Source organism: Watersipora subatra, chromosome 4 (genome assembly GCF_963576615.1).
Source record: "Watersipora subatra chromosome 4, tzWatSuba1.1, whole genome shotgun sequence".
Lineage (NCBI taxonomy): Eukaryota > Metazoa > Bryozoa > Gymnolaemata > Cheilostomatida > Watersiporidae > Watersipora > Watersipora subatra.
Genome location: NC_088711.1, coordinates 66,034,375 through 66,611,090, shown reverse-complemented (window position 1 = coordinate 66,611,090; position 576,716 = coordinate 66,034,375). Strand labels below are relative to the sequence as shown.

Genomic DNA, 576,716 nt, shown 5'->3' with positions numbered 1-576,716 from the left:
AACGATTTTTAGAGATTCTCAAATCGGAGCATTCACTAAGAGACATGGCTTTTCTGACAGACATTTTGGCTCATCTGAATGACCTAAATTTGAAATTGCAGGGTGAAGGTCATAATTTGGTAGAACTCTGGCAGGCAGTAACATCTTTTAAAGACAAACTCCACTGTTTTTACGAGGACATAAACAGTGATATGAACCACTTTCCAATCATCAGATAATTTGTGAATGGTCGTGATGATGTCAGGGATCTTACAGCAGCATGCGCTTTTCTCATTGATGTTTCTTCAGAGATGGAGCGTTGCTTTGCTGCCTTTGATAGTATCAATGGCATTATTGAGCTGGTTTCGTGCCCATTTCAGGCACATCAGCTTTGGAAAACCCAAGTTGATAACTTTCCTCATGTTCCGAGAGGTGTGGCAGAATTAGAGCTGTGTGATTTAAAGGCAGATATACTGGCTAAAGCTCAATTTGCTGAGCAAACTATTGTAGGGTTGTGAACACAACCTGCTGTCCAGGAGAAGTATCCTATGCTATGCAATATGGCAGTGCACTTACCTACTTTCTTTGGTACAACCTACTTGTGTGAATCAATGTTTTCAAAGCTGACATTTATAAAAAGTAGGTATCGGAGTGTACTGACAGAGGAACATACTCAACAGCTCTTAGCTGTAGCAGTAACCAAAGATAAACCAGATATTGCAGCAATAGCTGCAAAGCAAACTCGCTTCCATGTGTCTCATTAACATTACAGATATTTCTTCTGCACAGTAGATTTTGTTGAGAATAACCCTACATATGTTATTATGTTACACCTTGTTACTTTCATGTTTATGTTCATGTATACTTACACATTACTTAAAATACACATACATTTCATGTTTATGTTCATGTTTACTTACACATTACTTAAAATGCACATACATTTACATATATACAGCTGTATTCATGCCTGGCCCTCCTGATAAGGCCTGGTTACCTGTTTGGCCCTCTAGCAAAAGTATTTGGGCACCCCTGCCGTATAGCTTCTGAGTCCAGCATCAAGAACTGGAAACAAAAATGCAGTTTCCAAACAAACCCGATTGACATACTGATCTCTAATGGAATATTCTTACCTCGCTCTCAACATCTCACTTTTTGCATTGATTTTTTTTACAAAAAAACGTTGTAGTTTCTTCTAGAAAATGTTTTCTTCTTTCAAATGGTGTATGATGCAACAATAATCAACTTTAAAGCAACTGCCAATGAGAGTAATATGTGTTGGTTAATGTTGCGGCCTCTCCATTATAACTTTTATAAAAATAGAGCTCCCATCTACGCTTCCGCTGGCCGTGGAACTCTGTGAAACTATACGGCTCTGATCAAAACAAGGAAGTAGCTTTGTTGATATTTGGTACTCTGTCTTTCAAGCTTCAGTTCATGATTGAGCAGTTGTTTATAGAAAAATGCAATGTCACTGCAGATTATGTAAATTTTGGGAACTGATCATCTTTTTTCTCAACGCCAAGAACAAAAGTTAACTCAGTTTTTGTGTGTGTACCACTGAATGGAGTGAGCTTATACTCTCAGTGAGAATCTCTCACTTTGGGTGGTAAGCTATAAAAACGCCTTTGGCTTGGCTGATCTAATAAGGATTTATTTACAGTGATGAATAGCACTGCTGCTATACAACTGGTGCAGAATTTTTACATGCCGCAACTCACTTACACATCTGCATTTCATCGTGTGACTTTTGAAACAGATCAGTTGTAATAGTAAATAACAATATCAAACCAATAATTCTTGATCAAATCAAGTCAGCTGTGATCTATATAGAAAGTTTTTGGCGGAAATGCAGGCAACTCATCAAGAGGCTCAGTTTTATCACCAATCTGTATCAATAAATCTAAGTAGGACAATTTGCCAGGCTGTGCCTTTATATATTTTTACAAATCCCAAAAGCGTCGTAATCTTCACTATTGCTATGGCATAAATTAGTAGAGTTTGATTAACAATGTCTGGTGTTAACCATTAAAAAGACTCATGTTTGTGCTTCATCCAGGAATCATGTCCGCTTTATGATGTGGCGGATTAGGTGATAAAATGTGAGATTAACCTTATAACTCCCGTTCCCGTAATCTTACGGGCTGAGAGCGCAGTCTCAGAGTACCAAACCCGTAATTGCCCGTCAGATCTGAGTCTTCGATACGTATTTTTTAAATTCATTTATTTATTTTAAAAACGGCACTAAAATTTTTAATTAATATTTTTAGGAGTTTTAAAAGATATCACACTACTATTTTGAGGCAATAATGAGTCCATTATACGCATGTGCAAAAAGAACACGTTGCTAAAAGTTGATCGTTCTTTTTGGAAAGCTTATCATCATGAACGGACGCGATATTTCAAGCGCTGCTAAAAAGATTCGTTTACAGGAAGATATCGACTGGTATGAAAGTGAAGCAGAGGATTTCAGTGCAGAAGAATATGAAGAAGAAGATGAAAGTGAAAAAGAAATTCGACAGAGTGAATCGGAGTACGAAAGTGAGAGTGAAACGGCCGGCGTTGAAGGAGGGAGTCATGACGGATTTCAGAGAGGAGCTGATTTAAAACCAAAAGAATTACATTTTGCTGACAGCCTGGCAGGAGTATAAGTTTGAATTCTTAAACAGGTAAGTGTTTTTATTATTCCAAGCTTTTTAAACATCGGCCATGATAAATGTTTTATTTAACGAAACGAATAAATATGGCTTTCAAAAACATTGCGATGCTTCGGAGCCTGTTGATGATAAATATTTGGCGAGTTGCTTGTTTAGTTTTGCATATAGGTATTTTCAAAAAGCCTACTCTATTGCCTTACTGGTCCACATTCCTTTATTATCTACGCTGATTTTTAATCAGTTTATAAATTGAAAGAAAATTAGGAGCAAGTTTACACTTTATTGACAATTTTGAAGACCCTGCTGGCAATAAATTGTTCAAATTAAAAAATGTTTTTGCCATGACATGCGACTGGTTCTATCCTGTTTTTCTATCTGATAAATTTATATTTGTAGATGAAAGCTTGCTGGCATGGAAAGGCTGGCTCAACTTCAGACAGCATATTCCATCTAAAAGATCTAAATTTGGAATTATGTTATTTGCTTTCCATTGCTGTCTCTGGCTATGTGCACCAATTGTCTGTATACATTGTCGATGAGCAAGCTGATTGCACTGGCTGCGGAGGCAATTTTGGAATATCTTTGTGCGAGTCATGTTTTGATCCTTACCATGCTAGCTAAATTTATTTACAAATGGTATTTTATTTAGTTTCTGCAAATGCTTCACTGCTTTGTATTGCTAGCTTTTGTACATACATTTGCTAATCTATTGTATTAGTTGTGCATTGATGTGCTGTATTTGTTGCACACTGCCATCTTCAGAGCAGCAGTCTAATCAAATAGTTCAGTTCTCATATTGTTCTGCAATCTAGCAGTCCATGATTTGCTGTTTCTGCTCATAAATGTTGCTTCCTGTCTTTTGCTGCTTCACCAAATGTGTGAATATAGGCTCACGACTCAATTCTTCTTGCACACATCCAGTTAATCTTTGCTGCAGCACACATGAATCTGTGCAATGACTTTATATGCAAATTTTTTACATAAATCTAGTCTCAAGAAATGCATAAAAATTCAGAGCAAAAAATTGTAACTGCGCATATATAGATGTCTAGCTGCAAAGTTTTTGCAAGCTGTGTGGAGGAAAAAATGTCTCAGCTTCCAGATGCATATTCATTTGCAGTTTTGTGCCAATTTGCACGATGGTTGGAGCAACCTTGTCGGATGACTGTCTTGCGCTGCTGATGGACATGGCGTCTCGAGCTTTTCCAATGGCGCTCCCGCTATACATCGCAGCTCATAACTCCGCTTTCAATGCTCTTGGACGACTAATTTTTTTTGCAAATTGTTGTGAACATATGAATCCATGCAAGAATTATTTATACAACATTGCCAATTGCTTTTAGTGAATATAAAATACAATTGAAAATGACGTACTAACATAAAAAACTCGTAGCTTCAACGAATTGCGACTCTTGCAGGTAAGCAAATACAAGCTAACTACATTAAAAAAGTATCAGCTTGTAGAGAAATTTCTCAGGATTCCGATGCATGTTAATTTATGTAACTACCTCAATTTTAAAGAAAATTGATGCAGTTTTTACGCAGTGGTGTCGAAGGCTCAAATCGCCATAGTAAATGCACTGGTACGCTGGGGAATTTCCAGCCGTAAGCCCGCGGTCGCTAAAGGGTTAAGTTTGAAAACACTTACAATGTATATCCAGAATGTTCATCGTATTCTTTCAATAAGTTTTAATATATAAAAACCTTATTTGGAAATACTCAGTAAGATGCTATTCAGACTGTACGAAGATGAAGTCTCACACCTAACACACCTAAAATAATAAAACAAAATAATGCAAAGGGGTGAGCTTCCATGTCATATATAGGAGATGCTGGAACATTTTCTGATGTAGTAATGGTATCTTCTTGAGCCACTGGCAACTGATCATCATTTAGTGTGTCATAAGATTTACTACAATAATAACAAAGGAAAGTGTTACTAACAGAAAGTATCCAAAAGTGTTAACTAACAAATGAGACTTGAGATGTACTCCCATTCATCTTATTAACAATAATGAAAAGTAATTCCAAAAACTGATCAATAAAATTGATTGAATGATAAAAGATTTAAGGAGATGGTTTTTTAGATTTATAATAATTTACACCTATGTTCCATTCAAACATGTAGATTGGACAGCTGTGAATAAAAATGCATGGTCTGCTGACATTCTCACAGAGCATTGAACGTGTAAACAAGAAACCATTATCATTCATAAGACATCATCAATTATAAACTTTGGTGTGTACAGTTAATTAAAAGCGCAAGTCACAGCCATAGACTATTCTATACCTATTAACATACTGGTATCATTTCTTGGAGTGAGTTTAGCCTAAAGAAATGGTTCTTTCCACAAAGAATGATAAACTATGTGGGGCAGGATGGTTCTTCTTGGTTTTTTTCCCATAGGCATGTTCAGCAGCCTTCCTACAAGAACCTCCATGTTGGCCCGTTGTTGTTCCGAGTGGCCTTTTTCTTCTGGCCACTGCTGAAGGCTGCACTCCAGTTTTAGTCCTGTAATTATTATGATATTTGTTCTTTTTCATGTGAAATATGTTTTGCGTTATGTCTTACATGGTATAAATCTGATGATACCTCGATTAATCACAAAAATGTATCCAGAATATCTGATGAAGAGTGTCTGACACCAGCCAAACTATTAGTCTCAAAACCGCTGGAGATGGGCCTAATAGTTAAGCATGTATCAAACAGCTATCAATATTGAATACCATGTGAGGCATGCTTGTACATTAATGTATAACTGACTGACTTGTTACTTAAACTATGGTAATACTACACCCTGCCAATTCACCTTAAAATTCACCTCCTTTACGTAAAACTATCCTTCTCCTAAAGACAATGGTGTGTTCAAGAGAGTGATTTTCTGACTCACTGTACGGGCCTTCCACTGTTCAATGAAGGTCTCAAAGGCCAGACCATACATAGCCGCCTCATAGTAGTTTTCGAGTTTATCCGACATGTTCTTGTGGAATGCATCAATAGCTGCTTACCTTAAAAAAAACTCAATAATATGTACATTATGTGCATATTATAAACATCAATATCTCCCAGTGTTCTGTAATCTTGTCTTTTACCTATTGAATCATCATTGTTCACACAGAGTATTTACTTCGGCATGAATCATAAAGTGTACAATCATTTGAGAAGCAGAAATCATTACTGAATAAACTGAGCAGGAGAGTAAACGCACCACTGGAGTAATGAAGCAAGAAGCAGAAGGTGGTAAGTTTGTTGAACAGACATCAAAGGACACAGGGCATCTGGCGTGATTTTATCAAATCAATCACAATAGTGGCAAATAATAACCATCAGGTATGTTATGCCATGATGATTGCTGACATGTCATAACAGGCATGTGTGACAAAATAGCTTATAAATGAAAAACATGTATAAATATGATGATCATGTGCCTTGTCTCGGGATCTACCATTTCAGGCGCTGTAGTTCAGAAACCTTTGGTATCACATCCACTTTTGAATAACTGCTCTCGCTAGAATGATAAAAACAAAAAAATTGTTCACAAAATGTAACATATCAAGCCATGTAATAAATTTTAGTCTTTGAGTAATCATACCCACATATGACCAAACTTTATATTCTATAACACAAGTAGGTCCTAGTTGAAAAAGATTATTTATACATTCGTACTGCAAGTGGTTCAAATGAATTCTTAGTCTCAAAAAATTTTAATCTTTAGTAATAGTAAGCTTCATGGCTGGCTTTTGTTAGTCATACATGACCACTCCATTTTACGAAGCATTGATGGTTAATACTAGGCCAGTACCTTTTAACAATCTCTTCATATTCAAGATGTTCTTCTACTTCTCCTTCTGTATTAATCGTTTTATTATCTATAAAAGTATTGTGGTGGAGCGGCCCCAACCAGCCATTCTGTGCTTTCTGACCTGTAAAATAGTTAAGGGTGTTTTATGAGAGTTCACTGTGAATAGTCAAACTTTACATCTAACAAGGCTAAGCAAACTAGTTGACTTCTGATCATTTTAAACAGTAATTAGTCCCATGGTATTACCTGTTGAAAGCCAAAACAAATCTTCCCTTTGGTGCTGGAGTGGCTTGTAGTGGTGTTCATTTGTTCTACGTTCAAATGCACTCACCATCACAGCCCACAGGTGCTTACAGACGTTTCCTGTGTTGCTATAAGTGCAGCTACACAAACCTAAGTCAGCATGGACAAGTCTCTTGGTCTTACCTATGACAACCTCATACTGGTTACCCACCTTCTACAAAGACCAAGTAAATTATATATACATAAAAAACCGTAAGATCATCATTGCAGAACTTACTACAGTATACTTGAGGAACGCCTAATGGAAATACCTAGACTAAAAATTGCGCTCCAGTTATCCTGGGAGACTTCAATTGTGATCTATTGCCCACTGCCTCAGACCAAAGCAAGAGAAAAAGGATGTTGGAACTTTTAGAACGACTAAATTTAAGACAAAATATCACAAGCCCCACGAGGATAACCCTCCCTGGCAAAACTCTCTTGACACCATCATCACACGTAAAAACCTGTCCCCACTGAAGGCAGATGTTATCCCAAATAGCACCAGTGATCACTACATAGTTTTTATAGAGATAAACTTATCCCTGCATTGTTAGCCTCATGAAGTTCAGTAACTTTCTGCTCCACGAAAAACTTCAACCAAGAGAATTTCTTGAATGATCTCTATCTAAGCAATAGGACTGCATGCCTTCAAGAAATCCGACACAACACATCCACCATGTAACTCAACGTACCCTACTCTAAAATTACGTCCAATAACAGAAATTGAACTACTCCACATCATGTACCACTTGCTACTCACATGTTTTATTATTGCTGATAAAGTTGCAGGTCGTTTCCTTCTGTGTTCTAATTCAAGTTTGCTGAAAGAATCTTTTCTCCAAGATGGAGAAGATGCAAGTTTAGTGTACGAGTTTAAAGCACGTATTTTAGAGCGCGATAACAAGCGTACTTGCCGGGTAAACCCAACCCATTATTCCTACCTCCCGCGCGCGTTCTCATTTGGGGTGCTAACTTCCTCTTGCCTACGGCGAGTAGGCTATGGCTCAATCAGTAAATTTATTGCTGTCTAGATGTTGCGAACGTAAAAGTAAATGATGATTCACCATAGCACATGAGTACCGTCGATGTTTCTCACGCAAAGATATAATAAACAAGTTTTTGTAGGAATGCATGTAAGTTGGCCAAGCGATTGTATTATAATTATAAAAAGACTAAAGCCTGTTTTTCTGATTATTTGATGTTGTAAATATAATCAAAAAACGTATACTACTCGCTGATTATTAATGAAATCATCAAAGCATATCTTCCTCACTGAATAATAACGTCTATAAAACCATGAAGGCCTATGCTCATCACTCAATATTGCGCAGCATTCTCGTAAGGGCTGATGTTCGTCACATAATATTTTGCAATGCACTCAGTCAGGTGTATGTTTCTCACTCAATAATATTACAAATATAATTGTTATATTGCTCAGGGTGTAGTGTATAGTTACGGAGCTGGATACAAGATCGGGCGAGGGGAACCGAGGACTAGGAAAAACCGGAAAAGACGGAGCTTACGAATACTAAGGGCGACAAGATAGAACTGCATCGCACCCGACCTAAGGTGAATACTCTCTACTCTTGTTACTAACGCATGGTGTCAGAAATTGACTCGTGCCTGCATTACGTTAGTTCACCGTGTGTAGTGTAATATAAACGAGACGACGAGTTCCAATACAATATCCGTGCTAGGTATTGTATTTTTCTTCCTCGAATAAATCATAACGATGGCATCCAGGAACAATTCTGACGGACTTCTTAAACAGATTGACTTTGCCAGTGGAAATGTTGCTATGAGTTGGAAAACTTTCAAGAGTCAGTTCAGGGTCTATGCTGCTGCCAAGAAATTCTCCGATATGGAAGAAGAGGAGCAGATATGCAATATGCTGGGTAAGATGGGCAGTGAGAGCGTGCCAATTTATGAGCAATTCCCATTCGACGAAGGAAAAGCTGAGACGAAACGCACATTACAAAACACCATGAGCTTCTTTGACAATTATTTTGAGCCCGTGAAAAATGTTATTTTTGAGAGGGTCAAATTTATTTCTATAAAGCAGGGAGTGTTGTTAATCCATCAGTTTATTGTGAAGCTTCAAAAGCAAGCAGACAATTGTGATTATGGTCCAGTAAAGGATGAGCTCATTCGCGATAGGATCGTGGTAGGTGTACGAGATGCGAGGTTGAGGGACTACCTAGTTGACTTAGATGATCTAACGCTAGCAAAGTGCATTCAGAAGGCTAAGAAGTTTGTGAACAATCATGGGCAAGCAGAATCTGTGCTGACATATGCAGATGAACGTATGGATGCAGTGTACAGGGCAAGAAGGAAAAACCAAAGTTCCCACCGCGACATCTCATGTGAATTGTGTGAAAAAACCTTTCATAGAAATGGGAAGTGCCCAGCAGTCGGATCAGTATGCAAAAGGTGTGGTGAGAAGAGTCATTAGGCTAAAGCGAAAGCATGCCAAGGAAAACGGAAATCTTCTGTTCATGAGGTAGGCTCTAGAGAAGAGAACTCACGGTCAGATGAGGATTTTGAAAGTCTCTGTCTAGCAGAAGACTTATGACTAGAATCAGAGGCTCTACATTCAATCACTGAAACTACCAAAGCATGGTATAGAACCGTAAGAGTAAATTGTCGGCCCATCAGATTTAAAATAGACACAGGAGCAGCAGTAACAGCTTTGCTGTCATCAATGATTAAAATGGTAAATGTCAAGCCTGAGAGGCCAACCAAAGTGCTCAGAGCAGCGGGTAACCAGAGACTAAGGGTGACTGGGCAAGCCAAAGTTGCACTGAAAACAACAAAAAGGGTTGTTGAAGAGACAGTGTACTTTGTGGAAGATCTTGTTACTCCACTTCTGGGTAAGCCAGCAATCACAAAGCTAAAAATGGTGTCATTCATTGATGAAGTTGAGGAGGAGGCATGGCAAGAAAAGTTCCCTGAGCTGTTCACAGGTCTAGGTAGGATGCAAACGCAGGTCAAGATCACCCTAAAGAAAGATCACACTCCACTTGCTCAGGCAGTCCCCAGACGAGTTGCCGCGGCTAGGCGTCAACCACTCAAAGAAGAGCTGGAGCGAGTGGAAAGAATGGGATTGATAGAGAGGGTTGAGGTCCCAACAGAGTGTTGTTCACTATGCATCGTAGTACCTAAGAAAAATGGAAAAATAAGAGTGTGCATTGATTTCACGAGAATCAACCAGGCCATCATGCGAGAGAACCATCCACTCTCAACAACGGAAGAGACACGAGGCATGCTGGGAAAGGCAAAGCATTTCACGAAACTTGATGCCAACTGTGGGTATTGGCAAATGCTGTTGCACGAGAAGTCCCAGATACTGACCACATTCATAACTCCCTTTGGTCAATTGCTGTGTAAACGCTTGCCGTTTGGCATCTCCAGTGCTCCAGAGATTTATAACAGGGAGATACAAAAAGTTTTGTTAGATTTACCAGGGGTAGTATGCCAGATGGATGATGTGCTGGTAGTTGGCAAGTAGAAGCATGATAGCCGCGTGCGAGCCGTTCTCGAAAGGTTACATGCGGCAGGGATTACTCTTAACCCTGACAAGTGTCAGTTCAACGTGAGGAAAGTAACATTCCTACGTCACCTTATAGATCAACAAGGTATTCACGCCGACCCTGAAAAGACAAGAGCGATCCCAGAATTTCCTAAGCCAACAGGAACTAAGCAGTTGAGGAGATTTATTGGAATAATTATTTACCTGGGAAAGTTTTCTCCTTCTCTCGCCGATGACTCGACTCCTCTCCGCCTTCTCATGAGGGATGCAGAATTCTTATAGGATCCACAGCAGAAGCCATCCTTTTTGGAGAGTCAAGAAAAGGATTTCGTCTTTTCCCACTCTGATCCCCTATGATCTGGAAGCGGAAACTCTTCTCAGTACTGATGCTTTGTTGTTCGGCTTGGAGGCAGCCCTTTTTCAGAAAATACAGGACAAATGGAGAACAGTGGCCTTTGCTTCACGCACTTTGACCCAGTCTGAAACTCGCTATGCCCAGATTGAAAAAGAGGCTCTGGCCATATGTTGGGCCATGGAGAAATTCCACTACTATCTAGCTGGAAGGGAGTTCTGGATTGAGACAGACCATAAGCCGTTGGTGCCTGCACTGGGGGAAAAAAGAGTTAGCCAAGCTCCTTTTCAGAGAGTTGAGGTTTCGCCTCAGGATGTTGGGGTACTCTTACCAAATTGAGTACACATCAGGGGAAAAGCTCGTTCTCGCAGACATCCTTTCTCGGTCTCCTCTGTCTTTAGTGCCAGTCCAGGATGATGATACTGAAAGCCTTGTGTCTGAACTAGTTTGCGCACTGCCTATTGCCAAAGGCAGAATAGCGAGACTCCTAGCAGCCACCGTAGATGATCTGGAAGCGGGCTGTCTCAAGGAGTAAATTATGCGGGGATGGCCCGCCTACAAGAGCGTGAACCTTGCAGTTTAGAAATTTTATACCTTCAAAGCGTATCTGACACTGATTGGTGGTTTAGTCTATTTGAATGAGGGAGTGTTTATTCCGGTAGCGGAGAGAGATAGATTACTCAAGGACATTCATGCAGGTCACCAGGGTGAAAGTAAGAATATAAGGTGAGCTTGTGGGCTTGTATGGTGGCCTGGAATGACTGCAGAAATAAGAGAGCTGACAAAGCATTGCCCGAAGTGTGAGGAGTTTAGACGGATACCGAAGGAGCCCATGCAGACTACGGTTTTGCCTGAAAGAGCTTGGTGGCGTTTGGCAGCTGATCTGTGTGAGAAAGATGATCAGCGTTACCTAGTGCTGTTTGATTACTTCAGTAAATACATAGTAGCTCAACCGCTGACCAACTCTCAGACGGAATCGGTCTGCAGAAAGCTCGAGGACATATTCTGCATGCTCGGTATCCCTCACACATTCATGAGTGACAATGCAGCCCAATTCAAAGGAGAGGTGTTCAGTCAGTTTCTAAGGAGATGGGAAATTGAGCACATCACATTGTCGCCTAGGTATCCACAGAGCAATGGGGCGGCTAAAGAGCGGTGGCAACGGTAAAGGGTTTTCTGAATAAAAACGTGAATTTGCAAGCAGCCCTCTGCAGTTATAGGGACACGCCCCTCGAAAATGGATATTCTCCTGTCCAGCTGTTAAAGAACAGGGAGCTAACCTTCATGGGGATATTCACGCATAAGTCCGTTGATGAGAAGCGCACGCAGAGGAAAGAAACAGCTATAAGGCAGCTTCACAAAATTCAATTATAATGCCAGGCAGCCAGAGACCGCAGCCAATTTCAGACTCGACAGACTGTCAGAATTCAGGAGGACCCTAAGAAGCCAGCCAGGCAGGCTACTGTTGTCGCATTGAATGGTAGAGAACTGTTGCTTCAGACTGAAACTTGGAACATTCTTCGCAGGAACCGATCTCAGATGCATAAGATGGAACCCTCACCTCCGGAGGTATTTGTCTCTAGACAATCCCCAGAAGTACTTGCAGTCGGACAGCCTTCCGGGGTACTTGTTTCCGGACAACTGCTAGAGATACCTGTTTCCGGACGACCACCAGAGGTAGTTGCCTCCAGACAACTGCCAGAAGTACTTGCCACCAGACAGCCTTCAGAGGTACTCACCTCTGGACAGCCGGCAGAGGTACTGGCCTCCAGACAATCGCCAGAGGTACTTGCCTCCAGACGGTCGCCAAAGGTACTTGCCTCTAGAAAACCGTGAGAAGTACTTTCCTCTAGACAGCCGCCAGAGGTACTGGCTTCCAGAGCCTGATCGAGCTCTTCAACCAACAGAAAAACCACTAGGAGTGGCTGGTTGGTCCAAGCTCCGGATAAGCTGGACTTGTGAACTACATATGTTAATGTCTTCATCTCGTGTCTGTTTAATTTTGTTCGTCTTTTCGTATCATGTGTTGGTGTGGCTAGTAGTCTCTGAGTGAAATGTACATACGTTCCTTGTTTCGAAGCATTTTCCTGTTTTGAAAATAAAAAAAAGTAAAGGAAAGAAGAAATACAAGAAAAGAAAAGAAAAAGAAAGAAAAGGGAGATAAACAAAAGGAGAGATTGGATACATCGTCGTTTTGGACTTGGTTTAATGCAGTTGTTGCAGGAAAAAAATACACATAGGTCATTGCAGGATGATGCAACTGCACCAGTCGATGTGACCTTGAATGGGATTTGGTGAGGAGGTGTAGTGTATAGTTACGGAACTGGATACAAGATCGGGCGAGGGGAACCGAGGACGAGGAAAAACCGGAAAAGAAGAAGCTTACGAATACTAAGGGCGACAAGATAGAACTGCATCGCACCCGACCTAAGGTGAATACTCTTTACTCTCGTTACTAACACACATGGAGCAATTAAGCACTCACCGCGGAGCTGTGCTACTCGAGTACAAATTCGAGTACAAGTACTACTCGAGTACCGATTTCAACTACTCTCTACTCTATTCGAAGGGGCCATGATATGGGATAAATATACTCTAAATACTCCACTCTACATCAAATATACTCTACTCTTACTTGCACCAAGGAGTTGTCAACTCCCTGTTGACACATAGTATTTCTCTTTACTTTACCTAGACTGTGATCCAATTTGTATTGTGTACTACCTGCTTTGTTCAGCACCACAACTTCTCTGTTTGTACTCTGTACGTGTGTAATGTATGTTGGAACAAGGGCTTTTTCTTATTGAAATGTCAATCCAAGGTCACGTAGACTACTGAAATGATGTGCAAGTAACATGGTATGATAGTTAAGTGTCTGTGAGAATTCAGAAAAATAAAATGTGAGGAGAGATTTATTTTAACAATGGCAGAGGCAGGACCAGTGACAGTAATAGAGCCAGTAACAGATAGGAATACCAAGTTTTCCCTTACAATAATACAATTTGGATATACTGACTATAAGGTTAGTTGTTACATTTGATTTTTCTTTCATTATGTGTGGTTTAGTAGCCCTTTTCTCTACCACAGCTATGAGTTTCTGTTCTTGTTTTACAAAAACAGACTCATAATTCAACAGACCGAGCAGCAGCAGGCTGATGGCACATCCACACTTGCTATATATTATTGATTAATTGAGTGGCAATTGTTTGTTCATAAAAAACAACCACACTCTCTCACGGTCATAGGTCTACACAATTACACAGGTGACCCTAGGCAAATATTTATTTATGTCATCTCAATTCTCGTGTCTGATGATAACAAATGAGTAGGACAGGAGGATGACTAGATGATTATTGGTGAGTCTGGTATTGGCTGAACCTTTGTTTATTTGGCAGAAAGTAGGCCCCTAGGCCTCCTTCTTGAGGTCAACAAAATACAATTCTCAGGAAAACCTCAATAAATATTTACTGCAACAAACATAAAAAGATACTCGGTAATGTATGCCATGCCTACCATACTAGTGTCAGTGAGTAAGCTAGCCAAGTAACTAACTTTGCAGTTACTCATGTAATTATCAGCTTGCTTTATATTTTAGTATTAGGCTTCCATACTGTTTTGGTTTCTTCATTTATTGCAGATAGTTGAGGGTAAACAACAGGCCAAGTGCAAAATATGCAAGAAGGTTTACAAAGAGGTGGCCGGTACAACCTCCAACTTCAATACACATCTGAAGAAAGGGCATCATAATAGGTAATGAAACAACTACCCTAACCCTTCCTACCCACCCGCTCATTTGCCTCATTATCACAAAATAATATACTTCTTTTCACGACTGAAGAGACTGCATCGATGTGGATTATATTAGAAGGCAGTAGGCTATAGTAGGCCTAGCAAAATATTTGTTACACTGACTTGATGGCATGAGCATGAACACTAGGCTTACATTACATTACATATTACATAATACATATATAGGCGAACACACTCTAAATTATACTGTGGGCGAATGTTGAACTGAACAAAGAGACCCATGGGTCCAAAGTAGGCCTTACCGGCATGAGCCTTGGCATAACACGTCATTGTGTGTGCGGGTAACTCCTTGGTGTGGGGTAGGGTGAGATTGACTTGATTGAGTGAGTGTGATGTGATGAATTTTATAATTTCAATTGTTTTGACAGGAATAGGATTGGTAGCAAAAGGTAGGCTAAAAAATGTAGTGTCATGTTAACATATCATTTGCTAACTTTATTGATCTCTCTCACCCTCCTTCCGCTTTCTTATCCTATTCTCTAACAGCGAGGTCATCCAGAAAAAACTTCTCTGAAGAGTTTGTTGTTTTTCCTCAGAAATTATTTTGTTAACATGTCACACTCATTGCAGGCATGGGTTTACGAGAACGTCGAGGTTGCAAAAAACAGGAAGTACAAGCTGTGGTTGCACGTAATTAAAGAGGCACTTATGAACCGCTTCACTGATCACAGTTTCATCAATGGCTTAAGGCTGTTTTTCCAGACACTATATACAGCAGAGGGTTTGTTAATTCAAACCTCGCCAACCATTCAAAATAATTGAAATCAATCTTTATCTGCAAGTATAGTTTCAGGTGTGATTTAGTACATACAATGTTGGAGAAAAAAAATAACCATATTATTGTTATGTTTATAAAATAAATGCTTGGATGATTCAAACCAGCAACCGTCTTTGCTTATGTTTTACAATGTATCGAATAACCAATGTTGGATCTGTATTCATTCCATTCATTTTTATTGATTAAGGTCTTTATTTACACATTCAGTGTTCATTGATATGGTTGTTTTATAGATATTTTTTGGGTGTCCAGCTAAAACAAACCATGCTCACTACTCAAAGAAGACTTGAATATCCTGATAATGAACCGCTCTGTTGCCTAGTCACAAATTCTGAGGATTATGATAGGATTGCATTGATAGAACCAGAGTTGGTGCTTGATCAGAAGCAAAATGATGATGAGACAAGTTGTTGCGATTGTCTGACCAACACAGCAAAGTAAGTTTCTGTTGCACAAATCAAGGTCTCCTTACCTGAAGCCTTTATAATACAAGGACATTACGAGTGACCCGTTCTGATAATTTGTGGAATATGATATGAGATCGGCCTATATTTTTATATAAGCTATTGCAATTGAACTTCAAAATATTTGGCTGTATTCTCCTGCTATAGCTATTACGCTAAAGCAAACTTTAAGGTCAACCAAGGGGAAATCACATTCATATTTATATGTATTTATGTGAATTCATGTTGAAGGTTTGAATGTTCATTGTTATAGACAAATCAAAGAAGAGTTAAAGTTGCTTGCCAGTAGAAAGAACCCCTCTATACTTCGTACATCGAGCACCATACTGGACACTATTAGTATAGCAGATATGGAAGATGAGTTTAAGTTAAGGTAAGACTTTATATACAATATCAGTCCATTCGTTGCTTGGGAGTCACGTGTCGCTTGCTGTATAGGTATAAAGGTATAAGTGAGCATAACGAGAGGTCAATCAGCATCAACCATTGCTTCCTACAACCAACAACATACACGGCCTGATATGTATTGCTGATGCAAGCCATACATAAATTGAGATGCAAATGTCATCGTTATTTTGATTTTCATTTCAGAACACCAGCACTCCATTTCATTCTGACAACAGCATTAACAAAAAAGGAAAGTTGAGTCAAGAGAAAGCTACATCAATAATATCTGTGATTAGTAAAATAGCCCATATCAGCTGCCTTCATCTGTCAGCGTATGCCAAGATGGTAGGCTTGAGCCTTCGAACCTCTGGCACTACAAAAAGTCAAATTAACAGAATGACTAAACTATACGACTGTGTGAGTTACACCAGAACGACTAAAATCTTGGATGATTGTGCTAGTGAATCCAAAAGTCTCATTGAGGCGTGGAAAGGGATACCGGTCACCCATTATGGTGACAACTTGGATGTGAGGGCCAGGTTTCGCCATGAAGCTGGTGGTATTAGCGGCTTCGATTGCCACATGTATAACAATATGATACATAAACTAAGATTTCCAGTCATGCATCTTAGCCGGGCTCTTCCATATGTTCCCCATAAAGATGATTTAGATTACAGCCAGTTTCTTCTGAGCGATTCTGAGGAAGAACAGTTCAAGAACTTGATAACATCACAGATTCTTGCCTCGTGGCGCCAGAATGACTTGACAACGGCAACTCCATCTTACCCACCAAACAAGCATTCTAGAGAAATGTCATCTAAATAGCAGAAGGTATCTATTTTGTCAATCTGTCTGTTTATGCTACCCCTGTACTAGGCCAAATTTTCTTTTTGATCCATTTAATGCTTTCAATCAATTACTGACTTTTACAGTCTAAGCTTTCTTACTTAAAGTTGTGTTCAAGTTGAAGAGCTTGAATCTCAGCCCTTATACATAGCCTATGATTTCTTATTATGTTTGACACTTATCTGTAACTCTTATTATTTGCCTTTCTAAGCTACATGCTGGAGTCATCCTGAAAAATGAATCGACGACTGTAGATATGCATGATATTCTAACATACTGTACCAAATATGTAGCTCTGGAAAAAAAGGGTATGTGTGTTTGTTGAACTCTGAATTTTTTGTCATTTAGGTGAGGCTGCTGTTTTTGAACCACCATCTGGGTGTATCTATGTGTTGCAATATCCAATGTTTTATGCCTAGAAACACGCAGATTGTAGATACCATATCGAGGAGACGTTGGAACCTACAAGGTAGCAAAGAAGGCTCTGAATATTTCTGACCAGGACTTACTTTTTGTACCATGTATCGGTACATTCCATCTCCAGATGGAATGATGTCAGGTGTGCAATACTTCAGTTACTCCTGTGACATAACTTATCTTATTCAAATCTTTGTATTGTCAAAATTGAATGACGTTTTTCATGCTTTTGTATTGTGTGTGCTGCCCAATTTGGTTTACGGAACCTTATAAAAGATAGACATTGTTATGATTGTAGAATTTGAATCTATTTTGTAGCTGGTATTTGATCTTTTCTACGATAAGACCAGTGGAAGAGATACTGGAGCCCTTCATGCCTTGAGAGTGATTCTGAATGCTAAGCAGGTACCTCCACCCGCAGAGATAAGGAAGAACTATTACGCTGCAAACCTTTTCCTTGACAAAGTGCTAGATAGCTTCCTAGTGGAGCTGTTCAAGTTGAAAGACCTCAGGAAAATGGTAAGTGTTGGGGACCCATTGGTTAATCGTGAACCAATAGTTTTGATTGAACCATGACAAAAGCTGGTGTCTGCTTATTTGGTTTTTCTACATATATCTGCTGTAATCTGTTGGTAGTTCTATTGTTGCGATTTAGTAGGACTGTTGATGTAATCACATGTATATTATAGGCTTTTGTAAAACAAAATATTAAAATGATGCATTTGTCTCTCACTGGCAAAGCAAGCATTTTACTGTGTTTTTTTTATTTCAGTGGACAAAGCTGATATAGAGGTGTGTGACTTGGTCTTCAACAGTAAAAATTTGCCTGAGCTACTCTCAAATCGATGCCCTGTTTGCCAAGGTAGAGGTTACAAAAACCATAACACACTAAGAACTCATATATTGGATAAACACCCTGACGTATGTCTGATTTAGACGTTGCCTTAATAAATGCATTCAATAAAATTTATTCTGTCCATCCCATTAGGGTTATCAAAAAGTTTGACTTTAAACTCTAACTTTTAGCTACTTGGTTATTGAAGTTAAATTTTATAACACCATTGCGAACGAGAGAGACTGGTCATGATACGAATGAAGGATTGTATTCCCACCAACTTTGACAATTTTTTATCTTTTTCATAGCATTTCACCTTGGAGCAAGACGAGAATCCAGACGCTGTATATAATTCCGCCATGGCCTTGCTCAAGTTCCTCCTCATCAAGCGAGCTTTAGACTGGAGTATAAAGACAGCAAATGGCAACATGGTCACACTACTGATGAAGAGGATGATGATATACTACCGGGTATCAGGAAAGGTACATTATGCCAAAGCCTGCTTTGAGCATGTAGCGCAAGTACAAATATTTTTATCTCAGCGAATGAAAGAGATGGTCATATATGGTGCATTTGTTAACATTTAGGAGAGGATAAGCAACAATATGAGGATGAACCTGGATGTCGAACATAGAAATCGGTTTTTCAAAGAGCATTTCACTCTAACTTCAAATGAGCCAGAGAGCAAAGTACTAGACCGCCTGTCATTCTCACAAGATAAACTTCAACTAATGCTAGGCAACTTTTACAACCAATTTGCTATCAGGTCTGCTAGTTCAGCCCATAAAATGAACAGGGAATTTTATCATGAAGATGGAGTCAAATTGTGCAGCCAATTAGCAAATCACCAACTTTTCATCCAGACTCCTGATAGAACACTTTTTAGTTCTAAACTCCTCAAAGCAAGCCATGATTCTCTATAGAGGTTAGACATGTACAACTTCAAGCAGTGGTTAGCCGTCAGTTATGGCTCCATGTGCAAAGATGTGTTCTTTAAGTAGAATCAGGTACCCATAGTTATATATTTTTGTATTCCATTGTTTCAAATACTTATGCTTCAGTGCTCTGCCTAGCCAAGACAATCATTTTAACAGAAACTGAGTGATATATATATTTTGTAGACTTTTTTACCACAATACCTAAATCATAGTTAAATATACCATTGTTTCAAATACTCAATCAGCTTTACAATAACTGAGTGATATATATTTTGTACCGTTGATTTACCACAATACCTAAATTATAGTTTTATATTCCATTGTTTTAAATAGTCAATCAGTTTTACAATAACTGAGGGATATATATTTTGCACCGTTGATTTACCACAATACCTAAATTATAGTTTTGTATGCCATTGTTTTAAATTCTTATGCTTCAGTGCTCTGCCTCGTTAGCCAAGTCAACCAGTTGAACAAAAACTGAGTGTTTTATGTTTTGTAGACTTTTTTACAACAATACCTAAATCATAATTCTGGCATCCTTATTTTTGTACAGACAATCTGACATTTTGTCTTAGCTTTGGCAAAAGCATAATAAACATAGATCACTTCAAGCTAGAAGTGATATCAAGTACTAATATAAATCAATGCTTTTCAGTCTCTGAGCAGTTTAGCTGTGTACGCAACACTCTCTTTGCATAGTGAATTGTTTGCCAAATCGTCTCCTCTGTATCTAATAAAAAACTTAGACAAGATCTATTGTAATCATGCTATGAAACTTTATTGAGACTTGACATGTATAAACTTAAGCAGTAGCAGAAATGGTATGAAAATATAAAATGAGATATGATTTCATTAACGCATGGTTGGCACAGTTGGTTATCTAGTCAGAATCAGACATAGTTGTATCACTCTCTGTATCAGAAAGCACAAGAAATGCAAATGAATCACACAACGTAAGCTTGCCGTGCTTGTTCAAAACATTTAATATTGCTTGAGCCTGTTCTAGAGAATATGCCCCCAATGCCATGATGTTAGCTACATGGTTATCAATGTGTTGATGACATGCCAGTATTTTGTCTATCAGTTCTGGATAAATAGATGTAACATTATGAGGTACACTAGTAGTAGGAGTATTTAAAAGGTTCAAATCATTTCTGCAAGCTTGTATAGCAGAAGGAAATAACATACTTCTACAAATGACTGATGGATCCTGCTCTTTAACCAGTTGCATATAACATGGCATCACAGCCTTGACACAATAGCATTAGATGGCCTTGTCATGACAGCATGATGTTGGTGCCTTCAAACAGTTGCCACAGCAGTTAACAGTAGGCGAAGGTTTGGGCACATTTGAATCAAACGTTTTTAGTATGAGGTGGCGACGGCAATCTTCTTTTTTTACATAGGCCTTAGACTCATCATCTACAGAACCAGATAGAGCATGTCTGTGTAAAATGATAGCAGCTTCACATTCTTGACCATCTCTCCCACCTCGTCCAACTTCCTGCACGTACTCATCTAAAGATGAGGGTGCACCATAATGCACAATGCGCCAAATATCAGCTATGGCCATTCCTAAAAAAACAACATCTGTCAATAACTAAAAAGGCTTATTACTGCTATGTGTATAAAAGTCTATGCCTAGAATTCTCCAATTTTGCACATAAGCAATGCCTGTATCATTCTAGTCAACATACTCATCAATTCGAGCCCATTCAATCCTCGGCCCAGCCACGCATTCCATATAAAGACATCAATGTCACCATGGATGGGATGAATGTATCAGTAGCTAGCCTAGGGCCGGCCACGCATTCCATATAAGGACATCAATGTCACCATGGATGGGAGGGATGTATCAGTAGCTAGCCTAGGCCCGGCGACGCATTCCATATAAGGACATCAATGTCACCATGGATGGGAGAGATGTATCAGTAGCTAGCCTAGGCCCGGCCACGCATTCCATATAAGGACATCAATGTCACCATGGATGGGAGAGATGTATCAGTAGCTAGCCTAGGCCCAGCCACGCATTCCATATAAGGACATCAATGTCACCATGGATGGGAGGGATGTATCAGTAGCTAGCCTTGGGCCATGCATTCCATATAAGGACATCAATATCACCATGGATGGGAGGGATGTATCAGTTGCTAGCCCTGGGCCATGCATTCCATATAAGGACATCAATTTCACCATGGATGAGAGGGATGTATCAGTAGCTAGCCTTGGGCCATGCATTCCATATAAGGGCATCAATGTCACCATGGATGGTAGGGATGTATCAGTAGTTAGCCTTGGGCCACGCATTCCATATTAGGACAAACTTTAAATTTTGGTCACTACAAAATATTCGATTGGACTTTTGGTGAGTTTGTAAATTTGTAAGGAGTGATATAGCCCTACTACAGCAACACGGTCCTATACATGAGTAATACTAAGGCGAGGAAGAATTAATATCCTGTTGTTTTGTCTACCATAATACTCAGATTTTGCAAATTAAATCTGTATCATTATTACTAATATTTCTATTTCTAATAATTCAAAGTTAATGGCTTAAAATTTTATTCAATCAATTGGGTGATTGATTGAATCAGTAAATTGAAACTTATTTCAACCAAAATTACAAGATAAAGATTTTTGATCCTAGCTTACAATTTTCTTATAGGCTTTTTGTAGTCATTTATTTAGTATTTATGAATAACAAGCCTATTAAAAGGTTTGTGATTTATTATTTAGATTAACTTCTAAAATTGTTGGTTGAAGATTTTATTAATTCATAAAATATAAATTTAATAACTTTTTTTGAACGATACCATCTGCCAAGAATTTAAGCTGTTGAACCCTGAACGAGAAAGTACTGAATTTAGATTCAAGGCTGTGCTAAACCCAGTACCCAGCTCGAAGAAAGCGTGGTCTTGATTTGATGACGATTGATTAAACAACTCGGACCTACCACTGCAAAATGGTGCCATCTGATAGCAAATCCTCTTTCGGAAGCCAGTGGGAAGAACTATAAACTGATAAACCTGCGATAATATGTTGTAGAGCTTCAGACTGTTCTGGTCTCAGTGTGACTATGCCTAGCTTTGATAGATGATCTTTGAATCGCTCCATTTTTTATTAGAAAAATGTAATGAAATTGCAAACGTTGAACTACTGCCTTTTACTAGATCGAGTCACGTGACCGTGACGATAGACTTTTAAACGCTCCACGTCTAATATATCGTGCGATCTGAATCCAACGACACGCTTTCATTAGTATCAGTCTGAGCGTCATATGTATCATATGTCGCTAGTTTTGCAGAAGTTACCTTACCTTTTTTTGCTATGTGTCCCAGACTCTCTCTCCCAATCCCCCACGAGAGCCATGCCCAGGCTATTTCAGGTGCATCTTTGCACAGTCTGCATCTAGGATCGTTTCTAGTGTGATAGATTTTTGTTTGGAGTTGCCTTGTTGGGAGCACTTGCTCCTGAGCTGCCATGATTAGTGACTCTGTATTGGCCGTTAGGTTTCCTTTGTTCAGCCACATACATGTATATGTCTGGTGAAGATTGCCAACCTTAGATATTTGTTGGTGATAAGAACCATGAAAAGGTTTCGTGTGCCAATCAATTTCCTCATCATCAGGGTGTAGGTCCGTTGTAAGAGCAGCCGATTGAAGTTTAGCTAGCAACTTATCTTAAGTGGCCATGGAGGCTGCATATGCTTTGATGCTTTGCTCCTCCTCCTCCACTATCTGCTGTACACTTTTGAGTCCCCTACCGCCATCTTTCCTATTGAGATACAATCTAGTAGCATTAGATTTTTGGTGGAGTGCTCCATGCATGATCAGCAGTTTACGAGTTGCTATATCTGTTTCTTTGATGGCTTCCTCAGTCCACTTTATTATGCCTGCTGGATATCTTATTCCTGGTAGTGCGTAGGTATTTATTGCCATGACTTGGTTCTTGGCATTGCGCTTGCTCCGTAAGACCTGCCGAAGGCGTTTTTTGTATTCGGTAATGGCTTCGTGACGTACCTCGGCTTCGTGGTTGATGTTGCTTTGCATAATTCCCAAGTACTTGTACCCTTCTTCTATAGCTTTGATGGTACCATTTTGCATTCTTAGGCCATCTGTGAGCATAGAATGGCCTTTCTTAAGAATTAGCCTTACACATTTCTCAATACCGAAGGTCATTCCGATGTCCTTGCTGTATACCTGAGTGAGGTGTATTAGCGAATCAATGTCTATATATAGACATTATATATATATATGTTATATATATTTGGTTTGGTTATATATATATATATATATATTTATATATATATATATACAGTGAAACATATATAACTCGCGCTCGGATATAGCGAACACATGGTTAACTCGAATGGATTTGCTTGGTCCATTCCCACGCAATGATAAATGGCTCTATATAACTCGAACTCAACACTGTTAATTCGAACTGTTTTTTGCCCAACAGCTACCGAAACGGTTGCTATCACTTTAGAAAATCACTTTTTTCCAAGCCATAGAGGTAAACCTCAACTTTTCGTAATTCATAAGCCTATATTCATATACCTCCATCGGCAAAAATATTTTTGTCAACGACTTTTCTAAATGTTTGGTGAAATTTGATTTATACTGCTATACGATGAATAGCACGGGCTAGCCGGGTCACGCGCACAAGGATTTTTGTCACGCACATACAAAACAAAAACAGCATTTTGTTTTGTAATTGCATGGCGAAAATCCTTAAGCGCGTGACCCTGCTAGCCCGTGATGAATAGTTTTCCGACGTTGATTCCGTGTTGAATCAACATCGGAATATTGAATGTTTAAAACGTCTTAAAAATTGTTGTAATTAAACGTATACGTTGTCTTAGCTAAAAAAACTATTCATTGTTTGACCTAAACACAGAATACGTGTGTACATTCAATAAGTATCCATTCAAAAAGCGTGAGTGATATACAATGTACCACTTAACCTCATAAAACTTTTAATTGAACTGCCTCGGAGTGTTGCTCTTAACGAATCCCAGGTAAAGTAAGGTAATCTTTGCATAAACTTCAAGAAAAATCGGCAAAATTTGGGTAAAATCGTGGGTAAAACGCTCAAAAGAAAAAGATGTCTTCTCTTTTGAGCATTTCAGCAACGATCAAGTTTTGCCAATGTCAATCTAAAAAACATCCTGGCAATAACATCACCTCAAACAACAAACCAATTTCAAGTGATAGAAAAATCTATACTTTTTGATAAAAACGTTTTAAGCTTTACATTAGAAGCATTTAATTTGAAACAAGCCATTTGTGCTGTTGATTTATATTATAGTTTGTATATGTACATGTATCTACTAATAAATAAGTAAATACATGGACTTGTGACAGTGCTCCGATAACTTGAACGCTCTGATAATTCGAACACTTTTGCTCGGTCCTTTGAAGTTTGAGTTATCCAAGTTTCACTGTATGTATATGTATATATATGCGTCAAATAAAATTTCTTATTGGCATAGAATTTACCAAGCTAATGGATAACACTGACGAACGTAAGTTAAGAAAATAATTTAAAGCTCTTTACTATCACAAACCACAAGCACACAGCAAATTTGAATTCAATAGGATAGTAATCAGCCAAGTTAAAGCTTGATAATCTCATTTAAGGGGATAATCTCATTTAATTAAGGCGATTTACAAAGGTGTTTTGAGGGCATTTGAAACTCAATTTTAAGCATTTTACAATCTGAAACACAAACTTTTGATGGTTTTAATGAAATCTGCATATGTTAATTGGTGTAAAACATGAGAAAAATGTGTGACTTTGTTGAAACCACAGGTTGACCTTGACTTCTACTTTTGCAGTATTTCGACAAAGAGGTTAATCTTGTATGGCTTCTAGATGCTGACCCGATGCATCTACAGAGATGATGAGACTAGTTTTGGATAGCTGAGGCGTGGAGGAATTCGGAAATATTAACAGAAACAATGGCAAATTATATTTTAAGGGTGCTAATTGCTTTTGAATAGTGGCTAAAATAGCATTTTCGGTCATTTTGGTCGGAGTTATCTCCCACTTTATTCATCCAAAAAGTTTTAAACCTATTGGTTTGTGTTTATATGGAAATTTTGTGTAGACAAATAAAAGTCTAGACCTCTAACTAGTATATTCTTGAATTTAAATGAGTCTAAAGTCTAAAGTCAGCTTGATGTGACTTGCCCTCAAACTCAGACAACAAATGGTCAAAGTTCAAATCCTCATAGCACCTGAACCGATGACCCTAGAAGATCAAAACTTGGGATTTGAGCGTCTTTCGATGTAGGCAACAACATAATAAAAAATCATTAAAATCTGAGACTGAGGCTTTTTTTCAGACACACTTGGTAAATTTTATGCCTATAAGCAATTAAGTATTGAGCATAAATTGTGTCATTGAGCAATACTCATTCAGCAATTCAAATTAATCATTACATCACACAAGGTCTGCCAAAGAAAGTAGATTACAGTGATCATTCCCATATTTTTTCGTAAAAAAAAAACAAACCTCTTTCAGCAGCTGCGGCTTGTTGTTTATACAATACTTCTTCGTCCTCTAAACATGAAATGAGAAGCTATATCGAAGGGTGCTTTTTTCCAACCACGTCATTGAAATGACTGTTCCAGGCCAGGCATTAAGGAAAAACACTTTGCTGAATAAACTTAATATGATTAAGCTGTACGAATTATATTTTTTAACCCAAAAATTATGAGGAAAATCGCATACAGTTTTTATCTCAGCCTTGTGGAAGCTTGTTCCTGATTTACAGCAGATTGCTGTTAGCGCACTAGCCTTTTAGGATCTTAGCCTAAATACTGGGGACTGCACATTCGCACTGTTGTCTACATAAAATTTTATATGCACATATGCAGTAAAATATTTAAGAAAATATATTTAAAAAATATGAAAATCAATTCTTATCCATATAGTTCGTGTTCATACCATCCATAGTTACTAATTAACAAAATCTGGATGGCACGAGCAATGTGGATAAATCAAAAACAATTGTTCATGTTTGTTGAAGGCGAAAGGCTTTCCAGCAGAAACCGTTATTATTGAAACCCTTTCACAAATAGCAAATAAGCCAAATAGCAAACTTAAACCATAACTGCCACGAACCACTTTTATCATATTTACTAGGTAAATCAGACATGCTGATTCCGATTTTGTAATCAAAATAAAGATTAGGCCACTAACTTTCAGAGTAATGAAGAACTTTTTATAGCGTTTTAATATCGGTCTCAAAAACAACACGATCGGCATAACAAGCTCCGCCTATAAATACTTGACGTAACCTAGCTTTTTAGGAACAGAAGTTCCGTAGGGATGTTTAGACCGATATAGAATAATAGAGATGGGTGTTTTAAAATCCATTAATATCTAAATTCAGCCTTAAAAATAATATCAGTCTTTTCTGAAAGGTAGATAGGCTATTTAGCATTGCATATTTAAAAAGCGCAATAACAACGCTAGCTCGTGATAAAGCCGCGCTTTTTGAGCTCATTTTTCTCGGCGTCCAGCCCATTTAAACGTCATGTAACAAGCTGCGAGCAGTTTTAAATAGTTTATATCCCTTTCATAAAAAAACTGAAACTATTTTACAGGCTGGATTTAGATAATAATGGGTTTTAAGACACCCATCTCTATTACTCTAAATCGGACTAAACATTCCCAACTTCCGTTTCTGAAAAAGCTAGGTTTCGTCACATATTTATGGGCAGGGCTTGTAATGCCGATTGTGTTGTTTTTGAAACGGATATTGAAACGCTTTAAAAAAGCGTAAATGACTTTGAAGGTTAGTGGACTAATCTTTATTTTGAGTACAAAATCGGAACCAGCGTGCCTGATTTACCTAAAAAATACGATAAAAGTTGTTCGTGACAGTTATGGTTTAATGGCGACGAAGCATGCATTTGTCTACGGATTCACAAACATTCATACTAATGATAGTTCAGCATATAAATGTTAAAGTTATTTCACAGAAGTACCAGTATCAAATATCAGCGAAGATACTATATATATTTCTATTGAACATGCTTAGTAGACTACAGCACTAGTACGGCAGGCACTAATGTTATGCTGCATTGCCACCGATCGGTTTTAAGTTTAACAAGTACTATATTTGGAAAACATTAGGCGAAATATTCCAATTGTAAATGCTAAAAACTACATATCATGAGAGGAGTGTGTCGTGTAGTTGAAATAAATTAGGAGAAAAATAAAACAATTGTAAAGGTTTTAAAACTTTGTCAAACAACTGTACCTTTCAAGCTAGTAGCCTGGCATCTTGCCAACGAAAAACTCCACTAAGCTAGTTAATAAGGTTAGGCTTCCAATGACGGTAAGCCATGACTTTGAGTCTGTATTGTTGTCCAGCTCAGCTGTTATAATAATAGCTATAGCCGGATTTCCAACAGATGGATTTCCAACACACAGACTTTGAGAAATATATATATAGATTGGTTGTATGGTTGTTGATGGATTTGTAAAAATAATAACTGTAGCCATTTTTGTGGTCTCTATGATGACCGGATTATTGTGTGTTATTATGTTATACTCTGTCTTTGTGTGGTCTCCATAATGACCTTGTTACTGTGTGTTATTATGTCATACTGTGCCTTTGTGTGGTCTCCATGATGACCCTGTTATTGTGTGTTATTACATCATACTTTGCCTTTGTATGCTTCTGTGTGGAATAAAATCAGTAAGCCAGTAAACATCCAAGTGAGCAGAGGGAATTTCTTCACGCACTTTCAACAGGTTATGGGCCCAGTTCACAATGGCTTCTGAGGGTAGATACACAATTGACAAACTCACAACACAGAACTACTCCACATGGAAATTCCTAACGAAACACCTCTTGCTAGCCAAAGGATTATATTCTATAGCCGATGGTAGTGAAGAACAGCCTACAACAGGGATGATGCTAAAAAAGACTACCAAAGGAGAAAACAGAAAGCATTTTCTCACCTAGCACTTGGTGTGAGCAGTGAGCTAGTGTATCTAATATTCGACTGTGAAGAACCCAATGAAGCTTGGAAAAGGCTGAAAGAACACTTTGAAAGAGACAAAGTAGCAAATAAACTCTTTCTAAAGAAACAATACTTTAGATCTGTCATGAGAGAGGGAGAATTGATATCTAATCATATAAAGCATATGAAGGAGCTTACGGATAAGTTAGCTGCTATAAAAGCTCCTATTTCCGAGGAGGATCAAGTCGTAACCCTTCTTGGAAGTTTGCCGGACAGTTTTGAGAATGTCGTAACTGCACTAGAAGCAAGGGTTGATGACTTGACTCTAAACTTTGTTCACCAGACATTGATAAATGCTGAACAAAAGAGATCAGCATCATCGACAACTACTGACACCGCCTTAATGTCGACACCGCAACATCGAACACTACCAAGAGCAAGAGCATGCTATAACTGTGGCTCAATGACTCACCTGCAACGTAAATGCCCGCAAAATTGTTATAAAACCGCTGACAGATCAAAACACAATGCAAAGCATGTTTCGACAGAACAGTCGTCTGATGACAATAGCAATGGTGAAGCCTACACAGTCTCCGAGACTGTTGATCAACAGAATAATGCATACATGGCATGGATTATTGACTCCGGTGCATCGAAACACATGACTGCAAGTAGACAATTATTTTGTGAATATGAGGAACTAACAAGCCCTGAGAAGGTAAGCGTTGGAGATGGTAGAATCATTGATGCTGTAGGTGTTGGTAATGTCAAGATTGCCCTGACACATCGTAAGGTTAAAAAACACGTTACCCTGTATGACGTACTCTATGTTCCTGATTTAGCTGTAAACTTGTTCTCTGTACGTGCTGCAACCAGTCATTACAAGACTGTGGAATTTGGTAGTAAAATGTGCTGGATTAAGGATAGCAAGGGACGTGTTAGAGCTAAGGGTGCTCTTGTTGGTAGAATGCTTCACCTTGACTGTCAACCGATCGTAAACACGGCTGCTGTAACCGGTGACATTTAGCATCAAAGATTAGCTCATGTCAACAACACAACTCTCACTACAATTAGTCGTGATAAAGACAATTGCATTCCAAATATAGATAAATCTGAGTTGACTTTCTGTGAGGGTTGTGTCGAAGGTAAGATGGCATGTCAGCCATTTCACCCTGTGGGAGAAATTCGATCAAAACGCCCGCTCGAACTAGTTCACACTGACGTATGTACAATGGACAGTAAATCAATAGGTGGCAGTAAATACTTCGTCACATTTATCGATGACTATTCTCGCTGCTGTGCCGTGTTCTTCATGAAACACAAATCAGAGGTACCTGAAAAATTCAAGCAGTTCTTAGCTCGTACTGCAGGATGTGGTGAAAAGGTAGGCACACTATGATCTGATAGAGGTGGAGAATACATGTCTAAGTCATTCAAAGACTTTCTAACTGATCAAGGTATCAAAATTGAGCTCACTGCACCAGATTGCCCAAAACAAAACGGGGTTGCAGAGAGAATGAATCGAACACTGCGTGAAGCTGCTCGAACGATGATGTCACACGCTAACCTACCTAAGAGTTTTTGGGCCGAGGCCGTAAACGCAGCAGCCAATACTCGTAATCATCTCCCTACGTCGTTGCATGACACTACGCCGTATTAACGTTGGTATGGCAAGAAACCTGATCTGTCTCGCCTGCGTGTGCTTGGTTGTATTGCATATGCCTATGTACAACAAAGAAAGAAACTTGATAAAAGGTGTGAGAGAGTTAGATTTGTTGGATATAGTATGCAATCGAAGGCATGTAGAGTATATGATGCAACAACTAACAAAGTGAAAGAACGCCGTGACGTAATATTCAATGAAGAGAACTTTGGTGCAGGTAATGCTGTTAGTGACACGGTTACATGTGATACCATGACAACATCATCTGTTCGTAATGAACAGACCAGCGAAAAACCTGAGCCAGAAATAAAATCACGTCGCCTGTCTAATCGTCCACACGTACAACCAGTTCGCTACGGAATTGATGAGTATGCTCAGCATGTAGCCTATCATGTGAGCAATGTGCCAGAACCGCTTACGTTTGGTGAGGCAGCGCAGTCAGCTCACTCTAGCCAATGTTTGAATGCTGCCAATGAAGAGTATCAATCACTAATAGACAATAAAACGTGGGATCTGGTACAGCTATCCCCTGGTAGAAAAGCAATTGACTCAAAGTGGGTATTCAAAACAAAGTATAGGGACACTGGAGAAGTAGAAAGATACAAAGCTCGCCTGGTTGCAAAGGGTTTCTCACAGAAAAGTAAAATTGATTACAATGAAACATTCTCACCAGTAGTAAAATACTCGTCAATTCGCACTCTACTCGCTTATGGACTGAAACGAAACATGACTATTCACCAAATGGACGTTGTATCAGCATTCTTAAACGGTGAATTAGAAGAGGCGATATATATGAAGCAACCAGAGGGATATGTTAAATCAGGTGCAGCAAACAAAGTATGCCGACTCCGTAAAGCGTTGTATGGATTAAAGCATTCACCACGCTGCTGGAACGCCACACTTGACAAGTTTCTTAAGGACTTGGGCTACGTTCGATCAAACGCCGATCAGTGTGTCTATATTAAAACTGACAATGGAAACAAGTCCATCATCGCTGTATATGTCGATGACCTGATAATCATGACCGACAATGCCACTGATATGAGTTCTACTAAAAGAGCTCTGGAAGCCAGGTTCAAAATGAAGGACTTAGGTGTACTTCACTATTGCTTAGGCATTACAGCGCAAAGAAAGGAAAATGTCCTAGAACTTCATCAAAAGTTCTATTTACAGCAAGTACTGGCTCGTTTCAACATGGAAAGTGCTAATCCAGTGTCAACACCCGCCAACATGTCCGTGAAGCTCCAAAAGGATGATGGTGTGAGTAAACCTGTTGATGCAACTATGTACCAGGCTATGGTTGGAAGCTTGCTCTATGCGTCAGGTGGTACGCGACCCGACATAGCTCAAGCAGTGGGAGAAGTATCAAAATACAATAACTCTCCAAATGAAAGCCACCTAACTGCCGTAAAACTTATCATGCGATATCTGAAAGGGACTATAAACCTCAAACTGACATACTCCACAGATAGTAAACCTGTAGTAGCATATGCTGATGCTAACTGGGCTGGAGATTTGGATAACCGTCGATCGACAACTGGCAATGCTTTCGTACTCGCTAATGGTGCTATCAGTTGGCTGTCAAAGAGACAATCTGTCGTGGCAACATCTACAGCAGAGGCTAAATACATCTCAATGTATCACTGTGCTCAAGAAGCTATAGTTGTAAAACGTCTACTAAATGAGATCAGTCAAACAAAACCACACATAGCACCTGTAACCGTTTACACAGATAGTCAAGCTGCCATATCAATTGCTCATAGCACCAGCAATAAATCTAGAGCAAAACACATTGACATTAAATACCATTTCGTGAGAGATGCCGTGATAAACAACGACATAAAACTTGAATACTGCCCGTCTGGCAGTATGACTGCTGACATTCTAACCAAATCGATACCACGAAACCAGTTTGAGAAGCTACGTACCAAACTGGGTCTTATGTATTGACAATAGACTCTGTTATCTGCATATCTACATATTGTACTACATGGCATATACATATTCCCATTTGTTTAGCTAGCTTGTGTTGTGTTTGTTTTTGTTTTTTTTTGTGTGTTAATCATGATATTGTTAATTCTGACGAAAGAACTTATGTTCTTCATTATTGTGTTGTCTGTATGGTTCAATCCTTACACCATATTATAGCAAAAAGGGCTGACAGTAATGTGGGAGTGTAGAAATAATAACTGTAGCCATTTTTGTGGTCGCTATGATGACCGGATTATTGTGTGTTATTATGTCATACTCTGTCTTTGTGTGGTCTCCATAATGACCTTGTTATTGTGTGTTATTATGTCATACTGTGCCTTTGTGTGGTCTCCATGATGACCCTGTTATTGTGTGTTATTACATCATACTTTGCCTTTGTATGCTTCTGTGTGGAATAAAGTCAGTAAGCCATTAAACATCCAAGTGAGCAGAGGGAATTTCTTCACGCACTTTCAACAGTTGAAATAAATTAGGAGAAAAATAAAACAATTGTAAAGGTTTTAAAACTTTGTCAAACAACTGTACCTTTCAAGCTAGTAGCCTGGCATCTTGCCAACGAAAAACTCCACTAAGCTAGTTAATAAGGTTAGGCTTCCAATGACGGTAAGCCATGACTTTGAGTCCGTATTGTTGTCCAGCTCAGCTGTTCTAATAATAGCTATAGCCGGATTTCCAACAGATGGATTTCCAACACACAGACTTTGAGAAATATATATATAGATTGGTTTTCATACTCTAAAAATGCATATAAAACACTCAAAACAATATATTGTAACAGAAAGAACATGTTGGTTATTGTCCTAACTTACCACATGCTTTCAAAAATCAACAAATAAAAAATAATGCAAGGAAATGTGATTAATTAAAATGTAAAATTAAATACATACAATAGCAGCTAACGCTAGCATTTGCCAGAGAGGGAGAGATAAGTTTTCCTTCATTACAACAGTTGACTTTGATAAATTTGGATTTTATCCAAGTCTCAAAAGACAATCTTGAAAGCAAACCTAAAAGCAAATTTTAATCTTCAACTTAACGTTATTAAAATTTATTCGGCGTTCATAGTTTTAAGTTTCTCGCTGGTTAGCTAATTTTTCTTTTGTTTCGCTCTCACGACCAGGCGACCATTTTAAGAGAAACCTATCTAAGGACGTTTGCCTTTCAACATGTTGCGATCAGGACGAACACAGGTGTCGTCACCAAGGGTTAATGCATGACCACTAGCCAACTTGTCCGAATGTCTATCTTTTATAGTCTTGATAGATAGCACCGGCCTTTTTACGTAGCATCGTTTCAGTTACGCAGTCACCGGCCAATTGTTTGTCTTTTATCTAAAGCCTGAGCAGTCTCCCCATCAGTGGTCGTGAAGATCGCTGCGTCATTTAGAAACTATGGTTAGTCCTTTTGCAAACTAAATGCTTTGAATATAATCCTTCTGTTTGATAATTGTGGTTGTTTTTCTGTCATATTGCTGAGCTAGCTCAATCACGCATACATATTTTGCATATTAATTTTTTCAATAATTTTCCGTTTAATATCAATTGTTATCATTCGCTTTTTCTTTGCATTATCTATCCTTTTACTGGCAAACTTTCGGTCTATGCACGGTACTTTTAATTCACATAATTCAGCACTGAAAATCGCGCACAAAAAACATGGTACAAAAGTATAATCTGAGCAGTTGAAAAATACAGAGTGATGCTATTCTCATAAAACACCTCCGACATACTTGGCAACTGACTCATGGGCTCGTATCTCAATCATGGCTCGTATGTTAGTGCTAAAACTTGCTTAAAAGCTGGCTCGTACCGCAAGTTTCTCATATGTTAGGTCACTCATAAGTTGAAGTATTACTGTATATAAGTTTCACATATTTTCAATAAAATATTCAGTCTCAGATGCACAAACTATGGAAAAATTGAGCAGTTTTAGTGCTACATCAATAGGAGTTAATAGATCAGCTGATTCCCTTTGCACACCACCATGATGTTGCATCATGCTAATTATATTATAGGCCTAACTTGTTTTGATTATTCCCATATCTAGGGTTTACTATATCTATGTATATCTCTATCGGTTGATATATATTGCTTGCAACAAATGTGATGATATTATAGCCTAAAGCCCTGTGCTGAACTTAGCAAAATGTTGGTGCTTTCAATTTAAATTTTAAAGTGCATTTTCATGTTAAAGCTATGTTTAACGATGCTGCTTAATGTACTCAATGACATGTTTGTTACACTTTGCAGCTAACACTAGCTTTTTATATACAGTAGAAGAGGAGTTATAAGCATCGATCAATCATAAGCCGTGTTAAGATAACCGCAAGTATTCTATCAAATAATTTGCTATTCATCTGCAAATTTTATGTTGCATAATGGTAATCTATCAAATGCTGCAGATTTATATTCAAAAACAAGTTACATAAACAAACCATACTTATAATACTACTATAAAACAAGCAGAAACGAAAATTGACAATTTTGAAACAAAAATATTTGCATCGTTTGCTCGGCCAGTTGCATTCTGTTTGTTGCTTTCGATGGTTCGAACATCTTCTGGCTATCGCGGCTTCTATCTGGTTTCTGTGGCTTCAATGCCTTCCACATTGTTTTGCGACCTCAAATCTTCTTCTGCACTGCGGGACTAGTCGATATTATTGTCCAAACACCCTTTCAAACAGAGCAAATCTTTTACGCATTACATTTTGCACAAATGATGAACTATTGCTGCATTGCAAAACACTACTTTTAGCCTAAAAGTAGTGGTTCATATACCATCATAAATGTTAACTGTTTTTCACATGAATGTACGTCAAAGTATGAAGTTCGCGCTGAAAAATGAACTACTATTAGCCTGATACAGTTATTAATGATGTCTAAGGTGTAAATTTCAAAACTTTGACAAAAAAATGAACACCTCCAGAATTGGAAAACGAACTTCGATATGAACATTAACAATGGAAAAATTAATTTTCATCGATGTAACTGAGTCAGTATTACCACCCTTTTGTGGACACTTTTCGACTGATCAATTGCTATTAGGGGTTCGCGAAGATCAAACAATGTCGAAGAGGCGTTCATATGTAAATGGCGTTCAAATAGAGGTTTTACGGTGTTTTAAACGAAAAAAACAATGGAAAAGCAGTGGGTACAGCCTATACACTCTGTATACTTGTAATGGAAAAACAGTCTTTAAAGCTCGGGTGTAGCCTATACATGTTGTCAGCTTATAGACAATATTTTCCATAATTAAAAATGTATTTACAACAGAATCTGTATAGTTATCTTCAGTCGTTAATACCATAAAATTGTGTTTTTTAACTTTTAGGCTGGCCAGCAAGATACACAATGAGGCAGGAATTTAACTACAAAATCTAGTAATAGTCACAAGAAACCTTAGTTGTTATGTGAATTATTGCTCAGCAGATATGTAAGAAATTTCATGCACTATATAAATTAAAGCTTTGCAGCAAATATTTAACTGCTAAAGTAATTGATTCGATGTTTCCAACATCAGTAGGTTTGGTCAGGAGGATCAGCCGATGTACCCACTTCCACAAGGTTGCAGTTATTAGTCATGTTCATATCGGTTCAACCAAACTGAAAAACTGAACCAAGGCTTGTTATTCAATAGAACACAGGCATGCAATTTATTTTTGACCACAAAGTTCCATATATTTTACCACAACTAGAGAAGTAAATAACAACTCAATATACATACAACAGATGCAGATTTACATCAAAAAAGACACTCCCTATACAATTTTTACATAACCAAATAAGAGTATATGAGTGTATCCAAGTACATTTGAACGTGCACAGTTGTATGTCCTATAATAAAATGACTCCTATCAAGTATGAGTCCTCATATGATTCATTAGAGTACCACATTGAGCAAACCGACTACTGCAAATGTTACACTGAAATGGCTTCTCTCCAGTGTGAGTTCTCATATGATTCATTAGAGTACTACATTGAGCAAACCGACTACTGCAAATCTTACACTGAAATGGCTTCTCCCCAGTATGAATCTTCATGTGTCTTGTTAAATTAGAGCGTACCGCAAATCGACTACTGCAAATCTTACACTGAAATGGCTGTTCTCCAGTATGAGTTTTCATGTGTGTTGTTAAATTACACTTTTGAGAAAACCGGCTACTGCAAATCTTACACTGAAATGGCTTCTCTCCAGTGTGAGTCCTCATATGATTTGTTAGAGTACCACATTGAGTAAACCGACTACTGCAAATCTTACATTGAAATGGCTTCTCTCCAGTATGAGTCATCATGTGTCTTGTAAACTTAGAGCTTTCAGCAAACCGATTACTGCAAATCTTACACTGAAATGGCGTCTCTCCAGTATGAATTCTCGTATGACTTGTTAGATTTCGGCAATCAGCAAATTTACTATTGCGTATTTTGCACGAGAATGGTTTTTTTCCAGTGTGCGTCCTCATATGATTCATTAGAGTACCGCATTGAGTAAACCGACTACTGCAAATCTTACACTGAAATGGCTTCTCTCCAGTGTGAGTCCTCATATGATTCGTTAGAGTACCACATTGAGTAAACCGACTACTGCAAATCTTACATTGAAATGGCTTCTCTCCAGTATGAGTCTTCATGTGTCTTGTAAACTTAGAGCTTTCAGCAAACCGATTACTGCAAATCTTACACTGAAATGGCGTCTCTCCAGTATGAATTCTCGTCTGACTTGTTAGATTTCGGTAATCAGCAAATTTACTATTGCGTATTTTGCACGAGAATGGTTTTTCTCCAGTGTGCGTCCTCATATGATTTGTTAGAGTACCACATTGAGCAAACCGACTACTGCATATCTTACATTGAAATGGCCTTTCTCCAGTATGAGTCTTCATGTGTCTTGTTAGACTATAACGATGAGTAAAGCCACTACTGCATATATCGCACTGGAATGGTTTTCCTCCAGTGTGTGTTGTCATGTGTGTTGCTAGATGACTGCGGCGAGCAAAGCTAGCACTGAATATCTCACGCTGAGGAGGCTTCCTTGCAGTGAGACCTTTTATCTTTGTCTTTACAGCGGTAGTGCATAACAATCTTCCAGTTATATCATTTTGATCTCTTGGAAAGGAGTTCTGTCCACAATTTTTACCTATAATACAAGTTGATAGTTTTTGGCCCACAAGCTTAGCAGTATGGTTATACACTCAAAAGTTTTTATATCATAAAAATGTCATTTAAACCCTATAAGTAATATGAAAAGATTTTTAACGGTTTTCATTGCAAGTATGAATAATATATCGTATGTGACAATTCAAACACACGGTATAAGGTCAAGGACCAACCATCAGATGTAAAGCATTTATGATGAAAGGATTTTTAGTACTTCAAACTTTTTTTTATCATTCTAAATATGAAGTCATATTTTTATCTTATATCCATATTTACCAATGTTTCATAGAAGCTCAGTGCACTCATTGGTATGTTTGCTACAGCTTGCAGCCAATAGAAGAGGAGTTACGAGTGTCGATTAATTGTAAAATCAGATTTCCGCAATGATGTTATCAAATAATTTGCTACCAATATTCAAACTTATACCCTGTAGGGTATAAGTTTGAATATTGGTAGCAATATGATAATATGAATGCAATGAATAATACGAAAATAATCGATAGTTATAAAAATCCGTGATTTTTGGAACAGTCAATTCCGTGAATTATTGAACTGCGAAAAAATTAGTTCTATTTTTAATCTGATAATAATTAGAATAACTACTGCCGCAAAATTAAAAACTAGCCGCTAGGCATACATACTAAACGTAGTTGAGTTCTAAAACCTTTTTAAAATCATTGTTGGGACTTTAAGTTAACACCATTGCTAATGCATCCCATTTTTTACAAAATTATTCAAGGTTGTTACATGATATGCAGAATAGCGTCATCGCAAAAATAGCCGCTAGGAAGAAGTACTAAACGTAGCCGAGTTCCAAAACTTCTTCAAAATCATCGCCGGGCTTCAAGTTTTATTGCCATTGCATCAAACTTCCTTACAAAATTATTCGGCATGGCTTCATCATCGTAAAACTCTCTCCTACAGTCTTTTGACAATAAAATCAACTCCATCAATCTGTAATACCGTAGTTGAGAACGATAATGATTTTGATCTGGACATTATGGTATGTATTTGATTTGCAGCGCGGATACATTTTTCTATAATTAACTGTGTTAGTTAATTCTTTTGTTTAAAAACTGATCGCTTTCATTAAATACTTCAGCTATTGTTTTTGTACTTTCTTAAAGATGTGGTTGCGTCAAAAAATTCGATTTAATGAAATTAAGACCCATAAAAGGCTAAAACATCAGCTACAATTTGATGCCATTTTTGTCTTTGTAGACCAACCCTGTCCAGAGATATATGCATTTAAATGGGGCCCTGTTTTAAAAAGCTGACGTTCCAGCGGGTGCTTCTTTCGTGACGTCACAAGCAATATATCTGAAAAGAAACCATGAGCGATAAATATGAGGTAGCTTCCTTAGCCAATCATCAGCACGAAATTTTTATATAGGCCGTAATAAATGTTATCACTCGTAAGACGCGTTGGCTGTGATCTCAAATTTAAGAATTTTACTCTATTATTAAATCGCATGGACATCGATATTTACTGAATTAATTAACAGCGTTACTATAATGAATTACTCGTTTGACACGTTTTATTGGCGAACATAATTGCACAAATTGCTGCAAAGGTGGCTCCGAGTTTTCTTGGCACCAGATAGTAAAAGTTCTACGGAGGAAGATTGGATAATGGAGGTAAATTTATCTTTTACTTTGAGTCTCCTATAGAGTTTCCTGTTGAGTTTACATTCAGATTATATTTCCCTGTTTGAGGCTAAAATGTAATTTCCTGCGAGTGTGAGATACGTATGTACAGTGAGTTCTTGATGGCTTCTTTTTAATCTTTAGCATCTAGCAATACAATGGCTTAGATTGATAAATTTACAAAGGTAATATTTTAGTACTCATTAATACATTAACTAATTAATAAAATTATAACTTTTTGCTATCACTAATCATCGTTTTATGTTTTTTTATCGGTTCTCCTAGCTACATTTGCTTCAAATTTTCTGTGGTAGTTTTATCTAGTAAATTAGATTCATGATTTGACTTCAGATGTTCACTTTTCACTTGTATATAGTGAAAAAAATCGATTGATCAATGCAAATCTTTAATTTCCAGAACCAAAGCTCCGAATCGTTGGTCTGGCATACTTGTGCCTTTGTTAAGCGTTTATTCGTTTTTAATATTACACTCGCAATCTATCAAGCTCCCAATTTGAAAGCTTTCAGTAGATATGCTTTAGAATGACATATCTATGAATGACATATATTTATTGCATTCGTTTTACTGATTACATGATGTTTATGTCGTCCCAACAGCCGAAGTAGCTATGTCAGTGTGGAAACTGCCATAAAGGGGAAAGAGAGACTTGAATGTGTGCTGCATAAACCATGATGTTTTGTTTGAGTTTGTTGCAGTAGATGAATTTGTCTTATTGTATCAGCTAAAACTAAGTGAGTGGCCACGACTTGATGAATATTTTTAAAGAAAGCTTTATGCCGAGATGAAAATCTTTTTGCTTGTAAAGATTATGTAATAAAGTTATATTGTTGAAGATAATGCAAAACATGATTTGCAGAATATTGTAGTGAATTGGATACGGTATATGGGTGTCCGCAGAACTGGAGATTGTGAGTTCAAATCCAGCTTGCAGCAGACTTCTCCTCCTTAAAACTCTATTCCTATGTATATTATTTTCAAAGGTAGTAAGAAATTAGTTTTCAGTTTTGGCAATGATATACAGCCCCGCCCCAAGGATAGGCGACGGACATAATGTGGGCGGGGCTTTTGGGAGGCTTTATATCGTTAGTGTGGGTAGCGGCGGAACTGTGCTGATACAAAGACCTTATTCTACATAATTTGCTTGACAGAATTACCGTAGACTGGTAATATTGTTAGTCGGTACTCAATTGTTTACACAGCATTTGGAGAAAGTGAGTAAGACAAATTTTCAATTTTCGTTACTTGAGGCCTTTGAAACATTCATAATAATGTATCTATAACGGGGTTAGGCAATGAGATTGCCTAACACAACAAACAACATATCAACTGTTAGAGAAAAAAAATTCTTTCTTTTAAGATCAACTCAAATTTGACGCAACCACATCTTTAACACTTATTAATAATTTTTCTTTTTTGTGTTTACTGCAGATTGAGAATGAAACACAACTTATTCTGATTCAGGAAACTAGAGACAAGTAGTAATATTAATCAAGGCAGGAATATTGGCAGAAAAGCAACCAGTCAGCCTAGACCCTTTCATCAATAACAACTCCTTGATATCGCTGCAGCAAACATGACTATATTATATATTTCATGTATAGATATATTATAATTTATTACCAACTTGAGTGTACAAATAAAATATTTCAAATACAAATAATATTTTACAAACGATGAATGAATATAAGCAGTTTAGTCCATATGGCGGTTGTCTAGCAATAAAATTAAACTGGTACTCTTGATAGGTGAATACTAGCGTGTAATGATGCTCTCTGACTAGTTATTTTGGTAATAGCAGCTCTATATCGCTGTTACTGTCTTGGGTAGATGTTGAAAGCGATTCTCTCACTACTACATGGCTGGTAAGGAAGTTATCATCAGAACTCTCCCCGTGGCTTACTATTGCAAAGTTCTGCCGGTTGGCCAAAAATTTGAGCTCGTAAAGACGTTTTGTTCCTTTTTTAAAACAGATATATTCACCTCGTTAGCAGCTGTGATCACTTCTATCTCAGTTTCAAGACCTCCCTGAATGAATGGTTATCTTCTAAGAATGACATATACCACCCTTGCAGTCATTATGCCTTTGTGTATGCTGAAAACTCTTTCTCACTCTAAAACAAATAACGAAGCAGTAAGGATGAAAAAATAAATATTGCGTTTTAGCACAAAACTAAAGTAAAATTCAACTAATTTAGTAAATGGTTTTGAAAAAAAAACTCTTTACTTACCACAAATTGTTGGTTCATCAAAGGCCTCCAAATCTATGAATATCCGTGAAAACCTCTGAACGCCGCAAAAAATTTTTAGCTTAACACGGTCGACCCGTAGTTGTAAGCTAAATAGAAACCGAAACACGCAATGTTCGCACACGTAGTGTTAACTCTATTGCTAGACGCAATAAAGTTAACTCTTCATAGAGAGTGACAGTTGTCAGCCGCGAATATATTAATCCACAAATATGCATGAAATGGCAATTTTCGCGAAATTTAACTCCGCGAATAAATTCATCCTGTGGGGTATGTTATATAATAATAATCTAACAAATGATACAAATAATTAATCATGAACATGTGCCATTAACGAACCGTACTTATGTTACATGCACAAACCAAAATTAGCGTTTTCAAAACTAAGATATTTCCATCGTTGCTCGTATAGCTGCGTTCTGATTGTTGCTCTTGATGGAACAAACATTTTCTCATTGTCCAATACCTTCCACAATGTCCTCTGACCTCAACTCTTCTTTTGCACTGCTGAACTAGTCAATATTTTCAAACAAACAATTTTTTGGCACAGCCAAACTTTTACGCGATGCATTTAGCGCAAAGGCAAAACGTAAAAGTTTTGCTCGCTAAACGTAACCATTGGCCTAAAACCAGTCATTCATCTATCATCATATATGCAAGCCGTTTTTATATATTTATACTTCGAAGTATCAAAGAACAAAGAAATACTATTCGCCTGAAACAGTTATTAATTATTTCTATGATGCTGCTTTCAAAGTTTATGAAAAAAATTAAAAGCTTTTGAATGGGACAACGAGAGAATTGATTACTATTGATGCAAACGATTTATTATTAATGCAATTTCGTGGCCAATTTTCTACTGATCATTTGATAATATTGGTTACTAAAGTGTTGGTTAATAAATGGAGGTGGCGTTCAAATAAAGGGTAGTGATCTATTGCTCAACATTTTTCTCATAGTGGCAGTCACATAGAGGTGACATTCAAATAGAGGAAGTGTTCAATTAGAGATTTTACGATAATCAGCAGTTTAATCAGAATTGTACCTACATGTACTTGGAGTCAGCTCGTACACATTGTAAATAAAGCAAACCTAACAGGTTTGTAAGCATGTACTAAGTGAATTCTAATATAAGGACTAGAAAAAGTGTCTAAAGTGAGTTTAAACGTATAAAAAATGAAGCTCATAAAGCGCTTTATTCAAATTTAGTCTGACTGCAGTAAAAGGCTAACTTGAAAGAAAGTGCTACCATTTGACAAACTCATACTTTTTACATTTCTATGAATAGTACTAGTTAATTTTCAACTTGAGTCATGATCTGTTCGTCTATGCTCTGGTCATGTGTTTGTGAAGACCATGAGCCAAACGTGTCCAACAGACAAACTCAGCTTATAAAAATCATTAGAAGCCCGTCGTTATATGTTTTTCAAAGATTTTCCAAAACGCTTCACAAAATGCTAAAGTCTTTCAAACAAATACAAAACAAAATATATTATTGTTCAGCTTAATAATTAGCAAATACATCTAAAATGACCACAAGCACTGCAAATGTTGCATTGACAAAGTGTTGAGATGTTGTACCGATATGAGAGTGTGAAGACCAGTGGTGCACAAGTTAATATAGCAACCATGACAAACAAGACTGGCTATAAAAAGCTGAATTCCTCTGACAACTAGCACTAAAAAGAACATCTATAAAAAAGTCTGTGGCGTAATAGAGAATGACACAATAAATTATAGTCAGATTTAGTATTTTAGGTTTACTAATAAACCAGTTTGTGAGACAATAGAGGAAGGTAATTATTATATTTACTCAGCTAAGAGGTACTGGACATCTGAGCTAATCAACAGCAGTTAGTACTATTATCTAATAAATCTTCAACTAACCAGTTGGGTAGAGATTATCAGCACCATCATAAGATCCTGGCTTTGTTATCACTTCAGCAACTCCTACAATAAATATGAGAGGCCTTCTAGAGAAAATAACAATGAGCATTGTTTCGTGTATTTACTAAGTTGAGGTGAATTCCATGAAAATATTATTAAAACATAATTAATTACCTTCATCACTGTCATTGTTGATTGATGAATCACCAGGTTGTATTTCAACCTCAATATCTACAATAGAAAATATCCATAAATTACTAACTACAAGCAGAGTTATAGTTCAACTAGACATGAGGATCAGCCTAGAAAATGTTTGCTCTAAATCGGCTGGTAAAAGCTTGATGATCAAATAATCCCATGACCAAATGAGCGGAGTGAACACAATGGCATTGAATTCACAGCATGCAGCTCGCTAGATTACCGCTGTAACATCTGCACAGTCGAGTACCTTTCAGCATTTCAGAATGATTGTATGAATAGTTACTACACCAGACAATTTCTTGTGGCCCACTAGACAGACTAGACTGCTAGAGCTTGAGTGATATTGACTTACAAAAAACAACTCTTTGTCGGTGTGATAGTCAGCAAAGATAAACCAAAGACAAAACGGGAGCTCATAGAGAAGATTATTCATGCTTGGCATCACATTATCACTCCTGAAGATCTCAGAAAGTTGGTAAACAGCATGCCTCGACGGTGTCAGATGGTGATCAAGAACAAGGGCTGGCCAATAAAATACTAATGCTCAGCTCAAGACACCTTACCAGTCATTCTGAAGACCAACAATAACCCAACGGCCCTTTTCCGGGCCACCAATTTGTTTAAAAGAGTTCGTTTGTATCCTATTTTATCAACTTTCACTAACAACATTCATAGCCTGAAATAAGTCTGCCTTTCCATAGATCCACCCCCAGCAATAAAAATCTGAGAATATTTTCGAATATTTAGCATCAACTTGTTCTTCAGAATTTTCCCTTTCAAATGATATATACATTGATGGGGGTTGAGGCACTTAACTCCAAAAATTTTTTTAGACAACAGCATATAAACATACATATTTGAAGATTTAACTTGTGATTCCAAGTTTATGCACACCACTGTAGATGAAAATAGGATTAATATAGGCTTTCCGAAAAGGGGATGATGATTCTCTCATTGAGATGGATGAGGTAAAGCCTGTAGCTGAAAGCATGACAGCCTTACTCAGAGACTTTGAAATCTGAATCAAAAGAACATCTGTATTGGGAACTTTCTAACAACAACAATCTTCATTTTCTGCAAGCTATATTGTCATTTAATCGTGCGGAGAGGTCTGCTGACTGGCAGCTTTACCTGGATAGCCTAATGTCAACGTTACCTAACTTTTTTGCATATGGGAGGGTAAACTACTCTGACATGATTGATTTAGAAGACAATGCACCTGAAGTCCATAACTGATTCATCAGATGACAGTTTGCAATTACAGTAATTGAACAGGGAACAGATTTGCAGGTGTTCCAACTGACAAAGTATTGGAGCAATCTGTGAAAAAAGATTGTAAAAAAGCATCGAAAAGCACCAGTCGGAATAGGAATGCTAGGACTGAATGGTTTTCGGATCACACATCTTAGCCCACTTCTATGCTGCACAAAGAGATCTTTGTGGCATCGGCATTCAGAATCTCCAGTCACACAAAGAAGAAGCAGATTCAACAACCAGTGAAGATGACACTGATGTCCAAGCATTTCTAAGCATCCTGGAGCATGCAGATACATGCCTAATTAGATCAGGCCCCACTTTAGTCAATCTCATAACAGGAGCAAAGCCAGACCTGGAAACAACACAACAAATATTTTCAGTCTACAGAGTAGTAGCAGATCAAACCAAAAGTTTCATCGAAAAACGACTTCGCCAAAAGACTAAACATCTGAATGCATTCATTCCAAAAAAAATAGTGCTATTCCATTAGCATTATTCAACAAAAATTGTGACAAGAGAACGTCTATTAAATCACAGCTAGCTAAAGAGTAGGAGAGTTTGATGGCAGGCACTAATGGCCATGTCTACAAAAACAATCAAAAATCATTTGTGATTGATGGGATCTATTCAGTATTAACGGTGACAAGGCTCTATAAATTTTGGTCTATACACAGCAAAACTGTTAGCAAGAATAAGACGAGAGAATGAGGGTTTTGCTAAGATAAATGTTGTGTTTGATGTATAGCACCTTCAGTCAGTAAAATCAGCATAAAGACAGTGTCGAGGTGAAAAGAAGACGTGTGACATTGAGATCGGTGCCGAGGCTTGTATACCAATAAACTGGGTAGCTTTTCAGAGTAATATAACCAACAAGAACAATTTAGTCTCTTTTTTGATTAACACATGGAAATGCCAACAACAGATGATGATTGCTCATACAACCCTCATATTGAGTGAAATTTCAGCCTACAAAGTCACAAATACATCGTCACAGACTTATGATCAAGCGATATCCAACCATGATGAAGCTGATACTAGGCTACTGTTGAATGCTGCATGCAGAGGCTTTAAAGACCTCAGATACAGTAGTTGTCAGAAGTGCTGACACAGATGTGCTTGTATTGGCAGTTCATCACTTTAAAGGTATTGCCAACGATGACGAGTATGCAATTTGGTGGCATGCTATGTTAATGTTATATTGTTGCGGACGCCGCAATGTAAAATTAACATTACATTAACATAGAAGTAACCTGCTATGTCAATGTTATATTGTAGATGCCGTAGATGTAGATGTCGGGCTACGAATTTATTTCTTACATGTATAATATATATATTCGCATACAATAATTTATATATATATTGCATGTTGTGTCTGTCTTTATTATGTGTTTTACTTGAATATAATTACTCTTATGTATATTTTGCATATTGTGGTTGTCTTTATCGTGTGTCTTATTGCTAATACTTTGTTAGTTTAGCCATAGTTAAGTCAACATGTTAGCGAGTCTATCAAGCATTTATTCCTATACCGTTTCTTACCCGGTTTCATTATACAGCTAGGGACAAATATTTATATATAGGTTGAGCTCTCGCAAAAAGAGCAGAGTTGTTGCAGTTCCACCCCTAATGAAAATTGCTTTAGAATAAGACGAACAAAAACCATACTCCCTTCTCTTACCATTTATGCAATTTTATTGCAATCTAGGTCATGCCTGAGTAAGGGCCGACAAATTCCCTTACAATATATTAAACCATACAACAGAATCACATCATGATCATCCCCTCAGTTGCATTTTATTTGAAGATTGATTGGCTCAACTCAGTTAATCGTGTATATGCGTTGATTGCGTTAATCGTTTGATTAATGCAATCTTTGTGCAGCTCTAATTATTACCTTACAAAAGTGTGCAGTGTATGAGTCAAGTGAATATTGTTGTGGCGAGCGCTAAAGGGTGCACATCTAATCCTTTCATGTAGGGCTATGCGTATTGCCTACACATCCAAATCAGTCTTGTACCTCTTCCTATTTTCAAGTTTTAAAGTTATGGCTACATGCTTTGTTAGATCGTTTTTCTGATAGGCCATGATGGATCAATATTGCACAATAAACGCAAGCTCTTATATGTGTATATGGTAACTTTATATTTTGAACTCAATGTCTGTAATGGATGCCATTTTTTACTTTGTAGTCAGTCGCCAGGGACTCACTATGACAGACATTTCTCGCCATCGTCTTAGCCACTGGTCTGCCAGCCAAAGACCTTCTGCACATTTGTTACAATGGGACTTTTACAACTATTGATTGATAGGCTATACTGTATACCTCATTGGGTACACTGTGACGCAGACTAACTAACAAATTTGATGCTTGATCTTTCAAATGAAATTATTATATTGTTGGGCAACACGTGAAAAGCATAAAGTATTTATTATGCTTTTCTTAGTACTTTCCATCGGTACATGTTATTTCTTTTTATTTACCTGGAATTTATATGCAAAGTTTCTTGCTTCGTTTTAGATTTCGTGTACTGGTAGTGGGTTAAAACAATAATGGTGCAGTATGTTCGATGACAATTAACTTTTTGGATGATTAATGAATACCATAAGACTTTGTATGTGTATCTTGGTAATGTACATTGTATGATGATTATATTATATAGCATGTTTACCAAGGTACACAGTCTGTTTCTAATATATATAATATATTATAATATCTTACAATATGATACATCGCAAACTTTCAATCGATTTTAGAAAGCATATTACAAAGCATTTAATAAAATTATTGCATATAATCTTGAAGCTTGTCATCAATGTCTGTATGAATACCATTCTCAATCTCGTCGTTATTTCATTGCTGCAGTCTACACAACTAAATAGACTTGTGCAAACTAAAGATGCAGTTTTGCAAAAGCATCGTCTTATACATCTACTTTTTTTACATGAGCAACTAGTACATTGGACAAACTGCCTGAGAATAGCTCTGTGTCCATCAGGAAACCACTGCACAGAAATGCCAGCAACTTCTTCACTCCAGCCATGAATTGTGGAATCAGGTGGCATGATTAATATTTGAATCACTCGCTGCCATATTGCTCCTTGATGATCGACCCTCATTAAACGCTGATGGAGAGAAGCCTCTGTTGTTGGAAGATTTTCTCATAAGGTGCCCCTGATGAGAACAGCTTGTATCTGGCATCGGCTAAAGTTGTGACATCAGGTGGGCCATAAGGATGTAGTGTTGAGCGCGTCAGTGCGTTGACCAACTCATCATCCAAGTCCCAATATTTGCCTAGGTTAGGGAATGGCAACCTATATGTTTCATTTGATAAGATGAGCTTGAAATTAGTGGTTTTGCCTTTTCCTGAAAATGAGCCGGTTGTGTCACAACCGGAAAAGGCATGAAGCCCCAGTAGACATGAAGCAATGTCACTACCCAGCGTCTCACTGATCTTGGTGCAAATGAGAATGTGGCACCTATTTTTAGTGCTAGTTGAAAAGTATAAACTTCTTTTTAGCTCAGTAGCGAATAGGATGCAGAGAATGGCCAGATCAGTGTTAGGTGACCATATGACAGATGGGCCGATGTTTTCTGCATCCAAGTGAGCAGCACGCAACAACATTCAAGTATCTGCCGTTTCATGATCAGAGACTAGGTCAGCCTGAGGGGAGGGTCTAAAACAGGAAGGTCGGTTTTACTAAATGAAAGTCGCTCACAACTATCAGCAACCCCGATATATACCTTAAAACTATCTTGGAGCTTGCAATGCTTAAATTGCCATAGTAAAAAGTTTTACAAAGCTGACTCGTTGCAGCTACTCGCTAAGAATTTCGTCCTTTGTTTCAGTATTTTCTGCTGAGCCCCATAAAGTATTATGACCTCAGGCTGTTTGCTAGTCACACGGTGAGATCGTTCAACATTTTTGATAGAGTTCTTCACATATCAATCACCAATCAAATCTACTCTTCTTGCTTTGTAGGCTTTAGCCAAGCAGCCAAGCTGATACAATACTTTTTAGACTAGCTCTCCAAAAGTATGAGGAAGAATGCTTCTGGGTAAGGCACAAAACGAATGCTATACAGTCTACAATCAGAGAACAGTCTTCAGGCACAGCTCTGACAAGCGAGTTTTCTTTGCAGTGGCTTTCAATTCCACAAAGAAGATGAGCTTTTACACATTTGCCAAGCCCAGTTCCATCATGTGATGAAAGGGGTGGTGGTGTAGACGACAGTAAGCAGCCAAGGATTTTCTTTATGTCTATATGTCGCTGCATGCTGACCACAAGCAATCGACAGAAGATATTACGATTGGCGACGGTGCTTTGCTTTTGACAGGCTTTGTTGGCTGGGTTCTTAAGAGCTGTTGCAAAAGTTTGAAGTCTGCTTCTTTTGATTGTACTGAATATACGACCCTGCTCAACTTGCAAACACTCTTTCAGATATGTCTGAACTTGAGTTTCGCCTATCATATCAGCTGACAGAAGACTGCTGTTGAGTTGCATTGGCTGTAGCACCAGAGCTGAGTGAAATGAGTGTCTTGATGATGTGTCCAAGGGTTGATCATTGACTCAACAGTATCAATAAGATTGTTGCTAGCCTTTTCAATTTCTTTGACTCTGAAAATGCAATTGAGTGAAAATCATGACAGAAGTTATGCAAGCCATACTGTACATATGAGAAATTTATGCAATATACAATGTGTTAACTTAAAAGTAATTATTGTACTTGCAGCTTGAGTATGCAGACACAAGCATTTGGTGAATGGCCAACGGATGGATAAGATACAAAAGATGCATACCGTGAATCAGCTAATTCTTGGTAAACTGCAACCCACTACTGACTCCAGCTATAACTTCACAGCATTGCGTTAACGCTGCTTTAACATGATGAGCAAGAACCCATCATTTGATCGTCCCTACAGAGAGTCAGTCACATTTAACCAATCATGAGTTCAAATAAAACAAAAGCTGTCATGCACGAAATAATAATAGCAGAGATTAACTGATGCTCAATTAAGTTCTGATGGTTAATGGTAACTTACCTTTAGTGATCGCTATGCCTTTAATGCCCCCACTAGTCTTCGACTCCCGATTGATACCCTAGGACACTTATGTATTCGCCTCATCTAGCTTTCGCGTTGTCGCGGAGTTATCCTCTCGCAAAAATTTCATGTGCGAAACTGAACTATCATAATGAACGTGAAAACACGAAAATAAATAGCTTTGTTCATTGATAGTCAGGCCTGTGTTTACTGGTTGCAAGTTGGGACGGCTAATGTTAGGCGACTAGTTATGAACACTTAGGGGTAAGGAGGGGTCGGTGTAAGCCCCCAACAGGTTTCTCTCATGTAGGGCCTCAGCCGGGCCTCTCATGTAAAGTTTTAAAGAGTTTTATTGGAAAGTATCAACTTTTTTCTATTATTTGATATTTGTTTTGTTTTAGGTGATGTGACTGACGAGATGTTTTTAAATTAAAATAGGCAAAACTTGACCGCAGTTGAACCGCTCAGAAAAAAGACATCTTTTTCTTTTGAGCATTTTAATAAATATCTATTTTGCGGATTTTATTTTAAGTTCATACGGAAGTTTCCACGCTTTCGATGGGACATGGCCAAGCGGGTGTTTAGTAAAACTTGATCTTTCGCAAACCTTTATAAAAGTCATTAACAAGAATATTTTGCCGCTGATGATAATAATGATAATGATACATAGGAACTACTAAAAGTTGATGTTTGTCTCTATGGCTTAGAATGAAGTGATATTCCACAGCGATAAAAACCGTGTTCATGGTCGTTGGGCAAATAATTTTTTGAATAAATGATGTTGAGGTCGAGTTATCTGAAGCAATTTATCATTGCGTTGGAACTGACCAAACAAATCCATTCGAGTTAACCTTGTGTTTGAGATGAAATGTTACATTTTATCCGAGAGCGACTTATTTGAGTTTGACTGTACGAAGCCGTGAAAAGTTCCCAAAAAGTTGGGGCGGCTCAGCGAGCCAGCCGCCACAGGGAATACGGGCCTGTTGGTAGTACAAGAAACAAATGGCAGCAAGCGATCAAACTGCATTATCGACCTTGCCGACACCATTCTACCTGCGGTTCACTATTACAAACTATTCCAAAATTGAATGTTTTTTTTATCGGCGAACTGAATCTGAGGAATCCAATTATGTTTGTTCCACTGCATTTATTTTCACATTACTATATTTTCGCACTCATCAGAGCTGCGAAACTAAGTTGCTGCAAAATTTTACTCTATATTCTACTCACGAAACTAAATACTAGCGAAATATAAGTGTCTTAGGGTAGTTTGTTCGATTACTTGGTCAGCGGCGACCGAGTTAAACCCATGGTTGGAGTGTTGGCGTATTGTCCATGGGCCAGGTGCCTTCTGGAGCTGAGATGCCATCCATGGATGGGATTTTTCTATGCTATTCATCTCAAGCCAGTATACAGTGGCATACCTGTAGGTGGTAAGCGTACAATGTGAATGAATGCACAATTAACAATGCACAGCTCTATGTTGCTGTGAACACCGCATGTTTTCTTGTAAATTCATTCAACTGGTCCATCATAACAACCTGGCATAGTTCACCCTGTCGGAGGCAAAGAAATATTTCAACATTAGTCGTACTGTACGGAGTGCTCCTGCCAATCGCTCTCTCATGTAGCTCGGAGAAAAGTGAGCAGTAGGCGTACTAGCTCCGAGTACCCATTCCAAAATCTGTAAGTGGGGCTTTCAGCACCCCGCATGCTAACACGATGAAAAAAAATTCTTCTTCAAAGTCTTCTAGCTCTGATATGGTACCTGGATTTTGCAGCGCACCATTTGAGAGACTACCAGTCTTTCAAAGTCTCACTAGTCTAGACTAGTGATAGACTCACAAGTCTATCACAAATATCTCGGTTTTTTCGTGTGAAGAAAAAAACTCGAGAAGCAGAATGCGTGCCAAAGCTTTGTATAGAAGTTTATGACATGGTACGCTTCTGTTGTACGTGCGACCAGATAACACACCACTCGCTGAGCCACTTGCATAGACATTGGATTCTACAAGGATATCCTCAAGCCCAGACATGGAAAATGACACCAACCAATGATAGACTAAGAATGAGCTGCATTGCTTTGAAAAATAAATGATTAAGTGAAGAGAGGGCAGAACGCTTCACTAGAGGAAAACATCTACTCCTTGATTGATAATCATCTGATTATTTATTATATGAACAAAGTAAAATTAGTTTGCTATTTTCTCACTTTAATTTCCTGAGGAGGCTTGAGATTATTTGCAACTTGAAAAGCTCTCTGATACATTGGTTCGCTGGCAAACCTCATTCAACATCCAGCGCGGTATTTTCACGAGTCGAGCTGCACGAGCTGTTAGAATGGCTTGAATATTTTTGCTATGGATCACTCAGGCGCTTTGTAGATGGTGCTCCACAGCTCGCAAAAAATGCTTGATTAGTGGTTTTTTGCGAGCATCTTTGCTCACAAAAATGTGGTATTTGATTTTAGTGAATTATGCAATCTGTGATAGCCATCTTTGGAAATTAGTATAAAGAGTAAATTAAAGTTTTTGACTGCTGCTACCGATGCTGACAAGCCGCTGGGCGAGACCGAAAAAAGACTACAAACCTAATTGCTATCGGAGTCATTTAACCCCCCCCCCATTTATAGTTGATACAGGCTTTCCGATAGAACCCAAAGTATTTGCCAGAATCTACTTCCATGTTTTATATCGAACCTTTAATTGGCCTTTAACTTGACGTGATAACATCTCGTGTCAAAACAATAACCGAACTGCTGGAGTACGTCAGCCAAATAAAGAGACTCCAAACTGTTGCGTTTTTGTGATGGCTGCGATTAAATATTCGTTTTTGAGTTTTTAAGAGATTGTAATCACATTTCCACATATTTTGCACCATCAGCACAGCAGAGTAAAACATGGTGAATTTGTTGATATCAAATAACTGTAATGTAAACTTTGCTGCAAGTCAACCTCTAAATTTCATCAATTCCTAGCCATTGCAGATTCACAGAAGCCACGTAAGCTTTTATGTGGAAATGCAATAATCACACCTAAACGATTAAAAGAAACGCTGAGCCTGCGACAGCAATTTCACTCTCGCTGTCGGAGACTGCAAAATATAGGTAACATAAATCACGCTACACCCTTCAAAAGTTCAATATCATAATCATACACTTATTACCTATACTATTTTATACTATATTAACTACAAGTATAGTTAATATGTCTATGAATATACTGTAACCTATTGTGGATACAATCATTTTGTACTCACTCATATATACTGTATATGCATATTGAACCCACATTGTGCACTAGTGGTATCTTTGAGACAATTATATCTGTTTCATGTACAGGACTCAATTATCAATGTACGGACACAACTAGTCTGTGTTAGTTCAACAAACAAAGGTCAACTGTATATCACCTTTAGTACAATAAACCAGTTTAACCATTCAGTTCACAAGCACCTGTCAAAGCTTATCATTAGTTATCACTACTATTTAATTAATCTTTAACTAACCAGTTGGGTAGAGGCTATCAGGACCAGCATCATATCTTGATTTTGTTTCCATTTCTGCAACTACTGCAATATTTAGGAAAGTTCATCTAAAGAGAATGATAAGGAGAAATTTTTCGCATATACAGTGCACCCTCAAGATACGATTACCCTGATATACGATTTTTTCTCCTTACAAAGTCGAACATTGTGAGATCTTCACCGCGCTATACAAATTTTATTTCACCGTACGATTTTGAGAAAAGTTTTGCCTGAGTTAAAATTTGGCGGTCAGTGTGCCCATAACGCACGTCGAAATAAAAAAGAGACACCAAAGTATAGTTTGCCGAAAACATTTTCAGAACGTTTAGAAGAGAGACGATGATCGACTTCTCTCATTTCAGCATTCGTGTGGAAAAATTTCTGTAAAATACACAAGCGAGAGCAAATATTCATTTGTAGCGTTATAATATATTTTATTATAAAATTTCAAGTCAGCATACGTATATAACTACAAGTGTCTACATTTAATTTGTTAGCTATGAAACTGAGACCGATACAAACGTTACAAAACGAAGGACAAATGATTTCTATGCCAACAAAGTTAGATGTCGTAAATAAGAAGGCACCCGTATTATCAACATTGTCAAGGAATATGATCGCAACCAATCAGCATTTGCAATTCTTATTAAAACAAGAACTCCATTAAAGCAAGCAAAAGAAATGAGCTTACGACTGAAGATTTGAAGAAGCTAGAAGGCCATGCATGCAATCAGCATACAAAAGGAGCAACCATTTAGTAGTGGCAAGGAAGTAGAAGATACAGAAAACCCAACACTGGCAGAAATATTTCAGGTGTTTAATTTACTGATGTGGACTGGTACATTAAAACAATGCAGGTATAATATATATTATTTACCTCTTGTGTGGCATGTTTTTCATATTTTATCTGTTTCCTTTTGATTTTATGTTTTCTTTTCTTGTTTAACCATGTCTTTGCAAGGTGGGCTTGTTATCTCTTACATGAATAAAATCTATCGTAAGTATGTCACTCGTATAACTAGCTACTCAAGATAGATAACACATTCAAATTACTTTCTGAAACTTGTTAAAGCACGTCATCTAGGGTATAAATACGTACCAACTTTGTATGTATGGTTACATTGATTCTTGTTCACATTTCATACAAGAAAAACTACTGTAGCACCTTCTCTGGATCCTTCTACAATCGTTAGCTAGCTAGCAGTTTTCTGCATTGCACCAGCATTTTTTTCTTTTAAACCAGAAGAAAAATTGGACTGGACTAGACAACTTTCTTTAGCCTGCTAAAAATTTCATTACGTATTAAATTAATCTTCAAGTGTACAGCAACATAATTAGGATTGATATGTTTTTGACTCCTCTCTACTTTATTTTCTACAATATACCAGCTAAAGTCTTGTTACTCCAAATATATGTACGTCCTGTCAATAAATTTCATTTTTCTTTTCGGTAGCCATTAAATGGTCAGGTGTGTGAGAGGCCGATTTCGATAACTGCATCGCTCGGCCTTTCTTATTGAATTCTGGTTGAAAAAGGTTTCAACCAGACACGCTAAATTTTATAATGAAAGTGAAGAAAAACTTATGAAGGACAAAATTTTATGATAAAAAGTTGAAATTCATTAAAATAGTTTAAATACATAATAAAACTTAGTTTAAAAGATGAGTTTCAAGTTTAAAGGGTAAACTTTCAATATGTACAGCATTTATATAAAATTTTGGCAAATGTTATCATTTTTTTCGTTGTACAATCACGATGGTTTCTATACCCGGAGATACAATTTTTTTGCCATGCGGTGCCAGCCTTGGTACAGATCATCATTGTATCTGGACGGTGCACTGTATAATAAGATGACATGAATTTTGTGAAAAAAAAATCTTCAATAGAATTACCTTCATCACTGTCTTTGTCGACTGATACATCATCAGGTTCTACTTTAACCTCGATATCTACAATATAATTTATTTATAATTTACTACCTACAAACATTGATTTAGTGGAGCTACACAAAAGGACCAGCCTAAACAGTACTTTAGCTGGCTGGTTAAACCATCACATTAGAAATGTGTGTATAGTTACAATATACTGGCTTGAATTTTCAAGTTGTAAAATAATAATTTTTCATACGCTACAAATATATACTCATGAACAATTGACTACCGTCCAAACAATTTTTTTAACAGAGCAAAACATTTACGAGTTGCATTTTGCACAAATGATGAACTTTTAGCTGCATCGCAAAGCACAAGTTTTGGCCTAAAATTAGTCGTTCATATACCATCATAAATGCAAACTGTTTTTCACATACATTGTACATCGAAGTATCCGAACCACATTACACAAGCAACCACTATTAGCCTGATACAGATATTAATTATTTCTATGATGTTGCTTTCAAAGTTTAAATGAAAAAAATGATGAATATCTTTGGAGTTAAAAACCCGGACTTCAATATGAACAAACGAAAGAATTAATTGCTATTGATGTAATCGAGTCTTTATTGGTAGAGTTGCCCCGATTTAAATATCGGAATCGGTATCAGTGCCAATATGGGATCCTCCCATGTTTTGTGACGATTCTGACGACCCGACGACAGGGATATTTAAAAAATTACAGATGAGACGACCATTTATCAATGTAGGTGACGATGATTGTGTAAGTGGGATTACTAAAGATACGGCGACACGTAACGAATTTTTTGTTAGTTCTGAGTTCTGGCCGAAATCACGAAAAACGCAGAATTAGGTAATCGGTCGAAATTCACAGAATTATGGATTCATAAAGATCAAATAATGTCAAAGTGGTGGTCAAATTAGGGTGGCAGTGAATTTAAGGGTGGTGCTTGATTTTTAACTGTTCTCCTATATTAGCGGTCAAATGGAGGTGCAGTTCAAATAAAGGTGGCATTCCATAGAGTTTGGTGTTCAATTAAAAGTGTTATGTTATGTCTACCGAGAGGCGAAAACATAGCTATACTAAACACAACAACAACAATAGCGGTCGGGCTTATAGAAAAAATTGGCTATAAAGGAAATAGAAAAAGAAAACAAGTAAATATGGCTACAGAGAACATTGATCAATAGAAAATTGGTACAGATAACATGGCTATAGATGACATGACTAAAGAAGAAATGGGTATGAAAAAGATGAATACATATTGCAAAAATTTTCAAGGACAATAATCTTTATAATAAACATAGCTTAGTGAAACTCTCTAACTAACCGGTTGGATAGAGACTGTCACTCAAATCTTCTGCTTCTTTCTTCAGTTTTACTAACAAAGTGTTCATGGTGTCTATGGCAGGCAATATATGAAGAGATCAGTTTATCTAAATAAGAGAATGTAAAAATAGATTAGGTAAAATCTATGTTTCCAAGCAAGCGATTGCAGAGAACTAGCTTTTTATGAATGAAATCCACTTGTAAATTTAAAAAACAATTCACGTTGTAGGTGGACAGACAATGACAAACATTGAAATAGAAACTTATTATTACAAAAAGATACCGTAAAACCTATATTTTAATGCCGTGGCGCTCCATTTTTTAACCCCTTCCCACTAAAAGCTGTCAAATGGAGGTGGTATTCAAATAGAGGCTGGCTTTGTATTCTTCAAATAGCTCATCAGCATTTGGGAAGGTAAATTTAACCTTTTTACGAGCATGGCAAATGTTGTCTATATTTTGTACTATTTGGGAGAAACTGGATGATATTATAGCCTGTGCAATGCTTTGCAATTGTTAGAGCTTAAAATTTTTTATTTCATTCCAAATTTGAAGGTATATTTTTCATTTTATAACTATAGTTTAAAATGTTGCATAAAAGGTCATTGCACTCATTGATATGTTTGCTACAGTTTGCAGCCAAAACTGGCTTTTTCTGAGCGATATAAAAGGTCTCTTCATAGCAAGCTAAGTGAAAAAGTTAAAGGCTAGTGAAAAGATCCTATCAAATAATTTGCTATAAATCTGCCAATTTATAAGTTGTATAATAATATTAATCTATCAAATGCTATAAATATATAATTAGGAACAAGTGAAAAAAACGAGCCATATTTATAATACATGTCAAAACAAAAATTAACAATTTTGAAACAAAAATATTTGCATTATTTGCTCAGGTAATTGTGTTCTGATTGTTCATTTCGATGAACCAAATATCAACTGGCTGCTCAATGCCTTCCGATATTTTATGTCTAACCCCAAAGCTTTTCACTTTTATTTTGTTAAAACTTTGAAAGCATCGCCATAGGAATAATATATTAATATCTGTCTCAGGCTAATAGTAGTTTATTTTTTAATGCGGTCTTAATACTTCGAAGAACATGCATAAAAATCAGTTTGCACGTTTTGAGGCAAAGGTAAATGCAATGCGTAATAGTTTAGCGTAAAATATTTCGCCAGCAATTTTGATAGTCATATTTTGAGTGGCCCCATAATCTTTGGCTACTATTAAAATTATTCACATGAAATACATGCACTAAAAGAATCAGAATCACTCGACATATAGTTACTGGAGACCCAACAGCTAATAATGCTACAAGCTTGTACAGCTGTAAACGATTGCGGTATTATTTATGTTTATGACTTTTCTGCGGTGAACTTTCTGTTAGATAATCAGTGAGCCGGTAGTGAGAAAGCTGCTGATCAATCTACATCGTTAGCAACAAGCTTGTTTCCATGGATACCAAATTTTATTGGCATCAGAAGTGAAAGCTAAGTAATTATAAATAAACCAACACACTGCATAAAAGCCGATGTATCAGCTTCCGGCCACAAAGATAAGATAACCTGAGCTGAAACATCAGAAAAACTAGGCCAAGCAGGAACTGTTGCTTGGTTATAGAAGCTTAGGCACCTCTAATCTAACTAATACTTCCACCATTGCCAGCGTAAAAGCCATTAACACCAACTCACTATTACACAGCCGATAGCAGACTGGATATACCAACGCAAGCCCGCAAGAACCAATAAATCAGACTCTGCATAACAGCCGATAGCAGACTGTGTATATACCAGTGCAATCTCAGCATAAAAGCCGATAATACAGACTCTATAATTATATTACAGCCGATAGCAGACTATATATATATACCTGCAAAACTCTAACAAGAGCCAACAAATGCAGACTTTACATGTATATATAACCGATCGCAGACTGTATATATACAAACACAACTCCAACAAGAGCCAACAAATGCAAAATCTATATACAGCCGATGACTGACCGTATATATACCTGCGCAACTCTAACAAGAGCTGATAAATCAGACTCTATATAACAGCCGATAGCAGACTGTATATATACCTGCGCAACTCCTACAAGAGCCGATAAATCAGACTCTATATAACAGCCGATAGCAGACTGTATATATACCGGCGACCATTTCGAAAACAGCAATCGGACAGTCCCAAATTAATAGGAACTTAAGGACAAGTTTTGAGAAACCATAAGGTGAGTTGTGCAAGACATGACTTGAAACTTGGAATATTTTGGCATGATGGGTGGCTCTGTCGATTGGTTTAGTTTTTGTGTGTGCCGCTCATCGGATTGGTGAGATATTTGCGTAGATACTTTGTTTTTTGCTCGTAACTACGTGAACATTTGTTGTTTTTTTTTGTGCGTGTAGACTACAGCCCGGCCTCGGCAATATCCCGCTAAAGGACACCTGTGCTGCTAACGATGTGAAATAATTGAACACCTGTGGCTTGCTGCAATTTGTTTGAGGTGGTGAGCTTTGCACTCAGTTTGGTCCATAGTTCTGCTTCGATATCAGCAGGTATTAACACGCTCCCAACCACTTATCTTTCACTCGTGTGTCACGGATTTATCTCGACTTAGAGTAATAAATTCTTCTTTAATCTACAGTATTCCATATACATGACCTTGAAAATAAACGAGTAGGTCGCCAAAACCTCCGTACATAAAAGTGTATCATGAATACGGTTCTATGGTTATAGCGCGGGAGATGAGCAGAGACCGCATTTATCGAGAAGCCGCCCTGAGCCCCACATAAGTTTAAAAAAATTGGCCTTTAGCCGCGGTCTATGACCTTGAACCAGAAGCCGCGCCCAGTAACAGGCCACACGGCTTGAGCATGAGGACTTAGGGTACAGCCGATGGCAGACCGTATATATACAAGCGACGCTCTAACAAGAGCCAATAAATCAGACTCTATACACATCCGATAGCAGACCGTGTATATACCAGCGCAACTTTAACAAGAGCCAACAAATGCAGACTCTATATACAGCTGATGGCAGACTGTATATATACCAGCATAACTACAACAAGAGCCGATAAATCAGACTCTATGACAGCAGATAGCCGACCGTGTTTAGACTAGCAAGCCAAGCCACCCAAGTTACAAAAGAGATGTGTTGAAATTGAATAAATTTATTGTGATATCACAGCATGCCTTAACATACTAACAAAGTCTTGACTGCTTTTCAAATGCAAAAACAACTGTTTATATAAGCGAGCAGAAGCAAACACAACATATGATTGGTGGTTACAAGAAGTTAAAATTTGTAGGTCAAAATGGCAGTTACTTTAAAAACAAACACTATTTACAAATAAATACATAATATAAAAATTTTGCTCCATTTTTGTAATACATTAATTAAAATGAGAAAAGAGTTGATAATAAAACAGAGAACCAACGAATATTCTTTCATGAAGTTCAGAGGATTTGCTGCTTGTAAGTCCAAGATAGCGGGTGCCTTATAACTCCTAGTGGGCACATTTTAGCTTACATTTATTTCACAAAATCATATTTATTACATGGAATTTGAATTCGTTAGTTAGATAAATAAGCCCTGATTGATTCGCTAGTGTAGTTTTAGCCTTGGCTCCCGTTCTGCCATCAGCCCTTCTCAGCGCCACCGACGTTTAATGAGGAATTGTGCTTTTGCTTAAGGCCTGGAAAGTCTTTTTCGTAAATTTTATGCAAATCTACTACCAGGGCAGAAAAAGGTTTAGGCCAGAATATATTGTGGAAGGTATTGGACAACTAGAAGATGTTTGTTCCAAAGAAAGCAACAATCAGAATGCAGCTATCCAAGCAAATGATGAAAATATCTTTGTTTTAAAAACATTAACTTTTGTTTCTGCATGTAATATAAGTAAAGCTGCACAACGATTATAAAAATTAATCGCAATTAATAACTGGTTTGAAACAGTTAATCCTCGATTAATTTTAGAATTAATCTAGGAAAAACCTGCATATTCAAAAACGAATAATACAGCTATATATACCGTACTTTTCATACTATAAACCGCACCCCTATATAAGCCGCATCTGCTTTGTTTTCCAAAAACGATAATAAAACAATACATAAGCCGCACCTTTGTAGAGGCCGCGGAACTCAGGACGATGCTTTGTAACACAGCAGCAACTTTGCTGTTTAAAACAGAACAGTGCCCAATGACTCTGTTTCGTATTAAACGACGCTTTTTAACCTAGTGCCTAAGGCAACAGTACCATCAGGCATGTTTCCTATTTTCTTTCACCGCAAGAGGTGCACTAACCGGAGATTCTGGTTAATGCGCCCTAGCGATGAAGGAAAAAGCCACAGAATAGCCGCACCCTTATATAAGTTGCATGGCTAAAATCGTCAGAAAAAGGTAGTGGCTAATAGTCCAAAAAGTGTGGTAAATCAATTATATTTGAGACAATTATTGGTAACAGGATTACATGTTAAGTACAATGTACATAAGTTACAATGTTATAATTTTTAGGAGTATGAAAATAGTCTATGAATGTCTATAGTTATACCAGCCAAAAATTGAGGCACCACAGTTTATTCACATTATCCGAATGAAGAGATGCCCGCTTCCTACATACAGTAGTAGTAATCATCTGCGACAGCTGGTGATGAGTTCTGAGCGATAGGATGAGAATTAGTTAAATGATAGCTTAAGCCTTAAACCATAACTGTCACATAGAACTTTTATCGTATTTACTAGGCAAGTCAGAAACGCTGACTCCGATTTGTACTCAAAATGAAAATCGGTCCACTGACTTTCAGATTAATGAAGGCTGTTTTATAGCGTTTTTATATTGGTCCCGAAAACAACACGATCGACACAGCCAGCTCTGCTCATAAATACGTGATGTAACCTAGCTTTTTAGGATCGGAAGTTAGGGATGTTTAGTCCGATTTAGAATGATAGATTTGGGTGTCTTAAAACCCATTATTATCTAAATTCTGCCTACAAAATAATCTGTTTTTTCTGAAAGGTAGATAAGCTATTTAACATTGCACATTTAAAAACGAGCTCAAAAAAGCAAGATAACAACGCTAGCTTGTGATAAAATCGCGCTTCTTCGAGTTCATTTTCTTGGCGTTTAGCCTATTTAACATCGTAGTACAAGCTACGAGCAATTTTAAATAGTTTATCTACCTGTTAAAAAATACAGAGATTATTTTACAGTATGAATTTAGATTACAATGGGTTTTAAGGCATCCACCTCTATTCTTCTAAATCGGACTAAACATCCCTAACTTCTGTTCCTAAAAAGCTAGGCTACGTCACATATTTATGAGCAGAGCTTATTATGCCAATTGTGTTGGTTGCAAGACGGATATTGAAACGCTTTAAAAAAGCCTTCATGACTTTGAAGGTTAGTAGACCAATCTTTATTTTGAATACAAAATCAGAATCAGCGTGTCTGATTTACCTAGTAAATACAATAAAAGTTGTAAGTGACAGTTATGGTTTAATGATGATGTGTTGTGGTGGTAAGCAAAATCTTTTTGGCATATATTGCACTTCACTTTCTTGTTATGCTTCCAATAACATGAAAATGCGCTACCTAGTACGGAGGACATTTTTCTGCTTTCATGTTCCAATAAAGTGTCAATCTTATATAACAATTAATCTTAAGCTGAAATACGATTGATTTTTTTTTGAAAAATGAAGATGCATGTATAATTTACTTAAAAAATTTTTTAAATATAAACAAAACATGGGCTGTAAAAATTGAATAATATTGAAATCACTTTTGTTGCTATTACCTAGAAACATGTTCAAACAACTAACAACCTTGACATGGCATTTGTGTCTTTGTATGATATAAGCTTGTTTTATATTAGTGAGTCGCTTCATGTTTTCATAGTAGAGTGCATAATAATTGTGGTTGTATCTAATTGGTAAAATAGTGTTGCCGATCATAATATCCATTTGTTAGTAAACTAAACTGTAGTAACCCGCTATGTTAATGTTATATTGTGGCAAACGCCAGACCACACATTTATTTGTTATATTTTACATAGTCACATATAATTACTTACATACGTATGTATATTGCATGTTTTGTCTGTTTTTATTATGGGTTTGACTTGCATTTAATATGTGCTATATATTTTTGCATATTGTGGTTGTCTTTATTATGACTCGGTCTTATCGTTAATACTTTGTTATTTTGGCTGTAATTAAGCCAACGTGCTAGCGAGTCTATTAATCATTTATTCTTATACAGTTTCTTACCTGGTTCCATTATACGGTTCGGAAAAATGTATGTATATATAGGGTAGTGCTCTCGCTAAGAGAGCAGAGTAGTCGCAGCTCCACGATTAAGGGGAACTCCTTCGGAATAAAAGGAATGAAAAACCATACTCACTTCTCTTACAAATTCATGCAATGTTATTGCAATCTAGAACGTGCCTGAGTCAAGGCCGGAAAATTCATTTACAATATATTAAACAATTACAAAGGAATCACATCATGATCATCACCTCAGTTGCATTTTATTTGAAGATCAATTGGCTCAACTCAGTCAATTGTGTATTTGTATTGATCGCGTTAATCGTTTAACACAATCACAACTGACTGGCGATTAGCCCCAAAAACTGCCCATTTTTCAGAAAGTTGCCATAATTCAAGTTACTACTACAAAAGACAGACTCGGGATAATTTACTCATTCAAATTTCAGAAAAACCAGTCAAGTCTCCTCGTTCAAATAATATGACATTCATATAAACAACTCATATCCATTCATATAGAGTTGTGTATCAAAAAAGGTGTTTCATAAAATTTCCAGTTTGGAAAAAATTGTTATTTGCTGAATCAAAGTTAGACTTGCACCAGAAAAATTGCAATATATACAAAGTTTGAGTAAAATTACTTTATTATTACATACAATACACAGTTATGAACATAATTTATACATATGCAGTTAGTCACGAACATGAAAATCATGAAGCTCAAACTTCGAACTCTTCCTCGTGAGTATCATCCTTTAAACCAAAGCATAGCAAATCTACATGGCAATATAAAGTTAATATTTAAAGTTAATAATAATTTTGAAACATTAAACATAATTTTTTGATCCGATTTATGCAGTCTTTCAATGTCTTACCACTTCTGAATCTGCGTATTTACTCCTAGAATGGAAAAAAAATTGATCGCGAGCGATAAAATTTCAAGTCGTTATGATGATTTCTGGTTTAGGTAAATGTCGATATGGGTGTAGCATTTTGGTTATAACATTTGCCAGAGACATCATCGAAGCATATTTGTACGTACACACTGATTGGCCCAAAAATTTTCTTCTATAATTTGAAAATAAAGACACAAGTTAGCAGATTTATTGCATCCAAAAGGTTTAATATCGCTCCACTAGAAAAGGCGAGCGAAACATTCGGGATATTCACTTCACCCGTAATATGGCAAAATGCATCTTTCGAAAGGTCTGATGAGCCATTTAAAAAATATACCGTCAGCCTCTATTTGAACACTGCCTCCAAATGGCCGCCACTATAGAGGATGGGTTGAAAGATATTGTGCCGTGGCTTTCAATTGGAGGTCTTACAGTATATTGATTTGAGGATCAGTGACGGTGATTGGTTAAAGTCAACCTTTTAAATACACTATCAAACATAGTGACACAACAAATGCTTAGTTTTGATATACCTTGGCAGCCTCAGTGTTTTATACTTTTAGTATTACAGTTACCAGTCTTTCTGGCTCATACTGACCTTCTCCTTTTTGTGCTATCGCTACATGATAATGGTGTAATAGTGATTAACTTGTTAAAGTATGTGATAAATGATGTGTACAGCATTATAGCAGTTGTCAAGAGATTAGGCTATAAAACGGCTCAGCAACAAACTTGATTGATTCAGAATTGTAGGTTTTGAAATATAAATACAATAAGAGAGATTAACTTTTGGACCTAGTTGTAAACAGGCGTAGTACAATCACTGCAAAAGGATCGGCCTGACTTGAGATCAGTGCAAATGTGGTGTATATGTTAAATGCTGTGAACAGGGACACTCTGAACTTAGTACAAAAAATCACCATGATCACCTTAGATGCTAACCTCTACTATACATTAGTTTATATAACCAGTTTACACCGGAACATTGTTTTCAATGCGTATCACTTGTATGTATGAATCCAGTCTTGTTATCAATACCTGATAGAGTACTTTCAAGTTAGGCAGGCAAATAGGTAATCAGAATAGAACCATAGTTTGAATATTCCTAGTTTAGGTTTAATAATATTCCATTTTTGTTTTGTTATTGTAAGACAGACATTGATAATGCTGTTCTTATCAAACTGCTGGCTATTTAAGTACGAGATCTCAAGTTGTTGGATATTCAAGTATATAATTAATCTAGCTGCATTTCCGTCATTGTACAGTGACAACAAAAGGTTTTTTTACAATAAAATATTTTCAATCAATATATACAGCGTTTATCATTTTAATTTTAAATGGAGGTTTTAAAGTGTTTTACTATTTCTTTGTTTTATAAGTTTAATTAGCTTTAGTTATAGACATATATCTATACCTATAGCATTTTTGGGAAGTCTGGAAACATATTTTTCATGTAGTAGTTCAAGTGTGTTAGCTGAAGCGTGAGTATTTTAACTACCTGTTGTTAGTGATTGGTAACAATTATGTGCACAACTATTCTACAGTATGGTAAGTAAGCTGTGCGTAGTGGATAGAACGCCTGTCAGTAGAACTAGAGTTTCCAAGTTCAAATCCCGTTCAAAAAGGTTTTTTTCATTCTTAAAACTTGAGCGCTATAATTGAACATTTGGACGACGGATCAACAACTGACAAGCATTAAATTTATATCCGCTGTATATAAATGTAAATGTAGTTCAAGTTTTATCCATTCATGTATAATGCTTGAATTCAGTGATTTTGAGTCTAGAGCATATTAACACTGGTCATCAGCAAGTGAAGTCCATGAATACTCTCAGACTGACCACAAACTGGAAACAACAGGAAAATAGGCTGTTTTAGGAGTTTACTTATATAATCCTTCACTTTTTATTTAGTGTGGAATGTTTAACAGTAAACAAATTATTGATACTTTTAGTCAGCCCCAAAATATCACCTAATAATCAACTATGCATATTTGATTATTATTTATAATAAAAAAAGCTTCTAACTTTTGAGTTTCTTTAAAATATTATAAAAAATTGTTTCGATTTGGATTAGTTTACGCATGTTGCTATACTCGTGAAGGAACTCTAGCGCTGCTTTTTGTAAACTCATTTAAAGGAAGGCGGAATAGCAGTCAAGAAATTATTTTACAAACATCGATAGAAAAAATTGTTTTCATTTGAGGCAGTTCATTCATGTTTGTTATGCTCATGAAGGCATAGGCACACTAGTGGTGCTCGATCACAAATGCATATCTGTATCGTTATAAGTATCTAATTAACTATAAGCTGAGCTATCTATAAAACTTGCTACTATGTTCATGGCATTAGTACATCCTCACAATTTTTATGTCTGGAGATTTTGTCCAACTTCGATAGAACTAGCCCAAATTATGTAACCAATATTAACTTGTAACCGACAAATTGGTGAGTATTGTCACTGTACCTACCCTTTTAAAACTTTTGTAAAAACAAAAGTCAATGATGAGCCGCTGCCAATTAAGATAAGAGTTATTGTTGCTGCAAATGGACACATTCTTATTAAATACCGTCCATCTGCTGATATGACTGCCGATATCTTAACTAAACTCTTATGCAGAAACCGTTTTGTAGTACATCGGCAGAACATGGGCTAACAGATTAATGAGTGTGCGCAGACCTGCCAACCCAAGAGTGGGGCAATGCGTGAGATTTGGTTTTGGGGCAGTTGATGTATCAATGGTAGTATATATAAAGTTGCGAAAATTGGGGCAAAAATCTCACGCATTTTCATTTTTTCTTTGGGGTGATTGCGTGAGTCTCACGCCCAATGCGTGAGAGTTGGCAGGTATGAGTGTGCGTGTCAAAACTATGTGGGAGTGTTGAATATGTACTAGTTTTTGACTTTGACCACCGTCATTATCTTGTATTTGTATATAGCCTTTGTCATACTCTTTGTTCATATTGACTCACTCATCTGTTATGTAATTGTTATGCAATAATCCTTTACTCTCTTTTCTCACTTATGTAGTAAGTCAGTTGTTGTTGTATTATGGCATTTGTTAGGCTCAGGCTATATTGGTGTCTGAGCTCAAGGCAGTACAGGTGGTCTTGGTAATTACGATGAGTGCATAAAGCTGGATAAAGCTAGTGGGTAAAGCTAGTAGATTAGCTAGTGTAAGGCAGTATGGGGAGGATATAAGGAAGTGTAACGAAAGACGGAGGCTCTTCTTCATCTTCACATCAGTACATGTAAGTACATTGCTTTATACAACATGGCGCAGTTGACAAAATTCTGATTTTTTTCCTTTTTGTGTTATCATTAGCGAACATTTTTGTGGTTACGGGTTTAAGTTTAAACGGTTGATTAGACCCTTTCACAGGCGTGCAGGTGAGGTGACGTGAGGTAGGGTGGTGTTGTGAGGTGTTGTAGCAGTGAAGCATCGGTGTTGGTGAGGTGTAAATATTTATTACGATTTTGGAGGTGGCAATTACATTTAACTTATACGAGTGGGGTAGAGTGGATTTGTGGGGAGAGATATATTTTGTTGCGAGGGGATCGAGAGTGGTTTGCCGAAGCTGGTGTTCGGTGAGCACGGTGATGGGTCGTGGGAGAGAATTATAGAGGAGATGAATTTATGTATAGAGAGTGCTGTCGAGAGGAGAGGTTATGTAAATGATGAAGATGGCAACAGAGTGCCTATTATGAGAGGTAGAGCTAGGTTAGTGCCACTATTGAGAGCTATTGGGCACAGCGGTAGAGAGGTATTGAGGGGTGCAAGATTAACGTAGATGGCGTAAATTCTACTTATGAAGAGGCAGTGGATGTTTTGCAAGGCTATTATGGTAGACAAGAGAGTATGTTCGTAAAGGGGCATACGTTTCTTACAGCTAGGCAGGCACTTGGAGAAAGTGATAGAGAATACTTACAACGGGTAGAGAGTTTGAGCAGATATGCTGAGGTGGCTAATAACAATGATAGAGTAAGGTTTGCCCTTATAGTGGTGGTAAACGGGTTGAGAGATAGAGAAGTAAGTAAAGATTTGATGAAGAACGCCAATCTGACTTGGGAGTTGTTACATGAGGCATTGAGGGCGCGTGAGATGGCGAATCATTCAGACAGGTTCGTGAAAGCAGATAGTAGAGGTACCGATTTAAAAAGTGAGGTTAAGAGAAAAGTAGCAAAGGTATCAGAGTTTGATAGCCGAGCGCAGTACAGGAGTGATGATAGAGATAGAAGCTATGATTCAGATGAATATGAATAGAATATGAATATGAATAGATCTTCCCCTAAAGGTAGATCTTTCCCTAAAGGTAGCCTTAGGAGTAGTAGGAGGTATTATGGTAGTGAGGAGCATTATACTATCAGATATGGGACAAGAGGCCGGGAGTATAACAAGGACAGTGGCAGTAGGAAGTATAGAGAAAATAGCAGGGAAAAGTATGTCTCTAGACATGGAGAAAACAGTAGAGAAAGTAGAGATAGAGTTTGCTATAATTGCAAACATAGTGGCCATGAGATGCGGAGTTGTCCCCACATTAAATGCTATTCTTGTGGACGGCGAGGACATGTATCCCGTTATTGTAGGGATAAGGGAGGAGGTGTAGGTTACGATAGACGAGGTAGCAGCAGGAGGTCAGGAGGTAGCCGTGATATAGCTATGTGCGATATGGCAGCAGGGATATTAGTAGGGAGAGGTACAGGGGCCGAGAAAGCCCCTGCGAGACGAGAGACAAGTTGAGTAGATACAAGGACAATAGTATAGATAGGCTTGAGGGGGAGAGGTATAAGGAGAGGCAAGAGACGAGTCGGTATGATGAAGGGTACCGGGATAATAGTAAGGGCAGAAATGTTAGATTCTCTGGTTATAGAGATAAATATGGTGAAGATCAATGACTAGGCCAGGGAATTGTGCAGTATTTAGAACTTAATGGAGTGAATGTAGAGTTTACGTTTGATACTGGGGCTGAAGTGTCAATATTAACCGAGGCAACAGCCAATAAGTTGAACCTTCGGTTAAAGAAACCGCCGACAGTTTTAGAAACTGCTGATGGTAGTGAGTTAAAAGTGGTTGGAAGTGTAATAGTTCATTTGGAAAGTAAAGACAGGCATTTGGATGCTGAAGTTCATGTGGTGAAAGGATTGAGAACAAACTTTTTGGGCATAACTGAGTTGAAGCTGCTAAAACTATTTGCTGTTGTAAACGCGTTATGCAAAAGCAAGTTTGAGCCTGTTAAGGAGTGTAGAAGTATTAAGCCAGTTAGGCCGTTTCCGTCGAGAACCATTATTGCTGGGTCAAGTTATGTTTCAGATGATGTCGAGTTGCAAAACCTGACAAATAAGTCCAACAGAGAGAGCGAAGTTAAGAAAGGTCACACAGGTCAAGATTGGTGGAATTGTAAAACCAAGGGAGTGAAGAGTAGCGAATACGTAGAAATTGGTAGTCAACGGGGGACAGCCCAAGGCACCAGAGATGTGCAAGTGTCTATGGGGTATGATAGAGAACACAGTCACGATGAGGTAAGGGAAGGTGCTGAGAAAGTAGCTGAACCAATGTCTGTAATGGAAAAGGTTTGCTCTTTTTAGCCGAGGTATCCAGCAATGGAATGTTAGACAGAGAAGGTCATGAGAAAAAGGTAGCAGAGATTGTAAGAGAGGAAAGGCAGGTGCGGAGGAAGTCGAAGGAGAAATTGGCTAAGCTGAAAGCCAAATGGGAGACAGCAGTCATGGAATTGGAAAATGTCAAGGCATTCAGGGTAGTAGTGCAGGAGTTGGCCGAGGTTTAGAGAAGAATTGCTGGTAGCAGACCTGCACTGGTTGCAGGTGAGGTCGAGTTAGATAGGTCTGGGCCTATGCCAACTCCCAGCTCTGTGGTGCCATCCCCTGTGCAGCCGATTACGGCCCAGGTGGAGACCTCCCACAGGAAGCCTGTCGAGCCTGCCTCTTACTGGGGAGAGCGAGGTAAAAACGGAAGAGATGGAGATGAGGTTGAGGAGTCATTATTGACCCAACCCATCGACTCCGGGCTAGTCAGGATTGGTGGAAGTAGTGCTGGAGATGGTGGCGGAAGTAGTATTGGTAGTGACAGTGGTCACGGTAAAAGTATTGGTAGCGGCGGAGGTCAGGGTGATGGAAAAGCCAGTGCAGACTGGCAATAGAGCTGGCAGTAACGAGAAGAGTACTTTAGACGGTGGCATAGGGTCAGACAAGCCAGAGGCATAGCCTATAGAGATTGCCCTAACGGAGTCAGGTAACGGGCAACACAAGTGAGGTAAGTTACTACGTCTGCTTGTTGGTAGTGATGGAGTGGCCCAAAACAAAAAGAAAAAAGAAAGAGCTTGTTGTATTAGGCATTTGTTAGGCTCAGGCTATATTGGTGTCTGAGCTCAAGGCAGTACAGGTGGTCTTGGTAATTATGGTGAGTGCATAAAGCTGGATAAAGCTAGTGGTAAAGCTAGTAGAATAGCTAGTGTAAGGCAGTATGGGGGGAGGATATAAGGAAGTGTAACGGAAGACGGAGGCTCTTCTTCATCTTCATATCAGTACTTGTAAGTACATAGCTTTATACAACAGTTGTTTAGCTTTCAAATATACAAGAATAACAATTGTGGCACTCAAAAACAATAAAAACAATATTGAACGCTACGCGATTTTATTACTGTCTTGTTGTAAAATTTGCCTAAAATACAAAAAACAGTGCGTGCAGAGACTATTACTGTTGCAATACGACACAACAATAGACCACAATTTCAGATTTATGATACATGCACAGTTATGTAATGGATAAACGCTAACACGCGTAATCTGCTCATAAATTAGGCAAGAGTTTCCTTATTATTCAATGCCGACCAAAAGACGTAAATATAAACTTCATTTCGACACAAATCAAAACAATAAAACGAGTTATACTGCCAGCAAACCAACTTTTTTCACAAAATCAAACAAGAAATTTTTTGAGGTTCCGGCAAAGACTTTTGTATTATCGTGTTAACTATACAAAGCGTCACTAACGGCAAAAATTGTAAATAAGATGTCAATATTTATGAGTAATGCACAAACAATTCCACCTACTTTATGCTAGTAAAACATAATTAAGCTATCTGACACAGTCAAAAAAGAAATGAAAAGTAAGTGTTCCAATCTTTTGCAAAATAATTCTTTTACTTTAACTTACCAAAAAGATTTGTACTAAACTATTCTGCGTTGAAACGCACGTGTGCCTACACCCACACATCGCATGTGCGATTGTTTGGATCGTTACGACTGCAAGGCGGAGCCTATTTTTTCCTAATCTAGCAGAGAGGATAACTCAAAGTTAAACAAAGCAGACAACTCCCTTTATATGATATTTTTTTCGAGCCAATTATCACTAGTTAGACATGGGGGATTAGCTTTTTTCATGCTTGCCAAGTCTTTCTAGTAGAACATGTCAGGTCAATGCATCACGCTATCAAATTATAAAATCTGATGCATTTTGATTAGGTACAGTACAAGTTTTTTTGTAAAGTTATAACAGTAATTTTACAAAAGTTTAACCACACCAAAGAAAAAAGGCAGCTTCATCTTTGCAATAAGTAAATTTGATAACGATCAAAAAGCAAAAATGACAGGCCTCATTGCCAACTTTTTTTTGTCAAAGTCTGACCTAGTAAATGTGAACATTTACAACTTAGTAAAGTAATATAATTGTTCAGCATCTTGCACCTGCAAAGATATATTTAAAAAAGGACAACTCCCATCAAAAGTATCATGTCTTTATCATGTTGTTAATATTCACTCTGTCTGTAAATGATTCTTATTGTAATGTTAAATGATGTTAAAACAGTGGTAATCTAAAGTAATAAAACAAACTGGTCTTTGATTCTTGGCAATTCCTTTGTACCATTAAAAAAAATTACTCAGCATTATCATCTTCAACTTAGTTTCTGGCATCACAACTTTACTAATATAAAACTTTTATTTAGTCACTCTGTGTTTTCAACTGACTTGTATGCTATTTGCAACTATTTTGAACTGTCCTGCAGCATAAATGATTCATTTCAAGAATGTCTTTGTTATATGGATTTTACGCCATACAAATGATAAACCTCATGTTAATTGCCTAATCTGTACAGTAATTGTTGTATTAATGGTTTGTGTTAATAACTTTTTCACATTTCTTACCACTTTTCTTTATAGTATACTGTGTCACCTCATGAAAAATCAAATAAACCACATTGTGGACTGCGGCACTGCAAACCTCAATTTTGTATGATTCTGAGAGTAGAAAAAGAAGCTAAGCCGGTAGTATTTTAGTGTCTGGTCTCACTTATGTACCATAAACATGATCAAAAATTTGCATGCGGCTCACATGAAGAGTTTGGTTGTATTTTATAAGAGATGTTGAAATACATAATTATTAGTGCGAAGGACAGTAATACTTGCATCTCTGTGTACTTGGGAAAAAACTTTAAATGGGCCTTTGACGGAAAAAAGTTCAACATTCATATTTAAAAGATTTTTAAATGATATTTGTGTGACAAATTTGGCGTTAACATAAATAGTTTACCACTTACCATTTAATCAAATAGTATGTAACGAAAACATTCTACTTCTATTTGTATTTCTACATTCTACCTTGTATTTGTTACAAGGTGTGATTATAGTAAATGTTAAGATGATGAGTATATCGCTATCTAGATAGCATTAGTGGCTTTCAACACAGTATTTTTATGGATAGATCTGACAGATATCAGTTCTTGAAGAAAACAGGATGACCTTTGTTGCCAAGGAAACCAAAAACTACTATGACTTTTGATGACAATAATACACGCAAAAAGGAATTAAATGACCTATTCAACTTAGACCCAACACACAGGCCACCTAAAGGATGTTAAATGCTAACTGGACAGTAAAACCACAAATCACTGTATCTCACCATAATATATAACTATGTACATTTAGTTATATATTTATTCAGATTCAACATACATGTAAGACATCAAAATATTGCATTAACATCGGAAGCAGAGACGCGAGAAGGAAACAGCTATTCAATTTTATGAACAGCCTATACATAGTAGAAGAGAGCCTCCATGCATACATCCCCGAGCTACAACGAAAATATTGAGTATGTCATATAAACAAGAACTGCATAACTTGAGTTTACTTATAATATTTGCACTTTATGCTTTTCGCTTTATGTTAGTTGTAAATTTTATGTATTGCGTTGGTTTTTATTTTATTGTACACTGGCAATGTCAAAGCAGTCCTCAGAAACTATCAAACTCATGGAAAGCAATCCTATCAACTATGCCTTCATGGGATTCCATTTAATCATGGATTTTTCCAAGGAGCTGGCTTCTAGCAGTAAGCAAAGCCTTTGAAAAATAAGCTTTAATAATTTTTCACAGCTAAAATAAAGTTTTTAAAAATATAACATTCAGAAAATCAGAAAGAATTGAGCATAATACATATTCCAGAACTTTCCTAGAGTTTTGAAGTTACAAAAAAAAGATAGAGACACTTTTGTAAATTTCATGGTCAGAAAATTGGTTAAGTTTTTCAAAAATCATTGGCTTCTCAGAAAGATAAGCTCAGACGCTCTGTCGCAGCTGATCGGTTGCGATATGTGTAGTCAGCAATTGCACAACGTTAGAAAAATGCTGACAACCAATTTAAAGTTGTTATTCTCAAATGGCTCGTACAAAAGGAGCCCCTGAATGTGATTAAATCACAAGCCGGCCAGATGGGGGAACTTGTATAACATTTCCTACTAAGAGGAGATAAAGCCATTTGGCTGAGTACTACGATAATACTTATATGTTTCTGAGGACACCTTTCTATCGCTCATTTTGACAAGATATGCATTTATTATACTGCGAACTACTTGAATGGTTTTCTTCATTCATTTTAAGCCCAAGTTGTAAGGTTACAGTAAATGTTTAAATACCGTTAGTAGATTGAAGGGCCAATCAGATCAAGTGTACAAGAAACATTTAAAATTGTGAATATCCAATAAGTGTATATCCATCTGATTGTATTAGTCAATGACAATCCCTTACACCTTTCCCTCAAGCTCCTTCTATGTGGTGTATTTATGGTGCCAGCACACCTCACTGTAATAAAAAGCCATTCCCACTCTTCCCCCCCTCCCCCTCCGCACCATCACATATCCATAAGTGACACAATACTGCTAGTTACTCACCAGATAAAAATCCAATATCCAAACTGCCTCATAAATGCAATGATCTATATACAAATTTTATCAACTGGGTTGATAGTTGATCAGTCAACTAGGATGCCAACACACCCTTACTGCAACCTGCTCTTTGAACTGAATAAAACTGCATTAGTGCTAATGTTAGTCGTTAGTTACTGTAGTTATATATCTACATGTATATACAAGCCAGTAACATCATAAGAAATATATATATACAATTTTTGCTTTTCTTTTAGTATTTTTATTTAATTTACTTGTCACTTTTCAACTGTTAACTCTTTTGACACAATGAATTTCTTTTTCTAGTCTTCAGTTATCAAAAGCCCAGGATGTAGCCCATCTCTGAGAAAATGACTTCTGAAAGCATAAGAATAATGTCTCCTCGTAAATACTCTCTTATGCAAATAAGGAGCTGCCCAACCTCTTGACATAATCAGATTTACAATCCTTGAGTTTTGTACCATAACCAGGCTTTTTATAAGCTCAGTGTCCTTTTCACACTTGGTGGTGATGTTATTGTTATAAGTGTTTAAGCAGACGAGATAAATAATGCGTAACATTACAACAATGTTATTTGCTTGTACCATCTTTCTCGTAGGCCTTAATATTTTCTGTGGATTGCCATAAAGAGATTCTATAGGCACACATTTTCTGTTCTCATCAATTATTGTAAATCTAACAGGACCGATATGTATGTGTTTGAATCCCTTAAACACCTAAGTTGCTAGATATATACCGTAAAAAATGCACCCAGTTTGCTCCCGAGATAGATATAATCTTTTATGAGGGGTCGTTTAACTCCCTTACAATTAAATTGCCCAATACTATAGTATTAATATCTGGAATACAACAGAAACAAACATACTATGTTCCTGAAACTAAAAAACAAAGTTATAAGTTCAACTGGTTGGGTTTTTCGTCTCCCATATTGGGTTTTTCTTTCTGGAGTTCTCGACGGTCTGTTATTATTACTAAGCCTGTTGTGCGCCACGGGTTTTGCTACGACTATACTTTGAAGTGGAGGAGTCCTGGGCACAGATTTAGCTGTCTTAGGTTACACTCTCATTACTTGCTCTGTAAGTCCTCATATCTCTTCTAGGACTGCTTAGGGATTCCGAGTATGGTACACCTAAGCTATCTTCTACGTCTTTCTACATAAGTTATCTAAATACTGTGGAGGACCGGGACATACCTGTGTACTATTTACTGCACTTATATATATATATCCGCACTATCATTTAACCGAACCTCTCGAACTTCCTTTATTGCATACTTGAACTGCCTTTTTATTATTATATAACTGTATTACTGAACTGCCTTTTTATTATATAACTGTATTACTGAACTGCCTTTTTATCATATAACTGTATTACTGAACTGCCTTTTTGTTACATAACCGTCCTGTTATATCTGGCATATCCTTTGTGATATAAATAGATCAGTAGGCGGAGTTAAACGATAGGTGCTGGCTATATAAGCCAACGCGGTAGACAGGCAGGGGTGCTTGATTCCACTCATACTTGTGCATACTTGTATTTAAGATATCATTAATAAATTGCTATATACTCACACGAACTAATTCTATTGACGCCTGCCTGGTTGGCTCACCAATTGTACAAGCAGGCTCAGTGCAACCAACAGACGTAATTGCCAGGGTGACTCTAAGAAGGCTAGGAGGCGATCCACGGACTTGTCTAGACTCGATCGGGTGGGCCATGGCACAAGAGATCCAGTCTTAAGACCAGCCATTAGTGGATCCAGACTAGCCTGAGGTAGAGATCCAGAGGCAGGCCGGGGGTTTGGTTTCGGAGCAAGCCTGACTACTAGGTTCTTGTCTTGGACTGACTTGACCGCCACGGGCAGGTCAATCAGGCCTCGGACAAGGCCGGCCAGTAGCCCAGGTTGCGACTCCCTTGTTAGAAAGTAAAGCTGACTCAGCTACCGGAGTCAGATCCTTTACAATACATTAGCTCTGTCTCTGCACAGCAAGTTCCTTGAAGATCGAACTGCCACTATTTTTCTTCTTCGAGTTCCAATAACATTCACCTGCGTTGGAGATTTGCCTTTCTCTAGAATGACCACCTGTTGTTGAATACCGATGGGGCGTCTGGTTCGAGCTGCATGCCTACTGTTATAACATGCAGCCTGTTTGTGTCTTTGATCTACCTTAAATTTCCTTCCTGAGGCTCTTTACATCTATCTTCTGTTCAGATAGAATGCCCATACAATTCCCTCCAGCAACGGTTGTTTCCTAGCTGCCGCTTTCCTTCTAGGAACCGATAGTACAACAGAGTAACTTTATCATCTACTGTGATTTTCACTTCTGCATCCATCGAACTTAGACATGTAAATAATTTGGGATACCTCTTGATCCACTCTTTCTTCACATCAGTCTCATCGCTGTTTGTAAAATTAATTAGACCTAACTTTGCAATTGCCGGTTTAGCTCACAGGATTGTCACTAGGTTTTTAACAAGATATATAGTTTTTTGCACTTGAGAATTTGAGGAACTCAATGTCGCCTCGGCTTGACCTGTCACATTTAACTTATGATTACTCGCCCCCCTTGAAATTATTTTAAGTTGCGTAATATTTTTAACCAGTCCACTCATACTTGAAGGAACAGCTGCTAGAGCAACGCCCGTATCAATTTTATACTTTATCGATTCTGAGTGTAATTTTATGTCTACCATTCAGGCCTTTTGAGTCTCAGTGATGTTTTTTTACAGTTACCTCTCCTAGTCATTCCCATTCAAAAACTAAGTAAAGACACCCCAAGTTTTCCGATCCTGGTATAACTTCATCAGTTTTGTTTTGTTTGCTCAACTTTTTTTCTTTGCATGCTGTAGCCCCAGCCTAATATCTTCTCTCTTTGAACACATACATGTAACATGTTGATCCTTTAGCAGGACATCTCTCCTTTGGATGATGCTCCTTGTTACAAATGTAACATTTCTCCTTTGTTCTTTGTTGTCCTTGATCCTTTCTCTAATATTTTGCTGAACCTGACTGCCTTACGTAATCCATGCTGTCATCAGGTTGTTCCCCAACTAATTTCGGTGCTTGGGCATGATGAGAAACCTATTGTTTGGTTGTTCTAATGAATGCGACCAAATTTAAGTCTTCAATATCAATCAGCTGCTCCTTCAACTTATTGTCACTAACCTCAAACACAAATTCCAAAGATTCAAAAAATTCAAATCAAAAGATTCGCGATATGTTCCTCATCCTCCATTTCCCCATATTTCTTGGCTATTCTTAGTATATTGAACCGTCTTTTACATGTTTGTCAACTGACCGCCAAGTTTTCGTCTGTAAAAGCGAAACATTGCACAAAACTCTCCTTTTTATGGCATTTTTATTTGCCATCGCTAATCTGGTTATGCTCCTGAAGTAGTATGTACCTTTGTTAATACAGGATTCATCCAAACCCTCACAAACAGACCAGTCACACTGAACTTGTCTTTTCTATTTTTATTAACAAACTTATACCCTCACTAATACTTAATTACTTACGCCCTTGTTGTATTGTTAATAGTAGTAGTGGTATAGAATGGGATTCTTCCAAATCCTCACCCACTCTATATGTATACCCCCACGCAAGTCTCAAGCCTACAGCAATATCACAATATTGTCGTTATCGTTCAGTTACTGGCATGTAGTTTTAGTTCTGAGACCATGTAACGTTACAGTAAATTTTTATATACCTTCAGTAGAATGAGGAGCCAATCAGATCAACTGTACAATATGCATTCAAGATTGCGAATGTACAATCGTGTATATCCGGCTCCTGACATCTGATTGTATTAGTCAATGACAATGCCTTACACAAGTGAAGCTTATTATTGATAAATAATAAGCCGGATATATTTAAGCCTGAGATAGGCCAACATAAATTATTATTGATACAATGATGGCATTCAAGTTTGCATAGAGCATTTGAAATTGATCCCGAGAGAGGCTTATACTGGTAGTAGAACAGTGGCTGACCCTCATACTACAAAGGAAGTAACATTGGTGCCCAAGCGAGGCAAAACACTTACTGAGAAATAAGTATACAAACATTCAGAAAACAACTTGTGTCAGAATTATAAATAGTGTATATAACAGATCATACACCAATTCACAGAATTGATTTGATAGTTGATTGATATAGAGAATATACTTTTTGCTTGACAGAAAGAGCCAGTTCGTCAGTTCGTAAAATTTATTTGTTACAAGATAAAATCAGTCAGATGTGCTACCTTATACAACATTATATAGAACCATACAAAACACGATTGAATTTTTATAAGTTACATTTTATTATATTTAAACATTAATTTATAGTTTAAATATTTCTTCATATATTTATAAAATATTACCAAATTTTCTCTAGTAACAAAGCTTTAGTTTTGTCACTAGAAAAAGCTAGATGAAATGACAAAGTTTTACACGCTCTACACAAAGCTCTACAGAAACTTCACATGACAAAGCTTTAACTTCGCACCGCACTATTTATTTAAAAATATTATATCAAATATTTATCTAACTTAAGTACTTTATCTTATTTTAAAGTTTTGTCACATGGCAAGACCAAAACAACTAAAAACCATACAAAAACATGATTGCTTTTTTATAAGTTACATTTTATTATATTTTAAACATCAATTTATAGTTTAAATAATTCTTAATGTAGTATTTTGGATATAGTATATCATAAAATGTTTTATTATTTACAGTTCTAACGTGACAAAGCTTTTGCTTTGTACCGCCCTATTTATTTATAAATACAATGCTTTAAATATTTATGACAATTAAATATACTAGAAACTCTACTGTCATACAGCCCACGACCAAAGTAATGTTGGAAAAAAAGGGCACTGATGGTTGACAAACGCAATATTAGCAGTCAAATGGAACTGCAGTGCAATAGGATAACTGCAATGGTAGCTGTAATGTACTGGGTGTTATATGTATACAGCAAACAGAAATAATGAAAGGAAAAGATTATATGTTTATATCTCTCCACAGCAATAGGAGAAATGCAATATTAGAAGTAAAATGCACAGATATTATTAGAATAACCAATATTATGAACATACATTTAGTAATACAGTAATAAGAGAAAACCAATGTACAGTTTTGTTTACATTTTAAAACGTCATAGCAAACAATATCAAGAAGTTGTGATATTTATATAGATTTTTAGAAATTCTATTTAACAAAATTACTTAGGAAAAATAATAACAGTAACCTATTGCCCAACATCAGTCACTATATACTTCGATCTTGTAAATTCGAATGCCTATTTTTATAATTAAATCTTATAAAATCGAATAATTATTTTGATAACTAAATCTTATAAAATCGAATAATTATTCTTATAATTAAGTACTGTAATAATCTCATAGGAATTGTTAAAAAAATATCATCGTCATTTCCTTTACTTTCACTGCTTTGGACATCAGTTGAAATACCAAAGTACTCATAAGTGTCCAAAATGTCAGTTACTTTGAAATTGGCAAAAAAGAAAGGATTACTTTTCAGTACTTCAACGTTTATTACAGAAATCTTCGGCAATTTGACAATGCTATAGACCGACGAAATGTGCACGTTTTTTTTGTGTGAAATGCGCACAACTTAATGGTTCTACTCACTGTTGCTCGGCATTTTGTTTACCCGTCTTAATTTTGATAAAAAAAGGCTTGTCAAGTTTTAATAACGATTTTGGGCCGAAAGAATCTGCCTATTCATTTATAATCCGATCAGATGAGCAAGGTTTAGGAAATTGTCTGCAAATAATAGACTTGGTAAAATATTTAAATAGGTTTATATGTGTTTTGTATCATTATTATACTTGAACAACTCCATTGAAAAATAATTAAATTTTTTTACGAAATTTAGGTACAAGGGTTAGCAATGGCTGTTGATGAATAATTTTGGTGAGTTGTGTGCACATATGCATTTATCATAAATCTCCCAAACAATCGCTTCGCTCGTGTTGGGTCGCGGGATTATTTTTATTAATTCTATTTTTATTTTTCTTATGTGACAGATCCATCATCTGCACATCTTCAGATGTTAAAGTGTAGAATTTACTATTTAACGTAACATATAATCGGTCTTTAAATAAAAAAGTTTAAATCACTTTAATAATCGATTCGCAATAAAAAGTCTACTTCTTTTTAGAAATCTGAAAGCGTAACAGGATTTGTATTTGGACCGCTAACCCTAAAAAAAACTTGTCGTTCTTCTTACTTTAAAAGCATCTAATATGTAATTAAGTATAGTGCTGACAATTAGCAATACTTATTATATAGCATTCTACATGCTCCACGATATTAAGTTTAACAACATAAATAATCAAAGCTTGTTCAAATTACATAGCCATGACCGCTATTGCCACTTCACAGGTAGGTTAGCGAATACCAAAATACTCATTGAGAGTGTGAGCTGGATAAGGTGAAAGGTTGTTATTGTAAAGTTCACTTTGATCATACAACCAATTATTAAAATTATTAAAAAACAACCAAAAAGATTCAGTTTTTCATAAGGCTGAGTAGGAAGCAATCAAAGTTTGTCTAGTGCTACTCTCTATCCTCTTACTTGATAGACTTAAAGGATAAGTGAATTAGAATGACAAAAAGAAGGGAAGGCAGTCGCTGTGGAGACGGCAGCAACAAACACTTGACTAAATTATTATGTACGAACTGCACCAAAAGTTTGCAAATTAAAAACACTCGAACAAAAGCCAAAGTAACTTTTACTGATATCCGTAGACTTATCGGCATTATCATTATTTATGTTGTTTTCATCTACTGTATATAAAAATTTATATACATATATATATATATATGTATATAAATTATATAAATATATATAAATAAGTGCATTTTCATTCTATAGCTATGTTTAACGATGTTGCTTAATGTACTCAATGACATGTTTGCTACAGTTTGCAGCTCACACTATCTTTTTATATACAGTAGAAGAGGAGTTATGAGCGCTGATCAATTGTAAGTTGTGTTAAGATAACCGCAAGTATTCTATTAAATAATTTGCTATTCATCTGCATATTTCATGTTGTATAATGGTAATCTATCAAAAGCTGCAGATTTATATTCAAAGACAAGTTACATAAACAAACAATACCTACAATACTACTATAATACAAGCAGAAACAAAAATTGACAATTTTGAAACAAAAATATTTGCATCGTTTGCTCGGCCAGTTGCATGCTGCTTGTTGCTTTCGATGGTACAAACATCTTCTGCTATCGTGGCTTCTATCTGGTTTCTGTGGCTTCAATACCTTCCACATTGTTTTTCGACCTCAAATTTTCTTCTGCACTACGGGACTAGTCAATATTAGTGTCCGAACACCCTTTCAAACAGAGCAAATTTTTTTCGCATTGCATTTTGCACAAATGATGAACTTTTGCTGCGTTGCTAAGCACAACTTTTAGCCTAAAAGTAGTGATTCATACACCATCATGAATGTGAACTGTTTTTCACATACATGTACGCCAATGTACCAAGGTTGTGCCAAAAATGAACTACTATTAGCCTGATACAGCTATTAATGATGTCTAAGGTGTGAATTTCAAAATTTTGACGAAAAAATGAACACCTTTAGAGTTGGAAAACGAACTTCGATATGAACATAAACAATGAAAGAATTAATAATTTTCATCGATGTAACTGAGTCAGTATTACCACCATTTTGTGGACACTTTTCGACTGATCATTAGCTATTATGGGTTCGCAAAGATCAAAGGATGTCGAAGAGGCGTTCATATGTAAGTGGCATTCAAATAGAGGTTTTACAGTGTGTTAAACAAATGGAAAAACAGTAGGTACAGCTTATACACTCTGTATACTTGTAACGGAAAAACAGCCTTTAAAGCTCGGGTGTAGCCTATACATGTTGTCAGCTGATAAACAATATTTTCCATAATTAAAAAGTATTTACAACAGAACCTTTATAGTTATCTTCAGTCGTTAACACCATAAAATTGTGTTTTTTAACCTTTAAGCAAGCCAGCAAGATACACAATGAGGCTGGAATTCAACTACAAAAGCTAATAATAAACGCAACAAGAAGCCTTAGCTGTAATGTGAATTATTGCTCAGCAGGTATGTAAGAAATTTCATGCACTATAAAAATTAAAGCATTGCTACAAATTTTTAATTACTACAGTAATTGATTTGATATTTTCGCTGTCAATAGGTTTGGTCAGGAGGATCAGCCAATGTACCCATCTCCAAAAATGTTGCAGTTGTTAGTCATGTTCATATCGGTTCAACCAAACTGAACCAAGGCTTGTCATTCAATAGAACACATACACAAAATTTTTGACCACAAAGCTCCATATATTTTACCGCAATTAGATAAGTAAATAATAACTCAATATACAACAGATGCAATTACATAACAAAAAAGACCTTCCCTATACAATTTTTACACAATCAAATAAAAGTATATGAGTGTATCCAAGTACATTTGAACATGTACAGTTGTATGCTCTATAACGAAATGGCTTCTATCAAGTATGAGTATTCATGTGTCTTGTTAGACTAGGGCGATGAGCAAACCATTTACTGCAAATCTTACACTGAAATGGCTTCTCTCCAGTATGAGTCCTCATGTGTTTTGTTAAATGAGACCGTTGAGAAAACCGACTACTGCAAATCTTGCACTGAAATGGCTTCTCTCCAGTATGAGTCCTCATGTGTCTTGTTAAATTAGAGCGTTCAGCAAACCGACTACTGCAAATCTTACACTGAAATGGCTTCTCTCCAGTATGAATCCTCATATGACTTTTTAGATTACGGGGATCAGCAAATTTACTACTGCATATCTTGCACCGGAATGGTTTTTCTTCAGTGTGCGTTCTCATATGGTCCGTTAGAGTACCACATTGAGCAAACCGACTACTGCAAATCTTACACTGAAATGGCTTCTCTCCAGTATGAGTCCTCATGTGTGTTGTTAAATGATGGCGATGAGCAAACCGACTACTGCAAATCTTACACTGAAACGGCTTCTCTCCAGCATGAGTCCTCATGTGTCGTGTTAGCTTAGAGCGATGAGCAAACCAACTACTACAAATCTTGCAATGAAATGGCTTCTCTCTAGTATGAGTCTTCATGTGTCTTGTTAGACTAGGGCGATGAGCAAACCATTTACTGCAAATCTTACACTGAAATGGCTTCTCTCCAGCATGAGTCTTCATATGATCCGTTAGAGTACTACATTGAGCAAACTGACTACTGCATATCTTACACTGAAATGACTTCTGTCCAGTGTGTGTTCTCATGTCTGTTGCTAGATGACTGTGGCAAGCAAAGCTAGCACTGAATGTCTCAGACTGAAGAGGTTTTCTTGCAGTGAGACCTTTTATTTTTGTCTTTACAGTGGTAGTGCATAACAATCTTCCAGATATATCATTTTGATCTCTTGGAAAGGAATTCTGCCCACAATTTGTACCTATAATACAAGTTGATAGTTTTGGGCCACAAGCTTAGTAGTATGGTACACACTCAAGAATTTTTATATCATAAAAATGTCATTTAAACCCTATAAGTAATATGAAAATATTCTTTAAGAGTTTTCATTGCAAATATGAATAATATATTGTATGTAACAATTCAAACACACGGTATAAGGTCAAGGACCAACCATCAGATGTAAAGCATTTATGATAAGAGGATTTTTAGTACTTCAATTTTTTTATTTTATTCTAAATTTGGAGTCATAATTTCCCACGACCAAAGTTTGGGAGATTTATAATAAATGCGTATGTGCGCACAACTCCCGAAAAATTATCCGTTAACGGCCGTGACCAAACCCTTGTACCGAAATCTCTTCATCAATTTTAACGCTTTTTGTGTAGAGTCGTTTAATTATAATAATGATACAAAACACATATAAACCTATTTAAATATGTTACCAAGTCTTTGAAAGGTTACCGCAATATCTTAAAACTAACCCATCTGATCGGATTATACATAAATAGACAGATGAATTCGGCCTAAATTCGAAATAAAAACTTGACAAGCCTATTTAATCGAACTTAAGACCGGCTAACAAAACGCCGATAAGGCGGTGCGACAGAGAGTAGAACTATTAAGTTGCGCACATTGCACGAAAAAACCGTGCACATTTCACCAGTCTATCACATTGTCCAATTACCAAAGGTTTCTGTAATTAACGTGGAAGTACTGAAAAATAATCGGTTTTTTGCCGATTCTACTGGAATGTAGCATTTGGACACTTATAATGAATATTTTGTTATTCCAACTGATGTCCAAAGCAGTGAAAGTAAAGGAAATTATGATATTTTTCTAACGATTCTTTTTCTATTTTAACAATTTCTAACGATACAATATATAATTAACGTAGAAGTACTGAAAAATAATCGTTTCTTTTTGCCGGTTCTACCAAACACTGACATTTTGGATACTTATAATGATTAATTTGGTATTCCAACTGATGTCCAAAGCAGTGAAAGTGAAGGAAATGATGATGATATTTTTCTAACGATTCTTATAAGATTATTACAATATTTAATTGTAAGAATAATTATTTGATTTTATAAGATTTAGTTATAAGAATAGTCATTCGAATTTACAAGATCGAAGTGTATAGTGACCGATGTTGAAGTATATATTTAGATGTTGATGTAGATATGTATACAGTCAAACATGGATAACTCGAACTTCACGGGACCGAGCAAAAGTGTTCGAATTATCAGAGCGTTCAAGTTATCAGAGCACTGTCACAAGTCCATGTATTTACTTATTTATTAGTAGATACATGTACATATACAAACTATAATATAAATCAAAAGCACAAATGGCTTTTTTCGAATTAAATGCTTCTAATGTAAAGTTTAAAACGTTTTAATCAAAAAGTATAGAGATTTTCCTATCACTTGAGATTGCTTCATTGTTTGAGGTGATGTTATTGCCAGGACATTTTTTAGATTGACATTGGCAAAACTTGATCGCTGTTGAAATGCTCAAAAGAAAAGACATTTTTATCTTTTGGGGGTTTACCCACGATCAATTTTGCCGTTTTTTCTTGAATTTTATGCAAAGATTACCTTACCTGGGATTCGTTAAGAGCAACACTCCGAGGCAGTTCAATTAGAAGTTTTACGAGGTTTTACGTACATTCTATATCACTCACGCTTTTTTAATAGATACTTATTGAATGTACACACGTATTCTGTGTTTAGGTCAAACGATGAATAGTGTTTTGTAGCTAAGACAACGTATACGGTTAATTACAACAATTTTTAAGACGTTTTAAACATTCAATATTCCAACGTTGATTCAACATGGAATCAACGTCGAAAAACTATTCATCACGGGCTAGCTGGGTTACGCCACGCACTCAAGGATTTTCGCCACGCACATACAAAACAACATGCGATTTTTGTTTTGTATGTGCGTGGCGAAAATCCTTGCACGCGTGACCCGGCTAGCCCGTGCTATTCATCGTATAGCAGTATAAATCAAATTTCACCAAACCTTTAGAAAAGTCGTTGACAAAAATATTTTGCCGATGGTGGTAATAACGACGATTATGAATTACGAAAATATGAAGTTTAGCTCTATGGCTTTGAATAAAGTGATTTTCTAAAGCGGTAACAACCGTTTCGGTAGCCGTTGGGCAAAAAAACAGTTCAAATTAACAGTGTTGAGTTCGAGTTATATATAGCAATTTATCATTACGTGGGAACGGACCAAAGAAACCGTTCGAATCAACTATGTTTTCGAGCTATCCGTGGGCGAGTTATCCATGTTTGACTGTATATAGATATACAGTCAAACATGGATAACTCAAACTTCACGGGACCGAGCGAAAGTGTTCAAGTTATCAGAGCATTCAAGTTATCAGAGCACTGTCACAAGTCCATATATTTATTTATTTATTAGTAGATACATGTACATATACAAACTATAATATAAATCAAAAGCATAAATAGCTTGTTTCAAATTAAATGCTTCTAATGTAAAGATTAAAAATCTTTCATCAAAAAGTATAGAGATTTTTTTATCACTTGAGATCGGTTTGTTGTTTGAGGTGATGTTATTGCCTGGAAGTTTTTAAATTAAAAATGGCTAAACTTGATCACTGTTTAAATGGTCAGAAAAAGAGACATCTTTTTCTTTTGAGCGTTTTAACCAAGATCAATTTTGCCGATTTATCTTGAAGTTTGTGCGAAGGTCACCTCACTTTTCCTTGCTTCCGAAGGGCCACCGCTAAGCGGATGTTTGGTAAAACTCAAATTTCACCAAACCTTTAGAAAAGTCATTGACAAAAATATCTTGCCAATGATGGTAATAATGACGCCTATGAACTACGAAAAATTGAGGTTGACCTCTCTGGCTTGGAATACAGCTATTTTCTAAAGCGATAACAACTATTTCGGTAGCCGTTGGGCAAAAAACTGTTCGAGTTAACAAAGTTGAGGTCGAGTTATCTAAAGCAATTTATCATTACGTGGGAACGAACTCAAAAAATTCAATTTCATTCTGTATTACATTTATTTTTAAATTGCACAGTAACATAACTAGCATTGATACGTATTTGCTTCCTCTCTGCTCTACTCGCTACATATACCAGCTCAAGTCACGTTACTCCAAAGGTATGTACGTACACTACTGTACAGTAAATAAAATCTTATTTTATGATGGCCATTAAATGGTCAAGTGTAAGAGAGGCCACCTTCGAGAATTGCAATGCACGGCTTTTCCGGTCGAATTAGGTTGAAAACGGTTTTAACCAGACTAGCTAAAGGTAATAGTAAAAGCAGAAACTGAGAAGCGATAAGATTTTAGTGATGAAAGTTGAAATTTAGTGAAATAGTTGAATATACATATTAAAAATCAGCTTTAATCAGCTTTAAATGTGTGTTTAGTGAGCTAAACTTATTTGAATTTTGAAGTGAATTCAAAGCTTATGTTGTACTTACGTCTTGAAGGCAAGAACTCCTTAGCGTGTGTACTGCATTTCATACATATATTATGATGCTGCATTTTACAGTATTGCAGACCATAATCACTAGGTGCACTTAATACAATGCAGCTACTGTAGGTAACTATAGTTAATAAAGTAAACATACTATTTCGTTACTAATTTTCAACATGTACATTTTTATAAAATTTTGAACGATTCTTACCATTTATTTTGCATTGTATAATTACAATGGTTTCTATGACCCTACATACGACTTTTTCACAAAACGATGTCAACCTTGGAACGGATCAACATCGTATCCCGAAGGTGCACTGTACTTTACAACCTTTGTCATTAAGCAAATGTTGATAAAAGTAAACCTATAATGCGACTAACCTATGAGACACAAGACGATAACAGAGCTCTTAATATGTCTCAGGGTCATGAGTGTTCTACTAAAGGAGTCCTGTCAAAAACAAAAACTCAATCTGCCATAAAAAGATGTTAGACTGATATCATATTTACCTTTATTACAGTGTGTGCTGACTGAACGACTCTCCGGTTCTAGATTAAGTTCAATGTCTAAAAAATAACCGACGTAGATGTGTAGATACAATGCATGATCTGATTTGTACAAAATATCTTGAACAAATTTTTATAGAAATCAAATGGGACTATAAACTCAGTGTATTTATAGTCGAAGGTTTCAATATACTGAAAATAACACATACTTTCTTAGCTCTCGTATATCTGTATTTAGCAAATTATATCCTCAAACTTATTAAGTTCAGAAATTTTTCATTGGGCTTATGCTTAAATTTGTGACTTTGTACAATCAACAGTCAATCAAACTTCAACTTTTTGAACTACACTTTCCCGAACTTTCAGCTATCCAGAGATAGTACGTGTCACATGTAACCCTGTCTGTCCGAAGAAAACAACTTTGAGCGATATGTGCTCTCGGGGCAGACGCGGCCAGCAACGCATGCACTTGAGGGAGTGTTATACTATAATTATTGTTTGGTATTTTTACTGCTATAGTTTGGTGGCCACAGGGCATTTTTGTGACATTATCATGCTAACGAGGTACGACAATGGGGTGTAACGAGTCTTAGGTTTAATACATAGAATAAAGCGTCCCATAACTTATTTACCATACCTACCTAAGATATTGTTGTCAAGCAGTGATTATTTGCCATTAAAAGGAGAGTAGAAATACATAAATAAGATTTTATTTGCACCATGTGCAATTAGCCAAATCAGCCAATCAGTCTGTAACCATAAATCTATGCCTTTTCTATACGGGTCGTATTTGCTTTCACCGATAACACATAGGTCCTTACTCTGTTTCCGCTATAGCCGTGTCAGAGACTGTCGTCAACGTTAGTATTAGCGGCAAAAATTTAATCTTTATTTAAATTGATTACCACAGCTAGCTATTAAGGATTACATAATTCATTATAATCAAGTTCCACATTCTAAGAAGCCAACATGCCATAATAACGGAAAAAAGTCGATAACCCAAAGCTTTTATGAGATGTAGAGCACCATCTACACAAAGTCAGATATGTCCATAGCATACCAATCAAAGTCATCGTAGAAACTCGCAGTGTTTGTCTTATGCAAATACCATGCTGAATGCTTGATGAGGATTGCTAGTGAGTCAAAATAACAAAGAGCTTCTGAAGTTGCAAACAATCTCATAACCCTGGAAAAATTGAGGTGAGATGATAGCAAACTCATTTACTTAATGCTTCAATAAATGATCAAACGATTCATCGATCAAATATCAGTTGCATTGTTTCATTGAAAATTTTGTGTTTCCTTCACCTAATCATGAATTTTCCAAAACAAAGCAGCTTCTTGCGTGGGTATTGTTTGTTGGTGTTTATGGTAGTCAGCTGGATCAATGAGAGATAGGTGTTGGTTATAATGAATTGCCAAAATTCTCAGTCCACATTTTACATACTGGCTATAAACTATACAATAAACTACTCTCTGTCATAGATATTGTTGCTGTCTTTAGACATTCAGTGTTTTATACACTCAATGGCTTAATTCAATTTGTTTAATTTTTTAGGATAAGACGGCAGCACTACATAACATTATTAGCTATTGATATCATTGAGCTTCATAAATAGAATACCTATTGTATATTTTTTGAATAAACCAGAGATATTAGACTATTTGTTATATAACATGCCTCTGCTGATCATTATTAAAGCACATCAATTACATAAGTACTGTTTCAGCCTATTCAGGTTCTTCAATATCTTGGCTTCAAATGAGCCATTGTTTGACATGGTGAGACAGACATTGGTTGGTGTTTATAGGATTTCCCCAGAGCTTTACCGCAGAAATCTTTAATGGTATATGATCGAAAATAGTGACATCACAACTTTCAGCTGTAGTCTGCTGTAGTCTGCTGTCGAAAATTGTGACGTCACAATTTTCATATTCAGTGTTGTGTGCCCTTACCACTTATTTTATTGCTTACGGCTTATATTCATCAACTACGATAATGACGGTAGTGGCAGGCGAAGGTAGGACAACTCAAGAGAACCAATGAAGATGACAAAGGAATCAGTGTCATTAGCTCTCCATGTACAGATTATTTATATGATAATAAAATCAGATTCCAAGCACCATACTATGTTTTCCCGATGATATTATGCAATAGCCCTCTCTTTTTATCGTGATGTTGAGGGGCACGGCGAGACTAATTATTAATTAATTAATAATTAATTAATTGACATATAGTCCTATGGCCACGCCACTGCAGGTCACAATTTAATCGATGTGATTTCATTACCTTTATCAACTACAGTATATTTATTGAAGCATAATTAATTAACCCAGAACATGTGTTTGTATTGGTCAGGCGTTAGTGCGATCCCCGGGCATCGTTGATTGACTAGAATCCTAGTCTATTATTAGCGCACTCTGAGTTTAACAGCACCAATTGTCACAGAAAAACGCAGTCTCGATGGCAGCGAAAGGGATCGACGATCTAAGGCTAAATAATAATTATGACATCACATTTTGGGAACCACAACCAAGTGTTTTTTTATTGCAAGAGATACTTTTGACACCCTGATTTTCATAGTTCTATTATTCTTTGTGTATTGAACATAGGCTCACTCGAAAGCTAAGACTCTGATGTGTTGAAATACATGATAAAAAAATTATGTAATTCATGTGCTTTAAGACTTTGCTCGCCTATTTACCAAATTGGAAACTTGCTCTTTGAAATGTCAAATCAATTTCAACGCAAAGTGTAGTACCTTCATGCAACTGTATGATTATTATTTACCTGATGGTTTGGTTAGTTTTAAATTATTAAATTGTGTCATGCATAAGTTATACTGTATTATTGTGTTATTACATTGTATTCTGGTGTATTGTATTATAATTACTGTATTATGCTGTAATGTATCGAACTGCGTTGCATTGAATTATGTTATAGGATTGATGTGTTGCATTATGTTGTGACATTATATAGTAATACATTTTGCATTGTACTTTAGTCCATTGAGTTATATTGTATTGTTATAGTGCTCATTTATCAATTATTACTAGAGCTGCACAACGATTATAGAAAAATATCATGATTAATAACCGGTCTGAACCAATTAATCTTAGAATTAATCTAGCAAAAACCTGCATATTCGAAAACAAATAATAAAGCTATATATAAATTAATTATATTTGCGACAAATATTATTAACAGGATTATATGTTATGTACAATGTACATAAGTTACAAGGTAATAATTATTATGAGTATGAAAATAGTCTATGAAAGTCTATAATTAAGCCAGCCAAGAGTTAAGGCAGCAAATGAAGAGATGCCCTCTACCTACATACAGTAGTAATAGTTATTGTCTGCGACAGCTGGTGATGATTTCTGAGCGGTAAGATGAGAACTAATTGAATGATATTTTAAGGAAGTGCTGTGGTGGTAGCCAAAATCTTTCTGGGATATATTTCACTTCACTTTCTTGTTATGCTTCCAACAACATGAAAATGTTCTACCTAGTACGGAGGACATTTTTCTGCTTTCATGATCCACCAAAGGGTCAATCTTATATTACAATCATTCTAAAGATGAAATACGATTGTGATCTTTTTTTAAATGAAGATGCATGTACAATTCACGACAAAAAGTTTTCAAATATAAACAAAAGATAAGCTGTAAAAAATTAAATATTGAAATCACTTTTGTTGCTATTACCTATAACCATGTTCAAACAGGTAATAACCTCGACATGGCGCTTGTGTTTTTGCATTGTATAAACAAGATCTATGTTAGTGAGTCACTTCATATTTTCATGGTTAAGTGAAAAATAATTGTGGTTGTATATAATTGGTAAAAAAGTGTTGCCGGCCATAATATTTATTTGTTAGTAAACTAAATGGCAGTAACCTGCCATGGTAATGTTATATTGTGGCAGATGCCGGGCAACGAATTTATTTCTTATATTCTATATATTCGCATATAACTACTTATATATATATATATATATTGCATCTTGTGTCTGTCTTCGTTATGTGTTTTACTTGAATATAATTACTCTCATATATATTTTGCATATTGTGGTTGTCTTTATTGTGTGTCTTATCACTAATACTATGTTAGTTTGGCCGTAATCAAGCCAATGTGTTAGCGAGTCTATCAATCATTTATTCCTATACCATTTCTTACCCGGTTTCATTATACAGCTCGGGACACATATATTTATATATAGGTTGTGCTCTCGCAAAATGATCAGAGTCATCGCAGTTCCACCCCTAATGGAAATTGCTTTGGAATAAAACGAACAAAAACCATACTCCCTTCTTTTACCATTTACGCAATATTGTTTCAATCTAGATCATGCCTGAGTAAGGGCCGAAAAATTCCTTTACAATATATTAAACAATACAAAAGAATCACATCATGATCATCACCTCGGTTGCATTTTATTTGAAGATTAATTGGCTCAACTCAGTCAATTGTGTAGCTGTGTTGATCGCGTTAATCGTTTGATTAACACGATCCTTGTGCAGCTCTAATTATTACCTTACAAAAGTGTGCAGTGTATGAGTCAGGCAAATATTGTTGTGGCAAGCGCTAAAGGGTGCACATCTATTCTTTTCATGTAGGGCTATGCGTATTGCCCACACATTCAAATCAGTCTTGTACCTCTTCCTATTTTTAAGTTTTTAATTCAAGGCTACATGCTTTGTTAGATCGTCTTTCTGATAAGCCATGATGGATCAATATTGCACAATAAACGTAAGCTCTTATATGTATAATATATGGTAATTTGATATTTTTCATTCATTGCCTGTAATGGATGTCATTTTTTACTTTGTAGTCAGCTGCCAGGGTCTCAATATGACAGACATTTCTCGCCATCATCTTAGCCACTGGTCTGCCAGCCAAAAACCTTCTTCACATTTGTTACGATGGGACTTGTACAACTACGGATTGACAGGCCATACTGTATACCTCATTGGGTACACTGGTTGTGACACAGACTAACTAACAAATTTGATGTTTAATCTTCTAAATGAAATTATTATATTGTTGGGCAACACGTGACAAGCATAAAGTATCTATTATGCTTCTCTTAGCACTTTTTATCGGTACATGTTATTTCTTTTTTATTTACCTGGCATTTATATGCAAAGTCTCTTGCTTCGTTTTAGATTTATTGTACTGGTAGCGTGTTAAAACAATAATGGTGCAGTATGTTCGATGACAATTAACATTTTGAATGATTGATGAATATCACAGGACTTTGTATGTGTATCTTAGTAATGTACATTGTATGATGACTACATTATATAGCATGTTCACCAAGGCACATAGTCAGTTTATAATATATATAATATATTATTATATCTCATAATATGATACATCGAAAACTTTCAATCGATTTTAGAAAGCATAATACAAAGTATTTAATAAAACTTGATATAATCTTGAAGCTCATCATCACTTTCTGCATGATTACCATTCTCAATCTCGTCGTTCTTTCATTGCTGCAGTCTACACAACTACATAGACTTGTGCGAACTAAAGATGCAGTTTTGCAAGAGCATCGGATTATACATTTACTCTTTTTGCATGAGCAACTAGTGCATTGGACAAACTACCTGAGAATAGCTCCGTGTCCATCAAGAAACCACTGCACAGAAATGCCAGCATTTTCTTTACTCCAGCCATGATTTGTAGGGTCAGGTGGCATGATGAATATTTGAATCACTCGCTGCCATATTGCTGCTTGATAATAGACCCTCATTACATGCTGACGGAGAGAAGCCTCTGTTGGTGGAAGGGTCTTCTCATAAGATGCCCTTGATGAGAACAGCCTTGTATCTGGCATCAGCTAAATTTGTCGAATCAGGCTGGCCAAAAAGATGCAGTGTTGAGCGTGTCAGTGCATTGAACAGCTCATCATCCAAGTCCCAATATTTGCCTAGGTTAGGGGATGGCGACCTATATGTTTCATTTGATAGGAGTTCGAAATGAGTGGTCTTGTCTTTTCCTGAAATTAAGCTGGTTGTGTCACAACCGGAAAAGGCATGAAGCCCCAGTAGATATGAATCAATGTCACTACCCAGTGTCTCGCTGATTTTAGTGCAGTTGAGAATGCGACACCTATTTTTAGTGCCAGTTGAAAAGTATAAACTTATTTTTAGCTTATTTTTATGGAATGCAGAGAATGGCCACATCAGTGTTAGGTGACCATATGACCGCTGGGCCGATGTTCTCTGCATCCAAGTGAGCCGCACGTAACAGCATTCGAGTATCTGCCTCTTCATGATCAGAGACTAGGTCAGCCTTAAGGGAGGGTCTAAAACAGGAAAGCTGTTTTACTAAATGAAAGTCACTCACAACTATCAGCAATCCCGATATATAGCAAAAAACTGTCTTGAAGCTTGCAATGCTTGAATTGTGATAGTAAAAGGTTTTACAGAGCTGACTCGTTGCGGCTACTCGCTAAGAATTTCGTCCATTGTTTTGGTATTTTCTGCTGAGCCCCATAAAGTTATAACTTCAGGCTGTTTGCTAGTCACACGGTCAGATCGTTCAACATTTTCGATAGAGTTCTTCATATATCAATCACCAATCAAAGGTGATTTGATTGGTGCTTGTAGGCTTTGGCCAAGCGGCCGAGCTGATACAATACTTGTTGGGTTAGCTCTCCAAATGTATTAGGATGATTGCTTCTGGGTAAAGCATAAATGAATGTCATACAGTCTATAATCAGAGAACAGTCTTCAGGCACAGTTGCGACAAGCGGGTTTTTTTGCAGTGGCTTTCAATTCCACGAAGAAGATGAGCTTTTACACATTTGCTAAGCCCAGCTCCATCACGTGATGAAAGGGCTGGTGGTGTAGACGACAGTAAGCAGCCAAGGATTATGTTCATGTCTATATGTCGCTGCATGCTGACCACAAGCAATCGACCGAAGATATTGCGATTGGCGATGGGGCTTTTTTTTGACAGGCTTTGTTGGTTGCGTTCTTAAGAGCTGTTGCAAAAGTTTGAAGTCTGTTTTTCTTGATTGTACTGAATATACAACCCTACTCATCTTGCAAATGCTCTTTTAGATATGACTGAACTTGAGTTTCGCCTATCATATCAGCTGACAGAAGACTGCTGTTGAGTTGCATTGGCTGTAGCGCCAGAGCTGAGTGAAACGAGAGTGGCTTGATGATGTGTCAAGGTGTTGATCATTGACTTAACGGTATCAATAAGGTTGTTGCTAGCCTTTTCATCTTCTTTGACTCTAAAAATGCAAATGAGTGAAAATCATTACAGAAGTTATGCAAGCCATAGGCTACTGTACAAATGAGAATTATATGTAATATACAATGTATTTACTGTAAATTAATTACTGTACAATCAGCTTGAGTATGCAGACGCATTCATTTGGTAAATGGCCAATGTATGGATAAGATACAAAAGAAGCATACCGTGAATCATCCAAGTCTTTGTAAACTGCAACCCACTACTGACTTCACCTAAAACTTCACAGCACTGTGTTACAGCTGCTTTACCACGATGAGCAAGAACCATCATTCGATCAACCCTAAAGACAGAAAGTCAGTCACATTTAACCACTCATGAATGCAAATAAAATAGAAGCTTTCATGCACAAAATAATAATAGCAGGGATTAGCTGAAGCTCAATTAAGTTCTGATGGTTAATTGTAACTTGCTTTTAGTAAGCGCTATGCTTTTAAAGCCCCACAAGCCTTCGACTCATGATTGATAGTTTGTTCGATTACTTGGTCAGCGGCCACCGAGTTAAACCCATGGTTGAAGTGTTGGCATACTATGCATGAGCCAGATGCCTTCTGGAGCTGAGATGCCAGCCATGGATGGGATTTTTCTATGCTATTCATCTCAAGCCAGTATACAGTGGTTTACCTGTAGGTGGTAAGCGTACAACATGAATGAATGCACAATAAACAATGCACAGCTCTATGTTGGTGTGTACACCGCATGTCTTCTTGAAAATTCATTCAACTGGTCCATCATAATAACCTGGCATAGTTCATTATGTTGTAGGCAAAGAAATATTTCAACATTAGTCACACTGTACGGAGTGCTTCTGCCAATCGCTCTCTCATGTAGCTCGGAGAAAATTGAGCAGTAGGTGTACCATCTCCAAGTACCCATTCCAAAATCTGTAAGTGGGGCTTTCAACACACCGCATCCTTAACATGATAAAGAAAACTCTTCTTCAAAGTCTTCTAGTTCTGATATGGTATCTGGATTTTGGAGCGTACCATTTGAGTGACTAACAAGTCTATCAGAAATACCTCGGTTTTTTCTTGTGATGAAAGAAACTCGAAAAGCTGCATGCGTGCCAAAGCTTCGTATAGCAGTTTATGACATCGTACGCTTCTGTTGTACGTGCGGCCAGATAACAAACTGCTCACTGAGCCACTTGCACAGACATTGGACTTTAGAAGGATATCTTCAAGCCCAAACATAGAAAATCGCTTGCCAAGCACTCCTAAAAAAATCATTGCAGTGTGAAATTCTCCTATCCTTATTACCAGACATTTGCTGAATGTACGGTATTACCAGTGAATCTGCTGTGCTTTAGCATAGAATGCTTGATCAAATACATCAAATATGTTTTCAGCTTCAAGAAGGTCTGCAATCTGAATAGCATTGACCAAAATGCATTTTACTGTCGATAACTCTGTAGGCGAGGCCCTGATCACTGGGAGATAGGATAGCTGAAATGTTGGCAGTGGAGATGAAAGCTGGATATTGAGTCCTGTCCAACCTGGAAAGGAACCAGGTGGGCTGTTATGTTTGGCAATGATGTATAGCAGTTTTTTGGTAAATGAGTACGTAGAGCTTTGTGTTGGAGCATCGTGAGCGCTGATGATTTCTGCAGTTGTCAGTGCAGGACTTTTATGGCAGTCAAAAGAAATGGCTCTAAATTTGCAGGGGTTTCTTGAAATTTCCTTAATATTTTGCTGATCTTCTCAGTGCTGGGCAAACTATTTCATGTTGACAAGGGTAAACAGTCTGCAATGGGCATGATATTGACTGAAATGCGATACCATTGGTAAATCGGGTAGTTCCAGACCACTCAGGGTTTGCTCAGAGAAATCAATATTGTCATAGACAAGCGGGGTAATACTGTGCCTAAAAAATGTATCAGCAATGCCAAATGTTTTTGACATTTTTGCTGATTGGCCAGTGAAGTCTCTGAAACGAAGAGGAGAGTCATAGCTAACTGAATGTCCAATGGGATTGATCGCGGTAATAATTTGATAGTATGCCATACTATAAATTGTTTTTGGAAGAATCAGTTGAGCTCTATGCATTTCATGAAATATTATGAGCTACACTCACTGATTTTCACTTGTGGCGGAAATTGTTTGCGCATACACTATTAGACAATATTCCCTTCTGCAGGAACGATGGTAGTGGACCTCTTTAGCTATACATCTCTCTTGCAGTAGCGTTAGCATGGCTGCATCATTTCTTAGCATGGCTGCTTCTAACAACCTATCTGTAGAGATTACATCACAAAAAAAAAACTCTTGAACTTTCATATTTGCCATAACCAAGCAAAACATAGGACAACAAATCATACTATCATGCATAAAAGAACTTTGAGGCCAAGCACAATATTAAGTCATGCTCATGTACAAAGTGATCTATGACACAGACTTTGATAACTGTTTCAACTTACCAGCATCATCTTTCCGATCAATCATAGATATAATGTCATTACCACATTTGTGTGTGACAGCATCTTCCACTAGCTTTGTTTCTGATTTGCATACAACACACATTTTGGAAAGAACAGCCGTGCATTGAGGGTTCAAGCTGGAAGATCGCAGGAACTTGGTAGGCATTGAGCTTTGAGCGGAGGTATGCCAGATTCAACAGAAATCTGTAGTTGCAAAAATATAGACTATATGGCAATGATATTTAATGAAAAAAAAACAGTAGCTTGTTGTGGCTACTTAGATGTAAGATGTGGAGATAGGACAATCAACTTTTGACAAACATTTATTGAAGTATAATATCTGCAGTTATTACTCATTGATACGGGTGACACCAACAAATGATAGTCTAAAAATAAGCTGCATTCCTTTGAAAAATAAATGATTAAGTGAAGAGAATGTATAATGCTTCAATAGAGGAACACATCCACCCCGTGATTGATAAGCATTTGATTATTTATTATATGGACAAAGTGAAATTAATTTGCTATTTTCTCACCTTAATTTCCTCAGGAGGCTTGAGATTATTTGTAACTTGAAAAGCTCACTGATACTTTGGTTCGCTGGCAAACCTCATCCAACATCCAGCTTGGTATTTTCACGAGTTGAGCTGCGCGAGCTGTTAGAATGACTTGAATATTTTCGGTATGGATCGCTCAGGCACTTTGTAGATGGTGCTCCACAGCTCGCAAAAACGCTTGATTATTGGTTTTAGCTTTCAATAAGACTTATTAGCTCACTGAAATGTGGTGATTGATTATAGTGAATTACGCAATCCATGATAGCTATCTTTGGAAATTTGTATAAAAAGTAAATTAAAGTTTTCGACTGCTGCTACCAACGCTGACAAGACGCTGGGCGAGACCGGAAACAGACTACAAACCTAATTGCCCCGTACTACAATATGATGTAACTGTAAGTCTATGGCTCTGACTAGCTGATTTGACTGATTGCACACAGCGTAACAAATATCTTATTTTTCTATTACTACTCACCATTCAATGGGCAATTACTCCTAGCTTATCAACTAAAATAGTGGTAGTAGGGGGACCATATTAATAATGACTAGATTAGAAACATGCTGAATGTATTAAGCTACCAGAGACCCCATCCGCTGCCACCTGTTGACATGAAAACACTCTGTGGCCACCAAACTACTATTTTTACGGTGGAACACCAGTTTATTTTTGGGAGTTCTCCCTCCTTTTTTCTTCCTCCCCGAAGCAAAATTTTGCTTTGAGATAAGAGACAATTTTGAACTATGAGATGGCTCCTGATGCGTCAGCTAATTGGCATAGCTCAAAAGCTAGGCCACTTCCAAGAAGAGCAGCGCTCGGGTTTTCTCATCAGATCAGTGTAAAAAGTTTGAAAACGGCAGGTAAAAAAGTGGCTTACGTTTGAAAGTGAAGGTAAAAGCGAGTCAGCCAAAACGGCAAGGCAAAAACAGGCAAGCCGGAAAAGAAAAATAAACAACTAGAGTTATATAACACAAATGGAATATAAAACCAACCAAAAATTGAGCTCCGAAAAATGTAAGATCGACAAACAAATAAGTTTGTATCATCCAAAATATGATTATCAATAGCATAAACTTTCTAAAATTAAAAACAAGTGCTTCCGCAAAAAAGTTTTGACTTTAACTTAAATGGCATTGTAAGAATGTTAGATATAAAACACCAAACAGAAACATAAGTCTTGTTTATAGAAACAAATGGTTTCGCAATATTGACCTTAGTAAAACATTAAGTTTTTATTGGTGAGAAAAACTACTATAAATCGATATCCATCCTTTTTTTGACATCATCAAGCCGTTTACACATGCGCTCGTTAACAAAAAAGGCGCCATATTTGTAGAAAACGATCGTTTTTCTTTTATTTAATAGTACTATTTGGTGTTGTTTTGATACTGTAATAAAAAAATTGCAAACCAAAGCATCGTTTTCATTTCTACTGCGAATATATCAGGTTTATAGATATTTTGTAAACACTTCATGTTCATTCATCGGTCATTGAAGGTTTACTTGCAACAAAACTCACATTACAATTATTTGATATCAACAGATTTACCATGTCTTACTCTGCTGAGTTGAAGGTGCAAAATCTCTGGAAATGTGATTACAAGATCTTAAAACCTCAAAAACGAACAGTTAATCGCGACCATCACCAAAGCTCTCGTAGAAACTGTCCTTGCGCATCTATTTCATCATAACTTTAAAGCTGTAAAATGAGCAATGATATCTTTTTTTTCAACCTTAGCTCGAAGAAGTGCGTATCATCATCTGATGAACATGCTGAGCCGGCAGGTCACCTGTGATAGTCGAAAAATTCTGCAGAAACTGTTCGCGCGATTTGGCAGAAAATATAGGTCACATAATCAGATTACGACTAGATGATTACACCAGGTTGAAACAATACTGCGAAGTAGTGAGCATTTATATTTGATAGAAGCTTTCCGGTAAGACCCGAATTATTTGTCATATTCTAGTGCAAAGTTTTATATCGAATTTTTTATTGGCCATTAATTTGACGTGATAACATCACGTGTCAAAACAATAACCGAACTGCTGGAGTACATCAGCCAAATAAAGAGACTCCAAACTGCGGTGTTTTTGTGATGGCTGCAGTTAAATGTTCGTTTTTAAGCTTTTAAGAGTTTGTAATCACACTTCCACATATTTTGCACATTCAACACAGCAGAGTAAGACATGGTGAATCTGTTGATATCAAATAACTGTAATGTAAATTTTGTTGCAAGTCAACCTTTAACTTTCACCAATTCCGAGCCATTGCAGATTCACAGAAGCCACGTAAGCTTTATGTGGAAATGCAAAAATCGTACCTAAACGATTAAAAGAAATGCTGAGCCTGCGACAGCCATTTCACTCTTGCTGTGGGAGAGTGCAAAATATAGGTAACATAAATCACGCTCTGCCCTTCAAAAGGTCAATATCATACTCATACACTTATTACCTATACTGTGTTATACTATATTAACTACAAGTATAGTTAGTAGGTCTCTGAATATACTGTAACCTATTGTGGGTATAATCAATTTGTACCCACTCATGTATTCTGTATATGCATACTGTACCCATATTGTGCACTAGTGGTATGTATGAGACATTTATATCTGTTTAATGTACAGTACTCAATTATCAATATATGGACACAACTAGTCTGTGTTAGTCCAACAAACAAAGTACAACTGTATATCACCTTTAGTACAATAAACTAGTTTAACCATTCAATTCACAAGCACCTGTCAAAGCTTATCACCAGTTATCACTATTATTTAATTAATCTTAAACTAACCAGTTGGGTAGAGGTTATCAAGACCACCATCATATCTTGGTTCTGTTTTTATTTCTGCAACTTCTGCAATATTTATGAAAGTTCATCTATAGAGAATGATAAGGAGAAGTTTTTCACATATATAATAAGATGTCATGAATTTCATGAAAAAAAATTCTTCAATAGAATTACTTTCATCACTGTCTGTGTCTACTGATGCATCATCAGCTTCCACTTTAACCTCGATATCTACAATATAATGTATTTGTAATTCACTACCTACAAACATTGATTTAGTGGAGCTACACAAAATGACCAGCCTAAACAGTACTTTAAGCTGGCTGGTTAAACCATCACATTAGAATAGTGTGTAGTTACAATACACTGGCTTGAATTTTTAAGTTGAAAAATAATAATTTTTCAAACTTAAAATTTGTAGCGTTTGAAAAATAATAATTTTTCAAACGCTACAAATATATACTCATGAACAATTGACTAGCGCCCAAACATCTTTTTTACCATAGCAAAACATTTACGCGTTGCATTTCACACAAGCGATAAACTTTTAGCTGCATCGCAAAGCGCAAGTTTTAGCCTAAAACTAGTCGTGCATATACCATCATAAATGTAAGCTGTTTTTCACATACATCAAAGTATCAGAACCACATTAAACAAGCAACCACTATTAAGGCGTGGTCATTTGAGCACCGAACCGAACTAAATGACGCAAAACGACGTCGCTCTCAGCTGTAAAAATTTCGGCCAAAGACATTTCTAGCCGAAACAAACCATTTCGGTACTGCTCGAAATTTCTTGGCCAAACCCTTGCTCTTATTGGCTGGTTAAAATTCTAGAATTCTAGCGAGACTAGTTCACCCGGACTTGTGATTGTGTTGCATAAATGTAAGATGTTGCACTTAAGTTTTGCATAAATGTAAGAGAATGGTTGTTAATTTCTTTCGTGTAGAATATAAGTAATGTGTCATATTCATCCTGATGAAGTATCGTTGACTGATTTATTTATGTAAAACCACAGTACTATGATGAAGACTGTTTTTGTTTGTTATGTACTCAGCATAGAAAAACATTCATATGTTAATAAAAAAATATAATTATGTTGATGGGTAGGGTTGGCAAAATATTAGTATCGAGCAACTTATTTTGAGCAGCTGAACGATTTTCTGATAAATCTGCTGTGTAATTATAATTTATACCTGTTCCTCAAAGTTTTTTGTTTACAATAGAAATATTTAACTCAAATACATAACAACTACTAATAAAACCATGTCCTGCCTCTATACATATGGTATCTAGGAAGCGAAGTGACTTCGGATGCCGTGTGACATGTGCCACGAACTGAACCGGCCTCCGAACCGATCCTACGTCGGTTCGGTGCTCGTGTGACCACGCCTTTAGCCTGATACAGATATTAATTATTTCTATGATGTTGCCTTTAAAGTTTTAATGAAAAAAACGATGAATACATTTGGAGTTAAAAACTGGACTTCGATATGAACAGAAGCAACGAAAGAATTAATTGTTATCGATGTAACCGAGTCATTATTAGTACAATTTTGAGAACACTTTTCTACTGATCACTTGGTATTATGGATTCATATAGATCAAATAATATCAAAATAAGGTCAAATAGGGGTGGCAGTGAATTGAAGGGTGGTGCTTGATTTTTCAACTGTTCTCTTATATTGGCGGTCAAAAGGAGGTGCAGTTCAAATAAAGGTTGCATTCCAATAGAGGTTGGCGTTCAATTAAAAGTGTTATGTTATGTCTACCAAAAATATAGCTATACTAGACACAACAATAACAATAGCGGTCAGACTTATAGAAAACATGGATATAGAGGAAATAGAAATAGAGAAAACGAACAAGTAAGTATGGCTACAGAGGACATTGATGAATAGAAAATGGGTACAGATAACATGGCTATAGACGAAATGCCTAAACAAGAAATGGGTATGAAAAAGATGAAAACATATATTGCAAAAATTTTCAAGGACAATCTTTATAATAAACATAGTTTAGTGAAACTCTCTAACTAACCGGTTGGATAGAGGCTGTCACTCCAATCATCTGCTTCTTTCTTTGGTTTTACTAACAAAGTGTTCATGGCAGGCATTATATGAAGAGATCAGTTTATCTAAACAAGAAAAAAGTGTGAGAATAGATTAGGTAACATCCGCGTTTCCATGTAAGCGATTGCGGAGGACTAGCTTTTTATGAATAAAGTTTACTTGTAAATTTAAAAAACAATTTTTGTTGTAGTTGGGCAGATAATGACAAACATTGAAATAGAAACTTATTATTACAAAAAGATACCATAAAACCTATATTTTAATGCAGTGGCGCCTTATTTTTACCCCTCTCCCACTAAAAGCTGTCAAGTGGAGGTGGTATTCAAATAAAGGCTGGCTTTGTATTCTTCAAATAGCTCATCAGCATTTGGGAAGGTACATTTAACCCTTTTACGGGCAGGGCAAATGTTGTCCACATTTTGCACTTTTTTGGAGAAACTGGATGATATTATAGCCTGTGCGATGCTTTGCAATTTTTAGAGCTTAAAATTTTTCATTTCATTCCAAATTTGAAGGTACATCTTTAATTTTTGAACTATAGTTTAAAATGTTGGATAAAAGGTCATTGCACTCTCTGATATGTTTGCTACGGCTTGCAGCAAAAACTGGCCTTTTATGTGCGATATAAAAGGTCCCTTCATAGCAAGCCGAGTTAAGGCTAACGAAAAGATCCTATCAAATAATTTGCTATAAATTTGAGAATTTATATGTTGTATAATAATCTATCATATGCTATAAATATATAATTAGGAACAAGTGAAAAAACGAGCCACATTTATAATGCGAGTAGAAACAAAGATTAAGAATTTCGAAACAAAAATATTTGCATTATTTGCTCAGGTAATTGTGTTCTGATTGTTCCATACGATGACACAAACATCAACTGGCTGCTCAATACCTTTCAATATTATATGTAAACCCCAGTGCTTTTTGCTTTTTGTCTGCTAAAACTTTGACAGCAACACCATAGAAATAATAATATATTAATATCTGTCTCAAGCTAATATTAGTTCTTTGTTTAACGCGGTCTTTATATTTCAAAGAAGCCTACATACATACAAAATGGTTTAAATTTACAATAATAGGTGAACAATCAAAGCAAAGCCATGAAATAATTACTAACTGTCTCAGGCTAATAGTAGTTTATTGTTTAACATGGTCTTAATACTTCGAAGAATAGTTTTTTAGGAACGGAAGTTAGGGATGTTTAGTCCGATTTAGAATGATAGAGATGGGCGTCGTAAAACATATTATGTAAATTCCGCTTTTAAAACAACATCAGTTTTTTTCTGAAAGGTAGATAAGCTATTTAACATTGCACATTTAAAAATGAGCTAAAAAAGCGTGATAACAACGCTAGCTTGTGATAAAATCACGCTTTTTCGAGCTCAATTTTCTCGGCGTTCAGCCTATTAAACATAGTACAAGCTACGAGAAATTTTAAATAGATTATCTACCTTTCATAAAATACTGAGATTAATTGACAAGATGAATTTAGATAATAATGGGTTTTAAGACAATCACCTTTATTATTCTAAATCGGACTAAACGTCCCTAAGTTCCGTTCCTAAAAAGCTAGGCTACGTCACATATTTATGGGCGGAGCTTGTTATGCCAATTGCGTTGGTTTCGAGACAGATATTGAAATGCTTTAAAAAACCTTCATGACTTTGAAGCTTAGTGGACCAATCTTTATTTTGAGTACAAAATCAGAATCAGTGTGTCTGATTTACTTAGAAAATACAATAAAAGTTGTGACAGTTATGGCTTAATGATGATGTGTTGTGGTGGTAGGCAAACTCTTTTTGGCATATATTGCACTTAACTTTCTTGTTATGCTTTCAATAACAAATGAAAATGTGCTACCTAGTACGGAGGACATTTTTCTGCTTTCATGTTCCAATAAAATGTCAATCTTATATTACTATCAATCTAAAGCTGGAATATGATCGATTTTTTTTAAAACTGAAGATAACTGTATGATTCACCTAAAAACCTTTAAATATAAACAAAATTCAGTAAAAAATTGAATGATATTGAAATCACTTTTGTTGCTATTACCTAGAAACATGTTCAAACAACTAACAATCTTGACACGGTGTTTGTGTCTTTGTATTAAGACACAATTCTACAGTTATCTTTATCTATAAGCAAGTTTTATGTTGGTGAGTCCCTTCATGTTTTCATAGTGGATTGCAAAATAATTGTGGTCGTATCTAATTGGTAAAACAGTGTTGCCGGTAATATTTATTGGTTAGTAAATTAAACGATGGTAACCTGCTATGTTAATGTTATATCGTGGCGAACGCCAGACCACAAATTTATTTGTTATATTTTACATAGTCTCATATAACTACTTTTATATATATATTGCATAATGTGTCTGTTTTTATTATGGGTTTTACTTGCATTTAACATATGTTATATATTTTTGCACATTGTGGTTGTGTTTATTATGACTTGTGTCTTATCGCTAATACTTCATTATTTTAGCCGTAATTAAACCAAAGTGTCAGCGAGTCTATTAAAGGTTGACTTGCAACAAAAATCACATTACAATTATTTAGTATCAAAAGAATCACCATGTCTTACTCTGTTGTGTTGTAAGTGCCAAAAAAGTGGAAGCGTGATTACAAGCTATTAAAAGCCCAAAAACGAAAAGCCGCGGTAGATTGGAATCTTTTTATTTAGATGACGTAACCACAAGATTTGGTAATCGTCTTGTCACGTATTTTCTCATGTGAATTGAAAGGCCAATATAAAGCTCAATATAAAACTTATCGTCGTACTAGTTTATGACAAACACTTCGGGTTTTACCGAAGACCCTGTATCAAATATTGATGCTCGCTACTTTACAGTTTTGTTTCGGCCTGGTCTAATCGGCAAGTCATAATCTGATGATGTGACCCAATACTTCGCAAATAATTTCTGCAGCACTTTCCGATTATTAAAAGTGACCAACAGACTTGTCATGATTATCAGACAATGATATGTACGCCTTCAAGCTAAAGCTAAAAAACTAAACAAATTTTTATGGTAAGTTATAAAATATCAGTGCTAAAAGTGACAGCATTACAATGACGATAAAATATATGCGTAAGAACAATAGACATAGTTTTATTGAATGTGTGAAGTACATTTAAGAAAATATTTCGACGAATCAGGCTGCAAAAAAGTGTAAACAGAAACCATCTTTCACAACTACATGTACATCACATTTGAGCCATTTTGGAAAGGGAATCCAAACTACGGCGGTCTCGTGTGGCTGCTATTTTATGTTCATTTTTGAACTTTTGAGAGCTTGTAATCACCTTTCCACATATTTTGCACCTACAACACAACAGTGTAAGACATGGTGAATATTTTCATATTAAATAACGGTAATGTGAATTTTGTTGCAAGTCAACCTTTAATCATTTATTCTTATACAGTTTCTTACTCGGCTTCATTATACGGTTTGGGAAAAATATATATGTATATATAGTTGAGTGCTCTCGCTAAGAGAGCAGAGTATTCGCAGCTCCACGCCTAAGCGGAACTCCTTCGGAATAAAATGAACAAATAACCATACTTACTTCTCTTACAATTCATGCAATATTATTACAATCTAAGTCATGCCTGAGTAAAGGCCGGCAAATTCCTTAACAGAATATTAAACAATTACAAAGGAATCGATTCATGATCATCACCTCGGTTGCATTTTATTTGAAGATCAATTGGCTCAACTGAGTTAATCGTATATTTGTATTCATCGCGTTAATCGTTTAACACAATCACAACTGACTGGCGATTAGCCCAAATACTGCCCATTTTTCATAAGGTTGCCATAATACAAATTACTACTACAAAAGACAGACTTAAGATAATTTACTCCTTCAATTTTTACAAAAACCAGTCAAGTCTCTTCTGTCAAATGATATTACATTCATATAAACAACTTATATCCATTCATATAGAGTTGTGTATCAAAAAAGTTGGTTACATAAAAATTCCGATTTGGAAAAAATTGTTATTTGCTGAAACAAAGTTAGACTTGCACCAGAAAAATTGCAAAATATACAAAGTTTGAGTAAAATTACTTTTTATTACATACTATAAACAGTTATGAATGTAATTTATACATATACAATTAGTCATGAACATGAAAATCATGAAGCTCAAAATTCGAACCTTTCCTCGTATCATCCTTCAAACCAAATCATAGCAAATCTACATGACGCAAACAATGCAATATAACTCAAATAAACCGTCACCAACATGTTTCAAATAATAAAATTATGTTCAATAACTCTGTTTTTGACTTCTCAGATTTTATAAACAGCTTTAAGAATCAAGATTATCCTATCGAAATTGAATGATAACTTTCGTCTGACTAAAGCTGACAGCCTAAAAAGTGCAGTTTTATTCGAGCATAACGATTCAAATTGGCAAAATTAAAAGTTAATAAAAATTTTGAAAAGTTAAACAATTTTTTGATACGATTTATGCAGTCTTTCACTGTCTTACTACTTCTGAATCTGCATATTTACTTCTGGAATGGAAAAAATTGATCGCGAGCGATAAAATTTCAAGTCGTTATGATGATTTCTGGTTTAGGTAGATGTCGATATGGGTGTAACATTTTGGTTATAACTTTTGCCGGAGACATCATTGAAGCATATTTGTATGTTTGTCTGATTGGCCAGAAATTTTCCTTTCTAACAAATTAAAAATTTTCTTCTATAATTCGAAAATAAAGATACAAGGAGTAGGTAAATTTCAGAGGTGAGGTAACTCGTGTCAGGTGCCTAGTAACATTATAAAAAAGCGAGTTAACTCGCGTCGGGTGCGAATGAGTTAATTAACGCAATCATTTTGCAGCTCTAAATATAAGTGTGGTTCGTCTATATCACTTGTTCATGAATATATATTTGTAACATTTGATAGATTATTATTATATAACTTACACATATGCAAATTTATAGCATGCTATTTAATAGCATCCTTGCAGCTATCTTAACACGGTTTACAATGGATCGATGCTCGTAACTCCAAATCTATTGAACAGAAATAACTAGTTTTGGTTGCAAACTATAGCAAACATATTTATGAGTGCAATAAACTTTTGATCAGCAATGTTAAATATAGATATAAAATAAAAATATGTCTTCAAATTTAGAATGAAACAAAAATTGAAAATACAAAAAAGGATACAAGCTATAATATCATCGCAAGTCAATCGCAAGCAACAGATTTCACAAGATTTCGCAAGCGATCAACTGGTAGTGATATTTCTTGGTTTCTCGATGCATATGTATTAAGAGATCTTGACAAGTTAGGTGAGATAAGTTAGCAGACTTATTGCATCCAAAAGGTTTAATATCGCTCCACCAGAAAAGGTGAGCGAAACATTCGGGATATTCGCTTCGCCCGTAATGTGGCAAAATGCATCTTTCGAAAGGTCTGATGAGCCATTTCAAAACATACCGCCAGCCTCTAATTGAAGGCCGCCTCCAATTGGTCGCCACTATAATAGAGAAAGGGTTAAAACATACTGCGCCGTGGCCTTCAATTAGAGGTCTTACAGTATATTGATTCGAGGATCAGCGACGGCGATTGGTTAAAGTCAACCTTTCAATTACACTATCAAACATAGTGACACAGCAAATGCTATGTTTTAATATACCTTGGTAGCCTCAGTGTTTTATGCTTTTAGTATTACAGTTACCGGTCTCTGGCTTATCTTTTTTATCTGACCTTCTCTTTTTTGTGCTATACTACTTGAAGTATTACTGTATTTGTTAAATGCTGTGAACAGGGATGCTCTGAACTTAGTACAAGAAATCACCATAATCACCTGAGATGCTAACCTCTATTATACATTAGTTTATATACATGTAACCAGTTTACACCGGGACATTGTTTACCATGCGTGTCATTTGTATGTATGAATCCAGTCTTGTTAGCAACACCTGATAGGGTGCTTTCAAGTTAGGCAGGCATATAGGTAATCAAAATAGAACCATAGTTTCAATATTCCTAGTTTGGGTTTAATAATATTCCATTTTTCTTTTGTTATTGTAAGACAGACATTGATAATGCTGTTCTTATCAAACTGTTGGCTATTTAAGTACGAGATCTCAAGTTGTTAGATATTTAAGTATATATAATGAAACTAGCTGCATTTCTGTCATTGTACAGCAACAACAAAATAAACATATTTGCAAAAACAGCAACATATTTTTCCCGCAGTAGTGTAAGTGTGTTAGATGAAGCATGAATATTTTAACTGCCTGCTATTAGAGATTGGTAGGTGTAACAATTATGTGCACAACTATTCTATAGTATAGCAAGTTAGTTGTGCGCAGTGGATAGAACGCTTGTCAGTACAACTGGAGTTTTCGAGTTCAATTCTCGTGCAAAGCAGTTTTTTCATTTTTAAAACTTTAGCGCTATAATTGAACATTTCGACGACGGATCAACAAATGACAAATAAGCATTAAATTTATATCCGCTGTATATAGATGGAAATGTAGTTCAAGTTTTATCCATCCATGTATAATGCTTGAATTCTGTGATCTTGAGTCTAGAGCATATTAACACTGGTCATCAGCAAGTGAAGTCTATGAATACTCTCAGTTACGACCACAAACTGGAAACAACAGAAAACTAGGCTGTTTTAGGAGTTTACTTATGTAATCCTTTACTTTATTTAGTGTGAACTGTTTAACATTAAACAAGCTTGCCATTTTTATAGTCAGTTCCATAATATTACCTAATATTAAATTATGCGTATTAGATTTTTATTTATAATTAAAAAAAAACAATCAACTTTTGAGTTTTTTAAAAATATGAAAAATTGTTTCGATTTGGATTAGTTTACACATGTTGCTATACTAGTGAGAGAACTCTAGCGCTGCTACTTGTAAACTCATCTAAAGGAAGGCGTTATAGCAATAAACACAATTCTTTTACAAACATTGATAGAAAAGATTGTTTACATTTGAGGTAGTTCACTCATGTTTGTCATGCTCATGAAGGCACATGCACACTAGTGGTGTTCGATCACAAATGCATATCTGTATCGTTATAAGTATCTAATTAACTATAAGCTAAGCTATTTATAAAACTTGCTACTATGTTCATGGCATTAGTACATCCTCACAATTTTCATGTCTGAAGATTTTGTCGAACTTCAATAGAAATAGCCCAAATTATGTCATCGATATTAACTTGCAACCAACAAATTGGTGAGTATTGTCACTGTACCTACCGCTTTAAAACTTCTTACAAAAACAAAGTCAATGATGTGCCACTGCCAATTAGTCAAGAGTTATTGTGGCATCCAGAAACAAACAGTATTAAATACTACGCGACTTTGTTACTGTCTTGTTGTAAAATTTGCCTAAAATACAAAAACAGTGCATGCAGAGACTATTACTGCTGCAATACAACACAACATTAAACCACATTTTCAGATTTATTATACATGCACAGTTATGTAATGAATGAACGCTAGGCAACAGTTTCACTATTATTTAAGGCCGACCAAAAGACGTAAATATAAACTTTATTTCGAAACAAATCAAAAAAAATAAAACGAGTTATACTGCTAGCAAACTAATTATTTACACAAAAGATTACAAAAAATGTTTTGAGCTTCCGGCAAAAACTTTTGCATTATCGTGTTATATATAGGCCTATACAAAGCGTCACTAATCGGCAAAAACTGTAAATAAGATGTCAATATTTATGAGTAATGCACAAACCATTTCACCTACTTTATGCTGCTAAAACATAATCAAACTATCTGACATAGTTAAAAAAAGAAATGAAAAGTTAGTGTTCCAATTTTTTGCGAAATAGTTCTTCAACTTACCAAAAAAATTGTACTAAAATATTCTGCGTTTCAGAATAGGCGGAGCTTATTTTTGCTTAATCTAGCAGAGAGGACTAGTCAAAGTTAAATAAAGCAGACAACTCCCGTTATAGGATATTTTCATCAAGCCAATTATAACTAGTTAGACATGAGGGGTTAGCTTATTTTATGCTTGCCAAGTCTTTCGATTAGAACATCTCAGGTTTATGTATCACGCTATCAAACTATAAAATCTGAGGCAATTTGATTAGGTACAGTCGGTACAGTAGTTCTTTTGTAAAATTATGAAAGTAATTTTATAAAAGAATAACTATAACCTCACCAAGAACAGGCAGCTTCCTCTTTGCAATAAGTGAATTGGATAACAAAGAAAAATCTAAAGTGAAAGGCCTTACAGCCAGCTTCTTTTGTAAAAGTCTGACCTAGTAAATGTAAACATTTACAACATAGAAAAGTGATACCATGGTTCAGCATCTGGCACCTGCAAAGATATATTTAAAAAAGGGACAACTCCCATCAAAAGTATCATGTCTTTATCCTACTGTTAATATTTACTCTGTCTATAAATGACTCTTGCTGTAATTTTAAATGATTATAAAAAATCAAGCCTGTCTAGTTTTATGTATATTAAATTGTTTTTAGTAGATAATAATAATCATTTAATAATTGTTTAATTAAGGATAATAGCTATTGGTTTTGTAAATATTTTGTAGTATTTTTGCTAGAACCAACCAATAAGAAACCAATCAGTGCTAATCTAAAGTATGAAAACAAATTGGTCTATGATTCTTGGCAATTCCTTTGTGCTGTTAAAAGGAAGATTACTCAGCATTATCATCTTCAACTCAGTTTCTGGCATCACAACTTTACTAATATAAAACTTTCATTTAGTCCCTCTGTGTTTTCAACTGACTTGTATGTTTGTTTGTTTGTTTGTTTATTTTCATCTATAATAAAACCACCAAAAATAACATGAAGAATGTTTCTAACAGTATAAAAAGACAAAATAAAAAAAAATGTCACTCCAGGGAAGGTGATGATGAGGTCCCTGTGCGCAATAGCAAGGCTAATCAAGGCGTGGAACCTGAAAGTAGAGTCAGCAGAAGTATGTCTAGTTGGTTTAGTCATCGGGTTGTCTGAGGTAGCACTTCAGTTCATTTTTGAAAGAGTTAGCATTTACAATTTTACGCAGTGTAACCGGTAGTAGATTCCATAGCAATGACTCCTGATAATCCAAACAACATTGACCAGCTTTTGATTTAAACAATGGTTTTTTTAGGTTTATGTGTGTTTGACGAGTAGTTAAATGTGTTATTGTCCTGTTATTGTTTGTTTCGTAAAATGTGTTGTGTGCTTTTATCAGTACTTTGTATTTGTATAAATTTTTAATAGTTAAAATTCTATTTAGGTTGAATAGCGGATTAGCTGAAAAGTCATAAGCTTTCTTGTTAATTATTCTGTGTAAAAAGTTTTGAAAAACTTTAATTTTGTTTAAGTAGCAGTCTGGAGCATTTCCCCATGCCTCAACACAATACGAGAGTTTGGAATTGATGAAGGAATTGTGCAGAATTAGCAAAACATCCTTAAAGAGGTACTGAGACAATCGAAAAAACAACCCAGCATAAGGTCTAAAGTCTTTTAACAGTCTGGATATATGATTGCTCCAATTCAGCTGAGGGTCAATAAGTACTCCCAAAAATTTTATATTGTCAAATTTATTTATTGCATGACCATTAATTATTAGTGATTGTTCATTAAAGTGGTACCAGTTCTGTGGGTTTTTTATTAAAATGTAGCAAGTTTTGTTGAAATTAATTGTTAGTTTATTTTGGTTGCACCAACTCTGAAGGATTTTTAGGTCTTCATTTATCGAATGCATTTGCTTGTGAAGGTCTTTGGATTAAAAAAATATTAGTATCATCTGCATACAATATTGGTGAAAGTACTTTTAATTGACATGCTAAGTCATTAATATATATTAGGAACAAAGTTGAACCCAATACGGATCCTTGAGGAACACCACATTTTATAGTTAGGGGTGCTGAAAGGGTAGTATTTATTTTTGTTCTTTGACTCCGATCTTTTAAGTAGTTTTCTATTCATTTAATACCATGTTATTTGCAACTATTTTAAACTGTTCTGCAGCATAAATGATTCATTTCAATAATGTGTCTGTTATAGGAATTTTACGCTATACAAATGATAAACCGCATGTTAATTGCTTAATCTGTACAGTAACTGTGGTATTTATGGTTATTAATGGTTTGTGTTAACAACTTTTTCATATTTTTACTACTTTTCTTTATAGTATACTGTGGCACCTCGTAAAAAATCAAATAAACCACACTGTGGACTGTGCCACTGCTGACCTCAATTTTGTATCATTTCTGAAAGTAGAAAAAGAAGCTAAGATGGTAGTATTTTAGTGTCTTGTCTCACTTATGTACCATAAACGATGACAAAAATTTTACACGTGGCTGACGTGAAGAATCTAAAACATTGAAAAATTCTAAATGGGCCTTTGTTGGAAAAAAGATCAATATTCACATTTAAAATTCTTCAAACGTTATTCGTCTGACAAGTTTGATGTTAACATAAACAGTTTACCACTTACCAGTTAATCAAATAGTATGTAACGAAAACATTGTATTTCTTACAAGGTTTGATTATAGTAAATGTTAAGATAATGAGTATACCGCTATCTACATAGCTTAAGTGGCTTTCAACACAGTATTTTTTATGGATAGATCTGACAGATATCAGTTCTGGGAGAAAACAGGATGACCTAATTGAGGAGTTCATTTCCAAAACCAGTTTTTTCCATTTTGTGCACATTTTGACTTTTTAATCATAAATTATACTCTAATATTATGAGTACATTGATCAATGGATTTTTGTTCTTAAACCAGTTATTTCTCATACATTGCACCCACTAAAATCTTTGTTTTGTTCAAAAACCGGTTATTTCCTATTGGGTTTCATTCCAAAAGCAGTTATTTTTGTGCTTGCTGTTCAACTGGTTGTTGCAAAATTAGGTCAGCTTTTTGATTCGTTGACTTAGTTTTGTAAGCTACCTCTCCATTTCCTGTGCTTTCTTGATGGATGCATCTTCAACAAGTAATTCTACTGTAGCAACATTGAATGACTTTTTGGAAGAACCTGTACAAATAACGCGACCTTGTAAAAGTACAAAGAACAAAGAGGATGTAGAAGGTAATAAATTTAAACCTTCAACTGCTAAAATGGCTTGAAACCAAAATTTAACTAAATTGTAGAAAGCAAAAAAATGAAACAATCACATCAAAAACAATGCATTTTTGTTTGTGTTTAGTACAAAAGTTAACCAGTGCTAGTAGTAGTAATCTACTACTAATTATGCTATTAACTCTTTCGCAAGCCAATGTATCGGCTTGCACAGTAATATAAGTACAGATGGTAAGCCGATGGATCGTCTTATCAATCGGGTTTCACTTTTCTCTTCAATACAAGACCCAAAAATTAGCCAGACTAATCAAATGATGTCTAAAACAACCTTCCTGCCAATCACGTGCAACCAATAAAAAAAAGTTGGCTTAATTTAATTTTTAGCTATTTTTCGAAACGGTTAACCAGATCGATACTTTTATAGGTATAAAAAACACACTCCGTTTGTTCAACGCAAACAAAAGTTGCGAGTGCGAGATTTACTAAACAATTTTATACATATCTTCTAGATAATTTCTTTCTAAAAAAGATGCATTTCACAGTAAAACGATATACGGTATGTTTTTATTTTTGAGATATTATTGTATATAAAATGTTGGTTCACCGCTTGTAACTAGTAGGCATTAATTATTAGTTCACCTAAAGCTGTGGTCAAAGTCAGACTATTATCTAAGACTTATTGTTTAAATCACTGGTGGGGGTCCTCCCATGTTTTGTGACGATTCTGACGACCCGACGACAGCGATATTTAAAAAGTGACAGACGAGACGACCATTTACCAATGTAGGTGACAAGGATTGCGTAAATAGGATTACTAAATGTACGGCTGCACGTAACGAATCTTTTGTTGGTTCGGAGTTCTGGCCGAAATCACGAAAAACGCAGAATTAATTGGTCAAAATTCAGAGAATTATTTGAGCTGTGCATGCCCACCGAGTTCGTCGACGAACGCTTTTAACAGATTAAACAAATTATTAGCGAGCACGATTCTAGCAGCTTTAGCAATTAGTATAGTCCAAGACATGTACCGTGACACACAATAAAAATACGAAAGCATTTCAACATAGAACACACGATGTAACTGTCTAAGTCGCGCTATTATTAGTTAGCGAACACGACTTTAGCAAATTTTAAGATATATGTAGTCCGAAAACATAATGCGACATACAAGAAAATTATTACGGAAAGTTATCATAGTAAATACGATGCAACTGACTTGTTTGCGCTAGAGATGTCCACATTCTCTACCACAAAACTTTTGCTGCTAAAAAGGAAATATAATTAAAAAATAAACAAATTGTAGCTATAGCGTCCGAATAATAAATACATTCAATAACGCAATCTAAGCAGTTGCATCGTGTGTACTATGTTGATTTGCACTTATACTTTTACTATTGTGTGTCATTATACGTCTCTTTGACTATACTAATTGCAAAAGCTGCTGAGATCGTGCTCGTTAGCAGATTCTAGCAGCGCAGAATAATTCTGTGTGTTTCAATCATTTCGTGATTTTGGTTAGAACCAACGAAAATTTTATTATGTGTTGCCGTACCGTTACTAACTTATTATTTGTTCATAAATCACCACGGTCAACCGAAACTTCACTAGTTTTGATTTGAAGCATCTGGCCCAGCATTTATAGACTGCCAAATAATTAAAGCAATGAAATGCCACGACATTTACAGCAAATCCGTTTCCAAGTCTGTGACTGACAGTGAATATTAAAGGCAATTTCGGTCTATTTTCAGTACAAGAAATATAGCTCTAAAAACCTAAGACGGCTGTCACTCTTTACGGAGTAATCAGCAACGCTCCCAAACATCACTAATATGTTTGGGAAGGTCGCTGGTTGAGCCATGCTTTTGGTTAGCAGAAGTTCAAACCTAGCGAGTTTCAGATTTTTAACGCAACTCAGTGCCCCTAGTATAAATATTTGTATTAAAATAAAAAATGTGAAGAAAGAGGTTGTTTTGGTTACCAATTTGAAAAAGGTGACAGTGATTTTAAAAGTGACGACAGTGATTTTAAAAGTGACGACAGTGATTTTTAAAAGTGACTATTCTGACGACAGCTTTGTGTGGTAGGACCCCCACTGGTTGCTGATTATTTCAAGTCAAAAGCAGTTATTTCTGGAAACAACTGCTTTGAAAAAGAATGCAGAAATCTGGTGGCTGTTTACCATGCTTCTTGACAAAATTGTTGGACAAAAAGAAAGTATAAGCTTGCTTTGTCATTTTTCTTGAGTATTAGCTAAAAACTATACCAATTATATTGAACAATATTGACTATACCAAACTTTCTTGTTTGTGAAAAATGCTAAACTTGGAAATAACTGGTTTTGGAAATGAACTCCTATGTTGCCAAGGAAACCCGAAACTTCTACAACTTATGATGACAACAATACACGCAAAAATGAGTTAATTGACCTATTCATTTGAGACACAACAGACGGACCACCTAAAAGATGTCAGATGCTAACTGGACAGTAAAACCGCAAATCACTGTATCTCACCATAATATATTATTGTGTACATTTATTTATATATTTATTCAGATTCAACAAAAGACATCAAAATATTGCATTAACATCGGAAGGAGAGACGCGAGAAGGAAACAGCTATCATTTTATAAAGAGCCTATACAGAGTAGAAAAGAGCCTCCACACATAAACAAATAAACAATGTCACATAAGCAATAATTGCATAGCTTGAGTTTACTTTTAAAATTTGCATTTTATGCTGGTCACTTTATGTTAGTTGTTATTTTTATGTTTTGTGCTGGTTTTTATTTTATTGTACACTAGCAATGTCAAAGCAGTCCTCAGAAAATAGCAAACTCATAGAAAGCAATCTTTTCAACTACGCCGTTAATGGATTCTATGTAATCATGGATTTTCCTAAGGAGCTGGCTTCTATCAGTAAGCAAAGCCTTTGAAAAATAAGCTTTAATAAGTTTTCACAGCTAAATTAATTTTTTTTAATTATGACATTCAGAAAATCAGAAAGAATTTAGCATAATGCATATTCAAGAACTTTTCTAGAATTTTAAAGTTAAAAACAAAAGATATAGAGACACTTGTAAAATCCACTCTCAAAAAACTGGTCGTTTTTCAAACATCATGGGTTTCCCAGGAAGATGAGATCAGACGCTCTGTCGCAGCTTATCAGTTGCGATATATGTAGTCAGCAATTGCACAAAGTTTGAAAAATGCTGACAAGATTCCAATTAAAATTTGTTATTCTCAAACGGCTTGTACAAAATGAGCCCCTGAAAGTGATTAAATCACAAGCCGGCCAGGGAGGCCAGATGGAGGAACTTGTCATAACCCTTCCTAATACGAGGAGATAAAGCCATTTGGCTGAGTACTACGATAATACTTATACGTTTCTGAGGACACCTTTTTATCGCTCATTTTGACAAGATATGCATTTATTATACTATGAACTATTTGAATGATTTTCTTCATTCATTTTAAGCTCAAGTTATAAGGTTACAGTAAATGTTTATATACCTTTAGTAGATTGAAGAGCCAATCAGATTTATGTGTACAAGACGCATTTAAAATGGCAAATGTCGGATTGTGTATATCCGGCTCCTGAAATCTGATTGTATTAGTAAATGACAATGCCTTACACCTTTCCCTCAAGCTCCTTCTATGTGGTATCTTTAAGATGCCAGCACACCTCCTACACACCCTTACTGTCAACACAGGCTTTTGTCTACTGGGTTGATAGTTGATCAGTCATTTAGGATGCCACACACCCTTACTGCAACCTCTTCTCTGAACTGAATCAAGCTGTATTAGTCCTAATGTTAGTCGTTAATTACTGTAGTTATATATCTACATACAAGCCAGTAACATCATAAGACATATATATATATATATATATATATATATATATATTTTTTTTTTTTTCTTATGATGTTACTGTTATGATGTTACAAAAAATATATATATATTTTTTGCTATTCTTTTACTTTTTTTATTTTATTTACTTGTCACTTCTCTACTGGTAATTTTATTGACACGTTGAATTTCTCTTTTCAGTCTTTAGTTACCAAACGACCAGGATGTAGCCCATCTCTGGCCCAAAATGTCTTTTGAAAGCATAAGAGTAATGTTTCCCCGTGAATACGCTTTGATGCTTATAAGGAGTTGCCCAATCTCCTGGCATATTCAGATTAACAATCGTTAGGTTTTGTGCCACAACCAGGCTTCTTATAAGCTCAGTGTCCTTTTCACATTTTGTGATGGTTGTATTGTTATAAGTGTTTAAGCAGACGGGATAAATAATGCGTAATATTACAACAATGTTATTTGCTTGTACCATCCTTCTCTGCGCCCTTAATACTTCATGTGGATTGTCATAAGGAGATTTTATAGGCACAAATTTTCTGTCCACATCAATTATTGTGAATCTAACAGGACCAATATGTATGTATGTGATTGAATCCCTAAAACACCTAAGTTGCTAGATATATGTCGTAACAAATGCACCAAGTTTGCTCCCGAAATAGATATCATCTTTTATAAGAGGTCGTTCAACTTCCTTACAATTAAAATGCCCAATACTATTATAGTCTTCATATCTGGAATACAAAAGAAACAAGCAAAATATGTACCTAAAACTAAGAGACAAAGTTATAAGTTCAACCTATTGGGTTTTTTAGATTGTCTCCCATATCGGGTCTTCCTTTCTAAAGTTCTTGATTGTGTTATTATTACTAAGCCTGTTGTGCTCTATGGGTGTCGCTACAATTAGACTTTGAAGTGGATGAGTCCTGTGCACAAATTTAAACCCGTCTTAAGTTACACTCTCATTACTTGCCCTGTAAGTCCTCATATCTATTCTAAGACTGCTTATGATTCTGAGTATGGTACACCTGAGCTATCTTCTAGGTCTTTCTACATAGGTTATCTGAATACATTAGCTCTGTTTCTGAGCAGCAAAATCCTTGAAGATCCAACAGCCACTATTTCTCTTCCACGCATTTCAATAACATTCACCTGCGTTGGATATTTGCCTTTCTCTCAAATGACCACCTGTTGTTTAATACCGATGGGGTGTCTGGGTCGAGCTGCATGCCTACTGTTATAACATGTAGCCTTTATTCTTTATTCCATTCTACATTTGAAGCCATGTTTTTATTTTATATCTGTATTTACCAATGTTTCATAAAAGCTCATTGCACTCATTGATATGTTTGCTACAGTTGGCAGCCAGTGGAAGAGGAATTATGAGCATCGACTAATTGTAAAATCAGATTACCACAAGATGCTATCAATTAATATGCTACAAATCTGAAAATTTATGTTATAAAATAATAATCTCACAAATGATACAAATAATATGTATTCATAAACAAGTGCCATCAGCGAGTCGTACTTATATTACATGCACAAACCGAAATTAGCGTTTTTAAAACTAAAATATTTCCATCGTTTTTTGCATAGCTGCGTTCTGATTGTTGCTCTTGATGTGGCAAACATTTTCTGATTGTCAAATACTTTCTATAATGTCCTTTGACTTCAACTCTTCTTTCGCACTGCTAAACTAGCCATTATTTTTGGCCAAACAATATTTGGCTGAGTGAAACCTTTACGCATTGCATTTAGCTCAAATGCAAAGCGTAAAAATTTGCTCGCTAAACATAATCATTGGCCTAAAACCAGTCATTCATCTACCATCATATTTGTAAACCGCATATATAAAAGTATATAATACAATTAATATTACATATCAATTAATAACAATGATAACAAATAACAATTAATAATAACAAATAATAATAATAACAATTAATATATACAATAAACCACATATGCATATAATTCAAAGCACCAAGACCGCTCTTAAAAGGACAAAGAGATATTATTCGCCTGAGACAGTTATTAATTATTTCTATGGTGTTGCATTCAAAGTTATAAGGATAAAAAAGTGAAACGCTTTTAAATGAGACAACTAGAGAATTGATTACTATTGATGCAAACGATTCATCATGAATACAATTTCGTGGCCACTTTTCTACTTATCACTTGATAATATTGGTTTATAAAGGTCAATGAATATCAAAGTGACGGTCAGATGTAGGTGGCAATCAAAAACAGGTGACGTTCAAATAGATGGTAGTACTCTTTTGCTCAACATTTCTCTCATAGCGGCGGTCAAACAGAGGTGACGTTCAAATAGAGGTGGTGTTCAATTAAAGGTTGTACTCTCATCTGCAGTTTAATCAGAAATGTACCTACATGTCCAACATTTATATTACAGTATATATATATATATATGTATATATATATATATATATATATATATATATATATATATATATATATATATATATATACTGTAATATAATATATACAGTAATATATACAGTATATATACTGTAGACTCAACACAAGTCACCTGAAGAGTGCACCAGCACGAAACAGGCCTGTCGTGACCCCAGAATAAAACATCAATCTGGAATAAAGATAAGTAAAATTAACCTATTCCACACTCTAGTTAGTATATAATATAAATGTTTTGTTGGCTATATTTTTTTCAAAGATTTTCCAAGACGCTTCACAAAATGACATAATAAATTATAGCCAGATTTAGTATTTTAGTTTTACTAATAAACCGGTTTGTGAGACAATAGAGGCAGGTAATTATTATTTTCACTCAGCTAAGAGGCACTGGGCATCTGAGCTAATCAACAGCAAATAGTACTATAATTATATAATCGATCTTTACCTAACCAGTTGGGTAAATGTAGGACCATGACCCAAGTGTGTCCAACAGACCAACTCAGCTTATAAAAATCATTAGAAGCCCGTCGCTATATTTTTTTCAAAGATTTGTCAAAACGCTTCACAAAATGCTAGTCTTTCAAACAAATACAAAACAAAATGTATTATTGTTCAGCTTAATAATTAGCAAATACATTTAAAATGACCACAACCACAACAAAAGTTGCATCGACAAAGTGTTGACATGTTGTACCGATATATGAGTGTGAAGACCAGCAGTGCACATTTTAATATAGCAACCATGACAAACAGGACTGGCAATAAAAAAGCTGAATTCCTTTGACAACTAGTACTAAAAAGAACATCTATAAAAAAAGTCTGTGGCCTAATAGATAATGACATAATAAACTATAGTTAGGTTTAGTATTTTAGTTTTACTAATAAACCAGTTTGTGAGACAAAAGAGGAAGGTAATTATTACATGTATATTTACTCAGCTAAGAGGCACTGGACATTTGAGCTAATCAACAGCAGTTAGTACTATTATCTAATAAATCTTTAACTAACCAGTTGGGTAGAGATTGTCAGCACCACCATCAGATCCTGGTTTTGTTATCACTTCAGCAGCTCCTACAATAAATATGAGAAGCCATCTAGAGAAAATAAAATGAGAATTGTCTGGTATATTTACTAAGTTGAGGTGAATCCCATGAAAATATAATTGCAACATAATTAATTACCTTCATCACTGTCATTGTTTATTGATGAATCACCAGGTTGTAGTTTAATCTCAGTATCTACAACAGAAAATATCCTTAAATTACTAACTACAAGCAGAGTTATAGTTCAACTAGATATGAGGATCAGCCTAGAAAATGTTTGCTCTAAATCGACTGGTAAAAGCTTGATGATAAAATAATAAGTAGTTATGATACTCTATGGCTATGGTGGACCTAGTTATAACACAAATAGGAATACAAGACTTGTATCTACAAAAATCAACATATATGGTTGTAACAATAATAATAGCTGATAAGTTTATAGAGACATGGTCTAAAGAGGAATTAGAATTAGAGGAAATGACAGAAGTAAACATGGCTACCAGGAACATCAATAAACAAGAAATGGGTACAGAGAGCAGATGTACCTAGTATAGCATGTACAAAGTACAGATGGTCATATATGACATGACTAAGAAAAAGCATGTGTACGGAAGATAGAAAAACAACCATAAGTGATCGTTAATCTTTATCATATAAATACCATAAAACCTCTATTTGAATGCCATGGCGATCTATTTTTCAACCCTTCCCTAATAATAGCACTTTATTAAAATTGGGGCTTATTATTAGAAGATGTTTATGAAGCTTTTATTAATGTTTATCAAGCTTTTATAAAGAAGCTTTATTAAAAGATGTGGTTGCGCCAAATTGGTTGATTTAATAAAATTAGGATTAATAAAAGGCTGAAACCTCAGCTACAATTTGATGTCATTTTTGTCTTTGTAGACTAACCCTGTCCAGAGATATATGCGTTTGAATGAGGCCATCTTTTAAAAAGCTCAGATTCTAGCGGGTGCTTCATTTGTGACGTAACGAGTGATACATGTGAAAAGAGCCCTGTGAAGCGCCCAGCATTTGTAATCTTTACAAATGCTACAAACCCTGTATGGTTATATCAAACTCTGTATAGTTATATCAAACCCTGTATAGTTATATCAAACCCTGTATAGTTATATCAAACTCTGTACAGTTATATCAAACCCTGTATAGTTATATCAAACCCTGTATAGTTACTGTATATCAAACCCTGCATAATGGTTGCATCAAACACTGTTTAGTTATACCGAATGTGAAGCACCCAGCATTTGTAATCTTTAGTTACACAGCCCATCAATACTGTGTCATTGTGAAGCAGAGGAACTAATAATGTTATTCAACTTCTATATTAGTATTTATGCATCCTGTTGTAAGAGTATTATACACCTCTTACTGAACCACTCATCATCCCCTTTTGTTTAACCATTTTTATATGATTAGGAAACAGCTTTCTGGACTCATGGTAGTCTGACACGCTGATTTGTTATTCCAACTTCCTAGCACCTGCTATTTTACTGCATAGCATAAATGTTATCTGCTTCTTTGTACTTACTCGCTTACTGCCTAGGAAGTTTTGCAGCGACCAATCATCTGTGATCTACGGATGTGACAATTGCCTGAATGATTAGGCAAACATATATAAGCATGCGTAGATCAGAAACAATTTGAATTCCATATCTTACTCACACTCTAGGTATCACTCTGCTCTTGTATTACTTTTTATGTCTTTAGACTTGCGCAATTAGCATCAGTCATTGACTTGATTAGCCTTTATATATTTTATGCTTAAGCTATTAAAAGTTTGAATTTTAAATGAATATATTCTGTTTTTAAGTTTTCATCTAAAACCGACAAGTCTAATTCTCAGGATTAAATCTACACCTAAAATACAGTCCTCTATATTTGCAAATCATAAACCAACTACTTGAACCACTAATCCAGCACTTATGGTTAACCTTTTCGCAGGTGAGTTTTTGAGCCTATTTCAGCTCGTCTTGGGAGAATTAATTTTTCGAAAACATGAAAATTTTGAAACTTCATTGAAATGATATTTTTTGCAACACTATGGTTGTATGATAGGTTTGTATCATATAACAAGGCATTGTACAAACAGTTTTACACCCTTTGTGCCTATTTGAGCTATTTAAACTACCCTTACATATGTAAACTTTTAAGAAATTTGAGAAAATTTATTGTTGTTGTGATAATGTTATATTGTTGAAAAATACAGATTCTGTATTTATATTGCAAATAAAGCATTTTACAAGTAGAACCACACTTTGTAGTGCATATTAGCCACTGTTTAGACTTAGTCCATAGCACATATCTATATTCCATACAGTCTATTTGTGGTCTATAGTCCATATTGTCTAATTGTGATAAGTGACAACAGAAGCATCGTCATCACTAGACTCATCACTTATATCAAAATCCATTAGATTGACATCAGAAAAAATTTGAATCATTATCTGAGTCATCAACTATAGAATCTGCCAAAACAAATTGGGCCTTTTGAGTTGATCTAGCAGGTTGTTGGGAAGATTAAGCCATGATTATAAAATGTTTTTGTGTTCTCAAAAGATCAATGCTTGGATCTCAATAAGTAAAAATAGCACAAAAAAGGGCATCGACCACGATGGTAAAGCATAAAAATGAGTTCAGGGGGAAAAAGGCTTAGTATCTTACTGAGTAAAAAAACATCGATATTGATAACGATCGCTCAAACCGAGTTGAAATGATAAGATGCATGTCTAAAATGTAGTTATTCAAGTCGTCACATGTGCTCTTTTACTTTATAAAGTATTTAATTGAATAGAAAAATGAACACAGACCAGTAGTAAGTCTTAATACGTAGTGCGTATGATATCGACATTAATGTAGCACCACCCACTAGGATCGATATTGCAAAACAACATTAATGACGCACCACCTGTAAAAGGGTTAATAATCCTTAAAAGTTGACTTGCAACAAAATTCACATTACAATTATTTGGTATCAAAAGATTTGCCATGTCTTACTCTGTTGTAGGTGCCAAATTTATGAAAATGTGATTACAAGCTCTTAAAAGCTCAAAAACGAAAAGCCCCCGTAGATTGGAATCTCTTGATTTCAATGACGTATCCACAGATTTTGGCTATTGCCTTGTCACGTGATGTTCTCGCGTGAATTGAAAGGCTCAATAAAAAGCTCAATATAACACTTATCGAAGCAATAGTTTATGACAAACACTTCGGGTTTTACCTAAGACCGCGTATCAAATATAGATACTTGCTACTTTACAGTTTCAGCTTGGCCATTCCGTCCGACAATTCAAAGTACCTGTACATGTCTGATTTGCGATCATAAAAAATGCCAAATTCTGAAGAGTTGAAACCTTCGCGTTTCGAGCCTGACGCTCTATCTGGAGAAGATCCTCAACAAAATCAAACCTCCCAGCAAGTAAGCACCGCCACTAGCCAGCTCTTATGTGCCAAGCTAGCTAGTAGTAATAGTTTTAGCTAGAGAGTGATAGAACGAATATTACTATATATATACTGTATATGATTTTAATGATGATAATTATCGCTTCATACTGCGAAAAATTAATTACAGATTTTTCTCGAATGACAACATTAACAATTTTAATACTCAAATCTAATGCTGCAATCGTATACTGTTGGATAACATTGACCTGATGTGTTAGCTATGGTTGCATAGACATATCTGTTCATTTCTTTAGAAGCTAATACCACCGGCTACAGAGTGGTGTGTCTGCAAGCGCTGTCAAGACATGCCATCTCTTCCTGAATGTTTGTGCTGCCATGATGCTGAGTTTGCGCATCATCTCCATGACCGCGGGGAGCATGAATGCCTGTGTATGCATCCTGGTGTGGACGAACTTGTGGCGCCTGCACCCCTTGAGTTGGCATAGGATAATTACCTGCGATATCATAGTGAGTTGGATTTTCATTTAATGCCAACGACACAAAAGCTTGCTCATGTGTCAAGCATTATCTACAATTCTTGTGTTACACATTTAATGCATCGGTTGAACACATATATTCTGAACTCATAGAACACAAGGAAAACTGTTATATTTGGCTTGTACACTTACTGCAGTAGAAAGTGTATTAGTTTTATGATTTTATTATATAAATATCGAGATTATTTTGATGATCAGCAATTATTGTTTTTCAATAATTGTTTTGGTAGATAATCTATTCCCATTTGGAGAGCCATCGCCAAATGCTCGGAAAATGTTGTGTGCATACCGCAATCTTGTGTTTTGGCTTATGCCACAAATTCGTCGCGGTGAGCGACGGCCTCTACCAGCCTGCTTGGTGTCTAAGATTCGGGCTCCTTTCCCACCAACGGATGATAAAGAAGAGTTTGCAGACTATGTGTTCAAGGGCTTCTGCTATGGCGATGAAGAGACTCAATGACTTTGATTAAGAATTCGAGATCAACTCTGTATCATAGATGGTACTCATTTTTATTACCTTTGTCATTTTCTTATTTTACTTTTATTTAGGCTAAGCTGCATGGTGACTACACACCATGTGGCTAACAAACTATTTTTTGTTAGTAAACTGCTGTTACATTGCTTCCATATTTAAAATCACATGATTAATGTGCATAAATCTGCCATCACTGATTTTATAAAATAAAAACAAATACATAGAGGAATGTATATTGGTTTCACCGCTTACCATTGGTTACTAAGCCCCAGCACATTGTCAAAGTTGGCGTTCATGGCTGGGGTTCCCTACCTGGGTGCCCACTCTGCGAACCTCGTCGCCGGGGAATGAGTACTACCTACTATCATTCTGGCTTCGAAGCCTCAGAGTGGTCTTTAGAGTTGAGCTGGAATTCTCAATCCCTCCGGAGAATGCCGCGCGATGACACCTTGAACTTCGCAATAGTTTCTTTGCGTGTTTCTTGAGGACCCGTAGAGTAGAGTGATGAAGGCTGCACACGCTGATTGTCAGGTTTCGTACCAGCAAAAAGGTGGTTCTCTAACCGAGTCATCAGTTCCCCAGTGAATTCTGTAAAACAATTCTTCTGTAAGCAATTTGAAATAAGTTGATAGTTCATATGTAATTAATTTCTTAACATAATTTTACCATATTTTGGGTTGACTTTTTTTTTTTTTGTCCTCTGTGTGAGCTTGTTGTCCTTGCTTCGTGCCGCTACATATTGCTGGTTGCCCAAACGATCAAACTAGAACGGCGGTTGGCGTTCTCGTTGTGGTACATCACAGCTAGCCGAAATCTGTGAAAAACAATTCCAACTGTACATAGGAAAATGTTACCATTGAACAGTTTTGTTTATTAAATCTGCACTCACCTTGAATTTATTCCATCATAAGAGAACCCAAACATCTTTGGAGCAAAATGGTTCAGCTGTTTGTGGAATGATTCAAGCTCTGCAGTGGTCTGCACGCCTGCTTTCCTGAGGTCCGTAATCAGCCGTTTGGATGATATTCTTTGACTGAGCCAAGCGTCAAGTTTGGTTCCTGTAATATTTGTAACTGTCAACAGACCAAAATCTGCACAAAAATTCTTTATTGCATATTAAGTTACATACCAGGTCTAATCCAACGCTTCTTCAGTGGAGGGTGGTCACACATACAATGGTAATCTCTCATGTGGGAGAGTAACTACCGCCATCGTGCCTCACGGTCATCTGGCACATCTGTATAGTTTATTGAATACCATAAATGGTTTATGATGGCCTTTATCCAGTTCCCAGCTGGCTCCTTATTACCTGGTTCAGCCAGAAGGCGAAAGTCTTTACCTGGTTGTACAGCTTCTTTTTCAGTCCTGCAACAGTTGAGACATTATATCAATTTGCAGTGCATAATTGCTGAGTTTTTGTTATGATAAGTAGTTTTTAAGCTCCATTATTAATCATTACTACCTTTCATGATGTGCCACGCATCATAATAGTGACAAACATCGGCCCACTCCCCTCATATGTCTTTTCCTACCCTCAAGTGCCAGTCCGTTGTAATGGACCTCACTCTCAGGCCATGGGAAATTAGATCAGATCAGGCTTGAAGCCTTCCAGCTCCATGGCATTAGAGCTGGTGGTCTCCGTTGACTGCAAAGTAAAAAAAGTTGCGACCAACAATCACTTTCACATTATTTGAATGAATTATTTTGCTAAATCAGCAACTTCATGTTTATGTATTGATAACTACTAAAAAAATTGGGTTTTTGTCAAGCTGTGAAGTAAAAAACTGTCAAAGTTTTACCTTGACAAGATGGCTGCTGACTATTAAACCACAGCTCTGATCCATCATAGTATAGTGCACAATGCCCCGGACTATCGCATCTACCGTCACCTGCCAAATCAAGCTCCCAATCGATTGCTGCCATCAATCCCTCGTTATGCAGGGTGTACTGCTCAGCAGTACACTGTAAAATATTGTAAAATTTCATTATATAAGATTAATTTGTATCATTATCATTAGTCTAAGAATGTAGAATCCTCTTCCCCCTTTTTGTGCTATATTATGAAGAAGAATCAAAAATTTAAATTATAATATATTTCGCTTGAAGGATGCCATATTTTCATTTAAAAAAAAATTGTTTCTAAATGAAGTTAGTCAAATAGTGTAGTGTGCCAAACTTTTACTCACTTTACTGTTTTACACACCAATATTCCACATTTGCCAAAGGAGGCTTACTTTTGGACCAAAAAACTTTATTTACAAACCACCACCATTTTTAACGGCTCTGCTAGATTTAAACGCCTTATGGCTTAGAGTATCCTAGCGGCAACTAGTATCTAAGGGACATAGCATATGGCGACATCACCGTTTTTGGTAATCAAAGAAATGGAAATTGTACATTTTCGGGGAATTCCTCAACCAACACTTCGTCCTCCCTTTCTACCCTCCATGACTCGGTAGATGGCAGACTCATACAGCACGGTCTTGTACATTCTTCGCTATGATTAAAAGATTAACGTAACAATTAAGTAACACATAGAATCATTATGGTGAATGAACTACAAACTACTTTAGGATTAAATATATTAAAATTAGAAGTTAATGAATATAAAACTTTAAAAGTCAAGCGGACGTTTACCAATCCATCAGAGATTACTATAATTTCTTACACCAATTTCCTAATCAAAAATCAGCCTATAGTAAAATAGTTTATATCACCTTTTAAGCTGAGGGTAAGGAAGGTCTGCTTGCACCCCTTTACTTTGAAAGTGGGGCCAAACATTTCGATCCGTGTTAGTACCTGAGTAAAAAAATTGGAAACTCCATTCCTGTTACAATAAGGGACACCTTGTGCCAATCAAATTATCATCAGTCAAATAATCCGATAGAACAAACAATCAAACAACCAATAGCTCACCGGTAACCATCAAACAACTGGAAGGAAATAAACTGATGAAACAATTGGTGTGTCATAGCGATAATGAGCTTCATGTATGACGCATCCATAAATTGTCATGTTTAAACCAAGACAAACCAGCACCAGAACAAAAAGCAACAGCACCAATGGGATAAACAAATAACTGGATCTATCACCCATTAAACACACCTTGCGACACTTTGTGGTTAGCCACAATCAGCACCAGCAGAGGCAACTTTCTTCCTGGTGGAGGAAATGACTGGCATGGTTGGAAAGCAGTAGCCGCAGCAGTAGGTCTGCAACTACACAAAAAACATACCGGTAAGCGAAGGAGCCCTGCAAAGGTCTCATGTAATATATTGTAAATGACAAAATTAAATGGTTCGAAAAGATTAAACATGTATGACGAAAAGATCGGATTCACTACGAACTGACAACTGAGGAATATCTTAGCACAAGCTGGTCTCAGAGATACGAATATTTGAACAAGTCAATAATGAACTTGCATTGGTAATCTACTATATAAACGGCAATCATTGCCTGTCTATCTATCTGTCTATCTGTCTATCTGTATGTCCGCTTTATAGAGTACCGTACTTTTCGGACTATTACCTGCTACTAGGTATCTAGGGCGCATTAACGGAAATCGACGGTTAATACACGCCTCAATACATAACCTACTCATTGGTTTTACACAAAAGCACGTCATCTCCGGTTAGCGCGCGCCTCTTTATGGCGTCCAACGACACTGGGGCGTTTGAAACAGCAAATTTGCTGCCGTGTTAGAAAGCACCGTCTTGAGTTTGGAGGCCTATAGAGCTATACAAATGTACTAATCATTAAATAAAATAAATTAATGAACAGTAGTTTACATGTGATTCATTTTTACTGCCATTGTGTACCGAGAAGGTCACGCGAACTTTGGTTTCTTGCGGTCACTGGAAAACGCAGTTCTCTCCTATTAAATTTCTACATAAAAAAGGTAAGCGTTTCTTAATCATTGTTGTATTGTCTATGAATTTTCACACTTCCACTACATAACCCATTCACTTGCGTCCGTGTACAAATTTAGCTATTGGCCTGCTGCCAGCCATTTTGCCAATAATGCTTAATATGTATACATTATTTTTTCAATTTCAAACTCAATTTAGAACGTTTGTCTTGGTTATATATTTCATTTTGCCAACATGTTAACAAGCACTGCTATACAAAAAAATTTGTTGTGTCTATACTTTGTGCGTTTTAATTATCTGTGTACTCACAAAAATCTGAAAAGTTTATAATTTCATCAACATAAGTAGTCATTTGTTTCTTTAACTCGGACGCATTTAATGAACTCGCACAAAAAATCTTCGTTTTTAAGTTGGAAATTCTCAAACGAACATTTAAAATGAAATTTTAGGCTAATTTTATAAAAAAAACTTTGGACAACACTGTCACTACTATAAAAGTCTTATAGATCGTTGGTTATGTTATCAACGAATAATAAAATTCAGTTGCTAGCAATTGCTGGGAAAGTCGACCATTGCGGTCGACCATAGAAAACGCATAAATGAGTCTACCTCGGTAAAAGGGTTAAAAACGTTAGATTTGCCACTGTTTGTGATAGTAAAAATGTTCATTTCCTTCCGCAGCTGAGTTACTTTTACTTATTTTCCAGCTACGAGTACTACAGATCCACAGCTACTACAGAACTTGCACGGGCACTCCGAGCGTTGCGATAGGCGACGGTCAGAAAAAAGCGAGCAGTGTATATGACAAAAAAAGCACACCATCTCATTCAATTTTATAAATGCTAAAAGCAGTGCAATGCCTTCCAAAAAGCCCACTGCCCAAATGCAAAAACAGATTGATTCCCATAGAGAAAGAGACCGAATTCGCAAAGCAGCAGCTAGACGAGCAGAAACTGCAGAGCAAACACAGCTACGCCCACAACGAAGCGGAACTGCTACTGCAGCTGCTAGAAGTGCAGAAACTGATACGCAAACACAGCTACGCCTACAACAAAACAGAATAGCTACTGCATCTGCTAGAGGTGCAGAAACTGCAGAGCAAACACAGCTATGCCTACAACGAAACAGAATAGCAGCTGCTAGAAGAGCAGAAATTGCCGAACAAACACAGGTACATCGATAGCAGGCCAGAATAGATGCTGCAGCCGATAGAAATGCAGAGACTACTGAACCGACCCAGCAGCGACTCAAACGGCTCAGAGCAGCCGCTACTTCGGCCAGACGTGCAGAAACCTCCGAGCAGATGCAGCGGCAACAAGAGCATGATGCACTAGGCACAACAGCTGCTCTGCGAGCTGCATTTTCTGAGCAGATGAAACGGCGACAACAGCAAGATGCAGTAACTACAGCAGCTGCTACCAGGCGTGGCGTATGGACAGAAAACTTCACATTTGACTACAGTCCTGCAACACAGTATAGGGCCGAATTTTTCTATGGGACGAATGTCCAAAAATGCTCCAGATGTAATGCCTTATGTTGGAAAGGCGAGAGGCCATATATGTAGTTTATATAGTATATTTTATTGATAATGCTGCACAGGTTGTATATACCATGTCAAAACACAGGCTATAGAAGAAGAACTGGTGAGTCATGATTAGTGTTTCTAGAAAGTAGAAGTCTCAATTCACTGAATGCTGGTGATAGTTAAGCAATGCAATAGCAAAATATTTTTTAGAATTTCTTAAAATTTGTAAAACTTTTCAATACTGCCAGTTGGAAGAACTTCCGTTTGCCTAGCAATGTCAATTTCATTATCAGTTCTGTGTACAAAATTAGGACAATTCCGATTTGAATGGTTCGAGACTGATGCATTGTAGACTAGCTGTCAAACACATTGCATATTTCCATTGGTCTCTCCAACATTACTGACATTGTAAGATAGAGTTCGAATACAATTTAATAGCACTTTATTTTCTCTATCTTACGACATTCATACAGCTCACATAAACTACATATTTGACTCATTAGACTCATTTCGGAAATCCGGTTGGTTATTACCACACAATGGATATGTTAGAAACATCTCATTAGACTGTCACCACCTAAATGTTGTAATGAAGACAATGACCAACAGGTAGCGCAATGTTTATGAAATAACCGGATGAAGTCAACAAAGGTTTTCCTCTCCATAATCTTTACGATCGAATCTGTTATAATGATATGTTAATTATAGTCTGGCATGGTCATCCTTCCAATCCGTTCAAGTGTCTTTGTATCTTGCTTCCTGTATGAACAAAGGTTTTCTATTTAATTGATATCGTAACCACTCGGTTCTGGGACTCTATTGTTATTGTGAATAGTATATAAGGCTGTGTATGAGAATCATTAGTGTGCGTAAATTAGTAAGCGAGCTGTGAGAGCAATATATAATAAAGTTTGATAATAACCCACAAGCACATATCTTATTCGATACGAAGATAGTTGGTAGTCTAACAACTACACATCGCACCCAACCATTACACTGGTGTCAGAAGAAAAACGAAGGAATAAAATACAAACATTAAACTATGTCAAGCAACCGATCAAGTGTTAACGGAGCAGGAGTAGGGCCAGAAGTGGATGCAGGATATATAGAGATGTCGGAGGTAGTCCAGGCAACAAACCAAAGAATGGCTCGCCTGGAGATGATGATGGAGCGGATGATGGAGAATAATGACAGCAGAGCACACAGGAGGAATCACGACGACGAAATGGTAAGTGGTGACATATTGCCTGCTAGAGAAAATTTTGTGCAGAGCAGTAGAGGCTCACAAAAGGATTGGGTACGATTTAGCCTTTTCTTTGAAGGTAAATCAGGAGAAGATTTTGATTCTTTCATATCAAAATTTCAGACATGTTGTTTGTAAAATGAAGTGCCAGAGACTTCATGGGTGCTAGTGTTAGGTTTGTACCTAAAGGGGCTAGCAGCAGCATATTTAAGAGAAGCTAGGGAAACACTTGGAAATGAGGCGTCATTTTATTCAGTCAGGCGCTTGTTACGCGAAAAATTAACAGCAGTGAAGGGAGAGGAGCAAATAGCCATGGAAATCTCCTCTATTAGGCAAAAACAGGGGGAGTCAGTAAAATAATATTATGAGCGATTTAGGATGATTGTGGCAAACAGCAGTAGTGGGGAAGAAAACCCTTTCATCGTTTTGCACTTTAGAATGGGATTCAAACCCAAGATTAGGGAAAGCATAATGGCTTTGCAAGGAAAAACGCTAGGCGAATTATTGAAAGCGGCTGTTAGCGTAGAAACAGGCTTGCAAGCAGAGCAAGTGGTGGCGCCTGCTAAAGTAGTAGCAGCTAGTTGCGTGGGAGGTAAAAACCTACCACAAAATAAACGTTTTGAGGTTAGAGAGAAGAAATGCTTTAGGTGTGGTAGCAATTTGCATTTAATAGGCCAGTGCAATAGAAGACAATTTGAGAGTTTTAGGGGTGGCTACAATAGCTTAAACAGGGGTGGATTTGGTGGTGGTCATGAGAGCCGACCAAATCGTGATGAGTATAGCACCAGTAGAAGGGATTTGAACCAGAATTACCGGCCAGTGCAAAACAAGGGTAAGTTCCAAAGAAACAATTATAGGAAATATAATTATATGCCCAGACAGACATTTGAGGAAGAAATGCCTCGATGGTTTACACAATTTTTGGCATCAGCTCCTGTTGCCAATCCGGCCTGGGGAAATAGGATGGCCAGTAACCGCCTCGTAGCATCAAATGCTATTTCTGTGCAGCCATCCCCACCTGCGTCAAGTATGAGGGAAGGAGATAGCAATGTAATTGAAAATAGTATGCCTTTTGATATCATTGCTAGTGAACCAGTAGATACTGAACCTAGTTTGGCAGACATACACTTTGTTTATTTTGTGTTTGTATTTGAAGAGGAGCAGGCAACTGTAGCTAAGGAAGCAGCGGCAGTTCCTAGCGCAACTGTGCATTCCAAACTGGAAAATGTTGTGATTAATTATGCAGTTGAGGCTGATAGGGAAGCTGTAGGCGCAGTAGAGCTTGAGATGGCTAAGCCAGAAGGATTTTCTATAGGGTGTACTACAAAAGCTTGTGACAATGAGCTCATTAGCAAGCAGGACTTTATCGGTATGACAACTGACTTAGACTGTATAGATGACTGCACACTTGTAGCACGCCATGATTTACCGTTGACGGAAAATAACTATAGCGGACTGACAAAGAAATTAAACATTACTATTTGGCCTGTTTTGCTGACATTGCTTGTACTCTGCTCTACAGCTAGCGCCCAAGCACCGATGCTTTGTAAGACAGTTCATGCCATGACGCAATTTAAAATCCTAGACTTGCCACCTTGCATTCTACCTGACACTGAGACTGCGCATGAACCAATTCCTTTACTATTGACGATTTTCAAACCAAATTTTCTTCAATATCGCAGCACTGCATACCATTGCAAAATAGTGAAAACACGGACTACTGCACAAGCTGGCTTCTTTGGTGAAAACAAAAAATGGGCAGACGACTACATTGACCAGACAGTGACTAAAGACTCATGCTATAGTATGGTGACATGGAACACGAGTCCTCATGGTGACCTAGTGAAGGCGGGGACTATTTATCAGACTGACAATTCAGTTGAACCGACTTACCATACTGGCTTCAAGTGCTGCACTGACTATCAATTTGAAGTGATGAATTCATACATGTACGAGACGACCATATTTAAAAGACACGGAAAATCGGAGCAGATAGAAAGTCCTGTAGGTGTAGTTAATCATTGTGAATACTTGTCAGGTTTCTGCGCATTGCGTGATGGTTCAGCTATCTTGTGGCAGCCGGAAAGGCAAGAGGAGTGTCAGTATCTCCCTCATCGCACCTTTCCCGGTAAAATGCAAGATAGCACTTGGTTAAGTGATAGTGGGGAGCTTGTACTAACTTTTACAAAGTCCAGGGTAGTACGGCAAGATGCAATATGTGGTGGTACAGTAGAGCTTTCAGATCAGGGTATGGCATGTAGCCGCGCAAATGTTTCTACAAGTAGAGCAAAGCAAGAGTTAGATGGCAGGGTCACTGATTCAGAAGTAAATGCTAAATTGCGAGCTTTAGAACTGCGTATCCAAACAAATTACAATCATCTTTTTCAAAGCTCAGTTGAAATCAATTGTCAGGCAATGCAATCATTAGTTCAATTAGTAGTTACAGCGCTGGAACGCCAGCCCACCTTAGCAGCCCGACATTTACTAAATCACACATACCTTTATGCTAAATTGATGCATAACATAATATCTGTCTACCCTTGTGAAGAAATACGGCAATATCATATAGCTACAAGTGAAACTTGTTCAACGCGCATTCCTTTGAAAGCAATGATAGCTGGCAACTATGAATCCGTTTGGTTAGACACACACACTAAGATCATTACGCATATGCCTAGTGTAGATGAATGCTCAGTGAACCAAGAAGTCCCAGTGTCATTGAATGGCAAGTTTTACTATTATCATCATTCCAGTGGTAACATGACGCTAATTACTGGCTTGCACGACATCAATTTGATTTATTTGAACTACTCAGCTAGCATACTGACAAATGACACAGTAACTCATGAACTTTTGCTTTCCGGATGGAATGAGTTGCGGGATAAATTTTCATCGAATGACATGACTGGAATTTTGAGCCACCAGACTAAGGCTCTTGAGCATTTAGGGGAGATAACAGGTTTTAGTTCTGTTCCTCTAAAACAAGCGGGAACTTTAGCAATTAGTGTGGTAGAAAAAGAAACATTTTCATTCCTGAGAAGCTTTGCAAAGAAGTAAATAACCATTTAAAACATTGAAATAAAAACTTTAACTGTTATTAAAACACAAAGTAATATGATGAGATTGCAAAAGTAATTAAAAAGTAGCGTTAAATACATGTAAAACCTCCTATTAAAACTGTAATTTAAAAAATGTAACAGTTGAATAGGCCATTATTAGAAAAATAGCCCACTCATAAACAATGTTAGCAACTGTTTGTTAATTATGTAGATATGTGAGGAATTGTCCGTAAGTAACCGATGACAGAATAAAATAATAATAAACAAAAGTAAACTTAAATTTCAAATTCAGAAATAGATGATAGCTCATCGATCTGGTTCAAAGGTATTACAGTATTAATAAATGGTATAGGCCTACGATTAATAATTAAATGGCCAGTGCGCCGGCGATAATAAAATTTATATAATGTCATAGATATTAGTGAAATAAGAAGTAAAGAAATCAGCGGGGCAAGCCATGTCCAATAAGAACCAGTTTTTATGTTTAGTGGAAGTTTATCTGTAGCAAGTGTAGTTTCGTTGATCAGAGTCGATTTTCTAGATGAGTTGAAGTATAATGGAGTGCTGAGATTATCGATGGTCAATTCTGGATAACTGTAGTATTCTGAAACAAATATTAAGTCAATACTTGATAGCTTACTTACGTAAAACATATAATGGCTGGCGGAGCTTTAGATGCCAGTTTAAAGATGAAGATTTAAATAATTAGTTAGTGTCATAGCCGCAACTTGTCTCTCTAACCTTATTTTGGCTAGCGAGTCAAGTTAGGATTTACGCGTTATGAAAACGGTCTAAATCGAAGTTGTGTACTCTTGCATTAGTGGTACATAGGAAATTCAAGTGTAATGGAACACAACTACTTACCAATTTGGACATTTGCATCGGTGAATAACTTGAGGGCCGATGGTGTGCAAATTTGCAATGATGGGAGAGAGCTATTCCGGATGTCAACGAATTTATAATTTGCCAAATAAACGTTTAATAAACCAAAATTAACCATGGCAGTTAGATTTCTATTAGAACAGTCAATCTTAAAAAATATCGGCAAGCACAAACAGAAGGCTATGACGCAGGCCATTGTAGATGCTGTGGATATAAGCGAGACAGTTTAAGCTGTGAATTATTTGTGCTAAAAGACGACTTTGGGAAGATACCAAAATATATATTGCGAATTCATCATTTTATTTTTAAATTTTGGCATATTACAAAAAAAAGTAAATGACTAAATGAATCAATAACTGTTAGAAAATTTAATTAAATTCCTTTAGCTAGTTGCGAGTTAGTGAGGGGCATATAGATGCAAAGACAGCCAGGTCTCGGCGTTCTCAGTTCTCTTGTAGTTCATCAGGAGTTGTCCTATATGAGCTGAACTCCCTATTTTAATGTCCCCATGGCGACGGATGCTCAATATGCTGAATGCCATGCCACACAATGCCAATAATGCCTTCTGCCTGCATCACACAACAAACTCACTGATCAAGAAGCCTTCCAACCAACATCTTATTAATTAAGTTATCCTTCATTAATACTATTTAAAAAAAAAAAGGATTTTGCCTCATTCTTACACGAGCGCAATCGTAATTCAGTGATCCCAACAACCTTTGCAAATTTGTATAATAGTAAATTGGGCTTGTATTAGACGCAGGGCTTTTCCAATGTTTTTATGGAGAAAGGTATATGGCAGTAAAGCTAAAACAAAAAAAAAGAACTAGTTTAGATTTTTACTTTTGTAGTTTTTCTTTTCACTTTCTGTAATTAGTTTGAGACCTGATCAGTAGTTAGGGTCTCTGTTTTTTTTAGTTTTCATTTTATACTTTTTGTCTTTTATTTTACGTATTATTTCTTTGTTAGTTATATCAGATTACCAGACATTATTAATTTGATTTCAGATTATGAAGCCTCTCAATTATCAACCTAATGCTGTTCAACAAGTCCCAGAAACGAATTGCTACACCGTACAATAAATAAAATTATGCGCGAGTTTAGACATTGTGCGAAGCAAGACACAAAGGCACGAATTATCAATACACAACATGGCAGAACATTACTTCATCCAAAATGACCAAAGATCAAATTCATCACCGCCAGACATCTCGTTTCCTTACAGAGTTAACATCACTTCAAGCATCACAAGAGATATCAGCAATCACACAATTTCACCTGGAAACCTTCTTAATCGGGGAGGTGTAAGATAGAGGTCGAATACAATTTAATAGCACTTTATTTTCTCTATCTTACGACATTCATATTGTTCACAAAAACTACATATTTGACTCATTAGACTCATTTCGAAAATCCGGTTGGTTATTACCACACAATGGATATGTTAGAAACATCTCATTAGACTGTCACCACCTAAATGTTGTAATGAAGACAATGACCAACAGGTAGCGCAATGTTTATGAAATAATCGGATGAAGTCAACAAAGGTTTTCCTCTCCATAATCTTTCCGATCGAATCTGTTATAATGATATGTTAATTATAGTCTGCCATGGTCATCCTTCCAATCCGTTCAAGTGTCTTTGTATCTTGCTTCCTTTATGAACAAAGGTTTTCTATTTAATTGATATCGTAACCATTCGGTTCTGGGACTCTATGGTTATTGTGAATAGTATATAAGGCTGTGTATGAGAATCATTAGTGTGCGTAAATTAGTAAGCGAGCTGTGAGAGCAATATATAATAAAGTTTGATAATAACCCACAAGCACATATCTTATTCGATACGAAGATAGTTGGTAATCTAACAACTACACATCGCACCCAACTATTACAACATGTACAACTGCATATGTGTATGCAGTCAGATCAACACAAAAAATTCAGTAGATTGCATACTTGGTGTTGTCTTACAGTATGAAAGACAACTCTCAATAAATCTATTGCTTTACGTAAATCTGTTCCTGAACACGGGTAATGCAGCTAGTAACATATAAACATAAGTATCATCGTAATCCCTGTACTCGGTCAATGTCTGGCGCAGCACAGTGCGGCGTTCCCTCTTAGTCATTGCAGCACCCTCCAACTTTTTCTTCCAAGGTGTCAGGACGACACAGGAGCTCTCCTCACTCTGGAAACAAATGGATGGAATTGCTTTAGTTCGATCGAGCTTCAAACTATATAAATGTAGGTGACAACCACTGTAAGATGTGTGAATGATAATAATATTAATATGCTATTAGCGATGATACCAGAAAGTGACAACAACTGTTTTATATAACATATCTAGAAGAAAGTGGGGTTAAAAAATTTGGCGAAATTAATCGTGAAACTTCTAACATCATGTTACCAATTATAGATTAATTTATTACATTTTACAGATAGATATGCAGTATGAATTAGTTTTGTTATTATAATAAGAATAATACACATAATTAAAAAGATAAAATACTAATAATATCATATTACAATTAAATGTCATCAATATTGTAATATTAAATATAGATTAATACAGTAGTATTAAGAGAATACTAGAAAATAAACCGAGTTACTACTACTAATACAAGTAGTTCATAAAATAAATTACTCACTTGCTTTGGTGACATGTGGAGTATGCAAACAGGTTAGAAAACATTTCATCTTTGAAATGGCAAAAACAAAGGTAAGAGTAAGCAGGCAAATAAATAAAGTTTGTCATATCCAGCTTCACCCAGTTGCTCCACGCCCGGTGAATGTCTGGTCTTTTCTCTGCTCTTGGCCAAGAAAAAAGGTGCTTCTCAGCTTGGCAGCTGCACAAATACGATGTAGCGCGTTAGACATTATGACGAATTGAAATTAACAAGTTTAATACGAGAAAGCGTGTTTGCTATTTGCGATATATCAAACTTGAACTGAAACTAACATTATCTGATCATGTGACTTACAATTCTCGCCATATGGCGCAAACAATTTCTACAGCATTTTTCGACCATCACAAGGGACCAAAAGGCTCATCATGTTTATCATGATGATGATATCATGATGATGATGTTTATCAGGATGATATGCAATCGTTCAAGTTAAGATTAAAAAATTAAACCTATTTTTATGGTAGGTTTTGAGATATCAGTGCTCAAAGTTGCAGCATTACGATGCCGATGAAATAGATGCGTAAGAACAATGGACATGGCTTTTATTGCAAGCGTGAAGTATATTTGTAAAAATATTTTGACGAATAAGGTTGCATGAAAGTTTAAACGGAAACCATCTCGCACAACTACATCAGATTTTAGCCGTTTTGGAAAACTAATCCAAACTACGGTGGTCTCGTGTGGCTGCGATTTTTTGTTCATTTTTGAGCTTTTAAGAGCTTGTAACCACATTTCCACATCTTTGGCACCTACACCACAACAGAGTAAGACATGGTGAATCTTTTGATACCAAATAACTGTAATGTGAACTTTATTGCAAGTCAACCTTTAAAACAGAGGAACATTACAGCCCATGAGCGACAAATATAAGATCTCTTCTTTAGCCAATCATCAAAACAAAATCTTTATATAGGTCATATTAAATGTTATCACTCGTAAAACGAGTTGTCTGTGATGTACATGTGATGAAACCCCTAACCCCAAACGGGTTTGTGTATGCATGCGCGTTCATGCAAATGCATGTATGTCCATGTGCATGCATGTACAGCAACATATGCGCATATAAGTGTATGTATATGTATTTTATAGCATGTGCCCAAATGAACGTGCATGTATGTACGGGCATGTATGTACGAGCATCTATGTGTATGTATGAGTATGTACGCGTATGTATGAAAATTTATGAGTAGGTGCATGCATGTAAGGGTATGTATGTACATGTATGTACAAAAATGTCTTTGTGTGAGTATGCACGTGTATGTATGGGTATGTAAAACTATGTACATGCATGTACAAGCGTGTATGTGCTTGTACGAGCTTGTACATGAATGTATATGCATGTATGTGTATGTACTTGCACATACGTGTATGTACCTGAATGTAGGTTTATGTACATGTATGTTTGTTATAGATGTATGTTTGTGTATGTACATTTTGTACATGTATAAATGTGTATGTCTGTGTAGTTACGGGTACATGCATGTATGTGTATGTGCGTGCTTGTATCGGTATGTACATGTATGTATGTGTAAATATACGTCGGTTTGTGAATTTTTGTGTATGTACAAGGATCTTTGTGTGCGTACAAATATATAAAGTATACAATATATACAAATGTAAAAGCATGTACTTGTATGAAAATGCTTTTACATGTGTGCTTGCGTGCATACATGTGTGCATGTGCTTGCAGGTAGGTGCATGTATGTCTATGCATTTGCATGCTTGTACATGCATGTAAGGGCTTGTACAGGTGTGTATGTGTAATTACAAGTATGTACATGTATGTTTGTGTATGTACGCGTATGTACGTGTATTGACGAGTATGTACATGTAGGTATGGCTCCGAACGGGTGTGTACATGCATATATGTGCTCATACAAGTTTGTATGTGTATGTTTGTGTATTTATGTGTATGTACGTGTTTGTATGCGTATGTATGTGTATGTATCTGGTTGTACATGCTCCTATGCATATGTCTGTGTATGTACGTGTATGTATCTGGTTGTACGTACATGTGTGTGCATGTACGCGTATGTCTGTGTATGTATGTATAAGTATGTGCGTGTATGTACGAGAATGTATATGCCTGTACATAAATATGTTTTATAAACACTCCTTATGTTTTCACTAGCTAGAAGCAGAAAGAAGAGTGCTCCCCAATACACCTTTCTCCGTATCTATTTAGCTGTCCTTTAGCTTCTCAACAAGCTGAGAAAACCAACCAATCCTGCAAGCCAGTGTGAGAGGCTCTGCCTTCTAAAGCCTATCTGTTTTCTTTATCCCAGTTTCCTGCATAATATGCAAGGGCGCGAGAGAGGCCTGCCCATGCAACAGTATATACGAGTATGTATGTTTATGTAAAAGTGTGTTTGTACCAATATAAACATGAATGTACATGCATATTCATTTATCTATGTAGCCTAGGACACTTATGTATTCGCGTCATCTAACTTTCGCATTTTCGCGGTGTCATCCTCTCGCGAAAATTTCATGAGCGAAACTAAACTATCATAACGAACGAGCGAAAACGCGAAATTAAACCGCTTTGTTCATTGATATCCACAATAAAATCTTCATATTCGAAATGCAGGCAATTTTCGTCTGTGGTTGGGCTCAATGGGAAATTTCTGGTGAACTCATTATAGCTAATACACCGACTGAGCAGCATGGCAAAGCAAATTAAGATGATATCAGTTTAGTCACTGAATTTGTAACTGATGAGGATAAAAGGCAGATAGGTGAAGTCATAAAATTATACAAGAATTATTGTAATGATGAATTTTATTGCCAACCAAAAAAATATCAACCCTCACCAGGTCCAACCACATTATACAGTTTTGGTTGTGAACAGACACATTAAAGACAGTGCTGCTACTTTAATTATCTGTATAATCACGAAAATCTAAATATTGATTAGCTATAATGTTACCAACTGCTAATTACCTGTTTTATGACTCGGGCGGGTAGTTAATGAGCTCACAGAAAAATGTTCGTTTTTATATTAGAAATTCTCAAACAAAAGTTTGAACTTGCTTCGTTGTTTCAGGCTGAATTTATAGAGAAATCTTCGGACAACACAGTCAATTTCATAAAACACTTAAAGACCGTGGGTTATGTGGTCAACGAATAATAAAATCAGGTTACCACGCAATTGCTGAGAAAGTCCAAAAATGCGTTTATGGCAGTGGTCCCTAGAAAACGCATAAATGTGTTTATGGCAGCGAAAGGGTTATACAGTTTTCGTAGTGAAGTTGGTTGTTACCTATCTATTTTTTTTTTTTTGGGATTCGATGGTGAGTCACAGCGGGAGGGACCTAGACGTCGTTGATAGTCCAAGAAACAAATGGCAGCAAGTGATCAAATTGAATTATCGATCTCACCCACACATTTCAACTTGTGGTTTACAAATACGAACTAGTCCCAAATTGAATTTTTTTTCTTACTAGCAAACTGGACCTGAGGAATGTAATCTGTTTTTTCCACTGCATTTATTTTCACATCACTATATTTTCGCACTCATCAGAGCCACGAAATTAAGTTGCAGCAAAATCTTACTCTGTGCGCTACTCACGAAACGAAATACTAGCGAAATAAAAGTGTCCTGGGGTATATGTACATAATTGTATTTGAAATGTACATGCAAGTCTGTGTATGAAAGTTACAGTTGCCTGACTACAGATGTCTTCTATTGCAACTATTACAGTAGATGTCTTGTCACAGCAGCAAGTATGTCTTCTCCTACAATGAAGGGCTTAGTATGTTATACTTTAATATAAAGCTTCCGCTCATCTACAGATATGAGTCATAACCTACTGCCTAAAGTTTATAGCTTCAGGTCTAACAACAAATCGTAAAACCTCTTTTTGAATGCAATGGCGCTCTATTTTAACCCTTCCTATAGTGGCGGACAAATAGAGGTGGCGGTCAAATGGAGGTGGCGTTCAAATAGAGGCTGACATTGCATTTTTTTTAAATAGTTGTATTTTTTTTAATACTTGTCAGTTTTCTGAGTTCAATTTAACCCTTTCACGGGCAAAGTGACTGTCGCCTATATTTTGCACTCTCCTTTGAGCAGAGCTACGTTAATCCTTTATGATGCAATAAATTTGCTAACTCATCAAAGATCTTGATAAATATGCATTGACAAGCCGAGATATATCCCTGCCAGTTGATATATATTACTTGCAACAAACATTTGATGATATTATAGCCTAAGGCCCTGTGCCGTGCTTAGCAAGTTGTTGGTGCTTTCAATTCAAATTTTAAAATGCATTTTCATTTTATAGACATATTTAACGATGTTGCTTAATATACTCAATGACATGTTTGTTACAGTTCGCAGCTAACACTAGCTTTTAATATACAGTAGAAGAGGACTTATGAGCGTCGATCAATTGAAAGTCGTGTTAAGATAACCGCAAGTATTCTATTAAATAATTTGCTATTCATCTGCATATTTCATGTTGTATAATGGTAATCTATCAAATGCTGCAGATTTATATTCAAGAACAAGTTACATAAACAAACCATACTTATAATACTACTATAATACAAGCATAAACAAAAAATGACAATTTTGAAACAAAAATATTTGCATCGTTTGCTCAGCCGGTTGCATGCTGTTTGTTGCTTTCGATGGTATGATCATCTTCTGGCTATCATGGCTTCTATCTGGTTTCTGTGGCTTCAATATCTTCCAAATTGTTTTTCGACCTCTAAACTTATTCTGCACTGCGGGACTAGTCGATATTAGTGTCCAAATACCCTTTCGAACAGAGCAAATCTTTTACGCATCGCACTTTGCACAAATGATGAACTTTTGATGCATTGCTAAGCACAACTTTTAGCCTAAAAGTAGTGATTCATATACCATCATAAATGTAAACTGTTTTCCACATACATGTACGCCAAAGTACCAAGTTTGCGCCAAAAAATGAACTACTATTAGCCTGATACAGTTATTAATGATGTCTAAGGTGTAGGTTTCAAAATTTTGATGAAAAAATGAACACCTTCAGAGCTGGAAAACGAACTTCGATATGAACATAAACAATTAAATAATTAACTTTCATTGATGTAACTGAGTCAGTATTACCACCCTTTTTTGGACACATTTCAACTGATCATTAGCTATTATGGGTTTGCAAAGATCAAAGGATGTCGAAGAGGCGTTCATATGTAAGTGGCATTCAAATAGAGGTTTTACGGTGTGTTAAACGAATGGAAAAACAGTAGGTACAGCTTATACACTCTGTATACTTGTAATGGAAAAACAGTCTTTAAAGCTCGGGTGTAGCCTATACATGTTGTCGGTTTATAGACAATATTTTCCATAACTAAAAAGTATTTACAACAGAATCTTTATAGTTATCTTCAGTCGTTAACACCATAAAATTGTGTTTTTTAATTTTTAAGCTGGTCAGCAAGATACACAATGAGGCTGGAATTCAACTACAAAATCTAATATTAGACACAACAAGAAGCCTTAACTGTTATGTGAATTATTGCTCAGCAGATATGGAAGAAATTCCATGCACTATAAAGATTAAAGCTTTGCAGCAAATATTTAACTGCTAAAGTAATTGATTCGATGTTTCCAACGTCAGTAGGTTTGGTCAGGAGCAGCCAATGTACCTATCTCAAGAATGTTGCGGTTGTTAGTCATGTTCATATCGGTTCAACCAAACTGAAAAACTGAACCAAGGCTTATCATTCAATAGAAGACATGCGTGCAATTTATTTTTGACCACAAAGCTCCATATATTTTACAACAACTAGATAAGTAAATAATAACTCAATATATGTACCACAGATGCAAATACACATCAAAAAGGACAATCCCTATACAAGTTTTACACAACCAAATAGGAGTATATTAGTGTATCCGAGTACATTTGAACATGTACAGTTGTGTGTCCTATGATGAAATGGCTTCTATCAAGTATGAGTCTTCATATGACTTGTTAAATTAGAGCATTGGTCAAACCGTCTACTGCAAATCTTACACTGGAATGGCTTCTCTCCAGTATGAGTCTTCATGTGTCTTGTTAAATTACGCGTTGAAAAAACCGGGTATTGCAAATCTTGCACTGGAATGGCTTCTCTCGAGTATAAGTTTTTATGTGTCTCATTAAACTATGGCGTTCTGCAAATTTACTATTGCATATCTTGCACCCGAATGGTTTTTCTCCAGTGTGAGTCTTCATATGTTCCGTTAGAGAACCACGTTGAGCAAACCGACTACTGCAAATCTTACACTGAAATGGCTTCTCTCCAGTATGAGTCTTCATGTGTCTTGTTAAATTACGCGTTGAAAAAACCGGGTATTGCAAATCTTGCACTGGAATGGCTTCTCTCGAGTATAAGTTTTTATGTGTCTCATTAAACTATGGCGTTCTGCAAATTTACTATTGCATATCTTGCACCCGAATGGTTTTTCTCCAGTGTGAGTCTTCATATGTTCCGTTAGAGAACCACGTTGAGCAAACCGACTACTGCAAATCTTACACTGAAATAGCTTCCCTCAAGTGTGAATCATCATATGACTGTTTAGATTACGGCGATCAGCAAATTTACTACTGCATATATTGCAAAGGAATGGTTTTTTTCCAGTGTGCGTCCTTATATGTTTCCTTAGAGTACCACTTTGAGCAAACCGACTACTGCAAATGCTACATTGGAATGGCTTCTCTCCAGTGTGAGTCCTCATGTGTCTTATTAAATTATGGCGATGAGAAAACCGACTACTGCAAATCTTACACTGATATGGCTTCTCTCCAGTGTGAGTCCTCATATGATTCGTTAGAGTAATACATTGAGTAAACCGACTACTGCAAATCTTACACTGAAATCGCTTTTCTCCAGTATGAGTTTTCATGTGCCTTGTTAAATTACACCGTTGAGAAAACCGACTAATGCAAACCTTGCATTGAAATGGCTTCTCTCCGGTGTGAGTCTTCATGTGTCTTGTAAACCTAGAGCGTTGAGCAAACCCGCTACTGCAAATCTTACACTGAAATGGCTCCTCTCCAGTATGAATCATCATATGACTTGTTAGATTACGGCGATCAGCAAATTTACTATTGCATATTTTGCATGAGAATGGTTTTTCTCCAGTGTGCGTCCGCATATGATCCGTTAGAGTACTACATTGAGAAAACTGACTACTGCATATCTTACAATGGAATGGCTTCTGCCCAGTATGAGTCTTCATGTGTCTTGTTAGACTACGACAATGAGTAAAGCCACTACTGCATATATTGCACTGAAATGGCTTCTCTCCAGTATGAGTCTTCATGTGTCTTGTTAGACTATGACGATGAGTAAAGCCACTACTGCATATATTGCACTGGAATGGTCTTCCTCCAGTGTGTGTTCTCATGTCTGTTGCTAGATGACTGCGGCGAGCAAAGCTAGCGCTGAATATCTCACACTGAAGAGGCTTCCTTGCAGTGAGACCTTTTATCTTTGTCTTTACAGCGGTAGTGCATAACAATCTTCCAGATATATCATTTTGATCTCTTGAAAAGGAATTCTGTCCACAATTTTCACCTATAATACAAGTTTACAGTTTTTGGCACACAAGTTCAGTAGTATGGTATACACTCAAATTTTTTTACATCATAAAAATGTCATGTAAATCCGATAAGTAATATGAAAAGATTCTTTAACGGTTTTTATTGCAAATATGAATAATATATCATGTGTAACAATTCAAACACACGGTATAAGGTCAAGGACCAACCATCAGATGTAAAGCATGTATGAAGAAAGGATTTTTAGAAATTCAATTTTTTTCATCTCATTTTAAAGATGAAGTCAAATTTTTGTTTTATATCTGTGTTTACTAATGTTTCATAAAAGCTCATTGCACTCATTGGTATGTTTGCTGCAGTTTGCAGCCAATGGAAGAAGAGTTACGAGCGTCGAATAATTGTAAAATCAGATTACTGCAATGATGTTATCAAATAATACGCTACCAATCCACAAATTTATATGTTATATTATAATCTAACAAATGATACAAATAATTATTCATGAACAAGTGCCATCAACGAACCGTACTTGTATTACATGCACGAACCAAAAATGGCGTTTTTAAAACTAAAATATTTCCATCGTTGCTCGCATAGCTGCGTTCTGATTGTTGAACTGATGATGCTATCAAATAATATGCTACCAATATTCAAACTTATACCCTACAAGATGAGAATAGTCGATGATTATAAAAATTCGCGATTCGCAAACTGTCAATTCCGCGACTTATTTAATTCCGCGAAAATTTAAGGAAGAACAAGGGTGAATAACTACTACCTCAAAATTAAAAACTAGCCGCTAGGCATACATACTAAACGTAGTTTAGTTCCAAAACCTTTTTAAAATACTTACTAGGACTTTAAGTTAACCCCATTGCGAATGCATCACATTTCTTTACAAAATTATTCAAGGTTGTCACAAGATATGCAGAATGGCGTCATCGCAAAAAAAGCCGCTAGGCAGAAGTACGAAATGTAGCCAAGTTTCAAAAATTCTTCAAAATCATCGGCGGGGCTTCGATTTTTATTGCCATTGCATCAAACTTCTTTACAAAATTATTCAAGGTTTTTACAAATTATTTGGCATGACTTCGTTACTGCAAAAATCTCTCCTACAGTCTTTTGACATTGAAATCATCTCCATCAATATCTAACTAATAACGTAGTTAAGGACGATAATGATTCTGATCTGGACATTATGGTATGTATTTGATTTGCAGTGCAGATACTTTTTTCTATAATTACCTGCATTAGTTAATTTTTTTGTTTAAAAACTGATAGATTTCATTAAACACTTCAGCTATTGTTTTTGTACTTCCTTAACACTTATTAATATTTTTTTCTTTTTTGTGTTTACTGCAGATTGAGAATGAAATATAACTAATTCTGATTACGAAAACTAGAGACAAGTAGTAATATTCATCAAGGCAGGAATATTGGCAGAGAAGCAACCAGTCAGCCTAGACTCTTTCATCGCCAACAACTCCTTGATATTGCTGCGGCAAACATGATTATATTATATATTTCATTTCATGTATAGACATATAATAATTTATTACAAACTTGAGTGTACGAATAAAATAATTCCAATACAAATAAAATTTTGCAAACGATGAATGGAGTAAATATAAACAGTTTAGTCTATATGGCGGTTGTCTAGCAATAAAATTAAACTGGTACTCTTGATAAGTGAATACTAGCGTGTAATGATGCTCTCAGACAAGTTATTTTGGAAGTAGGAGCTCTATATCGCTGTTGCTGTCTTGGGTAGACGTTGAAAGCGATTCCCTCGCTACTACATGGCCGGTAGAGAAGTTATCATCAGAACTCTCCTCATGGTTTACTATTGCAAAGTATTGCCGGTTGGCCAAAAATTTGAGCTTGTAAAGTGTTTTTGGTCCCTTTTTAAAATAGATATATTCTCCTCGTTAGCAGCTGCGGTCAGTTCTATCTCAGTTTCAATACCTCTCTGAATGAATGGTGATCTTCTAAGAATGACATCTACCACCCTTGCTGTCATTGTGCCTCCGCGTATGATGAAAAATCTCTTTCACACTAAAACAAATAACGAAGCGGTAGGAATGGAAAAAAAGTGTGTTTTATCAAAAACCTAAAGTAAAATTCAACTAATTTAGCAAATGGTTTTGAAAGAAAAGTCATTACTTACGACAAATAATTGGTTCATCAAAGGCCTCCAAATCTATGAATACTCGTGAAAACCTCTGAACGCAGCAAAAAAATTATAGCTTAGCACGATCGACCTGTAATTGTAAGCTAAATAGAAACCGAAACACCCAATGTGCGCATGCGTAGGGTTAACTCTATTGCTAGGCGCAATAGAGTTAACCCTTTATAGAGAGTGAAAGTTGTCAGCCGCGAATAAATTAATCCACAAATATGCATGAAATGGCAATTTTCGCGAAATTTATCTTCGCGAATAAATTCATCCTGTAGGGTATGTTATATAATAATAATCTGATACAAATACAAATAGTGATACTCATTCAATTAATTAATAATAATACTCAAATAATTATTCATGAACAAGTGCAATTAACGAATCGTACTTATGTTACATCCACAAACCAAAGTTAGTGTTTTCAAAACTAAAATATTTCCATCGTTGCTCGCATAGTCGCGTTCTGATTGTTGCTCTTAATGGGAGAAACATTTTCTGATTGTCCAATACCTTCCACAATGTCCTCTGAATTCAACTCTTCTTTAGCACGGCTGAACTAGACAATATTTTCGTCCAAACAATTTTTTGGTCCAGCGAAACTCTACGTGTTGCAGTTAGCGAAATACTATTCGCCTGAAACGGTTATCAATTATTTCTGTGATGCTGCTTTCAAAATTGAAAAAAAAAATTAAAAGCTTTTGAATGGGACAGCGAGAGAATTGATTACTATCGATGCAAAAGATTCATTATTAATACAACCTCGTGACCACTTTTCTACTGATCATTTAATAATATTGGTTCATAGAGACCAATGATTGTCAAAGTGACGGTCAAATGGAGGTTGCGTTCAAATAAAGGGTAGTGCTCTTATGCTCAACATTTCTCTCATAGTGGCGGTCAAATAGAGGTGATGTTCAAATAGAGGTAGTGTTCAATTAGAGGCTTTACGATAATCAGCAGTTTAATCAGAAATGTACCTACTTGGAATCAGCTGGTACAGATTGTTAATAAAGCAAACCTAACAGGTTTGTAGGCATGTACTAAGTGAATTCTAATATAAAGACTAGAAAAAGTTTCTAAAGTGAGTTTAAATGTATGAAAAAATCAAGCTCATAAAGCGCTTTATCCAAATTTAGTTTGACTGCGGTCTTGAAAAGCTAACTTGAAAGAAAGTGCTACCATGTGACAAACTGACACTTTTACATTTCTATGAATACCAATAGTTAACATTCAACTTAAGTCATGATCTAGTCGTCTATGCTCTGGTCATGTGTTTAGGAAGACCATGAGCCAAACGTGTCCAACAGAGAAACTCAGCTTATAAAAATCATTAGAAGCCCGTCGCTATATTTTTTTCAAAGATTTGTCAAAAAGCTTCACAAAATGCTAGTCATTCAAACAAATACAAAACAAAATGTATTATTGTTCAGCTTAATAATTAGCAAATACATTTAAAATGACCACAAGTACTGCAAATGTTGCATTGACAAATTTTAGACAAATCGCTGAGATGTTGTACTGATATCTGAGTGTGAAGACCAGCGGTGCGCATGTTAATATAGCAACCATGAAAAACAGAACTGGCAATAAAAAAGCTGAATTCCTTTGACAGCTAGTACTAAAAAGAACATCTATAAAAAATTCAGTGGCTTAATAGAGAATGACACCATAAATTATAGTCAGGTTTAGTATTTTAGTTTTACTAATAAACCAGTTTGTGAGACAATAGAGGAATGTAATTATTATATTTACTCAGCTAAAAGGCACTGAACATCTGAGCTAATCAACAGCAGTTAGTACTATTATCTAATAAATCTTTAACTAACCAGTTGGGTAGAGATTATCAGCACCACTATCAGATCCTGGTTTTGTTATCACTTCATCAACTCCTACAATAAATATGAGAGGCCATATAAAGAACATAACGAGAATTGTCTCATATATTTACTAAGTTGAAGTAAATTCCATGGAAATATAATTGCAACATAATCAATTGCCTTCATCACTGTCATTGTTGATTGATGAATCACCAGGTTCTACTTCAACCTCAGCATCTACAATAGAAAATATCCATGAATTACTAACTACAAGCAGAGTTATAGTTCAACTATATATGAGGATCAGCCTAGAAAATGTTTGCTCTAAACCGACTGGTAAAAGCATGATGATAAAATAATATGTAGTAGATGGCATGACTAAGAAAAGGCATGTGTACGGAAGATACAAAAACATAACCATAAGTGATAGCTAATCTTTATCATATATATAAACATGTACCATAAAACCTCTATTTGAATGCCATAGCGATGTATTTTCAACGCTTCCCTAATAATGGCATTTTATTGCGGGTGGCGCTAAAATAGAAAGTGATGCTGCATTTTTTGATTAACTCGTCAGCATTTTGAAAAGATAAATATAACCCTTTGATGAGCAAAGCAAATGTCGCTTATGTTTTGCAATCTTCTTTGGGTGAAGCGACATCGATGCCGTGGGCCTCACCATTTTTGCTGGACTTTTTTCATATACTTTAAAGTGTCTGACATCTTAAAACTGGAAATACTTTGTGTAAAAAGTATTAGCCAAATACAGTGACTAATTATTTCTCTGGTGCCTCTTTCAAACTTTCAAATACAAAACGGTAAAGCTTTAGTGTTAGAAAACGTCTTTGAATACACCATAACAATAGTTGCTACTTTGTTGTACGATGTTCCTGAAGAGTACTTTCATTGTTCATCAAAACACTTTAAATTTGTCAGATAACATTGCAAACCGCAGTATGAATAAATCTGAAAATAGTGTGTGAAATTTGGACCTTAGCGACTTTGACGCGGAGTGTAGTTCTGATGATTGTATCGATTGATTTTCTCAGGCTCTCAGGTACACCTTTGCTAAAGCGATTGCAACCAATATAGCAACTACAACAAAATCAATTTTTATTGATGTAACTGAGTCATCCTTAGTAACATTGCGCGAACACTTTTCAACTGATCATTTTTTATATATGGGTTTTTATTATGCTATTAGAATTTTTATGTGTTATAGTTATTTTTATTATTAGTAGTATTTATTATGCTTCTTTTAGTACTTTCTGTTAGTACATGTTATTAATTTTTTATTTACCTGGCATTTATATGCAGTTTCTTGCTTCGTTTTAGATTCACTGTACTGGTACCGTGTTATAACAATAATGGTGCAGTATGTTTGATGACAATTAAGTTTTTTTGATGATTAATGAATATCATAAGACTTTGTATGTGTATCTTAGTAATGTACATTGTATGACGATTATATTATATAGCATGTTTACCAAAGTACACAGTCCGTTTATAATATATATAATATATTATATCATATAATATGATACATCAAAACTTTCAATCGATTTTAGAAAGCATATTACAAAGCATTGAATAAAACTATTGCATATAACCTTGAAGCTCATCAATCACTGTCTGTATGATTACCATTCTCGCTCTCGTCGTTCTTTCATTGATGCAGTCTAGACTTGTGCAAATTAAAGATGCAGTTTTACAAGAGCATCCGCTTTTACATCTACTCTTTTTCGCATGAGCAACTAGTACATTGGACAAACTCCCTGAGAATAGCTCAGTGTCCATCAGGAAATCACTGCGCAGAAATGCCATCATCTTCTTTACTCCAGCCATGAATTGTGGGATCAGGTGGCATGATTAATATTTTAATCACTCGCTGTCATATTGCTGCTTAGTAATTGTCCCTCATTAAGCGCTGATGGAGAGAAGCCTCTGTTGTTGGAAGGGTTTTCTCATAAGATTTCCTTGATGAGAACAGCCTGTATCTGGCATCGGCTAAATTTGTGGAATCAGGCTCGCCATAAAGATGCAGTGTTGAGCGAGTCAGTGCGTTAAACAACTCATCATCCAAGTCTCAATATTTGCCTAGGTTAGGGAATGGCGACCTATAACTTTCATTTGATAGGAGCTTGAAATGAGTGGTCTTGTCTATTCCTGAAAATCAGCTGGTTGTGTCACAACCGGAAAAGACATGAAGCCCAAGTAGACATGAATCCATGTCACTACCCAGCGTCTCGTTGATCTTAGTGCAGTTGAGAATGCAGCACTTAGTTCTAGTGCCAGTTGAAAAGTATAAACTTCTTTTTAGCTCAGTAGACAATTGGATGCAGAGAATGGCCACATCAGTGTCAGTCAGGTGACCAAATGACCGCTGGGCCTATGTTCTCTGCATCCAAGTGAGTGGCATGTAACAGCATTCGAGTATCTGCCTCTTCATGATCAGAGACTAGGTATGGCTGAAGGGAGGGTCTAACAGAAAAGCTGTTTTTACTAAATGAAAGTCGCTCACAGCTATCAGCAATCCTGATATATAGCAAAAAACTATCTTGGAGCTTGCAATACTTAAAGTGTAATAGTAAAAAGTCTTACGAAGCTGACTCATTGCGGCTATTCGCTAAGAATTTCGGCCATTGCTTTGGTACTTTCTGCTGAGCCCCATAAAGTGTTATAACCTCAGGCTGTTTGCTAGTCACATGGTGAGATCATTCAACAATTTTGATAGAGTTCTTCACATCTCAATCCCAAATCAAATCTACTCTTCTTGTTTTGTAGGCTTTAGCCAAGCAGCCAAGCTGATACAATACTTTTTGGGATAGCCCTCCAAAAGTATTAGGAAGATTGCTTCTGGGTAAGGCATAAATGAATGCCATACAGTCTACAATCAGAGAACAGTCTTCAGGCACAGCTTCGACAAGCGAGTTTTCTTTGCAGTGGCTTTCAATTCCACGAAGAAGATGAGCTTTTACACATTTGCCAAGCCCAGCTCCATCATGTGATGAAAGGGCTAGTGGCGTAGACGACAGAAAGCAGCTAAGGATTTTTCTCATGTCTGTATGTCGCTGCATGCTGACTACAAGCTATCAACCGAAGATATTGCTATTAGCGATGGTGCTTTTCTTTTGACAGGCTTTGTTGGTTGTGTTCTTAAGAGCTGTTGCAAAAGTTTGAAGTCTGTTTTTCTTTATTGTACTGAATAAACAACCCTGCTCATCTTGGAAACGCTTTTTCAGATATTTCTGAACTTGAGCTTCGCCTATCATATCAGCTGACTGAAGACTGCTGTTGAGTTTTATTGGCTGTAAGTAGTATGTAGAGAGCAGATCTACACACGTTTGCACTTAAAGTGAGATTTTGGGTACATTTTAGCCCGAGAACCTCGGAGAATGGTGTTGTCTGATGGAAAGTTTGGGGGGGGGGTAGGTGTGTGAGTGTTGGGAGCTAAGGTTATGAAGTTTGAGAGGAATTGTGGGAAGGATGCGGTGCTGGTCGAGAGGAATTGTGGGAAGGATGACGTGAAGAGGGTGATGGTTTCGGGTTTCGATGCGATGGGTTTAGGGTTCGGGTGTCGACGAGTTGAGCGATCGATCGTCGAATGGTTGGGGTTGGGTTGGCGACCGGTGGGGTGAACGGTGTTATGTCGTTTCGGTTGAATGAACGCTGATGTTGGACGAGTTCGGGCGTGTCTATTCGTGGAATCGGTTAAGTCTCCCTTCGTTATAAAACTCTTTAAAGATGAGTAATAAGAAAGGGGAAAGTCGAATGATTTATTCATTATGAAAAATTTCGTTCAACTAGAAGGAATACAAAATATATAAAATTATGGAAACTATTCATAAGGATAATTCTAAAGTTTACAAATCTTGTGAAGAAGAAAAAGATAATACAGATGGATTAGTTGAAGATGCTGTATTATTACATAAACATTTTGATAACATCACTAAATCTACATCAAAACCGCTTCGACAAAGTTTGCTTCAATTTTTTGGACCGGTTTTAATATTACTTGCAATAACTGTAGCTTCATCTTTGATTGAATATTTTTTTATTCGGATTACAGGAGAAAAGATGAATGCTACTGTGAACTATGTAGAAGTATTTTTTCAAAATCTTATGAGTAATGAAAGTGTGATTTTTGAAAACATCTCCTCATCATTATAATTAGTTGAAATGAAAACTCCAATGTTAGTAATTATCAAAACATGGAGAAAGACGGACTACAATCAATTGATGTGAGGTTACATTCTCCTTTCACATCTATGATAACAGGACCACCAGGATCAGGAAAAACTCAACTCGTTAAACGGTTGATTGAACAATCTCAATTAATATCTACCCCTTCTCCAATCAAAATTATATATTGCTATGGAATATGGCAGGAAGCTTTTGAGGATATGAAAGGAGTGGAATTTCATGAAGGATTGAAAGATCCGAGTACTTTTCCCAAAGATGGAGAAAATAGATGGATGATCATTGATGATCTAATGGAGGAATTATCATCAAATATCAAGATGGCTAACAATTTGTATACTCGAGAAAGTCACCATCTAAATATTAGTATTTTTACTATTACACAAAACTTATTCTTTGGTAAACTTAGAACAATTTCGTTGAATAGTCACTATTTTTTTATAGGAAAAAACCCCAGGGATTCTACATCAATCACATTTTTAGGAAAACAAGTTTTTCCTGGACAAGTTAAATATTTTCAGGAATCCTACCGAGATGCAACATCTTCACCATATTCATTCATGAGACTGGACCTCCGACAAGAAACCGATGATACAATGAGAATTATGGGAAATTTCCCTCCTGTTGACTCTACGCCTATGATTATTTATAAGCCTAATTAAGCAATCGATTTTGATTGGTATTCCATAATTAAATAAAACAAGTATATATTCCAAGTTCTCTTTAAATATTCACCATACTACTTCTGTATCTTCCTCTGAGTGATTACTATAACATCACTAAAATTATCACATAGATATGGCTGAAACAAAAAGAATTCAACGAAATTTACTAACTTTATTAACTCTAGTTGGTGATTCTATTTCTTCTCAACATTCAATTATTAAAAATGCTAAAACGGATTTAATTTTAGCAATTATTGATTGTGTGAAATTACTCATTAAAAGAAAAGAACGACTAACTGATGCTCAGTATAAAGCTTTGAGTCGACAAAGTACGAATATCGCTCGACTGATTAGTCCTAAAACATCGAATTTGGAAAAGAAACAACTTTTGCAAAAAGGAGGGTTTTTATCGGCTTTACTAGGTCCGATCGCGGGTGCTATACTTCCAGGATTAGTTGAACCATTGCTCGGAGGATTGTTTAAACCACGAAAAAGAAGATAATTAAGTTATCATGGATAATTCTCCACTTTCTAAGAGAATGAAAAAAAACAGAGTAATTCTGCAAATACTGAACAGTCTTACAGATGAACTTGCAAGTTCTGCTTTACCTCATATGAAAGAAGAAGTAATTAGAACATTACTTGAAATTGTTAAAAATATTATATATGGGAATGTACCTTTAACGAAAAATCAATACCATTCTCTGAGTCAACATAAAAAGGAGTTGATGAATATTATCGATGAAAACAAACCGCTTAAATATAAACGAAAGTTTTTGCAAAACGGAAGAGGATTATTGAAACGGATTATAAAGCCATCCCTCAACTTGTATTAATCATTCAGCAGGAAGATGAGCTTTCCTAAGTACACAAAAAAATTTTTTTTGGTTTTTGAAGACGAGTACAAAAGGAACCAATTTAAAAGTCAACAGGATTCAAAAATTATCAATGATGGCTATAGTTCGTCACTTCGTTTTAATCCATTAGAAAATCCAAGAGTAAGTAAGGTTAAGGAGACCAGAGATAGGATGCGTCAAATTAATAACGATAACACTATTTCAGACTATAACAAAGTTAATTTGTATGCAGCTGAACTTCAAAATTTTTTAGATGAAATGAATTCAATTCGGAGTTATCCAATTCAACAGTCTCCGACTATTCGAAAACCGATTTCAATGATGTCACAAACACCTTCAGCTCCACAAAATTCAAAAGAAACTCTAAAGAAAGATACACCTGAATTACCCGAAGATAATTCGTCTCAAGACTCTACAGTTTTAAAAGATTCACCAAAAAAAGAAGACACATTATTACAACCGAAGTTAAACGAAGAAGAACCATCGTCAAATTCTTCTAGATCTTATTCCATTTCTTTAATAGTTGAAGACTTCGGTTCGAAACAAGATCAAACTAAAGCGAAAAAACTTCTGGAAAAATTGGAAAAGTCTGGAAATTATGATTCTTTAACCGGGAAAATAACAGGATCTACAGGAGAGATTAAACCTGAGAACTTACGAAATCTTCTTGAAAGAAAGATTCGTGTTAAAGATAGTTCAATTGTATCTTCTCCCTTTCTCCAAGTTCATTTGAGAAACAATATAACCTATTTGAAAAAATTATCAAGGAGTCGAACTCGAATTTATCAAATAAATCAAAAACCAATTCGAATAGATCGTCTTCACGAAAACCTTATGTAGGAACAAGAGGAAAATGGACGACTTACTAAATGAATTCTATTATACCCCAGATCTACCATCTTCATTAGGTGGAGCACGAAAACTGATTGAAGCACTTCGGAGAAAAGAAAGCGAACAAGAAGTTAGAGATTGGTTAAGTGGTGAAGATGCTTATACGTTACACAAACAAATAAAAACGAAATTTAGAAGAAGACCTACAATTGTTGCAGGAGTTGGTGAACAATTACAGGCTGATTTAATGGATGTTAGATCTCATCGAGCTGAAAATGATGGAATTACATTTTTACTTACAATGATTGATGTTTTTTCAAGAAAAGCATGGGTAGAGCCTCTTGTTAACAAATCAGGTATATTGGTAGCAAAAGCCTTAAAAAAAGTATTGGATGGAACTAATTATAGAGTTTTTCAAACAGACAAAGGAAAAGAGTTTAATAATCGAGATGTCAAAAAAGTTTTGAAAGAAAATAAAGTAAAATGGTTTACATCTGAGAATGAGACAATTAAAGCTTCCATCATAGAACGATTCAACAAAACATTACGGATGAAGATGTATAGATTCATGACATATTCGGATGAACGTAGATATATTGATGTTTTACCACAAATGGTAAAAGCATATAACAATACTATTCACACAACATTAGGAATAAAACCGAATGATGTAAATTATGAAAATCAAGAAAGAATCTGGAATAGGATTTATGAAAATGGAGAATATAGTTCTGACAGTACTCCCAAATTCAATATTGATGATTACGTTCGTATTAGTAAAGCTAGAACAGCTTTCGAAAGAGGTTTCACAATAAATTGGACGGTTGAAGTTTTTCAAATTACAGAAGTACTTGATTTTGAAAGACCGATTATTTATAAATTACGTGATTTGGCAAACGAACCGGTTGATGGAACTTTTTATGAAGATGAACTACAGAAAGTAAAAAAACCCGCATTTTTTCGAATCGAGAAAATTCTCAAATCTCGGAAACAAGGAAGAACAAAGGAAATACTCGTTAAATGGATGGGATATCCTGATTCATTCAATAGCTGGGTCAATGAAAGAGATTTTGTTAAATAAAAGAGGATGATAAGGAATTGAACTTCATTGAAAGAATTGAAAATGTCGGAGTTCGTAACTCTTCCTTCTGATGCTAGTTTTAGTGACTTTCCTAAAAATACTAATTCAAACTTTACAGTTAGACTAGCCAGATATGTAGATTTTACAGAAGGACAATGGGAAGTTGCTCTAAAAGATATATCATTTTTAAATAATTGGCCAAATGTAGTAGAAGGGATAATAAGCATCACAAAAGCGGAACTTAATGGGAGATTTCGTCGTTTCGACATAAAAATTGGAAATGGAAGATACGAAGATATAGATGAAGTAATTCAACGAGCTCATGATGTTCTAAAATCCTTCAATTTCCATCCAACTATAGAATTCGAATACAACAAAATATCCAACAAATCTATGTTGTATGTAAGAGATTCGAGTGTTCAGGTTTCGTTTTCACAAGATTTCGCAAATATCTTAGGATTAGATCCGAAGATAACTTATAATGTGGGAAAACACGGAAACATCACATCTCCGGATATCAACTATGGATTTACATCATTATACGTATATTCATCAATTGTAAGTAACAGACTCGTTGGAGATGCAAATGTACGATTGTTACGAGTTGTCCCAGTAAGTGGAAATAAGTTCTCTCGAGTTTATACAGAATTCAGTCAAGCGCATTACGTTGAAGTAGATAAAATTTCTACTGATGTGATAGAGACCCTTATAACAAGTGATGATGGAGAAAAAGTACCATTTGATGGAGGGAAGGTTATACTAACGGTTCATTTCAGAAAGAAACAATGAATTCCATATTAATTCCATATACTCCAGAAAACTCAAAAAACTTTTACATTCAATATTACACGTCTAATCAAACAGGAAATGGCGGATTGACACCATATAAAGGAAAAAGAGTGATGGGAAATGGACGACTATCAGGAATATTTAAAAAATTAGCAAAAGCTGTTGCGCCTCTAGCAAAAAAAACGGCTATCTCATTAGGGAAAAAAGGGTTAGATGCTGCATCCAATTATCTTAATAGCATGGTAGAGAGACCAAAAGAAGAAGAAGAAGAAACAGATGAAGTAGTAATTCCAAGAGTTAGAAAACCTGGGAAAAGAAAATTAAATAACCGTAGCAAACCTGCAAAACGACGGAGAAAAGCCACTCCAAATATTTTTTAAAATTTGAAATGTTTTATATATTATTATCTCAATATTTTTAGTTCATTTCATTGACATACATCAATAGTGAAAGATGAGTTCTGGAGAGATTGGTTCAACAGGTTTAAAAATAACGGGTTCTCCTTTTACGATAAACGAAAGTTTGGGTATATTTGATGTTCCGGGCACACATAGTTCGGTGGAGCACGGATATTATAGTGAATTAGGTCCGTCACGACTCAGTGAATATGGACCAATTGAAATTGAAATACTTGGAGATGTAGATCACTATATCGATTTAAGTAATTCATATTTGCAAATCGAAGGAAAAGTAGTCAAGGACGATGGTTCCAATTTAGACAATACTGTTGGTAACGTAAATGTTGTACCAGGGGATGCGTTTTTTCATTCGCTAATCAAAACAGCAACATTCAAAATTAATGGATCCGTTGTTGAACATTCAAATGATTATCCTATGAGATCGTTCATAGAAACCCTTCTCAATAATAGCAGAGAAGCAAAACAATACCAATTAAAAGCAGAAGGATGGTTTCAAGATGATAATCTTGCAAAAGATGGTGCGGATTTCGATAATACTGCGTCTACAGCAAGAAAGAATCTTATTAGAGGATTAAACACATTTGAGTTTTTTGGACGACTCCATCTTAGCATTTTTCAACAGGAAAGATATCTCATTCCAGGATTGAATTGTAAATTAGAACTAGACCGAAGTAAACCAAGTTATTGTCTGATGGCAACAGGAGCTGCTCCTGGAGGAGGGGGAAAAGTAAAGTTGACGAAATGTGTACTTCATCTTCGAAAATTAAAAATCAACCAAACAATTCAGCTTTTACATAACGAAAAACTACTTAATGGTGTTAATGCAAAGTATCCTCTTTCTCGGGTATACACCAGATCTTATAATGTGAATACTGGATTAACCCATACTCAAATTAAAATTGCTGATAACACACTTAGACCAAATTTAATACTTGTTTCACTTTCATCACACGATGGAGAAAACGGATCATACAATCGTAATCCTTTCAAACTTGGTCATTACGATGTGAGTCATGTAGAACTACAAATTGATGGACTACCTTTTGGAAAACGATATACTCCAAATTTTGAAATAGAATGTATACTCGACCATATGTACAACTTCTAAATGCAATGGGAAAAGATCTTTCTTCTGAAGGAAGTGGAATTGGACTGACTGAATATGAAACTGGACTTGCAATATACGCTTTCGATTTGACAGGAGATCTCTCATCCGAAGGTTTTCATTTAATGAGACATGTTTCACTAACAATCGATATCAGTTTTCGAACTGCAACACCAGAAAATGTCTATCTTAATACATATATACAAAAAGATGGAATGATGGAAATCGCTTCTGACTTTAGCGTTCGACTCAGTGGTGGAAGCATATTCTAAGGATGAATACAGCAAATATTTTCGATGTTCTTTCCCAAGATCACATGACTAATAATCATTTTTTTGCTGTCTGTGCAAGAAATGAATTTAAAGAACAATTTTTATCGAATGAAGGAATATATATTTTTAACACACACTATTCTTATCAACCAGGAGAACACTGGATAGGAGTTATTCGAACAAAATCCGAAATTAATTATTTCGATTCAACAGGACGAGATCCTTCAACATATCCAGATGTCGCTCAAATCTTAAAACTTTCTGGAATAAATTTAATTAAATGGAATGATGTTCTACTCCAAGGATTTCTTTCAACAACATGTGGAGATTACTGTCTTCTCTTTGCAATATTTTGGAGCAGAGGATTTTCAATAGAAAATTTTCTAACAGTTATGCTAAAAATTTCTGAAACAGATACACGAGATCATGTAGTTCGAAAAACTATACTAGATAGATATGATTGGAATGGAAAAATTAGTAAAAGTCTTAATAACGAAGAAAATGAAGGTGTTGACAATGTACATATTCAAGGAACTTCCCAAATTGTTAAATTACTAGAAGAACTGACATAAATTTTTTCTATATTTTACAATTGAATATACATATATACTTTATATCGAAATAAACTTGGTGACAAATACAACCGAATATTATTTACTTTTTTGATATAAGTTTTATATATTGATATACTCACGCTGAGTTGGAGCTATCCTCAAAATAATCCACATATTAATCCATGTATGCCCCTTTACTAGTTCATCATCTTCATTTATTTACTGGTCGAGAGACTGTTATGGAATGGTTAAGCCAAACCAAACAGGAGAATTCCATAGGTAAACCTAGGAAAACAATCAGGTCAAATGCCAAGGCGCTTGTCCACACAACAGCCTGAACACAGCGACACTCAACGAACTTAATCGCGAGTAGCCGGCTAACAGAATTCTAGCTGAAGCATACAAGCCTTATGGTATCAACGCTCGATCAACCCAAATTCTCAAGTCTGTATATAAGTAGGCATCAAGAGATGGTTAAGGAGGCAGAATATTCCATCAGTTCATGCAACGCTTATATAATGAATTGAAGAATGATGGGTGTGTCCAAAGGAATTAATGAGGTGAAAATAGTAAACAGATTTTCGCGAAAGTTGACTATATAATATATATGATGTGAAATTTCGCGAAATCCAATTTCGCGAAATTCAATTTCGCGAAATTCAATTTCGCGAAAGTTGACTATATAATATATATGATGTGAAATTTCGCAAAATCCAATTTCGCGAAAGTTGACTATATAACATATATGATGTAAAATTTCGCTAAATCCATTTTCACGAAATTCACTTTCGCGAAATTCAATTTCGCGAAAGTTGACTATATAATATATATAATGTGAAATTTCGCGAAAGTTGACTATATAATATATATAATGTGAAATTTCGCGAAATCCAATTTCGCGAAATTCACTTTCGCGAAATTCAATTTCGCGAAAGTTGACTATATAATATATATAATGTGAAATTTCGCGAAATCCAATTTCGCGAAAGTTGACTATATAATATATATAATGTGAAATTTCGCGAAATCCAATTTCGCGAAATTGAATTTCGCGAAATTTAATTTCGCGAAAGTTGACTATATAATATATATAATGTGAAATTTCGCGAAATCCAATTTCGCGAAATTCACTTTAGCGAAATTCAATTTCGCGAAAGTTGACTATATAATATATATGTGTAATTTCGCGAAATTCATTTTCGCGAAATTGTAAGCATAGAGGAATGTTTTGTAATCTATTTATAAATTTTCATTAAACTCACTCAAGCGTTTTACAGACGTTCAACTATATAAAGCAATCGAGAACAAATCATTATTATCATAACACTCTTCATAAGCTAACAGAATTCTGAGAAGGGTAAAATGTCAGAATGGAAATGTACAGATAGTTGTCTTCAAATTTGGGCTACACCATGGGAATATTGTACACACGGACTACTTTCCTGTACATGTGGATATGTATATGATGGATAAGCACAATGTGTACATTGGTAAGTAAATTTTGAAATTTTAAATTCTAAAGTTTTGTATGAATATATAAATATTCATTTTATATACATCATCTTTTCTCAATTTTCAATGAATTTTCAAAAAAAATTAAACAGGTATCAAGAAGATGGTAAGGAAACTGATGAAAAAAACAACTCGAAAGAAACAAACTCTCAAAATAGTGAAACGGAGTTGCAATTGGATTTACCATTGGATTATCCTATAGATGGATTACCTTCCTGTAAATGTGGACAAGACGTATACGATGGCTTAGCTCAATGTATATTTTGGTAAGTAGATTTTGAGAATTTTAAATCCAAAGATATATAGTTATCCATTTATTTCATCCTTTCTCAATCCTCAATGTTTTATATATTTAAACAGTAATGATGCAAAACAAAAAGAAGTTGATGAGAAAAGCGAGTCAAGCATCACATACTTCTATCTCGATAAGAAAGAATTACAATATTCTGAAGTGACAAGCTCTTCAACTCCACAGAAAACTGGCAATTAGTATTTATAAGAAAGAATTTTTTTTTTTTTTGAATGAATATATATGCAAATCAATAGAACCTTTAGAAATAAAATCTTCATCTCCAAAGATGGAGAATTTATATTTTATTGTATATTTTAAGATACTATTATTAAAATAAAATCAATACAATATTCACATATCATTTTCATTGTGGAATAAAAATTTAGAAAAGCATGAAAATTAGATTACAACTTTAGCAGCAGCATGTGATTATGATAAAAAATTTCGACATCCTGTAATTTGTTTACAGAAAAACTTTCATTTCCATACTCTCTTTCTTTATTACTTGGATTATATAATCTTAAGGCTCTTGGTATGAATAAGATATCAGTTATATTTTCCTTAAGATTTTCAGATGATGTCTGAGTTGTCATTCTGCTCACTGGAATAGTGGTAACGTCCGTAGTTGCAATGTTGGTAGGAATTGTGGAAATGTGTGTAGTTCTGATGGTGGATTTTTCTACAGAAAAACTTTCATTTCCATATTCTCTTTCTTCATTATTCGGATTATATAATCTTGAGGTTGTTGGTACAAATGGGATATTAGTTATATTTTCCTTAAGATTTTCAGATGATGGAAGAGTTGTGATTCCACTTGCTAGAATGATGGTATCGAGTGTAGTTGTGGTGGTAGTAGGAATTGTACTAGCGAGTGTAGTTGTGGTGGTGGTAGGAATTCTGGATGTGTGTGTAGTTCTGATGGTGGATCGAGTAGTGGAAGTATTAATTGGTGCTGTAAATCTACCATTATTTTCTTCGAATTGTGGATGATGACAAACAAACTTAATAGGCAATGCTCTCCTTCCACAAAACCTTGAACGAGCTGAGTTGCCTACACAATATCTCGCTAACCGTGAAGATGGATTAGCCCATTGAACAAGTCGTTCAGTAATTCCCAACCTTTGAATAATTTCATAACTAGCTATACCATAAGTACAATCCGAGGGGTTATGTTCTAATTGAATTATATTTCGTAAAAATTCACCGTTAACCGAAAAAAATCCAAAACTAATAAATAGTATTGGAGAAATTTGAATTATATCATCTAGTTTTCTATAAAGACTTTTCATGTCTTCTCAAAAGAATTTTTCATAATGAATAAATCATTCGACTTTCCCCTTTCTTATTACTCATCTTTAAAGAGTTTTATAACGAAGGGAGACTTAACCGATTCCACGAATAGACACGCCCGAACTCGTCCAACATCAGCGTTCATTCAACCGAAACGACATAACACCGTTCACCCCACCGGTCGCCAACCTAACCCCAACCATTCGACGATCGATCGCTCAACTCGTCGACACCCGAACCCCAAACCCATCGCATCGAAGCCCGAAACCATCGCCCTCTTCACGTCATCCTTCCCACAATTCCTCTCGACCAGCACCGCATCCTTCCCACAATTCCTCTCAAACTTCATAACCTTAGCTCCTAACACTCACACACCTACCCCCCCCCCAAACTTTCCATCAGACAACACCATTCTCCGAGGTTTTCGGGCTAAAATGTACCCAAAATCTCACTTTAAGTGCAAACGTGTGTAGATCTGCTCTCTACATACTACTGCTGTAGCACCAGAGCTGAGTGAAACGAGAGTGTCTTGATGCGTCCAGGGGTTGATCATTGACTCAACAGTATCAATAAGATTGTTGCGAGCCTTTTCATCTTCTTTGACTCTGAAAATGTAATTGACTGAAAATCATGACGGAAATTATGCAAGCCATACTGTACAAATGAGAATTCTATGTAATATACAATGTATTTACTGTAAATTAATTATTGTACTGGCAGTTTGAGTATGCAGACGCATTCATTTGGTAAATGGCTAATTTATGTATAAGATACAAAAGAAGCATACCGCGAATCATCTAATTCTTTGTAAACTGCAACGCACTACTGACTCCAGCTAGAACTTCACAGCATTGTGTTACAGCTGCTTTACCAGGATGAGCAAGAACCATCGTTCGATCATCCCTAAAAATAGAGAGTCAGTCACAATTAACCACTCATGAGTGCAAATAAAATATAAGCTGTCATGCACAAAATAATAATAACAGGGATTAGTTGGGGCTCAATTAAGTTCTGACGGTTAATTGTAACTTGCTTTTAGTAAGCACAATTTTTTCTATGCCCCCGCTATCCTTCGACTCACGATTTATAGTTTGTTCGATTACTTGGTCAGCAGCTCACCGAGTTAAACCCATGGTTGGAGTGTTAGCGTACAGTCCACGAGCCAAGTGCCTTTTGGAGCTGAGATGCCACCCATGGATGGGATTTTTCTATGTTATTCATCTCAAGCCAGTATACAGTGGCATACCTGTAGGTACAATGTACAATGTGAATGAATGCACATTAAACAATGCACAGCTCTATGTTGGTGTGTACATCGCATGATTTCTTGTAAATTCATTCAAATGGTCCATCATAATAACCTAGCATAGTTCACCCTGTCATAGGCAAAGAAATATTTCAACATTAGTCGTACTGTACGGAGTGCTCCTGCCAATCACTCTCTCATGGAGTTCAGGGAAAAGTGAGCAGTAGGCATACCAGCTCCAAGTACCCATTCCAAAATCTGTAAGTGAGGCTTTCAACACACCGTATCCTAACATAATAAAGAAAACTCTCTTTTGAAGTCTTCTAGCTCTGATATGGTATCTGGATTTTGCAGCATACCATTTGAGAGACTAGCAAGTCCATCAGAAATTTCTCGGTTTTTTCTTGTGATGAAAGAAACTCGAAAAGCCGAATGTGTGTCAAAGCTTCGTATTGAAGTTTATGACATGGTATGCTTCTGTTGTATGTGCGACCAGATAACACACCACTCACTGAGCCGCTTGCACAGACATTGGAATCTACAAAGATATCCTCAAACCCAGACATGGAAAATGCCACCAACAAATGATAGTCTAAAAATGAGCTGCAATGCTTTGAAAAATAAATGATTAAGTGAAGAGAATGTATCATGCTTCAATAGAGGAATACATCCACCCCTTGATTGATAATCATTTGATTATTTATTATATGGACAAAGTAAAATTAGTTTGCTATTTTCTCACCTTAATTTCCTCAGGAGGCTTGAGATTATTTGCAACTTGAAAAGCTCACCGATACTTTGGTTTGCTGGCCAAACTCATCCAACATCCAGCGTGGTATTTTACCGAGTTGAGCTGCGCGAGCTGTTAGAATGACTTGAATATTTTTGCTATGGACCGCTCAGGCGCTTTGTAGATGGTGCTCGACAGCTCAGAAAAACGCTTGATCGGTGGTTTTTTGCTATCACTAAGACTTATTAGCTCACTGAAATGTGATATTTGATTATAGTGAATTATGCAATCCATGATAGCTATTTTTGGAAAATCATATAAATAGTAAATTGAAGTTTTTGACTGCTGCTACCAACGCTGACAAGCCGCTGGGCGAGACCGGAAACAGACTACAAACCTAATTGCTATCGGCGTCAGTTGACCCCGTACTGCAATATGATGTAAATGTAAGTCTATGACTCTCACTAGCTGATTCGACTGATTGCACACGGCGTAACAAATATTTTATTTTTCTATTACTACTTACCTTTTAATGGCAAATTACTCCTAGCTTATCAACATTAATAGCGGTAGTAGGAGACCAGATTAATAATGACTAGATTAGAAACATGCTGAAAGTATTAAGCTCCCATACACCCCATCCGCCGCCACCTGTTGACACGCTGCCACCTGTTGACACAAAAACACTCTGTGGCCACCAGACTACTATTATTACTTTAGAACATTTATAAACTTATTTTTAGGAGTTTTCTCTCCTCTCTTCCTCCCCAAGCAAAATTTTGCTTTGAGATGAGAGACAATTTTGAACTGAGATGGCTCCTGACGTGGCAGCTAATTGGCAGAGCTTAAAAGCTAGGCCACTTTTAGGAACAGCACCGCTCGGTTTTTATCATCATATCAGTGTAAAGAGTTTGAAAACGGCAGGGAAAAAGTGGCTTACGTTTAAAAGTGAAGGTAAAAGCGAGTCGGCCAAAACAGCAAGGCAAAAACAAGCAAGCCGGAGAAGAAAAATAAACTATAAGAGTTATATAACACAATTGGAATATAAGACCAACCGAAAGTTGAGCTCCGAAAAGTGCAAGATCGACAAACAAGTAAATTTGTATCATTCAAAATATGATTATCAATAGCAGAAACTTCCTAAAATTAAAGACAACAAGTGAATCCGCAAAAACGTTTTGAGTTTAACCTAAAATGGCAATGCAAGAACGTTAGATATAGAACACTAAACAGAAACGTGAGTCTTGTTTATAGAAACAAACGGTTTAGCATCACCGACCCTTGTAAAACATCAAGCTTTTTATTGGTGAGAAAAACAACTATAAACCGACATAGCATTTTCTGTTAATCTTTCACAGATGAATAGAGGTTTATAGTGTGTCGGAATTTGGGTTAAGGAAGTTGCCATGAAACTGAAAGTGATGATAAATATTTAAAAAGCATTTGCTACATCGTAATTGATGCATGCTATTTTGCCTAAACTCATTTATTTTACTACTAATTAAATATTCATCTTAACTGTCTAAAACATCTTCATAGAAAACCTAAATATAATTCTAATGCGAATATGTCAGGTTTGTAGATATTTTGTTCACATATTATGCTCATTCATCGGTCATTAAAGGTTGACTTGCAACAAAACTCACATTACAATTATTTAATATCAACAGATTCACCATGTCTTACTCTGCCATGTTGAGGGTACAAAATCTGTGGAGATGTGATAACAAGCTCTTAAATATGTGGTTGGGTCGAATTTGAGTTGATCTTAAAAGAAAGCATTTTTTTCACTATCAGTTGATATGTTGTTTGTTGTGTTAGGCGATCTCATTTCCAAGATATTTGAAGATTAAAATCGAAAAAATCTGATCGCAGTAAAAACGCTCAGGCCAAGCAAACATGCCCAGACTTGCCCAAAATGATGTCACGCATGATTTATCTGTCAATATATTTCGTATTCACATCGGCTATTTGCGATAAAAGTCTAGTCCTACGCGGCTCTATTGGCATATATTTTATTTTGTATTTGCTCATGTTGGCTAGAATCAAATTTTAAACCCTGCTACAGATACATTATTATGAATGTTTCGAAGGCCTCAAATAACGAAAATTGAAAATTTGTCTTACTCACTTTCTCCAACTGCTGTGTGAACATTTGAGAACCGACTAGCAATTTTACCGGTCTGCGGTAATTCTGTCAAGCAAACTATGTAGAAAAAGGTCTTTGTATCAGCGTAGTTTCGCCGCTACCCACACCAACGACATAAAGCCTCCCAAAAGCCCCGCCCACATTATGTCCATCGCCTATCCTTGGGGCGGGGCTGTATATCATTGTCCACACCGAAAACTAGTTTCTTACTACCGTAAGTAAAATGAGCAAAATGCGTCTCTGAAAAGAATATACATAGGGATAGAGTTTTGAGGATGAGAAGTCTGCTGCAAACTGGATTTGAACTTACATTCTCCAGTTCTGCGGACATCCATATACCGTATCCAATTCACTACAATATTCTGCAAATCATGTTTTGCATTATCTTCAACAATATTATTTTATTATATAATTTTTAGAAGCAAAAAGATTTTCATCTCGGCATAAAGCTTTTATTAAAAATATTCATCAGGTCGTGGCCACTCACATAGTTTTAGCTGATACAATAAGACAAATTCATCTACTGCAACAAACTCAAACAAAACATCATGGTTTATGCAGCACACATTCAAGTTTCTCTTTCCCGTTCATGGCAGTTTCCACACTGACAAAGCTGCTTCGGCTGGTGAAACGACATAAACATCCTGTAATCAGTAAAACAAATGCAATAAATGTATGTCATTCATAAATATGTCATGCTAAAGCGTATCTACTGAAAGCTTCCAAATTAGGAGTTTGATAGATTGGGAGTGTAATTTTAAAAACGAATAAATGTTTAACAAAGGCACAAGTACGCCAAGCCAACGATTCGAAGCTTTGGTTCTGGAAGTTAAAGACTTGCATTGATCAATCAATTTTCTTCACTTTCTACAAGTGAAAAGTGAACATCTAAAGTCAAATCATAAATCTAATTTACTAGATAAAACTGCCACAGAAAATTTGAAGCAAATGTAGCTAGGTGAACGAATAAAAAAATATAAAACGATGATTAGTGATAGCAAAAAGTTATAATTTTATTAATTAGTACATGTATTGATGTGTACTAAAATATTACATTTAGTATATTCATCAAGCTAAGTCATTGTATTGATAAATGCTAAAGATCAAAAAAACTCATTGTACATATGTATCTCGCATGCGCAGGAAATTACATTTTAGCCTCTAACAGGGAAATATAATCTGAGTGTAAACTCAACAGGAAACTCTATAGGAGACTCAAAGTAAAAGATAAATTTACCTCCATTCTCCGATCTTCCTCTGTAGAACTTTAACTACCTGATGCCAAGAAAACTCGGAGTCACCTTCGCTGTAACTTCACAGCAGTTTTTACAATTATGTTGTTCGCCAATAAAACATGTCGATCGAGTAATTCATTGAAGCATTGATGTTAATTAATTTAGTAAATATCGATGTCCATGCGATTTAATAATAGGGTAAAATCCCTGAAATTGAGATCACAGACAACGCGTTTCACGAGTGATAACATTTATTACGGCCTATATAAAAATTTCGCGCTGACGATTGGCTAAGGAAGCAACCTCATATTTCTCGCTCGTGGATTCTTTTCAGATGTATTGCTTGTGACGTCAAGAAAGAAGCGCCCGCTGGATCGTGAGCTTTTTAAAAGAAGGCTTCAATCAAACGAATATATCTCTGGACAGGGTTGGTTTACAAAGACAAAAATGGCATCAACTTGTATAGCTGATGTCTAGCCTTTTATGGGTCTTAATTTCATTAAATCGAAATTTTAGACTCAACCACATCTTTAAAACCTCAAAAACGAACAGTTCATCGCAGCCATCACGAAACTGCCGTAGACTAGAATTCATTTCCAAAATGGCTCAAATGGGACGTAGTTGAACAAGAAAGCTTCTGTTTACACTTTCATGCAGTCTCATTCATCAAAACATTTTCACAAATATACTTCACGCATTCAATAAAACCATGCTGAGCCGGTTGGTCACCTGCCATAGGCAAAAAACGCTGCAGAAACTGTTCGCAAGATTGGCCAGAAAGTATAGGTCACATGATCATATTACGACTAGATGATTAGACCAGGTTGAAAGAATACTGTGAAGTAGCGAGCATTTATAGTTGATACAGGCATGCTGGTAGAACCCGAAGTATTTGTCATAATCTAGTGCAACATTTTATATCGAACCTTTTATTGGCCTTTAATTTGACGTGATAACATCATGTGTCAAAACAATAACTGAACTGCTGAAGTACGTCAGTCAAATAAAAAGACTCTAAACTGTTGCGTTTTTATGATGGCTGTGATTAAATGTTCGTTTTTGAGGTTTGATATCTGTTGATATCAAATAAATGTAAATTTCGTTGAAAGTCAACCTTTAAATTTAATCAATTCCGAGCCATTGCAGATTCACAAAAGCCATGTAAGCTTTTATGTGGAAATGCAAAAATCGCACCTGAACGATTAAAAGAAACGCTGAGCCTGCGACAGCAATTTCACTCTCGCTGTGGGAGAGTGCAAAATATAGGTAACATAAATCACGCTCCGCCCCTCAAAAGCTCAATATCATACTCATACACTTATTACCTATACTATGTTATACTATATTAACTACAAGTATACTGTAACCCGTTGTGGGTATAATCATTTTGTACTCACTCATATATACTGTATATGCATATTGTACCCATATTGTGCCCTAGTGGTATGTATGAGACAATTATATCTGTTTAATATAAAGTACTCAATTATCAATGTACTGACACAACTAGTTTGTGTTAGTCCAACAAACAAAGGTCAACTGTATATCACCTTTAGTACAATAAACTAGTTTAACCAATCAATTCACAAGCACCTGTCAAAGCTTATCACCAGTTATCACTACTATTTAATTAATCTTAAACTAACCAGTTGGGTAGAGGTTATCAGGACCACCATCATATCTTGGTTCTGTTTTTATTTCTGCAACTTCTGCAATATTTATGAAAGTTCATCTATAGAGAATGATAAGGAGAAGTTTTCACATATATAATTAGATGTCATAAATTTCATGAAGAAAATTCTTCAATAGAATTACCTTCACCACTGTCTGTGTCAACTGATGAATGATCAGGTTCCACTTTAACCTCGACATCTGCAATATAATGTATTTATAATTCACTACCTACAAACATTGATTTAGTGGAGCTACACAAAAGGACCAGCCTGAACAGTACTTTAAGCTGGCTGGTTAAACCATCACATTAGAATAGTGTGTAGTTACAATACACTGGCTTGAATTTTTAAGTTGAAAAATAATAATTTTTCAAACACTACAAATATATACTCATGAACAATTGGCTAGCGTCCAAACATCTTTTTTACCGGAGCAAAACATTTACGCGTTGCATTTCACACAAGCGATAAACTTTAAGCTGCATCGCAAGAGCAAGTTTTAGCCTAAAACTAGTCGTTCATATACCATCATAAATGTAAACCGTTTTTCACATACATCGAAGCATCAAAACCACATTAAACAAGCAACCACTATTAAGGCGTGGTCACACGAGCACCGAACCGAACTAAATGACGCAAAACGACGTCGCTCTCAGCTGTAAAAAGTTCGGCCAAAGACATTTCTAGCCGAAACAAACCATTTCGGTACTGCTCGAAATTTTGTGGCCGAACCCTTGCTTTTATTGGCTGGTTAAAATTCTAGAATTCCAGCGAGCACGCGTCACATTTCTCCTTACGCGCGTGTGAGTAAAGTTAAAAAAGAAATGGGACGATATTTTTATTTCGTTAAATAAACAACATGAAGCAATTTATGACAAGGTTCAGCCGGACTCGTGATTGTGTTGCATAAATGTAAGATGTTGCACCTAAGTTTTGCATAAATGTAAGATAATGGTTGTGATTTTCTTTTGTGTAGAATGTAAGTAATGTGTCATATTCATCCTGATGAAGTATCGTTGACTGATTTATCTATGTAAAACCGCAGTACTATGATAAAGACTGTTTTTGTTTGTTATGTACTCAGCATAGAAAAACATTCATATGTTAATAAAAAATATAATTATGTTGATGGGTAGGGTTGGCAAAATCTTTGTATCGAGTGATTCATTTTGAGCAGCTAAACGATCTCCTGAGAAATCTGCTGTGTAATTATAATTGTTCCTCAAAGTTTTTTGTCTACAATAGGAATATTTAACTCAAATACCTAACAACTACTAATGAAACCGTGTCCTGTCTCTATACATAAGGTATCTAGGAAGCGAAGTGGCTTCGGATGCCGTGTGACATGTGCCACGAACCGAACCAGCCTCCGAACCGATCCTACGTCGGTTCGGTGCTCGGGTGACCACGCCTTCAGCCTGATACAGATATTAATTATTTCTATGATGTTGCCTTTGAAGTTTTAATGAAAAAAATGATGAATACATTTGGAGTTAAAAACTGGACTTCGATATGAACAGAAGCAACAAAAGAATTAATTGCTATTGATGTAACCGAGTCATTATTAGTATGATTTTGAGGACAACTTTCTACTGATCACTTGGTATTACGGATTCATATAGATCAAATAATGTCAAAATGGTGGTCAAATTGGGGTGGCAGTGAATTTAAGGGTGGTGCTTGATTTTTCAACTGTTCTCTTATATTGGCAGTCAAAAGGAGGTGCAGTTCAAATAAAGGTTGCATTCCCATAGAGGTTGGCGTTCAATTAAAAGTGTTATGTTATGTCTAGTTAAAACATAGCTATACTAGACACAACAATAGCAATAGCGGTCAGGCTTATAGAAAACATGGATATAAAGGAAAAAGAAATAGAGAAAACGAACAAGTAAGTATGGCTACAGAGGACCTTAATAGAATATTGGTACAGATAACATGGCTATAGACGAAATGCCTAAAAAAGAAATGGGTATGAAAATGATGAATACATATATTGCAAAAATTTTCAAGGACAATAATCTTTATAATAAACATAGTTTAGTGAAACTCTCTAACTAACCGGTTGGATAGAGGCTTTCACTCAAATCATCTGCTTCTTTCTTCGGTTTTACTAACAAAGTGTTCATGGCAGGCAATATATGAAGAGATCAGTTTATCTAAACAAAAAAAAGTGTAAGAATAGATTAGGTAACATTCGTGTTTCCATGTAAGCGATTGCGTAGAACTAGCTTTTTATGAATGAAGTCTACTTGTAAATTTAAAAAACAATTCACGTAGTAGTTGGGCAGATAATGACAAACATTGAAATAGAAACTTATTATTACAAAAAGATACCGTAAAACCTTTATTTTAACGCCATGGCGCTCTATTTTTAACCCTCTCCCACTAAAAGCTGTCATATGGAAGAGGTATTTAAATAAAGGCTGGCTTTGTATTCTTTAAATAGCTCATCAGCATTTGGGAAGGTACATTTAACCCTTTTACGGGCATGGCAAATGTTGTCTACATTTTGCACTCTTTTGGCGAAACTGGATGATATTATAGCCTGTGTGATGCTTTGCAATTTTTAGAGCTTAAATTTTTTCATTTCATTCCTAATTTGAAGGGCTATTTTTCATTTTAGAACTATAGTTAACAATGTTGCATAAAAGGTCATTGCACTCATTGATATGTTTGCTACAGCTTGCAGCCAAAACTGGCCTTTTATGAGCGATATAAAAGGTCCCTTCATAGCAAGCCGAGTTAAGGCTAGTGAAAAGATCCTATCAAATAATTTGTTATAGTTTTGCAAATTTATAAGTTGTATACAGACGGTTCCCTATTTAAGAACATTCGAGTTACGAACAACGGTACATACGAACGCATGTACGTTAGTCGTAACTCGATTAACTTTCGAATTATTTCTTTGAACTTTGTTTGAACTTTACATATGTATTGTAAAGAGATTAGCCGGCCTTTACTTGGCAAGATCTCTACTAATAAATAAAGATAAGAGAATGCCTGTAGTTTCATTCAGCTTTTAATTAGAAAAGGAAATTCACCAGCCGAGAAGCATACAGCTATCTGCACGGCTCAACTAAATGAGTGCCCTCATTTATGTACAATAATATCCACCGTTCTGGCTAACGGAAAACGGTAAGAACACCGGCTAACAAGGTGAATGAATAGGACCGCTAGCGCGTTGGTATGACAACAATCAAAGTGACGATAAGTGATAGTGTTATGACGGTATATCAGATATAACAATAGCATGACGAGTGAAACAACGATATAATAAACGGACAACACATACAAAAAATAAGACAACAACGATAAGTGATAGCATAACGATTAAAAGAACAATATAATAGAAAGGACAAGACATACCATAAATAAGAAATGCAGTGTCATGGCCCGGTGTCCACCAAAGCATTATTTCCATTTTATTAGATATTTTTTCAGTACAAACCAATACAGGTTAATTATACAAGCCTTAAACATACTTAGATAAACCTTCAATATACTTATATAGGCCTTAAACATGAATTATAATACAAAATATAGCAGTGAAGCAACTTACGAACAAATTTACTTTACGAACAACCGTTTGGAACGTAACGCGTTCGTAGGTTGGGAACCGTCTGTAATAACAATCTATCATATGCTATAAATATATAATTAAGATCCAGTGGAAAAAACGAGCCACATTTATAATGCATGTAGAAACAAATATTAACAATTTCGAAACAAAAGATATTTGCATTTTTGCTCAGGTAATTGTGTTCTGATTGTTCTATACGATGACACAAACATCAACTGGCTGCTCAATACCTTTCAATATTTTATGTCAAACCCCAGAGCTTTTTGCTTTGCTAAAACTTTGACAGCAACACCATAGAAATAGTAATATATTAATATCTGTCTCAAAATAATAGTAGTTCCCTGTTTAACGCGGTCTTTATACTCCAAAGAAGCCAACATATATAAAAAAATGGTTTAAATTTACGATAATAGGTGAATAATCAAAGCAAAGCCATGAAATAATTACTAACTGTCTCAGGCTAATAGTAGTTTATTGTTTAACATGGTCTTAATACTTCGAAGAATAGTTTTTTAAGAACAGAAGTTAGGGATGTTTAGTCCGATTTAGAATGATAGAGATGGGTGTCGTAAAACATATTATGTAAATTCCGCTTTCAAAACAATCTCAGTTTTTCCTGAAAGGTATATAAGCTATTTAACATTGCACATTTAAAAATGAGCTAAAAAAAGGGCGATAACAACGCTAGCTTGTGATACAATCACGGTTTTTCGAGCTCATTTTTTTCGGCGTTCAGCCTATTAAACATAGTACAAGCTACGAGCAATTTTAAATAGATTATCTACCTTTCATAAAATACTGAGATTATTTTACAAGATGAATTTAGATAATAATGGGTTTTAAGACACCCACCTCTATTATTCTAAATCGGACTAAACATCCCTAAGTTCCGTTCCTAAAAAGCTAGGCTACGTCACATATTTATGGACGGAGCTTTTTATGCCAATTGCGTTGGTTTCGAGACAGATATTGAAATGCTTTAAAAAGCCTTCATGACTTTGAAGATTAGTGGACCAATCTTTATTTTGAGTACAAAATCAGAATCAGCGTGTCTGATTTACCTAGAAAATACGATAAAAGTTGTAAGTGACAGTTATGGTTTAATGATGATGTGTTGTGGTGGTAGGCAAACTCTTCTTGGCATATATTGCACTTCACTCTTTTGTTATGCTTCCAATAACATATGAAAATGCGCTACCTAGTACGGAGGACATTTTTTTGCTTTCATGTTCCAATAAAATGTCAATCTTATATTTTATCAATCTAAAGCTGGAATACGATCGATTTTTTTTGAAAACTGAAGATAAATGTATGATTTACCTAAAAACTTTTAAATGTAAACAAAAGTCGGTAAAGAATTGAATTATATTGAAATCACTTTTGTTGCTATTACCTATAAATATGTTCAAACAACTAACAACCTTGACACGGCGTTTGTGTCTTTGTATTAAATAAGCAAGTTTTATGTTAGTGATTCACTTCATGTTTTTATAGTGGATTGCAAAATAATTGTGGTTGTATCTAATTGGTAAAAAAGTGTTGTCGGTAATATTTATTTGTTAGTAATTTAAACGATAGTAACCTGCTATGTTAATGTTATATTGTGGCGAATGCCAGACCACGAATTTATTTGTTATATTTTACATAGTCACATATAACTACTCTAATATATATATTGCATAATGTGTCTGTCTTTATTATGGGTTTTACTTGCATTTAACATCTGTTATATATTTTTGCATATTGTGGTTGTCTTTATTATGACTTGTGTCTTATCGCTAATACTTCGTTATTTTGGCCGTAATTAAACCAAAGTGTTAGCGAGTCTATTAAAGGTTGACATGCAGCAAAATTCACATTACAATTATTTGGTATCAAAAGAATCACCATGTCTTACTCTGTTGTGTTGTAAGTGCCAAATAAGTGTAAACGTGATTACAAGCTATTAAAAGCTCAAAAACGAAAAGCCGCCGTATGTTGGAATCTCTTTATTTCGATGACGTAACCACGAAATTTGGTTATCGTCTTGTCACGTATTTTCTCATGTGAATTGAAAGGCCAATACAAAGCTTAATATAAAACTTATCGTCGTACTAGTTTATGACAAATTTTTCGGGTTTTACCGAAGACCCCGTATAAAATATAGATGCTCGCTACTTTACAGTTTTGTTTCGGCCTGGTCTAATCGGCAAGTCGTAATCTGATGATATGACCCAATACTTCGCAAATAATTTCTGCAGCACTTTTCAATTATCAAAAGTGACCAACAGACTCTTCAACATTATCAGACAATGATATGTACGCCTTCAAGCTAAGGTTAAAAAATTAAACGAATTTTTATGGTAAGTTATAAGATATCAGTGCTAAAAGTGACAGCATTACGATGACGATAAAAAAGGCGAGTAAGAACAATAGACATAGTTTTATTGAATGCATGAAGTACATTTAGGAAAATATTTCGACAAATAAGGCTGCAAGAAAGTGTAAACAGAAACCATCTCTCACAACTCCATGTACATCACATTTGGGCCGTTTTGGAAAGGGAATCCAAACTACGGCGGTCTCGTGTGGCTGCTATTTTATGTTCGTTTTTGAACTTTTAAGAGCTTGTACTCACCTGTCCACATATTTTGCACCTACAACACAACAGTGTAAGACATGGTGAATATTTTCATATTAAATAACGGTAATGTGAATTTTGATGCAAGTCAACCTTTAATCATTTAATCTTATACAGTTTCTTACTCGGTTCTATTATACGGTTTGGGAAAAATATATGTATATATAAGGGAGTGCCCTCGCTAAGAGAGCAGAGTAGTCGCAGCTCCACGACTAAGAAGAACTCCTTCAGAATAAAATGAACAAATAACCATACTCACTTCTCCTACAATTCTTGCAATATTATTGCAATCTAGATCGTGACTGAGTAAAGGCCGGCAAATTCCTTAACAATATATTAAACAATTACAAAGGAATCGCATCATGATCATCACCTCGGTTGCATTTTATTTGAAGATCAATTGGCTCCACTCAGTTAATTGTATATTTGTAGTCATCGCGTTAATCGTTTAACACAATCGCAACTGAATGGCGATTAGCCCCAAATACTGCTCATTTTTCAGAAAGTTGCCATAATTCAAGTTACTACTACAAGAGACAGACTTGAGATAATTTACTCATTTGAAATTCACAAAAACCAGTCAATTCTCCTCTTTTAAATGATATTACATTCATATAAACAACTCATATCCATTCATATAGAGTCGTGTATCAAAAAAGACGTTTCATAAAATTTCCGATTTGGAAAGAATTGTTATTTGTTGAAACAAAGTTAGACTTGCACCAGAAAAAATGCAAATATTTAAAGTTTGAGTAAAATTTCTTTTTATTACATACTATATACAGTTATCAACGTGATTCATACATATAAAATTAGTCATGAACATGAAAATCATGAAGCTAGAATTTTGAACTTGTTCTCGTGAGTATCATCCTTCAAACCAAAGCATAGCAAATCTAATTGACTCAAATAATGCAATATAACTCAAATAAACCGTCACCAATATGTTTCAAATAATAAAATTATGTTCAATAACTCTGTTTTTGATTTTTCAGACTTCATATACTGCTTTAAGAATCAAGATGATCCTATCGAAATTGAATGATAACTTTCGTCTGACTAAAGCTGACAGCCTAAAAAGTGCATTTTTATTCGAGCATAACGATTCAAATTGGCAAAATCTAAAGTTAATTAAAACTTTGAAACATTAAACATAACTTTTTAATCCGATTTATGTAGTCTTTCACTGTCTTACCACTTCTGAATCTGCATATTCACTTCTTGAATGGAAAAAATTGATCGCGAGCGATAAAATTTCAAGTCGTTATGATGATTTCCGGTTTAGGTAGATGTCAATAAGGGTGTAACATTTTGGCTATAACTTTTGCCCGAGACATCATTGAAACGTATTTGTACGTTTGTCTGATTGGCCAGAATTTTTCCTGTCTAACTAATCAAAAATTTTCTTTTATAAATCGAAAATCAAGATACAAGGAGTAGGTAAATTTCAGAGGCGAAGTAAGTCGTGTCGGGTGCCTAGCAACGTTATAAAAAAGCGAGTTAACTCGCAACGGGTGCGAATGAGTTAATTAACGCGATCATTTTACAGCTCTAAATATAAGTGTGGTTCGTCTATATCACTTGTTCATAAACATATATTTGTAACATTTGATAGACTATCATTATATAACCTACAAATATGAAAATTTATAGCATGTTATTTAATAGCACCCTCGCAGCTATCTTAACATGGTTTACAATGAATCGACGCTCATCACTCCAATTTTATTGCACAGAAAAAGCTAGTTTTGGCTGCAAACTATAGCAAGAATATTTATGAGCGCAATAAACTTTTGATCAGCAATGTTAAATATAGATATAAAATAAATAAATGTCTTCAAATTTAGAATGAAACAAAAATTGAAAATGCAAAAAAGGACACAAGCTATAATATCATCGCAGGTCAACTGCAAGCAATAGATATCAACTGGTAGTGATATTTCTTGGTTTCTCGATGCATATGTATTAAGAGATCTTGACAAGTTAGAGGTAAGTTAGCAGACTTATTGCATCCAAAAGGTTTAATATCGTTCCACCAGAAAAGGTGAGCGAAACATTCGGGATATTCGCTTCGCCCGTAATGTGGCAAAATGCATCTTTCGAAAGGTCTGATGAGCCATTTAAAAAATATACCGCCAGCCTCTATTTGAACCCGCCTCCAAATGGCGGCCACTATAGAGGAAGGGTTGAAAAATACTGCGCCGTGGCCTTCAATTAGAGATTTTACAGTAGGTTGATTTGAGGATCAATGACAGTGATTGGTTAAAGTCAACCTTTTAAATACACTATCAAATAAAGTGACACAATAGATTTTCTATGTTTTGATATACCTTGGCAGCTTCAGTGTTTTATACTTTTAGTATTACAGTTACCGGTCTTTCTGGCTTATACTGACCTTCTCTTTTTTGTGCTATAACTACATGATAATGGTGTAATAGTGATTAACTTGTTAAAGTATATGATAAACGATGTGTACAACATTATAGCAGTTGTCAAGAGATGTAAGCTATAAAATGGCTCAACAACCAACTGGATTGATTCAGAATTGTAGGTTTTGAAATATAAATACAATAAGAGGGATTAACTTTTAGACCTAGCAGTAAACAGGCGTAGTACAATCACTGCAAAAGGATCGGCCTGACTTGAGATCAGTGCAAATGTGGCGTATATGTTAAATGCTGTGAACAGGGATACTCTGAACTTAGTACAAGAAATCACCATGATCACTTTAGATGCCAACCTCTAATGTACATTAGTTTATATAACCAGTTTACACCGGAACATTGTTTACCATGCGTGTCATTTGTATGTATAAATCTAGTCTTGTTAGCAATACCTGATAGAGTACTTTCAAGTTAGGCAGGCAAATAGGTAATCAGAATAGAACCAGTTTGAATATTCCTAGTTTGGGTTTAACCCTTTCACTGCCGTAGACGCATAAATGCGTTTTCGTGGGACGACTGCCGTAGACGCATTATTGCGACTTTCCCAGCCATTGCGTAGTTACCTCATTTTATTATTCGTTGACAGCATAACCCACGGTCTTTAAGACTTTATGAAATTGATAGTGTTGTCTGAAGATTTGTCTATAAAATTAGCCTAAAGTAACGAATCAATTTCAAACTTTTGTTAGAGAATTTCTAATTTAATAACGAACATTTTTTGTGTGAGTTCATTAATTACCGCGCGCGAGTCAGAAAACAGGTAATTAGTAATGCTGATGGCATTATAGCCATTTCAGATTCAGATTTTCGTGATTATGCAGATAGTTAAAGCAGCAGCTTTGTCTCTGAGAGTAGTGAAAGTAATAATTTTGTAAGAGTAAGAAACATGGAAGATCGTTTTAGTTTCGCATCGATCATAGCATCACACAGCTTTATCATCGCACAAAGTATAGATCCGTTGGATTTTTGCATAGCAATGATGGCTAAAATGTTAGCAAATTAAAATATGTAACAAAATTGTTCTGAATAGAGATTGAATTTGGAAAAAAATACTGTTTACATATCATGAAGCAATATCGGCAATTTTCGGTAAAATGGCTGGCACTTGGCAGATACCCAAATTTGTACATGCTCGGCAGTGAAAGGTTATAATATTCCATTTTTGTTTTGTTATCATAAGACAGACATTGATAATGCTGTTCTTATCAAACTGTTGGCTATTTAAGTATGAGATCTCAAGTTGTTGGATATTCAAGTATATAATGAAACTAGCTGCATTTCCGTCATTGTACAGCGACAACAAAAGGTTTTTTTACAATCAAATATTTTCAATCAACATGTACAGCATTTATTATTTTTATTTTAAATGGAGGTGTTATATTATTTCTGTGTTTTATAAGTTTAATTAGGTTTAGTTATAGACATATATCTATACCTATAGCAATTACCTGGGAACATATTTTTGGGAAGACGGGGAGCATATTTTTCTTGTAGTAGTTCAAGTGTGTTAGCTGAAGCTTGAGTATTTTAACTACCTGCTGATTGAGATTAGTAACAATTATGTGCACAACTATTCTATAGTACGGTAAGTAAGCTGTGTGTAGTGGGTAGAACGCCTGTCAGTAGAACTGGAGTTTCCAAGTTCAAATCCCGTTCAAAGAAGTTTTTTTCATTCCTAAAACTTGAGCGCTATAATTGAGCATTTGGACGATGGATCAACAAATGACAAATAAGCATTAAATTTATATCCATTGTATATAGATGGAAATGTAGTTCAAGTTTTATCCATCCATGTATAATCCTTGAATTCAGTGATTTTGAGTCTACGGCATATTAACACTGGTCACCAGCAAGTGAAGTCCATGAATACTCTCAGACTGACCACAAACTTGAAACAACAGAAAAATAGGCTGTTTTAGGAGTTTACTTATATATAATTCTTTACTTTTTATTAAGTGTGAAATGTTTAACATTAAACAAATTATTGATACTTTTAGTCAGTTTCAAAATATTACCTAATAATCAATTATGCATATTTGATTATTATTTATACTATAAAAGGCATTTAACTTTTGAGTTTCTTTAAAGTATTATAAAAAATTGTTTCGATTTGGATTAGTTTACGCATGTTGCTATACTCGTGAAGGAACTCTAGCGCTGCTACTTGTAAACTCATCTAAAGGAAGGCGTAATAGCAGTCAATGAAATTCTTCTACAAACATTGATAGAAAAAATTGTTTTCATTTGAGGTATTTCACTCATGTTTGTCATGCTCATGAAGGCACATGCACACTAGTGATGCTCGATCACAAAGGCATATCTGTATCGTTATAAGTATCTAATTAACTATAAGCTAAGCTATCTATAAAACTTGCTACTATGTTCATGTCATTAGTACATCCTCACAATTTTTATGTCAGGAGATTTTGTCGAACTTCGATAGAACTAGCCCAAATTATGTAATCAATATGTCATGCAAGTGCCAAGTATTATTGGTACTTTGCCAACAAACATTATGCTTTTTAGCTAAAGCTTTATACAAGCTAATATTATATAGTACTGTCTCATTATAGCTATTAATAATGCTTGTAGTTTTTTACAAAGCTTTTCTATGACCAAACATATAAATACTTGGGTTTTCTGTTATCAAATCAGTTGTCTCTGGAGTGTGCAATAAACCATTTCTCTAATTTAATACTCTATTTAATTGCTTCTGTGCAGAAACATAACACAATATTAACTCGTAACCGACAAATTGGTGAGTATTGTCACTGTAACTACCGTTTAAAACTTTTTGTAAAAACAAAAGTCAATGATGAGCCTCTGCCAATTAAGATAAGAGTTATTGTGGCATTCAAAAACAAACAATATTGAATGCTATGCGATTTTGTTACTGTCTTGTTGTAAAATTTGCCTAAAATACAAAAACAGTGCGTGCAGAGACTATTACTGCTGCAATACAACACAACAAGAGACCACATTCTCAGAATTTTGATACAGGCACAGTTATGTAATGGATGAACGCTAACACGCGTAATCTACCCATAAATTAGGCAACAGTTTCATTAGGGGAAAGTTGGGTGATATGGGACGCTTAAGCTTCCAGCAAACCCGGCAAGTAACTCGACTAAAATTTCACCTTTTTGTTGAACAGCTCGACTTTCTTGCCATGTTATTAAATTTTTAGCAGCTTATAGCTATTAGTTTGGCCACAATATCTTTTTTTGTGTGTCCCATATCACCCGTGATTTCGATGGGCTTATGGGTGATATGGGACAATAATTTAAACTGATGAAAGCTGTTGTATTTTACCCCACCACTACCATTATTGCTACTGACAAACGTTTAAAATATATGTGAAAGAAAGAGCAGTATTAAAATAACATCCTTTGTAAAATAATTGTAAATATTTATTGGAGTAACAGTTACAACATGTCTTTAAAGAAACAAACTGCCAATGTAAGTATTTGACCCTACCACCACATTATTTTTGTTATCTATTTAAAATGAACACAGTGAGTAAAATAGCAGTGGCAGTAAAACACATTGCTTGCCAAACTACCCTTAAGTCTATGAACTAGTCCGATTCACAGTTGTGGCATGTATACAAGTGGTAACCAGGAGTGCAGGCTTCATGAGCCCAATGTTTACAGTCACTGCACTGAACCCATGGTTCCCTAGATGTGCTGTTACCGAAGTGTTCAAAGCACACAATACAAATGTTAAACTCGTCGTCTGAGTCGTCGGAGTAAGATAAAGGTGGCCTTTTTCTTTTTTGTTTGCCTTTTACTGACTTCTTGGTTACGGCGGGATTATCATTACCTTTTGATGTTAAAGTGGGCTCGCTAGAAGTTTTTTTAGCTGCTTTCTTTGCAGCCTTTTCTAACAAAGTGACTTTCACTGGTGTTGTGTTTAAGACCGTACTACTTTGAGAGCGTGATTTGTCTTTGGCCTTACCAAAGTTCATAATTGGTTTGGGAGAAATCTCGCTAATCAATGATCTGACACATTTGTTTTTAGAAATAGCCAAAGATAATGTATGATCATGATCAGAAGCTGTGCTCAAAGTAGAAATTTCATAGCCATTGTTAGAGCTATCAGCTGCAAGAGGTTGGTCATTTGAAGTTTCTCTGTTCTTGTTGGTCTGACCTGTTGGCTGACATGTTTCCATGCCCTCTGTTATATTGTCATGATGTGGTCTCGGTACTTCGAAATTAGCAGCTTCCAAATCATCTTTAAAAATACTAAAGTCTTCATCACTAAACACGCTTCTGTTAAATGGCAATATGCCTGTAGCGAGGAACCCAGAAATTGCTAGGTCCATTCGACATGTAGACGAATATGCCTTGTTGAAAATCCCAGCTACATCGACAGGCGTAACAACCTTTCCAGGATTTTTCAACAGCCACAAACGTACATTCTCTGCATAGTTAGTTTTTAGTGGTTTAAAAAAACTCACATCTAGTGGTTGGATTCTGTGCGACGTATGTGGGGGAATCGTTACAAAGTTTATACCATGGTCACGTAAAAACTGCCAAATCTCTAGCGAAAGATGGCTGCTATGATTGTCGGCGATAAGAAGTACAGGATTTTCTAAAGAGCAATTGGTGAACTTTTGAAAGTGTTGCAACCACTTGAGAAACAGTTTTTCATTTACCCAGCCACTCTCTGAGCATTCTCCGACAGATCCTACTGGTGCTCCATTCATAAGATGGGGAGCCATTCTTATTCTCTTAAATATAAACATTGGTGGTACAAATGTGCCGGTTGCGCTCATGCAACATATTACAGTTGTATTTGTCCCTCTTTCCCCACTTGTTACTGCTCCTACTCTTTTCTTTCCACGCGCTGCTAAGATCTTCACAGGTTTGGTTACAGTGGATACTCCAGTCTCGTCAACATTGTATATGCGCGCAGCATCAATTGCAAGAAAAGGCTCCAAATTGTCATAGAATTTTAAAATAGCAGCTTTGTTAAATGCCTTTGCTCTGTTCATTGATGTGCCTTCAGGAAGTCGAACAGCAAGCTCTGGATGGCATCTAATAAATGCTGTAAACCATTCTTGCCCAGCCATTTGTGACTCCTTGTTGAACTTATGTGGGATGCCTTTCTTTTCTGCAAGCTGTAATAAGTCAGGAAAAGGTAAAATCATTTGATGAAGATTCTTATAATCTTCAATATTGTTAGGCATTGCAGAACAAGATTGATTTAAAAAGTTGAAAGGATCCTAAAATTATGGTTTTAGCTATTTACTTGATATGCCAGCTTTCTTAGGTCTCTTGCTGTGATTCCGAACAATGTCCTTTCCATATCTAGTACATGACTAACAAGATCTTCTTCCATGTCACCTAGCACGGGTTTTCCACCTAGAGCAATCTTTCCAATACTGAGGTTGGACTGCCTTCGAAGTAGAGTTGTCCGTGGTATGCCATACTGTGATGAAGCTTTACGAAGAGACATTCCATTTTTTACACTGTCTAATGCTTTCAGCAAAGCATCCTCTGACCATGTAGCTCGAATGTTTTTGCAGTATAGCGAGGCATGTCTAACAAAATCACAAAAGAGGACTTAGCAGAGTAGTATATGGGTGATATGGACCACCTGTCCATATCACCCATATACAGGTGGTCCATATCACCCATACACACATAATTTTGTTTATAGGCTATTGTTAAAAACAAAGCAGACAGAACAAATCCAATTTTTGAAATAATGATGGCAAGATAAGGTAGAACAACTTACCTTTTACACTTTGGAAAATATTGGATGTTTTTTGCCAAAATGGCAAGAAAAAGGCTGCAAATTGTTAGAAGGAATTGTGCAAAAACAGTTAAATTTCTCTCTCTACAAAGCATGCTGTTTTATGTAGGCAGCCATTTTGCAGGAAGTAGGGTAACTAAACCTTGACCTTTTACTACTTTCAGCTGTATCCTATTACTGTTGCCTAGTGAGATATAAACTGTCCCATATCACCCGGTAGGTCCATATCACCCAACTTTCCCCTATCATTCAAGGCCGACCAAAAAACGTAAATATAAACTTCATTTTGATATAAATCAAAAGTTATATTGCCAGCAAAACCAACTTTTTTCACAAAAGCAAACAAGAATTTTTTTGAGGTTCTGGCAAAAACTTTTGTATTATCGTTTTAACTATACAAAGCGTCACTAACGGCAAAAATTGTAAATAAGATGTCAATATTTATGAGTAATGCACAAACAATTCCACCTACTTTATGCTAGTAAAACATATTTAAGCTATTTGACACATTCAAAAAAGAAATGAAAAGTAAGTGTTCCAATCTTTTGTGAAATAGTTCTTTTACTTTAACTTACCAAAAAGAGTTGTACTAATCTATTCTGCGTTAAAACGCGCGTGTGCCTACAATCACACATCGCATGTGCGATTGCTTGGGTCGTTACGACTGGAAGGCGGAGCCTATTTTTTCTTAATCTAGCAGAGAGGATAACTCAAAGTTAAACAAAGCAGACAGCTCCCTTTATATGATATTTTTATCAAGCAAATTATAACTAGTTAGACATGAGGGATTAGCTTATTTCATGATTGCCAAGTATTTCTAGTAGAACATTTCAGGTCTATGCATCACGCGATCAAACTATAAAATCTGAGGCATTTTGATTAGGTACAGTACAAGTTTTTTTGTAAAGTTATAAAAGTCATTTTATAAAAGTTTAACTACACCAAAGAAAAAAGGCAGCTTCATCTTTGCAATAAGTAAAATGGATAACAATGAAAAAGCAAAAATTAAAGGCCTCACAGCCAACTTTTTTGTCAAAGTCTGATCTAGTAGATGTAAACATTAACAACTTAGTAAAGTGATACCATTGTTCAGCATCTTGCACCTGCAAAAATATATCTTGCACCTGCAGAAGGGACAACTCCCATCAAAAGTATTATGTCTTTATCATGTTGTTAATATTCACTCTGTCTGTAAATGATTCTTATTGAACGGTCCTGCAGCATAAATGAATCATTTCAAGAATGTCTATGTTATAGGGATTTTACGCTATACAAACGATAAACCGCATGTTAATTGCCTAATCTGTACAGTAACTGTGGTATTAATGGTTTGTGTTAACAACTTTTTCACATTTCTTACCACTTTTCTTTAAAGTATACTGCGTCACCTCATGAAAAATCAAATAAACCACACTGCGGACTGCGGCACTGCGGACCTCAATTTTGTATCATTTCTGAGAGTAGAAAAAGAAGCTAAGCCGGTAGTATTTTAGTGTCCTGTCTCACTTATGTACCATAAACATGATAAAAAATTTACATGCGGCTCACATGAAGAGTTTGGTTGTATTTTATAAGAGATGTTGAAATACATAATTATTAGTGGGAAGGACAGTAGTACTTGCATCTCTGTGTACTTGGAAAAAACTTTAAATGGGCCTTTGACGAAAAAAAAGTTCAACATTCATATTTAAAAGTAGTAACGATTAGTAGTAGCAATATTCAAATAGTATGTAACAAAAACATTGTATTTCTTACAAGGTGTGATTATAGTAAATGTTAAGATAATGAGTATATTGCTATCTACATAGCTTTAGTGGCTTACAACACAGTACTTATTATGGATAGATCTGTTAGATATCAGTTCTGGGAGAAAACAGGATGACCTATGTTGCCAAGGAAACCAAAAACTACTATAACTTATGATGACAATAATACACGCAGAAAGGAGTTAAATCACCTATTCATCTTAGACCCAACACACAGACCAAAAGACCAAAGGATTTCAGATGCAAACTAGACAGTAAAACCGCAAATCACTGTATCTCCCCATAATATATATTTACCTTTATTTTATATATTTATTCAGATTCAACATACATGTAAGACATCAAAATATTGCATTAATATCGGAAGCAGAGACGCGAGAAGGAAACAGCTATTCACTTTTATGAAGAGCCTATACAGAGTAGAAGAGAGCCTCCATGCATACATCCCCGAGCTACAACGAAAATATTGAGTATGTCACATAAACAATATATGCATAACTTGAGTTTATTTTTAAGATTTGCACTTTATGATTTTCGCCTTATGTTAGTTGTAAATTTTATGTATTTTGTTGGTTTTTATTGTACACTGGCAATGTCAAAGCAGTCCTCGGAAACTATTAAACTCATAGAAAGCAATCCTATCAACTATGCCTTTATGGGATTCCATTTAATCATAGATTTTCCGAAGGAGCTGGCTTCTAGCAGTAAGCAAAGCCTTTGAAAAGTAAGCTTTAATAATTTTTCACAGCTAAAATAAAGTTTTTAAAAATATAACATTCAGAAAATCAAAAAGAATTGAGCATAACATATTCCAGAGATTTTCTAGAGTTTTAAAGTTAAAAACAAAAAAGATAGAGACACTTTTGTAAATTCCATGATCAGAAAATTGGTTAAATTTTTCTAAAATCATGGGCTTCTCAGAAAGATGAGCTCAGACGCTCTGTCGCAGCTGATCAGTTGCGATATGTGTAGTCAGCAATTGCACAACTTTTAAAAAATGCTGACAACCAATTAAAAGTTGTTATTCTCAAACGGCTTGTATAAAATGAGCCTCTGAAAGTGATTAAATCATAAGCCAGTCAGATGAAGAAACTTGTATAACCTTCCTACTACGAGGAGATAAGGCCATTTGGCTGAGTACTACGATGATACTTATACGTTTCTGAGGACACCTTTCTATAGCTCATTTTGACAAGATATGCATTTACTAGACTGAAAACTATTTGAATGATTTTCTTAATTCATTTTAAACCCAAGTTGTAAAGTTACAGTAAATGTTTAAATACTGTTAGTAGATTGAAGAGCCAATCAGATCAAGTGTACAAGACGCACTTAAGATGGCGAATGTCCAATTGTGTATATCCGGCTCCTGACATCTGATTGTATTAGTCAATAACAATACCTTACACCTTTCCCTCAAGCTCCTTCTATGTGGTGTCTTTACGGTGCCAGCAAACCTCACTGTAACAAAAAGCCATCCCCACTCTTCCCCCCCCCCGCACCATCACATATTCATAAGTGACACAATACTGCTAATTGCACACCAGAAAAAAAATCCAATATCCAAACTGCCTCATAAATGCAATGATCTATATACAAATTTTGTCAACTAGGTTGATAGTTGATCAGTCAACTAGTATGCCATACACCCTTACTGCAACCTCCTCTTTGAACTGAGTAAAACTGCATTAGTGCTAATGTTAGTCATTAGTTACTGTAGTTATATGTTTATTTACAAGCCAGGAACATCATAAAAAACATATATGCATTTTTTGCTTTTCTTTTTTTATTTTTATTTAATTTACTTGTCACTTTCCTACTGTTAATTATATTGACACCTTGAATTATTTTTTCAAGTCTTCAGTTAGCAAAAGACTAGGATGTAGCCCATCTCTGATAAAATGACTTCTGAAAGCATAAGAATAATGTCTCCTCGTAAATACTCTCTTATGTATATAAAGAGTTGCCCAACCTGTTGACATATTCACAGTTACAATCCTAGAGTTTTGTACCATAACCAGGCTTCTTATAAGCTCAGTGTCCTTTTCACATTTTGTGGTGGTATTATTGTCATAAGTGTTTAAGCAGACGTGATAAATAATGCGTAATATTACAACAATGTTATTTGCTTGTACCATCTTTCTCGTCGGCCTTAATATTTCCTGTGGATTGCCATAAAGAGATTCTATAGCCACACATTGTCTGTCCTAATCAATTATTGTAAATCTACCAGGACCGATATGTATGTATGTGATTGAATCCCTAAAAACACCTAAGTTGCTAGATATATGCCATAACAAATGCACCCAGTTTGCTCCCGAGATAAATACCATCTTTCATGAAGGGTTATTCAACTCCCTTACTATTAAATTGCCCAATACTATAGTTTTCATATCTGGAATACAACAGAAACAAACCTACTATGTACCTGAAACTAAAAAACAAATTTATAAGTTCAACCTGTTAAGTTTTTTTTTACCATATCGGGTCTTTATTTCTGGAGTTCTCGGTGGTCTGTTCTTACTACTAAGCCTGTTGTGCTCCACGGGTTTCGCTACGACTAGACTTTGAAGTGGAGAAGTCCTGGGCACAGATTCACCTCCGTCTTAGGTTACACTCTCATTACTTGCTCTGTAAGTCCTCATATCTATTCTAGAACTGCTTAGGGATTCCGAGTATGATACACCTGAGCTATATTCTACGTCTTTCTACATAGGTTATCTAAATACATCAGCTCTATTTCTGCACAGCAAGTTCCTTAAAGATCCAACAGCCACTATTTATCTTTTTCGAGTTCCAATAACATTCACCTGCGTTGGAGGTTTGCCTTTCTCTTGAATGACCACCTGTTGTTGAATACCGATGGGGCATCTGGTTCGAGCTGCATGCCTACTGTTATAACATGCAGCCTGTTTGTGTCTTTGATCTTCCTTAAATTTCCTTCCTGAAGCCCTTTACATCTATCTTCTGTTCAGATAGAATGCCCATACAATTCACTCCAGCAACAGCCGTTTCATAGCTGCCGCTTTCCATCCAGGAACCGATTGTACAACAGAGTAACTTTATCATCTATTGTTATTTTTACTTCTGCATCCATCGAATTTAGACATGTAAATAATTTGGGATACCTCTTGATCCACTCTTTCTTCAAATCAGTCTCATCGCTGTGCGTAAAATTAATTAGTCCTAACTTTGCAATTGTCAGTTTACCTCACAGGGTTGTCACTAGGTTTTTAACAAGATATATAGTTTCTTGCACTTGAGAATTTGAGGAGCTCAATGTCGCCTCGGCTTGACCTGTCAAAATTTACTTATGATTATCCCTCCTCCTTAAAAGTTATTTAAAGTTGCGTAATATTTTTGACCCGTCTACTCATACTTGAAGGAACAGCTGCTAGAGCAGCACCAGTATCAATTTTATACTTTGTCGATTCTGAGTGAAATTTTAGGTCCAGCCTTCAGATTTTTTGAGTCTCATTGATGTATTTTTACAGTTACCTCTCCTAGTCATTTCAATTCAGAAACCAAGTGAAGACTCCCCAAGTTATTCGAATCTGGTATAACTTCATTGGCTTTGTTTTGTTTGCTCAACTTTTTTTCTTTGCATGCTGTAGCCCCAGCCTAATATCCTCTCTCTTTGAACACATACATGTAACATGTTGATCCTTTAGCAGGACATCTCTCCTTTGGATGATGCTCCTTGTTACAAATGTAACATTTCTCCTTTGTTCTTTGTTTTCCTTGATCCTTTCTCTAATATTTTGCTGAACCTGACTGCCTTACATAATCCAAGCTGTCATCAGGTTGTTCCCCAACTAATTTCGGTGTTTCGGCATGCAGAGAAACCTATTGTTTGGTTGTTCTAATGCATGCGACCAATGTTAAGTCTTTAATATCATTCAGTTGCTCCCTCGAATTATTGTCACTAACCCCAACAAAAACTCAAAAAATTCAGAGATTCAAAAATTCAAATCAAAAGATTTGCGATATGTTCCTTCTCCTCCATTTCCCAATATTTCTTGGCTATTCTTAGTATATTGAACCGTCGTTTACATGTTTGTCAACTGACCGCCAAGTTTTTGTCTGTAAAAACGAAACATTGCACAAAACTCTCCTCTCTATGGCATTTTTATTCGTCATCGCTAATCTGGTTATGCTCCTGTAGTAGTATGTACCTTTGTTAATACATGATTCATCCAAACCCTCACAAACAGACCAGTCACACTGAATTTGTCTTTTTCTATTCTTATTAACAAACTTATACCCGACAAATACTTAATCACTTACGCCCTTGTTGTATTGTTAATAGTAGTAGTAGCATAGAATGGGACTCTTCCAAATCCTCACCCACTCTAAATGTATACCCCAACGCAAGTCTCAAGCCTACAGCAATATCACAATATTGTCCATATCGCTCAGTTACTGGCATGTAGTTTTACTTCTGAGACCATGTAACGTTACAGTAAACTTTTATATACCTTTAGTAAAATGAGGAGCCAATCAGATCAGCTGTACAAGACGCATTCATGTTGGCGAACTTCCAATCATGTATATCCAACTTCTGACATCTGATTGTATTAGTCAATGAAAATGCCTTACACAAGTGAGGCTTATTATTGATAAATAATAAGCCTGTTAATATATTGAAGCCTGAGATAGGCCAACCTATTATTGATACGATGACAATCGAGTTTGCATACAGCATTTGAATTTGACGCCGAGGGAGGCTATATATCGGTATTAGAACAGTGGCTAACACTCGTACTATAAAGGAAGAAACATTGGTGCCCAAGTGAGGCAAAACATTTACTGAGAGAAAAGTATACAAACATTCAGAAAACTACTTGTGTCAGAATTATAAATAGTGTATATAACAGATCATACACCAATTTGCAGGATTGATTTGATAGTTGATTGATATAGAGAATATACCTTTTTGCTTGACAGGAAGAGCCAGTTCATCAGTTTGTAAAATTTATTTGTTACAAGATAAAATCAGTCAGATGTGCTACCTTATACAACATTATATAGAACCATACAAAACATGATTGATTTTTTATAAGATACATTTTATTATATTTTAAACATTAATTTATAGTTTAAATATTTCTTCATATATTTATAAACTATTACCAAATTTTCTCTAATAACAAAGCTTTAGTTTTGTCACTAGGGAAAGCTAGATGAAATGACAAAGTTTTACATGCTCTACACAAAGCTCTACAGAAACTTCACATGACAAAGCTTTAACTTCGCGCCGCACTATTTATTTAAAAATATTATATCAAATATTTATCTAATTTAAGTACTTTATCTTATTTTAATGTTTTGTCACATGATAAGACCAAAACAACTAAAAACCATACGAAAATTCGATTGCTTTTTTATAAGTTACATTTTATTATATTTTAAACATCAATTTATAGTTTAAATAATTTTTAATGTAGTATTTTGGATATAGTATATCATAAAATTTTTTATTATTTACTGTTCTAATGTGACAAAGCTTTTGCTTTGTACCGCCCTATTTATTTATGAATACAATGTTTTAAATATTTATAAAAATTAAATATATACCTACTAGAAATATCCCTGTCATACAGCCCACGACCAAAGTGATATTGGAAAAAAGAAAGGGTACTGATGGTTGAAAAATGCAATATTAGCAGTCAAATGGCACTGCAGTGCAATAGGATAGCTGCAATGGTAGCTGCAATGGTAGCTGCAATGTACTTGGTGTAATTATGTACAGCAAACAGCAATAATGAAAGGAAGAGATTATATGTTCATATATCTCCCCAGCAATAGGAGAAATGCAATATTAGACATAAAATGCACTGATATTATTAGAATAACCAATATTATGGATATACATGTAGTAATACAGTAATAAGAAAAAACCAATGTACAATTTTGTTTACATTTTAAAACGTCATAGCTAACAATATCAAAAAGTTGTGATATTTATATAGATTTTTTAGAAAATCTATTTAACAAAATTAATTAGAAAAAATAATAACAGTAACATATTGCCCAACATCAGTCACTATATACTTCGATCTTGTAAATTCGAATGCTTATTATTATACTTAAGTTTTATAAAATGGAATAATTATTCTTATAACTAAATCTTATAAAATCGAATAATTATTCTTATAATTAAATACTGTAATAATCTCATAAGAATTGTTAAAAAGTACCATCGTCATTTCCTTTACTTTCACTGCTTTAGACATCAGTTGGAATACCAAAGTACTCATAAGTGTCCAAAATGTCAGTTACTTTAAAATCGGCAAAAAAGAAAGGATTACTTTTCAGTACTTCTACGTTAATTACAGAAATCTTTGGCAATTCCACAATGTTATAGACTGGTAAAATGTGCACGTTTTTGTGGGAAATGCGCACGACTTAATGGTTCTACTCACTGTTGCTCGGCGTTTCGTTTACCGGTCTTAATTTTGATAAAAATAAAGCTTGTAATAAGTTTTAATAACGATTTTTGGCCGAAAAAATCTGCCTATTCATTTATAATTCGATCAGATGAGCAAGGTTTAGGAAATTATCTACAAATAATAAATACTCGGTAAAATATTTAAATAGGTTTATATGTGTTTTGTATCGTTATTATACTTAAACGACTCCATTGAAAAATAGTTAAATTTGTTGATGAAATTTAGGTACAAGTGTTAGCAATGGCCCTTGATGAATAATTTTTGTGAGTTGTGTGCACATATGCATTTATCATAAATCTCCAAAACAACGCTTCGCTCGTGTTTGGTTGCGGGATTATTTTTATTAATTCTATTTTTATTTTTCTTATGTGACAGATTCATCATCTGCTTGTCTTCAGTTGATAATGTGTAGAGTTTACTATTTAACAAAACATATAATCGGTCTTTAAATAAAAAAGTTCACATCTCTTTAATAATCGATTCGTAATAAAAAGTTTACTTCTTTTTAGAAATCTGAAAGCGTAACAGGATTTGTATTTGGACCGCTAACCCTGAAAAAAAACTTGTCGTTCTACTTATTTTAAAAGCATCTAATATGTAATTAAATATAATGCTGAAAAACAGCAATACTTATTATATAGCATTCTATATGCTCCACAATATTAAGTTTAACAACATAAATAATCAAAACTTGTTCAAATTGTATGGCCATGACCGCCATTGCCATTTCACAGGCAAGTTTGTGAATACCAAAGTACTCCCTCAGAGTGTGAGCTGGATAAGATGAAAGGTTGTTGTTGTAAAGTTCACTTTGATCATTCAAACAATTATTAAAATTGTTGCCATAACCTACTGAGAAAAACAAAAGTCCTCTTAAAATAACAAATTTTACAATTATTGGTTTTAAAGGCAAACCAAATGTGGAATGTCAGATACACATAAAATTAAATGCACAATATCAAGAGCATGAGAAGTGAGTAATCTCAGCATCAATCTGACCTCCAGTTCACTACAGTTCAAGTCTTCTTAATGTTGGTTCTTAATCTTTGGTCTGGCTGACTGACTTATCACCATCTCTTCCTCAAAAAGATTCAGTTTTTCATAAGACGGAGTAGGAAGCAATCAAAGTTTGTCTAGTGCTACTCTCTATCCTCTTACTTGATAGACTTTAAGGATAAGTGAATTAGAACAACAAATAGAAGGGAAGAGAGTCGCTGTGGAGACCGCAGCAGCAAACACTTGACTAAACTATTATGAACGCAGTGCACCAAAAGTTTGCAAATTAAAAACACTCGAACAGAAGCCAATGTGACTTTTACTGATATTGGTAGACTGATCGGCATTATTATAATTTATGTTGTTTTCATCTGCTGTATATAAAAATTTCTAGACTGACGCAGACAAGTTGTTGCAGAATGTTGTTTTAATCACGATAATGTATGAACTCAATATTAGCATTGTTTGTTGCTGTTCAATGTCGAGTGTATCACCTATTATCACAAATTATTACCATTTATTGCTATTTATGAATGACGACTCATACTACCGTTAAAATAATAATATAATTATCCTGTAAATCTGCCAATCACTGACTACAGATGCCTTCTGTTGCGACTATTAAAATAGTTGTTTAACCACGGCAGCAAGTATGTCTAGTATGTCAAGTTTTTAGCCTCAGGCCTAACAACAAATCGTAAAACTTCTTTTTGAATGCAATGGCGCTCCATTTTTAACCTTTCCTATAGTGGCAGGCAAATGGAGGTGGTGGTCAAATGGAGGTGACGTTCAAATAGAGGCTGGCGTTGCATTTTTTAAATAGTTGTGTTTTTTAAAAACTTGTCAGTTTTCTGAGAAGGTCAATTTAACCCTTTTACAGGCAAAGCGAATGTCGCCTATATTTAGCAATCTCCTTTGGGCGGAGCTACGTTAATCCTTTTTGATGCAATAAATCTGCTAACTCGTCAAATATCTTGATAAATATGCATTGGCGAGCCGAGATATATCTCTACCAGTTGATATATATTGCTTGCAACAAACATGTGATGATATTATAGCCTAAGGCCCTGTGCCGTGCTTAGCAATTTGTTGATGCTTTCAATTTAAATTTTAAGGTGCATTTTCATTTTATAGCTATGTTTAACGATGTCGCTGAAAGATGTGGTTGCGTCAAATTTGAGTTGATTTTTAAAGAAAATATTTTTCTTTGTCTATCAGTTGATATGTTGTTTGTTGCATTAAGTGATCTCATTACAAAGATATTTGAAGATTAAAATCGAAAAAATTCGGTCGCGGTAAAAACGCTCAGGCCAAAAAAATATGCCCAGACTTGTCCAAAATGATGTAACGCGTGATACAACCTGTCTCTATCTCTCGTGTTCACATCGGCTATTGCGATAAAAGTTTAGTCCTACGCGGCTCTATTGGTATATATTTAATCTTGTATTTGCTCGTGTTGGCTAGAATAAAATTTTAAATCCAGCTACAGTTACATTACTACCAATGTCTCAAAGGCCTCAAACAAGGAAAGTTAAAAATTTGTCATATTAGCTTCTTCTAAATGCTGTGTAAACATCTTAGTATCGACTACCAAATCTACCGGTCTACGGTAATTCTGTCAAGCAAACTTTGTAGAATAAGGTCTTTGTATCGGCACAGTTCCGTCGCTACCCACACTAGCGGTATACAGCCTCCCAAAAACCCCGCCCACATTATGCCCGTCGCCTATCCTGGAGGCGGGGCTGTATATCATTGCCCACACCAAAGACTAGTTTCTTACTATCGTAAGTAAAATGAGCAAGCTTCGTCTTTGAAAAGAATAGGTGGAGAAGCCAACTACATCCCTAAAAGTCATGTACATTGTATGTATAGTCGACTATCAACGTTATCGAGTCATCATTGGTATCAATGTGTAGAAAAAATTCACTGGTCACATTTGATTTGTTGATTCAAGTACTAAACAAATGGTCGAGCTATGCAAAAGTGCCTGTCCATGCAGCTCTGATTGCACTTCATAAATCCATCTATCAAAAAGATTTCAACACAGGTGTCAAAGAGGCTATGATATATTCAATGTTCTGCAAATCATGTTTTGCATTATCTTCAACAATATTATTTTTTTATATAATTTTCACGAGCAAAAAAAATTTCATGTCAGCATAAAGCTTTTATTTAAAATATTCATCAAGTCGTGGCTACTCACATAGTTGTAGGTGATACAATAAGACAAATTCATCTACTGCAGTAAACTCAAACAAAACATCATGATTTATGCAGCACATATTCAAGTCTATTTTTCCCATTTATGGCAGTTTCCATACTGACAAAGCTGCTTCGGCTGGTGGGACCACGTAAACATCCTGTAATCAGTAAAACAAATGCAATAAATATATGTCATTCATAGATATGTCATTCTAACGCGTATCTACTAAAAGCTTTCAAATTGGGAGTTAGATAGATTGCAAGTGTAATTTTAACAATGAATAAATGTTTAACAAAAGCATAAGTACGCCAAGCCAACGACTCGAAGCTTTGGTTCTGGAAGTTAAAGATTTACATTGATCAATCGATTTTCTTCACTTTCTACAAGTGAGAAGTGAACATCTAAAGTCAAATCATATATCTAAATTACTAGATAAAACTGCCACAGAAAATTTGAAGCAAATATGGTTAAGTGAACCGAGAATAAATTATAAAACGATGAATAGTGATAGCAAAAAGTTTTAATTTTATTAATTAGTACATGTATTAATGAGTACTAAAGATATTACCTTTAGGATATTCATCAATCTAAGCCATTGTATTTCTAGATGCTATGGATTATAAAGAAGCCGTCAAGAACTCACTGTACATATGTATCTTGAGCGCGCAGGAAATTACATTATAATCTGGAACAGTATCATAAAGCCAAGAATTGTAAGTTAATAATGTTATATTGTATGAACTGTAATGAACTGTATGCATAGGATGTGTGTAAGCAACTGGCAAACATAGCTAGCCCAAACACAGCTAGCATAAGTGATCTTATAATAATAGGATAAGCTGACTCTGCTACTGTAGAGCTGGTAGAGTCATTAGCATTCAGTGTGAGCACACACTGTGACATCTTCCTCTTTTAGTTGTTGTTACAATTCAAACTGCTCTAGAAGAGGAGTTATGAGAGTCGATCAATTGTAAGCCGTGTTAAGATAACCGCAAGCATTCTATCAAATATTCTATTCAAATTCTATCAATCAAAACCGCAAAGATTCTATCAATCGACCTCGATTTATTTCTAAATGACCTAAATTTCCTGCCACAACCTCAGATTCTAAGTACCTCATTTTAGGCGATTTCAATATTGATTATCTAGATAACAATGCAAGTGAAAACTATAAAAACATAATTTCCTTATATAATTTTGAAAACGCTATTACAATTCCAACAAGACTATCAAAACAAAAGCAGTCCTGTTTAGATCATATTTTAACAGACACAATGGAAAACAACATATTTTCAGGAACTATTAAATGTGATTTAAGTCATCATCTACCTACTTTTTACATAAGTACAAAAAACTCTAATTTTAACGATTAAATCAGTAACTTTTCAACCACAAAAAAACAATATATTCATTACGATAGATTAGCACAAAATATAACAAATACAAATTGGGATAATATCTTCATTTTTGAATGTCTCAACACAAATTACGCTCTTTTTATTAAAACGCTTCAAAATCTGGTAGCAAAATGCATTCTTGAGAGGTCTGGGTCCTTCGGCAACAAGAGATTCAAATATACCAAACCTTGGCTGACCAATGCTCTGCTGAATAAAATTAAAAAAAATTACAATATTTACCGCCAGTTATCTAAATATCCTCTTAATACAAAATTAAAATTTGAAATACAAAAAATTCAAGAATCAATTGTCAACTGAATTGAAGCATGCAAAATTTTCTTATTTCAAGGACAGTTTTAACAATTGCTCCAATGCTTCAGAAACTTGGAAAGTAATTAACACACAAATATTGAAAAATCAACAACAAAAATTTGCAGAGTGCCAACCCAACTTGAAGCTATTTCCAACACTTCCAATTTAATATGTTCAGATATAGAAATAGCTAATGAATTAAATACATATTTTACTAATGTTGGACCCTCGCTAGCAAAAAAACTTCCAACTGAAATTTTGAGCAACAGACTATCCGATTACAATCCAAGCTTTGAATTACATCCAGTTACCAGCCAAGAGATTATGGACACAATAAAGTCTTTAAGCGAAAAGAAAGCTGCTGGCTTAGATGGTATTACAAGCAAAGTTATTAAATGCAATGCTACTTCTTTAAGCTGTATACTCTCCCGCATCATAAACAAAAGCATAACTACCCAAATTATTCCAGATGATATGAAAATTGCAAGAATTAACTCTCTGTATAAAAAAGGAAACATAAATAAATGTGAAAATTGTAGGCCTATCTCAATTCATCCGATATTTAGCAGAATTACAAAAAAACTTATAAATTTCCGCATCATGGACTATCTTGAATGCAATAGCATTCTATATATAGACTCTAATCAATTTGGTTTTAGAAAAGGTATTGAAACAAGAGATGCAATTAATTCCTTTACAAACAAAACATTCCAAGCTTTTAACAAGGGAAATTGTGTTCTTGGTATATTTATAGATTTCAGCAAAGCATTTGATACCATTGATCATGGTATATTGTTATCAAAATTAAAGTCCATTGGTTTCAAAACAACATATGTTAAATGGATAGAAAACTATTTAAAAGATCGAAGTCAAAGAATGAAAATAAATACTACCCTGTCAACACCACAAACTATAAAATGTGGTGTTCCTCATGGATCTGTATCGGGTTCAGCTTTGCTTTTAACATACATTAATGACTTAGAATGTCAATTAGATGTACTTTCATCAATCTAATATGCAGACGATACTAATCTTTTTTTGAATCCTAAGACCTTCACAAGCAAATAAATTTGATAAATAAAGACCTAAAGATCCTTCAAAGTTGGTGCAACCAAAATAAACTAACAATTAATTTCAACAAAACTTGCTACATTTTATTAAAAAACCCACAGAACTCATACCATTTTAATGAACAATCGCTACTAATTAATGGTCATCCAATAAATAAATTTGACAATATAAAACTTTTAGGAGTACTTATTGACCCTCAGCTGAATTGGAGCAATCATATATCCAAACTGTTAAAAGACTTTAGACCTTATGCTGGGTTGTTTTTTCGATTGTCCCAGTAACTCTCTAAGGATGTTTTGCTAATTCTGTACAATTCCTTCATCAATTCCAAACTCTCGTATTGTGTTGAGGCATGGGGAAATGCTCCACACCGCTTCTTAAACAAAATTAAAGTTTTTCAAAACTGTTCACTCAAAATAATTAACAAGAAAACCTATGAGTTTTTTGCTAATCCGCTCTTGAACCTAAATAAAATTTTAACTGTTAAAAAGTTATACCAATACTAAGTACTGATGAAAAAACACAACACATTTTATGAAACAAACCAAAACAGGACAGTAACACATTTAACCACTCGTCAAACACACATTAAAATAAAAATACCATTGTTTAAATCAAAAACTGGTCAATGTTGTTTGGATTATCAGGAGTCATTGCTATGGAATCTGCTACCGGTTACACTGTGTAAAGTTGTAAATGCTAATTCTTTCGAAAATGAACTGAAGCGCTACCTCAGACAACCAGACGACTAAACTAACTAAACAGACTTCTGCTGACTCTACTTTCAGGTTCCGCGCCTTGATTAGCCCTGCTATAGCGCACAGGGACTTCATCATCACCTTCCCTGGAGTGACTTTTTTTCTATTTTTCTTGTTTTTGTATACTGTAAGAAGCACTCTTCATATTATTTTTTGTAGTTATATTATAGATGAAAATAAACAAACAAACTAATAATACGCTATTCACTTGCGAATTTTATGTTGTATAATGGTAATCTATCAAATGCTGCAGATTTACATTCAAGAACAAGTTACATAAACAAACCATACTTATAATACTACTATAATACAATCAGAAATGAAAATTACCAATTTTGAAACAAGGGTATTTGCATCGTTTGTTCTGCCAGTTGCATTATGCTTGTTGCTTTCGATGGTACAGACATCTTCTGACTATCGTGGCTTCTATCTGGTGTCTGTGCACTCAACACCTTCCACATCGTGTTTCGACATCAAATCTTCTTCTGCACTGAGGTACTAGTCGATATTAGTGTCCAAACAATCTTTTGCACAAATGATGAACTTTTGCTGCATTGCTAAGCACAACTTTTAGCCTAAAAGTAGCGGTTCATATACCATTGTAAATGTTAACTGTTTTGTCACATACATAAATGCCGAAGTATCAAGTTCGCGTCAAAAAATGAACTACTATTAGCCTGACACAGTTAATAATGATGTTTACGGTGTTGAATTCAAAGATTTGACGAAAAAATGAACACCTTCAGAGTTGGAAAACGAACTTCGATATGAACATAAACAATGAAAGAATAAATTTTTATCGATGTAACTAAGTCATTATTACCACCATTTTGTGGACACTTTTCGACTGATCAATTGCTATTATGGGTTCACAAAGATCAAAGGATGTCGAAGAGGCGTTCATATGTAAGTGGCGTTCAAATAGAGGTTTTACAGTGTGTTAAACAAATGGAAAAACAGTAGGTACAGCTTATACACTCTGTATACTTGTAATGGAAAAACAGTCTTTAAAGCTCGGGTGTAGCCTATACATGTTGTCAGCTTATAGACAATATTTTCCATAATTAAAAAGTATTTACAACAGAATCTTTATAGTTATCTTCAGTTTTTAATACCATAGAATTGTGTTTTCTAACCTTTTAACCTGGCCAGCAAGATACACAATGAGGCTGAAATTCAACTACAAAATCTAATAATAAACACAACAAGAAGCCTTAGCTGTTATGTGAATTATTACTCAGCAGGTATGTAAGAAATTCCATGCACTATAAAGATTAAAGCTTGGCAGCAAATATTTAATTACTAAACTATTTAACTGCGCAAGTAATTGATTCGATATTTTCGCTGTTAGTAGGTTTGGTCAGGAGGATCAGCCAATGTACCCATCTCCAAAAATGTTGCAGTTGTTAGTCATGTTCATATCTGTTCAACCAAACTGAACCAAGGCTTGTCATTCAATAGAACACATACACAAAATTTTTGACCACAAAGCTACATATATTTTACCACAATTAGCTAAGTAAATAATAACTCAATATACAACAGATGCAATTACATAACAAAAAAGACCTTCCCTATACAATTTTTACACAATCAAATAAAAGTATATGAGTGTATCCAAGTACATTTGAACATGTACAGTTGTATGCTCTATAACGAAATGGCTTCTATCAAGTATGAGTATTCATGTGTCTTGTTAGACTACGGCGATGAGCAAACCATTTACTGCAAATCTTACACTGAAATGGCTTCTCTCCAGTATGAGTCCTCATGTGTTTTGTTAAATGAGACCGTCGAAAAAACCGACTACTGCAAATCTTGCACTGAAATGGCTTCTCTCCAGTATGAGTCCTCATGTGTCTTGTTAAATTAGAGCGTTCAGCAAACCGACTACTGCAAATCTTACACTGAAATGGCTTCTCTCCAGTATGAATCCTCATATGACTTTTTAGATTACGGGGATCAGCAAATTTACTACTGCATATCTTGCACCGGAATGGTTTTTCTCCAGTGTGCGTCCTCATATGGTCCATTAGAGTACCACATTGAGCAAACCGACTACTGCAAATCTTACACTGAAATGGCTTCTCTCCAGTATGAGTCCTCATGTGTGTTGTTAAATGATGGCGATGAGCAAACCGACTACTGCAAATTTTACACTGAAACGGCTTCTCTCCAGCATGAGTCCTCATGTGTCGTGTTAGCTTAGAGCGATGAGCAAACCAACTACTACAAATCTTGCAATGAAATGGCTTCTCTCCAGTATGAGTCTTCAAGTGTCTTGTTAGACTAGGGCGATGAGCAAACCATTTACTGCAAATCTTACACTGAAATGGCTTCTCTCCAGTATGAGTCTTAATATGATCCGTTAGAGTACTACATTGAGCAAACTGACTACTGCATATCTTACACTGAAATGACTTCTGTCCAGTGTGTGTTCTCATGTCTGTTGCTAGATGACTGTGGCGAGCAAAGCTAGCACTGAATATCTCAGACTGAAGAGGTTTTCTTGCAGTGAGACCTTTTATTTTTGTCTTTACAGTGGTAGTGCATAACAATCTTCCAGATATATCATTTTGATCTCTTGGAAAGGAATTCTGCCCACAATTTGTACCTATAATACAAGTTGATAGTTTTGGGCCACAAGCTTAGTAGTATGGTACACACTCAAGAATTTTTATATCATAAAAATGTCATTTAAACCCTATAAGTAATATGAAAAGATTTTTTAAGAGTTTTCATTGCAAATATGAATAATATATTGTATGTAACAATTCAAACACACGGTATAAGGTCAAGGACCGACCATCAGATGTAAAGCATTTATGATAAAAGGATTTTTAGTACTTCAATTTTTTTATTTCATTCTAAATTTGGAGTCATAATTTCCCACGACCAAAGTTTGGGAGATTTATAATAAATGTGTATGTGCGCACAACTCCCGAAAAATTATCCGTTAACGGCCATGACCAAACCCTTGTACCGAAATCTCTTCATCAAATTTAATGCTTTTTGTGTAGAGTCGTTTAATTATAATAATGATACAAAACACATATAAACCTATTTAAATATGTTACCAAGTCTTTGAAAGGTTACCGCAATATCTTAAAACTAACCCATCTGATCGGATTATACATAAATAGACAGATGAATTCGGCCTAAATTCGAAATAAAAACTTGACAAGCCTATTTAATCGAACTTAAGACCGGCTAACAAAACGCCGATAAGGCGGTGCGACAGAGAGTAGAACTATTAAGTTGTGCACATTGCACGAAAAAACCGTGCACATTTCACCAGTCTATTACATTGTCCAATTACCAAAGGTTTCTGTAATTAACGTGGAAGTACTGAAAAATAATCGGTTTTTTTGCCGATTCTACTGGACTGTAGCATTTGGACACTTATAATGAATACTTTGTTATTCCAACTAATGTCCAAAGCAGTGAAAGTAAAGGAAATTATGATGATATTTTTCTAACAATTCTTTTTCTATTTTAACGATTTCTAACGATACAATATATAATTAACGTAGAAGTACTGAAAAATAATCGTTTCTTTTTGCCGGTTCTACCAGACACTGACATTTTGGATACTTATAATGATTACTTTGGTATTCCAACTGATGTCCAAAGCAGTGAAAGTAAAGGAAATGATGATGATATTTTTCTAACGATTCTTATAAGATTATTACAATATTTAATTGTAAGAATAATTATTTGATTTTGTAAGATTTAGTTATAAGAATAGTCATTCGAATTTACAAGATCGAAGTGTATAGTGACCGATGTTGATGTATATATATATAGATGTTGATATAGATATATATACAGTCAAACATGGATAACTCGAACTTCACGGGACCGAGCAAAAGTGTTCGAATTATCAGAGCGTTCAAGTTATCAGAGCACTGTCACAAGTCCATGTATTTACTTATTTATTAGTAGATACATGTACATATACAAACTATAATATAAATCAAAAGCACAAATGGGTTGTTTCGAATTAAATGCTTCTAATGTAAAGTTTAAAACGTTTTTATCAAAAAGTATAGAGATTTTTCTATCACTTGAGATTGGTTCATTGTTTGAGGTGATGTTATTGCCAGGACATTTTTTAGATTGACATTGGCAAAACTTGATCGTTGTTGAAATGCTTAAAAGAAAAGACATTTTTTTCTTTTGGGGGTTTACCCACGATCAATTTTGCCGTTTTTTCTTGAAGTTTATGCAAAAATTACCTTACTTTACCTGGGATTCGTTAAGGCAACACTCCGAGGCAGTTCAATTAGAAGTTTTACGAGGTTTTACGTACATTCTATATCACTCACGCTTTTTTAATAGATACTTATTGAATGTACACACGTATTCTGTGTTTAGGTCAAACGATGAATAGTGTTTTGTAGCTAAGACAACGTATACGTTTAATTACAACAATTTTTAAGACGTTTTAAACATTCAATATTCCAACGTTGATTCAACATGGAATCAACGTCGAAAAACTATTCATCACGGGCTAGCTGGGTTACGCCACGTACTCAAGGATTTTCGCCACGCACATACAAAACAACATGCGATTTTTGTCTTGTATGTGCGTGGCGAAAATCCTTGCACGCATGACCCGGCTAGCCCGTGCTATTCACCGTATAGCAGTATAAATCAAATTTCACCAAACCTTTAGAAAAGTCGTTGACAAAAATATTTTGCCGATGGTGGTAATAACGACGATTATGAATTACGAAAATATGAAGTTAAGCTCTATGGCTTTGAATAAAGTGATTTTCTAAAGCGATAACAACCGTTTCGGTAGCCGTTTGGCAAAAAAACAGTTCGAATTAACAGTGTTGAGTTTGAGTTATATATAGCAATTTATCATTACGTGGGAACGGACCAAAGAAACCGTTCGAATTAACCATGTGTTCGAGCTATCCGTGGGCGAGTTATCCATGTTTGACTGTATATAGATATACAGTCAAACATGGATAACTCAAACTTCACGGGACCGAGCGAAAGTGTTCAAGTTATCAGAGCATTCAAGTTATCAGAGCACTGACACAAGTCCATATATTTATTTATTTATTAGTAGATACATGTACATATACAAACTATAATATAAATCAAAAGCATAAATAGCTTGTTTCAAATTAAATGCTTCTAATGTAAATATTAAAAATCTTTCATCAAAAAGTATAGAGATTTTTCTATCACTTGAGATTGGTTTGTTGTTTGAGGTGATGTTATTGCCAGGAAGTTTTTAAATTAAAATTGGCAAAACTTGATCACTGTTTAAATGTTCAGAAAAAGAGACATCTTTTTCTTTTGAGCGTTTTAACTAAGATCAATTTTGCCGATTTATCTTGAAGTTTATGCGAAGGTTACCTCACTTTTCCTTGCTTCCGAAGGGCCATCGCTAAGCGGATGTTTGGTAAAACTCAAATTTCACCAAACCTTTAGAAAAGTCATTGACAAAAATATCTTGCCAATGATGGTAATAATGACGCCTATGAACTACGAAAAATTGAGGTTGACCTCTCTGGCTTGGAATACAGCTATTTTCTAAAGCGATAACAACTATTTCGGTAGCCGTTGGGCAAAAAACTGTTCGAGTTAATAAAGTTGAGGTTGAGTTATCTAAAGCAATTTATCATTACGTGGGAACGAACTCAAAAAATTCAATTTCATTACGTATTACATTTATTTTTAAATTGCACAGTAACATAACTAGCATTGATACGTCTTTGCTTCCTCTCTGCTCTACTCGCTACATATACCAGCTCAAGTCACGTTACTCCAAAGGTATGTACGTACACTACTGTATAGTAAATAAAATCTTATTTTATGATGGCCATTAAATGGTCAAGTGTAAGAGAGGCCACTTTCGAGAATTGCAACGCATGGCTTTTCCGGTCGAATCAGGTTGAAAACGGTTTTAACCAGACTAGCTAAAGGTAATAGTAAAAGCAGAAACTGAGAAGCGATAAGATTTTACTGATGAAAAGCTGAAATTTAGTGAAATAGTTAAATATACATAGTAAAAATCAGCTTTAATTAGCTTTAAATGTGTGTTTAGTAAGCTAAACTTATTTGAATTTTGAAGTGAATTCAAAGCTTATGGTGTACATACGTCTTGAAGGCAAGAACTCCTTACCGTGTGTACTGCATGTCATACACACATTATGATGCTGCATTTTACAGTATTGCAGACCATAATCACTAGGTGCACTTAATACAATGTAGCTACTGTAAGAAACTATAGTTAATAAAGTAAACATACTATTTCGTTACTAATTTTCAACATGTACATTTTTTATAAAATTTTGAACGATTCTTACCATTTATTTTGCATTGTATAATTACAATGGTTTCTATGACCCTACATACGACTTTTTAACAAAACGATGTCAACCTTGGAACGGATCAACATCGTATCCCGAAGGTGCACTGTACTTTACAACCTTTGTCATTAAGCAAATGTTGATAAAAGTAAACCTATATCGCGACTAACCTATGAGACACAAGACGATAACAAAGCTCTTAATATGTCTCAGGGTCATGAGTGTTCTACTAAAGGAGTATTCAAAGTCCTGTTGAAAACAAAAACTCAATCTGCCATAAAAAGATGTTAGACTGATATCATATTTACCTCTATTACAGTGTGTGCTGACTGAACGACTCTCCGGTTCTAGATTAAGTTCAATGTCTAAAAAATAACCGACGTAGATGTGTAGATACAATGCATGATCTGATTTGTACAAAATATCTCGAACAAATTTTTATAGAAATCAAATGGGACTATAAACTCAGTGTATTTATAGTCGAAGGTTTCAATATACTGAAAATAACAATACTTTCTTAGCTCTCGTATATTTGTATTTAGCAAATGATATCCTCAAACTTATTAAGTTCAGAATTTTTTCATTGGGCTTATGCTTAAATTTGTGACTTTGTACAATCAACAGTCAATCAAACTTCAACTTTTTGAACTACACTTTCCCGAACTTTCAGCTATCCAGAGATAGTCCGTGTCACATGTAACCCTATCTGTCCGAAGAAAAACAACTTTGAGTGATATGTGCTCTAGGGGCAGAGGCGGCCAGCAACGCATGCACTTGAGGGAGTGTTATACTATAATATTGTTTGGTATTTTTACTGCTATAGTTTGGTGGCCACAGGGCATTTTTGTGACATTTTTATGCTAACGAGGTACGACAATGGGGTGTAACGGGTCTTAGGTTTAATAGATAGAATAAAGCATCCCATAACTTATTTACCATACCTACCTAAGATATTGTTGTCAAGCAGTGATTATTTTCCATTAAAAGGAGAGTAGAAATACATAAATAAGATTTTCTTTGCACCATGTGCAATTAGCCAAATCAGCCAATTAGCTCCGTAACCATAAATCTATGCCTTTTCTTATACGGGGCGTATTTGCTTTCACCGATAACACATAGGTCCTTACTCTGTTTCCGCTATAGCCGTGTCAGAAACTGTCGTCAACGTTAGTATTAGCGGCAAAAAATTAATCTTTATTTAAATTGATTACCACAACTAGCTATTAAGTATTACATAATTCATTATAATCAAGTTCCACATTCTAAGAAGCCAACATGCCTTAATAACGGAAAAAAGTCGATAACCCAAAGCTTTTATGAGATGTAGAGCACCATCTACACACAGTCAGATATGTCCATAGCATACCAATCAAAGTCATCGTAGAAACTCGCAGTGTTTGTCTTATGCAAATACCATGCTGAATGCTTGATGAGGATTGCTAGTGAGTCAAAATAACAAAGAGCTTCTGAAGTTGCAAAGAATCTCATAACCCTGGAAAAATTGAGGTGAGATGATAGCAAACTCATTTACTTAATGCTTCAATAAATGATCAAACGAATCATCGATCAAAGATCAGTTGCATTGCTTCATTGAAAATTTTGCGTTTCCTTCACCTAATCATGAATTTTCCAAAACAAAACAGCTTATTGTGTGGGTATTGTTTGTTGGTGTTTATGGTAGTCAGCTGGATCAATGAGAGATAGGTGTTGGTTATAATGAATTGCCAAACTTCTCAGTCTACATTTTACATACTGGCTATAAACTATACAATAAACTACTCTCTGTCATAGATATTGTTGCTGTCTTTAGACATTCAGTGTTTTATACACTCAATGGCTTAATTCAATTTGTTTAATTTTTTAGGCTAAGACGGCAGCACTACATAACATTGTTAGCTATTGATATTATTGAGCTTTATAAATAGAATACCTATTGTATATTTTTTGAATAAACCAGAGATATTGGACTATTTGTTATATAACATGCCTCTGCTGATCATTATTAAAGCACATCAATTACATAAGTACTGTTTCAGCCTATTCAGGTTCTTCAATATCTTGGCTTCCAATGAGCCATTGTTTGACATGGTGAGACAGACATTGGTTGGTGTTTATAGGATTTCCCCAGAGCTCTACCGCAGAAATCTTTAATGGTATATGATCGAAAATAGTGACATCACAATTTTCAGCTGTAGTCTGCTGTCGTCTGCTGTCGAAAATTCTGACGTCACAATTTTCATATTCGGTGTTGTGTGCCCTTACCACTTATTTTATTGCTTACGGCTTATATTCATCAACTACAATAATGACGGTAGTGGCAGGCGAAGGTAGGACAACTCAAGAGAACCAATGAAGATGACAAAGGAATCAGTGTCATTAGCTCTCCATGTACAGATTATTTATATTATAATAAAATCAGATTCCAAGCACCATACTATGTTTTCCCGATGATATTATGCAATAGCCCTCTCTTTTTATCGTGATGTTGAGGGGCACGGCCGAGACTAATTATTAATTAATTAATAATTAATTAATTGACATATAGTCCTATGGCCACGCCACTGCAGGTCACAATTTAATCGATGTGATTTCATTACCTTTATCAACTACAGTATATTTATTGAAGCATAATTAACCCAGAACATGCGTTTGTATTGGTAAGCCGTTAGTGCGATCCCCGGGCATCGTTGATTGTCTAGAATCCTAGTTTATTATTAGCGCACTCTGGGTTTAACAGCACCGATTGTCACAGAAAAGCGCAGTCTCGATGGCAGCGAAAGGGATCGACGACCTAAGGCTAAATAATAATTATGACATCACATTTTGGGAACCGCAACCTAGTTTTTTTTATTGCAAGAGATACTTTTGACACCCTGTTTTTCATAGTTCTATTATTCTTTGTGTATTGAACATAGGCTCACTCGAAAGCTAAGACTCTGATGTGTTGAAATACATGATAAAAAAATTATGTAATTCATGTGCTTTAAGACTTTGCTCGCCTATTTACCAAATTGGAGACTTGCTCTTTGAAATGTCAAATCAATTTCAACACAAAGTGTAGTACCTTCATGCAACTGTATGATTATTATTTACCTGATGGTTTGGTTAGTTTTAAATTATTATATTGTGTCATGCATAAGTTATACTGTGTTATTGTGTTATTACATTGTATTCTGGTGTATTGTGTTATAATTACTGTATTATGCTGTATTGTATTGAACTGTGTTGCATTGAATTATGTTATAGGATTGATGTGTTGCATTATGTTGTGACATTATATAGTAATACATTTTGCATTGTACTTTAGTCCATTGAGTTATATTGTATTGTTATAGTGCCCATTTATCAATTATTACTAGAGCTGCACCACTATTCTAGAAAAATATCACGATTAATAACCGGTCTGAACCAATTAATCTTAGAATTAATCTAGCAAAAACCTGCATATTCGAAAACAAATAATAAAGCTATATATAAATTAATTATATTTGCGACAAATATTATTAACAGGATTATATGTTATGTACAATGTACATAAGTTACAAGGTAATAATTATTATGAGTATGAAAATAGTCTATGAAAGTCTATAATTAAGCCAGCCAAGATTTAAGGCAGCAAATGAAGAGATGCCCTCTACCTACATACAGTAGTAATAGTTATTGTCTGCGACAGCTGGTGATGATTTCTGAGCGGTAAGATGAGAAATAATTGAATGATATCTTAATGAAGTGCTGTGGTGGTAGCCAAAATCTTTCTGGCATATATTTCACTTCACTTTCTTGTTATGCTTCCAACATGAAAATGTTCTACCTAGTACGGAAGACATTTTTCTGCTTTCATGTTCCACCAAAGGGTCAATCTTATAATACTATCATTCTAAAGATGAAATACAATTTTGATCTTTTTTTAAAATGAAGATGCATGTACAATTCACGACAAAATTTTTTTAAATATAAACAAAAGATAAGCTGTAAAAAATTAAATATTGAAATCACTTTTGTTGCTATTACCTATAACCATGTTCAAACAGGTAATAACCTCGACATGGCGCTTGTGTTTTTGCATTGTATAAACAAGATCTATGTTAGTGAGTCACTTCATATTTTCATAGTTGAGTGCAAAATAATTGTGGTTGTATATAATTGGTAAAAAGGTGTTGCCAGCCATAATATTTATTTGTTAGTAAACTAAATGGCAGTAACCTGCCATGGTAATGTTATATTGTGGCAGACGCCGGGCAACGAATTTATTTCTTATATTCTATATATTCGCATATAACTACTTATATATATATATATTGCACCTTGTGTCTGTCTTTGTTATGTGTTTTACTTGAATATAATTACTCTCATATATATTTTGCATATTGTGGTTGTCTTTATCGTGTGTCTTATCGCTAATACTATGTTAGTTTGGCCGTAATCAAGCCAACGTGTTAGCGAGTCTATCAATCATTTATTCCTATACCATTTCTTACCCGGTTTCATTATACAGCTCGGGACACATATATTTATATATAGGTTGTGCTCTCGCAAAATGAGCAGAGTCGTCGCAGTTCCACCCCTAATGGAAATTGCTTTGGAATAAAACGAACAAAAACCATACTCCCTTCTCTTACCATTTACGCAATATTATTGCAATCTAGATCATGCCTGAGTAAGGGCCAAAAAATTCCTTTACAATATATTAAACAATACAAAAGAATCACATCATGATCATCACCTCGGTTGCATTTTATTTGAAGATTAATTGGCTCAACTCAGTTAATCGTGTAGCTGTGTTGATCGTGTTAATCGTTTAATTAACGCGATCTTTGTGCAGCTCTAATTATTACCTTACAAAAGTGTGCAGTGTATGAGTCAGGCAAATATTGTTGTGGCAAGCGCTAAAGGATGCACATCTATTATTTTCATGTAGGGCTATGCACATTGCCCATACATCCAAATCAGTATTGTACCTCTTCCTATTTTTACGTTTTTAATTTGTGGCTACATGCTTTGTTAGATCGTCTTTCTGATAGGCCATGATGGATCGATATTGCACAATAAACGTAAGCTCCTATATGTATATATGGTAATTTGATATTTTGAATTCATTGCCTGTAATGGATGTCGTTTTTTACTTTCTAGTCAGCTGCCAGGGTCTTAATATGACAGACATTTCTCGCTATCATCTTAGCCACTGGTCTGCCAGCCAAAAACCTTCTTCACATTTGTTACAATGGGACTTGTACAACTACTGATTGACAGGCCATACTGTATACCTCATTGGGTACACTGGTTGTGACACAGACTAACTAACAAATTTGATGTTTAATCTTCTAAATGAAATTATTATATTGCTGGGCAACACGTGACAAGCATAAAGTATCTATTATGCTTGTCTTAGTACTTTTTATCGATAAATGTTATTTCTTTTTTATTTACCTGGCATTTATATGCAAAGTTTCTTGCTTCATTTTAGATTTATTGTACTGGTAGAGTGTTAAAACAATAATGGTGCAGTATGTTCGATGACAATTAACTTTTTGAATTATTGATGAATATCATAGGACTTTGTATGTGTATCTTAGTAATGTACATTGTATGATGACTATATGATATAGCATGTTCACCAAGGTACACAGTCTGTTTATAATAAATATAATATATTATCATATCTCATAATCTGATACATCAAAAACTTTCAATCGATTTTAGAAAGCATAATACAAAGTATTTAATAAAACTTGATATAATCTTGAAGCTCATCATCACTTTCTGCATGATTACCATTCTCAATCAGATCGCTCTTTCATTGTTGCAGTCTACACAACTACATAGACTTGTGCAAACTAAAGATGCAGTTTTGCAAGAGCATCGGATTATACATTTACTCTTTTTTGCATGAGCAACTAGTACATTGGACAAACTACCTGAGAATAGCTCCGTGCCCATCAAGAAACCACTGCACAGAAATGCCAGCATTTTCTTTACTCCAGCCATGATTTGTGGGGTCAGGTGGCATGATGAATATTTTAATCACTCGCTGCCATATTGCTGCTTGATAATAAACTCTCATTACATGCTGACGGAGAAAAGCCTCTTTTGGTGGAAGGGTCTTCTCATAAGATGCCCTTGATGAGAACAGCCTTGTATCTGACATCGGCTAAATTTGTGGAATTAGGCTGGCCATAAAGATGCAGTGTTGAGCGTGTCAGTGCGTTGAACAACTTATCATCCAAGTTCCAATATTTGCCTAGGTTAGGGGATGGCGACCTATATGTTTCATTTGATAGGAGTTCGAAATGAGTGGTCTTGTCTTTTCCTGAAAATGAGCTGGTTGTGTCACAACCGGAAAAGGCATGAAGCCCCAGTAGACATGAATCAATGTCACTACCCAGTGTCTCGCTGATTTTAGTGCAGTTGAGAATGCGACACCTATTTTTAGTGCCAGTTGAAAAGTATAAACTTATTTTTAGCTTATTTTTATGGAATGCAGAGAATGGCCACATCAGTGTTAGGTGACCATATGACCGCTGGGCCGATGTTCTCTGCATCCAAGTGAGCCGCACGTAACAGCATTCGAGTATCTGCCTCTTCATGATCAGAGACTAGGTCAGCCTGAGGGGAGGGTCTAAAACAGGAAAGCTGTTTTACTAAATGAAAGTCGCCCACAACTATCAGCAATCTCGATATATAGCAAAAAACTGTTTTGAAGCTTGCAATGCTTGAATTGTGATAGTAAAAAGTTTTACAAAGCTGACTCGTTGCGGCTACTCGCTAAGAATTTTGTCCATTGTTTTGGTATTTTCTGCTGAGCCCCATAAAGTGTTATAACTTCAGGCTGTTTGCTAGTCACACGGTGAGATCGTTCAACATTTTCGATAGAGTTCTTCACATATCAATCACCAATCAAAGGTGATTTGATTGGTGCTTGTAGGCTTTGGCCAAGCAGCCGAGCTGATACAATACTTTTTGGGCTAGCTCTCCAAAAGTATTAGAATGATTGCTTCTGGGTAAGGCATAAATGAATGTCATACAGTCTATAATCAGAGAACAGTCTTCAGGCACAGTTGCGACAAGCAGGTTTTTTTGCAGTGGCTTTCAATTCCACGAAGAAGATGAGCTTTTACACATTTGTCAAGCCCAGCTCCATCACGTGATGAAAGGGCTGGTGGTGTAGACGACAGTAAGCAGCCAAGGATTATGTTCATGTCTATATGTCGCTGCATGCTGACCACAAGCAATCGACCGAAGATATTCCGATTAGCAATGGTGCTTTTTTTGACAGGCTTTGTTGGTTGCGTTCTTAAGAGCTGTTGCAAAAGTTTGAAGTCCGTTTTTCTTGATTGTACTGAATATACAACCCTACTCATCTTGCAAATGCTCTTTTAGATATGACTGAACTTGAGTTTCGCCTATCATATCAGCTAACAAAAGACTGCTGTTGAGTTGCATTGGCTGTAGCGCCAGAGCTGAGTGAAACGAGAGTGGCTTGATGATGTGTCAAGGGGTTGATCATTGACTCAACGGTATCAATAAGGTTGTTGCTAGCCTTTTCATCTTCTTTGACTCTGAAAATGCAATTGAGTGAAAATCATGACTGAAGTTATGCAAGCCATAGGCTACTGTACAAATGAGAATTATATGTAATATACAATGTATTTACTGTAAATTAATTACTGTACTTGCAGTTTGAGTATGCAGACGCATTCATTTGGTAAATGGCCAATGGATGGATAAGATACAAAAGAAGCATACCGTGAATCATCTAAGTCTTTGTAAACTGCAACCCACTACTGACTTCACCTAGAACTTCACAGCACTGTGTTACAGCTGCTTTACCACGATGAGCAAGAACCCTCATTCGATCAACCCTAAAGACAGAGAGTCAGTCACATTTAACCACTCATGAGTGCAAATAAAATAGAAGCTTTCATGCACAAAATAATAATAGCAGGGATTAGCTGAGGCTCAATTAAGTTCTGATGGTTAATTGTAACTTGCTTTTAGTAAGCGCTATGCTTTTAATGCCCCGCGAGCCTTCGACTCATGATTGATAGTTTGTTCGATTACTTGGTCAGCGGCCACCGAGTTAAACCCATGGTTGAAGTGTTGGCATACCATGCATGAGCCAGATGCCTTCTGGAGCTGAGATGCCAGCCATGGATGGGATTTTTCTATGCTATTCATCTCAGGCCAGTATACAGTGGCTTACCTGTAGGTGGTAAGCATACAACGTGAATGAATGCACAATAAACAATGCACAGCTCTATGTTGGTGTGTACACCGTATGTCTTCTTGAAAATTCATTCAACTGGTCCATCATAATAACCTGGCATAGTTGTAGGCATAGTTGTATAGCATATGTTGTAGGCAAAGAAATATTTCAACATTAGTCGCACTGTACGGAGTGCTTCTGCCAATCGCTCTCTCATGTAGCTCGGAGAAAATTGAGCAGTAGGTGTACCATCTCCAAGTACCCATTCCAAAATCTGTAAGTGGGGCTTTCAACACACCGCACCCTTAACATGATAAAGAAAACTCTTCTTCAAAGTTTTCTAGCTCTGATATGGTATCTGGATTTTGGAGCATACCATTTGAGAGACTAACAAGTCTATCAGAAATATCTCGGTTTTTTCTTGCGATGAAAGAAACTTGAAAAGCTGCATGCGTGCCAAAGCTTCGTATAGCAGTTTATGACATCGTACGCTTCTGTTGTACATGCCGCCAGATAACAAACTGCTCACTGAGCCACTTGCACAGACATTGGACTTTAGAAAGATATCTTCAAGCCCAGACATGGAAAATCGCTTGCCAAGCACTCCTAAAAAAGGCATTGCAGTGTGAAATTCTCCTATCCTTATTACCAGACGTTTGCTGAATGTACGGTATTACCAGTGAATCTGCTGTGCCTTAGCATAGAATGCTTGATCAAATACATCAAAGACGTTTTCAGCTTCAAGAAGGTCTGCAATCTGAATAGCATTGACCAAAATGCATTTTACTGTCGACAACTCTGTAGGCGAGGCCCTGATCACTGGGAGATAGGATAGCTGAGATGTTGGCAGTGGAGATGAAAGCTGGATATTGAATCCTGTCCAACCTGGAAAGGAACCAGGTGGGCTGTTATGTTTGGCAATGATGTATAGCAGTTATTTGGTAAATGAGTACGTAGAGCTTTGTGTTGGAGCATCGTGAGCGCTGATGATTTCTGCAGTTGTCAGTGCAGGACCTTTTTGGCAGCCAAAAGAAATGGCTCTAAATTTGCAGGGGTTTCTTGAAATTTCCTTAATATTTTGTTGATCTTCTCAGTGCTGGGCAAACTATTTCATGTTGACAAGGGTAAACAGTCTGTAATGGGCATGATATTGACTGAAATGCGATACCATTGGTGAATCGGGTAGTTCCAGACCACTCAGGGTTTGCTCAGAGAAATCAATATTGTCATAGACAAGCGCGGTAATACTGTGCCTAAAACGTATCAGCAATGCCAAATGTTTTTGATATTTTTGCTGATTGGCCAGTGAAGTCTCTGAAGCGAAGAGGAGAGTCATAGCTAACTGAATGTCCAATGGGATTGATCGCGGTAATAATTTGATAGTATGCCATACTACAAATTGTTTTTGGAAGAATCAGTTGAGCTCTATGCATTTCATCAAATATTGTGAGCTACACTCACTGATTTTCACTTGTGGAGGAAATTGTTTGCGCATACACTATTAGACAATATTCCCTTTTGCAGGAACGATGGTAGTGGACCTCTTTAGCTATACATTTATCTTGCAGTAGCGTTAGCATGGCTGCTTCTAGCAACCTATCTGTAGAGATTACATCACAAAAAAATGCTTTTGAACTTTCATATTTGCAATAACCAAGCAAAACATAAGACAACAAATCATACTATCATGCATAAAAGAACTTTGAGGCCAAGCACATTATTAAGTCATGCTCATGTACAAAGTGATATATGACACAGGCTTTGATAACTGTTTCAACTTACCAGCATCATCTTTCCGATCAATCATACATAGAATGTCATTAACACGTTTGTGTGTAACAGTATCTTCCACTAGCTTTGTTTCTGATTTGCATACAACACATATTTTGGGAAGAACAGCCGTGTGTTGAGGGTTCAGGCTGAAAATCGAAGGAACTTGGTAGGCGTTGAGCTTACGAGCGGAGGTATTCCAGATTCAACAGAAATCTGTAGTTGCAAAAATATAGACGATATGGCAATGATATCTAATAAAAAAGAAACAGTAGCTTGTTGTGGCTACTTAGATGTAAGATGTGGAGATAGGACAATCAACTTTTGACAATCATATATTGAAATCTAATATCTGCAGTTACCACTCATTGATACGGGTGACACCAACAAATGATAGTCTAAAAATAAGCTGCATTCCTTTGAAAAATAAATGATTAAGTGAAGAGAATGTATAATGCTTCAATGGAGGAACACATCCACCCGTTGATTGATATGCATTCGATTATTTATTATATGGACAAAGTAAAATTAATTTGCTATTTTCTCACCTTAATTTCCTCAGGAGGCTTGAGATTATTTGTAACTTGAAAAGCTCACTGATACTTTTATTCGCTGGCAAACCGCATCCAACATCCAGCGTGGTATTTTCACGAGTTGAGCTGCGCGAGCTGTTAGAATGACTTGAATATTTTTGGTATGGATCGCTCAGGCACTTTGTAGATGGTGCTCCACAACTCGCAAAAACGCTTGATTATTGGTTTTTGCTTTTAATAAGACTTATTAGCTCACTAAAATGTGGTGATTGATTATAGTGAATTACGCAATCCATGATAGCTATCTTTGGAAATTAGTATAAAAAGTAAATTAAAGTTTTCGACTGCTGCTACCAACGCTGACAAGACGCTGGGCGAGACCGGAAACAGACTACAAACCTAATTGTCATTGGCGTCATTTAAGACCCTCGTACTACAATATGATGTAACTGTAAGTCTATGGCTCTGACTAGCTGATTCGACTGATTGCACACGGCGTAACAAATATCTTATTTTTGTATTACTACTCACCATTCAATGGGCAATTACTCCCAGCTTATCAACTAAAATAGTGGTAGTAGGGGGACCAGATTAATAATGACTAAATTAGAAACATGCTGAATGTATTAAGCTACCAGAGACCCCATCCGCTGCACCCTGTTGACATGAAAACACTCTGTGGCCACCAAACTACTATTATTACTGTGGAACACCAGTTTATTTTTGGGAGTTCTCCTTCCTTTTCTCTTCCTCCCACAAGCAAAATTTTGCTTTGAGATAAGAGACAGTTTTGAACTATGAGATGGCTCCTGATGCGTCAGCTAATTGGCATTGCTCAAAAGCTAGGCCACTTTCAAGAAGAGCAGCGCTCAGGTTTTCCCATCAGATCAGTGTAAAAAGTTTGAAAACGGCAGGTAAAAAAGTGGCTTACGTTTAAAAGTGAAGGTAAAAGCGAGTCAGCCAAAACGGCAAGGCAAAAACAGGCAAGCCGGAGAAGAAAAATAAACAACTAGAGTTATATAACACAAATGGGATATAAAACCAACCGGAAGTTGAGCTCCGAAAAATATAAGATCGCCTAACAAATAAGTGCTTCTATCCAAAGCAAAATACAAATAAAAGCAACTATCCAAAGCGATATCCATCCTTTTTTCGACATCATCAAGCCGTTTGCACATGCGCTCGTTAACAAAAGAGACACCATTTTTGTAGAAAACGATCATTTTTCTTTTATTTAATAGTACTTTTTGGTGTTGTTTTGATACTGTAATAAAAAAATTGCAAACCAAAGCATCGTTTTCATTTCTACTGCGAATATATCAGGTTTGTAGATATTTTGTAAACACTTCATGTTCATTCATCGGTCATTGAAGGTTTACTTGCAACAAAACTCACATTACAATTATTTGATATCAACAGATTTACCATGTCTTACTCTGCTGTATTGAAGGTGCAAAATCTCTGGAAATGTGATTACAAGATCTTAAAACCTCAAAAACGAACAGTTAATCGCAACCATCACCAAAGCTGTCGTAGAAACTGTCCTTGCGCATCTATTTCATCATAACTTTAAAGCTGTAAAATGAGCAATGATATCTTTTTTTTCAACCTTAGCTCGAAGAAGTGCATATCATCCTCTGATGAACATGCTGAGCCGCCTGGTCACATGTGATAGTCGAAAAATTCTCCAGAAACTGTTCGCGCGATTTGGCAGAAAGTATAGGTCACATGATCAGATTACGACTAGATGATTACACCAGGTTGAAACAATACTGCGAAGTAGCGAGCATTTATATTTGATAGAGGCTTTCCGGTAGAACCCAAATTATTTGTCATAATCTAGTGCAAAGTTTTATATCGAACCTTTTATTGGCCTTTAACTTGACGTGATAACATCTCGTGTCAAAACAATAACCGAACTGTTGGAGTACATCAGCCAAATAAAGAGACTCCAAACTACGGTGTTTTTGTGATGGCTGCGATTAAATGTTCGTTTTTGAGCTTTTAAGAGCTTGTAATCACATTTCCATAGATTTTGTACGTTCAACACAGCAGAGTAAGACATGGTGAATCTGTTGATATCAAATAACTGTAATGTAAATTTTGTTGCAAGTCAACCTTTAACTTTCACCAATTCTGAGCCATTGCAGATTCAAAGAAGCCACGTAAGCTTTTATGTGGAAATGCAAAAATCGCACCTAAACGATTAAAAGAAATGCTAAGCCTGCGACAGCAATTTCAGTCTTGCTGTCGGAAAGGGCAGAATATAGGTAACATAAATCACGCTACGCTCTTCAAAAGGTCAATATCATAATCATACACTTATTACCTATACTATTTTATACTATATTAACTACAAGTATAGTTAATATGTCTATGAATATACTGTAACCTATTGTGGATATAATCATCTTGTACTCACTCATATATACTGTATATGCATACTGTACCCATATTGTGCACTAGTGGTATGTATGAGACAATTATATCTGTTTAATATACAGTGCACAATTATCAATGTACTGACACAACTAGTTTGTGTTAGTCCAACAAACAAAGTACAACTGTATATCACCTTTAGTACAATAAACTAGTTTAACCATTCAATTCACAAGCACCTGTCAAAGCTTATCACCAGTTATCACTACAATTTAATTAATCTTAAACTAACCAGTTGGGTAGAGGTTATCAGGACCACCATCATATCTTGGTTCTGTTTTTATTTCTGCAACTTCTGCAATATTTATGAAAGTTCATCTATAGAGAGTGATAAGGAGAAGTTTTTCACATATATAATAAAATAAGATGTCATGAATTTCATGAAAAAAATTCTTCAATAGAATTACCTTCATCACTGTCTGTGTCCACTGATGCATCATAGGCTTCCACTTTAACCTCGATATCTACAATATAATGTATTTGTAATTCACTACCCACAAACATTGATTTAGTGGAGCTACACAAAAGGACCAGCCTAAACAGTACTTTAAGCTGGCTGGTTAAACCATCACATTAGAGTAGTGTGTAGTTACAATACACTGGCTTGAATTTTTAAGTTGAAAAATAATAATTTTTAAAACGCTACAAATATATACTCATGAACAATTGACTAGCGCCCAAACATCTCTTTTACCGGAGCAAAACATTTACGCGTTGCATTTCACGCAAGCGATAAACTTTTAGCTGCATCGCAAAGCGCAAGTTTTAGCCTAAAACTAGTCGTTCATATACCATCATAAATGTAAACCGTTTTTCACATACATCGAAGTATCAGAACCACATTAAACAAGCAACCACTATTAAGGCAAGGTCACACGAGCACCGAACCGAACTAAATGACGCAAAACGACGTCGTTCTCAGCTGTAAAAATTTCGGCCAAAGACATTTCTAGCCGAAACAAACCATTTCGGTACTGCTCGAAATTTTGTGGCCGAACCCTTGCTCTTATATGCTGGTTAAAATTCTAGAATTCTAGCGAGACTAGTTCACCCGGACTTGTGATTGTGTTGCATAAATGTAAGATGTTGCACTTAAGTTTTGCATAAATGTAAGATAATGGTTGTTATTTTCTTTCGTGTAGAAAATAAGTAATGTGTCATATTCATCCTGATGAAGTATCGTTGACTGATTTATTTATGTAAAACCACAGTACTATGATAAAGACTGTTTTTGTTTGTTATGTACTCAGCATAGAAAAACATTCATATGTTAATAAAAAAATATAATTATGTTGATGGGTAGGGTTGGCAAAATCTTTGTATCAAAAGTAATTTATTTTGAGCAGCTGAACGATTTTCTGATAAATCTGCTGTGTAATTATAAATTATACCTGTTCCTCAAAGTTTTTTGTTTACAATAGAAATATTTAACTCAAATACATAACAACTACTAATAAAACCGTGTCCTGTCTCTATACATATGGTATCTAGGAAGCGAAGTGACTTCGGATGCCGTGTGACATGTGCCACGAACTGAACCAGCCTTCGAACTGATCCTACGTCGGTTCGGTGCTCGTGTGACCACACCTTTAGCCTGATACAGATATTAATTATTTCTATGATGTTGCCTTTAAAGTTTTAATGAAAAAAACGATGAATACATTTGGAGTCAAAAACTGGACTTCGATATGAACAGAAGCAACAAAAGAATTAATTGCTATCGATGTAACCGAGTCATTATTAGTACAATTTTGAGGACAATTTTCTACCGATCACTTGGTATTATGGATTCATATGGATCAAATAGTGTCAAAATAGTGGTCAAATAGGGTTGGCAGTGAATTTAAGGGTGGTGCTTGATTTTTCAACTGTTCTCTTATATTGGCGGTCAAAAGGAGGTGCAGTTCAAATAAAGGTTGCAATCCAAGAGGTTGGCGTTCAATTAAAAGTGTTATGTTATATCTACTGAAAATATAGCCATACTAGACACAACAATAACAATAGCGGTCAGACTTATAGAAAACATGGATATAGAGGAAATAGAAATAGAGAAAACGAACAAGTAAGTATGGCTACAGAGGACATTGATGAATAGAAAATTGGTACAGATAACATGGCTATAGACGAAATGCCTACAAAAGAAATGGGTATGAAAAGGTGAATACATATATTGCAAAAATTTTCACGGACAATCTTTATAATAAACATAGTTTAATGAAACTCTCTAACTAACCGGTTGGATAGAGGCTGTCACTCAAATCATCTGCTTCTTTCTTTGGATTTACTAACAAAGTGTTCATGGCAGGCATTATATGAAGAGATCAGTTTATCTAAACAAGAAAAAAGTGTAAGAATAGATTAGGTAACATCCGTGTTTCCATGTAAGCGATTGCGGAGGACTAGTTTTTTATGAATAAAGTTTACTCCTAAATTTAAAGGACAATTATTGTTGTAGTTGGGCAGATAATGACAAACATTAAAATAGAAACTTATTATTACAAAAAGATACCATAAAACCTATATTTTAATGCAGTGGCGCCTAATTTTTACCCCTCTCCCACTAAAAGCTGTCAAGTGGAGGTGGTATTCAAATAGAGGCTGGCTTTGTATTCTTCAAATAGCTCATCAGCATTTGGGAAGGTACATTTAACCCTTTTACGGGCAGGGCAAATGTTGTCTACATTTTGCACTCTTTTGGAGAAACTGGATGATATTATAGCCTGTGCGATGCTTTGCAATTTTTAGAGCTTAAAATTTTTCATTTCATTCCAAATTTGAAGGTACATTTTTCATTTTAGAACTATAGTTAACAATGTTGCATAAAAGGTCATTGCACTCACTGATATGCTTGCTACAGCTTGCAGCCAAAACTGGCTTTTATGAGCGATATAAAAGGTCTCTTCATAGCAAGCCGAGTTAAGGCTGATGAAAAGATCCTATCAAATAATTTGCTATAAATTTTAAAATTTATATGTTGTATAATAATAATCTATCATATGCTATAAATATATAATTAAGAACAAGTGAAAAAACGAGCCACATTTATAATTTGTGTAGAAACAAAGATTAACAATTTCGAAACAAAAATATTTGCATTATTTGCTCAGGTAATTGTGTTCTGATTGTTCCATACGATGACACAAACATCTACTGGCTGCTTAATACCTTTCAAAATTATATGTCAAACCCCAGCGCTTTTTGCTTTTTGTTTGCTAAAACTTTGACAGCAACACCATAGAAATAATAATATATTACTACCTGTCTCAAGCTAATAGTAGTTCCTTGTTTAACGCAGTCTTTATACTTCAAAGAAGCCAACATATATCCAAAATGGTTTAAATTTACGATAATAGGTGAATAATCAAAGCAAAGCCATGAAATAATTACTAACTGTCTCAGGCTAATAGTAGTTTATTGTTTAACATGGTCTTAATACTTCGAAGAATAGTTTTTTAGGAACGGAAGTTAGGGATGTTTAGTCCGATTTAGAATGATAGAGATGGGCATGGTAAAACATATTATTATGTAAATTCCGCTTTCAAAACAATCTCAGTTTTTTTCTGAAAGGTAGATAAGCTATTTAACATTGCACATTTAACAATGAGCTTAAAAAAGCGTGATAACAACGCTAGCTTCTGATAAAATCACGCCCTTTCGAGCTCAATTTTCTCGGCGTTCAGCCTATTAAACATAGTACAAGCTACGAGCAACTTTAAATAGATTATCTACCTTTCATAAAATACTGAGATTATTTTACAAGATGAATTTAGATAATAATGGGTTTTAAGACAATCACCTCTATTATTCTAAATCGGACTAAACGTCCCTAAGTTCCGTTCCTAAAAAGCTAGGCTACGTCACATATGTATGGGCGGAGCTTGTTATGCCAATTGCGTTGGTTTCGAGACAGATATTGAAATGCTTTAAAAAACCTTCATGACTTTGAAGCTTAGTGGACCAATCTTTATTTTGAGTACAAAATCAGAATCAGTGTGTCTGATTTACCTAGAAAATACAATAAAAGTTGGGACAGTTATGGCTTAATGATGATGTACTGTGGTGGTAGGCAAACTCTTTTTGGCATATATTGCACTTAACTTTCTTGTTATGCTTTCAATAACATATGAAAATGCGCTACCTAGTACGGAGGACATTTTTCTGCTTTCATGTTCCAATAAAATGTCAATCTTATATTACTATCCATCTAAAGCTGGAATACGATCGATTTTTTTTAATACTGAAGATAAATGTATGATTTACCTAAAAAACCTTCAAATTTAAACAAAACATAGTCGGTAAAAAAATGAATTATATTGAAATCACTTTTGTTGCCATTACCTAGAAACATGTTCAAACGACTAACAACCTTGACACGGCGTTTGTGTCTTTGTATTATATAAGCAAGTTTTATGTTAGTGAGTCACTTCATGTTTTCATAGTAGAGTGCAAAATAATTGTGGTCGTATCTAATTGGTAAAACAGTGTTGCCGGTAATATTCATTTATTAGTAAATTAAACGATGGTAACCTGCTATGTTAATGTTAAATTGTGGCGAACGCCAGACCACGAATTTATTTGTTATACTTTACATAGTCACATATAACTACTTTTATATATATATTGCATAATGTGTCTGTCTTTATTATGGGTTTTACTTGCAATTAACATCTGTTATATATTTTTGCACATTGTGGTTGTCTTTATTATGACTTGTGTCTTATCACTAATACTTCATTATTTTGGCCGTAATTAAACCAAAGTGTCAGCGAGTCTATTAAAGGTTGACTTGCAACAAAAATAACATTACAATTATTTAGTATCAACAGAATCACCATGTCTTACTCTGTTGTGTTGTAAGTGCGAAATAAATGGAAATGTGATTACAAGCTTTTAAAAGCCCAAAAACGAAAAGCCGCCGTAGATTGGAATCTCTTTATTTCGATGACGTAACCACGAGATTTGGTTATCGTCTTGTCACGTATTTTCTCATGTGAATTGAAAGGCCAATACAAAGCTCAATATAAAACTTATCGTCATACTAGTTTATGACAAACACTTCGGGTTTTACCGAAGACCCCGTATCAAATATAGATGCTCGCTACTTTACAGTTTTGTTTCGGCCTGGTCTAATCGGCAAGTCGTAATCTGATGATGCGACCCAACACTTTGCAAATAATTTCTGCAGCACTTTCCGATTATTAAAAGTGACCAACAGATGCGTCATGATTATCAGACAATGATATGTACGCCTTCAAGCTAAGGCTAAAAAACCAAACAAATTTTTATGGTAAGTTATAAGATATCAGTGCTAAAAGTGACAGCATTACGATGACGATAAAATAGACAAGTAAGAACAATAGACATAGTTTTATTGAATGTGTGAAGTACATTTAAGAAAATATTTCGACGAATAAGGCTGCAAAAAAGTGTAAACAGAAACCATCTTTCACAACTACATGTACATCCCATTTGAGCCGTTTTGGAAAAGGAATCCAAACTACGGCGGTCTCGTGTGGCTGCTATTTTATGTTCATTTTGAACTTTTAAGAGCTTGTAATCACCTTTCCACATATTTTGTACCTACAACACAACAGTGTAAGACATGGTGAATATTTTCATATTAAATAACGGTAATGTGAATTTTGTTGCAAGTCAACCTTTAATCATTTATTCTTATACAGTTTCTTACTTGGTTCCATTATACGGTTTGGGAAAAATATATATGTATATGTAGGGAAGTGCTCTCTCTAAGAGAGCAGAGTAGTCGCAGCTCCATGACTAAGAGGAACTCCTTCGGAATAAAATGAACAAATAACCATACTCACTTTTCTTACAATTCATGCAATATTATTTCAATCTAGATCGTGCCTGAGCAAAGGCCGGCAAATTCCTTAACAATATACTAAACAATTACAAATGAATCGCATCATGATCATCACTTCGGTTGCATTTTATTTGAAGATCAATTGGCTCAACTGAGTTAATGGTATATTTGTATTCATCGCGTTAATCGTTTAACACAATCACAACTGAAAGGCGATTAGCCCAAAACACTGCCTATTTTTCAGAAAGTTGCCATAATTCAAGTTACTACTACAAGAGACAGACTTGAGATAATTTACTCATTAAAATTTCACAAAAACCAATCAAGTCTCCTCTTTCAAATGATATTACATTCATATAAACAACTCATATTCATTCATATAGAGTTGTGTATCAAAAAAGGGGTTTCATAAAATTTCCGATTCGGAAAAAATTGTTATTTGTTGAAACAAAGTTAGACTTGCACCAGAAAAATTGCCAATAGTCAAAGTTTGAGTAAAATTACTTTTTATTACATACTATATACAGTTATCAACGTAATTCATACATATACAATTAGTCATGAACATGAAAATCATGAAGCTAGAATTTTGAACTTCTCCTCGTGAGTATCATCTTTCAAATAAAGCATAGCAAATCTAATTGACTCAAATAATGCAATATAACTCAAACAAACCATCACCAATATGTTTCAAATAATAAAATTATGTTCAATAACTCTGTTTTTGACTTTTCAGACTTCATATACTGCTTTAAGAATCAAGATTATCCTATCGAAATTGAATGATAACTTTCGTCTGACTAAAGCTGACAGCCTGAAAAGTTCATTTTTATTCGAGCATAACGATTCAAATTGGCAAAATCTAAAGTTAATAAAAACTTTGAAACGTTAAACATAATTTTTGGATCCGATTTATGCAGTCTTTCACTGTCTTACCACTTCTGAATCGGCATATTTACTTCTTAAATGGAAAAAAAGATCGCGAGGGATAAAATTCCAAGTCATTATGATGATTTCCGGTTTAGGTAGATGTCGATAAAGGCGTAACATTTTGGCTATAACTTTTGCCCGGGACATCATTGAAGCATGTTTGTACCTTTTTCTGATTGGCAAGAACTTTTCCTGTCTAACTAATCAAAAATTTTCTTTTAAAATTTAAAAATAAAGATACAAGAAGTAGGTAAATTTCAGAGGCGAAGTAAGTCGTGTCGGGTGCCTAGCAACATTATAAATAAGCGAGTTAACTTGCGTCGGGTGCGAATGAGTTAATTAACTCAATCATTTTACAGCTCTAAATATAAATGTGGTTCGTCTATATCACTTGTTCATGAATATATATTTGTATCATTTGATAGATTATCATTATATAACTTACAAATATGCAAACTTGTAACATGTTATTTAATAGCATCCTTGCAGCTATCTTAACATGGTTTACAATGAATCAAAGCTCATAACTCCAAATATATTGCACAGAAAAAGCTAGTTTTGGCTGCAAACTATAGCAAACATATTTATGAGTGCAATAAACTTTTGATCAGCATTGTTAAATATAAATATAAAATAAAAATATGTCTTCAAATTTAGAATGAAACAAAAATTGAAAATGCAAAGAAGGACACAAGCTATAATATCATCGCAAGCAATAGATATCAACTGGTAGTGATATTTCTTGGTTTCTCGATGCATATGTATTAAAAGATCTTGACAAGTTAGAGGTAAGTTAGCAGTCTTATTGCATCCAAAAGGTTTAATATCGTTCCACCAGAAAAGGTGAGCGAAACATTCGGGATATTCGCTTCGCCCGTAATGTGGCAAAATGCATCTTTCGAAAGATCTGATGAGCCATTTAAAAAATATACCACCAGCTTCTAATTGAAGGCCGCCTCCAAATGGCCGCCACTATAAAGGATGGGTTGAAAAATACCGTGCCGAGGCCTTCAATTAAAGATTTTACAGTATATTGATTCGAGGATCAGCGACGGTGATTGGTTAAAGTCAACCTTTCAAATACACTATAAACATAGTGACACAATAGATTTTCTATGTTTTGATATACCTTGGCAGCTTCAGTGTTTTATACTTTCAGTATTACAGTTCCCAGTCTTTCTGGCTTATACTGACCTTCTCCTTTTTGTGCTATAAGTACATAATAATGGTGTAATAGTGATTAACTTGTTAAAGTATGTGATAAACGATGTGTACAGCATTATAGCAGTGTTCAAGAGATGTAAGCTATAAAATGGCTCAACAACCAATTGGATTGATTCAGAATTGTAGGTTCTGAAATATAAATACAATAAGAGAGATTAACTTTTGGACCAAGCAGTAAACAGGCGTAGTAGAATCACTGCAAAAGGATCGGCCTGACTTGAGATCAGTGAAAATGTGGCGTATATGGTAAATGCTGTGAACAGAAATACTCTGAACTTAGTACAAGAAATCACCACGATCACTTTAGATGCTAACCTCTACTGTACATTACTTTATATAACCAGTTTATATATAACCGGTTTATATATAACCAGTTTACACCGGAAAATTGTTTACCATGCGTGTCATTTGTATGTATGAATCCAGTCTTGTTAGCAATACCTGATAGAGTACTTTCAAGTTAAGCAAGCAAAAAGGTAATCAGAATAGAACCATAGTTTGAATATTCCTAGTTTAGGTTTAATAATATTCCATGTTTGTTTTGTTATCGTAAGACAGACATTGATAATGCTGTTTTTATTGGCTATTCTTCTGTTGGCTATTTAAGTACGAGATCTCAAGTTGTTGGATATTCAAGTATATAATTAAACTAGCTGCATTTCCGTCATTGTACAGCGACAACAAAAGGTTTTTTTACAATAAAATATTTACAATCAACATATACAGCATTTATTATTTTAATCTTAAATGGAGGTTTTAAAGTGTTTTACTATTTCTTTGTTTTATAAGTTCAATTAAGTTTAGTTATAGACATATATCTATACCTATAGCATTTTTGGGAAGTCTGGAAACATATTTTTTGTAGTAGTTCAAGTGTGTTAGCTGAAGCATGAGTATTTTAACTACCTGTTGTTAGAGATTGGTAACAATCATGTGCAAAACTATTCTATATTATGGTAAGTAAGCTGTGCGTAGTGGATAGAATGCCTGACAGTAAAACTGGAGTTTCCAAGTTCAAATCCCGTTCAAAGAGGTTTTTTCATTCTTAAAACTTAAGCCCTATAATTGAGCATTTGGACGACGGATCCACAAATGACAAATAAGCATTAAATTTATATCCACTGTATATAGATGGAAATGTAGTTCAAGTTTTATCCATCCATGTATAATGCTTGAATTTTGTGATTTTGAGTCTAGAGCATATTAACACTGGTCACCGGCAAGTGAAGTCCATGAATACGCTCAGACTGACCACAAACTGGAAACAACAGGAAAATAGGCTGTTTTAGGAGTTTACTTATATAATCTTTTTATTTAATGTGAAATGTTTAACATTAAACAAATTATTGATACTTTTAGTCAGTCCCAAAATATGACCTAATAATCAATTATGCATATTTGATTATTATTTATAATAAAAAAAGCATTTAACTTTTGAGTTTCTTTAAAATATTATAAAAAATTATTTCGATTTGGATTAGGTTACGCATGTTGCTATACTCGTGAAGGAACTCTAGCGCTGCTATTTGTAAACTCATTTAAAGGAAGGCGGAATAGCAGTCAAGAAATTACTTTACAAACATTGATAGAAAAAATTGTTTTCATTTGAGGTATTTCACTAATGTTTGTCATGCTCATGAAGGCACATGCACACTAGTGATGCTCGATCACAAATTCATATCTGTATCGTTATAAGTATCTAATTAACTATAAGCTGAGCTATCTATAAAACTTGCTACTATGTTCATGGCATTACTACATCCTCACAATTTTTATGTCTGGAGATTTTGGCGAACTTCGATAGAAATAGCCCAAATTATGTAATCAATATTAACTTGTAACCGACAAATTGGTGAGTATTGTCACTGTACCTACCGTTTTAAAACATTTTGTAAAAACAAAAGTCAATGATGAGCCGCTGCCAATTAAGATAAGAGTTATTGTTGCTGCAAATGGACACATTATTATTAAATACTGTCCATCTGCTGATATTACTGCCGATATCTTAACTAAACCCCTATGCAGAAACCGTTTTGGAGTACATCGGAAGAACGTGGGGCTACCAGATTAATAAGTGTGCATGTCAATACTATGTGGGAGTGTTGAATATGTTCCAGTTTTTTACTTTGACCACCGTCATTATCATGTATTTGTATAGAGCCTTTGTCATACTCTTTGTTCATATTGACTCACTCATATGTTATGTAATTGTTATGTAATAATCATTTACTCTCTTGTCTCACTTATGTAGTAAGTCAGTTGTTGTTTAGTTTTTAAATATACAAGAATAACAATTGTGGCATTAAAAACCAAAAAATATTGAATGCTAAGCGATTTTGTTACTGTCTTGTTGTAAAATTTGCCTAAAATACAAAAACAGTGCGTGTAGAGACTATTACTGTTGCAATACAACACAACAATCGACCACGTTTTCAGATTTCTGATACATGCACAGTTATGTAATGGATGAACGCTAACACGCGTAATCTGCACATAAATTAGGCAACAGTTTCATTATTATTCAAGGCCGACCAAAATACGTAAATATAAACTTCATTTCGACCCAAATCAAAATAATAAAACGAGTTATACTGCCAGCAAACTAACTCTTTTCACAAAATCAAACAAAAAATTTTTGAGGTTCCGGCAAAGACTTTTGTATTATCGTGTTAACTATACAACGCGTCACTAACGGCTAAACTTGTAAATATGATGTCAATATTTATGAGTAATGCACAAACAATTCCACCTACTTAATGCTAGTAAAACATATTTAAGCTATCTGACACAGTCAAAAAAGAAATGAAAAGTTAGTGTTCCAGTTTTTTGCGAAATAGTTCTTTTACTTTAACTCACCAAAAAGATTTGAACAAAACTATTCTGCGTTGAAACGCGCGTGTGCCTACAATCACACATCGCATGTGCGATTGCTTGGTTCGTTACGACTGCAAGGCGGAGCCTATTTTTCTTATTCTAGCAGAGAGGATAACTCAAAGTTAAACAAAGCAGACAACTCCCTTTATATGATATTTTTATCAAGCAAATTATAACTAGTTAGACATGAGGGATTAGCTTATTTCATGCTTGCCAAGTCTTTTTAGTAGAACATCTCAGATCTACGCATCACGTTATAAAACTATAAAATCTGATGCATTTTGATTAGGTACAGTACAAGTTTTTTTGTAAGGTTATAAAAGTCATTTTATAAAAGTTTAACCACACCAAAGAAAAAAGGCAGCTTCATCTTTGCAATAAGTGAATTGGATAACAATCAAAAAGCAAAAATGAAAGGCCTCACTGCCAACTTTTTTTGTCAAAGACTGACCTAATAAATGTGAACATTGACTACTTAGTAAGGTGATACCATTGTTCAGCATCTTGCACCTGCAAAGATATATTTAAAAAAAGGGACAACTCCCATCAAAAGTATCATGTCTTTGTCATGTTGTTAATATTCACTCTGTCTGTAAATGATTCTTATTGTAATGTTGAATGATGTTAAAACAGTGTAATCTAAAGTTAAAGAACAAACTGGTCTGTTTCTTGGCAATTCCTTTGTACTGTTAAAAGGTATATTACCCAGCATTATCATCTTCAACTTAGTTTCTGGCATCAAAACTTTACTAGTATAAAACTTTTATTTAGTCACTCTGAGTTTTCAACTGACTTGTATGTTAATTGCTACTATTTTGAACTGTCCTGCAGCATAATTGATCCATTTCAAGAATGTCTATGTTATAGGGATTTTAGGCTATACAAATGATAAACCGCATGTTAATTGCTTAATCTGTACAGTAATTGTACTATTAATGGTTTGTGTTAACAACTTTTTCACATTTCTTACCACTTTTCTTTAAAGTATACTGTGTCACCTCGTGAAAAATCAGATAAACCACACTGCGGACTGCGGCACTGCGGACCTCAATTTTGTATCATTTCTGAGAGTAGAAAAAGAAGCTAAGCTGGTAGTATTGTAGTGTCTTGTCTCACTTATGTACCATAAACATGATAAAAATTTTACATGCGGCTCACATGAAGAGTTTGGTTGTATTTTATAAAACATGTTGAAATACATTATTAATAGTGCGAAGGACAATAATACTTGCATCTCTGTGTACTTGGAAAAAAACTTTAAATGGGCCTTTGACGGAAAAAAAGATTAACATTCATATTTAAAAGATTTTTAAATGATATTTGTCTGACAAGTTTAGCGTAAACATAAATAGTTTACCACTTACCAATCAATCAATAAGTATGTTATGAAAACGTATTTCTTACAAGGTGTGATTATAGTGAATGTTAAGATAATCAGTATATCACTATCTACATAGCTTAAGTGGCTTACAACACCGTGATTATTATGGATAGATCTGACAGATATCAGTTCTGAGAGAAAACAGGATGACCTATGTTGCCAAGGAAACCAAAAACTACTATGACTTATGATGACAACAGTACACACATAAAAGGAGTTAAATGACCTATTCATCTTAGACCCAACATATAGACCGCCTAAACGGCGTCAGATGCTAACTAGACAGGAAAACAACAAGTCACTGTATCCCACCATAATATATAATTAGGTACATTTATTTATATATTTATTCAGATTCAACATAAGACATCAAAATTGTGCATTAACATCGGAAAGAGAGACGCGAGAAGGAAACAGCTGTTGATTTTTATATAGAGCCTATACAGAGTAGAAAAGAGCCTCCATGCATACATCCCCGAGCTACAACGAAAATATTGAGTATGTCATATAAACAATAACTGCATAACTTGAGTTTACTTTTAATATTTGCACTTTATGCCTTTCGCTTTATGCTAGCTGTAAATTTTATGTATTGTGTTGGTTTTTATTTTATTGTACACTGGCAATATCAAAGCAGTCATCGGAAATTATCAAACTCATGGAAAGCAATCCTATATATCAATTATGCCTTTATGGGATTCCATTTAATCATGGATTTTCCCAAGAAGCTAGCTTCTAGTAGTAAGCAAAGTCTTTGAAAATTAAGCTTTAATAATTTTTCATAGCTAAAATAATGTTTTTAAAAATATAACATTCTGAAAACCAGGAATAATTGATCATAATACATATTCCAGAAACTTTCCTAAAGTTTTGAAGTTGAAAAAAAAGATAGAGACACTTTTGTAAATTCCATGGTCAGAAAATTGGTTAAGTTTTTCAAAAATCATGGGCTTCTCAAAAAGATGAGCTTAAACGCTCTGCCGCAACTGATTGGTTGCGATATGTGTAGTCAGCAATTGCACAACGTTAGAAAAATGTTGACAACCAAATAAAAGTTGTTATTCTCAAACGTCTTGCATAAAAGAAGCCTCTGAAAGTGAATAAATCATAAGCCGGTCAGATGAGGAAACTTGTATAACCCTTCCTACTACGAGGAGATAAGGCCATTTGGCTGAGTACTACGATAATACTTAAACGCTTCTGAGGACACCTTTCTATCGCTCATTTGACAAGATATGCATTTATTATACTGCAAACTATTTGAATGATTTTTTTCATTCATTTTAAGCCCAAGTTAGTTGTAAGGTTACATAAAATGTTTGAATACCGTTAGTAGATTGAAGAGCCAATCAGATCAAGTGTACAAGAAACATTTAAGATGGTGAATATCCAATTTTGTATATCCGGCTCCTGACATCGAATTGTATTAGTCAATGACAATGCCTTACACCTTTCCCTCAAGCTCCTTCTATGTGGTGTCTTTATGGTGCCAACACACCTCACTGTAACCAAAAGCCATCCCCACTCCCCCCCCCCCCCCCCCCGCACCATCACATATAAATAAGAGATACAATACTGCGAATTGTTCACCAGATAAAAAATCCAATATCCAAACTGCCTCATAAATGCAATGATCTATATACAAATTTTGTCAACTGGCTTGCTAGTTGATCACTCAAATAGAATGCCAACACGCGCTTACTGCAACCTCTTCTTTGAACTGAATTAAACTGCATTAGTGCTAATGTTAGGCATTAGTTACTGTAGTTATATATCTATAAACTAGCCAGTAACATCATAAGAAATATATATATACTTTTGATGGGTTTTTTTGGACTTTTATTTAATTTACTTGTCACTTTCATACTCTTTATTCTATTGACACGTCCAATTTCTTTTTCCAGTCTTCAGTTATCAAAAGACTAGGATGTAGCCCATCTCTGAGAAAATGACTTCTGGAAGCATAAGAATAATGTCTTTTCGTAAATACTCTTTTATGCATATCAAGAGTTGCCCAACCTCCTGACATATTCATATTTACAATTCTTGAGTTTTGTACCATAACCAGGTTTCTTATAAGCTCAGTGTACTTTTCACATTTTGTGGTGGTATTATTGTTATAAGTGTTTAAGCAGATGGGATAAATAATGCGTAATGTTACAAAAATGTTATTTGCTTGTACCATCTTTCTCGTTGGCCTTAACATTTCTTGTGGAATGCCATAAAGATATTCTATAGCCACACATTTTCTGTCCTCATCAATTATTGTAAATCTAACAAGACCGATATGTATGTATGTGTTTGAATCCCTAAAAACACCTAAGTTGCTAGATAGACGCCGTAACAAATGCACCCAGTTTGCTCCTGAGATAGATATAATATTTCATGAGGGGTCGTTCAACTCCCTTACAATTAAATTGCCCAATACTCTAGTCTTCATATCCTGAATACAACAGAAACAAACCTACTATGTACCTGAAACTAAAACAACAAAGTTATAAGTTCAACCTGCTGGGTTATTTGTCTCCCATATCGGGTCTTCCTTTCTAGAGTTCTCAGTGCTCTGTTATTATTATTAAGCCTGTTGTGCTCCGCGGGTTTCGCTGCGACTAGACTTTGAAATGAAGGAGTCCTGGGCACAGATTTAGCTCCGTCTTAAGTTACACTCTCATTACTTGCTCTGTAAGTCCTCATATCTATTCTAGGACTGCTTAGTGATTCCGAGTATGGTACACCTGAGCTATCTTCTACGTCTTTCTACATAGGTTATCTATATACATTAGCTCTGTTTTTGCACAGCAAGTTCCTTGGAGATCCAACAGCCACTATTTCTTTTCTTCGAGTTCCAATAACATTCACCTGTGTTGGAGATTTGCCTTTCTTTTGAATGACCACCTGTTGTTGAATACCGATGGGGCGTCTGGTTCGAGCTGCATGCCTACTGTTATAACATGCAGCCTGTTTGTGTCTTTGATCTTCCTTAAATTTCCTTCCTGAAGCTCTTTACATCTATCTTCTGTTCAGATAGAATGCCCATACAAATCACTCCAGCAACAGCTGTTTCCTAGCTGCCGCTTTCCATCCAGGAACTGATTGTAAAACAGAGTAACGTTATCATTTATTGTGATTTTTACTTCTGCGTCCATCGAACTTAGACATGTAAATAATTTGGGATACCTCTTGATCCACTCTTTCTTCACATCAGTCTCATTGCTGTCCGTAAAATTAATTAGACCTAACCATAGATATAGTAAACCCTAGATATGCGAATAATCAAAACAAGTGAGGCCTATAATTAGCATAACGCAACGTCATGGTGATGTGCAAAGCACATCAGCTGATTTATTAACTCCTATTGCTTTAGCACTAAAAACTGCTCAATTTTTCCATATTTGTGCATCTGAGACTGCATATTCTATTGGAAATGTGTAAAACTTATTTACAGTAATACTAGAAACTTACGAGAAACATACGAGAAACTTGAGGTACGAGCCAGCTTTTAAGCAAGTTTTAGCACTAACATACGAGCCATGTTTGAGATACAAGCACATGAGTCAGTTGCCAAGTATTTTGGAGGTGTTTTATGAGAACAGCATCACTCTGTATTTTTCAACTGCTCAGATTATACTTTGGTACCATGTTTTTTGTGCGCGATTTTCAGTGCAGTAAAAAAGTACCATGTGTAGACCGAAAGTTTGCCAGTAAAATGATACATAATGCAAAGAAAAAGCGAATGATAACAATCTATATTAATTGGAAGATTATTGAAAAATATGCAAAATATGTATACGTGATTGAGCTAGCTCAGCAATATGACAGAAATACACCCACATATATCAAACACAAGGATTATATTCAAGGCATTTAGTTTGCAAAAGGACTAACCATAGTTTCTAAACGACGCAGCGATCTTCACGACCACTGATGGAGAGACTGCTTAGGCTTTGGATAAAAGACAAACAATTGGCCGGTGACTGCGTAACTAAAACGATGCTACGTAAAAAGGCCGGTGCTATCTATCAAGACTATAAAAAATAGACATTTGGACAAGTTGGCTAGTGGTCGTGCATTAACCCATGGTGATGACACCTGTGTTCGTCCTGATTGCAACATGTTAAAAGGGCAACAAAGGCAAACGCCTTTAGATAGGTTTCTCTTAAAACGGCCGCCTGGTCGTGGGAGCGAAACAAAAGAAAAAATCGCTAACCAGCAAGAAACTTAAAACTATGAACGCCGAAGAAATTTTAATTATGTTAAGTTAAAGATTAAAGTTTGCTTTTAGGTTTGCTTTTAAGTTTGTCTTTAAGACTTGAATGAAATCCAAATTTATCAAAGTCAACTGTTGTAATGAAGGATAACTTATCTCTCCCTTTCTAGAAAATGCTAGCGTTAGCTGCTATTGTATGTATTTAATTTTACATTTTAATTAATCACATTTCCTTGCATTATTTTTTATTTGTTGCTTTTTGAAAGCATGTGGTAAGTTAGGACAATAACCAACATGTTCTTTTTGTAACAATATATTGTTTTGCGTGTTTTATTTGCATTTTTAGAGTATGGAAACCAATCAATATATATTTAATTGTTCTATATATAAATAAATTGCACCAACATGCGAGTAAATTGACATACAAGCTCAGTCTCGAAACGCATTAAGCTAGTAAGTCGAAGTATGACTGTAATGACTTTGGATGAGAAACACAAGAACGTTACATGCATGGTAATGAATAATACCAATAATTTAGAAGCTTCTATATCATTGATAATACGAAGAGTGACCAAATAGAAATTAAACTAATAACAAACTAATGAATCAAATGAGATATAGAAGCAGTTACGCTGGACCACTGTATTAAACACCCATTAGACATGACTGAAAATAACTAGACGAGATAGTTTTTGTCTAAGGTTGGTTGAACTAGATTCCTGCTTTGAAGCGGCAGGTGTATTCTGATTTTAGTATAGCAATTTACTATAGTTTTGAGTAGACTGTTGGCATGCACTGTACATGTAAAACCTTGATTGAAGTTATGTAATAAGACATATATGTTATTGTCTGTGATGTTACTTGTTTAAAAGCTCTCTGTGTGATACCATAAATCTCCATGTGTGAACGTAGGCACTTTTCTGCAGCAATACATATTCGGCCTATCAATCTGGTCACCAATCCTCCTCTGTTTTTAATTGATATTAGGGTTATGTCATCACTATTTCTACTTCCCACTACTTCTACATTGGTCAAGAACTTGATACACTCATCACATTTGAGTTAGAAAAAAAATCCTCATCACCGAACTCCTCATCTTCACCTTCCTCAGCTTTTGTCTCTTCTTTTTCTTTCTAACCAGAGAATGTAGCAGGAGATGGCCAGTTTTTTCAGCCCTGCTCACATCCAGATCAATACGGTTAACATTGGAACTTGGTGTGATATCTGCTTTTATGAACAGTGCTCGAAGTGCAGATCTAAAGCACTGCACATCCGGGTTATTGTTATACCCACCCTTAGATCGTATTGTGGAAAACAGGATCTCAATGTGATCCTGGTTGATCTTAAAGGTTAGGAAGTAGTTGATGTAAGGGTAGTTGCTGAAAAGATATTGAGTAATGCCTGATTCATGTACAGATTTGGCTGCTGACTCAAAACGAATGACAAACTGATGATGATTTTCCTATTATTCTCCACTAGCAGCTTTCAGCTTGGTGTCTTTAATCAGCATAGATAGCTTATGATATTGTTGAGAACTTCTTGTTTTGAGTTGAAGTTCTGTCTTGTTATGGGAAATTCAGGATATACCTGGGGTGTTGTAGTCTTATCTGATGACGTTTCACTAAGAATTTGGTTTTATTGTTACGTTTATGACTTAAAATCTAGCATGCCAAGCGTGCTTCCACTACTAAACTTATTGCTCAATTGAAAGCATTGATGCTGTGATGCACATGACTACTACATAACGTCGTGAAAACAACAGTTAATTATAGGCCTCCCTTTTTCTCCATTGTAATAATAGCTATTCGCCAATCTAGGGTTTACTATATCTATGGACCTAACTTTGCAATTGCCGGTTTACCTCACAGGGTTGTCACTAGGTTTTTAACAAGATATATAGTTTCTTGCACTTGAGAATTTGAGGAGCTCAATGTCGCCTCGGCTTGACCTGTCAAAATTAACTTATGATTACGCCCTCCTTAAAATTGTTTTAAGATGCGTAATATTTTGGACCCGTCCACTCATACTTGAAGGAACAGCTGCTAGAGTAGCGCCAGTATCAATTTTATACTTTATCGATTCTGAGTGTAATTTTAAGTCTGTGACCTTCAGGCTTTTTGAGTCTCAGTGATGTTTTTTTTAGAGTTACTTCTCCTAATCATTCCAATTCAGAAACCAAGTAAAGACTCCCCAAGTTTTCCGATTCTAGTATAACTTCATCAGTTTTCTTTTGTTTACTCAACTTTTTCTCTTTGCATGCTTTAGCCCTAGCCCAATGTCCTCTCGCTTTGCACACATAACAGGTTGATTCTTTACCAGGACATTTCTTCTTTGGATGATGCTCCTTGTTGCAAATGTAACATTTGGTCTTTGTTCTTTGTTTTCCTTGATCCTTTCTTCAATATTTTGCTGAACCTGACTGCCTTACATAATCCAAGCTGTCATCAGGTTGTTCCCCAACTAATTTCGGTGTTTCGGCATGCAGAGAAACCTATTGTTTGGTTGTTATAATGGATGCGGCCAAATTTAAGTTTTCAATATCACTCAATTGCTCCCTCAATTTATTGTCACTAACCCCAACCACAATTCGAAAAATTCAGAGATTCAAAAAATTCAAAATCAAAAGATTTGAGATATGTTCCTTTTCCTCCATTTCCCAATATTTCTTGGCTATTCTTAGTATATTGAACCGTCTTTTACATGTTTGTCAACTGACCGCCAAGTTTTGGTCTGTAAAAACAAAACATTGCACAAAACTCTCCTCTCTATGGCATTTTTATTTGCCATCACTAATCTGGTTATGCTCCTGTAGTAGTATGTACCTTCGTTAATACAGGATTCATCCAAACCCTCACAAACAGACCAGTCACACTGAATTTGTCTTTTTCTATTCTTATTAACAAACTTATACCCTGACAATTACTTAATTACTTACGCCCTTGTTGTATTGTAAATAGTAGTAGTAGCATAGAATGGGACTCTTCCAAATCCTCACCCGCTCTATATGTATACCCCCACGCTAGTCTCAAGCCTACAGCAATATCACAATATTGTCTATATCGTTGCGTTACAGACATGTAGTTTTACTTCTGAGACCATGTAACGTTACAGTAAATTTTTATATACCTTTAATAGAATGAGGAGCCAATCAGATCAACTGTACAAGACGCATTCAAGATTGCAATCGTCCAATCGTGTATATCCGGCTCCTGACATCTGATTGTATTAGTCAATGACAATGCCTTACACAAGTGAAGCTTATTATTGATAAATAATAAGCCTGATAATATATTGAAGCCTGAGATAGGCCAACCTATTATTGATACGACGACATTCGAGTTTGCATACAGCATTTGAAATTGATCCCGAGATAGGCTATATACCGGTATTAGAACAGTGGCTAACACTCATACTACAAAGGAACAAACATTGGTGCCCAAGCGAGGCAAAACATCTACTTATAGATAAGTATACAAACATTCAGAAAACAACTTGTGTCAGAATTATAAATAGTGTATATTACAGATCATACACCAATTCGCAGGATTGAATTGATAGTTGATTGATATAGAGAATATACTTTTTGCTTGACAGGAAGAGTCAGTTCGTCAGTTCGTAAAATTTATTTGTTACAAGATAAAATCAGTCAGGTGTGCTACCTTATACAACATTATATAGAACCACACAAAACACAATTGAATTTTTATAAGTTACATTTTATTATATTTTAAACATTAATTTATAGTTTAAATATTTCTTCATGTATTTATAAAATATTACCAATTTTTTTCCAGTAACAAAGCTTTAGTTATGTCACTAGAGAAAGCTAGATGAAATGACAGAGTTTTACATGCTCTACACAAAGCTCTACAGAAACTTCACATGACAAAGCTTTAACTTCGCGCCGCACTATTTATTTAAAAATATTATATCAAATATTTCTCTAGTTTGAGTACTTTATATTATTTTAAAGTTTTGTCACATGACAAGACCAAAACAACTAAAAACCATACAAAAACATCATTGCTTTTTTTAAGCTACATTTTATTATATTTTAAACATCAATTTATAGTTTAAATAACTCTTAACGTAGTATTTTGGATATAGTATATCATAAAATGTTTTATTATTTACTGTTCTAACGTAAAAAAGCTTTAGATTTGTACGCCCTATTTATTTATAAATACAATGTTTTGAAAATTTATGAAAATTAAATATACTGGAAATACCCCTGTCATACAGCCCACGACCAAAGCAATATTGGAAAAAAGAAAGGGTACTGAGGGCTGAGAATTGCAATATTAGCAGTCAAATGCCACTGCAGTGTAATAGTATAACTGCAATGGTAGCTGTAATGTACTGGATGTTATTATGTACAGCAAACAGCAATAATGAAAGGAAAATAATATCTGTTTATATCTCTCCCCAGCAATAGGAGAAATGCAATATTAGAAGTAAAATGCACTGATATTATTAGAATAACCAATATTATGAATATACATGTTGTAATATAGTAATAAGAGAAAACCAATGTACAAGTTTGTTTACATTTTAAAACGTCATAGCAAACAATATCAAGAAGTTGTGATATTTATATAGATTTTTAGAAATTGTATTTAACAATTTTTTTAGGAAAAATAATAACAGTAACATATTGCCCAACATCGGTCGTTATATACTTCGATCTTGTAAATTCGAATGTTTATTATTATAATTAAGTCTTATAAAATCAAATAATTATTCTTATAACTAAATCTTATAAAATAGAATACTTAATATTCTAATTAAATACTGTAATAATCTCAAAAGAATCGTTAAAAACATCATCGTCATTTCCTTTACTTTCACTGCTTTGGACATCAGTTGGAATACCAAAGTACTCATAAGTGTCCAAAATGTCAGTTACTTTGAAATCGGCCAAAAAAGAAAGGAATACTTTTCAGTATACTTCTACGTTAATTACAGAAATCTTTGGCAGTTCCACATTGCTATAGACAGGTGAAATGCGCACGACTTAATGGTTCTACTCACTGTTGCTCGGCGTTTTGTTTACCGATCTTAATTTTGATCAAAAAAAGGCTTGTCAAGTTTTAATAACGATTTTAGGCCGAAAGAGTCTGCCTATTCATTTATAATCCGATCAGATGAGCAAGGTTTAGGAAATTGCCTGCAAATAATAAAGACTTGGTAAAATATTTAAATAGGTTTATATGTGTTTTGTATCATTATTATACTTGAACGACTCTATTGAAAAACAATTAAATTTGTTGATGAAATTTAGGTACAAGGGGTAGCAATGGCTGTTGATGAATAACTTTTGTGAGTTGTGTGCACATATGCATTTATCATAAATATCCCAACAATCGCTTCGCTCGTGTTTAGTCGCGGGATTATTTTCATTAATTCTATTTTTATTTTTCTTATGTGACAGATCCATCATCTGCACATCTTCAGTTGATAAAGTGTATAATTTACTATTTAATGTGACTTATAATCAATCTTTAAATAAAAAAGTTCAAATCACTTTAATAATCGATTCGTAATAAAAAGTCTAATTCTTTTTAGAAATCTGAAAGCATAACAGGATTTGTATTTGGACCGCTAACCCTGAACAAAAACTTGTCGTTCTACTTATTTTAAAAGCATCTAATATGTAATTAAATATAATGCTGAAAAACAGCAATACTTATTATATAGCATTCCATATGCTCCACAATATTAAGTTTAACAACATAATTTATCAAAACTTGTTCAAATTATATGGCCATGACCGCCATTGCCATTTCACAGGCAGGCTTGCGAATACCAAAGTACTCACTGAAAGTGTGAGCTGGATAAGATGAAAGGTTGTAGTTGTAAAGGTCACTTTGATCATTCAAACAATTATTAAAATTGTTGCCATAACCTACTGAGGAACACAAAAGTCCTCTTAAAATAACAAGTCTGACAATTATTGGCTTTAAAGGCAAACCACATGTGGAATGTCAAATACACATAAAATTAAATGCACAATGTCAATAGCATGAGAAGTGAGTAATCTCAGTATCACTCTGACCTCCAGATCACTACAGTTCAAGTCTTCTTGATGTTTAACTTTAGTCTGGCTGACTGACTTATCACCATTTCTTCCTCAAAAAGATTCAGTTTTTCATAAGGCTGAGTAGTAAGCAATCAAAGTCCGTCTAGTGCTACGCTCCACCCTCTTACTTGATAGACTAAGGATAAGTGAATTAGAATGACAAATAAAAGGGAAGAGAGTCGCTGTGGAGACCGCAGCAACATACACTTGACTAAATTATTATGTACGCAGTGCACCAAAAGTTTGCAAATTAAAAACACTTGAACAAAAGCCAAAGTGACTTTCACTATAATACACATCATACCCGTTTTACTGATATTCGTAGACTTACAAACATTATCAATATTTATACTGTTTTATTCTAGACAAAGATCCTTAGAGTGACGCAGACAAGTTGTTGCAGGATGTTGTTTTAATCGCGATAATGTATGAAAACAAAATTAGCATTGTTTGTTGCTGTTCAATGTCAAGTTTATCACCTATTATCACAAATAATTATCATTTATTGCTATTTATGAATGACGACTCATACTACTTTTAAAATAATAATATAATTATCCTGTAAATCTGCCAATCACTGACTACAGATGCCTTCTGTTGTGACTATTAAAATAGTTGTTTTGCCACGGCAGCAAGTATGTCTAGTATGTCAAGTTTTTTAGCCTCAGGCCTAACAACAAATCGTAAAACCTCATTTTGAATGCAATGGCGCTCCATTTTTAACCTTTCCTATAGAGGCAGGCAAATGGAGGTGGTGGTCAAATGGAGGTGACGTTCAAATAGAGGCTGGCGTTCCATTTTTTAAATAATTGTGTTTTTTAAAAACTTGTCAGTTTTCTGAGGTCAATTTAACCTTTTTACAGGCAAAGCGAATGTTGCCTATATTTATCACTCTCCTTTGGGCAGAGGTACGTTAATCCTTTTTGATGCAATCAATCTGCTAACTCGTCAAATATCTTGATAAATATGCATTGGCAAGCCATGATATATCTCTACCAGCTGATATATATTGCTTGCAACAAACATGTGAAGATATTATAGCCTAAGGCCCTGTGCCGTGCTTAGCAATTTGTTGATGCTTTCAATTTAAATTTTAAGGTGCATTTTCATTTTGTAGCTATGTTTAACGATGTCGCTGAAAGATGTGGTTGCGTCAAATTAGAGTTGATTTTAAAAGAAAATAATTTTCTTTGTCTATCAGTTGATATGTTGTTTGTTGCGTTAGGTGATCTCATTACAAAGATATTTGAAGATTAAAATCGAAAAAATTCGGTTGCGGTAAAAACGCTCAGGCCAAAAAAATATGCCCAGACTTGCCCAAAATGATGTAACGCGTGGTACAACCTGTCTCTATCTCTCGTATTCACATCGGCTATTGCGATAAAAGTTTAGTCCTACGCGGCTCTATTGGTATATATTTAATCTTGTATTTGCTCGTGTTGGCTAGAATAAAATTTTAAATCCAGCTACAGTTACATTACTACAAATTTCTCAAAGGCCTCAAACAAGGAAAGTTAAAAACTTGTCATATTAGCTTCTTCTAAATGCTGTGTAAACATCTTAGTACCGACTACCAATTCTACCGGTCTACGGTAATTCTGTCAAGCAAACTATGTAGAATAAGGTCTTTGTATCAGCAAAGTTCCGTCGCTACCCACACTAATGGTATAGAGCCTCCAAAAAACCTCGCCCACATTATGCCCGCTGCCTATCCTGGAGGCGGGGCTGTATATCATTGCCCACACCGAAGACTAGTTTCTCAGTACCGTAAGTAAAATAAGCAAGCTTCGTCTTTGAAAAGAATAGGTGGCGAAGCCAACTACATCCCTAAAAGTCATGTACATTGTATGTATAGTCGACTATAAATGTTATCGAGTCATCATTGGTATCAATGTGTAGAAAAAATTCACTGGTCACATTTGATTTGTTGATTCAAGTACTAAACAAATGGTCGAGCTATGCAAAAGTGCCTGTCCATGCAGCTCTGATTGCACTTCATAAATCAATCTATCAGAAAAGACTTCAACACAGGTGTCACCGAGGCTATAATATATTCAATGTTCTGCAAATCATGTTTGCCTATCTTCAACAATATTATTTTATTATATAATTTTCACAAACAAAAAAATTTTCGTTTCAGCATAAAGCTTTTATTTAAAATATTCATCAAGTCGTGGCTACTCACATAGTTGTAAGTGATACAAAAAGACAATTTCATCTACTGCAATAAACTAAAAAAAACATCATGGTTTATGCAGCACACATTCAAGTCTCTCTTTCCCATTTATGGCAGTTTCCATACTGACAAAGCTGCTTCGGCTGGTGGGACCACGTAAACATCCTGTAATCAGTAAAACAAATGCAATAAATATATGTCATTCATAGATATGTCATTCTAACGTGTATCTACTGAAAGCTTTCAAACTGGGAGTTAGATAGATTGCGGGTGTAATTTTAAAAATGAATAAATGTTTAACAAAAGCATAAGTACGCCAAGCCAACGACTCGAAGCTTTGGTTCTGGAAGTTAAAGATTTACATTGATCAATCGATTTTCTTCACTTTCTACAAGTGAGAAGTGAACATACAAAGTCAAATCATATATCTAAATTACTAGATAAAACTGCCTCAGAAAATTTGAAGCAAATATAGTTAGGTGAACCGAGAAAAAATTATAAAACGATGAATAGTGATAGCAAAAAGTTTTAATTTTATTAATTAGTACATGTATTAATGAGTACTAAAGTATTACCTTTAGGATATTCATCAATCTAAGCCATTGTATTTCTAGATGCTATGGATTATAAAGAAGCAGTCAAGAACTCACTGTACATACGTATCTCGAATGCGCAGGAAATTACATTATAACCTTGAACAGGGAAATATAATCTGAATGTAAACTCAACAGTATATCTATAGGAGACTCAAAGTAAAAGATAAATTTACCTCCATTTTCCTATCTTCCTCCGTAGCACTTTAACTACCTGATCCCCAGAAAACTCAGAAGTCACCTTCGCAGTAACTTTACAGCAATTTTTACAATTCTGTTGTTGTTCAATAAAACGTATCGATCGAGTAATACGTTAAAGTAACGATGTTGATTAATTCAGTAAATATCGATGTCCATGCGATATAATAATAGAGTAAAATCCCTAAATTTGAGATCACAGACAACGCGTTTTACGAGTGATAACATTTATTACAACCTATATAAAAGTTTTGTGCTGATGATTAGCTAATGAAGCGATCTTATATTTGTCGCTCGTGGACTCTTTTTAGATGTATCACTAGTTACGTCACGAATGAAGCACCCGCTGGAATGTGAGCTTTTCAAAAGATGGCCTCATTCAAACGCATATATCTCTGTACAGGATTGGTCTACAAAGACAAAAATGACATCAAATTGTAGCTGGTGTTTTAGCCTTTTATTGGTCCTAATTTCATTAAATCGAATTTTTTGATGCGACCACATCGTTAATACTTCGAAGAAAAAGCATAAAAAACAGTTTGAAAGTTTTGGGCAAAGGTAAATGCATGGCGTAAAAGTTTAGCGTAAAATATTTCACCAGCAATTTTGATAGTCATATTTGAGTGGCCCTATTATCTTTGGCTACTATTAAAGTTCTTCACATGAAATACATGCACTAAATGAGTTAGAATCACTCGATATATACCTTACAGGATGATTTTATTCGCAGAGTTATAATTTCACGAAAATTGCCATTTCATGCATATTCTGACACAACCACATCTTTAATGCACTGATTTACATGTTGGTTACAGTTTACAGCTAAAAGCTAATTTTTTATATACAGTAGAAGAAGATAACCGAAGGTAACCGTAAGAAGAAGAATAATGAGAAGGTAACCGTGTTACCGTGTTTTTATATACCGTGTTAAGGTAACCGCAAGCATTCTATCAAATATTCTATTCAAATTCTATCAATCAAAACCGCAAAGATTCTATCAATCGACCTCGATTTATTTCTAAATAACCTAAATTTCCTGTAACAACCTCAGATTCTAAGTACCTCATTTTAGGCGATTTCAATATTGATTATATAGATAACAATGCAACTGAAAACTATAAAAACATAATTTCCTTATATAATTTTGAAAACACTATTACAACTCCAACAAGACTATCAAAACAAAAGCAGTCCTGTTTAGATCATATTTTAACAAACACAATGGAAAACAACATATTTTCAGGAACTATTAAATGTGATTTAAGTCATCATCTACCTACTTTTTACATAAGTACAAAAAACTCTAATTTTAATGATTAAATCGGTAACTTTTCAACCACAAATAAACAATATATTCATTACGATAGATTAGCACAAAATATAACAAATACAAATTGGGATAATATCTTCATTCCTGAATGTCTCAACACAAATTATGCTTTTTTTATTAAAACGCTTCAAAATCTGATAGCAAAATGCATTCTTGAGAGGTCTGGGTCCTTCGGAAACAAGAGATTCAAATATACCAAACCTTGGCTGACCAATGCTCTGCTGAATAAAATTAAAAAGAAATACAATATTTACCGCCAGTTATCTAAATCTCCTCTTAATACAAAATTAAAATTTAAAATACAAAAAATTTAAAAATCAATTGTCAACTGAATTGAAGCATGCAAAATTTTCTTATTTCAAGGACAGTTTTAACAATTGCTCCAATGCTTCAGAAACTTGGAAAGTAATTAACACACAAATATTGAACAAATCGACAACAAAGATTTGCAGAGTGCCCAACTTGAAGCTATTTCCAACACTTCCAATTTAATATGTTCAGATATAGAAATAGCTAATGAATTGAAAACATATTTTACTAATGTTGGACCCTCGCTAGCAAAAAACCTTCCAACAGAAATTTTGAGCAACAGACTATCCGATTACAATCCAAGCTTTGAATTACATCCAGTTACCAGCCAAGAGATTATGGACACAATAAAGTCTTTAAGCGAAAAGAAAGCTGCTGGCTTAGATGGTATTACAAGCAATGTTATTAAACGCAATGCTACTTCTTTAGGCTGTATACTCTCCCGCATCATAAACAAAAGCATAACTACCCAAATTATTCCAGATGATATGAAAATTGCAAGAATTAACTCTCTGTATAAAAAAGGAAACATAAATAAATGTGAAAAATGTAGGCCTATCTCAATTCATCCGATATTTAGCAGAATTACAAAAAAAACTTATAAATTTCCGCATCATGGACTATCTTGAATGCAATAGCATTCTATATATAGACTCTAATCAATTTGGTTTTAGAAAAGGTATTGAAACAAGAGATGCAATTAATTCCTTTACAAACAAAACATTCCAAGCTTTTAACAAGGGAAATTGTGTTCTTGGTATATTTATAGATTTCAGCAAAGCATTTGATACCATTGATCATGGTATATTGTTATCAAAATTAAAGTCCATTGGTTTCAAAACAACATCTGTTAAATGGATAGAAAACTATTTAAAAGATCAAAGTCAAAGAATGAAAATAAATACTACCCTGTCAACACCACAAACTATAAAATGTGGTGTTCCTCATGGATCTGTATCGGGTTCAGCTTTGCTTTTAACATACATTAATGACTTAGAATGTCAATTAGATGTACTTTCATCAATCTAATATGCAGACGATACTAATCTTTTTTTGAATCCTAAGACCTTCACAAGCAAATAAATTTGATAAATAAAGACCTAAAGATCCTTCAAAGTTGGTGCAACCAAAATAAACTAACAATTAATTTCAACAAAACTTGCTACATTTTATTAAAAAACCCACAGAACTCATACCACTTTAATAAACAATCGCTACTAATTAATGGTCATCCAATAAATAAATTTGACAATATAAAACTTTTAGGAGTACTTATTGACCCTCAGCTGAATTGGAGCAATCATATATCCAAACTGTTAAAAGACTTTAGACCTTATGCTGGGTTGTTTTTTCGATTGTCCCAGTAACTCTCTAAGGATGTTTTGCTAATTCTGTACAATTCCTTCATCAATTCCAAACTCTCTTATTGTGTTGAGGCATGGGGAAATGCTCCACACCGCTTCTTAAACAAAATTAAAGTTTTTCAAAACTGTTTACTCAAAATAATTAACAAGAAAACCTGTGAGTTTTTTGCTAATCCGCTCTTGAACCTAAATAAAATTTTAACTGTTAAAAAGTTATACCAATACTAAGTACTGATGAAAAAACACAACACATTTTATGAAACAAACCAAAACAGGACAGTAACACATTTAACCACTCGTCAAACACACATTAAAATAAAAATACCATTGTTTAAATCAAAAACTGGTCAATGTTGTTTGGATTATCAGGAGTCATTGCTATGGAATCTGCTACCGGTTACACTGTGTAAAGTTGTAAATGCTGATTCTTTCGAAAATGAACTGAAGCGCTACCTCAGACAACCAGACGACTAAACTAACTAGACAGACTTCTGCTGACTCTACTTTCAGGTTCCGCGCCTTGATTAGCCCTGCTATAGCGCACAGGGACTTCATCATCACCTTCCCTGGAGTGACTTTTTTTCTATTTTTCTTGTTTTTGTATACTGTAAGAAGCACTCTTCATATTATTTTTTGTAGTTATATTATAGATGAAAATAAACAAACAAACAAACTAATAATACGCTATTCACTTGCGAATTTTATGTTGTATAATGGTAATCTATCAAATGCTGCAGATTTACATTCAAGAACAAGTTACATAAACAAACCATACTTATAATACTACTATAATACAATCAGAAATGAAAATTAACAATTTTGAAACAAGGGTATTTGCATCGTTTGTTTTGCCAGTTGCATTATGCTTGTTGCTTTCGATGGTACAGACATCTTCTGACTATCGTGGCTTCTGTCTGGTGTCTGTGCACTCAACACCTTCCACATCGTGTTTCGACATCAAATCTTCTTCTGCACTGCGGGACTAGTCGATATTAGTGTCCAAACAATCTTTTGCACAAATGATGAACTTTTGCTGCATTGCTAAGCACAACTTTTAGCCTAAAAGTAGCGGTTCATATACCATTGTAAATGTTAACTGTTTTGTCACATACATAAATGCCGAAGTATCAAGTTCGCGTCAAAAAATGAACTACTATTAGCCTGACACAGTTAATAATGATGTCTACGGTGTTGAATTCAAAGATTTGACGAAAAAATGAACACCTTCAGAGTTGGAAAACGAACTTCGATATGAACATAAACAATGAAAGAATAAATTTTTATCGATGTAACTAAGTCATTATTACCACCATTTTGTGGACACTTTTCGACTGATCAATTGCTATTATGGGTTCGCAAAGATCAAAGGATGTCGAAGAGGCGTTCATATGTAAATGGCATTCAAATAGAGGTTTTACAGTGTGTTAAACAAATGGAAAAACAGTGGGTACAGCTTATACACTCTGTATACCTGTAATGGAAAAACAGTCTTAAAGCTCGGGTGTAGCCTATACATGTTGTCAGCTTATAGACAATATTTTCCATAATTAAAATGTATTTACAACAGAATCTTTATAGTTATCTTCAGTTTTTAATACCATAGAATTGTGTTTTCTAACCTTTTAAGCTGGCCAGCAAGATACACAATGAGGCTGAAATTCAACTACAAAATCTAATAATAAACACAACAAGAAGCCTTAGCTGTTATGTGAATTATTGCTCAGCAGGTATGTAAGAAATTCCATGCACTATAAAGATTAAAGCTTGGCAGCAAATATTTAATTACTAAACTATTTAACTGCGCAAGTAATTGATTCGATATTTTTGCTGTCAATAGGTTTGGTCAGGAGGATCAGCCAATGTACCCATCTCCAAAAATGTTGCAGTTGTTAGTCATGTTCATATCGGTTCAACGAAACTGAACCAAGGCTTGTCATTCAATAGAACACATACACAAAATTTTTGACCACAAAGCTACATATATTTTACCACAATTAGCTAAGTAAATAATAACTCAATATACAACAGATGCAATTACATAACAAAAAAGACCTTCCCTATACAATTTTTACACAATCAAATAAAAGTATATGAGTGTATCCAAGTACATTTGAACATGTACAGTTGTATGCTCTATAACGAAATGGCTTCTATCAAGTATGAGTATTCATATGACTTGTTAAGTTATAGCGTTGGGCATACCGTCTACTGCAAATCTTGCACTGAAATGGCTTCTCTCCAGTATGAGTCCTCATGTGTCTTGTTAAATTAGAGCGTTCAGCAAACCGACTACTGCAAATCTTACACTGAAATGGCTTCTCTCCAGTATGAATCCTCATATGACTTTTTAGATTACGGGGATCAGCAAATTTACTACTGCATATATTGCACCGGAATGGTTTTTCTCCAGTGTGCGTCCTCATATGGTCCGTTAGAGTACCACATTGAGCAAACCGACTACTGCAAATCTTACACTGAAATGGCTTCTCTCCAGTATGAGTCCTCATGTGTGTTGTTAAATGATGGCAATGAGCAAACCGACTACTGCAAATCTTACACTGAAACGGCTTCTCTCCAGCATGAGTCCTCATGTGTCGTGTTAGCTTAGAGCGATGAGCAAACCAACTACTACAAATTTTGCAATGAAATGGCTTCTCTCCAGTATGAGTCTTCATGTGTCTTGTTAGACTAGGGCGATGAGCAAACCATTTACTGCAAATCTTACACTGAAATGGCTTCTCTCCAGTATGAGTCTTCATATGATCCGTTAGAGTACTACATTGAGCAAACTGACTACTGCATATCTTACACTGAAATGACTTCTGCCCAGTGTGTGTTGTCATGTGTGTTGTTAGATGACTGCGGCGAGCAAAGCTAGCACTGAATATCTCAGACTGAAGAGGTTTTCTTGCAGTGAGACCTTTTATTTTTGTCTTTACAGTGGTAGTGCATAACAATCTTCCAGATATATCATTTTGATCTCTTGGAAAGGAATTCTGCCCACAATTTGTACCTATAATACAAGTTGATAGTTTTGGGCCGCAAGCTTAGTAGTATGGTACACACTCAAGAATTTTTATATCATAAAAATGTCATTTAAACCCTATAAGTAATATGAAAAGATTCTTTAAGAGTTTTCATTGCAAATAAGAATAATATATTGTATGTAACAATTCAAACACACGGTATAAGGTCAAGGACCAACCATCAGATGTAAAGCATTTATGATAAAAGGATTTTTAGTACTTCAATTTTTTTATTTCATTCTAAACTTGGAGTCATAATTTCCCACGACCAAAGTTTGGGAGATTTATAATAAATGCGTATGTGCGCACAACTCCCGAAAAATTATCCGTTAACGGCTGTGACCAAACCCTTGTACCGAAATCTCTTCATCAAATTTAACGCTTTTTGTGTAGAGTCGTTTAATTATAATAATGATACAAAACACATAGAAACCTGTTTAAATATGTTACCAAGTCGTTGAAAGGTTACCGCAATATCTTAAAACTAACCCATCTGATCGGATTATACATAAATAGACAGATGAATTCGGCCTAAATTCGAAATAAAAACTTGACAAGCCTATTTAATCGAACTTAAGACCGGCTAACAAAACTCCGATAAGGCGGTGCGACAGAGAGTAGAACTATTAAGTTGCGCACATTGCACGAAAAAACCGTGCACATTTCACCAGTCTATCACATTGTCCAATTACCAAAGGTTTCTGTAATTAACGTGGAAGTACTGATAAATAATCGGTTTTTTTGCCGATTCTACTGGACTGTAGCATTTGGACACTTATAATGAATACTTTGTTATTCCAACTGATGTCCAAAGCAGTGAAAGTAAAGGAAATTATGATGATATTTTTCTAATGATTCTTATAAGATTATTAAAATATTTAATTGTAAGAATAATTATTTGATTTTATAAGATTTAGTTATAAGAATAGTCATTTGAATTCACAAGATCGAAGTGTATAGTGACCGATGTTGATGTATATATATAGATGTTGATGTAGATATATATACAGTCAAACATGGATATAACTCGAACTTCACGGGACCGAGCAAAAGTGTTCGAATTATCAGAGCGTTCAAGTTATCAGAGCACTGTCACAAGTCCATGTATTTACTTAATTATTAGTAGATACATGTACATATACAAACTATAATATAAATCAAAAGCACAAATGACTTGTTTCGAAATAAATGCTTCTAATGTAAAGTTTAAAACGTTTTTATCAAAAAGTATAGAGATTTTTCTATCATTTGAGATTGGTTCATTGTTTGAGGTGATGTTATTGCCAGGACATTTTTTAGATTGACATTGGCAAAACTTGATTGTTGTTGAAATGCTCAAAAGAAAAGACATTTTTTTCTTTTGGGGGTTTACCCACGATCAATTTTGCCGTTTTTTCTTGAAGTTTATGCAAAGATTACCTTACTTTACCTGGGATTCGTTAAGAGCAACACTCCGAGGCAGTTCAATTAGAAGTTTTACGAGGTTTTACGTACATTCTATATCACTCACGCTTTTTTAATAGATACTTATTGAATGTACATACGTATTCTGTGTTTAGGTCAAACGATGAATAGTGTTTTGTAGCTAAGACAACGTAAACGTGTAATTACAACAATTTTTAAGACGTTTTAAACATTCAATATTCCAACGTTGATTCAACATGGAATCAACGTCGAAAAACTATTCATCACGGGCTAGCTGGGTTACGCCACGCACTCAAGGATTTTTGCCACGCACATACAAAACAACATGCGATTTTTGTTTTGTATGTGCGTGGCGAAAATCCTTGCACGCGTGACCCGGCTAGCCCGTGCTATTCATCGTTTAGCAGTATAAATCAAATTTCACCAAACCTTTAGAAAAGTCGTTGACAAAAATATTTTGCCGATGGTGGTAATAACGACGATTATGAATTACGAAAATATGAAGTTTAGCTCTATGGCTTTGAATAAAGTGATTTTCTAAAGCGATAACAACCGTTTCGGTAGCCGTTGGGCAAAAAGACAGTTCGAATTAACAGTGTTGAGTTCGAGTTATATATAGCAATTTACCATTACGTGGGAACGGACCAAAGAAACCGTTCCAATTAACCATGTGTTCGAGCTATCCGTGGGCGAGTTATCCATGTTTGACTGTATATAGATTTACAGTCAAACATGGATAACTCAAACTTCACGGGACCGAGCGAAAGTGTTCAAGTTATCAGAGCATTCAAGTTATCAGAGCACTGTCACAAGTCCATATATTTATTTATTTATTAGTAGATACATGTGCATATACAAACTATAATATAAATCAAAAGCATAAATAGCTTGTTTCAAATTAAATGCTTCTAATGTAAAGATTAAAAATCTTTCATCAAAAAGTATAGAGATTTTTCTATCACTTGAGATTGGTTTGTTGTTTGAGGTGATGTTATTGCCAGGAAGTTTTTAAATTAAAATTGGCAAAACTTGATCACTGTTTAAATGTTCAGAAAAAGAGACATATTTTTCTTTTGAGCGTTTTAACCAAGATCAATTTTGCCGATTTATCTTGAAGTTTATGCGAAGGTTACCTCACTTTTCCTTGCTTCCGAAGGGCCATCGCTAAGCGGATGTTTGGTAAAACTCAAATTTCACCAAACCTTTAGAAAAGTCATTGACAAAAATATCTTGCCAATGATGGTAATAATGACGCCTATGAACTACGAAAAATTGAGGTTGAAACCTCTGGCTTGGAATACAGCTATTTTCTAAAGCGATAACAACTATTTCGGTAGCCATTGGGCAAAAAACTGTTCAAGTTAACAAAGTTGAGGTCGAGTTATCTAAAGCAATTTATCATTACATGGGAACGAACTCAAAAATTCAATTTCATTACGTATTACATTTATCCCACGAGCAAACGAGCAGAGTGATGTGTGCGAGTTTTTATGATAAATGCATGTGCACACAACTTACAAAAATTATTCATCAACAATGAGACGAACCTTTGGCTAGAAATTTTATCAAGAAATTTAAGCATCGGAATGTAAAGTCGTTAAAGTATAATAACGATACAAAACACATTTAAACCTATTTAAATATGTTACCAAGTCTTTGTAAACCGTCGGTATTATCTTTAAACTTACCCATCTGATCGGATTATACACAAATAGACAGATTTATTTGAACGCAAATTGCCACAAAAAGCTTGAAAAGCTCGGTTTAATAAAAGTTAAGACCAAAAATTGAAACGCCAATAAAGCCGTGCGACCGATTGTAGAACTATTTAGTAGTGCGTATTTCACAAGAAAACCGTGTTCATTTCACCAGTCTATGGTGCTGTTTACTTGTAATCGAATTTATTCGAAGGTTTTTGTAATAAACGTAGACCGTTTGAGGCGTAGACCGATTTACAGGTACGAAATTGTGGTACACCGTTTATCAGCCTATGTTTTTTGTCCAATCACCGAAGGTTTCATTATTTAAAACGTTAGCCGAAATTCTTTACAACTTACGTACCAGCTAGGGCCGAACTACAACGCCCGTTTATGACGATAACATTTTCTTTATTTTGCTGCAGTTTGCAGAAAACTTTCAGAAGCGTGAACGCTCATACTTGCTTTCTGTTAAAGATCGCTATCAAAACCATTCCACATTCAACGCAACCAACTTTCAAACTGTGTATAGTACACAGTAGCTTGCCATTTTACTTCTAATTTTGCATTTCAGAGTTATAATAAACATATCTCCTTATTGCTAAGTGTTGTTAAGTTACATTATTAAACTAGAAATTCTATTAACATTATTAAATTAATTATTAAATTACGTTATTGTTAAGTTACTTATTGTTAAATTACAGTAGGTTAGGCCTACAGCTTTAATTAATATTTTTTAGTGTTGTGAAACAGGTTTGAGATAGTAGTAAATTAGGTGTGATTTATTGTTGTATTAAATCAAGTTTTTTAACTGTTTTGTGGCGATTTTCAGTAAAATCGGGTTGTAGACCATATCTTTGGGATAGTAGTGGATTAGGTGTGATTTTTTTACAACCTTTTGTTTTGCATAATTGACTTTGAAATTAATTTCAAAACAACTTGACAACTGCCATGGACATACAACTTCCCATAACACCACGTCGCGGCCGACGCAGTGGCCGTCCGCGTGTCTCTCAATTATTACAGCGCAATAGGAGGATAACTAGGATAAATAGGAGGATAAATAAGTCCTCACAGCAACCATCTACATCAAATGCTAATGTTCAACAACACGCTACTCAAATTAATAACAACAACTCATCTGATTCAGATAACTCTTTAGTAGATGTTGTAGGCGATGTAAATGACATCGACTTGACAGCCCCTTTGTTTCCAGATGATGATCATGATTTTATGGACATCATTGACAATGAAAATATTGCACAAAACAATATTGCTCCTCCCAATAATGCCCCCCTTCATCACATTCCTCATTTTCAATCTTTAGATTGTCCTGCTTTTCAAGAACTGCGTAACAACTTTTTAGGCAGACTTGAGAACAACATATCACAGCTCACATGTACTGAATGTAATGAAAAACATTTTATTACATACAATGCTCAAATACAACTATGTCATACGTGTCAACAAGTTAGACCTGACACTGTTAATAAATTCAGTGCAGCCAACAATATGGACCCAGGTCCATCTGTTGAATTGTTATCTTCTCTTACACTTATAGAACAGTTACTCATTGCTCAGGTTAATCCTACAATGTCTATATTCCGTCTTCCACGTGGTGGCCAATTTGGGTTCAGAGGTCATGTCATCAATTTCCCTCAGAACGTAAATGACTTTGTAATAAATTTACCTCGCCAATTACAACAAATTGACATCATTGTCCTTCGTCGACGCGTTGGCCAAGTTGCCTTGCCAGCCAATCTCTTTACAGTTCGCCGTCAAAGAGTTCTTGCCGCGCTCATTTGGCTTGAAGCTAACAATGAATTTTATCGTAACATAAACATTATCCAGGAAAACATAGATGCTTTGCCACTTGATGACATTGTGGAATTACCTGACCATCATATAGTACAAGAGTTAGATGCTGACCTACCTCCAGCACCTAATCCAGATAATGGCGCCAACAACCCAAATGAAGCCAACAACAATGAACCTAACTTGCAACGTCAACAAAATATTCCAAATGACCATGTAATTCCAAATACATTTGCACCTGCACAAAGGCCCGCACCAAATGAAAATCAAGCTATTCAAGCTGCAATTGATAATAATGATGTAATTGATTGGCCTGCAATACAAGGTGAACCTATCAACGAGTTCAACACTGTTGGCTACATAGTAAGAGCATTTCCTGTTTTGTTCCCGACAGGTGCCGCGGATTTACGTGCACCCCGTGCTAAACCTGTTTCCGCGCGTGACTACTTCAAACATCTTCTTTACTTCAAAGATGGTCGATTTCAAGCTGATCCTAGATTTGTTTTCCTTGCTTAAAATAGTACACTCCGCTGGCAATCCATTCAAGTAGGTCAAGTCTTCGTACAGAACAACCCAAATGAACGTGAAATGTCTGTTGCCGATATTCGCCAACTTGTCAATGAAAATCAACGAAACTTGAGCAACAAAATTCTTAGGTTCGGTTCCCAAATCAGGGGTACTGCTCAATACTGGTATAGCCGACACAATGAACTTCTCGCAATAAACAAACAACTCGGAAATGCTACTGCTTTCTTCACATTTTCAGTTGCTGACATGCAGTGGCCGGATCTTGCACGTTTCCTTGATACTGACGATAGAACCATTGCTCAAGCAACTGCGCACTCACCTCTTACTGTTGACTCATACATAGGTGTTAGATTTGACACATTCTTCAAACATTTCCTTACACCTTACTTTCTGATTGATGACTATTGGTACAGATTTGAATGGCAACATCGAGGCAGCTTGCATGTGCATGGCCTAGCTTGGTTACAAAATGCCCCAAACACACAAACTTGTACACAACTTGAACTAACATCGTATTGGGATAAAGATTGTATGCACTTGGAATCCTGCCATTGAACATAACCAAAATCCAGCTAATTTCTATTGGGATGTTCGAAACCACCCATGCTCATTAAGAGGTCAAAATGTAGATAACTTAGAAAACTACTTGAAAGACCTTGTCAATATTTGTCAAAAACATACACGTTGCAATCCGGGGTACTGTTTGCGAACACAGCCAGATGGCACTCAAAAATGCCGATTTGGCTTTCCGAAAGAAATACAAGCACGAACATCTGTTGATTTTGTTCTAGATGAACAAGGTCGTAGAACATCTATGGCTATAAAATCTGCTACTAATGACCCTCTCTTGAACAACTATAATTATGCCATCTCTTTGGTCGTGGGCTGTATGACAGTGGAATTTCTAGTTTTTAAATTGCACAGTAACATAACTAGCATTGATACGTCTTTGCTTCCTCTCTGCTCTACTCGATACATATACCAGCTCAAGTCACGTTACTCCAAAGGTATGTACGTACACTACTGTATAGTAAATAAAATCTTATTTTATGATGGCCATTAAATGGTCAAGTGTAAGAGAGGCCACTTTCGAGAATTGCAACGCACGGCTTTTCTGGTCGAATTAGGTTGAAAACGGTTTTAACCAGACTAGCTAAAGGTAATAGTAAAAGCAGAAACTGAGAAGCGATAAGATTTTAGTGATGAAAAGTTGAAATTCAGTGAAATAGTTGAATATACATATTAAAAATCAGCTTTAATCAGCTTTAAATGTGTGTTTAGTAAGCTAAACTTATTTGAATTTTGAAGTGAATTCAAAGCTTATGTGGTACGTACATCTTGAAGGCAAGAACTCTTTACCGTGTGTACTGCATTTCATACACACATTATGATGCTGCATTTTACAGTATTGCAGACCATAATCACTAGGTGCACTTAATACAATGTAGCTACTGTAGGTAACTATAGTTAATAAAGTAAACATACTATTTCGTTACTAATTTTCAACATCTACATTTTTATAAAGTTTTGAACGATTCTTACCATTTATTTTGCATTGTATAGTTACAATGGTTTTTATGACCCTACATACGACTTTTTCACAAAACGATGTCAACCTTGGAACGGATCAACATCGTATCCCGAAGGTGCACTGTACTTTACAACCTTTGTCATTAAGCATATATTGATAAAAGAAAACCTATATCGCGACTAACCTATGAGACACAAGATGATAACAAAGCTCTTAATATGTCTCAGGGTCATGAGTGTTCTACTAAAGGAGTCTTCAAAGTCCTGTTGAAAACAAAAATTCAATATGTCATTAAATGTGTTAGACTGATATCATATTTACCTTTATCACAGTGTGTGCTGACTGAACGACTTTCTGGTTCTAGATTAAGTTCAATGTCTAAAAAATAACCAACGTAGATGTGAAGATACAATGAATGATCTGATTTGTACAAAATATCTTGAACAAATTTTTATAGAAATCAAATGGGACTATAAACTCAGTGTATTTATAGTCGAAGGTTTCAATATATTGAAAATAACACATACTTTCTTAGCTCTCGTATATCTGTATTTAGCAAATGATATCGTCAAACTTATTAAGTTCAGAAACTTTTCATTGGGCTTATGCTTAAATTTGTGACTTTGTACAATCAACAGTCAATCAAACTTCCCTTTTTTGAACTACACTTTCCCGAACTTTCAGCTATCCAGAGATAGCTGGATAGCTGTCCGTGTCACATGTAACCCTGTCTGTCCGAAAAAAACAACTTTGAGCGATATGTGCTCTCGGGGCAGACGCGGCAAGCAACGCATGCACTTGTGGGAGTGTTATACTATAATTATTGTTTGGTATTATTACTGCTATAGTTTGGTGGCCACAGGGCATTTTTGTGACGTTTTTATGCTAACGAGGTACGACAATGGGGTATAACGAGTCTTAGGTTTAATAGATAGAATAAAGCATCCCATAACTTATTTACCATACCTACCTAAGATGTTGTTGTCAAGCAGTGATTATTTTCCATTAAAAGGAGAGTAGAAATACATAAATAAGATTTTCTTTGCACCATGTGCAATTAGCCAAATTAGCCACTCAGCTCCGTAACCATAAATCTATGCCTTTTCTAATACGGGGCGTATTTGCTTTCACCGATAACACATAGGTCCTTACTCTGTTTCCGCTATAGCCGTGTCAGAGACTGTCGTCAACGTTAGTGTTAGCGGCAAAAATTTAATCTTTATTTAAATTGATTACCACAGCTAGCTATTAAGGATTACATAATTCATTATAATCAAGTTCTACATTCTAAGAAGCCAACATGCCTTAATAACGGAAAAAAGTCCTTAACCTAAAGTTTTTATGAGATGTAGAGCACCATCTACACACATTCAGATATGTCCATAGCATACCAATCAAAGTCATCATAGAAACTCACAGTGTTTGTCTTATGCAAATACCACGCTGAATGCTTGATGAGGATTGCTAGTGAGTCAAAATAACAAAGAGCTTCTGAAGTTGCAAACAATCTCATAACCCTGGAAAAATTGAGGTGAGATGATAGCAAACTCATTTACTTAATGCTTCAGTAAATGATCAAACGATTCATCGAGCAAAGATCAGTTGCATTGCTTCATTGAAGATTTTGCGTTTCCTTCACCTAATCATGAATTTTCCAAGACAAAGCAGCTTCTTGCGTGGGTATTGTTTGTTGGTGTTTATGGTAGTCAGCTGGATCAATGAGAGATAGGTGTTGGTTATAATGAATTGCCAAACTTCTCAGTCTACATTTTACATACTGGCTATAAACTATACAATAAACTACTCTCTGTCATAGATATTGTTGCTGTCTTTAGACATTCAGTGTTTTATACACTCAATGGCTTAATTCAATTTGTTTAATTTTTTAGGCTAAGACGGCAGCACTACATAACATTATTAGCTATAGATATTATTGAGCTTCATAAATAGAATACCTATTGTATATTTTTAAATAAACCAGATATATTGGACTATTTGTTATATAACATGCCTCTGCTGATCATTATTAAAGCACATCAATTACATAAGTACCGTTTCAGCCTAATCCGGTTCTTCAATATCTTGGCTTCAAATGAGCCATTGTTTGACATGGTGAGACAGACATTGGTTGGTGTTTATAGGATTTCCCCAGAGCTCTACCGCAGAAATCTTTAATGGTATATGATCGAAAATAGTGACATCACAAATTTCTGCTGTAGTCTGCTGTCGAAAATTGTGACGTCACAATTTTCATATTCGGTGTTGTGTGCCCTTACCACTTATTTTATTGCTTACGGCTTATATTCATCAACTACGATAATGACGGTAGTGGCAGGCGAAGGTAGGACAACTCAAGAGAACCAATGAAGATGACAAAGGAATCAGTGTCAATAGCTCTCCATGGACAGATTATTTATATGATAATAAAATCAGATTCCAAGCACCATACTATGTTTTCCCGATGATATTATGCAATAGCCCTATCTTTTTATCGTGATGTTGAGGGGCACGCCGAGACTAATTATTAATTAATTAATAACTAATTAATTGACATATAGTCCTATGGCCACGCCACTGCAGGTCACAATTTAATCGATGTGATTTCATTACCTTTATCAACTACAGTATATTTATTGAAGCATAATTATCTAACCCAGAACATGTGTTTGTATTGGTCAGGCGTTAGTGCGATCCCCGGGCATCGTTGATTGACTAGAATCCTAGTTTATTATTAGCGCACTCTGGGTTTAACAGCACCGATTGTCACAGAAAAGCGCAGTCTCGATGGCAGCGAAAGGGATCGACGACCTAAGGCTAAATAATAATTATGACATCACATTTTGGGAACCGCAACCAAGTGTCTTTTTATTGCAAGAAATACTTTTGACACCCTGTTTTTCATAGTTCTATTATTCTTTGTGTATTGAACATAGGCTCACTCGAAAGCTAAGACTCTGGTGTGTTGAAATACGTGATAAAAAATTATGTAATTCATGTGCTTTAAGACTTTGCGCGTCTATTTACCAAATTGGAGACTTGCTCTTTGAAATGTCAAATCAATTTCAACACAAAGTGTAGTACCTTCATGCAACTGTATGATTATTATTTACCTGATGGTTTGGTTAGTTTTAAATTATTATATTGTGTCATGCATAAGTTATACTGTATTATTGTGTTATTACATTGTATTCTGGTGTATTGTATTATAAGTACTGTAATATGCTGTATTGTATTGAACTGCGTTGCATTGAATTATGTTATAGGATTGATGTGTTGCATTATGTTGTGACATTATATAGTAATACATTTTGCATTGTACTTTAGTCCATTGAGTTATATTGTATTGTTATAGTGCTCATTTATCAATTATTACTAGAGCTGCACAACGATTATAGAAAAATATCACGATTAATAACCGGTCTGAACCAATTAATCTTAGAATTAATCTAGCAAAAACCTGCATATTCGAAAACAAATAATAAAGCTATATATAAATTAATTATATTTGCGACAAATATTATTAACAGGATTATATGTTATGTACAATGTACATAAGTTACAAGGTAATAATTATTATGAGTATGAAAATAGTCTATGAAAGTCTATAATTAAGCCAGCCAAGATTTAAGGCAGCAAATGAAGAGATGCCCTCTACCTACATACAGTAGTAATAGTTATTGTCTGCGACAGCTGGTGATGATTTCTGAGCGGTAAGATGAGAATTAATTGAATGATATCTTAATGAAGTGCTGTGGTGGTAGCCAAAATCTTTCTGGGATATATTTCACTTCACTTTCTTGTTATGCTTCCAACAACATGAAAATGTTCTACTTAGTATGGAAGACATTTTTCTGCTTTCATGTTCCACCAAAGGGTCAATCTTATATTACTATCATTCTAAAGATGAAATATGAATGTGATATTTTTTTAAATGAAGATGCATTTACAATTCACGACAAAAAGTTTTCAAATATAAACAAAAGATGAGCTGTAAAAAATTAAATATTGAAGTCACTTTTGTTGCTATTACCTATAACCATGTTCAAACAGGTAATAACCTCGACATGGCGCTTGTGTCTTTGCATTGTATAAACAAGATCTATGTTAGTGAGTCACTTCATATTTTCATAGTTGAGTGCAAAATAATTGTGGTTGTATATAATTGGTAAAAAAGTGTTGACGGCCATAATATTTATTTGTTAGTAAACTAAATGGCAGTAACCTGCCATGGTAATGTTATATTGTGGCAGACGCCGTACAACGAATTTATTTCTTATATTCTATATATCCGCATATAACTACTTATATATATATATATATATTGCATCTTGTTTCTGTCTTTGTTATGTGTTTTACTTGAATATAATTACTCTCATATATATTTTGCATATTGTGGTTGTCTTTATCGTGTGTCTTATCGCTAATACTATGTTAGTTTGGCCGTAATCAAGCCAACGTGTTAGCGAGTCTATCAATCATTTATTCCTATACCATTTCTTACCCGGTTTCATTATACAGCTCGGGACACATATATTTATATATAGGTTGTGCTCTCGCAAAATGAGCAGGGTCGTCGCAGTTCCACTCCTAATGGAAATTGCTTTGGAATAAAACGAACAAAAACCATACTCCCTTCTCTTACCATTTACGCAATATTATTGCAATCTAGATCATGCCTGAGTAAAGGCCGAAAAATTCCTTTACAATATATTAAACAATACAAAAGAATCACATCATGATCATCACCTCGGTTGCATTTTATTTGAAGATTAATTGGCTCAACTCAGTTAATCGTGTAGCTGTGTTGATCGCGTTAATCGTTTGATTAACGCGACCTTTGTGCAGCTCTAATTATTACCTTACTAAAGTGTGCAGTGTATGAGTCAGGCAAATATTGTTGTGGCAAGCGCTAAAGGGTGCACATCTATTCTTTTCATGTAGGGCTATGCACATTGCCCACACATCCAAATCAGTCTTGTACCTCTTCCTATTTTCAAGTTTTTAATTCAAGGCTACATGCTTTGTTAGATCGTCTTTCTGATAAGCCATGATGGATCAATATTGCACAATAAACGTAAGCTCTTATATGTATATATGGTAATTTGATATTTTGAATTCATTGCCTGTAATAGATGTCGTTTTTTACTTTGTAGTCAGCTGCCAGGGTCTCAATATGACAGATATTTCTCGCCATCATCTTAGCCACTGGTCTGCCAGCCAAAAACCTTCTTCACATTTGTTAAAATGGGACTTGTAGAACTACTGATTGACAGGCCATACTGTATACCTCATTGGGTACACTGGTTGTGACACAGACTAACTAACAAATTTGATGTTTAATCTTCTAAATGAAATTAATATATTGCTGGGCAACACGTGACAAGCATAAAGTATCTATTATGCTTCTCTTAGTACTTTTTATTGGTACATGTTATTTCTTTTTTATTTACCTGGCATTTATATGCAGTTTCTTGCTTCGTTTTAGATTTATTGTACTGGTAGCGTGTTAAAACAATAATGGTGCAGTATGTTCGATGACAATTAACTTTTTGAATGATTAATGAATATCATAGGACTTTGTATGTGTATCTTAGTAATGTACATTGTATGATGACTATATTATATAGCATGTTCACCAAGGTACACAGTCTGTTTATAATATATATAATATATTATAATATCTCATAATATGATACATCGAAAACTTCCAATCGATTTTAGAAAGCATAATACAAAGTATTTAATAAAACTTGATATAATCTTGAAGCTCATCATCACTTTCTGCAAGATTACCATTCTCAATCAGATCGCTCTTTCATTGCTGCAGTCTACACAACTACATAGACTTGTGCAAACTAAAGATGCAGTTTTGCAAGAGCATCAGATTATACATTTACCCTTTTTTGCATGAGCAATTAGTACATTAGACAAACTACCTGAGAATAGCTCCGTGTCCATCAAGAAACCACTGCACAGAAATGCCAGCATTTCTTTACTCCAGCCATGATTTGTGGGGTCAGGTGGCATGATGAATATTTGAATCACTCGCTGCCATATTGCTGCTTGATAATAGACCCTCATTACATGCTGACGGAGAGAAGCCTCTGTTGGTGGAAGGGTCATCTCATAAGATGCCCTTGATGAGAACAGCCTTGTATCTGGCATCGGCTAAATTTGTGAAATCAGGCTGGCCATAAAGATGCAGTGTTGAGCGTGTCAGTGCGTTGAACAACTCATCATCCAAGTCCCAATATTTGCCTAGGTTAGGGGATGGCGACCTATATGTTTCATTTGATAGGAGTTCGAAATGAGTGGTCTTGTCTTTTCCTGAAAATGAGCTGGTTGTGTCACAACCGGAAAAGGCATGAAGCCCCAGTAGACATGAATCAATGTCACTACCCAGTGTCTCGCTGATTTTAGTGCAGTTGAGAATGTGACACCTATTTTAGTGCCAGTTGAAAAGTATAAACTTATTTTTAGCTTATTGTTATGGAATGCAGAGAACGGCCACATCAGTGTTAGGTGACCATATGACCGCTGGGCCGATGTTCTCTGCATCCAAGTGAGCCGCACGTAACAGCATTCGAGTATCTGCCTCTTCCTGATCAGAGACTAGGTCAGCCTGAGGGGAGGGTCTAAAACAGGAAAGCTGTTTTGCTAAATGAAAGTCGCCCACAACTATCAGCAATCCCGATATATAGCAAAAAACTGTCTTGAGGCTTGCAATGCTTGAATTGTGATAGTAAAAAGTTTTACAAAGCTGACTCGTTGCGGCTCCTCGCTAAGAATTTCGTCCATTGTTTCGGTATTTTCTTCTGAGCCCCATAAAGTGTTATAACTTCAGGCTGTTTGCTAGTCACACGGTGAGATCGTTCAACATTTTCGTTTGAGTTCTTCACATATCAATCACCAATCAAAGGTGATTTGATTGGTGCTTGTAGGCTTTGGCCAAGCAGCCGAGCTGATACAATACTTTTTGAGCTAGCTCTCCGAAAGTAATAGGATGATTGCTTCTGGGTAAAGCATAAATGAATGTCATACAGTCTATAATCAGGAAACAGTCTTCAGGCACAGTTGCAACAATCGGTTTTTTTTGCAGAGGCTTTCAATTCCACGAAGAAGATGATCTTTTACACATTTGCCAAGCCCAGCTCCATCACGTGATGAAAGGGCTGGTGGTGTAGACGACAGTAAGCAGCCAAGGATTATGTTCATGTCTATATGTCGCTGCATGCTGACCACAAGCAATCGACCAAAGATATTGCGATTGGCGATGGTGCTTTTTTTTTGACAGGCTTTGTTGGTTGCGTTCTTAGGAGCTGTTGCAAAAGTTTGAAGTCTGTTTTTCTTGATTGTACTGAATATACAACCCTACTCGTCTTGCAAACGCTCTTTTAGATATGACTAAATCTTGAGTTTCGCCTATCATATCAGCTAACAGAACACTGCTGTTGAGTTGCATTGGCTGTAGCGCAAGAGCTGAGTGAAACGAGAGTGGCTTGATGATGTGTCAAGGGGTTGGTCATTGACTCGAACGGTATCAATAAGGTTGTTGCTAGCCTTTTCATCGTCTTTGACTCTGAAAATGCAATTGAGTGAAAATCATGACAGAAGTTATGCAAGCCATAGGCCACTGTACAAATGAGAATTATATGTAATATACAATGTATTTACTGTAAAATAATTACTGTACTTGCAGCTTGAGTATGCAGACGCATTCATTTGGTAAATGGCCAATGGATGGATAAGATACAAAAGAAGCATACCGTGAATCATCTAAGTCTTTGTAAACTGCAACCCACTACTGACTTCAGCTAGAACTTCACAGCACTGTGTTACAGCTGCTTTACCACGATGAGCAAGAACCATCATTCGATCAACCCTAAAGACAGAGAGTCAGTCACATTTAACCACTCATGAGTGCAAATAAAATAGAAGCTTTCATGCACAAAATAATAATAGCAGGAATTAGCTGAGGCTCAATTAAGTTCTGATGGTTAATTGTAACTTGCTTTTAGTAAGCGCTATGCTTTTAATGCCCCGCGAGCCTACGACTCATGATTGATAGTTTGTTCGATTAATTGGTCAGCGGCCACCGAGTTAAACCCATGGTTGAAGTGTTGGCATACCATGCATGAGCCAGATGCCTTCTGGAGCTGAGATGCCAGCCATGGATGGGATTTTTCTATGCTATTCATCTCAAGCCAGTATACAGTGGCTTACCTGTAGGTGGTAAGCGTACAACATGAATGAATGCACAACAAACAATGCACAGCTCTATTTTGGTGTGTACACCGCATGTCTTCTTGAAAATTCATTCAACTGGTCCATCATAATAACCTGGCATAGTTCATTATGTTGTAGGCAAAGAAATATTTCAACATTAGTCGCACTGTACGGAATGCTTCTGCCAATCGCTCTCTCATGTAGCTCGGAGAAAATTGAGCAGTAGGTGTACCATCTCCAAGTACCCATTCCAAAATCTGTAAGTGGGGCTTTCAACACACCACATCCTTAACATGATAAAGAAAACTCTTCTTCAAAGTCTTCTAGCTCTGATATGGTATCTGGATTTTGGAGCGTACCATTTGAGAAACTAACAAGTCTATCAGAAATATCTCTGTTTTTTCTTGTGATGAAAGAAACTCGAAAAGCTGCATGCGTGCCAAAGCTTCGTATAGCAGTTTATGACATCGTACGCTTCTGTTGTACGTGCGGCCAGATAACAAACTGCTCACTGAGCCACTTGCACAGACATTGGACTTTAGAAGGATATCTTCAAGCCCAGACATGGAAAATCGCTTGCCAAGCACTCCTAAAAAAGTCATTGCAGTGTGAAATTCTCCTATCCTTATTACCAGACGTTTGCTGAATGTACGGTATTACCAGTGAATCTGCTGTGCCTTAGCATAGAATGCTTGATCAAATACATCAAAGATGTTTTCAGCTTCAAGAAGGTCTGCAATCTGAATAGCATTGACCAAAATGCATTTTACTGTCAATAACTCTGTAGGTGAGGCCCTGATCACTGGGAGATATGATAACTGAGATGTTGGCAGTGGAGATGAAAGCTGGATATTGAATCCTGTCCAACCTGGAAAGGAACCAGGTAGGCTGTTACGTTTGGTAATGATGTAAAGCGGTTTCTTTGGTAATTGAGTATGTAGAGCTTTTTGTTGGAGCAATCTGTTGGAGCATCGTGAGCGCTGACGATTTCTGCAGTTGTCAATGCAGGACCTTTTTGGCAGCCAAAAGAAATAGCTCTAAATTTGCAGGGGTTTCTTGAAATTTCCTTAATATTTTGCTGATCTTCTCAGTGCTGGGCACACTATTTCATGTTGACAAGGGTAAACAGTCTGTAATGGGCAGGATATTGACTGAAATACGATACCATTGGTGAATCGGGTAGTTCCAGACCACTCAGGGTTTGCTCAGAGAAATCAATATTGTCATAGACAAGCGTGGTAATACTGTGCCTAAAAATGTATCAGCAATGCCAAATGTTTTTGACATTTTTGCTGATTGGCCAGTGAAGTCTCTGAAGCGAAGGGGAGAGTCATAGCTAACCGAATGTCCAATGGGATTGATCGCGGTAATAATTTGATAGTATGCCATACTATAAATTGTTTTTGGAAGAATCAGTTGAGCTCTATGCATTTCATCAAATATTGTGAGCTACACTCACTGATTTTCACTTGTGGCGGAAATTGTTTGCGCATACACTATTAGACAATATTCCCTTCTGCAGGAACGATGGTAGTGGACCTCTTTAGCTATACATCTCTCTTGCAGTAGCGTTAGCATGGCTGCATCATTTCTAAGCATGGCTGCTTCTAGCAACCTATCTGTAGAGATTACATCCCCAAAAAATGCTCTTTAACTTTCATATTTGCAATAACCAAGCAAAACATAAGACAAAAATCATACTATCATGCATAAAAGAACTTTGAGGCCAAGCACATTATTAAGTCATGCTCATGTACAAAGTGATATATGACACAGGCTTTGATAACTGTTTCAACTTACCAGCATCATCTTTCCGATCAATCATACATAGAATGTCATTAACACGTTTGTGTGTGACAGTATCTTCCACTAGCTTTGTTTCTGATTTGCATACAACACATATTTTGGGAAGAACAGCCGTGTGTTGAGGGTTCAGGCTGAAAATCGAAGGAACTTGGTAGGCGTTGAGCTTACGAGCGGAGGTATTCCAGATTCAACAGAAATCTGTAGTTGCAAAAATATAGACTAGGTGGCAATGATATTTAATATAAAAGAAACAGTAGCTTGTTGTGGCTACTTAGACGTAAGATGTGGAGATAGGACAATCAACTTTTGACAAACATTTATTGAAGTATAATATCCGCAGTTACTACTCATTGATACAGGTGACACCAACAACTGATAGTCTAAAAATAAGCTGCATTCCTTTGAAAAATAAATGATCAAGTGAAGAGAATGTATTATGCTTCAATAGAGGAACACATCCACCCGTTGATTGATAAGCATTTGATTATTTATTATATGGACAAATCAACCAAGTAAAATTAGTTTGCTATTTTCTCACCTTAATTTCCTCAGGAGGCTTGAGATTATTTGCAACTTGAAAAGCTCTCTGATACTTTGGTTCGCTGGCAAACCTCATCCAACATCCAGCGCGGTATTTTCACGAGTCGAGCTGCGCGAGCTGTTAGAATGACTTTAATATTTTTGCTACAGATCGCTCAGGCGCTTTGTAGATGGTGCTCCACAGCTCGCAGAAACGTTTGATTATTGGTTTATTGCTATCGCTAAGACTTATTAGCTCACTAAAATGTTGTGTTTGATTATAGTGAACTACGCAATCCATGATAGCAATCTTTGGAAATTAGTATAAACAGTAAATTAAAGTTTTCTACTGCTGCTACCGACGCTGACAAGCCGATGGGCGAGACCGGAAACAGACTACAAACCTAATTGCTATCGGCGTCATTTAAGACACCGTAGTGCAATATGATGAAAATGTGAGTCTATGGCTCTGACTAGCTGATTCGACTGATTGCATAACAAATAACTGATTGCGTAACAAATATTTTATTTTTCTATTACTACTAACCTTTTAATGGCTAATTACTCCTAGCTTATCAAATAAAATAGTGGTAGTAGGAGACCAGATTAATAATGACTAGATTAGAAACATGCTGAAAGTATTAAGCTACCATACACCCCATCCGCTGCCACCTGTTGACACGAAAACACTTTGTGGCCACCAGACTACTATTATTACTTTGGAACACCAACTTATTTTTGGGAGTTCTCCCTTCTCTTCTCTTCCTCCCCAAGCAACATTTTGCTTTGAGAGAAGAGACAATTTTGAACTGAGATGGCTCCTGATGCGGCAGCTAATTGGCAGAGCTTAAAAGCTAAGCCACTTTCAAGAACAGCGCCGCTCGGATTTTCTCATCAGATCAGTGTAAAAAGTTTGAAAAAGGCAAGTAAAAAGTGGCTCACGTTTAAAAGTGAAAGTAAAAGCGAGTCGGCCAAAACAGCAAGGCAAAAGCGGGTAAGCCGGAGAAAAAAATAAACAACTAGAGTTATATAATACAATTGGAATATAAAACCGACCGAAAGTTGAGCTCCGAAAAATGTAAGATCGACTAACAAATAAATTTGTATCATTCAAAATATGATTATCAATAACAGAAACTTCCTGAAATTAAAGACTAATGCTCCCACAAAAAAGTTTTGAGTTTAACCAAGATGTTATTGTAGGAACGTTAGATATAAAACACCAAACAGAAACGTGTCTTGTTTATAGAAACAAACGGTTTCGCAATATTGACCTTAGTAACACATCAAGTTTTTTATTGGTGAGAAAAGCAACTATAATGTGATATCCATCGTTTTTTTTAAGTCATCAAGCCGTTTGCATATGCGCTGGTTAACGAAAAAGCCGCCATATTTGTAGAAAACGATCGTTTTTTTAAATTTCATAGTACCTTTTGGTGTTGTTTTGATACTGTAATAAAAAAATTGCAAACAAAAGCATCGTTTTCAAACATTTATTGCAAAAGCTTCGTGTTTTTAACAATAAAATTGTCTATAAAGATGGCTGAAAACGATGAAATTACATCACGAAAAAACGAAGGATAGCATTTCATGTTAATATTTAATAGATGAATAGAGGTTTATAGTGTGTCGGAATTCGGGTTAAGGAAGTTGACATGAAACTTTGAAAGTGGTGATAAATATTTAAAAAGCATTTGCTGCATCGCAATTGATGCATGCTATTTTGCCTAAACTCATTTATTTTACTACTACTAATTAAATATTCATCTTAACTGTCTAAAACATCTTCATAGAAAACCTAAATATAATTCTACTGCGAATATATCAGGTTTGTAGAAATTTTGTAAACATATTATGCTCATTCATCGGTCATTAAAGGTTGACTTGCAACAAAACTCACATTACAATTATTTAATAGCAACAGATTCACCATGTCTTACTCTGCTGTGTTTAAGGTGCAAAATATGTGGAAATATGATTAAAAGCTCTTAAAACCCCAAAAACGAATGGTTAAGCGCAGCCATCACGAAACTGCTGTAGATTGGAATCCATTTCCAAAACGGCTCAAATGAGATCTAGTTGAACAAGAAGGCTTCTGTTTACACTTTCATACAGCTTCATTCGTCAAAACATTTTCACAAATATACTTCACGCAATCAATAAAACCATGTCTATTGTCCTCGCGCGTTTATTTCATCATAATTTTAAAGCTGTCATTTGAGCACTGATATCTCAAAACTTACAGTATAAATTTGTTTTAGTTCTCAGCCTTAGCTCGAAGAAGTGCATATCATCCTCTGATGAACACGCTGAACCGGTTGGTCACCTGTGGTAGTCGAAAAATGCTGCAAAAACTGTTCACGCGACTTGCCTGAAAGTATAGGTCACATGATCAGATTACGATTAGATGATTAGACCAGGTTGAAACGATACTGTGAAGTAGCGAGCATTTATAGTTGATACAGGCTTTCCGATAGAACCCAAAGTATTTGTCATAATCTAGTGCAACGTTTTATATCAAACCTTTTATTGTCTTTATTGGTCACTCTCGCTGTGGGAGAGTGCAAAATATAGGTAACATAAATCACGCTCTGCCCTTCAAAAGGTCAATATCATACTCATACACTTATTACCTATACTGTGTTATACTATATTACCTACAAGTATAGTTAATAGGTCTATGAGTATACTGTAACCTATTGTGGGTATAATCATTTTGTATTCACTCATATATACTGTATATGCATATTATACCTGAGACAATTATGTCTGTTTAATGTACAATACACAATTATCAATGTACTGACACAACTAGTTTGTGTTAGTCCAACAAACAAAGTACAACTGTATACCACCTTTAGTACAATAAACTAGTTTAACCATTCAATTCACAAGCACCTGTCAAAGCTTATCACCAGTTATCACTACAATTTAATTAATCTTAAACTAACCAGTTGGGTAGAGGTTATCAGGACCATCATCATATCTTGGTTCTGTTTTTATCTCTGCAACTACTGCAATATTTATGAAAGTTCATCTAAAGAGAATGATAAGGAGAAGTTTTTCACAAATATAATAAGATGTCATGAAGTTCATGAAAAAAATTCTTCAATAGAATTACCTTCATCACTGTCTGTGTCGACCGATGAATCATCAGGTTCCACTTCAACCTCGATATCTACAATATAATGTATTTATAATTTGCTACCTACAGACATTGATTTAGTGGAGCTACACAAAAGGACCAGCCTAAACAGTACTTCAAGCTGGCTGGTTAAACCATCACAATAGAATAGTGTGTAGTTGCAATACACTGGCTTGAATTTTTAAGTTGTATCATAATAATTTTCCAAATGCTACAAATATATACTAATGAACAATTGACTAGCGTCCAAACAATTTTTTTAACAAAGCAAAACATTTACGCGTTGCATTTCACACAAGCGATAAACTTATAGCAGCATCGCAAAGCGCAAGTTTTAGCCTAAAACTGGTCGTTCCTATACCATCATAAATGTAAACCATTTTTCACATACATCGAAGTATCAGAACCCCATTAAACAAGCAACCACTATTAGCCTGATACAGATATAAATTATTTCTATGATGTTGCTTTCAAAGTGTTAATAAAAAAAACAACGAAAACCTCTAGAGTTAAAAAAACGGACTTCGATATGAACAGAACCAACAAAAGAATTACCGGTAATTGTTATCGATGTTACCAAGTCATTATTAGTACGACTTTGATGACGCTTTTCTACTGATCACTTGCTATTATGGATTCATAGAGATCAAATAATGTCAAAGTGGTGGTCAAATAGGGGCGGCAGTGAATTTAGGGGTTGTGCTTGATTTTTCAACTGTTCTCCTATAGTGGCAGCCAAATGGAAGTGCAGTTTAAATAAAGCTGGCATTCCAATAGAGGTTGGCGTTCAATTAAAAGTGTTATGTTATGTCTATCGAAAATATAGCTATACTAGACACAACAATAGCAATAGCGGTCAGGCCTATAAAAAACATGGCTATAAAGGAAATAGAAATAGAGAAAATGAACAAGTAAGTATGGCTACAGAAGACATTGATAAATAGAAAATTGGTACAGATAACATGGCTATAGACGACATGACTAAAGAAGAAATGGGTATGAAAAAGATGAATATATATTGCAAAAATTTTCAAGGACAATAATCTTTATAATATACATAGTTTAGTAGAACTATCTAACTAACCGGTTGGATAGAGACTGTCACTAAAATCATCTGCTTCTTTCTTCGGCTTTACTAACAAAGTTTTCATGGCAGGCAGTATATGGAGAGATCAGTTTATCTAAATAAGAAAGTGTAAGAATAGATTAGGTAATATACATGTTTCCATGCAAGCAATTGCCAAGAACCTATATTTTAACGCCATGGCGCTCTATTTTTCAACCCTCTCCCACTAAAAGTTGTCAAATAGAGGTGGTATTCCAATAGAGGCTGGCTTTGTATTCTTCAAATAGCTCATCAGCATTTGGGAAGGTAAATTTAACCCATTTGCGGGGATGGCAAATGTTGTCTACATTTTGAACTCTTTGGGAGAAACTGGATATTATAGCCTGTGCGATGCTTTGCAATTGTTAGAGCTTAAAATTTTTTATTTCATTCCAAATTTGAAGGTACATTTTTCATTTTTCAACTATAGTTAACAATGTTGCATAAAAGGTCATTGCACTCATTGATATGCTAGTTACAGCTTGCAGCCAAAACTGGCTTTTTATGAGTGATATAAAAGGTCCCTTTATAGCAAGCCGAGTGAAAAAGTTAAAAGGTTAAAGATGTGGTTGCGTCAAAAAATTCAATTTAATGAAATTAAAACCCATAAAAGGCTAAAACATCAGCTACAATTTGACGCCAGTTTTTTCTTTGTAGACCAACCCTGTCCAGAGATATATGCGTTTGAATGAGGCCCTCTTTTAAAAAGCTCACGTTCCAGCGAGTGCTTCTTTCGTGACGTCACAAGCAAGATATCTGAAACGAAACCACGAGCGATAAATATGAGGTCGCTTCGTTAGCCAATCATGAGCGCGAAATTTTTATATAGGCCGTAATAAATGTTATCACTCGTAAAACACGTTGTCTGTGATCTCGAAGATTCTCATCGTTAGAGAATTCTCATCGTTACTGATTCAACGCATTTCAACAATTACAGTGCTAAGTTATACATAGTTTTAAAATGGCTTCAAGTTCGAGCGACTGCGACTCAGAGTTATCTGAGCAACTTTTAGTAAAATATTGGATTAGACAGCCTATGGTCAAAGCTGACAGGCGTCAGCAGCGTTTTGCTGCAGAGGAAGACAGAATGGAGGTAAATTAACTTAGAGTCTTCTATACTTAAGTAAATGTAATATTTTTATAGTCATAAATACATATACTAATTAATAAAATAACTCTTTGCTATCTCTAATCATCGTTTTATAGGTTATATGCCGTTTTACCTAGCTTTAATATTTTTTTCGAATTTTCTTTGGTAAATTTGTCATGATTACAAATTATTTTTACTCGTAAGAAGTGGGTTAAATCGATTGATTCACAACTAGCAAAGAGACATCTACCCATCGTAATTAACTGACTGTGGTTAAAAGAAAATAAACTGCGTTGAATTACTAATGAATAAGTAAAGAAATATTTACCGAAACGGCTTTATTAGGATTCAATGATGGTCCGACGTAAATGCACCAAAATATATTTTCAACTTTGAACTTGCTAAACTAGTAGAAATATCTGCTAAAATTTTATTTTCTCATTCAATTAACATAGTATGATGCATTACCAATTATATAAAACAATGTTAAAATTATGTGTTTACTTTCACTTCAACTACATACTATTAAAGATTGGTAAATGTAACAATTATGTGCACAACTATTCTATAGTATGGTAAGTAAGCTGTGCGTAGTGGATAGAACGCCTGTCAGTAGAACTGGAGTTTTCGAGTTCAATTCTCGTGCAAAGCAGTTTTTTCATTCTTAAAACTTTAGCGCTATAATTGAGCAGTTGGACGACAGACCAACAAATGACAAATAAGCATTAAATTTATATTCACTGTATATAGATGAAAATGTAGCTCAAATTTTATCCATCAATGTATAATGCTTGAATTCAGTGATTTTGAGTCTAGGGCACATTAACACTGGTCATCAGCAAGTGAAGTCCATGAATACTCTCACACCGACCACAAACTCGAAACAACAGAAAAATAGGCTGTTTTAGGAATTTACTTATATAATCCTTTACTTTTTATTTAATGTGAACTGTTTAACATTAAACAAGCTTGCCACTTTAATAGTCAGTCTCAAAATATTACCTAGTATTAAATTATGCATATTTGATTATTATTTATAATAAAAAGAGCTTTTAACTTTCGAATTTCTTTAAAATATTACTAAAAATTGTTTCGATTTGGATTAGTTTACGCATGTTGCTATACTCGTAAGGGAACTTCAGCGCTACTACTTGTAAACTCATTTAAAGGAAGGCGTAATAGCAGTCAATGAAATTCTTTCTTACAAACATTGATAGAAAAAATTGTTTACATTTGAGGTAGTTCACTCATGTTTATCATGCTCATGAAGGCACATGCACACTAGTGGTGCTCGATCACAAATGCATATCTGTATCGTTATGACTATCTAATTAACTATAAGCTGAGCTCTCTATAAAACTCGCTACTATGTTCATGGCATTAGTACATCCTCACAATTTTTGTCTGGAGATTTTGTCGAACCTCGATAGAAATAGCCCAAATTATGTCATCGATATTAACTTGCAACCAACAAATTTGTGAGTATTTTCACTGTACCTACCGTTTTAAAACTTTTGTGTAAAAACAAAGTCAATGATGAGCTACTGCCAATTAAGATAAGAGTTTTTGCGCTATTCAGAAACTAAAACAATATTAAATACTTGGCAATTTTGTTAGTCTTGTTGTAAAATTTGCCTAAAATACAAAAACAGTGCGTGCAGAGACTATTACTGCTGCAATACAACACAACAATAGACCATATTTTCAGATTTCTGATACATGCACAGTTATGTAATGGATGAAACGCTAACACGCGTAATCTGCACATAAATTAGGCAACAGTTTCATTATTATTTAAGGCCGACCAAAAGACGTAAATATAAACTTCATTTCGACACAAATCAAAATAATAAAACGAGTTATACTGCCAGCAAACCAATTCTTTTCACAAAAGCAAACAAGAAGCTTTTTGAGGTTCCGGCAAAAACTTTGTATTATCGTGTTATATATAGGCCTATACAAAGCGTCACTAAAGGCAAAAAATGTAAATGAGATGTCAATATTTATGAGTAATGCACAAACAATTCCACCTACCTTATGCTAGAAAAAAAATCAAGCTATTTGACATAATCAAAAAAGAAATGAAACGTTAGTGTTCCAATTTTTTGCGAAATAGCTCTTTTACTTTAACTTACCTAAAAAACTTGTACTAAACTATTCTGCGTTTCAACGCATGTGCGCCTAAAATCACACATCGCATGTGCGATTGTTTGGATCGTTACGACTGCAAGGCGGAGCTTATTTTTGCTTAATCTAGCAGACAGGACAACTCAAAGTTAAACAAAGCAGACAACTCCCTTCATATGATATTTTTATCAAGCTAATTATAACTACAGTGATACTTCAACTTACGAGTGCTTCAACGTACGAGAAACTTGAGATACGCGTCAGCTTTTAAGCAAGTTTTAGCACTAACATACGAGCTGTGTTTGAGATACGAGCATGTGAGTCAGTTACAATGTATGCCAGAGGTGTTTTATGACAACAGCATAAATCTATATTTTTCAACTGCTCAAGTTATACTTTTGTACCGTGTTTTTGTGCGCGCTTTTCAGTGCAAAATTATGTGAATTAAAAGTACTGTGCGTAGACCGAAAGTTTGCCAGTAAAATGAAAAATAATGCAAAGAAAAAGCAAATGAGAACAATTGATATTAAACGGAAAATTATTAAAAAATATGCGTGATTGAGCTAACTCAGCGATATGACAGAAATACATCCACAATTATCAAACAGAAGGATTATATTCAGGGCATTTAGCTCGCAAAAGGACTAACGGCCACTAACCGTAGTTTCTAAACAGTGCAGCGATCTTTACGACCGCTGATGGAAAGACCGCTCAGGCATTGGATAAAAGATAAACAATGGGCCGATGACAGCGTAACTGAAACGACGCTATTTGAAAAGGCCGGTGCTATGTATCAAAACTATAAAAATAGACATTCGGACAAGTTGGCTAGTGGTCGTGCATTAAACCTTTGTGACGACACCAGTGTTCGTCCTAATCGCAACATGTTGCAAGGGCGACAAAGGCAAACGTCCTTAGATAGGTTCATCTTAAAACGGCCAGCTGGTCGTGAAAGCGAAACAAAGGAAAAATTAGCTAACCAGCAACAAACTTCAAACAATGAACGCCGAAGAAAGTTTAATTGCGTTAAGTTAAAAATGAAAGCTTGCTTTTAGATTTCCGTCTAAGTTTGTCTTTTGAGACTTTGAAAAAATCCATACTTATCAAAGTCAACTGTTGTAATGAAGAATAACTTCTCTCTCTCTCTCTCTCTCTCTCTCTCTCTCTCTCTCTCTCTCTCTCTCACTCTCTCTCTCTCTCTCTCTCTCTCTCTCACTCTCTCACTCTCTCACTCTCTCACTCTCTGGCAAATGCTAGCGTTAGCTGCTAATGTATGTATTCAATTTTACGTTTTAATTTATCACATTTTCTTGCATTATTTTTTATTTGTTGTTTTTGAAAGCATGTAGTACGTAAGAACAATAACCAACATGTTCTTTCTGTTACAAATCTTGTTTCGAGAGTTTTATTTGCATTTTTAGAGTATGGAAACTAATCAATATATATTTAATTGTTCTATATATAAATAAATTGCACCAACTTGCAAGTAAATTGACATACGAGCTCAGTCTTGGAACGCATTAAGCTCGTAAGTCAAAGTATGACTGTAGTTAGACATGAGGGATTAGCTTTGTTATATACTCACATGCTAATGCTCATTGGTCCTTGACCTTTTCACGTGCTTCCTGTTTACGGCATTAGGGCCGCTTTTACGTCAGTCGTGTTTATGTAGCCAATATGGCCTAATACGTTTAATAAAGAGTCTCACTTAATCCAAGCAATCTGATCCAAGTTATAACAGGTTGGCGACGAGGTTGTGTTTATTGGACTCTGTAACTACTACAGCGATGCCTGTTGGAAATTTGCAAGAATTTAAACCCGATGTTGAGGACTGGTCTACCTATAAAACGAGGCTTACCTCTTGGATGGTTATAAACGATATAACGGCGGCTGATAAGAAGAAGGCGTCTTTGATTGCTGTACTGGGCGGTGAGGCGGTACAGCTGCTGATCAACCTTTGTTCACCTGATCGTCTTGATGATCAGTCGTATGCCCAGTGTGTGACTTTGCTTGATGGACATTATGGTCGTAGAAACGAGGTAGCCGAGGCCTATGTTTTCAACACTCGCACACAGTCTGCTACTGAGTCAATCCTGGAGTTTGTTTTGGCGTTGAAGAGGCTCTCAACGCACTGTAACTTTGGCCCGTCTGACCAACTGAAGCAGAAGTTGCGAAATAGGCTTGTGGCAGGGGTGAGGTCTGACGCTATTCGTCAAGCCCTAATCAGAGAGGGGCCAACTTTGACATGGGATGCGGCAGTCACTTTGGCCTCACAGATGGATGACTACCAGTCAAGCGCAATGGCTCAGCAGTCCAACAACCCTACGACAGAAATCAAGACAACTCAGTCTGGCAGGAAAGGTCCAGCTGCTCAGAGGTTTCAGGTCCCCCAAAATTCAGCCCCTGACCTGGGACCACCAGCAACCAAAGTAAGTATCTTACTTCAAAATGTTGGAGATGTGGAAAATCCAATCATTCAGCTGACCAATGCAGGTTTCGAGATGCTACTTGCCACAACTGTGGTCGACTCGGCCATATTAAGCCTATGTGCACCAGGAAACGAGCTCAAGCCAATACAACTCAAGCTAATGCTGCTCATGCTGCTGACCATGTCGAAGATGAGCAAATGTGTTCTGATTTTGACAATGTTTTACTTGCACAAACCCTAAGAGCAGCAAACTCTCATAATTCTAATCCTTATTGTGTTACTGTATCTGTGAACGGTGTCGATCTTGTCATGGAAATTGACACTGGTGCAACTGTTTCTTTGATCCCTTATGATGTGTACCAAAAACATTTTACTAATGCTAAGCTTACTCCATCTGGTATGCAATTCTGTAGTTTCACTGGAGATATGGTGATGAGTGAGGGAAAATTCTTGGTGTCTGTCAAGCATTTTGGCCGGGCTAGACAGCTGTGGCTGCATGTGCTGAGGGCGTCCCGCTTCACGCTGTTGGGAAGGGATTGGCTTAAGGAGTTACCCATTGACTGGCAATCGATCAAACTTGTAAGTTCACCGGTAAGTGGCCTGCACGAACTTCTTACGAAGTACTCTGATATCTTTAAGGGTCAAGGCGTGCTGAAAAGTGCGCCGGCTACTCTTGAGTTGGTTGAGGGTGCCGTTCCCAAACGTTCTAAGCCTTATAGAGTGCCCATTGCGCTACAGCCTGCAGTAGATAAGGAGCTTGATCGTTTGGTTAGTGAGGGCGTTTTGGAACCAGTTGAGAGTAGTGATTGGGCTACTAGCCTTTTGTTTGTTCCTAAGCCGGATGGTTCAATTAGACCGTGCAAGGATTTCAAATCGACTGTGAACCCTTTGCTCAAAGAGGTAGCACCACTTCAAATAAACATAGAGGACATACTTTGTGATTTGGCAGGTAACCAATACTTCTCAAACCTAGACTTCACACAAGCATACAACCAAATGGTTATAGACAAGAGTTCTCGAGATCTGTTGACCCTAGTTACTCATAAAGGGTTGTATTGATATACGAGACTACCATACGGCATTAAGACTGCACCGTCCTTGTGGCAACGAGCGGTTGAATGTGTGCTTAGTGGTATACAAGGTATTCATATATACTACGATGACATACTTGTGGCTGGGCGTACTATTGAAGAGCATAATCAGAGGTTGGAGCTTGTGTTCCAGCGTATAGCAGACTATGGTCTAAAACTCAAGAAGTCTAAATGTTCTTTCTTAAAGTCGGAAGTGAATTACTTGGGTCACTGCATTAATGCTGAGGGTACAAGGCCAATCCCGTTCAAGCTGGACACCATATTGAACACTGAAGATCCGACTGACAAAGCTAAGGTGAGATCTTACCTAGGGATTCTAAACTTTTATCGCCGTTATCTCCCAGACCTCGCGGGTACTGTCGCACCTTTAAATGCACTGCTTAGGGCTAGCACAAAATTTCATTGGTCCAAGGAGGAAAATGATGCTTTTGAGGCATCAAAATGCCTGTTGAAAAAAAGCAAGCTATTGGTTCACTATGACCCAAACTTGCCAGTGAAATTAACCTGCGACGCATCTAGAGTTGGGGTTGCAGCTGTACTCTCGCACACTGTTGATGGGGAAGATCGTCCGGTTCTGTTTGCGTCGCGGAAGTTGACTTCGGCTGAAGTTCTGTATCCTCAGATAGAGTGTGAGGGTCTTGCCATCATTTTTGGGATAGACAAGTTGAGGCACTATCTTTACGGTTGTAAATTTACTCTGGTAACTGACAATCAGGCTTTGAGCAGGATATTTGCTCCAAAACAGGGCCTGCCGGTTATGACAGCTGAGCGCATACAGCGATGGGCCCTAAAGCTCTCTGCTTACAATTATGATTTGGAGTGGCACTGCGGTGTTGAAAACAAAGCTGATTTCCTCTCCCGCTATCCTGGTCCAACGGTTGGTGAAAGTTTTGAGGGAGAGTCACAGGCATTTATTTTCAAGGTATCTGACCTTGGTCTTCCGGTTACGTCTTTGCAAGTGGCTAGGGCTACCAATAGAGATGTTTTGCTTGGTAAAGTGCTTGGTCTGGTGCAGAGTGGCTGGCCCCAGAAACTATGCCCAGCAGATGCTGATCTGTCATCGTACTTTGCTCGCAGGGACGAACTGTCTGTGATGTGTGGAGTGGTCATGTGGGGTACTCGAGTGGTGGTACCACAGTGTCTTAGAGGTAAGTTGCTGCAGGAACTTCATGAGGGGCATCTAGGTACTTCAAAAATGAAGTCAGTGGCCAGATCCTTCATGTGGTGGCCTGGTCTGGATAAGGACATTTAAAATGTCTCCAAGAGTTGTGAATCCTGCATGGAAATGAGCAATGATCCCAGTGCAACCACATCCCACTCCTGGTTGCCCATTTCTCGCCCCTATCAGAGCGTTCATGTTGATTATGCTGGTCCTATTGGGGGTTGCATGCTGTTTGTTGTGGTGGATTCGTTTTCGAAGTGGCCAGAGGTGGTAGTTACTAAATCCATGACAACAGAAAACACAATTGATATGCTCAGATCGCTGTTTGCCAGGTGGGGGGTGCCTGCGGAACTTGTCAGCGATAATGGTCCTCAATTTACTAGTGTAGAAAATCAGGCATTCATGGCTCATTTAGGCATCAAGCACAAGCGTGGTGCCCCATACCACCCGTCTACCAATGGTCTGGCTGAACGGTTTGTGCAAACTGTGAAGGGGGCCCTTAAAGCGTCTAGCGCTGATAGCGGAGGTGTACAATGCAACTTGGACAGGTTTTTATTGGCTTACCGTAATGCCTCCCACTCGATTACAGGAGAGAGTCCAGCACAGCTAATGCTGAGACGCCCATTGAGATCTAGGCTTGATTGTGTAAAACCTGGGGTTTTGTCGAAGCAGCGCCAGGGCCCTTGTCCAGGTAGTGTCGTGCGTGGGTTTGGCATAGGCTCTTCAGTGTGGGTGAGGTGTTACTTAGGAGCAGTGAAATGGAAGAAGGGTGTTATTGTTGACCAAATCGGTCCGCTCTGTTATTATGTTGAGGTAGATGGTAGGAGGTGGAAACGCCATATCGACCAACTCAAGAGTGGCACGGTAGGCACTGATATTGATTCACCAGTCCATTTTGATATTGACTCCGATGTCAGAGTACCACCTCATTCAGGCCATTTACCATATGTTGCTCCTTCTAGACAATCTAATGCAGCTCAACAGCAAGTCCGCTCTCCTCAGGTGGAAGGGTTGCCCTTGCATGTGGAGCCTCAGCTTAGCACTACGTGTCCTGAAACTGTAAGTAATCCACATCCTTATACACCTGTCACCATATCGCCAGGACCTAGGCGCTCTAACAGGGTACGTAGCGCTCCAAAGCGTTTGGACTTGTAAATACATTTAGCATGTTTCGCTTAACGTAATACTCATACTACTAGTCGTAGTTAGTTACTGTTTTACTCAGACTACTGGTCGTAGTTAGTTGCTGTTTTACTCATACTACTAGTCGCAGCTTAGTTACTGAGTGCTCTTTGTAAAGGGAGAATCTGTTATATACTCACATGCTAATGCTCATTGGTCCTTGACCTTTTCACGTGCTTCCTGTTTACGGCATTAGGGCCTCTTTTACGTCAGTCGTGTTTATGTAGCCAATATGGCCTAATACGTTTAATAAAGAGTCTCACTTAATCCAAGCAATCTGATCCAAGTTATAACAAACTTATTCAAGGCTTGTCAAGTCTTTTTAGTAAAAAACTTCAGGTTTACGCATCACGCTATCATACTATAAAATCTGAGGCATTTTGATTAGGTACAGTACAAGTTTTTTTGTAAAATTATAAAAGTACATATGGCTCACATCAAGAGTTTGGTTGTATTTTATAAGATATGTTAAAACACATAATCATTAGTGCAAATGACAGAAGTACTTGCATCTCTGTGTATTTGGAAAAAGCATCTAAATGACCCTTTAATGGAAAAGAGTTAAACATTCACATTTAAAAAAATTTCAAACGATATTTGTCTTGCAAGTTTGGCAGTTAACCTAAATAGTTTATCACTTACCAGTTAACCTAAATAGTTTACCACTTACCAGTTAACCTAAATAGTTTACGGCTTACCAGTTAATCAAATAGTAGGTAACGAAAACATTGTATTTTTTACAAGGTTTGATTATAGTAAATGTTAAGATAATAAGTATATCGCTATCTACATAGCTTTGGTGACTTTCAACACAGTATTTTTATGGATAGATCTGACAGATATCAGTTCTGGGAGAAAACAAGATGACCTATGTTGCCAAGGAAACCAGAAACTTCTATAACTTATGATGACAACAATACACGCAGAAAGGAGTTAATTGGCAAATTCATCTTAGACCCGACACACAGACCACCTAAAAGATGTCAGATGCAAATTAGACAGTAAAACCGCAAATCACTGTATCTCCCCCATAATATATACATTTATATATTTATTCAGATTCAACATAAGTCATCAAAATATTGCATGAATATCAGAAGGAGAGACGTGAGAAGGAAACAGCTATTTAGTTCTATGAAGAGCTTGTGCAGAGGAGAAGGGAGCATCCATACGTACATCCCCGAGCTACAACAAAAAGATTGAGTATGTCACATAAACAACAATTGCATAGCATGAGTTTACTTTTAAATTTTGCATTTTATGCTTTTCACTTTGTGTTAAATGTAAATTTTTTGTTTTGTGTTGGTTTTTATTTTATTGTACACTGACAATGTCAAAGCAGTCCTCAGAAACTATCAAACTCATGGAAGGCAATCATGCCTTTATGGGATTCCATTTAATCATAGAATTCCCCAAGGAGCTGGCTTCTAGCAGTAAGCAGAACCTTTGAAAAATGAGCTCCACTATTTTTGAACAGCTAAAATATTTTTTTTAAATTATGACATTCAGAAAGTCAGAAAAAATTGAGCATAATACATATTCCAGATTTTTTCTAGAATTTTAAAGGTAAAAACAAAAGAGATAGAGACACTTTTATAAACTCCATGCTCAGAAACTTGGTCAAAATTTCCAAACATATTGGGTTTCTCAGAAAGATGAGCTCAGACGCTCTGTTGCAGCCGATCGGTTGCGATATATGTAGTCAGCAATTGCACAACGTTTGAAAAAATGTTGCCAAGAAGCCAATTAAAAGTTGTTATTCGCAAACGGCTTGTATAAAAGAAGCCCTTGAAAGTGATTAAATCATAAGCCGGCCAGGGAGGCCAGATGGGGGAACTTGTATAATTTTTCCCACTACGAGGAGATAAGGCCATCTGACTTACTACTACGATAATACTTATACGTTTCTGAGGACACCTTTCTATCGTTCATTTTGACAAGATATGCATTTACTAGACTGCAAACTATTTGAATGATTTTATTCATTCATTTTAAGCCCAAGTTGTAAGGTTACAGTAAACATTTAAATACCTTAGTAAATTGACGAGCCAATCAGATCAAGTGTACAAGACGTCATTAAGATGGCGAATGTCTAATTGTGTATATCCAGCTCCTGACATCTGATTGTATTAGTCAATGACAATGCCTTACACCCTTCCCTCAAGCCCCTTCTGTGTGGTGTCTTCAAGGTGCCAGCACACTTTCACTGTAGCAAATAGCCAGATAAAAAATCAAATATCTAAACTGTCTCATAAATGCAATAATCTATCTACAGATTTTGTCAACTGGGTTGATAGTTGATCAGTCAACTAGTATGCCACAAACGCTTTGTTATGTTCCTGTATGAATAATATCCCAAGCTGTGGTTTATTCACTCTCATAGTATGTATTGCATTAACATGTAGAGACAACAAGGAAAGTATAACAGTAATAAATGTTACCTGTATGAATAATAGCACAAGATGTGGTTTATTCACTCTCATAGTATGTATTGCACTGTTGCCTTACAAACCTAGTTTATATAAGCTTGAGCTATGGCTATGTAATAAATAGCTAAACAAAAGCATTACTTGTATTAGAATATTTAGCTATATTAGAATAGATAGCGCAAAGTTAGCTTGACTTCAGCTTTATGATGGCAATCTAACACCCTTACTGCAACCTCCTCTTTGAACTGAATCAAACTGTATTAGTGCTAATGTTAGTCGTTAGTTACTATAGCTATCTATCTATATACAAGCCATTCACATCGTGAAAAATATATATATTTTGCTATTTTTTAACTTTTTTATTTTATTTTCTTGTCACTTTTCTACTGTTAATTCTATTGACACGTCAATATTTCTTTTTCCAGTATTCCGTTACCAAAAGACCAGGATGTAGCCCGTCTCTAAGAAAATGAGTTCTGAAAGCACAAGAGTAATGTCTCTTCGTAAATAGTTTCTTATGCATAATATTATAAGGAGTTGCCCAACTTCCTGACATATTCATATTTACAGTCCTTGAGTTTTGTACCACAACCAGGCTTCTTATAAGCTCAGTGTCCTTTTTACATTTCGTGGTGGTTTTATTGTTATAAGTGTTTAAGCAAACAGGATAAATAATGCATAATATTACAACAATGTTATTTGCTTGTACCATCCTTCTCTGCGCCCTTAATACTTCCTGTGGATAGCCATAAGGAAATTCTATAGGTACGCATTTTCTGTCCTCATCGATTATTGTAAATCTATCAGGACCGATATGTATGTATGTGATTGAATCCCTAAAACACCTAAGTTGGTAGATATATGGCGTATGAGTCAACGCAGAGTACTGAGTAGTATTGTTAGCTATGAAGTTTTAAAATGTAAACAATATTGTTCATTGATTTTATATTACTACTATATTAATAATATTGGTTATTCTAATAATATCAGTGCCTTTTACTTATAATATTGGCCAATATTGCATTTCTCCTATTGCAGGGGAGAGATATAAACATATAATCTTTTCCTTTCATTATTGCTAATTGTTGTCCCACGACCAAACAAGCGAATGCGAAGTTTGAGAGTTTTTTATGATAAATGCATGTGCACACAACTTACGAAAATTATTCATCAACAATGAGATGAACACTTGTTTTGAAATCTCATCAACAAATTTAACCATCGTTTTGTAGAGTCGTTAAAGTATAATAACGATACAAAACACATTTAAGCCTATTTAAATATGTTACCAAGTCTTTGTATACCGTCGGCATTATCTTAAAACTTACCCATCTGATCGGATTATACACAAATAGACAGATTATTTTAACGAAAATCGTTACAAAACTCTTGAAAAGCTTAGTTTAATCAAAGTTAAGACCGGCCTGCGATACCCCAATAAAGCTGTGCGGCAGATAGTAGAACTATTTAGCAGTGCGCATTTCACGAGAAAACCATGCTCATTTCACCAGTCTATGGCATATTTTACTTGTAATCAAATTTATTCGAAGGTTTCTGTAATAAACGCAGACCGTTAGAGACGTAGACCAAATTACAGGTACAAAATTTTGGTACACAGTTTATCAGCCTGTGTTTTTTGTCTAATCACCGAAGGCTTCATTATTTAAAGCGTTAGTCGAAATTCTTTACAACTTATGTACAAGCGAGGGCCGAACTACAACGCCCTTTTATGACGAGAACATTTTTTATTTTGCTGCAGTTTGCATGAAACTTTCAGACGTGTGAATGCTCATACTCGCTTTTTGTTAAAGATTGCTTATCAAAACCATTCTACATTCAACGCAACCAACTTTCAAACTGTGTATAGCACGCAGTAGCTTGCCATTTTACTTCTAATTTTGCATTTCAGAGTTATAATAAACATGTTTCCTTATTGTTGTTGTTAAATTACATACCTTACATTAGATTAGGTCTACAGTTTTATAACACTTTTATAACAGCTTTTATTTTGCTGCAGTTTGCAGAAAACTTCCAGATGCATGAACGCTCATAGGCTTTCTATTATTGCTGTATTACTATATTAACAATATTGGTTATTCTAATAATATCAGTGCATTTTACTTCTAATATTGGCCAATATTGCATTTCTCCTATTGCACGGGGAAAATATAAACATCTTTTCCTTTCACTATTGCTGTTTGTTGTATATAATAACACCCACACCCAGTACATTACAGCTACCATTGCAGTTATCCTGTTGCCCTGCAGTGCTATTTGACTGCTAATATTGCATTTCTCAACCATCAGTACCCTTTCTTTTTTCCAATATCCCTTTGGTCGAGGGCTGTATGACAGTTGAATTTCTAGTATATGATATCACCCACATCTCGTACATTACAGCTACCATTGCAGTTATCCTATTGCACTGCAGTGCCATTTGACTGCTAATATTGCATTTCTCAACCATCAGTACCCTTTCTTTTTTTCCAATATCTCTTTGGTTGTGGGCTGTATGGCAGTGGAATTTCTAGTATGTAATTATGATACTCTATGGCTATTATAGCCATAGAGTATCATAACCCCACGCCTATTGTAGTCCACTATAATAGTGGACCTACATACACATGTAGGTCGATAACTAGGTCCACTATAATAGTGGACCTAGTTATAGCACAAAAGGGAATACCAGACTTGTATCTACAAAAAACAACATATATGGTTGTAACAAAAACAATAGCTGTTAAGTTTATAGAGACATGGTCTGAAGAGGAATTAGAATTAGAGGAAATGACAAAAGTAAACATGGCTACCAGGAACATGAATAAACAAGAAATGGGTACAGAGAACAGATGTACATAGCACAGTATGTAGGTAGTACAGATGGTCATAGATGGCATGACTATTAAAAAAACACGTGTACGGAAGATACAAAAACATAACCATAAGTGATAGTTAATCTTTATCATATATATACCATAAAACCTCTATTTGAATGCCATAGCGATGTATTTTTCAACCCTTTCCTAATAATGGCATTTTATTAAAGGTGACACTTAAAGATGTGGTTGCGTCAACAGGTTTGATTTAATAAAATTAAGACCAATAAATGGCTATAACATCAGCTACAGTTTGATGTCATTTTTGTCTTTGTAGACTAAACGTGTCCAGATATAAATGCATTTGAATGAGGCCATATTTTTAAAAGCTCAGATTTTAGCGGGTGCTTCGTTTGTGACATAACGAGTGATTACATGTGAAAAGAGCCCACGAGCGACAAATATAAGATCTGTTCTTTAGCCAATCAACAAGACAAAATGTTTATATAGGTCATGTTAAATTTTATCGCTTGTAAGACGAGTTGTCTGTGATGTACCAGTGGTGAAACCCCAAAGCCCGTACCCCAAAGGGGTTTGTGTATTCCTGTGTGTGCATGCAAATGCATGCATGTCCATGTAGGTGCAGGTATACATGCATGCACATTAATGTACGCGCATGTACATGTATGTACATGTATTTTGTTGCATGTGCTCAAATGTACATGCCTGTACTTGTATGTACAAGTATGTATGTGTATGAATGAGTATGTGTGTGTATGTACAGGTATGTATGAGTATTTGAATATGTGCATGCATGTATGTGTAAGTATGTACGTGTATGTACAAAAATGCAAGTGTTTGTATGAGTATGTATGAGAATTTACGTGTATGTATGGGTATGTACAATTATGTACATGCATGTATGTGCTTGTACGAGCATGTTCATGCATGTGCATGAATGTGCGTGCATATACGTGTATGAACTTTCATGGACTTGAACATACGTGTATGTACCTGAATGTAAGTGTATGTACATGTATGTTTGTTGTGGATGTATGTTTGTGTATGTACATTTTGCACGCATTTAAACATTTATGTCTGTGTATTTACGTGTATGTATGTATATGTACCTGTATCGTTTGTACATGTATGTGTAAGTATACGTCGGTTTGTGTATTTTTGTGTATGTACAAGTATCTTTGTGTGTGTACAAATTGATATATTTGATACAAAAGTATTGATTGTTATTAATAATTTGACGACTATAATATGGTCTGTACCATCTGACTGTAAGTATCGTAGATGTTTACATGATTAATAGTATTTTTCAGAGTTGTTTTGATACTAAAACAAAAAGTTTGCAATTAAAAGCATTGCTTGCAATAATTAATTGCAGAAGCTTCGTGTTTTTAACGATAAAAGTTCTCCATAACGATGACAGACAACGATAGAATGATGTCACGAAAACACGAAGGATATTCTTCTCGATTTGATACCCGATTCTTCAAAGAATTATACTGGTACATCGATTCATTAAGGAGTTGTTCTCCAATGGCAAAGTTTTTGACAGACAAGACAACTCCGAATAACATGACCGATATTTCGATATATCGATTGACTACGCCATCATTTCGTACCGAAACGAATTTTCGATATCGTCCCAGCACTAGTATGTATGTGCATTTATGTGTATGTACGTGTATGTAAGCATATGTACGTGTATGTATCTGGTTATATGTAAATTTGTGTGCATCTACGTATATGTATGTGTAAGTATGTATGTGAATGTATGTGTATGTACGTAAATGTGTTTTATAAACCCTCACTATGTTTTCACTAGCTAGAAGCAGAAAAAAGAATGCTCTCCAATATACCCTTCTCCATATCTATTTAGCTGTTCTTCGGCTTCTTTACAAGCTTGGAAAACCAACCAATCCTGCAAGCCAGTGTGAGAGGCTTTGCCTTCTAAAGCCTATCTGTTTTCTTTATCCCAGGTTCCTGATTCATATACAAGGGCGCGAGATAGGCCTGCCCACGCAACAGTATATACGAGTATGTAGGTGTATGTATGTTTATATTGGAGTGTGTATGTACCAATATAGACATGAATGTACATGCATGTTCATGTATCTATGTGTATGTAGGTATTTGTATTTGAAATGTACATGCAGGTACGTGTATGTAAGTTACAATTGCCTGACTACATTTGCAATCTGTTGCGACCATTAGAGTAGTTGTATAGCGATGACACCAAGAGAGTCATCTACGATGAAGGTCTTATTATTTTATACTTTAATATAAAGCTTTAGCTCATTTACGGGTATGAGTCATAACCTGCTGCCTAAAGGTTTTAGCTTCAGGTCTAGAAACACATTGTAAAACCTCTTTTTGAATGCAATGGAGCTCCATTTTTAACCCTTCCAATAAGCGCAGACAAATGGAGGTGGTGGTCAAATGGAGGTGGCGTTCAAATAGAGGCTGGCATTACATTTTTTTAAATAGTTGTTTTCTTTAAAAGACTTGTCAGTTTTCTGAGGTCAATTTAACCCTTTTACAGGCAAAGCGAATGTCCCCTATATTTTGCACTCTCCTTTGGACAGAGGTACGTTAATCCTTTATTATGTAATAAATCTGCTAACTCATCAAAGATCTTGATAAATATGCATTGACAAGCCGAGATACATGTATATCTCTACCAGTTGATATATATTACTTGCAACAAACATCTCATGATATTATAGCCTAAGGCCCTGTGTAGTGCTTACCAATTTTTTGATGCTTTCAATTTTTCATTTCAATTTAAATTTGAAGGTGCATTTTCACTCTATAGCTATTTTTAATGATGTTGCTTAATGCAATCGTTGACATGTTTGTTACAGTTTGCAGCTAACACTAGCTTTGTATATACAGTAGAAGAGTGATGAGTGTCAATCAATTGTAAGCCATGCTAAGATAACCGCAAACATTCTATCAAATAATACGCTATTCATCTGCATATTTTATGTTGTATAATGGTAATCTATCAAATGCTGCAGATTTATTTTCAAAAACAAGCTACATAAACAAACCATACCTATAATATTACTACAATACAAGCAGAAACGAAAATTAACAATTTTGAAACAAAAGTATTCGCATCGTTTGCTCGGCGAGTTGCATTCTGTATGTTGCTTTCGATGGTAGAAACATGGGGTTTGGGCTTCTGACTATCGTGGCTTCTATCTGGTTTCTGTGGCTTCAACAACTTCCAAATGGTTTTTCGACCTCCAATGTTCTTCGGCAGTGCGGGACTAGTCGATGTTAGTGTCCAAACAATCTTTAGCACAAATGATGAACCTTTGCTGCATTGCTAAGCGCAACTTTTAGCCTAAAAGTAGTGGTTCATATACCATCGTAAATCTAAACTGTTTTTCCACATACATGTACGCCAAAATATCAAGTTCGCGTCAGGAAATTACTATTAGCCTGATACAGTTATTAATGATGTCTACAGTGTTGATTTCAAAATTTTGACAAAAAAATGAACACCTTCAGAGTTGGAAAACGAACTTCGATATGAACGTAAACAATGAAAGAATTAATTTACATCGATGTAACTGAGTAATTATTACCACCATTTTGTGGACACTTTTCGACTGATCAATTGCTATTATGGGTTCGCAAAGATCAAAGAATGTCGAAGAGGCGTTCATATGTAAGTGGCGTTCAAATAAAGGTTTTACGGTGTGTTAAACAAATGGAAAAACAGTGGGTACAGCTTATACACTCTGTATACCTGTAACGGAAAACCAGTCTCAAAGCTCGGGTGTAGCCTATACATGTTGTCGGTATATAGACAATATTTTCCATAATTAAACGAGTAATGAAAATAGAATCTTCATAGTTACATGTATCTCCATTTGTTACCGTAGACTTGTGTTTTTTAACCTTTATGCTGGCCAGCAAGATACACAATGAGGCTGGAATTCAACTACGAAATCTAGTAATAAATGCAACAAGAAGCCTTAGCTGTTATGTGAACTATTGCTCAGCAGGTATGTAAGAATTTTCATGCACTATAAAGATTAAAGCTTTGATATAAATATTTAATTAGAAAAGTAATTGATTCGATGTTTCCGACGACAGTAGGTTTGGTCAGGAGGATCAGCCAATGTACCCATCTCAAAAAAGTTGCAGTTGTTAGACATGTTCATATCGGTTCAACCAAACTGAAAAACTGAACCAAGGCTTGTCATTCAATAGAACACATGCATGCAAATTATTTTTGACCACAAAGCTCCATATATTTTACCACAACTAAATAAGTAAATAATATTCAATATACCACAGATGCAAATACACATCAAAAAAGACCTTCCCTATACAATTTTTACGCAACCAAATAAGAGTATATGAGTGTATCCAAGTACATTCGAACATGTACAGTTGAATGTCCTATAATGAAAAGGCTTCTATCAAGTATGAGTCTTCATATGACTTGTTAAGTTATAGCGTTGGGCAAACCGTCTACTGGAAATCTTACACTGGAATGGTTTTTCTCAGGTGTGAGTCTTCATGTGTCTTGTTAAATTACATCGTTGAGAAAACCGACTACTGCAAATCTTGCAATGAAATGGCTTCTCTCCGGTGTGAGTCTTCATGTGTCTTGTTAAATTAGAGCGTTCAGCATACCGACTACTGCAAATCTTACACTGAAATGGCTTCTCTCCAGTATGAATCCTCATATGACTTGTTAGATAACGGCGATTAGCAAATTTACTACTGCATATCTTGCACCGGAATGGTTTTTCTCCAGTGTGAGTCCTCATATGATCCGTTAGAGTACTACAACGAGCAAACCCACTACTGCATATCTTACACTGAAATGGCTTCTCTCCAGTATGAATCCTCATATGACTTGTTAGATTACAGCGATGAGCAAAATTACTACTGCATATCTTGCATGGAAATGTTTTTTCTCCAGTGTGCACTCTCATATGATCTGTTAGAGTACTACGTTGAGCAAACCGACTACTGCATATCTCACATTGAAATGGCTTCTCTCCAGTGTGCGTTCTCATATGATCCGTTAGAGTACTACATTGAGCAAACTGACTACTGCATATCTTACACTGAAATGGCTTTTCTCCAGTGTGAGTTCTCATATGATCTGTGAGAGTACCGCATTGAGCAAACCGACTACTGCATATCTTACACTGAAATGGCTTCTTTCCAGTATGAGTCTTCATGTGTCTGGTTAAACTAGGACGATGATTAAAGCCACTACTGCATATATTGCACTGGAATGGTTTTCCTCCAGTGTGTTTTCTCATGTGCGTTGCTAGATGAGTGCAGCAAGCAAAGCTAGCGCTGAATATCTCACGCTGAAGAGGCTTCCTTGCAGGGAGACCTTTTATTTTTGTCTTTACAGCGGTAATGCATAACAATCTTCCAGATATATCATTTTGATCTCTTGGAAAGTATTTCTGTCCACAATTTTTACCTATAATACAAGTTGATAGTGTTTGGCCCACAAACTTCGTAGTATGGTATACACTCAATAATGTTTATATCATAAAAATGTCATTTAAACCCTATAAATAACATGAAAAGATTCTTTAGGAGTTTTCCTTGCAAATATGAATAATATATCGTATGTAACGATTCAAACACATGATATAAGGTCAAGGACCAACCATCAAATGTAAAGCATTTATGATGAAAGGATTTTTAGTAGTTCAATTTTTCTTATTTCATTCTAAATTCGAAGTCATTTTCTTATTTTATATCTGTATTTACCAATATTCATAAAAGCTCATTGCACTCATTGGTATGTCCGCTACAGTGGGCAGCCAATGGAAGAGGAGTTACGAGCGCTGATTAATTGTAAAATCAGATTATCGCAATGATGTTAACAAATAATATGCTACCAATATGAAAATTTATATGTTATATAATAATCTAACAAATGATACAATTATTTATGAACAAGAGCCATCAACAAAGCGTACCTGTACTACATGCACAAACTAAAATTAGCGTTTATAAAACTAAAATATTTCCATCGTTGCTCGCGTAGCTACATTCTGATTGTTGCCTTTGGTGGGACGAACATTTTCTGATTGTCCAATACCTTCCACCATGTCCTCTGACCTCAACCCCTCTTTTGCACTGCTAAACTAGTCGATATTTTCGGCCAAACAATTTTTTGACACAGCAAAACTTTTACGCGTTGCATTTAGCGCAAGTGCAAAGCGTAACAGTTTCGCTCGCTAAACGTAACCATTGACCTAAAACCAGTCATTCATCTACCATCATATATGTAAACCGTATTTTATATATGTGTACTTCGAAGTATCAAGACCGCGTTTGAAAGGACAAAGAAATACTATTCGCCTGAAACAGTTATTAATTATTTTTATGATGCTGTTTTTAAAGTTAACAAAAAGTGAAAAGCTTTTGAATTGGACAACAAGAGAACTGATTACTATTGATGCAAACGATTTATTACGAATGCAATTTCGTGGCCACTTTTCTACTGATCACTTGATAATATTGGTTCATAAAGATCAACGATTATCAAAGTGACGGTCAAATGGAGGTGGCGTTCAAATAGAGGCGACATTCAAATACAGGGTAGTGCTCTACTGTTCAACATTTCTCTCATAGTGGTGGTGGAATAGAAGTGACGCTCAAATAGAGGTGGTGTTCAATTAGAGGTTCTACAGTAATCAGCAATTTAATTAGAAATGTATCTACTTGGAATCAGCTCGTACATTTGGTTAATAAAGCAAACCTAAAATGTTTGTAAGCAGGTACTAAATAAATTATAATATTAAGACTAGAAAAAGTAATTATTACATTTACTCAGCTAAGAGGCACTGGACATCTGAGCTAATCAACAGCAGTTAGTACTATTATCTAATAAATCTTTAACTAACCAGTTGGGTAGGGATTATCAGCACCACCATCAGATCCTGGTTTTGTTATCACTTCAGCAACTCCTACAATAAATATGAGAGGCCATATAGAGAACATAACAATGAGCGTTGTCTCGTGTATTTACTAAGTTGAAGTGAATTCCATGAAAATATAATTGCAACATAATTAATTACCTTCATCACTGTCACTGTTGATTGATGAATCACCAGGTTGTACTTCAACCTCAGCATCTACAATAGGAAATATCCATAAATTACTAACTACAAGCAGAGTTATAGTTCAACTAGACATGAGAATGCGCCTAGAAAATGTTTGCTCTAAACCAGTGGTTTCCAAATGGTGGAGAATTTCCCTGAAGAGGGGAAATTTTTGTTTTCAGGGGGAATTCTGACCTTTATTTATAGATTTTCGCTGATACATTGTATTTGCAAAGCTGTGCATAATAGTTACATGCTGCATATGGTTGTTTGTCGTTAATTAACTGAAAGCTTATTACATTGTTAACATCTGTTTCCAGTTTCATTTTCATAAGAACTAATAGCGAGCACTGAATTGAGTGAGATCGAGCATCACATCGCTTTCATTAGTTGCTATAGCGGAATTTTGGAGAATAGCATATCAGTCTCTTTCTGATCTTCAGCTATTCAGAACACCGGCCGCAAAAGTTGAAATTTAAAGAAACATTTTAGTTGATGTTATAATCCGAAAAAAAAACTGATCGAGGGGATGAGAAAATATTGAAAGACGAAAAAACCATAAAACAGGGACACCATAACTTGGAGTGCACTGTATTAACAAATTTTGTGTAGTATAAAAACTAAATCTTTGCTAGAAGTATATGTAAGTACAGAAGTAATAAATGCGATGTTCACGATGCCGAAAGCTTCAGTCTGCCTAAAAATCTCTAGTCATCAATCACCCTACAGAATGAAAATATTTGATAGATATAATAATTCACGACTTCGTGAACAGTCCATTCTGCAAATTATTAGATTTTGTGAATAAGCAGTTCTATTTTTTAATCACAAGGGAGAATAGCTACTGCCTCAAATTAAAAACTAGCCGCTAGGAATAAATACTAAACATAGGTGAGTTCCAAAACATTTTTAAAATCATTACCGGGGCTTCGACTTAACCCCATTTTCAAGGTATCCCATTTCTTTACAAATTATTCAAGTTTGTCACAAGGTACCAAGAAGAATGGAGTTATTGCAAAAATAGCCGCTAGGCAGAAGTACTAAGCATCGCAGAGTTCCAAAACCTTTTTAAAATTATCGCCGGCGCTTCTAGTTAACCCCATTGTCAATACATCAAACTTCTTTACAAAATCATTCAAGGTTTTCACAAGTTAGTCGGCATTACATTGTCATCGCAAAATATCTCTCCTACAGTCTTTCTATATTGAAATCAACTTCATCAACCTCTAATACCAAAGTTAAGGACGATAATGATTCTGATCTAGACATTATGGTATGTATTTGATTTGCAGTGCAGATACGTTTTTCTATAGTTAACTGCGTTAATTAATTCGTCTGTTTAAAATTTGATCGCTTTCATTAAATACTCCAGCTATTGTTTTTGTGCTTCTTTTACACTTATTAATAGGTTTTCTTTTTTGTGTTTACTGCAGATTGAGAATGAAACAGAACCTATTCCGATTACGAAAACTAGAGACAAGTAGTCATATTCACCAAGGCAGGAATATTGGCAGAGAAGCAACCAGTTAACCTAGACTCCTTCATCAACAACAACTCCTTGATATTGATGCAGCAAACATGATTATATTATATTTTCTATTTCATGTATAGATATATTATAATTTATTACAAACTTGAGTGTACAAATAAAAAATTTCAAATACAAACAAAATTTTACAAACAATGAATGGAGTAAATAAAAACAGTTTAGCCCATATGGCGGTTGTCTGACAATAAAATTAAACTGATACGCTTGATAAGTAAATACTAGCGTGCAATGGTGCTCTCTGCCTAGTTATTTTGGTAATAGCAGCTCTATATCGCTGTCACTGTCTTGGGTAGATGTCAAAGGCAATTCTCTCGCGACTACATGGCTGGAAAGGGAGTTATCATCAGAACTCTCCTCGTGGCAAAGTTCTGCCGGTTAGCCAAAAAGTTTTGCTCGTAAAGGCGCTTTTGTTCCTTTTTAAAAACAGATATATTCTCCTCGTTAGCAGCTGCGGTCACTTCTACCTCAATTTCACCACCTCAATTCCCTGAATGATTGGTGATCTTCTAGGAATGATATCTACCACTCTTGCAGTCATTGTGTCTCCGTGTTCGATGAAAAATCTCTCTCTCACATTAAAACAAATAACGACGCGGTGGGGATGGAAAACAAATATTGCGTTTTACCGAAGAACCAAAGTCAAATTTAATTATTAATTTAGTAAATGGTTTTGAAAAAAATTCATTACTTACCACAAGTTGTTGGTTCATCAAAGGCCTTCAAATCGATGAATATTTGTGAAAACCTCTGAAGGCAGCAATATATTTATAGCTTAGCATAATCGACTCGTAGTTGTAAGCTACATGTAAATAGAAACCGAAACACGCGGTGTGCACATGCGAAGGGTTAACCCAAATGCTAGCTGCAATGAAGTTAACTCTTAAAATAGTGATTGTGTTAACCCGCAAATAAATTAGTTCGCAAATATACATGAAAAAGACAATTCGCGCGAAACTTAACTGCGAATGAATTCATCCTGTAGGGTGTGTTCAATTCGGTTAAACCAGACTAAACCAAAGCTTATCATTTATTGGACATCTTATTTTAATCAAACATAATACTAACTTTATTTTATACAAATAGTTATTTGATCAACATTCAATATGCAACAGATGTGATCACACAACAAAAAGAAAACTGACTATACAATTTGCACAAAACAGAATCAGAATATACTAGTGTATCGAAATACATACGAACATGTACGGTCGTCGGTCGTATGTCTTACAATGAAAAGTCTCTGTATCAAATATGATTATTCATATGTATTATTAAAAAACGTTGTTGAGGGAACCTAATACTCCAAATCTCACACTGGTATGGCTCATCTCCAGTATAAATCCTCCTGTGTGTTGTTAGATTAATATTACGAGTGAACCTACTATGACAGAGCTTACAGTACACCGGAATGGCTTCTCTCTAGTGTGAGTTCTCATTTGGACCTTTAGATACCATAAAACCTTTAATTGAATGCCACCTTTATTTGAACGCCACCTCCAATTGACCGCTACCCTGAGAGAAGGGTTGAAAAATAGAGGGCCACCCTCCAATTGAACGCCACATACATTTGACCGCCACTGATATTACTTGATCTTTACGAGCCCATAATACCAACTTCCCAATAGAAAAGCATCCACAAAATCGTACTAATAATGAATAATTCATATCAATAACTATTAATTCTCTTTGTTCAATTTCAAAGCTTTTCGTTTTTTTCATTAAAACTTTGAAAGCAACACCATAGCAATAATCAATATCGGTCTCAAGCTAGTAGTAGTTCTATGTTTAACGCGGTATTCCTAGTTCGAAGTAGCCTACATATGTAAAAGACGGCTTAAATGAATGATAGTAGATGAACTTTCAAAGCAACACTACGGAAACAATTACTGTATCAGGCTAATAGTGGTTCCTTGTTTAACTTCTTGTCCTCATAGGACCTCCTTCTTGTCCTTCATTATCCTTATGGTTCCTTGTTTAACGTGGTCCTAATACTTCGAAAGATATGCACATAAAACCGGTTCCGAAGTTTTGAACCAAAGGTTACGTTTACCGAGCCTACTTTTATTTTGCTAAATGAAGAGCGTACAAGTTTTGCTTGGAATAATGTGCCTGAGAAGATCGATCATCATAATAATCAGAGCTGCACTCCGATTCGAAGTCACTAAAGTCCAAATGTAATCCTTTGGTTTTAGATCCATCAAGAAGGTGGTTTATAAACTGATCTAAAGACTTTAAAACATTTTGACGACCGATAAAAATTATTTTCAGAAACACTACGATGTAAAGCAGCCATTTTTTCTACATATTTAGGATCGTATTGTAACTCGAAAGCTTTTTGACTTTTTTCAACTTAGAAAGCAACGCCATCGAAATATGTAACAACTGTATTCATGAAATATGTTTCGCTAAAATAGCCTCACTAAACTCAATCTGATACGTCGACGAAAACCATTTAGAAAAACTGCTGAGCTCTGACATAGGACGTAAAGTATAGGCAACATTAGCGTTCCTTCGCAAGTAAAACAATTAAATTTATCTTCCCAACACTCTGACCAACTAGTCAACAAATACAATTTCACACTCAAATAGAACACCCCTATGAGAGAAAGGTTGAAAAATACCGCACCTTCCAACTCTTATTGAAAATATGGTTGAAACTTTTATTTGAGCCAATGCACTCAAATAAAAGTTTAACGGCATCTAAGAGTATATAAGCGATGGAACTCTGACCTAGATAACTGAGCCAACTGATGAATACAATGCACCCTAAGAATACAATTACCCTGATATACAATTTTTTCACTTTATAAAGAAAATAAAGACACAAGAAAATTTTACCATTTACCATTTTACTATAAACTTTTATTCAGCATACATATACAACTACAAGTATCTACATTTAACTCGTTAGCTATGGAATCTAACACCAATACAAACACTACAAGATGAAGGAAAAATGATTTCTATGACAAGAAAGTTGGAGTTCATAATAAATAAACAGAAGGCGCTCATATTGTTAATACTGCCAAAGAATATGGTCGCAATCAATTAACAATTGCGATTATTGTTAATAAAAACAAGAAATTCATTAAGGCACACACAATGAGGAGCTTAGGACTGACGACTTAAAAGAGTTCGGGGATATGCATGAGATCAACATTCAAGTTGAGAAACCATTTAGTAGTGGCAAGGAAGTATAAGAGACAGAAAAACCTACATTAACAAAAGAATTCAAGTGTTTAATGTCACAGTATTGCTAGATGTGACAGCATTGTTATTCACGGCTGCTGCAGTCAAGGCAAGGCCAATGTTATTACTGATGTTTATCTAGTATTTTGCTATATTATCACATACTCATTATATACATATTACATGTATGCGGCTCTCAGCATGGAGAGCCAGGCTTGTAAAGCAGAGCTAGCTAGAATTCAGGGGTGTGCAACATGTTTCTGTTGAGGGCCACTTTCCAATATTTGAACAACACCTAGGGCCAGCAACCCATACTAATATAATCTAATGGAAAATTGTGTGTCGAGTTGAGAAGACTGAGAAAATGTTGTAATATAAGTAAGTACAAGTTCTTGCAAACAATAAATACAAACTTTTATTAGAATGAATCTGTAATAATGGACTAAGAAATTGAGACAAAACAATAAAGTGCATTTCAGATAATTAGTGTGAAACTTGGTATTTTACTCTTTTACACAACTTTTCAATGTCGGCTTTCACTGATGTAGTAGCAACTCAAAGTTGACTGGTCAGGTGCTCATCGGTGAGTTGACTTCGGTACCTGTCTTTAGTGAACTTAATTTTTGAAAAAAACTGTTCGCAACAATACGTACTGCCAAAAAGTGATAACATGTTTCTAGCATGCAGCTCTAGATTTGGATACGTTCCAAATACATATTTATCATAAAAAGTTCCTAAATCATTATTAGTATATGCTTTCCTCAAATCAGCATCTGATTCCAATTCTTTCATCTCCATTTAATAACGGTCAGGAATGTCTTACGGTACCATGCCAAAAGGGCTGAGAAAATAGTTTGAACTTAGGTTCACATTTCCTAAAATCAGCAAACCTCGTTGAAAATTCGGAATGCAACTTGTCAAGTTGTTCAGTATATTTAGAGCAATCTATTCCTGGCAGTTTTGCTTTTATGACTGCTAAACAAGGAAAATGAGTAAGTTGTGTTTTACTCAGTTGATTCCGAAACAGTTGAAGCTTCTTTTCAAAGGAACATTTGTGTTCAAACAACTTGTTTACCAACTAAAATTTGCCTTGTAGTTTAACATTTAAATCTGAAAGATGTTGTGTGATGTCAGTTAGAAAGGCAAGGTTACTTAACGAGTCATCATCAGTTAAACAAGCAACATCCTGCTGCTTATTAACCATGAAAGTCATAATCTCCTTTCCCAGATTCCAAAATCTTTTTAGCATACTAGCTCGGCTCAACCAACGCACTGCAGAGAAGTACACAACATCTGGGTAATCTGAATCGAGTTCTTCTAAAAATGCCTTGAATTGGCGATGATTGAGTCTTCGAGCACAAATGTAGTTTACACATTTAACCACACTTTTCATCACATCAGTAAAACTAAGAATTTTGGTGCATAAATTTTACTGATGTATAATACAGTGATTCACCACAACCTCTGGCGAACTTATGGCATCTAAGAATTTCTTGGTGAAACCATTAATTTTCCCTGTCATCGAAGGTGCCCCATCAGTTGTTAGGCCAGCAAGCCTAGAAGGGTCCAGTTCAAACTTATCCATCAGCTTCACTACTTGGTGGCAAATGTCTTGTCCAGTGGTTGTTGAAGACACACTGGCCAAGTCTAAAAATTCTTCAATTATTTCAAAATTATCTGTGATGCCTCGTGTAAAAACAACCATATTGGCAGTGTCACTAACATCTGTGCTTTCATCAAGAGCCAAGCTATATGATGTGCATCTCTTTATTCGTTATTTCAAAGTTTCTTCAATGTTTTCCGGAAGCTGGTTAATCTTGTGTGCCACAGTGAAACGAGACAAACTGGTTTGTTGCAATAACTGTTTTCTTTCAGGACAGGCGAAATCAGTGAATATACCCAAGCAACTTTTTACGAATTCTCCATCACTAAATGGCTTCCCTTTTTCTGCAAGTAACTCACAGACTTTGAAGCTAAGCTTGGTTACAAGCTCAGAGTGTTTCTTATACGAAGTAAACACCCTTTGTTGCTTCTTAATTGCCACGGTCATCTGTTTCAGCTTGTCTAATCTAGCTTGGCCCAACAAGGTATTGTATAGGCTAAATGTATTGATGTGTAATGTCGTTTGATGTTGTATTACTTCAATACAGCGATTGTAGCTTGGCAGATTACACATAATTATAACACCTTTGTTGTGCACAACAACAAAATAATTGCTACTCCAATCTTTATTGAAAACTCTTCCTTCAACGTCAACTTTTCTTTTTTTAGTAGCAGACATGTTTAGCTACAAAAACAAATTTCCTTGACTGTTATACTACCATCGCAAAAAATCTTTAACGAGTACAATCAGCTGACACAGAACCGGGTAGAGTCGATAAATTTCATTTAAATTTGGGATATAAGGTGAAGAAAATATTTTTAAAATATCTTAATAAAAATTTATTGGAGGAAAAATCTAGCCCAGAATGTTCAACTTACCAAAAAAATTATTTTATTTTGGTTACCACTTACCAGTAATAATCTTTCCCAATCTTATTTTATCAATATAGCGCTAATCATCAATCTTTCCCAACTATCAAATAATGTGTGTAGTCGGTTAACGATAAAATGTCCGTTCGACCTTGATACCTAATATGTCCGGTTCAAAGAATAAAAATAATATTATTGAGAAGATAACTCCAGCACCGCAATGCAAGGGCCACATTATCTTAGCCTGTGGGCCGGATTGTGGCCCGCAAGCCGCCTGTTGCACACCCCTGAGCTAGATAGTGGTAGAATACACATGTGAATAATAAAACCTCCTCTGAAACACTTACTAGAACCAACCCCTACATACAAACATAAAACATTCAATTTACTGGTATGGACTGGTGCATAAAAACAATACTGTACAATGTATGTATAATGTATACCATTAATTTACCATCTTGGTGTGGCGCGGTTTTCATGTTTTATTCATTTCATGTTTTATTTCATTTTGATTTTATTTTTTATTTTCTTGTTTAACGGTTGACTTGCAACAAAATTCACATTACAGTTATTTGGTATCAAAAGATTCGCCATGTCTTACTCTGTTGTTTGGTAGGTGCCAAATATGTGGAAATGTGATTAAAAGCTCTTAAAAGCTCAAAAACAAAAAGCCGCCATAGATTGGAATCTATTGATTTCGATGGCGTATCCGTGGAGTTTGGTTATTGTCTTGTCACGTGATGTTCTCGCGTGAATTGAAAGGCCAATAAAAAGCTCAATATCAAACTTATCGTAGCAATAGTTTATGACAAACACTTTGGGCTTTACCTAAGACCCCGTATCAAATATAGATGCTCGCTACTTTACAGATTCAGCTTGGCCATTCCGTCCGACTATTCAACATACGTGTACATGTCAGAGTTCCGATCTTTAAAAATGTCAAATTCTGAAGAGTTAAGACCCTGGCGTTTCGAGCCTGACGCTCTAGCTGAAGAAGATCCTCAACAGAATCAAACCTCCCAGCAAGTAATAACCACCACTAGCCAGCTCTTATGTGCCAAGCTAGCTAGTAGTAATAGTTTTGGCTTGAGAGTGAAAGAACGAATATTATTATATATATACGATTTTAATGATGATAATTATCGCTTCATATTGCGAAAAAATAATTACAGATTTTTCTCAAGTGACAACATTAACCATTTTAATATTTAAATTTAGTGCTGCACTGATATACTGTTGGATAAAATCGACCTGATGTATTAGCTATGGTTGCATAGACATATCTGCTCATTTCTTTAGAAACTAATACCATCGGCTGCAGAGTGGTGTGTCTGCAAGCGCTGTCAAGACATGCCATCTCTTCATGAATGTTTGTGCTGCCATGATGCTGAGTTTGCGCATCGTCTCCATGACCGCGGGGAGCATGAATACCTGTGTATGCATCCTGGTGTGAACGAACTTGTGGCGCCTGCACCCCTTGAGTTGGGGTGGAATAATTACCTGCGATATCATAGTGAGTTGGATTTTCATTTAATGCCAACAACACCAAAGCTATACTAATGTGTCAAGCCTTATCTACAATTCTTGTGTTACACATTTAATGCATCGGTTGAACACACATATTCTGAACTTGTGGAACACAAGGAGAACTGTTATATTCGGCTTGTACACTTACTACAGTAGAGAGTGTATTAGTTTTATGATTTTATTATATAAAGATCAAGATTATTTTGATGATCAGCAATTATTGTTTTTTAATAATTGTTTTGGTAGATAATCTATTCCCATTTGGAGAGCCATCGCCAAATGCTCGGAAAAGGTTGTGTGCATACCGCAATCTTGTGTTTTGGCTTATGCCGCAAATTCGTCGCGGTGAGCGACGGCCTCTACCTGCCTGCTTGGTGTCTAAGATTCGGGCTCTTTTCCCACCAACGGATGATAAGGAGTTTGCAGACTACGTCTTCAAGGGCTTCTGCTATGGCGATGAAGAGACTCAACGACTTTGATTGAGAATTCCAGCTCAACCCTAAAGATCGCTCTGAGGCTTCGAAGCCAGAATGATAGTAGGTGGTACTCATTTCCCGGCGACGAGGTCCTCAGAGTGGGCGCCCAAGTAGGGAACCCCAGCCATGAACGCAAACTTCGACGAAGTGCTGGAGCCTAGTAACCGATGGTAAGCGGTGAAACCAATATGCATTCCTATATGTATTTGTTTTTATTTTAAAAAATCAGTGATGGCAGATTTATGCACATTAATCATGTGATTTTAAATATGGAAGCAATGTAACAGCAATTTCCTAACAAAAATTAGTTTGTTAGCTACATGGTGTGTAGTCACCATGTGGCTGAGCCTGAATAAAAGTAAAATAATAAAATGATAATGCAATAAAAATGAGTACCACCTATGATATAGAGTTGATCTAGAATTTTTCAATCAAAGTCGTTGGGTCTCTTTATCGCCATAGCAGAAGCCCGTGAACACATAGCCTGCAAACTCTTCTTCATCATATGTTGGTGGGAAAAGAGCCCGAATCTTAGACACCAAGCAGGCAGGTAGAGGCCGCCGCTCACCGCGACGAATTTGCGGCATAAGCCAAAACACAAGCTTGCGGTACGCACACAACCTTTGTAACAACATGCGTTGTAATGGACCTCACTCTCAGGCCGTGGGAAATTAGATTGGACTGGCATCGCTTGAAGCCTTCCAGCTCCATGGCAATAGAGCTGGTGGTCTCCGTCGACTGCAAAGTAAAGAAAGTTACAACCAACAATCACTTTCACATTATTTGATTGAATTATTTAGCTAGATCAGCAACTTCATGTTTATGTATTAATAACTACTAAAAAATTTGGGTTTTTGTCAGGCTGTGAAATAAAAACTGTCAAAGTTTTACCTTGACAAGATGGCTGCTGACTATTAAACTGCAGCTCTGATCCATCATAGTGTAGGCCCCGTATAGTGGGCAATGCCCCGGACTATCGCATCTATCGTCACCTGCCAAATCAAGCTCCCAATCGATTGCTGCCATCAGTCCCTCGTTATGCAGGGTGTACTGCTCAGTAATACACTGTAAAATATCGTAAAACTTCATTATACAAGATTAATTTGTATCATTATCATTAGTCTAAGAATGTAGAATCCTCTTCCCCCTTTTTGTGCTATATCATGATGAAGAATCAGAATTTTAAATTATAATATATTTCGATTGAAGAATGACATATTTTCATTTCAAGAAAAAATGTGTTTCTAAATGTTGTTATTCAATTAGTTTGCCAAGCTTTCACTCACATTTTCAAAGTTTATGGGTAAATATTAACACTCACACCATGTAAGTACTCTCTTTGTTGGTAGAGGCAAACGCTGTGGCTTGGTATCGCGATGTTCAGGAGCGACAGAAAACGGAGGTTCTGCGTAAGGCATCCGCCAGAAAAGAGTGATGCAGCTGCCAGCAGGGGGTTGATGACGTGAGTTCACCCTGGCAGTTGTTTCCCAAGTGTACGATTGGTGACAGGAGGCACATGTAACCTTGAACTCTATCCATCCACCTTCTCGCACCATCGTGAATGAGCAGGGGAGGGCGCAAGCGTGGCAGTGAAATAGTCACTGGAGTTCTGTCACACTTACTATTATTTTTTCCACTTTGAAGGAGAATTCAGGTCTGAAATCACGACATAATAGTTGACTTGCAATAAGATTTGTACAACATCATTTCTTGTTATTATATCATATTTGCTTGATCAGAAAAAGAATAAATTTATCGCCATGCAATCATGACACAGATTTTACAAAACCTTATCAGAATTCATGATATTGTAAACATAACAATGTGAGTAATAACTCTATGGATATTCTTTATATTTTGTCAAGTTTGGTTAAGTTCAGCTCTACCTGACATGTAAGTGGAGAGCGTTTGACGCTGGCCAACATAGGGCTCAAACTCTTCTTAGTCTTCAGTGGTTGGCAGAAACTTTTCATCATCTAATACTAATAATAATCATCTAATAATATTAATATGCTATTAATGATGAAACCAGAAAATGACAATAACTATTTTATATAACATATCAATAAGTGAGTGGGGTTAAGAAATTTGGCGAAATTAATCGTGGAACTTATAACATTATTTTATCAATTATAGATTAATATATTACATTTTACAAATAGATATGCTGTATGAATTAGTTTTGTTATTATAATAAGAATAATACACGTAATTAAAAAGATAAAATACTAATAATATCATATTACAATTAAATGACATTAATATTGTAATATTAAATATAGATTAATACAGTAGTATTAGTAGAATACTAGAAAATAACCCGAGTTACTACTACTAATACAAGTGGTTCATAAAATAAATTACTCACGTGCTTTGGTGACATGGAGTATGCAAACAGGTTAGAAAACATGTCATCTTTGAAATGGCGAAAACAAAGGTAAGAGTAAGCAGGCGAATAAATAAAGTTTGTCACATCCAGCTTCACCCAGTTGCTCCACGCCCGGAGAAGGTCTGGTCTTTTCTCTGCTCTTGGCCAAGAAAAAAGGTGCTTCTCGGCTTGGCAGCTGCACAAACACGATGTGGCGCGTTAGAGATTATGACGAATTGAAATCAACAAGTTTAATACGAAAAAGCGTATCTGTTATTTGCAATAGATCAAACTTGAACTGAAACTAACATTATCTGATCATGTGATTTACAATTCCTGCCATATGGTGCGAACAACTTCTACAGCATTTTTCGACCATCATAGCGGACCAAAGAGCTCATCCTTTTTTATCAGAGGATGATATGCAATCGTTCAAGCTAAGTTTAAAAAATTAAACATATTTTTATGCTATGTTTTGAGATATCAATGCTCAAAGTTGCAGCATTACGATGCCGATAAAATAGACGCGTAAGAACAATAGACATGGTTTTTATCGCAAGCGTAAAGTATATTTGTGAAAATAGTTCGACGAATAAGGATGCATGAAAGTGTAAACATAAACCATCTCTCACACATACGTCACATTTTAGCCGTTTTGGAAAACGGATCCAAACTAGGGCGGTCTCGTGTCACTGCGATTTTCTGTATGTTTTTGAGGTTTTAAGAGCTTGTAATCACATTCCCACATATTTTGCACCTACTACACAACAGAGTAAGACATGGCGAATCTTTTGATACCAAATAACTGTAATATGAATTTTATTGCAAGTCAACCTTTAAACATGTCTTTGCAGGCAGGCCTGGTTTTTACTATGTAAATACAAATTATTGTATGTATGTAACTCATATATAACTATAGCTACTCAAGATAGCTGACGCACCAACATTACTTTCTAGATTCTAGAACTTGCTAAAGCCTTGCCTTCTAGGGTATAAATACGTACAAATTTCTGCATGTATGGTTACATCGATTATTGTGCACATGTTATACAAGACAAACTAATGTACAACCTTTTCTGAATCTTTGTACAAGCATTAGCTTGATAGCAATTTTCTGCATTGCACAAGCATTTACACTGCACCAGCAAGCATTATCCTCAATAAGTGATCAAGTAGGCTATCTTCTACATTGCACAAAGTTAGCTTGTTTTCTTAGAGCACATTCTGAATCAGCAGGAAAGCTTTGTCCTCCGGGCCATTTCCGCTTTTCATGACCCAAAAGTGTGAAGCTTTTTCTTTCAAAACCAATTAAAATTTGGACAGGATTAGACATATTCTTTCAGCCTGCTAAAAAATCCAATTTCATTACGTATTAGTTATTTTTAAATTGTAGGTACCCAGTAACATAATTAGAACTGATACATCTTTGCCTCCTCGCTGCTCTACTCGCTACATATACCAGCTCAAGTTTATTATGGCCATTAAATGGTCAAGTGTACGAGAGGCCGCTTCCGAGAATTGCAACGAGCGACTTTTCCGGTCGAATTAGGTTGAAAAAGGTTTTAACTAGACTAGCTAAAGGTAATAGTGAAAGCAGAAACTGAGAAGTGATAAGATTTTAGTGATGAAAAGTTGAAATTTAGTGAAATAGTTAAATATACATAGTAAAATCAGCTTTAATTAGCTTTAAATGTGTGTTTAGTGAGCTAAACTTATTTGAATTTTGAAGTGAATTCAAAGCTTATGTTGTACGTACGTCTTGAAGACAAGAACTCCTTACCGTGTGTACTGCATTTCATACACACATTATGATGCTGCATTTCACAGTATCGCACATCATATTCACTAGGTGCACTTAATACAATGCAGCTACTGTAGGTAACTATAGTTAATAAAGTAAACATACTACTTCGTTACTAATTTTCAATATGTACAACATTTTTATAAAATTTTGGACGATTCTTACCATTTTTTTGCATTCTATAATTACAATGGTTACTATGACCCTACATACAACTTTTTCACAAAATGATGTAAACCTTGGCGATAACAAAGCTCTTAATATGCCTCAGGGTCACGAGTGTTTTACTAAAGGAGTATTCAAAGTCATGTTGAAAACAAAAATTCAATATGTCATTAAATGTGTTAGACTGATATCATATTTACCTTTATCACAGTGTGTGCTGACTGAACGACTCTCTGGTTCTAGATTAAGTTCAATGTCTAAAAAATAACCGACGTAGATGTGTAGATACAATGAATGATATGATTTGTACAAAATATCTTGAACAAATTTTTATAGAAATCAAATGGGACTATAAACTCAGTGTCTTTTGCAGTCGAAGGTTTCAATATATTGAAAATAACACATACTTTGTTAGCTCTCCTAGATCTGTATTTAGCAAATGATATCCTCAAACTTATTAAGTTCAGAAACTTTTCATTGGGCTTATGCTTAAATTTGTGACTTTGTACAATCAACAGTCAATCAAACTCTAATTTTTAGGCCTACACTTCCTCGAACTTTCAACTGTTCAGAGACAGTTTGTGTCACATGTGACCCTGTCTGTCAGAAGAAAAACAACTTTGAGCGATATATGCTCTAGGGGCAGACACGGCGAGCAACGCGTGCACTTGAGTGAGTGTTATACTATAATTATTGTTTGGTATTATTACTGCTATAGTTTGGTGGCCACAGGGCATTTTTGTGACGTTTTTATGCTAACGAGGTACGACAATGGGGTATAACGAGTCTTAGGTTTAATAGATAGAATAAAGCGTCCCATAACTTATTTACCATACCTACCTAAGATGTTGTTGTCAAGCAGTGATTATTTGCCATTAAAAGGTGAGTAGAAATACCTAAATAAGATTTTCTTTGCGCCATGCGCAATTAGCCAATCAGCTCTGTAACCATAAATCTATGCCTTTTTTATACGGGTCGTATTTGCTTTCACCGATAACACATAGGTCCTTACTCTGTTTCCGCTAAACCCTTGTCAAAAACAGTCGTCCACATTAGTGGTAGCAGCGAAAATATCATCTTTGTTTAAATTGATTACCACAGCTATTAAGAATTACATAATTCATAATAATCAAGTTCTACATTCTAAAAAACCAACATGCTTTAAAGATGTGGTTGCGTTAAAAAAGTCAATTTAATAAAATTAAAACCCATAAAAGGCTAAAACATCAGCTACAATTTGATGTCACTTTTGTCTTTGTAAACCAACCCTGTCCAGAGATCTACGCGTTTGAATGAGGCCCTCTTTTAAAAAGCTCACGTTCCAGCGGGCGCTTCATTCGTGATGTAACTAGTGATACATCTGAAAAGAGTCACCGAGCGATAAATATAAGGTCGCTTCATTAGCCAATCATCAGCACAAAATTTTTATATAGGTCGTATTAAATGTTATCACTCGTAAAACGCGTTGTCTGCAATCTCAAATTTAGGGATTTTACTGGAATATTTAATCACATGGACATCGATATTTACTAAATTAATTAACATTGCTACTTTAATGAATTACTCGATCAACACGTTTTATTCCCGAACAACAAAATTGTAAAATTTGCTGTAAAGTTACTGCGAAGGTGACTCCGAGTTTTCTGGGCATGAGGTGGTTAAAGTTCTACAGAGGAAGATAAGGAAAATTGTGGTAAATTTATCTTTTACTTTGAGTCTCCTATTTACTGTTGAGTTTACATTCAGATTATATTTCCCTGTTTGGACTTAAAATGTAATTTCCCGCGCGCGAGATACGTATATACAGTTAGTTCTTGACGGCTTCTTTTTAATCCATAGCATCTAGCAATACAATGGCTTAGATTGATGAATATGCTAAAAGTAATAATTTAAGCTCGAAGAAGTGCATATTGTGCCATATTGTGCCGGTTGGTCACCTGCGATAGTCAAAAAATGCTGCAGAAACTGTTCACGCGATTTGGCAGAAAGTACAGGTCACATGATCAGATTACGACTAGATGATTAGACCAGGTTGAAACAATGCTGTGAAGTAGCGAGCATTTATAGTTGATACAGGCTTTTCGGTAGAACCCGAAGTATTTGTCATAATCTAGTGTAACGTTTTATATCAAACCTTTTATTTGACGTGATAACAGCACGTGTCAAAACATTAACCAAACTGCTGGAGTACGTCAGCCAAATAAAGAGACTCCAAACTGCAGTTTTTTTTTGTGGTGGCTGCGATTGAATGTTCGTTTTTGAGTTTTTAAGAGCTTGTAATCACATTTCCACATATTTTGCACCTACAACACAGCAGAGTAAGACATGGTGAATCTATTGATATCAAATAACTGTAATGTAAATTTGGTTGAAAGTCAACCTTTAAAATTAATCAATTCCGAGCCATTGCAAATTCACAGAAGCCACATAAGCTTTTATGTAGAAATGCAAAAATCACCTCTAAACGATTAAAAGAAATGCTGAGCCTGCGACAGCAATTTCACTCTTGCTGTGGGAGAGGGCAAAATATAGGTAACATAAATCACGCTACGCCCTTCATGGAAAAGAATTCTTCAATAGAATTACCTTCAGCACTGTCTGTGTCGACTGATGAATCATCAGGTTCCACTTTAACCTCGATATCTACAATATAATGTATTTATAATTTACTACCTACAAACATTGATTTAGTGGAGCTACACAAAAGGACCAGCCTAAACAGTACTTTAAGCTGGCTGGTTAAACCATCACATTAGAATAGTGTGTAGTTACAATATACAGGGTTGAATTTTAAATTGTAAAAGAATAATTTTTCAAACGCTACATGTATACACACATGAACAATTGACTAGCGACGAAACAACTTCTTTAACGGAGCAAAACATTTATGTGTGAACAGAACCAACAAAAGAATTACCGGTAATTGTTATCGATGTAACCAAGTCATTATCAGTATGATTTTGATGACACTTTTTTACTGATCACTTAGTATTATGGACCCATATAGATCAAATAATGTCAAAGTGGTGGTCAAATAGGGGTGGCAGTGAATTAAAGGGTGGTGCTTGATTTTTCAACCTTTCTCCTATGTGGTGGCCAAATGGAGGTGCAGTTCAAATAAAGGTGGCATTTCAATAGAGGTTGGCGTTCAATTAAAAGCATTATGTTATGTCTACCGAGAACATAGCTATACTAGACACAATAATAACAATAGCGGTCAGGCTTATAGAAAACATGGCTATAAAGAAAATAGAAATAGAGAAAACGAACAAGTAAGTATGGCTACAAAGAACACTTAATAGAAAATGATTACAGATAACCTATAGACGCTATAGACGCCATGACTAGGGAAGAAATGTGTATGAAAAAGTTGAATACAAATCGCAAAAATGTTCAAGGGCAATAATCTTCATAATAAACATAGTTTAGTAGAGCTCTATAACTAACCGGTTGGATAGAGACTGTCACTCAAATCATCTGCTTCTGACTTCGGTTTTACTAACACAGTGTTCGTGGTGTTCATGGCAGGCATTATATGGAGAGATCGGTTTATCTAAATAAGAGAGTGTAAAAATAAATTAGGTAACATCCGTGTTTCCAAGCAAGCGATTGCGGAGAATTAGGTTTTTATGAATGAAGTCCACTTGTAAATTTAAAAAACAATTCACGTTGTAGTTGGACAGATAATGACAAACATTGAAGTAGAAACTTATTATTACAAAAAGATACCGTAAAACCTCTATTTTAATGCAGTGGCACCTTATTTTACCCCTCTTCCACTAAAAGCTGTCAAATGGAGGTGGTATTCAAATAGAAGCTGGCTTTGTATTCTTCAAATAGCTCATCAGCATTTGGGAAGGTAAACTTAACCCTTTTACGGACATGGCAAATGTTGTCTACATTTTACACTCTTTGGGAGAAACTGGATGATATTATAGCATGTGCGATGCTTTGCAGATGTTAGAGCTTAAAATTCTTTATTTCATTCCAAATTTGAAGGTATATTTTTCATTTTATTACTATAGTTACCAATGTTGCATAAAAGGTCATTGCACTCATTGATATGTTTGCTACAGCTTGCAGCCAAAACTGGCTTTTTATGAGCGATATAAAAGGTCCCTTCATAGCAAGCCGAGTTAAGGCTAGTGAAAAGATCCTATCAAATAATTTGCTATAACTCGGCAAATTTATAAGTTGTATAAAAATATTAATTTATCAGATGCTATAAATATATAATTAGAAACAAGTGAAAAAAACAAGCCATATTTATAATACGTGTAGAAACTGAAATCAACAATTTCGAAACAAAAATATTTGCATTATTTGCTCAGGTAATTGTGTTCTTATTGTTCCATTCGATGAAACAAACATCAACTGACTGCTCAATGCCTTCCAATATTTTATGTCTAACCCCAGAGCTTTTCGCTTTTTTTTTGTTAAAAATTTGAAAGCAACACCATAAAAATAATAATATATTAATAACTGTCTCAAAATAATAGTAGTTCCCTGTTTAACGCGGTCTTTATGCTTCAAAGAAGCCAACATATATACAAAATGGTTTAAATTTACGATAATAGATGAACAATCAAAGTAGAGCCATAGAAATAATAACTAACTGTCTCAGGCTAATAGTAGTTTATTGTTTAACATGGTCTTAATACTTCGAAGAACATGCATAAAAACAGTTTGCAAGTTTTGGGGCAAAGATAAATGCAATGCGTAAAAGCTTAGCGTAAAATATTTCGCCAGCAATTTTGATAGTCATATTTTGAGTGGGCCCATAATCTTTGGCTACTATTAAAAGTCTTCACATGAAATACATGCACTAAAAGAGTCAGGATCACTCGATATATAGCTACTGGAGACCCAATAGCTAAGAATGCTACAAGCTTGTACAGCTGTAAACGAGTGTGGTATTATTTATGTCGGTGATTAAAATCACCGGTGAACTTTCTGTTAGATAATCAGTGAGGTGGTAGTGAGAAAGCTGCTGATTGGTCTACATCGTTAACAACAAGCTTGTTTCCATGGAGACCAAATTTTATTGGTCCATCAGAAGTGAAAGCTAAGTAATTATAAACAAACCAACACACTGCATAAAAGCCAATGTATCGGCTCCTGGCCACAAAGATAAAATAACCTGAGCCGATACATCAGCTTGTGGCAGCGAAAGAATTAAGCAGTGTGCAGTAAAATCAGGGCAAACCCCGGACTAAGCCAAGCAGGAACTGATGCTTGGTTATAGAAGCTTGGGCACCTCCAATTTAACTATACTTCCACCACTGCCAGAGTAAAAGCCATTAATACCGACTCACTATTACACAGCTGATAGCAGACTGTGGATATACCAACACAATCCCACAAGAGCTAATAAATCAGACTCTGTATAACAGCTCGAAGAAGTGCATATTGTGCCATATTGTGCCGGCTGATTACCTGCGATAGTCAAAAAATGCTGCAGAAACTGTTCACGCGATTTGGCAGAAAGTACAGGTCACATGATCAGATTACGACTAGATGATTAGACCAGGTTGAAACAATACTGTGAAGTAGCGAGCATTTATAGTTGATACAGGCTTTTCGGTAGACCCTGTATATAACCCTGCAGACTGTGTATATACCAGTCCAATCCCAGCATAAGAGCCAATATTACAGACTCTATATTACAGCCGATAGCAGACTGTATATACACCAGCGCAACTCTAACAAGAGCCGATAAATCAGACTATATACAGCCGATGGCAGACTGTATATATACCAGCGCAACTCCAACAAGAGCCAACAAATGCGGACTCTATATAACAGCCGATGGCAGACTGTATATATATACCTGCACAACTCCAACAAGAGCCGATAAATCAGACTCTATATATATATAGCCGATAGCAGACTGTATATATACCAGCGCAACTCTAACAAGAGCTAACAAATGCAGACTCTATATATAGCTAATAGCAGACTGTATATATATTATATACCAGGCGACTCCAACAAGAGCCAACAAATGCAGACTCTATATACAGTCGATGGCAGACTGTATATATACCAGTGCAACTCTAACAGGAGCCGATAAATCAGACTCTATATAACAGCCGATAGCAGACTGTATATATACCAGCGCAACTCTAACAGGAGCCGATAAATCAGACTCTATATAACAGCCGATAGCAGACTGTATATATACCAGCGCAACTACAACAAGAGCCCATAAATCCGTCTCTATATAACAGCCGATAGCAGACTGTATATATACCTGCGCAACTCCAACAAGAGCCGATAAACCAGACTCTATAACAGCTGATAGCAGACCGTGTATAGACTAGCAAGTCAAGCTGTCTAAGTTACAAAAGAGATGTGTTGTACTTGAATAAATTAATTGTGATATCACAGCATGCCTCAACATACTGACCAAGTCTTGACTGCTTATCAAATTCAAAATCAACTGTTTATATAAGCGAGCAGAAGCAAACACAACAAATGATTGGTGGTTACAAGTAGTTGAAATTTGTAGGTCAAAACGGCAACTACTTTTTTTTTAAAAACAAACACTATTTACAAGTAAATACATAATATAAAAATTTTGCTCCATTTTGGTAATACATTAATTAAAATGAAAATAGTTGATAGTAAAACAAAGAACCAACGAATATTCTTTCTCGAAGTTCAGAGGATTTTCTGCTTGTAAGTCCAAGACAGCGGGTGCCTTATAGTTCCTAAAGCGGGCGCATTTTAGCTTACATTTATTTCATAGAGTCATATTTATTACATGGAATTTGAAATCATTAGTTAGATAAGTAAGCCCGATTGACTCGTTAGTGTAGTTTTAGCCTTGGCTCCCGTCTTTTCTTCGGCGCTTCTCGGTGCCACCGACGTTTAATGAGCAGTTGTGCTTTCGCTTAAGTCATGGAAAGTCTTTTTCGTAAAGTTTATGCAAATCTACTACCAGTGCAGAAAAAAACTTGAGGCCAGAAGATACTGTGGAAGGTATTGGACAACTAGATGTTCGTTTTAGTGCAAGCAACAATCAGAACGCAGCTATCCGAGCAAATGATGAAAATATCTTTGTTTTAAAAACATTAATTTTTGTTTCTGCATGTAATATAAGTAAAGCTGCACAACGATTATAAAAATTAATCACAATTAATAACTGGTTTGAAACAGTTAATCCTCGATTAATCTTAGAATTAATCTAAAAAAAAACCTGCGTAATCAAAAACGAATAATACAGCTATATATAAATTAGCTATATTTGAGACAATTATTGGTAACAGGATTACATGTTATGTACAATGTACATAAGTTACAATGTAATACTTATTATGAGCATGAAAATAGTCTATGAATGTCTAGAATTATACCAGCCAAAAATTGAGGCACCACAGTTTATTCACATTAACCGAATGAAGAGATGCCCGCTTCCTACATACAGTAGTAGTAGTCGTCTGCGACAGCTGGTGATGAGTTCTGAGCGATAGGATGAGAATTAGTTGAATGATACCTTAAACCATAACTGTCACGTACAACTTTTATTGTATTTACTAGGTAAACCAGAAACGCTGATTCCGATTTTGTACTAAAAATGAATATTGGTCCACTAACTTTCAGATTAATGAAGGCTTTTTTACCGTTTTTTTATTATCGGTCTCGAAAACAACACGATCGGCACAACGAGCCCTGCTCATAAATACGTGACGTGACCTAGCTATTTAGGAACTGAAGTGAGGGATGTTTAGTCCGATTTAGAATGATAGAGATGGGTGTCGTAAAACCCATTATTATCTAAATTCTGCCGTCAAAATAATCTCAGTTTGTTTCTGAAAGGTAGATAAGCTATTTAACATTGCACATTTAAAAATGAGCTCAAAAAACCACGATAAAAACGCTATCTTGTGACAAAATCACATTTTGTGTGCTCATTTTTCTCGGCGTTCAGCCTAAAAAACATCATGGTATAAGCTACGAGCAATTTTAAATAGTTTATCTACCTTTCATAAAATACTGAGATTATTTTACAGGATGAATTTAGATAATAATGGGTTTCAAGACACCCATTTCTATTATTCTAAATCGGACTAAACATCCCTAAGTTCCGTTTCTAAAAAAACATTACATACTTATGGACGGAGCTTGTTATGCCAATCGTGTTGGTTTCGAGACGGATATTGAAACGCTTTAAAAAAGCCTTCATGACTTTGGAGGTTAGTGGACCAATATTTATTTTGAGTACAAAATCGTAATTAGCGTGTCTGATTTACCTAGAAAATACGATAAAAGTTGTAAGTGACAGTTATGGTTTAATGATGATGTGTTGTGGTGGTAAACAAATTATTTTGGCATATATTGGACTTCACTTAATTGTTATGCGTCCAATAACATATGAAAATGTGCTACCTAGTACGGAGGACATTTTTCTGCTTTCATTTTCCAATGACGTGTCAATCTTATATTACTATCAATCTAAAGCTGAAATACGATTGATTTTTTTGGAAAATGAAGATACATGTATAATTTATCTAAAAAAATTTCAAATATAAACAAAACATAAGCTGTAAAAAATTGAATAATATTGAATTCACTTTTGTTGCTATTACCTAGAACCATGTTCAAACGGCTAACAACCTTGACACAGCGTTTGTGTCTTTGTATTATATAAGCAAGTTTTATGTTAGTGAGTCACTTCATGTTTTCATAGTGGAGTGCAAAATAATTGTGGTTGTATCTAATTGGTAAAAAAGTGTCGCCGGTCATAATATTTATTTGTTAGTAAATTAAACGGTAGTAACCTGCTATGTTAATGTTATATTGTGGTAAATGCCAGACCACAAATTTATTTCTCATATTTTTATACTGACATATAATTACTTCTATATATATATATATATATATATATATATATATATATATATATATATATATATATATATATATATATATATATACAGTGCACCCTCGAGATACGATGTTAATTCGTTCCAGAGTTGGCATCGTATGGTGAAAAATTCGTATATCGGGGTATAAAGACCATTGTAATTATACAATGCAAACACCCCCTGGTAAAAATCGTCAATTTTGTTTATAAAAATGTGTACGTATTGACAATTAGCAACAAAATAGTATGTTAACTTTAGTAATTATAGTTACCTACAGTAACTGTATTGTATTTAGTGTATTTAATGGTTATGATCTGCAATAAAACGCAAAATTATAATGTGTGTACCAAATGTAGTACGTACGGTAAGGAGTTCTTGCCTTTAAAAGGTACGCATAACATAAACTTTGAATTCACTTCAAGTAAGTTTAGCTTGCTAAGCCTACACTTAAAACTAAGTTTTAGTATGTATTTTGAACTATTTTACTGAATTTCAACTTGTTATTACGAAATTTTATCCTTCAGCAGTTCCTATCTTCACTTTCACTATAAACTTTAGCCTATCTGGTTGAAATCTTTTTCGACCTAAATCAATAAGGCCGAGCGATGCAGTTATAGAAAGCGGCTTCTCGCACACTTGACCATTTAATGGCTACCGAAAAGAAAAATTAAATTATATTTTCTATACTGGACGTACATACCTTTGGAGTAACGTAGCTGGTACATGTAGTGGGTAAAGCAGAGAGGAAGCAAAAACGTATCAATGTTAATTATGGTGCTGTACATTTGAAAATAAATTTAAAACGTAATTAATTGGAATTTTTTAGCACACTAAAAGAAGTTGTCCATTCCTGTCCAATATTTCTACGAAAAAATTAATGGTGCAATGCAGAAAATTGCTAGCTAGCGCTTGTAAAAGGATCCAGAGAATGTGGTACAGTAGTTTGTCTTGTATGAAATGTGCACAAGAATCAATGTAACCATACATACAAAGTTTGTACGTAGTTATACCCTATGGGGGACAGGGCTTTAGCAAGTTTTAGAAAGTCATGTGGATGCGTCGACTATCTTGAGTAGCTAGTTATATGAGTTACATACATACATACGATGAATTGTATTCACGTAGAAGATAACAAGCCCATAAGCAAAGACATGGTTAAACAAGAAAATATAACATAAAATCAAAAGGAAACAAATAAAATGAATAAAATATGAAAAACATGCCACACAAGAGATAAATAATATATATTATACATGCATTGTTTTAATGTACTAGTCCACATCAGTAAATTAAACACTTGAAACATTTCTGCGAATGTGGGATTTTCTGTATTTACTACATCTTCGCCTTTACAAAATGGTTGCCCCTTTTGAATGCTGATCGCGTGCATGACCTAGCTCATTCAAATCTTCAGTCGGAAGCTCTTTCTTGTGCTTGCTTTAATAGAGTTCTTGTTTTAATAATAATTGCAAATGCAGATTGGTTGCGATCATATTCCTTGACAATGTTAATAATACGGGTCCCTTCTTCTTATTTACGACATCCAACTTTGTTGACATAGAAATCATTTTTCCTTCGTTTTGTAACGTTTGTATCGGTCTCAGATTCTATAGATAACAAATTAAATGTAGATAGTTGTAGTTATATACGTATGCTGACTTGAATGTTTATAGTAAAAGCTATAATAACACTACAAATGAATATTTGCTCTCGCTTGTGTATTTTACATGAAATTTTCCACGCGGACATGAGAGAAGTCGATCATCGTGTCTCTTCTAAAAGTTCTAAGAATGTTTTCGGCAAACTATATTTCGGTGTCTTTTTTATTTCGACGTGTGTTATGAGCACACCGACAGCCAAATTTTAACTCGGGCGAAACTTTTTTCAAATTCGTATGGTGAAATAAAATTCGAATAGCGAGGTAAAGATATCACAATATTTGCCTTCATAAGGTGAAAAAATTGTATATCAGGGTAATCGTATCTCGAGGGTGCACTGTATATATATATATATATATATATATATATATATATATATATATATATATATATATATAGCATGTTGTGTCTGTTTTTATTATGGGTTTTATTTGCATTTACTGTCTGTTATATCTTTTTGCATATTGTGGTTGTCTTTATTATGACTTGTCTTGTGATTCCATTATACGGTTCAGGAAAAATATATGTATATATATATATATATATATATATATATATATTGGGGAGTGCTCTTGCTAAGAGAGCAGAGTAGTCACAGCTCCATGACTAAGAGGAACTCCTTCGAAATAAAACGAACAAAAACCGTACTCACTTATCTTACAATTCATGCGATATTATTACAATCTAGATCATGCCTGAGTAAAGGCCGGCAAACTCCTTTACAATACATTAAACAATTACAAAGGAATCACATCATGATCATCACCTCAGTTGCATTTTATTTGAAGATTAAATGGCTCAACTCAGTTAATCGTGTATTTGTATTGATCGCGTTAATCGTTTAACTCAATCGCAACTGACTAATTTCCAGGCGATTAGCCCCAAACACCGCTCATTTTTCAGAAAGTTGCCATAAATCAAGTTACTAATACAAGAAACAGACTCGAGATAATTTACTCATTCAAGTTTCACAAAAACCAGCCAAGTCTCCTCATTCAAATGATATTACATTCATATAAACAACTCATATCCATTCATATAGATCTGTGTATCAAAAAAGGTAGTTTTATAAATATTCCGATTTGGAAAAAGTTATTATTTGCTGAAACAAAGTTAGACTTGCACCAGAAAAGTTGCAAAATATACAAAGTTTGAGTAAAATTTTTTTTTATTACATAAAATACACAGTTATGAACATAATTTATACATATATACAGTTAGTCATGAGCATAAAAATCATGAAGCTCAAATTTCGATCTTTTCTTTGTGAGTATCATCCTTCAAACCAAAGCATAGCAAATCTACATGGCAATATAACTCAAATAAACTGTCTTAAACATGTTTCAAATAATAACAATATGTTCAATAACTCTGATCTTGACTTTTCAGACTTCATATACAGCTCTAAGAATCAATATGATCCTATCGAAATTGAATGAAAACTTTTGTCTGACTAAAGCTGACAGCCCAAAAAGTGCATTTTTATTCGACCATGACGATTCAAAATGGCAAAATTTAAAGTTAATAAAAACCTTGAAATGTTAAACATAATTCTTTAATCCGATTCATGCAGTCTTTCACTGTCTTACCACTTTTGAATCTGCATATTCACTTCTGGAATGGCAAAAATTTGATCGCGAGCGATAAAATTTCAAGTCATTATGATGATTTCCGGTTTAGGTAGATGTCGATATGGATGTAACATTTTGGTTATAACTTTTGCCAAAGACATCATTGAAGCATATGTGTACGTTTGTTTGATTGGGCAAAAATTTTCCTTTCTAATTAATCTAAAATTTTCTTCTATAGTTCGAAAATAACGATACAAGGAGTAGGTAAATTTCATAGGCCAATTTAACTTGTGACAGGTGCCTAGCAACATTATAAATACACGAGTTAACTCGCGTCGGGTGCGAATGGGTTAATTAACGCGATCATTTTGCAGCTCTAAATATAAGTATGGTTCGTCTATGTCACCTGTCATGAATATATATTTGTATCATTTGATAGATTATCATTATATAACTTACAAATATGCAGTAAGCTGTGGCGTAGTAGCTGACTCCTGTCAGTACAACTGGAGTTTTCGAGTTCAATTCCCGTGCAAAGCAGTTTTTTCATTCTTAAAACTTTAGCGCTATAATTGAGCAGTTGGACGACAGATCAACAAATGACAAATAAGCATTAAATTTATATCCGCTGTATATAGATGGAAATGTAGCTCAAGTTTTATCCATCCATGTAGGCTATAATGCTTGAATTCTGTGATTTTGAGTCTAAGGCATATTGTGACAGCGCGCTATGCTGCCCTAAGGTGGCTTTTGACTCCTAAAGCCTAAAGTACGCCAGAGATTGAGAGAGAGTTTTGTCTTACGAGCATTTATTAATATACTGACAACAAGTACGAGGATTATAAAACCCAGACACTCTCATAATAAAAACTGCATGCTTTTATATAGTTTTGACAGCACAAAACACGTGATTCATACTAGAAGAATGAGCCAAACACAAGATATATTAAGGAGACAAGAATGAATAATATGTTTATAATTTTGGCAGGTCACAATGGCTAGACAGTGGAGATTCACATTGGCACAGAGGGCAACTCAATGCTTTGCAGTATCATGGTAGAGCGTACACAAGCAGTCAGTGCATTGACGCTATAAATGAGGGTATTGCTTACGTCAATTCTAATACACTGCACACAGAATGAGGTCACAACCTTCCAAATGGAATGTTAACTGTCATATAAGGGTAGTATCGCAATGTTCAATATAAGGGTAGTATCGCAATGTTCAATATAAGGGTAGTATCGCAATGTTCAATATAAGGGTAGTATCGCAATGTTCAAGGGTCAAGATTGACATATCTTACACCTTCCTCCTTAGATGACGTTACGGGCGTAATTATCTTTTAGAGGGGTTGTTGGTTGTTGATCTGTCATGGTTATTGGTGGGCGTCATGTGTTGACGTAGCTGAAATATCGTTTGTATAATGACTTCTGAATTGTCTGTATAGTAACTGTTTGTTTATTGTATGTCTGCCATTGTACCGTAATTTTCGCGAATACCAAAACTTGTATGCTACAGGATGTCCCTTGATATATCTTGTCGATGGCTCACGAATCGCTATGTGCTGTCAGCATGTATCTTGTAGATAAAGTAGCCGCTTCCTAGGAATAAAAAATAAGAACAACAGTATACTTAAAACTAATATAATATGCAATTAAAAAAACCTATCTAAGTGAAGCCTTACCCTACTAGTCAGGCTTCAAACTAAGGTTATAAAAAAATTAAAATTTCAAGCATATGTAGCATTTGATTCTAATTACTCCTTTTTTTGTTTTACTTCCATCCACTCACAAAAATAGGACAAGTAGATATATCTAACACAAAACAATCCATAGGCAGTAGCTCAAAAATCAAGTATAGTGGCTGAACAGCTCACTAGAACCAACCCATCATTTATGTAGTGTCCAGAGAGGGTGTCAAAGTTAATCATATAATCCTTGAATAAAGTAACTTAACTCAGCTCTGAATAGTCTTGTCGCATGGAATTTGTCGTCAGATTCACCAGGGGGCTGTAAATCCACTGATAATGGTCGGGTAGGTTGGAATTCATCTGGATCTGTAAGCTGGTGTCTTTGATGTTGCTGTTGAAGGAGGGGAACCGAAACTGACAGCTAATTCAGCTGACATTAGGAATTGTGTGCTCTCTACGCACATGAATTTAGAGGACCAATTTAGACTGAGATTCACCTCAGATAATTAAATTTCTCAAATAAGTCGATCCAAATAAGCCAATTTGTGAAACCCCAATCATTACCTCTGCAGACAGCTAGATTTTCTTTACGTTCATAAAATTTACCTTTCAAACTATTTTCATTATCTATTACAGTCATTTTATCTTCTGAATCATGCTTTGTCCATTCTTGGTTTTATGCTGCTGCTCCATGACTCTACTCAAAATTGACTGTTCTAATCGAAATCTGACTGATCTTGATTTTATGCAACTTAATCCCAATTCTTATCAGCCATATCGCTTCATCGATCTCCACGGAAATCCGAAATTAACCAAAATTACTCTTCCCACTGATTTACTAGCAATATCTTCCAATCCACGCCTAATCATCACACGAGGTATGTATAAGAATTAATGTACAGTTACTTAATTGACAAGCATTAGTTCCAATACACGTATAGCAACAACATTCTAACGATCATGCGCTTTCCGTGATAAATTATAAGAGTTGTGTTTACTTTGATTTCGCAACGCATGATCGCTCAGTATTAGCCCTCCATTTCCTGTTACTGTAATAATATTTACGAGCAGGTGTCATCTTGGATCGCCAATTGGTAGTGCGGCTAGCTGTAGTAAGGATTTAATGAAGCCTAGGCACAACTGGTAAGTCTAGTATTAATAAGCAAATTTCTTTTGTTTTAGCTGATTCTTCTACTGATTTAACGTCAACCACTCCTAATGCTGAGCCTATCGTCACTGAAATCATGAACTCTACCAACAATAACTTTACTAACGAATATGTATCTGCTAGTTTAATCATCAATTCCACTACTATTCCGTTGACAAATTCATCAAATTCACACCTGATTCTTGGACTATCGATAGCTGCTCCTTTGTCTATTATTATAATTACTGCTATCGTATTAATCCAACGACTGTATATAAGAAGACGGGATCGTAATCAGCAACTTACAACTAGTCAATTAATCGCTCTAGGACAATTATCTAATATTTCTGCAATGAGTGACAGCGAAGAAGAGGACGTTATGTTTGATCGAAGCCATGATTCCATTCTAACTGCTTAATTTCTTAACATAATTTACCAACATTATTATTAAATAGGATTTACTACTGTTTTTAACGCATGTTTGTTAATTACAAATCTGTTTACTTACTCAAGTTTTAACTACTACTATCTATATACTTATGCATATCGTAAATAAACGATAATGACCTTTCTCAGCAAAGCAAGTCTGCTAGTGAGATTCGTTAGGTCAAGTGTCAATTAGGTTCTAGGTCGCAAATTGTAGTTATGTTTAGGCTGCTTAACGTCAGATTCAGAAGTATTGTCAATGTCTTGATTCAGCTGATTGCACGTATCGTTACTTCCTGGATGGCGGTCCCCTCGTTTTACTGATACATACCGTGGTATGACTGTTCCATCCAGCAGTGGAGGTTTGCACTTCTTAAGTCGTTGTAGGTGCGTAATAAATTCGACTCCTACGGGTGTTCCTGCAGTACCCATCGCGCGTATGTAGGCGTTCAACCCTCTGAGCTTGGTAATCACATACGGACCGTGGTACTGGCTGGTGAATTTCTTAACTCGGCCTGGGGCCACTCGAGGTACTAAAGTGTAAACGCAGTCGTCCACAACATAGTCATGCCCTTTAACATTCAAGTCATGGTAGTATTTGTAACTTGCCTGTGCAGTGTCGATATTATCTCGCGCTTGAGCCCACGCTGTAGCCAGAGACTCTCTCATGATGTCAATACTTGATTTCTCATCCGTGTAGCTTTTAGGTATGGTGATCGGCATGCACAGATCAAATGGTATGTCAAGTTCTCTGCCATACAACAGGTAGCTAGGGCTGAAATTCGTAGAACTGTGAATTGTGTTATTATAGGCATGCAACACGCATTTAGCCATAGTATCCCAGTTGGTTTGCGATCTGTTAATTACAGTAGACATCAAATTACTAAAAGTACTGAAAAATCTTTCTATGCCACCATTGGTTGATGCTTGAAAACTTGAAATAGTTCGTTTGTCAATGTTGAGTGTTTTTGCCAAATCATTCATCAAATCAGATGCAAATTCTGACCCATTATCACTTAGCAGTATGTTCATTACTCCATGGGGAAGTATGACATATTCAATTAGGTTTTCAGTTACTGTTTGCGTTTTCTTATCCGCTATTGGCCTTGCGACAACAAATTTTGTGAAGCTACATTGGAAAGCAACTAGGTATTTAGCTCCTCGCTCTGTCAAAGGTAGTGGTCCAAGTAGGTCCATGCTTACTCTCGAAAATGGTCGTTCACAGTCTATCGGCTGCAATGGGTACGTCGGGTTAACATACCCACGCTTTCTCTGATTGCAGGGTACACATGCGGCTATAAAGTCGGCTACACAACGAGACATGCCGAGCCAGTGGTAACGTTGTGCGAGACGTTTGAATGTGCGAGACCGACCAACATGACAGCCAAAGAGCGACGAATGGTAAATTGTGAGCAAGTCAAACTGCAAGGCTTCTGGTACACATAGCAATGATCTTACTGCATCAGGTGGATTGTAATACAGTACCTCATCTTGCAAGAAGTATTTATCTTTCTGATTCTCAAAGTGACGGTGCTGCGTAGTGTCTAGGTCGTCTGGCCTGTCACCGTGTGCAAGGAAGCGTACAATTTGTGCCAGGAATTTGTCCTCTCGTTGAAAACGTTTAAAAGCTAGGAGGTCTTCCTTAGTTGAAGAGAGGTGAGTAATGGTAGAGCCAACTACACAATTGTCTGGAATAGAGACTCTAGAGAGAGCATCGGGTACAACATTAAACTTTCCTGGCTGATGCACAATTTTTAAATTGTATTCCTGTAGTTTTAAGGCAAACTTAGCCAGTCTGGAGCACTTGTGTTGGCAAGTCATTAACCACTTGAGTGGTGAATGATCAGTAATTACAGTGGTCTCATGTCCCAATATGAAATGTCGAAAAGTTTTGCATGCATCAACGATTGCCAGTGCTTCGCGCTCATAGGTAGAATAACGCTGCTGAGCCTCATTTAGCACTTTACTATGGTAAGCAATGGGATGATAGCCATCCTCAAACATTTGGCAAAGTTGAGCTCCCAAAGCAAATCCACTGCAATCGGTGTGTAAAAAGAATGGTTTACTGAAGTCTGGATATCTTAGAATGGGGAACTCGGCAAGTTTATTTTTCAATAGTCGGAACCTAGTCTCACAAAGCTCTGTCCATACAAATTTCTTATCATGTTTAAGAAGTTCCAAAAGGGGTTTGATTAGGTCACTATAGGATGGAATGTAATTCCTGTAATAATTGATTAGTCCAATTGTTCTGCGGAGCGAATTTAAATCATGTGGGGCTGGAAAACGTAGAATTTTATCAACTAGCTCAAATGTAGGCTGACTCCCTTTTCCGGTGTACAAATGTCCCAAATACTGGACTTTGTCTTTAGCAAATGATGATTTTTCTGGATTCACCTTAATACCATGAGCAATGAATCTGTCCAGAACTACTCCTACGCGTTGCATGTGCGTGTCTACATTGTTTTCACTGAACACCAAGATGTCGTCAAGGAATGAAAGGCAAGTTTTCCAATTTAGGTTTGCTAAGATCGTAGATATTGCTCTTTGAAACACTTGAGGTGAATTTTTCCAACCAAAAGGAAGCACTCTGTATCTGTACACACCGTTATATGTTACAAAAGAACTACGCTCGCGGTCTTCTTCACTATCTAAACCTATCTGCCAGTATGCTTTCATCAGGTCAAGAGTAGTAAACAAGGAACTTCCTGTTAGCATTTCTTTCACACAATCCTGATGTGGCAAAGGAAAGGTCAGCGTATGGGTACATGCATTTACTTTACGATAATCGTTGACGATCCGCATACTAGTACTGTTTTTCTTTTTCACTAGGATAATTGGTGATGCCCATGCGCTTTGAGGAGCAGGTTCAATGAGTCCAGCTTTTAACATTTTATCAATTTCTTCATCTAAAGGTGATTTGTGTATAACCGGTATGCGGTATGGGGGTTGTCGGATGGGGTGGGCATCGTGAGTGTCGCACACTCTACCCGACAATCCAGTCACATTACCTAAGTCAAAAGAATGGGTTGCAAAAACTTCACGTTTGGTTTCCAAAAAGTTTCTAAAACGCTTGCGATCTTGCTCATTCAGTGCGGATTTGCTCAAGTCAATTTTAGTCATAGGGTCAACTGGCTGGGTGTTTGTATCCTTAAAAATCTCATTTGCGTTAACAGTACACAAGTCATCCGTTGGCAGAGGGATGATTACCCCCAATGGTGTCCCTTTAAAAACTGTTATATAATTCTCAGAAGTATTTATTATTCTACAACGGACATGCTTATCGGCTGGGCTCAATGTTTTGGCGAACATTAAAGATTCATGCACTACCGTAGGCTCAAAAATCACGTGATCATTTCCCATTAATGCATTTGTTATGCATAAATTGCTATCACTCATGGGTGGAAATATCAGATCGCGATGTGCAAAAGCATTACAATATTGTCCAGTGTCACTCGACGTAGCGCAGGAGTATGCAAGTTTTGGTCTCTTTTCCAAGCTTTTCACTGTCAATTTTCCCGTGAAATAGTCAATACTCAGCTGTCCAAGTTGTTTTAAATTATCTACACCAAGTATCAGAGGGTATTTACAAGCCTCAATGACAAGTAGCACTGCTTTTATCTGAATACCTCCTTGCAATTCAATTGGCATGTAAACTTCACCAATGCCCTTAACAATGTGACCACTCATAGCTCTTACTGATCGAGATGTTTCTTTAATTTTAGATTTAATACCAAGTTTAATACACAAATCAAGACTGATGGTAGAAACCTGAGCTCCGGTGTCAACTAGAATTGAATGTTCTTGACCAAAAATAAAGGTACGTACTAATGACTCATGAATCAAACCAGCCATGTTACAAAAAAGATCAGCCATGGTGGGAGCAGGACGGCTAGCCCGGAGTCGTCTTGTCCTTTTGGATGTAACTAGGGTAGTCGTAGGTTTGGTAGCACGCCCTAGTCGTGAGTTTGGTCGAGTAAAGGCAGGCTGTCTAGATCTAGTGGCACGTTGTGGTCGATTGTATGATACTAGTGGCAATGAAGTCGGTTTGTCTGAGTCAGATGGATGTTCCTTTTCAACTCTTTCAGTAAGTACTGGCTGTGCTGCGTTTGGCCATTGATCAATTTCGGTTTCTTCAATTTCAAAATCAGGTTTGGTTGACTTTTTGGTTTTATTACTCTGATTTACCGTTATGGAAACACTAGTATTTTTATCTGTAGTTTTAGAAGGAGCATTCCCTACAAAGTATTCCCTGAAGTTAATCCTAGGATCTCTAGCAAAGTTTCTAGCACCAGTGCACATTCTTAAACATGTCCAAAAGAACTGCAATGTTACAGAGATGCAACACAGAAAAATCCAGAATTGTTTTATGTCCCATGACCCATAGGTACTTAAGAATGAAAACGTTCCCTGGTTGACTATGTTATTGGCCAAGGTATTTGATTGTTTCAAGGGGTCACTGTGAAAATTGGAGGTCACGCCTAAATGTTCCAACCCTTTAGCTTGGTGTGAAGCTGAACTAGTCCAATCATTTAGTGAAAACTTATCTCTAAATGTGTTCCAATCATATAGCAATAATTGATGAATCACAACTTTATCGTGTTCAATGCCAAATGCAGAATAGTCCAAGAAAATCAAGTTAATGGAGTCAGTTCTAGTAACGGGTGTCAAGTCACCAGTAGTGTGATGATAATAATACAATTGTTCATGCAGCGAAACTGGAATTTCCTGGTTTAATGCGCACTCGCCATAATCATTGTCGTGAAAAACAATATTTGTATGGGTATCCAACCATACAGATTGATTGACGCTTGCAATATTGACAGTTAGTGGTATTCTATGGGAGCATGTGTCGCTTGACTGAACAGAATAATTTTCAATTGGCTCACAAGGATATACCGCAAGGAACTTGTGTGTCAGCTTAGCATATACATACGTATTATTCAGCAGGTGCCTGGCTGCGAGAGTCGGGTTACGCTCAAGTGAATTAGTGACCAGTTCCACAAGTGATTGCATAGAATGACAATTGTTTAGGAAAAACGCTTTGAACATATGGTTGTAGTTATTATGAATTCTTAATTCCATTGCTTGTAATTTTGCATTAAGTTCACTATCTGTTACTTGCCCATCAACATCTCGTTTACTTCGTGAATTGTCTTTTACTCTACTGCAGGCAATTCCTTGGTCTGACAATTCGACATCACCACCACAAATTTCTTCTTGCTTTACAACTTTGTTTTTGGAAAAACTTAGAGCTAACTCACCACTATCTGACATCCAAAACCTGTCTTGAAACTGTCCAGAGAACACCTGGTGTGGAAGGTACTGACACTCCTCTTGCTGGTTAGGTTCCCACAACAGAGCTGAGCCATCTTTGAGGTTACAAAAGCCCGAGAGGTAGGAGCAGTGACCCACCACACCAGCTGGACTCTCTACTTTTTCCACTTCACCATGTCGTTTGAAGACGGTTGTTTCATACAAGTAGGCATTAAATACTTCAAACTCATATTCTGTACAGCATTTAAATCCAGTATGAAATTCCGGTTCCGCTACATTGTCAGTCTGGAACATTGAACCAATTTGCATTAAGTCACCATGTGGAGAGGTGTGCCAGTTGTACATAGAGTAGCAAGTGTCACGTGTTACCAGTTGGTCAAGGTAGTCGTCGGTCCTAGTTTGTCCATTGCCAAAAAATCCGGAGTATGTCACTATCTTGGTTTTCACAATTTTGCAATGAAAAGCAGAACTCCTATATTGCACAAGGTTGGGTTTATAGAGTTGTAGCGTCAAATTGTATGGGTCATGTGCTGCCGTGGTGTCTGGCAGCACACAGGGTGGTAACTGAGGTAGTTGAAAGTTTGCCACAGTATGTCCTGTTCGACATATCATTGGGGCCTGTGCATAGCATAGAGTTACCAAAGAACATAAAGTCAGCATAAAGAGCGTAGATTGTGACACATTCAGTTTACCACCAGAGCATGCATATAAATTAGGTGGTCTATTTGGGTGGTATGACTTGATCTCGTTCACAGTACCGACACCTGTTGATGCTTTGTTTACTTTAGGAGTGCTAGTTCCTGGCTCAGAGCGCTCAACAGTGTCATCTTCCAAGGTGACGAGGTCATATTTCTTATCCAAACTTACCTTGGAAATTTTGACAGGGGCCTTACTCGATGCTTCTGAAGCCTTGTGTTTTGGCGGAAGGCTATTTGGAGTGACCTCTTGTTCATTTATGGAGTTCTCGTTGGCCACAGTACAACTATTCGAAGGGGCCTCGCTTACCTGCAAATAGGTTTCTACCACCTCTACTGCAGCGACTTCTAACTCAGCATACTCTACTGTTATGACTGGAGTGATCATTACAGGAACCACAGGTATGACTTCTGCTACTTCTACATTACCTGCCTCTACCTGTACCTGGCAGAGCTCCGTATGTTCCTGTACATGTTCAACAGCCATATTGTCATAAATAACCGTATTGTTGTCACTTACCTGGTTGGGTTTGGATGAAGCAATGGGGGCAGGGGGTGTTTCGGGTGTGGACTTAGCGACTGCAGTTGATGCATAGGCTCCCTGGGGCTGATAGGTGGGAGGTTGGGGTATGGGTGGCTGTGGGCGTTGGCTGGCCAACCAAGCCTGAAACCATTGTGGCATCTGGCTCTGGTTGCTACCTTGTCTATCTCTAGAGGAATAACTAGGGTGTGACTTACCTGGTTGGTTCTGAGTGAACCTGATCTTATTAGGGTGTTCCTGTCTAGGCTGCTGATATCTAAGATTACTGGTTTTTCTGTCACAGAATCTAGCTATATGATTCGGTGATTGGCATATGAAGCATTTTCTTGCTGGTTTATCAAAGGGTTTGTTTACACTCGGGTTAGGTCTGACTTGATTGCTGAAGTTGACAGATACATCAGCCACTTTTTTGTCAACCACCAAAGCCGTTTCGACACTAACCGCAGCTTTTAGTATTTCCGAAAGGGTTTTTCCCGGTATGCCCATGATTTTGTCTTTTATTTCCGGCCTCAAACCCGCTCGAAAATGTAAAAGAACATAGGGGTTCTCTTCCCCCGCAGTTCCACTAGCTATTATTTTGTGGAACCTTTCGTAATATTCTCTGACCGTCTCATTTCCACCCTGCCTCACTGCAGAGACTTCCATGGCAATTTGTTGCTCTCCTTTAACCGCGTTTAATTTATTTTTCATAAGGATTTTTACTCGCTGGTACGAAACTGAACTTCCTTCAGTCTTAATTATGTCTTTCAGGTATGCCGATGCTAGATCTTTAAGGTATAGCTGTAGGATTAATACATATGACGATTTTGGGACTTCGTGCAGTAAACAGCAAGTTTCAAATTGCATGGCAAAGCTCTCGAAATCGTCATCGAGTGACCTACCTGTGAATTTTAGGCCAAATTTAACCCATTCTCTTCGTAAGTTTGAATCACTTTTACTAGGCTGAGGTGTATCAAAACTTACCTCTGAATCGTTGTCTTTCTTGGCATTGCCAGTAACATCGGCGATCTTGGCAACTTGTGTCGTCAGGAGCTTAATCATCTCCTTGATTTTCCCGGTCTGTTGCGCTACACCGGCCAAGGCATCTCTCTGTTCGTCGATGGCGTCTCCCACGCCGGCAAATCTTTCGTTGACTTGATCTCTGAACTCGTCAGCTGCTGGTCCTTCAGCATCAGATCGCTCCAACACCTCATCACGAGCGATTTGTGATCCTTCTCTCTCTGACATCTCAAATTCTGGCAGTGTCCTTGGGGTTCTATCAATTCTATGGTATCCCACTTCTGACACCAAATGTGACAGCGCGCTATGCTGCCCTAAGGTGGCTTTTGACTCCTAAAGCCTAAAGTACGCCAGAGATTGAGAGAGAGTTTTGTCTTACGAGCATTTATTAATATACTGACAACAAGTACGAGGATTATAAAACCCAGACACTCTCATAATAAAAACTGCATGCTTTTATATAGTTTTGACAGCACAAAACACGTGATTCATACTAGAAGAATGAGCCAAACACAAGATATATTAAGGAGACAAGAATGAATAATATGTTTATAATTTTGGCAGGTCACAATGGCTAGACAGTGGAGATTCACATTGGCACAGAGGGCAACTCAATGCTTTGCAGTATCATGGTAGAGCGTACACAAGCAGTCAGTGCATTGACGCTATAAATGAGGGTATTGCTTACGTCAATTCTAATACACTGCACACAGAATGAGGTCACAACCTTCCAAATGGAATGTTAACTGTCATATAAGGGTAGTATCGCAATGTTCAATATAAGGGTAGTATCGCAATGTTCAATATAAGGGTAGTATCGCAATGTTCAATATAAGGGTAGTATCGCAATGTTCAAGGGTCAAGATTGACATATCTTACAATATTAACACTGGTCATCAGCAAGTGAAGTCCATGAATACTCTCAGACTGATCACAAACTGGAAACACAGGAAATCATCTGTTTTAGGAGTTTACTTATATAATCCTTTACTTTTATTTAGTGTGAACTGTTTAACATTAAACAAGCTTGCCACTTTTACAGTCAGTCCAAAAATATTACCTAATATTAAATTATGCATATTTGATTTTTATTTGTAATAAAAAAAGCATTTCACTTTTGAGTTTATTATAAAATATTATAAATAATTGTTTCGATTTGGATTAGTTTACGCATGTTGCTATACTCGTGAAGGAACTCTAGCGCTGCTACTTGTAAAATCATATAAAGGAAGGCGTTATAGCAGTCAACAAAATTCTTTTAAAACATTGATATAAAACATTATTTACATTTGAGGTAGTTCACTCATGTTTGTCATGCTCATGAAGGCACATGCACACTAGTGGTGCTCGATCACAAATGCATATCTGTATCGCCATAACTATCTAATTAACAACAAGCTAAGCTATCAATAGAACTTCCTACTATGTTCATGTCATCAGTACATCCTCACATTTTTTATGTATGGAGATTTTGTCGAACTTCGATAGAAATAGCCCAAATTATGTCATCGATATTAACTTGCAACCAACAAAATTGGTGAGTATTGTCACTGTCCCTACCGTTTTAAAACTTTTTGTAAAAACGAAGTCAATGATGAGCCGCCGCCAATTAAGATGAGAGTTATTGTAGTATTCAAATACTAAAACAATATATATTAAATACTACGCAATTTCGTTACTGTCTTGTTGTAAAATTTGCCTAAAATACAAAAACAGTGTGTGCGGAGAGTATTACTGCTGCAATACAGCACAACAATAGACCACATTTTCAGATTTCTGATACATACATAGTTATGTTATGGGTGGACGCTAACACGTAATCTGCAAATAAATTAGGCAACGGTTTCATTATTATATAAGGCCGACCAAAAGACGTAGGCCTCAATATAAACTTCATTTCGACACAAATCAAAATAACAAAACGAGTTATACAGCAAGCAAACAAACTCTTTTCACAAAAGCAATCAAGAAACTTTTTGAGATTCCAGCAAAAACTTCTGCATTATCGTGTTATATATATATAGGCCTATACAGAGCGTCACTAACGGCAAACACTGTAAATAAGATGTCGATATTTATGAGTAATGCACAAACAATTCCACATACTTTATGCCACTAAAACATAATCAAGCTATCCGACATAGTCAAAAAGGAAATGAAAAGTTGGTGTTCCAAATTTTTGCGACATAGTTCTTTTACTTTAACTTAGCAAGAAAATTTGTACATAACTATTCTGCGCTTCAACGTTTCAATGTTCCGCCGGCCCTACGTTCCGCCGGTCCTATAATTCGCCGGCCCTATGTTTCGCCGGCCCTATGTCTCGCCGGCCCTATGTTCCGCCGGCCCTATGTTCAGCCGGCTTTATGTTCCGCCGGCGAGAAGAAATGAGCGCTCCCAAAAACTCTCGTGAGAGAAGTCAAGAAAGCGCGATTGGGCCGCAATATTTGACGGTCAGGTATAACTGCAGTGGCTCAAAACCTGGTCAGTTTCTGGGTCGTTTTGTAGGGGCGGAGCTTAATCCGGAAATACAAAAGCTTTAACGTTAGTCGAACCACTGCGAACGTTTAGTTGTTGAGAAATCGAGTAGTTATCTTTTTGTTTAACAAAATATCACGTAAGCATCTTTTCCAAGCAAATTTTTAATTACAAATATGAGTTCTTTTAGCAAAATAACATAAAGTATTTGCATAGCTGTTTATCGTTGTTTTTTCTTGTTAAGAAGAGATGGTAACACGCTCACGAAACAGAAAAAGTCTTCTCAAAAATACACCATTAATTATTCTGTATTCGTTTATATTTGAAAAATAGTTTTATATTTTTTAATATGAATACTGTTGTATATTGTTAGAGTTATCATATCTTTATTAATTAGTAATTGATAATCAGTCTGGATAAGAGTTGTCTACCCTTCTTACCATTATGCTACAAGACCTTCCCATGATGCAACCAAGAATGGCACTTCCTGAGGATCTGATGAAATGCTAGAACGCTAAATAAATTACGACTGTAACTTTAATCTTTAACGATTGACATCATCTAGATAGTTTAGGGCTGGCCAGCCATTAGGTTTCATCATCAACTAACCAGACAACATTTAGGTAATTATCCCAACTTATAACATGGTGGCAGCAAAATACATCAAGATTTGCTGATTGATGAGAACCCAGCCAAGTAATATATTTTGAATATCAGCTGATTAGGCCTGCTTCTTATTTGTTTTCCAATTTCTGTGTACTGCTTGTGTGTTGCTATGGATGGTTTTGGATTAACCTCACCGGCTGAGCTGTGCATGGATGGAAATTTGGCGGAAAACTGGAGGAAATGGAGGAGGAATTTTGAAAATTATTTGGATGCAATAAACCTCATTGCTGGGCCTGCTGATGAAAATGGGGCTTGGCCACCGGCAAATAATGCAATATGGAGGAGACAAATAGCTATACTACGACATTGCATTGGCGAAGATGCTGTGGAAATATTAGATCAATTTGAATTTGATGAGGAGGCAGAGCCACCTGAAGTTAGGACTCGCCTTCCTGATGTCTTGGCAAAATTTGAAGGTTACTTCAACCCGAGGAGAAACCTACTGTATGAATGGTATGTTTTTATGTCTTTGACTCAAACCGAAGGTGAACCTATTGATATGTTTGTTAAAAGGCTAAAAACTCAAGCTAATAAATGTGAATTTGCTGAGCAACGAGACATGATGATATTAGTACGCTGTATGTTTGGAATAAAAGATCAGAGGCTCAAGGAAAAATTGTTGCAAAATAGAGACGTAAACCTGAACAATGCCATTGATATGATCCGAGCATCAGAAGTCACAAAAAATCAGTTAGCTGAAATGGCTAGTGAAAAAGTGGTGGCAGTTGTAAACAGAAGCAACGGAACACGTAAAGGACCTCCTATACCAGCGCCTAGGAAAATTATTAACTGCAAATTTTGTGGTTATGACCACTTTAAAGGGAAATGTCCTGCCTATGGAGAGACATGCAATAAATGTGGCTTGAAAAATCATTTTAGAAAAAAGTGTACTGGTACCAAGAAGGAAGTAAATTCAGTCACGGTAAAAAGATCGGATATTGGGGTTAGTGACCTATTCATTGGAATGATAGCCAACGATAGAGATTCAAAAAAAGGATGGTATAAATCATACAAACTTTCACATGATTCTGTTTCAAAACAAATCACTTTTAAAGTAGATACTGGTGCACAGGCAAATGTTTTACCATTGAAGTATGCCAAAGATCTGAAGGCTATCATACAAAAAAGCACTGCAAGACTTATAACATATTCCAATGATGTCCTACCAAATGCTGGCAAAACCACGCTAAAGCTAAATACTGACAAAACAGAAGATGAACTCGTATTTGAGCTCGTTGACGAGAATGTTGTACCAATATTAGGCCTTCAAGCATGTGTGGAACTGAATATAGTCAAGAGAATTGACAGTGTTAACAATCAAGCCATTTTAGAGGAGTATGCAGATTGTTTTCAGGGAATGGGCTGTCTCAAAAAAGAACATACTATTAGGGTAAATTCTGAAGTGAAACCAGTTATCAACAGAGCAAGACGCATACCTCTGAGTATGGTAGACAAAGTGAAAGCTGAGCTAGACAAAATGGAAGCCAATGACATAATTGCCAAAGTTGACCAACCAACACCATGGGTAAACAGTATGGTGGTGGTAGAGAAACGAGATGGCAGTGTTAGAATATGTCTAGATCCAAAAGAGTTAAATAAAGCGATTCTTCGTGAGCATCATCATATTCCAACGCTAGAAAACATATCATTCAAGTTCACAGGAAAATCTGTTTTCACCATTGTAGACATGAAAGCAGGATACTGGCATGTTCCACTCGATCGCCAATCACAGCTACTTACAACTTTCAATACGCCATTTGGCGGGTACTGCTACAAGCGTCTACCCTTTGGGATTAATTCTAGTGCAGAGGTATTTGAAAAGAGAGTCGAAGAAGTATTTGGTGACCTTGATGTTTGCATCTATTTTGATGACTTGATTATTGCTGGTACAGACCAAGAAGATCATGATAGAGAACTCAGAAGATTGCTACAACGAGCAAGAGAGAACAACATTAAATTTAACAAGGACAAAATTCAACATAATCAGTCGGAAGTTAACTATTTGGGCCACATTGTGTCCAAGCATGGGCTAAAACCTGATCCAGAAAAGGTCAGAGCAATCAAGCAGATGCCAAACCCAGTAGACCGACAAGGAATTCAAAGGCTCATGGGATCACTTAATTTTCTGAGAGGATATATTCCAAATATATCAAAGGAAACTCAACCAATTAGAGACCTACTAAAGAAAGATACTCCATGGGTATGGGGCAATCAACAAGAAGAGGCTATGACTAAAATAAAAGCTGTTCTAGCTAATGAACCAGTTCTGAAGTATTTTGACACAGAGAAAGACATTGTTTTGCAAGTAGATGCTTCTCAGGGTGGTCTAGGGGCAGTTTTGCTTCAAGCGAATCAACCAGTAGCTTATGCCTCACGGGCTCTAACTAAGACTGAAGAGGGCTATCCACAAATTGATAAAGAGTTACTAGCTATAGTATATGGGTGTGAAAAATTTAACACTTATACTTATGGACGTGGAATTGATGTTCAGACAGATCACCAACCTCTGGTCTCCATTGTTCAGAAACCACTTTGCAAAGCATCACCTAGACTACAGAGACTTCTTTTAAGATTACAAAGATACAGAGTTGAAAAGATCCACTACGTGCCTGGCAAATATCTATACTTAGCTGACACTCTGTAACGGGCATATCTCGAGGGCATCAGCGATAACATTGAAGATGATGTTGTCATGATTCACTCACTTCAGTTAGAAGAGTCCGCCAAAGAAGAAATAAAGATGCATTATGCCATGGATGATACCATGAAACTCTTAACATCGGCAATTCTAAGTGGTTGGTGTTGGGCTGTAAAAAAACAGGTTCCAGTTGAGTTACAGCCATATTGGGGTGTACGTGATGAGTTATATCTCAGTGATGGATTGATTTACAGAGGTGAGCGTCTAGTGATCCCTAAGTCTCAGCAACGCCCATACCTCACGAAGCTTCACTCAGGACACTTGGGAATGGATAAATGCATCGAGAGAGTGAAACAAAGCATGTACTGGCCTGGCATGAATCAACAGATTAAGCAACTTGTAGCTGAGTGTCCTATATGCCTGAGATTTTCTAATAGACAACAGAAAATGCCGTTGCTACCACATGAAGTACCTAAGCTACCATGGAATAAAGTTGGAATGGACATACTAGAGTTTAAAAACAACAGCTACTTACTAGTGGTGGACTTTTATTCTCATTATCCAGAACTAAGGATCATCAAAGGGAAGACTGCCAAAGATGTCACACTAGCATTAAAAAGTATATTTGCTGTTCATGGGGTACCTATTGATGTAGTTGCAGACAACATGCCTTTTGGTAGTATGGCTCTACGTCAGTTTGCATCCGAATGGGGCTTTAACATTACAACTTCTAGTCCACGTTATCCCAAATCCAACGGTATGGCCGAAAGATACGTTCAAACAGTTAAGCAGTTCTTGAAAAAGGCAGCTGCTGATGAATCTAAGTCGGACATTTATCAATCATTGTTAGCCTACCGACAAACTCCAGTCCAAGGTCTACCTTTCAGTCCATCTGAGATGCTCTTTAACAGATGTATTCGCGGTCCATTGCCTTACACTAGAAGGACCTTAAAACCATTGATTCCTGACGCATACCCCTTGCTATCAGAGAGACAAAGAAGTCAAAAGTTAAGCAGTGATTGATAGGCTAGAGACTTGCTTCCTTTACATAAAGGAGAAGAGGTAGTCATCAGAACAGATGACGAAAATGAATGGAGCAGAGGACAAGTGTTAAGTAAAACACCACATCCACGGTCTTATATGGTAGACACTGGCACATCACACCTTCGTAGAACTAGAACCCATATCAAGCCAGTCCAAAGTATACCCGATGAAACAGATGAAATGACAACCATGAATGAACGAGCTATTCCTGATGAATCACAAGACTTAGCTCCCGGTAGCACACCGAAGAAGCAAGACACTCCAAAGTCAAAGCAACGAACAAGTGCACGTAGCAATCGTGGCAAGCTTCCTTCAAAGTACGACTCCTACAAAATGTATTAGCAGCTGTCCCAGCTGCTACTTTAACTGTATATATGTTCTTTGTATTAATTGTTAATCGTTTAAAGACTTTGTTTTGGATCTAAACTTCCGAGGAAAGGAAGGATGTTGTATATTGTTAGAGTTATCATATCTTTATTAATTAGTAATTGATAATCAGTCTGGATAAGAGCTGTCAACCCTTCTTACCATTATGCTACAAGACCTTCCCATGATGCAACCAAGAATGGCACTTCCTGAGGATCTGATGAAATGCTAGAACGCTAAATAAATTACGACTGTAACTTTAATCTTTAACGATTGACATCATCTAGATAATTTAGGGCTGGCCAGCCATTAGGTTTCATCATCAACTAACCTGACAACATTTAGGTAATTATCACAACTTATAACAAATACACTTTTGTAAAGCAGTATTACATAAAATATTGAAAAGTTACGATTATGTTCTGAACAAATAAAATGCACATTAAAACGGTTGTCCACTTTGTTACCATTCTGAGAGCCTAAAATGATTCTATTTAATTTCACTGTAAATATTAATATTAGCATCTTGTTAGGCATTGATTGTAGAAATGAAGACAACAGAAGACATCAGTTTCTTATCTTTACTGTATTTGCTGCAAGGGTTTATAGTCCGAACCTCGACTGGTTTGAAACTCGACGAGTTTGTATATCGACAACGGTTGGTCCAATCTCGACAGCAGTTTTACTATTTTATCAGCTACTATTTTCATAGTAAATGAGCGATTTATATGTAAAAGATTTATTTGCACAAAAATATATTGTTATCCATTTGATGCAGCACTCCCCAGCTTATGTAAGCCTAACAATATTTTGCCCAACCTAAATATAGAACGAATGCTAAAACAAGTAACAATCATAAGAATGGTTGACTGTTATGCTAGCAAAATGTTTTATTTGAAGACTAAACTTCAGTGAGTAGCTTTGGTTTTTATTTTTTGAAGTGAGGATAGAACTGCAAAAAGACATTTATTATTTGTTGAAGATTAAATTATTGTAAAACTGCATCAGCCTTTGTCGATGTTCGGACCAACCTTTGTCTAGATTCGGACCAACCTCTGTCGAGATTGAGACTTGTCTAGGTTCGGACTTGTCGATGTTGGGACTGTTTCCCGCTGCAAGCACACACTTTTTAACAACTAACTTTGTATTACTACTAAGTCTCAACTGTAGCACCTTTTGAAACAACGACAGTATGTAGCTACCTAAGGAACAACCATTTAATTGTGTATTTCAAATTTTATTTGAACTCGTTACTACAATGGTGCGTTGTCAGTAGCACTGCCAGGCCTAGGCTGTATCTCATCTGTTTGGTTCACAAGAAGTGTAGGAGAGGAGGCAAGGTAAAGCAAATTTTTGTAGTCTCCTGCAATGCAGGGTGGTTATATTTTCGGACTTGAGAGCCTGCCTGTGATCAGTAGTCCTCAGTAATCAGAGTCGGTTACTGCTTGCAATTTGTCTTAAAAAATTAATTGAAATGCACTACATATTCATATTGCTTCAACCTTAAAAGAAGACCTCAGTGGGTCATCATGTATTCATAACTGACTTTTTGTACTTGTCATTTCATCTTTTATATAGGCCTACCTACAGGCCTCCCGTGCCTGTAGTCTGCAATCGTGTCGGTAGGTTATTGAAGGCTCGATAGCTGAATGACATGATTGCTGACGTCAGTCAACTTCTACGAGGAGCCTGAGGGCCTACCAAATATATTTTTTGCAGTGCATTTACGCATTATGCCACTCGTTCTTGTCTCATTGTTAGAAGAGGCTGAGCAAGCCATCAAAGCCCATGAAATCGAATATGGCAACAAGTTTTACACATACCATGAGGACGGCATATTAAACAAGCATGAAAGACTTTTTGAAGGAAATCTCATATCCTTAAAGCACTTTTTCTCCACTGCCTAATTTGTGATCTTGTGTTGAAAATGAACATTTTACACCTCGGATATTTTAGTGTAACCTTGAGGTTGTTGTGCAATAGAAGTACATGTCAATAGTAGCTTATATGTTTTTATGCTGCAGTTTTATGAGGCCCTTTTTGGTTTGTTTTTGTACCATGTGATCTATGACGTCACAGGCCCTACTTGAAGCAGAGTTGATACAATTTTCATCAGTTCACTAGCAACTCACACTGGATACACACCATCTACCTCTCAGCAATAAAGGATTACTCGCTATGGACACTCAACTCTTAAGCTTAATTTAACGAAGTGGATATTCATGTACATGTGTATACAGACATGCAGTAGATTACAATCAAGCTTATAGTGCAGCCTTGATTCGAAGATATACATGGGCTTCAATGTACAAGCATTGGCATGCAATTGAAATTACATTAAAAATCATTGTATATTAATAACTACATTCAAGCAAGCAATAAATGTATAAAGCATCATATACATGCAGCAGTTAGTTCTCAATTGAGTGTTAGCAATCAAGTAAGGTTAAAAACCTATAACGTCTTCAGTCAATGAATCTAAAAATTCTGTACCAAGTTTCTTAATTTTAAAATTTTTTCTGCTCTAATTTAGCAAGGTGAAGGTATTTGGAGAGGAAAAAAGGTCATTCATGACAGTCAAGGCTATTTATGTATGTATGGCGAAGAAAAGGAGTATGGCTGCATGTACGGCCTTGAATGACATCAAACCCAGAAGGAAAAGTACAAAGAACAGCGGAGGGTAAGTGACCGGCACACCAAGAATATTTTACTCAGGCTATTATAAGAGATATTTTGGACAGAAAAACTCGGTCATTGTATGTCCAACATATTTAGACAAGGCTATCGTTTCATGTCTTTGCAAATGCACAGATAGTATAGTATGGATTTCACATAGAGATGATAAATAATATTTATTACTTTTATGGATTTTAATTTGTGTTATTTCTGAAATAGCTATCTTGTAACAAAAGCATGCGTGCACATTTATGTTATTGTAAGCCTGAAATCAGAGAATGCTGTAAATCTAAGTCTACACTACTGTGAGGGTTGGACATGTCTAAGCTGTATTCGATACTTTGCTTTCGGTCTCACGGTATATCAAAGTTCAAAAACACTTTTTCTTATTTTAATTCATCTACACTCTCATAGAAATTTGGTAGAATTGCAAAGAAACAAGGACTTGATTGGAATGCTCAGATACCATATCCTTAACCCAATAGCCAGTGGAGTTTACGGCAATCTGTCGCATTTTTCTTGAGAATTTCTCATCCCGAGACCTCACACATGCGCCAGATAGTATTATATCGCAGTTCACACCTTTGGTTAAACTTGGACGTAATATTTAATTTTACATTTAATATTTCACACCTAAAATTTGCAAAAACAATCATTAAAAGCAAGATGAAATGAATGCTTATTTTAGAGCCCTGGCAACAAAGCCTTTGTTTGGACTCTTTTGCCAATTTGAATTTGGTTAGATTGTGCTCACAAATATAAATATTATGGCGCCTTACAGTGCCTCGCGTTGCGCGTTCACAACTCGAGTTGTACAACTCGAGTTGCACAACTCGAGTTTATCAAAACCCAAGCCGAGTTCTTTCATCAACAACTCGGCTTGAGAACATCTCACCATTTCATTTTCTCTAGCTACAGTATATTTTTATATGGAATTTTTTTTGGTGCATCAGTAAACGTCGTTGACATAATTTCTATGTTTGTTTATTTTCGGTGTTCATTCAGTTTCCTGTCAAGTTCTAGAGAGATAACTCTTTTTTCATTTGAAAAAGAAGTGGCCCAGCTCCCACATAGATTGTGTTTTAGTTTGCTTCTTACATTCTGCAATTGTTTTTGTCTCGTTATATTTATAGAAACAGATATGCGCAAATATCGCCTATATATATAATTTAAATGTGTATATATATTTAAATTATTATTATTAAATTTCTGTAAATTAGACACCCCAATTACTCACTTTGTTTTCTTTACGAACCCGTGTTAGTTTTGTGTAACACAACTCAAGTTCATCAAAAACCCAGGCCGAGTTGTACAACACGGCAACTCGAGTTGTACAACTCGAGTTGCGAACACGCAACGAGAGGCACTGTAAGGCGCCATATAAATATGCTATACATGTTCATAAATTCATATATGTTGTCACATGGTGTCGATATATGTAATTTACGTATTGTTTATATTTTCAGTCACAGAATCCAACAAAAAGACCGCATCCTCAAGACAATACATCTGATAGTAACGCGAAGGTACTCGCTCACATAACCAGCAATAAAATTTTAGGCAAATTGTGCAATATTAATTATGGTTAAATGTGGAATTTCCTTGGTAGGCGGATCTTCAAGCCCTTTATAACCCTAGGTTAGTAGCTAGAAAAACATGAAGTTATAGTAGGATAATGCAGAAGAACTCCTTGTGTAGGCAGGATTAGGTTTTAGAAACAAATTATTTGCTGCCAACTGCGATATTTGTTAAGTTGCCTGTTCACACCCAGCCAAACGTTCAATGCCTCGAGCATTCTGATTTATAGCTCAAGATAAGGAGGAAACGCAGTGCTTGCTCAGGACGGGTAGGAGTAAAAGCAGAGGCTATGCGAGCTTCCATAGATGTGGGGAGCATCTACAAAACGCCACAAGCGACAGCATTATAGATGTAACTGATACACCTGATGTTACTTTCATACCTAACAGTCCGGTGAGTAATATTTAGTAACTCAGTTTTAAAATTAGAACCCTGTTGCATGATGCTTTCGTGTCACTTTAGTGTAAGCGCTCAGTGTCTGAAGTGGAGAGAGTTGTGCAGCAATGCTCCCAAATCTCTGATTCCAGATTTGTAAAGCATATCAAATCGCTGGCATGCGTTTTGCTCCAAATCAAATCACTTAGAAGGGTGACGACTCAGCTTTGAAAAAAATGAAATTAAAACCATCATCCACTATGTAATTGATGGCTTTATTTGATTTAATTTACAAGCTGGGCAATCCATTTTTATGGTGCTTTAATGCCAATCTCATGATTGGTGATTTGATGTGATTTGCAAATCTCTAATTTGGGATTTGGGAGCATCTCTGGAGTTGTTATCAACTCTTTGAAAAGTTGATAACAAGGTGCCACAACACCATCCGATTCGTTGGCTGAGTACTTGGACTAATGTCGTTGTTGTCTTCTACAAGTCAACTCTATGGGCTAAGTCGGTTGAGCAGTGTAGGATCGGAGAAGATATATGAAGCAAGGAAATAATTGTGAAATAAAACTATTGTAAAAACAGTAATAAAGTCAGGAACTAGCAAAAGCAGATTTGCCCAGTTCTTTGAGATCGCCAAATTAACTTCCAGCTAATCACAATGTCCAATGCAAATTTCCAATCTACTTCATTAAATTAACAAATAATATTCCTGTCAAAGTCAAAAATCGCCTCAAAACAATGCCACTTAAATACTGCATTCACAGTACTTTACAAGTTCAAGGGGATGTAAATACACATGCTATGATTGTTTTTATTTTAGATCAAGGATCTCCAAGAGGAGTTTGCAGGGAGTAAGAAATGACAGAGCAAAAATGCTTCCTGAGTCCTGAGGCTTTATAATACATGCAATATCTAGATATGCATAGAACAAGTTTCTTCCCTATAGCTGTGGGTGAACTGGCAATGAAGGGAGGGCACGCCAGAGGGCATCTGGCGTGCCCTCCACCTCATTGCCAGTTCATCTGCAGCCATAGAAAACAAACTTGTTCTAGATAGGAATACTTTTATATGCAAAAACTTGAACTGTTTCAGCTAGATACGGTGCTCAATTTTGAGTGAATATATTGATCAAATTAAAACATACCTGCATACATACAACATTCAAGACTTTCATCACTGATTTTTTTTTAAATAACCCAGACTTATATTCACTTATTTTCACATATCTACATCTAGTATATGTGGCCCTTTTCTACTGTGTTACTCTATTCTCATTTGTGCTTGTTGAAGGCCTTTTATGGCTTTGGTGCTGATGTGGTAGTAATTAAGTTATGTGCAACATTTTCTTTTTATATCAAATAAAGTAAAATTATTAAACTTAACAATTTATCATAATAGATTCGTCCGATAACTGAAACAACCTACTTCCTATGATTGTTCCAGTGGTCCATCACCAGACATTTTGTCATTGCGCATCGACTTTTCAAACAATGTATGTTGTACAACGTCAGCAATGCCAATAGACATACATCACGCTAAAGGTTTTGTGTGCTGCCCTCTGATTTTCCAGAATTGGCTACATTGTGCTTGTGGAGATAACGGGAAAGCTGCTAACAATGATGCACAACAGTTGCCACATGCATTATTTATATTGGAGCAAGAAAATACATAATCTTGCCAACAGTAAGAAAATATTTTTTGCCCAACAAATCAAGAAAATTTTTTTGGTTACACAATGCTGTACATAAATAATAAATATATAAGCAAATTGACAAATGAATACCTACAAAGTGCTGTCATGTTCAAAATCTAAATAAAGTTAGTTGTTGGAGAAGTCGGTGTTTGCAGTGAAGATACGATAGACTAATGTCTTCTGTTGCCTTTTCACAATCTTTGTTTTACGATACGCTAACATAAATAGTTACACTAAAATGAAATAGAATCTTCTTTAGCTCTCAGAATGGTAGCAAAGTAGACAATTGTTTCAATGTGCATTTTATTTGGTTAGAACATAATCAGAAATATTCAATAACTTATGTAATACCGCGTTACATACATGTAAGTGCAATCATATTACAACGTATGTAAGATATTTTTCATACACACTGTATAAACGAATACAGAATAATTAATGATGTATTTTTGAGAAGACTTTTTTCCGTTTCGTGAGCATGTTACTATTTCGTCTTAACACGACAAAACGTAGAGTTTTGTGCCCGTAATCAACCAGATCTCTGGCACCACAGTTTTGATTAAAGATTTGCCTAAAACGATGTTTATGCTTTATTTTGTTAGAAAAAAATAAAAAGATTACAGACTCAATTTCTAACCGACTAAACATTGGCACTTGCTTAAAACCTCGTCGCTTAGTGCCGACAAAACATTTGCATTTCCGGATTAAGCTCCACCTCTACAAAACGACCCAGAAACTGACCAGGTTTTGAGCCACTGCAATTATACCTGACCATATTTGACATCACATCCAAGGTCAGATCTAAAAAAGATAACGATTTGTGAGTTTCTAGCCAGCAGTTCCTAACTCGGTTTGAAAACTGTGTAGCTGTGTTAGCGATTATGTGTAATCAGTAGTACCATGGACGTAAGAAAATAGTTTTGTATAGCTTTTAAAATAAACCTTTGACATCAGTGTTAAACGTCCTGCTCTGGCGGGCAATATTTGTTTCTTTATTGCATTTCTAAAGCAAGTGGCGTCGTGGGGCGGTAAAAGCTAGTTCCCATCAGAAAAGTCGTGCGCTCTAGGCCTGCGGTATATACGGTAGTTTTTCTTTCCCATCAGAAGTATCTTTTCCGCTTTAACTCGCTACAACCCGCGAACATATTCCTTTCTCATCCCCACGCCACGAGTACTCGGTTGAGAAAATAATAAAAAACGATTGTTTGTTGAAAATTCATAGTGCATCATTTTCATTAATGGGTTAATTTTTTATCCGAGATGAGGCAACATTTACTGGAATATATTAAACCAAGTTCAAGGATGCCCTTCCTGACAGATCTATTAGAATATATTGGCCTACAGATCGTGACATTGCCAATCACAAGCTCTTCCATGATGTTAGTATTGAATTTAAGTAGTATTCATTCCACAGCTGAGATTATCATTGGATGTTTGCATGGAGTTTTCTTGACAATGTTTAAAAACCACATGATCGATAATTTTCTTTCTGAATGTGCTCATGACCAAATTAATTTGTGCTGATAACTAGGCCTAATATATGTACGGTGTATGTAGATTTTCACCAGTTACCATCGTACTTATAGGGGTAGCAGCAGTGACCAAGATAACTGCGCCGCTCTGGTAGAAAGATGGTTAAAGAGACATTGAAGGTCAATTTTACTTCAGACTATGTAAGAGGCTCACATCGCTTTCTGTTTGTGCACCACACCAGACCAACGTCATCTACTGAAGTGCTATGGTGATGAGCTATGTTGTTTAGATGCGACATATAAGACAACTGTAAGAGTTTGCTGTATATTTCTTCTTCGTTGCGGTGAAAACCAATGCTGGCTACTAGGTAATACAGTCATATAAGTCAGTCTTCTAACTAGTACCGGTAAATATTAAAGTGGGTTGATCATGCGGGTAACTGATCGTATTAAAGTCTTGTTTCTTCTGATGGTTCACATTGTCTAAAGCCAAATTTCCACCTTTATTGCAGCATCTCGATGAGGCCACTCTATTTTGTGATGAAATGTGCTTGTGTCAAAATTGATATCTCACTACATGCGCACTAGTTGTACATCTTCAACAATGAAGAAAGCTTTTCAATTTTACACAGGTTGCTGTTATATTGGTAACAATGGATGAGACTCGAGGAGCTATTCAGGAAGCTTTGAGTATCGGGAAGAAATGGAATCCAGTATGATCGCCAAGGTCCTGGATCATAGATTATACTCAGGCAGTGGTATCTGCTCTTGAACACCTCTTTCCAGGTAATAACCTTTTTCTAATGCATCTCTAAACTATAATGACTCAGCTAAAAGGAAAAAGCTTAGTGATAGGTCTATGTGTAGATGTAGGTATGCAGATTGTCAAGATATGCATGTACTGTATATGTACTTTTAGAAGAATGTCAAGTTGCGCTTATTTTTAAAAAAATGGTACGTCGGGCTGTCAGTGTTGTGACATATTATACTATTGTAGGTCTGAGACTCACTAATGTGGCATCACACTTCATAAACCAAAAAAATCAAGTAAATATATCAAAAAATGATCAAGTAAATAGTAAAATGACCTAAATGAATACATTTCAAGTTTCCGATATATGCTCTTAAAATTTTTTAGAAAGCAAAGTTCTACTGTGTGCATTCCATCGTGAGCAGGCCGGGGACAGACAGTTGAAAAGAAGAGAAAATGAAATTGGAGAAGAGGAACGGCAGATCATACTCGCATCACCAAGGAAAATTGCAGAGTCAAGGTTTGTCTCCTCATGTCCTATGTACACAATAAATCTGTATCTAATAAAATAATATCAGTGTATGAAGTTCGGGCTCATGTCCCATGTACTCTTTGTGTAAAAGTATACAAGAGTTGATTCTAGTGCATCTAGTTGTTTTTTTCATATTTCAGAACGGAAATATGTCATCAAAGGCAGCTTTAGAGGGGTCTGACTGGTGGGCAAATTCCAAATCCCTCAAGATACAAGAGTACTTCCTAAACCAGTGGATGAGTGAGGATATGCCCAAGGTAGAATTATAGAAAAAAATTGAAAATTCACATCAGCTTTTTGTATCAGTAATTGGCATAATTAATGTTACTGTATTTTAATTAACAGTATAATTGAAATGTTTCAAAAGGTTTTGAGCATGCACCGCTTCTTATTGAATTTTCTGTCCACATACAATATAACCTAATCCGTTGAGGTCCTTTGGGCCTAAGACAATGTTGAAGAATAGCCTCCATACAGACAAGCTCAATGAATTATTTTGATCTGAAGTTTATATCAGTTCATTTATGTATTATTGTAGAAGCGGATGGAGTTTTATAGGCGTGATAGATTCCTGTTTAGTGTACGCACCAACAACGGCGCCGAACACACCAACAAACGTTTCAAGCAGAACTTTTCACACTACAAGACCAACAACGGTCTCACCAGGGTGCTCCACATAATCGTGACTCACTTCACACACTTTCTCTTCAACAGGTACTATGTTCAAATTGAATTTGATTGGTGTTACATTAAAATTTCTATCATCGTCTTTTCTATCATTCTGTTAGCAAGCCAACCTATGTTTATTTTAGATATTATGCGCATGTCGAAGGCCTCATGACAACATCGATTTGGGCTCGCCTGTGGAGAGATGATATTGTGTGGCAGTTGCAATCAGTGGTTTCACCACCGGTGCAAAATTATGAAACGTACAGATTTTGACCATTTCACTGTTGCTCTAGATCATGAATGGTGATGTAGAAGGTGTGATCCCTTAGGTTAGGTTTTTTGTTTACATACATGATGCATGATTTACGTTATGGCATATGTATAAAGATGTATCAACTTGTTCTATATAGTCATGATGAAGTTTTAATTCTGCTTGTGTCAACAGGTATTGTTTGTTTATAGTTTGTAACATCTCATTTGTGTGATAAGGGAGGTGATTTTTTCCTCTTTCCATCACGGCTGATAAGCACCAGAGACCATCAGCGTGGTATGTCTCATACTTTTTATGTTTTTCTAGTGTACATATGTTGAGAGCTATACCAATACTTGTTAATAGATTTATTCATATTTCAATTTCAAGCTTTTATATGAGTGAGGGAGTGAATGAGCCCCTCCTCTTCATATCTAAGACAATGTAAATATAACACAGATCTTGTGTCAGTTATGCTGGCCTAACATGCATATTCAATTTAAAGTAATTGATTTCGCATATGTGCAAACAAAAAAACATTTGTAGATACTGTCCAGTAAGAAGATGTAGTTGTTGATAACGATATCATAGGTTCCTGGTGCTCACTCAACCTCCTGTTCCACTCATGAGCCACAATATCTCATCTGCAACACAGTTAAAATATATATTCTATATGACACAACGAAGCATGAGTTTATTGAGTGAAGCAGATGCCAAGATTACGCCGAAAAAACAAAAAGTAGGAATTCATTTGCTATATTAACAAAATATATATAATTTTGGCAAAGATAACAGACCAGTCTGATACATGTAGAAAATTAGCATTGCTATAATTGACATCTATCGTGAGTGCAGTACACCATCCCCTTATGCACGAAGATACCGCTATGTCACTCAGTTGAACTTTGTATGGCTATTTCTTCCTTATGTTGATATCTTGGCCATGTTTGCATAACACTATCTTCAAAACAACAATCGTACTTGGGATCTTTCCAATGGAACGCCTTGACCTCTTTGCAAAACTCTGCATTGAAAAGGTTGATCAAACAAAAAATTAGAGCACCGCAAACAAACAAAGTTTGTTTATATATAAACCTTTATATATATAAATACATACTTTGTGTCATCTTTCAAGGGTCCAATGATTTATTCGCTATTAGTATCTAAACTAAAAAACCTAGTGTAATATCACTAAATACAAACAGAAAGCTGATCAATCACACTTGCTATACATGCTATAAAATATGTAACTCAAGACTCAATGCTAGCCTGCGTAGGCCTGATTGACCATTATATATATATGTGTATATATATATATATATATATATATGTATATATATATGTATGTATGTGTATATACATTTAAACTTGTTTAAATGTATATACACACATATAAATGTAACATGTTTTAACTTGTAATTAACAACAGTCTTGGAGCATACCGGCATTGAGTAGGACAGTAAAGCTCTTGTCCGGCTGCTTGACCACATATTTCACCATGTGTCTCAGCTCATATTCTTTAATGTATTTTTGGAGATCACCTGAATTGCCAAATGCACATACAGTATACACCGTAATGGAGTAGCCACCGTCTTTAAAGATGTAGTTGCGTCAAAAATGAAATTAGGACCCATAAAAGGCTAAAACATCAGCTACAATTTGATGCCATTTCTGTCTTTGTAGACCAACCCTGTCCAGAGATATATGCGTTTGAATGAGGCCCTCTTTTAAAAAGCTCACGTTCCAGCGGGTGGCAATTTCGTGACGTCACAAGCTTGTTATCTGAAACGAAACCACAAGCGATAAATATGAGGTCGATTCGTTAGCCAATCATGCGTGCGAAATTTTTATATAGGCCGTAATAAATGTTATCACTCATAAAACGCGTTGTCTGTGATCTCGAAGATTCTCCTAATAAGCGTTATTCTTTTGTTTACCAAATTATCTCATTACACGTTACTGATTCAACGCGTTTCAACAATTACTAAGTTATACATAGTTTTAAAATGGCTTCAAGTTCGAGCGACCGCTACTCAGAGTTATCTGAGCAACTTTTAGTAAAAGATTAGAGTAGACAGCCTATGGCCAAAGCTGACAGGCGTCAGCAGCGTTTTGCTGCAGAAGAAGACAGAATGGAGGTAAATTAACTCAGAGTCTTCTATACTTTAGTAAATGTAATATTTTTTATAGTCATAAATACATATACTAATTAATAAAATGATAATTCTTTGCTATCTCCAATCATCGTTTCATAGCTTATCTGCCGTTTTACCTAGCTGTAATATTTTTTTCGAATTTTCTTTGGTAAATTAGAGTCATGATTACAAATTATTTTCACTCGTAGGAAGTGGGTAAAATCGATTGATCATTGCAAATCTTTAATTTCCAGAACCAAAGCTTCGAATCGTTGACTTGGCGTACTTGTGCCTTTATTAAATGTTTATTCGTTTTTACAATTACACTCGCAATCTATTTAACTCCCAATTTGGAAGCTGTCAATAGATACGCTTTAGAATGACATATATTTATTGCATTTTTTTACTGATTACAGAATGTTTATGTCGTCCCACCAGCCGAAGAAGCTTTGTCAGTGTGGAAACTGCCATAAAGTGGAAAGAGAGACTTGAATGCGTGCTGCATAAGCCATGATGTTTTGTTTGAGTTTGTTGCAGTAGATGAATTTGTCTTATTGTATCAGCTAATACTATCTGAGTGGCCACGACTTGATGAATATTTTTAATAAAAGTTTTAGGCCGAGATGAAAATATTTTTGCTTGTAAAAATTATATAATAAAATAATATTATTGAAGATATTGCAAAACATGATTTGCAGAATATTGTAGTGTATCGGATATGGTATATGGGTGTCCACAGAACTGGAGAATGTGAGTTCAAATCCAGTTTGCAGCAGACTTCTCATTCTTAAAACTCTATCCCTGTCTATATTCTTTTCAAAGAGGTGGCTTGCTTATTTCACTAATCTAGTATTCGGTAAGAATACTACTAGCAAGAAACGAGTACGTAGGTAATAGGCGACATAATGTGGGCGGGGCTTATGGGAGGCTGTATATCGTTTGTATGGGTAGATGCAGAACTATGCTGATACAAAGACCGCGTTCTACAAAAGTAACTTGACAGAATTACCGTAGACCGGTAGAATTGGTAGTCGGTACCCAAATGTTTACACAACATTTGGAGAAAGTGAGTAGAACAAATTTTCAATTTTCGTTATTTGAGGCCTTTTAAACATTCATAATAATGCATCTGTAGCAGGATTTAAAATTTTATTCTAGCCAACATGAGCAAATACAAAATAAGATATATGCCAATAGAGCCGCGTAAGACTAGACTTTTATCGCAAATAGCCGATGTGAATACGAGAGATAGAGACAGGTTGCCAAACGCGTGACATCATTTTTGCCGAGGCTGGGCACGTTTTTGTGGCCTGAGCGTTTTTACGGCGATCAGATTTTTTCGGTTTTAATCTTCAAATATCTTGGCAATGCGATCGCGTAACACAACAAACAACATATCAACTGATAGAGAAAAAAAAATGCTTTCTTTTAAGATCAACTTAAATTTTGACGCAACTACATCTTTAAGCTGTAAATAAACAGAATGAGTACTGTAACAGAACTTTAGGAAGTAATACCGGTAATTGGTTTCGATTGCTACTAAGAAAGATCTAGGTCTACTGCATATCTACTGACCCATGCCATCTTGTTTTAAAGGGTGATGCCGACAGGAAAAAGGCACAAAGTACAGCTGCGGTTGTTTCAAGTAAATTAGTAATGTTATGCACGGTATAAATATGATACACTGTACTCACTGGTACCTAGTAATAATATTATTCCTTGTTTTGGCTAGACCCGTGATAATTATGATTGACTGAGATTTAAGCTAACCTTCCGTCTTAATAAATCTAGACAGTCACAATCAACAAATTTTCATCACACTCAACTTCTCACACAACAAATGACAATACTAACAAAGAGATAAAGGGTTGGGAGTTTGGGATATTAACGCAAATATTTCGTAATAAAATAATTATTGTGGTAAATAGGCCTAATAAACAAGAACACACAGAAAAACCAGCCCACCACGAAAGGAGAACACAAAGTTCAATAACAATGATGCCGAACTTGGTGTTCTTTTTCTGGGATGTACTAGCCTGTACACAGACCTGCCAACCCAAGAGTAGGGCAATGCGTGAGATTTGGTTTTGGGGCAATTGATGTATCAATGATAATATATATGAAATTGTGGAAATTGGGGCAAAAATATCACGCATTTCTCACGCATTTTTATTTTTTCTTTGGGGTGATTGCGTGAGTCTCACGCCCAATGCGTGAGAGTTGGCAGGTATGCCTGTACACAAGCCAAACAGGGGTTTATATACAGGCTAGTGATGCACATGTTGTTGTGGTTGTTTCATCAATTTACAATAATACTCCACTCAGCAACTACTCACCTCAAGTTGAGCTAGCAGCAAAATGAAGATGATGCACTATTCCAAACATATCATGATTATTTATTTTCTCAAACAACTACACCCAAGAAAGGAGTGAGAAAATAAAGCGGGTTGTTGCGAGTGTTTTATAAGCACTCACCACGTCTTCACTAGCTTGAAGCAGGAAAAAGAATGCTATTCAATTCACCCTTGTATATACATACTTAGGGGCTTCAATAAGCTAAACAAGTTACAATAAGCTGAGAAAGCTACATAATCCTGTAAGCCTGTCTGATAGACTTTTCCTTCTAAAGCCCAGTGTCGTATAGTTTCACATGTGAAACTATACGGCTCTGCTAAAGCCTAGCTGGCTCCCTTAACCTAAGTTCCTGTAACATAGTCAGGTACCCGAGATACGCGTGCATAAACACAAGCGAGACTTTTCTGATGGGATATTTCTACCGTATATACCGCATGCCTAGGGCGCACAACTTTTCTGATGGGAACTAGCTTTTACCTCGTGGGGCCAGCAACGTGCTGCACGTTTGCAGTCAAAACTCTTCTTCTTAAAAATTACGAATGATTACTTGCATTAAAGAAAGGTTATTGGTGTTTTGCTGGGGTTGGAAATGCCTAGATTTATTCTAGATACTAGAAATTTAAGGTATATATATGCTGTCAAAATATCTCTATTCCATTTAATCAGCGGTAAAAGTTCATCATGGGATTAATTTTATCATACTTTTTGTTACATCAACAAAATATATATTGTATAAACTTATTATGCAACGCTTAACGCAGTAGAAAAGATCTTGCCATGTTGTATTATTCGTTAACTTTTTTTATCTTCATCAAATGTTTATTTTCAGTTTCATGCTCTACTAATCCATGATAGTCTCACTAACACATTAGACCAGCCTGCTGACATTGTTATAGTACCAAAACATGATTCTGAGCAAAGTCACTACTTCCTAATGGTTAGTATTCTTATGCTGCACTTTTATACTAAAATACTATGTCAAAATATTAATTTTGAGAACAATTAGTGTTGCATGGCTGTGCGTAGTTATTATAATTATTTTTAAAATTTGAAACAGCGCATCTTTTATATAGCGTGTAACTTGAATAAGATAACTGTTTTGTAGGCACACGAATACTTGCTCTGCGTGTATCTATAACATGCAACTTGCATTAGCTTGCATAGCTTTATATACAAGTTGTATATCGTACTCTGTTTGCAGCTGGTAGATAGGAAACTTAGGAAAATTCATTTAATGGACTCTCTTTCTTACAAAGGACAACAGACCATTGAAAAAAGATGAGTGTGAAATACTTCACTAGGTTTGTCGGTAAATCTTACAAAAAGCAACAGTTATTGCCTTTGCATTCTAGCATAAATGGTTTAATCCAAAAACTCACTGTTAGCAACAATATTTGCAGGAAGCTTGTTTCTGTTGATGAAAGGTTTGCTGATTATGCTGGGACAGATAGTGAGATGGCGGCCATGCAACAGAAAGATTGTGTAAGCTGTGGACTGTATGTTATCAAGGTGTGTGATACTCTCATTTGTAGTGGTCTCAAGATTTCAACAATTATCAGTAGGAAACGTCTGGTTGGATTATTTATCTACACATTAACTATTACTAGGAAACCTAGTCCTATTCTGCCAATTTTCACTGTTAACCGCAATGCTTTTTCACCAAAATCAATGTGATTACTTGTAGGGGTGATGCAATCATCTTGAACTTTCTAGATATTCGGCACATTTTTGTTGTTGTAAACTTATTAATAAATAATTCTAAGAATCTGTATTTTTATAATGTTATTAATATTTTCAGCAAGTGCAACGATATGTTTAATCGTTTTGAGCTGAAAAATAGAAAAGATGGTGATATGTCTTTAAATCCTTCCACACACCGTAAAGTATTATTGGCAAGTATAAAGGTATGTGAAACAATAACTACTCCCAGCAGATTTAGCACATCTGTATATCTTGTATGTAAATATATGTTAAGATACTTCCTCACTTATTTGGTGTAATTTTCTCAACCTGAACTAACAACTTTTAACATTTTTTGCATTGAATTTCGTTTTTAACCAGTTCTCTTTATTTATGTTAGGAAGATGATCGAGCATTGGCGGGTATCAGGCTCTCTATTAAAGCAGGTAGGTTGAAGACGTAAGCCACGTACAGGCTAACAAGTTGTGTATTTGTATCATGTTAATACATAAAAATGATTTTGCTGTGTTCATCAATCTAGAACATGAGAATACTATTCTGATATCTTTAAATAGTATAGTGTTGGTATCTACAGACATTACCCATTTTATATATATCTAATGCATGTTCTTAACCCTTTGGCTACGGCGCACTTACGGCCGGGAAAATACCAGCGTACAGAGGCAATTACTAGGGCGATTTGAGCCTTCGACGTGACTGCATAACAACTGCATAATATGCATAGCTGAACAATATGAAAGCTGAGAAATTTCTCTACAAGCTGATATTTTTTCTATGCAGATAGCTTGCAAATGCTTTCCAGCAAAAGTCTCAATTTGTTGAAGCTATTAATTTCTTTTTATACGCCATTTCCAATTGTATTTTCCTAATTGATTAAGGTAATTGACAATGTTGTATAAATAATACTTGCACGGATTCATAGGTTCTCAACAATTTTAAAAAAAAATTGGTCGTCAGAGAGCATTGAAAGCGAAGTTATGAGCTCCGATGCATTGCGGGAGCGCCACTCAAAATTCCCAGTGCATGACCCAAAAGACCAGCGAAAAATGGAGACCTGCCAATGTCCCCTAAACTTTGCTATAACTTACATGCAAATTGGAATTGAGCTATAAATGAATATGCATTTGAAAGCTTAGAAATTTCTCAACAGGCAGCCATTTTTTCCCTGCAAATCGTCCCTGCAAATTTATTCATCTGTGAATATTTCTATCAAAGTTGTGATGCGTCAAAGTTGCCACCTTTCTATCATAAAACATTGATAACAAATACATTTTTGGAAGCAATAACTCTGTGAACATGGTTTATGATAAGCATTTGCTTGGTGTCATATGTTTGCAAGAGTTTGCAAAAAATCTGGTTGTCCAAGTCGTCTTTTCCAAGCCAGCAAGCTTTCACCTATAGATATGAATTTACCAGGCAGCAAAACAGAATATAACCGGTCGCATATCTTGACAAAAACATCTTCTAACTTGAAAGATTTATTGCTAGCAGGCTGTTCAAAATTGTCAGCAAAATGCACAGTAGCAAGTAAACTTGCTTCTATTTTTCTTTCCATTTTTAATCTTATTAAAAGTCAGCGTAAATAATAAAGGATTGTGGACCAGTAAGACAACAGAGTAGACTTTTTTAAAATAATTAAATGTAAAACTAAATAAATAACTCGCCAAATATCTTTACCATCAACAGGCTCTAAAGCATCGCAAGGTTTTTGGAGGCCATATTTATTCGTTTTGTTAAATATAACATTTATAATGGCCGATGTTATAAAAAGCTTTAAATATTAAAAATACTTACCTGTTTAAAAATTTGAACTTGCTCCTGTCAAGCAGTCAGCAAAATGTAATTTTTTTGGTTTTAAATCAGCTCCTTTTTGAAATCCGTAAATACTCCCGGTTTCATAGCCAGCCATTTCACTCTCACTTTCGCAATCCAATTCACCCTGTTGATCTTATTTTTCACTTTCATCGTCTTCCCCATATTCTTCCGACCTGATATCTTCTGACCTGATTCACTTCCAAACCAGTTGATGTCTTCTTCTAAACAAACTTTTTTAGCAGAGCTTGAACAACCGCGAACGTTCATGATGCATAGATTTCCATAAAAGATCACATCTTTGCAAAGTGTATTGCTTGCACGTGTGTATTAGGGATTATTTATAGCCTCAAAACAGTATTACAAAGCCAACGGAAATTGATCAAATTACTAATTTCAAAGTTTAATGCTGTTTTTTTAATAAATAATATATTTTAAAAAAGATCTATCGAAGGCCTAATTATTTCGGGATTTTCGGGATCCGTACGCTGAGACAATGCTCGTATTCCGGGCTTTTATGGATTTCGTAAGCAAAGGGTTAACTAGATCAAAACTTTATGAAGCAGTCTATAATGTTTTCTATTTATTTATTTGTGTAATAGCCAAGTGTAATGGATTGCGTGCAACTACCTTTAAAGTTGTACCCAGTCCGTAACTACCTGTTGTTATTGACTAGGTTGGCCACTGAGTGTTGTGTTACGTAGTCCGGACAACAACCCTGTAATATATTGTAGTCCGGTTTTTATGTCCTTAGAATAGATACCGGCACGTATCAAATTGCCCCCGGATAATAATCAGGTTTAATAAATAAGATTGGTTGCGGATAAAATAGTTGTATTGTATCGTATCGTGTCCAAAAACCAACTGCCCGCTATAAAGTTCGAGCTCCTTTTATATATTAACAATTGTGGGCAAAACACGGGTAAACTTGCCCGGACACGGACAAGTTAACAAAAGGCCGTGTCGGCTATAGTCCGTGTTCCGGGTAAACAATAATAATATCGTTAGTTCAATCTCAAAATATATACAGAGTTAGTATAACTTCATGAGTACAATTTATAATATAATTTAGATACTATTATTAATACACAAACAAACATAAATGGAATAATAAAAATGAAAGTGTTATTGTGTTCATTTAGTTGCGGTATTTATTGGTACAGTAGATCGGCGGCTATCTGAGTTACACAGTTCATTACACATCCCCCTTCATTAGTGAGATGTGGGATCACTAATTTATTTTTTTAATCTTCACGGTATAGTCGCCGAATCTCTGTACGTTTTTGTTGTATTGTCCTTTCTAGTTGATCGCATTCGTCCTCTAACTTATGGGCGAGGGTCAGTCTATGTCGTCGTTTTTCCTTATTTTTGTCTATTTCTATGACGGCGTCTCGCTCCTCGATCCGTATGTGGGGTTGTGTCTTTGTGATATAACGGAGAGGCTGTCGTGACACGTCGTCCGTGATAGTTTTAGAGTTTGTTGTGGAAGTTACTTCCTCCTGGGTAATTTCTTTTTTTCTTTTTGGGATACGCCAGTTGCCCAGACGAGTAAATACACCAGGTAGTGATCGTTTCTTGTCTCTGGTTTGTGCATCTTGTGTGGTATGTTTGTTTGAAACTGGTTGATGTTTGTACATTCTGGGACCTAATCGTGTAGGGGTGCACGGAAGCCACTTGCTTGAGTTTGTCGGTAGAATTGTTTTAATGAAATTGGCATGAGATTCTTTATCTACTTCAAAAATCTGACGTTCTTGGGTAAATTGTCCGCATCGTTGAACCAGCTGATGGCAGAAAACAGAGTCTCGGCTCACGCTAGTGTAGCCACAAGAGCAATACAACCGGGTGTAGTGTTGTTTTACGTGTATTCTTAGTCTCCGCTTACTGGAAACTAGTCTACAAATCTGACATGTGACGCCGTCCGTCCCGATTGCGGCTTCTATTTTTGTAAGAGTTTTTGGTTGTAGCCACTTGAGTTTCTTTGTCCCTTCCATAGTTACGTGTTCTCGGCACACGTGCAGTTCTCGAGCTCCCTTTTTACTCTGTCTTCGGGTTTCAGGTGCGTTTCTACCTAGGGATAGAACGTGACTATCGTTGTCCATTGTCGCCACTCTGCATATGGGGGTCTCCGGGTACTCTTGAACCGGGTGATTGGTCGACTTGTTTTCTCTGATAGCGTTTTCCTTTGAGAGTTTGTCTATTGGTCGATAGGTCCTGGGTTTTTCTATTGGTTGTAAAATAGGGAATTCTTCTTCCTTATCTGAAAAGCCATCACTCAGATCTAACCCTAGATCCAGCTCGTCCGGGTCCTGTCTCGTCCTTTCAAATGATCCGAGTTTATGCTCCTCCTTGGACATCCCTGTTGCCTTTAAAACAGGACTGTTCCGAGAAGACTCGATTGTAGGGAATGACATGACCTTTTCTCTAGATTTGTCTTCTGCGCGCATTTCTTTCTTTGCTATGACACCCGGAGGGGGGTATCCGGGTCCCCCTACTGCCTTTAAAGCAGGTGGATCCTTTATCACGGCAAAATTGTTTGTCTCCGTAGAACTCTGCAATATTTTTCTGATTTCTTTATCAAAATCAACGTCCTGAGTTCCAGTAGCATGTTCAAATCCCAGGATCTCGGCCAAGCTCTGATTTTATGGTTTGTTATCCACTCCAGTTTCTATCGTTGAATTATTTAATTCGAGCAGTAATCTTTCCAGGCTATTTTCTCTCCGGTCAAATCGTCTATGCAATGTTCTGGCCATCGTTAGAATGGGAAGATCTCGTACTGTTGTTCTATTTAAACACGGCTTTCGTTTACATGAACTGTCGTCTGCTAGAATTCCCGTATTCCGTAAGTGATACATTAGTTTCTGTTTGTATATTGGATAACCACATGGTTTCTTTTTCGCTGTTTGCTGATTGGCCAATATCTTTTCATCCTTAATTTCGGTATCCTTGAAGCTTTTTCCAAATTTCTTTTTCTGTTTTGACCTTATATGACTACAGTAATAATCCTGAAATCTTTTTGGAGGTCTCCTGCCCCTTGGTGGGCTTTTGTCCCTCACTTTTGTTCCTTGTGTTTCTGTGGATGCTCCTAGATCTTTGGATTCCGGCTTTTTTGTCGTTCTTCCTTCATTTTCGGATTTATCTGTCTCTATTAGCCCTTCTTGACATGGCTTCTTTCTTCCCCCTTCAATAGGGACCTGTGGGGGGCCACCCATGGTAACATCTTGTTTGGGTAATATATCTTCTATTTCTGTGAGACTTCTGCTTGGCGTGTCCTGCTCTACCTCCATGGCTGGAGGAAGCTCCGGGTTTGTGTGTGGGTTCTTTGCCTTTCTTGTGGCGCCTTTCATTTTAGGGCGTAATGCAGGTTCCCTTGACCCAGGTGCTTTGCCCAGTTCCTCTTCGCAACCCCTGTATAGCTTCAAACGGCACTCGTTTTGAATGGAGGTCTGTCCACGGGCCTCTGTCTCATAAGTGTGGTTTGGGAAGCTGTTTACCACCCGGTATGGTCCAACAAATTTGGCCCGTAGTTTGGGATGCTCCCCCTTTCTCCTTCTTTTATTTTCCAGCAAGACTAGGTCTCCCACCGTATATAGGGGTGGCTCATCTGAGTCTGTCTGACGAATGTTAAGCTGTTGCTCTCTGAGCAATTCGTGTGCCTCTGTCAACTGTGCTTGGATGTTGATTGCATATTCATTTCGAGTTACAGGGGCGTCTGGAGGTGGTCCCCATTGTAGTTGGTCGGGGAGTCAAAGTTCTCTTCCAAACATCAAGAAGTTAGCTGTCTCACTCGTCACTACGTGTGGGGTGCCACGGAATGCCCGCATTAACTGTGGAAGAAGTGTGTCCCACTCATCACTTCCCCTCCGGAGTAGTAGAGCATGTAGGGCGTCTCCCAACATCCTATTATTTCTCTCCACCACTCCGTTAGCTTGAGGATGGTAGGGGGTAGTATGTGTTTTCTTGATGCCCCACAGGGCACAGAGTTCGGTCATTAAAACAGACTCAAATTGGGCTCCCTGGTCGGTATGAATTGCCTCTGGGAGTCCCATGCAACAAAATACTCTTTCATCTAGTGTTTTGGCTACTGTAGGAGCTGTTGCGTCTGGTATTGGAAGTGAATCCTGCCAACGGGTGAAGTGGTCAGTCAAGACCAATATCCACCTATTGCTCCTCTCTGTTTCTGGCAATGGGCCCACCAAGTCGACGGCCACTTTTTGCCATGGCCTCCCGGCATACATGCGTTGGCGGCTTCTTGAGGACTTGGTTCCTCCAGACTTGGCCACCTGGCAGACCTCACAGGACTGTATTGTCTGCCTAACCTGGGTGACCAGTCCTGGCCAATGCCAGTGTAGCCTGATACATTGTGTGGTTTTATGTATCCCAGGGTGAGCCATCTTGTGCGTGTTCCAGATTATAGCCATCCGGCTAGTTCTGGGGCACACCACACATCGTCTAGCTTGGCCCTGTACGATTGTCCGAATCACCATCACCCCGTCAGTGTTCACTTCCACAGCCTTCTGGCGTTTGTATAATTCTTTTAATTCGGTACTACCTGTCTCGACCTCCGAGTTGGTAAGGGTCTCATTCAGTGTTATCGCCCTGTACATCCTTCCTACAGGTCCAGGGTCTTCTCTCTGCAGTCTGGACCATTGCTTGGCCTGGCTCTCTTTCTGAGTCGTTATCTTAGTAACTCTGTCAGCTTCTTGTTCTAACTCCTTGTGCGTTGGTCCGCCATCTCTTCGTTCAATCGCTTCGCATTGTCTACATTCTTCACATTGGCCTTGTCTGCTAAGGCCATCTGCATTGCCATGTTTTTCTCCAGCTCGGTGTTCTAACCTACATGTAAACTCTGCCAAGATTTCTAGCTACCGAGCAACTTGTGCCGAAGGCTCCTTTCGCCGACATAACCACCGGAGTAAAGCATGGTCACTCCTCAGTATGAACTGTTGTCCATATAAGTAGGGTCGGAAATGCTTTACTGCTTTAATTACTGCCAACAGTTCCTTTCGTGTTACGCAATAATGCCTTTCAGCAGGTGATAAGGTCTTGTTGTAATACGCCACCACTCTTTCTTGGTCATCATGTTTCTGTGACAGCACAGCTCCCACACCCACCCTACTAGCATCGGTGTCTAAGATGTAGGTTTTAGACAGATCTGGATATCCTAGCACCGGAGCCGTTACCAAACCATTTTTTAGTATTTCAAAGGCTCCTTGTTCTGCCTCGCCTCACCGCCACGGCTGGTTTTTGCTGGTCAGTTGAGAAAGGGGTTTTGCATTTGTAGCATAATCTTGGAAGTATTGTCTGTAATATCCAGCAGTTCCCAGAAATGCTTGGAGCTCCGTCAAGTTTTTGGGTGGGGGCCATTCCTTTATCACACGCATTTTTTCGGGATCCGTAGCTACTCCCTCAGCACTAACCACGTGTCCTAGGAACCGTACCTTGGAGCGAAACAGCTCACACTTTGATGGTTTAAGCTTTAATCCAGCCTTATGCAAGCGTTCCAGCACTTCTCGGAGCCTACTCACGTGGGTCTCAAAGTCAGGCGCCACCACTATCACATCATCTAGATACAGCAGTAACGTTTTCCAGTGTAAACCTTGGAAAACCTGTTCCATTAACCGTTGGAACGTGGCGGGAGCCGAAGTAAGCCCAAAGGGTAACACCTTCCATTGCCACAGTCCACTGCGTGTTGTGAATGCAGATTTTTCTTTGGCATCCTGGTCCAGTGGCACCTGCCAATATCCACTGGTCAGGTCCAGTTTGCTAAAGTATTTACTTCCTGACAGTGCGTCCAAACTGTCGTCAATTCTGGGTATAGGGTAAGCATCTTGATTTGTGATGGCATTGAGTCTGCGGTAGTCAACGCAAAACCTCCACTTATTATCTTTTTTCCTCACTAGGACCACTGGAGAGCTCCATGCACCACACGCGGGCTCAATCAACCCTTTCGACAACAGTTCCTGAATTTGTCGTTCAGTTTCGGCTTCCTTCTGAGGGCCCAACCGATGTGGCGGCTGATGTATGGGACGAGCTCCCTCTATGATAGGAATGGAATGTTCCACCAGAGTTGTCTGTCCCACATCGTCCTCAGTGGAGCTAAATATCTGGCTATACTCAATCAGTAAGCAAGCCAACTGTCGTCGTTGCTGTTCATCTCGACAACCATGACATGCGTCCTCATACACTTGTTGCAAGTGCTTTGGGACCCATGTGGATCCGACTTCCTGTTTCACGGCCGTTTCTGCTGCTCGTTGAGAAAGTTTTACCTCTGGCATTTCTATGTAATTTTCCTCTATTCCCGTGTACATTCCTACAGTTTTCCCAGCAGGAATTCTCAATGGCTGATCTAACGGGTTCATGCACCTAACAACAATCCGGCCATCTTTATGAGGTTGATTGAGGCTGGTAGCCAGAGGTATTTCTCCTCCACTCTCCACTATTCCTACAGGGTAGTAGTTTCGAGTCGTGATCCGGCACTGCACTGTCATTTCTGAACGGGCCGGAATTTCCACACTTCGAACTAACTGAACTTTGTTTTGTAGTAGTCGCCCATAGCGGTCCACGCAAGGCATTACCAAATCTTGAATAGTTATGGTGGGCTGACCAAAATCCATCTTGCATCCATGATCAGCAAGGAAAGGCATTCCTAGAATCCCATTCTCGCTAATACTGCTCACAACAAAGGTTTCCTCAAATTTCATATCCCGGAGGTGACCAGGCAGTTGTGCCACTCCATAGAAAGGCAGTCGACTCCCGTCTGCCAGTTGTCCATGTGTCGTACATGGCTTAAGCTGCTGTTTAAAACTTTGAGGTAGCTGATCAAACATGCGCTTACTGATCAGGTTGGTATTGCAGCCGGTATCTAAAAGGAACAGTACTGGTTTGCCTCCCACTTTTCCAGGTAAGTAATAACTAGACCCATGTGGTCTCTTTAAACTTTCTGTCGTATCTATCTGTGGCTCCCGTCTTTCAGGGAGTTTCAGATCTAAAAAGGCGGCCACCGTGGAGCTTCCGTCTTTCAGGAAGGCTGAGTGAATGTCTTTTGATTTTTTGCTTTTGTTCAAGCTGTTTCTGGTAAGTTTCTACCTGATCGCTTTGAGGCGGACCCAACTCTTTGTTTTCGGTTTCTGATTCTCTCATAAGTACCTCATATTTATTTTGAAGCTTACATTCAAACTTTTGTGCAGGTTCTGGTTGTCGACAAGCATTTTTTGGAGACTGCCAACCTCTATTGGTGTTCCCCAGGCATCCTTGTCGTACCTGTATATTTTTTCGTTTCTTATCTGGAGGTGCCCTCTTGCAGCCAGTAGGCAGTCCTACTGCTGCGGGCTTTCCTCGTTTCCCGGCCCTGTGTTTGGAAACTTTCGAGTTTTCCGTGGGTGAGTTGGACAACTCCTGTGTGGGTGGCCCTCTTGTCCACACCCCCAACACTTGAGTGGCTCCCGTATAGGTTGTCTTTCTGAGCGTCTGTTTATGTACCTGTGTTGGTTTGCTTGTAACTCAGCCATCTCAGCCACCAGCTTCTGTAGCACTTTACTTATATTTGTCAGAGAGTCGTTCCGGGCCTGAGTGACGTTTAACACATTTTCCCCGTCTTCGTCTATTTGTCTGATGTGTGAGCTGCCTGGGAATAGTGATTGGATTTGCAGGTATTCATTTCCTGCGCGTACTGCATCAGCCAGGGTGGGTGTAGGCACCGCTAATAAGTGTCTCTGCAACCCTGCGTGTCCCAATGTATTAGTGGAAGTGTCCCGCATCATGATGTTCCTGTGTACAGGGGGTAGATCTGGGTATGCCACTGTCACTAACTTTTCCACCAATGCAGCATGTTGTTGAAGACTGGTCTTAAAATCTCGCTTCAAGACAGACAACTGAGCCTGAGCCCCTCTCACGGTCATTCCAAACCGCACTCCTAGGTTTCCAAAAATCCCTTCCACTGTTCCAGCCTTGCCACACTCTCGGGCTGCATCTTTCAGCACTTCCCGGAGGTGAAGTATACTAGCTAATGGTCTCCATTCATTTGCCATGACTACATCTTCAAACTGTTGGATAAAATACTCTACGTCTCCTGATCCATCAAACTCTGGAGCTTTGAATTGTGGTGGTCCCGGGCGCCGTCCCTCTGTGCGCATCTCTTCTAGTACGTTAGTACGTTAGTACGTTAGTGCGTGGCCTTGGGCCACGCATTCCATATTAGGACAAACTTTAAATTTTGGTCACTACAAAATATTCGATTGGACTTTTGGTGAGTTTGTAAATTTGTAAGGAGTGATATAGCCCTACTGCAGCAACACGGTCCTATCCATGAATAATACTAAGGCGAGGAAGAATTAATATCCTGTTGTTTTGTCTACCATAATACTCAGATTTTGCAAATTAATTCTGTACCATCATTACTAATATTTCTATTTCTAATAATTCAAAGTTAATGGTTAAAAATTTTATTCAATCAATTGGGTGATTGATTGAATCAGTAAATTGAAACTCATTTCAACCAAAAATTACAAGATAAAGATTTTTGATCCTAGCTTACAATTTTCTTATAGGCTTTTTGTAGTCATTTATTTAGTATTTATGAATAACAAGCCTATTAAGAGTTTTGTGATTTATTATTTAGATTAACTTCTAAAATTGTTGGTGGAAGATTTTATTAATTCATAAAATATAAATTTAATAACTTTTTTTGAACGATACCATCTGCCAAGAATTTAAGCTGTTGATCCCTGAACGAGAAAGTACTGAATTTAGATTCAAGGCTGTGCTAAACCCAGTACCCAGCTCAAAGAAAGCGTGGTATCGATTTGATGATGATTGATTAAACAACTCGGACCTACCACTGCAAAATGGTGCCATCTGATAGCAAATCCTCATTCCGAAGCCAGTGGGAAGAACTATAAACTGATCAAAACCTGCGATAATATGTTGTAGAGCTTGAGACTGTTCTGGTCTCAGTGTGACTATGCCTAGCTTTAATAGATGATCTTTGAATCGCTCCGTTTTTTATTAGAAAAATGTAATGAAATTGCAAACGTTGAACTACTGCCTTTTACTAGATCGAGTCACGTGACCATGACGATAGACTTTTAAACGCTCCACGTCTAATATATCGTGCGATCTGAATCCAACGACACGCTTTCATTAGTATCAGTCTGAGCGTCATATGTATCATATGTCGCTAGTTTTGCAAAAGTTATCTTACCTTCTTTTGCTATGTGTCCCAGACTCTCTCTCCCAATCCCCCACGAGAGCCATGCCCAGGCTATTTTAGGTGCATCTTTGCACAGTCTGCATCTAGGATCGTTTCTAGTGTGATAGATTTTTGTTTTGAGTTGCCTTGTTGGGAGCACTTGCTCCTGAGCTGCCATGATTAGTGACTCTGTATTGGCCGTTAGGTTTCCTTTGTTCAGCCACATACATTTATATGTCTGGTGAAGATTGCCAACCTTAGATATTTGTTGGTGGTAAGAACCATGAAAAGGTTTCGTGTGCCAGTCAATTTCCTCATCAACAGGGCGTAGGTCCGTTGTAAGAGCAGCCGATTGAAGTTTAGCTAGCAACTTATCTGAAGTGGCCATGGAGATTGCATATGCTTTGATGCTTTGCTCCTCCTCCTCCACTGTCTGCTGTACACTTTTGAGTCCCCTACCGCCATCTTTCCTATTAAGATACAATCTAGTAGCATTAGATTTTTGGTGGAGTGCTCCATGCATGGTCAGCAGTTTACGAGTTGCTATATCTGTTTTTTTGATGGCTTCCTCAGTCTACTTTATTATGCCTGCTGGATATCTTATTCCTGGTAGTGCGTAGGTATTTATTGCCATGACTTGGTTCTTGGCATTGCGCTTGCTCCGTAAGACCTGCCGAAGGCGTTTTTTGTATTCGGTAATGGCTTTGTGACGTACCTCAGCTTTGTGGTTGATGTTGCTTTGCATAATTCCCAAGTACTTGTACCCTTCTTCTATAGCTTTGATGGTACCATTTTGCATTCTTAGGCCATCTGTGAGCACGGAATGGCCTTTCTTAAGAATTAGCCTTACACATTTCTCAATACCGAAGGTCATTCCGATGTCCTTGCTGTATACCTGAGTGAGGTGTATTAGCGAATCAATGTCTATATATAGACATTATATATATATGTTATATATATTTGGTTTGGTTATATAAATATATATATATATCTATATATATATAAAAAAAATTGTTTCCTCACCCTGGATACCCCGTATGGGTGGTAAATTCTGCTCTAACTCGGGTCTCCTACCAGAGACCTGGGAGTTTGAGCACTCGTCTCAAGATCTTAGCTGTCCCCAATAGCGCACTTTTCTGCAACTCACCTGAGTTGATTGTTGTTGGTATTTGGGCAAGCCACATTTTATGCGCCGGTGTTATTGCGCCCAGTGCCCCAATGACTACTGGGATTACGGTTGTTCTTACATTCCAGCATTTTTCAATTTCTTCTCCAAGAGGGAGATATTTTTCTACCTTTTCTTTTTCTTTGCTGGCTATATTGTAGTCATTGGGTACTGCTATATCTATTATAGTAGCCCTCTTGTTCTCCTTGTCTACCACCACTATATTTGGTTGGTTTGCTAGGACATGCTTGTCAGTTTGGATGTAGAAGTCCCAGAGGATCTTAGCGCGGTCATTTTCATTGACCTTACCAGGAGCTTCCCACCAGTGTTGTGGTTTATTAAGGCCATACTCATCACATAGACTTCTATACACAATACCTGCGACATGATTATGCCGCTCAGTGTATGGGTTCCCTGCTAGCTGTCTGCATCCACTGATGATGTGTTGGATGGTCTCAGGTGCATCTTTGCACAGTCTGCATCTAGGATCGTCTCTAGTGTGATAGATTTTCGTTTGGAGTTGCCTTGTTGGGAGCACTTGCTCCTGGGCTGCCATGATTAGCGACTCTGTATTGGCCGTTAGGTTTCCTTTGTTCAGCCACATATATGTCTGGTGAAGATCGCCAACCTTAGATATTTGTTGGTGGTAAGCACCATGAAGAGGTTTCGTATGCCAGTCAATTTCCTTATCATCAGGGCGTAGGTCCGTTGTGAGAGCAGCCGATTGAAATTCAGTTAGCAAATTATCTGAGATGGCCATGGAGGCTGCATATGCTTTGATGCTTTGCTCCTCCTCTTTCACTGTCTGCTGTACACTTTTGAGTCCCCTACCACCATCTTTCCTATCAAGATACAATCTAATAGTATCAGATTTTGGGTGGAGTGCTCCATGCATGGTCAGCAGTTTACGAGTTGCTATATCTGTTTCTTTGATGGCTTCCTCAGTCCACTTTATTATGCCTGCTGGATATCTTATTACTGGCAGTGCGTAGCTATTTATTGCCATGATTTGGTTCTTGGCATTGAGCTGGCTCCGTAAGACCTGCCGAAGGCGTTTCTTGTATTCGGTAATGGCTTTGTGATGTACCTCGGCTTCGTGGTTGATGTTGCTTTGCATAATCCCCAAGTACTTGTACCCTTCTTCTATATCTTTGATGGTACCATTTGGCATTCTTAGGCCATCTGTGAGCATAGAATGGCCTTTCTTAAGAATTAGCCTTCCACATTTCTTAATACCGAAGGTCATTCCGATGTCCTTGCTGTATACCTGAGTGAGGTGTATTAGCGAATCAATGTCCCTTTCTTTGTTAGCGTACAGCTTGATGTCATCCATGTAGAAGAGGTGGTTTATCTTGGTGCCACTCTTAAACTGGTACCCATATTGAGTCTCCTCCAGCATATTGCTTAGAGGGTTTAGGCATATGCAGAAGAGCAGCGGTGATAAGAAGTCACCTTGATAGATGCCTCGCTTAATTTGTACACTCGCCAGCTTTTTGCCATTAGCCTCCAGTTCCGTCTTCCATTTGGTCATTGACATCTTGATGAATGCCACAAGAGCAGGGTGAACATTGTACATACTGAGGCACTCGAGTATCCAACTATGGGGAATTGAGTCATAGGCCTTTCTGTAGTCAATCCAAGCCATGGCAAGATTGGTTTGCCTTCTCCTGCTGTCTTGACAGACTGTCCGATCCACCAGTAACTGATGTTTAGCTCCTCGGGTGTTGCGCCCAATTCCTTTCTGAGCACTGGTCATATAGTGACTCATGTGCTCTTCCAGTTTGTCTGCAACTATTCCTGAAAGCAGTTTCTAAGTGGTGGGCAAGCACGTTATTAGTCGATAGTTTTTGGGAATCGGCCCCTGCTTTGGATCTTTTATCAGAAGCACAGTTCGTCCTTTGGTCAGCCATTCTGGATGGTCACCTTGTTCTATTAGGTACTCCATCTGCTTAGCCATTCTAGTGTGAAGTGATGTAAATTTCTTTAACCAGAAGGCTTGAATCATGTCATGGCCAGGTGCTGCCCAGTTCTTCATACGCTGCACTCTGCACTTAATGTCGTCTTTGCTGATGGTGAGTCCTTGCTGAGCCACAGTGTGTTGATGGTTCTCTTTAAGCCTCTTCAGCCAATTTGCAGTGGTGTTATGAGTGGTCTCTTTCTCCCAGATGTCCTTCCAGAACTTTGAAGTGCTAGATCGGGGAGGCTCAGACATTGGCCTCTGCAGTTCACTTTTGAACTGGGAATACACTCTAGATGGATTATTGATGAACAGTTTGTTCATTTTCTTGTTATCTCGCTCTTTGGTGTACCGCTTCAGTTGTGCCGAGAGTGCTACTAGCCGCTGTTTGGCAGATTCTAGAGCTTCTATTGTGGCTTCCCTTTTTGGACGCTCCAAACTGTGGTTAGATCTCTCACTGAGCCTACTAACTTTCTTGCGCAAGTCCTTTATCTTATTTTGTAGCCTCAGCTGCCAGGATGGAATGGCTTGAAGCCTTCTTGGCATTGGCTTAATATCCATCTCCTCCTAGATGACGGTTGCTGTACTGTAGATTAAGGCATTAGTCTCACTGATTGATCCAGTTGAGATCGACTCCAGTGCCATGTTAATGTCTTCTAACAGCTTCTTAGGTATGGCCTTGCTAACTCTTCGTAGTGGTAACCTGCTTCCATAATCATTAGCAGCTGACATCTTGTTGATGATATTTTCCGCAAGCTCTTTCACCCTTGGGTCAAGGTCCAAGTGCATGTCTTCTTCAGCCCGTGAGTCAACACATGATCGTGTACGCATGACAGTGTGTGTTGATATGCACTCCTCGTTGGTTGAGGTTACTTGGGTGAACTGTTTCCTAACTTCATCTACCTCAAGTTCCGATATGAGGTGCCGCTTGATTATGTTACTCCTCTGAGCTACAAGTTGCTTAGCGGTTAGTGGCAATTCAGTGCGCAAGTTTATCCACAGTTGCCGCATCCTTCCCATATAGCCCCACTTCTGAGGTTCACTCATAAAGTAGCACTGCATGAAGTCCGTGTTATCAGTCCGAGTCCATTTCATCCGTTTTGAACCAGTAGCCCATTTTTCACTGCCTTGTCCTGGTTCAGCTACAGGCAGCGCGGACCTTGTTTGACCGGGCGATGTCCGAGCCGGCATGGCTTTGGTTATTGCACTCATCATAGAGGTTGTAGACATTATACAAGCAAGGGTCTTGTCCAAGGACCACCAGAAAAGTGCAGTTGTTGGGGTTTGAACCGAGGACCTAATGATCACGGTCCCGATACCTTACCAACTGCACTATCTGTCCTGTATATATATATATATGTATATATATATATAAATATATATATATTAACTAAAAGCAAGTGCAAAAGCATATAAAAAGAGAACTCTACACTAAAAACCCAAAAGATTATTAGTGGAGTATGAAATATTTGAAAAATTATTGCGAAAAAAGTAAACTTTTAGTATTTGCGTTACAAATTTGTTTCGTGCGAAGCACTCCTCAGACGCAATTGTACTAAAATGAAAAGCTTTACCGAATGTGCCTAAATATCAGAAATGGGCTCGCTGTGTTAATCATGTAATTTAGTGCTAAGTGTAACCGAGAAGATAACTCCGAGCATGTCTGCAATTAGAAGTCAATTCATTTCTTTTATTTAGTGTGCCTAAGTGTGGTTTGCATATTATGAAGTATTTTTCAAGTAAACATAATTTGCATCGTTTTGTTTTGTTTGTATTTGGTTGTGCTTGAGCTAATATTTTCCATGTTATGTTGTATGTTGAGTTGTTTTCTTTCAACTTCCAAAGGTGTTTGCTCAATTCTGTGTGGTGTTGTTTGTTTTTGTGGTTAAATGAGGCTTTATGGTTGCTGTATCTAGTTTTAAATTCGGTTGAGCAAAGTCCTATGTAGGTCGCTACGTGGTTGTTTGTATTGTTGCTTACTGTTGCTTGATATATCACATTTTTGGCTCTGCATTTTCCTTCCAAAGGGCAGTTGTTCTTTTGTCTGCAATTGCAACTTTTTTCATTGTCTTCTTTTTGTAGTGTACTGGTTTTATTAAGGGTTTTGTTGCTCCCATCAATGATTGTTTTCATGTTTGGCATTACTGAGTAGCTCAGTTTTAAGGTTTGTCTATTAAACATTGCCAATATTACAAATTGGGTGTTTCTTTGGAAAACATGTTGTAACTATGCTGAAGAATTTTTGTCCAATATTGGTTGCAACATTGGCGCTGAATGGTGGGTTGTACCATGTAATTTTTCTTTGTCTGTTACGTTTTTTAGGTTTTTTCATGTTGGTTTCATATTGCAGTTTGCTGTTGTATCCACTCTTGTGGAGAGCTTCTTGGTATGGTTGCACTGTGCTGTTAAATTGTTGTTCATCTGATGAAAGTGCGTTTAATCGTTTGTTTATGTTGTCAGGTAAGTTTTTCAATATGGAAGGTGAATGGTTGCTTTGTTTGTGAACATATAGTATTGTGTTGCCTGGTTTTTGGAAAGGCTTGAAGCTGCCATCTTGTAGATTTGAAGTTACGTCAAGAAAATTCACTGATCGTTTGTTCGCTTCAATAGTAGAAAAACTAGTGTAAAATTATGGCCAAGTACGGGTGATGTACTGAATTGGTTTAGAGAAATAAAGAAACAGCAACAGCAAGCATTTATTACTTTTGACGTTTGTGAATTTTACCCTTCAATAACAGAGGCACTATTAAAAAAAGCATTAGATTTTGCAAGCAACATAACAAATATCACAGAAGACAAAAAGACAATCATATTACATGCAAAAAGATCGCTTGTATTTCACAACGACACGGCCTGGTCAAAGAAGAACTCTAATAAATTGTTTGACGTGACTATGGGTAGCTACAACGGAGCGGAGACTTGTGAATTAGTAGGGACTTACTTACTGACCCAAATACCCAAAGAATTGACTTGCAGCATTGGACTATACAGAGACGACGGACTTGCGGTTTGCAAGGGTACACCACAAGCTATAGAAAGAACAAAGAAACTAATATGCAACATATTTAATAAGAACAACTTGAAAATTACTATTGAAGCAAACAAACGATCAGTGAATTTTCTTGACGTAACTTTAAATCTACAAGATGGCAGCTTCAAGCCTTTCCAAAAACCGGGCAACACAATACTATATGTGCACAAACAAAGCAACCATCCACCTTCCATATTGAAAAACTTACCTTACAACATAAACAAACGATTAAACACACTTTCATCAGATGAACAACAATTTAACAGCACAGTGCAACCATACCAAGAAGCACTCCACAAGAGTGGATACAACAGCAAACTGCAATATGAAACCAACATGAAAAAACCTAAAAAACGTAACAGACAAAGAAAAATTACATGGTACAACCCACCATTCAGCGCCAAAGTTGCAACCAATATTGGACAAAAATTCTTCAGCATAGTTACAACATGTTTTCCAAAGAAACACCCAATTTGTAATATTGGCAATGTTTAATAGACAAACCTTAAAACTGAGCTACTCAGTAATGCCAAACATGAAAACAATCATTGATGGGAGCAACAAAACCCTTAATAAAACCAGTACACTACAAAAAGAAGACAATGAAAAAAGTTGCAATTGCAGACAAAAGAACAGCTGCCCTTTGGAAGGAAAATGCAGAGCCAAAAATGTGATACATCAAGCAACAGTAGGCAACAATACAAACAACCACGTAGCGACCTACATAGGACTTTGCTCAACCGAATTTAAAACTAGATACAGCAACCATAAAGCCTCATTTAACCACAAAAACAAACAACACCACACAGAATTGAGCAAACACATTTGGAAATTGAAAGAAAACAACTCAACATACAACATAACATGGAAAATATTAGCTCAAGCACAACCATATACAAACAAAACAAAACGATGCAAATTATGTTTACAAGAAAAATACTTCATAATATGCAAACCACACTTAGGCACATTAAATAAAAGAAATGAATTGACTTCTAATTGCAGACATGCTCGGAGTTATCTTCTCGGTTACACTTAGCACTAAATTACATGATTAACACAGCGAGCCCATTTCTGATATTCTGGCACATTCGGTAAAGCTTTTCATTTTAGTACAATTGCGTCTGAGGAGTGCTTCACACGAAACAAATTTGTAACGCAAATACTAAAAGTTTACTTTTTTCGCAATAATTTTTCAAATATATATATATATAGATAGATATATATAGATATATATATATATGTATATGTATATATATACAGTGAAACATATATAACTCGCGCTCGGATATAGCGAACAGAACACATGGTTAACTCGAATGGATTTGCTTGGTCCATTCCCACGCAATGATAAATGGCTCTATATAACTCGAACTCAACACTGTTAATTCGAACTGTTTTTTGTCCAACAGCTACCGAAACGGTTGCTATCACTTTAGAAAATCACTTTTTTCCAAGCCATAGAGGTAAACCTCAACTTTTCGTAATTCATAAGCGTCGTTATTACCTCCAACAGCAAAAATATTTTTGTCAACGACTTTTCTAAATGTTTGGTGAAATTTGATTTATACTGCTATACGATGAATAGCACGGGCTAGCCGGGTCACGCGCACAAGGATTTTCGCCACACACATACAAAACAAAAACAGCATTTTGTTTTGTAATTGCATGGCGAAAATCCTTAAGCGCGTGACCCTGCTAGCCCGTGATGAATAGTTTTCCGACGTTGATTCCGTGTTGAATCAACATCGGAATGTTGAATGTTTAAACGTCTTAAAAATTGTTGTAATTAAACGTATACGTTGTCTTAGCTAAAAAAACTATTCATTGTTTGACCTAAACACAGAATACGTGTGTACATTCAATAAGTATCCATTCAAAAAGCGTGAGTGATATACAATGTACTACTTAACCTCCTAAAACTTTTAATTGAACTGCCTCGGAGTGTTGCTCTTAACGAATCCCAGGTAAAGTAAGGTAATCCTTGCATAAACTTCAAGAAAAATCGGCAAAATTTGGGCAAAATCGTGGGTAAAACGCTCAAAAGAAAAAGATGTCTTCTCTTCTGAGCATTTCAGCAACGATCAAGTTTTGCCAATGTCAATCTAAAAAACGTCCTGGCAATAGCATCACCTCAAACAACAAACCATTTTCAAGTGATAGAAAAATCTATACTTTTTGATAAAAACGTTTTAAGCTTTACATTAGAAGCATTTAATTTGAAACAAGCCATTTGTGCTGTTGATTTATATTATAGTTTGTATATGTACATGTATCTACTAATAAATAAGTAAATACATGAATTTGTGACAGTGCTCTGATAACTTGAACGCTCTGATAATTCGAACACTTTTGCTCGGTCCTTTGAAGTTTGAGTTATCCAAGTTTCACTGTATGTATATGTATATATATGCGTCAAATAGAATTTCTTATTGGCATAGAATTTACCAAGCTAATGGATAACACTGAGGAACGTAAGTTAAGAAAATAATTTAAAGCTCTTTACTATCACAAACCACAAGCACACAGCAAATTTGAATTTAATAGGATAGTAATCAGCCAAGTTAAAGCTTGATAATCTCATTTAAGGGGATAATCTCATTTAATTAAGGCGATTTACAAAGGTGTTTTGAGGGCATTTGAAACTCAATTTTAAGCATTTTACAATCTGAAACACAAACTTTTGATGGTTTTAATGAAATCTGCATATGTTAATTGGTGTAAAACATGAGAAAAATGTGTGACTTTGTTGAAACCACAGGTTGACCTTGACTTCTACTTTTGCAGTATTTCGACAGAGGTTAATCTTGTATGGCTTCTAGATGCTGACCCGATGCATCTACAGAGATGATGAGACTAGTTTTGGATAGCTGAGGCGTGGAGGAATTTGGAAATATTAACAGAAACAATGGCAAATTATATTTTAAGGGTGATAATTGCTTTTGAATAGTGGCTAAAATAGCATTTTCGGTCATTTTTGGTCGGAGTTATCTCCCACTTTATTCATCCAAAAAGTTTTTAACTTATTGGTTTGTGTTTATATGGAAATTTTGTGTAGACAGATAAAAGTCTAGACCTCTAACTTGTATATTCTTGAATTTAAATGAGTCTAAAGTCTAAAGTCAGCTTGATGTGACTTGCCCTCAAACTCAGACAACAAATGGTCAAAGTTCAAATCCTCATAGCACCTGAACCGATGACCCCAGAAGATCAAAACTTGGGATTTGAGCGTCTTTCAATGTAGGCAACAACATAATAAAAAATCATCAAAATCTGAGACTGAGGTTTTTTCAGACACACTTGGTAAATTTTATACCTATAAGCAATTAAGTATTGTGCATAAATTGTGTCATTGAGCAATACTCATTCAGCAATTCAAATTAATCATTACATCACACAAGGTCTGCCAAAGAAAGTAGATTACAATGATCGTTCCCATATTTTTTTGTAAAAAAAAAACAAACCTTTTTCAGCAGCTGCGGCTTGTTGTTTATACAATACTTCTTCGTCCTCTAAACATGAAATGAGAAGCTATATCGAAGGGTGCTTTTTTCCAACCACGTCATTGAAATGACTGTTCCAGGCATTAAGGAAAAACACTTTGCTGAATAAACTTAATATGATTAAGCTGTACGAATTATATTTTTTAACCCAAAAATTATGAGGAAAATCGCATACAGTTTTTATCTCAACCTTGTGGAAGCTTGTTCCTGATTTACATCAGATTGCTGTTAGCGCACTAGCCTTTTAGGATCTTAGCCTAAATACTGGGGACTGCACATTCGCACTGTTGTCTACATAAAATTTTATATGCACATATGCAGTAAAATATTTAAGAAAATATATTTAAAAAATATGAAAATCAATTCTTATCCATATAGCTCGTGTTCATACCATCCATATTTACTAATTAACAAAATCTGGATGGCAGGAGCAATTTGGGTAAATAAAAAACAATTGTTCATGTTTGTTGAAGGCGAAAGGCTTTCCAGCAGAAACCGTTATTATTGAAACCCTTTCACAAATAGCAAATAAGCCAAATAGCAAACTTAATGGCGACGAAGCATGCATTTGTCTACGGATTCACAAACATTCATACTAATGATAGTTCAGCATATAAATGTTAAAGTTATTTCACAGAAGTACCAGTATCCAATATCAGCGAAGATACTATATATATTTCTAATGAACATGCTTAGTAGGCTACAGCACTAGTATGGCAGGCGCTAATGTTATGCTGCACTGCCACCGATCGGTTTTAAGTTTAACAAGTATTATATTTGGAAAACATTAGGCGAAATATTCCAATTGTAAATGCTAAAAACTACATATCATGAGAGGAGTGTGTCGTGTAGTTGAAATAAATTAGGAGAAAAATAAAACAATTGTATAGGTTTTAAAACTTTGTCAAACAGCTGTACTTTTCAAGCTAGTAGCCTGGCAACTTGCCAACGAAAAACTCCACTAAGCTAGTTAATAAGGTTAGGCTTCCAATGACGGTAAGCCATGACTTTGAGTCTGTATTGTTGTCCAGCTCAGCTGTTATAATAATAGCTATAGCCGGATTTCCAACAGATGGATTTCCAACACACATACTTTGAGAAATATATATATTGATTGGTTGTATGGTTGTTGATGGATTTGTAGAAATAATAACTGTAGCCATTTTTGTGGCCTTTATGATGACCGGATTATTGTGTGTTATTATGTCATACTCTGTCTTTGTGTGGTCTCCATAATGACCTTGTTACTGTGTGTTATTATGTCATACTCTGCCTTTGTGTGGTCTTCATGATGACCCTGTTATTGTGTGTTATTACATCATACTTTGCCTTTGTATGCTTCTGTGTGGAATAAAATCAGTAAGCCAGTAAACATCCAAGTGAGCAGAGGGAATTTCTTCACGCACTTTCAACAGGTTATGGGCCCAGTTCACATTGGCTTCTGAGGATAGATACACAATTGACAAACTCACAACACAGAACTACTCCACATGGAAATTCCAAACGAAACACCTCTTGCTAGCCAAAGGATTATATTCTATAGTCGATGGTAGTGAAGAAGAGCCTACAACAGGGGATGATGCTAAAAATGACTACCAAAGGAGAAAACAGAAAGCATTTTCTCACCTAGCACTTGGTGTGAGCAGTGAGCTAGTGTATCTAATATTCGACTGTGAAGAACCCAATGAAGCTTGGAAAAGGCTGAAAGAACACTTTGAAAGAGACACAGTAGCAAATAAACTGTTTCTAAAGAAACAATACTTTAGATCCGTCATGAGTGAGGGAGAATTGATATCGAATCATATAAAGCATATGAAGGAGCTTACGGATAAGTTAGCTGCTATAAAAGCTCCTATTTCCGAGGAGGATCAAGTCGTAACCCTTCTTGGAAGTTTGCCGGACAGTCTTGAGAATGTCGTAACTGCACTAGAAGCAAGGGTTGATGACTTGACTCTAAACTTTGTTCACCAGACATTGATAAATGCTGAACAAAAGAGATCAGCATCATCGACAACTACTGACACCGCCTTAATGTCGACACCGCAACATCGAACACTACCAAGAGCAAGAGCATGCTGTAACTGTGGCTCAATGACTCACCTGCAACGTAAATGCCCGCAAAATCGTTATAAAACCGCCGACAGATCAAAACACAATGCAAAGCATGTTTTGACAGAACAGTCGTCTGATGACAATAGCAATGGTGAAGCCTACACAGTCTCCGAGACTGTGGATCAACAGAATAATGCATACATGGCATGGATTATTGACTCCGGTGCATCGAAACACATGACTGCAAGTAGACAATTATTTTGTGAATATGAGGAACTAACAAGCCCTGAGAAGGTAAGCGTTGGAGATGGTAGAATCATTGATGCTGTAGGTGTTGGTAATGTCAAGATTGCCCTGACACATCGTAAGGTTAAAAAACACGTTACACTGTATGACGTACTCTATGTTCCTGATTTAGCTGTAAACTTGTTCTCTGTACGTGCTGCAACCAGTCATAACAAGACTGTGGAATTTGGTAGTAAAATATGCTGGATTAAGGATAGCAAGGGACGTGTTAGAGCTAAGGGTGCTCTTGTTGGTAGAATGTTTCACCTTGACTGTCAACCGATCATAAACAAGGCTGCGTTAACCGGTGACATTTAGCATCAAAGATTATCTCATGTCAACAACACAACTCTCACTACAATTAGTCGTGATAAAGACAATTGCATTCCAAATATAGATAAATCTGAGTAGACTTTCTGTGAGGGTTGTGTCGAAGGTAAGATGGCACGTCAGCCATTTCACCCTGTGGGATAAATTCGATCAAAACGCCCGCTTGAACTAGTTCACACTGACGTATGTACAATGGACAGTAAATCAAAAGGTGGCAGTAAATACTTCGTCACATTTATCGATGACTATTCTCGCTGCTGTGCCGTGTTCTTCATGAAACACAAATCAGAGGTACCTGAAAAATTCAAGCATTTCTAGCTCGTACTGCAGGATGTGGTGAAAAGGTAGGCACAATACGATCTGATAGAGGTGGAGAATACATGTCTAGGTCAGTCAAAGACTTTTTAACTGATCAAGGTATCAAAATTGAGTTCACTGCACCAGATTGCCCAAAACAAAACGGGGTTGCAGAGAGAATGAATCGAACACTGTGTGAAGCTGCTCGAACGATGATGTCACACGCTAACCTACCTAAGAGTTTTTGGGTCGAGGACGTAAACACAGCAGCCAATACTCGTAATCGTCTCCCTATGTCGTCGCATGACACTACGCCGTATGAACGTTGGTATGGCAAGAAACCTGATCTGTCTCGCCTGCGTGTGCTTGGTTGTATTGCATATGCCTATGTACAACAAAGAAAGAAACTTGATAAAAGGTGTGAGAGAGTTAGATTTGTTGGATATAGTATGCAATCCAAGGCATATAGAGTATATGATGCAACAACTAACAAAGTGAAAGAACGCCGTGACGTAATATTCAATAAAGAGGACTTTGGTGCAGGTAATGCTGTTAGTGACACGGTTACATGTGATACTATGACAACATCATCTGTTCGTAATGAACAGACCAGCGAAGAACCTGAGCCAGAAATAAAATCACGTCGCCCGTCTAATCGTCCACACGTACAACCAGTTCGCTACGGAATTGATGAGTATGCTAAGCATGTAGCCTATCATGTGAGCAATGTGCCAGAACCGCTTACGTTTGGTGAGGCAGCGCAGTCAGCTCACTCTAGCCAATGGTTGAATGCTGCCAATGAAGAGTATCAATCACTAATAGACAATAAAACGTGGGATCTGGTACAGCTATCCCTGGTAGAAAAGCAATTGACTCAAAGTGGGTATTCAAAACAAAGTATAGGGACACTGGAGAAGTAGAAAGATACAAAGCTCGCCTGGTTGCAAAGGGTTTCTCACAGAAAAGTGGAATTGATTACAATGAAACATTTTCACCAGTAGTAAAATACTCGTCAATTCGCACTCTACTCGCTTATGGACTGAAATGAAACATGACTATTCACCAAATGGACGTTGTATCAGCATTCTTAAAAGGTGAATTAGAAGAGGAAATATATATGAAGCAACCAGAGGGATATGTTAAATCAGGTGCAGCAAACAAAGTATGCCGACTCCGTAAAGCGTTGTATGGATTAATGCAATCACCACACTGCTGGAACGCCACGCTTGACAAGTTTCTTAAGGACTTGGGCTACGTTCGATTAAACGTCGATCAGTGTGTCTATATTAAAACTGACAATGAAAACCAGTCCATCATCGCTGTATATGTCGATGACCTGATAATCATGACCGACAATGCCACTGATATGAGTTCTACTAAAAGAGCTCTGGAAGCCAGGTTCAAAATGAAGGACTTAGGTGTACTTCACTATTGCTTAGGCATTACAGCGCAAAGAAAGGAAAATGTCCTAGAACTTCATCAAAAGTTCTATTTACAGCAAATACTGGCTCATTTCAACATGGAAAATGCTAATCCAGTGTCAACACCCGCCAACATGTCCGTGAAGCTCCAAAAGGATGATGGTGTGAGTAAACCTGTTGATGCAACTATGTACCAGGCTATGGTTGGAAGCTTGCTCTATGCATCAGGTGGTACACGACCCGACATAGCTCAAGCAGTGGGAGAAGTGCCAAAATACAATAACTCTCCAAATGAAAGCCACCTAACTGCCGTAAAACGTATCATGCGATATCTGAAAGGGACTATAAACCTCAAACTGACATACTCCACAGATAGTAAACCTGTAGTAGCATATGCTGATGCTAACTGGGCTGGAGATTTGGATAACCGTCGATCGACAACTGGCAATGCTTTCGTACTCACTAATGGTGCTATCAGTTGGCTGTCAAAGAGAAAATCTGTCGTGGCCACATCTACAGCAGAGGCTGAATACATCTCAATGTATCACTGTGCACAAGGAGCTATAGTTGTAAAACGTCTGCTAAATGAGATCAGTCAAACAAAACCACACATAGCACCTGTAACCGTTTACACAGATAGTCAAGCTGCCATATCAATTGCTCATAGCACCAGCAATAAATCTAGAGCAAAACACATTGACATTAAATACCATTTCGTGAGAGATACCGTGATAAACAACGACATAAAACTTGAATACTGCCCGTCTGGCAGTATGACTGCTGACATTCTAACCAAATCGATATCACGAAACCAGTTTGAGAAGCTACGTACCAAACTGGGTCTTATGTATTGAAAATAGACTCTGTTATCTGCATATCTACATATTGTACTACATGGCATATACATATTCCCATTTGTTTAGCTAGCTTGTGTTGTGTTTGTTTTTGTTTTTTTGTGTGTTAATCATGGTATTGTTAATTCTGACGAAAGAACTTATGTTCTTTATTATTGTGTTGTCTGTATGGTTCAATCCTTACACCATATTATAGCAAAAAGGGCTGACAGTAATGTGGGAGCGTAGAAATAATAACTGTAGCCATTTTTGTGGTTTCTATGATGACCGGATTATTGTGTGTTATTATGTCATACTCTGTCTTTGTGTGGTCTCCATAATGACCTTGTTACTGTGTGTTATTATGTCATACTCTGCCTTTGTGTGGTCTCCATGATGACCCTGTTATTGTGTGTTATTACATCATACTTTGCCTTTGTATGCTTCTGTGTGGAATAAAATCAGTAAGCCAGTAAACATCCAAGTGAGCAGAGGGAATTTCTTCACGCACTTTCAACAGTTGAAATAAATTGGGAGAAAAAAAAACAATTGTAAAGGTTTTAAAACTTTGTCAAACAACTGTACCTTTCAAACTAGTAGCCTGGCATCTTGCCAACAAAAAACTCCACTATGCTAGTTAATAAGGTTAGGCTTCCAATGACGGTAAGCCATGACTTTGAGTCTGTATTGTTGTCCAGCTCAGCTGTTCTAATAATAGCTATAGCCGGATTTCCAACAGATGGATTTCCAACACACAGACTTTGAGAAATATATATATAGATTGGTTTTCATACTCTAAAAATGCATATAAAACACTCAAAACAATATATTGCAACAGAAAGAACATGTTGGTTATTGTCCTAACTTACCACATGCTTTCAAAAAGCAACAAATAAAAAATAATGCAAGGAAATGTGATTAATTAAAATGTAAAATTAAATACATACAATAGCAGCTAACGCTAGCATTTGCCAGAGAAGGGAGAGATAAGTTATCCTTCATTACAACAGTTGACTTTGATAAATTTGGATTTTATCCAAGTCTCAAAAGACAATCTTAAAAGCAAACCTAAAAGCAAACTTTAATCTTCAACTTAACGTTATTAAAATTTATTCGGCATTCAGTTTTAAGTTTCTCGCTGGTTAGCTAATTTTTCTTTTGTTTCGCTCTCACGACCAGGCGACCATTTTAAGAGAAACCTATCTAAAGACGTTTGCCTTTCAACATGTTGCGATCAGGACGAACACAGGTGTCGTCACCAAGGGTTAATGCATGACCACTAGCCAACTTGTCCGAATGTCTATCTTTTATAGTCTTGATAGATAGCACCGGCCTTTTTACGTAGCATCGTTTCAGTTACGCAGTCACCGGCCAATTGTTTCTCTTTTATCTAAAGCCTGAGCAGTCTCTCCATCAGTGGTCGTGAAGATCGCTGCGTCATTTAGAAACTATGGTTAGTCCTTTTGCAAACTAAATGCTTTGAATATAATCCTTCTGTTTGATAATTGTGGTTGTATTTCTGTCATATTGCTGAGCTAGCTCAATCACGCATACATATTTTGCCTATTAATTTTTTCAATAATTTTCCGTTTAATATCAATTGTTATCATTTGCTTTTTCTTTGCATTATCTATCATTTTACTGGCAAACTTTCGGTCTACGCACGATACTTTTAATTCACATAATTCAGCACTAAAAATCGCGCACAATAAACATGGTACAAAAGTATAATCGGAGCAGTTAAAAAATACAGAGTGATGCTGTTCTCATAAAACACCTCCGACATACTTGGCAACTGACTCATGGGCTCGTATCTCAATCACGGCTCGTATGTTAGTGCTAAAACTTGCTTAAAAGCTGGCTCGTACCGCAAGTTTCTTGTACGTTAGGTCACTCATAAGTTGGAGTATTACTGTATATAAGTTTAACATATTTTCAATAAAATATGCAGTCTCAGATGCACAAACTATGGAGAAATTGAGCAGTTTTAGTGCTACATCAATAGGAGTTAATAGATCAGCTGATTCCCTCTGCACACCACCATGATGTTGCGTTATGCTAATTATATTATAGGCCTAACTTGTTTTGATTATTCCCATATCTAGGGTTTACTATATCTATGTATATCTCTATCAGTTGATATATATTGCTTGCAACAAACACGTGATGATATTATAGCCTAAACCCTGTGCTGAACTTAGCAAAATGTTGGTGCACACAATTTAAATTTTAAAGTGCATTTTCATGTTAAAGCTATGTTTAACGATGCTGCTTAATGTACTCAATGACTTGTTTGTTACACTTTGCAGCTAACACTAGCTTTTTATATACAGTAGAAGAGGAGTTATAAGCATCGATCAATCATAAGCCGTGTTAAGATAACCGCAAGTATTCTATCAAATAACTTGCTACTCATCTGCAAATTTTATGTTGCATAATGGTAATCTATCAAATGCTGCAAATTTATATTCAAAAACAAGTTACATAAACAAACCATACTTATAATACTACTATAAAACAAGCAGAAACGAAAATTGACAATTTTGAAAACAAAAATATTTGCATCGTTTGCTCGGCCAGTTGCATTCTGTTTGTTGCTTTCGATGGTACGAACATCTTCTGGCTATCACGGCTTCTATCTGGTTTCTGTGGCTTCAATGCTTTCCACATTGTTTTGCCACCTCAAATCTTCTTCTGCACTGCGGGACTAGTCGATATTATTGTCCAAACACTCTTTCGAACAGAGCAAATCTTTTACGCATTACATTTTGCACAAATGATGAACTTTTGCTGCATTGCAAAACACTACTTTTAGCCTAAAAGTAGAGGTTCATATACCATCATGAATGTTAACTGTTTTTCACATGAATGTACGTCAAAGTATGAAGTTCGCGCTGAAAAATGAACTACTATTAGCCTGATACAGTTATTAATGATGTCTAAGGTGTAAATTTCAAAATTTTGACAAAAAAATGAACACCTTCAGAATTGGAAAACGAACTTCGATATGAACATTAACAATGGAAAAATTAATTTTCATCGATGTAACTGAGTCAGTATTACCACCCTTTTGTGGACACTTTTCGACTGATCAATTGCTATTAGGGGTTCGCAAAGATCAAACAATGTCGAAGAAGCGTTCATATGTAAATGGCGTTCAAATAGAGGTTTTACGGTGTTTTAAACGAAAAAAACAATGGAAAAGCAGTGGGTACAGCCTATACAGTCTGTATACTTGTAATGGAAAAACAGTCTTTAAAGCTCGGGTGTAGCCTATACACGTTTTCAGCTTATAGACAATATTTTCCATAATTAAAAATGTATTTACAACATAATCTGTATAGTTATCTTCAGTCGTTAATACCATAAAATTGTGTTTTTTAACTTTTAGGCTGGCCAGCAAGATACACAATGAGGCAGGAATTTAACTACAAAATCTAGTAATAGTCACAACAAGAAACCCTAGCTGTTATGTGAATTATTGCTCAGCAGATATGTAAGAAACTTCATGCACTATAAAAATTAAAGCTTTGCAGCAAATATTTAACTGCGAAAGTAATTGATTCCATGTTTCCGACGTCAGCAGGTTTGGTCAGGAGGATCAGCCGATGGACCCACTTCTATAAGGTTGCAGTTATTAGTCATGTTCATATCGGTTCAACCAAACTGAAAAACTGAACCAAGGCTTGTTATTCAATAGAACACATGCATGCAATTTATTTTTGACCACAAAGTTCCATATATTTTACCACAACTAGAGAAGTAAATAACAACTCAATATACATACAACAGATGCAGATTTACATCAAAAAAGACACTCCCTATACAATTTTTACATAACCAAATAAGAGTATATGAGTGTATCCAAGTACATTTGAACGTGCACAGTTGTATGTCCTATAATAAAATGACTTCTATCAAGTATGAGTCCTCATATGATTCATTAGAGTACCACATTGAGCGAACCGACTACTGCAAATCTTACACTGAAATGGCTTCTCTCCAGTGTGAGTTGTCATATGATTCATTAGAGTACTACATTGAGCAAACCGACTACTGCAAATCTTACACTGAAATGGCTTCTCCCCAGTATGAATCTTCATGTGTCTTGTTAAATTAGAGCGTACCGCAAATCGACTACTGCAAATCTTACACTGAAATGGCTGTTCTCCAGTATGAGTTTTCATGTGTGTTGTTAAATTACACTTTCGAGAAAACCGGCTACTGCAAATCTTACACTGAAATGGCTTCTCTCCAGTGTGAGTCCTCATATGATTCGTTAGAGTACCACATTGAGTAAACCGACTACTGCAAATCTTACACTGAAATGGCTTCTCTCCAGTGTGAGTCTTCATATGATTCGTTAGAGTACCACATTGAGTAAACCGACTACTGCAAATCTTACATTGAAATGGCTTCTCTCCAGTATGAGTCTTCATGTGTCTTGTAAACTCAGAGCTTTCAGCAAACCGATTACTGCAAATCTTACACTGAAATGGCGTCTCTCCAGTATGAATTCTCGTATGACTTCTTAGATTTCGGCAATCAGCAAATTTACTATTGCGTATTTTGCACGAGAATGATTTTTCTCCAGTGTGCGTCCGCATATGATTTGTTAGAGTACCACATTGAGCAAACCGACTACTGCATATCTTACACTGGAATGGCTTCTCTCCAGTATGAGTCTTCATGTGTCTTGTTAGACTATAACGATGAGTAAAGCCACTACTGCATATATTGCACTGGAATGGTTTTCCTCCAGTGTGTGTTGTCATGTGTGTTGCTAGATGACTGCGGCGAGAAAAGCTAGCACTGAATATCTCACGCTGAGGAGGCTTCCTTGCAGTGAGACCTTTTATCTTTGTCTTTACAGCGGTAGTGCATAACAATATTCCAGATATATCATTTTGATCTCTTGGAAAGGAGTTCTGTCCACAATTTTTACCTATAATACAAGTTGATAGTTTTTGGCCCACAAGCTTAGCAGTATGGTTATACACTCAAAAATTTTTATATCATAAAAATGTCATTTAAACCCTATAAGTATTATGAAAAGATTTTTAACGGTTTTCATTGCAAGTATGAATAATATATTGTATGTAACAATTCAAACACACGGTATAAGGTCAAGGACCAACCATCAGATGTAAAGCATTTATGATGAAAGGATTTTTAGTACTTCAAACTTTTTTATATCATTCTAAATATGAAGTCATATTTTTATCTTATATCCATATTTACCAATGTTTCATAGAAGCTCAGTGCACTCATTGGTATGTTTGCTACAGCTTGCAGCCAATAGAAGAGGAGTTACGAGTGTCGATTAATTGTAAAATCAGATTTCCGCAATGATGTTATCAAATAATTTGCTACCAATATTCAAACTTATACCCTGTAGGGTATAGGTTTGAATATTGGTAGCAATATGATAATATGAATGCAATGAACAATATGAAAATAATCGATAGTTATAAAAATCCGCGATTTTTGGAACAGTCAATTCCGTGAATTATTGAACTCCGTAAAAAATTAGTTCTATTTTTAATCTCAAGGGAGAATAACTACTGCCGCAAAATTAAAAACTAGCCGCTAGGCATACATACTAAACGTAGTTGAGTTCTAAAACCTTTTTAAAATCATTGTTGGGACTTTAAGTTAACCCCATTGCTAATGCATCCCATTTTTTACAAAATTATTCAAGGTTGTTACATGATATGCAGAATAGCGTCATCGCAAAAATAGCCGCTAGGAAGAAGTACTATACGTAGCTGAGTTCCAAAACTTCTTCAAAATCATCGTCGGGCTTCAAGTTTTATTGCCATTGCATCAAACTTCTTTACAAAATTATTCGGCATGGCTTCATCATCATAAAACTCTCTCCTACAGTCTTTTGACATTAAAATCAACTCCATCAATCTGTAATACCGTAGTTGAGAACGATAATGATTTTGATCTGGACATTATGGTATGTATTTGATTTGCAGCGCGGATACATTTTTCTATAATTAACTGTGTTAGTTAATTCTTTTGTTTAAAAACTGATCGCTTTCATTAAATACTTCAGCTATTGTTTTTGTACTTTCTTAAAGATGTGGTTGCGTCAAAAAATTCGATTTAATGAAATTAAGACCCATAAAAGGCTAAAACATCAGCTACAATTTGATGCCATTTTTGTCTTTGTAGACCAACCCTGTCCAGAGATATATGCATTTAAATGGGGCCCTGTTTTAAAAAGCTGACGTTCCAGCGGGTGCTTCTTTCGTGACGTCACAAGCAATATATCTGAAAAGAAACCATGAGCGATAAATATGAGGTAGCTTCCTTAGCCAATCATCAGCACGAAATTTTTATATAGGCCGTAATAAATGTTATCACTCGTAAGACGCGTTGGCTGTGATCTCAAATTTAAGAATTTTACTCTATTATTAAATCGCATGGACATCGATATTTACTGAATTAATTAACAGCGTTACTTTAATGAATTACTCGTTTGACATGTTTTATTGGCGAACATAATTGCACAAATTGCTGCGAAGGTGGCTCCGAGTTTTCTTGGCACCAGATAGTAAAAGTTCTACGGAGGAAGATTGGATAATGGAGGTAAATTTATCTTTTACTTTGAGTCTCCTATAGAGTTTCCTGTTGAGTTTACATTCAGATTATATTTCCCTGTTTGAGGCTAAAATGTAATTTCCTGCGAGTGTGAGATACGTATGTACAGTGAGTTCTTGATGGCTTCTTTTTAATCTTTAGCATCTACCAATACAATGGCTTAGATTGATAAATATACAAAGGTAATATTTTAGTACTCATTAATACATGTACTAATTAATAAAATTATAACTTTTTGCTATCACTAATCATCGTTTTATGGTTTTTTATCGGTTCTCCTAGCTGCATTTGCTTCAAATTTTCTGTGGCAGTTTTATGTAGTAAATTAGATTCATGATTTGACTTTAGATGTTCACTTTTCACTTGTATAAAGTGAAAAAAATCGATTGATCAATGCAAATCTTTAATTTCCAGAACCAAAGCTCCGAATCGTTGGCTTGGCGTACTTGTGCCTTTGTTAAGCGTTTATTCGTTTTCCCACGACCAAACAAGAGTGAAACGATTTATTGGGAGAATTATGATACATGCACATGTGCACACAACTCCCGAAAAATTATCTGTTAACGGCCGTCACCAAACCCTTGCAACGAAATCCTATCAACAAATTTAACTATTTTTCAGTAAAGTCGTTTAAGTATAATAATGATACAAAACGCCTATAAACCTATTTAAATATGTTACCAAGCCTTTGAAAGGTTGACGCAAATTCCTAAAACTAACCCATCTGATCGGATTATACATAAATAGACAGATTTATTAGGACGAAAATCGTCACAAAACGCTTGAAAAGCTTCGTTTAATAAAAGTTAAGACCGGAAATTGAAACGCCGAGCGACAGAGAATAGAACGATAAAGTCTTGCCACAAATCGCCACAAAACGCTTGAACAGCTTGGTTTATTAATAGTTTCGACCGACCTACGAAACGCCAATAAAGCCGTGCGACAGATAGTAGAACTGTTTACTGTGTACTGTTTGTCTACTGTTTGAGGCGTAGATCGATTTACAGATACGAAAATGTGGTACACAGTTTATTAGCCTACGTTTTTGTCCAATTACCGAAGGTTTTTCAAATTATCTAGAACATCAGCCAGATTTCTTTACATCTTATCTACAAGGTAGGGCGTTACTACAACGCCCTTTCATGACAAGAATATTTCTTTATTTCACTCCAGTTTGCATAAAACTTCCAGACGCGTAAATGCCAACGCTTGCTCTCTGTTACATATCGCTGTCAAAACCATTCTACATTCATCACAACACAACCAACTTTCAAACTGTATATTACACATCAGTTTGCCATTTAACTTTTAATATTGCATTTCAGAGATATAATAAACATATTTCTTTATTGTTGGCATTGTTGTTGTTAGTTAAATTACGTACAGTAGGTTAGGTCCACAGCTTGAATTAATATTTATTTTATTATTGTAAAACATAAGTTTGAAATAGTTAAATATTTATTTTATGAATATTTATTTCTGTTACATATCGTTGTCAAAACTTTTCTGCATTCAACACAACCAACTTTCAAACTGTATATTACAATATATTTTACTTGTAATATTGCATTTCAGAGCTATAATAAACATATTTCATTATTGCTGTTGTTAGTTAAATTACGTACAGTAGGTTAGGTCTACGGCTTGAATTAATGTTTATTTTATTATTGCAAAACATAAGTTTGAGATAGTTAAATATTTATTTTACTAGAAATTCCACTGTCATACAGCCCACGACCAAAGAGATGGCCAGAGATATTGGCAAAAAAATAAAGGGTACTAATGGTTGAGAAATGCAATATTAGCAATCAAATGGCTCTGCAGTGCAATAGGATAACTGCAATGGTAGCCTAGCTGTAATGTACTGGGTGTGGGTGTTATTATATACAACAATAAGCAATAATGAATGGAAAAGATGTTTATATTTTCCCCCTGCAACAGGAGAAATGCAATATTGGCCAATATTAGAAGTAAAATGCACTGATATTCTTAGAATAATCAATTTTATTAATATAGTAATAATAGAAAAACCAATACACAATTTTGTTTACATTTCAAAACGTCATAGGTAGCAATATCAAGAAGTTGTGGTATTTATATAGGTTTTTAGAAAATTTATTTAAAAAGTGTTTGGTCATGACAAACAACAACAATGAAAGGAAAATATTACGTTTATATCTCTCTCTTGCAATAGGAGAAATGCAATGTTGGCCAATATTATAAGTAAAATGCACTGATATTATTAAAATAACCAATATTGTTAATATAGTAATACAGCAATAATAGAAAACCTATGAGCATTAATGCGTCTCGAAGATTTCTGCAAACTGCAGCAAAATAAAAGCTGTTATAAAAGTGTTATAAAGCTATAGGCCTAATTTACTGTAATGTATGTAATTCAACAACGATAAAGAAATATGTTTATTATAATTCTGAAATGCAAAATTAGAAGTAAAATGGCAAGCTACTTTGTACTATACAGTTTCAAAGTTGGTTGCGTTGAATGTAGAATGGTTTTGATAAGCGATCTTTAACAGAAAGCGGGTAGGAGCATTCACTCGTATAAAAATGTAGCAAAATAAAAAATGTTCTCGTCATGAAGGGGCGTTGTAGTTTGGCCCTAGCTTGTACGTAAGTTGTAAAGAATTTTGTAAAGAACGTTTTAAATAATGAAACCTTCGGTGATTGGACAAAAAACATAGGCTGATAAACCGTGTACCACAATTTCGTACCTGTAAATCGGTCTACGCCTCAAACGGTCTACGTTTATTACAAAAACCTTCGAATAAATTCGATTACAAGTAAACAGTACCATAGACTGGTAAAATGAACACGGTTTTCTCGTGAAATACGCACTACTAAATTGTTCTACAATCGGTCGAACGGCTTTATTGGCGTTTTAATTTTCGGTCTTAACTTTTATTAAACCGAGCTTTTCAAGCTTTTTGTGGCGATTTTCGTTCAAATAAATCTGTCTATTTGTGTATAATCCGATCAGATGGGTAAGTTTAAAGATAATACCGACAATTTACAAAGACTTGGTAACATATTTAAATAGGTTTAAATGTGTTTTGTATCGTTATTATACTTTTACGACTTTACATTCCGATGCTTAAATTTTTTGATGAAATTTCTAGCCAAGGGTTCGTCTCATTGTTGATGAATAATTTTCGTAAGTTGTGTGCACATGCATTTATCATAAAAAACTCGCACACATCGCTCCGCTCGTTTGCTCGTGGGATTAATATTTATTTCTGTTACATATCGCTGTCAAAACCGCTCTACATTCAACACAACCAACTTTCAAACTGTATATTACAATATATTTTACTTTTAACATTGCATTTCAGATATATAATAAACATATTTGATTATTGCTGTTGTTAGTTTAATTACTTACAGTAATTTAGGTCTACAGCTTGAATTAATATTTATTTTAACCAACAAACAACTTTCAGATTGTATATTACACGGCAGCTTGCCATTTACTTTTAATATTGCATTTCAATATAATAAGAGATATAATAAACATATATCATTATTGCTGTTGTTATTTAAATTTTGTACAGTAGTTTAGGTCTACAGCTTGAATTAATATTTATTTTATTGTTGTAAAACATAAGTTTGAGATAGTTAATTATTTATTTTATTAATATTTATTTCTGTTACATTTCTGTTATTTCTGTTGCGCCTTTTTAGAGTCGTGCTCCCTCAAATTTATTTTATATCATCTCAAACAAGTCTCATTTACATTATACTCTGTCAATTCCTGCTGATAACTACTTTTTCAACAACCAACAGTACCCTTTCTTTTTTCCATTATTACTTTGGTCGTGGGCTGTATGACAGTGGAATTTCTAGTTAATATTACACTCGCAATCTATCAAGCTCCCAATTTGAAAGCTTTCAGTAGATATGCTTTAGAATGACATATCTATGAATGACATATATTTATTGCATTTGTTTTACTGATTACATGATGTTTATGTCGTCCCAACAGCCGAAGTAGCTATGTCAGTGTGGAAACTGCCATAAAGGGGAAAGAGAGACTTGAATGTGTGCTGCATAAACCATGATGTTTTGTTTGAGTTTGTTGCAGTAGATGAATTTGTCTTATTGTATCAGCTAAAACTAAGTGAGTGGCCACGACTTGATGAATATTTTTAATGAAAGCTTTATGCCGTGATGAAAATCTTTTTGCTTGTAAAGATTATGTAATAAAATTATATTGTTGAAGATAATGCAAAACATGATTTGCAGAATATTGTAGTGAATTGGATACGGTATATGGGTGTCCGCAGAACTGGAGATTGTGAGTTCAAATCCAGTTTGCAGCAGACTTCTCATCCTTAAAACTCTATCCCTATGTATATTCTTTTCAAAGGTAGTAAGAAATTAGTTTTCAGTGTTGGCAATGATATACAGCCCCGCCCCAAGGATAGGCGACGGACATAATGTGGGCGGGGCTTTTGAGAGGCTTTATATCGTTAGTGTGGGTAGCGGCGGAACTGTGCTGATACAAAGACCTTACTCTACATAGTTTGCTTGACAGAATTACCGTAGACTGGTAAAATTGTTAGTCGGTACTCAATTGTTTACACAGCATTTGGAGAAAGTGAGTAAGACAAATTTTCAATTTTCGTTATTTGAGGCCTTTGAAACATTCATAATAATGTATCTATAACGGGGTTAGGCAATGAGATTGCCTAACACAACAAACAACATATCAACTGTTAGAGAAAAAAAATTCTTTCTTTTAAGATCAACTCAAATTTGACGCAACCACATCTTTAACACTTATTATTAATTTTTCTTTTTTGTGTTTACTGCAGATTGAGAATGAAACACAACTTATTCTGATTCAGGAAACTAGAGACAAGTAGTAATATTAATTAAGGCAAGAATATTGGCAGAAAAGCAACCAGTCAGCCTAGACCCTTTCATCAATAACAACTCCTTGATATCGCTGCAGCAAACATGACTATATTATATATTTCATGTATAGATATATTATAATTTATTACCAACTTGAGTGTACAAATAAAATATTTCAAATACAAATAATATTTTACAAACGATGAATGAATATAAGCAGTTTAGTCCATATGGCGGTTGTCTAGCAATAAAATTAAACTGGTACTCTTGATAAGTGAATACTAGCGTGTAATGATGCTCTCTGACTAGTTATTTTGGTAATAGCAGCTCTATATCGCTGTTACTGTCTTGGGTAGATGTTGAAAGCGATTCTCTCACTACTACATGGCTGGTAAGGAAGTTATCATCAGAACTCTCCCCGTGGCTTACTATTGCAAAGTTCTGCCGGTTGGCCAAAAATTTGAGCTCGTAAAGACGTTTTGTTCCTTTTTTAAAACAGATATATTCACCTCGTTAGCAGCTGTGATCACTTCTATCTCAGTTTCAAGACCTCCCTGAATGAATGGTTATCTTCTAAGAATGACATATACCACCCTTGCAGTCATTATGCCTTTGTGTATGCTGAAAACTCTTTCTCACTCTAAAACAAATAACGAAGCAGTAAGGATGAAAAAATAAATATTGCGTTTTAGCACAAAACTAAAGTAAAATTCAACTAATTTAGTAAATGGTTTGGAAAAAAAAAACTCTTTACTTACCACAAATTGTTGGTTCATCAAAGGCCTCCAAATCTATGAATATCCGTGAAAACCTCTGAACGCCGCAAAAAATTTTTAGCTTAACACGGTCGACCCGTAGTTGTAAGCTAAATAGAAACCGAAACACGCAATGTTCGCACACGTAGTGTTAACTCTATTGCTAGACGCAATAAAGTTAACTCTTCATAGAGAGTGACAGTTGTCAGCCGCGAATATATTAATCCACAAATATGCATGAAATGGCAATTTTCGCGAAATTTAACTCCGCGAATAAATTCATCCTGTGGGGTATGTTATATAATAATAATCTAACAAATGATACAAATAATTAATCATGAACATGTGCCATTAACGAACCGTACTTATGTTACATGCACAAACCAAAATTAGCGTTTTCAAAACTAAGATATTTCCATCGTTGCTCGTATAGCTGCGTTCTGATTGTTGCTCTTGATGGAACAAACATTTTCTCATTGTCCAATACCTTCCACAATGTCCTCTGGCCTCAACTCTTCTTTTGCACTGCTGAACTAGTCAATATTTTCAAACAAACAATTTTTTGGCACAGCCAAACTTTTACGCGATGCATTTAGCGCAAATGCAAAACGTAAAAGTTTTGCTCACTAAACGTAGCCATTGGCCTAAAACCAGTCATTCATCTATCTATCATCTATATGCAAGCCGTTTTTATATATTTATACTTCGAAGTATCAAAGAACAAAGAAATACTATTCGCCTGAAACAGTTATTAATTATTTCTATGATGCTGCTTTCAAAGTTTATGAAAAAAATTAAAAGCTTTTAAATGGGACAACGAGAGAATTGATTACTATTGATGCAAACGATTTATTATTAATGCAATTTCGTGGCCAATTTTCTACTGATCATTTGATAATATTGGTTACTAAAGTGTTGGTTAATAAATGGAGGTGGCGTTCAAATAAAGGGTAGTGATCTATTGCTCAACATTTTTCTCATAGTGGCAGTCACATAGAGGTGACATTCAAATAGAGGTAGTGTTCAATTAGAGATTTTACGATAATCAGCAGTTTAATCAGAATTGTACCTACATGTACTTGGAGTCAGCTCGTACACATTGTAAATAAAGCAAACCTAACAGGTTTGTAAGCATGTACTAAGTGAATTCTAATATAAGGACTAGAAAAAGTGTCTAAAGTGAGTTTAAACGTATAAAAAATGAAGCTCATAAAGCGCTTTATTCAAATTTAGTCTGACTGCAGTAAAAAGCTAACTTGAAAGAAAGTGCTACCATTTGACAAACTCATACTTTTTACATTTCTATGAATACCACTAGTTAATTTTCAACTTGAGTCATGATCTGTTCGTCTATGCTCTGGTCATGTGTTTGTGAAGACCATGAGCCAAACGTGTCCAACAGACAAACTCAGCTTATAAAAATCATTAGAAGCCCGTCGTTATATGTTTTTCAAAGATTTTCCAAAACGCTTCACAAAATGCTAAAGTCTTTCAAACAAATACAAAACAAAATATATTATTGTTCAACTTAATAATTAGCAAATACATCTAAAATGACCACAAGCACTGCAAATGTTGCATTGACAAAGTGTTGAGATGTTGTACCGATATGAGAGTGTGAAGACCAGTGGTGCACAAGTTAATATAGCAACCATGACAAACAAGACTGGCTATAAAAAGCTGAATTCCTCTGACAACTAGCACTAAAAAGAACATCTATAAAAAAGTCTGTGGCTTAATAGAGAATGACACAATAAATTATAGTCAGATTTAGTATTTTAGGTTTACTAATAAACCAGTTTGTGAGACAATAGAGGAAGGTAATTATTATATTTACTCAGCTAAGAGGTACTGGACATCTGAGCTAATCAACAGCAGTTAGTACTATTATCTAATAAATCTTTAACTAACCAGTTGGGTAGAGATTATCAGCACCATCATAAGATCCTGGCTTTGTTATCACTTCAGCAACTCCTACAATAAATATGAGAGGCCTTCTAGAGAAAATAACAATGAGCATTGTTTCGTGTATTTACTAAGTTGAGGTGAATTCCATGAAAATATTATTAAAACATAATTAATTACCTTCATCACTGTCATTGTTGATTGATGAATCACCAGGTTGTATTTCAACCTCAATATCTACAATAGAAAATATCCATAAATTACTAACTACAAGCAGAGTTATAGTTCAACTAGACATGAGGATCAGCCTAGAAAATGTTTGCTCTAAATCGGCTGGTAAAAGCTTGATGATCAAATAATCCCATGACCAAATGAGCGGAGCGAACACAATGGCATTGAATTCACAGCATGCAGCTCGCTAGATTACCGCTGTAACATCTGCACAGTCGAGTATCTTTCAGCATTTCAGAATGATTGTATGAATAGTTACTACACCAGACAATTTCTTGTGGCCCACTAGACAGACTAGACTGCTAGAGCTTGAGTGATATTGACTTACAAAAAACAACTCTTTGTCGGTGTGATAGTCAGCAAAGATAAACCAAAGACAAAACGGGAGCTCATAGAGAAGATTATTCATGCTTGGCATCACATTATCACTCCTGAAGATCTCAGAAAGTTGGTAAACAGCATGCCTCGACGGTGTCAGATGGTGATCAAGAACAAGGGCTGGCCAATAAAATACTAATGCTCAGCTCAAGACACCTTACCAGTCATTCTGAAGACCAACAATAACCCAACGGCCCTTTTCCGGGCCACCAATTTGTTTAAAAGAGTTCGTTTGTATCCTATTTTATCAACTTTCACTAACAACATTCATAGCCTGAAATAAGTCTGCCTTTCGGTAGATCCACCCCCAGCAATAAAAATCTGAGAATATTTTCGAATATTTAGCATCAACTTGTTCTTCAGAATTTTCCCTTTCAAATGATATATACATTGATGGGGGTTGAGGCACTTAACTCCAAAAAAATTTTTAGACAACAGCATATAAACATACATATTTGAAGATTTAACTTGTGATTCCAAGTTTATGCACACCACTGTAGATGAAAATAGGATTAATATAGGCTTTCCGAAAAGGGGATGATGATTCTCTCATTGAGATGGATGAGGTAAAGCCTGTAGCTGAAAGCATGACAGCCTTACTCAGAGACTTTGAAATCTGAATCGAAAGAACATCTGTATTGGGAACTTTCTAACAACAACAATCTTCATTTTCTGCAAGCTATATTGTCATTTAATTGTGCGGAGAGGTCTGCTGACTGGCAGCTTTACCTGGATAGCCTAATGTCAACGTTACCTAACTTTTTTGCATATGGGAGGGTAAACTACTCTGACATGATTGATTTAGAAGACAATGCACCTGAAGTCCATAACTGATTCATCAGATGACAGTTTGCAATTACAGTAATTGAACAGGGAACAGATTTGCAGGTGTTCCAACTGACAAAGTATTGGAGCAATCTGTGAAAAAAGATTGTAAAAAAGCATTGAAAAGCACCAGTCGGAATAGGAATGCTAGGACTGAATGGTTTTTGGATCACACATCTTAGCCCACTTCTATGCTGCACAAAGAGATCTTTGTGGCATCGGCATTCAGAATCTCCAGTCACACAAAGTAGAAGCAGATTCAACAACCAGTGAAGATGACACTGATGTCCAAGCATTTCTAAGCATCCTGGAGCATGCAGATACATGCCTAATTAGATCAGGCCCCACTTTAGTCAATCTCATAACAGGAGCAAAGCCAGACCTGGAAACAACACAACAAATATTTTCAGTCTACAGAGTAGTAGCAGATCAAACCAAAAGTTTCATCGAAAAACGACTTCGCCAAAAGACTAAACATCTGAATGCATTCATTCCAAAAAAATAGTGCTATTCCATTAGCATTATTCAACAAAAATTGTGACAAGAGAACGTCTATTAAATCACAGCTAGCTAAAGAGTAGGAGAGTTTGATGGCAGGCACTAATGGCCATGTCTACAAAAACAATCAAAAATCATTTGTGATTGATGGGATCTATTCAGTATTAACGGTGACAAGGCTCTATAAATTTTGGTCTATACACAGCAAAACTGTTAGCAAGAATAAGACGAGAGAATAAGGGTTTTGCTAAGATAAATGTTGTGTTTGATGTATAGCACCTTCAGTCAGTAAAATCAGCATAAAGACAGTGTCGAGGTGAAAAGAAGACGTGTGACATTGAGATCGGTGCCGAGGCTCGTATACCAATAAACTGGGTAGCTTTTCAGAGTAATATAACCAACAAGAACAATTTAGTCTCTTTTTTGATTAACACATGGAAATGCCAACAACAGATGATGATTGCTCATACAACCCTTATATTGAGTGAAATTTCAGCTTACAAAGTCACAAATACATCGTCACAGACTTATGATCAAGCGATATCCAACCATGATGAAGCTGATACTAGGCTACTGTTGAATGCTGCATGCAGAGGCTTTAAAGACCTCAGATACAGTAGTTGTCAGAAGTGCTGACACAGATGTGCTTGTATTGGCAGTTCATCACTTTAAAGGTATTGCCAACGATGACGAGTATGCAATTTGGTGGCATGCTATGTTAATGTTATATTGTTGCGGACGCCGCAATGTAAAATTAACATTACATTAACATAGAAGTAACCTGCTATGTCAATGTTATATTGTAGATGCCGTAGATGTAGATGTCGGGCTACGAATTTATTTCTTACATGTATAATATATATATTCGCATACAATAATTTATATATATATTGCATGTTGTGTCTGTCTTTATTATGTGTTTTACTTGAATATAATTACTCTTATGTATATTTTGCATATTGTGGTTGTCTTTATCGTGTGTCTTATTGCTAATACTTTGTTAGTTTAGCCATAGTTAAGTCAACATGTTAGCGAGTCTATCAAGCATTTATTCCTATACCGTTTCTTACCCGGTTTCATTATACAGCTAGGGACAAATATTTATATAGAGGTTGAGCTCTCGCAAAAAGAGCAGAGTCGTTGCAGTTCCACCCCTAATGAAAATTGCTTTAGAATAAGACGAACAAAAACCATACTCCCTTCTCTTACCATTTATGCAATTTTATTGCAATCTAGGTCATGCCTGAGTAAGGGCCGACAAATTCCCTTACAATATATTAAACCATACAACAGAATCACATCATGATCATCCCCTCAGTTGCATTTTATTTGAAGATTGATTGGCTCAACTCAGTTAATCGTGTATATGCGTTGATTGCGTTAATCGTTTGATTAATGCAATCTTTGTGCAGCTCTAATTATTACCTTACAAAAGTGTGCAGTGTATGAGTCAAGTGAATATTGTTGTGGCGAGCGCTAAAGGGTGCACATCTAATCCTTTCATGTAGGGCTATGCGTATTGCCTACACATCCAAATCAGTCTTGTACCTCTTCCTATTTTCAAGTTTTAAAGTTATGGCTACATGCTTTGTTAGATCGTTTTTCTGATAGGCCATGATGGATCAATATTGCACAATAAACGCAAGCTCTTATATGTGTATATGGTAACTTTATATTTTGAACTCAATGTCTGTAATGGATGCCATTTTTTACTTTGTAGTCAGTCGCCAGGGACTCACTATGACAGACATTTCTCGCCATCGTCTTAGCCACTGGTCTGCCAGCCAAAAACCTTCTGCACATTTGTTACAATGGGACTTTTACAACTATTGATTGATAGGCTATACTGTATACCTCATTGGGTACACTGTGACGCAGACTAACTAACAAATTTGATGCTTGATCTTTCAAATGAAATTATTATATTGTTGGGCAACACGTGAAAAGCATAAAGTATTTACTATGCTTTTCTTAGTACTTTCCATCGGTACATGTTATTTCTTTTTATTTACCTGGAATTTATATGCAAAGTTTCTTGCTTCGTTTTAGATTTCGTGTACTGGTAGTGGGTTAAAACAATAATGGTGCAGTATGTTCGATGACAATTAACTTTTTGGATGATTAATGAATACCATAAGACTTTGTATGTGTATCTTGGTAATGTACATTGTATGATGATTATATTATATAGCATGTTTACCAAGGTACACAGTCTGTTTCTAATATATATAATATATTATAATATCTTACAATATGATACATCGAAAACTTTCAATCGATTTTAGAAAGCATATTACAAAGCATTTAATAAAATTATTGCATATAATCTTGAAGCTTGTCATCAATGTCTGTATGAATACCATTCTCAATCTCGTCGTTATTTCATTGCTGCAGTCTACACAACTAAATAGACTTGTGCAAACTAAAGATGCAGTTTTGCAAAAGCATCGTCTTATACATCTACTTTTTTTACATGAGCAACTAGTACATTGGACAAACTGCCTGAGATAGCTCTGTGTCCATCAGGAAACCACTGCACAGAAATGCCAGCAACTTTTTCACTCCAGCCATGAATTGTGGAATCAGGTGGCATGATTAATAATTGAATCACTCGCTGCCATATTGCTCCTTGATGATCGACCCTCATTAAACGCTGATGGAGAGAAGCCTCTGTTGTTGGAAGATTTTCTCATAAGGTGCCCCTGATGAGAACAGCTTGTATCTGGCATCGGCTAAAGTTGTGACATCAGGTGGGCCATAAGGATGTAGTGTTGAGCGCGTCAGTGCGTTGACCAACTCATCATCCAAGTCCCAATATTTGCCTAGGTTAGGGAATGGCAACCTATATGTTTCATTTGATAGGATGAGCTTGAAATTAGTGGTTTTGCCTTTTCCTGAAAATGAGCCGGTTGTGTCACAACCGGAAAAGGCATGAAGCCCCAGTAGACATGAAGCAATGTCACTACCCAGCGTCTCACTGATCTTAGTGCAAATGAGAATGTGGCACCTATTTCTAGTGCCAGTTGAAAAGTATAAACTTCTTTTTAGCTCAGTAGCGAATAGGATGCAGAGAATGGCCAGATCAGTGTTAGGTGACCATATGACAGATGGGCCGATGTTTTCTGCATCCAAGTGAGCAGCACGCAACAACATTCAAGTATCTGCCGTTTCATGATCAGAGACTAGGTCAGCCTGAGGGGAGGGTCTAAAACAGGAAGGTCGGTTTTACTAAATGAAAGTCGCTCACAACTATCAGCAACCCCGATATATACCTTAAAACTATCTTGGAGCTTGCAATGCTTAAATTGCCATAGTAAAAAGTTTTACAAAGCTGACTCGTTGCAGCTACTCGCTAAGAATTTCGTCCTTTGTTTCAGTTTTTTCTGCTGAGCCCCATAAAGTATTAGGACCTCAGGCTGTTTGCTAGTCACACGGTGAGATCGTTCAACGTTTTTGATAGAGTTCTTCACATATCAATCACCAATCAAATCTACTCTTCTTGCTTTGTAGGCTTTAGCCAAGCAGCCGAGCTGATACAATACTTTTTAGACTAGCTCTCCAAAAGTATGAGGAAGAATGCTTCTGGGTAAGGCACAAAACGAATGCCATACAGTCTACAATCAGAGAACAGTCTTCAGGCACAGCTCTGACAAGCGAGTTTTCTTTGCAGTGGCTTTCAATTCCACAAAGAAGATGAGCTTTTACACATTTGCCAAGCCCAGTTCCATCATGTGATGAAAGGGCTGGTGGTGTAGACGACAGTAAGCAGCCAAGGATTTTCTTTATGTCTATATGTCGCTGCATGCTGACCACAAGCAATCGACAGAAGATATTACGATTGGCGACGGTGCTTTGCTTTTGATAGGCTTTGTTGGCTGGGTTCTTAAGAGCTGTTGCAAAAGTTTGAAGTCTGCTTCTCTTGATTGTACTGAATATACGACCCTGCTCAACTTGCAAACACTCTTTCAGATATGTCTGAACTTGAGTTTCGCCTATCATATCAGCTGACAGAAGACTGCTGTTGAGTTGCATTGGCTGTAGCACCAGAGCTGAGTGAAATGAGTGTCTTGATGATGTGTCCAAGGGTTGATCATTGACTCAACAGTATCAATAAGATTGTTGCTAGCCTTTTCAATTTCTTTGACTCTGAAAATGCAATTGAGTGAAAATCATGACAGAAGTTATGCAAGCCATACTGTACATATGAGAAATTTATGCAATATACAATGTGTTAACTTAAAAGTAATTATTGTACTTGCAGCTTGAGTATGCAGACACAAGCATTTGGTGAATGGCCAACGGATGGATAAGATACAAAAGATGCATACCGTGAATCAGCTAATTCTTGGTAAACTGCAACCCACTACTGACTCCAGCTATAACTTCACAGCATTGCGTTAACGCTGCTTTAACATGATGAGCAAGAACCCATCATTCGATCGTCCCTACAGAGAGTCAGTCACATTTAACCAATCATGAGTTCAAATAAAACAAAAGCTGTCATGCACAAAATAATAATAGCAGAGATTAACTGATGCTCAATTAAGTTCTGATGGTTAATGGTAACTTACCTTTAGTAATCGCTATGCCTTTAATGCCCCCACTAGTCTTCGACTCCCGATTGATACCCTAGGACACTTATGTATTCGCCTCATCTAGCTTTCGCGTTGTCGCGGAGTTATCCTCTCGCAAAAATTTCATGTGCGAAACTGAACTATCATAATGAACGTGAAAACACGAAAATAAATAGCTTTGTTCATTGATAGTCAGGCCTGTGTTTACTGGTTGCAAGTTGGGGCGGCTAATGTTAGGCGACTAGTTATGAACACTTAGGGGTAAGGAGGGGTCGGTGTAAGCCCCCAACAGGTTTCTCTCATGTAGGGCCTCAGCCGGGCCTCTCATGTAAAGTTTTAAAGAGTTTTATTGGAAAGTATCAACTTTTTTCTATTATTTGATATTTGTTTTGTTTTAGGTGATGTGACTGACGAGATGTTTTTAAATTAAAATAGGCAAAACTTGACCGCAGTTGAACCGCTCAGAAAAAAGACATCTTTTTCTTTTGAGCATTTTAATAAATATCTATTTTGCGGATTTTATTTTAAGTTCATACGGAAGTTTCCACGCTTTCGATGGGACATGGCCAAGCGGGTGTTTAGTAAAACTTGATCTTTCGCAAACCTTTATAAAAGTCATTAACAAGAATATTTTGCCGCTGATGATAATAATGATAATGATACATAGGAACTACTAAAAGTTGATTTTTGTCTCTATGGCTTGGAATGAAGTGATATTCCACAGCGATAAAAACCGTGTTCATGGTCGTTGGGCAAATAATTTTTTGAATAAATGATGTTGAGGTCGAGTTATCTGAAGCAATTTATCATTGCGTTGGAACTGACCAAACAAATCCATTTGAGTTAACCTTGTGTTTGAGATGAAATGTTACATTTTATCCGAGGGCGACTTATTTGAGTTTGACTGTACGAAGCCGTGAAAAGTTCCCAAAAAGTTGGGGCGGCTCAGCGAGCCAGCCGCCACAGGGAATACGGGCCTGTTGGTAGTACAAGAAACAAATGGCAGCAAGCGATCAAACTGCATTATCAACCTTGCCGACACCATTCTACCTGCGGTTCACTATTACAAACTATTCCAAAATTGAATGTTTTTTTTATCGGCGAACTGCATCTGAGGAATCCAATTATGTTTGTTCCACTGCATTTATTTTCACATTACTATATTTTCGCACTCATCAGAGCTGCGAAACTAAGTTGCTGCAAAATTTTACTCTGTATTCTACTCACGAAACTAAATACTAGCGAAATATAAGTGTCTTAGGGTAGTTTGTTCGATTACTTGGTCAGCGGCGACCGAGTTAAACCCATGGTTGGAGTGTTGGCGTATCGTCCATGGGCCAGGTGCCTTCTGGAGCTGAGATGCCATCCATGGATGGGATTTTTCTATGCTATTCATCTCAAGCCAGTATACAGTGGCATACCTGTAGGTGGTAAGCGTACAATGTGAATGAATGCACAATTAACAATGCACAGCTCTATGTTGCTGTGAACACCGCATGTTTTCTTGTAAATTCATTCAACTGGTCCATCATAACAACCTGGCATAGTTCACCCTGTCGGAGGCAAAGAAATATTTCAACATTAGTCGTACTGTACGGAGTGCTCCTGCCAATCGCTCTCTCATGTAGCTCGGAGAAAAGTGAGCAGTAGGCGTACTAGCTCCGAGTACCCATTCCAAAATGTGTAAGTGGGGCTTTCAGCACCCCGCATGCTAACACGGTGAAAAAAAATTCTTCTTCAAAGTCTTCTAGCTCTGATATGGTACCTGGATTTTGCAGCGCACCATTTGAGAGACTACCAGTCTTTCAAAGTCTCACTAGTCTAGACTAGTGATAGACTCACAAGTCTATCACAAATATCTCGGTTTTTTCGTGTGAAGAAAAAAACTCGAGAAGCAGAATGCGTGCCAAAGCTTTGTATAGAAGTTTATGACATGGTACGCTTCTGTTGTACGTGCGACCAGATAACACACCACTCGCTGAGCCACTTGCATAAACATTGGATTCTACAAGGATATCCTCAAGCCCAGACATGGAAAATGACACCAACCAATGATAGACTAAGAATGAGCTGCATTGCTTTGAAAAATAAATGATCAAGTGAAGAGAGGGCAGAACGCTTCACTAGAGGAAAACATCTACTCCTTGATTGATAATCATCTGATTATTTATTATATGAACAAAGTAAAATTAGTTTGCTATTTTCTCACTTTAATTTCCTGAGGAGGCTTGAGATTATTTGCAACTTGAAAAGCTCTCTGATACATTGGTTCGCTGGCAAACCTCATTCAACATCCAGCGCGGTATTTTCACGAGTCGAGCTGCACGAGCTGTTAGAATGGCTTGAATATTTTTGCTATAGATCACTCAGGCGCTTTGTAGATGGTGCTCCACAGCTCGCAAAAAATGCTTGATTAGTGGTTTTTTGCGAGCATCTTTGCTCACAAAAATGTGGTATTTGATTTTAGTGAATTATGCAATCTGTGATAGCCATCTTTGGAAATTAGTATAAAGAGTAAATTAAAGTTTTTGACTGCTGCTACCGATGCTGACAAGCCGCTGGGCGAGACCGAAAAAAGACTACAAACCTAATTGCTATCGGAGTCATTTAACCCCCCCCCCCCATTTATAGTTGATACAGGCTTTCCGATAGAACCCAAAGTAATTGCTAGAATCTACTTCCATGTTTTATATCGAACCTTTAATTGGCCTTTAACTTGACGTGATAACATCTCGTGTCAAAACAATAACCGAACTGCTGGAGTACGTCAGCCAAATAAAGAGACTCCAAACTGTTGCGTTTTTGTGATGGCTGCGATTAAATATTCGTTTTTGAGTTTTTAAGAGATTGTAATCACATTTCCACATATTTTGCACCATCAGCACAGCAGAGTAAAACATGGTGAATTTGTTGATATCAAATAACTGTAATGTAAACTTTGCTGCAAGTCAACCTTTAAATTTCATCAATTCCGAGCCATTGCAGATTCACAGAAGCCATGTAAGCTTTTATGTGGAAATGCAATAATCACACCTAAACGATTAAAAGAAACGCTGAGCCTGCGACAGCAATTTCACTCTCGCTGTCGGAGACTGCAAAATATAGGTAACATAAATCACGCTACACCCTTCAAAAGTTCAATATCATAATCATACACTTATTACCTATACTATTTTATACTATATTAACTACAAGTATAGTTAATATGTCTATGAATATACTGTAACCTATTGTGGATACAATCATTTTGTACTCACTCATATATACTGTATATGCATATTGAACCCATATTGTGCACTAGTGGTATCTTTGAGACAATTATATCTGTTTCATGTACAGGACTCAATTATCAATGTACGGACACAACTAGTCTGTTAGTTCAACAAACAAAGGTCAACTGTATATCACCTTTAGTACAATAAACCAGTTTAACCATTCAGTTCACAAGCACCTGTCAAAGCTTATCATTAGTTATCACTACTATTTAATTAATCTTTAACTAACCAGTTGGGTAGAGGCTATCAGGACCAGCATCATATCTTGATTTTGTTTCCATTTCTGCAACTACTGCAATATTTAGGAAAGTTCATCTAAAGAGAATGATAAGGAGAAATTTTTCGCATATACAGTGCACCCTCAAGATACGATTACCCTGATATACGATTTTTTCTCCTTACAAAGTCGAACATTGTGAGATCTTCACCGCGCTATACAAATTTTATTTCACCGATTTTTATCACGATTTTGAGAAAAGTTTTGCCTGAGTTAAAATTTGGCGGTCAGTGTGCCCATAACGCACGTCGAAATAAAAAAGAGACACCAAAGTATAGTTTGCCGAAAACATTTTCAGAACGTTTAGAAGAGAGACGATGATCGACTTCTCTCATTTCAGCATTCGTGTGGAAAAATTTCTGTAAAATACACAAGCGAGAGCAAATATTCATTTGTAGCGTTATAATATATTTTATTATAAAATTTCAAGTCAGCATACGTATATAACTACAAGTGTCTACATTTAATTTGTTAGCTATGAAACTGAGACCGATACAAACGTTACAAAACGAAGGACAAATGATTTCTATGTCAACAAAGTTAGATGTCGTAAATAAGAAGGCACCCGTATTATTAACATTGTCAAGGAATATGATCGCAACCAATCAGCATTTGCAATTATTATTAAAACAAGAACTCCATTAAAGCAAGCAAAAGAAATGAGCTTACGACTGAAGATTTAAATGAGCTAGGTCATGGATGCGATCAGCATTCTAAAGGAGCAACCATTTAGTAGTGGCGAGGATGTAGAAGATACAGAAAACCCAACACTGGCAGAAATATTTCAGGTGTTTAATTTACTGATGTGGACTGGTACATTAAAACAATGCAGGTATAATATATATTATTTATCTCTTGTGTGACATGTTTTTCATATTTTATCTGTTTCCTTTTGATTTTATGTTTTCTTTTCTTGTTTAACCATGTCTTTGCAAGTTGGGCTTGTTATCTCTTACATGAATAAAATTTATCGCAAGTATGTCACTCGTATAACTAGCTACTCAAGATAGATAACACATTCACATTACTTTCTGAAACTTGTTAAAGCACGTCCTCTAGGGTATAAATACGTACCAACTTTGTATCTATGGTTACATTGATTCTTGTTCACATTTCATACAAGAAAAACTACTGTAGCACCTTCTCTGGATCCTTCTACAATCGTTAGCTAGCTAGCTGTTTTCTGCATTGCACCAGCATTTTTTTCTTTTAAACCAGAAGAAAAATTGGACTGGACTAGACAACTTTCTTTAGCCTGCTAAAAATTCCATTACGTATTAAATTAATCTTCAAGTGTACAGCAACATAATTAGGATTGATATGTTTTTGACTCCTCTCTACTTTATTTTCTACAATATACCAGCTAAAGTCTTGTTACTCCAAATATATGTACGTCCTGTCAATAAATTTCATTTTTCTTTTCGGTAGCCATTAAATGGTCAGGTGTGTGAGAGGCCGATTTCGATAACTGCATCGCACGGCCTTTCTTATTGAATTCTGGTTGAAAAAGGTTTCAACCAGACACGCTAAATTTTATAATGAAAGTGAAGAAAAACTTATGAAGGACAAAATTTTGTGATAATAAGTTGAAATTCATTAAAATAGTTAAAATACATAATAAAACTTAGTTTAAAAGATGAGTTTCAAGTTTAAAGGGTAAACTTTCAATATGTACAGCATTTATATAAAATTTTGGCAAATGTTATCATTTTTTTCGTTGTACAATCACGATGGTTTCTATACCCGGAGATACAATTTTTTTGCCATGCGATGCCAGCCTTGGTACAGATCATCATTGTATCTGGACGGTGCACTGTATAATAAGATGACATGAATTTTGTGAAAAAAAAATCTTCAATAGAATTACCTTCATCACTGTCTTTGTCGACTGATACATCATCAGGTTCTACTTTAACCTCGATATCTACAATATAATTTATTTATAATTTACTACCTACAAACATTGACTTAGTGGAGCTACACAAAAGGACCAGCCTAAACAGTACTTTAGCTGGCTGGTTAAACCATCACATTAGAAATGTGTGTATAGTTACAATATACTGGCTTGAATTTTCAAGTTGTAAAATAATAATTTTTCATACGCTACAAATATATACTCATGAACAATTGACTACCGTCCAAACAATTTTTTAACAGAGCAAAACATTTACGAGTTGCATTTTGCTCAAATGATGAACTTTTAGCTGCATCGCAAAGCACAAGTTTTGGCCTAAAACTAGTCATTCATATACCATCATAAATGTAAACCATTTTTCACATACATTGTACATCGAAGTATCAGAACCACATTAAACAAGCAACCACTATTAGCCTGATACAGATATTAATTATTTCTATGATGTTGTTTTCAAAGTTTAAATGAAAAAAATGATGAATATCTTTGGAGTTAAAAACTGGACTTCAATATGAACAGAAGCAACGAAAGAATTAAGTGTTATTGATGTAATCGAGTCATTATTAGTAGAGTTGCCCCGATTTAAATATCAGAATCGGTATCAGTGCCAATATGGGATCCTCCCATGTTTTGTGACGATTCTGACCACCCGACGACAGGGATATTTAAAAAATTACAGATGAGACGACCATTTATCAATGTAGGTGACGATGATTGTGTAAGTGGGATTACTAAAGATATGGCGACACGTAACGAATTTTTCGTTAGTTCTGAGTTCTGGCCGAAATCACGAAAAACGCAGAATTAGGTAATCGGTCGAAATTCACAGAATTATGGATTCATAAAGATGAAATAATGTAAAGTGGTGGTCAAATTAGGGTGGCAGTGAATTTAAGGGTGGTGCTTGATTTTTAACTGTTCTCCTATATTAGCGGTCAAATGGAGGTGCAGTTCAAATAAAGGTGGCATTCCATAGAGTTTGGTGTTCAATTAAAAGTGTTATGTTATGTCTACCGAGAGGCGAAAACATAGCTATACTAAACACAACAACAACAATAGCGGTCGGGCTTATAAAAAAAATTGGCTATAAAGAAAATAGAAAAAAAAACAAGTAAATATGGCTACAGAGAACATTGATCAATAGAAAATTGGTACAGATAACATGGCTATAGACGACATGACTAAAGAAGAAATGGGTATGAAAAAGATGAATACATATTGCAAAAATTTTCAAGGGCAATAATCTTTATAATAAACATAGCTTAGTGAAACTCTCTAACTAACCGGTTGGATAGAGACTGTCACTCAAATCATCTGCTTCTTTCTTCGGTTTTACTAACAAAGTGTTCATGGTGTCTATGGCAGGCAATATATGTAGAGATCAGTTTATCTAAATAAGAGAATGTAAAAATAGATTAGGTAAAATCTATGTTTCCAAGCAAGCGATTGCAGAGAACTAGCTTTTTATGAATGAAGTCCACTTGTAAATTTAAAAAACAATTCACGTTGTAGGTGGACAGACAATGACAAACATTGAAATAGAAACTTATTATTACAAAAAGTTACCATAAAACCTATATTTTAATGCAGTGGCGCTCCATTTTTTAACCCCCTCCCACTAAAAGCTGTCAAATGGAGGTGGTATTCAAATAGAGGCTGGCTTTGTATTCTTCAAATAGCTCATCAGCATTTGGGAAGGTAAATTTAACCTTTTTACGAGCATGGCAAACGTTGTCTATATTTTGTACTCTTTGGGAGAAACTGGATGATATTATAGCCTGTGCGATGCTTTGCAATTGTTACAGCTTAAATTTCTTTTATTTCATTCCAAATTTGAAGGTATATTTTTCATTTTATAACTATAGTTTAAAATGTTGCATAAAAGGTCATTGCACTCATTGATATGTTTGCTACAGCTTGCAGCCAAAACTGGCTTTTTATGAGCGATATAGAAGGTCTCTTCATAGCAAGCCAAGTGAAAAAGTTAAAGGCTAGTGAAAAGATCCTATCAAATAATTTGCTATAAATCTGCAAATTTATAAGTTGTATAATAATATTAATCTATCAAATGTTATAAATATATAATTAGGAACAAGTGAAAAAACGAGCCATATTTATAATACATGTCGAAACAAAAATTAACAATTTTAAAACAAAAATATTTGCATTATTTGCTCAGGTAATTGTGTTCTGATTGTTCTATTCGATGAACCAAACATCAACTGGCTGCTCAATGCCTTCCGATATTTTATGTCTAACCCCAAAGCTTTTCACTTTTATTTTGTTAAAACTTTGAAAGCATCGCCATAGAAATAATATATTAATATCTGTCTCAGGCTAATAGTAGTTTATTTTTTAATGCGGTCTTAATACTTCGAAGAACATGCATAAAAATCAGTTTGCACGTTTTGAGGCAAAGGTAAATGCAATGCGTAAAAGTTTAGCGTAAAATATTTCGCCAGCAATTTTGATAGTCATATTTTGAGTGGCCCCATAATCGTTGGCTACTATTAAAATTATTCACATAAAATACATGCACTAAAAGAATCAGAATCCCTCGACATATAGTTACTGGAGACCCAACAGCTAATAATGCTACAAGCTTGTACAGCTGTAAATGATTGCGGTATTATTTATGTCTATGATTTTTCTGCGGTGAACTTTCTGTTAGATAATCAGTGAGCCGGTAGTGAGAAAGCTGCTGATCGATCTACATCGTTAGCAACAAGCTTGTTTCCATGGAGATCAAATTTTATTGGCATCAGAAGTGAAAGCTAAGTAATTATAAATAAACCAACACACTGCATAAAAGCCGATGTATCAGCTTCCGGCCACAAAGATAAGATAACCTGAGCTGAAAGATCAGAAACACTAGGCCAAGCAGGAACTGTTGCTTGGTTATAGAAGCTTAGGCACCTCTAATCTAACTAATACTTCCACCATTGCCAGCGTAAAAGCCATTAACACCGACTCACTATTACACAGCCGATAGCAGACTGGATATACCAACGAAAGCCCACAAGAACCAATAAATCAGACTCTACATAACAGTCGATAGCAGACTGTGTATATACCAGTGCAATCTCATCATAAAAGCCGATAATACAGACTCTATATATTACAGCCGATAGCAGACTATATATATGTACCAGCAAAACTCTAACAAGAGCCAACAAATGCAGACTTTACATGTATATATAACCGATCGCAGACTGTATATATACAAACACAACTCCAACAAGAGCCAACAAATGCAAAATCTATATACAGCCGATGACAGACCGTATATATACCTGCGCAACTCTAACAAGAGCCGATAAATCAGACTCTATATAACAGCTGATAGCAGACTGTATAAATACCTGCGCAACTCCAACAAGAGCCGATAAATCAGACTCTATATAACAGCCGATAACAGACTGTATATATACCGGCGACCATTTCGAAAACAGCAATCGGACAGTCCCAAATTAATAGGAACTTAGGGACAAGTTTTGAGAAACCATAAGGTGAGTTGTGCAAGACATGACTTGAAACTTGGAATATTTTGGCATGATGGGTGGCTCTGTCGATTGGTTTAGTTTTTGTGTGTGCCGGTCATCGGATTGGTGAGATATATGCGTAGATACTTTTTTTTGCTCATAATTACGTGAACGCTTGTTGTTTTTTTTTGTGCGTGTAGACTACAGCCCGGCCTCGGCAATATCCCGCTAAAGGACACCTGTGCTGCTAACAATGTGAAATAATTGAACACCTGTGGCTTGCTGCAATTTGTTTGATGTGGTGAGTTTTGCACTCAGTTTGGTCCATAGTTCTGCTTCGATATCAGCAGGTATTAACACGCTCCCAACCACTTATCTTTCACTCGTGTGTCACGGAGTTATCTCGACTTAGAGTAATAAATTCTTCTTTAGTCTACAGTATTCCATATACATGACCTTGAAAATAAACGAGTAGGTCGCCAAAACCTCCGTACATAAAAGTGTATTATGAATACGGTTTTATGGTTATAGCGCGGGAGATGAGCAGAGACCGCATTTATCGAGAAGCCGCCCTGAGCCCCACATAAGTTTAAAAAAATTGGCCTTTAGCCGCGGTCTATGACCTTGAACCAGAAGCCGCGCCCAGTAACAGGCCACACGGCTTGAGCATGAGGACTTAGGGTACAGCCGATGGCAGACCATATATATACAAGCGACGCTCTAACAAGAGCCAATAAATCAGACTCTATACACATCCGATAGCAGACCATGTATATACCAGCGCAACTTTAACAAGAGCCAACAAATGCAGACTCTATATACAGCTGATGGCAGACTGTATATATACCAGCATAACTACAACAAGAGCCGATAAATCAGACTCTATGACAGCAGATAGCCGACCGTGTATAAACTAGCAAGCCAAGCCACCCAAGTTACAAAAGAGATGTGTTGAACTTGAATAAATTAATTGTGATATCACAGCATGCCTCAACATACTAACAAAGTCTTGACTGCTTTTCAAATGCAAAAACAACTGTTTATATAAGCGAGCAGAAGCAAACACAACATATGATTGGTGGTTACAAGAAGTTAAAATTTGTAGGTCAAAACGGCAGTTACTTTAAAAACAAACACTATTTACAGGTAAATACATAATATAAAAATTTTGCTCCATTTTTGTAATACATTAATCAAAATGAGAAGAGTTGATAATAAAACAAAGAACCAATGAATATTCTTTCTTGAAGTTCAGAGGATTTTCTGCTTGTAAGTCCAAGATAGCAGGTGCCTTATAATTTCTAGTGGGCACATTTTAGCTTACATTTATTTCATAGAATCATATTTATTACATGGAATTTGAATTCGTTAGTTAGATAAATAAGCCCTGATTGATTCGCTAGTGTAGTTTTAGCCTTGGCTCCCGTCCTGCCATCAGCCCTTCTCAGCGCTACCGACGTTTAATGAGGAATTGTGCTTTCGCTTAAGGCCTGGAAAGTCTTTTTCGTAAATTTTATGCAAATCTACTACCAGGGCAGAAAAAGGTTTAGGCCAGAATATATTGTGGAAGGTATTGGACAACTAGAAGATGTTTGTTCCTGATTTTCTTTGTTCTTGAAGATTGTTTGTTTTAAGGCATCCACCTCTATTCTTCTAAATCGGACTAAACACCCCTAACTTCTGTTCCTAAAAAGCTAGGCTACGTCACATATTTATGAGCAGAGCTTATTATGCCAATTGTGTTGGTTGCAAGACGGATATTGAAACGCTTTAAAAAAGCCTTCATGACTTTGAAGGTTAGTAGACCAATCTTTATTTTGAATACAAAATCAAAATCAGCGTGTCTGATTTACCTAGTAAAAACAATAAAAGTTGTAAGTGACAGTTATGGTTTAATGATGATGTGTTGTGGTGGAAAGCAAATTCTTTTTGGCATATATTGCACTTCACTTTCTTGTTATGCTTCCAATAACATATGAAAATGCGCTACCTAGTACGGAGGACATTTTTCTGCTTTCATGTTCCAATAAAGTGTCAATCTTATATAACAATTAATCTTAAGCTGAAATACGATTGATTTTTTTTTTTGAAAAATGAAGATGCATGTATAATCTACTTAAAAAATTTTTTAAATATCAACAAAACATGGGCTGTAAAAGTTGAATAATATTGAAATCACTTTTGTTGCTATTACCTAGAAACATGTTCAAACAACTAACAACCTTGACATGGCATTTGTGTCTTTGTATGATATAAGCTTGTTTTATATTAGTGAGTCACCTCATGTTTCCATAGTAGAGTGCATAATAATTGTGGTTGTATCTAATTGGTAAAAAAGTGTTGCCGATCATAATATCCATTTGTTAGTAAACTAAACGGTAGTAACCCGCTATGTTAATGTTATATTGTGGCAAACGCCAGACCACACATTTATTTGTTATATTTTACATAGTCACATATAATTACTTACATACGTATGTATATTGCATGTTTTGTCTGTTTTTATTATGGGTTTGACTTGCATTTAATATCCGCTATATATTTTTGCATATTGTGGTTGTCTTTATTATGACTCGGTCTTATCGTTAATACTTTGTTATTTTGACTGTAATTAAGCCAACGTGCTAGCGAGTCTATTAATCATTTATTCTTATACAGTTTCTTACCTGGTTCCATTATAGGGTTCGGGAAAATATATGTACATATAGGGTAGTGCTCTCGCTAAGAGAGCAGAGTAGTCGCAGCTCCACAACTAAGGGGAACTCCTTCGGAATAAAAGGAATGAAAAACCATACTCACTTCTCTTACAATTCATGCAATGTTATTGCAATCTAGAACGTGCCTGAGTCAAGGCCGGAAAATTCATTTACAATATATTAAACAATTACAAAGGAATCACATCATGATCATCACCTCAGTTGCATTTTATTTGAAGATCAATTGGCTCAACTCAGTCAATTGTGTATTTGTATTGATCGCGTTAATCGTTTAACACAATCACAACTGACTGGCGATTAGCCCCAAAGACTGTCCATTTTTCAGAAAGTTGCCATAATTCAAGTTACTACTACAAGAGACAGACTCGGGATAATTTACTCATTCAAATTTCAGAAAAACCAGTCAAGTCTCCTCGTTCAAATAATATTACATTCATATAAACAACTCATATCCATTCATATAGAGTTGTGTATCAAAAAAGGTGTTTCATAAAATTTCCAGTTTGAAAAAATTGTTATTTGCTGAAACAAAGTTAGACTTGCACCAGAAAAATTGCAAAATATACAAAGTTTGAGTAAAATTACTTTTTTATTACATACAATACACAGTTATGAACATAATTTATACATATGCAGTTAGTCACGAACATGAAAATCATGAAGCTCAAACTTCGAACTCTTCCTCGTGAGTATCATCCTTTAAACCAAAGTATAGCAAATCTACATGGCAATATAAAGTTAATATTTAAAGTTAATAATAATTTTGAAACATTAAACATAATCTCTTGATCCGATTTATGCAGTCTTTCAATGTCTTACCACTTCTGAATCTGCATATTTACTCCTGGAATGGAAAAAAAATTGATCGCGAGCGATAAAATTTCAAGTTGATATGATGATTTTTGGTTTAGGTAGATGTCAATAAGGGTGTAACATTTTGGCTATAGCATTTGCCAGAGACATCATTGAAGCATATTTGTACGTACACACTGATTGGCCAGAAATTTTCCTGTCTAACTAATCAAAAATTTTCTTCTATAATTTGAAAATAAAGATACAAGTTAGCAGATTTATTGCATCCAAAAGGTTTAATATCGCTCCACCAGAAAAGGTGAGCGAAACATTCGGGATATTCACTTCACCCGTAATATGGCAAAATGCATCTTTCGAAAGGTCTGATGAGCCATTTAAAAAATATACCGTCAGCCTCTATTTGAACACTGCCTCCAAATGGCCGCCACTATAGAGGATGGGTTGAAAGATATTGTGTCGTGGCTTTCAATTGGAGGTCTTACAGTATATTGATTTGAGGATCAGTGACGGTGATTGGTTAAAGTCAACCTTTTAAATACACTATCAAACATAGTGACACAACAAATGCTTAGTTTTGAAATACCTTGGCAGCCTCAGTGTTTTATACTTTTAGTATTACAGTTACCAGTCTTTCTGGCTCATACTGACCTTCTCCTTTTTGTGCTATCGCTACATGATAATGGTGTAATAGTGATTAACTTGTTAAAGTATGTGATAAATGATGTGTACAGCATTATAGCAGTTGTCAAGAGATTAGGCTATAAAACGGCTCAACAACAAACTTGATTGATTCAGAATTGTAGGTTTTGAAATATAAATACAATAAGAGAGATTAACTTTTGGACCTAGCAGTAAACAGGCGTAGTACAATCACTGCAAAAGGATCGGCCTGACTTGAGATCAGTGCAAATGTGGCGTATTTGTTAAATGCTGTGAACAGGGATACTCTGAACTTAGTACAAGAAATCACCATAATCACCTTAGATGCTAACCTCTACTATACATTAGTTTAAATAACCAGTTTACACCGGAACATTGTTTACCATGCGTGTCATTTGCATGTATGAATCCAGTCTTGTTAGCAATACCTGATAGAGTACTTTCAAATTAGGCAGGCAAAAAGGTAATCAGAATAGAACCATAGTTTGAATATTCCTAGTTTAGGTTTAATAATATTCCATTTTTGTTTTGTTATTGTAAGACAGGCATTGATAATGCTGTTCTTATCAAACTATTGGCTATTTAAGTACGAGATCTCAAATTGTTGGATATTCAAGTATATAATTAAACTAGCTGCATTTCCGTCATTGTACAGCGACAACAAAAAATTTTTTTACAATAAAATATTTTCAATCAACATATACAGCATTTATTATTTTAATTTTAAATGGAGGTGTTTTATTATTTCTGTGTTTTATAAGTTTAATTAGGTTTAGTTATAGACATATATCTATACCTATAGCATTTTTGGGAAGTCTGGAAACATATTTTTCATGTAGTAGTTCAAGTGTGTTAGCTGAACCGTGAGTATTTTAACTACCTGTTGTTAGTGATTGGTAACAATTATGTGCACAACTATTCTATAGTATGGTAAGTAAGCTGTGCGTAGTGGATAAAATGCCTGTCAGTAGAACTGGAGTTTCCAAGTTCAAATCCCGTTCAAAAAGGTTTTTTTCATTCTTAAAACTTGAGCGCTATAATTGAACATTTGGAGAACGGATCAACCAATGAAAAATAAGCATTAAATTTATATCCGCTGTATATAAGTGGGAATGTAGTTCAAGTTTTATCCATCCATGTATAATGCTTGAATTCAGTGATTTTGAGTCTAGGTCATATTAACACTGGTCATCAGCAAGTGAAGTTCATGAATACTTTCAGACTGACCACAAACTGGAAACAACAGGAAAATAGGCTGTTTTAGGAGTTTACTTATGTAATCCTTCACTTTTTATTTAGTGTGAACTGTTTAACATAAAACAAATTATTGATACTTTTATAGTCAGTCCCAAAATATCATCTAATAATCAACTATGCATATTTGATTATTACTTATAATAAAAAAAGCTTCTAACTTTTCAGTTTCTTTATAAATATTATAAAAAATTGTTTCGATTTTGATTAGTTTACGCATGTTGCTATACTCGTGAAGGAACTCTAGCGCTGCTATTTGTAAACTCATTTAAAGGAAGGCGGAATAGGAGTCAAGAAATTCTTTTACAAACATTGATAGAAAAAATTGTTTTCATTTGAGGTATTTCACTCATGTTTGTCATGCTCATGAAGGCACAGGCACACTAGTGGTGCTCGATCACAAATGCATATCTGTATCGTTATAAGTATCTAATTAACTATAAGCTGAGCTATCTATAAAACTTGCTACTATGTTCATGGCATTAGTACATCCTCACAATTTTTATGTCTGGAGATTTTGTCGAACTTCGATAGAACTAGCCCAAATTATGTAACCAATATTAACTTGTAACCGACAAATTGGTGAGTATTGTCACTGTACCTACCCTTTTAAAACTTTTGTAAAAACAAAAGTCAATGATGAGCCGTTGCCAATTAAGATAAGAGTTATTGTTGCTGCAAATGGACACATTCTTATTAAATACCGTCCATCTGCTGATATGACTGCTGATATCTTAACTAAACCCTTATGCAGAAACCGTTTTGTAGTACATCGGCAGAACATGGGCTAACAGATTAATGAGTGTGCGCAGACCTGCCAACCCAAGAGTGGGGCAATGCGTGAGATTTGGTTTTGGGGCAGTTGATGTATCAATGATAGTATATATAAAGTTGCGAAAATTGGGGCAAAAATCTCACGCATTTTCATCTTTTCTTTGGGGTGATTGCGTGAGTCTCACGCCCAATGCGTGAGAGTTGGCAGGTATGAGTGTGCGTGTCAAAACTATGTGGGAGTGTTGAATATGTACTAGTTTTTGACTTTGACCACCGTCCTTATCTTGTATTTGTATATAGCCTTTGTCATACTCTTTGTTCATATTGACTCACTCATCTGTTATGTAATTGTTGTGTAATAATCCTTTACTCTCTTTTCTCACTTATGTAGTAAGTCAGTTGTTGTTGTTGTATTATGGCATTTGTTAGGCTCAGGCTATATTGGTGTCTGAGCTCAAGGCAGTACAGGTGGTCTTGGTAATTACGGTGAGTGCATAAAGCTGGATAAAGCTAGTGGGTAAAGCTAGTAGATTAGCTAGTGTAAGGCAGTATAGGGAGGATATAAGGAAGTGTAACGAAAGACGGAGGCTCTTCTTCATCTTCACATCAGTACATGTAAGTACATCGCTTTATACAACATGGCGCAGTTGACAAAATTCTGATTTTTTTCCTTTTTGTGTTATCATTAGCGAACATTTTTGTGGTTACGGGTTTTAAGTTTAAACGGTTGATTAGACCCTTTCACAGGCGTGCAGGTGAGGTGACGTGAGGTAGGGTGGTGTTGTGAGGTGTTGTAGCAGTGAAGCATCGGTGTTGGTGAGGTGTAAATATTTATTACGTGTTTGGAGGTGGCAATTACATTTAACTTATACGAGTGGGGTAGAGTGGATTTGTGGGGAGAGATATATTTTGTTGCGAGGGGATCGAGAGTGGTTTTCCGAAGCTGGTGTTCGGTGAGCACGGTGATGGGTCGTGGGAGAGATTTATAGAGGAGATGAATTTATGTATAGAGAGTGCTGTCGAGAGGTTATGTAAATGATGAAGATGGCAACAGAGTGCCTATTATGAGAGGTAGAGCTAGGTTAGTGCCACTATTGAGAGCTATTGGGCACAGCGGTAGAGAGGTATTGAGGGGTGCAGGGTTTAACGTAGATGGCGTAAATTCTACTTATGAAGAGGCAGTGGATGTTTTGCAAGGCTATTATGGTAGACAAGAGAGTATGTTCGTAAAGGGGCATACGTTTCTTACAGCTAGGCAGGCACTTGGAGAAAGTGATAGAGAGTACTTACAACGGGTAGAGAGTTTGAGCAGATATGCTGAGGTGGCTAATAACAATGATAGAGTAAGGTTTGCCCTTATAGTGGTGGTAAACGGGTTGAGAGATAGAGAAGTAAGTAAAGATTTGATGAAGAACGCCAATCTGACTTGGGAGTTGTTACATGAGGCATTGAGGGCGCGTGAGATGGCGAATCATTCAGACAGGTTCGTGAAAGCAGATAGTAGAGGTACCGATTTAAAAAGTGAGGTTAAGAGAAAAGTAGCAAAGGTATCAGAGTTTGATAGCCGAGCGCAGTACAGGAGTGATTAGAGATAGAAGCTATGATTCAGCGAATAGATCTTCCCCTAAAGGTAGATCTTTCCCTAAAGGTAGCATTAGGAGTAGTAGGAGGTATTATGGTAGTGAGGAGCATGATACTATCAGATATGGGACAAGAGGCGGGGAGTATAACAAGGACAGTGGCAGTAGGAAGTATAAAGAAAATAGCAGGGAAAAGTATGTCTCTAGACATGGAGAAAACAGTAGAGAAAGTAGAGATAGAGTTTGCTATAATTGCAAACATAGTGGCCATGAGATGCGGAGTTGTCCCCACATTAAATGTTATTCTTGTGGACGGCGAGGACATGTATCCCGTTATTGTAGGGATAAGGGAGGAGATGTAGGTTACGATAGACAAGGTAGCAGCAGGAGGTCAGGAGGTAGCCGTGATAGTAGCTATGTGCGATATGGCAGCAGGGATATTAGTAGGGAGAGGTACAGGGGCCGAGAAAGCCCCTGCGAGACGAGAGACAAGTTGAGTAGATACAGGGACAATAGTATAGATAGGCTTGAGGGGGAGAGGTATAAGGAGAGGCACGAGACGAGCCGGTATGATGAAGGGTACCGGAATAATAGTAAGGGCAGAAATGTTAGATTCTCTGGTTATAGAGATAAATATGGTGAAGATCAATGACTAGGCCAGGGAATTGTGCAGTATTTAGAAGTTAATGGAGTGAATGTAGAGTTTACGTTTGATACTGGGGCTGAAGTGTCAATATTAACCGAGGCAACAGCCAATAAGTTGAACCTTCAGATAAAGAAACCGTCGACAGTTTTAGAAACTGCTGATGGTAGTGAGTTAAAAGTGGTTGGAAGTGTAATAGTTCATTTGGAAAGTAAAGACAGGCATTTGGATGCTGAAGTTCATGTGGTGAAAAGATTGAGAACAAACTTTTTGGGCATAATTGAGTTGAAGCTGCTAAAACTATTTGCTGTTGTAAACGCGTTATGCAAAAGTAAGTTTGAGCCTGTTAAGGAGTGTAGAAGTATTAAGCCAGTTAAGCCGTTTCCGTCGAGAACCATTATTGCTGGGTCAAGTTATGTTTCAGATGATGTCGAGTTGCAAAACCTGACAAATAAGTCCAACAGAGAGAGCAAAGTTAAGAAAGGTCACACAGGTCAAGATTGGTGGAATCGTAAAACCAAGGGAGTGAAGAGTAGCGAATAAGTAGAAATTGGTAGTCAACGGGGGACAGCCCAAGGCACCAGAGATGTGCAAGTGTCTATGGGGTATGATAGAGAACACAGTCACGATGAGGTAAGGGAAGGTGCTGAGAAAGTAGCTGAACCAGAGTCTGTAATGGAAAAGGTTTGCTCTTTTTTAGCCGAGGTATCCAGCAATGGAATGTTAGACAGAGAAGGTCATGAGAAAAAGGTAGCAGAGATTGTAAGAGAGGAAAGGGAGGTGCGGAGGAAGTCGAAGGAGAAATTGGCTAATCTGAAAGCCAAACGGGAGACAGCAGTCATGGAATTGGAAAATGTCAAGGCATTCAGGGTAGTGGTGCAGGAGTTAGCCGAGGTTCAGAGAAGAATTGCTGGTAGCAGACGTGCACTGGTTGCAGGTGAGCTCGAGCTAGATAGGTCTGGGCCTATGCCAACTCCCAGCTCTGTGGTGCCATCCCCTGTGTTGTCCCAACATCCCAACAGTCCCAACATCGACAAGTCCGAACCTAGACAAGTCCCAATCTTGACAGAGGTTGGTCCGAATCTAGACAAAGGTTGGTCCGAACATCGACAAAGGCTGATGCAGTTTTACAATAATTTAATCTTCAACAAATAATAAATGTCCTTTTGCAGTTCTATCCTCACTTCAAAAAATAAAAACCAAAGCTACTCACTGAAGTTTAGTCTTCAAATAAAACATTTTGCTAGCATAACAGTCAACCATATTTATGATTGTTACTTGTTTTAGCATTCGTTCTATATTTAGGTTGGGCAAAATATTGTTAGGCCTACATAAGCTGGGGAGTGCTGCATCAAATGAATAACAATATATTTTTGCGCAAATAAATCTTCTACATATAAATCGCTCATTTACTATGAAAATAGTAGATGGTAAAATAGTAAAACTGCTGTCGAGATTGGACCAACCGTTGTCGATATACAAACTCGTCGAGTTTCAAACCAGTCGAGGTTCGGACTATAAACCGGTTCAGAGAAGAATTGCTGGTAGCAGACCTGCACTGGTTGCAGGTGAGGTCGAGCTGGATAGGTCTGGGCCTATGCCAACTCCCAGCTCTGTGGTGCCATCCCCTGTGCAGCCGATTACGGCCCAGATGGAGACCTCCCACAGGAAGCCTGTCGAGTCTGCCTCTTACTGGGGAGAGCGAGGTGAAGACGGAAGAGACGGAGATGAGGTTGAGGAGTCATTATTGACCCAAACCATCGACTCCGGGTTAGTCAGGGTTGGTGGAAGTAGTGTTGGAGAAGGTGGCGGAAGTAGTATCGGTAGTGACAGTGGTCACGGTAAAAGTATTGGTAGCGGCGGAGGTCAGGGTGATGGAAAAGCCAGTGCAGACTGGCAATAGAGCTGGCAGTAACGAGAAGAGTACTTTAGACGGTGGCACAGGGTCAGACAAGCCAGAGGCATAGCCTATGGAGATTGCCCTAACGGAGTCAGGTAACGGGCAACACAAGTGAGGTAAGTTACTACGTCTGCTTGTTGGTAGTGATGGAGTGGCCCAAAACAAAAAGAAAAAAAGAAAGGGCATGTTGTATTATGGCATTTGTTAGGCTCAGGCTATATTGGTGTCTGAGCTCAAGGCAGTACAGGTGGTCTTGGTAATTACGGTGAGTGCATAAAGCTGGATAAAGCTAGTGGTAAAGCTAGTAGAATAGCTAGTGTAAGGCAGTATGGGGGAGGATATAAGGAAGTGTAACGAAAGACGGAGGCTCTTCTTCATCTTCACATCAGTACATGTAAGTACATTGCTTTATACAACAGTTGTTTAGCTTTCAAATATACAAAAATAACAATTGTGGCACTCAAAAACAATAAAAACAATATTGAATGCTACGCGACTTTGTTACTGTCTTGTTGTAAAATTTGCCTAAAATACAAAAAACAGTGCGTGCAGAGACTATTACTGTTGCAATACGACACAACAATAGACCACAATTTCAGATTTATGATACATGCACAGTTATGTAATGGATAAACGCTAACACGCGTAATCTGCTCATAAATTAGGCAAGAGTTTCCTTATTATTCAATGCCGACCAAAATACGTAAATATAAACTTCATTTCGACACAAATCAAAACAATAAAACGATTTTTACTGCCAGCAAACCAACTCTTTTCACAAAATCAAACAAGAAATTTTTTGAGGTTCCGGTAAAGACTTTTGTATTATCGTGTTAACTATACAAAGCGTCACTAACGGCAAAAATTGTAAATAAGACGTCAATATTTATGAGTAATGCACAAACAATTCCACCTACTTTATGCTAGTAAAACATAATTAAGCTATCTGACACAGTCAAAAAAGAAATGAAAAGTAAGTGTTCCAATCTTTTGCAAAATAATTCTTTTACTTTACCTTACCAAAAAGATTTGTACTAAACTATTCTGCGTTGAAACGCACGTGTGCATACACTCACACATCGCATGTGCGATTGTTTGACCGTTGCGACTGCAAGGCGGAGCCTATTCTTTCCTAATCTAGCAGAGAGGATAACTCAAAGTTAAACAAAGCAGACAACTCCCTTTATATGATATTTTTTCGAGCCAATTATAACTAGTTAGACATGGGGGATTAGCTTTTTCCATGCTTGCCAAGTCTTTCTAGTAGAACATGTCAGGTCAATGCATCACGCTATCAAACTATAAAATCTGATGCATTTTGATTAGGTACAGTACAAGTTTTTTTGTAAAGTTATAACAGTAATTTTATAAAAGTTTAACCACACCAAAGAAAAAAGGCAGCTTCATCTTTGCAATAAGTGAATTTGATAACGATCAAAAAGCAAAAATGAAAGGCCTCACTGCCAACTTTTTTTTGTCAAAGTCTAACCTAGTAAATGTGAACATTTACTACTTAGTAAAGTGATACCATTGTTCAGCAACTTGCACCTGCAAAGATATATTTAAAAAAGGGACAACAAAATTCAAAAGTATCATGTCTTTATCATGTTGTTAATATTCACTCTGTCTGTAAATGATTCTTATTGTAATGTTAAATGATATTAAAACAGTGGTAATCTAAAGTAATAAAACAAACTGGTCTTTGATTCTTGGCAATTCTTTTGTACCATTAAAAAAAAATTACTCAGCATTATCATCTTCAACTTAGTTTCTGGCATCACAACTTTACTAATATAAAACTTTTATTTAGTCACTCTGTGTTTTCAACTGACTTGTATGTTAGTTGAAACTATTTTGAACTGTCCTGCAGCATAAATGATTCATTTCAAGAATGTCTATGTTATATGGATTTTACGCCATACAAATGATAAACCTCATGTTAATTGCCTAATCTGTACAGTAATTGTTGTATTAATGGTTTGTGTTAATAACTTTTTCACATTTTTTACCACTTTTCTTTATAGTATACTGTGTCACCTCATGAAAAATCAAATAAACCACATTGTGGACTGCGGCACTGCAAACCTCAATTTTGTATGATTCTGAGAGTAGAAAAAGAAGCTAGGCTGGTAGTATTTTAGTGTCTGGTCTCACTTATGTACCATAAACATGATAAAAATTTTACATGCGGCTCACATGAAGAGTTTTGTTGTACTTTATTAGAGATGTTGAAATACACAATTATTAGTGCGGAGGACAGTAATACTTGCATCTCTGTGTATTTGGAAAAAACTTTAAATGGGCATTTGACGGAAAAAAGTTCAACATTCATATTTAAATGATTTTTAAATGATATTTGTCTGACAAGTTTGGCAGTTAGCATAAATAGTTTACCACTTACCAGTTAATCAAATAGTATGTAACGAAAACATTGTATTTCTTACAAGGTTTGATTATAGTAAATGTTAAGATAATAAGTATATCGCTATCTACATAGCTTTAGTGGCTTTCAACACAGTATTTTTATGGATAGATCTGACAGATATCAGTTCTTGGAGAAAACAAGATGACCTATGTTGCCAAGGAAACCAGAAACTTCTATAACTTATGATGACAACAATACACGCAGAAAGGAGTTAATTGGCAAATTCATCTTAGACCCGACACACAGACCACCTAAAAGATGTCAGATGCAAATTAGACAGTAAAACCACAAATCACTGTATCTCACCATAATATATAACTATGTACATTTAGTTATATATTTATTCAGATTCAACATACATGTAAGACATCAAAATATTGCATTAACATCGGAAGCAGAGACGCGAGAAGGAAACAGCTATTCAATTTTATGAACAGCCTATACATAGTAGAAGAGAGCCTCCATGCATACATCCCCGAGCTACAATGAAAATATTGAGTATGTCATATAAACAAGAACTGCATAACTTGAGTTTACTTTTAATATTTGCACTTTATGCTTTTCGCTTTATGTTAGTTGTAAATTTTATGTATTGCGTTGGTTTTTATTTTATTGTACACTGGCAATGTCAAAGCAGTCCTCAGAAACTATCAAACTCATGGAAAGCAATCCTATCAACTACGCCTTTATGGGATTCCATTTAATCATGGATTTTTCCAAGGAGCTGTCTTCTAGCAGTAAGCAAAGCCTTTGAAAAATAAGCTTTAATAATTTTTCACAGCTAAAATAAAGTTTTTAAAAATATAACATTCAGAAAATCAGAAAGAATTGAGCATAATACATATTCCAGAACTTTCCTAGAGTTTTGAAGTTACAAAAAAAGATAGAGACACTTGTGTAAATTTCATGGTCAGAAAATTGGTTAAGTTTTTCAAAAATCATTGGCTTCTCAGAAAGATAAGCTCAGACGCTCTGTCGCAGCTGATCGGTTGCGATATGTGTAGTCAGAAATTGCACAACGTTAGAAAAATGCTGACAACCAATTTAAAGTTGTTATTCTCAAATGGCTCGTATAAAAGGAGCCCCTGAATGTGATTAAATCATAAGCCGGCCTGGGCGGCCAGATGGGGGAACTTGTATAACATTTCCTACTAAGAGGAGATAAAGCCATTTGGCTGAGTACTACGATAATACTTATACGTTTCTGAGGACACCTTTCTGCTGCTCATTTTGACAAGATATGCATTTATTATACTGCGAACTACTTGAATGGTTTTCTTCATTCATTTTAAGCCCAAGTTGTTAGGTTACAGTAAATGTTTAAATACCATTAGTAGATTGAAGGGCCAATCAGATCAAGTGTACAAGAAACATTTATAATTGTGAATATCCAATAAGTGTATATCCATCTGATTGTATTAGTCAATGACAATCCCTTACACCTTTCCCTCAAGCTCCTTCTATGTGGTGTATAAATGGTGCCAGCACACCTCACTGTAATAAAAAGCCATCCCCACTCTCCCCCCCCCCCCCCTCCGCACCATCACATATCCATAAGTGACACAATACTGCTAATTGCACACCAGATAAAAATCCAATATCCTAACTGTCTCATAAATGCAATGGTCTATATACAAATTTTATCAACTGGGTTGATAGTTGATCAGTCAACTAGGATGCCAACACACCCTTACTGCAACCTGCTCTTTGAACTGAATAAAACTGCATTAGTGCTAATGTTAGTCGTTAGTTACTGTAGTTATATATCTACATGTATATACAAGCCAGTAACATCATAAGAAATATATATACAATTTTCGCTTTTCTTTTAGTATTTTTATTTAATTTACTTATCACTTTTCAACTGTTAACTCTTTTGACACAATGAATTTCTTTTTCCAGTCTTCAGTTATCAAAAGGCCAGGATGTAGCCCATCTCTGAGAAAATGACTTCTGAAAGCATAAGAATAATGTCTCCTCGTAAATACTCTCTTATGCAAATAAGGAGTTGCCCAACCTCTTGACATAATCAGATTTACAATCCTTGAGTTTTGTACCATAACCAGGCTTCTTATAAGCTCAGTGTCCTTTTCACACTTGGTGGTGATGTTATTGTTATAAGTGTTTAAGCAGATGAGATAAATAATGCGTAACATTACAACAATGTTATTTGCTTGTACCATCTTTCTCGTAGGCCTTAATATTTTCTGTGGATTGCCATAAAGAGATTCTATAGGCACACATTTTCTGTTCTCATCAATTATTGTAAATCTAACAGGACCGATGTGTATGTGTTTGAATCCCTTAAACACCTAAGTTGCTAGATATACACCGTAAAAAATGCACTCAGTTTGCTCCCGAGATAGATATAATCTTTTATGAGGGGTCGTTTAACTACCTTACAATTAAATTGCCAAATACTATAGTATTAATATCTGGAATACAACAGAAACAAACATACTATGTTCCTGAAACTAAAAAACAAAGTTATAAGTTCAACTGGTTGGGTTTTTCGTTTCCCATATTGGGTTTTTCTTTCTGGAGTTCTCGATGGTCTGTTATTATTACTAAGCCTGTTGTGCGCCACGGGTTTTGCTACGACTATACTTTGAAGTGGAGGAGTCCTGGGCACAGATTTAGCTCTGTCTTAGGTTACACTCTCATTACTTGCTCTGTAAGTCCTCATATCTCTTCTAGGACTGCTTAGGGATTCCGAGTATGGTACACCTAAGCTATCTTCTACGTCTTTCGACATAAGTTATCTAAATACTGTGGAGGACCGGGACATACCTGTGTACTATTTACTGCACTCATATATATATCCGCACTATCATTTAACCGAACCTCTCGAACTTCCTTTATTGCATACTTGAACTGCCTTTTTATTATTATATAACTGTATTACTGAACTGCCTTTTTATTATATAACTGTATTACTGAACTGCCTTTTTATTATATAACTGTATTACTGAACTGCCTTTTTGTTACATAATCATCCTGTTATATCTGGCATATCCTTTGTGATATAAATAGATCAGTAGGCGGAGTTAAACGATAGGCGCTGGCTATATAAGCCAGCGCGGTAGACAGGCAGGGGTGCTTGATTCCACTCATACTTGTGCATACTTGTATTGAAGATATCATTAATAAATTGCTATAAACTCATACGAACTGATTCTATTGACGCCTGCCTGGTTGGCTCACCGATTGTACAAGCAGGCTCAGTGCAACCAACAGACGGAACTGCCAGGGTGACTCTAAGAAGGCTAGGAGGCGATCCACGGCCTTGTCTAGACTCGATCGGGTGTGCCATGGCACAAGAGATCCAGTCTTAAGACCAGCCATTAGTGGATCTAAACTAGCCTGAGGTAGAGATCCAGAGGCAGGCCGGGGGTTTGGTTTCGGAGCGAGCCTGACTACTAGGTTCTTGTCTTGGATTGACTTGACCGCCACGGGCAGGTCAATCAGGCCTCGGACAAGGCCGGCCAGTAGCCCAGGTTGCGACTCCCTTGTTAGGAAGTAAAGCTGACTCAGCTACCGGAGTCAGATCCTTTACACTGGTGGCAGCAGTGAGATTTGCTTAACCCACAACAGGACGACTAACAGGGACCAAAAAGACGATGCAGGTATGACCAGACGGGCTCGCAGCGCGGAAAGACCGGAAGCTCTCCTAATGGAGGGACTAGGAGGTTTAGAGCGACTGACGGGTGTCTTGGAAAGACTGCTCGTCAAACAGGGAACACAGGGACCCCCTGCACCAATAGAAACATTCAGAGCCCCAGAATATGACGGGAATAGCGATGTAGAGGCCTTCATCAGGCAGTTCAACGATGTAGCCAATGCAAATGACTGGGGGCCAGGGTCCGCGCTGCTACACATCCGAGAGAGACTGCGAGGGCAGGCTAAGGACTGTGGACACGGGCAGACCATACACGGCGTATTTAACAACCTCCGGGCCAGGTTTGGACTGACACCCAAAGAAGCCAGAGCCAAACTGCAGGGCCTAAAAAAGGACCAGCAAGCAACGCTATTTGAGCACGCCACCCATATAGAGAAGCTGACCGACATCGCGTTTGGGGAAATGTCGGACCGCCTGAAAGAAGAGATGGCCGTGGACACGTTCTGTGGTTTGCTGGGCAATGTTTATTTACAGCGACATCTGCTAGCGGTGCCTACCCCTACGCTGGAGGCAGCCGTGAGAGCAGGGAACAAGTACTTACAGGTTCGACCTAGTATAGCGTCTCACCAAGCCCAACCCTTCAGGTCAGACGTCAGGGCAGTCCAGCCAGACGAGACAGGGCAGGGCGAAGGAGAACGGGGCCCCGAAGAGCCGGTTGTGGTGGCTAGGACTACCCCGAATACCCTCGAGCTGTTGTTGACCTCGATGACGGACCTAGCCAAAGAAGTGGCCAAGTTAAAATTGTATATCTATCGACCGCAGTATATTCCAGAGAGCGGGACCAAGAAAAAGGAAATGGCGAGATGCTGGGGGTGCAACCAGGAAGGCCACCAGAGAAGAATTTGTCCGCGGAGGCAGGCAAATCAGAGGACGCCCTATAGACAGGACCAGGGAAACGCCTACGGCCCGCAGCAGTAGGTCTACCTGCTGGCTGCACAAGGGCACCCGGACACGAAAAACACAGACAACGTAACAAAACAAGTCGAAGGGAATCTGGGGTTGATCCGGAGGGTTGGCAGCATCTGGCTAGAACGGCGGCACCGGTCAAGAGACCCCCAGCAGAAACGATTCCCGTCTACAACCCATACCCAAGTCTTTGGGAACTGGACGAGGAAGAAGAGGGATGCGAGGCGAGCCCCCGGGACTCGCCGCGGGCGGCCAAACAGGCGCAGCGGCAGTACCTCCACCAGATCCAGAGACTGGACAAGAAACGAAGAGTTTATGGACGTACTGAAGAACCAGAGAGGCCAGGGCGGAAGGGAGGTCCCACTAGGGCCGAGCACCCCGAGCGATCTAGACAGCAAGGGTCGGGACAGAGAGCGGATTCAGTGGTAACTGAAGCTCTCGAGAGACCAACACTGTACAGGTCAGGAAGGAGGGAGCTTGTGACCCAGATGGAACCCCGCCTTAAGCTTAGACAGGTTAGGTCGGAGAGAGATGGCCCCACCGGCGCTGATCCGTTCAGGAGATCCGTATCAACCGGATCGGGATGGAACGAGGACCCAGCAATGGCGGAGCATCTCCAGAGACCGGAGTACCATGGACATAGAGACGAAAAAGGCTGGAATGAAGCCGAACCCCCTAGGAGGCAGGTACCCAAAAATGGACGAGGGCCGAACCGAGGCGGCCATCTTCGAGGAGGGAATCTAGGCCAACCCACGAGTCCGGTGTCGGGTCCGACAGGCCGGTACGGGGAGAGCACAAAGCCAGCTACTTCCGAGGAAAGCCTGGAGGACCAGCTCGAAAAGAGTCCACCACCGGACAGGCCTAGGGGACGTCCGAGGAGGAAAAAATCGGAAGAGATGCTCGATACCGCCGCAACGGGGGAAGGGTTGCCAAGGTTTGGGGCCTTGGAAAAACCCCATAGGTCGAGCTACTTCCTACCTGGAAAGGTAGAGAGGCAAGACCTCCTGTTCCTCATAGACACCGGCTGCAACACTAACCTACTCTCCAAAAAGGTGTTCGACAGAATGCCGGAGCGAGTGAGGGTGCAGTTGGAAAAGAATGACCGGTACAGACTCGTGGCCGATGGTAGCAAGCTCCAGTTTTATGGACTGATAAGGCTAACCGAAAGGATCAGGGATGTGGCTATAGAGAAGCCAGATAGCTCATAAGCCAGATCAGCGAAGACGCTATTCTGGGTATGCCTTTCCTGATCTCCCACAAGTGTCAGATTGAATTTGGCCGACCCGTCAATTCCCTAGGGAATAGGCAACTTACTTGCACTGACAAGTACGGGAGGATAATGGTGTCCAACGTTCACGCCTGGAAGAAAGTTACTATCCCTCCCTTGTCGGAGATAAGAGTGACGGGGAAGATTTCCGCCAGAAATTACGTTCCGATGGGCTTGATAGAGGGCTCTGATCCACACATACCCGTAGCCTGCAGCCTGAACAGGCCTGGAGAGGGGGGTGATGTCACCATACGATGCCTGAACCCCGGATGTCAACCGATAGAGTTGGGCGCCGGACACGTCATTGGCTCATACACGGCTGTGGAAGAAGAGGACATACAGACGGATCTCTGGTCTGGGCCTGAACACGGGAGCCTCGACGAATCAGGAGTGGGGTGTGCCACTGTAAGGACGGGGGAAGCCGTCCCGGGTCACCTGGTTGAGCTATATCGGCAGGCCCTCCCAAGATGCCAGCACGAAGGAGAGAAGCAGAGCTTGGCCTATCTTCTGACCAGGTACCAGGACGTGTTCAGCAAGTATGATGGCGACGTAGGAAGGACCGACCGAATCGCCCACAGCATACCCCTGATGGAGGGTGCCAGGCCAGTCAGACAACCCCCCACCGGTTGGGACCCCTCAAGGAGCCAGAAGCGGATAAACAAGTACAGGAACTACTGGAAAAGGGTTTGATCGAGCCTGCCAATGGGGCATGGAGTTCCCCAGTCGTCATGGTGAGGAAGAAGGATGGCGGATGGAGACTTTGTATTAACTATCGACAGCTGAATGCGGTCACCCAACAGGATGCGTACCCCATCCCTAGGATTGATGAAAGCCTGGACGCCCTGGCAGGAAGCCGATTTTTTAGTACGTTGGATCTGACCAGTGGATACTGGCAAGTACCGTTAGATCCGGATGCTCAAGAGAAATCCGCCTTTGCCACGAGAAGTGGGTTGTGGAAGTGGAAGGTACTGCCCTTCAGATTGACGTCGGCCCCCGCCACCTTCCAAAGACTGATGGAGTCTGTACTTCACGGGCTCCATTGGAAAACCCTCTTGTTATACTTGGACGACATCATCGTAATTGCTCCAGACTTCGAGACCCATTTGGAAGAGGTTTTCCAGAGACTCGCCGCCGCGCAGCTGAAACTGAAGCCCTCTAAATGCGAGCTCCTCCAGAGGAAAGTGAGGTACCTTGGCCATGTGGTGAGCCCGGAAGGAGTGTCCACGGACCCAGAAAAGGTAAAAGCAGTGGCCGAATGGCAGACCCCTTGAAATACAAAGGAACTGCAGGCCTTCCTGGGGACCACAGGGTACTACCGACAGTACCTGCGAGATTACGCCACTATTGCCAAACCGCTCACGATCTTGACTAGCAAAGGGAAGCCTTGGAGGTGGGGAGAAGAAGAACAGCAGGCATTCGAGACTCTCCGACAAGGCCTGATCTCGGCACCAGTGCTGGGGTATCCCAACCCAAAGAGTCAATATACTCTAGACACCAATGCCAGTAATGTGGGAGTGGGGGCCGTCCTGTCTCAGAACCAGGGGGGTAGGGAGACCGTAGTGGCATACTACAGCAAGACCCTCAGCCCAGCCGAACAAAATTACTGTGTGACGCGCCGAGAGCTCCTGGCAGTAGTAAAAGCCGTCAAACACTTCCGGCCCTACTTGTATGGTCAACAGTTCGTGCTCCGCACAGACCATGCCTCCCTGAGATGGCTGTGTAGGAGGAGGGAGCCGTCGGCTCAAGTAGCTCAGTGGCGGGAAATTCTGTCAGAATTCTCGTACGTACTGGAACACCGATCAGGGGTCAAGCACGGGAATGCCGACGGCCTGAGTCGACAGGTCTGCCCAAACGACTGTCGGCAGTGTATCCGAATAGAGGAGCGAGACGGGGGCCCTAGCAAACAGGCATTGCTGGAAGGAGAGTCTGACACCGTGGCCGCAATTAAGCTACCAGGAGACCGAAATTTCCGACAGCTGGTACAGAGCCAAATGGAAGGGACACAGGCCGTGGCCAGGATGTACTGGGCAGTAAAAAATGATCAAGAGCTACCAGAGGAGGAGCTGACTCTAGGGAGTAACGAGCTCCGGGTCCTACACAAAAGAGGGGAGGCTCTGAGGTTATCCCCCAACGGCATCCTGGAGGTCAGACTAACGACGGACGGCCACCCCAGATGGTGTACCCTATGTCCTCGGGCGGTAATGTGGGACACGCACAGGCTTGCCCACGCAGGGGTTCACAAGACTGTAAAAAGACTACTGCTCAATTGGTATTGGCCGGGACTGAATGCCGACGTGAGACGACTCATCAAGACGTGTGAGATCTGTCAAGTGGCAAAAACCGGCGGGAATCACGCAACTAGGAGCAGACACCGATTGTACGCCGGGCGACCGTGGCAGAAGCTAGCGGTCGACCTGGTGGGACCAATGCCAGTGACTAACCGGGGGAACAAGTGGATTCTAGTGATTAGCGACCATTTCTCCAGATGGCAGGATGCAATAGCGATCCCGGATGCAACTGCCCCGGTGGTAGCCACAATCCTGGACGAAAGGGTGTTCTGTTATTTTGGCCTACCCGAGGAATTACACTCCGACCAAGGGGCCCAATTTGAGTCTAAACTCATGGGAGAATTATGTAGTCTATGGAACGTAGACAAAACACGGACTACACCATACCACCCCCAGGAGAATGGCGTTGTAGAAAGAAACAATCGGAGCCTGGGAGATTCCTTGAGAGCCTTGCTCCTGCGACGAGTGCCTACAGAATGGGACTTGTTGCTGCCACAGATAATGAGGGCTTTTCGGGGCACTCCCCACTCCGCCACGGGAGAAACCGCGAATTACATGATGATGGGCAGGGAACTGCGACTGCCAGACCAGCTCTCAGAACCCGTTTCAGTCACTGGCCAGGCGGTACAACCCTACGTACTGGAACTGGCCAGCCGGCTGGAGGAAACGTATGAAATTCTCCGAGACCGCCAGATGAAGATCTGGGTGGAGGACGACGAGGAGCCCCCATCGTTTGGGACCGGTGACTTGGTACTGCTGGTCAACAAGAGACGTAGACGAGGAGAAAGCCCCAAGTTACAGCCCAAATATGTGGGACCCTATACAGTCACTAGGTGTAATCCCAACCACACGTACCAAGTAGAGAGACAAGGACAAATATCGGTACAAAACGAAAAGAGATTAAAACCATACTATGCGTGTCCAGAGGCAGATGGGAAGGCCCCGACCACCAAGGAACCCTCCAGAAGGCCAAACATGAGAGGTGCCACTGGATGAAGAGAGAAGAGGCTGGAAGGGCTAGGAGAGATGCTGCCCACAGTAGAGTACACTAGAAGGGAGCCCCCTCCGCCAACGCGGCAGGAGAGGATGGAACCTCCCCCGGATATGGACAGTGACACGTTCAGGAGACGACTTCTGGAGGTCCTGGCCAGAGAAAGAGGGGCTGCCTCGGGCAGTCACGATCCTACCGAGGGGGTTAGAGAGGCAACAGAGCAACCCGGTATATCCAACACAGAACCAGAGGAACCGAGTCTTGGGCCCTGTTCCGAACCCCCGGTGGAGCCTTCCGGACAAGATTTGACAGAAGGAGAGGCAGACAATACCGCAGTCGATGAGACCTCCCACTCCGGGATCACCGAGCAAAGGGGTCCGCCCCAACCCAAAGTTTCTACACCAGCACCAGCTGAAGAAGAGGTGCGAAGGAACTCAGAACCAAGGGAAACAGAAAATAGTATGGGAGAAAGACGAGACGGGAGACTCCGGCGAATGGTGGGTCCTCCTATCAGATACGGCCAGACTGTGTGCCACCAAATCGACCCTGAAGAAGAAGGACCGGAAGCCAGAGAAAGACAGGCCGAACTCAGGAAACGGTATCAGTCTACCAAAGTTATGGTGGAGCAACTGGAGACCTTGATAGAGAGGGAAGGTCTGAGGACGAACTTAGAACTGATGTCTCAATATACAATTTTAAAAGAGTCGGTTGCCGAACTAGAAGAGATGATGGCCGCAAGCCGCCATGGAGGAGAGCAACCAGATACAATCATACCTGACCGAAATATCCCGGAAAAGGGGGCAGAGACGGAGGCAGACGAAGAAAACCAAGCAGGAGAGGAACCATCCGGCAATGAAGGCCTTCGACAGCAGACTCCGAACGGCAGAACAATTCAGGAACAAGAGCACGGCAGGACCGGAAAGCGGCCATCTTCTGAAACTGAAACAGCCTCCAGTCACTTCAACCGTTGCGCGCTAACGAATAACCAGCTCTCTCCACAAACCTATATCACGAATATGAGACCAACTTCAGATGAAACCAAAACCATCGAGGATCCAGAACTGCAGGAATTATTGACAGAATTAGATGAGATCCTGGAAGAAACCGAGATAACGGCAGGAAACCAAGACGTCGATCAGGTAAAACTACCTGGGAATAACGTAGCCAAGAAAAATATCGCACCCATTGCCTATAAGGGAGCGAGGCCGGTAGAACCGGCGATAACCATTCCCAGGATGGTGCAAATGATAGGGAACAGGACGCCCCAGGGCAAAGCCAAGCCAGAACAGGCCAGGCAAAATTCTGAGGGCCAGAGTTTCCAAGTCAGGAGCGGAGGTAAACCACTCCAGGGTGGCCCTCCGCTAGAGACTAGCCAGAGGCACCAATTGTATACTCCACTACGACCAGGACCGATACCAACGTTACATCCGGATGGCCGAGGAATGCCGTATAGAAGCTCAGAGGTTGAGAACACAAGCGCGACGTTTCCACTGAAAACACTCCCTTAATTGTTCACCCCTGGCCAAACAATTGGGGGGGAGAGTGTGGAGGACCGAGACATACCTGTGTACTATTTACTGCACTCATATATATATCCGCACTATCATTTAACCGAACCTCTCGAACTTCCTTTATTGCATACTTGAACTGCCTTTTTATTATTATATAACTGTATTACTGAACTGCCTTTTTATTATATAACTGTATTACTGAACTGCCTTTTTATTATATAACTGTATTACTGAACTGCCTTTTTGTTACATAACCATCCTGTTATATCTGGCATATCCTTTGTGAGATAAATAGATCGGTAGGCAGAGTTAAACGATAGGCGCTGGCTATATAAGCCAGCGCGGTAGACAGGCAGGGGTGCTTGATTCTACTCATACTTGTGCATACTTGTATTGAAGATATCATTAATAAATTGCTATATACTCATACAAACTGATTCTATTGACGCCTGCCTGGTTGGCTCACCGATTGTACAAGCAGGCTCAGTGCAACCAACAGACAGAACTGCCAGGGTGACTCTAAGAAGGCTAGGAGGCGATCCACGGCCTTGTCTAGACTCGATCGGGTGTGCCATGGCACAAGAGATCCAGTCTTAAGACCAGCCATTAGTGGATCCAGACTAGCCTGAGGTAGAGATCCAGAGGCAGGCCGGGGGTTTGGTTTCGGAGCAAGCCTGACTACTAGGTTCTGTCTTGGACTGACTTGACCGCCACGGGCAGGTCAATCAGGCCTCGGACAAGGCCGGCCAGTAGCCCAGGTTGCGACTCCCTTGTTAGGAAGTAAAGCTGACTCAGCTACCGGAGTCAGATCCTTTACAATACATTAGCTCTGTTTCTGCACAGCAAGTTCCTTGAAGATCGAACTGCCACTATTTCTCTTCTTCGAGTTCCAATAACATTCACCTGCGTTGGAGATTTGCCTTTCTCTAGAATGACCACCTGTTGTTGAATACCGATGGGGCGTCTGGTTCGAGCTGCATGCCTACTGTTATAACATGCAGCCTGTTTGTGTCTTTGATCTACCTTAAATTTCCTTCCTGAGGCTCTTTACATCTATCTTCTGTTCAGATGGAATGCCCATACAATTCCCTCCAGCAACGGTTGTTTCCTAGCTGCCGCTTTCCTTCTAGGAACCTATAGTACAACAGAGTAACTTTATCATCTACTGTGATTTTCACTTCTGCATCCATCGAACTTAGACATGTAAATAATTTGGGATACCTCTTGATTCACTCTTTCTTCACATCAGTCTCATCGCTGTTCGTAAAATCAATTAGACCTAACTTTGCAATTGCCGGTTTAGCTCACAGGATTGTCACTAGGTTTTTAACAAGATATATAGTTTTTTGCACTTGAAAATTTGAGGAACTCAATGTCGCCTCGGCTTGACCTGTCACATTTAACTTATGATTACTCGCCCCCCTTAAAATTATTTTAAGTTGCGTAATATTTTTAACCAGTCCACTCATACTTGAAGGAACAGCTGCTAGAGCAACGCCCGTATCAATTTTATACTTTATCGATTCTGAGTGTAATTTTATGTCTACCATTCAGGCCTTTTGAGTCTCAGTGATGTTTTTTTACAGTTACCTCTCCTAGTCATTCCCATTCAAAAACTAAGTAAAGACACCCCAAGTCTTCCAATCCTGGTATAACTTCATCAGTTTTGTTTTGTTTGCTCAACTTTTTTTATTTGCATGCTGTAGCCCCAGCCTAATATCCTCTCTCTTTGAACACATACATGTAACATGTTGATCCTTTAGCAGAACATCTCTCCTTTGGATGATGCTCCTTGTTACAAATGTAACATTTCTCCTTTGTTCTTTGTTGTCCTTGATCCTTTCTCTAATATTTTGCTGAACCTGACTGCCTTACGTAATCCATGCTGTCATCAGGTTGTTCCCCAACTAATTTCGGTGCTTGGGCATGATGAGAAACCTATTGTTTGGTTGTTCTAATGAATGCGACCAAATTTAAGTCTTCAATATCAATCAGCTGCTCCTTCAACTTATTGTCACTAACCTCAAACACAAATTCCAAAGATTCAAAAAATTAAAATCAAAAGATTCGCGATATGTTCCTCATCCTCCATTTCCCCATATTTCTTGGCTATTCTTAGTATATTGAACCGTCTTTTACATGTTTGTCAACTGACCGCCAAGTTTTCGTCTGTAAAAGCGAAACATTGCACAAAACTCTCCTTTTTATGGCATTTTTATTTGCCATCGCTAATCTGGTTATGCTCCTGAAGTAGTATGTACCTTTGTTAAAACAGGATTCATCCAAACCCTCACAAACAGACCAGTCACACTGAACTTGTCTTTTTCTATTTTTATTAACAAACTTATACCCTCACTAATACTTAATTACTTACGCCTTTGTTGTATTGTTAATAGTAGTAGTGGTATAGAATGGGATTCTTCTAAATCCTCACCCACTCTATATGTATACCCCCACGCAAGTCTCAAGCCTACAGCAATATCACAATATTGTCGTTATCATTCAGTTACTGGCATGTAGTTTTAGTTCTGAGACCATGTAACGTTACAGTAAATTTTTATATACCTTCAGTAGAATGAGGAGCCAATCAGATCAACTGTACAATATGCATTCAAGATTGCGAATGTACAATCGTGTATATCCGGCTCCTGACATCTGATTGTATTAGTCAATAACAATGCCTTACACAAGTGAAGCTTATTATTGATAAATAATAAGCCAGATAATATATTTAAGCTTGAGGCCAACATAAATTATTATTGATTCAATGATGGCATTCAAGTTTGCATAGAGCATTTAAAATTGATCCCGAGAGAGGCTTATACTGGTAGTAGAACAGTGGCTCACCCTCATACTACAAAGGAAGTAACATTGGTGCCCAAGCGAGGCAAAACACTTACTGAGAGATAAGTATACAAACATTCAGAAAACAACTTGTGTCAGAATTATAAATAGTGTGTATAACAGATCATACACCAATTCGCAGAATTGATTTGATAGTTGATTGATATAGAGAATATACTTTTTGCTTGACAGGAAGAGCCAGTTCGTCAGTTCGTAAAATTTATTTGTTACAAGATAAAATCAGTCAGATGTGCTACCTTATACAACATTATATAGAACCATACAAAACACGATTGAATTTTTATAAGTTACATTTTATTATATTTAAACATCAATTTATAGTTTAAATATTTCTTCATATATTTATAAAATATTACCAAATTTTCTCTAGTAACAACGCTTTAGTTTTGTCACTAGAGAAAGCTAGATGAAATGACAAAGTTTTACACGCTCTACACAAAGCTCTACAGAAACTTCACATGACAAAGCTTTAACTTCGCACCGCACTATTTATTTAAAAATATTATATCAAATATTTATCTAACTTAAGTACTCTATCTTATTTTAAAGTTTTGTCACATGACAAGACCAAAACAACTAAAAACCATACAAAAACATGATTGCTTTTTTATAAGTTACATTTTATTATATTTTAAACATCAATTTATAGTTTAAATAATTCTTAATGTAGTATTTTGGATATAGTATATCATAAAATGTTTTATTATTTACAGTTCTAACGTGACAAAGCTTTTGCTTTGTACCGCCCTATTTATTTATAAATACAATGCTTTAAATATTTATGACAATTAAATATACTAGAAACTCTACTGTCATACAGCCCACGACCAAAGTAATATTGGAAAAAAAGGGCACTGATGGTTGACAAACGCAATATTAGCAGTCAAATGGAACTGCAGTGCAATAGGATAACTGCAATGGTAGCTGTAATGTACTGGGTGTTATATGTATACAGCAAACAGCAATAATGAAAGGAAAAGATTATATGTTTATATCTCTCCACAGCAATAGGAGAAATGCAATATTAGAAGTAAAATGCACAGATATTATTAGAATAACCAATATTATGAACATACATGTAGTAATACAGTAATAAGAGAAAACCAATGTACAGTTTTGTTTACATTTTAAAACGTCATAGCAAACAATATCAAGAAGTTGTGATATTTATATAGATTTTTAAAAATTCTATTTAACAAAATTACTTAGGAAAAATAATAACAGTAACCTATTGCCCAACATCAGTCACTATATACTTTGATCTTGTAAATTCGAATGCCTATTTTTATAATTAAATCTTATAAAATCGAATAATTATTTTGATAACTAAATCTTATAAAATCGAATAATTATTCTTATAATTAAGTACTGTAATAATCTCATAGGAATCGTTAAAAAAATATCATCGTCATTTCCTTTACTTTCACTGCTTTGGACATCAGTTGGAATACCAAAGTACTCATAAGTGTCCAAAATGTCAGTTACTTTGAAATCGGCAAAAAAGAAAGGATTACTTTTCAGTACTTCTACGATAATTACAGAAATCTTCGGCAATTCGACAATGCTATAGACCGACGAAATGTGCACGTTTTTTTTGTGTGAAATGCGCACAACTTAATGGTTCTACTCACTGTTGCTCAGCGTTTTGTTTACCCGTCTTAATTTTGATAAAAAAAGGCTTGTCAAGTTTTAATAACGATTTTGGGCCGAAAGAATCTGCCTATTCATTTATAATCCGATCAGATGAGCAAGGTTTAGGAAATTGTCTGCAAATAATAAAGACTTGGTAAAATATTTAAATAGGTTTATATGTGTTTTGTATCATTATTATACTTAAACAACTCCATTAAAAAATAATTAAATTTTTTGATGAAATTTAGGTACAAGGGTTAGCAATGGCTGTTGATGAATAATTTTGGTGAGTTGTGTGCACATATGCATTTATCATAAATCTCCCAAGCAATCGCTTCGCTCGTGTTGGGTCGCGGGATTATTTTTATTAATTCTATTTTTATTTTTCTTATGTGACAGACTCATCATCTGCACATCTTCAGATGTTAAAGTGTAGAGTTTACTATTTAACGTAACATATAATCGGTCTTTAAATAAAAAGGTTTAAATCACTTTAATAATCGATTCGCAATAAAAAGTCTACTTCTTTTTAGAAATCTGAAAGCGTAACAGGATTTGTATTTGGACCGCTAACCCTAAAAAAAACTTGTCGTTCTTCTTACTTTAAAAGCATCTAATATGTAATTAAGTATAGTGCTGACAATTAGCAATACTTATTATATAGCTTTCTACATGCTCCACGATATTAAGTTTAACAACATAAATAATTAAAGCTTGTTCAAATTACCTAGCCATGACCGCTATTGCCACTTCACAGGTAGGTTAGCGAATACCAAAATACTCATTGAGAGTGTGAGCTGGATAAGGTGAAAGGTTGTTATTGTAAAGTTCACTTTGATCATACAACCAATTATTAAAATTATTAAAAAACAACCAAAAAGATTCAGTTTTTCATAAGGCTGAGTAGGAAGCAATCAAAGTTTGTCTAGTGCTACTCTCTATCCTCTTACTTGATAGACTTTAAGGATAAGTGAATTACAATGACAAATAGAAGGGAAGGCAGCCGCTGTGGAGACGGCAGCAACAAACACTTGACTAAATTATTATGTACGAACTGCACCAAAAGTTTGCAAATTAAAAACATTCGAACAAAAGCCAAAGTGACTTTTACTGATATTCGTAGACTGATCGGCATTATCATAATTTATGTTGTTTTCATCTACTGGATATAAAAATTTCTAGACTGACGCAGACAAGTTGTTGCAGAATGTCGCTTTAATCACGATGATGTATGAAATCAATATTAGTATTGTTTGTTGCTGTTCAATGTCGAGTTTAACGCCTATTATCACAAATTATTACCAATTATTGCTATTTATGAATGACCACTCATACTACCGTTAAAATAATATTATAATTATCCCATAAATCTGCCAATCACTGACTACATTTGCATTCTGTTGCGACCATTACAGTAGTTGTCTTGCCATGACAGTAAGTATGTCTTCTCCTACTATGAAGGTCTTATTATTTTATACTTTAATATAAAGCTTTAGCTCATCTTTGGGTATGAGTCATAGCCTGCTGCCAAAAGTTTATAGTTTCAGGCCTAACAACAAATTGTAAAACCTCTTTTTGAGTGCAATGGCGTTCCATTTTCAACCCTTCCTATAGTGGCGGACAAATGGAGGTGGCGTTCAAATAGAGGCTAGTGTTGCATTTTTTAAATAGTTGTATTTTTTTAAACTTGTCAGTTTTCTGATGCCAATTTAACCCTTTTACGGGTAAAGTGAACGTCGCCTAAATTTTGCACTATGCTTTGAGTGGAGCTACGTTAATCCTTTTTGATGCAATAAATCTGGTAACCCGTCAAAGATCTTGATGAATATGCATTGGCAAGCCGAGATATATCTCTACCAGTTGACATATATAATTGCTTGCAACATTTATTGCTTGCAACATTCATGTGATGATATTATAGCCTAAGGCCCTGTGCTAACAAACCATACTTATAATACTACTATAATACAAACAGAAACAAAAATTGACATTTTTGAAACAGGTTTTGCATCGTTTGCTCGGACAGTTGCATGCTGTTTGTTGCTTTCAATAGTACGAGCATCTTTTGGCCATCGTGGCTTCTATTTGGTGTCTGTGCACTCAACACCTTCCACGTTGTTTTTGACCTCCAATGTTATTGCATCAATAACTTACTTGCCATGTCTCAGCTATATTTTTATGCACTTGATAAATATGCATTGACAAGCCGAGATATACATGTATCTCTACCAGTTGATATAACATGCCTGCAAAAAACACTTGATAATATTATAGCCTAAGGCCCTGTCACGTGCTTAGCAATTTGTTGGTGCTTTCAATTTAAATTTTTAAGTGCATTTTCATTCTATAGCTATGTTTAACGATGCTGCTTAATGTACTCAATGACGTGTTTGCTACAGTTTGCAGCTCACACTATCTTTTTATATACAGTAGAAGAGGAGTTATGAGCGCTGATCAATTGTAAGTCGTGTTAAGATAACCGCAAGTATTCTATTAAATAATTTGCTATTCATCTGCATATTTCGTGTTGTATAATGGTAATCTATCAAAAGCTGCAGATTTATATTCAAAGACAAGTTACATAAACAAACAATACCTACAATACTACTATAATACAAGCAGAAACAAAAATTGACAATTTTGAAACAAAAATATTTGCATCGTTTGCTCGGCCAGTTGCATGCTGCTTGTTGCTTTCGATGGTACAAACATCTTCTGCTATCGTGGCTTCTATCTGGTTTCTGTGGCTTCAATACCTTCCACATTGTTTTTCGACCTCAAATTTTCTTCTGCACTACAGGACTAGTCAATATTAGTGTCCAAACACCCTTTCAAACAGAGCAAATTTTTTTCGCATCGCATTTTGCACAAATGATGAACTTTTGCTGCGTTGCTAAGCACAACTTTTAGCCTAAAAGTAGTGATTCATACACCATCATGAATGTAAACTGTTTTTCACATACATGTACGCCAATGTACCAAGGTTGTGCCAAAAATGAACTACTATTAGCCTGATACAGCTATTAATGATGTCTAAGGTGTGGATTTCAAAATTTTGACGAAAAAATGAACACCTTTAGAGTTGGAAAACGAACTTCGATATGAACATAAACAATGAAAGAATTAATAATTTTCATCGATGTAACTGAGTCAGTATTACCACCCTTTGGTTGACACTTTTCGACTGATCATTAGCTATTATGGGTTCGCAAAGATCAAAGAATGGCGAAGAGGCGTTCATATGTAAGTGGCATTCAAATAGAGGTTTTACGGTGTGTTAAACGAATGGAAAAGCAGTAGGTACAGCTTATACACTCTGTATACTTGTAACGGAAAAACAGTATTTAAAGCTCGGGTGTAGCCTATACATGTTGTCAGCTGATAGACAATATTTTCCATAAGTAAAAAGTATTTACAACAGAATCTTTATAGTTATCTTCAGTCGTTAATACCATAAAATTGTGTTTTTAACTTGTAAACTGACCAACAAGATACACAATGAGGCTGGAATTCAACTATAAAATGTAATATTAGACACAACAAGAAGCCTTAGCTGTTATGTGAATTATTGCTCAGCAGGTATGTAAGGAATTTCAAGCACTATATAGATTAAAGCTTCGCTATAAATATTCAACTGCTAAAGTAATTGATTCGATGTTTCCGACGTCAGTAGGTTTGGTCAGGAGGATCAGCCAATGTACCAATCTCCAAAAAGTTGCAGTTGTTAGTCATGTTCATATCGGTTCAACCAAACTGAAAAACTGAACCAAGGCTTATCATTCAATAGAACACATGCATGCAATTTATTTTTGACCACAAAGCTCCAAATAGTTTACCTCAACTAGATAAGTAAATAATAACTCAATATACCACAGATGCAAATACGCATAAAAAAGACAATCCCTATACAAGTGTTACACAACTAAACAAGAGTACATGAGTGTATCCAAGTACATTTGAACATGTACAGTTGTGTGTCCTATAACGCAATGGCTTTTATCAAGTATGAGTCTTCATATGACTTGTTAAATTATAGCATTGGGCAAGCCGTCTACTGCAAATCTTACACTGGAATGGCTTCTCTCCAGTATGAGTCTTCATGTTTCTTGTTAAATTACGTGTTGAGAAAACCGGCTATTGCAAATCTTGCACTAGAATGGCTTCTTTCGGGTATGAGTTTTTATGTGTCTCGTTAAACTATGGCGTTCTGCAAATTTACTATTGCATATCTTGCACCCGAATGTTTTTTCTCTAGTGTGAGTCTTCATATGTTCCGTTAGAGTACCAAGTTGAGCAAACCGACTCTTGCAAATCTTACACTGAAATAGCTTCTCTCAAGTGTGAATCCTCATATGACTTGTTAGATTACCGCGATCAGCAAATTTACTACTGCATATAGTGCAAAGGAATGGTTTTTTTCCAGTGTGGGTCCTCATATGTTTCCTTAGAGTACCACTTTGAGCAAACCGACTACTGCAAATATTACATTGAAATGGCTTCTCTCCAGTGTGAGTCCTCATATGATTCGTTAGAGTACCACATTGAGTAAACCGACTACTGCAAATCTTACACTGAAATGGCTTCTCTCCAGTATGAGTTTTCACGTGTCTTGTTAAATTACACCGTTGAGAAAACTGACTATTGCAAATCTTGCACTGAAATGGCTTCTCCCCGGTGTGAGTCCTCATATGATCCGTTAGAGTACTACATTGAGTAAACCGACTACTGCAAATATTACACTGAAATGGCTTTTCTCCAGTATGAGTCATCATGTGTCTTATTAAAATATGGTGATGAGCAAACCGACTACTGCAAATCTTACACTGAAATGGCTTCTCTCCAGTGTGAGTCCTCATATGATTCGTTAGAGTACCACATTGAGTAAACCGACTACTGCAAATCTTACACTGAAATGGCTTTTCTCCAGTGTGAGTCCTCATATGATTCGTTAGAGTACCACATTGAGTAAACCGACTACTGCAAATCTTACACTGAAATAGCTTTTCTCCAGTATGAGTTTTCATGTGTCTTGTTAATATACACCGTTGAGAAAACAGACTACTCAAAATATTGCACTGAAATGGCTTCTGTCCAGTATGAGTCTTCATGTGTCTTGTTAGACTATGACGATGAGTAAAGCCATTACTGCATATATTGCACTGGAATGGTTTTCCTCCAGTGTGTGTTCTCATGTCTGTTGCTAGATGACTGCGGCGAGCAAAGCAAGCACTGAATATCTCACAGTGAAGAGGCTTCCTTGCAGGGAGACATTTTATCGTTGTCGTTACATCGGTAGTGCATAACAATCTTCCAGATATATCATTTTGATCTCTTGAAAAGGAATTCTGTCCACAATGTTTACCTATAATACAAGTTTACAGTTTTTGGCTCACAAGCTCAGTAGTATGGTATACACTCAAAGTTTTTTATATCATAAAAATGTCATTTAAATCCTATAAGTAAAATGAAAAGATTCTTTAACGGTTTTCATTGCAAATATGAATAAAATATCATGTGTAACAATTCAAACCATAGATATATATATACCTAGATTGGCCAATAGGGAAAAAGCCTGTCAGAACTAAATAGCACGACGCAACGTCACTGTATTGTACCTTACGCTTGCCTGCACTGCTGTTTACAATGAATCTAATGGGAAGAAGGTAACAAAATTACATTTATTCTCACATAAAAACCTTCTTGTATACATAATCCATTAAACTAAAGCAATTATGTGATAATATCTGATAACCACCATAGATTAAAACTATAAAAGCTATGAATTGTTGCACACAAATCATGAGCCATCATGGCTTTATTTGCAACCCTCTCTTATCCCCATTCTCTCTTTTCCCCTTCTCCAAAGAATAAGTTAGAAGGGGAAAAGAGAGAAGGGGAATGGAGAGGGGAGGGGAAATAGCCCACCCACTCAAAGAGCCAGACCTTGGCTAGGTAAATAGACTAATATGCTGAACTAAACATGACTAAATATGATGAGTATGCAAGTATGTCTGAAGTCAAAAATGAGACGGAATGACTATTTTACAGCTGGCTAGGTCACCAAAGCTGAAGTGTAATGATTGTATCACTAGCATCGTGGATGTTACCAACGTTGATGTAAACCAAGCAACGAATTCCCTAATTACAGTTAAGAATCAGGGTGGCTTGACTTTGTCTTCGCCTGCGGTGATTGAAGTTTGCAACCACAGCGAGAAAGCGACAAGAGTGTCGCTTCGTAGTGCTGGATTGAGGAACAACTTTGCCAGGCTAGCACTAATTGCCACCACTAAGAAGCCAGTTACGAAAGGACAATACCAAGTTATTTGTACAATATGCAAAAGCAAGTTAAAGGTTGACTTGCAACAACATTCACATTGCAGTTATTTGGTGTCATAAGATTCACCATACCTTACTCTGTTGTGTTGTAGGTGTGAAATATATGAGAAGGTGATTACAAGCTCTTAAAAGCTAAAAACTTATACGGTCATACTTCAACTTACGAGCTTAATGCGTTCCGAGACTGAGCTCGTATGTTAATATACTCGCATGTTGGTGCAATTTATTTATATATCGAACAATTAAATATATATTGCTTGGTTTCCATGCTCTAAAAATGCAAATAAAACACTCAAAACAGGATATTGTAACAGAAAGAAGATGTTGGTTATTGTCATAATTTACCACATGCTTTCAAAAAGCAACAATCAAAAAATAATACAAGGAAATGTGATTATTCAAAATGTAAAATTAAATACATACAATAGCAGCTAATGCTAGCATTTGCGAGAGAGGGAGATATAAGTTATCCTTCATTACAACAGTTGTCTTTGATAAATTTGAATTTTATCAATGTCTTAAAAGACAAACTCTAATGTTGGTATGGTATTGGCCTTCAATCTAGCTTTTTTCCCAATACCAAGTGATACTTGGTAGCTGTCACTATAGTGAAGTGGTCTGAACAAAGTACAGAAGATTTACTTGGGGTCCACTGTTCTCGTCTCACTGCTTTAATCCAGGCATCCTTGTGATCAGCAGCAGTAGGAAAACTTAACAAGTAATAAAAGATACATACAATTAGTGGTGTTTTTTGCTCATTGGATTATTGACTTTTTCCCTTTGAGAAGTGTAGCATTAACCTTGTCAAATGATGGAAACTTTTAAGCCTGATTATAGCCAAAGATAACATGCTCCAAGCCATGCTCATGTAGTATGTTCATGAATTCTCCCAACGATTAGCAGGGTGAATGTTTGTTATATTGTCCTACCTGTGGAAGCTTTTCTCTGGGCATTTTCTTGGATAATTGGAACATCCAAAAGCAACGCAGCAATTCTTACTAGTCCTCTCAGATGACTGTGAGCTTGATGAATAATGGTGAGATCGCTGCCAAAATAGCAATGAATATGAATTCCATTCTGACTTAGTGATTTATAGCAAGAGGGTATCCAAATTAATGACTCAAGCATCACAAAGTAGCAGTATTACATAAGCAGCTCCTTGGGCAAAGTTAAGGAAACCTTCCAAGAGAGAGTCAATCAGTTAATGAATCAAACAAGTTGAAGTTGATAGTAACTTGACAAACAATGATGTCTGCTGATTTGATTGTCTTCAATAATTTTTTCAAAGTGTCAAATATGGGGAAAATATGTCAACTATTGGTATGAAAACTGTTCTAGTTTTTACTATAAAGCCTTACAGCTGATATTTAGGAGTTCCAAGCCTATCTTTGATATAAAAAGTAGTAAAAAACTCACCTTAGTAGCAGCTGACACACCCTTCTCAGCTTCAGCCATTGTAAACTAATGATGAATCTTGCGGTCAGTCAAGCGTAAGGTACAATATGATTACGTTGCGTCATGGCATTTAAGTCTGACAAGGCCACCAATGGGGCTAGCTATTATTGGCCAATCTAGGTATATATATCTATGATTCAAAGACACGGTATAAGGTCAAGGACCAACCATCAGATGTAAAGCATGTATGATGAAAGGATTATTAGAAATTCAAATTTTTTTATTTCATTCTAAATATGAAGTCATATTTTTGTTTTATATCTGTATTTACCAATGTTTCATAAAAGCTCATTGCATTCAATGGTATGTTTGCTACAGCTTGCAGCCAATGGAAGAGGAGTTACAATCGTCGATTAATTGTAAAATCAGATTACCGCAATGATGTTATCAAATAATTTGCTACCAATAATCAAAGTTTTACCCTACAAGATGAAAATAATCGATGATTATAAAAATTCACGATTTCGCGAACAGTCGATTCCGCGACTTATTTAATTCCGCGAAAAAGTAAAGGAGAACAAGGGAGAATAACTACTGCCTCAAATTAAAAACTAGCCACTAGGCATACATACCAAACGTAGTTGAGTTCCAAAACCTTTTTAAAATCATTGCTAGGACTTTAAGTTAACCCCATTGCTAATGCATCACACTTCTTTACAAAATTATTCAAGGTTGTTACAAGATATGCAGAATAGCGTCATCGCAAAAATAGCCGCTAGGAAGAAGTATGAAATGTAGCCAAGTTCCAAAATCTCTTCACAATCATCGGCGGGGCTTCGGGTTTTATTGCCATCGCATCGAACTTCTTTACAAAATTATTCAAGGTGTCCACAAACTAATCGGCATGGCTTCGTCATCACAAAAATTCCTCCTACAGTCTTTTGACATTGAAATCAACTCCATCAATCTCTAACTAATACCGTAGTTGAGGACGATAATGATTCGGATCTGGACATTATGGTATGTATTTGATTTGCAGTGCACATACTTTTTTCTATAATTACCCGCATTAGTTAATTGTTTTGTTTAAAAAATGATCGCTTTCATTAAATAATTCAGCTATTGTTTTTGTACTTCCTTAACACTTATTAATATTTTTTTCTTTTTTGTGTTTACTGGAGATTGAGAATGAAGTATAACTTCTTCTGATTACGAAAACTATAGACAAGTAGTAATATTCATCGAGGCAGAAAAGCAACCAGTCAGCCTAGACTCTTTCATCAACAACAACTCCTTGATATCGCTGCAGCAAACATGATTATATTATATATTTCATTTCATGTATAGATATATAATCATTTAGTACAAACTTGAGTGTACAATTAAAATAATTCAAACACAAATAAAATTTCGCAAACGATGAATAGAGTAAATATAAACAGTTTAGTCTATATGGCGGTTGTCTAGCAATAAAATTAGACTGGTACTCTGGATAAGTGAATACTAGCGTGTAATGATGCTCTCTGACTAGTTATTTTGGTAGTAGCAGCTCTATATCGCTGTCACTGTCTAGGGTAGGTGTTGAAAGCGATTCTCTCGCTACTACATGACTGGTAAGAAAGTTATCATCAGAACTCTCCTCGTGACTTACTATTGCAAAGTTCTGCCGGTTGGCCAAAAATTTGAGCTTGTAAAGGCACTTTTGTTCCCTTTTTAAAACAGATATATTCTCCTCGTTAGCAGCTGCGGTCACTTCTATCTCAATTTCAAGACCTCCCTGAATGATTGGTGATCTTCTAAAAATGACATCTACCACCCTTGCAGTCATTATGCCTTTGTGTATGATGAAAAATCTCTCTCACACTAAAACAAATAACGAAGCGGTAGGGATGGGAAAAAAATTGTTTTATCAAAAAACTAAAGTGAAATTCAATTTAGTAAATGGTTTTGAAAGAAAAGTCATTACTTACAAAAATTGTTGGTTCAACAAAGGCCTCCAAATCTATGAATATTCGTGAAAACCTCTGAACGCAACAAAAAAATTATAGCTTAGCACGATCGACCCGTAGTTGAAAGCTAATTAGAAACGAAAACACTCAATGTGCGCTTGCGTAGGGCTAACTCTATTGTTAGGCGCAATAGAGTTAACTTTTCATAGAGAGTGACAGTTGTCAGTCGCAAGTAAATTAATCCACGAATATGCATGAAATGTCCATTTTCACGAAATTTATCTCCGCGAATAAATTGTGGGGTGCAATTAACGAATCATATTTATGTTACATGCACAAACCAAAACTAAAACATTTCCATCGTTGCTCGCATAGTCGCGTACTGATTGTTGCTCTTGATGGGACAAACATTTTTGATTGTCCAATACCTTCCACAATGTCCTCTGAATTCAACTCTTCTTTTGCACGGCTGAACTAGACGATATTTTCGTCCAAACAATTTTTTGGTACAGCAAAACTTTACGTGTTGCAGTTAGCGAAATACTATTCGCCTGAAACAGTTATTAATTATTTCTATGATGCTGCTTTCAAAGTGTACAAAAAAATTACAAGCTTATGAATGGGACAACGAGAGAATTGATTACTATTGATGCAAACGATTCATTATTAATACAACTTCGTGGCCACTTTTCTACTGATCATTTAAGAATATTGGTTCATAGAGACCAATGATTGTCAAAGTGACAGTCAAATGGAGGTGGCGTTCAAATAAAGGGTAGTGCTCTATTGCTCAACATTTCTCTCATAGTGGCGGTCAAATAGAGGTGTCGTTCAAATAGAGGTAGTGTTCAATTAGAGGTTTTACGATAATCAGCAGTTTAATCAGAAATGTACCTACTTGGAATCAGCTGGTACATATTGTTAATAAAGGAAACCTAACAGGTTTGTAAGAACGTACGAAAGCCTAACAGGTTTGTAGACATGTACTAAATGAATTCTAATATAAAGACTAAAAAAGGTTTCTAAAGTGAGTTTAAATGTATGAAAAATGAAGCTCATAAAACGTTTCATCCAAATTTAGTCTGAATGTAGTAAAAAGCTAACTTGAAGGACAAGTGCTATCATGTGACAAACTGTCAGAGAAAATTTTTTGCATTTTTATGAATACCAATAGCTAACTTGCAACTTGAGCCATGATCTGGTCATCTATGCTCTGGTCATGTTTTTGTGAAGACCAGGAGCCAAACATGTCCAACAGACAAACTCAGCTTATAAAATCCTTAGAAGCCCGTCGCTCTATTTTTTTCAAAGATTTGTCAAAATGCTAGTCTTTCAAACAAATACAAAACAAAATGTATTACTGTTCAGCTTAACAATTAGCAAATAAATTCAAAATGACCACAAGAACTGCAAAAGTTGCATTGATAAAGTTTTGACATGTTGTACCGATATATGACTGTGAAGACCAGCGGTGCACATGTTAATATAACAACCATGACAAACAGGACTGGCAATAAAAAAGCTGAATTCCTTTGACAACTAGTACTAAAAAAACATCTATAAAAAAGTATGTGGCTTAATAGAGAATGACACCATAAATTATAGTCAGGTTTAGTATTTTAGTTTTACTCACAAACCAGTTTGTGAGACAATAGAGGAAGGTAATTATTATATTAACTCAGCTAAAAGGCACTGGACATCTGAGCTAATCAACAGCAGTTAGTACTATTATCTAATAAATCTTTAACTAACCAGTTGGGTAGGGATTATCAGCACCACCATCAGATCCTGGTTTTGTTATCACTTCAGCAACTCCTACGATAAATATGAGAGGCCATATAAAGAACATAATGAGAATTGTCTCAGATATTTACTAAGTTGAAGTGAATTTCATGAAAATATAATTGCAACATAATCAATTGCCTTCATCACTGTCATTGTTGATTGATGAATCACCAGGTTCTACTTCAATCTCAGCATCTACAATAGAAAATATCCACAAATTACTAACTACAAGCAGAGTTATAGTTCAACTAGATATGAGGATCAGCCTGGAGAAGGTTTGCTCTAAACCGACTGGTAAAAGCATGATGATAAAATATTATGTAGTAGATGGCATGACTAAGAAAAGGCATGTGTACGGAAGATACAAAAACATAACCATAAGTGATAGTTAATCTTTATCATATATATACCATAAAACCTCTATTTGAATGCCATAGCGATGTATTTTTCAACGCTTCCCTAATAATGGAATTTTATTGCAGGTGGCGCTTAAATAGAAAGTGATGCTGCATTTTTCGATTAATTCGTCAGCATTATGAAAAGATAAATATAAGCTTTTGATGAGCAAAGCAAATGTCGCTTATGTTTTGCAATCCTCTTCGGGTGAAGACACATCGATGCCGTGGGCCTCACCATTTTTGCTGGACCTTTTTTCATTTACTTTAAGGTGTCTGACGTGTTAAAACTGGAACTACTTTGTGTAAAAAATATTAGCCAAATACAGTGATTAATTATTTGTCTGGTGCCTCTTTCAAACTTTTAAATACAAAACGGTAAAGCTTTGGAGTTAGAAAACGTCGTCGAATACACCATAACAGTAGTTGCTACTTTGTTGTACGATGTTCCTGAAGAGTACTCTCATTGTTCATCAAAACACTCTGAAGTCTTCAGATAAGATTGCAAACCGCAGTATGAATATACCTGAAAATAGTGTGTGAAATTTGAACCTTAGCAACTTTGACACGGAGTGTAGTTCTGATGATTGTATCGATAGATTTTCTCAGGCTCTCAGGTACACCTTTGCTAAAGCAATTGCAACCACTATAGCAACAACAAAATTAATTTTTATTGATGTAACTGAGTCATCATTAGTAACATTGCGCGAACACTTTTCAACTGATCATTTTTTATATATGGGTTTTTATTATGTTATTAGTATTTTTATGTGTTATAGTTATTTTTATTATTAGTAGTATCTATTATGCTTCTTTTAGTACTTTCCGTTGGTACATGTTATTTATTTTTATTTACCTGGGATTTATATGCAGTTTCTTGCTTCGTTTTAGATTCATTGTACTGGTAGCGGTGTTAAAACAATAATGGTGCAGTATGTTCGATGACAATTAAATTTTTGGATGATTAATGAATATCATAGGACTTTGTATGTGTATTTTAGTAATGTACATTGTATGATGATTATATTATATAGATGTTTACCAAGGTACACAGTCCGTTTATATTATATATAATATATTATATCTTATAATATAATACATCAAAACTTTCAATCGATTTTAGAAAGCATATTACAAAGCATTCAATAAAACTATTGCATATAATCTTGAAGCTCATCCTCACTGTCTGTATGATTACCATTATCAATCTCGTCGTTCTTTCATTGCTGCAGTCTACACAACTACATAGACTTGTGCAAACTAAAGTTGCAGTTTTGCAAGAGCATCGGCTTTTACATCTACTCTTTTTTGCATGAGCAACTAGTACAGTGGACAAACTGCCTGAGAATAGCTTTGTGTCCATCAGGAAACACCTTCACAGAAATGCCATTATCTTCTTTACTCCAGCCATGATTTGTGGGATCAGGTGGCATGATTAATATTTGAATCGCTCGCTGCCATATTGCTGCTTGATAATTGTCCCTCATTAAATGCTGACGGAGAGAAACCTCTGTTGTTGGAAGGGTTTTCTCATAAGATGCCCTTGATGAGAACAGCCTGTATCTGGCATCGGCTAAATTTGTGGAATCAGGCTGGCCATAAAGATGCAGTGTTGAGCAAGTCAGTGCTTTAAACAACTCATCATCCAAGTCTCAATATTTGCCTAGGTTAGAGAATAGCGACATATATTTTTCATTTTATAGGAGCTTGAAATGAGTGGTCTTGTCTATTCCTGAAAATAAGCTGGTTGTGTCACAACCAGAAAAGGCATGAAGCCCCAGTAGACATGAATCAATGTCACTACCCAGTGTCTCGCTGATCTTAGTGCAGTTGAGAATGCGGCATCTATTTTTAGTGCCAGTTGAAAAGTATAAACTTCGTTTTAGCTCAGTAGACAACTGGATGCGGAGAATGGCCACAACAGTGTCAGGTGACCATATGACCGCTGGGCCGATGTTCTCTGCATCGAAGTGAGTGGCATGTAACAGCATTCGAGTATCTGCCTCTTCATGATCAGAGACTAGGTATGGTTGAAGGAAGGGTCTAACAGGAAAGCTGTTTTTACTAAATGAAAGTCGCTCACAACTATCAGCAATCCCGATATATAGCAAAAAACTATCTTGGAGCTTGCAATGCTTAAAGTGTGATAGTAAGTCTTACGAAGATGACTCGTTACGGCTACTCGCTAAGAATTTCGGCCATTGCTTCGACATTTTCTGCTGAGCCCCATAAAGTGTTATAACCTCAAGCTGTTTGCTAGTCACACGGTGAGATTGTTCAACATTTTTGATAGAGTTCTTCACATATCAATGACAAATCAAATCAACTCTTCTTGTTTTGTAGGCTTTGGCTAAGCAGCCGAGCTGATACAATACTTTTTAGGCTAGCTCTCCAAAAGTATTAGGAAGATTGCTTCTAGATAAGGCATAAATGATTGCCATACAGCCTAAAATCAGAGAACAGTCTTCAGGCACAGCTTCGACAAGCGAGTTTTCTTTGCAGTGGCTTTCAATTCGATGAAGAAGATGAGCTTCCACACATTTGCCAAGCCCAGCTCCATCATGTGATGAAAGGGCGGGTGGTGTAGACGACAATAAGCAACCGAGGATCTTCCTCATGTCTATATGTCACTGCATGCTGACCGCAAGCTATCAACCGAAGATATTGCTATTGGCGATGGTGCTTTTCTTTTGACAGGCTTTGTTGGTTGTGTTCTAAAGAGCTGTTGCAAAAGTTTTGAAGTCTGTTTTTTTTATTGTACTGAATATACAACCCTGCTCATCTTGTAAATGCTTTTTCAGTTATTTCTGAACTTGAGCTTCGCCTATCATATCAGCTGGCTGAAGACTGCTGTTGAGTTGCATTGGCTGTAGCACCGGAGCTGAGTGAAATGAGAGTGTCTTGATGTGTCCAGGGGTTGATCATTGATTCAACAGTATCAATAAGATTGTTGCGAGCCTTTTCATCTTCTTTGACTCTAAAAATGCAATTGAGTGAAAATCATGACAGAAGTTATGCAAGCCATACTGTACAAATGAGAATTCTATCTAAGATGCAATGTATTTACTGTAAACTAATTACAGTCAAACATGGATAACTCGCCCACGGATAGCTCGAACACACGGTTAACTCGAACGGTTTATTTGGTCCGTTCCCACGTAATGATAAATTGCTATAGATAAATCGAACTCAATACTGTTAACTCGAACTGTTTCTTGCCCAACGGCTACAGAAAAGGTTGTTATCACTTTAGAAAATCACTTTATTCCAAGCCATAGAAGTAAAACTCAACTTTTCGTAATTCTTAATCGTCGTTATTACCACCATCGGCAAAATATTTCTGTCAGCGAATTTTCTTAAGTTTGGTAAAAATTAATTTATACCAAACGTCCGCTTAGCAATCGCCTTTCGGAAGCAAGGTAAAGTGAGATAATATTTGCATAAACTTCAAGAAAAATCGGCAAAACAGATCGTGGGTAAAACGCTCAAAAGAAAAAGATGTCATTTCTTTTGAGCATTTCAACGACAATCAAGTTTTGTCAATGTCAATCTAAAAAACGTCCCAGCAATAACATCACTCAAGCAACAAACCAATCTCAAGTGATAGAAAAACTTTCTGATAAAAACGTTTTAAACTTTACAATAGAAGCATTTAATTTGAAACAAGACATTTGTGCTTTTGATTCATATTATAGTTTGTATATGTACATGTACCTACTAATAAATAAGTAAATACATGGACTTGTGACAGTGCTCTGATAACTTGAACGCTCTGATGATTCGAACACTTTCGCTCGGTCCCGTGAAGTTCGAGTTATCCATGTTTGACTGTATTGTACTTGCAGCTTGAAAACGCAGACGCATCCATTTGGTAAATGGCCAATGTATGGATAACATACAAAAGAAGCATACCGTGAATCATCTAATTCTTTGTAAACTGCAACCCACTACTGAATTCAGCTAGAACTTCACAGCATTGCGTTACAGCTGCTTTACCAGGATGAGCAAGAACCATCATTCGATCAACCCTAAAGACAGAGAGTCAGTCACATTTAACCACTCATGCGTGCAAATAAAATAGCTGTCATGAACAAAATAATAATAGCAGGGATTAGCTGAGGCTCAATTAAGTTCTGATGGTTAATTGTAACTTGCTTTTAGTAAGCACTATGCTTTAAATGCACCCGCTAACCTTCGACTCACGATTCATAGTTTGTTCGATTACTTGGTCAGCAGCCACAGAGTTAAGCCCATGGTTGGAGTGTTGGCGTACAGTCCATGAGCCAGCTGCCTTCTGGAGCTGAGATGCCAGCCATGGATGGAATTTTTCTATGTTATTCATCTAAGCCAGTATACATTGGCATACCTGCAGGTACAATGTATAATGTGAATGAATGCACAATAAACAATGCACAGCTCTATGTTGGTGTGTACACCGCATAATTTCTTGTAAATTCATTCAACTGGTCCATCATAATAACCTGGCGTAGTTCACCCTGTCGTAGGCAAAGAAATATTTCAACATTAGTCGTACTGTACGGCGTGCTCCTGCCAATCGCTCTCTCTCTCTCTCGAGTAGCTCGGAGAAAAGTGAGCAGTAGCAGATCCAAGTACCCATTCCAAAATCTGTAAGTGGGGCTTTCAACACACCACATCCTAACATGATAAAGAAAACTCTTCTTCAAAGTCTTCTAGCTCTAATATGGTATTTAGATTTAGGAGCATACCATTTAAGAGACTGGCAAGTCTATCAGAAATATCTCGGTTTTTTCTTGTGATGAAAGAAACTCGAAAAGCTGAGAGCGCGCCAAAGCTTTGTATAGAAGTTTATGACATGGTACGCTTCTGTTGTACATGCGACCAGATAACACACTGCTCACTGAGCCACTTGCACGGATATTGGACCCTACAAGGATATCCTCAAGCCCAAATATGAAAAATCGCTTGCCAAGCACTCCAAAAAAGTCATTGCAGTGTGAAATTCTCCTTTTCTTATTACCAGACGTTTGCTGAATTCCCGTTCTTACCAGCGAATCTGCTGTGCCTTAGCATAGTTTGCTTGATCAAATACATCAAATATGTTTTCAGCATCAAGAAGGTCTGCAATCTGAATAGCATTGACCCAAATGCATTTTACTGCCGATAATTCTGTAGGTGAGGCCCTGATCACTGGGAGATATGATAGCTGAGATGTTGGCAGTGAAGATGAAAGCTGGATATTGAATCCTGTCCAACCTGGAAAAAAAACCAGGTAGGCTGTTAAGTTTGGCAATGAGGTATAGCAGTTTCTTTGGTAATTGAGTATGTAGAGCTTTGTGTTGGAGCTTTCTGTTGAAGCATCGTGAGCGCTGACGATTTCTGCAGTTGTCAATGCAGGACCTTTTGGCAGCCAAAACAAATGGCTCCAAATTTGCAGGGGTTTCTTGAAATTTCCTTAATATTTTGCTGATCTTCTCAGTGCTGGGGCAAACTATTTCATGTTGACAAGGGTAAAGTCTGTAATGGGCATGATATTGACTGAAATGCGATACCATTGGTGACTCGGGTAGTTCCAGCATCACTTATGGTTTGCTCGAAGAAATCAATATTGTCATAGACAAGCGTGGTAATACTGTTCCTAGAAAATGTATCAGCAATGCCAAATGTTTTTGACGTCTTTGCTGATTGGCCAGTGAAGTCCCTGAAGCGTAGAGAGTCATAGCTAGCTGAATGTCCAAAGGGATTGATGGCGGCAATATTTTGATAATATGCAATACTATAAATTGTTTCTAGAAGATTCAGTTGGGCTCTATGCAGTTCGTCAAATATTGTGAGCTACACTCACTGATTTTCACTTGTGGCGGAAGCTGTTTCCGCATACACTATTAGACAATATTCTCTTCTGCAGGAACGATGGTAGCGGAGCTCTTTAGTTATACAAATCTCTTGCAGTAGCGTTAGCATGGCTGCATCATTTCTTAACATGGCAGCTTTTAGCAACCTATCTGTAGAGATTACATCCCCAAAAAATGCTCTTGAACTTTCATATTTGCAAAAACCATGCAAACATAAGACAACAAATCATACTATCATGCATAAAAGAACTTTGAGGCCAAGCACATTATTAAGTCATGCTCATGTACAAAGTGAACTACGACATTGACTTTGACAACTGTTTCAACTTACCAGCATCATCTTTCCAATCAATCATACATAGAATGTCATTACCACGTTTGTGTGTGACAGTATCTTCCACTAGCTTCGTTCCTGATTTGCATACAACACACATTTTGGGAACAGCCGTGCATCGAGGGTTCAGACTGGAAGATCGAAGAAACTTGGTAGACGTTGAGCTTACGATGGGAGGTATACCAGATTCAACAGAAATCTGTAGTTGCAAAAATATAGACGATATGGCAATGATATTTAATATAAAAAAACAGTAGCTTGTTGTGGCTACTTAGATGTAAGATGTGGAGATAGGACAATCAACTTTTGACAAACATTTATTGAAGTATAATATCTGCAGTTACCACTCATTGATTCGGGTGACACCAACAAATGATAGTCTAAAAATAAGCTGCATTCCTTTGAAAAATAAATGATTGAGTAAAGAGAATGTATAATGCTTCACTAGAGGAACACATCCACCCCGTGATTGATAATCATTTGATTATTTATTATATGGACAAATTAAAATTAGTTTGCTATTTTCTCACCTTAATTTCCTCAGGAGGCTTGAAATTATTTGCAACTTGAAAAGCTCTCTGATACTTTGGTTCGCTGGCAAACCTCATCCAACATCCAGCGTGGTATTTTCTCGAGTTGAGCTGCGCGAGCTATTAGAATGACTTAAACATTTTCGGTATGGATCGTTCAGGCGCTTTGTAGATGGTGCTCCACAGCTCGCAAAAACGCTTGATTTTGGTTTTGTGCTATCGCTAAGACTTATTAGCTCACTAAAATGTGATGATTGATTATAATGAATTATGCAATCCATAATAGCTACCTTCGGAAATTAGTATAAGGAGTAAATTAAAGTTTTCGACTGCTGCTACCGACGCTGACAAGCCGCTGGGCGAGACCGGAAACAGACTACAAACTTAATTACCATCGGCGTCATTTAAGACCCCGTACTACAATATGATGTAAATGTAAATCTATGACTCTCACTAGCTGATTCGACTGATTACACACGGCGTAACAAAGCCTTTATTTTTCTATTACCGCTCACCTTTTAATGGCCAATTACTCCTAGCTTATCAACTATAATAATAGTGGTAGTAGGAGACCAGATTAATAATGACTAGATTAGAAACATGCTGAAAATATTAAGCTACCAGAGACCCCATCCGTTGCCACCCGTTGACACAAAACTATCTGTGGCCACTAAACTACTAATATTACTGTAGAAAACTAACTTATTTTTGGGAGTTTTTCCTCCTTTTCTCTTCCTCCCCAAGCAAAAATTTACTTTGAGATAAGAGACAATTTTGAACTATGAGATGGCTCCTGATGCGGCAGCTAATTGGCATAGCTTAACAGCTAGGCCACTTTCAAGAACAGCACTGCTCGGATTTTCTCATCAGATCAGTGTAAAAAGTTTGAAAACGGCAGGAAAAAAGTGGCTTACGTTTGATAGTGAAGGTAAAAGCGAGTCGGCCAAAACAGGAAGGCAAAAACAGGTAAAACGGAGAAAAGAATAAACAACTACAGTTTTATAACACATTGGAATATAAAACCAAATGAAATTTGAGCTCCGAAAAATGTAAGATCGACTTACCAATAAATTTCTATCATTCAAAATATGATTATCAATAGCATAAACTTCCTAAAATGAAATACAACAAGTGCACCACAAAAAAAGTTTTGCGTTTAACCTAAAATGCAATGTAAGAACGTTAGATATAAAACACCAAACAAAAACGTAAGTCTTGTTTATAGAAACAAACGGTTTCGAATCGTTGACCTTTGTAAAACATCAAGCTTTTTATTGGTGAGAAAAGCTACTATAAAGCGATATCCATCCGATTTTTTTTACATCATCAAGCTGTTTGCGCACGCGCCTGTTAACGAAAAGGCCGTCATATTTGTAAAAAACGATCGCTTTTCTTTTATTTAATAGTACTTTTTGGTGTTGTTTTGATACTGTAATAAAAAAATTGCAAACAGAAGGATCGTTTTCAAAGATATATTGCAAAAGCTTCCTGTTTTTAACAATAAAACTGTTTATAAAAATGGCTGACAACGATAAAATTACATGACGAAAAAACAAAGGACAGCATTTCTTGTTAATATTTCATAGATGAATAGAGGTTTATAGTGTGTCGGAATTCGGGTTAAGGAAGTTGCCATGAAACTTTGAAAGTGATGATAAATATTTAAAAAGCATTTGCTGCATCGCAATTAATGCATGCTATTTTGCCTAAATTTATTTATTTTACTACTACTACAGTCAAACATGGATAACTCGAACTTCAAGGGACCGAGCAAAAGTGTTCGAATTATCAGAGCATTCAAGTTATCAGAGCACTGTCACAAGTCCATATATTTACTTATTTATTAGTAGATACATGTACAAATACAAACTATAATATAAATCAAAAGCACAAATGGCTTGTTTCAAATTAAATGCTTCTAATGTAAAGTTTAAAACGTTTTCATGAAAAAGTATAGAGATTTTTCTATCACTTGAGATTGGTTTGTTGTTTGAGGTGATGTTATTGCCAGGACGTTTTTCAGATTGACATTACCAAAACTTGATCGTTGTTGAAATGCTCAGAAGAAAAGACATTTTTTTCTTTTGGGGTTTTACCCACAATCAATTTTGCCGTTTTTTCTTGAAGTTTATGCAGATTACCTTACTTTACCTGGGATTCGTTACGAGCAACACTCCGAGGCAGTTCAATTAGAAGTTTTACGAGGTTTTACGGTACATTCTATATCACTCACGCTTTTTTAGTAGATACTTATTGAATGTACACACGTATTCTGTGTTTAGGTCAAACGATGAATAGTTTTTTGTAGCTCAGACAACGTATACGTTTAATTACAACAATTTTTTAAGACGTTTTAAACATTCAACATTCCGACGTTGATTCAACACGGAATCAACGTCGGAAAACTATTCATCACGGGCTAGCCGAGTCACGCACTCAAGGATTTTCGCCACGCACATACAAAACAACATGCGATTTTTGTTTTGTATGTGCGTGGCAAAAATTCTTGCGCGCGTGACCCGGCTAGCCCGTGCTATTCATCGTATCGCAGTATAAATCAAATTTCACCAAACTTTTAGAAAAGTCGTTGACAAAAATATTTTGCTGATGGTGGTAATAACAACGCTTATGGATTACGAAAAGATGAAGTTTACCTCTATGGCTTTGAATAAAGTGATTTTCTAAAGCGAAAACAACCGTTTCGGTAGCTGTTGGGCAAAAACACAGTTCGAATTAATAGTGTTGAGTTCGAGTTATCTATAGCAATTTATCATTACGTGGGAACGGACCAAAGGAAATGTTCGAATTAACCATGTGTTCGAGCTATAGGTGGACGAGTTATCCATGTTTGACTGTAATTAAATATTCATCCTAACTGTCTAAAACAGCTTCATAGACAACAAAAATATAATTCTACTGCGAATATATCAGGTTTGTAGAAATTTTGTTAACATACTATGCTCATTCATCGGTCATTAAAGGTTGACTTGCAACAAAACTCACATTACAACTAATTATTATCAACAGATTTACCGTGTCTTACTCTGCTGTGTTGAGGAAACAAAGTCTATGGAAATGTGATAACAAGCTCCCAAAGATGTGGTTGCATCAACCTTGAGTTGATCTTAAAAGAAAGCATTTTTTCACTATCCGTTGGTATGTTGTTTGTTGTGTTAGGCGATCTCATTTCCAAGATATTTGAAGATTATTATCGAAAAAATCTGATCGCGGTAAAAACGCTCAGGCCAAACAAACATGGCCAGACTTGCCCAAAATGATGTCATGCGTGATCTATCTGTCAATATATTTCGTATTCACATCGGCTATTTGCGATAAAAGTCTAGTCCTACGCGGCTCTATTGGCATATATTTTATTTTGTATTTGCTCATGTTGGTTAGAACAAAATTTTAAACCCCGCAACAGATACATTATTATGAATGTTTCAAAGGCATCAAATAACGAAAATTGAAAATTTGTCTTACTCACTTTTTCCAAATGCTGTGTGAATATTTGAGTATCAACTACCAATTTTACCGGTCTACGGTAATTCTGTCAAGCAAACTATGTAGAATGAGGTCTTTGTATCAGCACAGTTCCGCCGCTACCCACAATGACGATATAAAGCCTCCCAAAAGCCCCGCCCACATTATGTCCGTCGCCTATCGGGGCGGGGCTGTATATCATTGGCCACACCGAAAACTAGTTTCTTACTACCGTAAGTAAAATGAGCAAGCAGCGTCTTTAAAAAGAATATACATAGGGATAAAGTTTTAAGGATGAGAAGTCTGCTGCAAACTGGATTTGAACTCCCATTCTCCAGTTCTGCGGACACCCGCATACCGTATCCAATTCACTACAATATTCTGTAAATCATGATTTGCATTATCTTCAACAATATTATTTTATTATATAATTTTTACAAGCAAAAAGATTTTCATCTCGGCATAAAGCTTTTATTAAAAATATTCATCAAGTCGTGGCCACTCACATAGTTTTAGCTGATACAATAAGAAAAATTCATCTACTGCAACAAACTCAAACAAAACATCATGGTTTATGCAGCACACATTCATGTCTCTCTTTCCCCCTTTATGGTAGTTTCCACACTGACAAAGCTGCTTCAGCGGGTGGGACGACATAAACATCCTGTAATCAGTAAAACAAATGCAATAAATATATGTCATTCATAGATATGTCATGCTAAAGCGTATCTACTGAAAGCTTCCAAATTAGGAGTTTGATAGATTGCAAGTGTAATTTTAAAAACAAATTAATGTTTAACAAAGGCACAAGTACGCCAAGCCAACGATTCGAAGCTTTGGTTCTGGAAGTTATAGATTTGCATGAATCAATCAATTTTCTTCATTTTCTACAAGTGAAAAGTGAACATCTAAAGTCAAACCATGAATCTAGTTTACTAGATAAAACTGCCACAGAAATTTGAAGCAAATGTACCTAGGTGAACCGATAAAAAATATAAAACGATGATTAGTGATAGCAAAAGGTTATAATTTTATTAATTAGTACATGTATTAATGAGTACTAAAATAGTCCCTTAAGTATATTCATCAATCTGAGTCATTGTATTGACAAATGCTGAAGATCAAAAAAAAGCCATCAAGAACTCACTGTACACACGTATCTCGCACACGCAGGAAATTACATTTTAGCCTCTAACAGGGAAATATAACCTGAATGTAAACTCAACAGGAAACTCTATAGGAGACTCAAAGTAAAAGATAAATTCACCTCCATTCTCCGATCTTCCTCCGTAGAACTTTAACTACCTGATGCCAAGAAAACTCGGAGTCACATTCGCTGTAACTTCACAGCAGTTTTTACAATTAAGTTGTTTGCCAATAAAACGTGTCAAACGAGTAATTCATTGAAGTAACGATGTTAATTAATTTAGTAAATATCGATGTCCATGCGATTAAACAATAGAGTAAAATCCCTGAATTTGAGATCACAGACAACGCGTTTTACGAGTGATAACATTTATTACGGCTTATATAAAAATTTCGCGCTGATGATCGGCTAAGGAAGCGACCTCATATTTATCGCTCGTGGGTTCTTTTCAGATGTATTGCTTGTGACGTCACGAAAGAAGCACCCGCTGGAATGTGAGCTTTTTAAAAGAGGGCTTCATTGAAACGCATATCTCTGAACAGGGTTGTTGTACAAAGACAAAACTAGCATCAAATTGTAGCTGATGTTTTAACCTTTTATGGGTCTTAATTTCATTAAATCGAATTTTTTGACGCAACCACATCTTTAAAACCTCAAAAACGAACAGTCGATCACTCAAATCGATCACGAAACTGCCGTAGATTAGAATCCATTTCCAAAATTCATTCAACTGGTCCATCATAATAACCTGGCATAGTTCACCCTGTCGTAGGCAAAAAAATATTTCAAAATTAATCGTACTGCACGGAGTGCTCCTGTCAATCACTCTCTCATGTAGCTCAGAGAAAAGTGAGCAGTAGGCGTACTAGCTCCGAGTACCCATTCCAAAATCTGTAAGTGGGGCTTTCAACACCCCGCATGCTAACACGGTGAAAAGAATTCTTCAAAGTCTTCTAGCTCTGATATGGTATCTGGATTTTGCAGCATACCATTTGAGAGACTACCAGTCTCTCAAAGTCTCACTAGTTGTAGACTTGTGATAGACTCACAAGTCTATCACAAATATCTCGGGTTTTTCGTGAGAAGAAAAAAACTCACATGATCAGATTACGACTAGATGATTACACCAGGTTGAAACAATACTGTCATGTAGTGAGCATTTATAGTTGATACAGGCTTTCCAGTAAAACCCAAAGTATTTGTCATAATCTAGTGCAACGTTCTATATCGAAACTTTTATTGGCGTTTAATTAGAAGTGATAACAGCATGTGTCAAAACAATAACTGAACTGCTGGAGTACGTCAGCCAAATAAAAAGAATCCAAACTTGCGTTTTTATGATGGCTGCAATTAAATGTTCGTCTTTGAGGTTTGATATCAGTTGATATCAAATAACTGTAATGTAAACTTTGTTGCAAGTCAACCTTTAAATTTCATCAATTCCGAGCCATTGCAGATTCACAGAAGCCATGTAAGCTTTTATGTGGAAATGCAAAAATCACACCTAAACGATTAAAAAAAATGCTAAGCCTGCGACAGCAATATCAGTCTTGCTGTCGGAGAGGGCAAAATATAGGTAACAAATCACGTTACACCCTTCAAAAGGTCAATATCATACTCATACACTTATTACCTATACTATGTTATACTATATTAACTACAAGTATAGTTAATAGGTCTATGGATATACTGTAACCTATTGTGGATACAATCATTTTCTACTCACTCATGTATACTGTATATGCATACTGTACCCCTGTTGTGCACTAGTGGCATGTATGAGACACATATATTTGTTTAATGTACAGTACTCAATTATCAGTGTACGGACACAACTACTCTGTGTTAGTCCAACAAACAAAGTACAACTATATATCACCTTCAGTACAATAAACTAGTTTAACCATTCAATTCACAAGCACCTGTCAAAGCTTATCACTAGTTATCACTACAATTTAATTAATCTTAAACTAACCAGTTGGGTAGAGGTTATCAGGACCACCATCATATCTTGGTTCTGTTTTTATTTCTGCAACTATTGCAATATTTATGAAAGTTCATCTAAAGACAATGATAAGGAGAAGTTTTTCACAAATATAATAAGATGTCATGAATTTCATGAAAAAAATTATTCAATAGAATTACCTTCATCACTGTCTGTGTCTACTGATGCATCATCAGGTTCCACTTTAACCTCGATATCTACAATGTAATGCATTTATAATTCACTACCTACAACATTGATTTAGTGGAGCTACACAAAAGGACCAGCCTGAACAGTACTTCAAGCTGGCTGGTTAAACCATAACATTAGAATAGTGTGTAGTTACAATACACTGGCTTGAATTTTCAAGTTGAAAAATAATAATTTTTCAAACGCTACAAATACATACTCATGAACAATTGACTAGCGTCCAGACATCTTATTTTACCGGAGCAAAACATTTACGCGTTGCATTTCACACAAGCGATAAACTCTTAGCTGCATCACAAAGCGCAAGTTTTAGCCTAAAACTAGTGGTCCATATACCATCATAAATGTAAACCGTTTTTCACATACATTGAAGTATCAGAACCACATTAAACAAGCAGCCACTATTAAAGCATGGTAACACGAGCACCGAGCCGAACTAAATGACGCAAAATGACTTCGCTCTCAGCTATAAAAGGTTCGGCGAAAGACATTTCTAGTCAAAACGAACCATTTCGGTACTGCTCAAAATTTCGTGGTCGACCCCTTGCTCTTATTGGCTGGTTGAAATTCTAGAATTCTAGCGAGCACGCGTCACATTTTTCCTTACATGCGTGTGAGTAATGTTAAAAAAGAAATGGGACGATACTTTTATTTCGTTAAATAAACAACATGAAGCAATTTATGACAAGATTCACCCGGACTTGTGATTGTGTTGCATAAATGTAAGATGTTGCACTTAGGTGAATGTAAAGAAATGTATAAATGTAAGAGAATGGTTGTGATTTTCTTTCGTGTAGAATATAAGTAATGTGTCATATTGATCCTGATGAAGTATCGTTGACTGATATTTTATGTAAAACCACAGTACTATTAAAAAGACTGTTTTTGTTTGTTATATACTCAACATAGAAAAACATTAATATGTTAATAAAAAAAATATAATTATGTTGATGGGCAGGGTTGGCAAAATCTTTGTATCGAGTGATTTATTTTGAGCAGCTGAACGATCTTCTGATAAATCTGCTGTGTAAATATAATTTATAATTGTTCTTCAAAGTTTTTTGTTTACAATAGAAATATTTAACTCAAATACATAAAAACTACTAATGAAACCGTGTCCTGTCTCTATACATATGGTATCTAGGAAGCAGAGTGACTTCGGATGCCGTGTGACATGTGCCACGAACCGAACCAGCCTCCGAACCGATCCTACGGTGCTCGTGTGACCACGCCTTTAGCCTGATACAGATATTAATTATTTCTATGATGTTGCCTTTAAAGTTTTAACAAAAAAAAACAATGAATACATTTGGAGTTAAAAACTGGACTTCGATATGAACAGAAGCAACAAAAGCAATAATTGCTATCGATGTAACCGAGTCATTATTAGTACGATTTTGAGGACAATTTTCTACTTATCACTTGGTATTATGGATTCATATAGATCAAATAATGTCAAAATGGTGGTCAAAATGTCAAAATGGTGTCAAAATGGTTGGTGCTTGATTTTTCAACTGTTATTTTATATTGGCGGTCAAAATGAGGTGCAGTTCAGATAAAGGTTGCATTCCAATAGAGGTTGGCGTCCAATTAAAAGTGTTATGTTATGTCTACCAAAAATATAGCTATACTAGACACAACAATAACAATAGCAGTCAGGCTTATAGAAAACATGGATATAAAGGGAATAGAAATAGAGAAAGCGAACAAGTATGGCTACAGAGGACATTGATGAATAGAAAATTAGTACAGATAACATGGCTATAGACGACATGACTAAAAAAGAAATGGGTATGAAAAAGATGAATATATATTGCAAAAATTCTCAAGGACAATAATCTTTATAATAAACATAGTTTAGTGAAACTCTCTAACTAACCGGTTGGATAGAGACTGTCATTTAAATCATCTGCTTCTTTCTTCGGTTTTACTAACAAAGTGTTCATGGCAGGCATTATAAGAAGAGATCAGTTTATCTAAATGAAAAAAGAGCGTAAGAATAAATTAGATAACATCCGTGTTTCCATGCAAGCAATTCCGGAGAACTAGCTTTTTATGAATGAAGTCTGCTTGAAAATTAAAAAACAATTCATGTAGTAGTTGGGCAGATGACAAACATTGAAATAGAAACTTATTATTACAAAAAGATACCGTAAAACCTATATTTTAACGCCATGGCGCTCTATTTTTAACCCCCTCCCACTAAAAGCTGTCAAATAGAGGTGGTATTCAAATAGAGGTTGGCTTTGTATTCTTCAAATAGTTCATCAGCATTTGGGAAGGTACATTTAACCCTTTTACGGGCAGGGCAAATTTTGTCTACATTTTGCACTCTTTGGGAGAAACTGGATGACATTATAGCCTGTGCGATGCTTTGCAATTGTTAGAGCTTAAAATTTTTCATTTCATTCCAAATTTGAAGGGATATTTTTCATTTTAGAACTACAGGTAACAATGTTGCATAAAAGGTCATTGCACCAATTGATAAGTTTGCGACAGCTTGCAGCCAAAACTGGCTTTTATGAGCGATATAAAAGGTCCCTTCATAGCAAGCTGAGTTAAGGCTAGTAAAAAGATCCTATTAGACGGATATTTAAATGCTTTAAAAACCTTCATGACTTTGAAGATTAGTGGACCAATCTTTATTTTGAGTACAAAATCAGAATCATCATGTCTGATTTACCTAGAAAATACGATAAAAGTTGTAAGTGACAGTTATGGTTCAATGATGATGTACTGTGGTGGTAGGCAAACTCTTTCTGGTATATATTGGACTTCACTTTCTTGTTATGCTTCCAATAACATATGAAAATGCGCTACCTAGTACGGAGGACATTTTTCTGCTTTCATGTTCCAATAAAATGTCAATCTTATATTACTATCAATCTAAAGCTGAAAAACGATCGATTTTTTTTGTAAAGTGAAGATACAGTTATGATTTACCTAAAAACCTTTAAATATAAACAAAACCTAGGCTGCAAAAAATTGAATAATATTGAAATCACTTTTGTTGCTATTACCTAGAAACATGTTCAAACAACTAACAACCTTGACATGGCGTTTGTGTCTTTGTATTATATAAGCAAGTTTCATGTTAGTGAGTCACTTCATGTTTTCATAGTGGATTGCAAAATAATTGTGGTTGTGTCTAATTGGTAAAAAAGTGTTGCCGGTAATATTTATTTGTTAGCAAATTAAACGGTAGTAACCTGCTACCCTAGGACACTTATGTATTCGCGGCATCTAACTTTCGCGTTTTCGCGGCAACAGCCTCTCGCAAAAATTTCATGAGCGAAACTAAACTATCATAACGAACGAGCAAATACGCGAAAATAAATGGCTTTCTTCATTGATATTCACAATAAAATCGTCATATTAGAAATGCAGGCAATTTTCGTGTGTGGTTGGCTCATTGGGCAAGTTTTGCTAAAATCATTATAGCTAATACACCGACTGAGCAGCTTGGCAAAACCAATTGAGATAATAAACTTTTTTTGGAAAAGCCTAGACAAATGAAGAAGATGATGATATTAGTTTAGTCATAAAATTTGTAACTGGTGAGGATGGCAGTCTGCTAGGGAAAGTCACAAAATTGAATAATAATTATTGTGGTGATGAATTTTATTACCAACCAAAAGCAATAACAACCCGGGGCCATGCATGGCCACCGCGGCACTGCATGCTATAAATACTTGGATTCTAATATTGGTACAACATCAGTCACTGCGACAGGGATCTCGACGTCATTGATAATCCAGGAGCCAAACTGCAGCAAGCGATCAAATTGCATTATTGATCTCGCCTACACATTTCTACCTGCGGTTCACAAATACAAACTACCGTACTTTTCGAACGATTAGCCGCTACTTTTTTTCTGATGATTTGAGCCATGCGGCTTATAGGTAGACCTACAAGGGTGCGGCTAATCACTGTGGCTTATTCTGTGGCTTTTTCTTTCACCGCTATGGCGCACTAACGAGAATCTCCAATTAGTGCACTTCTAGCTGTGAAAGAAAATACGAAACAATGCCTCACGGTACTGTTCCGTTAGGCACTAAGTTAAAAAGCGCCGGATAATACTAAACTGTGCCGTTCTGCACTGTTCCGTTTTAAATGGCAAAGTTGCTGCCACGTTAAAAAGCACAGTCCTTAGTTCTGCGGCCTATAGTAAGGTGCGGCTTGGGAATTGTTTTATTATCGTTTTTGGAAAATAAAGCACATGCAGCTTATATAGAGGTGCGGTTTATAGTCCAAACAGTACGGTAGTCCCAAATTGAAAAAAATATTTCGTACCAATGAACTGGACCTGAGAAATCTAATGTTTGTTTCACTGCATTTATTTTCACATCACTATATTTTCGCACTCATCAGAGCTGCGAAATTAGGTTCCAGCGAAATTTTACTCTGTATGCTACTCACGAAACTAAATACTAGCGAAATATAAGTGTCCTAGGGTATGTTAATGTTATAATGTAGCGAACGCCAGACCACGAATTTATTTGCTATAATTTACATAGTCACATATAACTACTTTTATATATATATATATATATATATATAGAACTATATTTCCCAACTAGGAGGCTTCTATCAATATATAATCCATGTTAAGAGGCTCTGAAAAATTAGGAGGCGTCCAGGGAGCCTCCTAATTCTAGCAGTGTTTATAGTGCTTAACAACCCTATAGAAGTATTTTAAACATGATTCCCATAATTGCCCTATATATCTATATTCATATATATGGAAAAGAGGAGACAACTCCAACAAAAATGTGTAATTTTCTATCAATAAATTACAAACTCTAGGAGGCTCTTATATATGGAACTAGGAGGCATATATCAATTTTAAAATATTCTTACTTTTAAGTGTTTTGGTATCGTTTCAGTTAATAGCACAATCTATTTAAAAACATATTGCAATAAGCTTATGACTAATCATCAGCCAATACAAGGAATTAGCAGCTATGTCGGATACAGTCAGATTTGCTAATATTCATGATAGCTTTATTAGATTTGAGAAATAAAGTTGTATATTAACAAACTACAATACATTACAATTTATTTGCTGACCCTCTTTATGGTTTTCAAGACTGCCATTTTAGCACTCCCTTTTTTTGCACGGTTTCTCATTGATCTGCTCTTTTTTGTGAAAATTCACAATAATTGCACATTATGGTTTCCACTGATGTTTAAGCATGGCTGTAGTAAAAGTTCAAATAAGTCTATAATCAGTACAATTCATATTTTTGCTGACGTTGCATCCAGCCACAAAATAAATCTTTTTTTGAAGCTTTGCATCCGAACGCAATACCTGAAAGATGGTTTTTTAGTCGAAGAAATGATTTTTAAATTTATTGAAATAAAGTGGCAAAAGTATAACCACAGTATATAACAGCTAGCGAGATGTGGCTGTTATAATGTTGCTGTGGCTGTTAGGACTATTGGTTCTTCACCCATGTAGTCTATTAGAGCTTGGTAGCAGCAGAATAACTACATTTAAGGGAGCACGTCACATTTGGTAAGTTGTTCATGTTGTTTTAGTCAATTTACAGTTTATTTACTTGAAACATACAGTTGTAGAAAAACAGTATAAATTTTATTTAATATTGAAAAAGGACTAGCGTGAAAAAAGTATGTTTCAATTATTATAATTTTTAAGGAATGTAGCATAGAACACGTTTGATATATTTTTTTACACCTGTTTATGTCATCCAACTGCTGATATTGTTCTGCATAGAAAAGTCAAGAAAGTTCAGCGTTATAATACCATAAAGGAGAATATCAAAACTTTTTGTAAAATCCTAATTTTGGACTTTATTATTGTTACACGAATGTTCAGTTTTGTAACATCAACACAGACACGCCAGCTGACAATTAATAATTATTTTAGTGAATCAGTTAATTCTCTAACTTTAATCTATTTTCAGTTATTAATATAATAATTTTTGATGCTTTTTTATAATGATAAGTAAAGTTATTAATGTGGTTCTACCAACAGTCAAAACTGTTATTAGAATAACATGGTCATTATGTTATTGTATTATTGTTATCATGAATAGTGAGAGTTTGCGTATTACAGTTATGATTTTGTAAGTAATAGTAGTACATGCATAGGCATCAGCAAGTAAGTGGGGTATATGCAGCCTTTGAATTTTAAAACTTTTAGTATTTAGTTTGAATCTTGTGTAGTAATTGTGTAGTAATTAAGAGCTTAGCTGTTTTATAGAGCTTCAATAGTAGGAGGCAGACATTCAAGTTTGTCAAAAAAGCCTAACCAGTGAACTAAAATGTGTATTTTGCATTCATTTTGGTTTGTATATCTGTTTATGTTATTTGAATTATCTATTCATTTTTTGTAGAAACTTGGTAAGCATTATTGCCAGTATATTCATCAGATGGCAGAGAGTATTTCACAAAGTTGGATGTTCTTTTCTAGAAAAGGTATGTTGCTAATTACACGTTGGTTTGCATAAAAAAATGTCAAAATAATCAAGGTTTCATCTACCGAATTTTATAATATTTTTTAACATGTACATAATTATAGATTACAAACTATAAAACATTATATCAGTAAGGTTGTATTTTGAAATGTAGTAATGTTTGACGTTTTGGCAAAGTTACTATGATAAGCAAAACTTTAAATTCACCAACACAAAATATACTGTACAAAGCTTTACTGTAACTAGCAAATGTATACCTGACGTAAGAATGTAACAGCATACCCAAAAGTAGTTTTTCTTTGTATAGTTGCAAATAATCAATGACGTTTCATAATCAAATTAATCAATTAGTTATAGATAACTGCTGGATGAGAAGCATTGATGGCACACACCAAAGACTGATTTGCAGACATCAAATTAAAGGTATGCGATATTGCAATAAGTTGCTGTAAAGTAGCACAATATACATGCGAGCCAAAAACTAGTGTGATAATTTGATATAGCCATAGCTTCAGTAAGAAAAGTTGTCAATTTTTACAGGCATTGTATTATTTCAAATGCTTACATAAACCATTATGCCACTTTTGTGTTCTATTCATCTATTATTGGCAGATTACATAATATAAATAACGCAAACCAATCAAAGGAATGTAGCATAGCAAAGATATTTAGTATTGCTCTTCTTAGTCTTTATAAGTCATGGTTGCAATTGCTTAGCAATTGCATAATTATATAAAATGAATAGTTTTCTATGGTTACCCATTACCACTTTTAGTTACTCAGCCAACACTGAGAGTAATTATCAGATTTGAGATATCATGTTTAGAGGCAGGAGATTGACAAATATTTTGTTGGTTTTTACTCTTACCCTATCGCATGCGAATTTATGCTAAATCTATCAGCAACTGCTGTATGCACATTTTTGCAAATTTTCCAACAATTGCGTGATCACCTAATTTTATTATTCGTTAAAACATAACAGATGATTTTAAAACTTTTATGGTATTGTCAGTGTGGTTCGAAGATTTCTCTAATAGATTAGTTTAAGATAACCAAGCAGTTTCAAATTTTTTTTTGAGAATTTCCAAAATAAAAATGGACATTTTTTGTGTAAGTTTTGTTAAGTATCGCGCAAGTCAGAAAACAGATAATTACTTACATGTATGTTGATGACATTATAGCCAATTCAAATTCAGATTTTTGTGATTACACAGATAATTAAAGTAGCAGCAGTGACTCTGATGATAGTGAAAATAATAGTTTTGTAAGTGTAAAGGACATTGTAGAGCATCGTTTTAGCTTCGTAGCGATTGTAGCTTCACATAGCTTTAGCAATGCACAAAGTGATGGTACATTGATTTTTGCATAGCACTGTATGTTAACATTTTAGCAAAATAAAATATATTACAAAAAGTTTCTAGATAAACTTTGAAGTTGAAACAAAATAGTATACATGCTTCATGTACATATCATTAAGCTAAATTGGCAATTTTCGGTGAAATGGCTGGCGGTAGGCCGGTAGCTTAGTTTGTACATGGGTGGCAGTAAAAGGGTAAAGCTATAAAAGAATTAGAGATACAAGTGTATGTATTTCCTTTTGAATGATTTAGTGAACTTCGATGATTCAAGACAATGAGTTTGGCGAATGATATATATGTATAAGATGCTGCTGAAGTTGCGCAATTCAACTCATGACTTTTAATTATTACCTCAAAATGTTGAAAACACGCGATAGGAAGGGCCAGAACACTACTAAAACTCATAGTTACTCAAACCTGAAATACAGTAGGTTTTATACAAATTGCTATACAATAACAAACCTGCAAAACTATTGGTAAAACTATAAATAGCAATATATATTATTATTTTTGGCCTTCGGTATCGGGCAGCATGTATGCAGTTTGTTTGCTGATGTTAACAAAAGTTTTACTAATAAGCTACATAGTTTGCTCAATTATTTGTGTCAACTTTAAAATTTAAAACAAATGTAGTGTTAGCACTTTTAGAATATACTACAAACAACGCAGAGGAACTTTTTGTGGCATATGACTTGAATTTAAAAGTTCTCTGAAAATGCAACTTGTGTTTGCCCATTTTAATACTTTAACATGTCAAAGGGAGCTCATAATGAAAGCAACTTTAATATAATTTCAAGATGCTCAAAGCGGTACGGATGTTATGTTGACAAACATTAAAAAGGTCACTCTGTACTATGGCTAGTAAGTATTTACATGTATTTAGATTTTGTATTGATGCTTTCAATTAGGTAGTGTAGGAAATCTATTTACATTAGCTAAATTACCAGCATGTGCAATACCCAGCTTTGTTTCCTATCCATCCCAAAAATTTTGCCAATGCTTATAATAATTCATTGCTCTTTTCAAATCTGATTTCTGAACCAAAGGTACTTTTAGCAGTATAAGAACATATACTTCGCTTCCTATGGGTCTACTCACTGTTTTGTAGCAGCAAAGGCCATTGTTTTTAAAAGGTCTGTAAGAATTGTATTACTTATTTTGACTTCCATTGGTGCTCGTAGCAAATATAATTTCAGTACAACTTGCATCAATAAAGTTATTATTACTTGTTTGTAAAGTATTTGGAGCAAAACAATATTTTATGTGCACAACAAACATTTTTGCTGCAAGCTTACCAAAACAAAATAAAACGTTTATTTTTATGTTACATTTTAATTAAACATCATGTTCTATTCAGTTATTGCTGTCAGTACTATGCAGTTATTGCTGTCAATGTTCTTTGTGCATTCTTGGCACACTTTTATGTTAAACTTCCAATGCATTAAACACTTTAGAAATAAAGTGTCCAAACAAGGAGGCATAACATGAGATTTTTCACTGGCTTGTTTTGACCTATATCTAGCACTCTTTAGCCAAAGGTGTCTAGCTTTACTAAAAAATTTGGTAGTGAAATTGTACATAAATTCATTGCCTGCATGCACGTCAATCATGATGCCTATGCTCTTATTATGTGTGTTCTACTATTGCCTGCTTAGCTAATTCACTTTCTACTTCTCAATAGCCTCAGCCTCCGAATGAAAGCTATTGTTGTTATTCCTATTCTTTGTAACTTTATAATGAAGGAGGTTGTGGTTGGGCAGCTCTTTTGCTTTTCACTCTATTAGAAGTATTGCAGCACAAGTATAACTGCAGTAATAAAATCTGCACAGAATTGCATAATGTGGTCTTATTCTCCAAGGTCTTCTCACTAGCAGAAATTGCCTATGTACTTATGCAATTGTGGTTTGTGCTTAAAGTGACTCATTCTCCTAATGTGGCATGGCTTGCTATCTTCTTGCATGCTAGTCAATTGATTAAATACGTAGATTGTAAGAAACAAATTAACCTCCCATTCCTACACAACCTAAAGACTTATCACACAAGTTCAACCTTCTAGCGAGATTGTAGCCGCTAAACTTTTTGCTTTTTTCACGCATTTAGCCATTTAGGGTTTTTCAGCAGCAGAACAGACTAAGCATGTCACAATTGGTATATTTGTTTGTCACAATTGTTTTATATTACTTTTGCCAATTTTGTCATTGAATTAATTGTACCATATTATGGTGAAAAGGCATCATGAAAAGTATTTTACTTCGCCTCAATACCAATGCTAAAGGTTAGACCGGTAGTGGCCATTTTTGACCTTTAGGGCGAGCCACTTTAAATACTATTTCTAAGCAACTTACTCATGTCATCAAATTGCGACGGCAAACAACAATGTATAGGTTTTCGCAGCTAATTTGGATTTGGATTTTACTGCCTTAATTGCAGGATCGTAATATTGTCAAGTTAAAAAGGTCAAGAAACCCCAACTTTATAATGCTAAAAGAATGAAATTATTACTAATTTTCATAAAATGATAACTTTGTAATTATACACGAGGGTAGCTTTGTGAGATTAACTGACACACATTAAAATAATTATGGTAACATATAGCATGGTAGCCAGCAATTGATGAATATCTGTGACTCTGTCGATGCTCCTAACTTTTGTAACTTTTTAAAAAACATTAAAATAATTATGGATGCTTTTTATTCTGATTAGTAGTGTTAGCTGATTGATAGCACCAAACAGGCAGAATTATTAGTAGCCTATACTATACTGCCCTGAGCAAGCAAAACGCTGTATCTTGATATTTGTAAATTGTTCAGCACAAGCACAAACGCGTTTTGGTCAAGCCTGACATCAGTATTAGCAGTATTTTAGTTGTTTTTATTTATTTATTATGGTGAGATATCCAACAATCTTTACCGAAATTTTTTTTCGTGAATTTTTAAAATCAAAGGAGTTATTTCACTTAGAGCATTTTGTTTGCTTAAATTGACAATTTACTAAGCTTGCACTAGGCAATCAAAACGCCCTATCACTGCAGATAGGGCCTTTTGATTGCTTAATTGGACTGGTTTCTCATTGTTAGTTTGCCACAAGACCATTTGCCATGACTGGATTATCAAAGGATTACAAGTTTAAATTCTGATATTAACCCGCAATTAGTCAACAAAATGATATATGTTGCAATTCCTATTACTCATCCAGTCAACACATGGATTAAAGCCCTGTAATAGCCATATTTAGCTCAAAAGTTAAGAGATGATCAAAGATCTAGGTATCCTTCAAACCAGATGTCATGAAATGAAAGGAGTAAGTAAAATAGTAGTTTAAAAAAGATCAAACGCTTTTATTGAAAATAATTTAAAACTGAGTGCAATAATGTCAGTAATTTAAAAAAGCAAATCCTTCCAATGGACATGTAATTAAAACAAATTTTTCATCAAATCTCTGAGTCGGATCTTTAAATCGAGACTTTTGTCACTTAGATATCGTCCTGTCATAATAAATATTTTATGATAAAAAATATAGCAATAAGATTGAGCACTTAGAAGTGCACTAGCTTGTATGAGCTGCCTTAAAACAACCAAATATATATGCTTCAGTTTCGCTTCCCTTTGTTTATATACTCTTTGATTACATAATGCTGCTCATAATGTCCAACTTTGTGTATGTTCAGGCCAATCAAAACGCTGTATCTGCAGATAGAGGGCTTTGATTGCCACTTTATGTGTGGTAAATGTGGATAGGGCGTTTTGCACATTGTGAAAAGTGCTATTTCTGGTGGTCTCAGATATATGAAATTTCGAGACATGTTAGATCTCAACCTAAATTACATATAAGCACAAAAAAGTGAATTTTGAAAGACTTTTCAGATAGGGCGTTTTGCTTGCTTAGGGCAGTATAAAGCTATGATAATGTATTATTTTCATTGTAGTTAACAAGTTGATGCATTTTATTTGTGATTTGATACGGATTTAAACTAGAGGCTGAGTCATAAGTAAGTGACTGGAGTAAATGAAACCCTTTAAATTGTTGAAGCTTTAAAATCTATGTTTCAATTTCGTAGAAGAATATCGCATGAGATAAAATATTACTGCTTCATAGAATTTTAGTAATGGGAGGTATGGACACAGATTTGCTAAAAAACCTAAAAACATCAGGCATCTTTTGCATCAATTTTTAATCTGCATAACATCTGTTTGGGCTATTAAAATTGTTTTGCTTATTTTGGTAGAAACCTGGTCACCGCATCCGAGCACTATATACACCAGATGGAAAATGGTACGAAGCACAGCTGGACGCTTACTTGAAGGTGGGTATGTTGCTGATTAACGGTTAATTTCCACCAGAGCGTGCCACATTAATAAAAGTTTTATTTCAAAAAGTTTATAAGAAATAAGATTACTATAAAACCTTTGTTTGAATGCCATGGCACTGCATTTTTTAACCCTTCCAATTATAGTGGCAAAAATTGTCGATTGTGCTTCATAATATATGTTCAATCTTTATTAGCTTCAACTCTATCTAAAACCTTTTTGTTTTAGATTTTATTTTTCCAACACGTTAAAAAATAGCACTATTTAAACAACTTAATGCATTCCTACTTCGTGCATTGCTAATGTTATGTGAAGCTACGATCCCTTCGAATCTCGAAAAACAATGCTCTACCATGTTCCTTACTCTTACGAAACTATTACTTTGACCACCATTGGAGTCACTATTGGAGCTGCTACTTTAATTATATGTGTAATCACTAAAATCTTAATCCGTCATCAACAATCATCAATAATGTTATCAACATAAGTAATTATCTGTTTTCAATTCGGGATGTACTTGCGAAAGCTATAATAGCACTAAATATTTCGAAAATCAGAAAGAACAAATGTTTCTTTTTATGTTGAAAAGTCCTAAACAAAAATTTAAAATTGCTTCGTGAGTTTAGGGTAATTTTACAGGGAAACTTTTGGACAACACTGTCAATACCATAAAAAGTCTTAAAGATTGTTAGTTATGTTGTCAACGAATAATAATATTAAGTTACTACGCAATTGCCGGGAAATTCGCAACATGCACATATGCCCGTCGTCCATTGATTTCGCATAAATGCGCATGCAGCGGTGAAAGGGTTAATAAAATATTATGGAATCTCTAATTGAATCCCCATTCATTTAAACGCCCCTCTACTAGACCTGCACTATAATAGATGACGGTTAAAGATAGAACGCCACCGTTCAAGTGAACGTTACTTCTTTTGAAAAAACACATAATGAACTATATAACACACAAACTAAGCTGTGAGCCAGTGATAACATATACACTGGGCGTTGAGCTTGCAAAATGCCATCGTTAACCGTTTATTCTAATGCTGTAGCATGTGCAAGAAATTTTAGCCTCAAATAGTAGTACAGATTTCATCATATTTGCTAAACCGTTTTTTCATATATGCCGAACTATCAAGTCCGCTTAAACAATAAAATTATTATCAGCCTGATAGAGTTATTAATTATTTTCATGGTGCTGCTTTCAAAACTTTAACGAAAACACTGTAAAGCTTAGAAGTTAGAAAACTCGCTTCAATATGCATTGACAAAAGTATTAACTGCTATTGTTGTAACTGAGTCATTGTTAGAAAAAATTTGTCAACATTTTTCTATCCATCCTGTCCAAAATTGGATCCAAATATCAAAGAATGTTGAAGTCGCAGTCAGCTGGAAGTGGTTGTCAATTAAAGGGTGACACTCTAGTTTTCAACACTTCTAGAGTAGCACTCAAATGAACATGGCCTTCAAATTAAGATTCTACCTTATGTCAATTTAGCTGTATTTCAGAATGTTATAATATTGGAGTTTTGGGTCAAGGTTAAAATAGCAAGCATAACTTTGCAAATATCGACGCAAAAAGATTTTAGTTTTAAATGAGGCTCTGCTTTCATATATTTGCAAATCGCTAATGCATAAATTTAAAAAAAGAACCCAAGGGTATATTTCTCTTTGTGTAGTAGCATCTAATCAAAAATGCATTGATTTTAAATAAGTGCAGAGTGACATACATGGATTATCAACACCGAAGAGTGATTTTCAGACATCAGATTAAATGTAGGTAATGCTATGATAAGTGGCTTTAAACTAACACAATGTACTAGGGACCCAAGCGTGATTATTTTGCTGTAGCTCAAATGCAGTAGAAAAAATAAAGGTGTCTAGCTTTTCAAGTATTTCAGTCAAATTCGTTGCCTACATAAATGCTGACACTAGTCTTTGTGTTCTGCTGCTGTCAGGTTACAAAACATAGCTCTCCTAGTCAGAGGCATTTAGGTATCTAGAGCAATCTAGGCATTAGTGGTTTCAATGAACACCTGAACAATGCGTGTTTAACCACAGTGCTTGACCCCATAGGTCAAGTATTAGCCTAATTAATGACTCAATAAATAGCTAACCAGTCAGGTCACACTAAGCTTAGCAGCAATCGTTCTGAACACTGGCCATTGAGACTGCTCAATGAATGTTAATCCTGATCATTTCTCTGGTAGTTTGAAGCAAATAGAAATCCAAACTGCTCTATCGCATGCACACAAGTGGCACACTATTTAGTTTCATAATTAGCTACTAAAGTAGTATATAGAAGTGGTCATCAAAGTACCTTCTACAGTATATGTGTGTTTTGAATAACAATACATCGGTTAAGTATTATATTACTAAATGAGAAATGACACTAACGAGCATTTATGTCTTTATTGTTCACTTGTATCTGAGAAACCGTCAATTCTGTTTTGACTTGCCGCATATAAACCAGCTTATTTAACTTTTGAATGGAGCTGAGCAATGATATGTGATTCATCAAAACCATAGCTTATCAGATTTTTATAAATGATAATTCACATTATTTACTATTTCAGTCAGCAGAAAACGGTAAAGTGCAGAGGAAATAGCAGAATTTGACAAGAACTGGACTGAAAAATCAGGCAAACTGCCAACAAGATCAGTGCTGGATGCTATACACTCAACGCTGCCTAACAGAAGTGTTATAGTGATTCGGGCTCGAGCCAACAACTTGCTAAAGAAGGCTGCGAGAAAAAATGCCAGCTGAATTTTTTATGTTGTTGAACCTTCTTATTATCATTGCGTGGTATTTGTCAATAAATGTGCTCTTTTTGAAGACTAAAAGAGACCAACTCCGAAGTAATGCACTTGTATAGTTATTTTGTATCAAGCAGTCTTAGCTATTATTTTATGTACAGAAAATGTGCATAAAACAATGACTATGATAGATAATACAATACCGACAATAGATATTATCTGTTGTACTGCACTGTACACTATGATGTATTATTCAAGAAACAAGCTCTAAGATAAATTATAATAATTCTTTTAAAGAAAAACCAAATATAAGGAAATATGCCGCAGCAGCCAGTCTACTGACAACTTACTGTCAAACCGACAAGCCCAAAAAATTACTTAGAACGCTGTGCTTGACTAAAAACAATCAGAAATTCACTACACAATGAGAAATATATCTTTTTGGGTCATTTTCCAAATTTAAGCGAATGTGTCTGAGTAGAATGTTTTATCAATTTCTTGACAGTTCAGGGCATTATTATTACTGGTAAAATGTGAATAATAGCACTCAGTATTACTATTGATCAATAAAACCACCCAAAGTCAAGAGATCTAAAGTTAGAAAAAATTTGGTACTGTGCTGGGTCCAGCCCGACTGATCATTGCTAACAATAAATTGCAGTAAGAAAGAAGTTTTGAACAGCGAAAATGCCCTCAAGATAGAATGTTATTGTATTTTTATTGGCTCTCTATGTGACATTAAGTTTTTCCTTGGGTTCTACATAGGCACAATGGGCATGTTTGGAATCTACCCAATTTATGGTGGTGTGGTATTGCGCCGGTTTTGCAACCTGACACTCCATTCCCGAGTGGAGAAATGTTTTTACTTAACGTTCTAGGAGTGGCTTAAGATGAATAGAAAGACATTGCTGTTATTGTATGTTAGATTGAGTAACTAAGTATGTTGTGCAAGTAATTCATATTATTACTGTAGATAATATTCACAGCAAGCAAAAATGTGTGTGTTTTATTTTAGCAATCACAGTAACTGAGTTGCGTTCATGCATTGGTACCAACTAATTTTTTTAAAGTTTTTTATGCAGTGCAGCAGCGATCTGTGACTGAATAAGAAACTATAACATAGACCATATTTATAAATGTTGAGTTACATTATTCGTTTATTTTAGTGAGCAGAAAGTTATGCAGCCTAAAAGAAAATTGAGAGTTCAAAAAGCCATGATCGGAAGATTTAGGCAAACTACCAAAAATGCCGGAGCTGTATACTGTTAAAAGAAATTGGTGTTTGAAAATTATAATGATGACTTATGCCCGAGCCCACAAGTTACTCAAGAAGCTGCAAAATTAAACTGGCAGCAGGGTCTTCTTCATGTTGAGGCTTTTGTAATATCGCATTAAACTTGACGTCTGAATAAATTTACTCCGTTTGGTGACTAAGCAACGACCATTCTATGGTACTTGACTAGTTGAATTTTTTGGTATCAAGCATGGTGGCTGTTGTTGTTTTATATACAAATTTATTGAATCCTACGTTAAAGTTTAACATACTTTACAATATGTAAGTTTTAACAACAACTAAATTATTTCAGAAAAAAATACTTGGAAATGTGCAACAGTGGCCGGTTTGCCCACAACTCATGATCGCACCAATAGGCACAAAAATAAAGTAGATTCTATAGTAAAATGTTGTGAGTGTTTTTAGATAATTTTGTTACTTTTCTGATATGTCATAAGTCAGAGAAGTCATTTTGCGTATAAGTTGCTAAAAGAGAACAAGGTTTTATGGCTTTCTTAGCTAATGTGTGCAAGTTATGCTATCTTCTTAACATAGTACATAATCGATCATAGCCTCCTGAAGTATTACACTGTATACGTCATAGGTACTTCTAGAACCAATATATAAGTTAAATAGCTTTTTACATATGTGAAAGGTATATTGCTATAATAAGATACAAGTTGTATAGTTTCATGCAACCTTCTGACTAGTATATAAATTATAGTTGTTAAGTAATAATAACAGATAAATAAGTTATAGCAACCTACTAAATGATATATAAATAACAGCAGCCTCTTAAATAATATATAATTCATAGCAGCCTCCTAACTGATATATAAATAGTAGCTACCATCTAAATGAAATTCAAATTATAGCAAACTCTTAGGTGATCTATAAGTCATAGCAACATCCTAAATTCTATGTAACCCATAGCAACCTCTGCAATGATATGTAAGTTATAGCAACCTCCTAAATGATATATAAATAGCAGCAGCCTCCTAATTAATATATAATTCATAGCAGCCTCCTAACTGATATATAAATAGTAGTGTAGCTACCAACTATATAAAATTCAGAATATAGCGGACTCTTAGTTGATCTATAAGTGATAGCAACATCCCAAATTATGTGTAACCCATGGCACCTCTGCATTGATATGTAAGTTATAGCAACCTCCTAAATGATATATAAATAACAGCAGCTTCCTAATTACTATATAATTCATTGCAACCTCCTAACTGATATATAAATAGTAGCTACCAACTATATGAAATTCAAATTATAGTAAACTCTTTTGTGATCTATAAGTCATAGCAACATCCTAAATTTTATGTAACCCATAGCAACCACTGCAATGATATGTAAGTTATAGCAACCTCTTAAATGATATATAAATAGCAGCAGCCTCCTAATTAATATATAATTCATTGCAGCCTCCTAACTGATATATAAATAGTAGCTACCAACTATATGAAATTCAAATTATAGCAAACTCTCAGGCGATCTATAAGTGATAGCAGCATCCTAAATTATATGTAACCCATAGCAGCTTCTGCAATGATATGTAAGTTATAGAAACCTCTTAAATGATATATAAATAGCAGCAGCCTCTTCATTAATATATATTTCATTGCAGCCTCCTAACTGATATATAAATAGTAGCTACCAACTATATGAAATTCAAATTTCAGTAAACTCCTATGTGATCTATAAGTCATAGCAACATCCTAAATTCTATGTAACTCATAGCAACCTCTGCAATGATATGTAAGTTATAGCAACCTCCTAAATGATGTAAAAATAGCAGCAGCCTCCTAAATTATATATAATTCATAGCAGCCTACTAAATGATATATAAATAATAGCTATCAACTATGGGAAATTCAAATTATAGCAAGGTCTTAGGTGATCTATAAGTGATAGCAACATCCTAAATTATATGTAACTTATAGCAGCCTCTGCAATGACATGTAAGTTACAGCAACCTCCTAAATGATATATAAATATCAGCAGCCTCCTAATTAATATATGATCCATAGCAGCCTCCTAACTGATATATAAATAATAGCTATCAACTATGGAAAATTCAAATTATCGCAATGTCTTAGGTGATCTATAAGTGATAGCAACATCCTAAACTATATGTAACTCATAGCAGCCTCTGCAATGATATGTAAGTTATAGCAACCTCCAAAACAATTTATAAATAGCAGCAGCCTCCTAAATAATATATAACTTATAGCAGCCTCCTCACTGATATATAGATAATTGCTACCCACTATGTGAAATTCAAATTATAGCAATTTCTCAAGTGATCTATAAGTTATAGCAACATACTTGATTATATGTAAATCAGAGCAGCTTCTCAAACAAACAAGTTATAGCAAACTCCTTAATGATATAGGTTACGGCATCTTACTAAAGGGTAGGTAAGCTATGCCAGGCTATGTAATGTTTCCATTGTGACTATTACATAAGTTACAATGGTAACATTCTAATTTATGTGTAATTTGTAGCAATCTGCTAACTGGTAATCATTGTTTTTGCTTACTCATTGAGGTATGAATTATTTTACCTTCAAATTGATATGTAATTTACAACAACCATCTAGACATTCTCCAAGTTTTGACAGTTTTTCTAGAATGCATAGATACAAAGAATGATAAGGCGATGAATATATATTGTATGATACCATATTCTCCTAAAATTTTCATAAAAATATATAATAATTAGGAGGTGAATAAATATATATATATCTACAATGTAGATAAATTAGACCATATAGGAGGCTTACCCATATATATTTGCGTTAACTCCTAATCCCTTATATTCCGAAACCTCCTAACTGGTATATATTTATTCAACTCCTAACTCTAGAATATGGGTATATATACATATATTGCATAATGTGTTTGTTTTTATTATGGGTTTTACTTGCATTTAACATCTGTTATATATTTTTGCATATTGTGGTTGTCTTTATTATGACTTGTGTCTTATTGCTAATACTTTGTTATTTTGGCCGTAATTAAACCAAAGTGTTAACGAGTCTATTAAAGGTTGACTTGCAACAAAATTCACATTACAATTATTTGGTATCAAAAGAATCACCATGTTGCTTACCATCATCTTACTTTGTTGTGTTGTAAGTGCCAAATAAGTGGAAACGTGATTACAAGCTATTAAAAGCTCAAAATGGAAAAGCCGCCTTAGATTGGAATCTCTTTATTTCAATGACGTAACCACGAAATTTGGTTATCGTCTTGTCATGTATTTTCTCATGTGAATTGAAAGGCCATTACAAAGCTCAATATAAAACTTATCGTTGTACTAGTTTATGACAAACACTTCAGGTTTTACCGAAGACCCCGTATCAAATATAGATGCTCGCTACTTTACAGTTTTGTTTCGGCCTGGTCTAATCGGCAAGTCGTAATCTAATGATGTGACCCAATACTTCTAAATAATTTCTGCAACACTTTTCGATTATCAAAAGTGACCAACAGACTCGTCATGATTCTCAGACAATGATATGTACGCCTTCAAGCTCAGGCTAAAAAACTAAACGAATTTTTATGGTAAGTTATAAGATATCAGTTTTAAAAGTGACAGCATTACGATGACGATAAAAAAGACGCGTAAGAACAATAGACATAGTTTTATTGAATGCGTGAAGTACATTTAGGAAAATATTTCAACGAATCAGGCTGCAAGAAAGTGTAAACAGAAACCATCTCTCACTAGTACATGTCCATCACATTTGAGCTGTTTTGGAAAGGGAATCCAAACTACGGCGGTCTCAAGTGGCTGCTATTTTATGTTCGTTTTTAAACTTTAAAGAGTTTGTAATCACCTTTCCACATATTTCACACCTACAACACAACAGAGTAAGACATGGTGATTCTTTTCATATTAAATAACGGTAATGTGAATTTTGTTGCAAGTTAACCTTTAATCATTTATTCTTATACAGTTTTTTACTCGGTTCCATTATACGGTTTGGGAAAAATATATGTATATATAGGGGAGTGCTCTCGCTAAGAGAGCAGAGTAGTCGCAGCTCCACGACTAAGAGGAACTCCTTCGGAATAAAATGAACAAATAACCATACTCACTTCTCTTACAATTCTTGCAATATTATTGCAATCTAGATCGTGCCTGAGTAGGGGCCGGCAAATTCCTTAACAATATATTAAACAATTACGAAGGAATCGCATCATGATCATCACCTCGGTTGCATTTTATTTGAAGATTAATTGGCTCAACTCAGTTAATCGTATATTTGTATTCATCGCGTTAATCGATTAACACAATCGCAACTGACTGGCGATTAGCCCCAAATACTGCCCATTTTTCAGAAAGTTGCCATAATTCAAGTTACTACTACAAGAGACAGACTTAAGATAATTCACTCATTCAAATTTCACAAAAAACCAGTCAAGTCTCCTCTTTCAAATGATATTACATTCATATACACAACTCATATCCATTCATATAGAGTTGTGTATCAAAAAAGGGGTTTCATAAAATTTCCGAATTGGAAAAAATTGTTATTTGTTGAAACAAAGTTAGACTTGCACCAGAAAAATTGCAAATATACAAAGTTTGAGTAAAATTACTTTTTATTACATACTATATACTAAAATTATATTGTTGAAGATAATGCAAAACATGATTTGCAGAATATTGTAGTGAATTGGATACGGTATATGGATGTCCGCAGAACTGGAGAATGTGAGTTCAAATCCAGTTTGCAGCAGACTTCTCATCCAGACTTCTCTATCCCTACGTAAATGTCTATTCTTTTCAAAGACGCAGCTGCTTATACTCTTTTACTCAACTGCCTTTACTTGCGGTAGTAAGAAACTCGTTTGCAGTGTGGGCAATGATATACAGCCCCGCTCAAAAGATAGGTGACAGACATGTGAGCGGGGCTTTTGGGAGGCTGTATATCGTTAGTGTGGGTAGCGGCGGAACTGTGCTGATACAAAGAACTTATACTACATAGTTTGCTTGACAAAATTACCGTAAACCGTTAGAATTTGTAGTCGGTACTTAAATGTTTACACAGCATTTGGAGAAAGTGAGTAAGACAAATTTTCAATTTTTGTTATTTGAGGCCTTAAAAACATTTATAATAATGCATCTGTAGCTGGATTTAAAATTTTATTTTAGCCAACGTGAACAAATACAAAGTAAGATATATGCCAATAGAGCCGCATAGGCATAGACTTTTATCGCAAATAGCCGATGTGAATACAAGATATATTGACAGATAAATACCGCGTGACATCATTTTGGGCAAGTCTGGGCATGTTCTTTTGGCCTGAGCGTTTTTACGGCGATCAGAATTTTTCGATTTTAATCTTCAAATATATTGGCGATGAGATTGCCTAACACAACAAACAACATAACATATCAACTGATAAAGAAAAAAAATGCTTTCTTTTAAGATCAACTCAAATTTGACGCAACCACATCTTTAACACTGGTCATCAGCAAGTGAAGTCCATAAATACTCTCAGACCGACCACAAACTCGAAACAACAGAAAAATAGGTGGTTTTAGTTGTTTACTTATATAATCCTTCACTTTTTATTTAGTGTGAACTTTTTTAACATTAAACAAATTATTGATATTTATAGTCAGTCCCAAAATATTAACTAATAATCAATTATGCATATTTGATTATTATTTATAATAAAAAAACATTTAACTTTTGAGTTTTTTAAAAATATTGTTTTGATTGGGATCAGTTTACACATGTTGCTATACTCTTGAAGGAACTCTAGCGCTGCTACTTGTAAACTCATCTAAAGGAAACGTAATAGCAGTCAACAAAATTTGTTTACACACATTGATAGAAAAAATTGTTTTCATTTGAGGTAGTGCACTCATGTTTGTCATGCCCATGAAGTCATAGGCACACTAGTGGTGCTCAATCGCAAATGCATATATCCATCATTATAACTATCTAATTAACTATCACCTGAGCTCTCTATAAAACTTGCTACTACGTTCATGACATTAGTACATCCTCACAATTTTTATGTCTGGAGATTTTGTCGAACTTCGATAAAAATAGCCCAATATATGTCATCGATATTAACTTGCAACCAACGAATTTGTGCGTATTTTCACTGTACCTACCGTTTTAAAACTTTTGTGTAAAAACAAAGTCAATGATGAGCCACTGCTAATTAAGATAAGATTTATTGTGGCATTCAGAAACAAACAATATTAAATGCTACGAGATTTTGCCCGCGCAGAGACTACTACCGCTGCAATACAACACAACAATAGACCACATTTTCAGATGTCTGATACATACACAAATATGTAATGGATGAATGCTACCACGCGTAATCTGCACATAAAATAGGCAACAGTTTCATTATTATTTAAGGCCGATCAAAAGATGTAAATATAAGCTTCATTTCGACACAAATCAAAATAATAAAACGAGTTATACTGCCAGCAAACAAATTCATTTCACAAAAGCAAACAAGAAAATTTTTGAGGTTCCGGCAAAATCTTTTGTATTATCGTGTCATATATAGGCCTATACAAAGTGTCACTAACAGCAAAAACTGTAAATAAGATGTCAATATTTATGAGTAATGCACATACCTGCCAACTCTCACGCATTGGGCGTGAGACTCACGCAATCACCCTAAAGAAAAAATGAAAATGCGTGAGAAATGCGTGACATTTTTGCCCCAATTTCCACAACTGTATATATACTATCATTGATACATCAACTGCCCCAAAACCAAATCTCACGCATTGCCCCACTCTTGGGTTGGCAGGTCTGGTAATGCACAAACAATTCCACCTACTTAATGTTAGTAAAACATAATTAAGCTATCTGACTTATTCAAAAAAGAAACAAAAAGTTAGTGTTCCATTTTTCGCGAAATAGTTCTGTTACTTTAACTTACCAAGAAAATGTGTACTAAACTATTCTGCGTTGAAATGCACGCGTGCGTAAATTCACACATCGAATGTGCGATTGTTTGGATCGTTACGACCGCAAGGCGGAGCTTATTTTTGCCTAATCTCGCAGAGAGGACGACTCAAAGTTAAACAAAGCAGACAACTCCCTTTATATTTTAGATTTTTATCAAGCCAACTATAACTACATGTATGCAGTTAGACATGAGGGATTAGCTTATTTCATGCTGGCCAAGTCTTTCTAGTAGAACACACCAGGTTTATGTATCACGCTATCAAACTATAAAATCTGAGGCATTCTGATTAGGTACAGTACAAGTGCAAGTTTTTTTGTAAAATTATAAAAGTAATTTTTTAAAAGTATAACTATAACCTCATCAAGAACAGGCAGCTTCATCTCTGCAATAAATGAATTGGATAACAATGAAAAGCTAAAATGAAAGGCCTTACAGCCAGCTTTTCTTGTAAAAGTCTGACCTAGTAAATAGGAATAGTTATGAGGATTTCACTTTATACAAACAATTAACCGCATGTTAATTGCCTAATCTGTACAGTAATTGTGGTATTACTGGTTTGTGTTAACAACTTTTTCACATTTCCTACCACTTTTCTTCAATGTATACTGCGTCGCCTCATAAAAATTTGAATGAACTACACTGCGGACTGCGGCACTGCGAACCTCAATTTTGTATCATTTCTGAGAGTAGAAAAAGAAGCTAAGCTGGTAGTATTTTAGTGTCTTGTCGCACTTATGTACCATAAACAATGTTAAAAAATTTACATATGGCTCACATCAAGAGTTTGGTTGTATTTTATAAGATATGTTAAAACACATAATCATTAGTGCAAATGACAGAAATACTTGCATCTCTGTGTACTTGGAAAAAGCATCTAAATGACCCTGCAATGGAAAAGAGTTAAAAATTCCCATTTAAAAAAATTTCAAACGATATTTGTCTTGGAAAGTTGGCAGTTAACCTAAATAGTTTACCACTTACCAGTTAACCTAAATAGTTTACCACTTACCAGTTAACCTAAATAGTTTACCACTTACCAGTTAACCTAAATAGTTTACCACTTACCAGTTAACCTAAATAGTTTACCATTTACCAGTTAACCTAAATAGTTTACCACCTACCAGTTAACCTAAATAGTTTACCATTTACCAGTTAACCTAAATAGTTTACCACTTACCAGTTAACCTAAATAGTTTACCACTTACCAGTTAACCTAAATAGTTTACCACTTACCAGTTAACCTAAATAGTTTACCACTTACCAGTTAACCTAAATAGTTTATCACTTGCCGGTTAACCTAAATAGTTTACCACTTATCAGTTAACCTAAATAGTTTACCACTTACCAGTTAACCTAAATAGTTAACCACTTACCAGTTAAGCTAAATAGTTTATCACTTACCAGTTAACCTAAATAGTTTACCACTTACCATTCAACCTAAATAGTTTACCACTTACCAGTTAACCTAAATAGTTTACCACTTACCAGTTAATCTAAATAGTTTACCACTTACCAGTTAATCTAAATAGTTTACCACTTACCAGTCAACCTAAATAGTTTACCACTTACCAGTTAACCTAAATAGTTTACCACTTACCAGTTAACCAAATAGTTTACCACTTACCAGTTAACCTAAATAGTTTACCACTTACCAGTTAACCTAAATAGTTTACCACTTACCAGTTAACCTAAATAGTTTACCACTAACCAGTTAACCTAAATAGTTTACCACTTACCAGTTAACCTAAATAGTTTACCACTTACCAGTTAACCTAAATAGTTTACCACTTACCAGTTAACCTAAATAGTTTACCACTTACCAGTTAATCTAAATAGTTTACCACTTACCAGTTAACCTAAATAGCTTACCACTTACCAGTTAACCTAAATAGTTTACCACTTACCAGTTAACCTAAATAGTTTACCACTTACCAGTTAACCTAAATAGTTTATCACTTACCAGTTAACCTAAATAGTTTATCACTTACCGGTTAACCTAAATAGTTTACCACTTACCAGTTAACCTAAATAGTTTACTACTTACCAGTTAACCTAAATAGTTTACCACTTACCAGTTAACCTAAATAGTTTATCACTTACCAGTTAACCTAAATAGTTTATCACTTGCCAGTTAACCTAAATAGTTTACCACTTATCAGTTAACCTAAATAGTTCACCACTTACCAGTTAACCTGAATATTTTACCACTTACCAGTTAACCTAAATAGTTTATCACTTACCGGTTAACCTAAATAGTTTACCACTTACCAGTTAACCTAAATAGTTTACCACTTACCAGGTAACCTAAATAGTTTACCACTTACCAGTTAACCTAAATAGTTTACCACTTACCAGTTAACCTAAATAGTTTACCACTTACCAGTTAACCTAAATAGTTTACCACTTACCAGTTAACCTAAATAGTTTACCACTTACCAGTTAACCTAAATAGTTTATCACTTACCAGTTAACCTAAATAGTTTACCACTTACTAGTTAACCTAAATAGTTTACCACTTACCAGTTAACCTAAATAGTTTACCACTTACCAGTAAATCAAATAGTATGTAACGAAAACATTCTACTTCTTACAAGGTTTGATTATAGTAAATGTTAAGATAATAAGTATATCGCTAGCTACATAGCTTTTGCGGCTTTCAACACAGTATTTTTATGGATAGATCTGACAGATATCAGTTCTTGGAGAAAACAAAATGACCTATGTTGCCAAGGAAGCCAGAAACTTCTATAACTGATGATGACAACAATACACGCAAAAGGAGTTAATTGGCAAATTCATCTTAGACCCGACCCACAGACCACCTAAAAGATGTCAGATGCAAATTAGACAGTAAAACCGCAAATCACTGTATCTCCCCCATAATATATACATTTATATATTTATTCAGATTCAACATAAGTCATCAAAATATTGCATGAATATCGGAAGGAGAGACGTGAGAAGGAAACAGCTATTCAGTTCTATAAAGAGCTTGTGCAGAGGAGAAGGGAGCATCAATACGTACATCCCCGAGCTACAACAAAAAGATTGAGTATGTCACATAAACAACAATTGCATAGCATGAGTTTACTTTTAAATTTTGCATTTTATGCTTTTCACTTTGTGTTAAATGTAAATTTTTTGTTTTGTGTTGGTTTTTATTTTATTGTACACTGACAATGTCAAAGCAGTCCTCAGAAACTATCAAACTCATGGAAGGCAATCATGCCTTTATGGGATTCCATTTAATCATAGAATTTCCCAAGGAGCTGGCTTCTAGCAGTAAGCAGAGCCTTTGAAAAATAAGCTCCAATATTTTTGCAAAGCTAAAATAATTTTTTTTTAAATTGTGATATTCAGAAAGTCAGAAAAAATTGAGCATAATACATATTCCAGATTTTTTCTAGAATTTTAAAGGTAAAAACAAAAGAGATAGAGACACTTTTATAAACTCCATGCTCAGAAAATTGGTCAAAATTTCCAAACATATTGGGTTTCTCAGAAAGATGAGCTCAGACGCTCTGTTGCGGCCGATCGGTTGCGATATATGTAGTCAGCAATTGCACAACGTTTGAAAAAATGTTGCCAAGAAGCCAATTAAAAGTTGTTATTCGCAAACGGCTTGTATAAAAGGAGCCCTTGAAAGTGATTAAATCATAAGCCGGCCAGATGGGAAAACTTGTATAACCCTTCCTACTACGAGGAGATAAGGCCATTTGACTGAGTACTACGATAATACTTATACGTTTCTGAGGACACCTTTCTATCGCTCATTTTGACAAGATATGCATTTATTATACTGCGAACTATTTGAATGATTTTCTTCATTCATTTTAAGCCCAAGTTGTAAGGTTAGAGTAAATGTTTGAATACCTTAGTAGATTGACGAGCCAATCAGATCAAGTGTACAAGAAGCCATTAAGATGGCGAATGTCTAATTGTGTATATCCAGCTCCTGACATCTGATTGTATTAGTCAATGACAATGCCTTACACCCTTCCCTCAAACCCCTTCTGTGTGGTGTCTTCAAGGTGCCAGCACACTTTCACTGTAGCAAATAGCCAGGTAAAAATATCAAATATCCAAACTGTCTCATAAATGTAATAATCTATCTATAGATTTTGTCAACTGAGTTGATAGTTGATCAGTCAACTAGGATGCGACAAACGCTTTGTTATGTTCCTGTATGAATAATATCCCAAGATGTGGTTTATTCACTCTCATGGTATGTATTGAATTAACATGTAGAGACAACAAGGAAAGTATAACAGTAATAAATGTTACCTGTATGAATAATAGCACAAGATGTGGTTTATTCACTCTCATAGTATGTATTGCACTGTTGCCTTACAAACCTAGTTTATATAAGCTTGAGCTATGGCTATGTAATAAATAGCTAAACAAAAGCATTACTTGTATTAGAATATTTAGCTATATTAGAATAGATAGCGCAAAGTTAGCTTGACTTCAGCTTTATGATGGCAATCTAACACCCTCACTGCAACTTCCTCTTTGAACTGAATCAAACTGTATTAGTGCTAATGTTAGTCGTTAGTTACTATAGCTATCTATCTATATAAAAGCCATTCACATCGTAAGAAATATATATATTTTGCTATTTTTTAACTTTTTCATTTTATTTTCTTGTCACTTTTCTACTGTTAATTCTATTGACACGTCAAATTTCTTTTTCCAGTCTTCCGTTACCAAAGGACCAGGATGTAGCCCATCTCTAAGAAAATGAGTTCTGAAAGCACAAGAGTAATGTCTCTTTGTAAATACTCTCTTATGCATATAAGGAGTTGCCCAACTTCCTGACATATTCATATTTACAGTCCTTGAGTTTTGTACCACAACCAGGCTTCTTATAAGCTCAGTGTCCTTTATACATATTGTGGTGGTTTTATTGTTATAAGTGTTTAAGCAGACAGGATAAATAATGCATAATATTACAACAATGTTATTCGCTTGTACCATCCTTCTCTGCGCCCTTAATACTTCCTGTGGATAGCCATAAGGAAATTCTATAGGTACGCATTTTCTGTCCTCATCGATTATTGTAAATCTATCAGGACCGATATGTATGTATGTGATTGAATCCCTAAAACACCTAAGTTGGTAGATATATGGCGTATGAGTCAACGCAGAGTACTGAGTAGTATTGTTAGCTATGACGTTTTAAAATGTAAACCATATTGTTCATTGATTTTATATTACTACTATATTAATAATATTGGTTATTCTAATAATGTCAGTGCCTTTTACTTATAATATTGGCCAATATTGCATGTCTCCTATTGCAGGGGAGAGATATAAACATATAATCTTTTCCTTTCATTATTGCTAATTGTTGTCCCACGACCAAACAAGCGAATGCGAAGTTTGAGAGTTTTTTATGATAAATGCATGTGCACACAACTTACGAAAATTATTCATCAACAATGAGATGAACACTTGTTTTGAAATCTCATCAACAAATTTAACCATCGTTTTGTAGAGTCGTTAAAGTATAATAACGATACAAAACACATTTAAGCCTATTTAAATATGTTACCAAGTCTTTGTATACCGTCGGCATTATCTTAAAACTTACCCATCTGATCGGATTATACACAAATAGACAGATTATTTTAACGAAAATCGTTACAAAACTCTTGAAAAGCTTAGTTTAATAAAAGTTAAGACCGGCCTGCGATACCCCAATAAAGCTGTGCGACAGATAGTAGAACTATTTAGCAGTGCGCATTTCACGAGAAAACCATGCTCATTTCACCAGTCTATGGCATATTTTACTTGTAATCAAATTTATTCGAAGGTTTCTGTAATAAACGCAGACCGTTAGAGACGTAGACCAAATTACAGGTACGAAATTTTGGTACACAGTTTATCAGCCTGTGTTTTTTGTCCAATCACCGAAGGCTTCATTATTTAAAGCGTTAGTCGAAATTCTTTACAACTTATGTACAAGCGAGGGCCAAACTACAACGCCCTTTTATGACGAGAACATTTTTTATTTTGCTGCAGTTTGCATGAAACTTTCAGACGTGTGAATGCTCATACTCGCTTTTTGTTAAAGATTGCTTATCAAAACCATTCTACATTCAACGCAACCAACTTTCAAACTGTGTATAGCACGCAGTAGCTTGCCATTTTACTTCTAATTTTGCATTTCAGAGTTATAATAAACATGTTTCCTTATTGTTGTTGTAAAATTACATACCTTACATTAGATTAGGTCTACAGTTTTATAACACTTTTATAACAGCTTTTATTTTGCTGCAGTTTGCAGAAATCTTCCAGACGCATGAACGCTCATAGGCTTTCTATTATTGCTGTATTACTATATTAACAATATTGGTTATTCTAATAATATCAGTGCATTTTACTTCTAATATTGGCCAATATTGCATTTCTCCTATTGCAGGGGGAAACTATAAACATCTTTTTCTTTCACTATTGCCGTTTGTTGTATATAATAACACCCACACCCAGTACATTACAGCTACCATTGCAGTTATCCTGTTGCCCTGCAGTGCTATTTGACTGCTAATATTGCATTTCTCAACCATCAGTACCCTTTCTTTTTTCCAATATCCCTTTGGTCGAGGGCTGTATGACAGTTGAATTTCTAGTATATGATATCACCCACATCTCGTACATTACAGCTACCATTGCAGTTATCCTATTGCACTGCAGTGCCATTTGACTGCTAATATTGCATTTCTCAACCATCGGTACCCTTTCTTTTTTTCCAATATCTCTTTGGATGTGGGCTGTATGGCAGTGGAATTTCTAGTATGTAATTATGATACTCTATGGCTATTATAGCCATAGAGTATCATAACCTCACGCCTATTGTAGTCCACTATAATAGTGGACCTACATACACATGTAGGTCGATAACTAGGTCCACTATAATAGTGGACCTAGTTATAGCACAAAAGGGAATACCAGACTTGTATCTACAAAAAACAACATATATGGTTGTAACAATAACAATAGCTGTTAAGTTTATAGAGACATGGTCTAAAGAGGAATTAGAATTAGAGGAAATGACAAAAGTAAACATGGCTACCAGGAACATGAATAAACAAGAAATGGGTACAGAGAACCGATGTACATAGCACAGTATGTAGGTAGTACAGATGGTCATAGATGGCATGACTATTAAAAAACACGTGTACGGAAGATAAAAAAACATAACCATAAGTTATCGTTAATTTTTATCATATATATATACCATAAAACCTCTATTTGAATGCCATGGCGATGCATTTTTCAACCCTTTCCTAATAATGGCATTTTATTAAAGGTGACACTTAAAGATGTGGTTGCGTCAACAGGTTTGATTTAATAAAATTAAGACCAATAAAAGGCTATAACATCAGTTACAGTTTGATGTCATTTTTGTCTTTGTAGACTAAACGTGTCCAGATATAAATGCATTTGAATGAGGCCATATTTTTAAAAGCTCAGATTCCAACGGGTGCTTCGTTTGTGACATAACAAGTGATTACATGTGAAAAGAGCCCACGAGCGACAAATATAAGATCTGTTCTTTAGCCAATCAACAAGACAAAATGTTTATATAGGTCATGTTAAATTTTATCGCTTGTAAGACGAGTTGTCTGTGATGTACCAGTGGTGAAACCCCAAAGCCCGTACCCCAAAGGGGTTTGTGTATTCCTGTGTGTGCATGCAAATGCATGCATGTCCATGTAGGTGCAAGTATACATGCATGCACATTAATGTACGCGCATGTACATGTATGTACATGTATTTTGTTGCATGTGCTCAAATGTACATGCCTGTACTTGTATGTACAAGTATGTATGTGTATGAATGATTATGTGTGTGTATGTACAGGTATGTATGAGTATTTGAATATGTGCATGCATGTATGTGTATGTATGTAAGTGTATGTACAAAAATGCAAGTGTTTGTATGAGTATGTATGAGAATTTATGTGTATGTATGGGTGTGTACAATTATGTACATGCATGTATGTGCTTGTACGAGCATGTTCATGCATGTGCATGAATGTGCGTGCATATACGTGTATGAACTTTCATGGACTTGAACATACGTGTATGTACCTGAATGTAAGTGTATGTACATGTATGTTTGTTGTGGATGTATGTTTGTGTATGTACATTTTGCACGCATTTAAACATTCATGTCTGTGTATTTACGTGTATGTATGTGTATGTACCTGTATCGTTTGTACATGTATGTGTAAGTATACGTAGGTTTGTGTATTTTTGTGTATGTACAAGTATCTTTGTGTGTGTACAAATTGATATAATTGATACAAAAGTATTGATTATTATTAATAATTTGACGACTATAATATGGTCTGTACCATCTGACTGTAAGTATCGTTGATGTTTACATGATTAATAGTATTTTTCGGAGTTGTTTTGATACTAAAACAAAAAGTTTGCAATTAAAAGCAATGTTTGCAATAATTAATTGCAGAAGCTTCGTGTTTTTAACGATAAAAGTTCTCCATAACGATGACAGACAACGATAGAATGATGTCACGAAAACACGAAGGATATTCTTCTCGATTTGATACCCGATTCTTCAAAGAATTATACTGGTACATCGATTCATTAGGGAGTTGTTCTCCAATGGCAAAGTTTTTGACAGACAAGACAACTCCGAATAACATGACCGATATTTCGATATATCGGTTGACTTCGCCATCATATCGTACCGAAACGAATTTTCGATATCGTCCCAGCACTAGTGGGGGTCCTACCACACAAAGTTGTCGTCAGAATAGTGGCCAATAGTCACTTTTAAAATCACTGTCGTCACTTGTAAAATCACTCACCTTTTTCAGTTGGCAACCAAATCAACCTTTTTCTTCACATTCGTTATTTTAATACAAATATCTATTCTGGTGGCACTGGGTTGCGTTAAAAATCTGAGACTCGCTTAGTTTGAACTTCTGCTAACCAAAAGCATGGCTCAACCAGCGACCTTCACAAACTTATTAGTGATGTTTGGGAGCGTTGCTGATTACTCCGCGAAGAGTGACAGCCGTGTTAGGTTTTTAGGGCTATATTTCTTGTACTGAAAATTGACCGAGATTGTCTTTAATAATCACTGTCAGTCACAGACTTGGAAACGGATTTGCTGTCAATGTCGTGGCATTTCATTGCTTTAATTTTTTTGGCAGTTTATAAATGCTGGGCCAGATGCTTCAAACCAAAACTAGTAAAGTTTCTGTTGACCGTAGTGATTTATGAACAAATAAAAAGTTAGTAAAGGTATGGCTACACGTAACAAAATTTCCGTTGGTTCTAACCAAAATCACGAAATGATTGAAACACAGAATTATTCTGCGCTGCTAGAATCGTGCTAGCGAGCACGATTCCAGCAGCTTTTGCAATTAGAGAGACGTATGATGACACACAATAAAAGTATAAGTGCAATTCAACATAGTACACACGATGCAACTGCTTAGATTGCGTTATTGAATGTATTTATTGTTTGGACGCTATAGCTACAAATTGTTTATTTTTTAATTATATTTCCTTTTTAGCAGCAAAAGTTTTGTGGTAGAAAATGTTGACATCTCTAGCGCAATCAAGTTGGTTGCATCGTATTTACTATGTTAACTTTCTGTAAAATTTTTCTTGTGTGTCGCATTATGTTCTCGGACTACATATATCTTGAAATTTGCTAGAGTCGTGCTCGTTAACTAACAATAGCGCGACCTAAACAGTTACATCGTGTGTTCTATGTTGAAATACTTTTGTATTTTTATTGCGAGTCGCGATATATGTCTTGGACTACACTAATTGCTAAAGCTGCTAGAATCGTGCTCGCTAATAATTTGTTTAATCTGTTAATTCAAAGCGTTTCGTCGACGAACTCGGTGGGCATGCACAGCTCAAATAACTCTTTGAATTTCGATCGATTAATTCTGCGTTTTTCGTGATTTCGGTCAGAACTCAGAACCGACGAAAAATTCGTTACGAGCAGCCGAACCTTTAGTAATCATACTTACAAAATCATCGTCACCTCGTCACCTACATTGATAAATGGTCGTCTCGTCTGTCACTTTTTAAATATCCCTGTCGTCGGGTCGTCAGAATCGTCACAAAACATGGGAGGACCCCCACTAGTATGTATGTGTATCTATGTGTATGTACGTGTATGTAAGCATATGTATGTGTATGTATCTGGTTGTATGTAAATGTGTGTGCATCTACGTATATGTATGTGTAAGTATGTATGTGAATGTATGTGTATGTACGTAAATGTGTTTTATAAACCCTCACTATGTTTTCACTAGCTAGAAGCAGAAAAAAGAATGCTCTCCAATATACCCTTCTCCATATCTATTTAGCTGTTCTTCAGCTTCTTAACAAGCTTGGAAAACCAACCAATCATGCAAGCCAGTGTGAGAGGCTTTGCCTTCTAAAGCCTATCTGTTTTCTTTATCCCAGGTTCCTGATTCATATACAAGGGCGCGAGATAGGCCTGCCCACGCAACAGTATGTACGAGTATGTAGGTGTATGTATGTTTATATTGGAGTGTGTATGTACCAATATAGACATGAATGTACATGCATGTTCATGTATCTATGTGTATGTAGATATTTGAAATGTAAATGCAAGTACGTGTATGTAAGTTACAATTGCCTGACTACATTTGCAATCTGTTGCGACCATTAGAGTAGTTGTATAGCGATGACACCAAGAGAGTCTTCTACGATGAAGGGCTTAGTATTTTATACTTTTATATAAAGCTTTAGCTCATTTACGGGTATGAGTCATAACCTGCTGCCTATAGTTTTTAGCTTCAGGTCTAGAAACAAATTGTAAAATCTCTTTTTGAATGCAATGGCGCTTCATTTTTAACCCTTCCTATAGTGGCGGACAAATGGAGGTGGCATTCAAATGGAGTTGGCATTCAAATAGAGGCTGACATTGCATTGTTTTAAATGGTTGTACTTTTTTTTAAAACTTGTCAGATTTCTGAGGTCAATTTAACCCTTTTACAGGCAAAGCGAATGTCCCCTATATTTTTCACTCTCCTTTGGACAGAGGTACGTTAATCCTTTATTATGTAATAAATCTGCTAACTCATCAAAGATCTTGATAAATATGCATTGACAAGCCGAGATACATGTATATCTCTACCAGTTTATATATATATTACTTGCAACAAACATCTCATGATATTATAGCCTAAGGCCCTGCGTCGTGCTTACCAATTTGTTGATGCTTTCAATTTTTCATTTCAATTTAAATTTGAAGGTGCATTTTCACTCTATAGCTATTTTTAACGATGTTGATTAATGCAATCGTTGACATGTTTGTTACAGTTTGCAGCTAACACTAGCTTTGTATATACAGTAGAAGAAGAGTGATGAGTGTCAATCAATTGTAAGCCATGCTAAGATAACCGCAAACATTCTATCAAATAATACGCTATTCATCTGCATATTTTATGTTGTATAATGGTAATCTATCAAATGCTGCAGATTTATTTTCAAAAACAAATTACGTAAACAAACCATACCTATAATATTACTACAATACAAGCAGAAACGAAAATTAACAATTTTGAAACAAAAGTATTTGCATCGTTTGCTCGGCCAAGTGCATTCTGTATATTGCTTTCGATGGTAGAAACATGGGGTTTGAGCTTCTGACTATCTTGGCTTCAACAACTTCCAAATTGTTTCTCGACCTCCAATGTTCTTCTGCAGTGCGGGACTAGTCGATGTTAGTGTCCAAACAATCTTTAGCACAAATGATGAACCTTTGCTGCATTGCTAAGCGCAACTTTTAGCCTAAAAGTAGTGGTTCATATACCATCGTAAATCTAAACTGTTTTTCCACATACATGTACGCCAAAGTATCAAGTTCGCGTCAGGAAATTACTATTAGCCTGATACAGTTATTAATGATGTCTACAGTGTTGATTTCAAAATTTTGACAAAAAAATGAACACCTTCAGAGTTGGAACCTATACATGTTGTCGGTTTATAGACAAAATTTTTCATAATTAAACGAGTAATGAAAATAGAATCTTCATAGTTACATGTATCTTCATTTGTTACCGTAGACTTGTGTTTTTTAACCTTTAAGCTGGCCAGCAAGATACACAATGAGGCTGGAATTCAACTACGAAATCTAATAATAAATGCAAAAAGAAGCCTCAGCTGTAATGTAAACTATTGCTCAGCAGCTAGGTATGTAAGAATTTTCATGCACTATAAAGATTAAAGCTTTGATATAAATATTTAATTAGAAAAGTAATTGATTCGATGTTTCCGACGTCAATAAGTTTGGTCAGGAGGATCAGCCAATGTACCCATCTCAAAAAAGTTGCAGTTGTTAGACATGTTCATATCGGTTCAACCAAACTGAAAAACTGAACCAAGGCTTGTCATTCAATAGAACACATGCATGCAAATTATTTTTGACCATAAAGCTCCATATATTTTACCACAACTAAATAAGTAAATAATAACTCAATATACCACAGATGCAAATACACATCAAAAAAGACACTCCCTATACAATCTTTACGCAGCCAAATAAGAGTATATGAGTGTATCCAAGATCATTCGAACATGTACAGTTGAATGTCCTATTATGAAACGGCTTCTATCAAGTATGAGTCTTCATATGACTTGTTAAATTACATCGTTGAGAAAATCGACTACTGCAAATCTTGCACTGAAATGGCTTCTCTCCAGTGTGAGTCCTCATATGATTCGTTAGAGTACTACATCGAGTAAACCGACTACTGCAAATCTTACATTGAAATGGCTTCTCTTCAGTATGAATCCTCATATGACTTGTTAGATTACATCGATGAGCAAAATTACTACTGCATATCTTGCACCGGAATGGTTTTTCTCCAGTGTGCACTGTCATATGATCCGTTAGAGTACTACAACGAGCAAACCTACTACTGCATATCTTGCACGGAAATGTTTTTTCTCCAGTGTGCACTGTCATATGATCTGTTAGAGTACTACGTTGAGCAAACCGACTACTGCATATCTCACATTGAAATGGCTTCTCTCCAGTGTGCGTTCTCATATGATCCGTTAGAGTACTACATTGAGCAAACCGACTACTGCATATCTTGCACTGAAATGGCTTCTCTCCAGTGTGAGTTCTCATATGATCTGTGAGAGTACCGCATTGAGCAAAACGACTACTGCAAATCTTACATTGAAAAGGCTTCTCTCCAGTATGAGTCCTCATGTGTCTTGTTAAATGATGGCAATGAGCAAACCGGCTACTGCAAATCTTACACTGAAATGGCTTCTCTCCAGTGTGAGTCCTCATATGATTCGTTAGAGTACTACATCGAGTAAACCGACTACTGCAAATCTTACATTGAAATGGCTTCTTTCTAGTATGAGTCTTCATGTGTCTTGTTAAATGATGGTGATGAGCAAACCGAATACTGCAAATCTTACACTGAAATGGCTTCTCTCCAGTATGAGTCTTCATGTGTCTGGTTAAACTAGGATGATGATTAAAGCCACTACTGCATATATTGCACTGGAATGGTTTACCTCCAGTGTGTGTTCTCATGTCTGTTGCTAGATGACTGCGGCGAGCAAAGCTAGCGCTGAATATCTCACGCTGAGGAGGCTTCCTTCCAGGGAGACCTTTTATCTTTGTCTTTACAGCGGTAGTGCATACCAATCTTCTAGATATATCATTTTGATCTCTTGAAAAGGAATTCTGTCCACAATTTTTACCTATAATACAAGTTTACAGTTTTGGCCCACAAACTCAGTAGTATGGTATACACTCAAAAAATTTTATATCATAAAAATGTCATTTAAATCCTATAAGTAATATGAAAAGATTCTTTAACAGTTTTGATTGCAAATATGAATAATATATCACGTGTAACAATTCAAACACACGGTATAAGGTCATGGACCAACCATCAGATGTAAAGCATATATGATGAAAGGATTTTTAGAAATTCAAGTTTTATTTCATTCTAAATATGAAGTCATATTTTTGTTCTATATCTGTATTTACCAATGTTTCATAAAAGCTCATTGCACTTATTGGTATGTTTGCTACAGTTTGCAACCAATGGAAGAGGAGTTACGAGCGTCGATTATTTGTAAAATCAGATTACTGCAATGATGTTATCAAATAATATGCTACCAATATTCAAAGTTATACCCTACAAGATGAAAATAATCGATGATTATAAAAATTCGCGATGAGTCAAATCCGCGACTTTTTTAATTCCGCAAAAAAGTAGTTTTATTTTTAATTACAAGGGAGAATAACTACTGCCTCAAAATTAAAAACTAGCAGCTAGGCATACGTACTAAACGTAGTTGAGTTCCAAAACCTTTTTAAAATCATTGCTGGGACTTTGAGTTAACCCCATTGCTAATGCATCACATTTCTTTACAAAATTATTCAAGGTTGTCGCAAGATATGCAGAATGGCGTCATCGCAACAATAGCTGCTAAGCCGAAGTACGAAATGTAGCCAAGTTCCGAAACTTCTTCAAAATCATCGGCGGGGCTTCGAGTTTTATTGCCATTGCATCGAACTTCTTTACAAAATTATTCAAGGTGTTCACAAATTATTCGGCATGGCTTTGTCATCGCAAAAATCTCTCCTACAGTCTTTTGACATTGAAATCAACTCCATCAATCTCTAACTAATACCGTAGTTGAGGACGATAATGATTCTGATCTGGACATTATGGTATGTATTGATTTGCAGTGCACATACTTTTTTCTATAATTACCTGCATTAGGTAATTTTTTTGTTTAAAAACTGATCGCTTTCATTAAATACTTCAGCTATTGTTTTTGTACTTCCTTAACATTTATTAATATTTTTTCCTTTTTGCGTTTACTGCAGATTGAGAATGAAATATAACGTATTATGATTACGAAAACTAGAGACAAAGTAGTAATATTCATCAAGGCAGGAATATTGGCAGAGAAGCAACTAGTCAGCCTAGACCCTTTCATCAACAACAACTCCTTGATATTTCTGCGGCAAACATGATTATATTATATATTTCATTTCATGTATAGACATACATGTATAATAATTTATTACTAAATTAAGTGTACAAATAAAATAATTCAAATACAAATAAAAATTCGCAAACGATGAATGGAGTAAATATAAACAGTTTGGTCTATATTGCGGTTGTCTAGCAATAAAATTAAACTGGTACTCTTGATAAGTGAATACTAGCGTGTAATGATGCTCTCCGACTAGTTATTTTGGTAGTAGCAGCTCTATATCTCTGTTACTGTCTTGGGTAGATGTTGAAAGCGATTCTCTCACTACTACATAGCTGGTAAAGAAGTTATCATCAGAACTCTCCTCGTGACTTACTATTGCAAAGTTTTGCCGGTTGGCCAAAAATTTGAGCTTGTAAAGGCATTTTTGTTCCCTTTTTAAAACAGATATATTCTCCTTTTTAGCAGCTGCGGTCACTTCTATCTCAATTTCAAGACCTCCCTGAATGATTGGTGATCTTCTAAGAATGACATCTACCCTTGCAGTAATTGTGCTTCCGTGTATAATACCTTCCACAATGTCCTCTGAATTCAACTCTACTTTTGCACTGCTGAACTAGTCGATATTTTCGTCCAACAAAGCACAGCGAAACTTTACACGTTGCAGTTAGCGAAATATTATTCGCCTGAAACATTTTTGGCACAGCGAAACTTTTACGCGTTGCATTTAGTGCAAGTGCAAAGCGTAACAGTTTCTTAAAACCAGTCATTCATCTACCATCATATATGTAAACCGCATTTTATAAATGTGTACTTCAAAGTATCAAGACCATGTTTAAAAGGACAAAGACGTACTATTTGCCTGAAACAGTTATTAATTATTTCTATGATGCTGCTTCAAAGTTTAAAGGAAAAAAATGAAAAGCTTTTGAATGGGACAACAAGAGAATTGATTACTATTGATATAAACGATTCATTATTAATACAACTTCGTGGCCACTTTTCTACTGATCATTTAATAATATTGGTTCATAGAGACGAACAATTGTCAAAGCGACGGTCAAATGGAGGTGGCGTACAAAGAAAGGGTAGTGCTCTATTGCTCAACATTTCTCTCATAGTGGCGGTCAAATAGAGGTGTCGTTCAAATAGAGGTAGTGTTCAATTAGAGGTTTTACGATAATCAGCAGTTTAATTAGAAATGTACCTGCTTGGAATCAGCTGGTACAGATTGTTAATGAAGCAAACCTAACAGGTTTGTAGACATGTACTAAATGAATTCTAATATAAAGAATAGAAAAAGCTTCTAAAGTGAGTTTAAACGTATGAAAAATGAAGCTCATAAAGCGCTTTATCCAAATTTAGTTTGACTGCGGTAAAAAGCTAACTTGAAAGAAAGTGCTACCATGTGACAAACTCATACTTTTTACATTTCTATGAATACCAATAGTTAACATTCAACTTAAGTCATGATCTAGTCGTCTATGCTCTGGTCATGTGTTTAGGAAGACCATGAGCCAAACGTGTCCAACAGAGAAACTCAGCTTATAAAAATCATTAGAAGCCCGTCGCTATATTTTTTTTAAAGATTTGTCAAAACGCTTCACAAAATGCTAGTCTTTCAAACAAATACAAAGCAAAATGTATTATTGTTCAGCTTAATAATTAGCAAATACATTTAAAATGACCACAAGTACTGCAAATGTTGCATTGACAAATTTTCGACAAATCGCTGAGATGTTGTACCGATATCTGAGTGTGAGGACCAGCGGTGCACATGTTAATATAGCAACCATGAAAAACAGAACTGGCAATAAAAAAGCTGAATTCCTTTGACAACTAGTACTAAAAAGAACATCTATAAAAAAGTCAGTGGCTTAAAAGAGAATGACACCATAAATTATAGTCAGGTTTAGTATTTTAGTTTTACTAATAAACCAGTTTGTGAGACAATAGAGGAAGCTAATTATTATATTTACTCAGCTAAAAGGCACTGAACATCTGAGCTAATCAACAGCAGTTAGTACTATTATCTAATAAATCTTTAACTAACCAGTTGGGTAGAGATTATCAGCACCACTATCAGATCCTGGTTTTGTTATCACTTCATCAACTCCTACAATAAATATGAGAGGCCATATAAAGAACATAATGAGAATTGTCTCATATATTTACTAAGTTGAAGTAAATTCCATGAAAATATAATTGCAACATAATCGATTGCCTTCATCACTGTCATTGTTGATTGATGAATCACCAGGTTCTACTTCAACCTCAGCATCTACAATAGAAAATATCCATGAATTACTAACTACAAGCAGAGTTATAGTTCAACTATATATGAGGATCAGCCTAGAAAATGTTTGCTCTAAACCGACTGGTAAAAGCATGATGATAAAATAATATGTAGTAGATGGCATGACTAAGAAAAGGCATGTGTACGGAAGATACAAAAACATAACCATAAGTGATAGCTAATCTTTATCATATATATAAACATGTACCATAAAACCTCTATTTGAATGCCATAGCGATGTATTTTCAACGCTTACCTAATAATGGCATTTTATTGCGGGTGGCGCTAAAATAGAAAGTGATGCTGCATTTTTTGATTAACTCGTCAGAATTTTGAAAAGATAAATATAACCCTTTGATGAGCAAAGCAAATGTCACTTATGTTTTGCAATCTTATTTGGGTGAAGCGACATCGATGCCGTGGGCCTCACCATTTTTGCTGGACTTTTCTCATATACTTTAAAGTGTCTGACATCTTAAAACTGGAAATACTTTGTGTAAAAAGTATTAGCCAAATACAGTGACTAATTATTCCTCTGGTGCCTCTTTCAAACTTTCAAATACAAAACGGTAAAGCTTTAGTGTTAGAAAACGTCTTTGAATACACCATAACAATAGTTGCTACTTTGTTGTACGATGTTCCTGAAGAGTACTTTCATTGTTCATCAAAACACTTTAAATTCTTCAGATAACATTGCAAACCGCCGTATGAATAAATCTGAAAATAGTGTGTGAAATTTGGACCTTAGCAACTTTGACGCGGAGTGTAGTTCTGATGATTGTATCGATTGATTTTCTCAGGCTCTCAGGTACACCTTTGCTAAAACGATTGCAACCACTATAACAACAGCAAGAAAATTTTTATTGATGTAACTGAGTCATCCTTAGTAACATTGCGCGAACACTTTTCAACTGATCATTTTTTATATATGGGTTTTTATTATGCTATTAGTATTTTTTATGTGTTATAGTTATTTTTATTATTAGTAGTATTTATTATGCTTCTTTTAGTACTTTCCGTTAGTACATGTTATTTATTTTTTATTTACCTGGCATTTATATGCAGTTTCTTGCTTCGTTTTAGATTCACTGTACTGGTACCGTGTTATAACAATAATGGTGCAGTATGTTCGATGACAATTAAGTTTTTTTGATGATTAATGAATATCATAGGACTTTGTATGTGTATTTTAGTAATGTACATTGTATGACGATTATATTATATAGCATGTTTACCAAAGTACACAGTCCGTTTATAATATATATAATATATTATATCATATAATATGATACATCAAAACTTTCAATCGATTTTAGAAAGCATATTACAAAGCATTGAATAAAACTATTGCATATAACCTTGAAGCTCATCAATCACTTTCTGTATGATTACCATTCTCGCTCTCGTCGTTCTTTCATTGATGCAGTCTAGACTTGTGCAAATTAAAGATGCAGTTTTACAAGAGCATCCGCTTTTACATCTACTCTTTTTCGCATGAGCAACTAGTACATTGGACAAACTCCCTGAGACTAGCTCAGTGTCCATCAGGAAACCACTGCGCAGAAATGCCATCATCTTCTTTACTCCAGCCATGAATTGTGGGATCAGGTGGCATGATTAATATTTTAATCACCCGCTGTCATATTGCTGCTTAGTAATTGTCCCTCATTAAGCGCTGATGGAGAGAAGCCTCTGTTGTTGGAAGGGTTTTCTCATAAGATGCCCTTGATGAGAACAGCCTGTATCTGGCATCGGCTAAATTTGTGGAATCAGGCTCGCCATAAAGATGCAGTGTTGAGCGAGTCAGTGCGTTAAACAACTCATCATCCAAGTCTCAATATTTGCCTAGGTTAGGGAATGGCGACCTATAACTTTCATTTGATAGGAGCTTGAAATGAGTGGTCTTGTCTATTCCTGAAAATCAGCTGGTTGTGTCACAACCGGAAAAGACGAAGCCCAAGTAGACATGAATCCATGTCACTACCCAGTGTCTCGCTGATCGAAGTATGGATGCCAACACCAGGAAATTTTGTGATACTTACTACGGTCATCAGAATCAGAGCTTGGTTGAATGTTAGCATCTTGTGCGTCATAATTACCATCCAGGTCACCATCATCAGATATTGGTGTTGAAGCCCTAGGCTCATGATCAATAGCATCATCACTCAACAGCCCATGACTGTCTTCACCTACATGTAGCAAATATGATCGGTAGTAAGCAACCTATTTGCTTTCAAAATGTCTTGTACAGCCTAGAAAAAATTGTGCTTTAGTAGCTTTTCAGGGTAAATACCTGAAAAAATTTAAAAATAATTAGTCTACTGCAGCTAACAATTGGTATTACAAAATGCAAAAAGTTTTTGATACTGTAGATATAAACACAGAAAGTCATGAAGATGATTATTGTGGTAAGTGCCCCCTATCAACCAATATTAGAGCCTAGTGGTTGGGGCTAGTTGATAGTAGATGTTGAGGTTGAGAACTATGTGCTTGACTAACTGTGGGTCGAACAATTGGATATAAATGAAATAAGAAATTTTTATTATCTTGTAGTTCTACAAGGAAATCATAAAATTATTATTTATTATGGGGTAATAGGGTGATGAGTTCATGCTGCAAAAAAAATCTAAATTTTGTTGGATTGAAAATGCTATAATCATGTGCATAATGAAAAAATCCATATCTTACACTGTTAGAATAAGGTTTGTTTGAAATTCACAAGAAAAATTTCGGCTTTTTATAGTTATTTTTTCGGTAAAATTCTATAAATAGCCACATAAAACTTACCTTTTTTCATCAGAAAGTTCTCATTTTCTTCTAGAATATCACTTCCATTGCTAATTTCTTCCCTTGAGCTAATTACCACAGCTGATTCGCTTAAAACTTTGCCATCGATCGGATAAACTTTTACTAAAATGGCGATCAACAAATTTTCAAAACAGTTGATATCTATCACGTAATTTGTTAGTTAAAAATCTCTTGTCCAATCACATATTTGGTATCAAAATGATGCCCAGACGCTTAAACTTCGTTTGGTGAATAAATAAAACCGATGTACCTAAACAGCTAAGCAATAGAGCAAATCAAAGTTTAACCCGAGCACTTCAGGAATGGGCCCTGGAGAGCACAACTCTTCCCGAGGTAATCGGGAACAGTCCTGAGTGGGTTAATATCAACAGATTCACCATGTCTTACTCTGCTGTGTTGAGGGTACAAAATCTGTGAAAATGTGATAACAAGCACTTAAAGATGTGGTTGCGTCAAATTTGAGTTGATCTTAAAAGAAAGCATTTTTTTCACTATCAGTTGATATGTTGTTTGTTGTGTTAGGCAATCTCATTTCCAAGATATTTGACGATTAATATCGAAAAAATCTGATCGCGGTAAAAACGCTCAGGCCAAACAAACATGCCCAGACTTGCCCAAAATGATTTCACACGTGGTTTATCTGTCAATATATTTCGTATTCACATCGGCTATTTGCGATAAAAGTCTAGTCCTACGCGGCTCTATTGGCATATATTTTATTTTGTATTTGCTCATGTTGGTTAGAATAAAATTTTAAACCCTGCTACCGATACATTATTATGAATGTGTCAAAGGCCTCAAATGACGAAAATTGAAAATTTGTCTTACTCACTTTCTCTAAATGCTGTGTAAACATTTGAGTACTGACTACCAATTTTACCGGTCTATGGTAATTCTGTCAAGCAAACTATGTAGAATAAGGTCTTTGTATCAGCACAATTCCGCCGCTACCCACGCTAACGATATAAAGCCTCCCAAAAGCCCCGCCTACATTATGTCCGGCGCCTATCGGGGCTGTATATCATTGCCTACACTGAAAACTAGTTTCTTACTACTGTAAGTGAAATGAGCAAGTTGTGTCTTTAAAAAGAATATACATAGGGATAGAGTTTTAAGGATGAGAAGTCTGCTGCAAACTGGATTTGAACTCCCATTCTCCAGTTCTGCGGACATTCATATACCGTATGCAATTCACTACAATATTCTGCAAATCATGTTTTGCATTATCTTCAACAATATTATTTTATTATATAATTTTTACAAGCAAAAAGATTTTTATCTCGGCATAAAGCTTTTATTAAAAATATTCATCAAGTCGTGGCCACTCGCATAGTTTTGGCTGATACAATAAGACAAATTCATCTACTGCAACAAACTCAAACGAAACATCATAGTTTATGCAGCACACATTCAAGTCTCTATTTCCCTTTTATGGCAGTTTCCACACTGACAAAGCTGCTTCGGCTGGTGGGACGACATAAACATCATGTAATCAGTAAAACAAATGCAATAAATATATGTCATTCATAGATATGTCATGCTAAAGCGTATCTACTGAAAGCTTCCAAATTAGGAGTTTGATAGATTGGGAGTGTAATTTTAAAAACGAATAAATGTTTAACAAAGGCACAAGTACGCCAAGCCAACGATTCGAAGCTTTGGTTCTGGAATTTAAAGATTTGCATTGATCAATCAACTTTTTTCACTTTCTACAAGTGAAAAGTGAACATCTAAAGTCAAATCATAAATCTAATTTACTAGACAAAACTGCCACAGAAAATTTGAAGCAAATGTACCTAGGTGAACCTATAAAAATATAAAACGATGATTAGTGATAGCAAAAAGTTATAATTTGATTAATTAGTACATGTATTAATGAGTACTAAAATACTCCCTTTAGTATATTCATCAATCTAAGCCATTGTATTGATAAATTCTAAAGATCAAAAAAAGCCGTCAAGAACTCACTGTACATGCGTATCTTGCATGCGCAGAAAATTACATTTTAGTCTCTAACAGGGAAATATAATCTGAATGTAAACTCAAAAGGAAACTCTATAGGAGACTCAAAGTAAAAGATAGATTTACCTCCATTCTCCGATCTTCCTCCGTAGAACTTTAACTACATGATGCCAAGAAAACTCGGAGTCACCTTCGCTGTAACTTCACAGCAGTTTTTATAATTACGTTGTTCGCCAATAAAACGTGTTGATCGAGTAATTCATTAAAGTAATGATGTTAATTAAATTAGTAAATATCGATGTCCATGCGATTTAATAATAGACTAAAATCCCTGAATATGAGATCACAGACAACGCGTTTTACGAATGATAACATGTGTTACGGCCTATATAAAAAATTCGCACTGATGATCGGCTAAGGAAGCGACCTCATATTTATCGCTCGTGGTTTCTTTTCAGATATATTGCTTGTGACATCACAAAAGAAGCACCCGCTGGAACGTGAGCTTTTTAAAAGAGGGCCTCATTCAAACGCATATATCTCTGGACAGGGTTGGTCTACAAAGACAAAAATGGCATCAAATTGTAGCTGATGTTTTAGCCTTTTATGGGTCTTAATTTCATTAAATCGAATTTTTTGACGCAACCAAATCTTTAAAACCTCAAAAACAAACAGTTAATCGCAGCCATCACGAAACTGTCGTAGATTGGAATCCATTTCCAAAACGGCTCAAATGGGACGTAGTTGAACAAGAAGGCTTCTGTTTACACTTTCATGCAGTCTCATTCGTCAAAACATTTTCACAAACATACTTCACGCATTCAATAAAACCATGTCTATGGTCCTTGCGCGTCTATTTCATCATAATTTTAAAGCTGTCATTTGAGCACTGATATATCAAAACTTACCATATAAATTCGTTTTACGTTTTCAACCTTAGCTCGAAGAAGTGCATATCATCCTCTGATGAACATGCTGAGCCATTAAACATTAAAACCATGTCTAAATACTAGCGAAATATAAGTTTCCTAGGGTAGTTTGTTCGATTACTTGGTCAGCGATGACCAAGTTAAACTCATGGTTGGAGTGTTGGCGTACCGTCCATGGGCTAGGTGCCTTCCGGAGCTGAGATGCCATCCATGGATGGGATTTTTCTATGCTATTCATCTCAATTCAGTATACAGTGGCATAACTGTAGGTGGTAAGCGTACAATGTGAATGAATGCACAATAAACAATGCACAGCTCTATGTTCTCTTGTAAATTCATTCAACTGGTCCATCATAATAACTTGGCATAGTTCACCCTGTCATAGGCAAAGAAAGATTTCAAAATTAGTCGTACTGTACGGAGTGCTCCTGCCAATCGCTCTCTCATGTAGCTCGGAGAAAAGTGAGCAGTAGGCGTACTAGCTCCGAGTACCCATTCCAAAATCTGTAAGTGGGGCTTTCAGCACCCCACATGCTAACACGGTGAAATTAATTCTTCTTCAAAGTCATCTAGCTCTGATATGGTATCTGGATTTTGCAGCATACCATTTGAGAGACTACCAGTCTCTCAAAGTCTCACTAGTCTAGACTTGTGATAAACTCACAAGTCTATCACAAATATCTCGGGTTTTTCGTGAGAAGAAAAAAACTCGAAAAGCAGAATGCGTGCGAAAGCTTTGTATAGAAGTTTATGACATGGTACGCTTTTGTTGTACGCGCGACCTGATAACGCACCACTCGCTGAGCCACTTGCACAGACATTGGATTCTACAAGAATATTCTCAAGCCCAGACATGGAAAATGACACCAACAAATGATAGTCTAAGAATGAGCTGCATTGCTTGCGTGATTTGGCAGAAAGTATAGGTCACATGATCAGAGTACGACTAGATGATTACACCAGGTTGAAACAATACTGTCATGTAGTGAGCATTTATAGTTGATACAGGCTTTCCGGTAGAACCCGAAGTATTTGTCATAATCTAGTGCAACGTTTTATATCGAAAATTTTATTGGCCTTTAATTAGAAGTGATAACACCATGTGTCAAAACAATAACTGAACTGCTAGAGTACGTCAGCCAAATAAAAAGACTCTAAACCGTTGCGTTTTTATGATGGCTGCGATTAAATGTCGGTTTTGGAGGTTTGATATCTGTTGATATCAAATAAATGTGAATTTTGTTGAAAGTCAACCTATACATTTAATTAATTCCGAGCCATTGCAGATTCACAGAAGCCACGTAAGCTTTTATGTGGAAATGCAATAATCACACCTAAATGATTAAAAGAAATGCTAAGCCTGCGACAGCAATTTCACTCTCGCTGTGAGAGAGTGCAAGATATAGGTAACATAAATCACGCTACACCCTTCAAAAGGTCAATATCATACTCATACACTTATTACCTATACTATGTCCTACTATATTACCTACAAGTATAGTTAATAGGTCTATGAATATACTGTTACCTATTGTGGGTATAATCATTCTGTACTCACTCATATATACTGTATATGCATATTGTACCCATATTATGCACTAGTGGTATGTATGAGACAATTATATCTGTTTAATGTACAGTACTCAATTATCAATGTGCGGACACGACTAGTCTGTGTTAGTCCAACAAACAAAGTACAACTGTATATCACCTTCAGTACAATAAACTAGTTTAACCAATCAATTCACAAGCACCTGTCAAAGCTTATCACCAGTTATCACTACAATTTAATTAATCTTAAACTAACCAGTTGGGTAGAGGTTATCAGGACCACCATCATATCTTGGTTCTGTTTTTATTTCTGCAACTACTGCAATATTTATGAAAGTTCATCTAAAGAGAATGATAAGGAGAAGTTTTTCACAAATATAATAAGATGTCATGAATTTCATGAAAAAAATTATTCAATAGAATTACCTTCATCACTGTCTGTGTCTACTGATGCATCATCAGGTCCCACTTTAACCTCGATATCTACAATGTAATGCATTTATAATTCACTACCTACAACATTGATTTAGTGGAGCTACACAAAAGGACCAGCCTGAACAGTACTTTAAGCTGGCTGGTGAAACCATCACATTTGAATAGTGTGTAGTTACAATACACTGGCTTGAATTTTTAAGTTGAAAAATAATAACTTTTCAAACGCTACAAATATACACTTATGAACAATTGACTAGCGTCCAAACATCTTTTTTACCGGAGCAAAACATTTACGCATTGCATTTCACACAAGCGATAAACTTTTAGCTGCATCGCAAAGCGCAAGTTTTAGCCTAAAACTAGTCGTTCATATACCATCATAAATGTAAGCTGTTTTTCACATACATCGAAGTATCAGAACCACAGTAAACAAGCAACCACTATTAAGGCGTGGTCACACGAGCACCGAACCGAACTAAATGACGCAAAACGACGTCGCTCTCAGCTGTAAAAAGTTCGGTCAAAGACATTTCTAGCCGAAACAAACCATTTCGGTACTGCTGGAAATTTCGTGGCCGAACCCTTGCTTTTATTGGCAGGTTAAAATTCTAGAATTCTAGCGAGCGCGCATCACATTTCTCCTTACGCGCGTGTGAGTAAAGTTAAAAAAGAAATGGGACGATACTTTTATTCCGTTAAATAAACAACATGAAGCAATTTATGACAAGGTTCACCCGGACTTGTGAATGTGTTCCATAAATGTAAGATGTTGCACTTAAGTTTTGCATAAATGTAAGAGAATGGTTGTGACTTTCTTTCGTGTAGAATATAAGTAATGTGTCAAATTCATCCTGATGAAGAATCATTGACTGATTTATTTATGTAAAACCACAGTACTATGATAAAGACTGTTTTTGTTTGTTATGTACTCAGCATAGAAAAACATTCATATGTTAATAAAAAAATATAATGATGTTGATGGGTAGGGTTGGCCAAATGTTTGTATCAAGTGAATTATTTTGAGCAGCTGAACGATCTTCTGATAAATCTGCTGTGTAATTATGATTTAAAATTGTTCCTCAGAGTTTATTGTTTACAATAGAAATATTTAACTCAAATACAAAACAACTACTAATAAAACTGTGTCCTGTCTCTATACCTATGGTATCTAGGAAGCGAATTGACTTCGGATGCCATGTGACATGTGCCACGAACCAAACCAGCCTCCGAACCTACGTCGGTTCGGTGCTTGTGTGACCACGCCTTTAGCCTGATACAGATAGTAATAGATAGAATAGAAGCAACGAAAGAAATAATTGCTATCGATGTAACCGAGTCATTATTAGTACAATTTTGAGGACAATTTTCTACCGATCACTTGGTATTATTGATTCATATCGATCAAATAATGTCAAAATAGTGGTCAAATAGGGTTGGCAGTGAATTTAAGGATGGTGCTTGATTTTTCAACTGTCCTCTTATATTGGCGGTCAAAAGGAGGTGCAGTTCAAATAAAGGTTGCATTCCAATAGAGGTTGGCGTTCAATTAAAAGTGTTATGTTATGACTACTAAAAATATATCTATACTAGACACAACAATAACAATAGCGGTCAGGCTTATAGAAAACATAGATATAAAGGAAATAGAAATAGAGAAAACGAACAAGTAAGTATGGCTACAGAGGATATTGATGAATAGAAAATTGGTACAGATAACATGGTTATAGACGAAATGCCTAAACAAGAAATGTGTATGAAAAAGATGAAAACATATATTGCAAAAATTTTCAAGGACAATAATCTTTATAATAAACATAGTTTAGTGAAACTCTCTAACTAACCGGTTGGATAGAGGCTGTCACTCAAATCATCTGCTTCTTTCTTCGGTTTTAATAACAAAGTGTTCATGGTGTTCATGGCAGGCATTATATGAAGAGATCAGTTTATCTAAATGAGAAAAGAGTGTAAGAATAAATTAGGTACCATCCGTGTTTCCATGCAAGCAATTACGGAGAACTAGCTTTTTATGAATGAAGTCTGCTTGTAAATTTAAAAAATAATTCACATTGTAGTTGGACAGATAATGACAATCATCGAAGTAGAAACTTATTATTTTAAAAAGTTACCATAAAACCTATATTTTAAAGCCATGGCGTTCTATTTTTTAACCCCCTCCCACTAAAAGCTGTCAAATGGAGGTGGTATTCAAATAGAGGCTGACTTTGTATTCTTCAAATAGGTCATCCGCATTTGGGAAGGTAAATTTAACCCTTTTACGGGCATAGCAAATGTTGTCTACATTGTGCGCTCTTTCGGAGAAACTGGATGATATTATAGCCTGTGTGCTGCTTTGCAATTGTTAGAGCTTAAAACTTTTCATTTGATTCCAAATTTGAAGGTACATTTTTCATTTTATAACTATAGTTAACAATGTTGCATAAAAGGTCATTACACTCATTGATATTTTTGCTACGGCTTGCAGCTAAAACTGGCTTTTATGAGCGATATAAAAGGTCACTTCATAGCAAGCCGAGTTAAGGCTAGTGAAAAGATTCTATCAAATAATGTGCTATAAATCTGCAAATTTAAAATTTGTATATTAATAATCCATCAGATGCTATAAATAATATAATTAAGAACAAGTGAAAAAAACGAGCCACATTTATAATGCATGTAGAAACAAAGATTAACAATTTCGAAACAAAAATATTTGCATTATTTGCTCAGGTAATTGTGTTCTGATTGTTCCATGTGATGACACAAACATCAACTGGCTGCTCAATACCTTTCAATATTATATATGTCAAACCCCAGCGCTTTTTGCTTTTTGTTTGCTAAAACTTTGACAGCAACACCATAGAAATAACAATATATTAATATCTGTCTCAAGCTAATAATAGTTCCTTGTTTAACACAGTCTTTATACTCCAAAGAAGCTTACATATATACAAAATGGTTTAAATTCACAATAAAAGGTGAACAATTAAAGCAAAGCCATGAAATAATTACTAACTGTCTCAGGCTAATAGTAGTTTATTGTTTAACCTGGTCTTAATACTTCGAAGAATAGTTTTTTAGGAACGGAAGTTAGGGATGTTTAGTCCGATTTAGAATGACTGAGATGGGCGTCGTAAAACATAATATTATGTATATTAAATTAAAATTATTTCAAAACAATCTCAGTTTTTTTCTGAAAGGTAGATAAGCTATTTAACATTGCACATTTAAAAATGAGCTCAAAAAAGCGCGATGACAACGCTAGCTTGTGATAAAATCACGCTTCTTCGAGCTCATCTTTCTCGGCGTCCAGCCTATTAAACATCATAGTACAAGCTACGAGCAATTTGAAATAGTTTATCTACCTTTCATAATATACTGATATTATTTTACAGGATGAATTAAGATAATAATGGGTTTTAACCCTTTCGCGGGCAAAGCGACGTTTTTGTCGCTTTGCGTTACGGCTACTAATGGGCAGTGCGACGTTTTTGTCGTTTCGGTAACGTATTTTATTATTGCAGTTTCTGGTTAGCTAAATGCCGTTTTTTGTTTACTTTTTTTACCACTAGCAAGCTACAATATAGTAGTTTTGGTTAGCCTCAAAAATTGACTTTATGGTTGAAAAAAAAAACGATTGTTTTAGCAGTGATGAATAAATAAACTTTCGAAAAAAATTAGAAAATTGTTCTATGTAAATAATTTATCAACTTTTAATTTTCTTGTTTCTACTTTAGCTTTTATTTACCGAATTTTTTGAGAGTTTGACTTTAGTTTACCGTCATGGCGATTTCTAAAAGAAACTCCCGAGATTATTCTAATAAAGCAATTACTAGTACCGAAATTACTGAGAGATTCAGAGCTGACAGTGACTTTTTAGATTTAGTAGCAAGAGATGACAGTGAATCAGGTTTGAATTGTGATTGGAATGACTTTACATCTGGAAGTGACAGCGATGAAAAGGCTGGTAGCAGTAATGATGAGGATGTGAGTAGGAGCGATGCCAGTGCCTGGAAGAATATAACCAACATAAACAGAGATAAATCTACAATTCGACAGTTTATAGCAGAGACAGGCCCAGTTTTTACTCCAGTAGATGCTCAACCAGTGGAGTATTTTGAAAAGTTTTTTGAGCCTGTCAATCCAGGAAGTACATCTTTGTGGGAGCTCTTTGTTACACAAATAAGTACATGGTGCAAAGACTGTGATGTGGGCCTTTGTAAAGAAGAATGCTTTCGAAAATATTATTCGTAAATAGATAATTATTATGAAAAGCATATATTTTATGTTATACATTTTTATTTGTTTATAATATATATATGCTTATGGACATATACATGTATACTTATGCACCTTTACACATAGATATATGCACATAATAACACACAGAAAAGTGTATAAACTTTTTGAAAAAAAATAATTTTTTGGAAAATTAATTCATCCATGGCAGTCTGATTTAGTTTTGAAAATTCGCCCACGAAAGAGTTAAGACACCCACCTCTATTATTCTAAATTGGACAAACATCCCTAGGGTTCCGTTCCTGAAAAGCTAGGCTACGTCACATATTTATGGGCGGAGCTTGTTACGCCAATTGCGTTGGTTTCGAGACGAATATTGAAATGCTTTAATTAATTAAAAAGCCTTCATGACTTTGAAGATTAGTGGACCAATCTTTATTTTGAGTACAAAATCAGAATCAGCGTGTCTGATTTACCTAGAAAATACGATAAAAGTTGTAAGTGACAGTTATGGTTTAATGATGATGTGTTGTGGTGGTAGGCAAACTCTTTTTGGCATATATTGCACTTCACTTTCTTGTTATGCTTCCAATAACATATGAAATTGCGCTACCTAGTACGGAGGACATTTTTCTGATTTCATGTTCCAATAAAATGTCAATCTTATAATACTATCGATGTAAAGCTGCAATACGATCAAGTGTTTTTGAAAACTGAAGATACATGTATGATTTACCTAAAAACCTTTAAATATAAACAAAACATAAGCTGTAAAAAATTGAATAATATTGAAATCACTTTTGTTGCTATTACCTAGAAAAATGTTCAAACAACTAACAACCTTGACATGGCGTTTGTGTCTTTGTATTATATAAGCACGTTTTATGTTAGTGAGTCACTTCATGTTTTCATAGTGGAGTGCAAAATAATTGTGGTTGTATCTAATTGGTAAAAAAGTGTCGTCGGTAATATTTATTTGTTAGAAAATTAAACGGTAGTAACCTGCTATGTTAATGTTACATTGTGGCAAATGCCAGACCACGAATTTATTTGTTATAATTTACAAAGTCACGTATAACTACTTTTATATATATTGCATAATAAGTCTGTTTTTACTATGGGTTTTACTTGCATTTAACATCTGTTATATATTTTTGCATATTGTGGTTGTCTTTATTATGACTTGTGTCTTATCGCTAATACTTTGTTATTTTGGCCGTAATTAAGCCAAAGTGTTAGCGAGTCTATTAAAGGTTGACTTGCAACAAAATTCACATTACAATTATTTGGTATCAAAAGAATCACCATGTCTTACTCTGTTGTGTTGTAAGTGCCAAAAAAGTGGAAACGTGATTACAAGCTACTAAAAGATCAAAAACGAAAAGCTGCCGTAGATTGGAATCTCTTTATTTCATTGGCGTAACCACGATATTTGGTTATTGTCTTGCCACGTACTTTTTCATGTGAATTGAAAAGCCAATACAAAACTCAATGTAAAACTTATCGTCATACTAGTTTATGACAAACACTTCGGGTTTTACCGAAGACCCTGTATCAAATATAGATGATCGCTACTTTACAGCTTTGTGTTGGCCTGGTCTAATCTGCAAGTCGTAATCTGATGATGTGACCCAATACTTCGCAAATAATTTCTGTAGCTTTTCTCGATTATCAAAAGTGACCAACAGGCTCGTCATGATTATCAGACAATGATATGTACGCCTTCAAGCTAAGGCTAAAAAACTAAACAAATTTTTATGGTAAGTTATAAGATATCAGTGTTAAAAGTGACAGCATTACGATGACGATAAAAAGACGCGTAAGAACAATAGACATAGTTTTATTGAATGTGTGAAGTACATTTAGGAAAATATTTCAACAAATAAGGCTGCAAGAAAGTGTAAACAGAAACCAACTCTCACTACTACATGTACATCACATTTGAGCCGTTTTAAAAAGGGAATCCAAACTACTGCAGTCTCGTGTATCTGCTATTTTATGTTCGTTTTTGAACTTTTAAGAGTTTGTCATCACCTTTCCACATGTTTTGCACCTACAACACAACAGTGTAAGACATGGCGAATCTTTTCATATCAAATAATAGTAATGTGAATTTTGTTGCAAGTCATCCTTTAATCATTTATTCTTATACAGTTTCTTACTCGGTTACATTATACGGTTTGGGAAATTATATGTATATATAAGGGAGTGCTCTCGCTAAGAGAGCAGAGTAGTCGCAGCTCCACGACTAAAAGGAACTCCTTCGGAGTAAAATGAACAAATAACCATACTCACTTATCTTACAAGTCTTGCAATATTATTGCAATCTAAATCGTGCCCGAGTAAAGGCCGGCAAATTCCTTAACAGTATATTAAACAATTACAAAGGAATCGCTTCATGATCATCACATCGGTTGCAATTTATTTGAAGATTAATTGGCTCAAGTCAGTTAATCGTATATTTGTATTCATCGCGTTAATCGTTTAACACAATCACAACTGTCTGGCGATTAGCCCCAAATACTGCCCATTTTTTATAAGGTTGCCATAATACAAATTACTACTACAAAAGACAGACTTAAGATAATTTACTCATTCAATTTTCACAAAAACCAGTCAAGTCTCCTCTTTCAAATGATATTACATTCATATAAACAACTCATATCCATTCATATAGAGTTGTGTATCAAAAAAGGGTTTCATAAAATTTCCGATTTGAAAAAAATGTTATTTGTTGAAACAAAGTTAGACTTGCACCAGAAAAAATGCAAATATACAAAGTTTGAGTAAAATTACTTTTTATTACATACTATATACAGTTATGAACGTAATTTATACATATATACAGTTAGTCATGAACATGAAAATCATGAAGCTAGAATTTTGAACCTCTCGTGAGTATCACCTTTCAAACCAAAGCATAGCAAATCTAATTGACTCAAATAATGCAATATAACTCAAATAAACCGTCACCAATATGTATCAAATAATTAAATTATGTTCAATAACTCTGTTTTTGACTTTTCAGACTTCATATACTGCTTTCAGAATCAAGATGATCCTATCGAAATTGAATGATAACTTTCGTCTGACTAAAGCTGACAGCCTAAAAAGTGCATTTTTATTTGAGCATAACGATTCAAATTGGCAAAATCTAAAGTTAATAAAAAGTTTGACACACGTTAAACATAATTTGTTAATCCGATTTATGCAGTCTTTTACTGTCTTACCATTTCTGAATCTGCATATTTACTTCTGGAAAGGAAAAAATTGATCGCGAGCGATAAAATTTCAAGTTGTTATGATGATTTCTGGTTTAGGTAGATGTTGATAAGGGTGTAACATTTTGGTTATAACATTTGCCAGAGACATCATTGAAGCATATTTGTACGTTTGTCTGATTGGCCAGAAATTTTCCATTCTAACTATTCAAAAATTTCCTTCTATAATCCGAAAATGAAAATACAAGGAGTAGGTAAATTTCAGAGGCGAAGTAAGTCGTGTCGGGTGCCTAGCAACGTTATAAATAAGCGAGTTAACTCAGCAGCTCTAAATATAAGTGCGGTTCGCTTATATCACTTGTTCATGAACATATATTTGTAACATTTGATAGATTATCATTATATAACTTACAAATATGCAAATTTGTAGCATGTTATTTAATAGCATCCTTGCAGCTATCTTAACACGGTTTACAATGGATCGATGCTCGTAACTCCAAATCTATTGAACAGAAATAACTAGTTTTGGTTGCAAACTATAGCAAACATATTTATGAGTGCAATAAACTTTTGATCAGCAATGTTAAATATAGATATAAAATAAATATATGACTTCAAATTTAGAATGAAACAAAAATTGAAAATGCAAAGAAGAACACAAGCAAAAATATCATCGCAGGTCAATCGCAAGCAATAGATATCAACTGGTAGTGATATTTCTTGGTTTTTCGATGCATATGTATTAAGAGATCTTGACAAGTTAGAGGTAAGTTAGCAGACTTATCGCATCCAAAAGGTTTAATATCGCTCCACCAGAAAAGGTGAGCAAAACATTCGGGATATTCGCTTCGCTCGTAATGTGGCAAAATGCATCTTTCGAAAGGTCTGATGAGCCATTTAAAAAATATACCACCAGCCTCTATTTGAAGGCCGCTTCCAAATGGCCGCCACTATAGAAGAAGGGTGGAAAAATACTGCGCCGTGGCCTTCAATTAGAGGTTTTACAGTATATTGATTTGAGGATCAGCGACGGTGATTGGTTAAAGTCAACCTTTCAAATACACTATCAAACATAGTGACAAAATAGATTTTCTATGTTTTGATATACCTTGGCAGCTTCAATGTTTTATACTTTTAGTATTACAGTTACCGGTCTTTCTGGCTTATACTGACCTTCTCTTTTTTGTGCTATAACTACATAATAATGGTGTAATAGTGATTAACTTGTTAAAGTATGTGATAAACGATGTGTACAGCATTATAGCAGTTGTCAAAAGATGTAAGCTGAAAAACGGGTCAACAACCAATTGGATTGATTCAGAATTGTAGGTTTTGAAATATAAATACAATAAGAGAGATTAACTTTTGGATCAAGCAGTAAACAGGCGTAGTACAATCACTGCAAAAGGATCGGCCTGGCTTGAGATCAGTGCAAATGTGGTGTATATGTTAAATGCTATGAACATGGATGCTCTTAACTTAGTACAAAAAATCACCATGATCACCTTAGATGCTAACCTCTACTGTACATTAGTTTATATAACCAGTTTATACCGGAACATTGTTTACCATGCGTGTCATTTGTATGTATGAATCCAGTCTTGTTAGCAACACCTGATAGGGTACTTTCAAGTTAGGCAGGCAAAAAGGTAATCAGAATAGAACCAGTTTGAATATTCCTAGTTTGGGTTTAAAAATATTCCATTTTTGTTTTGTTATCGTAAGACAGACATTGATAATGCTGTTCTTATCAAACTATTGGCTATTTAAGTATGAGATCTCAAGTTGTTGGATATTCAAGTATATAATGAAACTAGCCGCATTTCCATCATTGTACAGCGACAACAAAAGGTTTTTTTACAATAAAATATTTTCAATCAATATATACAGCATTTATTATTTTAATTTTAAACGGAGGTTTTATAGTGTTCTACTATTTGTTTGTTTTATAAGTTTAATTAGGTTTAGTTATAGACATATATCTATACCTATAGCATTTTTGGGAAGTCTGGAAACATATTTTTCTTGTAGTAGTTCAAGTGTGTTAGCTGAAGCGTATTTTAACTACCTGTTGTTAGTGATTGGTAACAATTAGGTGCACAACTATTCTATAGTATGGTAAGTAAGCCGTGCGTAGTGGATAGAACGCCTGTCAGTAGAACTGGAGTTTCCAAGTTCAAATCCCGTTCAAAAAGGTTTTTTTCATTCTTAAAACTTGAGCGCTATAATTGAGCATTTGGACGACGGATCAACAAATGACAAATAAGCATTAAACTTTTATATACTGTACATAGATGGAAATGTAGTTCAAGTTTTATCCATCCATGTATAATGCTTCAATTCAGTGATTTTGAGCCTAGGGCATATTTACACTGGTCATCAGCAAGTGAAGTCCATGAATACTCTCAGACTGACCACGAACTCGAAACAACAGGAAAATAGGCTGTTTTAGGAGTTTAGTTATAAAATCCTTCACTTTTTATTTAGTGTGGAATGTTTAACAGTAAACAAATTATTGATACTTTTAGTCAGTCCCAAAATATCACCTAATAATCAACTATGCATATTTGATTATTATTTATAATAAAAAAAGCTTCTAACTTTTGAGTTTCTTTAAAATATTATAAAAAATTGTTTCGATTTGGATTAGTTTACGCATGTTGCTATACTCGTGAAGGAACTCTAGCGCTGCTATTTGTAAACTCATCTAAAGGAAGGTATAATTGCATTCAATGAAATTCTTTTACAAACATTGATAGAAAAAATGGTTTTCATTTGAGGTATTTCACTCATGTTTGTCATGCTCATGAAGGCACAGGCACACTAGTGGTGCTCGATCACAAATGCATATCTGTATCGTTATAAGTATCTAATTAACTATAAGCTGAGCTATCTATAAAACTTGCTACTATGTTCATGGCATTAGTACATCCTCACAATTTTTATGTCTAGAGATTTTGTCGAACTTCGATAGAACTAGCCCAAATTATGTAACCAATATTAACTTGTAACTGACAAATTGGTGAGTATTGTCACTGTACCTACCCTTTTAAAACTTTTGTAAAAACAAAAGTCAATGATGAGCCGCTGCCAATTAAGATAAGAGTTATTGTTGCTGCAAATGGACACATTCTTATTAAATACCGTCCATCTGCTGATATGACTGCCGATATCTTAACTAAACCCTTATGCAGAAACCGTTTTGTAGTACATCGGCAGAACATGGGCTAACAGATTAATGAGTGTGCGCAGACCTGCCAACCCAAGAGTGGGGCAATGCGTGAGATTTGGTTTTGGGGCAGTTGATGTATCAATGATAGTATATATAAAGTTGCGAAAATTGGGGCAAAAATCTCACGCATTTTCATTTTTTCTTTGGGGTGATTGCGTGAGTCTCACGTCACGCCCAATGCATGAGAGTTGGCAGGTATGAGTGTGCGTGTCAAAACTATGTGGGAGTGTTGAATATGTACTAGTTTTTTACTTTGACCACCGTCCTTATCTTGTATTTGTATATAGCCTTTGTCATACTCTTTGTTCATATTGACTCACTCATCTGTTATGTAATTGTTATGTAATAATCCTTTACTCTCTTTTCTCACTTATGTAGTAAGTCAGTTGTTGTTGTTGTATTATGGCATTTGTTAGGCTCAGGCTATATTGGTGTCTGAGCTCAAGGCAGTACAGGTGGTCTTGGTAATTACGGTGAGTGCATAAAGCTGGATAAAGCTAGTGGGTAAAGCTAGTAGATTAGCTAGTGTAAGGCAGTATGGGGAGGATATAAGGAAGTGTAACGAAAGACGGAGGCTCTTCTTCATCTTCACATCAGTACATGTAAGTACATTGCTTTATACAACATGGCGCAGTTGACAAAATTCTGATTTTTTTCTTTTTGTGTTATCATTAGCGAACATTTTTGTGGTTACGGGTTTAAGTTTAAACGGTTGATTAGACCCTTTCACAGGCGTGCAGGTGAGGTGACGTGAGGTAGGGTGGTGTTGTGAGGTGTTGTAGCAGTGAAGCATCGGTGTTGGTGAGGTGTAAATATTTATTACGTGTTTGGAGGTGGCAATTACATTTAACTTATACGAGTGGGGTAGAGTGGATTTGTGGGGAGAGATATATTTTGTTGCGAGGGGATCGAGAGTGGTTTTCCGAAGCTGGTGTTCGGTGAGCACGGTGATGGGTCGTGGGAGAGATTTATAGAGGAGATGAATTTATGTATAGAGAGTGCTGTCGAGAGGAGAGGTTATGTAAATGATGAAGATGGCAACAGAGTGCCTATTATGAGAGGTAGAGCTAGGTTAGTGCCACTATTGAGAGCTATTGGGCACAGCGGTAGAGAGGTATTGAGGGGTGCAGGGTTTAACGTAGATGGCGTAAATTCTACTTATGAAGAGGCAGTGGATGTTTTGCAAGGCTATTATGGTAGACAAGAGAGTATGTTTGTAAAGGGGCATACGTTTCTTACAGCTAGGCAAGCACTTGGAGAAAGTGATAGAGAATACTTACAACGGGTAGAGAGTTTGAGCAGATATGCTGAAGTGGCTAATAACGATGATAGAGTAAGGTTTGCCCTTATAGTGGTGGTAAACGGGTTGAGAGATAGAGAAGTAAGTAAAGATTTGATGAAGAACGCCAATCTGACTTGGGAGTTGTTACATGAGGCATTGAGGGCGCGTGAGATGGCGAATCATTCAGACAGGTTCGTGAAAGCAGATAGTAGAGGTACCGATTTAAAAAGTGAGGTTAAGAGAAAAGTAGCAAAGGTATCAGAGTTTGATAGCCGAGCGCAGTACAGGAGTGATGATAGAGATAGAAGCTATGATTCAGCGAATAGATCTTCCCCTAAAGGTAGATCTTTCCCTAAAGGTAGCCTTAGGAGTAGTAGGAGGTATCATGGTAGTGAGGAGCATGATACTATCAGATATGGGACAAGAGGCCGGGAGTATAACAAGGACAGTGGCAGTAGGAAGTATAAAGAAAATAGCAGGGAAAAGTATGTCTCTAGACATGGAGAAAACAGTAGAGAAAGTAGAGATAGAGTTTGCTATAATTGCAAACATAGTGGCCATGAGATGCGGAGTTGTCCCCACATTAAATGTTATTCTTGTGGACGGCGAGGACATGTATCCCGTTATTGTAGGGATAAGGGAGGAGATGTAGGTTACGATAGACGAGGTAGCAGCAGGAGGTCAGGAGGTAGCCGTGATAGTAGCTATGTGCGATATGGCAGCAGGGATATTAGTAGGGAGAGGTACAGGGGCCGAGAAAGCCCCTGCGAGACGAGAGACAAGTTGAGTAGATACAGGGACAATAGTATAGATAGGCTTGAGGGGGAGAGGTATAAGGAGAGGCACGAGACGAGCCGGTATGATGAAGGGTACCGGGATAATAGTAAGGGCAGAAATGTTAGATTCTCTGGTTATAGAGATAAATATGGTGAAGATCAATGACTAGGCCTGGGAATTGTGCAGTATTTAGAAGTTAATGGAGTGAATGTAGAGTTTACGTTTGATACTGGGGCTGAAGTGTCAATATTAACCGAGGCAACAGCCAATAAGTTGAACCTTCGGATAAAGAAACCGCCGACAGTTTTAGAAACTGCTGATGGTAGTGAGTTAAAAGTGGTTGGAAGTGTAATAGTTCATTTGGAAAGTAAAGACAGGCATTTGGATGCTGAAGTTCATGTGGTGAAAGGATTGAGAACAAACTTTTTGGGCATAACTGAGTTGAAGCTGCTAAAACTATTTGCTGTTGTAAACGCGTTATGCAAAAGTAAGTTTGAGCCTGTTAAGGAGTGTAGAAGTATTAAGCCAGTTAAGCCGTTTCCGTCGAGAACCATTATTGCTGGGTCAAGTTATGTTTCAGATGATGTCGAGTTGCAAAACCTGACAAATAAGTCCAACAGAGAGAGAGCGAAGTTAAGAAAGGTCACACAGGTCAAGATTGGTGGAATTGTAAACCAAGGGAGTGAAGAGTAGCGAATACGTAGAAATTGGTAGTCAACGGGGGACAGCCCAAGGCACCAGAGATGTGCAAGTGTCTATGGGGTATGATAGAGAACACAGTCACGATGAGGTAAGGGAAGGTGCTGAGAAAGTAGCTGAACCAGTGTCTGTAATGGAAAAGGTTTGCTCTTATTTAGCCGAGGTATCCAGCAATGGAATGTTAGACAGAGAAGGTCATGAGAAAAAGGTAGCAGAAATTGTAAGAGAGGAAAGGGAGGTGCGGAGGAAGTCGAAGGAGAAATTGGCTAAGCTGAAAGCCAAACGGGAGACAGCAGTCATGGAATTGGAAAATGTCAAGGCATTCAGGGTAGTGGTGCAGGAGTTAGCAGAGGTTCAGAGAAGAATTGCTGGTAGCAGACCTGCACTGGTTGCAGGTGAGGTCGAGCTAGATAGGTCTGGGCCTATGCCAACTCCCAGCTCTGTGGTGCCATCCCCTGTGCAGCCGATTACGGCCCAGGTGGAGACCTCCCACAGGAAGCCTGTCGAGCCTGCCTCTTACTGGGGAGAGCGAGGTAAAGACGGAAGAGACGGAGATGAGGTTGAGGAGTCATTATTGACCCAACCCATCGACTCCGGGCTAGTCAGGGTTGGTGGAAGTAGTGTTGGAGAAGGTGGCGGAAGTAGTATTGGTAGTGACAGTGGTCACGGTAAAAGTATTGGTAGCGGCGGAGGTCAGGGTGATGGAAAAGCCAGTGCAGACTGGCGATAGAGCTGGCAGTAACGAGAAGAGTACTTTAGACGGTGGCACAGGGTCAGACAAGCCAGAGGCATAGCCTATGGAGATTGCCCTAACAGAGTCAGGTAACGGCCAACACAAGTGAGGTAAGTTACTACGTCTGCTTGTTGGTAGTGATGGAGTGGCCCAAAACAAAAAGAAAAAAAGAAAGGGCATGTTGTATTATGGCATTTGTTAGGCTCAGGCTATATTGGTGTCTGAGCTCAAGGCAGTACAGGTGGTCTTGGTAATTACGGTGAGTGCATAAAGCTGGATAAAGCTAGTGGTAAAGCTAGTAGAATAGCTAGTGTAAGGCAGTATGGGGGAGGATATAAGGAAGTGTAACGAAAGACGGAGGCTCTTCTTCATCTTCACATCAGTACATGTAAGTACATTGCTTTATACAACAGTTGTTTAGCTTTCAAATATACAAGAATAACAATTGTGGCACTCAAAAACAATAAAAACAATATTGAATGCTACGCGATTTTGTTAGGTTTATAGTCCGAACCTCGACTGGTTTGAAACTCGACGAGTTTGTATATCGACAACGGTTGGCCAAATCTCGACAGCAGTTTTACTATTTTACCATCTACTATTTTCATAGTAAATGCGCGATTTATATGTAAAAGATTTATTTGCGCAAAAATATCTTGTGATCCATTTGTTGCAGCACTCCCAGCTTATGTAGGCCTAACAATATTTTGCCCAACCTAAATATAGAACAAATGCTAAAACGGGTAACAATCATAAATATGGTTGACTGTTATGCTAGCAAAATGTTTTATTTGAAATCTAAACTTCAGTGAGTAGCTTTGATTTTTATTTTTTGAAGTGAGGATAGAACTGCAAAAAGACATTTATTATTTGTTGAAGATTAAATTATTGTAAAACTGCATCAGCCTTTGTCGATGTTCGGACCAACCTTTGTCTAGATTCGGACCAACCTCTGTCGAGATTGGGACCTGTCTAGGTTCGGACTTGTCGATGTTGGGACTGTTTCCCTTTTGTTACTGTCTTGTTGTAAAATTTGCCTAAAATACAAAAAACAGTGCGTGCAGAGACTATTATTGTTGCAATACGACACAACAATAGACCACAATTTCAGATTTATGATACATGCACAGTTATGTAATGGATAAACGCTAACACGCGTAATCTGCTCATAAATTAGGCAAGAGTTTCCTTATTATTCAATGCCGACCAAAATACGTAAATATAAACTTCATTTCGACACAAATCAAAACAATAAAACGAGTTATACTGCCAACAAACCAACTCTTTTCACAAAATCAAACAAGAAATTTTTTGAGGTTCCGGCAAAGACTTTTGTATTATCGTGTTAACTATACAAAGCGTCACTAACGGCAAAAATTGTAAATAAGACGTCAATATTTATGAGTAATGCACAAACAATTCCACCTACTTTATGCTAGTAAAACATAATTAAGCTATCTGACACAGTCAAAAAAGAAATGAAAAGTAAGTGTTCCAATCTTTTGCAAAATAATTCTTTTACTTTAACTTACCAAAAAGATTTGTACTAAACTATTCTGCGTTGAAACGCACGTGTGCCTACACTCACACATCGCATGTGCGATTGTTTGGATCGTTACGACTGCAAGGCGGAGCCTATTTTTTCCTAATCTAGCAGAGAGGATAACTCAAAGTTAAACAAAGCAGACAACTCCTTTTATATGATATTTTTTTCGAGCCAATTATAACTAGTTAGACATGGGGGATTAGCTTTTTTCATGCTTGCCAAGTCTTTCTAGTAGAACATGTCAGGTCAATGCATCACGCTATCAAACTATAAAATCTGATGCATTTTGATTAGGTACAGTACAAGTTTTTTTGTAAAGTTATAACAGTAATTTTATAAAAGTTTAACCACACCAAAGAAAAAAGGCAGCTTCATTTTTGCAATAAGTGAATTTGATAACGATCAAAAAGCAAAAATGAAAGGCCTCACTGCCAACTTTTTTTGTCAAAGTCTGACCTAGTAAATGTGAACATTTACAACTTAGTAAAGTGATATAATTGTTCAGCATCTTGCACCTGCAAAGATATATTTAAAAAATGGACAACTCCCATCAAAAGTATCATGTCTTTATCATGTTGTTAATATTCACTCTGTCTGTAAATGATTCTTATTGTAATGTTAAATGATGTTAAAACAGTGGTAATCTAAAGTAATAAAACAAACTGGTCTTTGATTCTTGGCAATTCCTTTGTACTGTTAAAAGGTATATTACTCAGTATTATCATCTTCAACTTAGTTTCTGGCATCAAAACTTTACTAATATAAAACTTTTATTTAGTCACTCTGTGTTTTCAACTGACTTGTATGCTATTTGCAACTATTTTGAACTGTCCTGCACCATAAATGATTCATTTCAAGAATGTCTATGTTATATGGATTTTACGCCATACAAATGATAAACCTCATGTTAATTGCCTAATCTGTACAGTAATTGTTGTATTAATGGTTTGTGTTAATAACTTTTTCACATTTCTTACCACTTTTCTTTATAGTATACTGTGTCACCTCATGAAAAATCAAATAAACCACATTGTGGACGGCGGCACTGCAAACCTCAATTTTGTATGATTCTGAGAATAGAAAAAGAAGCTAAGCGGGTAGTATTTTAGTGTCTGGTCTCACTTATGTACCATAAACATGATAAAATTTTTACATGTGGCTCACATGAAGAGTTTGGTTGTATTTTATAAGAGATGTTGAAATACATAATTAATAGTGCGAAGGACAGTAATACTTGCATCTCTGTGTACTTGGGAAAAACTTTAAATGAGCCTTTGACGGAAAAAAGTTCAACATTCATATTTAAAAGATTTTTAAATGATATTTGTCTGACAAGTTTGGCGTTACCATAAATAGTTTACCACTTACTAGTTAATCAAATAGTATGTAACGAAAACATTGTATTTCTTACAAGGTTTGATTATAGTAAATGTTAAGATAATAAGTATATCGCTATCTACATAGCTTTAGTGGCTTTCAACACAGTTTTTATGATGAATAGATTTGTTAGATATCAGTTCTGGGAGAAAACAGGATGACCTTTGTTGCCAAGGAAACCAAAAACTACTATGACTTTTGATGACAATAATACACGCAAAAAGGAATTAAATGACCTATTCAACTTAGACCCAACACACAGGCCACCTAAAGGATGTTAAATGCTAACTCGACAGTAAAACCACAAATCACTGTATCTCACCATAATATATAACTATGCACATTTAGTTATATATTTATTCAGATTCAACATACATGTAAGACATCAAAATATTGCATTAACATCGGAAGAAGAGACGCGAGAAGGAAACAGCTATTCAATTTTATGAACAGCCTATACATAGTAGAAGAGAGCCTCCATGCATACATCCCCGAGCTACAACGAAAATATTGAGTATGTCACATAAACAAGAAATGCATAACTTGAGCTTACTTTTAATATTTGCACTTTATGCTTTTCGCTTTATGTTAGTTGTAAATTTTATGTATTGCGTTGGTTTTTATTTTATTGTACACTGGCAATGTCAAAGCAGTCCTCAGAAACTATCAAACTCATGGAAAGCAATCCTATCAACTATGCCTTTATGGGATTCCATTTAATCATGGATTTTTCCAAGGATCTGGCTTCTGGCAGTAAGCAAAGCCTTTGAAAAATAAGCTTTAATAATTTTTCACAGCTAAAATAAAGTTTTTAAAAATATAACATTCAGAAAATCAGAAAGAATTGAGCATAATACATATTCCAGAACTTTCCTAGAGTTTTGAAGTTACAAAAAAAAGATAGAGACACTTGTGTAAATTTCATGGTCAGAAAATTGGTTAAGTTTTTCAAAAATCATTGGCTTCTCAGAAAGATGAGCTCAGACGCTCTGTCGCAGCTGATCGGTTGCGATATGTGTAGTCAGCAATTGCACAACGTTAGAAAAATGCTGACAACCAATTTAAAGTTGTTATTCTCAAATGGCTCGTATAAAAGGAGCCCCTGAATGTGATTAAATCATAAGCCGGCCTGGGCGGCCAGATGGGGAAACTTGTATAACATTTCCTACTAAGAGGAGATAAAGCCATTTGGCTGAGTACTACGATAATACTTATACGTTTCTGAGGACACCTTTCTGCTGCTCATTTTGACAAGATATGCATTTATTATACTGCGAACTACTTGAATGGTTTTCTTCATTCATTTTAAGCCCAAGTTGTAAGGTTACAGTAAATGTTTAAATACCGTTAGTAGATTGAAGGGCCAATCAGATCAAGTGTACAAGAAACATTTAAAATTGTGAATATCCAATAAGTGTATATCCATCTGATTGTATTCGTCAATGACAATCCCTTACACCTTTCCCTCAAGTTCCTTCTATGTGCTGTCTTTATGGTGCCAGCACACCTCACTGTAACAAAAAGCCATCCCCACTCTCCCCCCCCCCCCTCCGCACCATCACATATCCATAAGTGACACAATACTGCTAATTGCACACCAGATAAAAATCCAATATTCAAACTGCCTCATAAATGCAATGATCTATATACAAATTTTATCAACTGGGTTGATAGTTGATCAGTCAACTAGGATGCCAACACACCCTTACTGCAACCTGCTCTTTGAACTGAATAAAACTGCATTAGTGCTAATGTTAGTCGTTAGTTACTGTAGTTATATATCTACATGTATATACAAGCAAGTAACATCATAAGAAATACATATACAATTTTTGCTTTTCTTTTAGTATTTTTATTTAATTTACTTGTCACTTTTCAACTGTTAACTCTTTTGACACAATGAATTTCTTTTTCCAGTCTTCAGTTATCAAAAGCCCAGGATGTAGCCCATCTCTGAGAAAATGACTTCTGAAAGCATAAGAATAATGGCTCCTCGTAAATACTCTCTTATGCATATAAGGAGTTGCCTAACCTCTTGACATAATCAGATTTACAATCCTTGAGTTTTGTACCATAACCAGGCTTCTTATAAGCTCAGTGTCCTTTTCACACTTTGTGGTGATGTTATTGTTATAAGTGTTTAAGCAGATGAGATAAATAATGCGTAATATTAATTACAACAATGTTATTTGCTTGTACCATCTTTCTCGTAGGCCTTAATAATTATTTTCTGTGGATTGCCATAAAGAGATTCTATAGGCACACATTTTCTGTTCTCATCAATTATTGTAAATCTAACAGGACCGATATGTATGTATGTGTTTGAATCCCTAAAACACCTAAGTTGCTAGATATACACCCTAAAAATGCACCCAGTTTGCTCCCGAGATAGATATAATCTTTTATGAGGGGTCGTTTAACTCCCTTACAATTAAATTGCCCAATACTATAGTATTAATATCTGGAATACAACAGAAACAAACATACTATGTTCCTGAAACTAAAAAACAAAGTTATAAGTTCAACTGGTTGGGTTTTTCGTCTCCCATATTGGGTTTTTCTTTCTGGAGTTCTCGATGGTCTGTTATTATTACTAAGCCTGTTGTGCGCCACGGGTTTTGCTACGACTATACTTTGAAGTGGAGGAGTCCTAGGCACAGATTTAGCTCTGTCTTAGGTTACACTCTCATTACTTGCTCTGTAAGTCCTCATATCTCTTCTAGGACTGCTTAGGGATTCCGAGTATGGTACACCTAAGCTATCTTCTACGTCTTTCTACATAAGTTATCTAAATACTGTGGAGGACCGGGACATACCTGTGTACTATTTACTGCACTCATATATATATCCGCACTATCATTTAACCGAACCTCTCGAACTTCCTTTATTGCATACTTGAACTGCCTTTTTATTATTATATAACTGTATTACTGAACTGCCTTTTTGTTACATAACCATCCTGTTATATCTGGCATATCCTTTGTGATATAAATAGATCAGTAGGCGGAGTTAAACGATAGGCGCTGGCTATATAAGCCAGCGCGGTAGACAGGCAGGGGTGCTTGATTCCACTCATACTTGTGCATACTTGTATTGAAGATATCATTAATAAATTGCTATATAATCATACGAACTGATTCTATTGACGCCTGCCTGGTTGGCTCACCGATTGTACAAGCAGGCTCAGTGCAACCAACAGACGGAACTGCCAGGGTGACTCTAAGAAGGCTAGGAGGCGATCCACGGCCTTGTTTAGACTCGATCGGGTGTGCCATGGCACAAGAGATCCAGTCTTAAGACCAGCCATTAGTGGATCCAGACTAGCCTGAGGTAGAGATCCAGAGGCAAGCCGAGGGTTTGGTTTCGGAGCAAGCCTGACTACTAGGTTCTTGTCTTGGACTGACTTGACCGCCACGGGCAGATCAATCAGGCCTCGGACAAGGCCGGCCAGTAGCCCAGGTTGCGACTCCCTTGTTAGGAAGTAAAGCTGACTCAGCTACCGGAGTCAGATCCTTTACACTGGTGGCAGCAGTGGGATTTGCTTAACCCACAACAGGACGACTAACAGGGACCAAAAAGACGACGCAGGTATGACCAGACGGGCTCGCAGCGCGGAAAGACCGGAAGCTCTCCTAATGGAGGGACTAGGAGGTCTAGAGCGACTGACGGGTGTCTTGGAAAGACTGCTCGTCAACCAGGGAACACAGGGACCCCCTGCACCAAGAGAAACATTCAAAGCCCCAGAATATGACCGGAATAGCGATGTAGAGGCCTTCATCAGGCAGTTCAACGATGTAGCCGTTGCAAATGACTGGGGGCCAGGGTCGGCGCTGCTACACATCCGAGAGAGACTGCGAGGGCAGGCTAAGAACTGTGGACACGGGCAGACCATACACGGCGTATTTAACAACCTCCGGGCCAGGTTTGGACTGACACCCAAAGAAGCCAGAGCCAAACTGCAGGGCCTAAAAATGGACCAGCAAGCAACGTTATTTGAGAACGCCACCCAAATAGAGAAGCTGACCGACATCGCGTTTGGGGAAATGTCGGACCGCCTGAAAGAAGAGATGGTCGTGGACACGTTCTGTGATTCGCTGGGCAATGTTTATTTACAGCGACATCTGCTAGCGGTGCCTACCCCTACGTTGGAGGCAGCCATGAGAGCAGGGAACGAGTACTTACAGGTTCGACCTAGTATAGCGTCTCACCAAGCCCAACCCTTCAGGTCAGACGTCAGGGCAGTCCAGCCAGACGAGACAGGGCAGGGCGAAGGAGAACGGGGCCCCGAAGAGCCGGTTGTGGTGGCTAGGACTACCCCGAATACCCTCGAGCTGTTGTTGACCTCGATGACGGACCTAGCCAAAGAAGTGGCCAAGTTAAAATTGTATATCCATCGACCGCAGTATATTCCAGAGAGCGGGACCAAGAAAAAGGATATGGCAAGATGCTGGGGGTGCAACCAGGAAGGCCACCAGAGAAGAAGTTGTCCGCGGAGGCAGGCAAATCAGAGGACGCCCTATAGACAGGACCAGGGAAACGCCTACGGCCCGCAGCAGTAGGTCTACCTGCTGGCTGCACAAGGGCACCCGGACACGAAAAACACAGACAACGTAACAAAACAAGTCGAAGGGAATCTGGGGTTGATCCGGAGGGTTGGCAGCATCCGGCTAGAACGGCGGCACCGGTCAAGAGACCCCCGGCAGAAACGATTCCCGTCTACAACCCATACCAAAGTCTATGGGAACTGGACGAGGAAGAAGAGGGATGCGAGGCGAGCCCCCGGGACTTGCCGCGGGCGGCCAAACAGGCGCAGCGGCAGTACCTCCACCAGATCCAGAGACTGGACGAGAAACGAAGAGTTTATGGACGTACCGAAGAACCAGAGAGGCCAGGGCGGAAGGGAGGTCCCACTAGGGCCGAGCACCCTGAGCGATCTGGACAGCAAGGGTCGGGACAGAGAGCGGATTCAGTGGTAACTGAAGCTCTCGAGAGACGAACGCTGTACAGGTCAGGAAGGAGGGAGCTTGCGACCCAGATGGAACCCTGCCTTAAGCCTAGACAGGTTAGGTCGGAGAGAGATGGCCCCACCGGCGCTGATCCGTTCAGGAGATCCGTATCAACCGGATCGGGATGGAACGAGGACCCAGCAATGGCGGAGCATCTCCAGAGACCGGAGTACCATGGACATAGAGACGAAAAGGGCTGGAATGAAGCCGAACCCCCTAGGAGGCAGGTACCCAAAAAGGGACGGGGGCCGAACCGAGGCGGCCATCTCCGAGGAGGGAATCTAGGCCAACCCACGAGTCCGGTGTCGGGTCCGACAGGCCGGTACGGGGAGAGCACAAGGCCAGCTACTCCCGAGGAAAGCCTGGAGGACCAGCTCGAAAAGAGTCCACCACCGGACAGGCCTAGGGGACGTCCGAGGAGGAAAAAATCGGAAGAAATGCTTGATACCGCCGCAACGGGGAAGGGTTGCCAAGGGTTGGGGCCTTGGAAAAACCCCATAGGTCGAGCTACTTCTTACCTGGAAAGGTAGAGAGGCAAGACCTCCTGTTCCTCATAGACACCGGCTGCAACACTAACCTACTCTCCAAAAAGGTGTTCGACAGAATGCCGGAGCGAGTGAGGGTGCAATTGGAAGAGAATGACCGGTACGGACTCATGGCCGATGGTAGCAAGCTCCAGTTTTATGGACTGATAAGGCTAACCGGAAGGATCAGGGACGTGGCTATAGAAGAGAACTTCCTCGTAAGCCAGATCAGCAAAGACGCTATTCTGGGTATGCCTTTCCTGATCTCCCACAAGTGTCAGATTGAATTTGGCCGACCCGTCATTTCCCTAGGGAATAGGCAACTTACTTGCACCGACAAGAACGGGAGGATAATGGTGTCCAACGTTCACGCCTGGAAGAAAGTTACTATCCCTCCCTTGTCGGAGGTAAGAGTGACGGGGAAGATCTCCGCCAGAAATTACGTTCCGATGGGCTTGATAGAGGGCTCTGATCCACACATACCCGTAGCCTGCAGCCTGAACAGGCCTGGAGACGGGGGTGATGTCACCATACGATGCCTGAACCCCGGACGTCAACTGATAGAGTTGGGCGCCGGACACGTCATTGGCTCATACCTGGCTGTGGAAGAAGAGGACATACAGACGGATCTCTGGTCTGGGCCGGAACACGGGAGCCTCGACGAATCAGGAGTGGGGTGTGCCGCTGTAAGGACGGAGGAAGCCGTCCCGGGTCACCTGGTTGAGCTATATCGGCAGGCCCTCCCAGGATGCCGGCACGAAGGAGAGAAGCAGAGCTTGGCCTATCTTCTGACCAGGTACCAGGACGTGTTCAGCAAGTATGATGGCGACGTAGGAAGGACCGACCGAATCGCCCACAGCATACCCCTGATGGAGGGTGCCAGGCCGGTCAGACAACCTCCCCACCGGTTGGGACCCCTCAAGGAGGCAGAAGCGGATAAACAAGTACAGGAACTACTGGAAAAGGGTTTGATCGAGCCTGCCAATGGGGCATGGAGTTCCCCAGTCGTCATGGTGAGGAAGAAGGATGGCGGATGGAGATTTTGTATTGACTATCGACAGCTGAATGCGGTCACCCAACAGGATGCGTACCCCATCCCTAAGATTGATGAAAGCCTGGACGCCCTGGCAGGAAGCCGATTTTTTAGTACGTTGGATCTGACCAGTGGATACTGGCAAGTACCGCTAGATCCGGACGCTCAAGAGAAATCCGCCTTTGCCACGAGAAGTGGGTTGTGGAAGTGGAAGGTACTGCCCTTCAGATTGACGTCGGCCCCCGCCACCTTCCAACGACTGATGGAGTCTGTACTTCACGGGCTCCATTGGAAAACCATCTTGTTATACTTGGACGACATCATCGTAATTGCTCCAGACTTTGAGACCCATTTGGCCCGTTTGAGAGAGGTCTTCCAGAGACTCGCCCCCGCGCAGCTGAAACTGAAGCCCTCTAAATGCGAGCTCCTCCAGAGGAAAGTGAGGTACCTTGGCCATGTGGTGAGCCCGGAAGGAGTGTCCACGGACCCAGAAAAGGTAAAAGCAGTGGCCGAATGGCAAACCCTCGAAATATAAAGGAACTGCAAGCCTTCCTGGGGACCACAGGGTACTACCGACAGTACCTGCGAGATTACGCCACTATTGCCAAACCGCTCACGATCTTGACTAGCAAAGGGAAGCCTTGGAGGTGGGGAGAAGAAGAACAGCAGGCATTCGAGACCCTCCGACAAGGCCTGATCTCGGCACCAATGCTGGGGTATCCCAACCCAAAGAGTCAATATACTCTGGACACCGATGCCAGTAATGTGGGAGTGGGGGCCGTCCTGTCTCAGAACCAGGGGGGTAGGGAGACCGTAGTGGCATACCACAGCAAGACCCTCAGCCCAGCCGAACAAAATTACTGTGTGACGCGCCGAGAGCTCCTGGCAGTAGTAAAAGCCGTCAAACACTTCCAGCCCTACTTGTATGGTCAACAGTTCGTGTTCCGCACGGACCATGCCTCCCTGAGATGGCTGTGTAGGAGGAGGGAGCCGTCGGCTCAAGTAGCTCGGTGGCTGGAGATTCTGTCAGAATTCTTGTACGTACTGGAACACCGATCAGGGGTCAAGCACGAGAATGCCGACGGCCTGAGTCGACAGGTCTGCCACAACGACTGTCGGCAGTGTATCCGAATAGAGGAGCGAGACGGGGGCCCTAGCAAACAGGCATTGCTGGAAGGAGAGTCTGACACCGTGGCCGCAATTAAGCTACCAGGAGACCGAAATTTCCGACAGCTGGTACAGAGCCAAATGGAAGGGACACAGGCCGTGGCCAGGATGTACTGGGCAGTAAAAAATGATCAAGAGCTACCAGAGGAGGAGCTGACTCTAGGGGTAACGAGCTCTGGGTCCTACACAAAAGACGGGAGGCTCCGAGGTTATCCCCCAACGGCGTCCTGGAGGTCAGACTAACGACGGACGGCCACCCCAGATGGTGTACCCTATGTCCTCGGGCAAACCGGAGCCAGGTAATGTGGGACACGCACAGGCTTGCCCACGCGGGGGTTCACAAGACTGTAAAAAGACTACTGCTCAATTGGTATTGGCCGGGACTGAATGCCGACGTGAGATGACTCATCAAGACGTGTGAGATCTGTCAAGTGGCAAAAACCGGCGGGAATCACGCAACTAGGAGCAGACACCGATTGTACGCCGGGCGACCGTGGCAGAAGCTAGCGGTCGACCTGGTGGGACCAATGCCAGTGACTAACCGGGGGAACAAGTGGATCCTAGTGATTAGCGACCATTTCTCCAGATGGCAGGATGCAATAGCGATCCCGGATGCAACTGCCCCGGTGGTAGCCACAACCCTGGACGAAAGGGTGTTCTTTTATTTTGGCCTACCCGAGGAATTACACTCCGACCAAGGGGCCCAATTTGAGTCTAAACTCATGGGAGAATTATGTAGTCTATGGAACGTAGACAAAACACGGACTACACCATACCACCCCCAGGGGAATGGCGTTGTAGAAAGAAACAATCGGAGCCTGGGAGATTCCTTGAGAGCCTTGCTCCTGCGCCGTGGGCCTACAGAATGGGACTTGTTGCTGCCACAGATAATGAGGGCTTTTCGGGGCACTCCCCACTCCGCCACGGGAGAAACCGCGAATTACATGATGATGGGCAGGGAACTGCGACTGCCAGACCAGCTCTCAGAACCCGGTTCAGTCACTGGCCAGGCGGTACAACCCTACGTACTGGAACTGGCCAGCCGGCTGGAGGAAACATATGAAATTCTCCGAGACCGCCAGATGAAGATCCGGGTGGAGGATGACGAGGAGCCCTCATCGTTTGGGACCGGTGACTTGGTACTGCTGGTCAACAAGAGACGTAGACGAGGAGAAAACCCCAAGTTACAGCCCAAATAAATGGGACCCTATACAGTCACTAGGTGTAATCCCAACCACACATACCAAGTAGAGAGACAAGGACAAATATCAGTACAAAACGAAGAGAGATTAAAACCATACTATGCGTGTCCAGAGGCAGATGGGAGGGCCCCGGCCACCAAGGAACCCTCCAGAAGGCCAAACATGAGAGGTGCCACTGGACGAAGAGAGAGGAGGCTGGAAGAGCTAGGAGAGATGCTGCCCACAGTAGAGTACACTAGAAAGGAGCCCCCCTCCGCCAACGCGGCAGTGACACGTGATATGGACAGTGACACGTTCAGGAGACGACTTCTGGAGGTCCTGGCCAGAGAAAGAGGGGCTGCCTCGAGCAGTCACGATCCTACCGAGGGGGTTAGAGAGGCAACAGAGCAACCCGGTATATCCAACACAGAACCAGAGGAACCGAGTCTCGGGCCCTGCTCCGAACCCCCGGTGGAACCTTCCGGACAGGATTTGACAGAAGGAGAGGCAGACAATACCGCAGTCGATGAGACCTCCGACTCCGGGATCACCGAGCAAAGGGATCCGCCCCAACCCGAAGTTTCTACACCAGCACCAGCTGAAGAAGAGGTGCGAAGAAACTCAGAACTAAGGGGAACAGAAAATAGTATGGGAGAAAGACGAGACGGGAGACCCCGGCGAATGGTGGGTCCTCCTATCAGATACGGCCAGACTGTGTGCCACCAAATCGACCCTGAAGAAGAAGGACCGGAAGCCAGAGAAAGACAGGCCAAACTCAGGGAACGGTATCAGTCTACCAAAGGTATGGTGGAGCAACTGGAGACCTTGATAGAGAGGGAAGGTCTGAGGACGAACTTAAAACTGATGTCTCAATATACAATTTTAAAAGAGTCGGTTGCTGAACTAGAAGAGATGATGGCCGCAAGCCGCCACGAAGGAGAGCAACCAGATACAATCATACCTGACCGAAATATCCCGGAAAAGGGGGCAGAGACGGAGGCAGACGAAGAAAACCAAGCAGGAGAGGAACCATCCGGCAATGAAGGCCTTCGACAGCAGACTCCGAACGGCAGAACAATTCAGGAACAAGAGCACGGCAGGACCGAAAAGCGGCCATCTTCTGAAACTGAGACAGCCTCCAGTCACTTCAACCGTTGCGCGCTAACGAATAACCAGCTCTCTCCACAAACCTATATTACGAATATGAGACCAACTTCAGATGAAACCAAAGTCATCGAGGATCCAGAACTGCAGGAATTATTGACAGAATTAGATGAGACCCTGGAAGAAACCGAGATAACGACAGGAAACCAAGACGTCGATCAGGTAAAACTACCTGGGAATAACGTAGCCAAGAAAAATATCGCACCCATTGCCTATAAGGGAGCGAGGCCGGTAGAACCGGCGATAACCATTACCAGGATGGTGCAAATGATAGGGAACAGGACGTCCCAGGGCAAAGCCAAGCCAAAACAGGCCAGGCAAAATTCTGAGGGCCAGAGTTTCCAAGTCAGGAGCGGAGGTAAACCACTCCAGGGTGGCCCTCCGCTAGAGACTAGCCAGAGGCACCAATTGTATACTCCACTACGACCAGGACCGATACCAACGTTACATCCGGATGGCCGAGGAATGCCGTATAGAAGCTCAGAGGTTGAGAACACAAGCGCGACGTTTCCACTGAAAACACTCCCTTAATTGTTCACCCCTGGCCAAACAATTGGGGGGGAGAGTGTGGAGGACCGGGACATACCTGTGTACTATTTACTGCACTCATATATATATCCACACTATCATTTAACCGAACCTCTCGAACTTCCTTTATTGCATACTTGAACTGCCTTTTTATTATTATATAACTGTATTACTGAACTGCCTTTTTATTATATAACTGTATTACTGAACTGCCTTTTTATTATATAACTGTATTACTGAACTGCCTTTTTGTTACATAACCATCCTGTTATATCTGGCATATCCTTTGTGATATAAATAGATCAGTAGGCGGAGTTAAACGATAGGCTCTGGCTATATAAGCCAGCGCGGTAGACAGGCAGGGGTGCTTGATTCCACTCATACCTGTGCATACTTGTATTGAAGATATCATTAATAAATTGCTATATACTCATACGAACTGATTCTATTGACGCCTGCCTGGTTGGCTCACCGATTGTACAAGCAGGCTCAGTGCAACCAACAGACGGAACTGCCAGGGTGACTCTAAGAAGGCTAGGAGGCGATCCACGGCCTTGTCTAGACTCGATCGGGTGTGCCATGGCACAAGAGATCCAGTCTTAAGACCAGCCATTAGTGGATCCAGACTAGCCTGAGGTAGAGATCCAGAGGCAGGCCGGCGGTTTGGTTTCGGAGCAAGCCTGACTACTAGGTTCTTGTCTTGGACTGACTTGACCGCCACGGGCAGGTCAATCAGGCCTCGGACAAGGCCGGCCAGTAGCCCAGGTTGCGACTCCCTTGTTAGGAAGTAAAGCTGACTCAGCTACCGGAGTCAGATCCTTTACAATACATTAGCTCTGTTTCTGCACAGCAAGTTCCTTGAAGATCGAACTGCCACTATTTCTCTTCTTCGAGTTCCAATAACATTCACCTGCGTTGGAGATTTGCCTTTCTCTAGAATGACCACCTGTTGTTGAATACCGATGGGGCGTCTGGTTCGAGCTGCATGCCTACTGTTATAACATGCAGCCTGTTTGTGTCTTTGATCTACTTAAATTTCCTTCCTGAGGCTCTTTACATCTATCTTCTGTTCAGATAGAATGCCCATACAATTCCCTCCAGCAACGGTTGTTTCCTAGCTGCCGCTTTCCTTCTAAGAACCGATAGTACAACAGAGTAACTTTATCATCTACTGTGATTTTCACTTCTGCATCCATCGAACTTAGACATGTAAATAATTTGGGATACCTCTTGATCCACTCTTTCTTCACATCAGTCTCATCGCTGTTCGTAAAATTAATTAGACGTAACTTTGCAATTGCCGGTTTAGCTCACAGGATTGTCACTAGATTTTTAACAAGATATATAGTTTTTTGCACTTGAGAATTTGAGGAACTCAATGTCGCCTCGGCTTGACCTGTCACATTTAACTTATGATTACTCGCCCCCCTTAAAATTATCTTAAGTTGCGTAATATTTTTAACCAGTCCACTCATACTTGAAGGAACAGCTGCTAGAGCAACGCCCGTATCAATTTTATACTTTATCGATTCTGAGTGTAATTTTATGTCTACCATTCAGGCCTTTTGAGTCTCAGTTATGTTTTTTTACAGTTACCTCTCCTAGTCATTCACATTCAAAAACTAAGTAAAGACACGCCAAGTCTTCCGATCCTGGTATAACTTCATCAGTTTTGTTTTGTTTGCTCAACTTTTTTTCTTTGCATACTGTAGCCCCAGCCTAATACCTTCTCTCTTTGAACACATACATGTAACATGTTGATCCTTTAGCACGACATCTCTCCTTTGAATGATGCTCCTTGTTACAAATGTAACATTTCTCCTTTGTTCTTTGTTGTCCTTGATCCTTTCTCTAATATTTTGCTGAACCTGACTGCCTTACGTAATCCATGCTGTCATCAGGTTGTTCCCCAACTAATTTCGGTGCTTGGGCATGATGAGAAACCTATTGTTTGGTTGTTCTAATGAATGCGACCAAATTTAAGTCTTCAATATCAATCAGCTGCTCCTTCAACTTATTGTCACTAACCTCAAACACAAATTCCAAAGATTCAAAAAATTCAAATCAAAAGATTTGCGATATGTTCCTCATCCTCCATTTCCCCATATTTCTTGGCTATTCTTAGTATATTGAACCGTCTTTTACATGTTTGTCAACTGACCGCCAAGTTTTCGTCTGTAAAAGCGAAACATTGCGCAAAACTCTCCTTTTTATGGCATTTTTATTTGCCATCGCTAATCTGGTTATGCTCCTGAAGTAGTATGTACCTTTGTTAATACAGGATTCATCCAAACCCTCACAAACAGACCAGTCACACTGAACTTGTCTTTTTCTATTTTTATTAACAAACTTATACCCTCACTAATACTTAATTACTTACGCCCTTGTTGTATTGTTAATAGTAGTAGTGGTATAGAATGGGATTCTTCCAAATCCTCACCCACTCTATATGTATACCCCCACGCAAGTCTCAAGCCTACAGCAATATCACAATATTGTCTATATCGTTCAGTTACTGGCATGTAGTTTTAGTTCTGAGACCATGTAACGTTACAGTAAATTTTTATATACCTTGAGTAGAATGAGGAGCCAATCAGATCAACTGTACAATATGCATTCAAGATTGCGAATGTACAATCGTGTATATCCGGCTCCTGATATCTGATTGTATTAGTCAATAACAATGCCTTACACAAGTGAAGCTTATTATTGATAAATAATAAGCCGGATAATATATTTAAGCTTGAGGCCAACATAAATTATTATTAATACAATGATGGCATTCAAGTTTGCATAGAGCATTTAAAATTGATCCCGAGAGAGGCTTATACTGGTAGTAGAACAGTGGCTGACCCTCATACTACAAAGGAAGTAACATTGGTGCCCAAGCGAGGCAAAACACTTACTGAGAGATAAGTATACAAACATTCAGAAAACAACTTGTGTCAGAATTATAAATAGTGTATATAACAGATCATACACCAATTCGCAGAATTGATTTGATAGTTGATTGATATAGAGAATATACTTTTTGCTTGACAGGAAGAGCCAGTTCGTCAGTTCGTAAAAATTATTTGTTACAAGATAAAATCAGTCAGATGTGCTACCTTATACAACATTATATAGAACCATACAAAACACGATTGAATTTTTATAAGTTACATTTTATTATATTTAAACATTAATTTATAGTTTAAATATTTCTTCATATATTTATAAAATATTACCAAATTTTCTCTAGTAACAAAGCTTTAGTTTTGTCACTAGAGAAAGCTAGATGAAATGACAAAGTTTTACACGCTCTACACAAAGCTCTACAGAAACTTCACATGACAAAGCTTTAACTTCGCACCGCACTATTTATTTAAAAATATTATATCAAATATTTATCTAACTTAAGTACTTTATCTTATTTTAAAGTTTTGTCACATGACAAGACCAAAACAACTAAAAACCATACAAAAACATGATTGCTTTTTTATAAGTTACATTTTATTATATTTTAAACATCAATTTATAGTTTAAATAATTCTTAATGTAGTATTTTGGATATAGTATATCATAAAATGTTTTATTATTTACAGTTCTAACGTGACAAAGCTTTTGCTTTGTACCGCCCTATTTATTTATAAATACAATGCTTTAAATATTTATGACAATTAAATATACTAGAAACTCCACTGTCATACAGCCCACGACCAAAGTAATATTGGAAAAAAAGGGCACTGATGGTTGACAAACGCAATATTAGCAGTCAAATGGCACTGCAGTGCAATAGGATAACTGCAATGGTAGCTGTAATGTACTGGGTGTTATATGTATACAGCAAACTGCAATAATGAAAGGAAAAGATTATATGTTTACATCTCTCCACAGCAATAGGAGAAATGCAATATTAGAAGTAAAATGCACAGATATTATTAGAATAACCAATATTATGAACATACATGTAGTAATACAGTAATAAGAGAAAACCAATGTACAGTTTTGTTTACATTTTAAAACGTCATAGCAAACAATATCAAGAAGTTGTGATATTTATATAGATTTTTAGAAATTTTATTTAACAAAATTACTTGGGAAAAATAATAACAGTAACCTATTGCCCAACATCAGTCACTATATACTTCGATCTTGTAAATTCGAATGCCTATTTTTATAATTAAATCTTATAAAATTGAATAATTATTTTGATAACTAAATCTTATAAAATCGAATAATTATTCTTATAATTAAGTACTGTAATAATCTCATAGGAATCGTTAAAAAAATATCATCGTCATTTCCTTTACTTTCACTGCTTTGGACATCAGTTGGAATACCAAAGTACTCATAAGTGTCCAAAATGTCAGTTACTTTGAAATCGGCAAAAAAGAAAGGATTACTTTTCAGTACTTCTACGTTAATTACAGAAATCTTCGGCAATTCGACAATGCTATAGACCGACGAAATGTGCACATTTTTTTTTGTGTGAAATGTGCACAACTTAATGGTTCTACTCACTGTTGCTCGGCGTTTTGTTTACCCGTCTTAATTTTGATAAAAAAAAGGCTTGTCAAGTTTTAATAACGATTTTGGGCCGAAAGAATCTGCCTATTCATTTATAATCCGATCAGATGAGCAAGGTTTAGTAAATTGTCTGCAAATAATAAAGACTTGGTAAAATATTTAAATAGGTTTATATGTGTTTTGTATCATTATTATACTTAAACAACTCCATTAAAAAATAATTAAATTTGTTGATGAAATTTAGGTACAAGGGTTAGCAATGGCTGTTGATGAATAATTTTGGTGAGTTGTGTGCACATATGCATTTATCATAAATCTCCCAAACAATCGCTTCGCTCGTGTTGGGTCGCGGGATTATTTTTATTAATTCTATTTTTATTTTTCTTATGTGACAGATCCATCATCTGCACATCTTCAGATGATAAAGTGTAGAATTTACTATTTAACGTAACATATAATCGGTCTTTAAATAAAAAAGTTTAAATCACTTTAATAATCGATTCGCAATAAAAAGTCTACTTCTTTTTAGAAATCTGAAAGCGTAACAGGATTTGTATTTGGACCGCTAACCCTAAAAAAAACTTGTCGTGCTTCTTACTTTAAAAGTATCTAATATGTAATTAAATATACTGCTGAAAAACAGCAATACTTATTATATAGCATTCTACATGTTCCACAATATTAAGTTTAACAACATAAATAATCAAAGCTTGTTCAAATTACATAGCCATGACCGCTATTGCCACTTCACAGGTAGGTTAGCGAATACCAAAATGCTCATTGAGAGTGTGAGCTGGATAAGATGAAAGGTTGTTGTTTTAAAGTTCACTTTGATCATTCAAACAATTATTAAAATTATTAAAAAACAACCAAAAAGATTCAGTTTTTCATAAGACGGAGTAAGAAGCAATCAAAGTCCGTCTAGTGCTACGCTCCACCCTCTTACTTGATAGACTTTAAGGATAAGTGAATTAGAATGACAAAAAGAAGGGAAGGCAGTCGCTGCACATCATCTGCACATCATCTGCACATCTTAAGTTGATAAAGTGTAGAATTTACTTCCATCCTAACAAGAGGTTCAGCCACAAAACCATGCATACCTTCATCCATGGGTACTTGGGTTCCTGCCATTGAGAGCGTTATCTGTATAAAGCGATTTCCGAGCGTCTCGATAAGAATTTATGAAAAATTATGTAAACTTGACCTTGACCTTTGGAGATTTGACATCTGCAACGTCGATTTTCACTGGTAAGCTCGCAGAGCTATTTGTTTCTCAGTCGACTAAACATCTCCGACTTGCGTCCATAAAAAGCTAGGTTACGTCACATGTTTATGGGCGGGGCTTGAAGTGTCGTTTTCGACCCCGATATTGAATCGCTGTAAAAAGCCTTCAAAAACAAAAATGACTTTGAAAACTAGTGGACCAATTTTTATTTTGATTACAAAATCGGAATCAGCATGTCTGATTTACATATGAAAAAAACAAAAACACTGATCGTGGCAGTTATGGTTTAATGTAACATATAATCAGCCTTCAAAGAAATAAGTTTAAATCACTTTAATAATCAATTCGTAATAAAAAGTTTACTTCTTTTTAGAAATCTGAAAGCGTAACAGGATTTGTATTTGGACCGCTAACCCTGAAAAAAAACTTGTCGTTCTACTTATTTTAAAAGCATCTACTATGTAATTAAATATAATGCTGAAAAACAGCAATACTTATTATATATCATTCTATATGCTCCACAATATTAAGTTTAACAACATAAATAATCAAAACTTGTTCAAATTACATAGCCATGACTGCTATTGCCACTTCACAGGCAGGTTAGCGAATACCAAAGTACTCCCTCAGAGTGTGAGCTGGATAAGGTGAAAGGTTGTTGTTGTAAAGTTCACTTTGATCATTCAAACAATTATTAAAACTGTTGCCATAACCTACTGAGAAACACAAATGTCCTCTTAAAATAACAAGTGTTACAATTATTGGTTTTAAAGCCAGACCACATGTGGAATGTCAGGTACACATAAAATTAAATGCACAATATCATTAGCATGAGAAGTGAGTAATCTCAGCATCAATCTGACCTCCGGTTCACTACAGTTCAAGTCTTCTTAATGTTTAACTTTGGTCTGGCTGACTGACTTATCACCATCACTTCCTCAAAAAGATTCAGCTTTTCATAAGACTGAGTAGGAAGCAATCAAAGTCCGTCTAGTGCTACGCTCCACCCTCTTACTTGATAGACTTTAAGGATAAGTGAATTAGAATGAAAAATAGAAGGGAAGGCAGTCGCTGTGGAGACGGCAGCAACAAACACTTGACTAAATTATTATGTACGAACTGCACCAAAAGTTTATAAACTAAAAACACTCGAACAGAAGCCAAAGTGACTTTTACTGATATTCGTAGACTTATCGGCATTATCATAATTTATGTTGTTTTCATCTACTGTATATAAAAATTTCTAGACTGACGCAGACAAGTTGTTGCAGAATGTTTTTTAATCACTATGATGTATGAACTCAATATTAGCATTGTTTGTTGCTGTTCAATGTCGAGTGTATCACCTATTATCACAAATTATTACCATTTATTGCTATTTATGAATGACGACTCATACTACCGTTAAAATAATAATATAATTATCCTGTAAATCTGCCAATCACTGACTACAGATGCCTTCTGTTGCGACTATTAAAATAGTTGTTTAACCACGGCAGCAAGTATGTCTAGTATGTCAAGTTTTTAGCCTCAGGCCTAACAACAAATCGTAAAACTTCTTTTTGAATGCAATGGCGCTCCATTTTTAACCTTTCCTATAGTGGCAGGCAAATGGAGGTGGTGGTCAAATGGAGGTGACGTTCAAATAGAGGCTGGCGTTGCATTTTTTAAATAGTTGTGTTTTTTAAAAACTTGTCAGTTTTCTGAGAAGGTCAATTTAACCCTTTTACAGGCAAAGCGAATGTCGCCTATATTTAGCAATCTCCTTTGGGCGGAGCTACGTTAATCCTTTTTGATGCAATAAATCTGCTAACTCGTCAAATATCTTGATAAATATGCATTGGCGAGCCGAGATATATCTCTACCAGTTGATATATATTGCTTGCAACAAACATGTGATGATATTATAGCCTAAGGCCTTGTGCCGTGCTTAGCAATTTGTTGATGCTTTCAATTTAAATTTTAAGGTGCATTTTCATTTTATAGCTATGTTTAACGATGTCGCTGAAAGATGTGGTTGCGTCAAATTTGAGTTGATTTTTAAAAAAAATATTTTTCTTTGTCTATCAGTTGATATGTTGTTTGTTGCATTAAGTGATCTCATTACAAAGATATTTGAAGATTAAAATCGAAAAAATTCGGTCGCGGTAAAAACGCTCAGGCCAAAAAAATATGCCCAGACTTGTCCAAAATGATGTAACGCGTGATACAACCTGTCTCTATCTCTCGTGTTCACATCGGCTATTGCGATAAAAGTTTAGTCCTACGCGGCTCTATTGGTATATATTTAATCTTGTATTTGCTCGTGTTGGCTAGAATAAAATTTTAAATCCAGCTACAGTTACATTACTACCAATGTCTCAAAGGCCTCAAACAAGGAAAGTTAAAAATTTGTCATATTAGCTTCTTCTAAATGCTGTGTAAACATCTTAGTATCGACTACCAATTTTACCGGTCTACGGTAATTCTGTCAAGCAAACTATGTAGAATAAGGTCTTTGTATCGGCACAGTTCCGTCGCTACCCACACTAGCGGTATACAGCCTCCCAAAAACCCCGCCCACATTATGCCCGTCGCCTATCCTGGAGGCGGGGCTGTATATCATTGCCCACACCAAAGACTAGTTTCTTACTACCGTAAGTAAAATAAGCAAGCTTCGTCTTTGAAAAGAATAGGTGGCGAAGCCAACTACATCCCTAAAAGTCATGTACATTGTATGTATAGTCGACTATCAACGTTATTGACTCAACATTGGTATCAATGTGTAGAAAAAATTCACTGGTCACATTTGATTTGTTGATTCAAGTACTAAACAAATGGTCGAGCTATGCAAAAGTACCTGTCCATGCAGCTCTGAATGCACTTCATAAATCCATCTATCAGAAAAGATTTCAACACAGGTGTCAACGAGGCTATGATATATTCAATGTTCTGCAAATCATGTTTTGCATTATTTTCAACAATATTATTTTTTTATATAATTTTCACGAGCAAAAAAAATTTCATGTCAGCATAAAGCTTTTATTTAAAATATTCATCAAGTCGTGGCTACTCACATAGTTGTAGGTGATACAATAAGACAAATTCATATACTGCAGTAAACTCAAACAAAACATCATGGTTTATGCAGCACACATTCAAGTCTATTTTTTCCATTTATGACAGTTTCCATACTGACAAAGCTGCTTCGGCTGGTGGGACCACGTAAACATCATGTAATCAGTAAAACAAATGCAATAAATATATGTCATTCATAGATATGTCATTCTAACGCGTATCTACTGAAATCTTTCAAATTGGGAGTTAGATAGATTGCAAGTGTAATTTTAACAATGAATAAATGTGTAACGAAAGCATAAGTACGCCAAGCCAACGACTCGAAGCTTTGGTTCTGGAAGTTAAAGATTTACATTGATCAATCGATTTTCTTCACTTTCTACAAGTGAGAAGTGAACATCTAAAGTCAAACCATATATCTAAATTACTAGATAAAACTGCCCAGAAAATTTGAAGCAAATATAGTTAGGTGAACCGAGAAAAAATTATAAAATGATGAATAGTGATAGCAAAAAGTGTTAATTTTATTAATTAGTACATGTATTATTGAGTACTAAAATATTACCTTTAGGATATTCATCAATCTAAGCCATTGTATTTCTAGATGCTATGGATTATAAAGAAGCCGTCAAGAACTCACTGTACATACGTATCTCGAACGCGCAGGAAATTACATTATAACCTTGAACAGGGAAATATAATCTGAATGTAAACTCAACAGTATATCTACAGGAGACTCAAAGTAAAAGATAGATTTACCTCCATTTCCCTATTTCCCTCCGTAGCACTTTAATCACATGATGTCCAGAAAACTCAGGAGTCACCTTCGCAGTAACTTTACAGCAATTTTTACAATTCTGTTGTTCTTCAATAAAACGTATCAATCGAATAATCCGTTAAAGTAACGATGTTGATTACTTCAGTAAATATCGATGTCCATGAGATATAATAATAGAGTAAAATCCCTAAATTTTAGATCACAGACAACGCGTTTTACGAGTGATAACATTTATTACGACCTATATAAAAATTTTGTGCTGATGACTGGCTAATGAAGCGATCTTATATTTATCGCTCGTGGACTCTTTTTAGATGTGGGGGTCCTCCCATGTTTTGTGACGATTCTGACGACCCGACGACAGGGATATTTAAAAAGTGACAGACGAGACGACCATTTACCAATGTAGGTGACGAGGATTGCGTAAATAGGATTACTAAAGGTACGGCTGCACGTAACGAATTTTTCGTTGGTTCGGAGTTCTGGCCGAAATCACGAAAAACGCAGAATTAATCGGTCAAAATTCACAGAATTATTTGAGCTGTGCATGCCCACCAAGTTCGTCGACGAACGCTTTTAACAGATTAAACAAATTATTAGCGAGCACGATTCTAGTGGCTTTAGCAATTAGTATAGTCCAAGACATGTACCGTGACACACAATAAAAATACGAAAGCATTTCAACATAGAACACACGATAAAACTGTCTAAGTCGCGCTATTTTTAGTTAGCGAACACGACTTGAGCAAATTTTAAGATATATGTAGTCCGAAAACATAATGCGACACACAAGAAAATTATTACAGAAAGTTATCATAGTAAATACGATGCAACTGACTTGTTTGCGCTAGAGATGTCGACATTCTCTACCGCAAAACTTTTGCTGCTAAAAAGGAAATATAATTAAAAAATAAACAAATTGTAGCTATAGCGTCCAAACAATAAATGCATTCAATAACGCAATCTAAGCAGTTGCATCGTGTGTACTATGTTGATTTGCACTTATACTTTTACTATTGTGTGTCATTATACGTCTCTTGGACTATACTAATTGCAAAAGCTGCTGAGATCGTGCTCGCTAGCACGATTCTAGCAGCGCAGAATAATTCTGTGTGTTTCAATCATTTCGTGATTTTGGTTAGAACCAACGGAAATTTTGTTACGTGTTGCCGTACCGTTACTAACTTATTATTTGTTCATAAATCACCACGGTCAACCGAAACTTCACTAGTTTTGGTTTGAAGCATCTGGCCCAGCATTTATAGACTGCCAAATAATTAAAGCAATGAAATGCCACGACATTGACAGCAAATCCGTTTCCAAGTCTGTGACTGACAGTGATTATTAAAGGCAATCTCGGTCTATTTTCAGTACAAGAAATATAGCTCTAAAAACCTAAGACGGCTGTCACTCTTCGCGGAGTAATCAGCAACGCTCCCAAACATCACTAATATGTTTGTGAAGGTCGCTGGTTGAGCCATGCTTTTGGTTAGCAGAAGTTTAAACCTAGCGAGTTTCAGATTTTTAACGCAACCCAGTGCCACCAGTATAGATATTTGTATTAAAATAACGAATGTGAAGAAAGAGGTTGTTTTGGTTACCAATTTGAAAAAGGTGACAGTGATTTTAAAAGTGACGACAGTGATTTTAAAAGTGACGACAGTGATTTTTAAAGTGACTATTCTGACGACAGCTTTGTGTGGTAGGACCCCCAGATGTATCACTAGTTACGTCACGAATGAAGCACCCGCTGGAAAGTGAGCTTTTCAAAAGATGGCCTCATTCAAACGCATATATCTCTGGACAGGATTGGTCTACAAAGACAAAAATGACATCAAATTGTAGCTGGTGTTTTAGCCTTTTATTGGTCCTAATTTCATTAAATCAAATTTTTTGATGCGACCACATCTTTAATACTTCGAAGAAAAAGCATAAAAAACAGTTTGAAAGTTTTGGGCAAAGGTAAATGCATGGCGTAAAAGTTTAGCGTAAAATATTTCACCAGCAATTTTGATAGTCATATTTGAGTGGCCCTATTATCTTTGGCTACTATTAAAGTTCTTCACATGAAATACATGCACTAAATGAGTTAGAATCACTCGATATATACCTTACAGGATGATTTTATTCGCGGAGTTATAATTTCGCAAAAATTGCCATTTCATGCATATTCTGACACAACCACATCTTTAATGCACTCATTTACATGTTGGTTACAGTTTACAGCTAAAACTAAATTTTTATATACAGTAGAAGAAGAGTTATGAGCGTCGATCAATTGTAAGCCGTGTTAAGGTAACCGCAAGCATTCTATCAAATATTTTATTCAAATTCTATCAATCAAACCCGCAAAGATTCTATCAATCGACCTCGATTTATTTCTAAATGACCTAAATTTCCTGTAACAACCTCAGATTCTAAGTACCTCATTTTAGGTGATTTCAATATTGATTATCTAGATAACAATGCAAGTGAAAACTATAAAAACATAATTTACTTACATAATTTTGAAAACGCTATTACAATTCCAACAAGACTATCAAAACAAAAGCAGTTCTGTTTAGATCATATTTTAACAAACACCATGGAAAACAACATATTTTCAGGAACTATTAAATGTGATTAAAGTGATCATCTACCTACTTTTTACATAAGTACGAAAAACTCTAATTTTAACGATTAAATCAGTAACTTTTCTACCATAAATAAACGATATATTCATTACGATAGATTAGCACAAAAAATAACAAATACAAATTGGGATAATATCTTCATTCCTGAATGTCTCAACACAAATTATGCTTTTTTTAATAAAACGCTTCAAAATCTGATAGCAAAATGCATTCTTGAGAGGTCTGGGTCCTTCGGAAACAAGAGATTCAAATATACCAAACCTTGGCTGACCAATGCTCTGCTGAATAAAATTAAAAAGAAATACAATATTTACCGCCAGTTATCTAAATCTCCTCTTAATACAAAATTTAAATTTAAAATACAAAAAATTTAAAAATCGATTGTCAACTGAATTGAAGCATGCAAAATTTTCTTATTTCAAGGACAGTTTTAACAATTGCTCCAATGCTTCAGAAACTTGGAAAGTAATTAACACACAAATATTGAACAAATCGACAACAAAGATTTGCAGAGTGCCCAACTTGAAGCTATTTCCAACACTTCCAATTTAATATGTTCAGATATAGAAACAGCTAATGAATTAAATACATATTTTACTAACGTTGGACCCTCGCTAGCAAAAAACCTTCCAACAGAAATTTTGAGCAACAGACTATCCGATTACAATCTAAGCTTTAAATTACATCCAGTTACCAGCCAAGAGATTATGGACACAATAAATTCTTTAAGCGAAAAGAAAGCTGCTGGCTTAGATGGTATTACAAGCAATGTTATTAAACGCTATGCTACTTCTTTAAGTTGTATACTCACCCGCATCATAAACAAAAGCACACCTACCTAAATTATTCCAGATGATATGTAAATTGCAAGAATTAACCCTCTGTATAAAAAAGGGAACATAATTAAATGTGAAAACTGTAGGCCTATCTCAATTCTTCCGATATTTAGCAGAATTACAGAAAAACTTATAAATTTCCGCATCATGGACTATCTTGAACGCAATAGCATTCTAGACTCTAATCAATTTGGTTTTAGAAAAGGTATTGAAACAAGAGATGCAATTAATTCCTTTACAAACAAAACATTCCAAGCTTTTAACAAGGGAAATTGTGTTCTTGGTATATTTATAGATTTCAGCAAAGCATTTGATACCATTGATCAAGGTATATTGTTATTAAAATTAAAGTCCATTGGTTTCAAAACAACATCTATTAAAGGGATAGAAAACTATTTAAAAGATCGAAGTTAAAGAATAAAAATAAATACTACCCTGTCAGCACCACAAGCTATAAAATGTGGTGTTCTTCAAGGATCTGTATCGGGTTCAACTTTGCTTTTAACATACATTAATGACTTAGCATGTCAATTAGATGTACTTTCACCAATCTTATATGCAGACGATATTAATCTTTTTTTGAATCCTAAGACCTTCACAAGCAAATAAATTTGATAAATAAAGACCGAAAGATCCTTCAAAGTTGGTGCAACTAAAATAAACTAACAATTAATTGCAACAAAAATTGCTTCATTTTATTTAAAAAAAACCCACGGAACTCGTACCACTTTAATGAACAATCGCTACTAATTAATGGTTATCCAATAAATAAATTTGACAATATAAAATTTTTAGGAGTACTTATTGACCCTCAGCTGAATTGGAGCAATCATATATCCAAACTGTTAAAAGACTTTAGACCTTATGCTGGGTTGTTTTTTCGATTGTCTCAGTTCCTCTCTAAGGATGTTTTGCTAATTTTGTACAATTCCTTCATCAATTCCAAACACTCGTATTGTGTTGAAGCATGGAGAAATGCTCCAGACTGCTACTTAAACAAAATTAAAGTTTTTCAAAACCGTTTACTCAGAATAATTAGCAAGAAAACTTATTATTTTTCTGCTAATCCGCTATTGAACCTAAATAGAATTTTAACTGTTAAAACGTTATACCAATATTAAGTACTGATAAAAACACACAACACATTTTATGAAACAAACCAAAACAGGACAATAACACATTTAACCACTCGTCAAACACACATTAACCTAAAAATACCATTGTTTAAATCAAAAGCTGGTCAATGTCGTTTGGATTAGCAAGAGTCATTGCTATGGAATCTGCTACCGGTTACACTGTGTAAAATTTTAAATGCCAATTCTTTCAAAAATGAACTGAAGCGCTACCTCAGACAACCAGACTAGACTGGACTAAACTAACTAGACAGACTTCTGCTGACTCTACTTTCAGGTTCTGCGCCTTGATTAGCCTTGCTATTGCACACAAGGACCTCATCATCACCTTCCCTGGAGTGACTTTTTTTCTATTTTTCTTGTTTTTGTATACTGTAAGAAGCACTCTTCATATTATTTTTTGTAGTTATATTATAGATGAAAATAAACAAACAAATAATACGCTATTCACCTGCGAATTTTATGTTGTATAATGGTAATCTATCAAATGCTGCAGATTTACATTCAAAAACAAGTTACATAAACAAACCATACTTATAATACTACTATAATACAATCAAAAATAAAAATTACCAATTTTGAAACAAGGGTATTTGCATCGTTTGTTCTGCCAGTTGCATTATGCTTGTTGCTTTCGATGGTACAGACATCTTCTGACTATCGTGGCTTCTATCTGGTGTCTGTGCACTCAACACCTTCCACATCGTGTTTCGACATCAAATCTTCTGCACTGCGGGACTAGTCGATATTAGTGTCCAAACAATCTTTTGCACAAATGATGAACTTTTGCTGCATTGCTAAGCACAACTTTTAGCCTAAAAGTAGCGGTTCATATACCATCATGAATATAAACTGTTTTTCACATACATGTACTGTTATGTCACAGACGTGTACGCCAAAGTATCAAGTTCGCGTCAGGAAATTACTATTAGTCTGATACAGTTACTGATGATGTCTACGGTGTTGAATTCAAAAATTTGACGAAAAATTGAACACTTTCAGAATTGGAAAACGAACTTCGATATGAACATAAACAATAGAAGAATCAATTTTTATCGATGTAACTAAGTCATTATTACAACCATTTTGTGGACACTTTTCGACTGATCAATTGCTATTATTGGTTCGCAAAGATCAAAGAATGTCGAAGAGACGCTCATATGTAAGTGGCATTCAAATAGAGGTTTTACGATGTGTTAAACAAATGGAAAAACAGTGGGTCCAGCTTATACACTCCGTATACTTGTAATGGAAAAACAGTCTTTAAAGCTCGGAAATAGCCTATATATGTTGTCAGCTTATACACAAAAGTTTCCATAATTAAAAAAGTATGGAAAACAGAATCTTTATAGTTATCTTCAGTTGTTAATACCATAAAATTGTGTTTTTTAACTTTTAAGCTGGCCAGCAAGATACACAATGAGGCTGGAATTCAACTACAAAAGCTAATAATAAACACAACAAGAAACCTTAACTGTTATGTGAATTATTGCTCAGCAGATATGTAAGAAATTTCATGCACTATAAAAATTAAAGCTTTGCTACAAGTTTTTAATTACTACAGTAATTGATTTGATATTTTCGCTGTCAATAGGTTTGGTCAGGAGGATCAGCCAATGTACCCATCTCCAAAAATGTTGCAGTTGTTAGTCATGTTCATATCGGTTCAACCAAACTGAACCAAGGCTTATCATTCAATAGAAGACATGCAAGCAATTTATTTTTGACTACAAAGCTCCATATATTTTACAACAACTAGATAAGTAAATAATAACTCAATATATATACCACAGATGCAAATACACATCAAAAAAAAGGACAATCCCTATACAAGTTTTACACAACCAAATAGGAGTATATTAGTGTATCCGAGTACATTTGAACATGTACAGTTGTGTGTCCTATGATGAAATGGCTTCTCTCCAGTATGAGTCTTCATGTGTCTTGTTAAATTACGCGTTGAGAAAACCGACTATTGCAAATCTTGCACTGGAATGGCTTCTTTCGGGTATAAGTTTTCATGCGTCTCATTAAACTACGGCGTTCTGCAAATTTACTATTGCATATCTTGCACCCGAATGTTTTTTCTCCAGTGTGAGTCTTCATATGTTCCGTTAGAGTACCAAGTTGAGCAAACCAACTCTTGCAAATCTTACACTGAAACAGCTTCTCTCAAGTGTGAATCCTCATATGACTTGTTAGATTACCGCGATCAGCAAATTTACTACTGCATATATGGCAAAGGAATGGTTTTTTTCCAGTGTGAGTCCTCATATGTTTTCTTAGAGTACCAGATTGAGCAAAACGACTACTGCAAATCTTACATTGAAAAGGCTTCTCTCCACTATGAGTCCTCATGTGTGTTGTTAAACGATGGCGATGAGCAAACTGGCTACTGCAAATCTTACATTGAAATGGCTTCTCTCCAGTGTGAGTCCTCATATGATTCGTTAGAGAACTACATCGAGTAAACCGACTACTGCAAATCTTACATTGAAATGGCTTCTCTCCAGTATGAGTCTTCATGTGTCTTGTTAAATGATGGCGATGAGCAAACCGAATACTGCAAATCTTACACTGAAATGGCTTCTCCCCAGTATGATTCCTCATGTGTCTTGTTATTTTAGAGCGTTCAGCAAACCGACTACTGCAAATCTTACACTGAAATGGCTTTTCTCCAGTGTGAGTCCTCATATGATTTGTGAGATTACAGCATTGAGCAAACCGACTACTGCATATCTTACACTGAAATGGCTTCTCTCCAGTATGAGTCTTCATGTGTCTGGTTAAACTAGGATGATGATTAAAGCCACTACTGCATATATTGCACTGGAATGGTTTTCCTCCAGTGTGTGTTCTCATGTCTGTTGCTAGATGACTGCGGCGAGCAAAGCTAGCACTGAATATCTCACGCTGAAGAGGCTTCCTTGCAGTGAGACCTTTTATCTTTGTCTTTACAGCGGTAGTGCATACCAATCTTCCAGATATATCATTTTGATCTCTTGAAAAGGAATTCTGTCCACAATTTTTACCTATAATACAAGTTTACAGTTTTGGCCCACAAACTCAGTAGTATGATATACACTCAAAAAATTTTATATCATAAAAATGTCATTTAAATCCTATAAGTAATATGAAAAGATTCTTTAACAGTTTTGATTGCAAATATGAATAATATATCACGTGTAACAATTCAAACACACGGTATAAGGTCATGGACCAACCATCAGATGTAAAGCATATATGATGAAAGGATTTTTAGAAATTCAAGTTTTATTTCATTCTAAATATGAAGTCATATTTTTGTTTTATATCTGTATTTACCAATGTTTCATAAAAGCTCATTGCACTTATTGGTATGTTTGCTACAGTTTGCAACCAATGGAAGAGGAGTTACGAGCGTCGATTATTTGTAAAATCAGATTACTGCAATGATGTTATCAAATAATATGCTACCAATATTCAAAGTTATACCCTACAAGATGAAAATAATCGATGATTATAAAAATTCGCGATGAGTCAATTCCGCGACTTTTTTAATTCCGCAAAAAAAGTAGTTTTACTTTTAATTACATGGGAGAATAACTACTGCCTCAAAATTAAAAACTAGCAGCTAGGCATACGTACTAAACGTAGTTGATTTCCAAAACCTTTTTAAAATCATTGCTGGGACTTTGAGTTAACCCCATTGCTAATGCATCACATTTCTTTACAAAATTATTCAAGGTTGTCGCAAGATATGCAGAATGGCGTCATCGCAACAATATCTGCTAGGCCGAAGTACGAAATGTAGCCAAGTTCCAAAACTTCTTCAAAATCATCGGCGGGGCTTCGAGTTTTATTGCCATTGCATCGAACTTCTTTACAAAATTATTCAAGGTGTTCACAAATTATTCGGCATGGCTTCGTCATCGCAAAAATCTCTCCTACAGTCTTTTGACATTGAAATCAACTCCATCAATCTCCAACTAATACCGTAGTTGAGGACGATAATGATTCTGATCTGGACATGGTATGTATTGATTTGCAGTGCACATACTTTTTGCTATAATTACCTGCATTAGGTAATTTTTTTGTTTAAAAACTGATCGCTTTCATTAAATACTTCAGCTATTGTTTTTGTACTTCCTTAACATTTATTAATATTTTTTCCTTTTTGCGTTTACTGCAGATTGAGAATGAAATATAACGTATTATGATTACGAAAACTAGAGACAAAGTAGTAATATTCATCAAGGCAGGAATATTAGCAGAGAAGCAACTAGTCAGCCTAGAACCTTTCATCAACAACAACTCCTTGATATCGCTGCGGCAAACATGATTATATTATATATTTCATTTCATGTATAGACATACATGTATAATAATTTATTACTAAATTGAGTGTACAAATAAAATAATTCAAATACAAATAAAATTTCGCAAACGATGAATGGAGTAAATATAAACAGTTTAGTCTATATTGCGGTTGTCTAGCAATAAAATTAAACTGGTATTCTTGATAAGTGAATACTAGCGTGTAATGATGCTCTCTGACTCGTTATTTTAGTAGTAGCAGCTCTATATCTCTGTTACTGTCTTGGGTAGATGTTGAAAGCGATTCTCTCGCTACTACATAGCTGGTAAAGAAGTTATCATCAGAACTCTCCTCGTGACTTACTATTGCAAAGTTTTGCCGGTTGGCCAAAAGTTTGAGCTTGTAAAGGCGTTTTTGTTCCCTTTTTAAAACAGATATATTCTCCTTCTTAGCAGCTGCGGTCACTTCTATCTCAATTTCACGACCTCCCTGAATGATTGGTGATCTTCTAAGAATGACATCTACCCTTGCAGTAATTGTGCTTCCGTGTATAATACCTTCCACAATGTCCTCTGAATTCAACTCTTCTTTTGCACTGCTGAACTAGTCGATATTTTCGTCCAAAAAAGCACAGCGAAACTTTACACGTTGCAGTTAGCGAAATATTATTCGCCTGAAACATTTTTGGCACAGCGAAACTTTTACGCGTGGCGTGGCATTTAGCGCAAGTGCAAAGCGTAACAGTTTCGCTCGCTGAATGTAACCATTGACCTAAAACCAGTCATTCATCTACCATCATATATGTAAACCGCCTTTTATATATGCGTACTTCAAAGTATCAAGACCGTGTTTAAAAGGACAAAGACGTACTATTTGCCTGAAACAGTTATTAATTATTTCTATGATGCTGCTTCAAAGTTTAAAGGAAAAAAGTGAAAAGCTTTTGAATGGGACAACAAGAGAATTGATTACTATTGATATAAACGATTCATTTTTAATACAACTTCGTGGCCACCTTTCTACTGATCATTTAATAATATTGGTTCATAGAGACGAACAATTGTCAAAGCGACGGTCAAATGGAGGTGGCGTACAAAAAAAAGGGTAGTGCTCTATTGCTCAACATTTCTCTCATAGTGGCGGTCAAATAGAGGTGTCGTTCAAATAGAGGTAGTGTTCAATTAGAGGTTTTACGATAATCAGCAGTTTAATCAGAAATGTACCGGCTTGGAATCAGCTGGTACAGATTGTTAATAAAGCAAACCTAATAGGTTTGTAGGCATGTACTGAGTGAATTCTAATATAAAGACTAAAAAAAGTTTCTAAAGTGAGTTTAAACGTATGAAAAAATCAAGCTCATAAAGCGCTTTATCCAAATTTAGTTTGACTGCGGTAAAAAGCTAACTTGAAAGAAAGTGCTACCATGTGACAAACTGACACGTTTTACATTTCTATGAATACCAATAGTTAATTTTCAGCTTGAGCCATGATCTGGTCGTCAATGCTCTGGTCATGTGTTTACGAAGACGATGAACCAAACGTGTCCAACAGACAAACTCAGCTTATAAACATCATTAGAGGCCTGCCCCTATATTTTTTGTCAAAGATTTCCCAAAACCCTTCACAAAATGCTAAACTCTTTCAAACAAATACAAAACAAAATATATGATTGTTCAGCTTAATAATTATCAAATACATTTAAAATCACCACAAGCACTGCAAATGTTGCATTGACAAAGTGTTGAGATGTTGTACCAATATATGAGTGTGAAGACCAGCAGTGCACATGTTAATATAGCAACCATGACAACAGGCCTGGCAATAAAAAGCTGCATTCCTTTGACAACTAGTACTAAAAAGAACATCTATAAAAAAAGTCTGTGGCTTAATAGAGAATGACACAATAAATTATAGTCAGGTTTAGTATTTTAGTTTTACTAATAAACCAGTTTGTCAGACAATAGAGGAAGGTAATTATTATTTTTACTGAGCTAAGAGGCACTGGACATCTGAGCTAATCAACAGCAGTTAGCACTATTATCTAATAAATCTTCAACTAACCAGTTGGGTAGAGACTATCAGCACAACCATCAGATCCTGGTTTTGTTATCACTTCATCAACTCCTACAATAAATATGAGAGGCCAACTAGAGAAAATAATGAGAATTGTCTCATATATTTACCAAGTTGAGATGATTTCCATGAAAATATAATTGTAACATAATCAATTGCCTTCATCACTGTCATTGTTGATTGATGAATCACCAGGTTCTACTTCAACCTCAGCATCTACAATAGAAAATATCCATAAATTACTAACTACAAGCAGAGTTATAGTTCAACTAGATATGAGGATCAGCCTAGAAAATGTTCTAAAATGCTCCAAACCGACTGGTAAAAGCATGATGACAAAATAATATGCGGTAGATGGCATGACTAATAAAAAGCATGTGTACGGAAGATACAAAAACATAACCATAAGTGATAGTTAATCTTTATCATATATATACCATAAAACCTCTATTTGAATGCCATAGCGATGTATTTTCAACGCTTCCCTAATAATGGCATTTTATTAAAGGTGACACTTAAAGATGTGGTTGCGTCAACAGGTTTGATTTAATAAAATTAAGACCAATAAAAGGCTATAACATCAGCTACAGTTTGATGTCATTTTTGTCTTTGTAGACTAAACGTGTCCAGATATAAATGCATTTGAATGAGGCGCTTAAATAGAAAGTGATGCTGTATTTTTCGATTAACTCGTCAGCATTTTGAAAAGATAAATATAACCCTTTGATGAGCAAAGCAAATGTTGCTTATGTTTTGCAATCTTCTTTGGGTGGAGCGACATCGATGCCGTGGGCCTCACCATTTTTGCTGGACCTTTATTCATATACTTTGAAGTGTCTGACATGTTAAAGCTGCAACTACTTTGTGTAAAAAGCATTAGCCAAATACAGTTATTAATTATTTCTCTGGTGCCTCTTTCAAACTTTTAAATACAAAACGGTAAAGCTTCGGAGGTAGAAAACGTCATCGAATACGCCATAACAATAGTTGCTACTTTGTTGTACGATGTTCCTGAAGAGTACTCTCATTGTTCATCAAAACACTTGAATGTCTTCAGATAACATTGCAAACCGCAGTATGAATAAATCTGAAAACAGTGTGTGAAATTTGGACCTTAGCGACTTTGACGCGGAGTGTAGTTCTGATGATTGTATCGATTGATATTCTCATGCTCTCAGGTACACCTTTGCTAAAGCAATTGCAACCACTATAGCAACAACAACAAAATCAATTTTTATTGATGTAACTGAGTCATCATTAGTAACATTGTGCAAACACTTTTCAACTGATCATATTTTATATATGGGTTTTTATTACGTTATTAGTATTTTTGTATGTGTTATAGTTATTTTTATTATTAGTAGCATTTATTATGCTTCTTTTAGTACTTTCTGTTGGTACATGTTATTTATTTTTTATTTACCTGGCATTTATATGCAAAGTTTCTTGCTTCATTTTAGATTTACCGTACTGGTAGCGTGTTAAAACAACAATGGTGCAGTATGTTCAATGACGATTAAGTTTTTGGATTATTAATGAATATCATAGGACTTTGTATGTGTATCTTAGTAATGTACATTGTATGATGATTATATTATACAGCATGTTCACCAAGGTACACAGTCTGTTTATAATACATACATTATAATATCTTATAATATAATACATTGAGAACTTTCAATCGATTTTAGAAAGCATATTACGAAGCATTTAATAAAACCATTGCATTTAATCTTGAAGCTCATCCTCACTGTCTGTATGATTACCATTCTCAATCTCGTCGCTCTTTCATTGCTGCAGTCTACACAACTACATAGACTTGTGCAAACTAAAGATGCAGTTTTGCAAGAGCATCGGCTTTTACATCTACTCTTTTTTGCATGAGCAACTAGTACATTGGACAAACTGCCTGAAAATAGCTCCGTGTCCATCAGGAAACACCTGCACAGAAATGCCATCATCTTCTTTACTCCAGCCATGATTTGTGGGATCAGGTGGCATGATTAATATTTGAATCGCTCGCTGCCATATTGCTGCTTCATAATTGTCCCTCATTAAATGCTGACGGAGAGAAGCCTCACTTGTTGGATGGGTTTTCTCATAAGATGCCCTTGATGAGAACAGCCTGTATCTGGCATCGGCTAAATTTGTAAAATCAGGCTCGCCATAAAGATGCAGTGTTGAGCGAGTCAGTGCGTTAAACAACTCATCATCAAAGTCTCAATATTTTCCTAGGTTAAGGAATGGCGACCTATATTTTTCATTTGATAGAAGTAGCTTGAAATGAGTGGTCTTGCCTTTTCCTGAAAATGAGCTAGTTGTGTCACAACCGGAAAAAGCATGAAGCCCCAGTAGACATAATTAAATGTCACTACTCAGTGTCTAGCTGATCTTAGGGCAGTTGAGAATGCGGCACCTATTTCTAGTGCCAGTTGAAAAATATAAACTTCTTTTTAGCTCAGTAGCCAACTGGATGCAGAGAATGGCCACGTCAGTGTCATGTGACCATATGACCGCCGGGCCGATGTTCTCTGCATCCAAGTGAGTGACATGTAACAGCATTCGAGTATCTGCCTCTTCATGATGAGAGACTAGGTATGGCTGAAGGGAGGGTCTAACAGGAAAGCTGTTTTTACTAAATGAAAGTCGCTCTCAACTATCAGCAATCCCGATATATAGCAAAAAACTATCTTGGAGCTTGCAATGCTTAAAGTGTGATAGTAAAATGTCTTACAAAGCTGACTCGTTGCGGCTACTCGCTAAAAATTTCGGCCATTGCTTCGATATTTTCTGCTAAGCCCCATAAAGTGTTATAACCTCAGGCTGTTTGCTAGTCACACGGTGAGATCGTTTAAAATTTTTGATAGAGTTCTTCACATATCAATCACAAATCAAATCTACTCTTCTTGTTTTGTAGGCTTTGGCCAAGCAGCCGAGCTGATACAATACTTTTTGGGCTAGCTCTACAACAGTGTTAGGAAGATTGCTTCTGGGTAAGGCATAAATGAATGCCATACAGTCTACAATCAGAGAACAGTCTTCAGGCACAGCTTCGACAAGCGAGTTTTATTTGCAGTGGCTTTCAATTCCACGAAGAAGATGAGCTTTCACACATTTGCCAAGCCCAGCTTCATCATGTGATGAAAGGGCTAGTGGTGTAGACGACAGTAAGCGGCCAAGGATTTTCCTCATGTCTATATGTCGCTGCATGCTGACCACAAGCTATCAACTGAATATATTGCGATTGGCGATGGTGCTTTTCTTTTGACAATCTTTGTTGGCTGGGATCTTAAGAGCTGTTGCAAAAGTTTGAAGTCTGTTTTTCTTCATTGTACTGAATATACAACCTTGCTCATCTTGCAAACGCTTTTTCAGATATTTCTGAACTTGAGTTTCGGTTATCATATCAGCTGACTGAAGACTGCTGTTGAGTTTCATTGGCTGTAGCACCGGAGCTGAGTGAAACGAGAGTGTCTTGATGTGTCCAGTGGTTGATCATTGACTCAACAGTATCAATATGATTGTTGCGAGCATTTTCATCTTCTTTGACTCTGAAAATGCAATTGAGTGAAAATCATGACAGAAGTTATGCAAGCCATACTATACAAATGAGAATTCTATGTAAGATGCACTGTATTTACTGTAAACTAATTACAGTCAAACATGGATAACTCGCCCACGGATAGCTCGAACACATGGTTAACTCAAACGGTTTATTTGGTCCGTTCCCACGTAATGATAAATTGCTATAGATAACTCGAACTCAACACTGTTAACTCGAACTGTTTCTTGCCCAACGGCTACAGAAAGGGTTGCTATCGCTTTAGAAAATCACTTTATTCCAAGCCACAGAGGTAAAACTCAACTTTTCGTAATTCATAAGCGTCGTTATTACCACCATCGGCAAAATATTTTTGTCAACGAATTTTCTTAAGTTTGGTAAAATTTAATTTATACCAAACATCCGCTTAGCAATCGCCCTTCAGAAGCAAGGTAAAGTGAGGTAATATTTGCATAAACTTCAAGAAAAGTCGGCAAAATTGATCATGGGTAAAACGCTCAAAAGGAAAAGATGTCTTTTTTTGAGCATTTCAACAACGATCAAGTTTTGCCAATGTCAATCTAAAAAACGTCCTGGCAATAACATCACCTCAAGCAACAAACCAATCTCAAGTGATAGGAAAATATCTATACTTTTTGATAAAAACGTTTTAAACTTTACATTAGAAGCATTTAATTTGAAACAAGCCATTTGTGCTTTTGATTTATATTATAGTTTGTAGATGCACATGTATCTACTAATAAATAAGTAAATACATGGACTTGTGACAGTGCTCTGACAACTTGAACGCTCTGATAATTCGAACACTTCCGCTCAGTCCCGTGAAGTTCGAGTTATCCATGTTTGACTGTATTGTACTTGCAGCTTGAGTACGCAGACGCATTCATTTGGTAAATGGCCAATGTATGGATAAGATACAAAAGAAGCATACCGTGAATCATCTAATTCTTTGTAAACTGCAACCCACTACTGACTTCAGCTAGAACTTCACAGCATTGTGTTACGGCTGCTTTACCACGATGAGCAAGAACCATCATTTGATCAACCCTAAAGACAGAAAGTCAGTCATAATTAACCACTCATGAGTGCAAATAAAATAGAAGCTGTCATGCACAAAATAATAATAATAGCAGGGATTAGCGGAGGTTCAATTAAGTTCTGATGGTTAATTGTAACTTGCTTTCAGTAAGCACTATGCTTTCAATGCACCTGCTAGCCTTCGATTCACGATTTATAGTTTGTTCGATTACTTGGTCAGCGGCCACCGAGTTAAGCCCATGGTTGGAGTGTTGGCGTACAGTCCATGAGCCAGGTGCCTTCCGGAGCTGAGATGCCAGCCATGGATGGAGGTTTTCTATGTTATTCATCTCAAGCCAGTATACATTGGCATACCTGTAGGTACAATGTACAATGTGAATGAATGCACAATAAACAATGCACATCTCTATGTTGGTGTGTACACCGCATGATTTTTTGTAAATTCATTCAACTGGTCCATCATAATAACCTGGCATAGTTCACCCTGTCGTAGGCAAAGAAATATTTCAACATTAGTCGTACTGTACGGAGTGCTCCTGCCAATCGCTCTCTCAAGTAGGTCGGAAAAAAGTGAGCAGTAGCAGCTCTAAGTACCCATTCCAAAATCTGTAAGTGGGGCTTTCAGCACACCACATTCTAACATGATAAAGAAAACTCTTCTTCAAAGTCTTCTAGCTCTAATATTGTATTTGGATTTTGGAGCATACCATTTAAGAGACTGGCAAGTCTATCAGAAATATCTCGGTTTTTTCTTGTGATGAAAGAAACTCGAAAAGCTGGATGCGTGCCAAAAATTTGTATAGAATTTATGACATGGTACGCTTCTGTTGTACATGCGACCAGATAACACACTGCTCACTGAGTCACTTGCACGGACATTGGATCCTACAAGGATATCCTAAAGTCCAAACATGAAAAATTGCTTGCCAAGCACTCCTAAAAAGTCATTGCAGTGTGAAATTCTCCTATCCTTATTACAAGAAGTTTGCTGAATTCTCGGTCTTACCAGCGAATCTGCTGTGCCTTAGCATAGTTTGCTTTATCAAATACATCAAATATGTTTTCAGGATCAAGAAGGTCTGCAATCTGAATAGCATTGACCAAAATGCATTTTACTTTTGATAACTCTGTAGGTGAGGCCCTGATCACTGGGAGATAGGATAGCTGAAATGTTGGCAGTGGAGATGAAAGCTGGATATTGAATCCTGTCCAACCTGGAAAGAAACCAGGTGGGCTGTAAAGTTTGGCAATGAGGTACAGCAGTTTCTTTGGTAATTGAGTATGTAGAGCTTTGTGTTGGAGCTTTCTGTTGGAGCATCATGAGCGCTGACGATTTCTGCAGTTGTCAATGCAGGACCTTTTTGGCAGCAAAAACAATTGGCTCTAAATTTGCGGGGGTTTCTTGAAATTTCCTTAATATTTTGCTGATCTTCTTAGTGCTGGGGCAAACTATTTCATGTTGACAAGGGTAAACAGTCTGTAATGGGCATGATATTGACTGAAATGCGATATCATTGGTGACTCGGGTAGTTCCAGCATCACTTACGGTTTGCTCGGAAAAATCAATATTGTCATAGACAAGCGCGGTAATATTGTTCCTAGGAAATGTATCAGCAATGCCAAATGTTTTTGACCTCTTTGCTGATTGGCCAGTGAAGTCTCTGAAGCCTAGAGAGTCATAGCTAACTGAATGTCCAATGGGATTGATGGCGGAAATAATTTGATAATATGCCATACTATAAACTGTTTTCAGAAGATTCAGTTGGGCTCTATGCAGTTCATCAAATATTGTGAGCTACACTCACTGATTTTCATTTGTGGCGGAAGCTGTTTCCGCATACACTATTAGACAATATTTCCTTCTGCAGGAATAATGGTAGCGGACCTCTTTAGCTATACAACTTTCTTGCAGTAGCATTAGCACGTCTGTATCATTTCTTAACATGGCTGCTTCTAGCAACCTTTCTGTAGAGATCACATCCCAAAAGAAATGCTCTTGAACTTTCATATTTGCAATAACCAAGCAAAACATAAGACAACAAATCATACTATCATGCATAAAAGAACTTTGAGGCCAAACACATTATTAAGTCATGCTCATGTACAAAGTGATCTATGACACTGACTTTGATAACTGTTTCAACTTACCAGCATCATCTTTCCAATCAATCATACATAGAATGTCATTACCACGTTTGTGTGTGACAGTATCTTCAACTAGCTTTGTTCCTGATTTGCATACAACACACATTTTGGGAAGAACAGCCGTGCATTGAGGGTTCAGACTGGAAGATCGAAGAAACTTGGTAGGCGTTGAGATTACGAGGGGAGGTATGCCAGATTCAACAGAAATCTGTAGTTGCAAAAATATAGACTATATGGCAATGATATTTAATAAAAAAGAAACAGTAGCTTGTTGTGGCTACTTAGATGTAAGATGTGGAGATAGGACAATCAACTTTTGACAATCACTTATTGAAGTATAATATCCGCAGTTACCACTCATTGATACGGGTGACACCAACAAATGATAGTCTAAAAATAAGCTGCATTCCTTTGAAAAATAAATTATTAAGTGAAGAGAATGTATTATGCTTCAATAGAGGAACACATCCACCCGTTGATTGATAAGCATTTGATTATTTATTATATGGCCAAAGTAAAATTAGTTTGCTATTTTCTCACCTTAATATCCTCAGGAGGCTTGAGATTATTTGCAACTTGAAAAGCTCTCTGATACTTTGGTTCGCTAGCAAACCTCATCCAACATCCAGCGCGGTATTTTCACGAGTCGAGCTGCGCGAGCTGTTAGAATGACTTAAATATTTTTGGTATGGATCGTTCAGGCGCTTTGTAGATGGTGCTCCACAGCTCGCAAAAACGCTTGATTATTGGTTTTGTGCTATCGCTAAGACTTATTAGCTCACTAAAATGTGGTGATCAATTATAATGAATTACGCAATCCATGATAGCTATCTTTGGAAATTAGTATAAAGAGTAAATTAAAATTTTCGACTGCTGCTACCGACGCTGACAATCCGCTGGGTGAGACCGGAAACAGACTACAAACCTAATTGCCATCGGCGTCATTTAAGACCCCTAACTACAATATGATGAAAATGTAAATCTATGACTCTCACTAGCTGATTCGACTGATTGCACACGGCGTAACAAATATTTTATTTTTCTATTACCGCTCACCTTTTAATGGCCAATTACTACTAGTGTATCAACTATAATAGCCGTAGTAGGAGACCAGATTAATACTGACTAGATTGGAAACATGCTGAAAATATTAAGCTACCAGAGACCCCATCCGTTGCCACCCGTTGACACAAAACTATCTGTGGCCACTAAACTACTAATATTACTGTAGAAAACCAATTTATTTTTGGAGGTTTTTCCTCCTCTTCTCTTCCTCCCCAAGCAAAATTTTGCTTTGAGATAAGAGACAATTTTGAACTATGAGATGGCTCCTGATGCGGCAGCTAATTGGCATAGCTTAACAGCTAGGCCACTTTCAAGAACAGCACCGCTCGAGTTTTCTCATCAGATCAGTGTAAAAAGTTTGAAAACGGCAGCTAAAAAAGTGGCTTACGTTTGATAGTGAAGGTGAAAGCGAGTCGGCCAAAACAAGAAGGCAAAAACAGGTAAAACGGAGAAAAGAATAAACAACTACAGTTTTATAACACATCGGAATATAAAACGAAACGAAAGTTGAGCTCCGAAAAATGTAAGATCGACTTACAAATAAATTTGTATCATTCAAAATATGATTATCAATAGCATAAACTTCCTAAAATTAAATACAAGTGCCCCGCAAAAAAGTTTGGAGTTTAACCTAAAATGCAATGTAAGAACGTTAGATATAAAACACCAAACCAAAACGTAAGTCTTGTTTATATAAACAAACGGTTTCGCATCATTGACCTTTGTAAAACATCAAGCTTTTCATTGGTGAGAAAAGCTACTATAAAGCGATATCCATCGATTTTTTTGACATCATCAAGCTGTTTGCACATGCGCTTGTTAACGAAAAAGCCGTCATATTTGTAAAAAAACGATCGTTGTTCTTTTATTTAATAGTACTTTTTGGTGTTGTTTTGATACTGTAATAAAAAAGTTGCAAACAAAAGCATCGTTTTCAAACATTTATTGCAAAAGCTTCGTGTTTTTAACAATAAAATTGTTTATAAAAATGGCTGACAACGATAAAATTACATCACGATAAAACAAAGGACAGCATTTCATGTTAATATTTAATAGATGAATAGAGGTTTATAGTGTGTCGGAATTCAGGTTAAGGAAGTTGCCACGAAGCTTTGAAAGTGATGATAAACATTTAAAAAGCATTTGCTACATCGCAATTGATGCATGCTATTTTGCCTAAACTCATTTATTTTACTACTACTAATTAAATATTCATCCTAACTGTCTAAAACATATTCATAGAAAACCTAAATATAATTCTACTGCGAATATATCAGGTTTGTAGATATTTTGTTCACATATTATGCTCATTCATCGGTCATTAAAGGTTGACTTGCAACAAAACTCACATTACAATTATTTAATAGCAACAGATTCACCATGTCTTACTGTGCTGTGTTGAAGGTGCAAAATATGTGGAAATATGATTAAAAGCTCTTAAAACCCCAAAAACGAATGGTTAAGCGCAGCCATCACGAAACTGCCGTAGATTAGAATCCATTTCCAAAACGACTCAAATGGGACGTAGTTGAACAAGAAGGCTTCTGTTTACACTTTCATGCAGTCTCATTCGTCAAAACATTTTCACAAATATACTTCACGCATTCAATAAAACCATGTTTATGGTCCTTGCGCGTCTATTTCATCATAATTTTAAAGCTGTCATTTGAGCACTGATATCTCAAGCCTTACCGTATAAACTCGTTTTACGTTTTCAACCTTAGCTCGAAGAAGTGCATATCATCCTCTGATAAACATGCTGAACCGGTTGGTCACCTGCGATAGTCGAGAAACGCTGCAGAAACTGTTCACGCGACTTGTCAGAAAGTATAGGTCACATGATCAGATTACGATTAAATGATTAGACCAGGTTGAAACGATACTGTGAAGTAGCGAGCATTTATAGTTGATACAGGCTTTCCGGTAGAACCCAAAGTATTTCTCATAATCTAGTGCAACGTTTTATATCGAACCTTTTATTGGTCTTTATTGGTCACTCTCGCTGTGGGAGAGTGCAAAATATAAGTAACATAAATCACGCTACGCCCTTCAAAAGGTCAATATCATACTCATACACTTATTACCTATACTATGTTATACTATATTAACTACAAGTATAGTTAATAGTTCTATGAATATACTAGGATAGATTGTGGATACAATCATTTTGTACTCACTCATGTATACTGTATATGCGTACTGTACGCATATTGTGCACTAGTGGTATGTATGAGACAATTATATCTGTTTAATGTGCACAATTATCAATATACGGACACGACTAGTCTGTGTTAGTCCAACAAACAAAGTACAACTGTATACCACCTTTAGTACAATAAACTAGTTTAACCATTCAATTCACAAGCACCTGTCAAAGCTTATCACCAGTTATCACTACAATTTAATTAATCTTAAACTAACCAGTTGGGTAGAAGTTATCAGGACCACCATCATATCTTGGTTCTGTTTTTATCTCTGCAACTACTGCAATATTTATGAAAGTTCATCTATAGAGAATGATAAGGAGAAGTTTTCACAAATATAATAAAATGTCATAAATTTCATGAAACGAATTCTTCAATAGAATTACCTTCATCACTGTCTGTGTCTACTGATGAATCATCAGGTTCCACTTCAACCTCGATATCTACAATATAATGTATTTATAATTTGCTACCTACAAACATTGGTTTAGTGGAGCTACACAAAAGGACCAGCGTAAACAGTACTTTAGGCTGGCTGGTTAAACCATCACAATAGAAAAGTGTGTGTAGTTACACTACACTGGCTTGAATTTTTAAGTTGTATCATAATAATTTTTCAAACGCTACAAATATATACCAATGAACAATTGACTAGCGTCCAAACAATTTTTTTAACAGAGCAAAACATTTACGCGTTGCATTTCACACAAGCGATAAACTTTTAGCAGCATCGCAAAGCGCAAGTTTTAGCCTAAAACTAGTCGTTCATATACCATCATAAATGTAAACCATTTTTCACATACATCGAAGTATCAGAACCCCATTAAACAAGCAACCACTATTAGCCTGATACAGATATTAACTATTTCTATGATGTTGCTTTCAAAGTGTTAATAAAAGAAAGAACGAAAACCTCTAGAGTTAAAAAAACGGACTTCGATATGAACAGAACCAACAAAAGAATTACCGGTAGTTGTTATCGATGTTACCAAGTCATTATTAGTACGACTTTGATGACGCTTTTCTACTGATCACTTGCTATTATGGATACATAGAGATCAAATAATGTCAAAGTGATGGTCAAATAGGGGCGGCAGTGAATTTAGGGGTGGTGCTTGATTTTTCAACTGTTCTCCTATAGTGGCGGCCAAATGGAGGTGCAGTTCAAATAAAGGTAGCATTCCAATAGAGGTTGGCGTTCAATTAAAAGTGTTATGTTATTATGTCTACCGAAAACATAGCTATACTAGCCACAACAATAGCAATAGCGGTCAGGCTTATAGAGAACAGGGCTATAAAGGAAATAGAAATAGAGAAAATGAACAAGTAAGTATGGCTACAGAGAACATTGATCAATAGAAAATTGGTACATATAACATGGCTATAGAAGAAATGCCTAAAGAAGAAATGGGTATGAAAAAGATGAATATATACCCTACAGGATGAAAATATTCGTTGGTCATAAAAATTCGCGATTTCGCGAACAGTCAATCCCGCGAATTATTAAATTCAGTGAATAATTAGTTCCATTTTTAATCACAAGAGAGAATAACTACTGCGTCAAATTGAAAACTAGTCGCTAGCCTAGTCTTTAATGTAAATACTAAACGTAATTGAGTTCCAAAACATTTTTAAAATCATTGTCTGAGCTTTGAGCTAACACCATTGGCAATGTATCACATTTATTTACAAAATTATTTGAGGTTGTCACAAGATATGCAAAATGGCGTCATCGCAAAAATAGCCGCGAGGCAGAAGTACTAAACGTAGCCGAGTTCCAAAACTTCTTTAAAATCATCGCCAGGCTTCGAGCTTTATTGCCATTGCGTCAAACTTTACAAAATTATTCAAAGTTTTTACAAGTTATTCGGCATGGCTTCAGCATAGCAAAAAAGCCTTCCTAGTCTTTCTACATTAGAATCAACTTCATCAATCTCTAATACCGAAGTCAAGGACGATCATGATCAGGACATTATGGTATGTATTTGATTTGCAGTGCAGATACGTTTTTCCATAATCAACTGCATTAGTTAATTATTTTGTTTAAAAACTGATCGCTTTCATCAAATACTTAGGCTATTGTTTTTGTACTTCCTCAACACTCGCTAATATTTTTTCTTTTTTGTGTTTACTGCAGATTGAGAATGAAACAACCTACTCCGATTACGAAAACTAGAGACAAGTAGTAATATTCATCAAGGCAGGAGTATTGGTAGAGAGGCAACCAGTCAACCTAGACCTCTTCATCGACAACAACTCCTTGATATCGCTGCAGCAAACATGATTAAATTATATATTTTATTTCATGTATAGATATATTATAATTTATTACAAACTTGAGTGTACAAATAAAATATTTCAAATACAAATAAAAGTTTACAAACGATGAATGGAGTAAATATAAACAGTTTAGTCCATATGGCGCTTGTCTAGCAATAAAATTAAACTGGTACTCTTGATATGTGAATAATAGCGTGTAATGGTGCTTTCTGACTAGTTATTTTACTAATAGCAGATCTGTCACTGTCTTGGGTAGGTGTTGAATGCGATTCTCTCACTACTACATGGCTGGTAAAGAAGTTATCATCAGAACTCTCCTTGTGGCTTACTATTGCAAAGTTCTGCCGGTTGGCCAAAGATTTGTGCTCGTAAAAGCGTTTTTATTCCTTTTTAAAAACATATATTCTTCTCGTAAGTAGCTGCGGTTCACTTCAACCTCAATTTCCAGACCTCCCTGAATGATTGGTGCTCTTCTAAGAATGACATCTACCACCCTTGCAATCATTGTTCTTCGGTGTATAATAAAAAATCTCTCTCTCAGACTAAAACAAATAATGAAGCAGTAGGGATGGAAAAAACACGGTAGTATTGCGTTTTACCGAAGAACCAAAGTAAAATTCAACTAATTTAGTAAATGTAAAAACTCATTACTTACCGCAAGTTGTTGGCTTATCAAAGGCCTCCAAAGCGATGAATATTCGTGAAAACCTCTGGACGCAGCAAAAATTGTTTTCCGTAGATAGCATGATCGCCTCGCAGTCGTAAGCTAAATATAAACCGGAACACGCGGTATGGGCATGCGTAGTAATAACAATTTCTAGCCGCAATAGAGTTAACTTTTCTTTCCTAGAGAGCGGCAGTTTTCAGCCGCGAATAAATTCATCCGCGAATATGCATGAAAAGACAATTTTCGCGAAATGTAACTCCGCGAATAAATTCATCCTGTAGGGTATTGCAAAAATTCTCAAGGACAATAATCTTTATAATATACATAGTTTAGTAGAATCATCTAACTAACCGGTTGGATAGAGACTGTCACTAAAATCATCTGCTTCTTTCTTCGGTTTTACTAACAAAGTTTTCATGGCAGGCATTATATGGAGAGATCAGTTTATCTAAATAAGAAAGTGTAAGAATAGATTAGGTAATATACGTGTTTCCATGCAAGCAATTGCCGAGAACCTATATTTTAACGCCATGGCGCTCTATTTTTCAACCCTCTCCCACTAAAAGTTGTCAAATAGAGGTGGTATTCAAATAGAGGCTGGCTTTGTATTCTTCAAATAGCTCATCAGCATTTGGGAAGGTAAATTTAACCCAGTTGCGGGGATGGCAAATGTTGTCTACATTTTGAACTTTTTGGGAGAAACTGGATGATATTATAGCCTGTGCGATGCTTTGCAATTGTTAGAGCTTAAAATTTTTCATTTCATTCCAAATTTGAAGGTACATTTTTCATTTTAGAACTATAGTTAACAATGTTGCATAAAAGGTCATTGCACTCATTGATAAGTTTGTTACAGCTTGCAGCCAAAACTGGCTTTTTATGAGTGATATAAAAGGTCCCTTCATAGCAAGCCGAGTGAAAAAGTTAAAAGGTTAAAGATGTGGTTGCGTCAAAAAATTCAATTTAATGAAATTAAAACCCATAAAAGGCTAAAACATCAGCTACAATTTGATGCCATTTTTGTCTTTGTAGACCAACCCTGTCCAGAGATATATGCGTTTGAATGAGGCCCTCTTTTAAAAAGCTCACGTTCTAGCGGGTGCTTCTTTCGTGACGTCACAAGCAAGATATCTGAAACGAAACCACGAGCGATAAATATGAGGTCGCTTCGTTAGCCAATCATGAGCGCGAAATTTCTATATAGGCCGTAATAAATGTTATCACTCGTAAAACGGGTTGTCTATGATCTCGAAGATTCTCATCGTTAGAGAATTCTCATCATTACTGATTCAACGCGTTTCAACAATTACAGTACTAAGTTATACATAGTTTTAAAATGGCTTCAGGTTCGAGCGACTGCGACTCAGAGTTATCTGAGCAACTTTTAGTAAAATATTGGATTAGACAGCCTATGGTCAAAGCTGACAGGCGTCAGCAGCGTTTTGCTGCAGAGGAAGACAGAATGGAGGTAAATTAACTTAGAGTCTTCTATACTTAGGTGAATGTAATATTTTTATAGTCATAAATACATATACTAATTAATAAAATGATAATTCTTTGCTATCTCCAATCATCTTTTTATAGCTTATCTGCCATTTTACCTAGCTTTAATATTTTTTTCGAATTTTCTTTGGTAAATTTGTCATGATTACAATTATTTTCACTCGTAGGAAGTGGGTAAAATCGATTGATCATTGCAAATCTTTAATTTCCAGAACCAAAGCTTCGAATCGTTGGCTTGGCGTGCTTGTGCCTTTATTAAATGTTTATTCGTTTTTAAAATTACACTCGCAATCTATTTAACTCCCAATTTGGAAGCTGTCAATAGATACGCTTTAGAATGACATATCTATGAATGACATATATTTATTGCATTTGTTTTACTGATTACAGAATGTTTATGTCGTCCCACCAGCAGAAGAAGCTTTGTCAGTGTGGAAACTGCCATAAAGGGGAAAGAGAGACTTGAATGTGTGCTGCATAAGCCATGATGTTTTGTTTGAGTTTGTTGCAGTAGATGAATTTGTCTTATTGTATCAGCTAATACTATCTGAGTGGCCACGACTTGATGAATATTTTTAATAAAAGCTTTAGGCCGAGATGAAAATATTTTTGCTTGTAAAAATTACATAATAAAATAATATTGTTGAAGATAATGCAAAACATGATTTGCAGAATATTGTAGTGAATTGGATATGGTTTATGGATGTCCGCAGAACTGGAGAATGTGAGTTCAAATCCAGTTCGCAGCAGACTTCTCATCCTTAAAACTCTATCCCTATCTATATTCTTTTCAAAGACGTGGCTTGCTTATTTCACTTCGGTAGTATTCGGTAAGAATACTACTAGTAAGAAACTAGTACATGGACGGTGTGGGCAATGATATACAGCCCCGCCCCAAGGAAAGGCGACAGACATAATGTGGGCGGGGCTTATGCGAGGCTGTATATCGTTAGTATGGGTAGCTGGAGAACTGTGCTGATACAAAGCCCGCGTTCTACATAGTTGACTTGACAGAATTACCGTAGACCGGTAGAATTGGTAGTCGGTACCCAAATGTTTACACAACATTTGGAGAAAGTGAGTAGAACAAATTTTCAATTTTCGCTATTCGAGGCCTTTGAAACATTCATAATAATGCATCTGTAGCAGGATTTAAAATTTTATTCTAACCAACATGAGCAAATACAAAATAAGATATATGCCAATAGAGCCGTGTAAGACTAGACTTTTATCGCAAATAGCCGATGTGAATACGAGAGATAGAGACAGGTTGTCTAACGCGTGACATCATTTTGGGCAAGTCTGGGCACGTTTTTGTGGCCTGAGCGTTTTTACGGCGATCAGATTTTTTCGGTTTTAATCTTCAAATATCTTGGCAATGCGATCGCGTAACACAACAAACAACATATCAACTGATAGAGAAAAAACATGCTTTTTTTAAGATCAACTTAAATTTGACGCAACCACATCTTTAAGGCTAGTGAAGAAATCCTATCAAATAATTCGCAATAAATCTGCAAATTTATAAGTTGCATAATAATATTAATCTATCATATGCTATAAATATATAATTAAGAGCAAGTGAAAAAAACGAGCCATATTTATAATACATGTAGAAACTAAAATTAACAATTTCGAAACTAAAATATTTGCATTATTTGCTCAGGTAACTGCGTTCTGATTGTTCCATACGATGACACAAACATCACCTGGCTGCTCAATACCTTCCAATAATTTATGTCTAACCCCAGAGCTTTTCGCTCTTTTGTTAAAACTTTGAAAGCAACACCATAGAAATAATAATATATTAATATCTGTCTCAAGCTGATAGTAGTTCCCTGTTTAACACGGTCTGTATACTTCAAGGAAGCCTACGTATATACAAAACGGTTTAAATTTACGATAATAGATGAACAATCAAAGCAGAGCCATAGAAATAATAACTGTCTCAGGCTAATAGTAGTTTATGGTTTAACATGGTCTTAATACTTCAAAGAACATGCAAGAAAAACAGTTTGCAAGTTTTGGGGCAAAGGTAAATGCAATGCGTAAAAGTTTAGCGTAAAATATTTTGCCAGCAATTGTGATAGTCATATTTTGAGTGGCCCCATAATCTTTGCCCACTATTAAAGTTCTTCACATGAAATACATGCACTAAAAGAGTTAAAATCACTCGATATATAGTTACTGGAGACCCAATAGCTAAGAATGCTACAAGCTTGTACAGCTGTAAACGAGTGCGGAATTATTTATGTTTGTGATTTTTCTGCGGTAAACTTTCTGTTAGATAATCAGTGAGCCGGTAGTGAGAAAGCTGCTGATCGGTTTATATCGTTAGCAACAAGCTTTTTTCCATAGAGACCAAATTTTATTGGTCCATCAGAAATGAAAGCTAAGTAATTATAAATAAACCAACGCACTGCATAAAAGCCGATGTATCGGCTTCCGGCCACAAAGATGAGATAACCTGAGCCGAGACATCAGCTTGTGGCAGCGAAAGAATGAAGCAGTGTGCAGTAAAATCAGGGCAAACCCCGAACTAGGCCAAGCAGGAACTGATGCTTGGTTATAGAAGCTTAGGCACCTCCAATTTAACTATACTTCCACCACTGCCAGTGTAAAAGCCATTAATACCGACTCACTATTACACAGCCGATAGCGGACTGTGGATATACCAACGCAATCCCACAAGAGCTAATAAATCAGACTCTGTATAACAGCCGATAGCAGACTGTGTATATACCAGTGCAATCCCAGCATAAGAGCCGATAATACAGACTCTATATATCACAGCCGATAGCAGACTGTATATATACCAGCGCAACTCCAACAAGAGCCAACAAATGCAGAATCTAAATACAGCCGATCGCAGACCGTATATATACCAGCGCGACCCCAACAAGAGCCGATAAATCAGACTCTATGACAGCAGATAGCCGACCGTGTATAGACTAGCAAGCCAAGCGACCCAAGTTACAAAAGAGATGTGTTGTACTTGAATAAATTTATTGTGATATCACAGCATGCCCCAACATACTAACCAAGTCTTGACTGCTCTTCAAATGCAAAAACAACTGTTTATATAAGCAAGCGGAAGCAAATACAACATATGATTGATGGTTACAAGTAGTTGAAATTTGTAGGTCAAAACGGCTGTTACTTTTCGAAAAAAAAAAACAAACACTATTTACAGGTAAATACATAATATAAAAATTTTGCTACATTTTTGTAATACATTATTTAAAATGGGAAAAGAGTAAATAGTAAAACAAAGAACAAGTTTCTTGAAGTTCAGAAGATTTTCTGCTAGTAAGTCCAAAGTAGCGGGTGCCTTATAATTCCTAAAGCGAGCGCATTTTAGCTTACATTTATTTCATAGAATCATATTTATTACATGGAATTTGAAGTCGTTAGTTAGATAAACAAGCCCTGATTGACTCGCTAGTGTAGTTTTAGCCTTGGCTCCAGTCTTTTCTCCAACCCTTCTCAGTGCCACCGACATCTAATGAGCAGTTGTGCTTTCGCTTAAGTTGTGGAAAGTATTTTT

The 576,716-nt window shown here is 36.4% G+C and overlaps 7 protein-coding genes, 3 long non-coding RNA genes and 1 pseudogene across 10 annotated transcripts; all 11 read right to left on the bottom strand.

The window, feature by feature from the left end:
- Window positions 1-20,347: 20,347 nt before the first annotated feature.
- Window positions 20,348-20,656, bottom strand: LOC137394537 (uncharacterized). The gene has a single exon (XM_068081261.1). The coding sequence runs from the start codon at window positions 20,654-20,656 to the stop codon at window positions 20,348-20,350; it is 309 nt and encodes a 102-aa protein (XP_067937362.1).
- A 14,920-nt stretch (window positions 20,657-35,576) lies between these two features.
- Window positions 35,577-47,198, bottom strand: LOC137394535 (zinc finger protein ZFP2-like). Its single transcript, XM_068081260.1, has 4 exons — window positions 47,093-47,198; window positions 42,852-42,908; window positions 42,678-42,740; window positions 35,577-36,856 (listed from the first exon to the last, which is right to left on the bottom strand). The coding sequence occupies exons 1-4, from the start codon at window positions 47,196-47,198 to the stop codon at window positions 35,577-35,579; spliced, it is 1,506 nt and encodes a 501-aa protein (XP_067937361.1).
- A 34,520-nt stretch (window positions 47,199-81,718) lies between these two features.
- LOC137393493 (gastrula zinc finger protein XlCGF57.1-like) lies at window positions 81,719-82,461 on the bottom strand. Its single transcript, XM_068080071.1, has one exon. The coding sequence runs from the start codon at window positions 82,417-82,419 to the stop codon at window positions 81,814-81,816; it is 606 nt and encodes a 201-aa protein (XP_067936172.1). The 5' UTR covers window positions 82,420-82,461; the 3' UTR covers window positions 81,719-81,813.
- A 42,633-nt stretch (window positions 82,462-125,094) lies between these two features.
- Window positions 125,095-125,756, bottom strand: LOC137393499 (uncharacterized). Its single transcript, XR_010978301.1, has 3 exons — window positions 125,599-125,756; window positions 125,376-125,523; window positions 125,095-125,297 (listed from the first exon to the last, which is right to left on the bottom strand). It is a non-coding gene; the product is annotated as an uncharacterized lncRNA (long non-coding RNA).
- A 4,674-nt stretch (window positions 125,757-130,430) lies between these two features.
- Window positions 130,431-133,966, bottom strand: LOC137393497 (uncharacterized). Its single transcript, XR_010978299.1, has 3 exons — window positions 133,846-133,966; window positions 133,240-133,621; window positions 130,431-130,862 (listed from the first exon to the last, which is right to left on the bottom strand). It is a non-coding gene; the product is annotated as an uncharacterized lncRNA (long non-coding RNA).
- Window positions 133,967-144,370: 10,404 nt separating this feature from the next.
- Window positions 144,371-462,196, bottom strand: LOC137393492 (zinc finger protein 850-like). The gene is made up of 5 exons (XM_068080069.1): window positions 462,145-462,196; window positions 307,546-307,602; window positions 249,704-250,545; window positions 201,486-202,210; window positions 144,371-145,385 (listed from the first exon to the last, which is right to left on the bottom strand). The coding sequence occupies exons 3-5, from the start codon at window positions 250,373-250,375 to the stop codon at window positions 144,497-144,499; spliced, it is 2,286 nt and encodes a 761-aa protein (XP_067936170.1). The 5' UTR covers window positions 250,376-250,545; window positions 307,546-307,602; window positions 462,145-462,196; the 3' UTR covers window positions 144,371-144,496.
- On the bottom strand, window positions 291,219-300,241 carry LOC137394534 (gastrula zinc finger protein XlCGF57.1-like). Its single transcript, XM_068081259.1, has 4 exons — window positions 299,983-300,241; window positions 293,775-293,831; window positions 293,601-293,663; window positions 291,219-292,162 (listed from the first exon to the last, which is right to left on the bottom strand). The coding sequence occupies exons 1-4, from the start codon at window positions 300,239-300,241 to the stop codon at window positions 291,219-291,221; spliced, it is 1,323 nt and encodes a 440-aa protein (XP_067937360.1).
- Window positions 383,342-455,617, bottom strand: LOC137394533 (zinc finger protein 271-like; annotated as a pseudogene).
- A 136-nt stretch (window positions 462,197-462,332) lies between the features above and the next one.
- Window positions 462,333-512,384, bottom strand: LOC137394532 (gastrula zinc finger protein XlCGF57.1-like). The gene is made up of 12 exons (XM_068081257.1): window positions 512,300-512,384; window positions 510,450-510,506; window positions 510,280-510,342; window positions 505,561-505,683; window positions 504,816-504,962; window positions 502,702-502,758; window positions 502,531-502,593; window positions 498,460-499,223; window positions 498,135-498,426; window positions 488,288-488,294; window positions 482,355-482,373; window positions 462,333-462,371 (listed from the first exon to the last, which is right to left on the bottom strand). The coding sequence occupies exons 1-12, from the start codon at window positions 512,382-512,384 to the stop codon at window positions 462,333-462,335; spliced, it is 1,716 nt and encodes a 571-aa protein (XP_067937358.1).
- On the bottom strand, window positions 488,375-489,824 carry LOC137393495 (uncharacterized). The gene is made up of 3 exons (XR_010978297.1): window positions 489,757-489,824; window positions 489,346-489,520; window positions 488,375-488,506 (listed from the first exon to the last, which is right to left on the bottom strand). It is a non-coding gene; the product is annotated as an uncharacterized lncRNA (long non-coding RNA).
- A 42,123-nt stretch (window positions 512,385-554,507) lies between the features above and the next one.
- Window positions 554,508-560,706, bottom strand: LOC137394531 (zinc finger protein OZF-like). Its single transcript, XM_068081256.1, has 4 exons — window positions 560,601-560,706; window positions 558,865-558,921; window positions 558,694-558,756; window positions 554,508-555,367 (listed from the first exon to the last, which is right to left on the bottom strand). Exons 1-4 carry the CDS (start codon window positions 560,704-560,706, stop codon window positions 554,508-554,510), a joined length of 1,086 nt encoding a protein of 361 aa, XP_067937357.1.
- Between the last annotated feature and the right edge of the window lie 16,010 nt (window positions 560,707-576,716).

Coding starts and splice junctions, on each gene's coding strand:
- LOC137393493 (XM_068080071.1), bottom strand. CDS start 82,419: ATGAAGACTCATACTAGAGAGAAGCCATTTCATTGCAAGATTTGTAGT.
- LOC137393492 (XM_068080069.1), bottom strand. CDS start 250,375: ATGACAACACACACTGGGCAGAAGTCATTTCAGTGTAAGATATGCAGT. Junction 202,211..249,703: donor GCTATAACTTAACAAGTCAT/ATGAATACTCAT, acceptor CTAGCAACAGAC/ATGAGAACACACACTGGACA. Junction 145,386..201,485: donor TGTAAGATTTGCAGTAAATG/GTTTGCTCATCG, acceptor ATTCAGCGCTAG/CTTTGCTCGCCGCAGTCATC.
- LOC137394532 (XM_068081257.1), bottom strand. CDS start 512,384: ATGCCTGCCATGAACACCATGAACACTTTGTTATTAAAACCGAAGAAA. Junction 502,759..504,815: donor CTCTGATTCTGATGACCGTA/GTAAGTATCACA, acceptor TTTCTATTGTAG/ATGCTGAGGTTGAAGTAGAA. Junction 499,224..502,530: donor TGATAATCTCTACCCAACTG/GTTAGTTAAAGA, acceptor CTTGTATTATAG/GTAAAAATTGTGGACAGAAT.
- LOC137394535 (XM_068081260.1), bottom strand. CDS start 47,198: ATGCCACCTGATTCCACAATTCATGGCTGGAGTGAAGAAGTTGCTGGC. Junction 42,909..47,092: donor TCTCAGGCAGTTTGTCCAAT/GTACTAGTTGCT, acceptor TTTCTATTGTAG/ATATTGAGGTTGAAATACAA. Junction 42,741..42,851: donor CAACAATGACAGTGATGAAG/GTAATTAATTAT, acceptor TATTTATTGTAG/GAGTTGCTGAAGTGATAACA.
- LOC137394537 (XM_068081261.1), bottom strand. CDS start 20,656: ATGGCCATAGCTGATATTTGGCGCATTGTGCATTATGGTGCACCCTCA.
- LOC137394534 (XM_068081259.1), bottom strand. CDS start 300,241: ATGGTTGTTTTTACACGAGGCATCACAGATAATTTTGAAATAATTGAA. Junction 293,832..299,982: donor AGAGGTTGTGGTGAATCACT/GTATTATACATC, acceptor TTCCTATTGTAG/ATGCTGAGGTTGAAGTACAA. Junction 293,664..293,774: donor CAACAGTGACAGTGATGAAG/GTAATTAATTAT, acceptor TATTTATTGTAG/GAGTTGCTGAAGTGATAACA.
- LOC137394531 (XM_068081256.1), bottom strand. CDS start 560,706: ATGCCACCTGATCCCACAAATCATGGCTGGAGTAAAGAAGATGATGGC. Junction 558,922..560,600: donor TTTCAGGCAGTTTGTCCAAT/GTACTAGTTGCT, acceptor TTTCTATTGTAG/ATGCTGAGGTTGAAGTAGAA. Junction 558,757..558,864: donor CAACAATGACAGTGATGAAG/GCAATTGATTAT, acceptor TATTTATTGTAG/GAGTTGATGAAGTGATAACA.